The sequence below is a fragment of the Scyliorhinus canicula genome, chromosome 12 (assembly GCF_902713615.1).
Source record: "Scyliorhinus canicula chromosome 12, sScyCan1.1, whole genome shotgun sequence".
Taxonomy (NCBI): Eukaryota; Metazoa; Chordata; class Chondrichthyes; order Carcharhiniformes; family Scyliorhinidae; genus Scyliorhinus; species Scyliorhinus canicula.
In genome coordinates this window covers 28,006,952-28,583,667 of record NC_052157.1, presented here as the reverse complement: position 1 = coordinate 28,583,667, position 576,716 = coordinate 28,006,952, and the positions used below count along the sequence as shown (strand labels likewise).

General features: G+C 45.7%; 7 protein-coding genes across 17 annotated transcripts in view; 3 read left to right on the top strand and 4 right to left on the bottom strand.

Moving 5' to 3' along the window:
* The window catches only part of sltm (SAFB-like, transcription modulator), a 69,451-nt gene extending 8,184 nt beyond the window's left edge, over positions 1-61,267 (bottom strand). Inside the window, exons 1-20 of one of the 3 annotated variants that reach the window (XM_038813232.1) lie at positions 61,063-61,267; positions 60,043-60,124; positions 54,078-54,142; positions 44,749-44,982; positions 36,771-36,830; positions 34,381-34,417; positions 32,517-32,988; positions 31,808-31,854; positions 31,070-31,200; positions 30,816-30,965; positions 27,301-27,416; positions 20,500-20,684; positions 20,203-20,297; positions 18,649-18,803; positions 7,134-7,314; positions 5,825-5,949; positions 3,609-3,749; positions 2,779-3,162; positions 1,992-2,130; positions 1,443-1,606 (exon numbers count right to left, since the gene is read on the bottom strand). In XM_038813232.1, the coding sequence (XP_038669160.1) occupies positions 1,443-1,606; positions 1,992-2,130; positions 2,779-3,162; positions 3,609-3,749; positions 5,825-5,949; positions 7,134-7,314; positions 18,649-18,803; positions 20,203-20,297; positions 20,500-20,684; positions 27,301-27,416; positions 30,816-30,965; positions 31,070-31,200; positions 31,808-31,854; positions 32,517-32,988; positions 34,381-34,417; positions 36,771-36,830; positions 44,749-44,982; positions 54,078-54,142; positions 60,043-60,124; positions 61,063-61,197 (3,098 nt within the window). In that variant the 5' untranslated portion in view covers positions 61,198-61,267. The remainder of the gene's footprint in view (positions 1-1,442; positions 1,607-1,991; positions 2,131-2,778; positions 3,163-3,608; positions 3,750-5,824; positions 5,950-7,133; positions 7,315-18,648; positions 18,804-20,202; positions 20,298-20,499; positions 20,685-27,300; positions 27,417-30,815; positions 30,966-31,069; positions 31,201-31,807; positions 31,855-32,516; positions 32,989-34,380; positions 34,418-36,770; positions 36,831-44,748; positions 44,983-54,077; positions 54,143-60,042; positions 60,125-61,062) is intronic. The other 2 variants (XM_038813233.1, XM_038813234.1) reach the window with 2 other exon arrangements.
* A 2,054-nt stretch (positions 61,268-63,321) lies between these two features.
* Positions 63,322-225,461, top strand: rnf111 (ring finger protein 111). Its single transcript, XM_038813235.1, is given in 27 exon segments — positions 63,322-63,588; positions 107,484-108,388; positions 148,410-148,501; positions 148,503-148,537; positions 172,337-172,500; positions 183,816-183,860; positions 183,863-183,985; positions 188,139-188,234; positions 188,237-188,448; positions 192,230-192,341; positions 192,344-192,403; positions 192,406-192,474; positions 198,668-198,682; positions 198,685-198,735; positions 198,738-198,806; positions 198,809-198,840; positions 198,843-198,878; positions 198,881-198,962; positions 198,965-198,989; positions 201,794-201,919; positions 202,628-202,643; positions 202,645-202,680; positions 202,682-202,762; positions 223,208-223,300; positions 223,424-223,519; positions 223,695-223,816; positions 224,292-225,461. Coding segments are annotated over 26 exon segments (2,832 nt in total). The 5' UTR covers positions 63,322-63,588; positions 107,484-107,562; the 3' UTR covers positions 224,410-225,461.
* A 15,112-nt stretch (positions 225,462-240,573) lies between these two features.
* LOC119974894 (general transcription factor II-I repeat domain-containing protein 2A-like) lies at positions 240,574-242,424 on the bottom strand. The gene is given in 3 exon segments (XM_038814228.1): positions 240,574-240,653; positions 240,656-240,938; positions 240,940-242,424. Coding segments are annotated over 3 exon segments (1,788 nt in total). The 5' UTR covers positions 242,365-242,424.
* Positions 242,425-247,016: 4,592 nt separating this feature from the next.
* LOC119975216 (G2/mitotic-specific cyclin-B2-like) lies at positions 247,017-253,653 on the top strand. Of its 2 annotated transcripts, none has more exons than XM_038814838.1 (9): positions 247,017-247,644; positions 249,294-249,410; positions 249,486-249,725; positions 249,812-250,000; positions 250,995-251,153; positions 252,127-252,360; positions 252,492-252,632; positions 252,989-253,099; positions 253,183-253,653. In XM_038814838.1, the coding sequence occupies exons 1-9, from the start codon at positions 247,621-247,623 to the stop codon at positions 253,282-253,284; spliced, it is 1,317 nt and encodes a 438-aa protein (XP_038670766.1). In that variant the 5' UTR covers positions 247,017-247,620; the 3' UTR covers positions 253,285-253,653. The 2 variants fall into 2 exon arrangements, with proteins under 2 accessions (XP_038670766.1, XP_038670767.1); XM_038814839.1 differs by having other exon boundaries at positions 247,019-247,644; positions 249,489-249,725.
* Positions 253,654-260,264: 6,611 nt separating this feature from the next.
* Positions 260,265-442,762, bottom strand: myo1ea (myosin IEa). Of its 2 annotated transcripts, XM_038814836.1 has the most exons (29): positions 442,470-442,762; positions 391,997-392,140; positions 379,803-379,892; positions 377,198-377,292; positions 372,948-373,035; positions 370,567-370,656; positions 355,374-355,505; positions 353,338-353,472; positions 352,026-352,158; positions 340,917-341,113; positions 337,624-337,704; positions 337,123-337,209; positions 334,255-334,341; positions 330,035-330,202; positions 322,784-322,869; positions 322,594-322,675; positions 320,668-320,774; positions 315,850-315,948; positions 302,554-302,698; positions 291,508-291,622; positions 287,795-287,964; positions 285,960-286,105; positions 285,369-285,515; positions 278,663-278,820; positions 273,622-273,717; positions 269,735-269,942; positions 267,780-267,815; positions 264,345-264,514; positions 260,265-261,290 (listed from the first exon to the last, which is right to left on the bottom strand). In XM_038814836.1, exons 1-29 carry the CDS (start codon positions 442,470-442,472, stop codon positions 261,214-261,216), a joined length of 3,372 nt encoding a protein of 1,123 aa, XP_038670764.1. In that variant the 5' UTR covers positions 442,473-442,762; the 3' UTR covers positions 260,265-261,213. The 2 variants fall into 2 exon arrangements, with proteins under 2 accessions (XP_038670764.1, XP_038670765.1); XM_038814837.1 differs by lacking the exon at positions 267,780-267,815.
* Positions 442,763-446,974: 4,212 nt separating this feature from the next.
* Positions 446,975-498,738, top strand: LOC119975262 (protein FAM81A-like). Of its 6 annotated transcripts, none has more exons than XM_038814960.1 (8): positions 446,975-447,099; positions 464,475-464,698; positions 480,083-480,201; positions 485,067-485,196; positions 490,826-490,932; positions 492,074-492,209; positions 496,976-497,171; positions 498,350-498,738. In XM_038814960.1, exons 2-8 carry the CDS (start codon positions 464,546-464,548, stop codon positions 498,487-498,489), a joined length of 981 nt encoding a protein of 326 aa, XP_038670888.1. In that variant the 5' UTR covers positions 446,975-447,099; positions 464,475-464,545; the 3' UTR covers positions 498,490-498,738. The 6 variants fall into 6 exon arrangements, with proteins under 6 accessions (XP_038670888.1, XP_038670886.1, XP_038670885.1 ...); XM_038814958.1 differs by having other exon boundaries at positions 446,975-447,140; positions 464,501-464,698; XM_038814957.1 differs by having other exon boundaries at positions 446,975-447,140; positions 464,498-464,698.
* Positions 498,739-508,309: 9,571 nt separating this feature from the next.
* The window catches only part of cep152 (centrosomal protein 152), a 110,328-nt gene continuing 41,921 nt past the window's right edge, over positions 508,310-576,716 (bottom strand). For both annotated transcript variants that reach the window (XM_038813447.1, XM_038813448.1), the window contains 19 exons: positions 576,479-576,626; positions 576,041-576,132; positions 574,564-574,727; positions 567,505-567,712; positions 566,253-566,381; positions 566,010-566,140; positions 563,963-564,091; positions 561,992-562,127; positions 559,390-559,581; positions 556,139-556,426; positions 551,111-551,242; positions 539,858-540,496; positions 533,698-533,878; positions 526,878-527,057; positions 521,437-521,536; positions 520,000-520,103; positions 514,271-514,427; positions 511,105-511,211; positions 508,310-509,774 (listed from right to left, as the gene is read on the bottom strand). In XM_038813447.1, coding sequence (XP_038669375.1) covers positions 508,585-509,774; positions 511,105-511,211; positions 514,271-514,427; positions 520,000-520,103; positions 521,437-521,536; positions 526,878-527,057; positions 533,698-533,878; positions 539,858-540,496; positions 551,111-551,242; positions 556,139-556,426; positions 559,390-559,581; positions 561,992-562,127; positions 563,963-564,091; positions 566,010-566,140; positions 566,253-566,381; positions 567,505-567,712; positions 574,564-574,727; positions 576,041-576,132; positions 576,479-576,626 — 4,407 coding nt within the window. In that variant the 3' untranslated portion in view covers positions 508,310-508,584. The remainder of the gene's footprint in view (positions 509,775-511,104; positions 511,212-514,270; positions 514,428-519,999; positions 520,104-521,436; positions 521,537-526,877; positions 527,058-533,697; positions 533,879-539,857; positions 540,497-551,110; positions 551,243-556,138; positions 556,427-559,389; positions 559,582-561,991; positions 562,128-563,962; positions 564,092-566,009; positions 566,141-566,252; positions 566,382-567,504; positions 567,713-574,563; positions 574,728-576,040; positions 576,133-576,478; positions 576,627-576,716) is intronic.

Below are 576,716 nucleotides of genomic sequence, written 5' to 3'. Positions count from 1 at the left end.
TGCAAATCAAACCCCTGAATCAACTAAGTTTGATGTCAATCATGCTGCTGTATGGGGACTCCAGAGTACATATACACTATTGTCTATTCTACCCGTCAACTTCATATTTATCACATTGGACCTTCTATGCCCTACGTCCCAGACTGATTGCCAGATCATTTTCTACAATGCTCAAGACGATTTATAGCACATATTAACTAATGAAAGTGGAGATCTCATATGGAAAGAAACATAAATTGGATGATTTAAGTGTATATTGCTACTAGATGAAAGACACCATCATGGTTAGTGATCTTCCTCCAATCTATACAATTTTTTTTGGTCATTAAGGGGGAAATTTAGCACGGCCAATCCACCTAACCTGCACATCTTTGGACTGTGGGAGCTTGGACTGGGGCACCCGGAGGAAACCCACGCAGATACGGGGAGAAAGTGCAAACTCCACACGGTTACCCAAAGCCAGAATTGAACCAGAGTCCCTGCTGTTGTGAGGCAGCAGTGCTAACCACTATGCCAGCATGCCACCCCCATCTATACAAATTCAACAGGAGTTTTACATGCAAGTAAATTAAAATTCCAAACAAGAAATATACTGGCATAAAATGAGAGTCTACAGGATCATCACAACCATCAAAATTTGATGGAGGAAAAAAAGGGAGAATAAGAGGTCCAGTGTAACAGCCATTGCTCACCCCTCTCGAGATATATTGCATTAAGCATCAGGTAACGCTCATTGGCTACCGAATGTGATCAAACTTGGAACAATAATTTCAGTACCATCCAAAAGAACGCAATTTAGGAGTTAGCCGATGTAAGTTTTTAAAGACAGCCTAGGTACCAGCACAAATATTTATATGACAAACAGAAAACATGGAAAATAGGAGCAGCAGTAAGCCATTTGGCCATTCGTGCCTGCCCCACCATTCAGCATGACCATTGGCGGATCCTTCATCTCAATATCATACTCTCGCGCTATCTCCACACCCCTTGACACCTTCAGTTTAGAAACTATAAAAATGGAAGCACTCAATACACATCTTGGTTGTGAGTTGAGAATGGTTTTAATGCATTGTAAAGTTCTCTCTTTTACAGGAAAAAGAAGTTTGAAGTAATTTTGCCAATATAGATACATCAATATCCCTTTAACATTTGACTATACGATTAAGCAACTATTTTGATGGATTTCTATTCCTTGATGTTTTATTTATATTCTGTGAGAACAAACCTTTTACTGTAAATGACTCAATAGGCATCAACAAGCTACCCATCAAAAAAAAAAGCTAGAAGCAACTAATACACTTAATTCAACTAGGTTTTCAGAAAGAGAGTGAGCCTGTTTTATATAAAACCAGTCAAAAATGTAATAACAGACAGAAAGAATTTACAATACATGTTTTAAGATACAGGCAATGAAAACAGCTAACAGAATGCAACTTCAGTACCTGGATAGAGGAATCATGCCAGGACCACGGCTGTCAGTCATTCGCCTCATGTCTTGATAGGCACTGCCTTGAGAACCGGGTCCAGCATGCCAACTATTCCGTGGTCCTCCTGATTCACGACCATGACGTTCCACCACCACGTGCCTATCATGGTAATGAGATGGCTGGGAAAAGAGATTGCTGAAAGTGAATATGAGCACAATCATAGCACTTCCATCTTAAAATTTATGACAACATTATACTACATCCCTAAATCAAACCTTTAAAAAGTATCTACTTGTGGAAACGCAACTAATTTGATTCCCCCGCCCAAAAGAAAATATACATTTCAGTAAATACAATAAAATATGTTTTATTAGCTATCTCCCAAGTCGGCCTGTATCTGGTAACATTTAGATGTGTCACATCAGATACATAAAATGCATGTCACCCAAGGTTTAAGGGAAATTAAGTGTGATTCGTTCAAAAACGACTAAAATCCCTAAACAGAACAAAGCTGCTAGCACTGGCTATCTAATAAGTCTAATTAATTGCCCATCTCTTCTGTACCTGAGTATTACCGCCTCTGTCTGCTATTGCAGGTCTTCCTCCATCTCGGCTATTATATCCAGCCATACTGCTTGGTGGCCCACTTCGCAGATTCTGTCCCGATCTCTCTGGGCGGATACGGTCTCTCTCCCTCGAATTCCTAAAGTGTCAAAATTTAATTTAATTACCAGTTAAATTAGTGGCTTTCACAGCAACACATCAAAAGTAATAAATCAGTTTCAAAAGGCCATCTCTTTGTCTTTTACTGTTAAATATATCCCATTAATTAGCTTCAAAGATCAAAACTAGCTCACAGCTAAGCAATAAAAAGTTCCAATAAATTGTAATCCAACCACCTAGTTTACACTAGCATGTGACAAGGTTCAAATTTGTAAATCGATCATTTTGAGGGGTTCTTCCAAGTAACGATGCTTCTCCGACTCAAGAATGCTGTACTTTGTAGTATTAACTCAATTGTTTTTTTAAAAAGCAATCCAAATGCATTTCCCAAGAACAGCAGATTTATAGTTTCAGAATTTGCTGCCATTTCTTGGTTTCGCTTACTTGAAATGATGTTGACGTCAACTAAATATTAATTGTCCCAGTAAAAGTGATGATTCAAAGGTTAAAATTAACCCCTCCCCTCCCAGAAATACCACAAAGCCACTAGAAGTCATCTTAAAAACAGGGACAATATACCCACACGGCCGACATTATACAGCTGTACACAATGTTACATGCAAGTGAAATGAGACATCACTTTTGAGTTTCAGAAACTCTCCAAGTGATAGAACAAACTCAATGTTACCTCAAATCATGTTTAGTGGAGCCCATGCCACCACTAGGCTTCCAATCATCTGGTCTAGAAGAGTTATGACTTGGCCGACTGTGATGGACTGCATGGTCATCCATTCTACTTCTGTCAGGAAAGTTTCGCGATGGGGATATCTTTTGTAGATGTTCATGCCCCCTGCTACCAGCTGAGCGATCCCGAATTGTTACAGTTCGCCGGTCCCCTCTTTCCCTAATTTCTCTCCGTTCATTACTTGCATTAAGTTCGCTTCTTTGTTGGGAAGTTGGTCTTCTGGAATCACCATATTGTTTTGGATATCGGTTATACCCAGTGTCCTCTCTGCGACTACCAGAACGATTCTTTTTCCCATCTCCTTGATGGTTGTAACGATCCCCTCGTCTGTAAATTTTGGGAATAACATGTATTAACCAACCTTATTTCAGCAACACTTTTGATCTTGGCTTAAAATCCTACATAGCATGTCAGGGGCTTAATGAACTATTATTCCAAACAGATGGGTTGATTTTCTCTCAAAGCCCTGTCCTGTCCAGTCCTACAAGGGTGCACATTCACTTCCAGCGAGAGATCAGGAGCATCCCATCCAAACAGCAGTCATAACTCCATATTTAGTGCTCTGGTGCAATGTATGCCAGCACAATGCTTTAGGCAGCATTTTCAAAAGATGCAATTTTTATCTTTCGCATCCTATGGCCCTCTTCAATCTTGATAATTACCAATTCCTTCCTTCCAGCTCCAGCAGTTCTGCTCAACATCATCGTGCAGTCTAAAAATACATCAGGTCTCACTAGAAGTGGTCAAAATGCAGATACAAATGCAGCACTCACCTATCAAATGACGATGGTACCCTGTGGTCAAAGTCATTGTAACGGTTTGGTTCTTGACGACTATAATCAGAACCATGACTGAAACGGGCGTCACTGTCCATGGCCCTCCTTTTGTGTTCACTCCAATAGGGCTCATCGCGCCTAGATATTACAACATTTACAGATTTTAATCACCGTCAGCATATTTTAGTTTTGAAACAGTTCAAAAATTTTAACTCAAGAAATTAATCGAAAAATTATCACAACAGCCACATTTCAGGTTAAGAAAAACTTGCTTTTCATGGCTGGGTAATTTAAAATAATCTCTTTACTTCACAAAAACAAAAAATAATAGACAATCTCAGCAGGTACGACAGCATCTGTGGAGAGTGAAGGGAGCCAAAGTTTCAAGTCTGGGTGATTCTTTGTTAAAGATGGAGCCAACAGGGAATAGAGTTAGATTTTCTGCAGTAATTTGCTTCTGTCTTCAAGTTTTACTTCACCTTTGCCGAAAAAAGTTTGAAGCAATATGGGCGCGATTCTCCGCAAATGCGGCAAGTCGTAAAGGCTGCCGTGAAACTGGCCGTGTTTCACGGCAGCCTCCGCGCCCCCTCCCGGGACCCGATTCTCCCGCCCGGGCGGGGCTAGCAGCGCGGCCCCGTGAAGCACGTCATCGCGGCCTTAGCGACCGTCGCTAAGCCCGCGCGCCAAGCGTCACGGCGGCTGACGCGCACGATGACGTCACCCGCGCATATGCATCAAACCCGCGCATGCGTGGGCCGCCATACCCCTCAGCCGCCCCACGGACTGATCCTGCGGGGCGGCGGCGGAACAAATAGTGCGTGGGTATCGGACCCGCTTCCCGCGATCGGTGCCCACCGATCGCGGGCCCGTGCCAATCGGTGGCATGGTTGTCCGGGACGGCACTTTGCGGCCGTTTTCACGAACGATGAGAGCAGGTGTGTTTGCATTCGTGAAAACGGCCGTAAAGGCCTGGGAACTCGGCCCATCGGCCAGGGGAGATTCGCTGTTCACCGTAAAAAACGGCGAGCAGCGATTCATGTCGTGGGGCGGCCGTGGTGGTGGTGGGGGGGAAATAGCGGGAGGTCGGGAAAAATGTTGGGAAGGCCCTCCCGCTGTTTTCCGACCCGTCGTGGGCAGCGGAGAATCTCGCCCTATATTCCTACTTTTTTTGGCACCTTTAAACATGATAAAACATTGCTTCACAAAAAGCGGAAGCAACGGGGAAAACAAGAAAATCTGCATTTACAAGAACGGAGCAGCGTGGGTAAAAGGAAGTTGCATAGCTAAAGCAGAGAAATGTTTTGAAGAGATTTGTAGATTATGACAACATTTTCTGGCAACAGAGAAAGGAAGTAGGCAACTCAGCCCTTCAAGCCGGTGCCGCCATTCAATCAGATCATGGCTGATCTCTTGCTGCTCTCAAATCTACCTACCCACCTGTTACCATATTCCTTTAACCCATTGATTAAAATCTGAAATATATCTATCTCTTTCTTGAAAACATTTAATGACTCAGATTCCACCGCGCTATGGGGCAGCGAGTCCCCCAAATTCACCTCCTCATCTCAGTTTTAAATCACCAACTCTTAACCTACATCTTGTGGGGAGGAAGGGTAAGTGGCAAGAAGGTAGTGGAGTTACAGAGGATGAAGGTGATGGTAAGCAGATGAAAGAAGATAGGATGTGGATAGGATGTGGGTAGAAAAGTTCGAGATACATTGGACTGCGTTTACACATTTAGAAAACTGCGGTTAATTTGGTAAACATCCATTTGGCAAAGGAAGAAGCTGGAACCAGTCTGTCTTCAACACTGGTTTGTTCACAAAACCCAGAATCGCCCAAATACTGACTACTTTGCCCTTGCACATAGTTTCCTCCACCATTGGTGGAAACTTGTTCTCATCTGTGCCCTAATCTCTCCTCAGTTAGTACCAGATGCTCTTAATCACAGCCAGAGCATGCACTCAATTATCACCACATCTGTAACATTAACACCATTTCCACTGATGGTTCAGATCACTTGGACGAAGTTATAAACCACAATCAGCAATTCTGCGCTTCATTCATACAGTGAAAGCTGCAGAGGGCAGGGACATCAGATCAGTGAGGTCAGATTAATTAATGCCTTTGTTGCGAATACAATGATTCTGTGTATTAAATCAAACAATTTTACTACAGATTATCTAGTCATAAACAGCAATTAACAAACATACCGGTTATCTACATCATGTGGACGTTTTAAAGAATTTCTTCTTTCTTGTTCATAGCGGAGCTGTTCTTGCTGCCGACGAAGCTCTTCACGCTCACGGGCAATGCGCTCTATTTCTTTACGCCGTTCCTGAAGCATTGAATTGGTACAAGTGTGAATTTTTTCTTCTTCTGAGCAATGACTCTTGTTTTGACAGTACACCTCCCTCCTCCAGCCTTAAACCCACTGATATGCTGTGTATTAGTAAAACTGCTGAACTCATTGTTCAACCCGCCCAGGAGGTTGTAAAGTGCTTAAATAAAGAGGAAGTGTAATTCCATGAGTTCATAATAGTATAGAAGCAAAGGGGTCAGAGAATTAGACTGAAATTCTCTGCCCCACTCACACCTTTGTCTGTATTTGCTCCTTCCTTCCATTTTATCCCAAACCGTCACTTGTTTCTCAATCCTTCCACCCACACCCTACTTATCCAACCTAACTGTAGACTCAACTCATCTATCAGTTTAGCTACGTCAAATTTTTGAATATCAGTTTCATTGCACCCAATAGTGCCCTTTTGAAATTGACCCAAAGTCAACAGACAACCAATCTTGCAATATTTAATCTTGCAAATTGAGACACCAAATTAGATCCAACCACAAAATCTTAATTTGCAAATATCCCCATTAGGAACTCGGGCTTAATATCACAACAAAAGATGGCACCTTTAACAGAGCATTAACTGTTGCAGCCAGTATTGAATCTGCACTTAGGATAAGACCTTCTACCCCCCAGTGAATATATAAAGAAAGAAAGTTTGTAGACAAGTTACATTTATTAAGGCTGGTCTATTATATCGGAGATCGGCTTGTTCTGCCAGAATGAGATATGCGGGTCAGCATCTAAAAAGTGTCCTATTTTAGCTTCTCATAATTGGGTCAAGATAGCAACTGAAAGGAAAAGCAGCACTAAAGATTATCCAACTCCATAAATGCAGTTTGTAGTGAGGAATGCAGAAACTGCAACAGATTGCTTAATGGAAGTGTACAAAGCTGAGGATGGAGAAGCAATGGTAGAAAACGTCATGTTTCTCCTGTCAGCTTCTCATTGGATGAAGAATAAATACAATTGACCAAGGGAAAATCTATACCACAATGTTTGATCAACATCGCTTGGCATCCTATTCAGTTGCATCTCACAGCCAGGCGGACTTGTTTTGACAAAAACACTTCTTGGCTTGGCTCGTGGTTAGGAAGAAAGGCAAAACATGAAATACAAACAGTAAAGAATCAAACATCCTGAAATGTGAATCTGCATCAAAAAGCTTAAAGAACCTGTTCTATACGGATGCGTTCCCGTTCTAATCGTTCCCGTTCCATTCTCTCTCTCTCAAGTTTTTGTTTTTCAATCTCCAACCGTTCTCTCTCCCGTTGTAAGCGATCACGTTCTTCACGTTCACGCATCATGCGAATGCGCTCCCGCTCACGACGCTGCCTTTCAGCTATTTCACGTCGCCTGTTTAAGAAAAAATATATGTTTGCAAAATGCAAAGTTCATACACCTAGTACAGCTAAGTCAAGTGGAAAGTTCCTGATATGTGCATGGTGTACAAAGTAATAGACTATAATTGTCGCGAAACCTGGCAATTGCTGGAGTAATGCGCTGTCAATAAAGAATTTAAAATCTTAGTTTTGAATTCTGTACTACAAAAGATAGCCTGGTATCATGAGAAAATTACAGTGCAATAACTCGGCAAGAATAGGAAGAAATTGCAAAGAAACTAATGTGGCTATCTCTCAAATTCAAATCCAACCAAAATTAGGAGATAGAATGTGCCCTTCCGTTAGCCACTAATACTAGAGACTGAGATTTGAATTTGTATAGCACCTTTATTAGCCAATTAAGTCTCTTTTGATGTACAGCTACTGTTGTAATGTAGAATACACACCAACTGATTTGTGCATAGCAAGGTTCCACAAACAGCACTGTGATAACTAGAGATGTTTTATTTAAAACGCGAGGTTTGCGAGGGAATAAAATATTTGCTAGAATTCCCGTTCTTCAAAATAGTTTCATGGGATCTTTTATTTCCACTCGGGAAGGCAGACGAGTCGGGTTTAACACCCAAGATGGAGCAGCACACCCTCAATATGGAACTAGAATTTCTTATCCGTTTATGGGAAGGAAAAGACGGTGAGGTAGCTCTGTAAAAAAGAGAGGAAATAAGTACAGTTCTGAGGGATGATCTAGGCTGAGAGGATGTGGAGTCAATTTGGGTGGACGTGACAAAAAGCAAAAGGAGGAAAGAGTGTGGTAGAGACATTGTTTTGGTCCCCGAAAAATAGCCATACTAAGGAAAGTATAAATCATGAAATAACAAATGTGAAAAGAGCACTGCATTAATTATGGGCATTGTTAATTTTCATATAGATTGTGCTACAATTGGAAATGGCAGCCATAAGACACAGGAGCAGAATTAGACCACTCGGCCAATCCAGTCTGCTCCGCCATTCAATCATGGCTGATATTTTTCTCATCCCCATTCTCCTGCCTTCTCCCCATAACCCCTGGTTAATCAAGAACGTATCTATCTCTGTCTTAAAGACCCTCAGTGATTTGGCCTCAACAGCCTTCTGCGGCAAAGAGTTCCACAGATTTGGATCGCTCCTTAGTCTGAGATGGTGTCCTCTGGTTCTAGTTTTTCTTACAAGTGGAAACATCCTCTCCACATCCACTCTATCCAGGCCTCGCAGTATCCTGCAAGTTTCAATTAGATCCCCCACCCCCCTTCATCCTTCTCAACTCCAACGAGTACAGACCCAGAGTCCTCAACTGTTTCTCATATGACAAGCTGCTCAATCCAGGGATCATTCTTGTGAACCTCCTCTGAACCCTTTCCAAGGCCAACACATCCTTCCTCAGATACGGGGCCCAAAACTGCTCACAATACTCCAAATGGGGTCTGACCAGAGCCTTATACAGCCTCAGATTTACATCCCTGGTCTTGTACTCCAGCTCTCTTGACATGAATGCTTACATTGCATTTGCTTTCTTAACTGCCGACTGAACCTGCACGTTAGGGGCAGCACTGTAGCATGGTGGTTAGCATAAATGCTTCACAGCTCCAGGGTCCCAGGTTCGGTTCCCGGCTGGGTCACTGTGTGTGGAGTCTGCACATCCTCCCCGTGTGTGCGTGGGTTTCCTCCGGGTGCTCCGGTTTCCTCCCACAGTCCAAAGATGTGCGGGTTAGGTGGATTGGCCATGCTAAATTGCCCGTAGTGTACTAAAAGTAAGGTTAAAGGGGGGTTGTTGGGTTACGGGTATAGGGTGGATACGTGGGTTTGAGTAGGGTGATCATTGCTCGGCACAACATCGAGGGCCGAAGGGCCTGTTCTGTGCTGTACTGTTCTATGTTAACCTCAAGAGAATCATGAACAAGGACCTTCAAGTCCCTTTGTGCTTCTGATTTCCTAAGCATTTCACCGTTTAGAAAATAGTCTTTGCCTAAATTCCTCCTTCCAAAGCCTCACACTTTTCCACATTGTATTTCATTTGCCACTTCACTGCCCACTCTCCTAGCCTGTCCAAAGCCTTCTGCAGCCCCCTTGCTTCCTCAATGCTACATACAGATCTCTGTATCAAGAGATACCAAGACAATGAAGAGTGCATTTGGGATGTTTTGTTTTTTTGCAATATGTTGTGGAGCCAACTAGGGGTCAGGCTATCTTGGATCTGCAATGAGGGAAGGGTGGCACGATGGCGCAGTGGTTAACACTGCTGCCTTAAAGCGCTTTGGACCTGGGTTCGATACCGACCCCTGGTCACTGTCCATGTAGAATTTGCACATTCTCCATGTTACCCCCACAACCCAAAGATGTGCAGGGTAGGCGGATTGGCCACACTAAGTTGTCCCTTAATTGGAAAAAAAAAGAATTGGGTACTGTAATTTTTTTTTTGTTAAATGTGCAATGAAGTAGGTTTAATAGGTGACCTCAAGGTTCAGGATCCCCTAGGTCAGGGTTTTTCAACTGTGTGTCGCGGGCTGGTGTCAGGAGGGTCACGGGGTGATAAGTCACGGCCTCCAGAATCACGGAGTAACACCCAACGGCCGCGACCTGCTTTTAAATAGAACAATGCAGTCTTCCAGCCAGAAGCGGTGGCAGTGAATAGGTCACGCATCCGGAACAAACACGGGCGTCAGTGCTTTTTACATGAAATCACAAGAGGAGAAATTTCTTCATTTTCTAGCTGGCAACAGGACTATGAAGAACTGAAGATGGATAGCTTTAAACAAAGAAAAAACTGAAATCAGGAACAAAGCAGTGTAAAGATGATTTCTTGAGGTTTGGCCAAAGCAAATCAGGATGAGAGTGTTATATGGCAGGAAGGTAATAATAATAACTGTCACAATTAGGCTTACATTAACAATGCAATTAAGTTACTGTGAAAATCCCCTAGTCGCCACATTTCGGCACCTGTTCGGGTACACGGAGGGAGAATTCAGAATGTCCAAATTACGCAACAGCACATCTTTCGGGACTTGTGGGAGGAAACTGGAGCATCTGGAGGAAACCCGTGCACACACAGGGAGAACGTGCAGTCTCCGCACAGACAGTGACCCAAGCCGGAATCGAACCTGGGACCCTGGCGCTGTGAAGCCACATTGCTATCCACTTGTGGTACCGTGCTGCCCCAAACAACCAAAAGATGTGCAGGGTAGGTAGATTGGCCATGCTAAATTGCCCCTTAATTGGAAAAAAATGAATTGGACACTCTAAATTAAAAAAAAATAGAAATGTAACACAATGACAAAGCAATGAGATCATGAGGACCAAGCAGGCTCATTAAAGGCAAGCAACATGCGAGATGGCGACGGTCGGCCAGTTGGTAATAGTAGGTCCTGGGAGAAAAAAAGTTTGAAAAATACTGCCCTGGGTAGTAGTGATCACAGTATGACAGAACATAGCATTCAATTTGACTGTGAGAAAACGGGACTGAAACATCGGTGTTAAAGAAGGGGAATTACAAAGGTATAAGGATGGAATTGGTCAAAGTGGACTGGTCATATAGATTAGTACGCAACAATAGATGAGTGGTGACAGACATTTAGGGAGACAATTCATCACTCAGCAAAAATCCCAATTTGTAGAAAAAACTCTTAAGAGGTGGATAACCAAGGAAGTTAAGGAGCGTATTAAGCTGAAATTGCAAAGATAGAAGGTGGCAACAGTTAATATGAGGCCCGAAGAGTGGGATAGATTCACCGTGGCGTGGCACGGTGGCAAGCAATGCTGCCTCACAGAGCCAGGGACCAGAGTTTGATTCTGACCTTGGGTTACTGTGTGGAGTTCGCACATTCTTCCCATATCTGCACGAGTTTTCTCCGGGTGCTCCGGTTTCTGGCATGGATGGAGGATTAACTAACTCACAGGAAGCAGTGAGCAACAATCAAGGGGTCTTTCTCAGGTTGAATGACAGTAACCAGGGGAGTACCACAGGGATCAGTGCTGGGACTGCAGCTGTCCACAATATACATGAATGATTTGGAGGAAAGAACAGAATGTATCGTGGCCAAATTTGGGAAGAATACCTAAGTAGGAGGGAAGGCAAGTTGTGATGACAGGTTAAGTGATCGCAGAAAATTGGCAAATGAAATTCAATGTGGGATTGTTCATTTTGGAAGAAAAGAATGAGAAGGCGGATTATTATTTAAATGGAGAGAGACTGCAGAAAGCTGTAACACAAAAGGGACTTGGGGATCCTTGTTCATGAAACCAGAAAACTAACATACAGGTGCAGAAGGTGATCGTGAAGGCAAATGGAATGCTTTTATTTCAAGGGGGCTGGAGGATAAAAGTAAAGAGGTGTTCCTGCAACTGTACAAGGTACTGGTGAAGCCACATTTAGAATACAGCGTACAGTTTTGTCCCCTTATTTAAGGAAAAATATATCATTGGAGGCAGTAAAGAGGTGTATCAGGATAATCCCGGTATGGAGACTGCCACATGAGCAAAGACTGAACAGGTTGAGTTTGTACTCCTTGTGAATTCAGAAGTTTGAGAGGTGGTATGATTGAAACATTTAAGATTCGTAGGGGGTTAAACAGGATAAACGTTGGGAGGATGTTTCCACTCATAGAACATTACAGCGCAGTACAGGCCCTTCGGCCCACGATGTTGCGCCGTCCTGTGAAACCCCTCTAAAGTCCCTCTACACTATTCCCTTATCGTCCATATGCCTATCCAATGACCATTTGAATGCGTTTAGTGTTGGAGAGTCCACTACTGTTGCAGGCAGGGCATTCCACGCTCTTATTACTCTCTGAGTAAAGAACCTACCTCTGACATCGGTCCTATATCTATCTCCCCTCAATTTAAAGCTATGTCCCCTCGTGCTGGACATCACCATCCGAGGAAAAAGGCTCTCACTGTCCACCCTATCTAATCCTCTGATCATCTTGTATGCCTCAATTAAGTCACCTCTTAACCTTCTTCTCTCTAACGAAAACAGCCTCAAGTCCTTCAGCCTTTCCTCATATGATCTTCCCTCCATACCAGGCAACATTCTTGTAAATCTCCTTTGTACCCTTTCCAATGCTTCCACATCCTTCCTATAATGTGGCGACCAGAACTGCACACAATACTCCAAATGCGGCCGCACCAGAGTTTTGTACAACTGCAACATGACCTCATGACTCCGAAACTCAATTCCTCTACCAATAAAAGCTAACACACCGTACGCCTTCTTAACAACCCTCTCAACCTGGGTGGCAACTTTCAGGGATCTATGGACATGGACAACCGAGATCTCTCTGCTCGTCCACACTACCAAGAATGTTCCCATTAGCCCAGTACTCTGCCTTTCTGTTATTCCTTACAAAATGAATCACCTCACACTTTTCTGCATTAAACTCCATTTGCCACCTGTCAGCCCAGCTCTGCAGCTTATCTATGTCCCTCTGTAACTTGTAACATCCTTCTGCACTGTCCACAACTCCACCGACTTTAGTGTCATCTGCAAATTTACTCACCCATCCTTCTACGCCCTCCTCCAGGTCATTTATAAAAATGACAAACAGCAACGGCCCCAAAACAGATCCTTGTGGCACACCACTAGTAACTGGACACCAGTCAGAGCATTTCCCATCAACCACCACTCTTTGTCTTCTATCAGCGAGCCAATTTCTGATCCAAACTGCTAAATCACCCTGAATCCCATGCCTCTGTATTTTCTGCAATAGCCTACCGTGGGGAACCTTATCAAACGCTTTACTGAAATCCATATACACCACATCAACCCTCATCCACCTGTTTGGTCACCTTCTCGAAGAACTCAATGAGGTTTGTGAGGCACGACCTACCCTTCACAAAACCATGTTGACTATCTCTAATCAAATTATTCCTTTGCAGATGATTATACATCCTATCTCTTATAAACCTTTCCAAGACTTTTCCCACAACAGAAGTAAGGCTCACTGGCCTATAGTTACCGGGGTTATCTCTACTCCCCATCTTGTACAAGGGGACAGCATTTGCTATCCTCCAGTCCTCTGGCACTATTCCTATAGACAAAGATGACTTAAAAGATCAAAGCCAAAGGCTCAGCAATCTCCTCCCTAGCTTCCCAGAGAATCCTAGGATAAATCCCATCCGGCCCAGGGGACTTATCGATTTTCACACTTTCCAGAATCGCTAACACCTCCTCCTTATGAACCTCAAGCCCTTCTAGTCTGGGACAGCAGAGGGCCAGAGGGCATTGTCACAGAATAAGGGGGTGCTCATTTAAGACAGATTTGAGGAAAAATTACTCTCTCAAAGAGTGGAGAATCTGTGGAATTCTTTACCCCAGAAAGCTGCGGAGACAGAATCCTTGAATAATTTTCAACGCCGAGATCAATAGGTTTCGAATCAGATGGGGAATTAAAGGTGAGGGATAGAAGGCAGGAAAGTGGAGTTACTGAGTGTTAGATAAGCCATGATCTTATTAAATGGTGGAGCAGGCTCGAAGAGCTAAATGACCTACACCTGTTCCCATTTCTTATGGTCTTTTGGAACTCAAGCACAGTGGTTGGCACTGCTGCCTCACAACGCCAGGGTCCTGGTTTGATTCTGACCATGGGTGAAGGTCTGTGTGGAGTTCTCCTTGTCTGTGTGGGTTTCCTCCGGGTGTTCCAGTTTCCTTCCAGTCCAAAGAGGTGCAGGTTAGATGGATTGGCCATGCTAAATTGCCCCCTGGTGTTAATGGTCAGGTGGGGTTACAAGTATAGGATGTGGGCGTGTGCCTGTGTGGGCACGCTTTGAGGGCCACGCAGACTCCATGGGCTGAATGGCCTCCTTCTGCACTGTACATGAGCAATTTATGATTCTATGAATGGCCAAAGACGAAATGGTCTTAAAATTTGTGTCACGGGTTCACTTAATTATGATGTCGTGAATGCAAATGCTAATCGGCCACTTCAAATGTGTGGAATTATTAGACTCCCAAGTGCGTAAAAACATTTGTTTTCCCTTTGCTCACCTTCTTTTATCATCATGACCAATGCATTTATATATCAGTGGTCTCAGAATTTCAGTGTTTAAATGCAATTAGTACATTTATTACAGGATGAAGTACAGGGCTAAATCGCTGGCTTTTAAAGCAGACCAAGGCAGGCCAGCAGCACGGTTCAGTTCCTGTACCAGCCTCCCCGAACAGGCGCCGGAATGTGGCGACTAGGGGCTTTTCACAGTAACTTCATTTGAAGTCTACTTGTGACAATAAGCGATTTTCATTTCATTTCATTAACATCAGAACATAACCCATTTCAATCGATGTATCTTGTGCATGAATGGTGATTTTTAAAAATAAAATTGAGTGTACCCAATTCTTTTCTTCAATTAAGAGGTAATTTAGCATGGCCAATTCACCCAGCCTGCACATCTTTGGGTTGTGGGGGTCAGACCCACACAAACATAGGGAGAATGTGCAAACTCCACATGGGCAGTGACCAGGAGCCAGGTCAAACCCGAGTCCTCGGTGCTGTGAGGCAGTGGTGCTAACCACTGCACCACCGTGCTGCCTTGTGAATAATGATTAATGGAGCTGAAACTTCAATCTTCATAATTAAAGAAATATGTGCTGTGGGTTTTCCAAGGGCCCTTCCTGTTAATTCCCTTATTTCCCATTATCATTTTTGATCCTCGGTAATTTAATGAACATATACCTTTAAGTCGAGGAAGTGAGAAAATTAAAAGTGGCACAACAGTACACTGCGCATTGGAGATTTGAACAGGAGACCTCAGGCTTTTTGGCACCCGAGAGAGATCAAAGGGATTTGGTTTGATTGGTTGGCTGGTGGCGACAGGCGGTGATTGGGTCCGACCTGAGTGGGATGGTTTTCAGAAAACACAGGGAGTGAGGGTCGGATCCTGGATGCTCAGTGAAACAGCGAGGGGGTCTGTCAGTCTCTCTCTTTCTCCATAAATGCAGCCTACTGCTGATTTCTGAACCTGCAGAGATGTGAAAACCATTAGACTGAAAGCCAAAAAACCTCGAACTGAAAGCCTGGACTGAAGAAAGGTGTACTGGAAAACAACCATCCGAAGCAAAGACTACTATTCTTTTACTTCCATCATTATTTTTACACCCTTGTTTTGCCCTGTGTTCGCCTGCCTGTCTTATGTGTGTACCCACGTTATATACAGAGGATGGGGTGAGTTTAAAGAGAGGGGTTAGGAATTAGATCATAGTTAACCAGTTGTATTCGCTGCCTATTTAATATTAGTTATAGTTATTAATAAAAATTGTTTACAGTTACAAATCTGGTGACTGTAGTTATTTTCTCAGGATTAATTGTTCATTTCAATTGTGTTGCAACTCTGGGTCAAGCAGAGCTGGAATGGACCACGCACTAGCGTAGGGGGTCATAAGTGTGTTTAACCTGATTTTCTATATATACTTGGGAGTAACTGGACATCAGCTAAAATGGCCACTAACAATGGGGACATTTTTGGATCTTACTTCCCAATTGTGTCCACTGAGTAAACACCCGGCTACGACCTAACACACGAAAACCGTTTCGCTTTGTAGCTCAGCTTAAGGCAGATGAATATACTCCAGTCCCAAAAGTAGCTGTTGTCAATTGCAAGCTTAAATGAGGTTTCACATCAACTGCATTATAAACATGTCACTTTCCACATGTACACGGACAACACAGCTCTCCATTACTATCATCTCCCTCAACTCCTTCTTGGTCTTAAACTTGCAATACTTGATGTACAGAAATTTCCTCTAATTAAATATTAGGATGAGAAGAGCCACTGCCTTTGATCCCTCTTATTCCTTAACCACCAATTTCATTTTTCTCAAGGGGCAGAACCAGACTGTTTGGACCCCAGCATGAACCTCAAACCGTTTATCTGCGACATTACTAACATCGCCCATCTCTACCCCACCGTAGCTCATTGGCTGCTGAAACATAATGTGACGGTTCATTCTAGATTAGACTATTCAATTGCACTCCTGACTAGCATCCCACAGTCTATCCCCTGTTTACTTGAACACATGCAAAATTCTGCTGCCCGTATCCTTAATTACACCAGGTCCTCTTCGTCTATCACCCCCGTGTTCGCTGATCGACCGTTCTTGATTAAACAATGTCTCTACTTCAAGATTCTCAAATCCCTCTATAATCTCAACTCTCTCTATTATTTCTACAAGCTCCTGTAATTCCAGCCTCTTGAGCAAAATTACAAATTGATTGCTCGGTTTCTTCTGTCCATGCAATTGTTGATGCTAATTGTCAATGATGCAGTCAAGTTTAACCTTCTTTTCTGGTCAATAAAGCTTAAGCAGCTTGAGAGAAGAGACATAGTAGTGCACAAGTATAGGAGAGGCCTACTACTTGGTGTTTTAGAACCAGGAAAAAAAGATTGGCACGCACAAGTACAACAAAACTAAGCTACATCCCTAAACTCTCACATACTGGTCTGAAACAGAGGCCAATGATGCATAAGTCTGAAAGGGTACTTACGCCAGTTGTTGCCATCAGGGAGGCAGGAATTATTGGGGACAGAGAAATTAGTTTGCTCAGGGCAGGCCTGACCTGGAAGTTGAGGGTGGATAATATTAAAACTGGACACTTCACCATTCAAGCTTGGTTATGCTTAAGCCCAGCTTGCATGATAGAATTTGATAGAGTCCATAGGTTAAATCTCAGAGTCTCTAACTGCAGAATTTGCTCAGAGAAATGCTGGGCCACTGAAATTTCAATTTAAGCCATGCCTTGAAGATTTTTGAATCATCGTTTTAATCCTCTCTGAAATGTACAGGCTTTAGAAGGGGATGTATATTCCAAATAATTTACTGAAGACACTCAAATCAATAAAAGCAGTTTTATGGTGTAATTGATAAAGCTATAACTTTAAAATATTTGTATGTGTTGATTTTAAAGCAGATGCCATCAGCAGAGGGAAAGTGGAAATAAAAGCTGCACAGTTCTACCTAGAAACTGCGTTCTCTGGAAGTCGACAGCAGCTGCTCTATTTCCTCCCAGTTACCTGCCGTATTCAGGGATGTCTTGGCCACAAAGTTCAAATTTCGGCAAAAGCTGAAATTTCTCCTCCCTGAATGTAAGCGCCACTGGCTAGGCCAGCATTTATTGCCACCCTGAGTTGCCCTGGACAAGGTGATGGGTGAGCCATCCTCCTCTCAAACCACTGTAGTTCATATGGTGTATGTATAATCACAGTGCTTTTAGGGAAGGAGTTTCAGGACATCAACCTAGCAACAATGAAGGAATAGCCAGGCTGGTGCATGACTTGTGACTATCACCCATGTCCTACTTTTGTATCGAGGTTGTGGGTTTGGAGTCAGGGGTCAGTTAGCCGGATGGCTGGTTCATGTTGCGGAGCAACGCCACATTCTGGATTCAATTGCTGTACCGGCTGAGGTTATTCATGAAGGCCCTGCCTTCTCAGCCGTGCCCCTAACCCGAGGGCTGGGGACCCTCAGGTTAAATCACCATCAGCCAGTTCTCAAAGGAGGAGGTCAGCATATGGTCCTCAGAGATTGTGGCGGCATTTATATTTGTTGGTTTGGAAGGTACTGCCAAAGGAATTGTAGCAAATTACTGCAGTGATTCTTGCCACTGTGCGGCAGTGGTGGAGGAAGTTCATCTTGAGGGTAGTAGCTGGGTTCCAAGCAAGCAGGTTGCTTTGACCTGGATGAGAGGGTTTTTGGTGCTGCATTCAACCTGTCAAGTAGTGTATTCCATCACACTCTTGATTTGTATCTTGTATTTGGAAGACAGACTTTGGATAAAATGTCAGCCTAGATTTAGTCCTCAAGTCTCCAGAGGGGTCTCGAGTGCTCAACCGTATAATTTAGTGTACTAAAGGGGCAGCAGGGTAGCATGGTGGTTAGCATAAATGCTTCACAGCTCCAGGGTCCCAGGTTCGATTCCCAGCTGGGTCACTGTCTGTGTGGAGTCTGCACGTCCTCCCCGTGTGCGTGGGTTTCCTCCGGGTGCTCCGGTTTCCTCCCACAGTCCAAAGATGTGCGGGTTAGGTGGATTGGCCATGCTAAATTGCCCGTAGTGTCCTAATAAAAGTAAGGTTAAGGGGGAGGTTGTTGGGTTACGGGTATAGGGTGGATACGTGGGTTTGAGTAGGGTGATCATGGCTCGGCACAACATTGAGGGCCGAAGGGCCTGTTCTGTGCTGTACTGTTCTATGTTCTATGTACCACTGAATCATGTTCAACCATATTGAGATTGCTCAATTCATCTCAAACAGTCTAAAGCGGTGTGAATTCATAGCATTAACAAAGATATTTAATCTTCCCTTTCATGAGTTGGAAAGTCCCACTTACCTTCTTAATTCTATTGCACGTCGTATACGTTCCAATCTGATTAAGCGCTCGCGAATCTTTTGTTGTTTTATTTTTTCAAATGGTAGAATATCCTTTCTGTCCCTGGAGTTTGGTTTAGATGGAATATGTTTCTCTTTGCTTCTTGAACTAGATGCCTATAAGTATTGAAGGAAATAAAATATAAAACGTCACAGCTTCAAATATTTTGCCACATTTTTCTTCATATTACCTTCCATTCCCATGATAGCAAGTCAATGTAGGTATGTTCTCCATTTTGCTGATGCAGCTCTTTTGGCAGCATATCCCAGCAAAACAAGAAGATACCTCACTTACTGAAGCATCTGACAGCTTCGTCAATTAAAAAAAAACAGCCAAGGTTAGGATTCTACTTTCTTGAGCATACTGCAGATTTAAAATGCTGCATGACCCAGTTGCTCCAAATAGCTTTTAAGAACAGCCTTGAAAAATCGCATCTTGACATTTGTACAGAAAATTCAGAAAAACCTTTCCAGGCTAACCATGCAAAGCTGAATGTTTGAAAAGCCGAAACCCATGTGTATTAAGAGCTAATGGAGTAACATCTGGTTAAGTTTTCCCCAGGTCTGTGGTTAGGAGTGCAGGACACTTAAACTGTTGTCAATGCCAATGTCAACCTGATAGGATGATGAGCAGGTTACTCCCTCCCCAGTTAACTTTCCATTTAACTTTTCCATTCTTCTCGATAGCAAGATGATTTGGAATTAAACATGTCACAAATTACAAGCTTGCAGCTAGCCCACAATGCTAGCCTATCTTGATCAAATTTAAGTAAAAGGCTACAATAGCTGGAAAGAAATTCCTAAATTCATTTAGGACCACAGACAAAAAATATACCCAGATCAATACCTAGAGAGATACAGGACCTCAATCTGATTACTCTACTTCATTCCAGGACCTCAATCTAATTACTCTACTTCATCAGATACGATTTTTGAAATTGTAAAATGCCCAATATTAACACCACAATATTAAAAGTCTCACTCTACCACACCTTCCTAGTTTCAGCATTTTCATGGTTAATTTTCCAACAGCATTAACATATCCCTTAGATGTATTCACTATATATTTTTTGCATTCATCTGGAATTGAGTATTACTTTAAATTTAGAATTCAAATGATGTGCTGGCGTCTTATCACTATGCGTTTAAATGAGACAGTTTGATCACATCTGTATTAGAAAATAGAGAAATGGAAGAAAAAGGGTACATTGATGGATAAATCCCTCAACTGTACATTGGTGGTTAGCACTGCTGCCTCATAGCGACGAGGTCCCAGGTTCGATCCTGGCCCTGGGTCACTGTCTGTGTGGGGTTTGCACATTCTCCCAGTGTCTGCGTGGGTCTCACCCCCACAACCCAAAGATGTGCAGGCTAGGTGGATTGGCCCTTCATTTGAAAACTGATTGGATACTCTAAATTTAAAAAAAAAAAACAAAAAACTGTACATCGTGTACAAGGAATAAAACAAAGATGATCAGCATTTTACACCTATAATCCTTTTTCTGTAGATATTCACCTGCTCACTCTTGCCTTTCTTTGCAGTTTTCACACTAACAACAGGTTCACCTTTGGTCTTGTCAATAACCACCATTCGATGAGGACTCTTCACACCTACAAAATCAAATAATTCATAGAATTCAATTATGAATTATTACCCAATTATGTTCCCAAAATTAACCCCTTTTTGAAATTCATTGCAACTTAATGGTTGCATAGGAACTTGTGTACAACTTGGTTTGCACTAAGAATTAAAACCGTCATCTCAAAATACACTTTTTAAAATACATCTTATATCACAAATAAAAATAAATACCCCTTCGCCTCTTTTCATCCACTTTTTTGGAATGGTCGTGACTACTCCTCGTTGCACTCTCTCTCTCATCCTTTCTATTATCTGATTTCTTTGAGGAACTTGACCCATCCTTGCTTTCTTTTCTCTCTCCAGATTTTTCATTTTTTTCTGTTTTCTTTTCTTCTCTTTTAGAAGAAACGTGTGTCCTGATGAAAGAATTTTAAGACCTAACATTAATGGACCCGTTTATAAACTACAGAACTTACTAAAATAATGCAGAAGTATTATCGATAACAATTATGCAGTGGAGTTCCCATGGCACTCTTTAATGACGAGTTAAAGTTACTCTAAAAAATTGAGATAAATGTGGTGAAACAATTAACTAAAGGTTTTGATTGGTTTGTACACACAAAAATTTCAAAATAGTGTTTCTCGTAGTCAGTCGATTAACTTTTTAAAAGATGGCAAAGGAGCTCAGGAACACTATGGCAGGGTAGGGAAGGCACAAAGCAACAATTGCTCCACAGAACCACATAGATGATTTGGAGTTGGGGACCAAGGGCAATGTGTCCAAGTTTGCAGATGACACTAAGATGAGTGGTAATGCGAAAAGTGCAGAGGATACTGGAAGTCTGCAGAGGGATTTGGATAGGTTAAGTGAATGGGCTAGGGTCTGGCAGACGGAATACAATGTTGACAAATGTGAGGTTATCCATTTTGGTAGGAATAACAGCAAACGGGATTATTATTTAAACGATAAAATATTAAAGCATGCCGCTGTGCAGAGACCTGGGTGTGCTAGTGCATGAGTCACAGAAAGTTGGTTTACAGGTGCAACAGGTGATTAAGGCAAATGGAATTTTGTCCTTCATTGCTAGAGGCATGGAGTTTAAGACTAGAGAGGTTATGCTGCAATTGTATAAGGTGTTAGTGAGGCCATACCTGGAGCATTGTCTTCAGTTTTGGTCTCCTTACTTGAGAAAGGACGTACTGGCACTGGAGGGTGTGCAGAGGAGATTCACGAGGTTAATCCCAGAGCTGAAGGGGTTGGATTACGAGGAGAGGTTGAGTAGACTGGACTGTACTCGTTGGAATTTAGAAGGATGAGGGGGGATTTTATCGAAACATTTAAAATTATGAAGGGAATAGATATGATAGATGCGGGCAGTTTGTTTCCACTGGCGGGTGAAAGCAGAACTAGGGGGCATAGCCTCAAAATAAGGGGAAGTAGATTTAGGACCGAGTTTAGGAGGAACTTCTTCACTCAAAGGGTTGTGAATCTATGGAATTCCTTGCCAAGTGAAGCAGTTGAGGCTCCTTCATTAAATGTTTTTAAGCTAATGATAGATAGTTTTTTGAAGAAGAAAGGGATTAAGGGCAAGTGATGGTGTTCGGGCCGGAAAGTGGAGCTGAGTCCACAAAAGATGAGCCATGATCTCATTGAATGGCGGAGCAGGCTCAAGGGGCCAGATGGCCTACTCCTGCTCCTAGTTCTTATGTTGAATGGCCAGATCGTTGACATAAAATTTATTCAAATAGCAATTTATGTTGATAAATGTTGACTTCAAATTGTGACCACAATTCTAACAGCAGGCATTGTGATTTGTGAAATGGAAGCACGTGAGATTTGCACAATTTATTTTTAATCATGTGAAAACTTGGTCAATATAATAATAATTTTTTTAAAAAAGTATTTTTATTCAGCAAATTTTGACAATTTTACAATACAAAACCCCGCTACCCCCACCCCCTCAGCAGTCAACAGTAACCAACTCCCAAAAGTGCATGATGAACAAACCCCAACAATTGTCGAACCCCTCAGCGCAAAAGTCACCGTCTCCAGAGTCAAAACCTCCAGCAGGTCCCCCCACCATGCTGAGGCACAGAGTGGAGAAGCTGACTTCCACCCAACAAAACCCGTCTGTGAGCAATCAGCAAAACATTGGCTAAAACATCGGTCCCCGCACCCACCTGCAACTCCGGCGGGCCTGATACCTCAAACATGGCTTCCAGGGGACTGGGCTCCATATTCACATACAAGACGCCCGAGATTGCACTGAACACCGCCCTTCAAAACTTTTCCAGCTTCGGACATGACCAAAACATGTGAACGTAGTTCGCAGGGCCCCTCCCAAATAGCTCACAGACATCCTCCACTCCTTCGAACAGCTTACTCATCCATTGTAAGTTGTGCCCTGTACACTACCGTAAGTGTATCAGCCCCAACTTTGCGCATGAAGTTGAGGCATTCACCCTCCGCAGCACCTCACACCATAATCCCTCTTCCATGCCGACCTCAACTCTTCCTCCCACTTCGCCATAACCCCTCCATAGACATCCCACCATCTTCCAGAATCCTCCCCTAAATCGCTGGGACAACCTCCCCCCCCATTTTCTTTCCATCTGCAAAACCTTGCATCCATGCTCCCCAGCTCGAACTCCTGATCCGTCCTGATCCCCCCCCCCCCCCCCCCCCCCCCCACTTGGACCCCAGCCTAAAATGCTGTCTAAACTACCTCCAAATCTTCAAAGTGGCCACCACCACTGGACTCACCGTATACTTTCCTGGGGCCACCGGGAGCGGCGCCATTGCCAGCAAATCCGACCTGCCTCCATCTTCACCCACAGAGCCCCCCCATTCCCTGCTCCAGCCCCACACCTTCTCTGTATTTGTCACCCAATAAAATACAACAAATTTGGAAGGCCTACCCGCCCCCCCTCTCTGAAAAGACTTGGCAAAAAGACCTTGAAACAAAAACAAGAATCGCGGGAAAACATTCATTTTAACCGCATGCAATGAGAGGGAGCTTGTCCCACATCAGCAAATCCGCCTTCACGCTCCCCACCAAACTAGTGAAATTAAGCTTCTGCAGCTTTGCCCAATCCCAGGCCACCTGCAGCCTCAAATACTTAAAATGAGACGCTGCCAGCCAAAATGACAGCCCCCGCCAGGAAGACCGCAAAATACTGACTCGTCCCAAAATTCAGTTTGTACCCTGAAAACAGACGGAATCTCTGGAGCAAAACTAATGCTCCCCATAGTAATGCTCGGCTCTGAAATATGCAGATCATCTGCATATAGGGACACCCGATGTTCCACCCCCCCGGCCCAAATGATCCCCTTCCACAAACCCAGGCTTCTCAGCGCAATGGCCAAGGGCTCCACAGCCAAAGCAACTCGTACTTTGTTGCAATACAAAATACTCCAAATTCATACTGTTTGTATGCGCGTTCGCTTGCCATCGGCTCCTTATATAGGAGCACCCACGCCACAAACTTCAGTTCAATCCCAAATTTCTCTCATACCATCATCAAATAACTCCACTCCACCTGATCAAACACCTTCTCCACATCCAAAGCCACCACCACGTCTGTCTCCCTTCCCTCTACCGGAGAAAGCACCGCATTGAACAAAGTCCTCACATTCAAGAACAATCATCTTCCCTTTACGAACCTGTCTGGTCCTCCCCGATCACCTTTGGGAGACACCGGTACAAACCTAATGCCAACACTTTGTCAGTATCTTGGCATCTACATTCAGCAGAGATATGGGTCTATACGGCCCCCACTCCACCTGATCCTGGTCCCCTTTTAACAATAGCGAGATGGAAGCCTGCCCCATGTTTGCCACAAGACAACTCTACCCATCGCATCCTCAAACATTCCTACCATCAATGGTGCCAACTGGTCCTCAAATTCTTTTCAATAAAATTCAACCGGAAATCAATCGGGCCCTGTTGGCTTCCCTGCTTGCATCCTCCCAATCGCCACCTTCACCTCCTGCTCTCCCACTGGCTCCTCCAACCCTGCCGTCTCCCAATCTCCGACACTCCAGCCCACCTAAAAACTCCCTCATCTCCCACTCCGCCTCTGGTGGCTCAGACTTATACAGGTCCATATAAATTTCCTCAAACACCTCATTAATCTGATCTGGAGCCACCAACAACTTCCCTGCCTTGTCCCGCACCCAAACAATCTCCCTTAACATGGCCTCCCTCCGAAGCTGATCGGCCAACATATGTCCTGCCTTCTTCCCATACTCGGATAGTTCCCCTCGCCCTTTTTAACTGACGCACAGCTTTTCCTGCGGACAATAGATTGAACCTCACCTGCAACTCCTTCCTCCGTGCCAGGAGACCCGAGTCCGGGTCTCTTGTGTACCTCCCAAATACCTTCTCAGTCATTGGGGTTCCTCCCTCTCCACCTTAGCCTTAAAAAATAGATCACCTCCCCTCTCACCAGCGCCTTCAGAGCCTCCCAGACCACCGACTGCAAAACCTCCCACGTGTAATTACACCCCACATACTCCTCAATCACCTTCCCAATCTGGTTGCAGAAGCTCCAGTCCACTAATAACCCCACATCCTTTCTGTGCCTCGGACTCTGGGTTGCCCCTTTCTCCAAAACCACATTCGTCCTATGCGGAGCGTGATCTGAAATCACAATTACCGAGTACTCTAACCTCTTAACTCCAGCCGACCGTGCCTTTCCCACCACAATCCTTGAATACACCTTGTGCACTGGGATGCAAAAACCCTCCATCCGTCCATTCCTCCCATCTCTCTCATGAACCCAGCTAACAGCTTCGTCCATCGTCTCTCTGCCCCCCGCCGACTGGATCAATGAGTGCAGCTGGGGCCTATCCACCTTCAGTTCCAACACTACGATCCAGTATTCCCCCCCCCCCACCATCAGCTCATGGGTATCCAAATCTGGGATGGCCCCAGCGGCATCTTCACAAATCCCATATCCTCTTAGTTGGGGCCATATATGCTCACCAGCGCCACTAACCTCCTGCCCAACACACACTTCAGTACCATATACCTACCCCCTGAATCAGCCATCACCGTCTCCATCTGAAACCTCACTCTCTTGCCCACCAATATCGCTCTCCGCCCCCCCCCCACCCGCAAAACCACTGAGCCCTACTATCAAAGCCCGAATGAAACACCTGACTCACCAAAACCTTCCTGAGCCTCACCCCCCAATGGATCTCCTGGAGCATCACATCAGCCGTCAAACTCTTCTAAGTGTGTGGAAACTCTTGATCTCTTCACCGGCGCCCCAAACCTCATGTTGCACATCACTATTCTGAGTGGGGGTATCTCAGCACCCCCCCCTCCCCTCCCCCCATCTGCACCCGGATCCCTGCCCCTCTGCCTGGCCCACCCCATCCTTTTGTTATTATCGAACCGCTCCCCTCCACCCTTCCAGAATCCCTCCATCCACTTACTCTTGAAAACACCTCTCCCAGTATCAATCCCCTCCCCTCATCCCCCCGGGTCCATCGAAACCCGTTCGACCAGACTCCAATGACCGTGGCCTCTCCCCCGCCACACTCCCATTCACTGGCCAATCTTCACTTGCTAGTGCGGTGACCCCTGCCAAAGGCTCCCATGCAACTTCTTCTCAGTAACCTGGCCCCACATTCTCCAACAACCCCCCACCTCTCTCCTTGACCTGTTCTCCAGGTCCTCCACCTTAGCTCCGAGCACTTCATTGGCCTATGCCACCCTGCGCAGCTCCTCACCCATAGGGGTGAACTGGTGGCTGTGCTGTGACAGTGCCTCCTCCATCCCCTTCAACGTCTCTCCTTGCTCCCACACCTCGAACGACGTCTTCATCGTTACCACCTTTATCGAGGCAATCGCCTCCTCCACCACTCTTGCATCACAGCCAATATCTCCCTCTGCAGCACCTCCATAAGCTTGGAGAACAGTCTCTCGAACTCCCCTCACATAACCTCGATCAGTTTCCACTGTGAGGGGAGCAGGCCACCCAGCGACCCAGCCCCCGCCAACTGACCCAACTCACTTGATGGCAGACTTCGCCTATCCTTCTTTCCAGTGCTCTTTCTTTTGGGTCTTTGACAACTTTCCACACCAACTCACTCACAAACTACCCCAGAAACTTCCCACACCAACTCACTCACAAACTACCCCAGAAACTTCCCACACCAACTCACTCACAAACTACTCCAGAAACCTGGCATAAAAGTCCAAAAACCAGACACTTTAGCAGGAGCCACCTCATTGCGACCTCCACCTACATGTCACCACCGGACATCCGGTCAATGTAATTCGAAACAAACTCTTAAATTGTTGCGAGCTATTGGTTAGCTGATTCCAATACCTCATCATCTCCACAGAACAACAAAGCTACCCGAGTGCCTTTGAGTAGATAGGACAAGTGGTGAAGACAGATTCAATTGAGTAAGGGAATTGAATTATCTGAAAGAGAAGATTTTTGGGGCTACGAGAAAAAAAGGAGGGGTGGTAGGACCAGATGAGTTGTCCTTGCAAAGAGCAGGCAGCAACACTGTGGTCCAAATTCTAAGCTACCTGCAATCCACTAAATAAAAGAAACTAGCTTCACAATTCATAGCAAGACAGGAGACAAAACTATGCAACCATTTTTATTTGAACAAGACTAAATTTTAAAAGCAATCAAATTGTATTAATTATTAATGTTTATCTGCATACTATTTGAAAGTTTAGGCTATTGTTGGGCAATTAAGTATCAAGCTAACTGATCTCAGATGGCACATCAATAGTCATAGATTTGGCCTCAGGACCATTGTGAAGGAGGTGGAAAAGCAGTCTGGAAAACTGTTCCTAACTGCCGACTATCAACTTCTACTGAAGTGCCCACGTTTGGGCAAGATCAGGCTCGACTTTGATGCCCCAATCCTGGTGTCACACACTGTTCTGACTCTCATGGAAGGTATCAGTACCTCCGAAGTGAAGATTCAACATCTTCAACAGTGGACATGGAAGATAAATATTTGGAATTGGAAAGCAGAAAAAACTGGGGTATACTTACTTGCTAGTTGTTTTTCCACTTGTGGAATTCTTCTTATCACTGCTACTTCTGCTTGAACTAGTTTTCCCACTTCCATCTTTTGTGCTGGACTCTTTTTTAAAAGGATCATTTTTAACCTAAACAGACAAGTTAGAATTTTAAAAAGACAAAAAAAAAATTCAGGAGCAAATGGGCAGATCGATGGTGCCCATTTTAGAATTCATACCCTAATCCTCAGATTTGATGTTAACATTCTCAGAAAACAAACTCATTTTGGATTAGCACGCCAGATTATTACAGTAACTTCATTGCAGTATTAATGTAAGCCTACTTGTGACACTGATAAAGATTATTCTCATTTTGAGCATCAACATGCCTGAAATTAATAAACATTCAATACATTAGAAAAATATTGTGCCTGCATGCATTTCCTACAATTATCTTCAGTATAAATTCTTACCACCACATTTATAATGGAAATCGGTCATGTAATTTTGTAATGGTGCTTGCAAGTACATTGACCCCAAAGTTGAGTCAGTGCACGATCACCATCCCTGCGGAGGATATAATGACTGCAAGACAAGTTTACATGGGCAGTTTCCATTCTAAAATGAAAATATAAATACAAGGCTCAAATGTGTTACTTCAAGTGAATTCTGAATTTCCTGTGCCACTTCCCAGCCTCTAACCATTTCACCAGAAAACTGCATCTGGTCCTGACTGGAGATTGAACTGGGTTATGTAGTATTACAAAACCCGTGGTATATTAGAATCAAGGAAAGTATGTTTAAAGTACATTTCATCTGTGTAGCATTTTAATCCTTCATATTTTATCTCAGATTAATACAAAGAAATGCCTGTACTTTGGTTAAGAACATGGCACAGTGATAATTTAATGTGTAGAACAAGCAATGCTCAATAATTTTCAGCATATTTGCTGAAATTAATGAGTGACTCATTTTCTTGAAATGGTTTCATAATTAAAACAGGAGGTTCAAAAACAGTTAATTTTTTAAATCACCATCAGATTCCATCACAAGCAGATTTCAGCACTGTATTCAACTGAGTCAGAAAAGACAAAAGGGAACAGCACTGACTGTTCATATTGCCGTTTCCCAGACACATGTAATTTTTAAAAAAATCTTCCAATTAAGGGGCAATTTAACATGGTCAATCCATCTACCCTGCACATCTTTGGGCTGTGGGGGCTGAGGCCCACGCAGACACGGGGAGAATGTGCAAAGTCCACATGGACAGTGACCACCGGGCTGGGATCGAACCGGGGTTCTTGGTGCCATGAGGCAGTTTTGCTAACCACTGCACCGTCCCGCAACCAATTCTCCTTGATACTTTCTCCTCTCCCCCAAAACTCACGATGCATTCACATTATTTAATGCAAAACATTTTTACAGCATTACATTCAAGAATTAATATTGGGAAAGGTATATCTTTGTTCCTTGCACCCAAATAGGACCACAACCATTAAAGAATTGGTGCATCTGGATTTCGTTTTTGCTGAGACCACACTTCTGAAGGGTACAAGCTCGAGTAGACAATTCATTTTCTTAACCTGAACCTTGTTCAAGTAAACCTTGAATATGGGCACCAGCAAATCATTCCATTTGGGTTGCATCACAGATGCACGTGATTCAGTCTTCACCACACATTCATTCATGTGCATACTCTAGATCAGTTGATGTGTCTCAGGAGACCAAGGCCAGTTTAGAGTGATGCTTTCATTGTCACAAAATAAAGTTCACTACCAGTAAGGACAGAACCTGAAAACGTCCTGATTTTTACAGCTCAGTATGGCACCAAAACTGAGCACTGAAGGTTATCAACAATACTGTATTGCGCATTTAATTCAGAATAGCTTATTATTTAACATTGTGAATCTTAACAGGAAAAGAAAAAGCAGAGGTAGACAAATCTATTTTTAATAAACTGAATATGAACACCGTTGAACTGTCAGAAGCACATTTAGAACATTCTAGTAGTTCTGTGAATCTAATGGATATTTTAAAAATCCAGACAATTGTCTGCAAGTGTATAGATTAATGAATACGACCTTAAGTTATACCACAAATGGAACTATGATTAATGTATCCTTGCAAAAACAGAATATTGGTGTTTCTTTATATATATTTTAAAACAGCTGATCCTGTCATACATTTATGCAGTTTCAAGGCTTAAAAAAATTAAAAGACACCCTAAAAGATTCTAACCAAATTGTATCAGACTGTTTATAATTGGTTAAAATATACTTCTATATTGACTAAACAAATATCAATTTCCTATTTATTACATCCCAGACCAGATCCCAACAGTGGCTAGGATATGGGACCAAAACCCCAATATTTCAGTTTATTTTAAGATTGTGCAGAAAGAATGATTCACTTTAGGTGTGATTGCGTGAAAAAAATAGGGCTTTGGTATTTCTAAAACAAAACTTTATCAATGCAATATTAATCTTTTAACTTCACACCCGAAGAGAATAGCTTAAATTTTCCCTTAATACGGTACAATTTCCCATTAAAAAACAAGGAAACCTACAGCTCTTAATTTGTCTTAAAATTAGCAGGGCGTAGAGTAATATTGCTTTATAAAATAAATTTGGCTCCGGTTGAAATCCCTTCAAACTATCTTCAAACAGCTGCTTGAACAAGGTTGTTTCAGCCTCTTCCTCGTCTTCGGACAAGACTGCTCTGCTTTAAAATATTACTTTTTAAAAATACTATCCCACCTGGAAAGAATTGTGGACTTAAGAGTCAGGCAGGTCAGAACTCAGCTCCTCCCCCTCTCAAAGCTTTGCCAAACTCACTGCTTCTCGGAGCTCCACCCAGCAATGACCTCATCTCCCCAAGCTCTCCCTCTAGAGGCTGCAAAAGCACATTAACTCCCCAGGAACCCCCCAGTCAATCCAATTTCTTCTGGTCAATTTCACCTGCTATGTACTAGAAGCAAAACAAAATCCTTTTTAAAAACATTACCATTGCAGGTAAACACATCTCGGAGGCGGTTTAACTCTTAACTTTTCCCAACATTTAGAAGCCAATATTCCCCAAATCCTCCATTTGTCTTACAACATTCAATAGCTTTTATTTGATTTACTACGAAGCCCAACTGAAATGTTCATCTTGTCCATCCTCAGTTTGGATATTTATTATACTAATGCTCCCTGATATTGCCAGCCTTTTTGTTCAGTCCTTTTTACAAGGATTTTCTCCCGAGTTCATTCTACTACCCATCAATTCAAATATTTGCAATTAAACCAAACGTTACCAAATATTTATTGCGCTTTTTGCAGTAACAACACTAGAATGGAGTGTGTAACGATTAGGAAGGCAATCGGCTTGATAGTTTGGAGACTTCTGGTCTCTACTGATTTTCACTAGTCATTTTTGTTTTAGCTCAAGTCTGTCAATTTCAAAGCTTATTGGTACTTTACTTAAGAAATCTTTATTCTGCTTTTAAAAATGTGTCATCATCATCTGCACATTTAAATCATTGGCAACATGAACATCAAGAATAGTTACCTTTTCAACAGAAATCTGTTGGCCATGTAGCTCAGTGCGATGAAGGTGGGAAATGCATCGAGACATTTCTGAACTTGAAGACATGGTCACGAATCCATAACAACGGGCACCAGGACTGCGTGCATTGGTTACTACTTTTGCACTGAGAACCTAAGACAAATGCAATTTACAACACGAGTCTTCCTTAATATACTTACAAACATTCTTAATGTTGAATAATTCACAATTCATAGAAAAACAGAAAAAATACACACCTTGCCATATTTACTGAACAGGTTCTTCAGATCAGCTGCTTTGGTATTCGAAGACAAGCCACTAATCCACAGGTTCTTGGTAGAACTGCTAGTGCCGCCACTGCTACTCCCAATGCTGCTATTACCACCCCCTATGATACGGATGAAAAATAAAAGAACTCCCATCAATTATTTTACTAAATTATTTGAATATATTCAGAGTGACAATCTCACAATCTATGTATGAAACCTATGAACTGTAGTTCATCTTCAACCATCATCCCTGTGCTCGATGATCTACATTGGCTACCAATCCATCAATGCTTCAATTTTTAAATTCCCACATTGTTTTCAAATCCCTCCAGTCCCTCACTTCCTCTCATCTCTGTAACCTTCTGCAGCCCTACAAGATCTGATTACATCTCTGGTTCTGGTCTCTTGAGTACAGTCTCTCAAAGTACTGATTTTCTTTGCTTTACCATTGGGCTACTTTGCCTTCAGATGCTGAGGCCCTAACTCTGGAAATTCCGCCCTGATCTTTTTTGAATTACTTTCCAATTTTTGGTTACCTATCCTAATATTTCTCTGGCTGTGTCAAATTGTGTCTCGAGAAGCTTGCCACATGAAATTATTAATGTTAAAGGTGCCGTATAAATGCAAGTTGTAACAAGGTTTTAAAATAACTTCCAACATTCAAAGCAAACAGTCAAATTACATGTACGACATGTTCTGATGGGTGACAAGCTAATCTGGTCTTACCTCTTTCGTCTTTAGTAGAGCTTTTATCTTTCGAATCCTTACTCGAACTATGAACACAAAACAATGTTAGAAAAAAAGCAAACACGAAGAAAGGTACGGTTGATTTGTCAAAGTACCATTGGACATAATTCTAAACACAAAACAATGCAAGTTCCCCATATACCACCAAAACGGAAAGATAACATAGCTAAATTTAAAAATTATAGCTGATTTCGGGCCACAAAAGGTACCAAAGCCAACATGCCTTACGCTGGAATAGAACATTTCCAAAATCGACTCTTGCATTGACTTTCCAAGGTTGAATAAAGATCTGGATTTGTGCCAATTCTACTCAAGTGAGCAAATATTCTCCAGTAATCAGGAGTGGTTGCTTTGATTCCATACATGAGAATTCTCCTTATTTGACTGTGAATTTTTCACACAGGTGTGTTGATCGTTCAGAATCAATCCAACACATGGTTTAAAAAAAAATCTTGTCAATATCCAAGAAAAATTAGCTAATATAAAAAAGCGAATAACTGTGAGCAGAGGGGAAAAAATTACCAAAAATGCAAGCTAACTCAGTCTTGCGTATTTAAAAAAAAAAAAGATGTTAAGTCTCTTAAAAAGGATGGTAACATAATCGGAGACCAAAAAGTGGATGAACCATGTTTACCCACAAATGAAGACCAATCTTATTGTTGGTATTCAGAATCATAAATTGACAAACCTCTTTGCTTGATTGGATGCCCCAGAAGATGAGGGGCCTTTCTTTGAAGCATCCTTCTCTTTATCTCCAGCTTCAGCCTTTCTGGACCCTTCTCTGGTTTCCTTCTTTGCTGACTCTGCTTTTGTCCCCTCCTCTTTTCTTCCTTCCTTATGGTTTTTCTCTTTCTTTCCCTCATTTTTGACTTCTCCCTTCATATCCTCCTGGGACTTGGACTCCTTTTCACCTTTGGTCTTATTCTCACCGTCTGGAATTTTCAAGGTTTTACCTGTTTCCAAGAGATCATCCCCATCGAAGTCCAATGTGATGGCATCTTCTGCTTGGATTGTGACTGAAATATTATCGTCATCCACTTCCTTCAAAGATGCACTGGGTTCAGTTTCATCTTGAACCGTTTGTTCAGCTTCAGCAAGGCCTTGCTCTGAAGGTAGAGATTTAGACACTTCACGAGAATCGTCATCTATATCATCTACATCTGAGGGATTTAACAGGAATAAACATGGCAAAATACAGGTTTAAATGTCAAAACTTTTACCTAGAAGGCGACCTTATCATTGATATTAAAATAAATACAATTTACCTACATTAAGAAGGTTAGAAATCTACAAGGTGCATGTGAATCTGAATTCCTCAGTGACAAAGTTATATGCAATACCTTTAACACAAAGTCTTCTGTGGAAATACAATTATCCTTAGAAGGTGGTATTCTTTGGTGCATGAATTCCAATTGCAGTCTCTACATAATGGGCTGTTTTCATTCGCATTCATCGCTTCAACAAAGTTCAACTGTCCACCAAGGTCCTCTGATTTCAGCATCTCAAATTTGTGGCAAAATCCATCTGATGAAATGGTCCATGCAAGCCATTTTCTCCACTGTATTCATCCATATTGTAAAAAGCATTAACCATCTTCAAAATAACCACACTCCATACCACATCGCAGAATGCATTCATCCATCTTCTTGTCACATATTGTGGAGAATAGGTACCAAACTGCTCAGGATGAAAGTCTTCGGCAAAAATCAACATCCGTTTTCATGTATTGTCCAAGTCACAGAGTGTGATGGTCTTCAACAGTATATTTTTCGCCGCAAAGTTATATCTACATTGTGTTGAGTCCTCCAAAGTTCCAAAACAAAGCAGAACAATGTTCGTAGGTTTTGTCTCCATTTATGTTCATTGTACCAGTTGTGTTTATTATAAAAATCTCTATCCTTCACAGATTCTAACATGCCAGTTCTAGCAGTGCAAATGAAAGAAATGCATATCACAATCAGTAGAAAGAACCATGTAACTTTGCATGTGTGAAATCAGATCAGGATTTAAGAATTAGACGGTAAATTTGATAAAAGTAAAACTCATGTTCTCAAAAAAAAAATGTTCCAGTAGCAACCAAAAAAATTACGCAAAATAATCCAATGTTCTCCAATTTGTCCTAGGGAGTTCCATTTATTTGACATTGTATTATAAATCACAATGAAGGGAGAATGTATGGACTTTTACTTCAATATGGAAAAATCAATCATGTTTAGGACATAAAATGAGGCAGATATAAATAAGAGGATTTGTAACTTAGTGGAAAGATTATGAACACTCAGTTTGTGTTGTGCATATTCATAAATGCACTATAGTAACTGGCAAGTCTACTCATTGCACCTTTTGACAAGTCACAATTGGAATTTTTAAATATCTCTAGTGCATAAACTTTCTCGAAAAGTCTTTAGTTCCATTTTAAGTTACATCTAGTGCCTTGTAATGGCTTTCCAACCTTCATCTGTTTCTAGTAAAATCAAAATATAGTGCAGATTATAAAAGTAAACTGAAGGGAAGATACAAACTTTGCAATGGCTGTGGCAACCTTTACATACCTTTTTCATTCTCATCATCTTCTGCTTCTTGTAATATCTGTTTAAGACATTTTGAAAAAAATGCAACTCTTGAATTGAATAATTTTTAACACTTAAAGACAAATACAAACAGTCAAGACGAACCCCACTTTAAGTGCTCCAATATACTGAATAAATGTTGGATTGGATTTCAAACAAAATACAATTTGGAACTTGGAATTAAGCCCTTCTGATTCTAACAGCAGTAAATCTGGATGCTTAACAAAGTAGAAGAGAAAATTGGTAAATGTAATACAAATCTGGAGCTTCAAAATTAAAATTAAATCTGACAGAGTAGATCCAGAATGCAGCAACTGGTTTGTAAACAAACAGGCCACAGCTAAATTACAGTTCTAAAACCTTACTGAACAACTCAGAAATAAAATAAAGCTGGAAATGAGATTGTTAAAGAGGGCAAAATAGGTCAGATTTGTTAGTGGAGCTTTTGAACCACTAAATCCAGAGTCAAGAATCAAAGGCACCATGTAATTAATACCTTGCCACATAGTTCAATTAGAAGATCCAATGCTTAAAATATGGATCCATTAATATAGACCCTGAATGTCCCAGATATTGACATCCAGTTTGTGTTGAGTCAGCTAAACCCTTACTAGAGCAACAGGGTTCTGAGGATGTGGGGCGGGGGAAGGAAAAACACATTGTTGATTATGTTAAAATTAATCAAGCAATAGACATTCCATGCCCATACAAGTACATCCCGAGAATGAACACTGCTAATCAGGGCAGAGATACTAGCCCGCCAATTAAGAAAATACTTCTGTATGACCAATAATTTAGGAGGTTTATTGCCATGCAAGAAACTATATCTCTATTGCAGGGTTTTAAAACTGTCTTGACTGTTGAAGTTTACCTCGTTTTTCAATATAAATGATACCATCATCCAAAATGACTAAAAATAATTTAATACATTTCTATGAATATTTCAAAACTAAATGAACTTGTTGTAGCAATACTATTTTTTAAACCAACAAATATTACATTAAAGCACACATGCAACATTCAGGTCTAAAAAACTTAACAAGTGTCCACTGCAGACCTGAAATTCCAGAACAAAACTGCAAAACAATGTCAAAACCCAAACACAAAATCCTTTTAAATGCCAGGCTGATTAAAAGCTCATGTTTTCTGTTGTATATTTAAATTGGGGAATGTCAAATTATCTGTGCAATTACATTATTAGAAATATTTTTTTAAAATATTCATGATTAACTATAAGCCCCTCTTCTGTGATTTTAAAGAGACTATTCAATCGACAAGAATATGTATGAAGTTAGCTGATCTCCACAGGGAAATAAAAGTGAAAGGATCTGCCACGGTTCCGATTCTTGATCACCATCCAATGAACTTTTGTGGGAGACTGCTCGGGCAGAATCTACATGTAGAACGTTGTTCAACCCATAGTAAATCGTCAAACCCTAAATCCCATCTGTCATCACACTTGCTTATTACCAAACTCTGGCTGTATCTCACTATCGCTAAAACCGCTATCCACTCTTTTGTACTCTGAGCAACCTGATTGTCCTGCTGAGCTCAATCCAAATGTAAAACAACCACATCCTGTCCTGCATAAGTAATGTTTTTATCTCTTCAGGCTCTGAACACACTGGATTGAAACCATGAGTAATTGCTTCCAAATGTTTCTTTTTATTCATTCATGGAATGTCAATTCCCAATAGCCCTTCAACTGAGTGGCTTGCTCACATGTAGGCCAGACCAGTTAAGGATGGCAGATTTCCTTCCCTAAAGGGCACGAGTGAACCAAATGGCATTCAACGTTTTCATGATCATCATTAGACTTGCAATTCCAGATTTGTATGAAATTTAAATTTCATTATCTTCCATGATCAGATTTGAGCCTGGGTCCCCTGGGTCTCTGCATTGCCCAGTGACAATAACACTATGTCACCATCTCCCATCTCAACCCGTTATCCGTAAGACCATAAGATATAGGAGCAGAATTAGGCCATTCAGCCCATCAAGTCTGCTCCACCATCAATCATGGGTATGTTCCTCATCCCCATTCTCCTGTCTTCACCAATAACCCCTGACCCTCTTATTACTCAAGAACCTATCTCTGTCCTAAAGACGCTCAAGTGATTTGGCCTCCACTTTTGCCCTACTTCTGTAATGCTTAGTTGCAAGCCCCAACCCACACCATCCAGTTTTCTGCCATTGGCAAGCTACACATGTCCCTTGCCTACCTTCAGTAGTTGAACCCTTTTGGGCGAGATATAAAAGAGTGATTAATACCCAGGAATTGTGCTCCCAATAAGAAGTCAATGCTGTCAGGAATAAGAAAGGAGAAAATTGGTGAAATGGAAATAAAATCCGAAGCTAATAGAAGCATTTACCTCTTCGGGCAAAAGGACATCGACTTCTTCAAGAACTAGCTCTTCATTTTCTTCATCGGCCTGAATAAATGTGAACAACAATTCAAACCATGTTCAATCTGCTTGATGCATTAGATTTTCAAATTATGGCAAGATGTGTTCAAATCTTCAAACCAATTGCAGTCCACTCATACAACCTTAGCAGCAGCGGGCACCCATTATTTGAATAACAGTATGATACTAGAGGTTAAAGCAATCTCCATTTGGAATTCTCTGCCTGAAAACAGGTCCTTTGCGATTATTTGCCAAAGCAGTTAAAAAATCGTAGCTATTTGCCTTAAGTGAAGGGTGAGGAGGCAGGCCCCGAGTCCACCTCAATATGGCCCATTTAAACCATAACTCTTAAGGAGAACATTCTAAAAACCCTCCCCAAGTTACTTCATATTGTGACGATGCCGGCGTTGGATTGGGGTGAGCACAGTAAGAAGTCTTACAACACCAGGTTAAAGTCCAACAGGTTTGTTTCGAATCACTAGCTTTCGGAGCACTGCTCCTTCCTGGGGTGAATGAAGAGGCGAGTTCCAGAAACACACACACACATATATATATATAGACAAATTCAAAAATGCAATACGATACTTTGAATGAGAGTCTTTGCAGGTAATTAAGTCTACAGGTCCAGACGGAGCAACTGGAGAGAGGGGTAATCACAGGTTAAAGAGGTGTGAATTGTCTCCGTTGTTGTTGGGAAGTAGCTTGAATCTCAAAATGTCCCTTTTGATTTCCCAAAATGGGCAGCATTACAATAGAAATAATTTTAGTTAACTCTTGATGCAGAAACTGAAGAGGTTATGAAATCCACCTAGTCAGAGGGTGTGCATATTATTGCCATATTTAAAAATTCTACCACTGTTCAAAATTAATACTGCATAGCTGATATCTGACAAGTCCAAAAGGTAACATGCAACAGTGGTCTTTTAATATATTTATGTGCATTTATTGTGCAATGTCTGATGAAACGGAGTTCCTTGAACATGTACTGCCATTTTGTTAAATCATGGCTAACCTGTACTAGTTACCAATTATCTGTCTTCAGTAACCCTAATTTTTTTCACCTAACAAAAATTCAGTGATCTTTGTCTAATACATTCCAATTAACCCAGAAACTTGTATTTTAGGGAAGAGAATTCCCGATTCCTACTACCAGAGTGCTTCAGGATTTCCCCTATTAAATAAAAACTGATTTTCCTTACCCTGGATTCCCAAGTTGAAAAAGCTTCACTAACTATTCTATTAAATCCCTTTGGAATTCCAAACATCTTGATTAGATGCCCCATAATCCTCTATTGTCAAGGAAATACAAACTAAATTTTTACGAGTCTTCATAATTTAACCATTTAAGCCTTTGTATGTATAACTCCAGTGAATCTGCATTTTATCACCTATATTTTATCCTCTATACCACCATGATCACTTGTGTCCTGATATTCACTCTGAATTGCATCTATATCAGATTCCATCAGTTATAAAAGAGATTTAATTTTGGTTCTCCATATCATGCAAAATTTTAAGTTGACCGATCCGGAATTCTGGACAATGTTACAGCTTTTTGAGGGGCAGCACTTGGGATGGGGTCTGAACAAGGTTCTGTACAACTGAGCCATCACTTCTATTCCTCCACCTTTTGAGAAAAAGAACCATCCATGAGATTACTTTTCATTCCTGTGCACTAATCTCTGTACATGGACATCTAAATCCCTTTGCTTTGTCACAGCTACTGGTTTCTCACCATTCAGAAAATATTCCAACAATTAAACGCGAAGCAGACTTCACTTAGTCTGTTTATGTATGTTTGTAACTTCCTGCCACATAATTTAGTATACAGTAGTCCCCCTTTATAACGCGGGTGTTGGGGTCCAAGACCCCAACCCGCGTTGTATCCGAGCCGCGGATATCCATGATGGGGGTTTTAAATTTATTTAAAAATCTATGCTAGCGCTTCCCATTGTGAATCTACGGGGGGGGCGGGGGGAGAGGTCAGACCCCCGTAGACTCACAATGGGAAGCGCTAGCATAGATTTTTAAATAAATTTAAAACCCCCATCGTGGATCCAATTAAAATTTCAGCGGCCGGCTCACTTTGATCCGGAGAAGGAAGCTGCTCTGACTGAAATCAGCCGGCCGCTGAAATTGACACTGCCCGCTGCTCTCTCCCTCCAATCCAACTTTTAAGTTTTAATGTTTCTGATTGGAGGGAGAGAGCAGCCGGCAGTGTCAATTTCTTTTTTTTCGCCTCCGGCTCGCCCCCTCTCCCCCCACATCCTCCAACTAGACCCCTCTCCCCCAACACCCTCCGACTCGCCCCCTCTCCCCCCACACCCTCCGGCTCGCCCCCTCTCCCACCCCAACACCCTCCGGCTCGCCCCCTCTCCCCCCACACCCTCCGGTTCACCCCCTCTCCCCCCACATCCTCCAACTAGACCCCTCTCCCCCCCACACCCTCCGGTTCGCCCCCTCTACCACCCCAACACCCTCCGGCTCGCCCCCTCTCCCCCCACACCCTCCGGTTCGCCCCCTCTCCCCCCACATCCACCAACTAGACCCCTCTCCCCCCCACCCCCTCCGGCTCGCCCCCTCTCCCCCAACACCCCCTGGGCTCTGTCTCCTCCTCTCCCCCAACACCCACTGGGCTCTGTCTCCTCCTCTCCCCTCCCCCCCCCCACCCCACCCACCTCACACCCTCCGGTTCGCCCCCTCTCCCCCCACATTCTCCAACTAGCCCCCCCTCCCCCCACACCCTCCTGCTCGCCCCCTTTCCCCCCCCCCCCACACCCTCCGGCTCGCCCCCTCTCCCCCACACCCTCCTGCTCTCCCCCTCTCCCCCACACCCTCCTGCTCTCCCCCACCGCGTCCAGCTCGCCCCCTCCCCCCCCACACCCTCCGGCTCGCCCCCTCCCCACACCCTCCGGCTCGCCCCCTCCGGCTCGCCCGCGCCCCCCCTCTCCTCCCCCGTCCCCCAGCACCCGCAGGGCCCTCCTCTGTCCCCCAGCACCCGCAGGGCCCTCCTCTCTCCCCCAACACCCGCAGGGCCCTCCTCTCTCCCCCAACACCCGCAGGGCCCTCCTCTCTCCCCCAACACCCGCAGGGGGCTCTCCCCCAACACCCGCAGGGGGCTCTCCCCCAACACCCGCAGGGGGCTCTCCCCCAACACCCGCAGGGGGCTCTCCCCCCCCGCCCCCCTCCCCTCCCCCCCACACCCGCCCCCCCTCCTCTCCCCCCCCACACCCGCCCCCCCTCTTCTCCCCCCCACACCCCGCCCCCCTCTTCTCCCCCCCCACACCCGCCCCCCCTCCTCTCCCCCCCACACCCGCCCCCCCTCCTCTCCCCCCCAACACCCGCCCCCCCTCTTCTCCCCCCAACACCCGCCCCCCCTCTTCTCCCCCCCCAACACCCGCCCCCCCCCTCTTCTCCCCCCCCAACACCCGCCCCCCCTCTTCTCCCCCCCCAACACCCGCCCCCCTCCTCTCCCCCCCCAACACCCGCCCCCCCTCTTCTCCCCCCCAACACCCGCCCCCCTCTTCTCCCCCCCCAACACCCCCCCCCCTCTTCTCCACCCCAACATCCGCCCCCCCTCTTCTCCACCCCAACACCCGCCCCCCCTCTTCTCCCCCCCAACACCCGCCCCCCCTCTTCTCCCCCCCCCAACACCCGCCCCCCCTCTTCTCCCCCCCCCAACACCCGCCCCCCTCTTCTCCCCCCCCCAACATCCCGCCCCCCCTCTTCTCCCCCCCCAACATCCGCCCCCCCTCTTCTCCCCCCCCAACATCCGCCCCCCCTCTTCTCCACCCCAACACCCGCCCCCCCTCTTCTCCCCCCCCAACACCCGCCCCCCTCTTCTCCCCCCCAACACCCGCCCCCCCTCTTCTCCACCCCAACACCCGCCCCCCCTCTTCTCCCCCCCCAACACCCGCCCCCCTCTTCTCCCCCCAACACCCGCCCCCCCTCTTCTCCCCCCCACCACCCGCCCCCCCTCTTCTCCCCCCCAACATCCGCCCCCCCTCTTCTCCACCCCAACACCCGCCCCCCCTCTTCTCCCCCCCCAACACCCGCCCCCCCTCTTCTCCCCCCAACACCCGCCCCCCCTCTTCTCCCCCCCAACACCCGCCCCCCCTCTTCTCCCCCCCAACACCCGCCCCCCCTCTTCTCCCCCCCCAACACCCGCCCCCCCTCTTCTCCCCCCCCCAACACCCGCCCCCCCTCTTCTCCCCCCCCCAACACCCGCCCCCCCTCTTCTCCTCCCCCAACACCCGCCCCCCCTCTTCTCCTCCCCCAACCCCCGCCCCCCCCCTTCCCCCCCCCCAACACCCGCCCCCCCTCTTCTCCCCCCCCCAACACCCGCCCCCCCCTCTTCTCCCCCCCCCCAACACCCGCCCCCCCTCTTCTCCCCCCCCCAACACCCGCCCCCCCTCTTCTCCCCCCCCAACACCCGCCCCCCCTCTTCTCCTCCCCCCCCAACACCCGCCCCCCCTCTTCTCCCCCCCCAACACCCGCCCCTCCTCCCCCCCAACACCCGCCCCCTCCCTCCTCCCCCCCAACACCCCGCCCCCCCTCTTCTCCCCCCCAACACCCGCCCCCCCTCTTCTCCCCCCCAACACCCGCCCCCCCTCTCTCCCCCCAACACCCGCCCCCCCTCTTCTCCCCCCCCCAACACCCGCCCCCCCTCTTCTCCCCCCCCAACATCCGCCCCCCCTCTTCTCCCCCCCAACATCCGCCCCCCTCTTCTCCACCCCAACACCCGCCCCCCCTCTTCTCCCCCCCCCAACACCCGCCCCCCCTCTTCTCCCCCCCAACACCCCCCCCCCTCTTCTCCCCCCCCAACACCCGCCCCCCCCTCTTCTCCCCCCCCAACACCCGCCCCCCCCTCTTCTCCCCCCCCAACACCCGCCCCCCCTCTTCTCCCCCCCCAACACCCGCCCCCCCTCCCAACACCCGCCCCCCCTCTTCTCCCCCCCCAACACCCGCCCCCCCTCTTCTCCCCCCCCCAACACCCGCCCCCCCTCTTCTCCCCCCCCAACACCCGCCCCCCCTCTTCTCCCCCCCCCAACACCCGCCCCCCCTCTTCTCCCCCCCAACACCCGCCCCCCCTCTTCTCCCCCCCCAACACCCGCCCCCCCTCTTCTCCCCCCCCAACACCCGCCCCCCCTCTTCTCCCCCCCCAACACCCGCCCCCCCTCTTCTCCCCCCCCAACACCCGCCCCCCCTCTTCTCCCCCCCCAACACCCGCCCCCCCTCTTCTCCCCCCCAACACCCGCCCCCCTCTTCTCCCCCCCAACACTCGCCCCCCCTCTTCTCCCCCCCAACACCCGCCCCCCCTCTTCTCCCCCCCCAACACCCGCCCCCTCTTCTCCCCCCCAACACTCGCCCCCCCTCTTCTCCCCCCCAACACTCGCCCCCCCCTCTTCTCCCCCCCCAACACCCGCCCCCCCTCTTCTCCCCCCCCAACACCCGCCCCCCCTCTTCTCCCCCCCCACTTCTCCCCCCCAACACCCGACCCCCCTCTTCTCTCCCCCCAACACCCCGCCCCCCCTTTTCTCCCCCCACACCCGCCCCCCCTCTTCTCCCCCCAACACCCCCCCCCCTCTTCTCCCCCCCCCAACACCCGCCCCCCCCTCTTCTCCCCCCCCCAACACCCGCCCCCCCTCTTCCCCCCCCCAACACCCGCCCCCCCCTCTTCTCCCCCCCCCAACACCCGCCCCCCTCTTCTCCCCCCCCCAACACCCGCCCCCCCTCTTCTCCCCCCCCCAACACCCGCCCCCCCTCTTCTCCCCCCCCAACACCCGCCCCCCCTCTTCTCCCCCCCCAACACCCGCCCCCCCTCTTCTCCCCCCCCCAACACCCGCCCCCCTCTTCTCCCCCCCCAACACCCGCCCCCCCTCTTCTCCCCCCCCCAACACCCCGCCCCCCCCTCTTCTCCCCCCCAACACCCGCCCCCCTCCTCTCCCCCCCAACACCCGCCCCCCCTCTTCTCCCCCCCCTCTTCTCCCCCCCCTCTTCTCCCCCCCCAACAACCCCCCCCCCTCTTCTCCCCCCCCAACACCCCCCCCCTCTTCTCTCCCCCCTCTTCTCCCCCCCAACAACCCGCCCCCCCTCTTCTCTCCCCCCCCCCTTCTCCCCCCCAACACCCCCCCCCCTCTCCCCCCCCCCCAACACCCGCCCCCCTCTTCTCCCCCCCCAACACCCGCCCCCCCTCTTCTCCCCCCCCAACACCCGCCCCCCTCTTCTCTCCCCCCCCAACACCCGCCCCCCTCTTCTCCCCCCCCAACACCCGCCCCCCTCTTCTCCCCCCCACTTCTCCCCCCAACACCCGACCCCCCTCTTCTCTCCCCCCAACACCCGCCCCCCCTCTTCTCCCCCCCAACACCCCGCCCCCCCTCTTCTCCCCCCCCCAACACCCGCCCCCCCTCTTCTCCCCCCCCCAACACCCGCCCCCCCTCTTCTCCCCCAACACCCGCCCCCCCCTCTTCTCCCCCCCAACACCCGCCCCCCTCTTCTCCCCCCCCAACACCCGCCCCCCTCTTCTCCCCCCCCAACACCCGCCCCCCTCTTCTCCCCCCCCCAACACCCGCCCCCCCTCTTCTTCCCCCCCCCCCCCCAACACCCGCCCCCCCCCCTCTTCTCCCTCCCCCCCAACACCCGCCCCCCCTCGGCAGTGTCAATTTCAGCGGCCGGCTCACTTTGATCCGGAGAGGGAAGCTGCTCTCACTGAAATAATCAGCTGGCTGCTGAAATTGACACTGCCGGCTGCTCTCTCCCTCCAATCAGAAACATTAATACTTAAAAGTTGGATTGGAGGGAGAGAGCAGCGGGCAGTGTCAATTTCAGCGGCCGGCTGATTTCAGTGAGAGCAGCTTCCTTCTCCGGATCAAAGTGAGTCGGCCGCTGAAATTGACACAACTGACAGTTGGGGTCCATAATCCCCCCCGCGGTATATCGCGAACCGCGGTATTGCGGAGCGCGGTATAACGGGGGACTACTGTACCTCCTAATTTAGTATAATCTCAATAATAATTACATTCCTAATTCAGTTTTTTAAAATTTATTTTAATTTGACTAGGCCAAAATTTATTGCCCATCTCAAAATGTCCTCAGCAAGTCCCTTCATCCAGGGATGAAGGAATGACAATATATTTCCACGCCAGGATGGCCTGCGGCTTGTAGAGGAACTGGAGGGAACGGTGTTAGCTCGAGTTTGCTGTTCTCGCTTTTCTAGACTGAGTTGCTGCAGTGCATCGCTGAGAAATTGCTAAAGTTTCTATTTATTATTAGTCTTTTGCAACCATGTGCTCTCGGCTCTCGCCTAGTCCATACTCAAGATTTAATTCTGTCCCTCAAATTAATTTGAAGCTTCAAGTGAAGTCAGAGAGGTATTCAGCTGACATCATTTCCAAGCTGTCAGCAACCACCTGCACTGCCAAATGGGGTACAATCACAAACCATTCCATATACTTGTAATTCTAGTGACATGAGGCTGGAGGTTATTCAAAAATAAAATAATCAATTATTTGTTATGGCAGTCACTTAAGGTATTAACTTGCATCATGTATCCGGGCTTCTTTACTCTAATCTAATTACAATATATCCATGGATCAGACACAGTCCAAATTTAACAAAAACATTAACATTTCCAGACAGCCCAGTTTATCAAAGACCCAATGAAATAGAATGATATTTCAAATTTGGAATGAGATAAAGGAACACTTTGCATTTTCAATGTTGTGAGAAAGAAACCCATTCATTCACATGCATTTACCTGAACATGAAGAATGATTTTAGCGATTAGTATATACTCATGGGAGGTCCAAGACACAAACTAATCCTACAACATATGGCTAGACGTTTCACAATATTATAGCAAAAATCCAGATCTATTCAAAAATTGTTGCATGATAACCAATTCTGAAATACTTCTGGTTATTTTCCAAATTAGTTAGTTATGTACCTGGTCTTCTGGCTCCCCGTCATCCAGAGTTTTAGCATCAGGCTCATCTGCACTTGCAGGCAACTCTGCGCTGACTGAATCATTATTTTTATCCATTTCTGCAGGCAACTCTCCACTGACTGAATCATCATTTTTATCCATTTCCTCAGTTTCGCTGATTTTTTGTTCCTCTATACCATCTTGATCACTTGTGTCCTGAGAATCACTCTGGATTGCATCTATATCAGCTTCCATCTGTTATAAAAGAGATGGAAAATGAAAAATGAAAATCGCTTATTGTCACAAGTAGGCTTCAAATGAAGTTACTGTGAAAAGCCCCTAGTCGCCACATTCCGGCGCCTGTTTGGGGAGGCTGGTATGGGAATTGAAAAGTGCTGCTTGCCTGCCTTGGTCTGCTTTCAAAGCCAGCGATTTAGCCCTGTGCTGAATACTTCTCAATATCATACAAAATTTTAAGTTGCCCGATCCGGAAAACTGGACAATAAATAAATAGCTGTGGGAGAAAAGAGCATTTTGAAATGTGAATGCGAAGGAGGATCATAGAATCCCTACAGTTTAGGAGGCCCTCAGAAAGAGCACCATACCTCAGCCAAATTCCCCACCGTACCCCTGTAACCCCACCCCGGGGCAATTTAGGATAGCCAATACACCTAACCTGCACATCTTTGGACTGTGGGAGGAAACTCCCACAGATACAGGAAGAATGTGCAAATTCCACACAGTCACCGGAGGTTGGAATCAAACCCGGGTCTCTGGCACTGAGAGGCAGCATTGCTAACCACTGTGCCACCGTGCTGTCGAGGATGGCACAGAAAAGATCAGTGTAGCAGTAGATTTCCTGGTAGGAGCAGGTGCAGTATGAATACTTGGTTCAAAATGAGCACATAACACACAAAAATCTTTCACATGCCTGCAGAGCTTCAGTCTCTCGTTTTTAATAGGACCCTCAAGCCCACTCTGCCATTCAATGAGATCATGACAGATTCACCTGACAAAAATCCACTGATCTCCACCTTGAGAACTCCATGTGCCCGAACATTCACAGCTTTTGTGTGTGTGTTGAACCGAAGTCCCTGGCAATGTGAAGCAACAGTGCTAACCACTGTCCTAATGTGTCGCCCTTTCATTATGATCATGGCGGATCATCCAATCAATAGTCTGTTTCCGCATATCCACAAATCCTTTGATCACTTTAGCCCCCAAAGCTACATCTAACTCCTTCTTGAAAATATATTGTTTTGGCCTCAACTCTTTTCTGTGGTAGAGGTGTCCACAGGCTTGCCACCACCCATCCCAGGAATCAGTCTGGTAAACCTTTGCTGCACTCCCTCCATAGCAAGAACATATTTCTTCAGATAAGGAGACCAAAACTGCAAAATCTAATCCAGGTATGGTCTCACCAAGGCAGTGTATAAGTGCAGAAAGATAACCCTGCTCATGTACTCGAATCATCTCGCTATGAAGGCCAAAGTATAATTTGCCTCCTTTACCGCCTGCTGCACATGCATGCTTACTTTAAGTAACTAGTGTACAAAGACACTCAAGATCTCATTTCACATTCCCCTCTCTCAATCGATAGCAATTCAGGTAAAAATTGGCCGTGCTGTTTTTGCTATCAAAGTGGATAATCTCACACTAGCCCAATCCCAAACGCTTTAATTTTGCACACTAATCTCTTTTGTGAAACTTTGTTGAAAGCCTTCTGCAAGTCCAAATAAACCACAGCCACTGGCTTCCCCCTCGTCAATTCTACTAATTACTAATTACATCCTCGAAGAATTCCAGTAATTTGTCAAGCATGATTTCCCTTTCGTAAATGTCACATTTGTCCACATTACACTGCACCTGCAATGCACTTGCCCACTCACTCAAACTTGTCCAAATCACACTGCAGCATCTCTAAATCGTCCTTGCAGCTCACCCTCCCACCAGCTTTGTGTCATCTGCAAATATAGAGATATTACATTTAGATCCCTTTTCTAAATCATTAATATATATATTGTGAATATCTGGGGTCCCAGCACCGATCCCTGTGGTGTCCCACTAGTCACTGTCATCCATTTGTAAAAACACCCATTAATTCATACTCTTTGTTTCCTGTCTGCTGACCAGTTTTCTATCCATCTCAATACACTAGGCCTTACCCACGCGCTTTAATTTTTACACACTAATCTCTTACGTGGAACTTTGTTGAAAGCCTTCTGCAAGTCCAAATAAACCACATCCACTGGCTTCTCCCTCGTCAATTCTTCTAGTTACATCCTCGAAGAATTCCAGTAGATTTGTCAAGCATGATTTCCCTTTCGTAAATTCATGCTGACTGTTTTCCAAGTGCTCTGCTAGTAAATCTCTTATAATGTACTCTAAAATTTGCCCCATTACTGATGTCAGGCTGTCTAGTCCAAAATTCCCCTTCTCTCTACCTCCCGTTTGAAGTAGTGGGGTTAAAATAACTAACCATCAATCTGTACAATCTTTTCCATATTCTATAGAATCTTGGGAGGGCCAGTAATGCATCCAGTATTTCTCGGGCCACTTCAAGTACTCTGTATATAGATTATCAGGCCTGTGGTTTTATCAGCCTTCAATTCCATCAAAGTCCCCAACACCATTTCCCAGATTTCTTTCAGTCCTCCCCTCTCACTAAACGGTGTTCCCTGACATTTCTGGTATGTTACTTAAGTCCTGCTTTGTGAAGACAGAATTAAAATATGTACTTAGTTGATCAGCCTTCCCCATTATAAATCACCCAGTTTCTGACTGTAAGGGACCTATATTTGTCTTCAACAATCTTCTTCTCTTCACATACCTATAGAAATTTGTAGTTTTTATGTATCCCACAAGCTTACTCTCTTACTCTACATTCCCGTTCACAATCAATCCCCTGGTCCTCTTTTGCCGAATTCTAAACTGCTCCCAATCCTCAAGCCAATTTGTATGCCTCTTCCTAGGATCTAACCCTCTCTCTAATTTCCCTTGTAGGCCATGGTTTGGTCACCTTTCCAGTTTTACTTTTGCAACAGGCAGCAACGAACAATTACTGCAGTTCATGCACGTGCTCTTTGAATGTTTGCATATCCACGATTATCCCGTTTAGTAACTTTTCCCAATCCACCCTAGCCAACTTGAGCCTCATACCATTGTAGTTTCCTGTATTAAGATTCAAGATCATAGTCTCACCATCAACTACGTCGCCAATTATTCCTTTCTCATTACACAACACACTCTACATGGTTCCTCCACGTATTGTTCCAGAAAACTATCCAAAATAAATTCCAGGAATTCCTCCTCTTACGGTATCGGTACCAATTTGATTTGCCCAATCTATATGCAGAATAAAGTCACCCATAATTATCGATATTCCTTTAATGCATGCGTCTCTAATTTCGTTAATGCCTTTCCCAACATCGCCACTGCAGTCTGACTGTCTATATAACCCCCACTAACTTTTATTGCCCGTTGGTGTTTCTCAGCTCTATCCGTAGATTCCTCATGGAAGCTAATATCTTTCCTCCCAATTGATACAATTTCCTCTTTAACCAGCAATGCAACTTCACCGCCTTTTCTTTTTTGTCTTGCCTTCCTTTTAAAAAATGTTTTCCAATTAAGGGAAATTTAGCTTGGCCAACCCACCTATCCTGTATTTCCTTGAGTTGTGGCGAGTGAGAACCATGCAGACACGGGGAGATTGTGCAAACTCCACAAAGACAGTGACCCGGGGCTGGGATTGAACCTGGATCCTCGATGCCAGGAGACAGCAGTGCTAAGCACTGCGCCACTCTGCCGCCCGTCTTGCCTTCCTAAATACTGAACACCCCCAGATGTTCAGTTCCCACCCCTGGTCACCTGCAGCCATGCTCCATAATCCCAACCATATCAGACCGTTTTACATCTATTTGCGTGATCAATGCATCCACTTAATTGTACAGCTCTGCGCATTAAGGCACAAAGCTTTAAGGCTTTTCTTTTTAACATTACTTGCTCCGTTCCGAGTATTTTTTCACTGTGGTACTGTTTGATTCTGGATCTTGATTGCTCTGCTTATCACTTTTGTTTTATTCGTTCCTCCTTCTCTTTGACTCCTGTATAGGTACCCACCCCACTGCCATTTTAGATCAAAGCCTCCCCAACCACCCTCGCAAATATTCCCCCGAGGACATCAGTCCTGATTCTGCCCAGGCGCAACCCTCCCAGTTTGTACTGGTCCCACCTCGCCCAGAACCGGTCCCAATGTCCCAGGAATCTGAAAACTCTCCACATCGCACCAAGTCTTTAGACACGCACTCATCCGATATATCCTATTATTTCTACTCTAACTAGCACATGGCACTGGTAGCAATCCTGAAATCACAACCTTTGAGGCCCTACTTCCTATCTCACTATATTCTGCTTTTGGAACCTCACCCCTTTTTTTTTTTACCCATGTTGTGTACGACTACTGGCTGCTCACACTCCCCCTTCAGAATGTCCTGTAGCAGTTCTTTGAGACATCCTTCACCCTCGCACTTGGGAGACAACATACCATCTTGGAGTCTTGCTTGCAGTCACAGAAACACCTATCTATTCTCCTTGCAATGGAGTCCCTTGTAATTATTGCATTCCCACACTTTTTATTCCTGCCCTGGGCAGCAGAGCCAACCGTGGTGCAATGAATTTGGCAGGTGCGGCTTTCCCTGCAAGGCGATTCCCCTCAACAGTATCCAAAGCTGATCAACTAAATACCGTTTTTTCAGGGGAATAGTAACAGGAGGTTCCTGCATAGTCCATTTGCTCTACCTGGCGGTCACCCATTCCCTTCCTGCCAGAGGACTCTTTAGCCTGCAGTGTGATCATCTTTCTATCTGTTCTATCCATGATCCTTGCCACCTCACAGATGCTCCACTGGGCCCCAAGCCGCCACTCCAGCTCTGAACCCCGGCTTTTAGGAGCTGCAGCTAGAGACACTTCCTGCGCACATGCTGGCCCCAGGTACTGGAAATGTTCCCATCTTCCCACATAGAGCAGGAAGAGCACTCCATGGCTTTGAGCTCACCTGCCATGACATGCCCCTTTAAATTAAATATTTTGGAACATACTCAATACCAAATAATATTAATTACTCTAGGGCCATTCTTCCCAGCTCCTCGTTGTTACAGAATAAAGATAGCCCGTTTTAATCGATGAACCACAAAATAAGGCCTTAAAAACTATAAGCAATAATAGTAAATACTTACTTGACTGCTCTCACAGTACTCAAAGGATCACCAAGTGTCGCCTCATTCCCAAACTCCCTCAATCACAAACTACAACTTAAGTACTCCACTGCAGCCCAAAGCAACAATGCAGTACAGACCAAGTCAGCACTTTAAGTTGGCCTGCTTTTATTATTCTCTGAAAACCTGTTTAAGCCAGTATCTAATTAAATTGTTTTAGCTGCAAGCAGAGCCCGTATAAACTCGGTTTTAAAATTGGCCTTAAACTTGCCTTCTTTCAACCGAAAGAGAAACGTTTAGTTAATTACCAAATTAAGGAGAGTTCAGATAGAAATGAACCCTTAAATTTCCTCAGTCACCAAACTTTAATTTAAGCACTCTACTGCAGCTCAAAGCAACACTCCAGCGCAGACCATGAGCAAATTTCCAATCTAACAATACAATTCCCACATCGAGCGTTTAGAAAGATTGCTCAACTTTTTTTAAGCAACACAGAAAGTCCAATTTCAACTCACAGCCAACAAGTGTTTGACCATTTAAAATCATAACTTTAGAAAGTAATTGAATATTTTAAAATGGTTCTGAAACTATTAAATGTTGGTGCCCTTATCAAAATATATTAGATTTTGGCAAGACTTGGATGGGGAGAGGTTGTTTCCCCTGGTTGAAGAGTATAGATCTAGGAGGCAAATATTAGATCGAGGAGGAATTCCTGCACTCAGAAGATTGTGCACCATTGGAATTTTCTAGCCGAGGGATGTGGATGCTCAATTATTATTATTCCAAAAGATTCAAAATGAATTAAGGAATTGGGGGTTGGACAGGAAAGTGAAGCTGTTGTCAGATCAAAGATCAGCCATGATTTTGCAGAATGGTGGAATTAGGCTCAAGGGGCTGCAAGGCCTCCTCCTGCTCCTATTTCTAATATAATCTTAAGTCTGCTTGCAACATGATAATGTTAAAGTCAGCCATAATTATTAAATGGAAATAAATACAAGATGATGGGTAGGGAAGGAGGAGCCGGGGATAATAAAAACAAGATTTAATAAAGTGATTAATTTGACTTTTATTAACTTATGGATAACTGACTTTCTCTTCAACTCCAAAATCCGTTTCTACTCCGAATGTCTCTGCGGTTGCGATCAATAAGCATTTTCTTTCTCACTGCCTCCACAAATTACTCAAGATCTATTATTTATAATATTATTTAATCACAGTCTGGGCATTGCATACAAGAACATCATTTATTGCCCAGCCCTAATTTGTGAGCAGTCGTCTTGAATAGAACTGACTGGCTCAATGGACCATTTCAGAGTGCAGTGTCAACCACATGGCTGTGGGTCTTGAGTCACACAGGCCAAAGTGGGTAAGGACAGCAGATTTCCTTCCCCAAATGACATTAGTGAATCAGATGACTTTTTTCCTAACAATCTGATTGTTTCAGAAACAACATTTTTATTTCTGATTTATTTAAATTAAATTCCCTAGCTGCCATGGAGGGTTTGAAGTCGTGCTTCAGGATCATTAGTCCAGACCTCTAGATCACTAATAATGTTACAGCTAGTAACATAATGGCTATGCTACTGTACCATGTGCTAGCTGGAGCTCAGAAATGTTTCTAAGAGTCCGTTGAAATACAGTCAATTCTAGGTTTGAATTTACAACTATCTGTCTTCACCACACTTAAGTCATCCCACCAATCACCATGCCTATCTCACAATTTGAGTGCAAAGTGAAAAAAAAAGAAAACATTTAATGTTCTGGGCTTTTTTAATAAGATGGCCTGAAAATGTATAAGTAAGTTCGAAGTAGGTTTCAATCTGCAACCTGGTCACCAAAAATCAATTAAACTTGTCACGAATTAGCAATTATTTGTGAATTTTAAGACATAGTTCCATCTGAAATGCACAATTAATATATTGCGTATGGTAGGGCATAAAGATCCTGGCTACAAAATATAATCGATATTGGAGATTTGCCTTTATTTGAATAAAAACTGCAGTACGCCCGATGAACGATAGGGTAAAGGTAAATATATCGGCCTGTAACTTCCTGGCTCCCCAGCCTCAGTTTTGGTGCGCGGGGGGGGGGGGGTTACCGGAAACATGCTCTGGGGAATCCCTGTCTCAATTTACGCAGCAATTGGCCAGAAGGGCTAACTTCCCCTGGATAATTGCGCTGAGAGCCATACGGCAAAGCAATTTAAATTACTAACTTTGTATGGTGTTGCCAGTGTTGTGATAAGTTACTCAGAAATAATTTTTAGATATAAAAGCACTTCTAATATCAACATAACTCTTATAAAACCCAGACTGACCCCACGAGACTTCCTGACACCTGGTAACCCCGGTGTTCCTTCCCACTCCCACAGCACCAACCCCCATCTCCCCAAACTTGGCTTTGATATTTCTCCACGGCCAGTTATTTTCAATGGACCGTTAAACTCACCTGAAGAGCGCATCCTCCTTCGCTCCATTTCTTTTGAACGCCGATGTTGGAGCTGGGGACCCACTGCACTGCCCGAATCTGACCCGGTCTTAGTCAGCCCGGTTGGGTGAGACAGGCACTTAAGTATTTCAGCTTAGGTAAGCGGGTATGGGATGGCAATTTGATGGTGACTGCCACTCTAAGGAAGCTACGGCCCATAGTACAAAGCTGGACAAGTCTGTGGTGAGCCGGTTGCCGCCAGAAAGACCGGGTAATTGTTGAGTGGGAACATTCAATTCATGGCCTAGGAAAGGGATGTTAAGAATCTGCCAGGGTTTCCAAATCTGCTTTTCCAGAACTCTTACAGGAAGCAGAATTTGTTTCAGTGTAACGCCCTTCATGGCAAAATAAGTTAGTGTGTGGGGGCTACAGGATCCTAGGCTTTATAAATAAGGGAGGGATAAAAAAAAGCATGGCAGTAATAGTAAAAACTTTCACAAAACATGGTTTGGAAGGCTCAGTTTGAATAATGTGTCCAATTCTGCACACCACACTTTAGGACGATATCAGGCGCTTGGAGAAGATGTATTTGTTCTTTCATGTGATGTGGGCATCACTGGAAAATCCAGCATTTGTTGACCATTCCTAAATACCTGTTGCTTACTAGACCATTTCAGTGGACGGTTAAGAGTCAACCACAATGCTGTGGTTCTGGAGTAACATATGGGTCAGAACAAGTAAGGAAGACAGATTTTATCTAAAATTATATCAGTGAACCAGGTGGCCTTTTCTACAACAATTGAAAGATAAGAGTCGAGCCTCTTATTTTCAATTGAATTTAAATTCCACCATTGGACTGGGTCTCTGGATTTTTAGTCCAGTGACATTACTACTACACCACCATCTTCCCCGTTTACTAGATTTATTAGAATGGTACAAGGAACTTTGGTTAAGTGGAGAAATTGGGATTCTTTTGTCACACAGTAGAAAGAGGATTTAACAAAGGTGTTCAATATTACAAAAGGGTTTCAAAAATAGTTAGTTACTGGCAGGTGAGCTGATAACTAGAGAACACAGAATTTAAAATATCTGAAGCAAAGATCAGAGGGTGGATAAGGAGAATTATTTTTGTAGCAAGTTATGACAATCTGGAATGCACTGTCTGAAAATAGCAGAAGCAGAGTCAATAGTTACTTTCAAAAAGGATATGTAATTGAAAAGGAAAACAATTAAAAGGCAATGTGGAAAACAAGAGTGGGACTAACTGGTTACTTCTTGCCAAGAGATGACACAGGTATGCACAAGCTGAATGTTTCTAAGAAAAATGGCTACTTGTGGATACATATTGGAAGACTTGTTACGTCTATGGAGCCGTAGTTTAATTAGACAATGCCTTCAGAATGAGCGAGGAGGAAAAGGGAGAAATCTGAATTTTAAAAGAATCAGTGCACAAATGTTTCCTTTGAGATCCTCTGTGCAATATTTTGGCGAAAGTATTTCAAACTCAAGTGATACTTTGTGTGGAATAAATTTACATACATTTGGATCCTTCATTACAAATTCAGTAGGCCTTACATTTCACGTCATCTTGAAATATGGCATTGGGAAATATCTTAATTAAAGCAGGTTTAACTGGGCACCCGAAAGCCTAATATTTATTATTTTTCATTCAGCTGTTCATCACATAAATGCACAAAATTTTGTATTTACCTTGCCATTACCATCCTCTTCTGTGCTGACATCACCACCAGCGTCATCAGTATCCTGCCTTTTTCCTTAAAATAAAACAATAGTTTATCCCATGCACTGAGCTGCACAGATCACCGCACTTCCCTAGAGTAATCGCTTAGTAAAAAGATCTAATGGTTTGTGGAATGGTACCAAAGCACCACAGAAAAAAATTACTTCAGCTTTTTTTTCAAAGCCAGGAATGGAAGAAAACAAAACTTAGCAAAAAAAAAACACAACCTATTCTGGAGTATCACAAGATCAATGAGTTAGGAATTTCACATACTGCCAGCTTTTGATCCTATCACCTAATATCTCCTTATGTGGCTCGGTGTTTTCAAATGCTCCTTTGAACTGTCTTGGGACATTTCAATATGTAAAATATACTTCATAAACACAAGTTGTTGCAAGGCAGAGCTGATATTTTGTATACTTAGATTCTTTCCCCTAAAAATAGGGGAAAAACACTATTCGTCAGTCTCACTTCTGGTAATTAAATATCGTAGTGAAGGAACAAAGTTATTTGAAGCAATTGGTCTAGCGAGTAGTATTTAGAAAATCTGTCACGTTAACAGAAAACCAGTTGAAAAGTGGCAAACAAATTCTGATTGTATAAGAGCTATACTGTGAGACATTTTGTTAGTGCTCACGGATAAGGAGAAAACAAATAAGAGAACACAATACTGGAAAGAGAGTTCATCCAAGAAGAATCTGTCACTTTCTGTAATTGAGGAGAAAACATATCCATCAATTTCACTGAGCACAACCAATTAAGAATTATTCATGAAGGCCTGCCTTCTCAATCTTTCCCCTCGTCCAAGGTGCGGTGATCCTCGGGTTAAGCCACCACCAGTCAGTTCTCCCCCTCAAAAGGGGAAAGCAGCCTCTGGTCATCTGGGACTATGGCGACTTTACTGTACCTATTAATTTAATCTACGCAGTAATGTTTGATTACATGTTTCTTCACTACTCCAGCTGGTCGCAGCCTCTAACAGGAAAGAATTTTGACCCTTTAAACGATGACAGCAGCATTTTCGTGCGGAGATGAAAATAGAACAGAACATTTGCAGCTTTTCAATTTACAGTTTTAAGTGTTGGCAACACAATTATTGCCCATCCCTAAATGTCCTGGAGGAGGTGATGTCGTGGCACATTCTTGAACTGCTGCAGTGGATGTGGGCATCGCTGGCTGTGCCAGTATATATTGCCCATCCCTAGTTTACCTTGCACAGGTGGAGATGCTTTCTTGAACAGCTGCAGTCCCCGAAGTGTAGATATAGCCACGGTGCAGTTAGGGAGGAAGTTTCAGGATTTTGACCCAGTAAGTGAAGGAACAACCACATATTTCAAAGTCGGATAGCGAGTGACTTAGTGGTGTTTCCAGGTATTTGCTGCCCACGTCCTTCTAGATTGTAGCGGCTGCGAATTTGGAAGCCGCTGCCTAAGAAGTCTTGATGAGTTCCTATAGTGAATCTTGTAAATGGTACACTGCTGCCACTGTTTTGTCAGTGGTGGAGGAATTGAATGTTCGTGGAAGAAGTATCAATCAAACAGGCTGCTAATTCTTGCAGAGTGTTGAGTTACTTCAGTGTTATTGGAGCTGCACTCATCCAGGAAAGGGGAGAGTATTCCATCACACTTCTGACTTGTGCCTTGTAGATGGTGGACAGGCTTTGGGGAATCAGGCGAGTTACCACACAATTCATAGTTTTTGGCCAGCTCTTGTAGTCACAGTATTTATATATCCAGTCCAGTTCAGTTTCTGGTCAATGGTAACCCCCAATATGGTGATAATGGGGGATTCAGCGATGGTAATGCCAATGAAAGTCATGGGGCGATGGTTAGATTCTCTCTTCTTGGAGATACATAGAACATACAGTGCAGAAGGAGGCCATTTGGCCCATCGAGTCTGCACCAACCCACTTAAGCCCTCACTTCCACCCTATCCCCGTAACCCAATAACCCCTCCTAACCTTTTTGGTCACTAAGGGCAATTTAGCATGGCCAATCCACCTAACCTGCACGTCTTTGGAATGTGGGAGGAAACTGGAGCACCCGGAGGAAACCCACGCGGACACGGGGAGAATGTGCAGACTCCTAACAGACACTGACCCAGCGGGGAATCATACCTGGGACCCTGGCGCTGTGAAGCCACACTGCTATCCACTTGTGCTATCGTGCTGCCCTAATGCCTGATGGTCATTACCTGGCACTTGTGAGACTTTAACATTACTTTACATTTGTCAGCCCAAGCCTGGATATTGTCTAGGTATTGCTGCATTTGGGCATTGATTGCTTCAGTATGTGGCAAGTTGTGAATGGTGCAGGTACACCCATAGTGTTGATCAGGAGGGAGCTCCAGGATTTTGATCCAGTGACAATGAAAGAATGGCGATATAGTTCCAAGCCATGGTGCTGTGAAACTTAAGAGGACAACTTGCAGTTTGTGGTGTTCCCATGTGTCTTTGTCCTTCTAGGTGGGTGTGGAAGGTGTTTTTGAAAGAGGCTTGGCGAGTTGTTGCAATTAAGATAGCACTGTGCTAATGGAGGTAGGCATGAATATTTAAGGCAATGGATCAATACCAACCAAGCACTGTTTTTCCCTGTTCAGTCTTCCCGTACCAGCCTCCCCGGACAGGCACCGGAATGTGGCGACTAGGGGCTTTTCACAGTAACTTCATTGAAGCCTACTCGTGACAATAAGCGATTTTCATTTCATTTCATTTCCTGACCGTTGTCAGAGTTGCACTCATCCAGGCAAGTGGAGAGTATTCCGCCACACTCCATACTTGTGCCTTGTAAATGGTGGGCAAGCTTTGGGGAGTCAGGAGATCAGTTACTCAGTGCTGAGATCCCAACCGCTGATCTACTCGTGGCCACAGCATTTACATGGAATGCCCAATTCCGTTTCCAGTCAATAGTAACCCGAGATGTGAATGGTGGGGCTTCACCACTGGTATTGTTGTAGCACTTCATAGGGAGATGGCTAGATTCTCTCTTGTTGGAGATGGCCATTGCTTGACACTTGTGTGGCATGAATATTACAAGCCACTCATCAGCCCAATCTCCAGAGTTGTCAGGTCTTGCTGTATATGAGCATGGACTGCTTCAGTATCTGAGGAGTCGTGAGTGGTACCGAACACTGTGCTACCAACAAAGATCCCTACCGCTGGAAGGTCATTGATGAAACACCTGAAGATGACCACACCGTAAGACACTGTCCAAGCAACTCCTCTTGTAAGATCTTGAAGCAAAGATGAATGACCTATGTAAACCAAAAACATCTTCCTTGCTGTAAAGTACGTCTCCAGCCAATGCAGATTATCCCCAATTCTCACTAACTTCAGTTTTGCTGGGCTCTCGAATACCATACTCCGTCAAATGCTGCTTTGATGTCAAGGGCAGTCACACTGACCTCACCACCAGAATTCAGCTTTGTGTCCAGGTTTGGACCAAGACTAATGTGGTCAAGAGTGGAATACCCCAGGCAGAACCCAACTGAGCAATGGTGAGTATGTTATTGCTGTGCATGTGCTGCTTCGCCAGCCCTGTGAATGATATCTTCCACTTCTTTGTTGATGATTTATAGTGAGTTGATGGGGTAGTAATTGGCAGGATTGGATTGGTCATACTTTTTGTGAACATGACATACCTGAGGATTTATCCATTGTTGGGTAGGTGCCCGGTTTGTAGCTGTACTGGAACAGCTTGGATAGTGACTTGGTTGGTTCAGGAGCAGGAGTGCTACATACCCAAACCATAAAAAGGAAACCTTATAATGCAGCTACATTTTAGTGCAACATCTTTGTTCATCGCCGAGAGTAATTGAATGAGCGGCAGCCAGAGGCATGCTCTATTTCCCCTGAGCTCATGCTGCCCCATGCTCCTGTAGTGCTTTCTCCATGCTCTTCCAATGCTGCTGCCAATGGGAGACTCTGCAGTGAGAAGTAAATATACCCATCTCACCGACATCTGTAAGTAAATACCCGTTTCTTTAAAAGCATTATATTAAAACACTTTATAAACAGCACATTCATATCATGCATAATATACAGATTATAATTTAGAGCGAAATAGTCCTTAATTTGAAACATTTCAACTGGAGTTTGACAGTTACTGTGCTACATTGACCACAAATCAATGATTCCTGTACTAAATCTAACAAATATGTATTGGAATTGAATATTAATTTGAATACAATCCCAGTGGAAAACTGTTTATATTTGTTCATTATCTAAACTTTTCATTCCCTCAATCATTCTCTGGCTCCTCTGTTCTGCATTATTGCCTGCAAACAATTTTTTTAAAGGTTACTACAGTCAAACTGACAAAAGAATATAGAAATTAACCTGAAGTTATTCTTCTGAAAATGTTCTATTTTACTGCAATCAGTAAATACCCTTTAACCAAAACATCCAGTTGAAGTTCTAACCATCCAGTAATGAGTGGCGGTTGACAACAAATGAAACGAGACAGCTCCATCAACATGCCTATTTTCAGTAATGGGGGAGTCCAACAATACAATCATCTTCAGCCAGCAGCACTGAGTAGATGGCCCTTCTCTGCCTCAGAGAATACTGATACATCCCAGCCTACAGATGTCACAGATAGCAGCTTTCAGCCAATGCAATTAATTCCCCATAATATCAGAAAACTGGACACAGCAAAGTTGGCAGGTATCAACAACATCCCAACTATAGTAAAGCTAAACTAGTACAGCACTGGTATCCAACATAGGAAATTCATTAATAGTACATTAAAAGGACAAATTGGGTATCATCTGACTGGTCGATCATCATTCAATCATTCTAGAAGTGATGGATGACATCACTAACAGTATTAAAGCAGCACTTGATCATCAATAACCTCCTCACTGATGATCAGTTTGCCAACAAACCCGGGTTCTAGATCTCAATTTAGACTTGGTCCCAACATGGGACACAAAAGCTGAATTCCAGGGGTGAGCCAAGAGTGACAATCCTTGCAAAATGTTAAAACGTCACATGCCCAGGATGGTAGTGAGTGAGAACAAGCCGGTCTGTCAGTGCAAGAGCCCAGAGACTGGAGTGAGCCAGACACATACTGACCCTACTTCTCCTACTCCCTCCCCAAAAACCTATCCACACAGCAGACTGGTAGAAAGGAAAAGCCCAGGCTGATAGGCAACCTGCTTCTGACCACTTTTGTATGGATTCCATCAAGGCCAGCTTGGAGTGTGCCACCAGAGACAAATGCAAGGTCAAGTGTTGGTTAAATCTTCTGTCTCAGTCCCCACCCCTTCCTTGATGACTAGGACTTGGGGTCTGTTGTCTCCAACTGCTTCTTACACAGGAAAACAAAAATTATTTGATTGGTTAGCTCTGCTCTTGGCACTTTAAAAAGTTTTATTTATTATATCGATCTTGTTAAAAATTCATGTTTAATGTTGTGTCAAACCTCATCTTCACGGAATATCATCAACCCCTTGAGTGAATAAAAAATTGGAATGTGCCCCCTCATGTGAAACAGTCAGATAACCATGTTGAAACATAAGATTCTGAGGGGGCTTGACAGAGTAATGTCAAAAGAACATTTCCCTTTGTGGAGGAATCTAAACTTATGAGATGAAATATCATGCAGGAATGGGTGCAGTTGCCACTCAAGAAGCTCAACGCCATCCAAGACAAAGTAGTCCACTTCACAGACATCTTATCCGCAAGCCGAAATATCCACCCCAACTCACCAAAGGCTTCTTCAGCAGCACTTATGCAATTCTACAACTACTGTACTACCACCTAGCACACGGCCAATCATTATATGGGAATGAACGGCACCACCTCAAAAGATCTCTACATTTCATCATACCTCCAAGAACAACATTTTTGCTAAGAAAATACAAAAAGATGTTAAAAAAAAACTGAATCCTTCCTGTGCAAAATTCTACAGCGAAAGTTAGTAAATGGACTACCTTTGCTTTTAGGTGTTTTCTTTGAAACACTATCGGAAACGAGCTGCACGTTATCAGGATCACCTCCCTCCTCTTCTATTACCTGTTTTGATAAAGTAATGTTTGCAAGTTTTTCTTTGAAGCTTCTTTATCAGCAATTCTTAATGGAAAACATAAAATTATGAATTATACTGAGAAAATTGACAAGAGTTCTATATTTCTGAAGGCATTGTAAAAGTTGTTATGCCAATTAAATGCAGCTTTCAAGCAACAGCGATTAATTTGAAAGACAAACATTTATGTGCAACCCTGTAATTTATCTAAACTAAGTTTGTACTTGGTGAAACTACTACTAGCTGGAATTATGTACACTAATCCAGCGACTAACCCACTGAAAATGGATTTGGACATGAATGGCATTCAGCTTTAGTCATCCGACAATTACATGTACCCCAACAATTGGATCAATGAAGCCAAATACTGGTTAATAGCCAAAGAAATGTATTTGTTGGCTCTATGTCCTAACAAAAATTATGAAAATGTTTTCATTTTAAAAGTGTTATTCATCCGATCACGCCAATGAGAAAATGGGCAGTTTTTGATCGTTAAAGCATAAGTTTTTATTAAAAAAGGAAAGCTTTAACCGATCAATTGAAAGGCGTCAGCCAACCGTCCATTGAAGAAATCGGGGGAATCTTTTCCCATATACAACAGCACTAAAAACAAATATTCTTCATGAATCCAACGGCATTTGATATTTATTTTTACAGATGACCGCGGCGGAAAATCTTGCGCATCGTCTGTCAATGCGAATCACCCGACACGGAACAGACCTCAAACGTTTTTAACCGTTATGACAGAATTTAAGTCGCTGAGATTTGTTTGTGAAACATTAAACATATTTAGAGAAGCAGCAGCGGCGGCCATTAAGATGCGTGCGTATGGGGGGTGAATAGGTTTCATCCGAGGCCTAAAGGTATCGGCGGTAAACCGCGGCGGCGCCGACACTCTCTACTCCGTGACTTTAACGGCTTCTCACACCTGCTTCAACCTTGCGATCAGGACAGTTTTAACGCCACTGATGTCCAGATTCCGCCGCTTGAGTTCGGATTTGAGATCGACGACACGCAGGTCTGTGATGCGCCGGGCCTCGGTGGGGCTGGGAACGGCAGCCATTTTAGGCGTCTTCACCAAGCGAGCTGGAGCTCGAGCGTTCAGACTCCGCCCCCCCAGGTCCCATTCCCGCCCCGCGGCTCCGCCTCCGTGACGGACCCGGATGGACATGCTCCGCCTCCCTGACGGACCCGGATGGGCATGCTCCGCTCCTCTCAGCCACTCCCCGCGGGACCCGGATGTCCACACCCCGCCATTAGCAAGAGCCCGGATGCGAGTCGTTGCCGTTGGCGGCGCGGTTGTGTTTACGGCGGGAACGGTGTCTGTAGCCCGGGGAAACAAGCGGGAGCGCGGATAGCGTTAAACACCAGTGCAAAAGCCCTCTCCGTGAGGGCTTCTTAATTTACACACGGTGCCAAAGCTGCCGTGATTTAAACCCATGGCCCAATTCTAAATATACTGAAGAATTGCGATGGCGCCTATTTCGTCGCGTTGTTCCCTACTTTGACGAAGGTCAACGATCTGAAATGTCCCGAACTAGGGGGATTAAAAAAATATTTAGCGGTATAACCCCATTTCAATTGCCGAATCACAGCGTCTTGTCGGTTGGACCAAAACATTGAAACGACAACCGTTCTTTCACGGAATATTTAGTGCGGAGGAAAACCATTCGGCCCATCAAATAAGTAATGGCTCACAAAGCATGCTACCTCGTCCCACACCTTGTGCCGCAACCTTGCACGTTCTCTTCAAATACCAATGGCCTTTTGGGTACCTCGACGAAACCTGCCTCCACCACCCCCAGGAAGTTTGTTGTAGACTCCAATTATCCTTGGGGTGAAAAGTTTTCCTTCCATCACTTTTAATCCTTTTGCCAATTGCCCTCTATGATTCTTGATGCACTCTTGGGTGGGAACAATTTCTCACTACTTACCCTGTCCATACCCCTCACGATATTGAATGCTCTCAGCCTTCTTTTCTCCAGGGAAACCCGTCCCAACCTCTTCAATCTATCCTCACAGCTACAGTTGATTATGCCTGGAATCATTCTTGCAAATCTGTGCTCTCCAATGCCTTCACATCTTTAAGTGTGGTGCCCAGAATTGGATGCAGTAGTCCACGAAACCTAATTGTACAAGTTCAACATGACCTTACTCTTGTACTCAATGTCCCTATTAATAAAGCCTGAGTTACCATACACATTATTAATTGCTCTCCCAACACACCCTGTCAGCTTGTGTAACATAAAGAATCTCAGAATTTACAGTGCAGAAGGTGGTTATTCACCCCATCAATTGCACTGACTGTTTAGCACAGGGCTAAATCGCTGGCTTTGAAAGCAGGCCAGCAGCACGGTTCAATTCCCGTAACAGGCGCCGGAATGTGGCAACTAGGGGCTTTTCACAGTAGCTTCATTTGAAGCCTACTCATGACAATAAGCGATTTTCATTTCAAGAGCACTCTACCCAAGCCCACCTCCACCCTATCCCTGTAACCCCACCAAACCTTTTGGACACAGGGCAATTAACCATGGCCAATCACCTAACCTACACATCTTTGGACTGTGGGAGGAAACCCACTAGGCACAGGGAGATGTGCAGACTCTGCACAGACAGTGATCCCAGGAATCGACCCTGGAGCTATGAAGCAACTGTGCTAACCACTATGCTACCGTGCTGCCCTGAGGTCACTCGGTTCCTGATCCCTTAAAAGAGCTTCTCTGTATTTTGCACTGCCCCTCCATAATCTTGCTGTCAAAATTAAGCAACGTATATCTGACCAAATATCGGCTCTGTCCTGTTTGTCTCAATGTTTAAATTGAGTGCGTTAAAAATGTATGCGAAATCACTGTGGGTTATTTTTAACCATGTGAAGAGGCGCTATGCGGAAACAGGTTGTTGTTACATGAATGCTGGCGAGATCGCGCAACCGCCATAATTTCCCGGTCTAAAAGCGGTTTTGTGGAAACAAAAGTCACCGGCGGCGATAAGTGAGAGACGCCAAAAAGGTAGGCACGGTTCTTCCGTTTAACCCACAGAGGCAGAGATAGAGGAATATCGGTCGGGAGGTGCAGCGTGGTCAGCATTCGGAAGGGCGAACAAAGCCGGCGTCGTAAAAGGCTAAGCGCCGCAAAGCGGATTGCAGGCGGGGTGTCGTGAGGAGTTTTCTCCTCCCGGAAAGCGGGAGCCGGCCTGCGTCGTAAGGAGGAGGTGCGCCGGAAAGCAGGTGCGGGGCTGTGTCGCAAAAGCGGAGCTGCCCCGTCCGATGCATTGAGCAACCCCGGGGCTCGAGCAGCGAAGCTTCGTCGTTGAAAGGAGAGAAGGAAGAGGGAGGGGGTGGCGTGTGTAAACAGGAGGCTCTTTATAAAAACAAAATCTCTCAGAAGAAATGCCCGAATAAGGCCTAGTGGGAAATAATGCGCGGCGGCCGGCACCTTACACTGAAGAAGCTTCGGTAAGCTCTCGAGGCTCTTCGCCGTCTTTTTTCTTTGGGGGGAGGGGGGGGAATGGAAGGAGAGGGTGGGGGACAATTTTAATCTTGTTTAACATAAACCCCCCCCCCCCCTTCCCAGCCGGTTAAAAGAAAAAGTGATTATAAAGTCCCGGCCTGGTCAGCGTATTTCGAGCTGCTGACGTTTATATACCCCCCCCCCCCCCCCCCACACACACACAACTCCCCCGCACAATTCACTCCATAGAGGGGAGGGAGGCAGAAGTTTGAATCCCCACTGCAATCTTTTGATCTCGCCACTCTCTTTTCTTGCAGTTTTTATTTTTAAATCATTGCATACGGGTTTCGATATCAAAGAGGGTGGTTGCCAGGGAGAGATTGGAGGATTCTCAGCGACAATTGAATCGCCTGTGTTGATTGATTTGAGGACTCTGCAGTGGACTTTCTCGAGGAGCAGAGAATGGGGGGTCGAAGGGGTGGATCCTTTCTGCCTGTCCGCCTGCCCCCCTTTTTCCCCCTATGTTTTTACAATTTCAGCATTCAGCCTCACAGTCAGGTTGTGTCGCCTGGGAGAATGGAGGATAGATACCCAGTTTAGGTTTGGTGCTGCAGCAGATTATTCCACCTCCTGGAGCATGCTTCAAAATGGTCTTTCTTGTCAAGGCTTGGAATTCAACATTTTCTTATTCTCTTCCACGTGATTTATATTGCTTGGCCCATTTCCATCAGGCAATTTGTACTTCGAAATAGTAGTGTCACTTGCATGCACATTTTTAAATATATGATTCGAAAATGAAGTTTTGGGGATCTAGACCTAAAGTTGAGTCTAAAAGAAACTGTAAAATAATGGACTTGCAACACCCAGTTAAAATTCTTGATGGTGTAATGGGGTTAATGTTTACAAGTTTAATTTGTAACAGCCAATAATTGTGACGAAAGCTAGATGTGCGCACTTTGAATTTTAAGATGGAAAATTAAATATCTCTAACTCATGTATAATTGGCAATCACTTTATGCTCGCATGTGATAATTCTGTATTTGAAACGCACATTTCTTATGCACATTATCTCTTAACATCACTTCTGAAGCTGTCAGTTATGCTGGGATGCCACCTCGTGAGCCCTGCACCCAACTCGTCATTATTCATATATGAAACTGGGACAGTGGCTGTCAGCTGAGAAGTCCGCCATTTAGGGGCGAGGGAAGGTGATCGCAGTCCAAGGCGATTCATGAACTGCTTCAATGTTCAACTACTGTAAGCATCCTTTCTAGCAGGGTATAGTGGCTGATTTAATAAAAGCTGGTTTAACTCCAAGCTGGCACTTTCCTTGCCTGTGTGGCTTATACCACCATGTGGTACACTTATCTGTTGCCTTCAGGTAAACAATCTGTTTTAAGGATTGCTGTACACACACATGCAGTTTTGTCTTTCATTCAAGCAAATATTTACTTTATGAAGTAGGATTGCTTCTGATGTGCATGTAATTGCAGTGTGTTTTTTTTTAAATAGGCAAATCAAGATCCCATTTTTGTTTCTTGTTTTAAAAATTCCATCTTTCATGATTGTTTTAACATCAACTTGCATTTAGATGGTGCTTGAATGTTCACAAAGTCCCAAAGCGCTTTATGAAGGTGTAACAAAATAAAACTTTTGTGTAGTAGACAAGTTCCGGTATGAATCTGTGCTTGGAATTTTTCCTATAATTTGCCCTTTTGTGAAATCCCTAAACAAGAACAAGAAATGGTAGGATTTTTTTTACTTGCCATCAGCATAGAGAAAAATTGGACTCCGCATTTAAGTTTAGATTTTTCATTAGAGCTGCATTTGAACTGAATTCAAAGTTTTGGGAGAGGTCGATCTTGCTGACAGACATGCTGTGTTTGCAGCAATTTCAACTTTCATTTGCTTTGCAGTATTTTTTAACATCTGTTAATCAAATTGTTCCTAAAAATAAGACTTCAGCTTCGTCTTGTCAATACTATCCCACTAAATTAGTTTGACTCAAATTAACCAATCTCTGTCTTAACACTCAGTGAAAGAGGATTTGTGGTGAAAATGAGGTATATGAGGAAAAAGGAATGGGAGGATGTGCAAATAGGGTTAAATAAATTGGGTGAGAGTAGGCTGTTGTGGACTATAAACACCCATAAGAACTAGTTGGGCTGAATGACCTGTTTCTGTACTGTAAATTATCTGCAATTAATAGGATTTTTCTTTTGTATGACTGGCTTGATCATGGATTCTGGTTGTGGTAGGCCCATTGCTGGCTCGTCAGACCCAATTGGTTGAAAACAACAGTTGGAGCTAGTTCTCCATTTTCACACTTGATTATTTGCATACATGTGAATGTGTTTTTGTTAAGACCATTACATATGAGGGATCCTGAATGTGTGCCTAATGATGCAGTTAAAAATTGGTCCCCAAAGCATGGGGAGGAGTGAGCAAACGCAGCAGCCACTGTCAGACTGCTGGTATCAGTTCTCCATTAGTGCAAGAGCATCTAACCTTTATCTGATAGCATTTTATTACAGGTTTGAATAACCAATTATTCTGTCTGAAGAGAGATTGAATGATCAACTTTGGTAAATTAATGTTTGTGTCAGAACAGTGACCAAAATAGTGCAGACACTGAAATAGTGTTTTGCTGCCACAGGACTGGTAGGATTTTCTCGCAAATGTTAGTGCAGTTGGCAACCATCAAGCCTAAAAGTCACACTTTACATGCTCATTGCCATACATATTAAAGGTGATGGCTCTGCAAGATATTGCTTACAGTATGGAACTGGTCTGTGCATGTTTATGCTCTGCTTCTTGCCTCCCCTCAGTTGATGGATAAGGAAACACTGAGGCAAAGAAGAGAGCCTCCTTTTAATGGTACGCAATGTTATGGGGAAAAAAACTATGCAAATTTATCAAATTAATATTTGTGAAATCCACCATGTCCTTTTGGCTTGTGCAGTGCCGACTTGAATGTGGAAGGTCTTGAGCATATCCTGCTTTGAAATTTTAAAAGGCAAATTTTGCTTTTCTGACCTTGATGCAGACTGTTCTGATGGCCATGAGTTACTTTGTTCATTTCGCATTGGAAGTCAGAGTACCATAACAATGTATAATAAAGTAAAATACTGCGGATGCTGGAAATCTGAAATACAAACGGGAAAACTCAGGCCTGGCAGGATCTGTGGCGAGAACCAAAGTTAATGTTTTGAGTCCATAAGACTCTTCTGAGCTAAAGAGAGGGAGAAATGTGATGGAAGAGGAGGAGAAATTTTGAGCATTTATTTTTTCCATAACTTTGTGATGAACTCTTTATTTGGTGAGGAAAGGGCATCATATAGAAATTTGTAATTGTGCTCCAAGTAGTAATGTGATTAGTGTAAATGTTGCAGAGCATGCATCTTCAGAAATGGCACTCGTTAAGGAAAAGTTGTGAAACAATGTAAATCTTCTGCTTGTACAAGAATATTTGTGTAATTTTCAAGTTTAAAAGCAAAATAGTTGAATAGATGGAAACAATTATTGGCAAGAAATCCTGTACTTAACAACAGTACTTTCTGTTTTGGGGGTGGAGGGTGTGGAGCACAAGGGAGAAAGAACATGTAATCTGACAAAGGCACAATATAGATCTTAATTTTGAGTACGTTTTGATGATGATTACAGATTCTATATGTTTTGTTTTTCAGTTATTTAATTTAGAAATTTCTGAGAATTTCTACATAATGATTGTTAGTTAACTTCCTCATTAGTCAGTCCTCCGTTGTAGTTTGCTCTTGGCTTTGCTCTAATGATTCATCGATCATGTGATGAAAAGCATTTCTTCCAAGTCACATCCTGCCAAAATAATTCTACCCCATCTCATTGCAGCCAAAAAAGAGACTTTGGCTGTGATATCCTGGCTACCCCATTGTACGTAGCAACTACTTGCAATTCACCAGTACCGTAGAAAAAGTGCATTGCAGAAAAAAGGTATCCTTTTAAATAAAATTTTCAAGATCATAAATATTTATGAACTTTTCCCCGATCACATCAGCATGCAGTCTGGCAAGTCTCTCTTTCTCTCTCTCTTTTCTCTTCTCTTCTCTTCTCTTCTCTCCTCTCTCTCTCGCTCTCTCTCTCTCTCTCTCTCTCTCTCTCTCTCTCTCCTCCCCCCCCCCCCCAATACCTCAAAAGCCCAGCTGAGTGGATACTCTGAGTCAAACAAAGGCACTGCAGTGTCCATACCATACATCTCTGCTTCCATGTTGAATGTCAAATGTCATTTGTACCATGAGACTTTGCTTGATCCATTTTCATTCTTCCATATAAGGTGGTCTACTCCCATTCTCATTCTTTCACTCTTGACCTCCTGTTGAATCTCTTAGTTTCAGCTGTTAGGGGCAGCACGGTGGCACAGTGGTTAGCATTGCTGCCTACGGCGCTGAGGACCTGGGTTCGAATCCCGGCCCTGGGTCACTGTCTGTGTGGAGTTTGCACATTCTTCCCGTGCCTGCGTGGGTTTCACCCGCACAACCCAAAGTTTTTTTTTATAAATTTAGAATACCCAATTCATTTTTCCAATTAAGGGGCAATTTAGTGAGGCCAATCCACCTACTCTGCACATCTTTGGGTTGTGGGGGCGATACCCACACAGATACGGGGAGAATGTGCAAACTCCACACAGACAGTGACCCAGAGCCGGGATTCGAACCTGGGACCTCGGCGCCGTGAGGCAACAGGGCTAACCCACTGCGCCACCGTGCTGCCCTTGCACAACCCAAAGATGTGCAGATTAGGTGGATTGGTCACGCTAAAATTGCCCCTTAATTGGAAAAAAATAATTGGGTACTCTAAATTTTTAAAAAAGTTTCAGCTGTTAACGGCCAAGTACATAATGGTCTATACGCTACAATGGTAAATGTAATTTTGAGTAAACAGATCGATTTTAAAGCACTGTGTAAAACAAAAATAAGCTTCAGACTTGGTGCCAAATATTAGACTAGCGGACACCACCATATAGGTAGCACAATTTGTCAGCTCGAAGTGCTGAGTGGATGATCCACCTTTGGTCTCCTCTGAAGGTCCTCAGCATCACAGATACCAGTCTTCAGCTAATTTATTTACTCCACGTGATATCAAGAAACAGCTGAAGGCACTGAATACTGCAACGGCTATGGCTCTGACAATATTCTGGCAGTAGTACTGAATTGTGCTCCAGGACTTGCTGCTGAATCGCCCACTCACCATTGGGGGAGGGGACCAGAAACTAGACTAACCATATAAATGCTGTGGCTACAAGAACTGGTTAGAGGCTGGGAATCCCACCGCAAGTAACTCACCTCATGACTCCCAAAGCCTGTTCACCACCTGCAATGAACAAGTCAGGAATGTAATGGAATACTGTCCACTAGCCTGGATGAATGCAACTCCAACAACACTCTAGGCTCACTGCCATCTAGGACAAAGCAGTCAGCTTGATTGGCACCCCTTCCACCAACATACACCCCCTCCACCACTGACGCACAGTGGGAGCAGTGTGTACTATCAACGATAAGAAGTCTTAGAAGACCAGGTTAAAGTCCAACCGGTTTGTTTCGAATCACTAGCTTTTGGAGCACTGCTTCAAAAGCTAGTGATTCAAAACAAACCTGTTGGACTTTAAACTGGAGTTGTAAAACTTCTTGCTGTGCTCACCCCAGTCCAACGACGGCATCTCCACATCATACTATCAACAAGATACACTTCAGGAACTCAACACAGCTCCTTAGACAGCACCTTCCAAACCAACCACAGCTACAATCTAGAAGGATAAAGGCAACTGATATACATTGGAACACCATCACCTGGAAGTTCCACTCCAAGCCACTCGCTATCCTAACTTGCAAATATATTGCTGCTCCTTCATTATTATGGATAAAATTCTGGAACTCACTCCCCAACAGCACATAGACTGCAGCATTTCAAGAAGGCAGCTCATGACCACCTTCTCAAGTTGCAATGGGCAATAGATGCTGGCCAAGCCAGCAATGCCCACATCCCATGAATGAATTTTTAAAAAGTCAACATTCTTGCCCACATGCAGCACCATAAGAAATCAGTCTTGTTAAAATATGTTGCATTACTTCCTTTCTTTTTGGTCAGAATGTTAACCTTGCAACCTGTCAGACATCTGTTTGTTTTTAATTCTTTCATGGGAAGTGAGCATTGCTGGCAAGGTCAACATTTGGTGCTGTACCTAATTGCCCTTGTAAAGATGGTGGTGAGTCACCTTCTTGAGCTGCTGCAGCCCATCTGGTACAGTTACACACACACATGCACTGCTGTTAGGAAGGGAGTGTGGTTGTGCAGCATGGTTCAATGATTCATGGTTCATTTGTTGTCAATCCCAACAGCAAATTCCAGTGAAACTTATTGCTTGAGCCCCATGTTCAGAAACCATTCATACACAGGCCATTTCTTCCAAATGAATCATGGGATTGATTAGGCAGTTGTTAACGCACTGATATGATTGCAGGGCCAAAAAAAACAGGTCTTCCCTTGTAACCAGATCAAATTATGACAGCTGTACTGATTATCTTTTTCTGTATTATAATAGGCGGTCTTGCGGTGTAGTGGTGGCATTCCTAACTCTGGGCCAGAAGCTCAAGGTTTAAGTTTCAGGCCAGGACTTGTTGGAAGGAGCATTCATGACATGGTTCAACGGGCTGATCAGCTCTGGAATCCTTCCATCACCTCTCCACTATTCCCCAAGGGGAAAGAAATGTGTGAAGATATGCTTAAGTGTAGTGATATGTCAGGGTGGCATGGTGGCACAGTTGTTAGTACTGCTGCCTTGTGGCGCCGAGGACCCGCATTCGATCCTGGCCCCGGGTCGCTATCCGGGTGGAGTTTGCACATTCTCCCGTATCTGTGTAGATATCACCCCCACACCCAAAGATGTGCAGGGTAGGTGAATTGGCCATGCTAAATTGCCCCTTAATTGGGGAAAAGAATAATTGGGTATTCTAAATTTTTTTTTTGTAGTGATATGTCACGGGTAGCTGAACTGTGGCATGCAGCTGTTTGACTCGAGTGCGGCTTATTCCTTGTGCTGTGAAACCTGTTAAATTGCGCATTGTGGGATGGTAAACAACCAAGTGTAACCTCGGCCCCACCAGTTTCACCAAGGGAGAGAACTGGAGAGCAGGTAGCAGTCCGATGGAGGCAGGTGGATTGTTAAGATCAACGATTTGTTCCAGCGCTGCTGCTTGATTTCTTAGTTTCCTGCCAGTCTTGTGTAGGGCTGCATGACCCTCAGCGCCATTTTCTTAGGCTCCCTACCACAGCCTCTCACTGCTGACTCTCCAACTTGCAGTCTCTAGAAAGTGGGGAAACAGTTTAGTACAGAAATTTGTTTCTCAGTAGATGGTTACAGCCTTTTAAGTAAAATCAATTTTTGTTTAACATATTATTTACTGATTCTCCACATTGGAAGAGCAACGCTGCTGAAGTCAGTTAAGCAACGAGTACGTGGTAGCTCTGATTTGTGTCAGTGAAGCAGGTTTGTTTTTGCCTTGACCGTGGGCAGCACAGTAGCACAGTGGTAGTACCATTGCTTCACAGCTCCAGGGTCCCAGGTTCGATTCCCGGCTTGGGTCACTGCCTGTGTGGAGTCTGCACGTTCTCCCTGTGTCTGCGTGGGTTTCCTCCGGGTGTTCTGGTTTCCTCCCAGAAGTCCCGAGAAGACGTGCTGATAGGTCATTTGGACATTCTGAATTCTTCCTCTGTGCACCCGAACAGGTGCCGGAATGTGGCGACTAGGGGCTTTTCACAGTAACTTCATTGCAGTTTTAATGTAAGCCTACTTGTGACAATAAGGATTACGTTACTTTACAATCAGAACTGTTTGTGGAGGAAGCCCGGAAGAAAAGAGAGGTTGGTACTGAAGGGTTCCTCAGAAGAGTGCAATAGTAATAAAAATGTGTCTGTAAAGGTTGTTTGAATCTTGCAGCTCTCGAATATCTGAAGGTTATCAACTGCTGCTCTGGGATTCAGATGGTTTTGTCACCCCTGTATTATGTGCTTGAAAATTTTGATATTCTCCCTTTTTTAATTCTTGTGCAGTGGCTGAGGCATGAAGAGTGTAGAGAATGAGCATTTAATAATAGTTAGCGTTTGTAAAGTTTTCAAGCTTGATCATAATGGGAGAAGTATTGAGAAGGGACATACAGAAATTTAAAAGGTGTATGATTATCAGTGCAAATCATCTTCTGATTATGGAAATTGACATGAACGAGAATTATCTTGCACTAACATTGCACGGTTTCATGTTGCCATCAGTAGACTTGGTATCCCTATATGTGGTTAACTATAAATAACTGTTATATGGCTATTCTACTGTCATATACACAAGCTATATTACAAGATCAATTTGAAACTTTTTTCTGTTCTGCAATAGTTTCTCAAGCAGGAAGGTGAAGTGCCAGCATTCATGTCACTATATGGGTAAAGTAAGCCAAAAATGTCTGAAAGGTAATACTTTTATTCTAAACTCGGATAAAGTTCTGAAAACGTAATGCAATCATTTAAGATTCATAACCCCAAAGCCTGTTGACCAGCATTGTCCAAATAAAATACACAGGCTTTGTGTAGCCCCTGAGCCTGAACAATCCAACTCAAGTGCAGACAGTAGAGTATCCATTTGAGCTCCTATTTCTGCTGGCTTATCGTATTACAATTTTCATTGGGTTCCACATGCTGGGTAAATTCTAAAATTCTAACTTGGCAAATAGACCTGAGAACAATTTAACAGTATATAGAGATTATTTGAGCATTGATTTCACCAAGCTCCGTGATGTGCTCTAATTGGCTGGAAACGCAACAGGCCTGGACATACCTATGTTAAAATACACTAATGTCGCAGCATTACACAGTCAGCTAACCATTAATAACTATGTAAAAAGCAAAGACTAAGTTCTGCTATAGCACAGAAGCTGTTCTGTCTCAAACTGTTAATGAATCTGTACACACTTTATACCAAAGTCAACTGAATGTTAATGCTGAACTGCACAAAGTGCAACTGCATTCAAAGTAATACAATCTGAATTTAATAGTATAATATGCATGTTACAGACAGCGAATTGTAACCCTCTACCTTCAACTTTAAACATGCAAGTAAAACACTTTTCTTGCCCACAAGTGTGGGTGGTTCAGCTGTCACTGCACTCTGAAAAGGAAGTTCCAGACTACTTCAGGGAGATGATTCATTGCTGAGCTTAAATACTTCAGAGCATAAGGCCAGGTTTGGTTAGCACTGCTGCCTCACGGCGCATAGGACCCATGTTCGATTCCGTCCCCAGGTCACTGTCCGCATGGAGTTTGCACATTCTCCTTGTGTCTGCTTGGGTCTCACCCCCCACAATGCAAAGATGTGCAGGGCAGATGTATTGGCCATGCTAAATTGCCCCTTATTTGGAAAAAGTAAATAAAAATAATGGCCAGCTCGTCTAGGACCTTAACATTGCACCAAAATTTGAGGGCACTATTCTACCACGAGACAGGATATAAAATAATATATGCGATCATTCTGTATGTGTGTCTGTCTCTCCTTTCTTCTGTGTGCCTCAGTAATGTAGTATTCTAAACCTTCTTTCCTTTTGCAGTTTTCCAGCTACAAATACACTATTCCAAATTTTCTTGCATTAGTTCCCAGCACCCCAAAACAATGGAGCTCTTTGCCTCACTTGGTTTAATTTTTTATTAAGAATCTGCAGGCATTTGTAATGCAAAATGATCGAAAGCCATAAAATAGATTACTTATAAGCTTATCTATGAATAGATAACATAGTTCAGAGCAAAGTACTTTAGAACTAAATGAGCTCGTATTGTGGTTGTGCACACTTTTAATAGTTATGTTCTGATGCAAGTTCAGTGCAGTTGAATCTTTACAATAATCCCACGGTAGAAAACCAAATTAAATTAACAAGATATGAAACTTTAATGCTGCACCTCATCTGCACACTGCATTATGACTATTTAGTTTTTAAAAGTGCTGAAAGTAGAGATACGGCAGCATCTGTGGGGAGAAAAACAAATTATGTTTTGGGTCTATGACATATACGCAACATCTGTGTTTCTTTCCACAAATGTCCCCATACCTGCTTTTATTTCAGATTTCCAGCATCTGCAATATCTTGCATTTGTGTGACTATTTAGTTGTTGACACTTCATAATGGACCAAACCTTGTTGTTTTTCATGGGCATGCAAGTTTGAAAAAGTTGTCTGCATTACTGATACTTTGACTTGCGTAATTTGTTTTGCCAATCCTGTCATATGGCTCGCTCTGCCTTTTTTTCCAATTAAGGAACAATTTAGCGTGACCGATCAACTACCTTGCACTTCTTTGGGTTGTGGGGATGAGACACACGCAGACGTGGGGAGAATGTGCAAACTTCACATGGACAGTGACCCTGGGCCGGGATCGAACCCGGGTCCTCGCCACCTTGAGGCAGTCTCGCCACCTTGAGGCAGCTGGTGCTAACCATTGCACCACCGTGCCACCTTCTGACCTAAATCTATTTTGTAAATGAAAAGAACAAGTCTGATTGAAGATGACACTGAACATTCAACCACTTTGTCTATCAGTCTTTATAGATAAGAGCCAGCATGTATTGAGTAATGTTAACCTACCTTTTATTAATCAGGTGTCGTCCATATCTTTTCAATAGACTAATTGCATCCATTTAGAGATGTTTTTCTTTGTAAATTAGAAATACAGGAAAAAAAACATGTAATCTCGGGTCATGTTTCTCACATCCAGCCCATTCTTTATTCTTTTCTCTCATTCTTGAACTTAGCCTACAAGTTCCCCTTTTTTCTGTTGATAACGAGAGAATACGCAATCCTGGGTAGTTATTCTGTACATGTTTATTTTTTACATTCAGACTATCTTGATGCCTCTTGGCTAGATAATTTAAAATTGTTTTGAAATTTGAGGTGGTAAATTGAACTTTAAAATGTTTTTTATTAGGCATTGTTTCATTGTCGTGTCCTTTTTAGGAGAGGGCATGTTCAAAATAACCCTTTGATCTGAACCTAATCGGGGGAAAGACGATTTAAATTCTTACACATAGGGTGTATGTGAAGAGTTTCATATTGATTTGAAAGTAATACCGAAGTCAGATACAGTCTAAATATATTGAAGCACTGATCTTTCAAACCTTTTACGCGTCTTCTGCTTTGAATCTTAGCGTAGGCAAAGCTGTGTTGGACTTCTTGGATACTTCATGGGACAATTACAATTCTTTTTTTTTATATTTCAAAACAATGGATGCTCTTGCTCGGAAGTAGAAGCCTGCGCTTGCCTCTGTGCACAGAGCTCTCATGGAAGACAGTGAGTCATAGGCTACTTCACAACTCAAGCTTAGTGGCCTGTCTCCTAGTGTGTTTATAACCACAGCCTGCATTTGGAAATTCAAATTAACAGCAGTAAATGAGGTGGCATAGAGACATGTTTTTCGTGAGAAGAAACCAAGAATTGAACTAGATTTTATGAATTGATAAAATGTGAAGTAATTATTACAACATAAATGTACTGATTCTATATGTTCATGTGATAAGGCACTTCTTAGGATACCCCATAGAAAGTTATTGAATATGATTTTTCCACAAGAGAGAAAGATTACTATAGTCCTGAAAAATAAAGCTCCTTCCTTATAAAATGACTGCCATGTTCATGGGCTTATTTATTCTGTTTCATGTAAATTTTGTTCATCTGATTGTGAAATAGCATCCAAGAACATTTCTTTACATTCAAATAGGTGGTGGGTGACATCAGGTCATTAAAAAAAGGAGCATTAATACCTTTCAGAATTTCAGTGGTGATGGGGTTGGGTCATGAGCAGATGGATGCACACACTGGCTAGGGTGTGGAATCTGAAGATTAACTCTTTCTTTTAAAATAAATTTAGAGTACCCAATTCTTTTTTTCCAAGTAAGAGGCAGTTTAGCGTGGCCAATTGACCTACTCTGCACATTTTTTTTGGGTATGGGATGAGACCCACCAGACGGTGACTCTGGGCTGGGATCAAACCTGGGTCCTCGGTGCCGTGAGGCAGCAGTGCTAACCACTGCACCACTGTGCTGCCCCTGATCTGAATATAAATTCTGAGTGAAATAGAACACAGCAATTGTACACCATTGAACTCAACATGAATAAACTATCAAGCAGAGAGATGGAACTTGGGACATCGGGGTAATTATTTTGGCAGGAACCAAACAGAATGTCTTTATTCTTGCTCATGTTGAATTGAAGGAAGCAACTGCTGCTGTTGACTAAGCATTGAGAAAATAGTGGTGGTCGAGTGTGGCAGAGAGGCAGAATTCGATGATGTTGCAATGCATGCAGTGGCTGAGCACCTACCTGTGAATGATGTCACGAAATGATGTAGCATGTGGATGAGAAAAATGATGGGTCAAGGATGGAACTTTGTTTTTTCTTCCCTCATTACTAAACAATTACAGGACGTGTAATTGTTGTGTTGGGACAACATCCCCCTCCATGACATATCATCACTGAATCCACAGCCTGCGGACCAGAAACTGAACTGGACCTGGGGGTTACAATTGAACTGGACCAGTCATATAAATACCGTGGCTACAGGGGCAGGTCAGAGGCGGGGAATTCTGTGGCGAGTAACTCGCCACCTGACTCCCTAAAGCTTGTCCACCATCTACAAGACACAATTCAGGAGTGTGATGGAATATTTTCCACTTAACCTGGTTGAGTGCAGCTCCAACAGCATTCAAAGCTTGATGTTATCCGGTTAAAGCATCCCATCTACCACCTTTAAATATTCACTGCACCACTGATATGCATTGGCAGCAGTGGGGGGGCAGTGCCTTAGTGGTATTGTCGCTGGACTAATAATCTGGAGACCCAAAGTCAGGCTAGGGGACCCGGGTTCAAATCCCACCGTGACAGATGGTGAAATTGGCATTCAATTTTTTAAAAAAATCTGACATTAAAAGTCTAATAATGACCGTGAAGCCATTGTCGTGAAAAAAACATCTAGTTCTTTAGGAAAGGAAATCTGTCATCCTGGTCTGGCCTACATGTGACTCCAGGCCCATAGCAATGTGGTTGACCCGTAAATATCCTTCGGGATGGACAATAAATGTTGGCCCAGCCAGCAGCGCTCGCATCTCATGAGTGAATTAAAAATGTATACCATCTACAAGGTGCATTTCAGCGACTCGTCAAGCCTCCTTTTGACAGCGCCTTCCAAACCCATAACCTCTTCTCACCTAGAAGGAGAAGGGCAGCAGATGCCCGATAACACCACCATCTGCAAGTTTCCTTCAAGCCACATACCATCCTGAATTGGAACAATATTGTCATTCCTTCAGTATGGTTGCATCAAAACCCTGGAACTCCTTAACAGCACTGCAGATGTACCTGAACCACGCAGACTAAAGTAGTTCAAGAATGTGGCTCGCCGTCACCTTCTCAAGTCAAGTTTGGAATGAACAGCAAACACTGGCCGTACCGGCGACACACTCATCCTATTAAACCTTTTAAAAACATGGGCTTGGTGACATATAAAATGTTGCATTGCAATCAATACTGAAAGATATTGCTACATCAGTGGAATCAAGTCTGATGTTGTCGGGTACTTTGGTCTCATAGCACATTAGGTTCTGGTCAAGGAATGAGGGAAACAATCAATCCCTGAGCATGGTACAGAGAAGCATTACGATGCTGATCTCAAGTGTCAGAGTCGGAGGCAATTAGAAATAACTTTAAAAAAATTTAGAGTGCCCAATTAATTTTTTCCAGTTGAGGAGCAATTAACATGGCCAATCCACCTACCCTGCACATTTGGGTTGTGACAGACACCGAGAGAATGTGCATACTCCACACGGACAGTAACCCGGGGCCAGGATCGAACCCGGGTCCTCAGCGCCATGAGACAGAAATAATAATCATAGCCAGCCTTGAAAGGAGTGGCACATTGTGGAGGTTTCGGCAGTAGCGAGTAGAATAGAAAAGCTTAATCTTCTGCACTGTTCCAAATTTAAACCGCAAATGCCACACAAAGGGACATTGATATAAGCTACATTGATATGTTGATATAAAGGGAAGTTTAAGAACTAATATTAGGGAGCATTTCATATGTGGAGTGGTTAATATCTGGAATTGGATTTGGCAATGGTAGTGCAGGCAGAAAGAAGGGCTATATGCCTGTCCTGCACATAACTTGATAAATGACAGTTGTTTAGATTTGAATTACACAACTTGACTCCATCCATAAGCTATCTGATTGGAGACTGAAGTGACTAGTATTTGAGTCATTTTTGAGTATATTAAGCCAAGCTGCATCACAGATTCTGAATGCAGCAGGTATTTAATTTCATAATTAAATTTATGGTTATCATGCTAAAACTAGGTGAAATGTTGTACTTTGACAACAAGATCCTCTACTCTAACTGTGGTAGCATTCAAACGTCTGACATGGATCCTGCGACAAATATTAATATGTTGATGTGTAAAGTCGTTGTCCTGAATATAAGTTAAGACCATGAAAGGCAAACAGTGTTATCATAACAGTAAATACATTTTTTAAGATACTGCAACAAAGTAATATGCCAGTATGTCAATAATTGCATAATCAGAAGATGACTACAAATAATGTAGTCTGGAATCTAAATGAAAATGAAAATAGCTTATTGTCACAAGTAGGCTTCAAATGAAGTTACTGTGAAAAGCCCCTAGTCGCCTTTCGGTCACCTTTTCGGGGAGGCTGGTACGGCAATTGAACCGTGACTGCTGGCCTGCCTTGGTCTTCTTTAAAAGCCAGCGATTTATCCCAGTGTGCTAAACCCCCAATGGCAGATGTTGTATGATTTTGGGAATCCTCTGAAGTTATTTTTTGGACCCTGTTTGAAAATCCATGCTTCGTACATTGTGTTTCATCTAACCTGAGGCCAGTTCCACTGCATCAGTAGAAGATTTTTTACTTTCCTATTTAAACATGGTTGACCCCTCAGAGTGAGATTTCCTTTATGCTAAATTTGTAAATTTGTTTTGTACAGTCAGACTTGTATGCAGGCAAATTAAATTCATATAGGACCTTTGCAGACAGGAATTTGCATTCCCGTAGTCTTTTCTGGATTTAAACAGAATTCAATTTTTAAACTATGTTTTATTGACTGGTCTAAGACCCTATACTTGAACAGCAAAAAAGTACTGAGAAATTGAAAGAACAGGAGGATTTGCAAATGTAGGAAAGGGTAAAATTAACGATTGTTGTCACTGATACAGTTTGCAACTGTACAGTTGAATGTTGTTTCCTTTTCTACCTTTCCAGAGCTGTAATTTTTGTGGTTTAAATATAGCTAGCTGTTAAAAATGAATTATGTGGGGCAGCATGGTGGTGTAGTGGTTAGAGTCATGGAAGTTTACAGCATGAAAACAGGCCCTTCGGCCCAACTTGTCCATGCCGCAGTTTATCTAGCCCCACTACTCCGCAGGCTGCACCATTAGTGTAAATGTTTAACTCACTCACCACAATGGCCAATTATTTATCTTCATAATGTAGCACCGCTGCCTCATAGCGCTGAGTACCCAGGTTCGATCCCAGCCCCAGGTCACTGTCAAGCCGGAGTTTTCACATTCTCCCCATGTATGCGTCGGTCTCACCCCCACAACCCAAAAAGATGTGCAGGATAGGTGGATTGGCCACGCTAAATTGCTCCTTAATTGGAAACAAAAAGATTGGGTACACTAAACAAAAATAAATTTCTTTTAAATGAACTGCAGCAAATTATTTTTGTAAGTGCATATTTTCATCTAACAATTTTGTAGTACACAAAGAGTAAAGATCTTGGCTATGTAGAACATTGAGCTGCTGAGAGGTAGCGAGTTTAGGTATATGCAGGTGCGGGACTTCGCACAAAGGGAGTGGCAGACATTCTCCCAGCAAACTGAGTATATGTTATTGGAGCAACTACTCTGGTGACTTGGGGGAGGGCAGGATTGGGGACATATATAGCTGAGACCATATAAGGCACAGATGTTGAGGATAAAGCGTACATGGGAGGAGGAGTTGGGGAGAGAGATAGGATGGGGATTCTGGAATGAGGCGATGCGACGAGTGAACTCAAACCTTTTGTGCGAGGAAGAGCTTAATTCAGTTCAAGATGGTGCACGGTGCACAGACTTGGGCAAGGATGAGTGGGTTCTTCAAGGGGGTGACAGATGGGTGCGAGAAGTGTGGGTGGGGGTCGGCTCATGCTCACATGTTCTGGGGCTGAGATAAGCTTGGCAGCTTTTGGGAAGTGGTGTTCGGGACATTATCCAGGATAGTGGGGGCACATCCAAAGATGTGCAGGTTAGGTGGATTGGCTCTGCTAAATTGCCCTTAATGTTCAAAAATAGTTAGGTGGGATTACGGGGATAGGGTGGAGGTGTGGGGATAGAGTTTAGGTAGGGTGCTCTTTCCAAGGGCCGGTGCAGACTCGATGGGACGAATAGCCTCCTTCGACACTGTAAATTCTATGCAATCTATGAGGTCAGGTCGGAGCATATGGTGACAATCTTTGGGGTTTCGGAGGAGCCAGGGCTGCTGGAGGGGAAGGGGGGGGGGGGGGGGGGGGGGGGCGATGTTTTTTTGAATTGCTGGTCTGTAAAGCTGCCGGGGTGGCGGCCTGGCTGGGGACTTGCACAGCTTTCTCTGGTTGGGGAAGATTAAGTTCGAGTTGATAGGGTCAGAAGCGGGTTTTTGAGATGTGGTGGAGGCCATTCATGACCTTATTTGAGGAGTTGTTCATCGTGATGGGAGGATTTAAAAACTACAAACTGTTGACTATGTCTTGATGGACTGTGTATTCTGATGATGTTGGATGTTGTGTATGTTTGGGAGGGAAAAAATTATCTTTATTAAAAAAAAATAATAAATAACTTTCTGCATCCCAGGTCACTGTCCATGTGGAGTTTGCACATTCTCTCGTATATGCGTGGACCTCACCCCCACAGCCCAAGGATGTGCAGTGTAGGTGGATTGGCCACACTAAATTGCCCCTTAATTGGAAAAAGAGAATTGGGCACTCTAAATTTTCTTAAAGAAGTTTCTACATCCTCAGTGTCTCAAATAACTTTACAATCAATGCATAGCATTAAAGGGCAGTCACTATAGTTTGCAGACAAAACCCATTTGTCCATAGCAAGGTTCCACAAATAGCAATGGGGCAAATTACCAGTTTTGGTGGTGCTGATAAAGGGAATTACTGTTAGCCAGGATACTGGAAAACCTCCCAGTCTGTTTTTTTTTGGATACAGATATTAGATCATTTTTACATAACACACCTCCAAAAGACAGAAAACTAATGTTGATTTTGCGTCTCAGCAGAAAGATGGTGCCTTCATCAGTGGCGTTTGTTCAAGACCTGGAATTAAAACTTTCTGACTCTGGGGAAAAATACTGCAGCACGTCTGAATCTGTGGACTGCTTTGCAATCCTGGACAACTATATCTGTGGCAACTGTTGCAGCTTGATCAACTTTGGCTCGGCGTTGCTGTGTTGGATTAGAGTTACCGACATTATAGAGAATACGGGAAGGGGAGAGTTAGCTGGGCATTTTGTTCCAGGAGGCAACACACCCTTGGGACTCGGTCACATTCTCCTTGTCCTGACCACTGACCAAGTTCTAGCAGGTATGGGAATCCAGCAGGTAGTTTTGACCATGAAGTGCTTGCTACCTGCGTGGATCAGGAAAAGGACTATAGAGTATATCAGCAAACTGATCATGATGGAGGATGCCATTCAAGCCAGGAAAGCAAAAAGGAAATTGGTAGTGTTGGGGGATTTTATAACCAGGGGGATAAACACTGTCCTCTGTAGGATTCAGTTGTCATGGTTAACATAAAAAGCAACAACATAAGGAAAACTGGGGATGACATTTGCTGAGAGACTTTGAAGTGTTTAAGATCCAAATTGAAAGGCAGAACATCAAAGATTATCATTTCTGGATTGTTAGCTGAACCACATGCCAACTGGCCTAGGCTCAAGCAATCTGGAGAATTAAATGCATGGCTCAGGGATTGGTGTGGGAAGAAGGGGTTTTGATTCATGGGGTGTTGACACCACTAGCTAGGAGCAAGAGAGCTGTTCTTTTGGGAACGGGTTTTGCTTAAACAGGGCTGGGATCAGTGTCCTGACAAATCCTATAACTTGGGCTGTACAACACTGCAAGCACAAAGGGGCTACCAATGAAGAAGCAGCATGTCTCACAAACCTAGCCAATGAAAACACTCGTGTTGTCAAAATTATTTCAACAGCCATCTTATCGAAGGCCAGGGAATGGATGGAAAAATTTAATTTGAAATAAAGCAAAAAAATGAAACTAGTTTATTCCCTATGTTATGCTTTGTTCAGTTTCATTTTAGCACATCTTTTACTCCAGAGACTTGTTCTTCTGCAAGAATTTTGTTCCAGAGGTTTTTATTTCATAATGTGTTCAAGTTAACTTTGGCAATTTGTGTCTTGATGTTGGGCCTGATCATCCATTTATAGATACAGCAGTCCCTACAGATATGATTGGACCCAGTTTTGGTGAGACATGTTATTTCTATTTAAAAACTAGTTTGAAAGGCAGCACGGTAACATTGTGGTTAGCACTGATGCCTCACAGCACTGAGGATCCGGGTTTGATCACTGTCTGTGTGGAGTTTGCACATTCTCCCCGTGTGTGAGTGGGTCGCACCCCCACAACCCAAAGATGTGCTGGTTAGATCGATTGGCCATGCTAAATTGCCCCTTAATTGGAAAAAAATAATTGGCTACTTTAAATTAAAAAATGTTTTTTTTTTAAACTAAAAACTAGTTTAAAATGGTGCCCAGTCAAACTTACAACTGCAAACCCGTGACCTCTACCAACTAGAAGGATAAGGGAAGTAGATGCACGGGAACACCTGCAAGTTTCCCTACAAGCCACACTTCATTCCGATTTGGGAATATATCGAAGTTCCTAAACTGTCGCTGGGTCAAAATCCTGGATGGAACTCCCGAAGAGCACTGGATATACCCACACGCATGGGCAGTAGTGGTTCAGGAAGGCAGCTCACCATCCCCTCCTTGAGGGGAATTCAAGATGGGCAATAAATGCTGCCTAACCAGCAATATGCACCACGCACCTAACCCCATGAAATAATATTAAAAAACCTGAAATTTTATCTTGGATTTTTGTGGTGATTTTCCTGGGAGAGTGGAAGTCACTGTTTTCTTTTATCAGAAGACACGTGTTTACCAACAGAAATAAGTTATTTTTTCACTACTGTTTTTGGCCGTTTGTGGTTTAATTGGGGCGTGATCATGTTTGGCTTCTGATCCTGCTGCCATCTTGCGTGTGCAGTTAAGGCACAGCTTCAGTGCAGTATTTTTTCAACTTGATAAATTTTGGCAATTTTATCAATTTCTTTTGTGTTAATTCCTTGTTTTAATTTCTTGGGTTGATGACTCCTCCAGTGCACAGTCTTTATTGTCTGACCCTTGTGCATTAATAAAAAAGAAGAAATTAACTTTCACATTTTACGTCCTCAGGATGTTCAAGTGCGTGAACTGTATAAATTATTTAATGTAGTTATGTCAGCACGCAAGAAATTTTCTCAGCTCCAAAATTCATGAACTTCATATGGTCTCAACATTGTCCTGCTGTGTTTCACACAAAGTACCCTCCAATAAGATATGGATTTAAAAGTTTTAAAATTGGCTGCTGGTAACTTTGTGCTGGCACATTAGTTCTTTAATGATGAGTGATTTGTATGTTACCATATTTACTTTTCAGCCTTTTTCCCTATGCTAACCCTCTGTTCCTGATGCAGCAACTCGCGCAATTTTAGTTCTACCATCCTATTGGCCTTTGACATGAGTTGTTCAAGTGGTGATTTTTCTTTTCCCTTGTGAACCTGAACAGTATTTCAGAGTTGCCTTGTCAAAGTTAAGAACATAAGAAGCAGGAAAGCAATTGCCCCTCATCTCTGTTTGAAATGACCCCCGTTGTTCTGGACTCTAGAGCCACAGAAAACAACTTCTCAGCATGTACCTTGTGAAGACCCCATTGAATTTTGTATGACTTATTAAGATCGCCTTCGAAACTCTCAGGAATCCATCTAGTGAGTCTTCTCATCACTGCCTCAAAATCAAGTATCTGTATATAATGAGATATGAACTGTACGTTCGCCTGCAAAACTTCCGTATTCTTGTACTCCAGCTCCCTTGCAATAAAGGCAAACATGTCATTTGCCTTTCTTCTCAACAATCCAATTCATTCGACGCACTTGTCCAGCAAGAGTCGCTGAATAAATGTCAAGAGCGGGATCTTCGATACATTTTCTTCTGTCCTTTCCCAATATAGAGGTCCTTAGACAAATTCAATGCCCATAGCACAAGCAATGTGCTATGGGTACAGAAGATCTTTTTAGAGTCCCTACAGTGTAAACGGAAGCCATTTGGCCCATTGAGTCTATGGGTACTCTGCCCAGCCCATTCCCTCACCCTATCACTGCAACCCCACCAAACCTGCACATCTTTGGGCACTAAGGGGAAATTCAGCATGGCCAGTCCACCTAAACCTCCATATCTTTTGGGCAGTGGGAGAAAACCCAAGCACCCGGAGGCAACCCATACAGACACTGGGAGAACCTGCAAACCCCACACAGGCTGGAACTGAACCTGGGTCCCTGGTGCTGTGAGGCAGCAGTGCTAACCAACAGCCATTAAAATGGTAAAATCTTTATGAAATGTTAATTTTTTTTTCTATAAGGACCTCACTGATTTAATCTCAATTTCCTCCCCTCATTCCATGAATCTGATCATTCTCCTTTTTTTGTATAAATGAATAGCCAATTATTGTTTTCCAATTAAGGGGCAATTTAGCGTGGCCAATCCATCTCCCCTGCACATCTTTGGGTTGTGGGGGTGAGACCCCATGCAGACATGGGGGGAATGTGCAAACTCCACAAGGACATTGAACCGGGGCTGGAATCGAATCTGGGTCCTCAGCGCTGTGATGCAGCAGTGCTAACCACTGCCCCACCGTGTCACCCATGTTGTCAAATTATACAATAATTTATATGACACAAGTTACAAAAATTCAAAGAACAAATAACAAGTGTCCCAAAATTATGCAGGGAAGTCATTTGTAGCGACAGTGCACTGAAAATAACATTTGAGTGCATTGTTTCTCCAAACAACGTTTCCACGTAATTTTGATACATTTATTGTTAGTTCTTTAAATATAGCATTTTATGTTTTAGGTGGTTCAAAATGTCTATTGGATGCTGGAGGTTAAAATACTCCACCTTTCTGTCAGAAAACAGGGTGTATATCTTTGCCATAAGTAATAAGTATACTTGCAAGAATATTGTAGAAGAAAGTTTAGCATTTCTCAACTCTTAGGGTTATGACTCATTGCGAGTTCATAGATAATCATAGAATTTACAGTGCAGAAGGAGGCCATTCAGCCCATCAGGTCTGCACCGGCCCTTGGAAAGAGCTCCCACTTAAGCCCACTCCTCCACCCTACCCGCGTAACCCCACCTAACGTTTTTTGGACACCAAGGACAATTTATCATGGCCAATTCACCTAACCTGCACATCTTTGGACTGTGGGAGGAAACCGGAGGAAACCCACGCAAACACGTGAAGAACGTGCAGAGTCCGCACAGACAGTGACCCAAGCCGGGAATCGAACCTGGAGCTGTGAAGCAACACTGCTAACCATTGTGCTACCGTGCCTTTCCGTGTTATAACAGTAGTATTAAACAGCTGCCTGGTGGATTGGTCAGTGTGGTGTGCACATTATTCCTCTTTCCCACTCGATGACCTGGCACAGCTGACAGGTGTCAGTGCAATGCTACCTTTTGGAGAAGTACAAGGGGCCATTGGTTGTCCTGTATGCAAACTGAAGCTCGCCCCAGATATAAATCATTTTGTTTGTATTATGTGGATAACGTAAGCCCTTGGAACATCAGTGTGGCAACACTTTGTGTTGTAAGTGGCAACTTTTTTGTCCCCTCAATCTCCTAATTTCATCCAGCTCCAGCATATCCACTCTGCCAGTCTTACGGGCCATCAGGGTTTGCACTGCTCCATCATTTGTCTGCAAACTTGCATCTCGACAGTTGGTTGCTTTTCAGCGTTCCAGCTTTTGGACTCTTTCCACATTTTTGACGACCTAGAATTGATCTTAATTACCTGACCTTCTGTTGCTGTTGGTAAATTTACTGTTTGTCCTGCAGCCATCATTTGTGCCTTTTGCATAGTAGATAGTTGATCCCTGCAAGTTGATTCAATTCTGTTGGCAAATGTATTGTATTGGAATTATTTGATTGAATTCCAAAGAAAATGCTTACACACTCCCTTCGCACTCCTCCCTCACCATTTGTGACGTTTGACCGTTAGGCAACTGAGGAGCTCTGCTGGTGTTTTATCATCCCAACTAGTTTATTTTTGAAAGTGGGTGTGCTTGTGCCTGGTTGTTTGCTTAAATTAGTGGTTCACTTTTATAACTTCAAAGTGCACACTTTTTTGAGGTAATTCACCATATTTGAGCAATGACTCTTATTGTACAATAGAACAGCTTTATATTAAGTGGATTTATGCTACCTGCTTTAAAAACAGATCAGCCGGTGGTCCCGATTTCTGATTGCTACTGTGTGACTGCTGGGTAGTCAAGATAGAGTCAGGTTCAGTACGATGTGTTTTTATAACTTACTGCAAAGTGTGTTCACTTCCTGTCCATTGGTCTTATTTTCTATTGTCAGTGTTTACCGTTATAAACTGCAGTCCAAGTTTCCCATTCACTTTTACAATGTCAAGTGTCCCGGTGTGGTTGTGGGCTTTGGTAAATTCTCTCTCCCAACTTGATCATTTTGTCTAAGTGCACATGTGCCAAGTGAGCACCGCGGTGTATGACATTACGTTGATGGATTTCGTAGTCTGGCACAGAGGAATTCTCAAAGTGAAATGGAATTGTCCAGATTGATAGGAGCCGTTGGTTTAAATTTAACATTCTGCCATTCCTTTTAGGGTTTTTCGAGGATTAATCCATGGAAATTCCAGTATCCTTCCTCCGCGTTAAATAATTTTACCGAAACTGAATGTTTTTAATGATGTGGTATTCTGATTTGGCATTAGGAATGACAGTGAGAGCGCTAAAGGCCATACTAAGAGGGGAAATCATTGCCTTCAAAGCGCAAAGAGATAGGGAGGAAAGGGTGGCTAGGCAGAAGCTGGTCAACTCCATGCTGGAGGTAGACCGTAAATACTTCGAGGCCCCGACCGTAGAGCTCCTGGCGGAGAGGAAAGAACTACAAAGGAACTTTGACCTGCTCTCCACCAGGAAAGCAGTGCACCAACTCCGCCAGGCGCGCGGGACCCTGTACGAACACGGAGGCAAAGCCAGCTGAGAAAGCAGGGAGCCACCAGAGAAATTGCGCAAGTCAGGGGTACCGGAGGCATGTTGGAAACAGAACCAGAGAGGATCAACAAAACCTTCAAGGCCTTCTACCAAGAGCTGTACCCCTCAGAGCCCCCAAAGGGGAAGGCTGGGATGAACCGGTTCCTTGATGGACTGGACATACCAGTCGTGGGAGAGGGCAGAAAACGGGACCTGGAAGCACCACCAGCACTGGGAGAGGTCATGGACAGCATTAGCTCCATGCAGACGGGGAAGGCGCCGGGACCGGATGGATTCCCAGCGGACGTCTGCAAACAATTCGCGACAGCGCTGGCCCCGCACCTGCGGGAGATGTTCACAGACTCGCTAGCTAGGGGCACACTGCCACCCACGTTAGCACAGGCCTCAATCTCGCTGATACCTAAGAAAGACAAAGACCCAACGGAATGTGGGTCATACAGACCCATCTCACTGCTGAACGCAGACGCCAAAATACCGGCCAAAATCCTAGCCAAAAGGCTAGAAGACTGTGTACCCGAGGTGGTCACAGAGGACCAGACGGGCTTCGTCAAAGGTAGACAGCTTACCTCGAACATCAGGCGCCTGCTGAACGTGATAATGACCCCCTCCGGGGAGAGAACACGAGGTGATCGTCTCCCTGGACGCAGAAAAGGTCTTCGACAGAGTAGAATGGAAATACCTCATAAAGGTACTGGAGCGGTTTGGGCTTGGAACAGGGTTCACCTCTTGGGTCAAGCTCCTATACAACGCTCCCATGGCGAGCGTACGGACCAACAATACCAACTCCCAATACTTCCAGCTCCACAGGGGCACCAGACAAGGATGCCCACTGTCCCCACTGCTGTTCGCACTAGCAATCGAACCGCTAGCAATCGCGCTCAGGGCAGCATAAAATTGGAGGGGGATCCGAAGGGGAGGCAGAGAGCACAGAGTCTCACTGTATGCAGATGACCTGCTCCTCTACATCTCGGACCCACAGAGCAGCATGGACGGAATCATCGCGCTCCTGAAAGAGTTTGGAGCCTTCTCGGCTACAAACTCAACATGAGCAAAAGTGAGATCTTCCCAGTACACCCGCAAGGGGGGGGGGGGGCAGCACTAAAGGGGCTGCCGTTCAAACAAGCCCGACACAAATTCCGCTTCCTGGGGATCCAAATAGCCCATGACTGGAAAGGGATCCACAAATGGAACCTCACCAATCTGCGGAGGAAGTAAAAAAAGGACCTGCAAAGATGGAACAAACTCCCATTCTCCCTCGCGGGAGAGTCCAGACGATCAAAATGAACGTACTGCCCAGGTTCCTCTTCCTGTTTAGATCCATTCCGATCTACATCCCCAAGGCCTTTCTCAAAGCGCTAGACAAACTAATCATGGCATTCGTATGGGGGGTAAAAATGCTAGGATCCCAAAGAAGGTTCTACAAAAAACAAAATCCAGGGGGGGGCTAGCCCTCCCAAACCTACAATTCTACCACTGGGCGGCAACAGCCGAGCGAGTAAGGGGATGGATCCAGGAGCCAGAGGCTGAGTGGGTGTGCGCGGAGGAGGCCTCCTGCGTGGGGACCTCCCTCCGGGGCCCTCGCCACGGCAGCACTCCCATCCCCACCCAAAAAACACTCCACCAACCCAGTGGTGACAGCCACCCTCCAATCCTGGAACCAACTGCAGCAGCAATTTGGCTTGACCAAAATGTCGGACAAGGCTCCCATCTGCAACAACCATAGGTTCACACCAGCACTGACTGATGCCACCTTCAAAAGGTGGAGGCAGGATGGAGGGACACTGACAGTCAGGGACCTATACACGGACGGCAGGATCGCAACACTGGACAAACTGACAAATTTCGGCTAGCCAGGGGGAACGAGCTACGGTACCTGCAGCTCAAAAACTTCTTACGAAAGGAGACAAGGACGTACCCACAACCGCCACGACAGACACTACTGGACGACCTACTGGACGCAAGTGTCCTAGATAAAGGGAACTGTAGCGACATGTATGACCGACTGGTAGAAAGGGCTGACACCGTACTGGACGCAACAAGAAAGAAATGGGGGAGGACCTGGGGATTGAGATAGGGTGGGGACTCTGGAGCGAGGCACTGCATAGGGTCAACTCCACCGCCACGTGCGCAATGCTCAGCCTGACGCAACTAAAAGTGGTGCATAGAGCCCTCTTAACAAGAACCCGTATGAGTAGGTTCTTCCCGGAGGTGGAGGACAGATGTGAACGGTGCCAAAGAGGCCCGGCCAACCATGCCCACATGTTCTGGTCTTGCCCCAGACTTGTGGAGCACTGGACAGCCTTCTTCGAGGCTATGTCCAAAGTGGTGGGGGTGAGGGTGGAGCCATGCCCAATAGTGGCGGTCTTCGGGGTTTCAGACCAGCCAGATCTATTCCTGGGAAGGAGGATGGACGTCCTTGCCTTTGCCTCCCTGATCGCCCGCCGTAGAATCCTGTTTGGCTGGCGGTCAGCAGCACCACCCAGAGCTGCAGACTGGCTGTCCGACCTCTCGGAATCTCTCCAAATGGAGAAAATCAAATTCGCCATCCGAGGGTCGGACGACGGCTTCCACAGAACGTGGGAGCCATTCATGCAACTGTTCCGGGACCTGTTTGTGGCCAACAAGAGGAAGAATAGCCGGGTGGCCAAGAATCAGGGGAAAATGGTCGGGAGTCGGGAGAAGATAGCCGGGGCATGGAGGGGAGAGATGGGGGGGGGGACGGCTAAACCTGAGGAGCGAGTGGTGAACCACAGGGGGGGGGGGGGGGGGAGAAGACAGCTAAACCTGGGGAGAGGGAGGCGAACCGTTGGGGGGGGGGGGGGGGGCAGGGAAGCGGGGGCCGGGAAGCGGGAGCCAGAGGGAGGACACGGGATGCCAAAACGTGCATGACATCTCCAGGAGCGGGGAACGAGGAAACTGGAGATGGAGGACGGGAGGAGCGACAGAAGCGGGGGCGAGCGTGGGACGGCAGCGAGACTCGTCCGGGAAGGGCGGGCGACAGCAACACACAGCACAGCCAAATATCGCACATTGTGATTTTCTCCCCGGCACCCAAAGGTGTGCTTGGCCCCCCAGTCCCCGCCCCCCCGCAGGCAGTCGCCTACTTCTGTGGGGTGGGTAATTTTGCCAGATGTGCAGAGATGCCGCTGTCGAGCTGGTGCACAATACCCCACCAGTTATTCCATTGCATATGTTATTGTATTTTGTTTTATGTTGGGATGTGCCCTTCTCCTCTAAATGTGTGTATATATATATATGTGTTTCTTATTCTGTGTACATAACGGTAATTATACCGTGCTCAAAAAAAACCCCATAAAAACATTTATTAAAAAAAAGGAATGACAGTGAGGCTATTGACACTTGTCATTATTGTGGAGTAAATCGGAAAGCAACCTCCAGTGCCCATGGGTCCCATTTAAATGGGAAAGTGAGGAAGTTGCTTGATTTTCCCCTGCTCCTCCAGTTTTACTAGAACTGGTAATTCGCTGAGAGGCTTAGCATTCAGAAGCATAAAGGGTACAGATTTACAGCACTTAAGTACTTAACATAAAATGTTGGGCATGATGGGCTGAATGGCATCTGTGTTATATCATTCTATGATGCCATGTGTAAGTGATTTTCTTTTGGAGCGTGCGTCTTAACTACCCAGAACTAACCTCTCTGTTACTGAACATTAATCTGTAGAAGTGTGGAGTCCCATCCTCCAGATGTTACTTATTGTTGGGGGTATTAAAATGAAAATAATTATCTTTTTTCTGTCTCGTTTTCTCTCACTTAATCACATCTTTCCCTCTCTTTATTTCTGTTCTGGATTATGATTTTTACATTGAATTAACTGATCTAAGAACTCCTCATTTAGATTCTGCATTACTCTTGAGAATTTTTCAACTTGACTTGCTGCTTGCCCTGTTCACATGGGGCCCCAGATCCTCTGCAGAGGACGCAACACCAAAAGAGCTTTCCAATGACCGTTAATCGTCACTCAGTCCACTACACCTGCTGCTGCCCACGGACATTTCATGAATGGCGAGCATTTATTTTTTTTTGCCGCTGACTCTAAATTTCAGACCGATACAATTAAACATTTTGCAAAAAGGATTTTAAAAATGAAGTTGCAAGTTACAAGGCTTTTATCCAGTATACACGTGTATCACATGCTTAACAATTGCAGAAAAGAATGGGCAACATTTATTTAAAATATGCTACCTTGGCCTACTATTGAAACACTTGCTTAAGGTTGTGGGATCAGATCCCACTCAAGATTTTATGTGCACTTAGTCTATGCTGACATGTCAGTGCAGTTCTGAAGGAGTGCTGCATTAAGCAGGTGCTGCCTTTCAGCTGACAGATGAAACTCAAGGCAGGGAAGCTCTAGCAATGTCCTGCATCCCTTCCATAAAAAGGATCAGGTAGTTATTTAACACTTCTGCTGTTTGTAAGATCTTGATTTGCAACAATGGCTGCTTTTCAAAATAAGACCATGTGCATGAAGTACTTGGGACATCCTGAGACCATACAATTTGCAGCTTCTTTCAAATGTCACTTCTGATGATTCTAAGTTTACATTTAAACTTGGATTGTAGCAATTGTATTTTTATGCAGTTTGATTGATTGTGTCTTCGATTATGTTGTTTCCAGGCAGGCTGTGGGCAAAGCATTGCATCTACTGTTCTACAAACCTGATTGCCTCCATGGCAAACTCAATAGAACTGCAGTGCTTATTCTATTGGGGTTCTTAACAAATTGTAATAGTTTATCTAATTTAACAAAAGTCACTGCATTTACAGTTTCGAGAAAGTGCACCTTCAGAAAGCTGTGCCTTTTTAAAATTGTTTTGTTTTGTGTAAGCCTTAATGAACTTGCAACTCCAGGGTCCACAGGTATAAAATGCTATTTTTTTTTAATCTTTAGAATTAAAGAATGCAAGAATTAGATTTATAAACTTGGGGCATGCCAAAAGGCCTTCATAAATAATTCATTGGCTGGAAGTATAGTCACTGCTGTAATGTAGGTAATCCAGCAACCAATTTATGCACAGCAAGCTCCCACAAATACAAAGTGACAATTACCGGGTCATCTATCTTCATGTAGTTGATTGAAAGATAAGTAATATTAGCCAGGGAGCATGGTCCTTGTATTCAAAATTTTGCACGTCCACATGAGAGAGGCCAGATCGAAGAAGTTCTAATAAATGAATGTGAGGTTGCTGAACAGAGTCTAACTACCTTGCTGCTTTTTTATATAACCTTTTACCCACAGAAAAATAATTTAGGCGTGGTGTGGAAGCTGCAGGGTTCAGAAGAGTATGATCTTTCTTCAGGTTTCTTTGCATACACTTGATCCAGATGGTGGGAATCTGTTTACAGATGAGCTGGAGTGAGTGTTGTGATTCCGAAGCCCCAATGTGCTCGTTGTTGTCCTTGCATGTTGCTGAGCAAATGAAACCAGGGGTTGAGAATGAAAGGAATTCACAGCTGCAATCTGGCCTGCCCTGCCTGCATTTAAAAACTGCAGCTCTTCCAAGGTAGCAGGAATATTATTTTTCTTGAACTCAAAATTTGTTTTTATCAAATAAGTCAAAAGCAACCTTCAAATTAATCTAGGATCGTCAGTTGAGTTAAACTCACAAAAAATCATGGTGCCATTTCAGTGTAGTGTACAGATGAAGGAATCCACAGCAGTTTTGTTTGGGTAGTTGCCCTGGACAAGAATCCTGTTCTTTCTGCAGCAACAAGTTCAAAAGCAAATTGCATCTGACAGGATGCCTTGCATTCCATTGAATGCTCCCTTCCCATTTATTGTGCTCTAGTTTTTCATTTATCTTTCTTTCTTGGTTCATTACAATTACTGTTAGACGTGATGATTGTTTTGATACTCCTATCATTAATACAGTGCTACTTCATTTCGATTTTAACTTGCTGCTATAGTATAACTTGCTTCATCTTCCACTACTATACAACGGAGTTCAAATCCATTACACAACTGGGTGACCCTTGTGAATGGGTGCAATCTGCAAGGTTTTTTTTTTGGAAAAAATATAGATATACATTTATGGGATGTGAGCATCCCTCGCAAGGACAGTATTTATTTCCCATTCCCAATTGCCCTTGATAAGATGCTGGTGAACATGTTCCAGTTGGCCATGGAAAGAAGGGACTTACAAAAGATTCCAATTATAGTAATTTACACCAAATCTGATTATTCCACAACTGAAGAAATTGATCTTTACCAACTGATGATGCCACGGAAGGTTAAAACCATGGTTTAAGGTTGTTGGATCTGTCACTGGCTGTATTTGAAGCTGCTTCTTCCCGCCTGTCATCTGTTGATAAAGCCCAAACTCCTTAGGAAACAATGTCTGGAGCAGGGCGTTCAATGGGTTGACCACCATTTTATACAGTGTTAAACATGATGTGAAAAGCTGAGTCATATGGGGGAGCAATGCTATGTCCAGAGTGTCTTATTGTGCATCTTGGGTTTTACCGACTATATTGCTGATCAAGTTGTTTGCTATGTTGTGTACCCAATGACCAGTCGTCAGTCCATGAAGTGCCTTGCACTTAATTTTAGAACCGTGCACCTTAGTGACAGCAAGTCTCCCAAGCCTTGGTAATAAATGAAAAAGTAACCTATTGCACAAACCATTCTCTCAACCATCTAGTTGAACTTCTTTCCATAAGTGTATGTTAACAATTTATAACCAGAGGCAGGATTTTTCTGATGGCCGGATTCTCCACCGTCAATTGGGCAGACGTGCTGCCTCTGAGAACTGGCAGCCAATATGATTGGCTGGCAGCTCTAGTTCCAGCAGCAACAGTGGTTAGGACTGGAGCTTCAAGAAATTCCCAGAATCCTGGACCAGTTGTGCAGGGTGGGCAACTGAGTTGTGGGGGAGGGGTTGATGAAAAGGTCCACGGGTTTGAAGAGCGGATGGAGCATGTGAAGGGTGTGAACCTTAGTAGTGGGTAGAGCCGATGTGGAAAGGAATTGTGCTGCCTCATCTATTCCCAGCTCTTGCCGCAAAGCGGTTGTGGGGGTCCAAAGGGAGGGGGACGTGATTTCTGCCAGCATTGGCAATGCAGTAAGCAATGTAAATACAGCTACACCATTATTTCAGCTCTGTTACAAACTGCATGTGATGTGTTACACCACATTTTGTAACACTGTAAGCGTATTTTGTCCTGTGGGAGTTTGACATGCGTTAAAGAATAGAGCAAGGATGCTGAGACGAGCTTTGTGTGCCACTTTCAAACGCCACTTCATGTCAAAATTTAAAAGCATTGGACAAAAAAGACAGTTTGGGATATAAACCATTTCCCCCTCACATTACATAATTAACTTTCTTCCTTAGGCCCCTCCTGTCCCCTCCTCCAAATTAAAGGAAAAATATTATCTACTTCATCTTGCACCGTTTATCATTATTTTTGGAGGGTAGCCTTTCTTGGGCTGGTATTGTGTACTGTCCAGTATATTTGATCATCCATCTTATCCTCAAGATTACAAGATAAATGAAGGAAGCTATTTGACCTTCCATAGTTACCTATACAAAAAGATTTCATTGTCTCTGGTACCCCCTTCCGGATCCCTGTGCCAACCAGTTCACTGGAGACAAATGTTCAACTTTTTGTTTCTGACCTATGTATTTGATCCCGCCTCGGGTGACTGTGTAATTTACACTTTCTCCCTGTGTTTACGTGGATTTCCTCCAGGTGCTCCGGCTTCCTCCCACAGTCCAAAGTTGTGAAGGTTAATTGTCTATTAGTGTCCCAAAGGTTAAGTGGGGGTATGGGGCTGGGTGGGGACTTGGGCGTAAGTAGGATGCTCTTTCCAAGGGCTGGTGCAGACTCGATGGGTTAAATGGCGGCCGCCTGTACTGTAGGGATTGCTATTATTGATGAACAAAGGAGTCAGAGGTTATTGGGTGTGTGGGAGAATGTGGATTGCAGGCCACAATCAGATCAGCCATGATTTACGTGCTTGGAACAGGCTCAAGGAGTCCAATGGCCTACCCCTCCTGATTTGTATATATGTTTACCTATAACTAGTACAAATATTCTTCCATACGTTTTACTGTTCAAGTCCTTGTAAATTTAAAGGAAAGAAAATACCTTTTTAGCAGTTGGGGATGATTCCTCCTCTGAGGCATCCATGTTCTGGAGAAGGAGTAAGAGACATTTGTCGCTGATCCTTGTGAGCAACAAAATGAGGTGGCAGGTTCCGAATCTTTCACTGCACAAATTGCAGATTCTACTAAACCTGCTGTAGTTTAGGAGGATGGATGGGGAGTGGGAACGGTGGGTGTGAACTTGTCTGTTTTTAGTTGATGCTGGGCTAGCTGAGTGCTTCCATCAGCTTCTTTGATTTTTATTTTCCTGCACCATCTCCCAATGTTTTTGTGCTTCTATCCCTTGCCTTTCACCACCTTGCTTAACTATTTTCAAGTCCTCTTTCTTTCATGCCTTTTCCCTAGCTCTCAGTTTGAAATACTATGTATCATTCACCTTTTTCAGGAGAACAGGTTCACTGGCTATTCAGTTAATTTAGCTTCTCTGGGAATCACGAACCAGAATGCTTGACTTCTACCTCTTTGCACTCTTTCCAAACCCCCATTCCCAAATTGTTTTCATTAGTCCTATTACAAACGTGACTTATTTTCCACTTCAGACAAATGAACACACCAAAAGTATTAACCAGTTTTCTTTTTTCAGAAGGTGATGGATCAATTGTTTACTTGTACTGTATTTCTGTTCTTACTACTACTACTACACTAGTTTAAATTGTCTCTTGCAATATAAAATCTCCATCAGTTTTGTAGAAGATGGCTGTTGCAAGATCAAGCTCCACTCTGCTGATTTCCCAATTTCAGCTGCAAAAGGCCATGAGCTAATAGGCATCTATCTCCCCGAAACCTCAGCTGTATAATTTAGCTCCACATACCCCTGAATGGTGGCCCTTACCCGATCACACACCACCTCATCTTCTAGCAACCCCACATCTAATCTCCACTGTGGGTGCGCCCCACTCCGGCCCTGGTCCACTTGCAAGTCCACCCAAGGCGACGCATGGTCGGAAACCACAATTGCCGAGTACTCCTCGAAGGCCAGGCAGACCTCAAGATCTTCTCCTTATCCAGGAACCTATGTAATCTCACCACTATTGGTCTTGGCAGCTTCCTCACCAGCATCCTGTGTGCCTCCAACCTCGAGGCCGGTCAAAGGCCCCCTCGCCCATCAACCTCTCCAGCATTTTGGTCCATGCTTCCCCTCCCTCATTCCCACAACTCTTAAATTTGACTTTCAGGTGCAGATTCGGACCATCGAGTCTGCACAGCCCTTGGAAAGAGCATCCCATTTAAGCCCGTACTTCCAGCCTATTCCAGTGACCCCCACCTAACCTTTTTGGACAAGGGCAATTTATCGTGGCCAATCCACCTAACCTACACATCTTTAGACTGTGGGAGGAAACCGGAACACCCGGAGGAAACCCACGCAGACACAGGGAGAACATGCAGACTCTGCACAGTCAGTGACTCAAGCCGGGAATTGAACCTGGGACATGAGTTGTGCAGCAACTGTGCTACCTTTCTGGATCGCCTGTCTCTGGGCCTCCAACCTGCGTTCGACACGGTCGGTCCCCACTCTCAGTGGGTATACCACCTTCGCCAGAGCCTCCCTCCCGTGACTGAACTTTTTGTTCAGAAAGTCAGCCAGCTGCTTTGTCAACCATTGGGCTGGTAGGGCAGACCCCTGCTCTCCGCCATCTTTCGCTGTGTTGCACAAAGAGTTTTTTGCTCTTGAAATTCCTTTCTCCTAAACCAACTTCTGGTCCACAAATCCATTCACTGGCAGAATAAAGTCTTCCTCCACACTCCTCCGCCCTTTTCCTTCAAAACATCTGCCTGGCAACCAGGGAAAAGGACCGAAAATTCCGCCTCGAGCGGGAGCTGCCAAATGTGCGCCCACACGCTCCTTGGCCACCACCCGAAGCCCATCTAAATCCAGTTTCAAGCCTGTATTAATGGTGTTACAATGGCTGATTGTGAGCTGGAAGTATCACACTGCTGGAGATACGCTTAGTTGAGATTTATATTTACGGGAAGTGCCCTAAGTTTACCTGCTACAAGGGTGCAGAAATAATTTGTTTCTGGCAGTCTGAATTTCTCAGCAGGCAAACCAGATTTCCTTTTTGTGTGCATATATTTAGATATTAGTGGTTGGATTTAGCAAGGATTGTGGAACACTGGGATCATATCCAAGACAATGCAGTCCCAAGTCTGCCTCCTGTATTTTATTTTAATAATCTATCAATGAATACAGTTTGTCTGTAAACTTAACTAACCCTTTAACGCATATAACAATAAAATACTAAAAGTATAATTGAGCTTTCATGGTAACATTTCTTAATTTTAGGTTTCTGTCATCTTTTTGATATCCAGCAGCAGTATTATTTTGGGAATATACAGTCGATCCATTAGCATTTCAAAGGGGAAAGGTAATTAACATTTTAAATGTCGATCCTTGGTCAAGGGCTGATTCCCTCCTTGTTCCCATATTTTATTTTACGTTTGCTACGAGTGACAGGAAAAATAGTTTTGTTTCCACTTTCTGAAATTGAGAATAAGATTTAAATCTTTACACATCTTGCATTATCTATCCGTTTCCCATATGTAAAGTTGTGTGGCTCCTATCCATACATTTTGAGGAGTTCTTCATTCCAAGTAATATTTTTGCCATCAAAGGCAGAAATTCCACAATACCTACATTGGCAGTGAAGTCCATGTCATAATATCCACTCATATGTCATGAGATGCAGACAGGCAGTGATTGACACACAGGATAACAAATGAACACACACGACACAGAACAACCAATCACCAGACAGGACACCACCACTATGAAGCCCACAGGGCATTAAGGCTCTCCCTCTCTCACAGGACACAGCCAGGGAGATAGTCACAGTGCACAGGCCAATGAACATCCTCACCATGTGATAGAGAGCTAGTCTGGTCAAGCCAGTAGGAGGTTATCAGTTAGGCTAATAGAGTGTCAACCCACAGCAGATTATGTACAGCAATCAACAGGTTCACTAAAACAGTGTTGGACCATCTCCTGTGTCGGAAGCCTGTTTCTCGTTTTACTGCATCCAGTTGCAGTCGATGTTGGACCAACACAGATAACACATCAGTCCACATCCCACGAAATAATTTTTAAAAGCCTAAAAAGCAATGGCGATTTGAGTTTTACAGCAATCTGGCAGCTTCATGGTCACCTATTGGTGCCAGTTTTGTTTTAAAACTGGGAATCTCAAACTGCCATGGTGAGATTTAAATTTGCATTCCCTGGATTTGTTGTCCAGTAACATCAGCTAGTACCAGCATATCCTGAGAAGAAGCAATTTGAAATTGCAGTGGAACTTGTTATTAAAGGTCACTATGCAAATTAATCTATGGGGTAGTAGAAACAGCCCTTTCTTCCTGCTTCAACTCTCGAGTTTGTACAAGTGGAATATGCATACACTCTAATGATGAAACGCCCATTGAAAAGTTGGGCTGTCGTCAGCAAAAAGAAGCATACATTAGTCACCAAGGTAAAAACCTGAAAAAGTTTAATATTTGGCACGAGTCAAGCATGTATAAGATGTGCTGGCACGTATTCATGACATCAGATTTGTTACTTCGTATTTTGTTAGGTTCCCAATCTTGCTTTTTTATAACCACTGAAGGAAAGTCTGAGTGAAGATCATAAACATGTATATTAGTAGACAAAACTGCAGTGGAAGCTCTTCCGAGTTCAGTTAAGATTGTTTGGAGGGGCAGCAGGGTAGCATGGTGGTTAGCATAAATGCTTCACAGCTCCAGGGTCCCAGGTTCGATTCCCGGCTGGGTCACTGTCTGTGTGGAGTCTGCACGTCCTCCCCCTGTGTGCGTGGGTTTCCTCCGGGTGCTCCGGTTTCCTCCCACAGTCCAAAGATGTGCGGGTTAGGTGGATTGGCCATGCTAAATTGCCCGTAGTGTCCTAATAAAAGTAAGGTTAAGGGGGGGGGGGTTGTTGGGTTACGGGTATAGGGTGGGTACGTGGGTTTGGGTAGGGTGATCATGGCTCGGCACAACATTGAGGGCCGAAGGGCCTGTTCTGTGCTGTACTGTTCTATGTTCTATGTTTGTGATTATTTGCAGCACAAGGGCTGGTTTAGCTCATAGGGCTAATCGCTGGCTTTTAAAGCAGGCCAGCAGCACGGTTCGATTCTCAAACCAGCTTCCCCGGAATGTGGCAACTAGGGGCCGGAATGTGGCAACTAGGGGCTTTTCACAGTAACTTCATTGAAGCCTACTCGTGACAATAAGCGATTTTCATTTTCACATTTAATTTTATTCATTTAAATGCAATCAGCTGATTATTTTTCTGTGGAAGTTGGTTCTTTGTGGTCAACATTGACTTAAATCTTAGGCATGAACTGCTGAAAATTTGTGTTTGGACTGTAGAAGAACAATTTGGTGGTAAGCTTCTGGCTTTGACAACAGATCTTTTGGCAATAAAGCTAGGTCTTCCTTACCACCACCCTCCTGTTTCAAACCAGATCTATCCATTTCCTGAACTTGCCCATAATAATGATCAGAGAATGCTGTCTCCACCAAACATTGACATTACTTTTGTCAGTAACCTATGGAACATTTGAACAAGTTTGCATAGTACTTGGGACAGCACGGTGGCACAGTGGTTAGCACTGCTGCCTCACAGTGCCAAGGACCTGAGTTCGATCCCGTCTGGAGTTTGCACATTCTCTCCCTGTGTCTGTGTGCGTTCACAACCCAAAGATGTGCAGGATAGGTGGATTGGGCACGCTAAATTGCCCCTTCTTTGAAAAAATGAATTGTGTACTTTAAATTTAAAAACCAAATGCTTGCACAGTATTGTAATGGTTAAAAAGGCATGAGATAGACAAATCCACAGATTGGTTTAATTTTATAATTTTCAATTTTGCTAATTTCTCAGCTCAATGTAATGCTGGGTGCAAGCATTCAGCGGTACAATTGGAGTAAAATTTTCAAACTTGGATTATGTGTGCTAGAGACCTTTATCAATTAGTTAAATTTAGGATGAAGGACTGGTAATAGGGGCTCAAGAATGACATGAATATATGTAACAACTTTGCAACTGCAGGATGTCCAAAAAAACTTTGAAGTTAATTAAATGTATTTAATGGAATGTGGCAAATGTGTCAGATAATCTTATGCAGCAAGGTTCCACAATCGGTCCTGCAATAAAGCTAGATGTATGTTTTAGCGATGTGGGATAAATATTGAACATAACTGACGAAATAGGAGCATAAGTTGACCATTTGGCCCATGGAGCTTGCTCCACCATTCAACAAAGTCATGCCTTATCTACTTCGGCTCCACGTCATTGCATCATAAAATGGCTACAGCACAAAAGGAAGTTATTTGGCCATCATGACCATTCTCTCTCAAGAGCGACTCCACTAGTCCCATTTATGTGCTTGCTAACTGCCCATTCTCTGCAGCCCTGTGAATTTTTTCTCTCCAATTTCTTTTGAAAGTTATGATTTAAATCTGCTGTCACTACACTTTCGTACAGTGCATTACTTTGACTACATTTAAAATATATATATATTTTTCCTGATGTCATTCACTTTAAATTGGTGTCTTTAACCCTCTGCCAATGGGAACAGTTTCTCTTTGTCTACTCTGGTCAGGCGCTTCATGATTTTGAGCACCTCTAAACCCTCACCCTTGGAACCATTCTTGTCAATCTTTGCACGTTTTCCAGTGCCTTCACAAGTGTGGTTTACAGAATTGGACATGAGACTTCAGTTGAGGCTGAACAGCTGTTTTTATAAAGGATCACTATAACCGCCTAGCTTTTGTACACCATGTCTCTATTTATAAAGCCCAGGATCCCACATAACCTTATTTACCACTCTTCCCAACTGTCCTGGGATCTTCAATGAGGACATAACTCGTAGAATAGATGGTGAAGGGATGTGATGTATTTAGTTTTTCAGAAAGCTTTTGATAAAGTCCTGCATAACAGGGTTGTGCGTAAAATTGAAGCATGTGGGATTGGGGTGATATATTGGCATAGATTGAAAATTGATCATCAGATAGGAAATAGAGTCTGAATAAATGGATCATTTTAGAAGTGGCAGGCCATGGCCAACTATTCGCAAGGTACATCAATGATTTGGATGAGAGAATCAAAAGCAATGTTCCAAGTTTTCTGATGACTTAAAACTTGGTGGGAATGTGAGTGGTGAGGAGAATGTAAAGAACCTTCAAGGTGATTTAGATGAATGAGTGGACAAATACATGGCAGATGCTGTATATCATGGGTAAATGTTAAGTAATACATTTTGGACAAAGAAACAGTATTGTTTAAAATAGTGATAGATTGGGAAATGTTGATGTACAAAGGGACCTGGGCGCCCTAGTATGCCAGTCACTGAAAGCAAGCATGCGGGTACAGCAAGCAGTTAGGAAGGCAAATGGTATGTTGGCCTTCATTGCAAGAGGACTTTAGTATATAGCAACAGGAGTAGGCCATTCAGCCCCTATCCCACCTTTAATGAGATTGTGGCTGATTTGTGGCCTAACTCCATATCCCTGCCTTTGGCCCATATTAGAACAGCACAGAACAGGCCCTTCGGCCCTCGATGTTGTGCCGAGCAATGATCACCCTACTCAAACCCACGTGTCCACCCTATACCCGTAACCTAACAACACCCCCCCCCCCAGCCTTACTTTTTTAAGGACACTACGGGCAATTTAGCATGGCCAATCCACCTAACCCGCACATCTTTGGACTGTGGGAGGAAACCGGAGCACCCGGAAGAAACCCACGCACACACGGGGAGGACGTGCAGACTCCGCACAGACAGTGACCCAGCCGGGAACCGAACCTGGGAGCCTGGAACTGTGAAGCATTTATGCTAACCACCATGCTACCGTGCTGCCCTAATATTCCTTGATATCTTGTCAGAAATCTATCTCAGACTTAAAATTAACAATTGTTCTAGCTTCAACTGCTATTTATGGGTGACAGTTCCAAGCCTCTACCACCCTTTGTGTGTAGAAGTGCTTCCAAACTGAACGGTTTAGCCCTAATTTTAGAACATGTCCCCTAGTTTTAGAATCGCCTCCAAACCGTGCAATAGTTTATCTTTATCTACCCTGTCTTTCCCTGTTAAAAGCTTAAATGCTGCACTCAGATCACCTCTTAATCGTCTAAATTTCACCGAAAAGCGGCCTAATTTAGACAATAAGACCATAAGACATAGGAACAGAATTAGGCCATTCAGCCCATCAGGTCTGCTCTGGCATTCAATCATGGCTGATATGTTTCTCATCCCCACTCTCCTGCCTTCTCCCCATAACCCCTGATCCCCGAATTAATCAATAACCTATCTATCTCTGCCTTACAGACACTCAGTGAATTGGCCTCCACAGCCTTCTGCGGCAAAGAGTTCCACAGATTCACCACCCTCTGGCTGAAAAAAAATCCTCCTCATCTCTGTTTTAAAGGATCGTCCCTTTAGTCTGAGATGGTGTCCTCTGGTTCTAGTTTTTCCTACAAGTGGAAACATCCTCTCCACGTCCACTCTATCCAGGCGTCGCAGTATCCTGTATGTTTCAATTAGATCCCCCACCCCCCTTCATCCTTCTCAACTCCAACGAGTACAGACCCAGAGTCCTCAACCATTCCTCATATGACAAGCTCTTCATTCCAGGGATCATTCTTGTGAACCTCCTCTGGACTCTTTCCAAGGCCAGCACATCCATCCTTAGATACAGGGCCCAAAACTGCTCACAATGCTCCAATTTGTGTAAACGTTCCTCATAACAACCCCTGTAGTCCAGGTATCATTTTAGTAAACCTACGTTGCACTCCCTCCAAGGCCAAAATATCCTACCTGTGGTGTGGTGTCCAAGAACTGCTAACAGTACTCAAGTGGGGTCTACCCAGGCTTTGTGACTCAAAGCAAGGATGTCTTACTGCAGCTGTACAGGGCCTTGGTGAGACCGCCTCTGGAGTATTGTGTGCAGTTTTAGTCTCGTTATCAAAGAAATTATATACTTGCTATAGAGGGAGTGCAGCAAAAGTTCGCCATACCGATTCCTGGGATAGCAGGATTGTTTTACGAGGAGAGATTGGGTTGACTGGGCCTGTATTTACTGTAATTCAGAAGAATGAAAGGGGATCTAAAGCGTATGAAATTCTGGCAGGACTGGACAGACTGGATGCAGTTATGTTGTTTCCTCTGGCTGGGGGTGTCTCAAACAAGGGGTCACAGTCTAAGGATACAGAGGAGGCCATTTAGTACTGAGACGAGAAATTTCTTCACTCGGGCGGGTGGTGAACCTGTCATTCTCTGCCACAGAAGGCTGTGGGGCCTGGTCACTGAATATATTTATAAGGAAATAGACTTCTAGATACCAAGGTGTCAAGGGTTATGGGGAGAGAGCGGGAGTACAATGTTGAGATAGAGGATCAACCGTGATCATATTGAATGGCAGAGCCGGCTCGAATGGCACACTCCTATTTTCTATGTTTCAATGATTTGTGCAAATTTACTCCCCTCGGTCTCTCTGCTCCTGCCCCTTTAAAAAAATAAAAATATTGTGCCTCCTCATTTCTCTTACCAAAAATGTCTCATTTCACACTTCTCTGCATTAAGTTCTATGTGCTGCATAGAACCATAACACAGTGGAGCTATAAGTAGGCCATTCGAAACAAAAACAACAACTTGTACTTGTACAGTGCCTGTGACATAATTAAATGAATGAATGGATTTCATGGAGGTATTTCAAAATACAACGCGACACCGGGCCATGCCAGATATTGGAGCGGGTGGCCAAAAGCTTGGTCAGAAAACATTGTCTTGAAGAGGGAAGGGAAGTAGAAAGGAGGGGAGATTTCTGACTGAATGACAATGTTTTGGGGGCTTGGCAGTGACAGGCATGTTCATCAAAAGTGGAGCAATTGAAAATGTGGACATTCAAGAGGCCAGAATTAAATGAGTTGGGGGTATCTTGCTGGAACTGGAGAATATTATAGAGATAGGAAGGGGCTAGGCCAGGTCATGGAAGATTTGAAAGCCAGACTGAGAATTTTAAAATTGAAGCGTTATTTAACTAGATGTCTGTGTTGGTCAGTGAAAATAGGGGTGATGACTGAACGATATCTGGGACATGGATCGCAAAATTTTGGATGACCTCCAGTTTATGGAGGGTAAAATGTCAGAGAGTGGCCAGGAGAGCATTGGGTGTGGTCAAATTTTGTGTTAGCAAAGGCGTGCGTAAGAGATGCAGCAGCAAACGAGCTGAAGCGGTGGTGGAGTTTGACAAAGTTACTAAGCCGGAAAGTGGTGGCATGATTTGTTGAATGTTTGTCTCTGGGCCAAATATATCGCCACGATTGCTAACCGTTTGGACCAACCTCAGACAGTTGTCACGGAGAGGGATGGAATTAATGTCAAGGGAGTGAAGTTTGTGGTGGGGCCTGAAGATAATAGCTTCGGTTTTCCCAATAATTGGAGCAAATTTCTGTTTGTCCAGTTAGATAAAGTGTTTTTTAAAATAAATTTAAAATATCCAATTATTTTCATCCCATTAAGGGGCAATTTAGTGTGGCCAGTCCACCTGCCCTGCACATCTTTGGGTTGTGGGGTGAAACCCATGCAGACAAGGGGAGAATGTGCAAACTCCACACAGACATCGAACCTGGGTCCTCCGTGCCGTAGGCAGCAGTGCTAAAAACTGCCCCACCATGCCGGCCACAGTTTGGTGAAATTGAAGGTGTTGAGCGAGATGTTGAAGCAGAGCTGAGTGATGTCATTATGTTGAAAGCAATGTTGTGTTTTCAGATGGGGGATGAGGAATAGGGTATAGTCGCTTTGACTCGTAATCCAGAGACCCGGGGTAAATGCTCTGGGACCTGGCTTCTAATCGCACCATAGCAGGTGGTAAAATGTAAACTCCATAAAACATTGTTGATTGTCGTAAAAACCCATCTGGTTCACAACTGGTCTGGCCTACATGCAACCCCAGACCTACAGCAGTGGTTCACTCTTGCCTTCCCTCTGAAATGGCCTAGCACGCCTCTCAGTTGTACTCCACCACTACAAAGGACGCAAAAAGAGATGAAACCAGACAGACCACCTGGCATCGGAAACTACAACAGCAAGCCAACCCCTGTCGTCTGGTGGCTTATGCCAAAATTGGAACAGCTGTCTCGCAGACAATTAAGCAACAGCCTGGCAGCTGTTCAGGGCGGCAGCCCCCCCCCCAACCAACCAAGCCGCTACCCCTGGTGGCGATGGTACTGCCACTCCAGCAAAATTCACCGTCGTGCAATCAAAGAGGCAAAGACATTGACCTTCCCCCTCTCCATGAGTGGCCACACTAAATTGCCCCTCAATTATGAAAAATGAATTGGTTACTCCAATAAAAAAAAATTAAAAACATTTTTAAAAAAAATGCAACAGCCTGACAGTCACGCTTTCATACCTTATTGACAATATCCCACCATTCCTTGTAATTTCCTATCTGGCAGGACAGATACAGCAAAGGTGGCAGCACAGTGGTATACAGTCGGGTGGGAGTTGCCCTGGGAGTCCTGAAAATCAACTCTGGACCCCATGAAGCCTCATGGCACAAAGTGAAACATGGGCAAGGAACCCTCCTGCTGAGTCCTGCGTACCGTTCCCCCCCTCAGCTGATGAATTGGTACTCCATGTTGAACACCACTTGGAGGAAGCACTGAGACTGGCATGGGTGCAGAATGTACTCTGGGTAGGGGACTTCAATGTCCATCACCAAGAGTGGTTCGGTAGTACCATCACAGACCCAGCTGGCTAGGTCCTAAAGAACATAGCTGCTAGACTGGATTGGGTTGCATTTGATTATTGTCACGTGTACCGAGGTACATAACCGATCATTAAGTTCATGAAAATAAAATAAAAAGAAAATACATAATAGGGCAACACAAGGTACACAATGTAAATACATAGACACCAGCATCGGGTGAAGCGGACAGGGGTGTAGTGTTAATGAGATCAGTCCATAAGAGGGTTGCCTAGGAGTCTGGTAACAGTGGGGAAGAAGTTGTTTTTGAGTCTATTCAAGCGTGTTCTCAGACTTTTGTTCTCGGACTTTTGTATCTCCTGCCCGATGGAAGAAGTTGGGAGAGTGAGTAAGCCGGGTGGGAGGGGTCTTTGATTATGCTGCCCGCTTTCTCCAGGCAGTGGGATAAATGGAAGGGGATGGGCAATATATTTGATTTGATTTATTGTCACATGTACCAAAATACAGTGAAAATTATTTTTCTGCGGCCAAGGGAATATACACAGTGCGTACATAGTAGACAAAAAAAAGAATAATCGACATTGACAAATGGTACATTGACAAAGTGATTGGTTACAGTACTGAACATTATTAGTAATTATATGAAGTGGAAAAGAGTTTTAGTAAGTCAGAATGGTGATAAGAGATAAAAGAAAAGGGTCTGGGTGAGAGAGCTCGCAGAGAGTCGCCATGCTCTGGCACCATCTTGGAAACTGTCCTGGTCTCGTCAGTGGCATGCCCATCCTGTAAATGAATTTTTAAAAATGATGTTGCCAAGGAACAACATAGAGTTCATGTAGGAAGGTTTCATGAATAGATGCTTCAAGGACACCTGTGTTAACTGCATGGGAATGGGAAGAAATATCAATGACGGTGATTCTCTGGCTGCCATCAGTTAGTCCAAAATGAAACCAAAGAGTCTCATCCAACTGGACACGGGGTGTGCAGAAGCTTTGGAGGAGGGTGATAGGATCAAATGCAAAGACTGAGAGTGAGTTTGTTTCCATCAATCATTTTGGGGCTCATTTGTGAGTTTGAAAGCCCCATTGGTACTCTGGTGGGGCGGAAACCTGAATAGAACGATTTGAGTTCTGCGAAAGATGGGCACAAATCTGGGGGCCAATAATGTTAAAGAGCTTTTTACAGGAGAGGGAGGGATGGAGGGGGTCACGGGTTGGTTCTTTTTGAGGGGAGGAGTAATGATGGCATATTTGAGGAAGGGACAGAACTTGAGACGGCTGAGTCATTAACAATGTCAGATAAAGGGCAGCAGGGTGGCGCAGTGGGTTAGCCCTGCTGCCTCACGGTGCTGAGGTCCCAGGTTCGATCCCGGCTCTGGTTCACTGTCCGTGTGGAGTTTGCACATTCTCCCCGTGTCTGCGTGGGTTTCGCCCCCACAACCCAAAGATGTGCAGGGTAGGTCAATTGGCCACATTAAATTGCCCCTTAATTGGAGAAAATGAATTGGGTATTCTAAATTTTTTTTTTTTAAAACACTGTCAGATAATATACTCAGATCAGGCATGTATATGGCATTATATATAGTAGAATATTTATTTATAAGACCGTGACTAACTTTTTTTCTTCTTCCTGTATTTTTTTAGAGCTTAGTGCAAGTTAAAGTTCACCCAGTCCCTTAAAGGACATCTGGATGTAATTCTAAACTAGACATTCAACCTGGATATGAAGACTGAGATAACACCTGATGCACCCAAAAGACAGGAAAGTTCAAAGGGGGCATTGATGAACCCTGAGCCAATCCTGGCAACAAAAAGTTTTAGTACGGACGTTGAAATGATTGCAAGTAAGGTTGGGAATGACTACTCGCATATTTGTAATTCTGGAAAACGGATAAAGGACATTAATAGAAACCGACTAGAACAGGAGAAAATGATTGTTGTCAGAAAAAAGCGGAAGAGCCAGCAGGCTGGTCCCTCAGAAACTCAGAACACTGATTTTAAAGATCGCCAGGGTAATGTTGGTCTGAGGCCTCGTGTGCAGCCGCAAGACCATGCAGATGACTCTTCTTTTAGTGACTGCATTTCATCTCCTTCTTCGAGTCTACACTTTGGTGACTCTGACACGGTGACTTCAGAAGATGAGGAGGCGATTCCAGAAAGACATTCCCAGGCAGTATTGAGTAGCACAAGTAGAGCAGTTCATGCAAAAATGCACAAGTGGCCTCGGTCTGAGCAGGAATCTATATCAGGGATCTTAATCAAGCGACCTTGTCTCCCGAACAGCAGTCTACGAAGGCCTCAACAAAGAAAAAAATTTACAAGACCCAATCCTTCTCAACGGACTCAAAAGCAGAAGGAACGGATTTTATTGCAGAGGAAGAAAAGGGAAGTGATTGCTCGCAGGAAGTATGCCTTGCTGCAAAGTTCTAGCAGTTCAGGCGACAATGACCTTAGTAGTGAATCCTCCTCCAGCTCTTCAACTGAAGAAGAAGAGGATTTGTATGTGTCGAGGAATGAAAGCCACCAAAATAGTACAACAGTTGCCTCAGGTAAAACTTTTTCTCTTGAAGATTATTTTCCTTGAAGTTAAAGAATAATGGCCAGGAGCTTGCACGCTATGTAGAAACTGAAAAAGAGCTTAATATATTAAAGAATTGTGAACTGCCTTTTCCTTACTGTAAAACCATATGTTCTTCTATAACGGAGGTTAAGGTATCCTAAAATTATGATTAATGAAGAGGTTAAAACTAGGCAGGCTGTGATGTCACTCGTGGGAGGGGCTGGGTCTGTTTTAGTTTTTTTCACCCGAGCCCTGTGTCTGCTGTTTTTAGTTTGATTTTAGAGTTCTGCTCTGGATTCTGAGGAAAGGTGAGTTTCTCAGACTGATTTCTGGAAGCTTCTCTCCCAAGAACTTTGTGCATAAATCTGTACGCCATTGTGTGTTAACTGTATTAATAAATAGCATTTGACCTGTGTGCGGATTTTGGTTAATTGAAATTTCAGAAGTAGGAGGAAAAGTAAGCTCGAAGATCTTTTTGGAAGAACTGTCGAACCGTTAATTGAAAAGCTGTTTTTTTCCCCTTGGATGCTAATGGGTTAAACATCCATGCTAATACAGTTTGTTTAATATAGATGTCAGTGGAACCACTCCTGGAGCAAAGTATCCATTCCTGACCCAGTTTACCAAATTGAAAAGTTGTTGGGGTCTCGTCCAGTTTCCTAATATAAATTGGGGTCTGGTGGGGGCCTGTAAAAACCTGCTTTCATTTATTTCAAAGGTATCCATCTTTTGTTTGTTTTAGATTTTCCTAAAAACTGATGCTTATACACTCCCAAATCTTTTCACTGTTTCAACACTCTGATAGCACAACACCAATACTATATTGGCTATCTTGATTGGAATTGTGTGAATTAAATTAGAACATTCTGGGCCTGATCTGCTGGTGCATTTTTAAATATTCCTTCATGGGATGTGGGCATCGCAGGCATGGCTGACATTTATTCCCCATTACTGCTCACGATAAGCTTTTGACCTCATATTCTTAACATCAAGAAAAATGCGTATTTCTGCCTCCGTAATGCTGCCCAATTTCACATCTATCTCAGCTGATGTGCTAAAACCCTTATTTGTGCCTTTTGTTACCTCTAGACTTAACTATTCCAATGCAGTCCTAGCTGTTCTCCCACATTCTACCCTCCATAGAAAACTCTGCTGTCCATGCTTTAACTTGCACCAAATTGTCCCCGTGCTTGCTGATTTGCCTTGGTTTAGGTCAAGCAACATTTTGATTTTAAAAAATTGACACCCTTCTTATCAAATCCCTCCATCCCCTTGCCCAATCCTATCTCTTATCCTCTGTAACCTCACATCCCTGCAAGTTACCTGCTGTCCTCTAATACGGACCTTTTGACCATCCCAAATCGCTCCACCACTGTGCTTTAAGTTGCAGAGGCTCTGGAATTCCCTCCTTACACCTCTCTACTGTTGCTCCCTCCTTTAAGTCATTCCTTAAAATGTACCACTGTGACCAAGCTTTTGGTCATCTATCTATCTCACTAAGTGGCTTGGTGTCATATTCTATTTTATAATGCACCTGTGAAGCACCTTGGGATGTTTTATTCATTAAAGGTGCTATATAAATAGAAGTCGTTAATTCTAAGTTGCCCTTGAGACAGTTGTGATGAGCTGCCTTCTTCTGAAACAGTGTGGTGAAAGTACTCTTGGGGCAGGAGTTCTTGGTTTTTGACCCAGTGAGAATGAAGTCACAGTGATCTATTTCCCAGTTAGGATGGCTTGTGACATGGAGCAACTTGTTGTACTTTCATTTGACTGCAATTCACTTTCTTCTCGGTGGTAAATGGACATGGAAGGTACTATCCAAAGAAGAATTTGCACAAGAGTGCTAACATTGTTGTGAATTATTGTTGCTAAAGTTTAAATCCAGTCATTGATCCTGATCTGGTTCTGAAGCAGGATGACAAAATTCTACCATTATTGCGTAACTTCTGCCTCCAGGTTCTGCCTCAGGGTTCAAGTCTCCAGGTTTAAAAGTACTTCATTGTCTGCAATCCGATTTAGATAGTATAGTGAAAGACCCAATGACCAGTTGCATGAGTAGATGAGAATGCTGAAGGTGCATGAATAACATGTCATAGTCTGCAAATCTGGTAGGTTTAATCTCCTCGTGAGGAGTAGGGTCATGGTGTGGACAACAATCACCCCCACACCCCTTTTGTACATGGAATTCCATAGGAAGAACTACCATAAAGATAACCAGTTTTGTGTAATAGCAGGAAAGCATAATGTTTTCAGCAAAGCATGAATTGGATATTTGAAATTTGTGCATAACCATATGTGTATACATTGATATAGTCCCCCGTTATAACGCGGGTATTGGGGTCCAAGACAGCCACCCGCGTTGTATCCGAGCCGCGGATATCCACGATGCCGATAATAGGTGAACGAGAGGAAACATTGCTGACTGTGTAAGAATGGAAGGGCGTTTTAAATAAAAAAACATCAAAGTTCTTTAAAGTTTTAAATTTATTAAAAAATACCACTCAAAAAAATATACAATAAAACATAAAGTAGCACTTACAAGCAGATTTTTAAAAATCAAATAAATGACATGAAAAAGTCTGAGAGTTTCTTCTGGCACATACCCTTCCTCATCTTGATTTGTGCTTGTCTCTGGAGGTTCTTCAGGTGTAGTATGTATACGGGGTCGAAGTCCTGTTGCTCTGTGTATTCTATGAGCCACTTCAGGTTGGTGATGGCATCGAGTGGCTCTTTGCTGCAACTGTGGGCTGGGGTTCTTCTTCTGCCTCCTCTTGGATGACCTGGTCGATGATCTCCTCCTCTGTAAATGTTTCTGTGGGTGTCATGTTGTCCTCTGCGGCTGACCACCTGTTCACCCAATCCCGGAGTGTTAGGTTCTCAGCCAGGTCCTCTAGCCTCTCCTCAGCTGCCCTGGTCTCTGCTTCAGTAAAGCCTAGGAAGTCCTCTTCTTCTGGGTCGTGTTGTGGGAGTGCTGCTCCTAGGGCCTTCTTCCAGCAGTTGGCGATGGTCTTCTCTGTCACAGCTCCCCAGGCCTTCCCTGCCAGATAACAGGCATCCTTGATGGTGATGGCTTTCAGGTATCTGGGACAGTGAGAGGAGAGTCTATCATTTCCAGGATCAGTTCTTTTTTGTACACAGACTTGAAGGTCTGAATGATGCCAGCATTACATGGCTGGATCTTGCTGGTGGTGTTCTTTGGGAGATAGAGCACTTGGATCTGCCCATCCTTGGTCTTGAGAACATCTCCCTGAGGTGGGCTGAGCAGTTGTCCAGTAGGAGTGTGACCTTCTGCGGTAAGTTGCGGACACTAAGGTGGTCCCTGACACTGGGTACAAAGTGCTTGAAGAACCACTCCTCAAATAGGGTAGCTGTCATCCAGGCTTTGCCAGAGTTTTGGTACGTGATGGGTAGATTCTCCATGTTGATGTGGTGAAAGCATCTAGGAGACTTGAATTTGCCCACAATCAATGGCTTCAGCTTGTGTGTTCCTGTGGCATTGCTGGCAAACAGGATGGTGAGCCTGTTCTTGGCTTGCTTGGACCCCAGAGTCTTGTGGGCATCATCCTTGACAGCTAGGGTCTTGTCAGGCAGCATCTTCCAGTAGAGCCCTGACTCATCTGCATTGTAGAGTTGCTCTGGGGTCAGCTCCTCTTGCACCATGTAGTCCTTGAGGATGTCCGGAAAGGCTTCTGCTGCTGCTGAGGTCGGCGGATCTCTGTTCACCACTGATGGTAACTGCACCTATCCCATGTCTTTTCTGGAACCGATGAAGCCAACCCTTGCTGGCTACGAAACTGGTGTCCTCTGGGTGGAGCTGCTGATGGAACTTCTCAGCCTGAGTCCTGATTATAGGTCCAGATAGGGGGTGCCACCAGACTGTTCCTGGGCAAACCAGGCGAACACAGCCTTCTCCAAGTTAATGTCACTAGCGGTCCTTGCCTTTTTCCTGGCAAACCCTTCACTCTCAGAGACTGTCTCAACATAAATTCTCAAACTGTCCTCATCTTTCTCCCACCCACGGAGGGTTGACTCCGGTACACCAGTCTCTCTGGATAATTTTGCCTTTATTTCGCCGTTTCGAATACGGTCTATCAATGTATCTTTTCCTTTACTGTGTAAGACTTGCGCTTCGGCATTTGGTTTTTAGACGCTTTCATTTAAAATGAACGGGATACTGTACTGGAAAAGGTCTCCCTTTTAAATGGTTGGGGATAGAAAACTGTTACTTTAATCACCAATCATCGCGGCTATTTAGCGCGCCTAAACGGGCTAATCATCGCGGCTGATTGGCACTCGAATGAATGAAAAAAGTTCACCGGCTTAAAAAGGTGTTGTTTCAAAAAGAGTAAAAAAAAGTTGGGGTCCATAGGCACCCCCGCCGTATATCGCGAACCGCGGTATTGCGGGGCGCGGTATAACGGGGACTACTGTAGTAACCATGAAAATAGTGATGTGCATTTGCAAATGCTTCAATGGGCATTCCAACAAGGGGGCAAACTATTTCAAATAGATTGTACAGTTAGCCATGAATGAGAGTTTAGGCAGGATGACTGCAAAAGATGGATTTTAAAAGCTAGATGCAGAGAGAAATGGGAAGATTCAGAACGTCTACCTGCCAAAATGGGTAAAGGCTGTACCACCAGCAGTGAGGAAATAGAAGCAGGATATGGAAAAGGATATAGGAGGCAACATAAAGAGTTTGAAATGAATGAAAATCGCTTATTGTCACGAGTAGGCTTCAATGAAGTTACTGTGAAAAGCCCCTAGTCGCCACATTCCGCCGCCTGTCCGGGGAGGCTGGTACAGGAATCGAACCGTGCTGCTGGCCTGCTTGGTCTGCTTTAAAAGCCTCACGGTAGCATGGTGGTTAGCATCAATGCTTCACAGCTCCAGGGTCCCAGGTTCGATTCCCGGCTGGGTCACTGTCTGTGTGGAGTCTGCACGTCCTCCCCGTGTGTGCGTGGGTTTCCTCGGGTGCTCCGGTTTCCTCCCACAGTCCAAAGATTTGCGGGTTAGGTGGATTGGCCATGCTAAATTGCCCGTAGTGTAAGGTTAATGGGGGGATTGTTGGGATACGGGTTACGTGGGTTTAAGTAGGGTGATCATTGCTCGGCACAACATCGAGGGCCGAAGGCCTGTTCTGTGCTGTACTGTTCTATGTTCTATGATTTAGCCCAGTGTGCTAAACCAGCCCCTGCAGGAATATCTTTGGGGAAGGCCACAGAATGATTTGAGTTTTGAGTTTCTATTAATAAATTTAGTGTACCCAATTAATTTTTTTTCCAATTAAGGGGCAATATAGCATGTTCAATCCAGCTACCTTGCACATCTTTGGTTGCGGGGGCAAAACTCATGCAAATACGGGGAGAATGTGCAAACTCCACACGGACAGTGACCCAGAATCGGGATTGAACCTGGGACCTCGGGCGTGAGTCAGCAATGCTAACCACTGCGCAACCGTGCTGCCCTGAGAATTGAGATTTTAAATTAAATGGTTTGCAGGACATAGTGGACCACACAGGGAGTTTGACAAAGTGGCATACGTGGAACAGATACCACATGTTGGAATTTACACAGTGTTTTGATGGGAGTCCAGCTCGGAAAAAACAGAAAAATCGATCCAGAAGTGCCAAAGCATGAATGAAGTTTGAGCCAGCAAGAAGCTGAGGTGGTTGCGAAGGCTGGTATTGTCATGGGAATAAGCAGTCTTGGTAATGGAAAAACATGTCACTCAGCAAGTGTCTTTCAGGTGGTACTGTGCAAAATCTGTTTTGTTGCATGGTATCATACAAATTCAGTTGCTGTTCACCAAGTAGCAGTTCCCTGTTTTTATGATGTTAATAATAGTATCTTAGTTTTGGAGAATGTTCAGAACTACAGGAATAAGGGAACAATATGACAACAAGATTATGTGCATGTGTCAAGAACATTGATAAAATATTTCATATCCATAATGTGATTAATTCTAATACCCACCATAATTGTAATGCCTCTAGTGGTGTCACTTTAATATATACATATAGATAGCAGAAGCCCAGTAAAGTTATTGCACAATAAAAACCAAAATCCAATAAAATGCCCAGGGCTTGAATGTGTTGACAGCTTTCAGATCTTGACCAGAATCCACAATATTCAAGTTTTCTCCCTGTGGCAGAATTTGTGTATTATGCCTCTCCTACAATGATGCCTTCACTTCTATGCACCTCTCTTTAGCCATCTCTAAACAGTGTGACCTGAGCTGTAAACTACTTTGTTGCTTACTGTCAGTACTACTTATTTTTAAAAATCTACAACTACAGGCTAGGATATAGTCATGGAGGGTCAGTATATAAAACTGATTTGTTTCTCCTCCTTTCCAATGTTTTCCCCTTACGTTTTCCACTTCCGGGACATACCGGTTCTCTGGTGCCTGACCCATACTTCTGTGCGTATCACATCACAGCTAAACATCTTGTCCTTGTCGAATATTAATGTGCACTTTTCCACCATGGGCCAATGCATAATGATGGCTGGCAGACCATCGTAGAATTGTTTTCCTTTTTCCTAAGCCCAGGGTCACTGCACCAGTTGTACTGTGTTGAGGGTGTAATATTGGCTAACTGAGCCTAGCTCAGGTATCAGACTTGAGGCCCCTCTGATCTATTTCTCAATACCATTCCAAGCAGTGCAGTTAATAGTTGAGCTATCATTTTTTTTTTTTAAATTTAGAGTACCCAATTATTTTTTCCAATTAAGGGGCAATTTAGCATGGCCAATTCACTAACCTGCACATCTTTGGGTTGTGGGGGCGAAACCCACGCAGACAACAGGGAGAATGTGCAAACTCCACACGGACAGTGACCCAGGCCGGGATTCGAACCCGGGTCCTCAGCGCTGTAGGCAGCAATGCTAACCACTGTGCCACCGTGCTGCCCAATAGTTGAGCTATCATGACACATGTTGATCTCTTTAGGTTCCATAATAATTGGTTTAAAAACATGTTTCCATTCTCAGTGTAAGATAATAGATCTATGACTGCTTTGCTACTAAGTTCAAATATTTTTGTAATTATTCATGGATGGAAAAGTAGAACTTAAGCACGAATAAAACTCCTCATTTCACTGGCGAAGTAGTTTGCTGGTGTATTTAAAGTTAATAACCCTATCGATAAAGTGGTCCATAATTTTACAGAAATATCTTTGCACCCCTCATTCTGATAGTTCAACAATTTTTTGAATGATTTTGCCATCAATAACAAATATCTTTGTAGGACGGCTCCCAAGTTTAGTATTAACCAACTACTTACTTTGTTAATGGCACTAAAATAATATAAAACAGGAGCATAATCAGACAGAATTTGGCGTCAAGCCATGTAACCAAAAGCTTTGTCAAAGATGGAGGCCTTTAAGCAGCATATCAAAAGGAGGATAAAGAGGCAGAGAGGTTTAGGGAAGGCATTTTAGGGCTTTGGATAGTTGAGGGTGCATGGCCAGCAGTAGTGGGGTTAAAAAAAGTATGAATGCCCAAGAGGCCACAATTAGACAAATGCAGAGTTTCTTGGAGGATTGTAGGACTGTAGGAAGTGGAGAGATAGAAAAAAGGTGAGGCAGAATTAAAACTTATAAATTGAAGTGACAGTGGCGGTGTGGATTTTTAAAATCCTTTCATGGGATGTGGGCATCGCTGGCAAAGCCAACATTTGTTGCACATTCCTAATTGCCTTGGAATGGCTAGGCCATTTCAGAGAGCATTTGGGAGCAATGACATTGCTGTGGGTCTGGAGTCGTATGTAGGCCAGACCAGGTAAGATGGCAGATTTCCTTCCTAAAGGACATTAGCAAACCAGATGGTTTTTACAACAATGGACGATAGTTCATGGTCCAATACTGAGTCTAACTTTAAATTCCAGATTTTATGAATTGAATTTAAATTCCACCAGCTGCCATGGTTGGGTCTGAACCCAGAGCAGTAACATAGACCTCCAGATTACGGTTGTAATGGTGGACAATTGATTTTGAGACTCTAGGGAAGTATACGAGTGTGTTGCCCAGGGACTATTATTCAGACCACTGATCTTATGGACAAAGGTTTGTGACCTGGGCATCCAGAGCAGAATTTCAAAGTCCATGCATGACACAAAACTTGGAAATGCAAGTAAACAACGCAAATGATGTAACAGAATAAAGGAGGATGCAGACTGGTGAAATGGGTAGCATATGCAGATGAAATTTAAGGCCCATGTGTCAAATTATACGTTTTGACAGGAAGGGTGAGGAATTGGCATAAGCTCAATGGGACAGTTTTTAAAAGGGGTTTAGGAACAGACACCTGGAATGTAAGCACATACATCTTTGAAGGTGGCAGGGCAAGTTGAGGTTGTTCAAAAAGCCTGTTCTAGGCATTATTAATAGAAGCATAGAGTACAACTTTACAAAACACTGGTTCAGTCCTCAACTGGATAATTATGATCAATTCTGGACACAACATTTTAAAAAGGGTGTCAAGACTTTGGAGGGTGCAGAAGAGATTTACAGGTTCTAGGGATGAGGGATTCCAGTATGTGGAGAGACTGGAGAAAGCTTGGCTATTGTCCTGAAAACACAGCAGGTTAAGAAGAGATTTGAGAGTGGTGCTCAAATCTGGAACGGTTTCCAGTGGCAGAAAGGTTGGTAACCAGAGGGTTTTTTTAAAATATAAGTATGGATTACCCAATTATTTTTTTCCCAATTAGAGGCAATGTAGCATGGCCAATTCACCTACACTGCACATCTTTGGGTTGTGGGGCTGAGACCCATGTAGACACGGGGAGAATGTGCAAACTCCACACACTGACCCGGAGCCGGGATCGAACCCGGGTCCTTGGTGCCAGAAGGCAGTGGTAACCGGAGTTTGTCACTCTAAAGCCTTTGACAAAAGAAGCAGAAAAACACAGCGAGCATTTTTTCATCTGGAATTCACTATCCAAAAGATAGGAGGGCTGAAGCAGATTCAGTAGTAACTTTCAATGGACGATTGGGTAAATACTTGAGGGGTAAAAATGTAAAGCTATGTGGAAGGAACAGGGGAGTGCCACCAATTGAATAACTATTAAAGTACCAGCATTAAAATGGAACTCACTGCAAATGCCTGTAAATGTAGTCTATAATATGGCATGACCAAGGAAGAATATAATCAAACTCAGTAAAAATTTAATCTCCAAGACTGATCAATAATCAATAAAACACTTGTGATGTCTGTATTAATAAAAAGGAAGTATTGTGATTAGGTAGTTAGTGGGTAAGTATATCACTGGTATGGTACTAAATTATAGAAATTAGGACAGTCCATGTTCAATCCTGGACCATTTTGAGTTGGGTAATCTGGAGGTAGGAAGAAAATAATCACTGGATGTCTGCTCCTAATGTGAAAGTCAAGTGGCTTGATCAAGCTCACCTTTGATGCGCAGTGTTGATCAAATAGCCATATTCTCTTGGTGTCTGTGCGCGCTTGAAAAAGTGGACAACGGGGGAGATGCCAGAAGGCTTTTGGTTACTCTGGATTTATTCCCTAACAAATCAACACTTTTGGGTGGATGGGAGTGCAACAAAGGATATAACTTTAAAAAAAAATTTTTTATTTTTTTTAAGAGTATCCAATTATTTTATTTTCCAATTAAGGGGCAATTTAGCATGGTCAATCCACCTAACCTGCACATCTTTGGGTTGTAGGGGAGAATGTGCAAACTCCACATGGACAGTGACCCAGGGACGGGATTTGAACCCGGGTCCTCAGCGCTGCCGTCCCAGTGCTAACCACTGTGCCACATGCTGCCCCCAAAGAATATAATTTCATAAGTCACTTAATTTGTAGCATGAAACCTGTCCATTTGTCAATTTGAACAGTTTCTTTGGCTAATTATTTAACTGCAATGTCAGTTGCACCACCCAAAGCTGCAGACTGGCTGTCTGAATTCGACTAACTGGACAAAATAAAATTCACCATCCATGGGTCGGAAGAGGCTTCCCCAAGACATGGAAACCATTTGCCAGCTTGTTCCAAGACCTGTTCGTAGCCAGAACCAATAGAGTGAGGGGGAGGCACAGGCGAGCCGGAAAACTCAAAGGAAACGGTGAGGGGGGGGTTCCCAAAAAGCCCGGGGGGGGGGGGGGGTGCGGGGGGGGGGAGACAAGGAAATAGTCATGAGGTTTCCTGGTTTGAATATGTATTTTTATCTTTGTTTTCTGTTTTGTGTGTCTCTGCTCGCCTCTCCGAGGGAGCTCTGTAATTATACATATGAACATTATACTGTTCGATTTTTGCTGGGCTATGTACCATAACATGAAATTCAATAAAAACACTTTTTTTAAATGATGCTGTCAGTTGCATATAAAATAGTGCTTTTTGCACAGGAGGATATTCATAGAAAGCAGTTGAAATTATTTAGCAGCTTTTTAAAAATACAACTCTGCATTTGATAATTTTATGTACCTGACTGCTAAACCCCTGGTCCAATCATAATTGATGCTTTTTTTTTAAACTTGAAAAAAACACAACTTGGGCGATAATATATATTTTTCAAGAATATTGCAGCAATGGCTGTGTCTTTTTTGCATTGTGTCATATTCTTAAAGCTAATTGTCAGTGGTGAATAATTAGGTATAAATGACCGTTTCATGATGGTTTATAAACACTAACTCCACTAATAGATCTGTGATCATTTTAGCATAAATTAATGGGTTAGTCAGCCCTGCAGCGGGTTCATCTACATTCATTTTTACATTTAGGTGTGCAGAATTGGTTTCAGATATTAATGTTCAATAGGTTCCAAAGAATTGATTCCTACCTAACCAGTTAGCCCACTGTTGAAAATTGTTGTAGTGTGATGTCATGAAAGATCCTTTTCTGGATAGGCAAGTCTAATTCGTAATGTTTTCCTTTAGTTCTCGAGATGTTTTGAACATTCAGATGACTAAATTTTGTTAATTTGAAGAAATTCCATTCCTCTGTTTTACCATTTTCTTTTCATACAAGGAATAGAATGTGACTAAAATTATGCTCCTGAAATTTAATTGTTGCACCAGATACAAATGACTACTGTACTGTAATGAACCCTTTGCCCTTAACATTTCTAAGTGAAACTTTTATTTTCTGTAGTTTTTCCCATCAAAGATTCCAGTATCAAGTTCGGTTTTTGTAATGCCTACAGAATGAAATCTTGTCAGTTCCTTCTATCATCTACAAGACTTATCAAAAGATTTCTGTCTTTGGGTATTTTTTCAGGGTTTTTTTTTTAAAGTTTAGTTTGTGTCAAAAGCCAAAGGCCATATAATAATTCAAGTGCAAATTACAGAGGACCAGCAATTTCTACACATGCTGCAGCTGTTACAAGCTTTAATGAAAATTCTCTTAATGCTTCTGAATCTGTTGTCGCTCTGGTCTGTTCACATTTTAACAGATGGGTTATGTGACTCATTACTGATAAAATGGGTGCCATACCGGCTATGCGAATAACAGCTGGGGAGCCTTGTAGAATTACTGGCTAGCACATAATGTTTCATAGGTGTTGGCAGTTGACAAAGCTGATAATTTGGGTTAAACAACAAAAAAATATTAAACTAATTGTTTAATCTACATTAAGTTGATGGCCCACTAATAATAAATGTAACAAAAACACTTGAATCATTTTCCTTGAGGAAATAATAACTTTTTTGTCTGTCAGACATGTCTTGTTCTCCCCCAATTTCCCAAGCTATTAGTTCAGCTATTTAAAGCTGGTTGAGCTGTAGGGTAAAATTAATTTTGCAAATCGCTCTTGGATCTTCCTTGACTTTACTCCATCACCTCTCATCTCTGCAATCCTTGTCGCTTCTTCACGTCGGGTTCCAAAGCGCAACATTTGGTGCTTGGACAAAGAAAACAGTTGAGTCCGAGTCCAGACCTTTGTTTGGAGAAGTGATTGAGTGGTGAGAGGAAGCCAAAACTGGCAGATGGAGTTTAATATGGGGAAGTGCGAGGTCATCCACTTTGGACCTAACCAGAGTATTTTCTAAATGGCTAGAAGCTAAGACCAATGGAGGAGCTGAGAGTTTTAGCAGTCCGTGTACAAAAATCATTAAAAATAAGTAAAAGACGAGTACAAAAAAAATGAAAACAGCTAATGAAGAATTGGCCTTTCCCTTAAAGGGATGAGAATACAAGTTGCATTGCAATTGTATAGGCCTAGGCAGTTTAGTTCAAGGGTCATGTAGGAACATATTTCACATAAAGGGTACTGGAATCCTGGAGCTCTTCCTACGTGATGGTTCTGTTATGGATTTTTAAATAAAATAAATTTTGGAGGATCATGCTGTTATGCTACAGATTCTGAGATGTAAATGGCAGAGATGTATGAACTAAAGATAGCTGTATTTCATTGTAATTGTCATGTTATAATCAACAAAATACTACATTTGATATCCTAATCTGATTTTGATTTTCCCACTAAAATGTTGCTCAGCTTAGCTGGTAAATTATTTCCAAACAGAAATTTTTTTTTTTTATAAATTTAGAGTACCCAATTATTTTTTCCAATTAAGGGGCAATTTAGAGTGGCCAATCTACCTATCCTGCACATCGTTTGGGTGTGGGGGCTAAACCCACGCAGACACGGGGAGAATGTGCAAACTCCACACGGACAGTGACCCAGGGCCGGGATTCGAACCAGGTCCTAAGCGCCGTAGGCAGCAATGCTGACCACTCTGCCACCGTGCTGCCCTATTTCCAAACAGAAATATTGTAAATGTGCCCAATCATAACAATGGAACATTTGATATGCTGCTCAGCCCAGCCTACAAACTTGAGAGACAGGTTACCAATATGTCTTCTCTGGTTAGAGAGACTATCCCACTTTGCTACCTCATCCCACAACCAGTGTGTGGAATTGCAGCATTGGTCATTTTAAAACAAAACTGCTGTTGTCCGCCATTCTTTGTCCATTTCTATTCCCCAGAAGCTTGAGACAAAAAGCCACTCGGCATGGAACTACAGGCCTCTCCCTTCAGCCACCGTGCCAGTCCTCATCTCGCTTCTTCCTGTTGAATCACATTTTTTCCATTTTGCTTTGGGACACAGAACTGTTCTAACTGGCAACACATTTGAAAATTAATTCCTAATTTTTTTGAAGCTCATGGTTTCTTTGGCATGTGCATTGTCCACCACTTCTGCTGTTAGTGCCTTATGTACTTCGTTGATTAATGTGAACCTTGCATTGTGTTTCCTTCATAACTAAGAAATATTTGTTCATAATCAATTAATTTTGAGACTTGCAGCTATTTCCCTTATTTTATGAACTCTTTCTAATCTGTCTGTACGTCCAGTGGAGTATAGAGCTCCGGATTATGCCGGTCCTTACATACTGTCCATCTCAAATCCCTCAGATACTTCGGATTTCTGTGACCTCAGCGATTTGTGATGTACAGTTTAGTTCAATTAATGTCCCAAGAGGACAGATGGAGACATATTATTTGAGCTAAATTGTACATCACAAATTACTGAGGTCAATAGAAATCCCAAATGCTGATGTTTAAACATAGAACATACTGTGCAGAAGGAGGCCATTCGGCCCATCGAGTCTGCACCGACCCACTTAAGCCCTAATTCCACCCTATCCCCATAACCCAATAACCCCTCCTTGGACACTAAAGGCAATTTATCATGGCCAATCCACCTAATCTACATGTCTTTGGACTGCAGGAGGAAACCGGAGCACCAGGAGGCAACCCACCACTGACACGGGGAACGGGGAGAATAGTGGATAAATGTGCCGTCTAATGATAATTAATAATCTTTATTGTCACAAGTAGGCTTACATTAACACTGCAATGAAGTACTGTGAAAGCCCCTAGTCGCCATATTCAGGCGTCTTCGAGTACAGAGGGAGAATTCAGAATTCAAATTACCTAACAGCATGTCTTTTGGAACTTGTGGGAGGAAACCGGAGGAAACCCACGCTGACACGGGAGAATGTGCAGACTCCGCACAGACAGTGACCCAAGCTGGGAATCAACCGGGACCTGGAGCTGTGAAGCACAGTGCCACCCACTGTGCTACCGTGCCGCCACGATTGGTACTCGGCCATTATAGATCAGAATATCCAATGCTAGATCGGTGTTCAGCTAGTTGATCCTGTTGGGGGTTGTGCAGTTAATCTTGGTGTGTGGGAGGGATGCCAGAAAGAAGAGTCACTTGTAATTACTCTCCAATAACCACTGCTTGGATGTATATGGTTAGATGTGAAAATATACTTCATCTTTGCTGTCATGTTACGACCTCCATGGTCAAAAACCTGGGAGACATAATTTTTTGGGCTAGCACACCAACAATAACCACTTGGGCGAGAAATGGAAGCCTGAATCTGTACTCCAAAAGAGTCATAAGGAAATTCAGAGAGGGCATTCATTTCACTAAAATATTTTTGCTGTTGTAGCTTGTTAAATAACCTGCAACTAAACTGCTTGTAGTCTCCATAATTATACTAGCAAAAATGCCCCTTTTTACACGCTCTGATTTTGACCATTGCTTGGCCTCTTTCTTCCTCAAATCCGCTACTTCCTCCCACCCCATCCCTTCAGCTGCTCTGATTTATTAAAGCTGTGATTGCTTCCTCAGCAATACCTATCTGTATTTATTCATGGTCATTTTAAACATCTTGTTATTTTCCATAAAGATTTCATCAAATTTGTTTTAGTGCATTGCTATTTTCAGTGTTCCAATTTGGTCCTCTTCACATGTTTTACCTCAGTAAGAGGGCACCATTCTCTTTGCTAGCTTATGAGCCGGATACAATACATTGTAGCAAAATTGCAGCATCTAAAGATACAGTTGAGTTGGCTGAGTATTGACAGATTTACCAGGCAATTTTATTGGTGTCTGTTGAATCTACCTCGCTCAGTATTAGCACCAGAATTATTTATAGTTCCAGCTTCTAAGTTCTCAAGAGATGGGTACGGTGAAGGCTCTGCCATCTGTCAAATGCTGTCCTTTTGTTTCCGAAGGGCGGAAAACACAAGTGTCAGCAGCAACAAACCAGTGATTCCACGACTTGTGTCGATTTGGATTACAGGTGCTGTTTTCTCGTTCTGCACAATGGATTAGATGCACACACTTGCAGGACGCTAACGTATTTGAGAGCCTCATGGCATATAAATAAATTAGTGCTGTAACTAAATATTCCCAAAAGCATTGTTTTCTAGTTTTATTGTATCTATAATTTACTTGCAATGTTGAACTGTTCTCAGTTGCATAATTAACCTGAATTCCCCCATTTGTTTTTCCTTTCATGTATCTGATACCGTGAGATTCTTCTTTTGGCTGTTGGTATATTGTGCATGAGGCCTTTCATGACCAACTTGTAACTGACTATCGTCAGTCTTGAGTCATTTTAAAATGCACCACAAATATGAACTTTTCTGACATAACTTATATCCTTTCGAAATTGAGCCTTCATAGACATTAGCTGAGCGGCAATCTTCTACAACATGAAATTGGATATAGAAGAAATAGGAGCAGGTGTAGGCCATTCAACCAACATTGATAGCTATTCTGTTCAAGGAGATCATGGCTGGGTCTTGATGAGAGAACCTTCATTAATCAGTCCTGTCTTATTGCCACAATACCAGGTCCTAAAAATACCCTGTTCCCTGGTTTGTTCCAGAATAAACTGTTCTGAGAAACTGTCTGATACAGCTTAGCCTCCAGGCTACCGTTACAACTTGATTCGTCCAATATATATGAAGATTAAAATCTTCCATGTTGGGCAGTTGCAGTGGTAGCACTGCTGCCTAACGGTGCCAAGGACCCAGGTTCGATCCTGGCCCCGGGTCACACTCTGTGTGGAGTTTGCACATTCTCCCCGTGTCTGCGTGGGTCTCACACCCCCTCAACCTAAGATGTGGCAGGGTAGGTGGCTAAATTGACCCTAATTTTTTTCTTTTTAAATCTACCATGTTTAGAGGCAATACTCTTCCTACAGGCCCCCATTATCACTTGATTTATGCTCTGTCCCACAGAGTGTAACTACTGATGTGCACTCCCACTAGTGACTTCTTCCCTTTGTTATTTCTTTTCTCCAACCAAACTGATTCTACATTTTGAATCCTCTGAACCATGATCATTTCTCACTGCTGTAGTGATCTCATTTTTAAAAAAATATTATATTAGGGTATTTGTAATTTTATAATAATAATAACGCAACATAAACATGGTACATTAACCATTTCCACCCCATCACAATCTTCACACACTCCAAACATAAAACAACAGTCTCTCTCTCTCTTTCTTCCCCCCCCCCCCCCCCCCCCCCCCCCCCCCCCCCCACCTCTCTTGGAATTCTGCTTCTGCTGACATTTTAATTTTCCCGAGAAAGTCGACGAGCGGTTGCCATCTCCAGGTGAGCCCTAACATTGACCCTCTTAAGGCGAACTTTATTTTCTTGAGTAGTGATCTCATTCTTGATCAACAGAGCTACCCCTTACTTGTCCTTTCCCCCTCTCCTTCTGAAAGTCAAATACCCTTGAATATGCAAGTCCCAGCTATGATCACTTTGCAACCATGTCCCTGTAATGGCGAACATATCATACTCATTTATTTCTATTTGTGCCATCAAGTCATTGATCTGGTTACAAATACTGCGTGCAACCCCTCCCCCACTCCTCAAAGTTCCGCTCTAGCTCGGAGAAAATGTCCTTAACCCTGGCTCTGGGCACTTGTGCTTTTGTGTCTGTTCCGTTACACTGCATTTGTTTCTGCGTATCCCACTTGAAGGTCCCCTGCGCCATGGTTACTTTGTTCATATTTCCTGCAGCCCCTGCTTTCACACACACAATCTACAAGAACCTTCAACCTTTTCGTGACAATGCAAGGGTTGAGGCTCCTCCTTTACTACCTTCTGGATCCCCATATCTTCCCCTCTTACAGTCACAGCATCCTGACCACAACCCCAATCTGAAGTACCTTGGCTAAGGAATGTGACTGGCTCCTGGAACAAGATGTCCATGTAACTCAACTCCTTCTCTTCGACCACCCCTCTTTGTAAAAAGCCAGGACAACTATATCTCCCTTACTGTCTGGTATCACATATTTAAGCACTCTGACTTGAGCTTACCACCGTTGTGCAACCTGCTTTGTGCGTGTGCTAAAGCTCCCAGCTAAGATTCCAGTTCATAAGATATAGGAGCAGAATTAGGTCCATTGGGACTGCTCCCAATTGGGGTCTGCTCCCTCCATTCTATCATGGCTTTTATGTTCCTCATCTGCTACCTACAATGCTACAGACCAAGAGCTGGATTGCAAAACCAGCCAGAGCGTCTCCTCCCTAGAACACAAAACCTAGGATCGGGAAGTAGGCAATTTACCCTCTCGACGCCTAATGCCCTCAATGGCTGATCCCATCCTGGCCTAAACTCCACCGTCCAGCCCATTTGCCATAACCCTTCAACCCATTACCAATTTAAAAATCTGTTGAACCTCCTCAATTTACTCACTGTCCCTGCATCTACTGCACTCTGGGGTTGCGAATTTCACAGATTCGCAACACTTTGGGAGAAAGTAGTTTCTCCTCAAATCTGTTTTAAATTTGCTACCAGTTATTCTAAGATATTAATTTTAAATCTTTATTGTCACAAGTAGGCTTACATTAACAGTACAATGAAGTTACTGTGAAAAGCCACTATTCGCCACTTCCGGTGCCTGTTCGGGTACACAAAGGGAGGATTTAGGAATGTCCATGTTACCTAACAGCACTGTCTTTCGGGACTTGTGGGAGGAAACCAGTGCACCCGGCGGAATCCCACGCAGACACAGGGAGAATTTGCAGACTCTGCACAGACAGTGACCCAAACCGGAAACGGACCTGGGACCTTGGCGCTGTGAACCAACAATGCTAACCACGTTGCTGCCCACTATGACCTCTCATTTTAGAATGCCCCACAAGAGAAGCATCAGCTCTACCTCTACTTTATCCATACCTTTTCGCAACCTTCTATACTTCACCAGTTCTAACAGCCCTGCGAGTTCCTCAGTTGAGGCAGAGATCGTGTTTATTATTAATATTACAATCCCAGTCCAGACTCCGCCAGTGGCTAGGATGTTGGACCAAAACCCCAATATTATGTTTTAATATTGTGTAACTGAGGAAAAGATACCTCACACCCCAGGAGTGATTTCACGCAAAATAGGGATATGGTGTATTGAAACAAATTTATTACTAACAGCATGCAAGAAAATAGCTAACAGTTACCCCTTAAACAAAGCAAATCAATACAGCAACACAATAGCCCTTAACTGCTATTTTATTTCCACTCCACTCAAACAACAAAACCACCTCCAATCCCAATCCACTTTTAAATACAGTTAGCAGTCAGGAACACTTTCTGTCGAGAGATGTCTTTGAGGCTGTCTGAAAAGATAGGCCTGATCCCTGTCACAAAAATGCAAGATCTCCAGCTATATTCTTCAGAAACCTCTCTACTTGCTTTCCAACTACAAACAAAAACGAACCTCAACACCTTACTGCCATTAACGGCATCACCTTGTTCAACTGAACACCATGTCTCTAATTAACAACACCTAGGGGAACCCTTTCAATATAAACACAATTCCATTAACCCCAACTTTTACAGTGCTTTGATTGCACCTCTTGGCTCCCAGAAATCTGAGCTATCTTGCAAAACCAGGATTTTAAAAACACCCCATACCCAGGCTTTTACCCCTTTACTGGACCAAATACATATAATGCAAAGTATCTGAAAATCCTACATTCATCACACTGACTAAATTGACCTTAAATGGGTGTGAAACAAAACACCTTCTCTACAGATGACATATTGAACAATCCAGTGCATTACGAAAAGTCTGGAAACGCCTCGCAGTTGATCAAAAAAAAAAAGAGTTAGGGGTGAAACTGAATTCATCTGACAGAACTGAAGATGAAGCATTTTTCAGTAAGCAATTTGAAATGTTGCTTCTCATGGAAAATTGGCAAAAGTAAGTATATATGTCAGCACAAGTCTTTCATTGTTCCTTGTGCTTTGCAGAAAGACGCCTAAACTGCTAACACAACAAATGTGTGTATTTAATGTTTATAATTACTGTGAAGCACAGGCTGTTGTTTGAGGGTCGTCAAATAGATAAAAGTGGTTTGAATGATACTAACTATAGATGCAAAAGCAAATGGCACCTCGCGTTGATGACTTCTGTAAATATACATCTGGTTTTAGGAATTTTAGGCAATTGAAACCCACATAATCATTGGCTATTCGGGTGATCACCCACCATTGTAAGAGACCACCGTGTACACGGGAAGAGCTGAAAGAGGGGATAATCAATTGCCATATTCCATTTGCATCTGCTTCAGAGAACATTTGATTAATTGATTTTCTGATCTGAAGCAAGCAGCTTCCTTTGTGCAATATGTCCTGATGGGATTACAGAATGTTCTTGTGGCAAACCATCAGTTCACAATCAAGATATTAGCATGTCCAGAATACTTTGTCCCATTTTAACGAGGTGTTATGGTGGTAAATTATACATCTGGTCTTCAAGCTGTCATTTCCACTTGTAACAAAAAAATTAAACTTTTTTTGGACTGTGGTTTGATTCTCTATTTAAAGCTTAAGTGGAAAACAAGAAAACATCATGGACAAACATTCCATCAACTGCCTTGGATTTTTCACCATTTTTATTAAAAGATTTTTAATGTCTGACGTATTTCCTACCAGTTCAAAAAAACCTGAAACTGAGATGATTAGTCACATAAGAGCTTAGGAGTAGGAGCATGAGTAGATCACTCAGCCCCTCGAATTTTCTCCACCATTCAATAAGATCATGGCTAATCTGATTAATAACCCTGATAGCCTTTCAGCCTCTTGTTTATCACAAATCTATCTACCTCTGTCTTAAAAATATTAATGACACTACTTCCACTGTCCTCTGAGGAAGGGAGCTCCAACGACTAACTACCCTCAGAAAATATTTTTCTCTCTCAAATGGATGACCCCTTATTTTTAAATGGTGATCCTAGTTCTAGATTCTCCCACAAGAGGAAAGATCCTGAAGGTTTCAAAACATTGCTTCTGAATCGTTAAAACTTTTCAACACCGTACGAAAGTGGGTACAAACCTGGTCTGTCCAACCTTTCCTCAAGACAAACCCCATAACTATTTTTGAACAGGCAACAAAACACAATGATAGAATACAAACTCAAAATCCGCAGATACGCTCAAGTCCCTGCATGGTTCAAGTAAATGCAGAATATCAATGAACAACAACTTGCATTTCTATAGCACTTTTAACATAGTAAAACGTCCCAGGATGCTTTCACGGGAGTGTGATCAGACAAAGTTCGACACTTAAGCTGCAAAAACGGTATTAGGATGGTGGTTAAAAAGATAGGTTTTAAGGAGGATCTTAAAGGTGGAATTCCTATAAAAGGCCGATTGTTGATCGCTTCTCGGCCTTTTGGCTTTTGGCTAAGATGAGCGCGAGGTCAGGTGCAATGACTGGATCTGGTACCAGCCTCCCCGGACAGGCGCCGGAATGTGGCAACTCGGGGCTTTTCACAGTAACTTCATTGAAGCCTACTCGTGACAATAAGCGATTTTCATTTCATTTCATGTCTCTCTTGTGGGGACCATGAATGGATTCAAATTGAATTGTGATATGCATAAATGATCTGGAGGAAGATATAGGTGGTCTGATAGCAAGTTTGCAGATGACACTAAGATTGGTGGAGTAGCAGATAGTGAAGGGGACTGTCAGATAATACTGCAGATATAGATAGATTGGAGAGTTGGGCGGAGAACTGGCAGATGGGTTCAATCCGGACAAATGCATTTTGGAAGATCCAATTCAGAGTGAACTATATGGTAAATGAAAAGGCCCTGGGGAAAATTTATATACCGAGAGATCTGGGTGTTCAGGTCTATTTTCCCTGAAGGTGGCTGCGCAGGTCGATAAGAGTGGTCAGAAGGTATGGCATGCTTTCCTTCATCGGAAGGGGTATGAGTAGAAGAGTTGGCAGGTCATGTTGCAGTTGTATAAGACTTTGGTTCGCCCACATTTTGAATACGGCATACAGTTCTGGTCTCCACATTACCAAAAGGATGTGGATGCTTTGGAGAAGGTACAGCAAGGTTCACCAGGATGTTGCCTGGTATGGAGGGCGCTAGCTATGAAGAGAGGTTGAGTAGATCAGGATTATTTTCATTAGAAAGACGGAGGTTAAGGGAGGACCTCATTGAGGTCTACAAAATCATGAGTGGTAGCAAAAAGCTTTTTCCCAGAGTGGGGGATTCAATTACTAGGGGTCACGAGTTCAAGGTGAGAGGGAAAAAGTTTAAGGGAGATATGCATGGAAAGTTCTTTACACAGAGGGCGGTGGGTGCCTGAAACGCTTGCCGGGGGAGGTGGTAGAAGCGGGCACGATAGCGTCATTTAAGATATCTAGACAGATACATGAATGGGCAGGGAGCAGAGGATACAGATCCTTAGAAAATGGTGACAGTTTTAGATAGTCTGGATCGCCGCAGGCTTGGAGGGCCTGTTCCTGTGCTGTAATTTATCATCTTGTTTTTTGGAGCAGGCAAGGAGCTGGATTAGGGATTTGTCCCTGTCCACACTCAGCTCTGGCTTTATAACTCAGATAAAGGAATAATATTGGGATGGGCTGGTTTAGCTCAGTGGGCTAGACAGCTGGTTTGTGATGCAGGACAAGGCCAGCAGCGCGGGTTCAATTCCCGTACCAGCTGAGAATTCTGAATTCTCCCTCTGTACCCGAACAGGCGCCGGAATATGGCGACTGGGGGCTTTTCACAGTAACTTCATTGCAGTGTTAATGTGAGCCTACTTGTGACAATAAAGATTTTTTTTTTTATGTGTTCTTATCAGTAAAAAAAAAGACAGATTGTTGGGCTGCTTATGGTGCAAATGCGGCATTGAACCTGTTGATACTAAACACATCCAAATTTGTACCGTCTGTTTCAAATACGGGATCTTTCGTTTCAACTGAGCCTCATTCCGCATTCTACCTTTGGCTTTCTCTTCGCAGTTTGAATTTTGGAAAGGTGCAAATTTGAGTCCAGCATATCTTGAGGAATAGATAGATGTTTCTGTTTCTTGGAAATTTGGAATCCATGTGTCGTGAGAACTATTGCTTAAAAATCAAACTAATGTGACACTATTTAACTGAATTGTTGATACTAATACGGAACAGTTTTGTTGCCTATTCAAAAATAGTTTAATCAAAACATGTATTACGATACCAGACCAGACCCCAACTGTGGCTAGGATACTGGACAGAAACCCTAATATTTTATTTTTAATTTTGTGAGGCTGTGAGGAAAGGATATCTCGCTCCAGGAGTGATTTCACCGAAAATAGGGATATGGTAGATTAAAACGAACGTTATTACCATCGCATAAGAAAATAGCTTACAGTTCCCCATTAGACAATACTAATCAATGCAGTGGCAGAGTAACGCTTAACTGGTATCTTTATTCCCACTCAAACAAAAATATATTTCTGCTTTAAATCCACTGTTAGCACTGCGAAATACCTTCTGTACAGAGATGTCTTCTGAGACTGTTTAAAAGAAAATACATGAATCCTGTCAAAACCATGCAGAAAATCTGGCTGTATGTTTTCAGAAGATGCTTCTCAGCTTGTTTCAGCCTCCCTTCTAATCAGACTATTCTGAACTGCTTGGAAATAAACTGCTAAGTTGTCTATAGATGTATCTTTAACTGAACTGCAATGAGAGCAAAATGCTTCACACCTTCTTCTGAAACTCAATTGAATTATTTTCTCTAAAATGCCTAACACCGTAGCTCCATCCAGTAATTACAATATTTTACCAATCTGAAATCTAATTAACTCCACATGGAACCCCCCCCCCCCTTCATCCAAACAAAACTGCATTAGCCCAAGCTTTTTACAGTGCCTTAATTGCACCCCAAGCTTCCAAAATGTTTCAAACCAGGATTCATTAAAAACACTACTGCAGCACTAATAGACACTTTAATCCAGGCTTTTAACCGTTACTGCACCATGTACCTATAATATAATATCTGAAATTCCTACATTCAACGCGCATGCTTCAGTTCATTTGTCCTTCAATAGGAATTTCTAAACTTAAAAATAGCTCATTTTCTTTGATTGACAGTATCTTGGAGAGTTGGTATATTTCTGGTATAACATTATTTCAATTGCCGCCCAGTGATCTGAGCCTGTTTGCCGAATCTATCTTTCAAACTTTAGTCTTTTGTCAATCGAGATGGTAGTCAACGGTTCTGCAAAATTGTTGAGTCTTTATGATTGTCGCTCATGCAGAGGTCGTTTGAATAAGATTGCCTCCCAAAAAAATGTTTGTAATTGTATTTAAGACCTAGGCGACCAAAATGGGGTTAATGATATTAGCATTGTGACATGTGTGGCTTTGTGTGTTCAATGATTACTAGCATTTGTTTGTGGCAGCAAAATATTTGCCAAGCATTTCTCATGGTGTGACCCTTGTATTAAAGTAAGATTTCCATATTGGAGTAAAATGCGGGAGCGCAACTACAAGGATTCTGTAAATTTGAAACGACAAGATGTAGTTTGGTGAAATGAAATGATATTACATGTGCTGAATTCACTCAGCCTTGCTTGGAAAAACTTGAGCAAATAATATTCTTCTGTTATTGATTGGTCGATCAAAATCTATCCCTTCGGACAGTGAAGTATTCTGCTGAAAACCTTTCTGAAAATAGCTCAAACATGATGTACTAACCACCAATGAAGTATCCATAATGGGGATCAAATAATAAAGACCCAACTTTCCATTTATTGTTTTGACCTTCAGCATTAGTACGACATTTTTTCACTGTCCTGAGCCTTCAACCCATCATTTTCAACAAGGACAGAGTCCAGTTAATATAATGTTGGAAAAGATTCCCTATCATACCAGCTAGTATTATTTTGCTGCTGCCTGTTCATGCAGTGCTGATTATGGGAAATTAATCATCAACTCTCGAGACTTACTTGCAAGTGTTTTGCAGAGATATTTTTGTACCAATTTCTTCAAAGCTGTGTAAACTTGGGGCGTTAGCATAATCCAAAGACAGTGTGAGTAACAAATCCAAGACAAGAAAAATGGTTGAACTTGTTTTCAATCACTTAATTGTAACATTTGTAATACATATCCTTTTGGAGTGAAATGGATGTTATTCCAAAATATTTCTGCCCAGCCTAGAGAGACAACGTCTGCATTAACTCATTTTAACAGTAAAGCAGTAATCACCTGGATATGTTGTGGAATACAGGAAGTAGAATCCTGGAATATAGTGAGTCTATTGTTAACTGTTTAAATTTGACACCAAAAACGAATGATTTTATTGAATAACTTTCTATTTTACTGAAATGTAATGTAGCAACTAGATATATCAAAGCTAAGGGAAGAACATTACCCAGCCATTTATGGTACAGTTCACTGTACAGCAACTGTATTTACAGGAATTGTTTAACGCACCTTGCATGACAGCCGAACATCTGAAATTGAATATCCCTTTTTTCCTACTTTAGTGGAGCGTTATTTGGTCTGAGACAACCATTGGTTGCATATTATACACTTTACTTAATTCAAATCCAAAAGGATAATAACTGGAAATATGAAATGAAATAAAATGCTGGAAATAATCAGGTCTGTTGGTATTTTTTTTTAAAAAAAAAATTTTTTTGAGAGTACCCAGTTATTTTTTTCCACATGAAACGGCATTTTAGCATGGCCAATCCACCTAACCTGCGCATCTTTGGGTTGAGGGGTGAAACCCACGCAGACACGGGGAATACATGCAAACTCCAAATACAGTGAGTGACCCAGGGCTGGAATCAAACCCTGGTCCTCAACGCCATAGGCAGCAGTGCTAACCATTGCGCCACCCTGCGTCCCCATTGTCTGTTGGTATTTGTGGGGAGAGAAACATTGTTTTTTTTAATATAAGTTTAGAGTACCCAATCACATTATCCAATTAAGGGGCAATTTAGCGTGGCCAATCCACCAAACATGCACATCCTTGGGTTGTGGGGTGAAATCCAGGCACACAACCCAAACACGGGAAGAATGTGCAAACTCCACACGGACAGTGACCCGAATTGGGATCGAACCTGGGACCCTCGGCGCCGTGAGGCTATAGGGCTAACCATGCTGCACCCAAGAAATATTGTTAACCTTGTATGTCAATGGCCTTTTGTCAGGATATTATTTACTATTTAAGATTTACTGTTAATTCAAAGTTGCTGAATTCAAATTATCTAAACAGGCATTTCAGACACCGTTCTTTTCTTCCTATGCCAATGACCTGATGCAAATTATTGGATTTTTCTTTTATGGAAAACAATTGCAAATTGTCAGTAGACTAAAAACAGATGCTGAATTATGCCATTATGTTAGAGTAACCGATTGGCATATATACAGTTGCATCGTTGTGTATAGTAAATAATTTTCAGTATTTAAAAACATTACATGGAGACACATCAAAAATGTGCTAGCTGTTCACTGTATTTTGTAACAATCTATTGTCAGCACCATCTTCATTTAAAGGATTTTCTCCGTGGCACAGCTTCAGCAATTGTAATTTCTATGCAGCAATCCTTCTATTTTGCCCCAATATTCTTCACATTCGGATAAATTGCTTTTTAAGAAAAAGATACATTGTTGAAGCTTTAGTTAACTGGTGCATTTTCCATGGCAACTCCTCGACCAATCAGAGCCCATTTGCCTAGGAATCATCTCTAATTGTTGTACATTTCTCATTTGGTATTCTTGCAAATTGTGCTGATTCAATTGTGTTGATGAGAGCAAGACCAAAAACTTTGACAGCATGCCGTGCATCACTCCAGTTCCATATTATCAAGCTATTCTTCGGCTGAATGTTGTTCATATATTTGCATTCTTGGCCATTTTGGATCTCTTGTCTCTCTCTCTCTCTCTCTCTCTCTCCTCTCTCTCCTCTCTCTCTCTCTCTCTCTCTCCCTCCCCCCCCCCCCCCCCCCCCCCCCCCCCCAAAGGGATGAGCAGTGAATTCTGGCCGAGTCAATGATACCCAGAGGTTTTTCAAAAATGTAAAGGTAACCGAGGGCTGGGGATAAGCACAATTTGATTTGGACAAAATTTATAAAAAAGGAAAGATGGAGACATACTTACAACTCATTGCTTCAATCTGCACTATCCTATCTTATTGTGCCTAATTTTTGTTGTTTATTTTCACCAAGTCTGCATTAGCATTTTCCTTTTTTTTTTAAATTGAAAGTACCCAATTAATTTTTTCCAATTAAGGGGCAATTTAGCGTGGCCAATCCACCTACCCTGCACAAAGGGTTGTGGGGCGAAACCCATGCAACACGGAGAATGTGCAAACTCCACACGGACGATGACCCAGAGCCGGGACCGAACCTAGGACCTCGGCGCCGTGAGGCCGCAGTGCTAACCCCACTGCGCCACCACTGCTGCCCCCCAGTATTGGCAGTTTCCATAAAATATTCTTGCAGGCAAGACAGAGCTTGGGGTCATAATATAGGTTATGAACCTAATAGGGCATTCAGGGAGTGGTTAGAATGTGCAACCTTGCTACCACAGGGAGTAGTTGAGGTGACTTGCATATGTACATGTAAGGAGGCAACTTATTGAACACATGAGGGTAAAGAAATGTGATGTTTTAATGGACTGAGATGGAAAGGGGTGGGAGAGGGCTCTGTTGAAGTGTAAATATTGGCATTGGCCTTTGAGCCTGTTTCTGTGCTGCCAGTACCTTTGAACATGCAGGACTGTGAACTTACAGCGAATTCAGAGTTAAATCTTTGCTTTGTAAGATGACGAAACGGTTTAAATTGCAATTCTGTTGGAAAAACTGCTTTGTTGGTTATAAGCTTGCATTAAACTGATGTTACAGTTCTCCTTGAGGCCTGCCCACAGCATCTACAGCCAGCGAATCCTCACTTGCAGATGTGATATTCACTGGCAAATTAAAAATATTTTGTACATGTATTGTAGTGTGTGCATATAACAATTCCTCCTATTCCGATCACACTGAATGGCACTTATTGATCAACTCTGTTACTCTAAAATGGAGGGGGGCTTTTTGTTAGAAATCTTCATATGCGTTTACAAGTAATGTTTCATAGGTTCTTTTTCATATAAATTTAAAGTGCCCAATTCTTTATTTTCCAATTACCGGCAATTTAGCATGTCCACGTCCACCTACCCTGCACATAGTTTGAGTTGTGGGGTGAGACCCATGTGGACACGGGAAATGTGCAACACCATGCGGCAGTGGACCGGGATTGAACCCAGATCCTCGGCACTGTAAAGCAGCAGTGCAAGCCACTACGCCGCCATGCACTCCAGGTTCATGGCTTGTTCAATCATGATGGCCAAAAAAGTGGACTTCTGGTTGCCTGATGTTGGGGACAAAACGTGGCTTTTATCCTGATGATCTTTTTTACAAGTTTTTAATGCAAACAGTATATTGTTATTTGCCGTTGCAAAAATTAGTTTAAACACTCGAGGAACAGGTTTTTTTTGAATATGCCCAAGAATTGAAATCATACAGGCCAGAAAATATTAAATGATAAAGATATCCCTGCCAAGACGGTTACAGCTGAGCTGATGGCTGGTTCCCCTACACTTCTAAAAACTGAAACTGAGTAAATTTCTGGTCACTAAGCTCGATAAATCGAAGTTTGGCTCTGGAGCTGAAAAGTTAATTGGAAGAATTGCTGGGTCCCATTTGGTCCTCCCTTGACACCATACATTTAGCTGTTGACTCTCGCGCGTTTTGAGTTCAGATGACCCTTTGTCAACAGCTTTGACAAAAGGTCATCTGGACTCGGACCACAGCGACAGGATCAGTACACTGGAGTCCACGCTGACTGCGGGATTAAAGAGAGAGTGTCATTGCGGGGTAAAGTCTATGACTTTGGAAAAGTGGACAAGACGACAAATCTACACACTGTTGGAATACCAAAAGGCCGCGACCCAAAGCAGTTTGTCGGAACTATTCAAAAAGGTGGTGGGTGAAGATGAAGTGGAACAAGACTGAATCCACCGCACCTTTCGGCTGAAACGTCAGCCTGATGACCCCCGAGCCATTGTCGTCTATTTCCGTTGCCACAAAGAAAAGGAGTTTGTTTTCCAATGGGCAAAGGAGCACCATGAAGTTACTTACCAGGGGCACTCAATTAGGATCTACTGAAACATGATGCAGACCTGGCAAGGAGGGTGTGCAGCATTCAATGACATCAAGTCCATGGGTCCACACTGTACAAGAAAGAAATTAGCTTTGGTCTGATTCACCCTGCCTCGTCTCTACATCATATTTCGGAGAAGATCAGTTCTTTGCACCAGACAAGGTAGACTCTTTCTTTCAGTGGCGCATATTTAATTCTTGATGGGCCCACTAAATTTGTGATTTTGTTTTTGGGTATCACGGGTTTGAATACTTGTATCGGCCATTTAATATGCTCAAAATTAAAGGCATGTTCGACTGTTTGTTTACTCTCGAGTTCTTGCTACATGGTTAGAGCAAGCAACTTTCCAATGGCATATATAATGCAACTCATACATCAGGGGTATGCCTCATTAACAAGGTTGGTTAGTTAACAGATGTCATAAGACTGAATGCTCGTCTTGTTTATAATGGCGAGCTTAGGATTTGATTCATTGTTTCATTTAATTAAAGGTTTATTATCACGTTTGTTTTTTGTTCTAGTGGTTTGAGTGTGTGATGATTGCTCTGAGGGTGGGCTGGGAGGGATTTCCTGCATCGACAGTAATCAAAGACCTTTTTTAATTTGGCCATTTTCATTATGTAATGGATCCTCTTGGCTTTGCTTTCTTTTCCATTCAATTTACTGACCCTTTCGTACATATGATGAGCTCAGGCGGCCAGGGTGAGTCACATAGAATGCTATGGTGTTGAGTGGCCCAGTAAAATGTTCCAAAGTGCTTTCACATCTCAAGAGCCTTAACACTGGTTTTAACATTTCTTCAAGGAATACAACTTTGTGTTAAAGATCGGACCCAGATTACGTACGACATGAGCTGGCCTGGTGTTTCACTCCAGCTTTAACAACAGAGCTAGTGGAATGGCAATTTTGAATAACACAAGAATATAGTTCTCCAGAACGACGCCATTACCTAAATGTAACACATACCCTGGAGGATGTTATACAATTGTTAGTGGCACACATTTTCAAACCTCTGTAGCTTTAGTCTGTGCCCTGAACTGGGACAATACCAAATTTATCATATCGCTTTGATCTTTCCTTCCTAATCTCAGTACCATTTTATTTAGGAGAGGATCTAAACTGTGTTACAGATCCAAAGCTGGATTGCCCAAGTCTAAAGACTTTCAGCCTTTATGACTTAAATAGGTTGTGTGGCCCCATGGCATTTTGTGCACAGGGGACTGTCCCTACTTATCTCACATCCACCACGTTTACTGAAGTATCAACTATTTTTGTCAGCACTGCTGCCTCAGCGCAGAGCACCCGAGTTCAATCCAGGTCCCGGGTCACTGTCCTTGTGGAGTTTGCACATTCTTCCCATGTCTGCGTGGGTTACCCCCACCCCACACACACACACAACCCAAAAGATGTGCAGGGCAGATGGATCAGTCAGGTTAAATTGGCCCTTCATTGGAAAAAGAATTGGGGTTTAAGAAAAAATCTGATTGCACCACCCCAGTGTTGTGGAGACACTCGGCGTTTCTCCCAGAAAACATAATTTCTCAAAATGCATTATTACCTTTTAAAATTATTTTCCAATTAAGGGGCAATTTAGTGTGGCCAGTCCACCTACCCTGCACATCTTTGGGTTGTGGGGATGAGATCCACAGAGACACTGGGAGAATGTGCAAACTCCACATGGCCAGTGACCCAGGGTGGGGATTGAACCCGAGTCCTGAGCGCCGTGAGGCAGCGGTGCATCCACTATGCCGCCCTGCATGTATTACCAAACCAATAAAATTGAGACAAGAATTGGTGGATTCAATTTTAGAAATAGACCGCCAATATTCCACCAACCCCCTCTTTGAGTTATATGCAGACAGACAAAAGAGCCAGACTCAATTTGACTTGCATTCCACCATTAAAGCTGTGCACATGTTACAACATTAAAAGGGGACTTTTTAATGACTATGGGGACAAAGCTGGCTACCCACTAACCCACCAGCTCGGGTGCCTGCCTGCTTCTCGTTTATCGCCCAGATCTATGACGATTCCCATAATCTTGCCACTGATTATCTTGCACTTGCTTCCTTTTATTGTAACCTCTCTAATTCAGATAGCATGGCAATGGCTGACTTCCTAAATCATTTGGATATGGACAAGAGCAGAGAATTAGATGACCCTTTGCGCCTGGATGAGATAACAAACTGAGTTAAGTTGATGCAAAGTGGCGAGGCCCCAGGCCCTGACGGCTTCCCTATTGACTTTTATACAAGGTTCTCCACTCAACTTGTGCCTTTATTGCTAGATATGTTTAACAACTCTCTCATGGTTCTCTGCCCGCTACATTGACTCAAGCTTCCATTTTTCCTGTACTGAAAAAAGACAGGGACCCCTGAAGAATGTGCTTGCATCGGTCTGTCCCTCGTAAATGCAGATGTGAAGCTGTTGGCTAAGATGCTGGCTTACCGCTTGGAGCCATGTCTTCCTGATCTACCAAGATGGCTTTGTAAAGGGACGCCAATTATCCTCAAATGCGCGTCACTTTCTTGACATTACCGTTTCCGCAACTGCCTCAACTGTCCCTAAAGTTGCTGTGTCTCTGGATGTGGAGAAGGCTTTTGACCAGATGGAGTGGGGTTATCTGTTTGTAAATTTGGGTTTGGTCCAAAATTTACTTCATGGATTCGCCGCCTTTATACCTCCCCCACCGCAAGTGTGCACACTAACCCTCTATACTCTGAGTGCTTCTCCTTATCCTGGGGAACTGTCAAGGGTGTCCTCTATCCCCAGTGCTCTTTACTGTGGTGATAGAACTCATCAATAGCTTTAAAGTGTCCACACTACTAAAGGGGATCCTTTCAGCTGGTGTGGAGCATAGTGTCCCCTTATATGCTGATGACCACATTATATATCACTAACCCTGTTTCCTGTGTTGATGGCATAATGATATTTTCAGCGCCTTGGCTGTTCTCTGGGTATTAAGTGACGACCAACTAAAATGAGTATTTCCAATTAACTCTATTGCCAAACAAATCCTCCCAAGAAGAAGGCAATGCCTGGATGGGAGGGGTTTCTGATAATGCTGTCTGCCTTCCTGAGGCAGCGGGAGGTGTATACAGAATCAATGTGAGGGTGGCAAGCTTGTGTGATGCGTTGGGCTGAGTTCACCACACTCTGCAGTTTCTTGCAATCTTGGACCGAGCAGTTGCCATACCAAGCTGTGATGCAGCCGGGTAGGATGCTCTCTATCGCGCATCTGTAGAAGTTTGTGAGAGTTGATGGAGACATGACAAATTTCTTTAGTTTCTGTAGGAAGTAGAGACGTTGTTGGGCTTTCTTGACTGTTGCATCAACGTGAGTGGACCAGGACAGTCTGTTGGTGATGGTGACCCCCAGGAACTTAAAGCTATTGACCATCCCCTCTTCGGAGCCATTGATGCAGATGGGAGTGTGTGTCGCGCTACGTTTCCTAAAGTCGATGATCAGTTCCTTGGTCTTTCTGACGTTTAGAGAGAGGTTGTTTTCAGTACACCATGCAACCAAGTAATTTATATGATCTCCCAAGTGATCTCCCTCGTGTAGTCTGAAAAGAATTAGGTACTCTAATTTTTTTTGATAATACATCTACAAGATGCACTGCTGCTCACCAAGGCTCCTTAGGCAGCACCTTCCAAACCCATGACCACTACCATCTAGAAGGTCAAGGGCAGCACCACCACCTATACTTTCCCCTCCCAACCGCACACCATTCTGACTTGAAATATATCGCTGCTCCTTCACTGTCATTGGGTCAAAAATCTAGAACTCCTTCCCTAACAATACTTGAGTGAACCAACACCACATGAACTGCAGCTCACTACCACCTTCTCGGGGGCAAATAGGGATGGGCAACGAATGCTGACCGAGCTAGCGAAACCCACATCCCGTAAAAATAAATCTTTAAAAGAGCGATACTTCAGAAGGAGATTGGTTGGTGGACTAGCTCTTCTGAGCACAGTGGTTAGCACTGTTGCTTCACAACATCTGGAACCTGGATTCAATTCTCGGTTTGGGTCACTGTCTGTGCGGAGTCTGCATGTTCTCCCTGTGTCTGCGTGGGTTTCCTCTGGGTGCTCCGGTTACCTCCCTCAAGTCCTGAAAGACATGCTTGTTAGGTGAATTGGACATACTGAATTCTCCCTCCATGTACCTGAACAGGCGCCGTAATGAGGCAACTAGCGAATTTTCACAGTAACCTCATTGCATTGTTAATGTAGGCTTTCTTGTGACACTAATAAAGATTATTATAATTGTAATCTACTGCACTATTATTGGGCGGCCAAAAGATTTTAACATGTCATGATCCAAGTTTAAATTGGTGTCTTATGGAAGCACGTTCCTGCTGCTCATCTTCTCTTCTTGCCTTAATTTGTGCCCCGCTGCCCTTTTCCCCTGTCAAACTCCATTGTGATTTCTACTTTAAAAATATGTAAACAATATTGCTGGCATTTTAAATTTTCCACTCCTTTGCTATTGGGTCTTTTTTGTAATACAGTAACGCTTATTTTTGCCCTCCATGCTTGACTTAGCATTTGACTTGGGGAGGAAGAAGGAACTTGAACATTTTACTGACCAGTTTGTGGATGAGACTCTGCCAGCTTCAGCAAGCTTGCAGCTAAATTTAATTTACCCGATTCTAGTGTTTACCACTGTTTACCACTATTTTCATGTCGATATTTTGTTCACTTGACCCATCCTTTTCTCAACTACCTCCAAGTACATTGTTGGAAGAGATTTTATCATTGCCATAAACCTGAAGTGGTTCTATTTCTTTTTTTTAAATGTTTTTATTCTCCATTTTCTCATTTTCCTCCAAAATTCACACCCCACCCCCAAAGAATAAACGGTAACAAATACAAAGTCAACCCCTTAACAGTAACAACGATCCCATCCTCCCACCACCCCAAACAACAGCCCACCTGTCAATATGCATCCAATAAAACAAACCCTCCCACGGTGGAAACAAAAAAACAAAGAGAAAAAGAGAAAGGAGTCCGGGACCGCCCACGGTCACCATGGAGTCCACCCCCCCCCCCCCCCCCCGGTTTAAACCGGCCAGCGCGGAGGCCCCCGCCCGCGTCCCTTTCCCCCTTGCCTGGCCCTAGGAAAACCCAGAAATCCCCTTTTAGCGCACACCCACATATCCACCTACACCCCAAAGAGCCCTCACTTCTAGTGCAAGTCCCATCATTTCCCTTGTCCAAATATATACAACATTTGCTCCTTTAGCCCATACACCCGCACGCAGTGAAACAAAAAAGAAGAGACAAAAAAGAAGAAAATACAGTCATGAGGTTACATCGGCACATGGCCATATCTCAATTTCTCAGTTCTGCCACAGTCCTTCTGCCTTCGCAAACTCCTCCGCTGCTTCCGCCGTTCCAAAATAAAAGTCCTGAGCTTATAAGTCACCCTCAGCTTCGCTGGATATACAATGCCGCAGTGCACCTTGCTGATGTACAGTGCCCTCTTCACCCGGTTGAAAGCAGCCCGCCTCCTCGCCAGCTCCACCGTAAAGTCCTGGTATACATCTATACCAGCTCCAGCCCACTGCACCACCCGCTTTCTGCTGGCCCAGCACAGGACCTTCTACTTCACACAGTACCTACGGAAGCACAAAGTCACTACTCTTGGCGGCTCACCCGCCTTTGGTGCAAGGCCTCCCCGACGATGAGCCCGATCCAGTTCATATTGGGAGGGATCCTCCCCGGCCCCAATAATTTGCCAGCATAGCGGCAAAATACTCCGTTGGCCTCGGCCCTTCAACTCCTTCGGGCAGCCCCACAATCCTCAAATTCTGTCGCCTGAACCTGTTTTCCAGGTCTTCCAATTTTCCCCGCAGATCCTTGTTCACCTCCATCACCTTCTGCATCTCCTTCCCCATCGAGGTAAGTTGATCACCGTGCTGCGCCACCGTCTCCTCCACTACCTTCAGCGCCTCCCGTTGCGCCCGCACCTCCGCCACTGCACTCGCCACCGCCGTCGTCACCGGGGAAATCACCTCCTCCACCAGCACATTCAAAACCTCCCTCATCTCCTTCCTCATCGCCTCCAGGTGTTTTGTAAACTGCCTTTCGAATTCTGCAGCCATTACCGTAGTTATTTCTTCGGCCTTCAGCAATGCAGCCGCCCCTGGTGCTCCAGCTTCTTTTTTCCCTGGTGACCCCGTGGTGACCTCTCCACTCCCCGACGGGCCCTCAGCTGTTCTTTTAACGGCTGTTTTCTTATTGACCCTTGACATCATCTTCTGCCTCCTCTGCGCCTTCTCGTGCCTTTGACGCCTCCATGGACCTTGGGACCGGGCTTAAAGCCCCGAAAATGCCGTTCCCGATCTGGAGCCTCCGTTGCGCGGCCGCCTCCCGCCCGCCATCACCGGAAGTCGAAGTGGTTCTATTTCAAGTTTATACAATCTCTTGATATCCTCTGGAACCTTCCCTCTCCATAAGGTAAGAAATGATTAGGAAGCGGAGCTTGGGCTCGACCTTGCGGACGACTGGTGGAGGAGACCATTTTTAGGGTCAAACCCCACATTCTCCTGTTTGACGTTCTTCACAGAATTCACTTGATCAAGGCCAGAGTTGTTAAGTTTTTTCTTCAGCATGAGCAACAAATGCGACAGGTGCTCACTCACCCCTGAAGAACATATCCACATAGCACCATAGAATCCCTACAAGTGCTGAAGGAGGCCGCCATTCAGCCCATCGAGTCTGCACCAACCCTCCGAAAGAGCACCCCACTTTGGACACTAAGGGGCAATTTAGCATGGCTAATCCACCCAACCTGCACATCTTTGGACTTTTGGTAGAAACCGGAGCACCCGGAGGAAACCCACGCAGACACGGGGAGAACGTGCAAACTCCACTCCAGATCACACCAGGCCAGAATTGAACCCTGATCCCTGGTGCGATGAGACAGCAATGCTTGCCATTGTGCCGCCATGTCCTAGTCGTGCCCGAAGCTGGCTGGTTTTTGGTCATCCTTCTTTGATTCTCTTTCCAAAGTTCTGGATATTGACCTACAGCTTGCGTTTGATAGCCGTATTTGGAGTCTCACTGAGATTGAGGCAAGCATCATTGCATTTGTCTCATTAATAGCCTGCAGGCAGATTTTATTAACTTGGGAAATCCCCCAAGCCACCCAATGCTTCATCCTGGTTGGAAGCCTTAATGTCTTTTCTATATTTGGAGAAGATTAGGAATGTTATTAGAGGATCCACAGAAATGTTTTTGTGATGGCAACCATTTGTTTCTTTAAAGAGTAATTACTGTCTGCTGTTAATTTTACTGTTTTTCTGTATAGTTTTTGTTTGTCTGTTTATAGTGGTAGGAGTTGCATTATGGTACTGTATTACACTTTGTTCACCTGCACCTTTCCTCTTTTGGAAATCAATAAAAAGAATTTACAGCAAAAATAAGAGCCACAAGTAATCACTGAAGTACATTTTTCCCATTGAATAAAATTGAATGCTAACTTAAAAAAAAGAGGCACAGTATGAAGAAAGGCTGACTTTAGCCCACAGGAGTTTCATCAGCATATGCAATTCATATTCTATGCAATCTGTTATGATGAATATTGATATGATAGCATTTTAGAATTTGCATTGAATTAAAATGTAGGATTCAGGATTTCCAATTCTGATTTAGTACCACTGATCTCCATTTTGTAAGGTAGGACTGATGCAAAAACCTGGACTGTCAGCAATGGACACATGGTCCAGAGGATATCAGAGATTGTACAAACTTGGAGTCCATCTCCTGGAGTAGGACCCGCTATTATCAGTGTCTGATAAAGTTTCACATTGAGGTTGATCTGCAGAAACATACAGCAGTCCCGTCCCAATTTATGCCAACAGTTGAGTTTCTTCCAGCTTCAAGCCAGTTTTTCTTACATCTCCGATAAACGACTTGAACATAGAACATACAGTGCAGAAGGAGGCCATTCGGGCCCATCGAGTCTGCACCGACCACTTAAGCCCTCACTTCCACCCTATCCCTGTAACCCAATAACCCCTCCTTACCTTTTTGGTCACTAAGGGCAATTTATCATGGCCAATCCACCTAACCTGCACATCTTTGGACTGTGGAGGAAACCGGAGCACCGGAGGAACCCACGCACACACTGGGAGAACGTGCAAACTCCGCAAGACAGTGACCCAGCGGAGAATTGAACCGGGGACCCTGGTGTTGTGAGGCTACAGTGCTATCCACTTGTGCTAACGTGCTGCCTGTGAGTTCAACAAAAATATTTTAATTGATGTTTGTTGATTTTATTCTGTGAGTGGCATGGTCTTCTGATCGACTCGCAAACCATTCATTCAATTAGTCTCCTCTAAACTGCTAACTGTATTGGCATTGTGAATCAACTCATTAATTATTTTGACGTTATTTCAGATGTTTGTGAGGATAATTTCTGGCTCCAGTGAAGGTTTTGGAGAAGATTTGGTAGTCTGATCCCTGTGATTTGGAATTCACATCAGTAACTCTTGTCATTGATTTATGGTATGTTGCACTGGCGATGATTATTTTTTCCTATAATTGGACAGACACCCTTGGTTTTAGTTTAGTCCCAGCACTCAGCCAGGCTGATGTTCAGCCCAATACAGAGGGAGTGCTGCACTGTCTCGGGTGCTGACTTTTTGTGTCTGTTCAAATGAATATAAAACATCCCATAGATTATTCGGGCAAGAGGGTTCTCTATATCCTTGCCAATGTTATCCCACAACCAACCGATTCAAATCTGACAACTTGGAGATATCTGACAACCTGTCTGCTGGCAGGTTTATGTGATCTTGCTGTGCTCGAACTGGCTGCCACATTTGCCTATGTTGCACTCTACTTAAGTACTTTAAGTGGCTGTGGTTCTGGAACATATTTAGGATGTAACAGGCACTGTGTGAATGTAGTTTTGTTGTTTCAAACAAATTGCCAGGTTTGAAGTGAAAATCAAACATCCAAGTCAAAATCAGTGTATTTCCATATTGTATAAACTTGATGCCAGAAAATGTCGTTCATTTTCAGCACCGTGAAGAAAGTTGGAAATATCGATGAAAATGGGATGGGTAAGGGTGGCACAGTGGTTAGCATTGCAGTCTCATGGCGCAGAGATTCCAGGTTCGATCTCGGCTCTGGTCACTATCCAATTGGAGTTTGCACATTCTCCCCGTGTTTGCGTGGGTTTCACCCCCCCACAACCCAAGATGTGCAGAGTGGGTGGATTGGCCACGCTAAATTGCCCCTTAATTGGAACAAATGAATTGGGTACTCTACATTTATTTTAAAATGGGATGGGTTTAACTTGCCTAATCTGTGTTCTCGCTTGAAATTCAGTTTGAGAAGTAATTCTGAAATTGCTGGCTTCTAAAACACAGTAAGGTTTAGCTGATATGACTAATCATTGAATAACTGGGTCACGGCTCTACTGGTGATCTTGAGGAGGACAAAACGATAACCAGCAGTTTCTGAGGAGAATTAAAGTGATAATGCGATGTAATCGGCACATTTGCTTATGTTGTTTTGGGATCTCCATTCAATGCAGCTGTACAGAACATTGATTTTAGCCATAGACTGATTGTATTTAAGCCTCTTCTGGAAGCTTTGAACACAGCTGATTATTTTCTTCCTTGATAACACAAAATGAGAGCGGGTACAAAGAGAACAGCTGATATAATTTTAATTGTTGGTCATTTTTTATTTAGGATTGTTTGATCCTGGCCCGGGTCACTGTCTGTGTGGAGTTTGCACATTCCCCCTCTGTCTGTGTGGGTCTCACCCCACAACCCAAAAGATGTGCAGGATAGGTGAATGGCCACGGTAAATTGCCCCTTAATTGGAAAAAAGAATTGGGTACTCTAAATTTATAGTTGCATTTCCATTTAAATCATTTCTAATTATTTGACCATTTTGAATACTGCAGCGATGTCTCTTCAGCCATTTAATACAATGTAATGGCAGAATTTTCCCCTCTTTCAAAGCTCTTTCCATAGCTCAGTTCATAAATGAGCATGTATAACTATATCATACAGACCAGAAGGTCTCATGTTGAAATTCAGCTTTCAATCTGTATCAAGTCAATATATCTCAGCCATGTTTCGAAATAACTTGCAGCCCCCCAGGAAAAAGTGTGTGCATATTTTGTAATTTACATTTAGGCGAGAACAAAATGAGAGAACAGAAGTGCCAGAAATTTGGAAGATTAATGTAGCTGTCTGTTTGCACTGGTAATACTCCTGTGAATTGGTTTTATTTTTATTCAATTTTAGGATGTGTTGCAGGCAAGGCCAGAATTATTTCCTTTCTCCTTGTTGCATTGACAAGGTGGTGGTGAGCTGCCTTAAACCACTGCTGACCTTGGGCGTCAGTTGCTCCCTTCGTATTGTTCAACCTTTTTGATTGAACTGCGTAGTTTAACTTAACTTAACTTAACTTGAACTTAACTTAAGAGGGAGCTCCGATCCAACCATGTTGAAGTCACACAAACGATATTGGGCGAGGGCGGGAGATCCCTTCCCTAAAAGAAGATTAATAAACACTTGGGTTTTTACAACATTTGTCATTTTTAGAGTTTTACTTTCAAGTTCTCAAACTGTCTTTGTGGTGTTTGAACGCTCCTTGTTTTAATTGTAGTTGACCAAAGATTCGATTTAATTCATATTACGTCTCGCATTGTGGGGAAAGGGGAATCGAAGACAGAAACATATTGCAGGGTGAGGCATCAAATTAGGTTCACATAATTTTGTCAGCAGTATCTGCCCCTATTTGTTCTTTGCTCTGTAAACAATGTATATTTTTTATAAACTCAAAACTCACTCAGATAATTGAGTTGTAGCAAGTTTTTGAGGGGGGGGGAGTAAATGCAATAAATTGAGTACACGTAACTATTATTGGCACTTGATTATTGCACCTTATCCTTTGGACAGTACCCATGTTCCCATACTTGTAAACAAAAACGCAAGTAGAATTTCTTTTGAAGTGGCTTCAGTAATGGGTGTATTGTGAATTTTGCTGTTGTGACAGTGAGAAATGGAGAGAAAAAACTATAAATATCCTAACCAAACGTTGTTGAAACCAATGTCTGCAACTTAAATAGCAACAAATAAATGTTGAAAGCCACAGTTAGCTATAGTTTTGTCTCCTTGTACTAGCACCTACCTGTGGCATGGGTAGAGTATTGCCATTGGCATGATGTTGAATATGGTGGAAATATACACCAGGCCCATCAGCATTTGGAAAAGGGATAGCCTATTAACGTTTTGAGTTGTGATTCTTGAAATGTTAACCTATCTTTTTGAGGTGAACCAGGTATTCCAGAATTGACTGTTTATTTCAGTCTTCCAGAAATTTAGTTTTCTAATCTGAGTTGCCCTTGTTCCAAATTCATTTTAAAGCAGCAATGACGTTGAATACCTTTGGATCGACATCAGACCCTGCATTTTGAGTTTCTACTGGGTTTGTTTCATAAATGCAGTCAGAACAGTAAACTTGTCTTTATGTTGCAGAAGCTCAGTTTCATAAATCAATGAAGATTTGGATTTTATTCAAGAAAATGTTACAATGGGTGGAAAATGCATGCACTTGAAGATTTTGTGATTGATGACGTATATGAGATTAGCACAGCAAATTTGAATGTTATTAACTATATAATAACCACATACCTCCTGCAGTATTCTTATCTCTGATACGCTTGTGTATGTAGGTCACAATGGGTGTAACTGAAAAACTGAAACTTATTTGCTATACTTGTTAGTTCTTTGCTAATTTTAAATTTTGTGCTGTTTCCAGGAAATATTGATGAGGATGTTGTGGTGATTGAGGCCACCTCAGCTCCCCAGGTTACTGCCAATGAAGAAATCAATGTTACCTCAACGGACAGTGGAAGTGGAGATTGTTACTGTTGGGGACAATTGCAGGTGAGAACTTCAATGTCATCAAATTTGTTGCAGATGAAAACTCACTGACATTTTGAGTGTTGATTTGCAAAACTTTTTCTAAGGATTATTGCCAGATCGAGAAATCCGGACCCTGGAAGTGTAGAAGGTTTTGGGTTAGGCGGGCAGCATGGTCGGTGCAGGGTTGGAGGGCAGAAGGGCATGTCCCTGTGCTGTACTGTTCTTTGTTCTTTGTATTGCTACAAGGACCTTATCCATGAGCAAACTGTTCTGTAGGAATCCTTTAAATAAAGGTGAATATGACCAGGTGCAATGCTTTGACAGTAGTGATATATATGGGTGAAATGTTTCCTAAGATTTCAATTACAGGAAGTGACAACTTTCATGCATTAATAATTTTATTTTCTGTCTAATTGAAATTATCCTGGAAAAGGTAAAGTTACACGTTCTTTATTTTTTTTTTAAATAAACAATTTTATTGAGGTATTTTTTGGCTTTGTAAACAGTTACAAACATCAACAGAAAGAAAGCAAAAAGGCAAAAATGTGCAAACATCCATGTACTTTCAATACTTCAATCGTAACATACTGCACAAGCCCGCTCCTCTCCCACCGGTACTACCGGCCATTTCTTCCCTCCTACTCTACTCTACTTCCCCCCCCCCCCCCCCCCCCCCCCCCCCTTGCTGACGCTCACTCTCCCGCAAAGAAGTCGATAAATGGTTGCCACCTCAGGGCGAACCCCAGTACAGATCCCCTCAAGGCGAACTTAATTTTTCCATACCCAGGAAACTCGACATGTCCGCAAGCCGCAACTCAGTCTTCGGGGGCTTTGAGTCCCTCCACGCCAATAGTATTCGTCCGCCGGGCTATCAGGGAAGCAAAGGCCAAAACATCGGCCTCTTTCTCCCCCCTGGACTCCAGGGTCCTCCGAAACCCCCACAAATTGCCACCCCTGGACCCATCGCCACTCTTGTTTTTAGCACCCGGGACATGATCACCGCAAATCCCTCCCCAGTACCCCTCAGCTTAGGGCATGCCCAAAACATGTGAACGTGGTTCGCTGGTCCTCCCGCGCACCTAGCGCATTTTGTCCTCTACCCCAAAGAATTTGCTCATCCGAGCCACTGTCATGTGGGCGCGGTGAACGACCTTAAATTGAATCAGCCCGAGCCTAGCACATGTCGCGGTCGAATTTACCCTACTCAGGGCCTCTGCCCACAGCCCGTCCTCCATTTCCCTGCCTAGCTCCTACTCCCATTTAAGTTTCAGTTCCTCTGTCTGGGACCCTTCCTCCCTCATGAGCACCTTATAAATACCCGAGACTCTGCCCTCACCTTCTTCCCCCCTAGAGACTATTCTGTCTAGGATCCCCATTGGCGGGAGGCGTGGGAAAGATGGGACCTGTCTACGAACAAAGTCCCGCAACTGTAGGTACATAAAATCATTTCCCCTTACCAACCCAAATTTCTCCTCCAAGCTCCTCAAACTCGCAAAGCTCCCTTCCAGGAACATATCGCCCACCCTTCCCACCCCCGCCCGCCGCCATACTCGGAACCCCCCATCCATACTGCCGGGGCAAACCATTGGTTGTCGCAGATTGGCGCCCAGACAGACGCCCCCATCTCCCCTACATGCCTCCTCCACTGGCCCCATATCCGCAGGGTCGCCACCACTACCGGGCTGGTGGTGTGTACTTGGCCAGCGGTAGAGGAGCCGTGACCAGGGCTGCCAAACTGGAGCCCCTGCACAAAGCCGCCTCCGCCTGCTCCCAAATAGACCCCGTACCCACCATCCACTTCCTTATCATAGCAATGTTGGACGCTCAGTAATAATTAATCAGACTCGGCAAAGCCAGCCCTCCCTCGCTGCGGTTCCTCTCCAACATCGCCTTCTTCACCCGCGGGGATTTTCCCGCCCAGACAAAGCTCATGATCATCCTGTTAACTCTTTTGAAGAAGGACTGTGGGATAAAGTCGGGAGGCACTGAAAAATAAACAGAAATCTAGGGAGGATTGTCACCTTTACAGTCTGCACCCTCCCTGCCAGCGACAGCGGGAGTGCATCCCATCTCCGAAACTCTCCCTTCATTTGCTCCATCACCCTGGCCAAATTTAACTTCTGCAGCCTGCCCCAGTCTCGTGCCGCCTGGATTCCCAAATACAGGAAATTTTCCTCAACCAGCCTAAACGGTAGTCCTCTCAATCTGTTCTCCTGGCCCCTTGCCTGTACCACAAACATTTCACTCTTGGCCATATTTAATTTGTATCCTGAGAACTGGCCGAACCTCCACAGCATTCCCAGTATACTTCCCAACACGTTCTTTATTATGGTATTTTTACATCAATTCCCAAATAATTTCTGAAGAAAAATAACATCAGCCAGTTTTGTGGCAAAAGAAGTGAAAGTAATAAATGATGCATTGTTATTTGAAAGGCAGAACTCCCCTACCTGTAGTTACCATTGAGCAGGTTTGCAATTTCTTTGTCACTTAGCTTCATAACTTTAGTCCAGAAGAATAGAAAATCTGGATTACTGTGATACCCAAATGGTATTTACCACATTGGGACAATCTTTCACATGACTGTTCCTTTTTGAAACATTAAAGTATGTGCTGGTATTTAAGGTGTCAGCCTCATCTCTGTGGTGGCACCATTTGCCTTTGAGTGAGAATGATGTGGATCAAGCCCACATTCTTGCTGACGCTTTAGTACAGTGCTGAGCGAGAGCTCCAGAAATGCATTTGCTGCCTTTCAAATTACGCGTTTAATCTGAAGCCTCATTAACTTCTCGGGTGGATATGGGAAAATTACAATTTTTTTTTAAAAACAAGGGACATAGGGAATGCGGGGAGCCTTTTTAGTAAACAGTTGAAAAGTTTATCAGCTTGGGTGATGGAGCAGGAAACCTTAATAGGTTTTGAAGAAGGAGCTAGACAAGATCCTGTCAATAGGATATGGGTTTATTAGATCATCAATAGAATAGAGTTGATAGGTCAACGAGATGAACTGAAGCGCTTCTGTCTGAAACTGTTAACAATGTTTCTCATCTGAGGTGGTATACAGAGCACACCTCACGAGGGCGAGGATGAGCCGATTCTTTGGAGGAGTAGAAGATGTGTGTGAGCGTTGCGGGGGGGGTGGCGCGAATCACGTTCATATGTTTTGGTCCTGTCCAAAGCTAGAGGAGTACTGGAAAGAGGTTTTTAGGGTAATTTCCAGGGTGGTGCCCGTGAAACTGGACCCGGGCCCCCGGGTGGCCATATTCGGGGTGTCGGATCAGCCAGGGTTGGAAACGGGTGCGGAGGCAGATATCGTAGCCTTCGCCTTGTTGATCGCCCGAAGGTGGATCCTGCTGGATGGAGGGCAGCCTCTCCACCCTGTGCCCTGGCGTGGTGGGGGGACCTGTTGGAATACTGACCCTTGAGAAGGTTAAGTTTGGGACTTCCGGTTTGCTGCTATGCGGAGCTAAGGCTGCACGTTCGGCAGCTCCGCTAGAAAACAAACTTTGTGGCTCTTTTCAGGGCCCCCACGGAGCTTTTTTCGATGATTCCCGACGTGGGAAGGGTCTGCAGTAAATCCCCAGGGTTTCTATGGTCCGGACCAGGAGTGGGGTGAGCAGAAAAGCGGTGGCAGCGCCCCTGGAAAAGCGGGGAAGGGAAACAAAATGGCGGCCAGCGAGCCCTCGAGGAGTGGAGACAGTGGGCGCAGGACAGCAGGCGACTCTTCTGCGCTGCTTCAAGGAGCTTAAGGTGGAGCTGCTGGACTCGCTGAAGGCTACCACAGAGAGTGATGGAGACTCAGACAGCCCAGGGGGCCGCAATCCGGGAGCTGCAGCAGCAGGCCTCCGAAAGGGAGGATGAGGCCCGCGGCGTCGCGGGGAAGGGGAGATGCACAAGGCGCTCCATAAAGTGGCAGGAGCGGTTTGAGGAGCTGGACAACCGGTCGAGGCGGAAGAATTTACGGATCCTGGGCCTCACGGAGGGGTCGGACCTGGCGGCCTATGTGGTCGTTTTGCTGAACCCGTTGATGGGAGCTGGGTCCTTCCAGGGGGCCCACAGAATACTGGCTAGGAGGCCCAAGCCGAATGAGCCGCCGCGGGCGGTGTTGGTGTGGTTCCACCGGTTCGTTGACCGGGAGTGCGTGCTCCGGTGGGCCAAGAGGGAGTGGAGCACCAAGTGGGACAACACGGAGGTGCGGATCTTCCAGGACTGGAGTGCGGAGGTGGCTAAGCGGAGGGCCGGGTTCAACCGGACGAAGGCGGTGCTCCACAGACGGAGTGTGAAGTTTGGCATGTTGCAGCCGGCGCGTCTGTGGGTCACCTACAAGGACCGTCACCATTATTTTGAGTCCCCAGAGGAGGCGTGGGCCTTTGTTCAGGCCGAGAAACTGGACTCAAACTGAGGGTCAGGGATGGGGGTTTTGTATGAAAATGTAACTGTGTTTAATTTTTTCACTGGAGGGGGGGGGTTCTCTGTTTAATGCAGGATGTGTGTTGGCTTTAGGGTGGGTGGGGTGATGTCTTTGTCTTTTTGTATGGGTCTGCTGGACGGGTTCGGGCAGGGATGTAAACTGGGAGTGCGGGGAGCTGGTGGTGGGGACTGGCAATGGGAGTTGCCCTAGAGGAGGTGGGATTGGGCAGGGCGAAAGCGCGGGCTTTTCTCTGGTTTCCCGCGCTGCGGGATGATGGGGTCGGGGCTGAGAAGCGCGGGCCTTTGCTGGTTGTTATTTTTCCGCGCTGGGGGGGAGTAGTCCCATGTGGGATGGGGTCGGAGGTGTGGCGGGAGTCGCCGGGGTCAGCAGAAGTTAGCTGGCTCACGTGAGTGCTGCGGGGGGGACGGGCGCGTCTAGAAGGGGTCCTAGCCCGGGGGGAGGGGGGGGGCTGAAGGCAGATGTGGCCATGCTCCAAGAGACGCACCTGAAGGTGGCGGACCAGGTTCGACTGAGGAAGGGGTGGGTGGGCCAAGTATTTCATTCAGGGCTGGATGAGAAGAATCGGGGGTTGGCGATCCTGGTGGGGAAGAAGGTGTCGTTTGAGGCGTTAAATGTGGTGGCTGACAGTGCCGGGAGGTATATAAGACCATAAGACCATAAGACATAGGAGTGGAAGTAAGGCCATTCGGCCCATCGAGTCCACTCCGCCATTCAATCATGGCTGATGGGCATTTCAACTCCACCTCCCAGCATTCTCCCCATAGCCCTTAATTCCTCGCGACATCAAGAATTTATCTATCTCTGCCTTGAAGCCATTTAGCGTCCCGGCCTCCACTGCACTCTGCGGCAATGAATTCCACAGGCCCACCACTCTCTGGCTGAAGAAATGTCTCCGCATTTCTGTTTTGAATTTACCCCCTCTAATTCTAAGGCTGTGCCCACGGGTCCTCGACTCCTCGCCTAACGGAAACAGTTTCTTTGCGTCCATCCTTTCTAAGCCATAATGATGGTATATGATGGTGAGTGGTAAGCTGCAGGGGGAGCGGGTGGTGTTGGTGAATGTTTACGCCCCAAACTGGGACGATGCGGGGTTTATGCGGCGCATGTTGGGTCGCATTCCGGACCTGGAGGTGGGGGGCCTGATCATGGGGGTGGTCTTCAACACGGTGCTGGATCCCCCATTGGATCGATCCAGGTCCCGGACGGGTAGGAGGCCGGAGGCGGCTAAGGTGTTGAGGGGATTTATGGATCAGATGGGAGGGGTGGATCCCTGGAGGTTTGCGAGGCCAAGGGCCAGAGAGTACTCGTTTTTCTCCCACGTGCACAAGGCCTATTCTAGGATTGATTCTTTTTGTCCTGAACAGGGGGCTGGTTTCGAGGGTGGAGGATGTTGAATACTCTGCCGTTGCCATTTCGGATCATGCTCCACACTGGGTGGACCTCGGGCTGGGGGAGGAGTTGGACCAGCGTCCGCTCTGGCGCTTGGAGGTGGGGCTGCTGGCAGACGAGGAGGTGGCCGGGACGATTCGGGGGTGTATCAAGAGGTACCTTGAGGCCAACGATAACGGGGAAGTCCGAGTGGGGACGGTCTAGGAGGCATTGAAGGCGGTGATTAGAGGGGAGTTGATTTCCATCTGAACCCATAGGGAGAGGGGGGAGCAGAGGGAGAGGGAGAGATTGGCAGGGGAGATGGTGAGGGTGGATAGGAGATATGCGGAGGCTCCGGAGGAGGGATTGCTGGGGGAGCAGCGTAGCCTTCAGGCCAGGTTCAATCTACTGACCACCAGAAAGGCGGAAGCTCAGTGGAGGAAAGCACAGGGGGCGGTGTATGAATATGGGGAGAAGGCGAGCAGGATGCTGGCACACCAGCTCCGAAAGCGAGACGCGGCCAGGGAGATTGGGGGAGTGAAGGATAGAGTTGGGAAGGTGGTGCGGAGGGGGGTAGACGTTAATGGGGTCTTTAGGGACTTTTATGGGGAACTGTACCGGTCTGGACCCCCGGTGGAGTGGGGGGGAATGGGGTGTTTTTTGGACAAGCTGCGATTTCCGACAGTGGAGGAGGGACTGGGGGCGCCGGTTGAGCTGGAGGAGCTGGTTAAAGGGATAGGGAGCATGCAGTCGGGGAAGGCGCCGGGACCGGATGGGTTTCCGGCCAAATTTTATAAAATGTATGCGGACCTGTTGGGCCCCCTGTTGGTTCGGACCTTTAACGAGGCAAGGAAGGGGGGCTTTGCCCCCAACTATGTCACGGGCGCTGATTTCCTTGATCCTTAAGCGGGGCAAGGACCCTCTGCAGTGTGGGTCATATAGGCCGATCTCGCTGCTAAATGTAGACGCCAAGCTGCTGGCAAAGATCTTAGCCACAAGAATAGAGGATTGTGTGCCGGGGGTCATTCACGAGGACCAGACGGAGTTTGTGAAGGGAAGGCAGTTGAATACCAACATACGAAGGCTCCTCAATGTCATTATGATGCCGGCTGTGGAAGGGAGTGCGGAGATAGTGGTGGCATTAGATGCGGAGAAGGCCTTTGATAGGCTTGAGTGGGGTATCTGTGGGAGGTGTTGGAAAGGTTTGGCTTTGGGGGAGGGGTTTTGTCCGTTGGGTGGAGGTGCTTTATGAGGCCCCAATGCGAGTGTAGCCATGAATAGGAGGAGGTCGGAGTACTTTCGGCTGTACCGGGGACGAGACAGGGGTGTCCCCCTGTCCCCCCTTGCTCTTTGCGTTGGCAATTGGAGCCCCTTTGCCATGGCGTTGAAGGAGTCAGGGAATTGGAGGGGCCTGGTGCGGGTGGGGAGGAGCATCGAGTGTCGCTTATGCGGACGACCTGTTGCTGTATGGGCGGACCCGGTGGGGGGGGATGCCGGAGGTGATGAGGATTCTCAGCGAATTTGGGGCTTCTCCTGAGTATAAGCTCAACCTGAGCAAGAGCGAGTTGTTCGTGGTGCACCGAGGGATCATGAGGAGGGGATTGGTAGGCTCACACTGAAGCAGGCAGGGAGGAGCTTCAGGTACCTAGGATCCAGGTGGCTGGGATCTGGGGGGCCCTGCACAAGCTCAACCTCACAAGGTTGGTGGAGCAAATGGAGGAGGAGTTCAAAAGGTGGGATTGTTACCGCTGTCACTGGCGGGTAGGGTGCAGTCCGTCAAGCTGACGTGCTCCCGAGGTTTTTGTTCCGGTTCCAGTGCCTTCCGAGAAGGTTAGTTTGAACTGAGGGAAGCTTGGAGGTGGTTCTACAAGTCATGGGCATTATTAATTATTCACTTTCAAGAACTGGATACATCGAACATTAGTTGTGGGGGGGGGGGGTGGTGGGGGGGGGGGGGGGGAGGGGGGGGGGGTGAAGGGGAGCTGTGTATAGTCAGGATGACTATGGGTAATCCCTGATTCCTTTTTGTCATTTGTTTATGTAAACATGCGGACTGATGTTTGGTGGTTGGTTGGAGAATGGGCCCGTTATGTATTGTCATGGGGATTGACATATCTGTTGCTGATTATTGTTTATTGTTGTGGGTGTAAATTCGGGAGAAAATGTGAAAAAGGAGGAGAATAAAAATGTTTTTTAAAAAAAAACAATGTTACTCATCTTAATCTGTTCTTTGGCATCCAACAAAATTTGTTGGCATGATTAAATTGATGCACGACAATGTCACCAGCAAGCACTAGGAACTTCGAAAGAACATTTCGCAAAGAGTTAGCATCTTTTCATTAAGGGTTTAGTTTGGGCTTAATTAACAGATCCTTTTTTGTCTTTTTGTGAGAATCTCCCAGCTTTAAGAAAACCCCATCTTGGCAGTGTATTTGTCAGAAAACGATGGCAGGCAAGCCCCTAAATCATCTTGACCATGCAATTTGGTTATTCCACTGTGGCAAGAATGGATTATTTTTCACCATTAATATGTAATTTTGATTTTCTGTTGCATATTTTTTACAGTTTTAAAACTTAATCTGTCGATTTTGGGTATGAACTGATGTGGATTCACCACATCTACAGTGTCATGCAATTGCAGCCCAGGAAAGGGCCTGAAAGCCGGGAGGAAAAAAGATGGGCAGGAATTCAATTCCATTTCTTCTATCACAGTTTAATTGAAACAGTTTTCTTCTGCGAAAATGTACAGCATTTGTTTGGGCAGGTACATTGTGGGTGGCTGTGGCTGGTTGGCGACTGTAATGCTGGTGGATGGAAGTGAGTGAGTGAGCACCTTGACTTTGACTGGACATGAACACACTGAACCTTCTCATCTGGTCATTTTTAGTAATTACTCTTGAACTTATAAAATTAATGCTATGACATTGATTTACATGCACTCAGCAATTTTTATTTTCTTAATTCCTCAACTTGTTTGAAATTCAAGTTTATTGTCCTCCCAAACGTTATCTTTCCAAAATGTTCACTGGCCCCTTCAGTGAGGAAAAAAATGTAACAGTGGCCCTCCGAGCGAACAGGTATTTTAAGGTATAACTGAAGGGAAGTGATAATGGGAGCAGCTAAAATTATGAACTAAAGGTGTCAGACCAGCAGATTACCACAAAAATGTGGATTGGCTGAAGCATGTTTCTATTTCTTGCCTCATTCATAGTTTGGCCCAAGTACCAGTAAATATGCTTTATGATGACAACTTGGTTACAAAGAAAATGAAACTGCTTTTGATTTGCCAGCAGAGACAAAATCTCTGACCCGCATGTTACGCGGGCAGTGCAGACTGATGTTTGCCTTTCTTTAGTTAAATGTAGACATCAAGACACTATAAAAAGTAAAGTTGGGATCGCAGGGAGAGTACGGAGGCCTAATTTAAAATCAGCACCAGACCTAGTGATGAGCTCAAGTCTTGGACTGGGCCTTGAACCCCAATCTTTTGCTTCACAGAGTGCTATCATTGAGCTAAGCTGATATTAAAGGTTTCAAATCAAGATGGAGGGCTGCTTGATGTCATATATGAATAGTTGGTGCAGTAAATTGTCAGAAAGATAAATGTTTAAATCTTTTGCTGTATGAGAGAAAGAATGATATTTCATGATGTATGAATCGAAAATGATTAATTTTATTAGCTCGCCCTCATTTTCCCTGCACTCCTTTTTATCCCTTCCCATCCTCTGTTCATGCTCCCTTGTTTTCATTTCTCCCAAGTCATTTTCCTCCTTTCACTTTTCTTTCTTGCTGCTGAAAAAGAATGAACGGAGACTTATTCTTCACCGTGCTATAGTCTTTGACAGCTTTAACAGGCATGATTGAAGCTAATCAGTGTAAAGCATGGATGTACCAACACATCCGAGGTGCAAGATTATGATTTCCCCAAGGGAAAGCTGATAGGTCTGTAAATGGGGCCGGAAATTTACCATAAGGAGCCGTTAACCTCTGGGCAACAAAACTACAGCAACACATAAGATTGACATTTTTGAACAATATTTATTTTTTTAATTACCTCAACTTTTAAAAGTTTTGGCAAGTGGGGAAAAAATTGTTGCTTTGTCAAATTTATTTGGCTTAATGCTGCAAACAGAGTCACTGAGCGCTCACACCATTGTAGTTTTGTAAAGGCTGAGTTCTACACATGCATAATCAAACACAAACAGAACATTACTTGTTTCCTACAGCTTATGCAGATTTTAATGATTGCTGCAGCTTATGCAGATTTTAATGATGCAAAGAATTGATGAGGTAAGCAGCTGTTTTCATTCATCAGAAATATGAATGACGGTAGCAGGCAGCTCAAGTTTGTTTTCAAATTGGAACGGTTTGCATTTTTTGGCAGAGCTTCACAGCAGCTGCTTTTCCGTGCAGTTAAAGCTCCTTGTTCCTCTAGGTGGTTTCAATAACACTGTGATAATGTACATTTGCTCTTTTTTTTTGTGTGTTGCACTTTTGCTTTGGGTTTGTGCCCAATAGGGCACACGATTAAAAGTACAAGCCTTGTCTAAGAGTGGCACAACTTAAATAATGCAAATAATAGAACTGTTGGAGCATCTGAGTTTGCGAGGCCAACAAACACACACACTTTCAAAATACAGTCGGTGGCAGCTGGCTCCAGCACAAGTGCACTGATTTCAATCCGTTGACCTGTTTTTAGGCCGTATCCCTGATCTGGTTAGTTCCATCTTCCAGTTGTATTTGAAATATTATTTCCTTCAGATTGCTGTTTTGGAAATGGCTGAGAGCTTGATAAATGTCTTGTACGGTTTAAAGCATGAGGTGGAGGTCTGAGCAGGCCAGGCGAGCAGAAGTATCAAAGGACTAAAGAATCAAACTCATCAGATTATATGAAAATGTGAGCTAAGACTTCAGAATGTTAGCTAATTTACGAAACCTGATCTTTAATCTAAAATTAACTTAGTAGGTAGGTCTACCACAGTTGTAGGTGTTTCCTCTGATAATTACATTTAAATATATGCAGACAGTGGGAATTAACAGCGATTCACACGAATCCCTATAACTAGTTGCAGACTCAAAACTCTGGTTGTTGGGTGAGGAGATGTGTGCTTGTAATGTACAACTCTACATAAATACTTGGATGTAAAGTATGCCTCCAGTTCTATCTTTCATCAACTGGCTTTCGAGAACATAATATTATGTAATCTGCAGGTTTGAATACCTTCAAATTCAGCTCAACATAGTACAGAAAGGTGCACTTTGATTTGATCAGTCAGCAAAAAACTAAACTACAATTCCATGATTTTCTGGGCGCGATTCTCCAGCCTCGTTGCGCTCTCGGGAGTAGAGGGAGAGGCCAAAAACTGCACCGGCCCGCTCCCATCAGCGAAATGGGGATCTTGGTGTAGTGTGGTGAGTAACCAATTATTACCACTTAAACCCCATTTCCAGACAGTCAACAAGAGCGATGCCATATCCAATGACCTCCCCAGCAAGTGTTCACGCTGGCGCCGATCAGTACTCCTTTTGAAAAACGTGAACCTGGCGAATGGACTTCTGTGATGGGCCGAGGAGATGAGTAGCCGTCTTTGCTCGCAGGCAAAGAGCCCAGGGGTGCTGGGATTGCCACCCCTGTGTTCGGCGAGGGGTGGGGTCTCTCCACTCATTAAGTGGACCAATGAACTTTTATTGTTTCACCGGGAAGCTTGTGGCAATTCCCGCTCGCTACTACACTTAGAAAGTTTTCGGGAGAATTGCGCCCTGTGTTATTTCCTTTCCTTGGTAACACATTTATTAAGTCAGTACAAACAAACTGAAGGCTTGAAGAATTTTACATAATGACAAACTAATGTACTCCATGAACATTAGTACATCTATGATTTCTATTGGTTACGAATTGTTGAGTAACCGTTACATTTTATATCCTTGCTGCAGTGAAGTACTGAGAAAGTGCATCCTTGTACATTTGAAACTTCTCCGAAAAATGATTTTTCCTATTTCTATACAACTTTCAGAAGTTTCCTGTAGCATTAATTCAGTTGCACTTTAAAGCCACAATGGGCTGGATTTTGCCCGCGTCCGGACCCCAAAGTTGGGACCAAAATGGGGTCCCGTGCTCTCGCTTGCTGGTAGCAATACCAGCGTTGCAATTTATCAGGCAGTGGCATCTGATGGATAGAGGGCGATATCTCGATGCTGCCAGCCCAATCAGAGGGCCTGAAGCTGAGGAAATCGCACTGGGTTGCTGGGAATTGTCTGAGACAGGTCTGGTACCTCAACAGGGAGGTAACCTTGAAGGAGTAAATTTTGATTAATAATACAGAGCAATTTGGGGGGTGGGGGTGCTTTCCTACCGGGAAGATATTTACAGGCCTGAAAAATCACCCTTGTTAGGCCTTTGGGTATGGAATTGGCTGCCTCCTTCAGTGGATTAGGCAGCTAGCATCCTGGCCTGCCCTTGGGAAACTTCTTCCACCAGAAGGAATGCATCAGGAATCCTTGCCAATGTGACCCCATCCACCCCCATCCTGCTTTCACCCCTATCTCCAGGGGCTGGAAAAATTCTGCTCATATTTTTGTGCACAATATCAAATTAAATTGTTATAATTTTGCACTTTAAGATATTGGAAAGCAATGTTCTCGTGCTAACATAAAATGTGCTTGGCCCTTTCTTAAGTCAACCTGAAACCATTCAACATTGAGGAATTTGTTCCTAAATTAAATCAAATTTAGATTCACTTGCCTTCACCTCTGCATTGCAAGAAATAATTACGACCTAAACAAGTTTGATTCCTAGCCTATTGTGCTATTCGACGATCTCAGTCAGTGCAACAGCTTGGGCACCATTCTTGGCCACTGCATCATCTGGGCTAGGAAAGGGCAACAGGAACCACCCTTAAAAAAAAAACTTGGATGTGCAAATATATGATGAGACCAGGAGAGACTTGGCTATGTTGTGCTCCAGAGTTGAATGTCTTCACTGCGCCTGAAGGTGCACAGGCGGTAGGACTAGTTAAACAACTGTAGAGACCTGCTGGTGCAGGAAACGGTCCTCCAACACCAATCAAGACCTTCAGGGGATTATGCGAGAAAATCATCATGAAGGCCAAATAGGAATCTTTTGTATTGAAAACAAGATTTGTGATGCAGTCCAAATCTTAATGCATTAAGAGCAGAAGATGAAAGGTTAAAATTGTCAGTTTACAGTCTCTGCAAATTAATAAGGAATGTTGCAATTAAAATATTTAAAGCTTTGGATCTGATTAATTCAATTAACCCTGGGCTTTATTGCAATTTGAACATTTTTAATTTGGTCTATTAATGTGAAAGAAATCATAAAAATTTGCAGCACAGGAGGAAGCCATTCATGACGAGGAAGCATCCAGTTTAATCCCACTTTAGAGGCTCTTGGTATGCAGCCATATATATTGCAGTACTTTGAATACATAGCCAAGTACTTTTTGAATGTGTGCAGTTTCTGCCTCTACCACCGTTAGAGGCAGCAAGTTCCAGACCCCCACCACCCTTTTGAGTGAATAAACTCCCCTACCTCCTCCCTTTTATCGTAAGTCTATGCCTCCTAATAATGGACCCCACATGCAAGGGGAGAGCTTTCTTCATTATTCCATCTAGACCCATCATAATTTTATACATTTCAGTTGGGTCTCTTCTGTTTCAGAAAATAACAAATTTCTCAGGGCAACATGCTCATAAATTTCCTCTTCCCTGTCTAGTGCAATCACATCTTCCCTGTAGTGCAGAGACCAGAACCTTTTTTCTTTGATGGGATGTGGGGGTTGCTAAGACCGGCATTTGTTGCCCACTCCTAATTGCCCTTGAACTGAGTGTTTACTAGGCCATATCAGAGGGCAGTTAAGAGTCAACCACATTGCTGTAGGTCTGGATTCACATTGGATTGGATTTGTTTTATTGCCAAGTGTACCGAGGTACAGTGGAAAGTATTTTCACATGTCAGCCAGACCAGGTAAGGATGGCAGATTTCGTTCTATAAAGAACATTTGTGAGCCAAACGGGTTTTTAATGACCATCGATGATTGTTCCATGCTCACCATTGCTGAGACTAGTTTCCAATTCCAGCTATTTATTTATTGAATCCAAATTCCGCCAGTGGGATTTTGACCCATGTAGCCAGAGCATTAGACTGGGTCTCTGGATAACTAGTTCTGTGTCATTAGCACTGCACCAGCATCTCCCCTGAGCTGTGTGCAGTAACCAGTGACCTAACCAGTGATTTATGCAGCTCCAGCCTAACTTCCCCCACTTGTTTCTTCCATTCCTTGGCTAACAAAGACAAGAATCCTGTATGCTTTGACTGCGTTATCCACTGTATCAGCAACCTTCAGGGATCTGTGGACATAAGACATGCACTGCAAAGTCATCAGTTCCTTTATACTTCTCAGTACCCTGCCATTTGGTTTAGAACAGTGGGCTAAACAGCTGGCTTGTAATGCAGAACAAGGCCAGATGCGTGGGTTCAATTCCCGTACTGGCCTCCCTGAACAGGTGCCGGAAAGTGGAGACTCGGGGCTTTTCACAGTAACTTCATTAAAGCCTACTTGTGACACTAAGCAATTATTATTATTTATTGCATAGTTCCTTGCTGTGTTAGCCTTCTAGAAATGAATTAGTTCACACTTCTCCAGATAGAAGGCCATTCCTCATTTTTCCACCCACCTGACTAATTCATTGATTTCTCTCTGCAGTCTGCAACTTCTGTGTTGTCAACTACATGGTCAATTTTGTCTTAAAATCGAAGTGCTAGAAAATTCAGCGGCTCATGCAACATCTGTGGTGAGAGAAACATTTAACATTTCAAGTCCAATCTGCCTCTTCTTCAGAACTTGTCATTGATGTACTAGAAAAAGCTACGAGGGGTGCATGAGTAGGACTAGAACATGAATGACCCATGTACCCCATAGTAAAGACAGGCGTAACTCGGGCCCTTGTGGGTTCCCTTGCCCCATCTTTTATTGGAGGACGTGAGATCATGGAGAAATTATAAAATGAGAGAATACGTTCAGCCAAGAGGCGGAGGAGGATGGCAATGGATGGGCACTCTTTGGGCATCCTCTGTTCAAGGAAGAACCAGAGGGCCCTCAGACCAATTTTTCGTATTGTCTACAAACTTGTTACATCACACCCCCTACATTTCGTGACCAAGTTTTGATATATACCACAAAGCATGATACCTAACACTGAGCCCTGTGGAATTCCACTGGAAACAGCCTTCCAATCTTGAAAAAGACATTTAGCCCTTTGCTGAGTTGATTTTGGACCCAACTTGCTTCTTTGACTTGGATCCCATGGGCTTTTACTTTTGTGATCAGTCTGCCATGCGAGACCTTATCCAAAGCTTTGCTAAAATCATCAAATGCACTACCCTCAATCCTCTCCTTTACCACCTCAAACAAAATTCAGTCTTGTTCGTCAGATCCCATCCACCCCCATCCTATACTACATTTGAAGTATAGGTCACCCTCTGTGATGGTCAAGAAAACACATTTTATATGTGATCATTCGGTGAAGAAGTGGAAGAAAGGCTAAATACGTTTTCAGTGCAGTGAGCATATATTTCCGGATGCATGACTTGGTTGCAGAAGATTAGCCCTTGTTTAGAGAGTACAGTATGTGCTTGTGAAAGTGGAGAAAGTTGGCTGTTGAATCGTAAAATGTTACAGCGCAGGAACAAGTTATGTGGCCCATTGTGCTTCTACCGACTATCGGAATGAGTTGCGCATTTAGTCCCTTTCCCCAAACCTTTTTGATTTTATTCTTTATTTGTCCACTTTCATTTTAAAATCTGCTATGGATTCCGCTTTCATTTCTGCTGCAACATTCCCTGTACCTCGAACTCTATGCGTAATTTTCCCTTCATTAGTGAGAATAACTTAAATAGCTAACCAGAGGGCATAAATTTAACTGAGTGGAAAAAGATTCCAATAATGCAAGTCAGGTTGAACTTTTTGTTTTTAGCGTATCTGTTAGTTCTCTTGAGGTTCTTTGTTCTAATTAAAAGTGTCCTTAGTTTCTCTGGTGTCTCCTCATAATTCAGGTCTCTCATCTTTGTCTTTATGAATCTTATATAAGGCAGGTAATGATAGCCATAGGCTAATGAGTGGATGAATCCCAAAGTAAGGGTTTAAACCCCTTTAAGGGCATTCCTTAATGGCAATTGTACTGGGAATAGGCGCAAGTCGAGTGGGAAGACTTTCTCCCCTGAATGGGGAATGGGGAGGGTCAAGAAGAGGCTGGAAATTGAAGAGCTGAAAAATGTATTCAGCTGTGCTGCCTTCTGCCATGTACATTAGGAGGAATATGGATTGTTTGAGGAATGCTAACCAGGAAACGTGCATGAAGCTCTGAGATAGTTGGACCTTGTAACTATGTCCGGCCTATATATAACACACACAACTTGAGTTTTAACTTTTAGTGGAAGAAACCATCAGCAGTTGCTTGTGAATTTATAAGTGCACTTTTCCAGATTATAAATTATTTAAAGTATAGCTGAGATCAGGTGCACTGTACTGAGAAGTACACTGTACATTCTAAATTTGGTTATGAAAATTTTAGACATTGAAGATAGCTAAATTTGAATGGTATTGCATTTTTAATTAAAGAAAATTTGTAAGAAAAGTTGAGTATTGCTGAACTTTGGAGTTTCTTGGGACTTGGAAGTGTAATATGAGTTCACGTTTAGGTGGCACAAAGGTATGTGGAACAATGATTTCTCAATCCGATTTTATGTTTTCATGGTGGATATATGGCTTCTGTCTTCCATGAATAATATTACAAATGAGCATCCATGCTCTCCTCTAGACAACCTCCTAAATGTGAATAAACAGCTTAAAATTGAAACGCAACAATTGTCCAATGGTTGTCGCAACCAACAGCAATAGCAATGTACAATGGTCAGGCATCTAAATATTGTGGTCTCCCTGCCCTATCCTCACCGCTGCAGGAAGTGCATGACCTAAGGCTGCTTGGAGTCCATAATCATTAAATTAGTGCTCTTTTTTTTTTTGGAAGTGCAAATTTTGTTTCCGGAATAAAACAGATTTGGGTTGCACCTTTCGTTGATCTTCATCTGTATCCGCAACAAATAGTGTATATGTTTAATGTGAAGTTTGTGCCTGTTTTGCTGGGTGGTTTAGAGAGACTAATGAAACTAAGTGTCAACTCTATAAAGAGCTGTTATCAGATCTATTTGTGTTCAGTTTTGACATAGCTGTGCTGGAATATATTTGGGGTTCAAATGTGCTGATTTTACTTAATTTGGACTCGGTGGTTACGATTCTGGCACCCAAGTTGCAGTGGTTATCTTGTGTTGAAGTACCATTCCAGGGCGTCAGAACATCACTTGGACTGACATTGTAACACAATACCAAGATACTGTTGCATTGTCAGAGGTGTTATTCTTTTGATGCAATGTGCAGAGTCTCATCTGTCTGTTTTGATAATTAGAACATAGAAACAGGAGTAGGCCATTAGCCCCAGAGGTTTGTTGTACATTACAGCTGATTAGGGCAGCACGGTGGCGCAGTGGTTACACTGCTGTCTCACGGCGACAAGGACCGGTGTTCAATCCTGGCCGAGGGTCACTCTCCGTGTGGATTTTGCACATTCTCCTCGTCTCTGCGTGGGTCTCACCTCCACAATCCAAAAAGATGGGACGGGTGGGTGAATTGGCCATGCTAAATTGCCCCCTAATGGGGGGGGGGGGGAATTGGATGCACTAAATTTAATTTTAAAAAAAAGATTAAGGCTGATCTGCGTCTTGACTTCATTAATCTTCCATGCCCCACAAGATCCTTACTCATTGATCTTTGAATATAAAATTTCAATTGAAACAACCTTCACAGCTTTAAAGGAATTAATTCCAGATGTTCATTACCCCTTGTAATGATATGTAATTAGGTACGCCAGTGAAGGGTTAATTATTACATCTCCGTGTAATACAAACACGCGAGGGCACCACCAGTTCCTCAGGGAATCCTGGGCAGTTAGTAAGAGTTAGCAAAGGAGAAGTATTGATCACGCATGAGGAGTAGTTTAGATTAGAGAGAGTGTTGACACGAGGCCATCATTAGTTAATACTAGATTATAGATTAATGTTTAACAGATTCAACCATATTTTATTAATAGTTATAGCTCAGTAGTGTGTGTGAACTTCATTCAATTATTCGTTATTCAATGAATTAGTTTTGCTTCAATCTAAAGATTGGTGGTTTCTTTATCATCAACTCATCAGACCATTCGGGATCACAAGGCAAAGAATGATAACATATTACCGGAAAGTGTAATATAACAACCCTCGTATGGGGGGATAAGTCCTTATTGATTTCAGTCCTAAATAACTTTGATCTAATTTTAAGATTGTACCGCCTTGTTCTAGATTTCCAAACCATAAGAAATAGTTTCTCCGTATATACCCTATCAAAATCCAATATCATATGCTCGAGTGGAACTGGGGGGGAAGGGGGGCTTGCACTGCCGAATTTAAGCAACTATTATTGGGCGGCTAACATAGCCATGATATGGAGGGGGTGGTGGGGGAGGGGGGGTTGACTTGGGAGCGGGTGGAGGCAGCCTCATGTAGGGGCACCAGTCTGGGGGCGTTGGTGACGGCGCCTCTGTCGTTCCCGCCAGCGCGCTTCTCCACCAGTCCTGTAGTTGTGGCAGCCCTTCGGATCTGGGGACAGTGGAGGAGGCACGTGGGAGCAACGGGAGCATTGGTCTGGTCCCTGATATGTGACAACTATCGGTTTGCTCCGGGGAGGTTGGACAGGGGGTTTCGGGTATGGCGGAGGACGGGGATTGAGCGGATGGGAGACTTGTTCTTGGAAGGGAGCTTCCCTGGCTTGAGGGCACTGGAGGCCAAGTTTGGGTTGACGAGGGGGAATGAATTCCGGTATTTTCAGCTGCGTGACTTTTTGCGCAGGCAGATGCCATCTTTTCCACTCTTGCCACTAAGGGGGATCCAAGACAGCATAGTGTCTAGAGGATGGGTGGGGGAGGGAAGTGTCTCGGATATTTACAGGGAGCTCATGGGGGCGGAGGAGACGCAGACCGAGGAGCTGAGGCATAAATGGGAGGAGGAATTGGGAGGGGAGATTGGGGAAGGCCTGTGGGCGGACAGCTGAGCAGGGTTAATGTGACTGCAACATGTGCCAGGCTCCGCCTGATTCAGTTTAAGGTCGTCCACCGGGCCCACTTGGCAGTGTCCCGGATGAGCAGTTTCTTCGGCGTAGAGGACAGGTATGTAAAGTGTCTGAGAGGACCGGCAGACCATGTCCACATGTTTTGGGCATGTCTGAAACTAGGAGATACTGGCAGGGGTTTGAGGACGTCATGTCTAGAGTATTGAACATAAGTGTGGCAATGGGGAAGTGAGGCCCCGGAAGTCCAGGGAGAGAAAGAGGCCCACGTTTTGATCTTTGCTTCCCTGGTAGCCTGGAGACAGATACTTCTAGCTTGGAAGGAGTCAAAGCCCCCGAAGTCGGAAGCCTGGCTGTCAGACATGGCGAGTTTCCTGGGCTTGGAAAAAAATCAAGTTCGCCATGAGAGTGTCGTTGTTAGGGTTCGCCCAGAGGTGGCAACCATTCACTGACTTCTTTGCGGATAATTAATCGTCAGCCGGGGGGGGGGGGGGGCAATTGTACTATGTACTTTGTTTATTGTACAGTCCTTTTGTTTCCTCGTTCTGTAATTCTACTGGTTACAATGCCAAAAAATACCTCATTAAAATTGTTTATCAAAAGAAAAATCCAATGTCATTTTAATCTTGATTAAATCACCCCTGATCCCAGGAAAATCCACGTCACGTTTATGAAGACCGATCATAATTTAATCCTCTGCCATGAAATGATTGTTGAATCTGCGCTTGCCCTGCTATGGCCATACATCTTTCCTGTGATTCAATACCCAAAATTGAACATAGTCCACTAAATGGCAGTTTATTTATTCTTTCCGGGCTTGTGGACATCCCTGGCAAGATCAGCATTTGTTGCCCATCCTTGATTGTCTTTGAAGTGAGCGGCTTGTCAGGATATTTCAGAGAAAAGTCAAGTCAGCCACACTGCTGAGAGTCTGGAGTCGCATGTTGGCCATGTAATAATAATCTTTATTGTCACAAGTAGGCTTACATTAACACTGCAATGAAGCTACTGTTAAAATCCCCTAGTCACAACATTCCGGCGCCTGTTCGGGTACACAGAGGGAAAATCAGAATGTCTTTCGGGACTTGTGGGAGGAAACCGGAGAACCCGGAGGCAACCCACGCAGACACAGGGAGAACGTGCAGACTCCACACAGATAGTAGCCCAAGCAGGGAATCGAACCTGGGACCCTGGAGCTGTGAAGCAACAGTGCTACCCACTGTGCTTCCGTGCTGCCCATGGCCTCACAGAGCTGGTTACTTCCCCAAAGGATTGTAGAATCCCTACAAAATCATGGAATCCCTATAGTGAAGAAGAAGGCCATTTGGCCCAACAAGTGTGCACCGACCCTTGGAAAGAGCACTCTACCTCGTCCCAATCCCCCACCCTATCCCTATAACCCAACCTAACCTTTTTGATGCTAAGGGGCAATTTATCAAAGCCAATTCACTTAACCGGCACACTTTTGGACTGTGGGAGGAAACCGGAGCCTCCAGAGGATTCTGACACGGGGAGAATGTGTAAACTCCGCACAGTCGCCCAAGACGAATTGAACCCCTGCCTCTGTGAGTCAGGAGTGCTAACCACTGTTCCACCGTGCTGGATATTGGTGAACTAGGTAGGTTTTTAATGACTATCAATAGATGCGAACCCATGTCACCAGCGCATTAGCCTGGGCCTCTGGAGTACTAGTTCAGTCTTGTTATCGTTATGTCACTGTCGCTTCTCAAAATCTGATCTAAGGTTTTGCATTGCTGAGCGTGGCTTCCTTGCTTTTGGGCTAAAACTCCCTCGAGATAAAGATCAACATTCCATTAGCCTTTACAATTACTTTTTGTATTGTGCTGACCATTAGGACATCTAATCCCACTGCCCCTCCATAGCTTCTAATTTCTTGCAATTAAGTAATATTCACATTTTTAATTTCTCCTTTTCTGATCCGCAGCACATAGTATGATGCTTTCCCACATTAAACTCCATCAGCCATAGTTCTTCTTCACCACCCCAACTCTTGTACACAAAGATAGATTTTGAAGATGGCGAAAGAAAAGACAAGGGTTTATGAAGGACTTTGAGATCAATAACTAATGCTACGAATAAGGCAAAGGGAGGAATTGCCTAAAAGGCTGGATGCTGTCAGTAATATCATGCCCAAGAGATTAACGGCTGTCAAATGTTGCAGAGATATGGTTTAAGTCTGGTCAATGAGGAATTTGAAGGCGGGGGGGGATTTATTTTTAAATTTAGAGTACCCAATTTTTTTTCCAATTAAGGGGCACTTTACCGTGACCAATCCCCTAATCTGCACATCTTTGGGTTGTGGGGGTGAAACCCGGGGAGATTTTAAATTAATATATTAAAGCACTATAAGCCAATGGAGATGATGGACAAGCAATATGTGATGTGGGCTGTTACGAATTAAACCAGTTGGATTATATTGAGATCAGGGGAGACATTAGAGAAACATGGTATGGAATGTGATAATGGGTCCAATGGATTTGGTGATTAAACGATGAAAAGGGCCGGGACAGGCAATGAATGTTCTCCCAGATATTTTTCTGTTATGCAAACCAATTATTGCTGGTCTCCTAGCCAGTACTTGTACCAAATTGATGTGTCATTGAAACAGACATTTCTGGGTGTTTCCAGACCCTGACGTCCTTGTTGAAATTTGAGTTTTTTTCTTCAAACCCTCCTCAGTGTCGTGCAGCAGCAGTGCTAACCACTGCACCACCGTGCCGCCCGACAAATTTGTTTTTTGATGAGGATTGAGACCCACTTGCTTTTGCCCAAGGTTATCATGGTTCCCGAATGATTCATTCATTGGACCTTGGTAGCTAGTAGTTTCACAGGACTTCTCAAAGGAATCTGATGTTTCCACAAATTTCCAAACTTTAATTTTGCATAGGACAAATTTCTGCAATGAAGGCTTTAGAAACAATGCAGAAAATGTCTCCATTGCTTTGTAAATTAATGCTTTCGAGCTTGATGCTTGATCCTGATTCAATAGTTCAGGATTAGGCTCTTGCAGGGACATCCGTGTTCAAATATAGGAAAATACCTCTGGAAAAAATTGGCATGCTCACTTTCTACCGCTTACCGTGCACAGTTTGTATGACCTGAGACCTGATGTGTACTTGTGGAACACCTTTGATGACCACTGTGGAGGGGCTTACAGATATACCTGCCTTTCCTTGCCAGCTGTGGAACTTATTGTGGTAGCCATCCTTGCAAGGAAAAAGGGAGAAATTATTTTTTAAAATTGGCAATGACCATGAGAATTTTTGTCGTTATGCTGATTGTTCCCTTCAAAAAAAATATTGGTAGTTTGAGATTATGACACTATGAACAAGAACCTAGAATTTACTTTGCAGACCCATTGATCTGTCACCAGTCACATCTTCCTTTGCCTGCTGTCATACAATTAGAAATCCATAGGACTGATGCATTAATGTAGAAAACTGTTTGGCGAGAATGAGATTATTTTTTGAAATAATTTGGATCCTTAAATAGAAAATATCCTATTGTGTAATTTTACTTGGAAGTAAAACTAAACTCTTGTGAAAATAGTTAACTCTTGTCACCCTGTTGTGAGGATTGAGCCTATTATGGGACTGGATTCAATCTCATTTGCACTCAGTCCTGGCATAAACTAGTTCATGGGCTAAATCTTGAGGAAGTTTTGATGCATTCATAAGGTATTTGAATCCAAGAGAAATTAAAAATAATGTTCAAAACTTGTTATTAATTTTGAGACTATCAAAACTCGTTTGACGCAAGGTTAGTTCTTATAATTATAGTAATAGATTTCCAACTTCCAAATCCTGTACCGATGCCACATTAATTGCAGGATGCTGGATTATTTTTCCAGAAATTGGCATGTTTTTGGGGTATCTTTGAGAGGATGTAATGGTGATTTGCAAGTTGTGGGGATGACAAAACCAAAGTCATTATTTGGGTTAGAATTTGGTGATTCAAAAATCAATAACATCTATGTGCCTATTATTCTTTTGATAGAGCATTCTTTCATAATCACTTTTACACTACCCCCATCAAGTTGTAACAACGCCATTCTTTTGCTTTTTTGAAATGTTTCCAATTAAAGGGCAATTTAGCGTGGCTGATCCAGCTTTGGGTTGTGGGGGTGAGATCCAGGCAGACTCTTGGAGAAGGTGGAAACTCCACACACACAGTGACCCGGCGCCAGGATTAAACCCGGGTCCTCGGCACCGTGAGGCACTGTGCCGCCGTGTGCAGTGAGGCACCACAGTGCCGCCCTACCATTCTTTTCCTAATTAAACAATGACACTGTACTATCTGGAGCTATTTCTAAAACCATCTACCATTATTTGCTAAATATGTTTTTTTTCATTATTCGTTCATGACATTTGTTGCCCATCCTGAGGGCATTTAAGAGTCAACCACATTACTGTGGGTCTACAGTCGCACCTAGGCCAGACCAGGTAAGGATGGCAGATTTCCTTACCTCACGGACATTAGTGAACCAGATGGGCTTTTACGACAATGGTTTCATGAGTCCCCATGAGTCTTCCAAATTTTTAAATTGAATTCCAATTTCTCCATCTGCCATGGTGAGATTGGAACCCAGGTCCCAGAGCATTACCCTGGATTATTAGACCAGTGACAATACCACTGCCGCCCCATGCTAAGAGATAAGATCTTTTTTTAAAACACCAGTTATAGAAAATGTTAACTTTCTTGATAATAGAAGCCATTTATTTCCTCAATAGGTTGAAATTCACAGTTCTTAATTACTGAGCTCAGGTTTCCTATTCAGAAACCAGTGTCAATTGTGTTAACGTTACTCAACTGATTTGTTTCCAGGTCTTACACCACACTTCTCGGCCACTCAAGGGTACACTGGGGCCAAAGCGCTAGCTCACAGAACAGACCTCAGGAACAGCGGAGCCGGAACAGAATATCTACAGTTATCCAGCCGTTGAGACAAAGCACAGCAGAGGTGGTAGACCTTACTGTGGATGAAGATGGTAAGTGCGTTTTGTTTCTTGAGCTTATTGGGAACTCCTTTTGCAATTGATTGGAAGCTTGGATAGTAGACCTTTTTAAATATACAGCATACATGGTCCCATTGTGACTATGTGAACCATGGACTTCTAATTTTTTTTAATAGATTTAGAGTACCCAATTTTTTTTTTCCAATTAAGGAGGAATTTAGCGTGGCCAATCCACCTACCCTGCACATCTTTGGGTTGTGGGAGCAAAACCCACGCAATCATGGAGAGAATGTGCAAACTCCACACGGACTGGACCCAGAGCCGGGACCAAACCTGGGACCTCGGCGCCGTGAGGCAGCAATGCTAACCACAGCACCACCGTGCTGCCCTGACGTATTAATTGTTTTAGTGAATTGCGGTAGAATTTTCCTTTCTCTGATCACATTTTGCTCCATGTCATTGCCTGGAATTCAGCACTTGAATTTCAGTATACAAGCTACATTATTGGCTTTCACTTGCTAAACCAGGATTGATGGTGTTTGGAAAAAGTAATGGTAGTTTCCTGACTTGCCGGTAGATACTGTGAAATGATCTCTCCAAGTCTGTGCTGCTGATTACCATCATGATGAAATTTGGACTATATTGATGTATAAGTTGACTCCTAAACCACTTATTGCCAAATCAGTGCTCTATGCTACTTCGATCAGCTGCAGTAGCTAACGTGGAGGCCATCACCCTGAAATAGAATTCAGCTTTTCTTCGCAGAAACTGGGATAACGTGCAGACTCCTCACAGGCTGGGTCACTGTCTGTGTGGAGTCTGCACGTTCTCCCCGTGTCTGCGTGGGTTTCCTCCGGGTGCTCCGGTTTCCTCCGATAGTCCAAAGACATGCAGGTTACGTGTATTGGCCATGCTAAATTGCCCTTGGTGTCCAAAAAGGTTAGATGGGGTTATTGGGTTAAGGGGATAGGGTAGATGGAGGGAGCGTCGGTATGGACCCCGATATGTAACAACCACAGGTTTGTCCTGGATGGATGGTAGGTTCCAGAGCTGGCAGAGGGCAGGCATCAGAAGGATGGGAGATCTGTTCATAGACGGAAGCTTTCCCAGTTTGAAGGCGGTAGAGGACAAATTTAATCTGCCGCCAGGAAACGCCTTTAAATATCTGCAAGTACGAGCCTGCCTGAAAAAACAGGTAGTGGCCTTTCCGACGCTGCCGCCACTGAGGATACAGGACAGGGTGGTCTCTGGCACCTGGGTGGGAGAGGGGAAGGTGTCGGATATCTACCAGGAACCACAGGAGGCGGAAGAAACCCCGGTGGAGGAGCTCAAGGGCAAGTGGGAGGAGGAGCTAGGTGAGGAGTTGGAAGCGGGTCTGTGGGCAGAGTTCCTGGGCAGGGTTCATTCCTCCTCATCATGTGCCACACTCGGTCTAATTCAATTTAAGGTGGTCCACCGGGCACACATGACGGCAGCGACAATGAGCAAGTTTTTTGGGGTGGAAGACAGTTGTATAAGGTGCAAGGGCAGCCCTGCAAACCATGTCCACATGTTTTGGGCATGTCCGGAGCTTAGAGTGTTCTGGCAAGGGTTCGCGAGGGCAAAGTCCAAGGTGCTCAAACACGCGGGTGGATCTGAGTCCAGAGATAGCGATCTTTGGAGTGTCAGGCGACCCAAGAGTTCAGGGGGCGAAAGAGGCCGACATCTTGGCCTTTGCCTCCCTAGTAGCTCGGAGACGGATTTATTATTGTGGAGGGACTCAAAGCCCCCCCCCCCCGAGTGTAGAGACTTGGGTTAACGACATGGCTGGGTTTCTCAGCCTCGAGAAAATAAAGTTTGCCTTAAGAGGGTCTACGCTCGGGTTCTCTCGGAGGTGGCAGCTGTTCGTCGACTTTCTCGGGGAAAACTAAAATATCAGCAGCAGCAGCAATCCGTGGGATGGGGGCTGGGGTAATGTCTATTTAATTGTTACTGTATGTTCTCTTTTTGCACTATGTTAATGTTCACTGTAGTTTGTTTTGTTATTATTGTTACTACTGTTTTATTATGAAAAATTCTGCAAAACCTTAATAAAAATACTTTTTTTTAAAAAGGGGGATAGGGTGGAAGTGAGGGCTTAAGTGGGTCGGTGCAGACTCGATGGGCTGAATGGCCTCCTTCTGCTGTATGTTCTGTGTTCTATTAGGCAATATTCTTATATTGTGCATTGCATGACAAATACATGAGTAATAAATTGTGTCAGCTTGGCCGAGTTGATGGCGACCTTTTCTTTAAATCAAGAATCATGGATTCCAACCTTGTGCCAGAATTTGAGCGCACAACCTGGATGATGCTCCAGTGCATTACATAGAAAGTGTTGCATGTCTGGGGGTGCTGTCTTTCCGGTGAGATGTTGAACCCAAGCCCTATCTTCCTGCTCCGTTCTAGTATTTGAAGTGTTCTTCCTGGGTATTGGCTAACGTTTCTCTCAATCAGCGTCACAGAAAAGTAAACCAATCAAATTTCCTTTTCATGCACAAATTGGCTGCCATGTCTACTACATAATGTAACAACACTTCAAAACTTAATTCATTGTGTGATGCACCAGTTTATTTTGGAAATGTATACATTGCAGCTTTCATTTTAAAAGTGAACAAATGCCAAAGATAATTGATTTACTCAATGGGGTAGCACTCGGTATTGAAATTGGTAGTTTTTTTTCTGTCAGCCAAGAGGCAAGCCTCTATCCTTAACTCTCTGAGAAATTATGAACTGTCCTTCAGATTTCCACAGAAATGATAAATATTTTTGCTTGCGAATATTCTTTTATATATTAACTACTTAGTAATCAATTGTTATTAGCTGATTCAATTAATGACATGAGAATCATTTATTCCTTCATGGAGACAGATATAGCATTAATCACTAACATCAAGAAAGTGAGGGCGGGGACCCAATGAGGTGACCACTGCAGGCAAAAATTACTCAAAAATGAAATGGATTCCCTGCATCCATAATCATTTTTTTTAAAGGAATTTTTCTTAAGTAGTGGAGCACAACTTCTGAGGATTATTTGCAATCCTACTTTCGCAGTTGTACTGTTTTTATTTGCATTTTATGCACTTATTTTTAATTTTTAAAATAAATTAATTACCCAATTAATGTTTTCCAATTAAGGGGCAATTTAGCATGGCCAATCCACCTACCGGGCTGTGGGGGCAAAACGCACGGGGAGAATGTGCAAACTCCACACGGACAGTGACACGGAACCGGGATCAAACCTGGGACCTTGGTGCCGTGAGAAAGCAGTGCTAACAACTGCACCACCGTGCTGCCCATTTTATCCATTTATTACCATGAATATGTGCCAAAATGAACTAGATTGCAAACCCAGCTTGTTGTCTTTGCAACTAGTTAGCTTGTTTTCTTTTATCCTTTCTGCAAACAGGACAGTCTGTGGTAGATTTTCAGGAGACAAATTAAAATGAAATTGTTAAAAGTTACAACTGAAAAGAAGCGTGTGGACAATGTGTTTTCGGTTATGTAAAAAAACTCCTGATTTAAAAAGGATTTTGCTTTATTCAAATTAGTTTGAATATTGCTGAAAAAAAGCGAGTTTCTGTCAAAACGTGTCTTACGCTCATTAGGACCGAATTACAAGAGTACCAAATCTCAAAGGGAAATGCAATTTACGCCACCTCAGAAGAGGGTGCTGATTAGTTGGCAAGTGGACTCTGATTGGTAGAGGCATTACCATGGGGCATTCCGCCGGAACCTTTTTTTAGTTTTAAAAAAAATATAAATTTAGATTATCCAATTATTTTTTAGGGGCAATTTAGTGTGGCCAATCCACCTACTCTGCACATTTTTGGGTTGTGGGGGCGAAACCCACGCAGACACTGGGAGAATGTGCAAACTCCACACGGACAGTGACCCAGAGCCGGGATCAAACCTGGGACCTCAGCGGCGTGAGGCAGCTGTGCTAACCACTAGGCCACCGTGCTGCCCTGCCGCAGGAAACAGTTAACTGCAAAGCTTTTGTTTAACTTCAAACCAAACACGTTTATTCGAATTGTAATTGCCATGAGGAATGAAATAGGGAATGGCTGCCCCCCCCCACCCCTCCCCTTTGCCCCGAGCACATAGTTTTTCTGTCTACAAAGGACAGGGCCCTGTGCGTGAATATATGCAGCTTTTAGCACGCGTGTGTATGTGTGTCCAAGGTGGAGCCAGCAAGCTATTAAAATCTCTGTTCACACCTGTGCAAAGGGCTGGCAAATTTCAGCCTGACCGATGATCTTAAATTGGTTTTTAATGTAATTCTTTGCACATTAAGGATTGTTTAGTGAATCCTGTCCAATCACGGAATCACATCTCATGTTGAACACTATGTCCTGAGTTTTGCAGCAACAGCTGGTGGAGTACGGTCAGTACTTTGCCTGTTGCAAACAGCCAAAGGGATGTGCTGTTTGATACGATCCATCTGTCATTGGGACATGCAGCCTACATATCTGGCATCACACTGGCACTGAAATCAAATTATCTTGCTAAATTTGTTATTTTGTACAGAATACTAAATCCAAACGAGCTTTCTGATGCAATGCAAGGATTTTGAAAGTTCTGGCCTGCATTTTCACATTTTCCTGTTGTGAAATACAATTTCAGAGAACTGGGGTTGTTGTTCTTCGCCACCAGCCTATCTGCCCATCATAAATTGAACTGAATTTGTGCAATATCACTTTTTTTTTTTTAAATTAGTTTTCTGTATTAGGAATATGACAACAGGGAATGGAGAATTATTTTATTATATGAGCCTTGTGTCCTCACTGCAGTTAGTGAGAACCCTTCAGGCCCAACGCTGTAAGAGACACAAACATTAAACCAATTGTTTAAAATTGCTCATTTCTACCAACATAATAGCAGGTTGGAGCCTCTTGTTTTGGTGTTTTGTGCCTGTCTTGAGCGTTAACTTGAGATAAAGTCAACACTTAACCGGGTTTTAATTGACAAACACGGAGGCAATTCGGCACCTGGCGTGTGAAATAATTATAGTCTCATTCATGATTTTACAAGAATTTTTTTTTTTTGGGTTTTTTTATAAATTTAGAGTACCCAATTATTTTTTCCAATTAAGGGGCAATTTAGTATGGCCAATCCACCTAACCTGCACATCTTTTGGGTTGTGGGGGCGAAACCCACGCAGACACGGGGAGAATGTGCAAACTCCTCACGGACAGTGACCCAGAGCCGGGATCCGAACCCGGGTCCTCAGTGCCGTAGGCAGCAATGCTAACCACTGTGCCACCGTGCTGCCCTATGATTTTACAAGAATTGATATACAAAACCAATTCCTGTCTTGAAGTTTCAGCAAACTTTATTGATTTTTTTCCCCCCTTCATGCAATGTGCTAAAACCAAAAGGAGCTAAGGAAAAAGTAGCATGATGTTGGATTGGGATAATTTTTGAGCATTCTGGTTTTCACTGACCTTGAGGATGGATGTTCTCTCAGACTCTTTTGTTCTTTCATATTGGGCAGCTATTTTTCTGACTCACTACTTTAACCACTTTAACTCTGCTAAACTCACTCCCATTTTCTCAAAATACACATTTGAGAATATCACCTTGTTGTAAAATGGAAGGTGGTTTACCCAAACTAATCTTGATCAGTTTGCATTAAACCTTTTCAACTCGGGCACATTAGACGGTGAGATAGACAAGAGGACAAGAGTCCAGTGAAGGCCCAACACAATTTTATTGAACACTTTACCAAGGGAAAACAATATTTATCAGACTCGACTATCGTACTTTAATTAAACTCTATCAATGTCTTCACAGGTCTTCAGTGAAATCTTAATCTCTAAGTGCAGTCTCAAATCTACCCTAGCTACCTACTTCTGACACACATTTCCAAGGATTCGTTGCATCCTATCAACAATTCCCTCTCATTGTATTTGAACTGTTTGTCTGAAAAGACTGGTAATACCCGTTCAATAAGACGAGGATAGGCTGATATTCGATCTTTTGGGTTGGCTGATATTTCAGGATCTGCAGTCGTCAATTTGGGCGTCACCTTTCGATTCTGGCTGGTTCTGGTCTTTGGGTCGTCTCACTGGGGTGGTCGTCTGGGTCGGGTCATTTTGATAACGCTTGCCACGAAGTACAAGAAGCTGCGCTGCTCAGCTGCCAGTCAAAGGTGCTCTTTGGAGACGCTGTTAAAGGTGCAAAAGCAGAGAGCGATGGGGCTTCAGGTTGCCTCTTTTACCCCCTCCTTTTCGAAGATTCTGTGGCTTGTGTCTAATATTAGCACCAGGTGGGGGCGGGATGATCCATTGAGGTGACGGCCTTCCATATTAGGAGGTCACAGAACATGGCTTTGAACCTTCAACAGTCAAGTGCTGTCCTAGTCATGCTATTGCCTCTGGCCTATTACTGTCCTCGTCATGCTATTGCCTCTGGCCTATTACTGAGCTGAGTGCCACCACCAAGAGCATAAGCTCTGAAGCGCAAATGTAATTTCAGAACTACTGAATTTACATTAAAGGTCTGTTTAGTTTTTTGGAGTGGTTTCCAAAATCACCAGTACAAAATCTTCTCTGAAAGATTCCTGCAAAGAGTCCACATGCTTCCAGTTTGATGATCATAGTTAAAACAAGGTCATATTTCTACTTACCATTTAAATTTTGACAAGTCATTGCAACTTGTGGATCTAAACATTTATGTTGAATAACCGATCATGTTGCTTTTTGTTTTGCTTGCTCTTTTGATATTGCTTATTTGAGCTTGACATCAGTGATAGTGAAATTGTTGGAAAAAATTCTCAGAGATGGGATCCATGCACGTTTGGAAGTGAATGGTCTTATTAGCGACAGACAGCATGGTTTTGTACGAGGGAGATGTGTGGGGCAAGTTTTTTACACAGAAGGTGGTGGTGGCCTGGAATGCACTGTCAAGTGAGGTGGTTGAGGCAGATATATTAGTGACCTTTAAGACTTATCTGGATAGACACCTGAACGGACGGGGTACAGAAGGGTAATGGCATTTGGTCTAGATAGGACACGTGATCGGCGCAGGCTTGGAGGGCTGAAGGGCCTGTTCCTGTGCTATATTCTTTGAGGGACAGATTTGGAGATCTACATAGGGCTACTCTGTCTTTTAAAAAGACATTCATGGGATGTGGGTGTCGTTGGCTGGTCTAACATTTATTGCCCATTCCTAATTGCCCGTCAACTGAGTGGCTTGCTCAACTATTTCAGAGGGTATTTAAGAGTCAACCACATTGCTGTGGATCTGGAGTCACAAATAAGCCAGATCAAGTCAGCAGGGCAGAACTTAGTCCCTAAAAGACATTAATGAACAAGGTGGGCTCATTTTTTTGTGGTCATTATTCGACTTTTAATTCCACTTTCTAATTTTTTTTCCAAACAAGGGGAAATTTAGTGTGGCCAATCCACCAGCCCTGCACATCTTTAGGTTGGGGGCGAGACCCAAGCAGACACTGGGAGAATGTGCAAACTCTACACGGGCAGTGACCTGGGGCTTGGACCGAACCGGGGTCCTCAGTGCAGTGATGCAGCAGTGCTAACCACTGCGATGCCAAGCTGCCCAATGCCAGATTTTGGTATTGCCATATTCAAATTTCACATTGTGGGATTGGAACACAGATCCCCAGAGCATTGCCCTGGCTCTCTGGATTTACTAGTCCGGTGACAATACCACTACGTCACTGCTTCCCTCACTAGAATTATCTGCGAAGCTCTGCTGTAGGAAAAATGTTTGGTACTTTGCCATGGCACCAAAGTTGAGATCTGGAACCTTGGCATGAATCCAGACACAAATCAGCCACTTTGTGCCTTCCCAAATAACTGCCATTTGCACTGTACACTAGAATCCATATAAATTAGTAAGACTGAACAGCATCAACCTTTTCATACAGGCAGCTTACACTTTTAAAAAAAAAGACACATTGCCAATTTCTATATTTTAATTATTTCTTTTAACTGTCTTTTTAAATTATTTCCGCTGTGAATAGAATTGTTCATTTAAATTGGGGGGCAAACTAGCATCATTAGCTAGGTAGCATTGTGGATAGCACAATTGCTTCACAGCTCCAGGGTCCCAGGTTCGATTCCGGCTTGGGTCACTGTCTGTGCGGAGTCTGCGCATCCTCCCCGTGTGTGCGTGGGTCTCCTCCGGGTGCTCCGGTTTCCTCCCACAGTCCAAAGATGTGCAGGTTAGGTGGATTGGCCATGCTAAATTGCCCTTAGTGTCCAAAATTGCCCTTAGTGTTGGGTGGGGTTCCTAGGTTATGGGGATAGGGTGGTGGTGTTGACCGTGGGTAGGGTGCTCTTTCCAAGAGCCGGTGCAGACTCGATGGGCCGAATGGCCTCCTTCTGCACTGTAAATTCTATGAATTATGTGACATGACTGAAAAGAAAGCTTCAGTTTCTCCCAAGAAAGCTTACAATCTTAGTATTTCTCCATAGTAATGTATTTGCCTGCAAGACAAGAGATTAAATCTAATTTACTCTTGTACCCCTTCTGACAGCTGGCATAAATGGCAAGGGCAGCATGGTGGCACAATGGTTAACACTGCTGCCTCATGCCGCCGAGGTCCTGAATTCCTGCGCACCAGATGACTGGGCAGGAATTGGGAAGTGAGAAAATTGAGAGCAATGTGATGATTCCTTTCTAAATTTGTAAACATATCCTCCAACATAATCTCAACGTGTAGACCCTTTTGTACCAAAGTAGCCCGCTGCACTGCTGCTGCCTCACAACAGTAAATAGACCTTGGTGGAAACAGAGCAAGCTGTCATTTCAACAGACGTGGAATGAGGCAGATCCAGCTAGACGAGAACTAAATCAAAGGGTTATGTTGTGTCTTGTCCTTTCTTCGTTTTCTGATCAAAACTATGTATTTTAAATGTTTTGCCTGATCTGCAGTAGCCAATGAAATTAGCATAAATGCACAAAAAGCTGCCAAGTTTCTTGATATGAAATTTTAAAAATCAAAAGCTATTAAAAATCAGAAATGTTGCAAGTGAAAACTACCTTGGGCTGGACTGATCAGAAGTTGTCAAATGAGGTGTTGATTAAGTTAACTGTATTTTCTTTCAGAACTGGCATACAAGATCAAAAAAACATTTTTAGTTCCAATATCCTAACAGCATAAGGCACATGTGTTACAGGGCAGAAATAGCAAGTGGTTGAAATGGTATCAAACTGAGAGAACCAAGGTCAAATCAGTTTATCAGTGTCAGCTTGACTCTGCAATGTGTTTATGTCTTGGGAAACATTCCAGCATGTGTCCTTTACAGGGCGTAGGTGTAGAATAACATCTTGGCTTTTCTAATTTTGATGTTCCTATTTCTTTTCATATGACTAATTGTGATGTTCTGTAAGTGCAGTATGTGATGAAGCTTGAATTGAATAATAGGGCAATTAGGGATGGGCAACACATGCTGTCTTGTCAACAATACTCGCATCCCATGAAAGAATCTAAAAATGATTCTGATACTGGCAGCACTGGTTCTATATGTATCTTGGTCTAATAAGCTTTGAATAATTATTCAAAGATGTAATTGCGATGAGACGTTTCGATCTTCCAAGCCATTGAGGTTCAAGGTAAAAGCCCAGATTTTGCAGTAGGAATGACAGCAAAATTATCAATCTTCACTGTAATTATTCCTCTGAAACTGACAGCAACCTCTGGAGTCTGCACATGCACTGACAATCGCAGCATTCCAGAAGTTTCTGTGCATGTTTACTTCTCCATAAGTGTACACAGTTGAAGTTCCCACAGACAGCAATCACCATGCAGGTGAGAAATTTATCTTTTATGTTGTAATATCACAATTGCAGGTCCCAAACTACAGCTTGTTAGGCTGTTGAAACCCCAGTTACATTGCATTAAGTCATAACTACAAATGAACAACTCCTCTGGCTCTAAAGGGCTAATTTAATTTTTGGCTAATATAAATCTTTTTCGGTTATACTAAAATCCTGTTTTTTAAATATAAAAAAATGTAAAGTTTCTTTAATCTTTTTAATGTGTATGTCCCAATCTTTTAAAAATATTTTTATTTCTCCTTTTTCACATTTTCTCCCAAATTTACACCCAACAATAAAAAATAATCAGTAACAAATGTAATGTCAATCCCCATATCAATAACAACGACCACATCCTCCCACCAAACCCCAGACATTGGCCGCATGTTAACATAAACAAATGACAAAAAGGAATCACCATAGTCACCATTAACATACAGTCCTCCTGCCCCCAGCCCCCAACACCCTAATGTTGATGTGATCCAATTCTCGAAAGTGCATAATGAATAACGCCCATGAATTGTAGAACCCATCCATCCTTTCCCTCGTTTAAATTTGACCTTTTCAAGCGTTAAGAATTCCAGCAGGTCCCCCCCCCCCGCCACGTAAGGCACAGCGTGGAGAGGTTGATCTCCACCCTAACAGGATCCGCCTTTGGGCGAAGGCTACAACATCTGCCTCCGTGCCCGTTTCCAACCCCGCTGGTCCGACCCCCGCATATGGCCTCCCAAGGGCCCGGGTCCAGTTTCACGTGCACCACTTTAGAGATTACCCTAAACACCTCCTTTCAGTAATCTCCAGCTTTGGACAGGACCAAAACATATGAACGTGGTTTGTGGGGGCCCACCCGCAACGTTCACACACATCTTCTACCCCCTCAAAGAGCCAGCTCATCCTCACTGTATGTCCCAATCTTATTTTGCGGTCTGTGAAGTGAAGAAAAATTGGTGCATTTTATGTCCTGATTTGCTATTTGTGAGAATTCTTCAGTGTGATGGGCTGTCTACCCTGCTTTATTCCATCAATTTTACTGGAAACCTAAATAGCCCATTAACGTGGCCCAAGATTGACATTAATGTTGGGTACGGTGAAATCCATGCTGCAAAGATTGTTGGATCCTTATGGACAGCTTCCTGAGGGCAGAGATGCATGTTGCCGTTTTGGCCTATATTTTGCAGTCAACCACGGTGTGTCCTCTCCATCGTTACTTATAGGTAACTGAAATGCACTGCACATATTCTCCCTGTGTCTGTATGGGTCTCACCCCAAAACCCTAAAAGATGTGCAGGGTAGATGAATTGGCCAGGCTAAATTGCCCCTTAATTGGGGGGCGGGGAATAATTGGGTACTCTAAATTTATTTATTTTTAATTGAAGTGTACTGCTGCCACAAGGTGCTGGTTTTGGAAAACAGTTGCTAACACCAAAGTTTAATTATCTATTAAGACTGGAATTTTCCCACTTCCTCCCTTTACCTCCATTTTTAAAATGCAAGAACCTGTGAAAGGATTTTATTTTAATCTGTTTGTGCTTTTGTCACAGAACCCACAGTGGTGCCAACTACTTCGGCTGCTAGATCGCAACCAGTCATGTACCTACCTCAGGCCAGATCTTAAGTACGACTCCAGGTCCTTCTACCACCCAGCCTGCCTCTGTCACAGAGTCATCAGGAGTTCCAACAACCATTGGTACAGCAGGCCCACCAATAGTGGGTATGTACATCATTTGACTTCAAATAACACAAACTTGTAAAATTGCATATTCCAAGATGGGCGTCAGTCACATTTTGTTACCCAAGGCTATCTTATCATGCAAATCCCCCTCAGACTTAACTTGCAGTGTTTTTCTGATCTCTTTATTTGGAAAGCCTGTTTAATGGGGGTTTCTGGGCAACAAAAAAATTCTTTACAGGCCCATGTCAATGATGGATGCATTGTTAGCACATCATCTCTGAGTAAGAAAGTTGTGTGTTCAGATCAACCCAAAGGCTTAAGCACAAAAGTCTCAGCTGACACTCCAGGCAGGTATGAGGGGAGTGCTGCAATGTTAGAGGTCGTCATCTGTGCTCTTGGGTGAAAGCAAAAGATCTCATGGCCCTATTTCAGAGAAGAACGGGATTATTCCTCGAGTCCTGGCCAATATTACTCTTTCAATCAATATCATCAAAACAAATGATTTGGCCATTATCACATTGCTGTCTATGGCCGCAAATTGAGCCAAGTGTTCCCTATGTGACTTTTTTTTTTAAAACTTGGCTGTAAGGTGCTTAGAGACATCCTGAAGTTGTGAAGGGCACTATGTACGTGCAAGTATTTCTTGTAGCCAGGATTCTTTGCTTGTAGGATGGATAGGGAGTTGTTCTCTGAATAGCTTAGTTTTTTTCTGTGTACCCCTCCCTAATGACCCAAATAAAATACAAGTGGAGAAAGATTCATTCAGGAGAATGTGAATATTGAAAAGAGGTCAGTGGAATCACCTCTGAAATGAAATAAGTGGAGCTTATAATGCCAGGCTAGAGATTTGAAGCTTCAGGTTTATCTTAAATTGAGGTATTCCCCGAATATCATAACCCACCAATTTCCCCCAAGAGGGTTGGAGATTGTCAGCATTTAACTTGTGGATGCAGTCTTGAATTTGGTGTGGCTAATTGTTCAGTACCTTGAATAAAGGCATAAGTCTCAACCTCTCTCAAAATTCCTAGATACCAGTGAAATAGCACTTGTATCAGGCATTCAGTTATCAAGATATATCAGGGATTATTTGTTGAAATTAGCAAACTGTCAAAAATATAACTGGATGGGCGACATGATGGCGCAGTGGTTAGCACTGCTGCCTCATGGCGTCAATGACCCGGGTTCGATCTCTGTCCGGGTCACTGTCCATGTGGAGTTTGCGCATTCTCCCCATGTCTGTGTGGGTCTCACCCCCACAACCCAAAGATGTGCTGGGTAGGTGGATTGGCCACGCTATTGCATTAAATTAAAAAAATAAAATGGAAAAAATGAAAATAGTGCCTTTAATTTAAAAAATGTAACTGGAGAGAAATGAAAACATTCACAAGAGGCCATTGAAGATTCTTTTCTTGCGACAGAGAAGAGGGATATTCGCTTTGCTTCTGGCATGGGAATGCTGACATTGAGTCTCAAAAAGAGGAAGGTTTTCTTTCCCGTTGAATGGTGACCTTCATTTGAACACGGAAATTCACCCTGAACATGACTAATTATTGAGACAATTAAGCAAGTCCAAAATGATATGCGTTCAATGTGAGACCCACAAAATGTTGTCACGGGTTTGTATGCACCAGGCTTCCCTGCCTTTGGAAATGTTATATTATGGTGATGCAGAAACTCTGCGTCTTGCTCTGATTTTAGACTATATCTGCCATCCAAAATGTAGCTTATTGTTGTCTAGTTTTGTTTGCCAATATCTCTGTCTCTACTTTTGGCAACAAAGTAGACAGCACTCTAATCAAGTTGAAATAGAACACCTAGGCCTTTGGCCCAGAAAAAGTATGGCCTTTCAAGATTCAAATCCTCAGACCCTGTCTGTTATTCTGATCATAGTAATATTCAAAACCCTTCAAATGATCTTTCAATCGCTGCATTTAATTTTTTTCTTACTAACCACAAGGCAATTTATTGCAAAACCACCTTCCAACCCTGCACAAGCCCCGCCCGCCAACATCAACCATCAATTTAGTCACCTCCAAAGGTCATCATAGTCATAGCATATTACAGTCTGCACTGGCTTTGGAAAGAGCACCCTACTTAAGCCCACGCCCCCACCCTATCCCTGTAATCCCACCTAACCATTTTGGACACTAAGGGCAATTTATCATGACAAATCCACCTAACCTGCACATCTTTGGACTGTGGGAGGAAACCGGAGCACCCGGAGGAAACATAAGAACATAAGAATTAGGAGCAGGAGTAGGTCATCTGGCCTCTCGAGCTGCTCCGCCATTCAGTGAGATCATGGCTGATCTTTTGTGGACTTGACTCCACTTTCCGGCCTGAACACCATAACCCTTAATTCTTCAAAAACTATCTATCTTTATCTTAAAACCATGCAGACACAGAGAGAATGTTCGGACTCCGCACCGGCAATGACCCAGGCCGGAAATCAAACCTGGGACCCTGGAGCTGTGAAGCAATTGTGCTAACCACTGTGCTACAGTGCTGCTCTGTTATGGAATCGCTTGTTACATTCTGTAGGCAGGGAATTTTGTGCAGATGCTCGAATAAGAGAAGAGATATGTTTTAATAGTATGGTTGCTGTAATTAATACAGAGGAATAACTCACACTGGATCTTTTATATAAAATATTCAAGGGTGTTAAGGGACCGGCATGGTAGCATGTGACTGTTGCTTCACAGTGCCAGGGTCCCAGGTTCGATTCCCGGCTTGGATCACTGTCTGAGGAGTCTGCACTTTCTCCCCGTGTCTGTGTGGGTTTCCTCCAGGTGCTCTGGGCACCTGGAGTGCTGTTAGGTCAAGGTGTGCTATTAGGTCATTTGGGTATTCTCCCTCTATACCCGAACAGGCGCCGGAGTGTGGCGACTAGGGGCTTTTCACAGTAACTTCATTGAAGCCTACTCGTGACAATAAGCTATTATTATTATTATTATTATTAAAAGCCTACTTGTCACAATAAAGATTACTTTTTTTTAAATGAAGAAGAAATGAGAAATGGTGAACGGCTGAAGAGGTCGAGTTTGAAGAAGCATTTGAAGATGGTCAGAGATTTGGGAAGAATGATAGTGCTGTGAATAAGTGGTTAAAGTTGCTGTTTGTGGTACAATGGAAAGAGGAGTGTATACAGGAGGCAAGAATATGTTAACTGGAAAATATTGATTGAGAATGGGCTCCATCCATGGAGGTGATGGGGTCTGATGATGGACTGAAGTGTAGATCATTTGTGATGTGGAGACAAGTGCATATCAATGAAACAGTTTTTCATAGTCTGCAGCTAGTGGTGAAATTGAAAATAGTTCACTTTGAAGTCTGCCTGACATTGGTGGTGGGGCATTATACTTCTGTAGTGCTATACCATAGAAGGTTAACTTAATTTCGTTCCTTCAACCATACAGCCAGGTAAATCTGTTTTTTCTAATATGGAACGTTTAGATATTGGTAGACAAACCTTAGACACGCCCTGTTTTCACCTGGGTTAACACAGTGTTGGATATGAAAATGAAAATCACTTATTGTCACAAGTAGGCTTCAATGAAGTTACTGTGAAAAGCCCCTAGTCGCCACATTCCGGCGCCTGCCCGGGGAGGTTGGTACGGGAATCGAACGGTGCTGCTGGTCTGCTTGAAAAGCCAGCGATTTAGCCCAGTGAGCTATATTATCCAATTCAGACAGACTAATGAAACCTCCAGGTTTCTTTAACCACAGTGGCTTAATCTAAAGTACCTAATTTTCTTGCTTTAAAAGCCCCCAGCTTGAAGCAACCAAATGTAGAAATACTGGAGTACAATGTAATTAGAAATGACAAATTTTAAAAGTTATATGTAATGACACTTTTACCATTAATTGACCATTTTTAACATATTCTTCTCCATTAATGGAATGCTGAGATGGTGTCATTTAATGTAAATTATGTAGCAGCCTAATGGCCAACATTTCATGAGCCTCACAAGCTGCTGCCGAATTAACCAGATTTTCTCCCGTTTTAACAGTGCTGCTTTTTGGCCTCCAGGCATAATGTGATTCAGCGACAGTAGTAAAAGTAAATAATGGAAGATGATACAAAACTGAGATGGGTCTCCGTTTGAGCCCTGTTGTGAGAACTCCTGTTGTAATGGAAAAGGGCAGAAATTTCCCAGACAAAGTTTTTAATCTTTGTTACTTTCCCTCTAAGATGATGCTCGGAGAATTGGATCAAGTGCCGTGCCTGAAGCTGGCCCTGGGGCAATGCCAAGGCTCCCATCCTGCTGCCCTCAGCATTCACCATGTGGGGATCTTTACAAGGCCACAACTCATTAGGACATCCTCATCCAAGCTGCCTCCAGCAACATAACCACCAGTTTCCGCATCACCCTGGTGCCCACTCTTCAGTGCCACCGTCAATGCCTTTGTTTCCTGAATCCAACTGTCCTTTGGAGCGACCTGCTGTAGTGCCAGCACCTTGTGGAGCTAATGGAAATGCAGGTGGCCAGTATCATGATCAGGTTTGTATTCCTCTATCGCTTAAAAATAAAATGAGAACAGGAAAGAGTAGTGAGCATTTGAGCTCTCTAAAGGGTTAGGAACATTATTACTGCTATAATTATTATTATTATAACTGTTCTGACAAAGAGCCAAAAGGACTCAAACCGTTAACTCTGCTTTCCCTTCAATACTGTTGTGCCAGACCTGTTGAATTTTCCCAGCATCCTCTGTTCTTGATTCAGTTTTTTCTTAGAGGAAAGACTCTAGAATGTTTGATTTAAAAATACAGCATTAAGATGGCTAATATCTAAATGAGCTTTGATTTAAACTGTGGAGCAACTTAGTTCTTTGCAAATAAAATTTTAACCAAACATTCTCTAAATTTAGCCTATTTTAAGTTATTTATTGCTTCCTTATGTAGTTACTCAACAAATTAATTGTGTTGAGCAATACACTTTAAAAAAATTATTTATTAGGTTTTTCCATTTTAACGAAACAACAAAACCACAGGAACCAAGGAAAATAAGCACTCAACAAATATGAATGCAGAGGGGAACAGAAGGGCAGCAGTACAACTGGGTCAATACAGTCATTAAACATGATACCTCTAAAAGCCCCACCAGAGAAGTAAAGGGAAGCTGGATAAAGCATGTAAACATGGTAAAATGGTGCACACCTTCCCACACGGCGAATTGCTCACAATTACCACGATAGTTCAGGATAAATTTTTCGTGCCATGTTCGGCCATGCTCAAATATACAGCTCCCTCAGCTCCAACAACGCCAGAGGCACCAGTGACACAATCACCTCCTTCTCCCGGATACCCGATAAATCTGTTCCCCTGGAGGATCCAATCACAGATTCAACCGACCCACGGGGGGGGGGGAATTCTCAACACCCAGTTCTAAAAGGGTGTTACAAATATACTATACAACACATTACCCCAGTCTCGGGTCCAGTACAGAACCAACATAATTCCATACAGTTATAAGGAGAGGACCGGCAGCACGGTGGCGCAGTGGGTTAGCCCTGCTGCCTCACGGCGCAGAGGTCCCAGGTTCGATCCCAGCTCTGGGTCATGTCCGTGTGGAGTTTGCACATCTCCCCGTGTTTGTGTGGGTTTCGCCCCCACAACCCAAAAGATGTGCAGGCTAGGTGTATTGGCCACGCTAAATTGCCCCTTAATTGGAAAAAATTAATTGGGTACACTAAAAAAAAATTTTTAATAATAATAAATAAATAAAATAAGGAGAGGACCAGCTTCTATACATTTGGATTATGATCAGTGTCGAATCTACCAGGAGTGGATCAAGGTATAACAAAGGATTAGGACCCAACCGTGGGTCTATATTCACCCAGTGTGCACTCACGTTCATTGATGAGAAAGAGAAGAAACTGTCCAATCAAATAAGAAAGCCCCCCAACCACGAGGGGGCAACAGGATATCAACTAAAGTACAAAACTCTGCTCAACCCAAGGACCCTGTGCACAGAGGAGTCTTCACAGGATGTCTCTACAAGTATCTTTGCAAAGGCATATCCCAAGCTCATGGGGCAACGGGGTACAAGCCAGAGCATCAGACCTGGCCTAGCCTGGCACCGCTAGGACCTCCAGCACACCCCGTAGCCCAGGTGATCCTGCACCTCCTTAACCTCCCCAGACAGTGCACCTCCCCATTGCTACTAAAAAGGAAAGATTTTGGCAGCCCCAACGTGGGAGACGTCATCATCAAAGAGAAGAAGAATCGTCAGGCCACCCAATAATTAAGTGTTCTGGGAGGGGTGGTGGCAACTCCCTCCTCCCGATACAATCGGAGAGCTTCCAGTGGACCACCAAACCAAACCAGGATTTATAACAGCACACTGGTCACTTAGGGAAAAAAAAAAACCCTTAAGTCCAAAGATGACTGTAGAATTTCTTATTTTCTAATATGAGTTGAAGTCTGGTGGTAGTTTAGATTGAGTTATTGCAAAACGTAGTTAGTACACATTCAGATTTTTAAAAAACAGAAGGAACACAGAATCAGAAAAAATCACAGACGCACTCAAGGTCAAGTGCTCTTAAACATGCACATTTTTGGTAACACTCCCCCCTTTGTTCCCCATTGGCATGGTAATCCTGAGTTGTGACTCCTGATTTGCGTGCAATCTCTGTATTTTATACCAGGCATTTATACTTTACTGGCGGCCGCGCTTACATTATTACATCGTCACATTTGTGGCTGTGCTTTAAAAGTCACTCTGAAGATTCAATATTTCCCACACTGACCCAGGAATCGTTGAGGATTAACCGAATTCACCTCTACGTTCCCTGCCACTCATTACCTAAAAAGACAGAAGGAACCAAGAAGAAATCCACTATTTGAGAAGCAAAGGCTTAGTATATGGTTTTGCAATTTAAATTTCAATAGGTTGACTGATCCAATACATTTCTAACAGCTGCACACAGCAAATGTGAATGAACTTTACAATATAACCCATCAGACAAAAGAAAAGTCTAATGGGAGGTTTTTCAGTGGAAATTTTCCTAGAATTTCTTACAATTTACAGTGCAGAAGAAGGCCATTCGGCCCGAGTCTGCACCGGCCCTTGGAAAGAGCACCCTACCTAAGCCCACCTCCACCCTATCCCGTAACCCCTCCCAATCTTTTTTTTGGACACAAAGGTGAATTTCGCACGGCCAATCCACCTAACCTGCACATCTTTGGACATATGGAGGAAACCGGAGCACCCGGAGGAAACCCACGCAGACAGGGGAAGAAGTGCAGACTCTGCTCAGACAGTGACCCAAGCCGGGAATTGAACCTAGGACCCTGGAGCTGTGAAGCAACTGTGCTAACCACTGTGCTACCATGTGCCCGCCGCCCCCCCACCCGGTCCCGTCCCCCCCCCCCGTCCCCCACACACACACAACCGTGTTCCCACACAATCTCTAATAAGTGCAGCAAAGGCTAACGTTGGTTGGAAGAATAAAAAACATTTAAAATGTGACTTGGAGACATGTGGCAAAGCTCAGGTCATTAACACAAAAGAAAATAGAGTGGAGTAGAGAAAATGTACAGGGGAAGCAAAAGGAATTTTAAAGATTGAGGTGATATAAAGATAAATTGGTGGGTAGCGAAAAAAACTAACAAGGAAATTTCCAGATCCAAGTCAGTAAGTAATCGAAAAAAGGCTGGGACCATCAGAGACAAAAATTAAACAAGTAATACTGAATTAGTTGGTGATGACCAATCTATTTGGGAATGGTAGCAGCTCAGCTTTAACAAACATAATATGGAAGAAAATGAATACTCAGCCTAATGTGGGTTGATTAAGGATAACCATCCTGGACTTGCAGAAAGATAAGTTGTGTTTGACAAATTTTAAATGCATTTGAGAGAAAAAGTAAATAAAAGTTGACATTGTATTCTGCAATAGTGATTATTCAGCAGCTAAAAGCATTCGGCTATGTCTTTTCGCTTGCTTTTGAAAAGTATGAATTTAGTTTGCTGTACAGTTTATGCTCATATTTACACAGTGCTTTGTCTTTTGTGCAATTGGAATACTTAATGCACGTGCAAGTAGCTTTCACAAATCCAAGATTGTTTGAATTTTAATTGACTGTTAACCTCTTTTATTTTCACTTTGAATTTGGAAAGCGGGGCATAATCATTTTCGCTACCTCAAATCATACTCGATAGAAATTCTAAATCATGAATGATTGAAAGTGAATATGAATAACCAATGAAATTATGTTCTATAATTTGATGCACCTGCAAAGATCTGCATATTAATTTTGTTAACCTTTTGTTTTGAACAGACGCTGCCTGTTGATTTAAGCAGTGGCGGTGTCCGAAGCCATGGAGGTGGGAGTTTCCATGGTACTTCTGCATTTGATCCCTGCTGTCCTGGATCTTCCTCGCGTGCTGCAGTCATGGAGCTCAAGCTACTGCTGGTACAAGCCAACCGGTAGCTGTCGAGGGATATAGTTCTGGATGGTAGGACAGGCGCAAGGTCAACCACAGCCTCCACTGGCTTCCTGCCGACATTATATGCACCCTACCTGTAAGCCTTAGTTTTCAGATACCATCTTGCAGTTTGTGATAATAGCCGCCACTTTTAAGTTGCCTCCTGGCATTTCCACCTAATGTTCGGTCAAAACAGGGCAGCCGGTGGCCTAGTGATTAGCACAACTGCCTACGGCGCTGAGGACCTGGGTTCGAATCCCGGCCCTGGTCACTGTCTGTGAGAGTTTGCACATTCTCCCCGTGTCTGCGTGGGTTTCACCCCCACAACCCAAAAATGTGCAGAGTAGGTGGATTGGCCACACTAAATTGCCCCTTAATTGGAAAAATAATTGGGTAATCTAAATTTATAAAAAAAATGTTCGGTCAAATAAAATGATAACTTTCCACATTTTTGGATAATGGTTTAAATGTGAATACTTTTATCTTTCCTGAAGCTGATGTGTCGAATGTTTAAGATATTTTTTTAAATTTAATTTAGAGTGCCCAATTCTTTTTATCCAATTAAGGGGCAATTTAGGGTGGCCCATCCACCGACCCTGCACATCTTTGGATTGTAGGGTAAGACCTACGCAAAGATATGGAGAATGTGCAAACTCCACACGGACAGTGGGCCGGGATCGAACCCGGATCCTCGGCGCCGTGAGGAAACAGTGCTAACCACTGCGTTACCGTGCCGCCCTCGGAATGTTTTGGATATTTTTAAACACAGTATTTACATTTGGTTAAATACCCCCTATTATTGATTTTTTTCCCCCGTCTCAGCAACTTGTTACACAGTGAGTTAAGTTGTGCTGTGAAGGAAAATAAGATGCAACGTTAATCTGCCTCTCAATTTCATACTTCTTAGCAGTTGCTTTGCACGACACCCAAAATGGAAACTATTCTCCAGTTTTTAATTGAATTCCTATGTTTAAAGTGTCTGCATTACAAAGTCTGATAAAGGCATTGTAAATACCTGCAGTTGTTCAATAAATTCCAATCATGTAGTGTTATGGGCCAGGGTATCATGGAGTTCACCTGACCCACAACTTTTAATAGATTGTGGTGTGGGGAGCACACAGCCTACTCTACAGGCGTGGTACAGCAGAAATTGAACAGTTTTTTAAAGCAAAACAATGTTTATTCTATGAACTAAAGTTAACCTTTTTAAAACATAGTGAACACCTTAGCAACCATCGATTCAAATACAATCCCCAAAGAATACAACACTAAGTAATCCTTGATAACTTCCCAAACGGTATTATTGAGCTGCCAACGCAGCGATGGTGCGTAAGGGTAATGGACGGGGAGGGGGCAGCATGGAAGAGATGGAGATGGCATCCTGTGTGGGCATGAGCCTGGAAGCGCTGGTAACGGCGCCGCTGCCGTTCCCTCCAACGAGGTATACCACGAGTCCGGTGGTAGCAGCTACCCTCAAGATTTGGGGGCAATGGAGGTGGCACAGGGGGGAGGTGGGGGCCTCGATACGGGGGAACCACCAGTTTGTTCCTGAGTTGGCACAGGGCAGCTGTCAGGAGGCTGGGGGACCTGTTCATAGACGGGAAGTTTGCGAGCCTGGATGAGCTGGAGGGGAAGTTTGGGCTCCCCCTGGGGAACACCTTTAGGTACATGCAAGTAAGGGCGTTTGTCAAGCGGCAGGTGGCGTGGTTCCCTCTGCTGACGCCGCGTGGGGTTCAGGACGGGATGCTCTCGAGGGTATGGGTTTGGGAGGGGAGGATCTCGGAAGTGTACTAGGTGATGCAGGAGGTAGACGAGGCCTCGGTGGAGGAGCTGAAAGATAAATGGGAGGAGGAGCTGGGTGAGGAAATTGAGGAGGGGACGTGGGCGGATACCCTAGAAAGGGTGAACTCCTCCTCTTCGTGTGCGAGGCTTAGCCTCATACAGTTTAAGGTGCTGCATAGGGCTCATATGACCGGGACAAGGATGAGCCGGTTTTTTGGGACCACGGACAGGTGTATTGGGTGCTCAGGGAGCCCAGCAAACCATGTCCACATGTTATGGGCATGCCCAGCGCTGGGGGAATTTTGGAAGGGTGTAGCAAGGACGGTATCGAGGGTGGTAGGATCCAGGGTCAATCCAGGCTGGGGACACGCAATATTTGGGGTTGCAGTGGAGCCGGGAGGTGCAGGAGGCGAAAGAGGCCGGTGTTCTGGCCTTTGCGTCCCTAGTAGCCCGGCGGAGGATTCTTCTTCAGTGGAAGGATGCGGGGCCCCCAAGCGTGGAGGCCTGCGTCAGCTATATGGCGGGGTTTATTAAATTGGAGAGGGTGAACTTTGCCCTAAGGGGGTCAGTGCAGGGGTTTTTCAGGAGATGGCAACCATTCCTAGATCTCCTGGCAGAACGGTAAAGACAAAAGGTCAGCAGCAGCAGCAACCTGGGGGCGGGGGAGGGTGTCGTCTCTTGGTTTTTGTTTTGGGTTGAATATCTGTTTTTTGCGACGGACGTTAATTTATTGTTTCTGTTTTGTATTTACGGGGGGGGGGGCGGGTTCTGTTCTTTTTGTTCTTAGAATTTTCTGTTATTGTTTTCTTTTTAGTGAAAATGTGAAAATTTGAATAGAAACACCTTTCAACAGAAGCACATTCACGACTGAAAACATTTATAATTCTGAATTCACCAAATGATCAAGAGATAGTCTTTTCATGGCAGAGAGAACAACAGTACACCTGCTTTGTCTGGCTTCAGCTCCAACACCGAAAACGAAACCAAAAAAACACAGACACACCCAAGCTTTTCTCAAAGTGAAACTATAAAGCAGAGCCAGAGCTCTGCTCCACCCACACTCTGACATCACTGCAGTAACATGAGCATTCAAACATTTCTTAACGTTACTCTCACTACAGATACTTATATTCGCACCGATTTATGAACACCCATTTCTTAAAGATATTCTCACATGACAATAGCGCGTCCATCGCCTTTTAGATTTAAAAAAAATATTGCCTTAATCAAAATTATTTGAGTGGATACTTGTCACTACCGTAACCTGCCTTACAAGAACTAAGTGTTAAAGCGGGACATGTATTTTGGTCTGAAAGTTCAGATCCTTCATTATAAATTCCCACTTAGCCGAAGAGCTACAAGGGCAATGCTTCATGAAGGTGCAATCGCAATGCTCCATGCCAGTCACAAAGATTTTGTTTTCAAAAATCATGAATTGAAAAGATCCATGATTGACATACTGTGATGCTTTCTTTACTCCTGGGATGACGATCATTAATATAGCTCTCTTGTAATTTCTAAAAGCGGTTATTTTTAAAAATTCCAATTGAGGAGCAATTTAGAATGGCCAATCCACCTAACCTGCATATATTTTGGGTTGTGGGGTGAGACTCAGAGACGGGGAGAATGTGCAAACGCCACATGGAGGGTGACTCGGGGCCAGGATCGAACCCGGGTCCTTGGCACATGAGGCAACAGTGCTAACCAGTGTGCCGCCATGCCGCCCTCTCTTGTAATTTATGATGAAGATGACAATGGGCTACGGTGTGATGTCCTGGGTGTAAGCAGCCAGATGTTAATCACTGTCCGGTTTTAGCTAGGTTTACATGTTTTAAGTCTTGAACATAGACAAGAAAATTATCAACACCAATGTAGCTATATGTAAACTTCAGCCACAGTGGACAGAAAATTATTGGGAAATTTTACTTTTTAATCAAAAATTGTCCACAAGTGCCCAAAATAGAAACAATCTGAAACCGTGTTGATTTTACTCCCACGTTGGGTAGCACAAATAGCAACGTTATTTAACAATGTGTCGTGGCAAAGGGGTTTTGTTCACAATATCCAAAGTGCAGAGCTCCCAATCTTTGCTGTACTGTTGTGGAGGAAAAGTGCTCTTCTTTACCAAACGAGAGAACAGCACACAATAAAGCTATTCTGCAGGCATCAAGTGATACTCTTGAGAGGCAGCAAACGTGAAGAACCAAGGCTTCATAAGGAAAATGTGAACAAAATCATAAATGCCTTTTTATCCCATCCCAACCTTCATTTTCTGGTTATATTGCCACAAAGGAAATTTCTGATTTTTCCTCAAATTCAGCATCGAGATGATAAATGTCTAAATTTGCTGCGATTCCTAAATTTGTTGGTACAGATACTTTATAAGTCAGCTGAATGGATTTTTCTGTTGAACTTCAATCAATTTTAAGCTACTTGAATCTGAATAATCGTTTAGCTTAGTCTGGTGTTCAGGGAATAAACTAGTTTGAGAGGCAGACCCCAAGGCCTTCTGTTTACTCTGCCATTGCTTCAGATCTTTTCAATGACCGTGGCTTCTTAGGAAATGGTGATTGTGAACAACATGATGGTTAATCTGGTTACAGACCTATTGTGGTTCTTTGCTTTAGTTGTCTTTTAAGAGTTGCACTTGATGTTGCCAAGATTTTACAAATCCTTTGCTAAATAGCCTTTTTTTTTGAGTATTTTCTTTACTTGCAAGGGGAAGCACTTTTTTCTGCTTAGAATCTCTCCACTGTGCTATTGCAAAGATGAGGCATTCTGCGCCTAATCAAAATCTCTTTGCCACGAGGCAGTGTCAAATGATGTTACTATTATTAGTGCTATAATAGATGAGTAAAATCTTTTTAGATTGTTTCTATTGATGATAAAGGTCCTAGTTGCTATGTTTGAACATGGAACTTTTAGTTTAATGAGCTATGTGGAGCTCTCATCTTGCACAATTTGCAGATTAATTAAAGCTTAATAATGAAGTTGCTGATTTCAGTAAGATCTGTGGGGACTACAATTAGCTTTACTGTCACTGCAGTTTCTGCTTTTAACTCCTGCGTAGTGATCTAGAACGTTTGCGCATGCATATGGAGCTCTGGTTAAGTGATGAATTGACTTAGACATTGGACTTACACCTCTGAGACTTGGATTGAACTCCAGCTAGAAGAAATCGCATACCAAATATCTTTAGGCAACCTCATTCAAGTATTTAGTGGACATGAACCTAGATGACAACATCATCCTTTGTGTAACATTAATTACCAGTCTTTCTCACAGGACCATTCTGTGACTTCTAGGAAATAGAGACATTAGGCGGTAGCACAGTGGTTAACACTGTCGCTTCACAGTGTCTGGGTTCCAGGTTCGATTCCCGCTTGGGTCACTGTCTGTGTGGAGTCTGCATGTTCTCCGCATGTCTGCGGGGTTTCCTCCGGGTGCTCCGATTTCCCCTCTCAAGTCCTGAAAGATGTGAATTGGACATTCTGAATTCTCCCTCCGTGTACCCGAACAGGCACCAAAGTGTGGCGACTAGGGGATTTTCACAATAACTTCATTGCAGTGTTAATGCAAGTCTACTTGTGACAGTAATAAAGATTGTCATTGTGGTGCATTACGTGGTGCCCTACTGTGTTGAGTAGTGGGAGTTTTATTCCCCCTCTGGGCCATACAGGACTTGGGGCAAAATTTTCTCTGACATTGGCAAAGCCCAATGGCAGGACGGGAAAAGCAGTGTTGAGATCACTGACAGCAATGGCGGCTTTTTACGCCACATAGTGCAGGATGTGGTGCAAAAAAAAGAAGGCAGGCAGGGAGTCCATAATATCTCACTGGCAGGCGGCTTCTGATTCGCTAGCCTCGCCATCACCTCAGCACTTCGATGATCCAGGCCCTCCCTCGCACCCCTGAGCACATAGCCAAATGGCAAGTGCTACGCACTGCTCGCAATGTACAAGCCTTCTGAGACCAGTTGTGCATTGCGCTGTTCTGATATGACACCACCATGGACGCAGTTCTTTGATGTGGGGGCATGATTCCGGGGATGAACCCGCTAATAATTCTCAAATGTATTAAAATTTGCTTTCCACCATCCTGGTCTTCGTGTTAGAAACTGGCATTGGTCTAAAATAGGAAGAGTTGCATTCACCAGCGTGACATCCTCCTCTGACGAGCAAAAACAGACGGTGTAAATCTGATTCGCTATGATGCCATTCCATGGTTGAATAGTTTGCAAACACTAATTCTGAGGCTAATACATGATAATAGCCAAATGAATTGTAAGATGCCAGAGAATTGCCAAGCATCCGTGGAACAAACTTCTTTAAGAGGAGGGACAATGAGCAAAAAGTGATCAAATAGTTTTTTACATTTAGTTTGCACACATTAGGAATAATTTCCATTTCCCTGTGAAATTTTGACACTCCACAATTTTCAAAGAAATCTATTTCAGGTTTGCTGCTAATTCTGATTTTATGTCTGTTTCTATTTTTGTTTCCTTCTAGATGCGCCATTGCCACGACCATGCACCATCAGGCTACCACATGCCCGCATGCACATGGAAATCCTCCCCCTCCCCACAACCGCCTCCGCAGCCAGAATATGCTATTCCCCATCCAGTGCACCCTTTCCACCCACCGATTCCCCTCATCCTTCAACTCACACTGTACCACCAGCACTCCACCCCCTCCGCATCATCTTCCTGCAACAGCAGCACACCGATGCCTCACCACATCCCTGCTCCCCCACCTTCCTCTCAGAGACTGCATCACCACGAAATGCTTCAGAGAATGGAGGCACAGCGAGAAGAATGATGCAACACCCAACGTAAGCCAGCTGTTCATCATGGCTCTGCTGTGGTATCAAACCTTTTTGTATATTGGATGGTTGTGTTAGGTACAGGGATTTATAAATTCCCATATCTTACTTGGAAAATTAAAAGTTAGATCTTGGGTTTCATAGATTGGCCTTTTTATTTTTTTATTTTTTAAGTAATGTTTATTAAGTTTTACAAAATATAAACATAACATATTAACAGAACAACTACGGTAAAAACCCAAGAACAACACCCACCCAACTGCAAACAAAGAAAAACAAAAAAAAAAAAAAAAACCCCCAAACAACAAAAGGGAAAGAGATAACACCTGCCACATCCCACAAACCCATGTACACAGTTCTGCCTCCCACCGAACCAAACCCCCCCTCCCCCCCCCGGTTGCCGCTGCGCCGGCCTATTCCTACCGTTTCCGCCAGGAAGTCCAGGGAAGGCGCCACCGCCTAAGAACCCTGTACTGATCCCCTCAGGGCAAATTTTACCTTCTCCATTAAAGAACCCGCCATATCATTGATCCAGGCCTCCAGCTTGGGGGCCTCGCATCCTTCCATGGAGCAAGTCCTCCGCTGGGCTACTAGGACGCAAAGGCCAGAACACCGGCCTCTTTCGCCTCCTGCACTCCCGGCTCCACTGCAACCCCAAAAATTGCGAGTCCCCAACCTGGCTTGACCCTGGATCACCCACCCTCGACACCGTCCTGCTACCCCTTCCAAAACTCCCCCAGCGCTGGGCACGCCCAAAACATATGGGCGTGGTTCGCTGGGCTCCCAAGCACCTAGCACACCTGTCTTCGCCCCCTAAAAACCTACTCATCCTCGTCCAGTCATGTGGGCCCTATGCAGCACCTTGAACTGTATGAGGCTAAGCCTCGCACAGGAAGAGGAGGAATTCACTCTCCAGGGCATCCGCCCACGTCCCTCCTCATCTCCTCACCCAGCTCCTTTCCCATTTCCCCTTCAGTTCCCACCGAGGCTCGTCTACCTCCTGCATTACCCGGTATGTGTCCGAAATCCTTCAACCCACCTGATTGCCTTTTTATAATCCAAAAATCTATGCTGTCGATGTTGGCCACCTGCATGGTCTCCTGGTTTGTGTTTCCAATGTTTTTGTGTGTCCCTTTGTTCTTCACAGTTCACACCATGTGTTACTTTGAGACCACTAATTCTAAACATAGATACTGACAGCAGGTATGAAGAAATGGACATTTTCTATCATACCCCTGAAGAGCCTGTGTTTAAATATCCTACAGGAGATTCCCCCCCCCCCCCCCCCCCCCCCCCCCCCCCCCCCCCCCCCCCCCCCCCCAATTAAAATTCTAAACATCAAATTTTGAAACGTTCCAGATGAGATGTTAGTATGATGTTTTATGTCCTTCATTGCTGCCAATATTCACTGGACATTAGGATTTATCTGCAGACAGTATGAGTAAAGTAATGCAGAATATCATGCAGAGCAATTTAGATGACTACAAAAGTCACTTACAGTGATGGAAGGAAAATCATTGAAGACCTTGAACAGTGGTAGATTTCAGCATATTCTCTCAGGCGCCAGCGTGTAATTCTGTGAGGCTGACTGCACCATGTGCTGCTGTGAGCATCTGACTCCCCGCCATTTCCTGGCCTCCCCCATCTCCGTGACAAGCTTGAAGCATGGCCAACAGTACCCAGGAAGTCTGCTAAAATTGTCAATTAGCCTGCTCATAGAAAATTCACCAGGCTCGGTGTTGACTGTATTATGGGCAAATGAAAAAAGCCACTCCCACCAAACCTATGCTGGTGAGGATAAGGGAGAGGAGTTTACCACAGGCTTCCGAACTCTGTGATCAGGACCAAAATGGGGTGACCGGCTCAGCAATCCAAATGCTTGCCATCCAAATAAAGGTGGTGGACAGGCTCCAATATTGTTGGCCCAGTCACTAGAGAGGTGGGCACTGTTGAGCTAGACTGGAATTCGAGAGGGTACCTCAAATGGAGACCTCCTCTGAGAGATGAGGTTTTATAAATTTAAATAAGAGGGGCCAAGCAGACGGGCCACTCCAGGCGACCCATTGGGCCGTGGAACCTTGTGCTATGTGAAGCTGGCATCTGGCGGGGTGGGAGCCGCTCTGCTGCTGGCCAAAAAATCAACCTCGATAATGCCCATAATATCAGCCCCAGTGGTGGGACTTTTCATGGTTCTTCCTTCACCAGCACACCATCCCAGGACCAGGGAAAATATCCTACCCTAATCTCAGCAATAGTGTTTTGGTATCCAGCTTAAGACCTGACAAGTGATTATTCTATTGACATTTAAAATCACAGGTAAAATTTCCAGAGACATCAAATATAATCTTATTTTAACATGGGTAGAAACTGGTTAGTTTAATAAGATGCATTAAAAAGCTTTTACGTTAATTAAGCATTCCATGCTTATACTTTTTCTTTACAAAATGGCTGGAATCTTAAATGCACAGCATAAATGTATGACAGAAACTCCCTCTCCTGTTGCGATTGAATGCAAGACTGAAGTTCTCTTTGATTTTAAGCCCCTGACCCCAATGCTGCAAACAAAGAACATGCAATTTTGAACCAGCATGATTGTGTGTTGGCAAAAGCATTAAATTTGCCATGATGTTGATTTTGATTAATAACCTAAATAATTATGTAGCCTGTTTAATCCAGCAGCTGTGTGACACAGTCCTAATTTTGAAGTTTATAGCCGCTTCATTTTCTGGCATTGTTGAAGAAATGTATAATTAGCATTATCACTGCATACTTTTGATGCATTAACTGTTGTGTTGTATTCTTTTCCAGTCGAGCACATGGATGCGACCACCACCACATCCACATCGTATGCATCCAAACTATGGCCACGGACATCATATTCATGTTCCTCAAACAATGTCATCACATCCTCGACAACCACCCGGAGAGGCCCAAGCCTGGTCAGTAGTGAGCTTCCTGTTTAATATGTGCCTGTAACCATTCTGTGCTCTAGTTTCTAAGCAGCCATGCGGGTAGCAGAGCCTAATATTAGATTTCTATGGAAAGGTGTGGTTTAGGTTTGTTTTTAACTTGGAGGAACATCTTCTCAGTGGTGCTCGTAATCTTTGAGTGGGGTTAGACATTGTTAAATAATGTGATTGAATTCACTGAACATCTTCTGCATAGCTGCAGAAAGGGATGTTTATCGGGGTTTTCAAATGCCAACAGCCCTTTTGTGTAATGTCAACCTTTTCCCACTTGTTATAAATATCTCCTCTATTGGTTGTGGCATCTGATGCACAGCAACATTGTAAACCCTTTAAATTTTATTGTCCAGCAAAATTAATTTTGGACTTTAATGAATGTGAAATATTTAATGGTCAAAGCAATGTTATAAATTACTTATTGTACACTTTAAACAGAAATAATTTGTTCTGCATGTCATTTTGATTTATTAGCCTTGTACAAGGCTATATATTGTGGAGTTTGCACAAAAATTGGACTAGTGATCCTGGACAGGTGATTTTACTCTTTGTATAGGTTTTTTTCTGTTATAAATTGCTTTTTCAAAATAATATGTAACACTTTGTAGCTATGAATAATGAACTATAGTAGTATAGCTTTAATACTGTTGAGTAAAAAATTAAAACCTTCTTTAACTATTGCAGGGATCTGGGTATTGACTCCAGGGGTGACTACAGCACCGTTTCCACCAAGTCACCCTTCCCCCTCACTTGGCTCATTACCACCCACCCCCACCGCCCCGACTTCACCATTTCCCAATTGGAGCATTACCGTTTATGGTGAGCAAAACAATAGATTATATTTCGCAATTAATTTGCAAAACTTTGATCAGGGTCATGTTTATGACAATTGCCTTTTTCAAATGGTCACTCCTTCAACACAGGGATATGGTAGGCCTAGTCTCTAATGTCTCTAGACTAGCTTGTGTACATATTTTATGTATGTAGGTTGCTTTGTAAATTATTTTATAAATGCTGTTGTCGAAAATGGACAGGCTTGTGTTATGGTGTCCTTGCTATGATTACTCGCCTCTTTTTAATTTAAGAAGGGGATTGGGGGGAGGTGGATGCAAGTATTGTGCACTACTGCTTTCAATACAGGCCTCTGTGCTGAAAAGCAGCTGCTAAAAGCATATTAGTAGACAACAGTCAAATTAAAGCTGTACTAGCTTTGAAAGAATAGTAAACTCCAGGGTGCTTTCAATTGAAAATTTTCCTCCATTTGTGCCAAGATGTTTTGAAGAATTAACCTATCTTCGATATATCCGGAAAAATTGGACTTCCGGTGTGAGTGACCGGACACAGGGACAGCTCCTGCTTGAGGCCATAGAGCTCTTTTTTACCTGAAATTGGTGCAACTTCGACAGAATTGATGTAGTTGATGGTCGGAGGGTTAGTCGTTATCTCCCCACTCCCGGGAGTTGTATGTCCGCTGGTTACCAAAGGTGAAAGACTTGGCCAAAGAGTTGGAAGGGACATGTGGCACAGCAGGCTGTGGAAGGATGGCTGAGGAGGAGGAAGGCTTATGCAATTCAGAAAGCCCAAATGGAACAGTTGATAGCCTTCATCAAGGAAGAGTTCCATCAGCAGAGAAAGGAAATGCAGGAGATCTCTCCAAGGCCATCGAAGGGGTGTGGCATACCTGAAGGGCTCGATGGGAGGGTGGAGAGATGTTTGGAGGCCCTGGGGTCTCAATCGAGAAATTGAGAAGGTGATGTCGGATTACCCAGCGATCGAGTGGGGTTATGGATGTGGCAGGCAGGGCTCTTTGGGAGACCTTTGCAAGATGTTGAGAGTAAAGGTGGAGAATCAGGAAAACCATTCGAGAAGGCAAAATCTGCAGATAGTGGCCTGTCTGAAGGAGTAGAAGGTTGGGGGGCTAGAAGGTACGTTCAAGGATGGTGGTGGAGGGGGGGTGGGCTGGAGATAAGACTCCTGCAAGTGGGACAGAGTTGTACAGGTCTCTTGAGGCAGAATCCTAGAGCAGGGGAGCCGCACGAGCAAAAACGTGATCGTGAGTCCTCCATAGTGGAGAACGAGAAGATTTTGCAATGGGCCAGGAAGAAGCGCAAACTGAATGGGAGGGGAACAAAGGTCCCAAATATATCAGAGCTTTGGAGCCGAGCTGATGAAACGGTGTGCAGGGTTCAACAAAGCCAAGGCAGTGTCTATATTGACGGCAAGATCAGGTTTGGGGTACTCTACCCCGGCGAAACTATGGATGACTATGAAGGCCGGGAATACTATTTTGAGACCCCAGAAACGGCCGATCACTTCATCAAGGAGCATACCCTGGGGAGAACTGCATTTGAACAATTCTGGGAGACTGAGGTGCTGGCACTTTTGAAATAATTGGGGAATACGGGTAGAGTGTGGGTAGGGAGTAGGAGGGTTTCTTTTTCCTCTGATATGGAGGAGGTTTTCTCTGGTGTTTGTATTTACTGTTAGGTTGAAAAGTGTAGCGGAGTGAAAAGTTTATACCTCCTGCTACCTGGGGCTGTTTTTATTTTCCTGATTGTTTGCTCTTGGGGAAGGTGACCTGTGATTCAAGATGGTGAGTCTTTGCTTGGGTGGGAGAAGCATGGAGCTGCCTTCACTGAGCAGAGGTTGCGGGGGGGGGGGCGTCAGTGGAGAGGTCTTTGGGCAGAGACTGCCACGCTAGCAAGTAATACTGGTGAATGGAAGTGAGATGGGGAAGAAGGCCAAGAGGTGGCCATAGGTTGGGGGGGGGGGGGAATAGGGAGGGCGACGCGACAAGGCGAGGTGGGAGAAGAAACATGGTCAGGGGTGGAGAAGGGGGCCATCTTGATTGACCAGGTACAGGTTGAAATGAACGGAGCTGGAGCTAAAAGGGGAGAATGACGGATGGTAGAGGTGAATGGAGGCGTCTGCCTCGGGTAAGGCTGATAACATGGAATAAGCAAGAGCTGAATGGGCCGGTTAAAAGATCTTGGGTTTTTGCGCACCTTGAGAGCGGAGGTGCTCTTTCCCACTCGGGGTTTGATTCAAAGTCGCGGGGAGTGGCAATTTTGAAGAGTACGAAAACGGGGTTTGTTAGCACGAAGGAAGTGAGGGACCCAGGTTGGAGATATGTGATCGTGAGTGGGGTATTAGAATGGACACCGGTGTTGTGAATGTGTATGCACCGAATTGGGATGATGTAGGTTTTGACGGGGTTTCTGGCAGCAATCCCAGACATGGCCACACACTAGTTGATTATGGGATGAGATTTAACTGTGTCCTAGAGCCAAGGATGGATAGGGCGAGCCCCATGTCAGTGGGTAGAATGGCAAAGGAACTTGGTAGGTTTATGGAAAAGATGGGTATGGTGGATCTGTGGCACTTCAAAAACTCAGGGAAAGGGAGTATTCCTTTTCTTGCATGTTTGCAGGGTGTATTCCAGAATCAACTTCTTGTGATGAGCGGGAGATTTTGGTTTGTGTGCAGGGGCAGAATTACATGGGGATAGTAATCTCAGACCATGCGCCCCAATTGATTGGAGATTCGGCTTAGATCGGGACGGGAGCAGAGGCTCTGTTCAGGGTTGTTGGCAGATAGAGGGTTTGTGACAAAGTGCGAGCTGTGATTAAAGATTATCTAGAATTGAACCAAAACGGGGAGGTGTCGGCTGCCACCTTTTTGGGAAGCACTAAAAGCAGTGGTGTGAGCAGTGCGGTATCTCGTTAAAGGCACATGTGGATAGGGAAAGGAGGGAGGAACATGAACAGCTCATGAACAAGACAGTGGAGGTAGATCGGGAGTACTCGAGGATGCTCACCACGGAGGGAATGGCGAGGAAAGAAAAACATTACAGGGGCAATTTGATAGGCTGACAACGGAGGATGCGGTTGGACAGCTGCGTAGGGCAAGATGGGTGCAGTACGAATACTTGGAGAAGGCGAGTCAAATGCTAGCGCACCAGCTACGGAGGCAGGTTGCGTCCAGGGAAATATTGAAGATACAGACTGGGGCAGGGGAATGTGGTGTCAGGGCCGGGGAAGATAAACGAGGCATTTCAGGATTGTTATGAGGAGCTGTACAGGGCGAACCCAGAGAGTGAAGAGGGGGACATGGGACAGTTCTTAGATCAACTGGAGTTTCCACTGCTGGAGGAAGAGAAGAGGCTGGACTCTGGAGGAGCCCCAGGACCTGAAGGAGGTGTTGGAAAGCATAAGGGATATGAAGTCGGGGAAAGTCCAGGGTCTGATGGCTAACCGGAGTTCGCAACAGATCTGGTGCTGGATCTCTTGCGGGAGGGGGGTTAATGAGGCGCTGGAGAGGGGGGGCGTTGGAGAAGTGGGGGTGGGGGGGTGTTTTAATGAGGCGTTGGAGAAGGGGGGTGGGGTGTGTTTAATAAGGCGTTGGGGAAGGGGAGCAGGGGGTTGTTTAATGAGGTGTTGGAGAATGGGTAGCTGCCAAAAAGAATGGTGCAGGCAACAATTGCGTTAATACCAAAAAAGGGGAAGGACCCTTGAATGTGGGTCATATAGGCCCATATCGCTGTTAAATGTGAGGTTGTCCATTTTGGTAGGAATAACAACAACGGGATTATTATTTAAACAATAAATATTAAAGCATGCTGCTGTGCAGAGAGACCTGGGTGTGCTAGTGCACGAGTCACAGAAAGTTGGTTTACAGGTGCAACAGGTGATTAAGAAGGCAAATGGCATTTTGTCCTTCATTGCTAGAGGGATGGAGTTTAAGACTAGGAGGTTATGTTGCAATTGTATAAGGTGTTAGTGCGGCCACACCTGGAGTATTGTGTTCAGTTTTGGTCTCCTTACTTGAGAAAGGACGTACTGGCGCTGGAGGGTGTGCAGAGGGATTCACTAGGTTAATCCCAGAGCTGAAGGGTTGGAATTATGAGGAGAGGTGAGTAGACTGGGGCTGTACTCGTTGGAATTTAGAAGGATGAGGGGGGATCTTATAGAAACATTTAAATTATGAAGGGAATAGATAGGATAGATGCGGGCAGGTTGTTTCCACTGCCGGGTGAAAGCAGAACTAGGGGGACATAGCCTCAAAATAAGGGGAAGTAGATTTAGGACTGAGTTTAGGAGGAACTTCTTCACCCAAAGGGTTGTGAATCTATGGAATTCCTTGCCCAGTGAAGCAGTTGAGGCTCCTTCATTAAATGTTTTTAAGGTAAAGATAGATAGTTTTTTGAAGAATAAAGGGATTAAGGGTTATGGTGTTCGGGCCGGAAAATGGAGCTGAGTCCACAAAAGATCAGCCATGATCTCATTGAATGGCGGGGCAGGCTCGAGGGGCCAGATGGTCTACTCCTGCTCCTAGTCCTTATGTTCTTGTGTAAATACAGATGTGAAAGTGCTGGCTAAATTAGTGGTGGGAAGGATGGAAGGTTTTGTCCCAGGGTGTTTGTGGAGGCTTCGTAAAGGGCAGGCTGCTCTCTAGAAATATAAGGAGTCTGTTAAATTATGAGCCCGTCGGGAGCCCAGGTACCGGTTGTAGTGGTGTACATGGACGCGGAGAAGGCCTTTGACCGGGTGGAGTGGCGGTACCTGTTGGAGATACTGGGAAGGTTTGGGCCGAAGTTTGTTGCATGAGTGTGCCTATTATATGTGGCACCGAGAGAGTGTGTGGACAAATAACATGGGTTCGCGAACTTCGGATTACACAGGAGAACAACTCGGGTGCATGCTGTCACCGCTGCTGTTTGTGCTGGCTATAAAGCCTCTGGTAATGGCTCTTAGGGGACGAAGGGGCCCGCCCCGCACGGACAGAGAAGCTGCCCGCTCCGCCGCTGCCATGTTCTCGCTGCTGCGGATATCGTGCCGGACGGCGACGCACTGGGCGCTGGGCTCGGCCCCAGGCCGTTTGTGTGTGAGGAGCGTCGGGAGGAGAAGGCTCAGACGGCGGGGGCCGGGGAGCCGGGCGGTGCCACGCACCGGCGGCTGGAGGGCCTGGTGAGAAGGACAGGTGGTGGTTTTCACCAAGGGCAACCCGCCCAGACCATGTGTGGATCTCACAAACACGGGGTGCAGACACCTGAGGATGCACGAGGTGAACAACTACCGAGCCTATAATGTACTGGAGGACCAGGAGATCCGGCAAGGGATTAAAAACGATTCCAACTGGCTGACGATCCCTCAGATCTACTTGAGGGGAATTTGTGGGTGGATGCGACATTCTACTACAGATGCATCAGAACGGGGACCTTGTCGAGGAGCAGAAGAAACTTGGCATCCGCCTCAGCACTCTTAGTTCCGGAGAAAGAGGACAAAAACTGGAATAATGAGCCCCCAGAATCAAATGGACCCCTGTCCTGACTGGCATCTTGTGTGGATGGTATTGCTGGCTTTATATTAAGTATTACTGTGTCATTAGGGATCTTGGCAAAGGGAAAATGGATTAGCAGCTCAATTGTGTGGCTGGTGTTAATACACTAATGATACCGGCTCCTTCAGCTTGTTGGACACGACAGTCCTAGCCCTCATGGACAAAATAAATGGTGAAGCAGGTTAACACAGCAGATGTTACAACAGTGATTTTCAATGCCTTGGGTTTTGAATGAATGAATAAAATAATTGTGATTTTTCTTTTTTTTTTAAAAGAATGAGGGGACGAAGGGAGCATCGGGTGCTGTATGTTTTGGACCCGCTGGAGAGCATGGGGAGGATCATGGGCCTGTTGGGGAGGATCATGGGCCAGTTGGGGAGGTTTGGGGAGTTCTTGGGGTATAGGTTGAATGTAGGGAAAAACAAAGAGTTCCTGGTGAATGAGTTGGGTCGGCGAGCCAATTTACAGTGGATGCCATTTAAGGTATTTTCTTTGTTCTTTGTGGCCAGAGACATAGGTTCAGGTACCTAGGGACTCAGGTAACGAGGGAATGGCCGATGCTTCACAAATGGAGTTTTACAAAGCTGGTGGAAGAGGCTAGAGAGGATCGCAAGAGGTGGGACATGCTGCAATTGACTTTGGCGGGGAGGGTCCAAGTGACAATATTTGGGGTTTCGGAGAAGCCGGAGCTGATGGAGGGGAGGAAGGTCGATGTTGTGGCCTTTGCCTCTGATTGCCCGGCGATGCATTTTATTCGAGTGGCGGTCAGCAACACCACCGGAGGTAACGGCCTGGCTTGGTGACCTATGTGACTTTCTTCGGCTGGAAAAAGATCAAATAAGAGTTATGGGGCTCAGCGGAGGGTTTCGAGGCAAAGTGGGGGGATGTTTGTGACCGTGTCACGTGGGGGGAGGGTGAAAAGGGGGGAATTGTATAGTTGTTTGTTGGTAAGCTTGTTTCCCAAATTGTTGTTGTGTTGTAACTTTTTATATTAGTTCGGAATAAAATACATTTAAGAAACAAAAATCAGGAAAAATCATCCATACGACGGAGTATTTCCTTCTGCATATAAAGCCTTCAATTCCAGTTTCTGCTTTCCTTAGAATTGCTCCAATCAGTTAGCTGGTAACAGGTGCTTGGACGTGCCAATTGAGCGCTTCCAGGTTGATCTGGATTCCCAAATGAATTAACAATTTTTAAATTGCTGCAAGACATAATTCTGCTGCTACCTCCACCCTGATTGACAAGTCCGTGGAGTAATTTTGCTTTCCTTATTGGCATCAAAATTACAACAAATTGCATTTGCTTTTTTATTTGTTCACTTATGGGATGTGGGCATTGCTGGCTAGGCCAGCATTTATTGCCCATCCCTAGTTGCCCTCAATGCAGTGGTGAGCTGTCTTTTGAACCGCTGCAATCCCGGAATTGTAGGTACACCCACAGTGCTGTTAGGGAAGGGGGTTCCAAAATTCTGACCCAGCTACACTGAAGAAATGGAAATTACGTTTGCAAGTCATAATGGTGAGTGATCTGGAGGGTCATGGGTTTGGAAGGAACTGTCTGAGGAGCCTTGGTGAGTTCCTGCAGTGCATCTTGTAAATGGAATACGTTGAAGCCGCTGTTCGTCAGAGGTAGAGGGAGTGAATGTTTGTGTAAGAGGTGTCAATCAAATGGGTTTGCTTTGTCCTGAATGGTGTGAGCTTATTGAGTGTTGTTGGAGCTGCACTTATCGAGGCAAATGGAGAGTATTCTATCACGCTCCTGACTTGTGCCTTGTAGGTGGGCGGATTATGGGGAGTCAGGAGCCACAGGAATCCTAGCCTCTGACCTGCTCCTGTAGCCACCATATTTATAGAGCTAGTCCAGTTTAGTTTCTGGTCAATGAAAACCCTCAAGATGTTGGTAGTGCGGGATTCAGTGATGGTAATTCCATTGAATGTCAAGAGGTGATGTTTGGATTCTCCCTTGTTGGAGATGGTCATTGCCTGGCAACTCTGTGGCGTGAATGTTATTTGTCACTTGCTGGATTGGATTGGATTTGTTTATTGTCACGTGTACCGAGGTACAGTGAAAAGTATTTTCCTGCAAGCAGCTCAACAGATCATTCAGTACATGGGAAGAAAAGGGAATTAAACAAAATTCAAGAAAATACATAATAGGGCAACACAAGATATACAATGTAACTACATAAGCATTGGCATTGGATGAAGCATACAGGGTTAGTGTTAATGAGGTCAGTCCATAAGAGGGTCATTTAGGAGTCTGGTGACAGTGGGGAAGAAAGCTGTTTTTGAGTCTGTTTGTGCCTGTTCTCAGACTTCTGTATCTCCTGCCCGATGGAAGAAGTTGGAAAAGTGAGTAAGCCGGGTGGGAGGGATCCTTGATTGATGCTGCCCGCTTTCCCCGGCAGCGGGAGGTGTAGATGGAGTCCATGGATGGGAGGCTGGTTTGTGTGATGGACTGGGCGGTATTCACGACTCTTCTGAAGTTCCTTGCGGTCCTGGGCCGAGCAGTTGCCATACCAGGGTGTGATGCAGCCCGATAGGATGCTTTCTATAGTGCATCTGTAAAAGTGGGTAAGGGTTAATGTGGCATGCGAATTTCCTTAGTTTCCTGAGGAAGTACAGGCGCTGTTGTGCTTTCTTGGTGATAAGCGTCGATGTGAGTGGACCAGGACAGATTTTTGGTGATGTGTATCCCTAGGAATTTGAAACTGCTAACCATCTCCACCTCGGCCCGTTGATGCTGACAGGGGTGTGTACAGTACTTTGCTTCCTGAAGTCGATGACCAGCTCTTAGTTTTGCTGGCATTGAGGGAGAGATTGTTGTCGTTAAACCACTCCACTCGGTTCTCTATCTCCCTGCTGTATTCTGACTCGTCATTATTCGAGATCGGCCCACTATGGTCGTATCATCAGCAAACTTGTAGATGGAGTTGGAACCAAGTTTTGCCACGCAGTCATGTGTGTACAGGGAGCAGAGTAGGGGGCTAAGTACGCAGCCTTGCGGGGCACTGGTATTGAGGACTATTGTGGAGGAGGTGTTGGTGTTCATTCTTACTGATTGTGGTCTGTTGGTCAGAAAATCAAGGATCCAGTTGCAGAGTGGAGAGCCAAGTCCTAGGTTTTGGAGCTTTGATATGAGCTTGGCTGGGATTATGGTGTTGAAGGCAGAGTCAATAGAAGTCAATAAATAGGAGTCTGATGTAGCAATCCTTGTTTTCGAGAAGGTCTAGGGATGAGTGTAGGGCCAGGGATATGGCGTCTGATGTGGACCGGTTGCGACGGTATGCAAATTGAAGTGGGTCAAGGCGTTCCGGGAGTATGGAGGTGATGCGCTTCATGATCAGCCTCTCGAAGCACTTCATTACAACTGATGTCAGGGCCACCGGGCGGTAGTCATTGAGGCACGTTGCCTGGTTCTTTGTCAGCTCAAGTCTGGATATTGTCCAGGTTTTGCTGCATTTGGACATTGACTGCTTCAGTATCTAAACAGTCATGAATGATGCTGAACGTTGTACAGTCATCAGCAAGCATCCCACTTCTGACCTAATGGTGGAAGGATGGCCACTGATGAAGTAGCTGAAGGCAGTTACGCCACGGGCATTAGCCTGAGGAACTCCTGCTGTAATGTCCTTGAACTGAGATGATTGATCTCCAACCACAACTATCTTCCTTGTGTCAGGGTTTTGACTTCAAGCAGCGGACAGTTTTCCCTGATTCCCATTGACTCCAGTTTTTGCTAGGGTTCTTTGGTGCAATACTCGGTCAAATGCTGCCTAGATTCATTTTTTAAATTTAGAGTACCCAATTGTTTTTTTCCAATTAAGGGGCAATTTAGCATGGTCAATCCACCTACATGGCACATCTTTTGGGTTGTGGGGGCGAAATCCACACAAGTACGGGGAGAATGTGCAAACTCCACACGGACAGTGACCCAGAGCCGGGATCGAACCTGGGACCTCGGCCGTGAGGCAGCAATGCTAACCACTGTGCCACCATGCTGCCCTAATGCTGCCTTGATGTCAAGGGCAGTCACTCTCACCTCACCTCTGGCATTCAGTTGTTTTGTCCCTGTTTGAACCAAGGTTGTGATGAGGTCAGGAGCCGAGCGACTCTAGCAGAAGCCAAACTGAGTGTCAGTGACAAGGTTATGGCTAAACAAGTGCATCTTTTTTTAAATTTAGAGTACCCAATTCATTTTTTCTAATTAAGGGGCAATTTGGCGTGGCACAATCCACCTAGCCTGCGTATCTTTGGGTTGTGGGGGCGAAACCCACGCAAACACGGGGAGAACGTGCAAACTCCACACGGACAGTGACCCAAAGCCAGGATCGAATCTGGGACCTCGGCGCCGTGAGGCTGCAGGGCTAACCCACTGCGCCACCGTGCTGCCCCTAAACAAGTGCCTCTTGATGGTGCTGTTGATGATCCATGATCGAAAATATACTTGTGGGGCTGTAATTGGCCGAATGGGGCAGTAGTTAGCTGGGTTGGATTTGTCCTGTTTCTTGTGTACAGGGACATACCTGGGCAATTTTCCACATTGCCGGGTAGATCCAGTATTATAGCTGCACTGGAACAGCTTGTCTAGGGTACAGTATGTTCTGGAGCACACACATTCAGTATTATTGCCGGAATATTGTCAGGGACCATAACATTTGCAGGTATTAATGCTGTCAACTGTTTCCTGATATCACATGGAGTGAATCGAATTGGTGACAGACTAACATCTGTGAATTTGGGATCTCCAGAGGAGGCAGATGAGGATCATCCACGTGACACTTCTGGCTAAGAATTGTTGCAAAGTTTTAACCTTATCTTTTACACAAATGAGCCAGGCTGTTCTATCATTGAGGATGGGGATATTTGTGGAACTGCTGACTCCACTGAGTTTAATTGTCCAACACTGGCAGGACTGCGGAGCTTGGATCTGATCTGTTGGTTGTGGAACTGTTTAGCACTATTACTTGCTGTTTGCCATACAAGTAATCCTGTGTTGTGGCTTCACCAGGTTGACACCTTGCTTTTAGGTAAGCCCGCTGTTGCTCCTGGCATGCTCTTCTGTGCACTTCATTGAACATGGTTGCTCCCCCTGGTTGGTAGTAATGGTAGACTGAGAGCTTGTCGGACCATGAGGTTGAACATTGTGGTTGAGTACAATTCTACTCTACTGCTGCTGGTGGCCCACAGCATCTCGTGGATGCCCACTCTTGAGTTGCTAGATCTGTTCGAAGTCTATACCATTTAGCACAGTGGTAGTGGCACACAAGATTATGGAGGATTTCTTCAATGTGAAGAAGTGGCTTTGTCTCCATAAGCGCTGTGAGGTGATCACTCATACCGATACTGTCATGGACAGATGCAGCTACAACAGGCAGGTTGCCGAGGATGAGGTCAAGTATGTTTTTTTTCCCTTTTTTTTGTTCACACGATCTGCCGCAGACCCAATCTAGCAGCTTTAGGACCCGGCAAGCTTGGTCTGTGATGGCACTATCAAGCCACTCACTAGTCGCTGACTGTGCGGAGTCTGCACATTCTCCCCGTGTCTGCGTGGGTTTCCTCCGGGTGCTCCGGTTTCCTCCCACAAGTCTTGAAAGACATGCTGTTAGGTAATTGGACATTCTGAATTCTCCCTCCGTGTACCCGAACAGGCGCCGGAGTGTGGTGACTAGGGGACGCAGACCGAGGAGCTGAGGCGTAAGTGGGAGGAGAAGCTGAGAGGTGAGATAGAGGATGATTTATGGGCAGATGCGTTGAGTAGAGTCAACGCATCTGCAACATGTGCCAGGCTCAGCCTGATGCAATTTAAGGTTGTGCACCGGGCTCACATGACAGTGACCCGGATGAGCAGATTCTTTGGGGTGGAAGACAGGTGCACAAAATGTGCGGGAAGACCAGCGAACTATGTCCACATGTTGTCCAAAGCTTCAGGGATTTTAGCAGGGGTTTGCAGACGTCATGTCCAAGGTTTTAAAAACAAGGGTGGCGCGGGGTCCAGAGGGGGTGATTTTCGGGGCATCGGAAGATCCGGAAATCCAGGAGGAGAAAGGGGCAGATGTTTTGGTCTTTGCTTCCCTTGTATCCCGGAGACGGATACTATTGGCATGGAGGGACCCAAAGCCTCCAAAGTTGGAGACCTGGCTATCGCACATGGCTAGCTTTCTGTATGGAGAAAATGAAGTTCGCCTTGAGAGGTTCACTTAGGTTTCACCCGGAGGTGGCAACTGTTCGTCGACTTCCTTGCGGAAAATTAATCGTCAGCGGGCGGCGGGGGTTTGGGGGGGGGGGGGGGGGGGGGGGGGGGGTAGTCGGAGGTCAATAAGGGTGGGACCTGTACGAAAGGTAAACGGTTTTTGCACTATGTTTATGGTTTCATGTATCTTGTCTATTTTGTTGTTGTTTCTTTACCAAAGATACCTCAATAAAATGTTTATTAAAAAAAAATGATAGATTTTCAAATCCCCTCTCATCAGACTTTCAATTCTATTCCAGATTTTTACTGAATTTTGAACTTGAATTTTGAACCTTGGTCCCCAGAGCATTATCCTGAATCACTAGTTCAGCAGCATTACTGCACCAACGCCTCCACAATGCCTTTAATGGAGTAAAATATCTCCAGGGTCTTCACAGGGATGTTAGGAAATGAACATTTTATGCCCACCCACATAGTGATATTAGGACAGCCAGTTGCAGGATTCAAAGAAGGAAGGACAGCAGATGTGTTTAGAGAAAGAATTCCAAAGCCTGGAACAATGGAAGTTGGTGATGCACAAGAGGTCAGAATTGGGGGCGCACAGAGATCATCAGGAGTTGTTAAGAAGATTCTTGAGGCCAGAAAGGGCAAAGTCTTGTGGTGGGATTTGAACACTAAGATCCTTTTAAATTCGAAGCATTGTTGAAAACAAGGGGTGATGTGGATCAGTAGTGACAGGGGAACAGAACATTGTGAGAGTTCCGATACGGACAGCAGAGTTAGAACATAGAACATACAGTGTAGAAGGAGGCCATTCAGCCTATCGAGTCTGCACCGACCCACTTAAGCCCTCACTTCCACCCTATCCCAATAACCCCATCCAATCTTTTTGGTCACTAAGGGTAATTTATCATAGCCAATCCACCTAACCTGCACGTCTTTGGACTGTGAAAGGAAACCGGAGCACCCGGAGGAAACCCACACAGCCACGGGGAGAATGCGCAGACTCCGCACAGACAGTGACCCAGCGGGGAATCGAACCTGGGACCCTGGCGCTGTGAAGCCACAGTGCTATCCACTTGTGCTACCGTAGATGAACTAAAGTTTGTAGGCAGTGGAATGTGGCAAGCCAGCCAAGCGAGATCTGGAATACTTGTCTTGAGTTAACGGTTGCGTGCATGAGGTTTCAATAGCTGATGGGCTGAAGCAGGGGAGGAGGCGGGCGATGTGACTGAGGGACAAATGAACATTCTTGATGATGGAGAAGACATGAGGTTTGCACACTCAGCTCGGGTCCCACGATGTTGGGGTTGCAAATAAACTAGTTCAGCTTCAACAGTGGCAGGGGAGGACGAATAAACAAATCCAAGTTGCAAAGTGATGAGCTGCTGTCAAATGCATCAGCTTAAAATTCTAATTGAACATCTCATTTCTAGACACACAGTTCAGCTTGAAATGCACGTAAAGTCCAGAACTAAATTTCAATCTCCATACTTGAATTGGTTACTGGGAACTATTTTTGCAGATATTTCAATGACAGTTGTAGGAAGTAAAAGATTATAATTGTTGACTGGGTGTTAATGCCGGCAGAAACCTTGAATAAGTGGCACCTTCTAGCTTTTCTCCTTGGGTGCTGTTTACCACCCAAAATGGAAACGTTCAAAATTATTCGAAAATTCTTTTACGGCTGGTAAAACCTTGTTAATCTTTCAAAAATAGAAGCTTGTGAAATTTCAGATGACTAAATTGGAATTAGTTCAACCACAGAGCTGAAGTTAATTCAAAATAAAAGAAGCTGAACTCTTTGGGATTTAATTGTTCAAAGAAGGCCAGAATTAAGGAAAAGTTAATATAATTTTCAACGGTAACTACAGAAGTAGATAATGCACACAATTTTCAAAAGTTTAAGTGCAGTTTAATCTTTTGTTTCTGATTTTAAACTCAAGGTTGATTACGTATATAGTTTTAGAATGAAAGTATTGGTAACCTATTACTATCTAAATCAGACATTTGATATCTGGCCAGATCAGTGAAATGAGGCTTGTAGCTACGAGGCTTATAGTTAGTTTCTGCTTCATTTCCTATGGTTTCTATTCCCCATAGCTGGATTAACATCTTGGCCATTACTTGGCTAATTAAGTGAATTAAGCTGCTTGGGAGCTACAAAATGAATATTATTGCAGGCGAAATAATGCTGGAAACACACATCAGGTCAGTCAGCTACTGTGGGGAGAACAAATAAGTTATTGTTGTAGATGGGAACCCTTCTGTTGTTTAAGGAAGTTCCAAGTGATTCAGTATATTTTTAATCTTGTTCCACGCTCCACTTTAAATTTTCGTTCGGCGGGGTCAATATTGGAAAGTTATTAATGCAGCCGTTCAATTCTATTAATCGGTATACATCATAGAATTGGCAAGACAAAAATTGCTCTTGAACTGCTTACATTTTCCATAGCAGTGTTCACGTTTGAAAATGTCTTAGGCCCTTAACGGTGAGAAGGAAAATGAGGCAGGAGAAATTTGCAGGCAGGACTGAGGAAGGTTAGCAAATTTTCTTTGGAGCCTTTTGAAAGAAATGGGAGGTGGATTAGGAAGGGCGTTTTCGAAGCATGGGCATATTACAAATTGCCACAGCTGCTAGAGTGGAAGGAATGGAGCCCAACCAGTAAGGCAGATTCTGAGAAACAGAAGATGCAGGACGGAGGAAAAAAGTAAAAGGCTTGAAAATGAAACCACTGACCTTGATATTAGTGTGGTAGAGGACCGGGAGTTTTGGAACTTGACAGAAACAGATGGGATTGCCCTTGAGGAGATGGTGGCACAGCCGCATTGTCACTGGACTAGTAATCCAGAGACCCAGAGTAATGCTCTGGGGTTCCAGGTTCAAATCCCAATGGTGAAATTTGAATTCAATAAAAATTTTGGATTAAAAGTCTAATGATAGCCATGAAACCATTATCAATTGTTACAAAAACCCATCTGGTTCACTAATGTCCTTTCGGGAAGGAAATCTGCCATCCTTACCTGGTCTGGCCTACATGTGTCTCCAGACCCACAGCAATGTGGTTGACTCTTAACTTGCCCCTCAAGGGCAGTTCGAGATGGGCAATAAATGCTGGCACAGCCTGCGACACCCACATCCCATGAACAATTTTTTTTAAAAAAGTCTCAATAGATATTAGCCCATGAAAAAGTTGAGGTACGCTAATAATGCGCTCTGTTGATTAACCTATTAAAGTTTCCCATAGTCAGTTTGTGAATCCAGTTTTTTTTAAAGCTTATGTGAGATGTTATAAACAGACTCACAGGAAAAGACCCTCTGGTCTATCCAGCCTGTCCCACGCTCTCCACCCCATCCCAAAATCATTTGACCTCCTGAGAGAGGCAAAGGGAAAGATGAAACCCAATCCAGTTTGGTGGAAATATCTGTCAAATCCTATTTCCAACCACCACCTTCTAAGGCAATCAAAGCTAATCCAGGAAAACATTCTGGCCCTGATAATTCTGTGCAGTGTATACCTTTTGTACAAAGTGATTTTCAGTGATTGGACATGACAAACAAGCACCTGGTCTCAAACCCAACCCAACAGCTGCCTGTTTGAAAGGGTGGTCCACCCATAACAGGTTCAGGACCGGCCACTGTCCCTGCTTGGCCAAGCTCAACAGATGGGGCACTAGTGTCAGCCCATTGTGTGCCTTTGGGAGAGAGCAGACTATGCACCACATCATAGGAGACTGTCCAACCCACCGATTGAGTGGAGGCCTATCCACACTCGACACAGCAGGACTGGGAGAAACTACTTGGAATAGAGTCTTTTGCATTTGCTAAGTAAATACAATTTCCACCCCAGCTAGAAACATCTAATTCCAGATGTTCACTGTTTTTGAAGAACCACCTACTGCCAACTAAGTATCAATTATCTTCTTCATGTTAGTAGATCACCTATAGAGCCTAATCTTTCTGAAGTGTAAAGTCCCACTTCTTATGGCCTGCCTTCATAGCTAAGATGCTTTCAACTGGAAATTGGTCTAGTGACCATCTTGCACCCTTCTCTAAGCCTCTGAATCATCCACAAAACTGGACACATTCTACATCGTGAATAAAAACAGTTCAGAGTAATGGTCCTAATGACCAATGTCTGTAGAATGCCAGTAATGGGCATTCTCTGAACGTATTCAAATGAATCTGTAACTACTTCTTCCTAGAGTCCTCTGGCAATTCTCAATCAGTTCAATATATCACTGTTCTTATCGCTTCTCGGCCTTTTGGCTATGATCAAGCCCAAGATAAGGTGCAATGCCTTTTCTTGTCAGCTGGGATCTTCTATGTCTGTCTTGTGGAGACCATAAATTGGGTTCAATTTGAATTAGTTTTTGGAGCAAGCAATGAGATGGATTAAAGGAAGCCTTGTGTTGAGAATCTTTTCATTCCCGGCAATGTGGAAAATTGCCCATGTGTCCTGTACACAAGAAACAAGACAAATCCAACCCAGCCAATTACCACCCTATCAGTTTAATGTCCCATCATCAGCAAAGTGATGGAAGGAGTCATCAACAGTGCTATGAAGCAGCACTTACTCAGCAATAACCTCCTCACGGACACTCAGTTTGGGTTCTGCCAGAGTCATCTCATTCAGCCTTGGTTCAGACATGATCAAAAGAGCTGAATGTCAGAGATGAGGTGAGAATGAGTGCTGTTGACATCAAGATATCAAGGCAGCATTTGACTGAGTATGGCATCAAGGAGCCCCAGCAAAACTGGAGTTAACGGAGAAAACTCTCCGCTGGTTGGAGTCATACCTGGCACGGTTGTGGTGCTTGAAGCTCCAGGATATCACTGCAGGGGTTCCTCAAGGTAGTGTCCTGGGGCAGCACGGTGGCGCAGTGATTAGCACTGCTGCCTCACGGCACCGAGGTCACTGTCCGTGTGGAGTTTGCACATTCTCCCCATGTTTGCGTGGGTTTCGCCCCACAACTCAAAAGGTGTGCAGGGTAGGTGAATTGACCACACTAAATTGTCCCTTAAATGGCAACATTGAATTGGGTACTCTAAATTTATTTTAAAAGCTGTTTGTGGTATACCCGGGGGACCAGGATGGGGGGGATTGGGAGGCTCCCACTGAAAAGGGCGGAGAGGAGCTTCAGGTACTTGGGGGTTCAGGTGGCCAGGAGCTGGGGGGCCTTGCATAAGCTAAACCTCACAAGGCTGGTGGAGCAAATGGAGGAGTTTAAGAGGTGGGACATGCTGCCGATGTCTTTGGCGGGTAGGGTGCAGTCAGTCAAGATGACGGTGCTCCCGAGGTTTCTGTTCCTGTTCCAGTGCCTCCCCATCCTTATCCCGAAGGCCTTTTTCAGGCGGGTTAACAGGAGCATTGCGGGGTTTGTGTGGGCACACGGGACTCCAAGGGTGAGATGGGTGTTCTTGGAGCGGGGTAGGGATGGGGGGGGGGGGGGGGGTTGCCGTTGCCCAACCTCTGTGGGTATTATTGGGCTGCCAACGCAGCGATGGTGCGCAAGTGGGTAATGGACAGGGAGGGGGCAGCATGGAAGAGGATGGAGATGGCATCCTGTGTGGGCACGAGCCTGGAAGCGATGGCAACGGCGCCGCTGCCGCTCCCTCCGACGAGGTATACCACGAGCCCGGTGGTGGCAGCTACCCTCAAGATTTGGGGGCAATGGGGGCGGCACAGGGGGGAGGTGGGGGCCTCGATGGGGTCCCCGATACGGGGGAACCACCGGTTTGTTCCGGGGAGAATTGATGGCGGGTTCCTGAGTTGGCACAGGGCAGGCGTCAGGAGGCTGGGGGACCTGTTCATAGACAGGAAGTTTGCGAGCCTGGGTGAGCTGGAGGAGAAGTTTGGGCTTCCCCCGGGGATCACCTTTAGGTACATGCAAGTAAGGGCGTTTGTCAGGCGGCAGATGGCAGGGTTCCCTCTGCTGCCGCCGCGTGGGGTTCAGGACATGGTGCTCTTGGGGGTATGGGTTGGAGAGGGGAGCATCTCGGAAGTGTACCAGGTGATGCAGCAGGTAGACGAGGCCTCGGTGGAGGAGCTGAAAGATAAATGGAAGGAGGAGCTGGGTGAGGAGATTGAAAATAAAATGAAAATCGCTTATTGTCACGAGTAGGCTTCAATGAAGTTACTGTGAAAAGCCCCTAGTCGCCACATTCCGGCGCCTGTCCGGGGAGGCTGATACGGGAATCGAACCGTGCTGCTGGCCTGCTTGGTCTGCTTTAAAAGCCAGTGATTTAGCCCAGTGAGCTGAGATGGGGATGTGGGCGGATGCCCTAGAAAGGGTGAACTCCTCTTCTTGTCCGAGGCTTAGCCTCATACAGTTTAAGGTACTGCATAGGGCTCATATGACCGGGACAAGGATGAGCCGGTTTTTTGGGACCGAGGACAGGTATGTTAGGTGCTCAGGGAGCCCAGCAAACCATGTCCACATGTTCTGGGCATGCCCAGCGCTGGGAGAATTTTGGAAGGGTGTAGCAAGGACGGTATTGAGGGTGGTAGGATCCAGGGTCAATCCAGGCTGGGGACTCGCAACATTTGGGGTTGCAGTGGAGCCAGGAGTGCAGGAGGCGAAAGAGGCCGGCATTCTGGCCTTTGCGTCCCTAGTAGCCTGGCGGAGGATTCTTCTTCAGTGGAAGGATGCGAGGCTCCCAAGCGTGGAGGCCTGGGTCAACGATATGGCGGGGTTTATTAAATTGGAGAGGGTGAAATTTTCCCTAAGGGGGTCAGTGCATGGGGTTTTTCAGGAGATGGCAACCATTCCTAGATCTCCTGGCAGAACGGTAAAAACAAAAGGTCAGCAGCAGCAGCAACCCGGGGGGGAGGGGGGTTGTCTGTTTATTTTTGTTTTGGGTTGAATATCTGTTTTTGCCAACGACGGGCGTTAATTTATTGTTTCTCTTTTGTATATGGGGGGGGGGGTTCTGTTCTTTATGTTCTTAGAATTTTCTGTTATTGTTTTCTTTTTTGTGAAAATGTGAAAATTTGAATTAAAATTATTTTTTTTTAAATCAATTTATTTTATAAAAAAAAGAAGAAATGTCTTAGGCCCAACCACCTTCAGCTGCTTCATCAAGATCATAAGGGCAGAAGGTTGGATATTTGCAAATGACTGCACAATGTTCAACACCATTCGCAACTCCTCAGATAATGATGCAGTCCATGTCCAAATGCAGGAAAACATGGACAATATCCATGCTTGGGCTGGCAAGTTACATTCGCACCACACAAGTGCCAGGCGATGACCATCTCCTGTAAGAGAAGATCTAATCATTGCCCCTTGACATTCAGTGGCATGACCATCACTGAATCCCCCACAATCAACATCTCGGGGTTATCATTGATCAGAAACTGAGCTGGACGAACCACATTAATACTGTGGCAACCAGGGAAGGTCAAAGGCTAGGAATCCTATGGCGAGTAACTCCCCTCCTGGACACACACACACACACACACGCCCAAGCCTGTCCACCATCTACAAGGCACGTAGGAGTGTAATGGAGTACTCTCCACTTGCTTGGATGAGTGCACCTCCAACAACACTGAATAAGTTCGACACCATCCAGGAAAAAGCAGCCCACTTGATTGCTCCTCCTATAAATATTCAAACCTAGGGCAGTGGGTTAGCCCTGTTGCCTCACGGCGCCGAGGTCCCAGGTTCGATCCCGGTTCTGGGTCACTGTCGGTGTGGAGTTTGCACATTCTCCCTGTGTTTGCATGGGTTTCGCCCCCACAACCCAAAGATGTGCAGGGTAGGTGAATTGAACATGCTAAATTGCCCCTTAATTGGAAAAAATGAATTGAGTACTCTAAATTTATATTAAAGAAAAAGAAATATTCAAACCTTCCACCACTGAACAGTGGGAGCCGTGTGTACCATCTACAAGATGCAATGCAGTAACGCGCCACGGTTTCTTAGGCAGCACCTTCCAAACCCACGACCGCTACCGTCTAGGAGGACAAGAGTAACAGATACCTGGGAACACCACCACCTGGAGGTTCCCTTCCAAGTTACTCACCACCCTGTCCTGGAAATATATCGCTGTTCCCATCCTGGAACTCTCTCCCTAACAGCACTGTGGGTGTACCTACACCTCAAGGACTGCAGCGGTTCTAGAAGGCAACTCATCACCACCTTCTCGAAAGCAACTAGAGATGGGCTCTAAATGCTGGCTTAACCAGCGGCTCCCACATCCCGTAAATTAATAAATTTTAAAAGTCTTTTGGAAGTCTGGCTAATTCATCTCATCCACCATCTTGGTGACTTCACAAAATGCAATCAACTTTGTTGGGCGTTACCTCTTATTTTTGTAACCATATTGTGTGCCCCTTTCTATCTCAGTCATCATATATTGTATCGCTAACTATTCCCTCGAGCATCTTTCTATTACTGATGTCAAACCAATGTGCATGAGTTGAGAGAAATTAAAGATACTCGCTGCATGGCTCCCAATTATTGGCCAGAACTACAAATCTATTTTATGCATACACACACATGTGTACATACTATGTAGGAATTCCATTTAAAATGTTGGCATGGACAATTTTAATGCAAAATGTTGACATAAAGACAGGAGGTTAGACAAGAATTGCATGCATACGCAATGTTTAATAATCTATCAATAGAAGGACAGTATATATAAAGACTTGACCTTGGGAGTTTCAAGACTATTCTAATATATTTTAACTCGGTTGCCAAAATTATTTTTTCCTTGCATAGGCTGTACCACCAGACATGGCAGGCTACCCTCACATCCGCTACATTTCTTCAAGGCTGGAAGGAAGGTTTCCAGGACTCCGGGCCACCTATGAGGTTGGTATTAACAGGATCAGGAAATGTAACAGTTTTAGATTAAAGTGGGGATAAATCTTGTTGAGGAATATGAGTATATACAAATCAAAACGTGTATGCTAAGTTATTCTTCCTCATTCACAGGATTTGCTGCATTTAGAAGAACGACTGGGCAATGTTAATCGAGGTGCCTCACAGGGTACAATTGAGAGATGCACATACCCACACAAATATAAAAAGGTACAGCCACTTCCTTATTTTTGATTTGTTATAGAAACAATTAAACTTTTAAACTGTTCTAACATCTTACAAATTACTTTTTAATGTTCACAAATTTGTTAAAATGATTACTGCAAATGCTTTCTGTGATCTCTCTGGTTGAACCACCTGACAAACTTGAATTTGTGGTAACAAGGTGATAACTGACTTACAGAGAAAACTGCAGTACAAACAGGAAGATGATGATGGAATTGAGGATGACACTGAGGAAAAATGTACCATCTGTCTATCTATTTTAGAAGAAGGAGAAGATGTGAGGTAAGACGGTTTCGTAGATAAATATTCAGTTAATTCAGATAAACACATACCAACATTCCAAGTCTGGAAGATTTTGTCGTTTATTCCTTTTAAAGAAAGGATTCAATCTCAAAAAAATCTTAATTCACTGTCAAACAAACATTGATGCAAAAGGCAGGAGATTGGCGAGTTGCCTTTCTAGTTAATAAACTGTAAATTGGATCGTGTGTAGTACTCCACCTCTCTGTCAATAAACACATTCTTCCATATGTCTCTGATCTTGTAATGAATTAGATTTTGAACTGTGACATTTTTTAAAATCTGGAATTGTTAAGTACCCGATAAACTAGTTTGCAGTATCAATTAACCCGTAATACCAATAAATATTTTTAAAACGTAAAGGTAATACTAATGTTGAGACCCCCTTTTGGGCAAAATGTGTATATATCGAAGTAAAACTAATAAAATGTCTTTTTTTTTCCTTCTATTCATACAGGCGCCTTCCCTGCATGCATCTCTTCCATCAAGTGTGTGTGGACCAGTGGCTGACTACCAACAAGAAATGCCCCATATGCAGAGTGGACATTGAGGCTCAGCTGTCTGCAGATAGTTGACATCTTATTCAGTAACTCTCCTCTGTACTGCAGTCAACCAAAGATGGCATGAATAACCTGCGCAGATTCAAAAGCATTGAACCTAGAGTGCGGCTACGCCACATAGTACAATTTATGCTAGGCCTACAATGATATTTCAGTATAGAGTTTAAATTTTAATGTATTTATGAAGCTTTTTATGTGGCTTTTTGTTTTTCCAAGTCATTTTATTTTGCATGGTTCCTTGGATTGCATTTCTTTGCACATAACGGGCTTTATGTCCTCAGACTTGCAGGCAAGATTAGCTGCTCTAGATAGAAACAAAGTCATTTTCATGATGCCTTGCTTTACTGGAATAGAATATGTCATCAGTCACTAACCCTGGACTTTAATTTAAACATTTATAATAGATTGTGTATATAGATTGTGATCTGTTCATTAAGGAGGAATATCAAGACATTCCGTGATTAGGAAAACAGCTGCTGTATTGTAGAAATTAATTATCAGACAGCAAACAACCAATCAATGGGATCCTGTCCCAACCAATTGCCATTACAAGAAGTATATATCCAACCATATAAACTGTTTAGGTTTTTAATAAAATAAAAAATCCATTTTTGGCACAGTGGTAGATGTAATTTTTAAGAATGTCAATATTCAACAAGACTAATGGGTTCACAAATGTTTATTTCATGGTTTTCTTCACTTTTTTTGTTTTTGGTTTAATTTTGGTTTCCCCTATTCTTTATGATTTTAGCTGTTTGGCCGCCATTAAACAGCTCTAACACTAATGTTATTGAAATTAGCTGTATTGCGTATACTTGCACATCTGATGATTGGTAATGGTGAGCTAGTCAGATTGTAGAACAAGGTTCTGTATGAAGTCATCAATAAGCACGTCTAGGTAATGTATTTGAAGGCAGATTGCAGAATGATGGCTGTTAAAGATTCAGGTGAAGTGTTGGAATGCAGTACCAATGGCAGGTATCCATGCATTCACAGATTTGTAAAGGTCCCTGGATGAATTTTTCAGGGGGTCTTAGTTTTAAAGTTAATAAAGATAGTTAACTCCATGTTGGCTGTCTGTTTTGTCATTTCTATTCAATGTTTTTCTGCTTGCATCAAAAAATTCACAGGTTATGTTAAATATTCCTACCGTGGATGGTTGTTTCTGATTACATCCCGTTCTATTTTTCATAAATTACGTGTGGCAAAGAGAGGAAATTGATGCTGTGGATTTATTTTTATGTAGTAACAAAGTGATCTGTAAATATTAAAAACCCGCTCAAAGTGGGCAGCACAGTGGCGCAGTGGTTAGCACTTCTTCCTCATGATGCCGAGGACCCGGGTTCGACCCAGCTCCAGGTGGATGTCCGTGTGGAGTTTGCACGTTCTCCCTGTGTCTGCATGGGCTTCACCCCCACAACCCAAAAAGATGTGTAGGGTAGGTGAATTGGCCACACTAAATTGCCTTTGGGGTGAAAAAAGTATTGGGTACTTTAAATTTATAGAAAAAAAAACTGCTCAATGCTGGGCATTTGTCATGTGATCAATCTGTCATTTTAAAACACCAAATGCTGGGTAAAGAGAACCCGTGTGGCAGGGTTTAGCCATAAAGCCTGTGGGCATTTAAATTATGGCACTTGGATATTTCAGTGCAAAGGTCTAATGTGAAATTCTTTTGTACACCATTTTAAGAAACTTGTTCAGTTATTTAAAATAATCAACAGCTCTGTTAAGGTTATGGGCGATAGGATTTCGTCATGATGGCTTATTAAGCATTTATATTTCCACAAAGTAATTTCACAGCCATAATAACGTAATTAATGTTACAGCTAATAAAGACCAAAATACATAAAATGCCTTGAAATGAATCAGCACACAAGCATGCAAAATCTCTCTTGCTGAGATTTATTTATTGATACTGAAAATTAAACTAGTCAGCAGAATGCCAAGGTGTCAATTTAACCCACCCTAGATGCTGTTTATACTGGAGTTTTATGACGTGCAGTTGGCAAACAGTTTTGTGGGTGCCTTCAATGGTGCTAACCAGCTTTCTGCCAGGAGGCATGATTATGCCATGTTCGACCAGTGTTCCTTTAGTTTCTTGCTGCAGGATGCTTGTTTGCGATGACATTCAATTGTCCGATTCTGACTGGGATCGTTCAGTTGAAGGCTCTATGTTCTTACAGTTGACCAAAGAGATTATTGTTTTGAATGAAGTTAAAAGGAACATTTACCTGCATGTGTGGCTATCAAAGGGCTGGAATTTAGTAACACTCCTTCAGCGGTACATATTTCAGCTCTACGGGTCTTTTTCTTTAAATTTAGAGTACCCAATTATATTTTTTCCAATTAAGGGGCAATTTAGCGTGGCCAGTCTACCTAACCTGCACATCTTTGGGTTGTGGGGAGACATGAGGAGAATGTGCAAATTCCACAGACAGTGACCCAGGACCGGGATTCATACCCGGGTCCTCAGCACTGCAGTCCCAGTGCTAACCATTGCGCCACACGCTGGCCTAGCTCTACAGGATGACTTGGATGACATGCTGAAGATCTCAAACCTTTCAATAATTGCACTTAATTCCAAACGTCTCCAATTAAACATAATCCAATGTTTGATGATGTGATCATGATGCCTTGTGAATTTTTTGTTTAAACTGTACTTGTAGCTGCACCATTATAAGAGGTAAAGAAAGGACCTTTATAAAGCTTCCTCAAGAAGCATACTATTATACTCTGCCTTATAAAGTAGAACAGAGATTTCCCGATCCCCTAAGCGAAATGTAGAAGGAAACATTTTGGAGGGAGTAGAAATTTGTGATTGGTGTGTTGTTTTGTTTTTCAACTGTTCCCCATCACTCTTCCTACATTGGTAACGCAAAACCATCACGTGTAACAGGAAGTCAAGCAGACCAAAAGGTTCCAGAGTATTTTTTTTTATTTCTGGAAATATTCAGCAGGTCTGGCATGAGGGAGAAACAAAGTTAACACTTCAGATCGATGAACTTTCATAAGAACAGCCTTTGAAGTGGGTTAGCCCTGCAGCCTCACGGCGCCAATCGATCCCAGCTCTGGGTCACTGTCCGTGTGGAGTTTGCACATTCTCCCTGTGTTTGCGTGGGTTTCGCCCCCACAACCCAAAGATGTGCAGGCTAGGTGGATTGGCCACACTAAATTGTCCCTTAATTGGAAAAAATGAATTGGGTACTCTAAATTTATATTTTAAAAAAAGGACAGCCTTTGATTATGAAATGGGAGAAAATTATCAAGTACTTTGACTTTTAGTTGATCCAGGGGCCTTTTCTGGAAAGTGCACATGTGGATAATATGTGAGGAGCGGATTGAGCTCGGTTATGATTCTCCCCATGGTGAAATAGTACACTTACAATCACAGTTTTGTATCTCGTTTCCATGTGCAGGCAGGAGGATGCCCGATGTCAGTCAACCCATTTCCAGCAAGGAGGAGAGAAAGTTGAGGGGTCAAAAAAAATTTGTCTCCACTATGCAATAAAGCTCTGTATGCTTTGTCTTTTTTTTGTCACAAATAAAACCTGACTGCTAGATGATTACTAAAATTAGCATCCCCATGAAGATGTGTGGTAAACAGAAATGAAATGAAAATTAAAACATTTTGCTGATTATTGAACTACACATGACAAAAGTAGGAGGAGGCTTGAGTGGAGCATACATAGCAGCATGGACTAGTTGGGCTGTTTCTGTGCCATATATCATAGAATCCCTGCAGTGCAGGAGGAGGCCATTCGGCCCATCGAGTCTGCACCGACCCTCAAAGAGCACTCCACCCTATTCCTGTAACCCCACCTGAACCCTGGACACGAAGCGGCAATTTCGTATGACCAAGCCACTTAACCACTCTGGAAAGAAACCGGAGCACCCGGAAGAAATCCACGCAGACACTAGTGAAAGTGCCAACTCCACACAGTCGGGGCAGCACGGTAGCGCAGAGGTTAGCATTGCTGCCTCGCGGCACCGAGATCCCAGGTTCGATCCCGGCCCTGAGTCACTGTCCGTGTGGAGTTTGCACATTCTCCCCGTGTTTTTTGCGTGGGTTTCACCCCCACAACCCAAAGATGTGCAGTGTAAGTGGATTGGCCACGATAAATTCTCCCTTAATTATAAAAAAATGAATTGTGTACTATAAAAAATGTTTTTAAAAGAAAAAAACTACACCCAGTCACCCAAGGCCGGAATTGAACCAGAGTCCCTGCCGCTGTGAGGCAGCAGTGCTAACCACTGTGCCACCGTGCTGCTTCTGTTATCCTTTGTGAAGCTACTGTTTTCTGATTGTCATTTAATCTCATTGTTTATTTTCTCTCTAAACCTCAAACGTGAAAGACATACATTGTAACCAGAATAATGTTGGCTTCGCTGTTCAAACACAGAAGTTGCAGCAGATACATGTGACAAGCCCCACAGCTTTTTTTTCCTGTAACATGTCTTGTATTAGAGCATAGCTTTGATAATCTATACTCTGGATTATTGACTATTTGATTATGTATACCTTTTTGATACAGATGTAGTTGTTACCCATTTAGAAGTACTCAGTTTTGTGAACTAAAATATTGCCAAATTCACATCTAGCAAGTCTGGTAAAAGCAGGGAAAATCCCAAGATATTCTACATCAGTGGGATAACTTTGGTGGTGGTTGTTGGGGGCGGGGGGGGAGATCTGGGTGGAGCCAGAGGACATTGGTAAAGTGTGAATATTTCACATCTGCCTTCACCCAAGAGAATGAGGAAGCAGATATGGAATTCTGTGAGAGACTCTGGGGTTTCTGAGCAAGTTGTCATAGGGAGGGGCAAGGTATTGGAGGTGTTGGCAGGCTTAAAAGTGGAGGAATATCCATGTCTGGATGAATTGTGTCCCAGGTTGCTGTGGGATGCGAGCGAGTAGATTGCAGGGACCCTGATCCAAATTTTTAATTCTCCTCTGGCCACGGGAGAGGTGCCAGAGTACTGGAGAACTGTGAATGTGGTCCCACTATTTAAGAAAGGCTGTAGGGAGAAGCCAGGGAACTACAAACCAGTGAGTCACATCATTGGTGGGAAAACTAATTTTTTTTTAATGTTTTTTATTGGGTATTTACCATTATGTACACAGGATAAGAGACATACATATATATATATATATATATATATACACATATATAGAAGAGAAGGGCACACCCAAACATACCAAATAAAAGAAAATAGTAAATAATTTTTAAAAATACAATAAAAAATAAAATAGAATAACTGGTAGGGTATTGTGCACCAGCTCAACAGCAGCAACTCTGTACACCTGGCAAAATTATTTACAACACAAGTCGGCGACTGTTGGTGGGGGGGTGGAGACTGGGGAGGTAAATATACATTTGGGTGCCGGAGAAACAATTACAGTGGGCAATACTCGAATGTTGGTGTTATCGCTTGCTTCTGGACGGACCTCGCTGCCGTCTCGCACTCACCTCCACTTCTGCCGTTCCTCCTGTCTTTCGTCGTTATTCTCCTCGTTCCCTGCTCCATGCCAGATGCCATGTTCGTTATTGTATCCCGTGCCGTCCTTCCGGCTCTCATTTCCCTGCCTCCCCCCACCTTCCTTGTTCTCCTCTCTTGTCCCCTCCCCCCACCCCCTCCTGTGATTTGCCTTTCCTGTTAGGTTTAGCTGTTTCCCCCCCCCCCCCCCCCCCCCCCTCCCCTTCCCGATCTATCTCTCCCTCTCATGCTTTGGCGACTGTCCCCTGATTCTTGGCTACCTGGGTATTCTTCCGCTTGTTCGTTGGCCACAAACGGGTCCCGGAACAATTGCGCGAATGGCTCCCACGTTCTGAGGAAGCTGTCGTCTGACCCTCGGATGGTGAATTTGATTTTCTCCATTTGGAGAGATTCCGAGAGGTCGGACAGCCAGTCTGTAGCTTTGAGTGGTGCTGCTGACCATCAGCCGAACAGGATTCTATGGCGGACAATCAGGGAGGCAAAGGCAAGGGCATCCGCCCTCCTCCCCAGGAATAGATCTGGCTGGTCTGAAACCCTGAAGACCGCCACTTTCAGGCATGGCTCCACCCTCACCCCCACCACTTTGGACATTGCCTCGAAGAAGGCCATCCAGTACCCTGTAATTCTGGAGCAAGACCAGAACATGTGGGCGTGGTTGGCCAGGCCTTCTTGGCACCGTTCAAATCTATCCTCCACGTCCGGGAAGAACCTACTCATACGGGTTCTTGTCAAGTGGGCTCTATGTATCACTTTTAGCTGTGTCAGGCTGAGCCTTGTGGAGGTGGTTTGACCCAGTGCAGTGCTTCGCTCCAGAGTCCCCACCCTATCTCAATCCCCAGGTCATCCTCCCATTTCTTTCTTGTTATGTCCAGTACGGTGTCGGCCCTTTCTATCAGTCGGTCATACATGTCACTACAGTTTCCTTTATCTAGTATGGTGGGAAAACTAATTTGAGAGAACACTGAAGGAGAGAATCTATCTCCACTTGGGGAGGCAAGTTTTGATCAGAGGGAGGTCATATGATTGAATTATTTGAGCACGTGGGTAAGTGTGCAGATGAGGATAGAACAAAGCATTTGACAAGGTCCCACATGGGAGACTTCTAAAGAATGCAAATGCACATGGGATGCAGGAGAATTTGATAAGGTTGATTAAAAGCTGGCTGAATTGTAGGAAACAAAAGGTGATGGCATACGACTGCTTTAGTAACAGGAAGCCAGTGTCCAGTGGCGTACCACAGGGATTTGTGCTGGGTCCCCTGTTATTAGTCATTTATATAAATGACTTAGATGACTATGTGGGGGGTAGGATCAGTAAGTTTTCAGATAAGACAAAGATAAGCCGGGTGGTTAACAGTGAGGCTGAGAGTCTTGCGTTACAGGAAGATATAGACGGGATGGTTAAATGGGCAGAAAGTTGGCAGATGGAATTTAATCCTGAAAAGTGAGGTGTTACACTTTGGAAGGAACAATTTGACAAGAAAATATTCAATGAATTACACCATACTGGGAGTCCTGAGGAACAACGAGACCTTGGCGTGTTGGTAAATAGATCTTTTATTTTATAAATTTAGAGGACCCAATTTTTTTTTTCCAAATAGGGAACAATTTAGTGTGGCCAACCCACCTACCCTGCACATCTTTGGGTTGCGGGGATGAAATGCACGCAGACACTGGGAGAATGTGCAAACTCCACATGGACAGTGACCCAGGGACTGGATTCGAACCCGGGTCCTCAGCGCTGTAGGCAGCGGTGCTAACCACTGCGCCGCATGCCACCCTCTATTCCCCTTAGTTGAAGGTCAGTTACAAGGGGACACAAGTTCAAGGTGAGGGACGGGAAGTTCAGCGGGAATTTGAGGAGAAACGTTTTTACCCAGAGAATGGTGATGGTCTGGAACGCACTGCTGGGAGGGTGGTAGAGGCGGGTTTGCTCGCATTCTTTTAAAAAGGAACCCTGGATGAGCACTTGGCACATCTTAACATTCAAGGTTATGGGCCAAGTGCTGGCAAATGGGATTAGGATTGGCAGATCAGGTGCCCATCATGCGGCGGTGCAGACTCGAAGGGCCTTTTCTGCACTGTATTTTTCTGTGATGAGCTTTATTTTAATTGTTAGGATGGACCAACTGTGGGCAGCAGGGTGGCGCAGTGGTTAGCACTGCTGTCTCACAGCACCGAGGTCCCAGGTTCAATCCCGGCTCTGGATCACTGTTTGTGTCGAGTTTGCACGTTCTCCCCGTGTTTGCGTGGGTTTCGCCCCCACAACCCAAAGATGTGCAGCGTAGGTGGATTGACCACATTAAATTGCCCCTTAATTGAAAAAAAAGAATTGGATACTCTCAGATAAAAAAAGGATGGACCATCTATAATCCGTTTTATTTTATACTTCTTCAAAAGGTATCTAATCTCAACTAACAAGAAAGCCAAAGGTTACCAGGATAGGGAATGTGGATTTGAGGCCATGATATTATTGAATGGTGGAGCAGGAACCTCATGCCTATGTTTGAAATACAACCATGACATGTTCTGGGTGCACAAGAAAAAAATATATACTTTGGAGGGGGAGAAATATTTCCATATTGGCGTCGCTGTTATACCACTAGCAGTTTTCACTGATTTATGTTTTGCTATATTTTTATACAATCGGGGTCTATCAAGTTAAACACTTCAGCCAAAATTAAGTGACGACCTAACCAGATCTCTACACAAAGTACAAACTTAAAAACCAGTGCCTGGTAGGGTATGCCGGTAGCAGTTGGAAATGCTCCAGCGCTACTTTAACCAGTTCAAAGTATCGGTCTGCACAATTGGGATTCCTATAAATTTGCAGTTGCCAACCAATACCTAACTTTAATAAAAAAGCACAAAATACTGTGGAAGCTGGAACTCTGAAATAACAGGAAATGTTGGTTAAACTCAGCAGGTCTGGCAGCACGTTTGGAGAAAGAAGCAGAGTTGGCAGTTAGAGTCTATAAGGTTCAGAGCCGTCACCTTCAATACCTGACTACTTTGCTGAGCGGTTCTTGGAGTGAATATGCTCTAATGAGTATTTATTGAATTTTTCTAATGTTGGTTACAAAGTTCTCCAGCCATGCACATCATACACTCTCATGACCTAAAAATTTGAACTGTCTACACGGCCAGAAATGCAATATTGCAACTCTTGGCTCTGTAGTGAATAAAATATGTCTTGAACTTTGCTCAATTAAATTATTGTTGCAGAAGTATTGGTTACTGTGATCTTTTCTAATTTAATGAATGGTAAAAGTTAGAAGGACTTCTGTCAAACGGATTAAGAACATTTGTTTATAAGCTGTTACAATATCAATCTGTATGTTGTTGATTTTAATATTACAGTATTTGGAAGCATATTAGGTAGATTGGATTAATAGTAAGCCAATACACTCCTTTCACCATTGGGGATCTGGGTTTAAATCCAATTCTGCCATGTAAAATAAAGTAAGAAGTCTGACAACACCAGGTTAAAGTCCAACAGGTTTGTTTCAAATCACTAGCTTGCGGAGCGCAGCTCCTTCCTCGGGTGAATCATCTGAGGAAGGAGCAGTGCTCCAAAAGCTAGTGGTTTGAAACAAACCTGTTGGACTTTAACCTGGTGTTGTAAGACATCTTACTGTGCTCACTCCAGTCCAACGTCGGCATCTCCACATCATGTAGAATAAAAGCTTATCTCTTCTGGCTGTAATGGTTTTATACAAAATTAGTGTCAGCCCAGATCTCCAACATAGCACTAAATGAACAGTCTCATCCAGGACGATGGTCATTATTGGCACCCCGGCTCAATAGCAGCCGGAAGACCATGTACTCCAGCATTTGAGCATGTAACTGAGGCTGGCGATGAAGGTGTGCTGCACTATCCGATGTCCTGAAATGGAGGTCCCCCTCTGCCTTCTCAAGTGGATATCAGAAAAATCTTATTGTACAAATCGGAGCAGCAAGTGAGTCCTCCAGGTACCTGGACAGTACAAAAGTTATGTAACTAGATATGAAATCTATTGGGGTGACTTGAAAGGGATCATCCAAATGAAATTCCTATGTTACAGCAGTGCTTATACTTCAACCTTAGTGTAGCACGATAGCGCAGTGGGTTAGCACTGCAGCCTCAAGGCGCCGAGATCCCAGGTTCGATCCCAGCTCTGGGTCACTGTCTGTGTGGAGTTTGCACATTCTCCCCGTGTTTGCATGGGTTTCGCCCCCACAACCCAAAAATGTGCAAGCTGGTGGATTGGCCACGCTAAATTGCCCCTTAATTGGAAAAAATGAATGGGTTACTCTAAAAAAAAATGTTTTAATAGTACAACCTTGGCTGTAAGGTACACTGATGTTGTGACAGGCCCTACGTTGAGCAGCACGGTAGCATAGTGGTTAGCACAGTTGCTTCACAGCTCCAGGGTCCCAGGTTCCATTCCCGGCTGGGTCACTGTGCGGAGTCTGCACGTTCTCCCCGTGTCTGCGTGTGTTTCCTCCGGGTGTTCCAGTTTCCTCCCACAGTCCAAAAATGTGTGGGTTAGGTGGAGTGGCCATGCTAAATTGCCCTTTGTGTCCAAAAAGGTTAAGTGGGGGTTACAGGGATAGGGTAGATACATGGGCTTCAGTAGGGTGCTCTTTGTAAGGGCCAGTGCAGACTTGATGGGCTGAATGGCCTCCTTCACTGTAGATTCTATGTAAATTTTATTTATTTGCCCAGTATTGACATTTATTTTCAAACAGCAACTACTAGTAATTTCATTCGGTGAGCACAGATTGATGCTTTGATTTAATGGTTTTGAGTGAATCGCCACAACATAAACATCAACTTACCATATTGAACAATGAATCAACCAGTTGGAGATTCACAGCTTCAACAGCTGGTACCATTTCTTTGCAACCTCTAACCACTGAACCTGGATATAAAGGCATATTTCCATATTGGGCCCCAAGGTAGTATCACCCAAATTCTGGGTTTCCATCCATTTAAGCTATAAAACGGCATCCACCTTTAGCATGTAGAGGATTTTCTGTCAATTTTGTTGTGGACACCCAGCTTCAAACAGGCTTCATCTATTTAATCCAGGTGCCTATATTTGAAGCTTTGGGCAAGATGTGTCTATGCAAAGCTGATAGTGATAGGTCAATCAAAATAGGGTGATAAACATTTTTCTTACCAAATATTGCAAATATATCAATGCAAAACTACACCAAATGAAAGGCTGCTCTAAAAGCAAAGTGCTGCAGATGCTGGAAATCTGGGGGGAAAAGGACAATGTTGGAAATGCTGCATCTGTCAGGCAGCATCTGTGGTGAGAAACAGTTAATGTTTTAGGTCAATTACGTTTCATCAGAACAAATAATAAAGCTCTAAGTTCTCACTTTGAGATATTTTTTCATTTAATTCTTGGCATGTGAGCATCACTTAACAAGGCCAGTACATGTTGCCCATTCCTAATTGTCACTGAAAAGATGGTAATGAGCTGCCTTCTTGACCCACTGCAGTCCATCTGGTGTTGTTTACACCCATTGTTCCTGATCCAGCCACAGTGAGGGAACGGCGAGATGGTTTGAAGTCAGGATGTTTGGATGGGAATTTGCTGTGTTTCCCTGCATCTGTAGCACTTATCCTTCCAAGTGGGAGATATTACAGGTTTATAAGGTGCTTTTGACGGAAGCTTAGTGAGTCAGTAAATCTTTTTGTATGGTACACACTGCTGCCATTGTGCAGTAGTGGTGGATGTGGTCCAAGTCAAGCGGCAGCTTTGTCTTGTATCGTGTCAAGCTTCTTGAGTGATGTTGGAGCTGCACTCATCCAGGCAGTGGAGAGTATTCCATCACACTCCTGACTTTTACCTTGTAGATGATGGACAGGCTTTGGGGAGTCAGGAAGTGAGTTACTCACTGCAGAATTTCTAACCTCTGACCTGATCTTGTAGCCACAGTATTCATATGGTTGGTCTCGCCTAACGTCTGGTCAATTGTAACCCCAGAATGTTGATAGTGGAGATTTAGTAATGGTAATGTCATTGGGGATGGTTAGGTTCTCTTGTTTGAGGTGGTCATTGCCTGGCACGTAAGTGGCAGATATCACACCAGACATCAATCTGAGTCTGAATGTTGTCCAGGTGTTTCTGCACGTGGGTACAGACTGCTTCAGCATCTGAGGTGGTGTGCATGGTACAGAATATTGTGCAATCATCAATGGACATCCCAATTGTGTGAGGTGATGCAGGAATGAAACAGCTGCCGTTGCCTGGGACACTACCATGAGGAGCTCCTACATCCTGGGGCTCAGATGATTAACCTCCAACTAACTTCCTTTGTGCTAGGTACAAATCCATTCAGTGGAAGGTTTTCCTCAGATGCCCATTGATTTTGCTAAGGATTCCTGAGGTGAAGGGGAGCCACTCTCACCTCACTCCCCAAGCTCAACTCATTTATCGATGTTAGGCCAAGACGGTAATGAGGTCAGGGGTCAAATGACCGAGGCAAAACCCAAAAGCAGCACCAGTGCTGCTTGGTAGCACGGTCAATGACACCTTCCTTCACTTGTCGTGGCAATTGGCCAGGTTGGTCATTTGCCCTGCTATTTGTGGATGCAACCGTCAGCGTTGTCAGTACGTATTGTAATTAACTTGGGGAGGACTAGTTCTGGAGCACACGCCTACCAGCATATTGTCAGGGCTACATCTTGATTTCACTTGGGAGTGAATCGAATTGGCTGAAGACCCCTCAGGAAGATGGATCATCCACGAGGCCCCTCTGGCTTGGTTTCCAACACATGATAGCAGCTTATTAAAGGCTGTACCTTTGGAGAAAATAATTACTTCACAGGTTCAATTACTTCAGCCTTGATTTTTTTAAAAATGCAAACACTGCGATTAGTACACTGAAGAAATCGAAGTGGCATAAATCATTTACTTTTTTCAAAAAAGCGAACTAATTCTGTGGAATCTCTGAAAAAGATGAACTGATCAACAAAAATCTGATTCTGCATTTTTAATTTTCCAGACACACTTAATCACAAACTCTAAACAAGAGTCTTGTGCATTGTTCTGTCCTTGGGATCGTTCACTGATAATGAGCTCTTGCTGCATTGTTTATTTTCCAAATATGGTCATGCTGCAACTTCAGTCTACCAGCTGTTCTAAACAGACCATGTGCTGCAGAGAATCAGCATGAAAGAACTGTTACCATGACAACGCCATGGGACACCAATCAACCGACTGGCTATAACCCATTTTGCAATCAACAGAAACAGCCCGTCTGTAGGAGTTAAAGGCAACATCCTGCCCTCCTTTAATATTATTTTTGTGATTCAGCTCCTGGGGATGTTTCACTAGGTCAAAGGTGCAAATGCCATGATGAGAAGAAGCACAACCCTTGGCTGATTTTTCTCCCTCGTCCTGGAGTACCGGATTGTACAATGTTTGCATGCTTCCCAGACTGAAGTGAGCTTAGTAAAGCCGGGTAGATCCCTCTTGGTGTATCCAACTCACCGGCTCAGACAGCTGATCCAGTTCAGGAGTCTCTGTGAAGGCTCATACAAAAAAACACAAACGTACTGGACAGCAATCTTCATTTGAAATAATTCTATCAGCTCATTTCATGAAACACCTTGGTGTTATTTTCACAATCTCTGGCTTTATTTCGCTCCATCGTCCGAGGAGGAAACTAACCCATCCAACATGTCAACAACAGGGTTGATCTCTGTGTCACAATATTGTAATCTGAATTCTAACCCACGCTCGCGTTGAGGACAGAATCACTGCGGTTATCGTAATATGTTGCATGATTAACTCAAACACAATCACGAGCCCTTACTCTTCCACTCCATCTGCTGTCTGACTAATTTTGCCTTCATGTTTGCTGCGAAACAGCCAATATAAATGTGGTGGCACTGTTAAAGCGCCATGTAGATTATTCAGAAATGACCTCCAGCATGGTAGCATAGTGGTTAGCGCAATTGCTTCACAGCTCCAGGGTACCAGGTTAGATTCCCGGCTTGGGTCACTGTCTGTGCGGAGTCTGCACGTTGTCCCCATGTGTGTGTGGGTTTTCTCCGGATGCTCCAGTTTCCTCCCACAGTCCAAAGATGTGCAGGTTAGGTGGATTGGCCATGCTAAATTGCCCTCAGTGTCCAAAATTGTCCTTAGTGTTGGGTGGGGTCACTGGGTTATGGGGATAGGGTGGAGGTATGGGCTTGGGTAGGGTGCTCTTTCAAAGAGCCGGTGCAGACTCGATGGGCCGAATGGCCTCCTTTTGCACTGTAAATTCTATGAAAATCTCCAGCGGCAGCATTCTGCCTAGAGCCAACAGACGCAAAGTTCCAGTGTGTGTGTGTGTTCCAAAGCAGCTATGTTGGTTGGCTGCTCATTCGTTAACAGACTGGCAAAGTGATATTGTACTCTGTAACCTGCATATTCTCCGTCACACCCTGAAATAGAGGGTTGTGACTTTTAAAACTATGCGTGTACAAGTGTGAACATGCACATTAAAACATCTGGAAATATCCAGCAGGTCAGAGAGTATTTATGGAGAGAGATCACTTACAGTGAAGAAGGAGGCCATTCGGCCCATTGAGTCTGCACCAACCCTCCGAAAGAGCGCCCGACACAGGCCCACTCCCCCCACCCTATCCCCATAACCACAACTAACCTGCAATATAGCATGACCAATCCACCTAACTCACACTTTTGTGGGGCATCACTGGGCCATATGAATGAGAGATGGAGAAACTGGAGAATGGAAGTGAGTCTGTACAGGAAGTGTAGACAAGTTTGACATTTTTTTTTAGAAATTTAGAGTACCCAATTTATTTTTCCAATTAAGGGGCAATTTAGCGTGGTCAATCCACCTACCTTACACATCTTTGGGTTGTGGGGGCACAACCCATGCAGACTCAAGGAGAATGTGCAAAAGCCAAAGGAGATGTTATTCAATGTGAGAACAGGCTTAAACAGCTGGAGGAGGATGGTGGTGGGATGGAGATTGTTTGGGTCTTCACTCAGGGAAGAAGTGGAGAACCCTCAGTCCGGCCCAATGGAGATGGTGGTGTAGAGAATATTACGTGCCTCTGCCTCAACCTCAAAGGTATTCAATGCTTCCAATACTCTTGGGAAAAGCAAATTCCTTGGACTCATGCCCTCTTAGAGAAATTAACATTCTCCTCATCCCTGTCTGAAGTGGGTGAAACCTTGGGTTGGATTTTCAATCCCCCCCTCCCACAAAGATGGATCGCCATTGGCTGATGGCGGGAACTTCTAGTCCTGACGATGTTGGTGTCTTTTTCCATGACAAGATCACCCCTCAATCTTCTAAACTCCAATGAAGTAAGAAGGGAAGGAGGCAGAAGACGGGAAATTATAGGCCAGTTAGCCTGACTTCAGTCATTGGTAAGATTTTAGAGTCCGTTATTAAAGATGAGATCACGGAGTACTTGGAAGTGCATGGTAAAATAGAATTGAGTCAGCACGGCTTTGTCAAAGGGAGGTCATGTCTGACAAATCTGTTAGAGTTCTTTGAGGAGGTAACAAGGAGAACCAGTCAACATGATTTTTTTTTTTATATAATAAATTTAGAGTGCCCAATTTGTTTTTTCCAATTAAGGGGCAATTTAGCGTGGCCAATCCACCTATCCTGCACATCTTTGGGTTGTGGGGATGAAACCCATGCAAACACGGGGAGAATGTGCAAACTCCACACGGACAGTGACCCAGGGCCGGGATTCGAACCCGGGTACTCAGCGCCGTAGGCAGCAATGCTAACCACTGTGCCACCGTGCTGCCCCCAGTCAACGTAATTGATTTAGATTTCCAGAAGGCCTTTGACAAGGAGATTGGTAAAGAAGTTAAGAGTCCATGGTGTTATGGGTAAGATCTTGGCATGGATAGAGAATTGGCTGACTGGCAGAAGGCAGAGAGTGGGGATAAAGGGGTCTTTCTCAGGATGGCAGCCGGTGACTAGTGGTGTGCCTCAGGGGTCTGTGCTGGGACCCCAATGTTTCACAATATACATTAATGATCTGGAAGAACGAACTCAAGGCACTGTTGCTAAGTTTGCAGATGATACAAAAATCTGTAGAGGGACAGGTAGTATTGAGGAAGCAAGTGGGCTGTAGAAGGATTTGGACAGGCTAGGAAAGTGGCAATGAAGTGGCAAATGAAATACAATGTGGAAAAGTGTGAGGTTATGCATTTTGGAAGGAGGAATTTAGGCAAAGACTATTTTCTAAATGGGAAATGCTTAGGAAATCAGAAGCACAAAGGGACTTGGGAGTCCTTGTTCATGATTCTCTTAAGGTTAACGTGCAGGTTCAGTCGGCAGTTAGGAAGGCAAATGCAATGTTAGCATTCATGTCAAGAATACAAGACCAGGGATGTACTGCGGAGGCTGTATAAGGCTCTGATCATTTGGAGCAGGGGTGTCAAACTCAAATACACCGTGGGCCAAAATTAAAAAATCGGGACAAGTCGAGGGCCGGACTGGTTCAATGTTTTTTTGCAAAACTTATTGAAATGAACTTATTGAACCTGGAACTAATAAAGCTTAGGTTATTGCCTATAAAAACAACATTAAATATTAAATAAATAAAAAATTAGTTGCATTTATTTCTTATTGCTTTATCTGGAGCTTTTCCAGAGTAATTTCTAATGAAAACATTTTTCCACAGGCCAACACTTTGTGATTCACACTAGTCTAAGCCAGATACTTGACATCTCATCTCGGATGCAAGTTCATCAATGTTTGGAGTCAGGCTCTGAGCTGAGGAAGGTGTTCATCAGAAAGACGACTCCTGTGTGATGTTTTGTTTATCTTCATCAAAGAGAACAGTTGTTCACACAGGTATGTGCTGCCAAACATAGAGAGCATTTGAGCAGCTTGGTTACGCAGCTGAGGCATTGTGCTGGGGATGAAACGTAGAAACTGTGCAGCACCCACCGAGTCATACTTTGCCTTGAGTGTGTCACTACATTGGAGTTCAATCAGCTCCATTTGTATATTGGTTGGTACGCTTTCCACGTCAGCTGCAAATGGATTACTGAGCAGTTCAAACCTGATTTTTTTGGGCTTCAAAGTCGGCAAATTGTCGTGTGAAGTCGGCACCAAGTATGCTAAGTTTTTCAGCAAACTGTGCACATGGGAACACCCTAGTAGAGACCTGCTCTTTCATAATTTGGCAGCACGGAAAATGGCTCAAGTTTTCTTGCTGCATCTGCGTCTCCCACAGGCGCAGCTTAGTTTTAAAAGCCCTCACTGCAGCGTACATGTCTGTGATCACATGGCCCCGCCCCTGAAGCTGTAGGTTGAGCGCGTTGAGATGGCTCGTGATGTCACACAGAAACGCCACTTCACAAAGCAACTTTTTATCCCAGAGCTCTGTTGTGTCTTTCCCTTTGCTTTCCATGAACTGACAGATCTCCTCACGCAACTCGAAACATCTTTTCAGCACTTTTCCTTGACTTAGCCATCGCACCTCTGTGTGATAAGGCAAATCATTATATTCTGAACCTAACTCCTCCAGAAACGACTTGAACTCGCGGTGATTTAAACCGTTGGCTCTTATGAAGTTAACTGCTCGTGTTATGATGCTCATTATATGTTCCATTTTCAAGGCTTTGCCACACAACGATTCTTGGTGTATGATGCAGTGATAAGCTGTCAGCTCACCTGTGCCGTTTTCCTCCCGCATCTTCTCCCGGATTCTGCCCACCAATCCACTCTTTTGACCGCACATCGCGGGCGCTCCATCTGTCGTCAGTCCCACAAGTTTATTCCAAGGCAGCCTCATTATATTTACACATCTGGATACCTCTTCAAAGAGATCTTTTCCAGTAGTTGTGCCATGCATTGATCTTAATCCCAAAAGTTCCTCTGTTACACACAGACTTGAGTCCACTCCACGGATGAAAATTGACAATTGGGCAGTATCAGAAGTGTCCTTGCTCTCATCCACAGCAAGGGAATATGCAATGAAATCACTTCCCTTTCCCACCAACTGTTGTTGTAGATTGGTGGCAAGCTCACGTACACGGTCGGCAACGGTGTTTCTGCTCAGGCTCACATTTGGAAAGGCTTGCCTTTTATCTGGACACACGACGTCGCAAACTTTAATCATGCAGTTTTTAACAAATTCTCCCTCGGTAAAGGGCCAAGCTGATTTAGCGATCTCTGCTGCCACAATAAAACTAGCCTTTACAGCAGCCTCACTTTGTGATTTGGCCTTTATGACCATAGCCTGCTGTGACGCCAAACTTCTTTTCAACTCTTCTACCTTCTGGAGCTTCTGTTTCTTGTCCAGATGCTTGTACTTGACGTGGTGTTTCGTTTCATAGTGTCGTCGTACGTTATATTCTTTGATTACAGCCACACCGTCTCCGCACACAAGACAAACAGGTTTGCCCTTTATATCCACGAACATATACTCTGCCTCCCATCTGCCTTGAAAACCCCTGTTTTCTAAGTCCACCTTTCGTTTAGCCATTTTTGGGGTGAGGACTAGCTAAAAGTTGACCACAGATGACTAGCGCTAAAAGGATGCTGATGAGAGAGTGGGGCAAGCGCAAGCAACGCACTGGCAATGTATTGTGGGATTTGTAGTATTAGTGGTGGGGCAATATACCGGCGGACCAGCTCTAATAGAAAAAAAATTTATTCATTAATGATATTCAGGAAATAAACCAGGAAACCGAATAAACACTGAAAACCCTGAAAACCTGATACCTGAATAAACTCGGCATCAGCCATATCATACGCCATAGGCGCTTCAATTGCTGGGGCTAGCTTTAATAGTAATTAGATATTATCTCGCGGGCCAAAGATAATTCCACCGTGGGCAGGATTTGGCCCGCGGGCCTTGAGTTTGACATATATGATTTGGAGTATTGTGAGCAGTTTTGGGCCTCGTATGTAAGGAAGGATGTATTGGCCTTGGAAAGAGTCCAGAGGAGGTTCACAAGAATAATCCCTGGAATGAAGAGCTTGTCATATGAGGAATGGTTGAGAACTCTGGGGCTGTACTTGTTGGAGTTTAGAAGGATGAGGGGGGATCTTATTGAAACTTACAGGATACTGCGACGCCTGGATAGAGTGGACGTGGAGAGGATGCTTCTACTTGTAGGAAAAACTAGAACCAGAGGACACCATCTCAGACTAATGGGGCGATCGTTAAAAAGAGATGAGGAGGAATTTCTTCAGCCAGAGGGTCGTGAATCTGTGGAACTCTTTGCCGCTGAAGACTGGAGGCCAAATCACTGAGTGTCTTTGAGACAGAGATAGATAGGTTTTTGATCAATAAAGGGATCAGGGGTTATGGGGAGAAGGCAGGAGAATGGGGATGAGAAACATATCAGCCATGATTGAATGGTGGAGCAGACTTGATGGGCTGAGTGGCCTTATTCAGCTCCTATGTCTTATGGGTAAAAGAAAAAGGAGGCATTTGTCAGGGCTAGAAGGCTGGGAACAGACAAAGCCTGTGTGGAATATAAGGAAAGTAGGAAGGTTCTTAAGCAAGGAGTCAGGAGGGCTAAAAGGGGTCACAAAAATTCATTGTCAAATAGGATTAAGGAAAATCCCAAGGCTTTTGACACGTACATAAAAAGCAAGAGGGAAAGGATTGGCCCACTGAAGGACAGGGGAGGGAATCTATGTGTGGAGCCAGAGGAAATGTGTGAGGTACTAAATGAATACTTTGCATCAGTATTCACCAAAGAGAAGGAATTGGTGGATGTTGAGTCTGGAGAAGGGTGTGTAGATAGCCTGGGTCACATTGAGATCGAAAAAGATGAGGGGCGCGATTCTCCACACCCCACGCTGGGGGGGGGGGGAGAATCGCGGGAGGGCAGGGTGAATCATGCCACGCCGCCCTGGCACCCCCCGCGATTCTCCACCCCCCCCAAATGGCGTGTCGCGTTTTGCGACAGGCCGCTCGGAGAATCGAAACTCTCCGTTTCTCACGGCGACCGGCGATTCTCCGGCCCGAATGGGCCAAGCCAACCTGCGCATGCACGGCAGACGTCACTTCGGCGGCACGCGGCCACGTCATTCCCGGTGCGCCGCTTTGACGCAAGCGTCGAGGCCCGGCGCGCGGAATTCACGCGCCGCTGCTCCTAGCCCCCTGGGGGGGGGGGGGGGGAGAATAGGGGGCGAGGAGCGGCCTCCGACGCCGGAGTGAAACACTCCGGGTTTCACTCCGGCGTCGGCTGTTTGTCTCCCGATGGGAGAATTCCGCCCAAGGTGTTGGCCGTCTTGAAAAATATTATGGTGGATAAGTCCCCAGGGCCTGATCTAGCCCAGAATACTGAAGGAGGCAAGAGAGGAAATTGCTGAGGCCTTGACAGAAATCTTTAGATCCTCACTGTCTTCAAGTGATGTCCCGGAGGACTGGAGAATAGCCAATGTTGTTCCTTTGTTGAAGAAGGGTAGCAAGGATAATCCAGGGAACTACAGGCCAGTGAGCCCTTACGTCAATGGTAGGGAAATTACTGGAGAGAATTCTTCGAGACAGGATCTACGACCATTTGGAAGCAAATGGACGTATTAGCGAGAGGCAGCACAGTTTTGTGAAGGGGAGGTCATGTCTCACTAACATGATAGAGTTTTTCGAGGAGGTCACAAAGATTATTGATGCAGGTAGGGCAGTGGATGTTGTCTATATGGACTTCAGTAAGGCCTTTGACAAGGTCCCTTATGGCAGACTGGTACAAAAGGTGAAGTCACATGGGATCAGAGGTGAGCTGGCAAGATGGATACAGAACTGGCTAGGTCATAGAAGGCAGAGAGTAGCAATGGAAGGGTGTTATTCTGATTGGAGGGCTGTGACTAGTGTTGTTCCGCAGGGATCAGTGCTGGGACCTTTGCTGTTCATAGTATATATAAATGATTTAGAGGAAAATGTAACTGGTCTGATTAGTAAATTTGCGGGCGACACAAAGGTTGGTGGAATTGCGGATAGCGATGAGGACTGTCATAGGATATAGCAGGATTTAGATCATTTGGAGACTTGGGCGGCGAGATGGCAGATGGAGTTTAATCCGGACAAATGTGAGGTAATGCATTTTGGAAGGTCTAATGCAGGTAGGGAATATACAGTGAGTGGTAGAACCCGCAAGAGTATTGACAGTCAGAGAGATCTAGGTGTACAGGTCCACAGGTCACTGAAAGGGGCAACACAAGTGGAGGAGGTGGAGACTCTTTCCCAGGGTAGAGGGGTCAATTACTGGGGGGCATAGGTTTAAGGTGCGAGGAGCAAGGTTTAGAGGAGATGTACGAGGCAAGTTTTTTTACACAGAGGGTAGTGGGTGCCTGGAACTCGCTGCCGGAGGAGACGGTCGAAGCAGTGGTCGAAATGTTGATAGTGACGTTTAAGGGGTACCTTGATAAATACATGAATAGGATGGGAATAATGGGATACAGACCCTGGAAGTGTAGAAGATTTTAGTTTAGACGGGCAGAATGGCCAGCGCAGGCTTGGAGGGCCAAAGGGCCTGTTCCTGTGCTGTACTTTTCTTTGTTCTTTGTTATAGTCTTATGATGGATACAGGCCCAGCCTCTCCAACTTTACTGAGAAGATGACCCCACTCCCCCCAGGGTGGAGTCTCAGTGAGTTGTTGAGAGGGAGAATGTGTCAGTCAAAGAGGGGCTGGGCCACGGGACTCGTGTGTTCAAGTAGCCCACAGGGGCTGCGAGAGGCTGGGATGGGGTTTCGGTGATTCCGGGAGGCTGGGATGGGGTTTTGGTGACTCCGGGAGACTGAGATGGGTTTCAATGATTCCGGGAGGCTGGGATGGAGGTTTGGTGACTCCGGGAGGCTGGGATAGGGTTTTGGTGACTCCGGGAGGCTGGGATGGGGGTTTTGGTGATTCCCGAGGCTGGGATGGGGTTTCGGTAACTCTGGGAGGCTGGGATGGGGTTTCGGTGACTCCGGGAGGCTGGGATGGGGTTTTGGTGATTCCCGAGGCTGGGATGGGATTTTGGTGACTCCGGGAGGCTGGGATGGGGTTTCGGTGACTCCGGGAGGCTGGGATGGGGTTTTGGTGATTCCCGAGGCTGGGATGGGGTTTCGGTGACTCCGGGAGGCTGGGATGGGGCTTTGGTGATTCCCGAGGCTGTGATGGGGTCTTGGTGACTCCGGGAGGCTGGGATGGGGGGGGGGGGGGGTCTTGGTGACTCCGGGAGGCTGGGACGGGGTGTTGGTGACTCTGGGAGGCTGGGATGGGGGGGGGGGGGGGGGGGGGTTGGTGATTCTGGGAGGCTGGGACGGGGTTTTGGTGACTCTGGGAGGCTGGGATGGGGGGGGGGGGGGGGGGGGGTTGGCGACTCCAGGAGGCTGGGATGGGGTTTTGGTGACTCTGGGAGGCTGGGATGGGGGGGGGGGGGTTGGTGACTCTGGGAGGCTGGGATGGGGTCTTGGGGACTCTGGGAGGCTGGGATGGGGTTTCGGTGACTCTGGGAGGCTGGGATGGGGGGGGGTGGTTTGGTGACTCTGGGAGGCTGGGATGGGGTTTCGGTGACTCTGGGAGGCTGGGATGGGGGGGGCGGTTGGTGATTCTGGGAGGCTGGGATGGGGTTTTGGTGACTCTGGGAGGCTGGGATGGGGTTTTGGTGACTCTGGGAGGCTGGGATGGGGTTTTGGTGACTCTGGGAGGCTGGGATGGGGGGGGGATTGGTGACTCTGGGAGGCTGGGATGGGGTTTTGGTGACTCTGGGAGGCTGGGATGGGGTTTTGGTGACTCTGGGAGGCTGGGATGGGGTTTTGGTGACTCTGGGAGGCTGTGATGGGGTCTTGGTGACTCTGGGAGGCTGTGATGGGGTCTTGGTGACTCTGGGAGGCTGGGATGGGGTCTTGGTGACTCTGGGACGCTGTGATCCGGTGAGATGGTGGAAATATTTTTTTTCATTTTTTAAAGGGTTCTGATTCCGAATGAGGCGTCGCCCTGGAAACGCATTCCAGAGCGGGCCACTGGCCAATGGGGAGAGCGCATGTCTCCGGGCTCCGGCCAATGAGAGGGTGGGAAGGAGCATTTGAAAGATTCGCGGAAGCAGCAGATCCTCAGAGCGAAAGAGACACAGACAGACCGCGGGACCCAGACCCAGCTCCGGCACACAGGGCCAGCAGCAGAGCCTCAGAGCGAAAGAGACACAGACAGACCGCGGGACCCAGGACCGAGCACCCAGACCCAGCTCCGGGACACAGGGCCGAGACGCAGCTCCAGCTCCGGGACACAGGGCCGAGACCCAGCTCCAGCTCCGGGACACAGGGCCAGCAGCAGAGCCTCAGAGCGAAAGAGACACAGACAGACCGCGGGATTGAGCACCGGGACACAGAACCGAGCACCGGGAGCCAGCTCCAGGACACAGGACCGAGCACCGGGAGCCAGCTCCAGGACACAGGACCGAGCACCGGGAGCCAGCTCCAGGACACAGGACCGAGCACCGGGAGCCAGCTCCAGGACACCGGACCGAGCACCGGGAGCCAGCTCCAGGACACAGGACCGAGCACCGGGAGCCAGCTCCAGGACACAGGACCGAGCACCGGGAGCCAGCTCCAGGACACAGGACCAGTAACAGAGCCTCAGAGAGACGGACAGACCGCGGGACTTCCACCGGGGGACCACCTCCAGGACCTGCTAGAAGAGCCTCGGAAAGAAAGACGGAAAGAGACCCATCGCGGGACCAGCAGCTCCGGGACCCCCTCCTACAGTTTGCCAGCCAGCCTGAGCCAAGTGACTGATCCCCCACCATGGCTCTCAGCCGCCGCAATGTTGTAAGTTTCAATCTGTTCAGTTTCATTGGGGGAGGGGATGAAATCGACACATGGTCCCAGCTGTTAATGATGAATATCTTTCTCTACCCCCCCCCCCCCCCCCCCCCACATTTGTAGTGGGGAATATTGCAACATCTATGTCTGGCGCTCTTGTTGAATATTGTAAATTAAATCCTCTGCTGGACTTTAGGACACCCTTTCCCCCATCTGGTTGTTACAAAGTCAGAGTTCCATCGCTCCCAACTCCTTGTATTTCAATCGAATCGAACAATCCCTAAAATGCAGGAGGAGGCCATTCGGCCCGTCGGGTCTGCACCGACCCTCCATCCCCAAAACTCCACCTAATCTTTGGACACTGCACTTGACCAATCCACTTAACTTCCGCATGCAATTTAGCATAGCCAATCCACTTAACCTGCACATCTTTTGGGTAGAGGAAACTGGAGCACAACCTATGCAGACACGGGGAGAATGAGTCTCCAGACAGTCACCCCAAGGCCAGAATTGCATCTGGGTCCCTGGTGCTGTGAAGCAGCAGTCACTGTTCAAGTGTGGGCTGCATGCTGTCCCAATTTCCTGGCAATTGTTCTGGCCAAGTCTTGTTCAGTCAGTGTGGTTTGATCATGTTTGGTGTTGTCCCCCTTTTAAATGCTGGAATCTACTGAATTGGAACATCTGGCACAGACCAGTTGGGCTGAATGGCCTGTTTGTTCTATACTTTCTATCTTGTGAATTTTCTCTGGTGTTGTCGGAAAGTGTCAGTGTTTCAGATGGTGAAACCAGTATGGATGCTGAACTAAAGGCCATTGATCGCCATTGTTGTGAGGCAGTAGTGCTAACCACCATGCTACCCCTGGTTTGCTGCCTTGTCTTTTCAACTTGCTCCATTTCCCTCTGCATCTATCGTTAGGGGAGAGAGATACTCCCTTCCTTCTGTTTCCTTCCTTTCTGCTCCTCCTCTTCGCCCCGCCGAAAAAACTCCACTCTCAACAGCCTACCCTTTAACTCTCCTCCTGCCTCCCCCATATCACCCGACAGCGATCGGTCAGCTCAACCACTCATCTTTGATTTCCTTGTCCTCGGCAGGATTTCTACCTGTTCCCAATCCTAGTCCATCTTCACTTTCTCTCAAAACCTGATGATTTCAGACTGGAATTTATCTGGTTGCGCCACAGTAAATGTTCCTGGGGTTGCACACGAGTACCGAAGCCTCCTGCCACTCAATGGTCATGAGGAGAGGAAATACCACCTCTTGCTACCAAATAGCTGTAGGAAACTACATGGTGTCCTGCCCTTGCCTAATTGCCCCTTAACATTCATCTGTCCTTGGAGCCCTAGCTGTTTTGAATTCTCCCAATTGGATTTCTGCCCAAATTGGGCTTAATAACTTAATGACCGTGCCCCCCCCTGTACAGTTGCCCTTTCTTGGTTCCACCTATAACCCAAGTGGTCTGAAGAAGCAGAGTGGGACGAGGGTAAAGTGCAGTGGAGGCAGATGTGGGGGAGGAGGGAGGGATGTGGCCACAAGTGTGGCATGGTCCTTGGCCAATTCCTCTATTTGGAAGAATTAGTATCCTTAAGTTGGGAATCCATATCATCTGTACTAACTTTTACCTGTTTGTAAAGCAGCATATACTTTATCTTGTTAGGCTCTTCGAAATGTAGAAAATATGGAAGCGCTCAAGCCCTCGACCAAAGCGACTGCAGTCACCAGGAGGCCTGCTTTAGGAGACTTGGCCAATCGAGTGATGACTCGAGCAGAACAGGTAATGACCTTTCAATTGAATATCTTATTGACTAAGTTATCCTAAAAGGCAATTAACAGGTTTCTATTGTCCCAGCAGAAAAAACAAATGGCGAATATAGTAGCGAAGCCAGTGGCATCGAAGCCAGTGGCAGCCAAACCAGTGGTATCTAAGCCAGTGGCAGGCAGACCAAAAGGACAGGTTTTACCGCAACAAGTCACCAAACCAATGGCTCACGGGTTGAGGCCGGCAGCTCGAGAGGTGAAGCCAGTGGCTCATGGGATTAAGCGAGCAGTTCCTGAGACGAAGCCAGTAATTCAGCAGCCCATCCCACAGGTATGCATTACAAATGCAGTATTTTTTTTTTTGTTTTAAGGAGAAAACAAACATTTTTCATTGCCCTGCTTTTATTTCCTTAAAAGGCCCCCCTCTCTCCAACACCCATGGATGTCTCCATGACCGAGGATGTCTCTATGAAAGAGGAAGATTTGTGTTCTGCTTTTTCTGGAGCCTTGCTGGAGGTGGAAGACCTTGATGTTCAGGATGCTGGCAACCCTCAGATGTGTAGTCAGTATATAAAAGATATCTACAAATATTTGCGGCAACTGGAGGTGAGTAGACTGATCAGGCTTGTAGTAGCTCAAGCCTTTGTGTTGCTGAATGATCCCTTGCTGTTTTCCTGAACTTAATGTTCCTGACTAATAAACATATCTTTATAAAGTCATCCTAGATTTGGGGTTTTTTAAATTGTGCTTGCTGTTAGTTTGACCTGAAACTTGAGAAATGCCATTCCTCTGGTTTCTGATTGTAGCTGTGAACTAGTTTTAGATTTAAACATGCACTGAATCATTTTGGTCACTGCCCAGACAGCCATTTAAACTCTGACGCCATTAGAAAGGTTGGATTGAAGTAATTCATTCAGCAGAATAAAATTGAACACATTCATGGAACATTGAGTTCCATGGAACATTGAAGTTTGTGTATGTTCCCTCAATTTAAAATAAATAAATACATTTAGATTACCCATATTTTTTTTTCCCATTAAGAGACAATTTTTTATGTGGCTAATCCAACAACCCTGCACATCTTTGGGTTGTGGGGGTGAAACCCACGCTGACACAGGGAGAATGTGCAAACTTCACACACGGTGGGCCGGGATCGAACCCAGGTCCTCAGTGCTGTTGGAGCAATGCTAACCACTGTGCTGCCCACATGACCTCATTTTCAACACTTAAAAGTGCTATTTTTCTTCTTCTGGTTCCCTTTTATAGGGCGGGGTAATGGTTTCACTTATTGCATGATTCTAAATTTAAAAAAAAAAAATATACCCAGTTAATTTTTTTTCCTACTAAGGGGCAATTTAGCATGTCCAATCCAGCTACCCTGCACAACTTTGGGTTGTGGGAGTGAAACCCACGCAACACTAAATGTTCAAACTCCACACGGAAAGTGACTCAGAGCCGGGATCGAACCTGGGATCTCGGTGCTGTGATGCAGCAATGCTAACCACTGCGCTGCCCTGCGTGATTCTAAATCTAACTGAAGTTTGCTATTTCAAATACTTGAAACCAGATGTGATGTTTGACCATTTTATTCCTCACCCAGATGGAGCAAGCTATCAGGCCTCATTACCTTGAAGGGCAAGAAATAAATGAACGCATGCGTGCAATCCTAGTTGACTGGCTAATTCAAGTTCATTCAAAATTTTGCCTGCTGCAAGAAACTCTCTACATGACCGTGGCTGTAATGGATCGTTTTTTACAAGTGAGTGTCTTTGGGATCTGTAACTAAACTGCGTTTGGAAATATGAAGTGCCCATAGTTCTGCAAGAGAGTTATAAATTAAGTAGCCAATTAATTATTTGTTGTTCCAATTAAGGGGCAATTGTGCGTGGCCAATCCACCTACCCTGTGCATCTCTTGGGTTATGGGACTGAGACCCACAATGTGCAAACTCCACACGGACAGTGGTCTGGGGCCAAGATCGAACCTGTAACTACCATGCCACACCCAGTGAGGCTTTTGTAATGGGACGTTCACTCCATTTTAATTAAAAGCACAATGTAATTTTTAAAAACCTCAACTCAAAGTGTCCGAGTTATTTTACAGTTTTGAGACTAGGTTAAAATGATACCAGTTTGATTAGCTGAGGAAGTGGGGCCCAAGGCTTATCACCTATCCAGGCATGTTGCCTTTGTGTGCTCTTCAGTGTGTACATCTAGCCTCTCTAGAATGGATTTGTGCCTTAACTGTGGTGGCAAGTCGAGATTGAATGTATAATCCTCACTAGGGCATTAGTAAAACTCCTGGATTGGGGAATTAATGCCTTGATTCATTTGGGGGGGTGGCACAAGTCAGCATGGTTTAGCACAGAGCTAAATCACTGGCTTTGAAAGCCGACCAAGGTAGGCCAGCAGCACGGTTCAATTCCTGTACCAGCCTCTCTGAACAGGCACTGGAATGTGGCAACTAGGAGCATTTCATGTAACTTCATTTGAAACCTACTTGTAACCATAAGTGATTTTTTTTCATTTCCTTTCCTCTTCTTCCCTTCTCGCATTGCTGAAAGGAATTCTGGTTGGACCAACTGGCAGCAATTGCTGTTTGTCATAGAATTAAAAATCCCATGGTAGAGGAATCCGTCACATCTGAATAAATCACGCACAATTTTAATTCTCAGCTGCTCTTCTCTAAGACTGTGTAGACTTGTCATTGATGGGAATAAATTCTAATTTCAGAAGCAGCCAGTTTCTCGCAAGAAGCTCCAGTTAGTTGCTGTGACGGCCATGCTGCTTGCTTCCAAGTATGAGGAAATGTATCCACCTGCTATCGGAGACTTCGTTTACATCACTGACAACGCCTACACCAAGAGCCAGATCCGGCAAATGGAAATACTTATTCTTAAAGAACTTGACTTTAAATTGGGCCGCCCCCTTCCACTGCACTTCCTCAGACGCGCTTCAAAGACAGATGTAAGTATGGAATCTGAGATCGGTAAAATACGTTCACTTGTAAGACCATTTGTGGCAATTGGGAGCTTTCCAGGGTCTGTAACTTTGTTTGTTTGATCAGACATGAAATGAGTACACTTTAACCTTAACAGGTGGATGCTGAGGAATATACTCTTGCCAAATATCTAATGGAACTGACGGTTATAGACTACAGCATGGTGCACATCCATCCGTCTGAAATTGCAGCAGCTGCACTTTGCCTATCTTTCAAAGTCTTGGGCCAAAGTACATGGGTAAGTTTCAAACTTGGTTTAATGAAGTCCTGACCTCATTTGCAAGATATACTTGCAAACTGTGTAGAGTTGAACTAAACGTAGCAAAAGTAACTTTCCCACATGTACTGCAAGATATTGGTGGCATTTGAACTCTAGATTAAACCAGTGAGAGAATGGAAGTGTGGTTTCCTTTTTTAATTTTATTATTGTGTCCTTAAGCCGTACAAATGTCTTGATCTATGTTTCCTGGAGTTGCTTAAATGGCTTGATTAGTATCTCTAGCACGGTATTGTAATTGGGAAGGGAAAATTAATGTTTCTTGATTCATCATTCTATATTGACATGAAAATCGTGCCCCCGTTTGTGTCTTTTAGACAGCAGTTCAGCAATACTATACTGGCTACACGGAGGAAGCCTTGCATTTGACTATGCAACACATGGCAAAGAATGTAGTGAAGATGAATGGCGGCCTCACAAAGCACATTGTAAGTAATCGCCCTGTTTTTTTTTGTCCTGAAAATATCTTGTTGCATCAGTTTAATGGCTTTTTCTTTCTTTATTTCTTTAGGCCGTAAGGAACAAATATGCAAGTTCTAAACTACTGAAAATTAGCACCATCCCTCAACTGAAGTCGGCACTTGTCCAAGAACTGGCCTCTTCCTTACTGTAACTGCCCAGAGTAACGGACATTGTTTTGCACTTTTTTGCGGATTTTTAAAGAGAAAATTGCTGCTATTAACCGGTCCAGCCTTTGGAAAGTTGTGATGGGTGCGTCCCATGTTCAAAACCTCTTGTTGAACTGTCCCAGTGTTTTGTTTAAACTGAGTCACCTACTCAGTCTTCAACTGCAGTTCCAGTAATTCTCCCCTTGGAAAGACTATAGTCCAGGCTGGTCATGTCTGAAGTTGAACCAAGGGCTTGGGCACTGTGTAGCGAGCAGACCAATCGGGTGCTCAATCTTGTTTTTACATGTAAATTTTAAAGTTTTTTTTCTGTCTGATGTACAATTTGCAATGCGAACTAAAATTTCTTAAATTTACCATTCCCTGATCCTACTCCTTGTGGGAGTGACTTTGTGAAGACTGCTTTGCTCCAAGTTGTTAAATGGGAAAAATTCCACTTTGCTTTTTTCCCCCTAGAATATTTTGTTCCTTTTTTTTTTTTTTCTTCTTTACCCACCCCAGCAGCAAACATTGTTTGACTGACCCTGAGGTTTAGACTTTGTCAAGATCTACCTTATTTTATTTCACTTGAGGCTGTTGGTTGTCAAGGTCTATCTTATTTTACTTCATTTAAGGCTGTTAGTTGAGGCATCAAGTGACTGTGGGGCCCATAGGTTGCAGGGTTTAATCGGCCAAGGCTCCTACAAAGTCTGAGGGCTCACTTAAAACATGCAAGGCAAGTACAGTACTCTCCCTCTTTTGTGCCAGAAATATCCTTGTGATCAGAAATGTAGGAAAGATGAATTTCTTTAAGTGGTGCAACAATGACCCAAGGCATGAAAGATTTCTCTTGATTTCATATCAACTCAAGCAGAATTAATCTGGCATTGGCATTATGCATAGCTTGAGTCCCTTCCAAAGATTACGGTGTACCGTTTCATGTTCTGGAGTGGCTTGAGGAGAGATTTAGCAGCGGGGGACGAGGGACAAAGCTCTAGTACAATGCAGTCAAACCCAACCAGAATGGTCTGTATACAAGTCTCAAATATAACTGACTGAATTGCAAAAGTCTGTATTTATGAATCTCTCCTTGCTGTAGCTAAATATAATGAGCCTCAGCCAAGTTTTATATTTTTTTAAAGAAACCTATTAACTAATTTCACATGTTTCTCTAATACTAGGACTACCCTGGCAATCCTTGCTTAGTATTTTTTAAGTACAGTAAGAAGTCTTACAACACCAGGTTAAAGTCCAACAGGTTTGTTTCAAACACGAGCTTTCGGAGCACGGCTCCTTCTTCAGGTGAAGGAGCCGTGCTCCGAAAGCTCGTGTTTGAAACAAACCTGTTGGACTTTAACCTGGTGTTGTAAGACTTCTTACTGTGCTCACCCCAGTCCAACGCCGGCATCTCCACATCAGTATTTTTTAAGACTCTCCTTGATTCTAAAAGTTGGTCATGCTCAAACTTTACATGTGGTCCTGCTGGATATGATTTTAAACTGATTGAGGACTTTGCATTGTAATGAAGCAGTTGCCATTAATGCACAGGGCAGTCCCAAAAATGTTCCCACGGTAATTTCAATCCATCTCCTTACAACCTTGAAGTGTAAATAAAATAATTTACAAATATGTGGTAACTGTTGGTATTCATTTGAAAGTGTGAAAGTCAAAAGAATAGCAGTCGGATACAGAATTTGTAAGGTTATTCGGTAAGTATGTACTGTTATAACCATAACTTGAACAAGATGCAGTAAAGGATCCCAGTAAAGAACCAATGCTTTCAATACCAGTGCAGTAAGAAAGTGGTTAGGGTTGAAAACTTAACAATGCAAAATGAAACATTAAAAAAAGCCATTCTGCCCTTTGAGCCGACTTTGCTATTCATCAGCACAGGGCTAAATATCTGCCTTTTTTAAAGCGCGCCGGCCTCGCGCTTCAGTTCCCGCGCCGGCCTCGCGCTTCAGTTCCCGCGCCGGCCTCGCGCTTCAGTTCCCGCGCCGGCCTCGCGCTTCAGTTCCCGCGCCGGCCTCGCGCTTCAGTTCCCGCGCCGGCCTCGCGCTTCAGTTCCCCGCCCTCCCCAAACAGGTGCCGAAATGTGGCGACCAGGGGCTTTTCACAGTAACTTCATTTGAAGCCTACTTGTAACACTAAGCGGATTTTTTTTTTTTCCCCCCATTTCATTTCGTGCTTTCCCCACCCCAGATCCCCTTAAATGTTTTGGCTTCCGCTACTTTCTGCGGTAGCGTTTTTTCTTTCTACAGGCTGACCACCCTCAAGAAATGTCGTCTCATTTTTCTTACCCCACCACCCAATCATGATCATACTGCATTTATCCTGTCTAGTCCTGTTAGAATTTTGCAGGTATGAGACTCCCTCCATTTTTAACTCTAGCAAATGCAGTCCTAACTGACTCTCCTCCTATGTCAATCCTGCCATCCCAGGAATCAGTCTGGTAAATCCTCACTGCACTCCCTCTAGCAAGAATCTCCTTCCTCTAATCAGGAGAACAAACAGCACACAATATTCCAGCTGTAGCCATATTAAGGGCCCTGTATTTTCTCTGCTCTAGTATTCTAATGCTCTCTCTATGAAGGCCAACATATGCAGCTTGCCCTCCCACCCAGCTTTGTGCAAATTTGGAGATGGTACTTTTTGTTCCCTCATCTAAATCATGAATGTGCAGTGTGAATAGCTAGGGTCCCAACATTGATCCCTGCGGCACCCCACTAGTCACTGCGCAGAGAATGTCTTAAGTCCAAATAAATCACATCTACTGGCTCCCCTTCATCAACTCTTTACATCCTTGGAATGTAAGGTATATTTCTGCAGCTGCTTCTAGCTCTGACTAAGGAGGGCGATGGGGGTGGCGGTTTAGATAACATTTATGTTAGCAACAGTACTGTGAGTGGGCAGCTATGTAACCCGCCCAAGGCCATTGCGCGCGGAACAACCTTTATCAGTGTGTGTAACTTGAGGCTCGGCAGAATGCGCCTTCTCCAGCCATAACTCAGATGGCTGTACGTGTTACAATCCTAGAGTAAAAAACTATTTGATTGAAGCCTTACTGTGTCGACTCACTCATTGAACTGAGATTTAGCCTAACAGGAAGAATTCCAGTAGATTTGTCAAACATAATTTCCCTTTCATTAGTCAGTGCTGACTCGGTCCGATCCTGCCTCTGAGTCTGCTGCTATAAAAATAGTATTATCCCCACTGTCGGGCTTTATTGGTTTTAAACTCCTGCTTTTTTTTTTCTCTACCCCTCATTTTAAATAGTGGGGTTACATTAGCTACCCTCCAACCTGTAGGAACTGTTCCAGAGTCTACAGAATTGAGATTACCACCAATGCATCTGCTATTTCTAAAGCCACTTAAGTACTCTGGGATGTAGATTTGGGTCCTGGGGAGTTGTAGGCCTTCAATCCCATCACTTTCCCCATACTATTCCTATGCTAATACTGATTTATTTCAGTCCCCCCCCCCCCTCTCTCTCGAAAGCATACTTTTGACTGCAGCATGGTGGTTAGCACTGCTGCATCTCAGTGCCAGGGAGCTGGGTTCACTTCTGGCCTTGGGTGACTGGGGAGTGGGCCTGCAGGTTGGTGCAGACTTGATGGTCCAGTTGGCCTCCTGCACTGCTCTACGTTTCTGGTATGATACTGTATTGTGTCCTTATGAAGGCAGAACCAAGTATGTATTTAGTTGCTCAGTCATTTCTTTAGTCCCCATAAATTCTCCTGTTTCTGACTGTCTTCTTCCATCTTTTTCTTCCTTCTCCCATGTATCTATAAACTTTTATACTCGCTCATTCCCAGCCAGTGCTCATACTTCCCTTCCCCTTTGGAATTGCTCCCAATTCTCGAGTCTGTTGCTTTTTTTTTTTTGGCCAGTTTGTATGCTGCTTCCTTGGGTCTAATACTAATTGAACTGAGCTGCTAGATATTCTGATACTTCCCTGAATAACTCGCACATCCCTGAATAACTCTCTCATCCCTGAATAACTCACACATTACTACTAAAATATGGACTGCTGCAGATGTGATTCCTGTCCTAGAGCAGCCAGTTGATGTTATAGAAGCTGGTTTATGTGCCAGGCTCAATTCTCAATGCCAACTATGGGTAGCAGAAGATTGGAAACCAGCTAAGGTGGTGCTTTTCTGAAAAGGAGCAATTTAGATGAGCTAGATTCAAATGGAATTTATTTTCACAAATAATATTGAGGGCTACCTCCCATCAGGAGGCAGTGGTGTTGAGACCCAGGATAAATGCAAAATGTCCTTTTTTTTAGGAAAGGAAATGTGCCAATCCTTACCTGGTCTGGCCTCCACGTGACTCCAGACCCACAAATGTGGCTGACTCCTAAAATTGCCACGGCCAATTAGGGATGGCCTTTTCTGCTATGCCCACATCCCAAGAATGAGGAGGGGAGGGGGGGAACCCACTGAAGATTCAACACCCTCCACTTCAATATCTTGAGGAATGTGTTTCAGTAAGCATAGAAATAATTAAAATCAAAGTGTGGGGTATTGGGGATAACTACTGGAAATCAAGAAGTGGTTGAAGGTTGGGAAGTGAGTGACTTGCAGAGTGCTGAAACAGTGCCTGTTTTCTAATTTGCTTAACCTGGATTGAGAAGCTCAATGCAGTGATCTCTGGCAGCTTTTGTGTGTGTGTGGGGGGGGGGCTGTGGCATTACATCATTTCGCTGCGCGTTTACCTCCAATCTAGCGAATTTAGTCTTTCGTATGTTTATAGAGTGTCTCTGACCTACCTGGCTTTAGACTGGAGCAGACACGTGGCAGTCCTAACCTGTACCCTTTCGATAGCGAGACCCTCGAGTCTCTCAAAGTTGCTAGGAGGATAGTTGAAACGGAATGACTTTGTTTCATCTGTATTTTGCGGAAGTTTCCACCTCCTATGGCCAGACCTCATTCATCTCCTTTAGGGCACTTGCCCCAACTACAAAACATTACCATTCCTCCACAAAGACAAAGTGCCTATGTGGGAAAGCTACGTAGTTGTGCAGAGTTACAGTTTCAAGCAACAAAAACAGTTACGTGTGAACACAAATGAGGCATCACTGCGACCTCTCATTATTTAATCAGCAACTTCAGTATAATCTTCAAAAATTACCAATTATTTAATTATGAATTTACCACTAATTTGACAAACCCTTTAATAGCGTGCATCGGGAGCTTTGTATATTCCAGAATTGTCCATTCTGATGTTTTTTTTTTAGTAAGAGTGCCAAATTAATTTTTTCTAATTAAGGGGCAATTTAGCATGGCCAATCCACCTAATCTTTTGGGTTGTGAGGGCAAAACCCACACACGCTGGGAGAATGTGCAGACTCCACATGGACAGTGACCCAGAGCTGGGATCAAACCTGGGACCTTGGCGCTGTGAGGCAGCAGTGCTAACCACTGTGCCACCATGCTGCCCTCAATTCTGATGTTTTGTTGTTGATTCATTGATTTAAAAATTCCAAGTTTTTGTTTCTTTTTGCCTTAAACCACTGAATTAATTACTTCAGTTTTGGGCTAGTAGACCTTTGCTGACATGTTTCAAGACCCTCTATCTTAAATTGTAAAAATAACTTTCCGATCCTTTGCTAGCCATCGCCTTGCTCAATATACCTGTTCACTTGCTTAGAGAAACGAGTGTCGAGCCACAACACTGGTCTTGACAGGCTTAAAATCAACATTTCTAATTGACATTTTGTCAGTTTGAAATCCTTAATTTTGCATTACGGATGCAATTTCATGCAGACTTACATACTACAGAATCAATTTCAGGGAATGGTAGATGGATTCTACTTCTGGATCCTTGAGCAGCGCTGATTGATTTCTAACTGCTCCCATCGCAGGCAGTGCTTTCACCTGGTTAAGCTGTGGAATCCTGTCCTGAAAACACTCCTGAAGTAAGTCCCTCTGATCAAGCTTTTGACCAAAGGTGTGCAGGTTAGGAGGGGTTACAGGGATGGGGTGGAGGTGTGGATCTAGGTAGGGTGCTCTTTAAGAGGGTTGGTGCAGACTCAATGGGCCAAATGGCCACCTTCTGCAGTGTAGGAATTCTCTATCTGCCCAACTCTGTTGGGTGGCTCAGGCAAACTTTGCTAATAATGCTCCATTAAAGTACCATCGGACATTAAAAAAGGTGCTTTATGAATATAAAAATTGTGCAGTGACAGTGGAATAATGTCTGCACTGGGTTGTTAGCACTGCTCTCTCACCACCAGAGACCCGGGTTCAATTCCCCCCCGGGTGACTGTTTGGAGTTTGCACTTTCTCCCCGTGTCTGAGTGGATTTTCACTCCATTTGATTTTCTCCTCCTTCATGGGCAGGGTAAATTCATCTGCCCAAAATTAGTCTTTCACTCATTCTTTCTCATTTGCATATTCAAACCATTCGGAAAATAGGTGAAGTGATCTGTTTAAGTCATAACATGTTTCACATTCTCCCCGTGTCTGCATGGGTCTCACCCCCACAACCCAAAGATGTGCAGCGCAGGTGGATTGGCCACACTAAATTGCCCTTAATTGGGGGGGGGGGGGAGAGAATTGGGCACTTTAAATGTATTTTAAAAAAGATATCATGTTTGAGCAACTCTTTATGGGTGGCATGGTAACACAGTGGTTAGCAGTGTTGCTTCATAGCTGCAGGTCCCAGGTTCGATTCCCGCCTTGGGTCATTGTCTGGGCGGAGTCTGCACGTTCTCCCTGTGTCTGTGTGGGGTTCCTCCGAGTGCTCTGGTTTCCTCCCACTGTCCAAAGATGTGCAGGTTAGGTGGATGGGCCATGCAAAATTGCCCTTAGTGTCCAAAAATAAAGGTTAGGTGGGGTTACTGGGATAGTGGAGGCGTGGGCTAAGTAGGGTGCTCTTTCCAAGGCCGGTGCAGACTCGATGGGCCAAATGGCCTCCTTCTGCACTGTAAATTCTATGATCTATGATTATAATTTGATGAAAAATTAAACACACTTGTTCCAGATACAGTATATTGAATGTATTTATTCTGTCAATCCAAGAATCCTAATACACTTTAAAGTTTTGCCCATATATAAATTTATAAAATTTACCACGTTGGCCAAATGCAGGTGTAAGTTAATTGACAATGCTTCTACATTCTAGTTGAATAATCGAAAACTTGCAGCGTGACTGTGGTAGAGTACATCAATATACAGTTGTTAGACATTACTTTGCAGGATTATTCAGAGTTTCATAATGTACAGTAAAAGAAAAGACCAGAACACTTTCTCTTATTACCTCAACTTTACATCAGATACAGCACTTCTATGGACCAGCCACATTTATGCATTTAATTAAAAGGCACTTTTAAAATGCGAATGTTACATTTATACAGTACTGAGAACAGTGCTTTCTCCTTTGAACCTTCACACTGCTCACCGATAAGGTCTACAATACCCCACCTGGTGATTGGTAGAAAGTTCGATAGTTTAAATTATCTTTTTTTTAAAAAAACAGAACACTCCATTTTCTTTGGGGTGTCACGTGCATCAAATGAGTGACTCAGCAGCAAAGTTCAGTGTTTTTCCCAATTTGGATGCACTTCAAAAGGGAAGTTTCACCTTTCATCACTATTATTCCTGAAGAAAGAGCAGATCACTAAGAAATAATATATAAAAGTCTACTAAGCATTAATTGACAAAAGGCACTTCAAGCAAGAATAATTAAACCCATATGCAGGTATTGTATGGTCCAAGTTAAATGCAACATTCTCGCTGAACTAGCAGTTATACATGTTTTATTTAGAAGGAGATAAATACAATAAATTACAGTTCCTTCAGAACTAGCACAGCTGTTGTGTAGCTCCAAACTACATATCTTTTGTGGAATTATACATTTGCAAACATGCCTTTCAGTCTTCAAAGTATCACAGGTACTTCAATTCGTTTGACCAGATCTTCGTAGGAGCGAGTTTATATTTTGGCAACATAGTTGTTGGGGAACAATCCTTGCTTGCCTCGCAGTCGACCCGTCCACCAGCCTGAGGGATCTGCAGCAAGAAAGAGGGAATTTAGACGAAGCATCGGGAATTTTGATGCAGCCTTCCCCGGTCGATTGACATCCTAATTAAAAGTTGCAAACATTAATTATATTAAAATATATGCAATCAATGAAAATGTTGCCTAGAAAAGGTGTGATTGTGTATATTAGAGAAACTCAGTGACTCGGGGGGAGACTCGCCTGGCCCCAATGTGGAATAACTCATGAATCTTTGTATAATGCATGAGGTTGTATCGCAATTTAGTGCCAAACACCTATCTACTTCTAAATTGGAGATCTTGAATAAAGCCAAGCTCTTTGAAGCAGACGCTCTCTCTCTGTGCCAACATTGCATCCGGCAAGACAGATTATTGCCAGGAGCAGCTGATTGAAATAAAGCAAAGATCTGAATGTCTAGCTTTTTCCGCAATGTTCTGTAGCACTTCAAAATCACCAAATTTCCGTTGCAGTCAATTTTGTGGAAAACTGTAGCAGCCAATTTATGCGAATCAAGTTCTCATAAGCAGCGGCAAGTTGAATAATCAGGTTACCCTGTTCTTGAGTTTGTAACTGAGGGATAAGTGTTGGCCTGGTCGCTGAAGGCGCTGACTGCTCTGCTGTGAAAAGTGCCAATGGCGGACAAAGCGCTGGCAAGATTGGTGAGAGTGAGAGAAGACGCGATGCTTCAAAAAAGGAATGAGTGGTTGAAGTTGAGCCTGGAATTTAAAAGCCTGAAGGGGGTGGGAATAAAGTTTTGACGTTTGCCAAAATAACAAACAGGAGTAGCAGACGGTGTGGGAAGCCCTCATCTCGACACCGTTGAGGGTGAAGAGAGTAGAAAGAACAGGTTGGGCGGTGCATCTGGAGCTTGGGGGAGAACAGGAAAGGAAGATTCAAAGCAGCAATGGTCTTGGCAGTCATTGAAAAGCTGAGACACACAAAAATGCTTGCGATGAGAAAGGTGACACGGAAAATCATTATCACCTAACAGTGCTTGTGTCTACATGCCAAACGAGGTGGAAATTGTGCAGTGCTTGTAGTAGTTCCATGTAAGCCACTGCAGCACTTGTTTGCGTATCATTACACCAATGTTATTAAAAATTAACACCAATCTTAATCGCATTGCAGCACCTATGACATCAAACCACAGTTTGAAGCTGATTCCTCTCGGATCTAGATAATGGCAGCTTTGCAGAGGCCTGGGTTTTGCAGTTGGTGCCGAAGATGTGATGCTTGCCTGACAGCTGCCCATACTGTTTTTCTGGGGTCTAGAGTTCTGCTCCTCTCTAATCTGGTGTCAGTTTCATAGATCATAGAATTTACAATGCAGAAGGAGGCCATTCGGCCCATCGAGTCTGCACCGGCTCTTGGAAAGAGCACCCTACCCAAGGTCAACGCCTCCACCCTATCCCCATAACCCAGTAATCCCACCCAACACTAAGGGCAATTTTGGACACAAAGGGCAATTTATCATGGCCGATCCACCTAACCCGCACATCTTTGGACTGTGGGAGGAAACCGGAGCACCTGGAGGAAATCCACGCACACACGGGGAGGATGTGCAGACTCCGCACAGACAGTGACCCAAGCCGGAATCGAACCTGGGACCTTGGAGCAGTGAAGCCATTGTGCTATCCACAATGCTACCGTGCTGCCCCGCAGGGGCACAGTTCAGGGGAACTGTGAGCCGGGCCAAGAAACAGAAAGCTTCTTCGAACTTCTTAAAAAATCTTGAGCACTGATTTTCGTTTGCAGGAACGAAACGCTACATTTGGGCAGCCCGGTAGCACAGTGGTTAGCACAGTTGCTTCATAGCTCCAGGGTCCCAGGTTCGATTCCCGGCTTGAGTCACTGTCTGTGCGGAGTCTGCACATCCTCCCCGTGTGTGCGTGGGTTTGCTCCGGGTACTCCGGTTTCCTCCCACAGTCCAAACATGGATTGACTAAGCTAAATTGTCCCTAGTGTCTGAAAAAGGTGCGATGAGGTTGCGGGGATGGGATGGAGGTGTGGGCCTGACCAGTTGCAATGCTCTGCTGTCACACTGCCAGCCTCCGCGAATTACCCACCCTGCGCCGGCGGCACTACGCAAATCCATGATTTGTACGTAATTACATCTGATTAATGGTTTGGAATCCTGCTTCATGCCTCCCCCCCCCCCTCGTATGCACTGACCCCAATAGTGGGAAATCCACTGGGTGGGCTTTGGTGCAAGTTTGCGCAAGCGTGGCCCTGATGCGGTGGGTGGTCCTCGAGGTGGATCAATGCATAACTGAGGTGCCCCCCAGAGTCCATCAGAACTCCCCCCCCCCCCACAATGCAAATTCGCCACCCCCCAGCTGATAAGTGGGGAATGCTCACCCCACCTCCCCGCAACATGGACACAGGAGTGTGACACCCCCCACTGAGCTCACCACCCCCCACCCCCACAATCTGAAACCCTCATTGGAGACCCCTCCATCAGTCACCCCTGCCTGAAAGCTGGAGAGTGAAAAGTCACTGCATTTTCACTTACCCTTACCTACATGTGCACATCAGAAAAAAGTGCGTAAAGCAGCAGCTGCGACATGTGTCGGAGGCCTCCTTCAAAGCCAAGTCTACTTCAAAGGGCTTCAAATCCCCTGACAGCCTTTGAAATCCAAATCGTCCATTTAATTTCACACAGCGATACACTGCATTTGCCAGTGATTGACAGTTTTATTGCTCCAGAGACAGGTGCTTGGTGGATTCTTTATATTTCCGTTCACGCTTGAATGCATCTCAAGTACCTTGCTTTGATGTTAACTGAAATGTTTATAAACTCTCTTGCTTTGATTGACAGCTGCTGACCACATCAAAAGGAGCTAAGAACGGAGAATCCTGGCCACATTCCTTTCAATGCCCCAACATTTTTTTAAATTGCAACATCTGGCCTAACATGTCTTGAGTAGGGAACTTCAATGTAAATAAAACAAGCCACTTAACTGGCGTAAGATTGTGGGATTTAAATTTTGCAGTTACATTTAATTCTATGGAACATGCAAAGAGAAACAGAGCATTAATTGTATTTTTAAAAAACACTATTTACCTTCCTTAACTATTTCTATGACATCATCAGCATTAAAGCTAAGTTCATCTGTGTCCTGAGCATCATATGCGTACAGAGCTTTGCACTGTGGCACCTGAGGCTTGGGCTTGGGTTGTGGTTTAGGACGTCCTCCTGCAGGGGTTGGGCGACTCGCCGTATGTCTGTGTGCACTGAAGGAAGAGAGAGAATTACTGAAACATGCTGGTCGAGACATCGAACCTCCACGGTAAACATTTCCCAAGATTTCAACCACTTTGAACAGAAGGAATATTAGTAGGGAATCACCTCTGAAAGCCAAAGACGCTCATATCCTCTTGACTGATCTTGACCCCATCATCTCTCTACAGCCTGAATCCCTTCTCCAGAAACGTGCAAAGAGATTGTTTATACTCTTCGGGTGGGATTTTCTGCCTCTTCCCGCTGGCAGAATCTTCCAGTCCAGCCCAGGGTGGCCGCCCCTGCGGCGGGTTCCCCGGTGGCAAGATGGGCACGCCGTGCAAGACGGCATAGACATCGGTGGGACCAAAATAATCCAGCGGTGGCCGATGGTGCGCTACCTCTGGAACTGGAAAACAGGCCTGGGGGAGGGGGGGGGGGGTGTGTGTGTGTGGGTGGAGGGGGGTGTGCCGCCTTCAATTCAAGCCCTTTCTTCACAAAGTGCTCTTCAAGTCTAATACACCTATGGAACCCTTCACTGTGATTTGTTTGGATCGGTCTTGCTTAATCCCGTTCATTTTTTCCAATTAAGGGGCAATTTTTAGCATGGCCAATCCACCTATCCTGCACATCTTTGGGTTGTGGGGGTGAGACTCACGCAAACACGGGGAGAATGTGCAAACTCCGGGATCGAACCCGGGTCCACGGCGCCATTAGGCAGCAGTGCTAACTACTGAGCCACCGTGCTGCCCTGTTGATCCCCTTCATGATCTTGAAAGTTAGCCGAGTAACAAAGCGAATGAAGAAACGGTGGGTGTGATTCAGCGGACGGTGCTTTTGGGCATGTTTGGCAGGCTGTTTCTCGGCGGCTGCTTCTCGGCGGCTGCAATGCCGAGGATCACCCCGCCATTCTCCCCGCCGAAGCCACACTTAGGCAGCTGTCCTGTGATGGCGAGCTGATCCCGGCAGCAGGACTGGCCCCTCGCAGATCAGGGCCCCATTTTGGAAGGCTGCTCTGATCTCTGGAACTCCCCTTTCCGCCGCCTCCCCCCCAGGTGTTGCAGGTTCCCACCCCTACATTCCCCCAAGCTTTTGTGGGGCCCTCAAACTCCCCCCCCCCCCCCATTCTTATGGGAAAGGCCTCCCACTGTAGGCCTGACCCCAGCAGTGCCAACTTGGCACCTGGGCACTGCCAGCCAGAGACCCTGGCAATGCCGCCAGGGCAGTGCCTCGACACCCGGTGGTCTTTAATGTCCTGCGAGACCCCCCCACCCCTCCCCAAGGTGCCATCACACCTGGTCCACATTTGTGGAAACTAATGCTAAACGGTGCCCTAGCGAGATCTCGCAGTGTGGCCGTTGACCAGACGCTGGGTATTTTAATGAGCCTAATGGCTCATTTAATAATAATAATAATAATCACTTAATATGCAGATCTGGACCTCGGCGGGCGGAGTGAGTCGCAATTAGCCCAGTGCGGAGCTCTAATGGGGCTCTGTCGCGATTCACCCGTTGTGCCCGGATCCTCGCTGGGCGGAACGCGATCTCTGAATCGCGCCCAATGGATCTATCGACTATTTGGCCCAGATCTTTCCTGCAAATTGCTATCAGCTTCTGTAGTTTAGTTAATCTACACATTTTCAGCCACCTACACACATACTCCTGACTTGGCTCAAGTTCCCTTAACTGACATGATCAGACAACGGCAGAGCAACTTCTTAATGGGACAAAATTCTTTCAGGTGATAGCAGTTCCCTCCCTCCAATAATCCAGAAGAAATATTGACTGGAGCTCTCTGGCCTTTGGGAGTCTCTGTTCCCGTCGGCAGTGCACCCCCCCCCCCCCCCCCCCCCCCCCCGGGTTCCAGGTTGCGTGGGGTGGCTACAATGGGAAATCCCATTGACAGGCGGTGGGAGTATGGCATTCCGCTGCCAGCAAATGGCTCACCGCCGAGGAAGTTCGCGGCTGGGGAACGGGAAAACCCAGCCCATTCGCTCTCCCTACCCACAATCTCCCAAGTGCCAGGGAAGCGCGCACGTGAATACAGCTTTCATACAATCATAGAGCACAGATCTCAAACTTGCACATCATAATTGCCAAAGAGCCATTCAATTAGACCCAATCTCCTTTCATGTCCCTGCAATTAATTTCCTTTTCCCATAGATATCCAATTCTCCCTTGAAAGTAACACTTGAATCTCCTTCCACCCTTCTCTCAGGCACTGCATTCCTGATCATAACAACCAGATGCTATGTCTTTGTTTTGGTTGCCTTAAATCTGTCACCGGTTATCAACTCTCAAAATGAAATGAAGTGAAAATCGCTTCTTGTCACAAGTAGGCTTCAAAAATGAAGTTCCTTGAAAAGCCCCTAGTCACCACATTCCGGCGCCTGTTCGGGGAGGCTGGTACGGGAAATGAACCGTGCTGCTGGCCTGCCCTGGTCTGCTTTAAAAGCCAGCTATTTAGCCCAGTGTGGTAAACCAGCCCCTCTGGACAACAGTCATTTTCTCTCCCTCTACTTTGTCAAAGGTAGCATGATAGCGCAGTGGCTAGCACAGTTACTTCACAGCGCCAGGATCCCAGGTTCGATTCCCCGCTGGGTCACTGTGCGGAGTCTGCACGTTCTCCCCGTGTGTGTGTGTGGGTTTCCTCCGGGTGCTCCAGTTTCCTCCCACAAGTCCCGAAAGATATGCTTTGTTATGTGAATTGGACATTCTGAATTCTTCCTCGGTGTGTCCGAACAGGCGCCGGAATGTGGCGATTTTCACTTCATTGCAGTGTTAATGTAAGGTTTAAGACTTGATTTCAGTTTCGGCTTTTTGATTCGGAAATATTCTGGGCTGGTGCTTTGCAGACTGATGTATAAACATTGGAAGCATCTAGCCTGTACCTTTAGAATATTTAACATTTTATGTTTTTTTTTAAAAAAGGACTTTGCAATCACAATATCGAACGGGAAACGGGTGCAGTACAATTTAACTGTCAGATCTGTGAACCAGCTCAATCTATCGACGCAGAGGCTTCATAAAGTGATGATATTGATGGTGATTGTTTTCAATGAAGTCTCATTAGTAGCAAAAAATGTTCTCCCACCACCACAGCCATGATTGACAATGAGGTTAAAATAGGTGCCTATAATCACAATTAGTACTAAAACTAGCGATAAGCCATCAAACCTACTCCATGCTTCTAAGGGCTAATTTGAAATAAACCAGTTGTACTAAATGCAGCAACAACAGCATCGGAAACCACCACCCAACAGCATAATTCTTGACTCACTTTCCTCCATTTGGTCGTGTCATTCCAGAACGTTTGCTATAAAAAGGAAGAGATTTTAACAATAATTTACATGCACCTGCTATAAACAATACTGTTGCAAATGCTGTGACAACTGATTAAGAGCCGCTGATAGTAACCGAGGGAAGGTTAGGACACAGATATAAAAATCAGTGCGAGGGGAAAGAAAGGTTGTGGAATGGAAACATCACACTGATTCTTGTCATTAAGCCTATGTTGAAGAAATGCTGACTCCAGCTTCTTCACTTATTGGATGGCTGCTCAATAGAATAATGAAAGTTCGTGGAATCCCTACATTGCAGAAGGGGGCCATTTAGCCCATTCAGTCTGCATCGACCCTCTGAAAGAACACCCTTTTGGACACGAAGGGGCAATTTTAGCATGCCCAATCCACCTGACCTGCACATCTTTGGACTGTGGGAGGAAACTGGAGCACCTCCGGAGTAAACCCACGCAGACACGGGGAGAAGGTGCAGTCTCCGCACAGACAGTGACCCAAGGCTGGAATTGAATCCAGGTCTCTGGCATTGTGAGGCAGCAGTGCTAACCACTCTGCCGCCTATGAATTCTAGAAGGTTAGGACAACAAATTAGGTGAGGCAAAGTTTCATTTTTGTTAAAGAAACGCGCGTTACAGTTACCGGGTGAGTTCATTTAAAGCAGAATGGTTCCTACAATATGAACGCCTGGAGTTTACTCCCACTCCCTTTCAGCTTCTCAAACTCCTCTGCCTACTGCTGCAGCTTCATGACTGGCCAGCAGAGGGCACACCTTTTCCACTGTGTGTCCAGCACACTGAGCTCCTCTGAAACGTGTTACCCTCCCAAAGCTAAACATACAGAGATGTTTCACACCCAGTGGACGCAAACGGTTCCCTGCGCCACAAAACTTAACAGTTTGATTGCTGTTCCACTGCCAAAACTTATTTGTAAATTCCAATTGTTGTCTTCAGATCCCCAGTCTGTAGTAATGTAGCTGTGGTGCTATCTGTAAAATTATGTTTAAGAGTCCACAGAATAGGGATGGTAAAAGTAAATTAGCCTCAATTTCCACTCCTGATACCCATTCTTGTGACCTTTGCTGGAATGTACGTGTGTGGGTGTTGAGTGAGGTCAGAAGTACGGTAGCACAAGTGGTTAGCACTGTGGCTTCACAGGGTCCCAGGTTCGATTCCCTGCTGGGACACTGTGCGGAGTCTGCACGTTCTCCCAGTGCCTGCGTGGGTTTCCTCCCACGGTCCAAAGACGTGCAGGTTAGGTGGACTGGTCATGATAAATTTCCCTGAGTGACCAAAAAGGTTAGGAGGGGTTGGGTTACGGGGATAGGGTGGACGTGAGGGCTTAAGTGGGTCGGTGCAGACTCAACAGGCTGAATGGCCTCCTTCTGCACTGTATGTTCTATGTCTATGTCCTAAACTAATACAAGTAGGCCTGGTGGCTTCCAGGGAGAAACAGCTTATTGATGTTTGGGTGATTACTTTTACAAGAGAGGTTTAGGATGTGTGCGTTTAGGATCTCTACTCTTCAATACTTTTTTAAATGAAAAAAACAAACCAAATACCATTTCATACTTCCATGTTGAACAGGATCTCAACTCCCGTGTGCCCAAGTGAAACAATCTGTACCTCAGGGTAGAGATTTCCAGGTAAGGTACACCTCAGTGTACAGGACAAGTTCATTAATATACTTCTCCTGGCTAATGGCGCCATTAGCAAACTCAGCCACAGTACTTAGATTATCCCTCAAAGATGAGGACAGTTCTGGCATCCAGAAATCGCAAAGCATTTGGAGACCTCAAAGTCTTTTCTCGTAGTAGAATTCCCGACACACATCCAAGGATTGGAGTTGCGATTCCTCAATCAGAGGCCACTGACTGCCCTGAGAGATACAACAACACAATAGAGGCCCAAAGCAGCCAGAATCCCGGAGCTCCTCTTACCCTGCAGCACCCTGCTCGGGCACTTTCAAGAAATCCAGGTTATGTTGAATGCGGGCGTGCTTGTCTTTGAAGTTGGAGCCTGGCCTTGGCAGTGACGGGCGATCTGTCATGGTGCCCTGGTAGGGTATTCTCTGATTGGACCGAGAGTTTAAAGGTGGCCATTGAGACGTGTTATGGAGACCCTTTATGACTCCGTTCTGGTGGGAACCTTTGAACATTAAATCAAGAGAAGGATCCATTTTAGTTATTCGAAGGAAAAAATTATTTGTACTGTATTGACTGTAAATAGTACAGTATAGGACCATACAGACATCGACATAGAATTCACAGTACAGAATAGTATATAAAATAATATTGACTGTAGATAACATAGAACATAACAGCGCAGTACAGGTCCTTCGGCCCTCGATGTTGCGCCGACCTGTGAAACCCCTCTAAAGCCCATCTACACTATTCCCTTATCGTCCATATGCCTATCCAATGACCATTTGAATGCGTTTAGTGTTGGCGAGTCCACTACTGTTGCAGGCAGGGCATTGCACGCCCCTTACTACTCTCTGAGTAAAGAACCTACCTCTGACATCTGTCCTATATCTATCTCCCCTCAATTTAAAGCCATGTCCCCTCGTGCTAGACATCACCATCCGAGGAAAAAGGCTCTCACTGTCCACCCCATCTAATCCTCTGATCATCTTGTATGCCTCAATTAAGTCACCTCTTAACCTTCTTCTCTCTAACGAAAACAGCCTCAAGTCCCTCAGCCTTTCCTCATACGATCTTCCCTCCACACCAGGCAACATCCTGGTAAATCTCCTCTGAAACCTTTCCAATGCTTCCACATCCTTCCTATAATGCGGCGACCAGAACTGCACGCAATACTCCAAATGCGGCCGCACCAGGGTTATGTACAACTGCAACATGACCTCATGGCTCCGAAACTCAATTCCTCTACCAATAAAAGCTAACACACCGTACATCTTAACATTATATAGTATAGAACCATATATAGAATAGTATTGACTGTTCAGGGAGGCTGGTACGGGAATTGAACCGTGCTCCTGGCCTGCCTTGATCTGCTTTAAAAGCCAGCTCTTTATCCCTGTGCTAAACCAGCCCAAGAATAGTATTGACCATATAGTATAGGACCATATAGTAATGACAAACATTCCAAGAACCACGAGAATTACGTTGGCCATATAATAATCAATTCACTTTGGGATATGGGCAACGCTGGCACTGACCATCCCTAATTGCCCTTGAACTGAGTGGCTGGCTAGGCCATTGCAGAGGGGCTGTTTAGAGTTAATCACATTGCTGTGGGTCTGGAGTCACATGTAGACCAGACTACCTAAGGGCGGCAGATTTCCTGCCCTAAAGGGCATTAGTGAGGCAGGTGGGTGATGCACGATCAATTGCACAAAGACGAGAGTTGAATACAACTGAGGCTTTATTACACTAAGATGTAGCTGGCGAAATGGGTGCTGTACGGGGAGCACACATGTTTATACTCCGCCTACTGGGCGGAGCCAGCAGGCAGGGACTACCACCGTACCTGTAGTACAGGGCCTTACCATAGGGCTGGATTCTTCCGCCCCGCCCTGCCTGCCACAGGGGCGAGAAGCCGACAATTGAAAAATCTGTTGACCTGGGGCAGGATTCCCAGGATGCTCGACCGGAGAATCTCGCCCATATATACCCTAATATATACAGCAGTGGTTTCTACCACAATGGGTTTTTACAACAATTGATGATAGTTGTCATGGTCACCATCACTGAGACTAGATTTATATTCCAGATTTATTAATTGAACTTAAATTCCCCCAGCTGCAGTTTGGGATTTGAACCCATTAACCTGGGTCTCTGGGTTACAGGTGAGATATTACCACCATACCACCGTTCTCCTTATTGTCCATATGGTAATTCATTACTCACCTGTTAAAAATTACATATAAATGAATGGCAACAATAAAATAAATAAAATGACTCTACCACAGAGATGTAACTTTAATTAAAATGTGTATTAAAAATGATTCCAAAGCATCAAGATAAGTGGTCAGTGAATCCCATCCTGAGGGCATATCCCTCAAGATCTGCTGGTCAAGTACCCTTCCTTCCTGGTTCAACCATCCCTGGTAAGCAGTCTGTTTTCCGAAGACAGCAATACCAGGCGAGACATGCAAAACGTATAGAAAAGTTTCATGATTGTAGGAGCTACTCGAAAGGATTTTAATTTTCCAAAATAGTGCAATTGGATATGGGCCTTGGCCTCTGTATCTGTCCATTGCTCCCTCCAATTCGACTTATTATCCTTTTCGGCACTATCAAATATTGGAAGAACGGCTTCACCTACTTTGTGTGTTAAGTTTAGAAACATAGGGCTGGATTCTTCCGCCCGCCCGCCACAAGACGGCAGGGGCGAGAAGCCGATAATTGAAAAATCCATTGACCTGGGGCGGGATTCCCAGGATGCTGGGTAGATGCGACCGGAGAATCCCGCCCATAGAGTTATACAGCGCAGAAAGAGGCACTTCAGCCCATCGTGTCTGCACCAGCTATTTAGCACCTATCTATTCTAATCCCATTTTCCAGCACTTGATCCGTAACCTTGTATACAATAGTGTTTAAGTGCTCATCCAAATTCTTCTTAAATCTTGCGACAGTTCCCGCCTCCACCACTCTTTCAGGCATTCCCAGCTCTAGTTTGAAGTGAGTGGAGTTGTCAACATTTCCTTAGTCTGTGCCATTTTTGCTAAGTATTGGATTCTCCTCTGTGGGCAGCATGTTCACCTGTTGTGTGGAAACCTCGAGTTTAAAAAAAAAGTTGTACTAGACGTTTAATAATTGTAATCCAAACACGCCGTGATTAATTCATATAAAAGTAACCCCAGTTTATAAATCGCCTGGAACTTATTTGACATTTCACCTCCCCAGACTAACCGTTCCCATTTTTCTGCTGAAGGCATTAAATCATGAACATTTCCTTTTAAAAAATAAATTTAGAGTACCCAATTCCTTGTTTCCAATTAAGGAGCAATATAGCATGGCCAATCCATCTACCCTGCACATCTTTGGGCTGTGGGGGGAGACCCACACAGACACGGGGAGAATGTGAAAACTCCACACGGACAGTGACCCGGGGCCGGGATCAAACCCGGGTCCTTGGCACCGTGAGGCAGCAGTGCTAACCACTGCGCCACCGTGCCGCCCTTTTTAATGAACATTTCCGTGGGCCTCCAATTCCCTTTGCCTATGCAGCCTAGGCAATAAATCTCGCCAGGCTATTGACCAACGACCAGGCCCAGTCCTGCTCTTGTGAACAACTGTTGACTGGCTAACGACCAGGTCAGGCAGAGTTCAGTCTTTGTATTAGCCCATTGGTAGGAACTGGCCCTCTTTGGGTTGCCAGATCGAGTATGGTGTATCCCTGGAGGTTCCATCACATGGTCTCCTGCCACCAATCACCCCAACCCCCATTGGGTGTCCATTGTTGGGTGTCTTGACACATCAATCCTCACCCGGATGTGCCTTCTTACGTCAATGGTTCGACAAATTTGCCAAACCCCAATTGGGTCAGTCTTGATTCGGTCAGGCAGATTTCTTTCCTCCTCACCCCCAATTTAAAAAAAAAAATACTTCTAGATTTTACCCCAGGATTTCTCCTGACACTGTCCTGGAGATTGACCTTCAATTTCTGGAAACTCAGGTCAATCCTGGAGGCTGAAAACTATCTATCTTTATCTTAAAAACATTTAATTAAGGAGCCTCAACTGCTTCCTTTGCCTGTCTCCTCAATCTGAGGGCCAGATGTGAGAATTGTAATCTTAAAGCAAATTTTAATAGTAATTAATTAGTGTTTATTAATAAACCCTAAACCCCAAGTGATTTACCTGCTGGAGGAGGGGGAGCAGCTCGCGTTGGGAATGCTGCAGTTTGCGGCCTAGTGGTTTGTTGTCTCATTTGTGTCAAGTCCCTCTTTGTGGGCCCTAGAATAAAAAAGGTACTAAATTATAGACATTCATGAAACAAATATTCATCAGATACATAAGAACGTAAGAACTAGGAGCAGGAGTAGGCCATCTGGCCCCTTGAGCCTGCTCCGCCATTCAATGAGATCATGGCTGATCTTTTTTGGACTCAGCTCCACTTTCTGGCCCGAACACCATAACCCTTTATCCCTTTATTCTTCAAAAACTATCTATCTTTATCTTAAACATTTAATTAAGGAGCCTCAACTTCTTCACTGGGCAAGGAATTACATAGATTCACAACCCTTTGGGTGAAGAAGTTCCTCCTAAACTCAGTCCTAAATCTACTTCCCCTTATTTTGAGGCTATGCCCCCTAGTTCTGCTTTCACCCGGCAGTGGAAACAACCTGCCCGCATCTATCCTATCTATTCCCTTCATAATTTTATATGTTTCTATAAGATTCCCCCTCATCCTTCTAAATTCCAACGAGTACAGTCCCAGTCTACTCAACCCCTCCTTGTAATCCAACCCCTTCAGATCTGGGATTAACCTAGTGAATCTCCTCTGCACACCCTCCAGCGCCAGTACGTCCTTTCTCAGGTAAGGAGACCAAAATTTCTTATCATATTTATGTGTGGTCAACATTTGGACAAAAGAGTCCGAATGAAGATTCATCAGCAGGCCACAAATGTAGACTTAAATGCTTCTTAGAAACAGGGCGGGACTGCAACTATTTTCATTGCATGTATATTTAGTAGAAAATGTATAATCACACACAATATTAAAATGAGCAACCCAAACCCTCCAAGAATGTGACTGGTAGGTGTTCAATCCAGCGTTGCCAGGCCTCACAACTGATACTTGGCCTGTACATAGTTAGCTGAGAACTACTTGCGCGCGCACACAAGTCATACACACACCCCGTGTCTCACACACACCCATGTCACACACACACACACCCCGTGTCTCACACACACCCCCCATGTCATACACACACACCCCGTGTCTCACACACACCCCACATGTCATATACTCACACCCAGTGTCAGACACACACCCCCAATGTCACACACATCCCATGTCACACATACACATACACCCCGTGACACACACACCCCATGTCACACACACACACACCATGACACACACAAATACCTTGGGTCACACACACATACACCCTGTGACACACACACACACACAGTGTCACACCACACACACAAACCGTGTCACACACACCATGTCACACACACACACACCGTGTTACACACACATACACAAACACCATGACATACATTCACGTGCAGTCACACACACGTGATCTCACACAAATGACCACGCATGTGTGGGATCACATGCACACATGCGATCATACATATAACAGTGTTTCACACATACACAAATGACAGTGTGACACACACATGACAGTGTCACTGAAAGGATCCATTCTGATTATTCCCTTATTTCTCCTTTCTTTATTTTTGCTGTTATAATTTTGACGCATGAATACTTAAAAATTTTTTTTTAGAGTACCCAATTAACTTTTTCCAATTAAGGGGCAATTTAGCGTGGCCAATCCACCTAGCCTGCACATCTTTGGGTTGTGGGGGCGAAACCCACGCAAACACGGGGAGAATGTGCAAACTCCACACGGACAGTGACCCAGAGCGGGGATCGAACCTGGGACCTCAGCGCCGTGAGGCAGCAGGGCTAACCCACTGCGCCACTGTGCTGCCCGACCCATGAATACTTAATGAACATATATCTTTACATGAGACGAATTAAATAAGTTGCAACATAGTATATGGTGCTTTAAGCTTTGGGTAGCAAGACCCAGACTTTCGGCACCAGAGAGATGGGGTGGGACTTGGTCTGATTGATTTGCTGGTGATAAATAAATTGGCAAAAAGACTGTATTCTGCCTGGTAACAGGTGGCGATTGTGTTCAAAGACTTTTATCCCTTTCATTATTATTTTTACACTCTTCTTCTCCCCTCTGTGTTTGTCTTGTGTGTGTGTGTGCATGTATGTGTGTGTCTGTGTGTGTGTGTGTATATAGAAGGTGGGGCGAGTTAATGTGGGGATTGGGAAGTAGATAAGAGTTAACCAGTTGCATTTGCTACATATTTCATAATAATTCTTGTTATAAATAAAAAGTAATTGTGCGGGATTCTCTGATCTCCAGCACCGAAATCACATTCGGCGATCGGCCCGAGAATCCCCGTTTGCGGCGCAATCAGGGGCGGCACCGTTTTTGTGATGCTCCGCCCCCTCTTTGAGTACGCCGCACGCCATTGGGACGGCCTCAGGATGTCACCTAAGGCCCTCCTCTGATGCTCCGCCCCCAATGGGCCAAGTTTCTGACGACGCGGAACACTTATGCTATTGTTTTTCATGGACCACGTGTGGCGGCTGTGGACAATGCCCAGCTGTTTGTGGGGGGGGGGGGGGGGGGGGGCTTCGGCGAGGGTTGGGGAGGATCGTTGGGGGTTAGTCCATGGGTGGCGAGGGGGGTTGCTGGGGGTCATTATTTGGCAGGCTAGGTCCGCGTGCAGCCGCCGCTGCCGTGGGCATGCGCGGCCATGGCCCCGGCCATTCTCCAGCCATTTTTGGCATGGGAGCCGGGAGCTTTACCCAGCACGGCTGCAAGCCCCTCCTGGAATCGATGCAGCTGTTGTGCCCCTTTTTCCTGGCGTAAAACCCCACTGCTCCCACGCTGGCATCAGCACTTGGTCTGGAAAAGGAGAATCCAGCCCATTCTGTTTAAATTTACAAACCTGGTAACTGTACTTATTGGGCAGCCAAGGGCCAAAGGCTTCAAATATTTTTCCAAGAATTATTGGTTAATTCCAGTGTGTTCCAACTCCGGGTCAAATGGGGCTGGAATTGAACCTGCACTTGCCCAGGGTTCCGTAACAGTCACACTCATACACACACGTACACAAATGAGTTTCACACCACACACATGACACTGTCTGTCACACACAAATGACTGTCACACATACACACAACACTGTCTGTCACACACAAATGACTGTCACACATACACACACACAACACTGTGTCACACACAAATAAGTGTCACATACACACACACGACACTGTCTGTCACACACAAATGACACTGCCACACACAAATGACAGTGTCACACACACACGACACTGTCTGTCACAAATGACAGTGTCACATACACACACACGACACTGTCTGACACACACAAATGACAGTGTCAGTCACACACACACAATCTATTTTAGCATCTTTGCTGGCAGAACCTATTATTTAAACGTAACTCGAACATTGAGCAAGTTCTTTACATTAATTCGATATTATTTGCAGTTACATATACAGAACAGTGACATTGTTTCATGCATCATACAATTCTTTGCCTGGTCTGATAAACAAAGAGGAATCAATCCCCTGAGCGCAGCTGCTAATATTTAGAACATAGAACAGTACAGCACAGAACAGGCCCTTCATATTCTTTACTCCATTGAACTGATTCAGAATGGCAAAATACTCTCAGCTGTGGAGGCTGAGTACCATCACTTAGTCAACTTAGATGATTTGAGGAAAAACAATAATTCATCAAAACGTCAGCACAGGGACACCGTCTCAGGATTAGGGTTCGACCATTTTGGACTGAGATGCGGAGAAATTACTTCTCTCAAAGGACTGTGAATCGTTCGAATTCCCTACCCCCAAAGGGTTGTGGATTGGATATAGTTACGGCTGAGACAGACAGATGTGCGGTCTCTCAGGGAATGTAGGGACATGGGGAGCCGGGTTGAAGCCCAAGTTCAGCCATGAAGGTTCTGCATGGGGGAGCAGGCTGGATGGGCTGAATGGCCTCCTTCCGTTCCTATGTCTTTTATTCTCAGGCTGCGTCCCCGACCCATTCACTCAGACAGTCAGACGGAGCAAATTCACCACAAACCAGAGATTAAAATGAAGGGATCTGTCCTGTGACGCAAACTAACAATGGCAAAGGGGGATAAAATGATAAATTCTTTACATTGTTCCTGGGATTACCTCACAATGTGAAGATTCATGGAGAATGGCAACTGGGACTTTTTTTTAATAAATTTAGATTACCCAAAAATTTTTTCCAATTAAGGGACAATTTAGCGTGGCCAATCCACCTACTCTGCACATTTTTGGGTTGTGGGGGTGAAACCCACGCAGACACGGAGAGAACGTGCAAACTCCACACGGACAGTGACCCAGAGCCGGGATCGAACCTGGGACCTCAGCGCCGTGAGGCGGTTGTGCTAACCACTAGGCCACCGTGCTGCCCGCAATTGGGACTTTGACGAAAACTAGATATCAGCACTTTGTGCGTAAAGTTCTTGGGCGGCAGCATTTACCAACAGCAGGAATCACAGAATTGTTAGGGCACGGAAGGAGGCCATTGTGTGCGCATCAGTACTCATGGATGGAGCGACTGGGGGGTACTGGGAGGGATATGGGGAGGTCATGTCCCGGGTGCTGAAAACAAGGGTGGTGATGAGTCCAAGGGTGGCAATTTATGGGGTTTCGGAGGACCCGGGAGTCCAGGGGGAGAAAGACGCGGCAAATACTGCTGGCATGGAGGGACTCAAAGCCCCCCAAGACCGAGCTATGGCTTTCGGACATGTCACGTTTTCTGGGTATGGAAAAAATTAAGTTCGCCTTGAGGGGATCTTTGCAGGAGAGTGAACGTCAGCAGGGATGGGGGGGGGAGGAAAAGAGATTAGAGTAGAGTAGGAGGGATAAATAGGCAGGTAGTGTCTATGGGAGAGGAGCGGATTTGAGCATTATGGTTTGACTGAAGTATTGATTTTCCTTTGATGTTTGCATATTTCTGTTGTCTGTAACTGTTTACAATGCCAAAAAATACCTCAATAAAATTGTTTATTAAAAAAAAATGAATGGAGTGACTGGGTGCTCACCCAGAGCGTAAATATAGGGAATGTGTCACTTACGTGAGTTCTTTGGTAACCCGGGGCCAATGCTGACCTGCAAGGTTTTGCTGCTGGGCCTGAGCAGGGCAATCGGCCCAGTGCCTTGGATGAACTGTACTTGTCGAGAGCCCCCAGCATTCCAAGGACCCCAGTTATCCTTCCTTACTTTCATTTCGAGCCTGAGTAACAGGAGGAAACAAATGTTAAACGACAAGAACATGCCTGCATTTATGTAGCAGCTGCCATGGCTTCGGGATATCCCCAAGGTGCTTTACAGCCGATTATATACTTTCTGGAGTGCGGTCGCTGATGTACGGTTGCAATCGGTTTCCACGCAGAAAGCTCCCACGGGCAGCGATAGAAATAATCAGATCAACTGGTTTTACACTCTGACAGAGCGTAATGAACTCCAATTGGCTTTATTGGTTGGCCAATTGGAGTATGAGCTCCCTCAATGATAGCTCATTGAGGGGGCCCATATAATCACCTGTGTAGGCTTTGTGAGCCAGTCTTAAGTTGACTGGACTGCTAGCAGCACTGTCTGTAGCTGCTCCTGTAATATCATTATTGTAAATAAATATTGGTGCGGTGACGGAACTCCTGCCTCCCGTGGATTACTACAGTGGCGACGAGGTAAACTAAGAATTTTGTGGAGACCAGCTGCCGCACTCAGAGGGTAAGCCGTGCCATTTTAAAAATGCCGTTTTTTGGAAGGTTAGAGGCATTCGATCCGGCTATTGAGGACTGGTCCCAGTATGTGGAGAGAATGTGTTACTTCTTCGGGCAAATGATATACTGATGGAGGAAAGGAGATGGCTTATCCTGCTGTCGGCGTGCGGACCCTCCGCTTTCGCCATTATACGTAGTCTGACTTATCCCGATGCACCGGACACGAAAACTTTCCAAGAAGTAACGGAATTGGTGAAAGAGCACTACGACCCAAAACCACCCCTCATTTTGCGTAGGTACAGATTCTACACAGCGAAGCGGGAAGACAGGGAGTCAGTCACAAATTTCTTGACCCGCCTGAGAAGGCTGGCTGTTTGATTACAGGATGACACCGCATTCCACAACGGGCATACCGCCAGCTGAACTCTTAATGGGAAGGCGGCTGCGAACAAGGCTGAGTCTCCTTTTCCCAAATTTAATAGGAAAGTGGAGAAACAACAGGAGGCCCAACGCAGGGTGCATGATAATAGTCGGCAGCAGGGACATTTCCAGGTGGGGGCACCGGTTTGGGTCAAGAATTATGGGAATGGACCAACGTGGGTCAAAGGCACAGTAGAGTCCCAAACAGGGCCCATATCCTATGAGGTTTCAATAGGAGGTAAGGTGCTGAAGAAACACCGAGACCAAATAAGGGCAGCGGAACCACACCTGGAGGCAGGCAAAGCAGGACTGTCTCAAGCTGGGATAGCCCAGACGGAAAGGATACCCACACCCCAGCCCCGAGCAATTTCTCCAGACCCCGTCATCCAGTCGTCAGAGTCGGAGATGGAGATGTTCGACGAGGCCGCCGCGACACCTCTCCCCAAGGAGGAGGAAGAACAACTTCCAAGGAGGTCGTCAAGGAAAAGACGGGCACCTATAAGGTACACCCCGCCCACTTCGGAGAACGACCCGGCGGACGACACAGAGGTGACAGACCCAGACATGAGGAGCAGGAAGAAGCTCAGAGGAATGCCAGCTGGCAGGAATTCCTCGGACCTTGGGGGGGGAGGGGTGTAATGAACTCCAATTGGCTTTATTGGTTGGCCAATTGGAGTATGAGCTCCCTCAATGATAGCTCATTGAGGGGGCCCATATAAGCACCTGTGTAGGCTTTGTGAGCCAGTCTTAAGTTGACTGGACAGCTAGCAGCACTGTTTGTAGCTGCTCCTGTAATATCGTTATTGTAAATAAATATTGGTGTGGTGACGGAACTCCTGCCTCCCGTGGATTACTACACCGAGAGATAACATCCTGGCAAAGGTAACCTTATGAATAGTTAGGATTTGGATTGCAGTGTTTGATGGTGAGATGGGTAACGGTCAACAGGAGCTTGCGAAAAAGGAATTGGACAATTACTTGAAGTGTAATTTAAAGAACAAAGAACAGTGCAGCACAGGAACAGGCCCTTCGGCCCTCCACGCCTGGAGTAGAGTAGGGGGGGTGGAGTAATCTTATAGAGCTGGTGAAATGATGGGTAAAATGGCAGCTTCCTGTGCTGCAGAAGCGGACAGCACATTACAACAATTGGGAGATTTCATTTTTTTGAAGAACGTCAGAAAACAGAAAATGGAGTGAACCACATGAGCAAACGGAGGGGTATCTGTTTAGGGGTAGATGGACAGTCCCAAGATCCACTGATTCTTCAGTCATTCAGGTGGCTCAGTGGTTAGCATTGTTTTTTTATAATTTAAATTTAGAGTACCCAATTCATTTTTTCCAATTAAGGCAATCTATCATGGCCAATCCACCTAGCCTTCATAGCTTGTGGGGGAGAAACCCACACAAGCACGGGGAGAATGTGCAAACTCCACACGGACAGTGACCTGTGGCTGGGGTCGAACCTAGGACCTCGGCGCCGTGAAGCAACAGGGCTATCCCACTGCGCCACCATGCCGCTCAGTGGTTTAGCCCTGCTGCCTCACGGTACCGAGGATCCAGGTTCGATCCCGGCCCCGGGTCACTGACCATGAGTTTGCACATTTCCCCCGTGTCTGCGTGATTTTCACTCCCACAACCCAAAGATGTGCAGGCTAGACGGATTGCCTACGCTAAATTGCTCCTTAATTGGAAAAAAATGAATTGGATGCTCTAAATTTTTTTTTTTATAAAGACATTGAGGAAGTGGACATTGTCCCAGCTGGCCAGGAAACCAGGGGGCATTCCTCTGCTCTTTTATGCCCATCTGTGAGGGCAGATGGCCTCTCAGTTTTTTGTTTCCTCCAAGGAAGGCACCTCTGACACTGCAGGACTCTCTGAGCACTGCACCTGAGTGCTAGCCTGGATTCTGTGCTCACGTAACTGGAGTGGGGCTAGAACTCACAAATCTTTGGCTCAGTAGGGGGAGTGGTACAAAGACTCACACTCTGAACAATGAAATGGAAAAATGCTCAAACAAACCAGACTTCCAGAACAAAGCAATTTTTTTGCCGCACGCTGGACTGTTGTATAATCCAGTGCGAGTGAGTGTGAGAGAGGATAAGTGTGTTTGTGAGAGAGGGATGAGTGTGAGAGAGGGGAAATGAGTGTGTGTGAGAGGGACGAGTGTGTGAGGGAGGGATGAGTGTGAGAGAGGGGAGTGAGTGTGTGTGAGAGGGAGATGAGTGTGTGAGGGAGGGATGAGTGTGAGGGAGGGGAATGAGTGTGTGAGAGAGGGATGAATGTGTGAGAGAGGGATGAGTGTGTGAGAGAGAGGGAGATGAGTGTGTGAGGGAGGGATGAGTGTGTGAGAGAGAGGGGAAATGAGTGTGTGTGTGAGAGAAGGATGAATGTGTGAGGGAGGGGAATGAGTGTGTGTGAGGGAGGGATGAGTGTGAGAAAGGGGAGTGAGTGTGTGTGAGAGGGACGAGTGTGTGAGGGAGGGATGAGTGTGTGAGAGAGGGGAACGAGTGTGTGTGAGAGAGGGGAAATGAGTGTGTGTGTGAGAGAAGGATGAATGTGTGAGGGAGGGGAAATGAGTGTGTGTGAGAGAAGGATGAATGTGTGAGGGAGGGATGCGTGTGTGTGAGAGAGGGACGAGTGTGTGAGGGAGGGATGCGTGTGTGAGAGAGGGGGATGAGTGTGTGTGAGAGAGGGATGAGTGTGTGTGAGAGAGGGAGATGAGTGTGTGTGTGAGAGGGATGAGTGTGTGAGGGAGGGATGAGTATGTGAGAGGGAGGGATGAGTGTGTGTGAGAGAGGGATGAGTGTGTGTGAGAGAGGGAAATGAGTGTGTGTGAGAGGGATGAGTGTGTGGGGGAGAGAGGGATGAGCGTGTGTGAGAGAGGGGGATGAGCGTGTGTGAGAGAGGGATGAGTGCGTGAGGGAGGGATGAGTGTGTGAGAGAGAGGGATGAGTGTGTGAGAGAGAGACTTGAGTGTGTGTGAGAGGGATGAGTGTGTAAGAGAGAGGGATGAACGTGTGGGGGAAGAGAGGGATGAGTGTGAGAGAGAGAGAGGGATGAGTGTGTGAGAGAGAGGGGAATGAGTGTGTGAGAGAGAGAGGGATGAGCGTGTGTGAGAGAGGGATGAGTGTGTGTGAGGGAGGGATGAGTATGTGTGAGAGAGAGGGATGAGTGTGTGTGAGAGAGAGGAGGGTGAGTGGGTGAGAGAGAGGGGAATGAGTGTGTGAGAGAGAGAGGGATGAGCGTGTGTGAGAGAGGGATGAGTGTGTGTGAGGGAGGGATGAGTATGTGTGAGAGAGAGGGATGAGTGTGTGTGAGAGAGAGACTTGAGTGTGTGAGAGAGAGACTTGAGTGTGTGTGAGAGGGATGAGTGTGTAAGAGAGAGGGATGAACGTGTGGGGGAGAGAGGGATGAGTGTGTGAGAGAGAGGGATGAGTGTGTGAGAGAGAGGGATGAGTGTGTGAGAGGGATGAGTGTGTGGGAGGGATGAGTGTGTAAGAGAGAGGGATGAGTATGTGAGAGAGAGGGATGAGTATGTGAGAGAGGGATGAGTGTGTGAGAGGGATGAGTGTGTGAGAGGGATGAGTGTGTGAGAGAGAGGGAGATGAGTATGTGAGAGAGAGGGATGAGTGTGTGAGAGAGAGGGATGAGTGTGTGAGAGGGATGAGTGTGGGAGAGGGATGAGTGTGTGAGAGAGAGGGAGATGAGTATGTGAGAGAGAGGGATGAGTGTGTGTGTGAGAGGGATGAGTGTGTGAGAGGGATGAGTGTGTGAGAGGGATGAGTGTGTGAGAGGGATGAGTGTGTGAGAGAGAGGGATGAGTGTGTGAGAGAGAGGGATGAGTGTGTGAGAGGGATGAGTGTGGGAGAGGGATGAGTGTGTGAGAGAGAGGGAGATGAGTATGTGAGAGAGAGGGATGAGTGTGTGTGTGAGAGGGATGAGTGTGTGAGAGGGATGAGTGTGTGAGAGGGATGAGTGTGTGAGAGGGATGAGTGTGTGAGAGAGAGGGATGAGTGTGTGAGAGAGCGGGATGAGTGTGTGAGAGAGCGGGATGAGTGTGTGAGAGAGCGGGATGAGTATGTGAGAGAGAGGGATGAGTATGTGAGAGAGGGATGAGTGTGTGAGAGGGATGAGTGTGAGAGGGATGAGTGTGTGAGAGAGAGGGTAATGAGTATGTGAGAGAGAGGGATGAGTGTGAGAGAGAGGGATGAGTGTGTGAGAGGGATGAGTGTGTGAGAGAGAGGGATGTGTGTGAGAGAGAGAGGGATGAGTGTGTGAGAGGGATGAGTGTGTGAGAGGGATGAGTGTGTGAGAGGGATGAGTGTGTGAGAGAGAGGGAGATGAGTGTGTGAGAGGGATGAGTGTGTGAGAGGGATGAGTGTGTGAGAGGGATGAGTGTGTGAGAGGGATGAGTGTGTGAGAGAGAGGGAGATGAGTGTGTGAGAGGGATGAGTGTGTGAGAGGGATGAGTGTGTGAGAGGGATGAGTGTGTGAGAGAGAGGGATGAGTGTGTGAGAGGGATGAGTGTGTGAGAGGGATGAGTGTGTGAGAGGGATGAGTGTGTGAGAGGGATGGGTGTGTGTGAGAGAGGGAGATGAGTATGTGAGAGAGAGGGATGAGTGTGTGAGAGGGATGAGTGTGTGAGAGAGAGGGAGATGAGTATGTGAGAGAGAGGGATGAGTGTGTGAGAGAGGGATGAGTGTGTGTGAGAGAGGAATGAGTGTGCATAAGTGGGGGATGAAGTGTATGAGAGGGATAAATGTGTGTGAGAGAGGGATGAGTGTGTGAGGGATGTGTGTGTGTCTATGCGTTTGTGTTTGTGTGTGTGTCTATGTGTGTGTGTGTGTCTATGTGTATGTCTATGTGTGTGCCTGTGTGTGTCTATATGTGTGTTTCTGTGTGTGTGTCTATGCATCTGTGTGCGTGCCTATGTGTGTGTGTGTCTGTCTGTGTCAGTGTATGTGTTTGTGTGTGTCTGTCGGTGTGTGTGTCAGTGTGTGTGTAGGTCTATGTATGTGATGTGTGTGTGCGTGCGTCTATGTGTGTGTGGTGCGTGTTGTTTGTGTGGTGTTTGTTGTTTTTGTGGTGTGTGTGTGGTGTGTGTAATGTGTGTGTGTCTGTGTGGTGTGTGTGTGATGTCTGTGGCGTGTGTGTGTCTGTGTGTGGTGTGTCAATGTGTGTGTGTCTGTGTGTGTGTCTATGTGTGTGTGTGTCTATGTGTGTGTGTGTCTATGTGTGTGTGTGTGCTAAGTGTGTGTTTATATGTATGTGTGTCTATGCGTCTGTGTGTGTGTCTGTGTGCGTGTATGTGTGCGCCTATGTGTGTGTCTGTCTGTCTGTGTCTGTGTGTCCATCGGTGTGTGTGTGTGTCAGTGTGTGGTCTATGTGTGTGTGGGTCTGTGTGTGCCTGTGTGTGTCTACATGTGTGTTTCTACGTGTGTGTCTATGTGTGTGGTGTGTGTGTATGCGTGAGTCTATGTGTGTGTCTATGTGTGTGTCTGTGTGTGTGTGTATGATGTGTGTGTCTATGTGTGTGGCTGTGCGTGTGTGTCTATGTGTGTGTGTGCGTCTATGTGTGTGTGTGTGTATGATGTGTGTGGGTCTATGTGTGTGTGTGATGTGTGTTTGTGGTACTCACGTATTACTGAACCGCAGAGGTAGCTTCCTTTTCATTCTCTCTTCATAACGCTTCGATAAAAGGCTGATGAATTCAGTTTTAAAGACAGACTCCAGCAGACTGTCGTACTCCTGCTCATGTAGGATGAAGAAATCATCTTGCAGTGTGCTGCATAATGAAAATAAGTTGGACTGTTATTATCACAATGAAATACCTGACAGTCAATATGACCAGCTCAATCCCATTTCCAATAGCATTAATTGAAGGCAAAAAAAGTTGTCAATGAGCAGAAGCAGTCTCCTTCGAATAGTGGCATGGAACCCAAACAGGTTGACCGGTTTCCTCCCTCATCTCCTACTCAATAGAAGCACCTCCAACAATGCAGCACTCACCTTAGAGTCACAGTGGAGGGTATGAATACACAACCTTCAACCAACGGAGCTAAGCCTCAACCACAGAATGTAACACAAGTCTTATGTCTGTGATGCTAATCTGTACTGGCAAGGGTCAATGTAAGACTGTCAGGCAACACATTGTGAAAGTTAGTGCATACACAGCAGTGAACTCTGAGAGACAGTGGTTTCTGCTGCTTTCTCAATGGCCAGAGTTTACCTCAGTGAAATGGTTAGAATCCGCTCCAGCTCAATCTTTCTCTTCAGTACTTCTTTCACCTGTCCTTTCATAGGACCATCCTTTACTTTTTCACGTCCAATGAGGTACACAAACTTCGGGGTGAGCACGAGGTCCCGCTTCGCGTTCTGAAAATAGAACACACCAATAGTAGAATATGTAATGGGGAAACTAGATAAATGGAATACAATATTACTGCGGCAATTGTCCCCCTAAGAGCAATCTTACTGGGTAAGGGTCGCATAGTCTGAACAACCAATCAAGACCTAGAGCGGGAATCTCTCCGCGGGAGGAGTTTTCCCAGAATGGTGGAGTATACTGTGGACTAGCTGGAAGCTTCAGCTGGTGAAGCAAGCAGCCTTGTAAATAAAGTTCTTTTGTTAAACTCAAGAAGCCTCCAGGAGGACATCATCAAGCTGATGTAACGTAACTCCCACCTACCCCCTGTTCTCACTTATTCATGTTTCACTTTTATTCATCTTAAAAATAAAAGATATCCTGGACTCGTAGAGTAAGTGCCATTTAATGGCAGAGACGTGGTAGCACAGGTCTCCAACACTTTTTCTCTGCTTTGTACTTGGGGATGAGCAGCCACCGGGGGGCGATCAGGAGGGAGACCCCGTCTGATTTCCTCCCCTTTCCCAATAAAGTTGTTGAGGCCATTCTCATGGGCCAATCCCAACTGGTATCAGCAAATACAGCAGATAATGAGGATAAACTCCGGCTAGATCACTGGGAATCTTAATTCTTTCTTCATAAATCTTTCAGGGTTTATTTTGCAATGTTCATGCAGCGCAAAACTGTTAAAGGTCAGTATACCGGATTATTGAGTGACTATAATTGATAAAGTGGCAGTCCACAAATTGGGTATTTTAAAAAAACCTGGGAGGACCAGTTCTTCTGATGGATGACAGATTATTTCCAATAACCCATGATGATCGCTGGTTCAATGCCCAGTCTGTGCCACAATTGGCCTCAGCAAACCTGGCTTACCAAGGGAATGTTAACCAGGCTTTGTGCCCCCCATCAACACCCAGTGACCCTCTGTTCGAAGTGCACTCATGGTCAGCAGGCAGAGATGGGATTTAAGTTGAACTCTGGTGCCCATTTGGGAGGAACAGCCTAATGACACCCACCTTTTACAGCTGACATGTGAATAATACCCACTTGGGCAAGGTGCCAGTGATGCCTGGTGCCTGTGGAATTGTAGGGAAGCAAAAAATCATTGGAGGAGAGGAGAGGGGGAGATAAAAACAGGAAGCATGCAATGATAAATTCAATGTTAAACCACCCGCGTCCATTCTCTGGAGTTTTCAGTTACCAGCAACATTTAATAAATTTGATTTGCTTCTGGTGATAAAACACTTCAGACGTCACTGCAGCTCCCCTCCATCCCTCTGGTTCTCACACTTCAATACAGTGCTGCAGCTGTAGGACCTCGATATACTGCAGTGTCCGGACTGGGCAGCAGGGGGTGCTCTAGCAAAGGCTCCGGCATTGGCACTGCTCCTATGAGAGGAGCAGACCGTAGCCTGTCTTTGTGGTGATGGTGAGGTATTAATAGAACAGCATTTCTACCTGTTGATTCTTATTCATGAGCAATCTACTGAATGCGTCCATTCTAAATATTAGAGGCAAACTCGATGATTCAGCATAATGAAGACCAACTGTGGTGGGAAATTAGAAATTGGTGGATAATGATGAGTCATGGCATGCTGGTAAAGGGCCAACTTACAATTCATGAGTCAGCTTATCAATCGACTGATAATTTGATAAACAAATATAGGCTGGGTGGAGCTAGTTAAAATCAGACGTACCTTAAACCTCCGATCGTATTTAGTGACAGTATCTGCAAATTCAACCTTCTCTCTTTTCCCAATGAACTGCCGGATCTCAGGTCGATCTTCCATCCCAATGTAATCACCGACAAAGTTCCTGTTGATGCTGTTTCTCCGCCTCTCCTTTTTATTGAGCAGCAGATCGGATGCTGGGCAGAAAATGGTCCCGCTTAAAACCTCAGATTAATCCTTCGGAAACCTACTAATGATTCTTTAAAAAAAACTCTTTTTGGTTCTCCAGATTAATGGAACGTGGCTAACTTCACTTTGAAGTGAAGCAGCTTCACTTTGAGGCCTGTTTTATGGACCAAGATTTTTCGCCCCACCACAATGTCGGTTGTCCAAACAGCCCATCGTCAACCAAGGCTATTCAGAGGCAGGAATTGTGCCTCTCCTGGACTAGATCAGATACCCGATTATGTTTTGAAAAGGGGTGGGGGATTTATTTTATGGCATCTGCTTCGTCTGCTCTTTACTTGTTGTCTGGAAGATGCAGAAACATCTTAAAGAATGGAAAACTGCTCTTGTTGTACCTATTTTTTTTAAAAGGGAGAAGAAAGGACTCTCAGGATTATCGACCGGTCAGTGTGACTTGGGGGGGGGGGGGGGGGGGGGGGGGGGGGGGGGGGGGGGGGGGGGGGGGGGGGGGGGGGGGGGGGGGGGGGGGGGGGGGGGGGAGGAGAACAACCAGTTTGGCTTCATCCCTGGGGTTCTCAGTTTTTAACAATAAATTTAGAGTACCCATATTTTTTTTTTTCTCCAATTAAGAGGCAATTTAGTATGGCCAATCCACCTAACCTGCACATCTTTGGCTTGTGGGGGCGAAACCCACCCAGACATGGGGAGAATGAGCAAACTCCACACGGACAGTGACCCAGGGCTGGGATTCAAACCCAGGTCCTCAGTGCCGCAGTCTCAGTGCTAACCCACTGCGCCACCCCGTGTCCTTCCAGTTCCCTGAATTGTTAGAAGATGTGAGTGCTGGAGTTAGCAGAGGCCAATGGTGTGATGTCATTTACTTGGATTGTTCAAAAGCCTTTAATTCACTGCCACATCTGTGGTTATTGTTGTCAGCATTGGGGATTAATGGCAAACTCTACCACTGGATAAAATCACTTTAGTTGGGCCATGTGCAAGTGGCCACAGTTAATGGGCAATTATCAAATCCAAAACACTGAGGCCCCTCGAGGAAGTGGTCACGGGCCCCTTTTATTTGTGGCTTATATTAATGACATTGATGGCCAGATTCAGATTAGCACAGTTTTGAAATATGTGGATGACTTTAACATTTATTTGGAAGTTAAGAAAAATAACCCAAAGCCCTCGAATGCACTTCTCCAGAGTCAACTCTCCACTCTGGTGCAGTGGCCCAAGGAGTGGTAACGCACCTTTAATGCGGCAAAGTGTTCAGTTTTCCATTTTAGCCACAATAATCATTATTTTCAAGTTAAAGAGCAGTTTAGCGTTGCCAATCCACCTAACCTGCACATCTTTGGGTTGTGGGGGGTGACACCCATGCAAACACGGGGAGAATGTGCAAACTCCACATGGACAGTGACCCGGGGCTAGGATCAAACCGACGCCGTGAGGCAGCAGTGCTAACCATTGCGCCACCGTGCTGCCCCTGCCCACAATTATCCTAATTAACAGTATCACATCGATGGCCAGCCTTCAGCACATTCAACCATTGAAAAGGATTTGGGCGTGAGTGTTTTACAAGTAATTTGAAGTTAACGAATCGTGTGGCTCAGGCTGCGCAGCGGGCAGCAAATGTTTTACGAGTGCTGAATGCATCCTTTTTAAGTCAGGATGTTAAGTGTTTATCTTAAACTCTATAAGCAGCTGGTACGTCCACATCTGGAGCATGTTTCCACAGTTTGGAATCCACACTTTAGCGAGATATACACCTTATAGAGAGATTGCTGACAGGAAAATGGAAGATATGTGGGAAATACCTTAGGAGGAGCTTAAAGAATTCTTGGATTCTAATCGTTAGAGAAGATTGATTTTTGATTTGGTTGAAGTTTATAAATTGATACATGGCCTTACTACTTCTAACCTGAAAACTTCTTTTCCTCGCAATTACGATACTTTGCGTGGTCATCCAACTAAACCGTCTTGATATTTGTAACATAAATTTGCCACATAGAATTGTTGATACTTGGAACGCTTTGCCTGGTTTTGTTGTGAATGCTGAAAATATATTGGATGGGATTCTCCGGCCTCCCAGCCGCGTGTCTTTCGGCAACGCGGCTTTCGCTGGCGGTGGGATTCTCTGCTCCCGTCATTATGAATGAGAATTCACATTGAAACCACCCTATGCTGCCGGGAAATCCGCGGGAAGGGGGTGCACTGTCAGCGGGAATAGGGAATTCCACCTGTGTGAACAGGCAGACAATAACGATCAGTGACATTTAGAAGGTTTGTTGGAAACAATAATGTGATTTGGTGAGTGGAACTTGGTGCACATTCGGCATTGGAGAACGGGAGGCTGTGACGGGAATACGACAGCTGATGATGGAAGGATGGTGGGGGTGGTGGGGGGGTTGGCCCCTACGGGCGAGGGACACTGCATGAGTGGTATGGGGGTGGCACAGGAAGAAACATTGAGATGAAGATGATGGAAATGAGATGGATATGGCAAGAGGACTTCAAGAAGTGCGGGTGCGATTCATTTACATGTGCTCTGTCCACCATATGTCCATGGCTCATTATCTGCTTTCTCCTGAGCCATTTCCATAACGTTTGCTTCCCCCAGTGAGGCTTTGCCATTGCCTTCCACTCTCAGAGGGCCAGGGCAAGGAGGCAGGTCCCAAGTCTCCCTCAGCTAGAACAGGAATCAAACCCATGCTGTTGGTGTTAATTCTTAACCTAACGCAGCAGCCATCGAAGCAGCTGAGCGAACTGGGGCCACTGTCGCAATTAAGATACTCATTTCATTACCGATGTTTTGCGTATCTATTGTTCATCTAAGATCAACATGAATGACTTTAGTGGGGAATTCAGGAGAAGCATTTAAATTCTGAAAGTGGACAGAATGGTGGACGCAGTATCACAAGGAGTTGAGATGATCAGGCGTTCAAAACATTTCTACCCCTCTTCCATCGTGTTTGGGTGGAAAGGGCTGAAGCAGAAGAGGTAACAGAAAGCGGCATTGTGCTTCGAGAACAATCCCAGGGGACAATACTTCAAGCAACAGTTGTAGCGGTTGGACCTGGTGACTGAGTGAAGAATGGTGAATGTGAAAGTTAATGTGAAAGTTGGTGAACCAGTTCTGCTCCCAGAATAAGGAGGGACGAAAGTTGACTCAGAAGAGTCAACTTTAAGAAACTGGCCATTCCGTGAAGCGCCTGTCTCTTTGTTTCAGCCTGGAAATACCATTTTGTGAGCAATAAATTCATTGTTAAACCCCCCCCAAAAAAGCACAGGGGAGAAAAAAAAGAATGATATGTTGATGGGGTTAGGTGAGGGGGGTGCGGAGGCTCGTGTGGAACATGGGCCTGAGACACAGACTGGTGGGGGTGACGGTACTGTTAATTTTGTGTAATAATGTGTAGCACAGCAGGAACTGGAACCTGGCAGCTATTCAGCTCCGATACGGTTCAGCTGCTCGCTTCAGAAACCACCAAGTTATTAGGGCGACTATTGAGTAACCAAGACTGCCCGAGAGAGACAGGAGCAAGATTCTCTACCTTCCTCTCTCATTTTGACATATTTCTTCCTCGCAGCATATTTCCTCCATGCCTTCTGAATCGCTCGAGCGTATCCATCGTATTTTCTTTCCCTCATCTCCTCGAGCAGAAATAGCTGTGTCGGGGGAGGTGAGGGGGGGGGAGAGAAAAAATAGTTGAAAGCTTTCATCAATCTGCTCAAACTTAATTTTTCACATCATCCATTAAAGGACTTGCAACAAGTGAGACTGTGATAAAAATATCAGAGGGGTTAAAGAGAAAACAGACTATGCTGATGATTGGAGGAGATGGTGCATCACACCCAACGCCTTCTCTCCAGCACCTTCTCAGCTGGCCCTGCTGGCAACCGTGACTCACAGGCTTATGGCAGCACAGAAGGAGGCCGTTCGGCCCATCGTGTCTGTACCAGCTCTCTGAATGAGCATTTCGCCCATAGCCATTCCCCTGCCTTCTCCAAGAGGCAGATTGTTTCTTTTCAAAGGATCATCTAATTCCCTCTTGAATGCCTCAAGTGAACCTGCCTCTGCCACACTCCAAGGCAGTGCATTCCAGATCCTAACCACTCACTCTGTGGAAAAGGGTTCCTTCTCGTATTGTTTTTAATTCTTTTATCAATTACCTTAACTCTGCCCTCTGGTTCTTGGTCCTTCCACCAATGGGAACCGTTTCTCCCTATTTGCCCTATCCAGCCCCTCCTGAATTTGAACACATCTAACAAATCTCCGCCCAAACATCCTATGTACAAGGAAAAGAGTCCCGAGATTGGAGGTCCGATGGTACTGAGGCGAGGACACTCTGGTAGTACACCTCCTGACATACTAATGCTTGAAGCATTTACAAGGTGTTCTCATGGTAACGTTTGGCAGGGGGTGTCCACAACAGGAAATCATGCAATGTGGAAACACAACAGATTCCTTGCTGGATGCCTGGAGGTAAAAGGGATTGGCATAATGATATGTAAATCTGTCCATTGGTATTATTGATGAAATAGTCTGATTTCATCAAGAAAGCAGCCATTAAGTACGTGCTCATCCTGATTCAGATATTTAAAAATATTTCTTCCAATGGGAAGGTGGCAAGAGTACAGGGGTCAAAATATATTTTCTCTCCCCTCACCCCGCCTCCACCGGCTGAGATTTTCTCGAGAGATTTGTTTTATTTCATAAAATTTACAGTGCAGAAGGAGGCCATTCGGCCCATCGAGTCTGCACCGGCTCTTGGAAAGAGCACCCTACCCAAGGTCAACACCTCCACCCTATCCCATAACCCAGTAACCCCACCCAACACCAAGGGCAATTTTGGTAATTAAGGGCAATTTATCATGGCCAATCCACCTAACCTGCACATCTTTGGACTGTGGGAGGAAACCGGAGCACCTGGAGGAAACCTACGCACACAAGGGGAGGATGTGCAGACTCCGCACAGACAGTGACCCAAGCCGGAATCGAACCTGGGACCCTGGAGCTGTGAAGCAATTGTGCTATCCACAATGCTACCGTGCTGCCCTTGAAGAGGGGCTTGTTCCTTGTTTTCAGGGACTCCTTTTTCTTTCTCACTAACTGACGATTGGTCGGCTGGTGGCCAATAAATTAGCTAAAAGGCCGTACTCTGCCCGGCAACAGGTGGTGATTAGATCCTATCCCGAGGGGATACTTCTCAGAGAACTCAGGGAGCGTTTCAGGGATTCTGTGAGTCCGAGACACACACAGACATTAACTTCTCTATTTTCATCGATTCACACAGGGTGTCGTAACAGAAGTGTATTGGGCTCAGTAACACACTGGGCAGGGCTTTAACCCACAAGAGCTATTGGAGGAGTGGGTGCTGCCTCACAAACCGGAAGCTCAGATCAACAGAAATGAAGAATGCTCTGATTTTCTCTTTGAAACACATAGAGGTATTGAAAGTTTCATGCAAGACATCCATTTCATAAAATAAAAAACAACATGAGAGAGGGGGTTGAGAGTTGACAAAGTGCATCTCAGTAATGGATGACGCCTCAGGAAAACCATTTGACAGCAGTTACTCCAGACAGTTTTGGTCCATTGCCCAGGCAGATTTAGCCACAAAGTTTGCCTTGAGTTTTCAGTGCTGATGCATGCTGGCATTTCTCAATATTCTGTCATTTCCTACATGAACTTGCAACCAGTTTTATTTGTTGTTTCAAAGAGACTAAACATCCTGTCTGATTTTTAGCACTCCCTTGGGAAAAAGAAATCACAAAACGTCCGCTGTGACGAATTAGTGAATTAAATGTTTATCATTGAGACTATTGTCAATAAAGTCATTATTCTTTTTTTTTTAAAATTCCCATTAAGGGGCAATTTAGCGTGGCCAAACCACCTACCCTGCACATCTTTGGGTTGTGGGGGTGAGACCCACGCAGACATGGGGAGAATGTGCAAACTCCACACGGACGGGCAGCACGGTGGCCTAGTGGTTAGCACAGCTGCCTCACGGCGCTGAGGTCCCGGGTTCGATCCCGGCTCTGGGTCACTGTCCGTGTGGAGTTTGCACATTCTCCCCGTGTCTGCGTGGGTTTCACCCCCACAACCCAAAAAAATGTGCAGAGTAGGTGGATTGGCCACACTAAATTGCCCCTTAATTGGAAAAAAATAATTGGGTAATCTAAAATTTAAAAAAAAACTCCACACGGACAAAAGCTTCATTATTTTGGGAGCAGAGAACAGCAGCTTGGCAGTTGACAAGTCCTGAGTAATATTAGATCAAGAGTAAGTTTTTCTTCCAGATGGGCGGGTCTTTTTCTACCCGGACATCACCAAAATAAAACCTATGAAAAATGAAAATGAAAATCGCTTTATTGTCACGAGTAGGCTTCGATGAAGTTACTGTGAAAAGCCCCTAGTCGCCACATTCCGGCGCCTGTCCGGGGAGGCTGGTACGGGAATCGAACCGTGCTGCTGGCCTGCTTGGTCTGCTTTCAAAGCCAGCGATTTAGCCCAGTGAGCTAAACCAGCCCCTATTGGCAACTGCATGAAGAAAAATCTCAATGGGTGAAAGCCATTCCCGCTGACCCACTGCAGCGGGGTATTTGGCAGAGGAGGGTGCAAACAATAGGAAAACCCATTGACAGCTGCAGAACCGGAGGATCCCAACAATGGCCAATGCTGAGCTGCCTCCGCCATTGCCGACACACTGCAGGGCGTGTGGAAAATCCCGCCCAATAGACTGGATTCAATGGACTTAGTGTCGGGATGAGGCGGTTAGATCCTGCGAAATTGGCAACGCTCAAAATGTCTTGCGAGATTTGACATAATCTCATGAAACATTGCAATCTGGATCCCGCCCAGCGAGATTTAAATGAGCCATTAGGCGCATTTAAATATGCGTTCGCCGGATTCTCCCCGTATCTGGGATTCACCGGCTGTGCCTGGGAGACTTTGCAATGGCACCGTGTAGCATTGGTCCACAGAAACGTGGTCCAGGCGTAACACCACCTGGGAGGGTCCCCCAGGCCACTGGAGACCCCCAGGTGGTCGTGCATTGGGAAGGGTGGCACCTTCTCCTGCTGTCAGCGAGGCAACTTGGTACTACCAGCATGGCGCATTTACACTGCTAGGCTGGCTGGGGAACTGCCAAGGTTCCAGACTAGCAGTGCCAAGATGTCTGGGTGCCAGGTTGCCTGTACCATCGATCAGGCCCAGACGTGCCTTGCCCATAAGAGGTGGGGTGAGGGGTGGAGCACAAGGACCCTGGAAGAGGTAGGTTGGGTGAAGTGGGGCAGCCCCGCGGAGGATTCGCTGAAAGGGTGACGAAAGATTGGGACTGTCTTTGAAAATGGCGCCTGGGATCCACGAATAGTCTCCCGGCGCTGGCGAGCTGAGCTCACTAGTGTAGGAAATGACTCATGTGTGGCCTCGATAGGGAGTTCCTCGCCGAGGCAACAAAAATGGCAACGTGCCATCGAACAGCGCAGCACCGAGAAAAATCCCACTAACCACGTCCGAAACCGGAACATAAATTTTTGGGTTGTATCCTGCCCAATATTTCTAAACCAATACTTCACAAATTGCTAACTATCTCTGGTGGAATGCATAACTTGTATTTACCATAAATAAAATGCATGTACCTAAAGAAACACAATTAAAATAGACATAATTGAATTATCACTTCTTTGACTAGAAATGTACATAGACTACATAGTACACACAGTGCAGAAGGAGGCCATTCGGCCCATCGAGTCTGCACCAACCCACTTAAGCCCTCACTTCCACCCTATCCCTGTAACCCAATAACCCCTCCAAACCTTTTTGGACACTAAGGGCAATTTTGGCACAGCCAATCCACCTACCCTGCACGTCTTTGGACTGTGGGAGGAATCCGGAGCACCCGGAGGAAACCCCACGCGCACACAGGGAGAACATGCAGACTCCACAGAGACAGTGACCCAGCGGGGAATTGAACCTGGGACCCTGGCGCTGTGAAGCCACAGTGCTATCCACTTGAGGTACCGGGCTGCCCACGGTATCTTTCACGGTATAATTTTATCAGTAAATCATCTTTAAAATAACTTGAACTTAAGATGCATAAAATTAGGACCCCCACCCCCCCGTCACCTCCTTTCGAAAAAGCCCCTGAAATTTACTGGTCATTGGCCGGCCATCTCCAGATTAAGGACCCGGGGGTTGAAATCCCCCTTCCCGAGAGGTTTCTGCTGTGTGCAGCGCTACTGGGAGATTAGTGGCACCAGCTGGTATTGCACCAAGGAGAAGCCAAGGATCACCGAGGGCGAGGAGGCCACAGGTGAGTGAGAGCTGGAAGGGATCGTGGGAGGCGGGGGAGGGGTTGTTCATCACCAAGGGCAGAGTGTGCTGGCTCACAGCGAGCACCCCTTTCCGATGCTGAAACCCTCGATTAGGCACTGAGTGCCTTTGAACGAAGAACCCCTTGGGAGCCTGCAACCATAAACCATAAGACATAGGAGCAGAATTAGGACACTTGGCCAATTGAGTCTGCTCCGCCATTCAATCATGGCTGATATTTTTCTCATCCCCATAACCCCTGATCCTCTTATTAATCAAAAACCTATCTATCTCTGCCTTACACTCAGTGAATTGGCCTCCACCGCCTTCTGCGGCAAAGAGTTCCACAGATTCACCACCCTCTGGCTGAAAAGAAATCCTCCTCATCTCTGTTTTAAAGGATCGTCCCTTTAATCTGAGATGGTGTCCTCTGATTCTAGTTTTTCCTACAAGTGGAAACATCCTCTCCACGTCCACTCTATCCAGGCCTCGCAGTATCTTGTACGTTTCAATATGATCCCCTCTCATCCTTCTAAACTCCAACGAGTACAGACCCAGAGTCCTCAAACGTTCCTCATATGACAAGTTCTTCATTCCAGGGATCATTCTTGTGAACTTCCTCTGGACCCCCTCTCAGGCTAGCACATCCTTCCTTAGATATAGGGCCCAAAACTGCTCACAATACTCCAAAATGAAGTCTGACCAGAGCCTTATACAGCCTCAGAAGTACATCCCTGGTATTGTATTCTGGCCCTCTCGACATGAATGCTAACATTGCATTTGCCTTCTTAACTGCCAACTGAACCTTCACATTAACCTTAAGGGAATCGTGAACAAGGACTCCCAAGTCCCTTTGTGCTTCTGCTTTCCGAAGCATTTCCACATTTGGTAAATAGTCTATTCCTAGATTCCTCCTTCCAAAGGGCATAACCTCACACTTTTCCACATTGTATTTCATTTGCCACTTCATTGCCCACTCTCCTCGCTTGTCCAAGTCCTTCTACAGCCCCCTTGCTTCCTCAATACTACCTGTCCTTCTACAGATCTTTGTATCATCTGCAAACTTATGAACAATGCTTTCAGTTCCTTCTTCCAGATCATTAATGTATATTGTGAAAAGTTGTGGTCCCAGCACAGACCCCTGAGGCACACCACTAGTCACCGGCTGCCATCCTGAAAAAGACACCTTTATCCCCACTCTCTGCCTTCTGCCAGTCAGCCAATCCTCTATCCATGCCAGGATCTTACCCTGAACACCATGAGCTCTTAACTTACTTCACAGTCTCCTTGTCACATTGTCAAAGGCCTTCTGGAAATCTAAATAAATCACGTCCACTGATTCTCCTTTGTCTAAGTTGCTTGTTACCTCCTCAAAGAACTCTAACAAATTTGTCAGGCATAACCTCCCTTTGACAAAGCCGTGCTGGCTCAGTCCTATTTTACCATGCACTTCCAAGTGCTTCACAATCTCATCTTTAATAACAGACTCTAAAATCTTGCCAATGACCGAAGTCAGGCTAATTGGCCTATAATTTCCCATCTTCTTCCTCCCTCCCTTCTAAAACAGTGGTGTTACATTAGCTACGTTCCAGTCCTCTGGGACCATTCCTGCCTCCAGTGATTCCTGAAAGATCATTACTAATGCCTCCACAATTCCCTCAGCTATCTCTTTTTGGACCCTGGGGTGTAGTCCATCCGGTCCAGGTGACTTATCCATCTTCAGACCTTCCAGTTTCCCCAGAACCTTCTCCTTAGTAATGGTCACTGCACTCACCTCTGCCCTCTGGTTCTCCTGGAGCTCTGGCATCCCACTGGTGTCTTCCACCGTGAATACTGATCCAAAGTAACTATTCAGTTCGTCTGTCATTTGTTTGTTTCCTATTATTACTTCTCCAGCCACATTTTCTAGAGGTCCAAAGTCTATTTTTGCCAGCCCCTACAGAGTTTGCTTCTCGAGTTTCCTGCTTTCAGATTGCCTTGCTCACTGCTGATTCAATACCGGTGCCACTGCATTGAGACCCTTAAGTGCATTAATTGCCAACTTAGGTCCCTCAATTGGCTGTCCACGAGACTTCTGGCCTCGGATCTAAATGGGGCAGAGGCGTAAAGGGGGTGAGGCCCCACTCTACATCATCTTGCCTGGTTAAATGGCTCCCACCTCGAAACTCGTGTCACAAGAGATAAAAGCATTATCTATTTTAAAAAATAAATTTAGAGTATTCAATTCTTTTTTTCCCAATGAATGGGCAATTTAGCGTGGCCAATCAACTTACCCGGCACATCTTTGGGTCGTGGGGGTGCTAACCATTGCGCCACCCTGCTGCCCCCTTGGCATTATCTCTAGCCATGGTGCAGCTATGCTACTCGAACGTGTTTACTTAAAGCACAATGGTGCATTTTGTTAAAATGGTAACTTGTCCAACAGCAAAACGTAGCCCTTTATCTTCACAATGAAAAAAAACAGAGTTCTTCCTGAGCAAGAATTAGTTTATTTTTTGGCTTTGCTCCTGTTAATGAGACGCAACTGGAAAAGGTTGGGAACTGCAAATAAGATGTTGAAGGATCACACGGGGCCCGAGTCATGGCTTGCTGAGCACTGTTCTAATAGAAATATGGGCCGGGATTCTCCCCTACCCGGCGGGGCGGGGGGTCCCGGCGTGTTGGTGGTGTGAACCACTCGGGCTGTCCCAAAGGTGCGGTCGTCTCCGCACCTTTAGGGGCCAAGCCCTCACATTGAGGGGCTAGGTCCGCGCCGGAGTGGTTCCCACTCCGCCGGCTGGCATGAACTGGCTTTGGTGCCACGCCAGCCGGCGCCGAAAGGACTTCGCCGGCCGGCGCAAGTGCCGGAGGGTCAGCGGCTGCTGACGTCATACCGGCGCATGCGCAGGGGAGGGTGGTCTCTTCCGCCTCTGCCATGGTGAAGACCATGGCGAAGGCGGAAGAAAAAGAGTGCCCCCACGGCACAGGCCCGCCCGCCAATTGATGGGCCTCGATCGCGAGCCAGGCCACCGTGGGGGCACCCCCCCCGGGGTTAGATCGCCCCGCGGCCCCCCCCAAGGACCCCGGTGCCTGCCCGCGCCGCCAATCCTACTGGTCAGGTTGGTGTTTTAATCCACGCAGGCAGGAGAGGCCTGTCAGCAGCGGGACTTCGGCCCATCGCGGGCCGGAGAATTGCCACGGGGGGGGGGGGGGGGGGGCCCGCCGACTGGCGCGGCATGATTCCGCCCCTGCCGAATCTCGGGGGGGGGGCGTAGAATTCAGGACACAGCGGGGGTGGGATTGATGCCGGCCCCGGGCGATTCTCTGACCCGGCGGGGGGGGGTCATACCGGCGGTCATACCCCCCTCCCACGCTTGGTGTTTCTTGGCGATGCGCCGGTCACCAGCGGCAAGATTCTATCATCCCGCCGCTTGTCAATGGGATTTCCCTTCGTAACCACCCCACTCCGCCAGGAAACCCGTGGGCAGAGGTGCGGTGTCAGCTGGAAGGTGAATGGTAATGGACGGAGAATTCCGGCCACTGTCTTTCACACCGCAGCAATGTGGATACCAACAATGGTTTGCAAAGCGGGTCAAGGGTCAAATCGATTTTACTTGCAGACCCAAAGGTTGAACTGCCGGCAGCAGGTGGTTTGGGATCTGAACCGTAGACCCTAATGTGAAACCAGCCCTCGGCCCGAACAGGTTCCAAAGGGTCAAGTTAAATTCAATCACTTAATGCTGGGCGTGTCCATTTTTAATCCCCCCAACAATAATGTTTTGTGTGTGTGTCTGCGATCATGCCCACCACTACATCAACCCTACTGACATTTAAAATAAGTGTGGACGACCTCCAAATCTGAAGTAAACTTTGGATGAATTCACTCTCTCAGAGTGTGAATGGGTTAGCACACTGGGCTAAATCGCTGGCTTTGAAAGCAGACCAAGGCAGGCCAGCAGCACGGTTCAATTCCCGTACCAGCCTTCCTGAACAGGTGCCGGGGTGTGGCGACTAGGGGCTTTTCACAGTAACTTCAGTGAAGCCTACTTACATAGAATTTACAGTGCAGAAGGAGGCCATTCGGCCCATCGAGTCTGCACCAGCTCCTGGAAAGAGCACCCTACCCAAGGTTAACACCTCCACCCTATCCCCATAACCCAGTAACCCCATCCAACACTAAGGGAAATTTTGGACACTAAGGGCAATGTATCGTGGCCAATCCACCTAACCTGCACATCTTTGGACTGTGGGAGGAAACAGACTCCGCACAGACAGTGACCCAAGCCGGAATCGAACCTGGGACCCTGGAGCTGTGAAGCGATTGTGCTTTCCACAATGCTACCGTGCTGTCCCACTTGTGACAATAAGTGATTTTCATTTCATTCATTGGGTCATTGACATCTGGCTGACAATGGAATCAGTGCTGATGCTGCTGAGGCCAGGAGACTGGAAGGAGGAGGGAAATATATTTTACCTGGCATACGATGGGGCCAAATTAAATAAATGCAGGAATGGAGAGATATTCTGAAGCAATTCAGAATGTGTTTTTTTAACATTCGCACATAGTCAGTGTAGTCATGAGCCTGCTGGCGAGTAAGTGACTCAGTTCAAGATGCAACCTTTCAAATTGAGAACGCTGAATGTTTGGAATGGAGGATCACTCACACCACAAGAATAGTTCCTGACGCACTCTCTTTTTCTGGATCCTGTGAGGGCGCGATACCGGCGAGATCAGCCGTACATCCCGGGGGAGTTACAGGAACTTGGCAGCAGCAATCTGATGTTACTGCCCCTCGGCAAGTTCGACAATCCTTGGCTTGGAGTCTGCAGCCAAGAACAACTTCCTTCCAAACTCAAATTGCAGTTGCAGAGCTTCAGTCCGCCCACCTCAGTTACGCTGGTGGGTGGGAGGGGGGACAGACGGACGGCAAAGTTCACCCACATTCCAGACAAAGTTGGTCACCATCAGTGTAGAGTCTTCTCTATACTGAGCAGACAGAGTGGTATGTGTGAAGAACCTTGTGCCAGGTTGGCATTGCTCTTTCAGAGTACTTCGCACAATATTCCATTCTCATTCCACAACAATTTATTCCCGTTAAAAGGATAAACAAATAGAAATTAAGAAAAGAATCGTCCAATTTACGGGGTAGCACACGGGAGGAACAAGGCAAGCCCAGTGAAAGAACAATACCACAGGCCCGAAGGCGGGGGGGAGGGTATAATTTAAGGAACACCACACTTCTTTGTTTGGTGCAGGGGAAAAAACAATTTGAGAGGTTTATTCACTTGCAACCAAACCACAATCATAACATGGGTGGAGCTGCTCTTTCAAAACAAGTCCTTCTGCAAAGGAACCGAGGGAGGAGCCGAGGGCGGGATTAGGCTGTGGTGTTGGGCGTCCCGTCTGCCGGCTGGAGAGGTGGCGAGAGGCCTCTTCTCAGGAAGGCCCACCGAGGGCAGCATGGTGGCGCAGTGGTTAGCATTGCTGCCTCACGGCGCCGAGGTCCCAGGTTCGATCCCGGCTCTGGGCCATTGTCCGTGTGGAGTTTGAACATTCTCCCCGTGTTTGCGTGGGTTTCGCCCCCCCAACAAACCCAAAGATGTGCAGGGTAGGTGGATTGGACACACTAAACTGCCCCTTAATTGGAAAAAAATAATTGAGTACATTAAATTTATATATAAAAAAAACAGTGGGCCTTCCTCTGGGATCAAGACCCCGGGGGCAGAGGTTCCGATTCTTGTGCTCAGCAGCATCACTAAGGGGGTAGTGGTTGCTGCCGGGAGGACACTGCCCCTCGCTCCAGGATCACTGAGGACTCAGGCTGCAGGTAAGTAATGTTAGGGAGGGGTTTTCAAAGGGGGGAGGGAATAGAGCTGAAAGGGGGGGGGGGGGGGGGGTCAGAGGGATCGAAAGCAAGGGCAGAGGTTTCTCTCAGAGGCTGCCCCATCTTTCGATGAGGTGCCGATTGAGTTATCCCCCCCCAACCAAAGGTGCACAAACGACCCCCGCAGGCTCACACACGCCACATGGTGACAAACCCGCCTGCAGCTGGGTTACTCCCAGTAGCAGCAGGATGAGGCCCTTAAGTGGTTATTAATTGGCCACTTAAAGGCCTCAATTGACCATGGACCTTCCCGTTTAGAACTTAATTCAGGTGAGGGCAGGAAGGCGGTATGAGGTATGCTACAAATCTGCCAAAACAAATGCCCTTCCCAGCTCCAAGCTCGCTACCAGAGAGAGCAGAAGATCCCGCCCCAGATCACGGACCAGGGATAGTAGATAAAGTACAAAGAGTTCACGTACAGATTCCGGGGCTTTGATGAAGACTTTGGTTTTCCCCAGCTGGTGCTGATCCTGGTCCATGTTGACTGCTTTGAGGAGATGGATAACTCCCTGCTTCACATCTCCTCTCCATGAAGGCCACGTCTCTTTAGTCAGAATAGCATACCTGCAATGAGAAAGGTGATGTCGTGGCAAAGAAGTTCCACAGAGAATGGCACGAATTTGAAAACAGAAAACAAAAGAGTCGGCTTTATACCATTTCCAATTTTAGTTTCATTTTGCTCAGCCCTGGAACTAAACAATTTGTGTTCAAGATAAAATAAATAGCAACGGATGTTATAAACCATGTCCCAATCAATGATGTGGAGATGCCGCCGGCGTTGGACTGGGGTGAGCACAGTAAGAAGTCTGACAACACCAGATTAAAGTCCAACAGGTTTGTTTCAAACACTAGCTTTCGGAGCACTGCTCCTTCCTCAGTTTGAAAATTCAGCAGACTATAAAAGGTTTCTTGCTTGGTAAACATTGGAAATGTTTATTAGTAAAAATACGCCATTAATCCCAGTGGAACAGCTAAATGTAAACAGCAAATAGTCCATTAACCCCCGGGGCCAATCTCAGGCCCACACACATGGCATCACCAACAATAACTTTAGATGGCCAATTTTCACTGTGCTTTTCAAATCATTCATTGCTCATTTTAGGACCCAATAACTATGCTCTAAATTATACGACAGCTGATTTTGTGCAGTTTAAAAAAACTCATGCAAGGGCTGAGCCAAGGAATACCTTGCTTTAATAATATCTCAGTTACAGATTACAGTCAATATTCCAAATGAGAAATAGTCTGACTTCTCACACTGACCTCTGTTCACACAGCTCCACAAACAAATTTACTACCCTTCCCTTCCTCTCTTCGTTCTCGCAAACCAATGTCTCGTTGTCCTACATTCCTCCTTAGTTAGAGAGGGTTTCTTCTCCCTCCCTGTAACCTTTCCTGGCCATCCCTGGGTCCTCTTCATTTCCTCCTACCATACCAGAAAATGATGTATCCCACACGTTCTCCTCAAACCCAAGTTTGGTTCCTCTCCATGCCTCGATCTTACACCAAGAAGTGGCTTTCCCTCACCTGAAACTCAACACTACATACATCACTCTGATGGCCTTTCACAATGTAACTGGCTAGATCTTGCTCCATGATCATCTGGTATCCATGTACAAAGCTATTATCATTTTGGCCAAGTACCATATTGCTGAGAGGTCGTTTCCCCTCGTGGGTGAGTCGAGGACGACAGGGCATAATCTCAGAGTAAAGGGTTGCCCATTAATGACAGCTTTATGACAGGCGGAATTTCTTCTCCCAGAGGGTAATGAATCTGTGGAATTCTTTACCGCAGGGGGCAGCAGAGTCTGGATCATTAACTATGTTCAAGGCTGAGACCGACAGATTTTTAATCCAGCAGGGAATTGAGAGGGCAGCACGGTGGCGCAGTGGCTAGCTCTGCTGCCTCATGGCACCGAGGTCCCAGGTTCGATCCCGGCTCTGGGTCACTGTCCGTGTGGAGTTTGCACAGTCTCTCCGTGTCTGCGTGGGTTTCGCTCCCACAACCCAAAGATGTGCAGGGTAGGTGAATTGGCCACGCTAAATTGCCCCTTAATTGTAAAAAATGAATTTGGTACCCTAAATGATTTAAAAAAAGGGAGTCGAGGGTTACAGGGATACATTAGCATAGTTGTTAGCACTGTTGCTTCACAGCTCCAGGGTCCTGGGTTCGATTCCCACTTGGGTCACTGTCTGTGCGCAGTCTGTAAGTAGGGGTTGTTGGGTTACGGGTATAGGGTGGATGCGTGGGTTTGAGTAGGGTGATCATTGCTCGGCACAACATCGAGGGCCGAAGGGCCTGTTCTGTGCTGTACTGTTCTATGTTCCACTGTTTCTAAAAAAATGTTAGGATCTATCAAGCAAGGTTTCAGTCTGGGATCTGACTTGTCCAGTATTAACATCAGCGAGGATTGAATCGCAAGTTAAACCTCAGTCAAAGTAAACTTGCCAACCAATCAACACCCTTTTCTCCTTTATTAAAAATTATTGTGATCCTTTGAAATTTGGCATTCTTGCATTTGTCGTGATGAGTGCAAGATGAAAAGCTTCAACAATATGTTTCTCTTTTCAGCAATAGTCCAGTTTTGAACTGCCAAGTGACTTTTACGCTAAACCTTTATAAAAAAACACTGGTCAGGCCTTGCAGTGTGTTCAATTCTGGATCCTGTACTTTAGGAAGAATGTTAGGACCTTGGGAAGAGAGTGAATAAGAGATGTACTATAACGGTACCAGGGATGAGGAATGAGAGTCACATGGAAACCAGAGAAGCTGGGGTTGTTCTACTTTGAGCACCGAGGTTTAAGGGAGAATTTGCCTGAGTTCAAAATGTTTTTTGCAGAGTAAAATAAGGAACAATTGTTTCTAGTGGCAGAAAGGTCAGTAACCCAAGGGCACATACTTACAATGAGGAAGCATTTTGTTTTCAAAAACACAACAAAATGTTGTGATTTGGAATGCACTGCATCAAAGGGTGCTGGAAGCAAATTCTTTTTCCCCCCCCCCCTTTTTTAACATTTAGACTATCCAATTATTTTTTTTTCCAATTAAGGGGCAATTTAGCGTGGCCAATCCACCTACCCTGCACATCTTTGGGTTATGGGGGCCGAACCAACGCAAACACGGGGAGAATGTGCAAACTCCACACGGATAATGACCCAGAGCCAGGATCGAACCTGAGACCTTGGCGCCGTGAGGCAGCAGTGCTAAGCACTGTGCCACCATGCTGCTGTCTGGAAGCAAACTCAATGGTAACATTCAAGAAAGAATTCAATAAATACTTGAAGGAGGAAAAAAAATATCAGGGCTATCAGGAAAGAGTAGGGGAATGCGATAAATTGGAGTGCTCTGCCGAAAGGCTAGCACAGACACAACGGGCAGAATGGACGCCCTGTGTGCTGTATCAGTCTTAGGTTTTACTGTTGCAATTCATCCAGCAAAGAAAAGAAGTGCAACCCATAGATAGTGGGCTGGATTCGGCGATCCCTGATGCCGAAATCGTGTTCGGTGAGGGGCCGGAGAATCCCCGATGGCGTCCAAATCAGGGGCGGCGCCGCTGTCACGTGCCGTATTCATGGCTTCAGGCCATTGGCTGAGGCCTGCCCTGCGATGCTCTGTCCCCGACCGGCCGAGTTCCCGACGGTATGGGACACGTGTGGCCTCACCCGTCGTGAACTCAGGCCAGCGCCGCCACAGTCGGGAGGAGGGCCAATCCGCGGGCAGAGGGGGCGCGAGTAGCCGAAGGGGGGGAGTATTTTTGTGGTCCGGGTCTGCGGGCTGCGACCGCCATGAAGCACGGCGTGGTCGCTGCAGGCCGCTGCCGTGCACATGCGCAGCCACGGACCCGGCAATGCTCCCGGCCGTAACGGCAGCTAGAGCTGGGATTTTTATGCTGCCTCCCTGCTAGCCCTCCCCGGAGCAGGGAATCGGTGATCGTTTTGCTCCAGTTTTCCTCGCATAAAACACCATCGCCTTCACGCCGGCGTGGGGACTTAGTCTCCCAAATGGAAAAACCAGCCCAGTTAATCTCAAAAACTGAAGTAAACAAAAAATGTCAACTAAATAGTTATTTTTTTTTTTTTATAAATTTAGATTACCCAATTATTTTTTTCCAATTAAGGGGCAATTTAGCGTGGCCAATCCACCTACTCTGCACATTTTTGGGTTGTGGGGGCGAAACCCACGCAGACACGGGGAGAATGTGCAAACTCCACACGGACAGTGACCCAGAGCCGGGATCGAACCTGGGACCTCAGCGCCGTGAGGCAACTAAATAGTTATTCATTGAGAGGCTGTGAGACAGGCCGCATGATGGCAAAGTGGTTAGCACTGCTGCCTCACAGGGCCACAGACCCGGGTTCAATTCCGGCCTCGGATCACTATCTGTGTGGAGTTTGCATGTTCTCCCCCTGGCTGCGTGGGTTTTCTCCGGGTCCGGATTCCTTCCACAGTCCAAAGATGTGCGGGTTAGGTGGTTTGGCCATGATAAAATTGCCCCTTAGTGTCCAGGCATGTGCAGGTTAGGTTACGGGGATAGGGCAGGGTGGATGTGGATAGAGGCTCATTTGACAGTGCAGTGTCAGTGCAGACTCGATGGGCCAATTTGCCTCTTTCTACACTGTACAGACTCAATGGAGATAAAATCAAAGCATTCCATTCATAATGTGGTTTGGCTGATTTACTCGGAACTGTTATGCTCGATTTGGTAGTAATAATCATTTGTACTCTATATTTTGTATCTGTTGCGGATTCAAGCTCTTTCACACAATTCTCCAGTTCAACAAGATTTTGAAATTTGCATCTTTTTGTTTCCTGCCCCTCCAGAATTCATGAACACATTGGTTCTATTTATGGTGTGCCAGCCAAATGCAAAGCACAGAATCATGTTACACCCCTTCACCCAATTTACACATTACAAAACTCAAGTCAAAGATTCAGCTGGCTAAATACTAACAGATCAACTGTACACAGGCCACAGATTCGACAGGTCAAAACAGTGACGGGCAACCCAGGCTGGTGAGTGGGCCGCATGAGTGGCCCTCCTTCATCTCAGTGGGCCGCATGATTGAAATCGGGCTTGTTGACTAACCGTGACCCCTATGAATAAGATTACAGACACGTCAAATATTTCACAATGAGTTACAGAAAATGTTTAATGATTCATATATTAATGGAACTAGCAAACGGTAAAAAACAAAGGAACTATTTACACTTTGGATGCATGGAGAGAACACGGCTCTCACAGTCAGTGCTGTGTGGAATCAGCTCGCATCCCATTTCACTGCCCTTGATTTAGGTGTGAATCGCTTCAGTTATATCGGGAAGAGAAAAAAAACCACGCAGATAGAAATCAGCAGAATGTGGCAGCGGTCACCAAAATACCCCACGGGCTGCATTCAGACCCCAGGTGGGCCACATGTGGCCTCCGGTTGTCCATCAATGGGTTAAAGCAACTAATCAAATTTATGTGGAGAAAAAAAAGATGCTCAAAAATAGTGATTGAGACTCAATCTAATTGAGAACAAAGCGATCAGAATTTACCATATATAAGTATCACCACCAGTTCAAACAGTTTCTTAAGTTCAGAGTATTCTTAGAATTTAATGAAGAACGAAGCCAATCTCTTCAACAACACCAGCCATTCATTAATAGAAAGACTCAGTCATAGTGAATGGCAACGTTCTTCACTTGAAAATGACTTATTGTCACAAGTAGGCTTCAAATGAAGTTACTGTGAAAAGCCCCTAGTTGCCACATTCCAGGCGCCTGTTCAGGGAGGCTGGTACGGGAATTGAACCGTATTGCGGGCCTGCCTTGGTCTGCTTTCAAAGCCAGCTCTTTCGCCCTGTGCTAAACCAGACCCGTGCTAAACTTGCCCTTCGATAGCAGAGTGCTATTTTGAACTATAACACAAGAAATACAAGGAATTCATTCCTGTGGAACTCTTCGGAAACCAGCAAGAACTAAAAGAACAAAGAGTTTTTTCTTGACTTAATTAAAAAAGGAAAACGGCCACATTTTAAAAATACTACGAACAACAACACATTAAAGTAACAAATTATAGCTTCAGTTTAGCCAACAGCCGTTTTTAACAAGCAGCCAGAACAATGTCAAAAATGTTACTGTGAAATTACGCAATGAGGAAATTAACAGCAGCCCCTACACTGGATTAATGGCCAGGACCAATTTACAGACATCGTTTCATGATCCCCCTTGGAGGTCACGGGGTGTGCACCATCCGATTCCCTGTGACTTCCTGGGAATACGAACTTCCCCGGAAAACTGGGCAGGGCTTCCCCCTTAACATGGGGAGCCTCTCAGTATATAAACCCCTGACTGCAGGTCGAGGAAGGAGGACCTTCGGGGAGTGGACAGATTGCTGCACTGTGAATCAACCGTGTTCTGTTTGCGTTCAACTGTGCGTTCCCGTGTGGATACTCCATCGGTTTCTATACTGGCGACAAGGATCGAATTTGAACCCACGCGTGCTGTTATGGGCCAGGGTTTAGACAACCCCAAAGTGTATCATGGAGTTCACCTGACCCACAACTTTTAATAGATTGTGGTATGGGGGAGCACACGGCCCACTGTACAGGTGTGGTACAGCAGAAATGGAAAAGTATTTTTTAAAGCAAAACAATGTTTATTCTATGAACTCAAGTTAAACTTTTTAAAACATACAGTGAACATCTTAGCACCCATTAATTCAAATACAGCCCCCAAAGACTACAACACTAAGTAATCCTTTAAGCTGTCCTTTTAACATCCATAAGACTTAAAAAATAACTTTTAACAGGAGCACATCAGGTTAAAGTCACTACTGAGAGCAGTTGTTAGTTTTAAATCACCAAAGGATCGATTTACAGTTTTTAGATTGCAGAGAGAGAGACTAATACCCCCTCTGGCTGTGACTGCAGCTATCCAGCTCTGAAATCGAAACTAAAACACACCCTGCAGCAAACAGCCTAAAACGAAAGTAAAAAAACTGACAAGATAGCCCAGCTCCACCCACTCTCTGACATCACTGCAGTAATAAACACCCATTTCTTAAAGGTACTCTCACTACAGATATTTATATACAGACCCATTTATAAACACCCATTTCTTAAAGGTACTCTCACATGACAGTGCACAGCACAGGGGTCAGCCCAAAGACCTAAAGGCTTATACCTCAAAGATTCTGGAGATTGGTGTTGAGGATGGCATCATCCTGTGGGGGACTCGAGTGGTCATTGCAGAGCGCAGCGGCGCATCCATTTTGCAAGACCTCCACTATGGGCACCCAGGGGTTTCCAAGATGAAGATGCTGGCACGCAGCTATGTCTGGTGGCCCAGAATTGCACTGGCTGAACTACTCATGGGCCAACTGGACATGTTTGAGTCTGATCATCCCAGATATCAGGGAGAAGGTCCGCCGTGGTCAAGACCGATCCGAATTGGACAAGTACAGGTGCACAGTGCTGCGCCGTTTCTTGTCAGGGACGCCATTTATCTCCGCAAATGTGGCTATGGCACCACGTGGATTCCGGGCATGGTACTACGCCAGATGGGACCTGTATCCTATTCCATGTGGGCACAGGGCAGAGAGGTGGATGGCCACATCAACCACATCCGTTGGCACATCCAGGAACTTCCAGAGCCTAACCCAAACAACCCCAGTCTCACTCATTTACAGCAACCTCCTATGTACAGGAGGCCGGGATGCCTGATGCTGGTTTTCCAGATTCCGATGCCGATTCCGAAATGAAAGTTCAGCTACAAGTGAACGTTGACAAGCTGCTGTCCGCGCCCACGCCGGCCACACCAGTCCTGCCCAGATTCTCTGCGCAGAAACGCCGGTCCCCAGTGCGATACACACACCCCCGCACCTGCTGTGCTGACACCTGAACATTGTCCTCGAGCTAAACGGATCGAGGATCCCTCGCTACACCCGATGGACGTGGATATGTCTCCGTACTTGGGGGGTGGAGTTGGTTATGACCCCCTCGGAGGCCACGGGGTGTGCACCATCTGGTCCCCTGGGAATACGAACTTCACCGGTAAACAGGGCGGGGCTTCCCCCTTAACAAGGGGAGCCTCTCGCTATATTTTTACAATAAATTTAGGGAGTACCCAATTCTTTTTTTCCAATTTAGCGTGGCCAATCCATCTACACTGCACATCTTTGAGTTGTGGGGGTGAGATCCATACAGACACGGGGAGAATGTGCAAACTCTACATGAACAGTGACCCGGGGCAAGGATCCAACACAGGTCCTCAGAGCAGTGAGGCAGCAGTGCTAACCACTGCACACTGTGTCGCCCTAGCCTCTCGGTATATAAACCCCTCTTGACTGCAGGTCGGGGCAGGATGCCATTCGGGGAAAGATTGCTGTATTATAAATAAACCAGTCTCTTTTTGCATCTAACTGTGCGTTCCTGTGTGGTCACTCCGTCAGATCTACACATTGACTCAATTAGTCCTGAGAAATACAATGCCTAATATTTATGCTGAACACATTTTCACGATTAATCCAAATCACAAGAACAAATGAACTTAATTGCCTTTGAAGATGATTAAACAGTCACCTTTCTGAACCTATTCGGCTTAATAAGGTTGATGATTTTGATTTACACTAAACACGAGAACATAAATTTCACAATACTGGGTATTTGCATTATGTTATTATTTTCCTTGTTTTTTTTTTAACAAACAACTTTTAATGAGGTATTTTTGGCATAACAAACAACCTGGACTCATTTCCACCCTTGTCTTCAATACCCTGGACATGTCATCCGCAAACCCCTGCCAATATCCCCTACGTTTTGGGCATGCCCAGAACATGTGGACATGGTTCGCTGGTCCACCCGCAGATCTGACACACTTGCCTTTCACCCCCAAAAAATCTACTCATCCGGGTCGCTGTCATGTGTGCCCAGTGCACCACCTTAAACTGGATCAAGCTGAGCCTTGCGTATGTAGCGGTCGCATTGGCCCTGCTCAGCGCCTCCGCCCATAGGCCGTCCTCCATCTCACCCCCCAGTTCCTCCTCCCACATACGCTTCAGCTCCTCCGTATGCGTCTCCTCCGTCCCCATTCATTCTTTGTAGATGTCCGAGCCGCTCCCCTCCCCCACCCATCCCCTGGACACTACCCTATCTTGAATCCCTCTTCGTGGCAGGAGTGGGAAGGATGATACCTGCCTGCACAGAAAGTCCCGCACCTGTAGATATCTGAAATCATTCCCTGCTGTCAGCCCGAACCTCTCCTCCAGCGCCCTTAAGCTAGGAAAGCTCCCTTCCAGAAACAGGTCCCCCATCTTCTCAATCCCCGCCCTTTGCCATACCCGAAATCCCCCATCTAAGCTCCCTGGAGTGAACCGATGATTGTTACAGATATTATTTTCCTTGTTATGTACATTGTTGATTTTGTTGCTGTTGCGATGCCAAAGAAATACCTCAATAAAATGTTTATTAAAAACAAAAATTTCACAATACTGGGTTTCTCTCGGGGACAGGCAGTCACGTCCACCAAAATTATATCTGTGGGAGTGAACTCTGGTGTTTAGTATCCAAAGTTTGGCAGAGTACTGCGTCATTATCCTAAATGCACTGCAGGAACTTACCAAGGTTCCTTAGACAAAACATTCCAAACCCAGGACCGCCACCATCTAGAAGGCCAAGGGGAAGCAGATACCCGGGAACACCACCATCTGGAAGTTCCCCCTCTAAACCACTCACCATCCTGACTTGGAAACATCTGGTCGCTGCTTCACTGTCGCCGCGGTCACCACCACCTTCTCAAGGGTAATTAAGGATGGGCAATGAATGCTGGCCTCGCCAGAGAAGGCCACATTCCATGAATGAATTAAAATATATTAGTAACGCTGCATTATAAAGCCATGGCTATTTTAAAACCTGAGTGCCTTGGAGGAAAAGGGGACCCTGAGAAAGGGTTCCAAGCAGTATTCACTGGAGATTTTAATGTGCAAAATTCAAATCTCCACATTGCAATGTTATTTCCCCCCAGAGTTGAGCCAATAGCAAAGCACCTTATCTACCATTAGCTCCTATCAGTCAACCGCCAGCACGCAATCATTTTGATTTGATTGAATTCAAGGCAATTCACTAGTAGTAGCAGAGACATGGGGCACTTACCTCATTAATCTCCTGTGAATACTGCTTGGAACCCTTTCTTGGCGTCCCCTTCCCAGAGCAAGACAATCAGGGCCCGATTTTAACTCACTCCAAACCCATTCATCGACACAGGGTTAAAGTTGGGCCTTCACTTACTTTAAAAAAAAATGAATTTAGAGTACCCAATTCTTTTTTTGTTCCAATTAAGAGGCAATTTAATGTGGCCAATCCACCTACCCTGCACATCTTTTTGGGTTGTGGGGGTGAGACCCACGCAGACACAGGGAGAAATGTGCAAACTCCACACGGAATGTGACCCGGGGCCGGGATCAAACTCTGATTGAAGTCCTCAACGCCATGAGGCAGCAGTGCTAACCACTGCACCACCATGCCGCCACCTGACTTACTTTTTAAAACAAAGTTTATTCAAAGCAAAATGACCCAAATTTGGATTTCCTGGAGAAAGTCACTGATAAATGAACCGATGGAACGGAGAATCGGGCAACGGGGCAAAACCGGGGTCAGAGTCTGAATGCCATGTTCTGACCCCTTGCTGGCGATGTGAACAAGTTCCATGTGTTAATTATGTTTAATCTTATTCATGGGGTCATGGTTCATCAACAAGCCTAATTTCAATCTTGCGACCCACTGTGTTGAAGGAGGGCAATTTACTAGCCAGCAGGAGCATGGAAATAAATGCAAATCGGACATAATGGAGGAGGGGTTTCCTTTAGGCAGGGGGTGCCTGGAGGACCCCTATAAGGGGTCTCTCTGGGGGGGGTCCCTTTCTCTTACAGGGGTCCCTGGGGGTGGATGGGTCGGGTCACCCCGTACTTGGGGATAGAGGGCACCCAGGCAATCCAAATGCGGGGGCTGCTGTGTGTGGGGGCGGCAGATGGGTCACCCCCATAACCCAAAAGATGTGCAGGGTAGGTGGATTGGCCACGCTAAATTACCCCTTAATTAGAAAAAAATGAATTGGGTACTCTAATTTCATTTTTTTTTAAAGTAAGTGAAGGCCCGACCGTAACCCTGCGTCGGTGAATGGGTTTGGAGTGAGTTAAAATTGGATCCTGATTGTCTTGCTCTGCAAACAGTGCGGTAATTGCCCCATGTCTCTGCTCTGCTACCGACCCATGCCAGCCGACCTTCGCAATCCACGGCGGCCAAGCTTCGCAGTCCACGCCGGCCAACCTTCGCAATCCACGCTGGCCGACCTTCGTGACCCACGCCGGCAAACCTTCGCAATCCACGCCGACCGACCTTTGTGACCCACGCCGGCCGACCTTCGTGACCCACGCCGGCCGACCTTCGTGACCCACGCCGGCAAACCTTCGCAATCCACGCCGGCCGACGTTCGCAATCCACGCTGGCCGACCTTCGTGACCCACGCCGGCAAACCTTCGCAATCCACGCCGGCCGACCTTCGTGACCCACGCCGGCCGACCTTCGCAATCCACGCCGGCCGACCTTCGCAATCCATGCCGGCCGACCTCCGTGACCCACACCGGCCAACCATCGCAATCCACGCCGGCCAACCTTCGCAATCCACGCTGGCCGACCTTCGTGACCCACGCCGGCAAACCTTCGCAATCCATGCCGGCCGACGTTCACAATCCACGCTGGCCGACCTTCGTGACCCACGCCGGCAAACCTTCGCAATCCACGCCGGCCGACCTTCGTGACCCACGCCGGCCGACCTTCGCAATCCACCCCGGCCGACCTTCGCAATCCATGCCGGCCGACCTCCGTGACCCACACCGGCCAACCATCGCAATCCACGCCGGCCAACCTTCGCAATCCACGCTGGCCGACCTTCGTGACCCACGCCGGCAAACCTTCGCAATCCACGCCGACCGACCTTTGTGACCCACGCCGGCCGACCTTCATGACCCACGCCGGCAAACCTTCGCAATCCATGCCGGCCGACCATCGCAATCCACGCCGGCCAACCTTCGCAATCCACGCCGGCCGACCTTCATGACCCACGCCGGCAAACCTTCGCAATCCACGCCGGCCGACCTTCGTAATCCACGCCGGCAAACCTTCGCAATCCACGCAGGCCGACCTTCGCAATCCACGCCGGCCGACGTTCGCAATCCACGCTGGCCGACCTTCGTGACCCACGCCGGCCGACCTTCATGACCCACGCCGGCCAACCTTCGCAATCCACGCTGGCCGACCTTCGCAATCCACGCCGGCCAACCTTCGCAATCCACGCTGGCCGACCTTCGTGACCCACGCCGGCAAACCTTCGCAATCCACGCCGACCGACCTTTGTGACCCACGCCGGCCGACCTTCGTGACCCACGCCGGCCGACCTTCGTGACCCACGCCGGCAAACCTTCGCAATCCACACCGGCCGACGTTCGCAATCCACGCTGGCCGACCTTCGTGACCCACGCCGGCAAACCTTCGCAATCCACGCCGGCCGACCTTCGCAATCCACGCCGGCCGACCTTCGCGACCCACGCCGGCCGACCTTCGCGACCCACGCCGGCCGACATTCGCGACCCACGCCGGCCGACCTTTGCGACCCACCATTTTCTCTTACCTTGTTTGTTGCTGACAAAAATGGAGGAAATGGTTTTGGGTCCCTTTGACCCCAATGGTCCCTTTGGACCTCCGAACTTGTAAAAAAAGGCTGCGACCGTATAAAACAAAATGCAGCCGCACTGCGCATGTGTGCCCGATGATCGGGTATGCATCCGCAGTGCGGCTGGATTTTTTTTACAAGTTCATGGCCATTTTGAAGGCCGCTCGCAGCCGGCATTGTTAAAAGCCGGCTGCTGTGGCTGATTTGCGCGATCGGGTGCGCTGTGGCAGACGGCTCCGCGACTCTCCCGACACCCACCTGTGACTCACCCGCGGGTCGCGCCCCCCGAGTTTGACAATGCCTGCCTTAGACTCTTCTTTAGAATCTAAGGACTCGAAATGTTACGTCTGGTGTCTCTCCCACGGATGCTTGCAGACCTGCTATGTTTTTCTGTGCATTCACCAGCAAAAAGATAGCCTGGTAATTTTATTTATTGGAGCAAACTCCTGTCCATGGGCTTGGGTTTGCAAAGTTAACAGAGACAAGTATATCAGCCTTCCTTTACACAGTGGGCATGATTGCAGAGGACGAAACAGTTCTTTGAATGTTCTCCTGGTCAATGTTCCTTCCTCAAACAATCCCCCCAAATAACCCTAGCAAAGGTAGATTATCTGACCACCCACTCATTTGCTATTTTGGACCTGGCTATGTGCCACATCTGCCACTATAACGGCAGTGGCTGCCATTCCACTGGGTTTAAAGCATTCTGGGACATCCCGAGGAAATCAAGTTCCTTTCTTTATCACCACTGGACACCACACATATGTGACTACCAGGCAAGGACAGAATTAGGCGTCCCTGAAATGTTTGTCTGTAGTGCGTTTACCGTTTCAACTCACAAGTGAAGGGTGACCATTTGAGGGAGGTATTGCAAAGTGACCAACCCTTACAGAACCATTCCCCGCCAAGAGTTAGTGTTTTGTAGAGAAAAGAGAGACGATTTTCTAAATCACTGCCAGCAGGCAGCGAACGGCAAGAAATGTTTGACTCCCTCAGTAAGTCTCACCTTTGTAAGAATTTCTTAAAAACTCGTCTGTAAGCGTAGCCTGCTCGTCGAACTCGAATGTTTTCCTTTAAACCCAGATATTCCACTTGATGCTTCACTCTAAAAAGAAAATGACAAACATTAACTGTATGACAGAAAGATTATTTTCTATTTTTATTTTGGTATATACAGAAAATGTTGGAATGAAATAGTTTACTGCTTATTTTTCAATGTCCTATTTTTATGGTTATATATCAAAGTTTATTACTCTCCTGAAACATTCCAGGCTATGAAACTGCGCCATTGGACACCAATTGGTGTCGCCTTGATTCCATGGTAGCCATCTTGGTTCTGAGTCAGAGGTTTGTGGGTTCAAACCCTTATGGACTGCATGGTAGCACAGTGGTTAGCACTGCCGTCTCACAGCGCCCGGGACCCAAGTTCCATTCTGGCCTCGGGACACTCTGTGCAGAGTCTGCACGTTCTCCCCGCGTGTTTCATCCGGGTGATCCGGTTTCCTCCCACAGGCCAAAGATGTGCAGGTTAGGTGGGTTGGCTATGCTAAATTGCCCCTTAGCGTCCAAAGATGTCTAGGTTAGGTGAGGCTACTGGGATAGGGCGTGGAAGTGCACCTGGTTAGAGTGCTCGTTCAGAGAGGCGGTGCAGACCCGATGGGCCGAATGGCCTCTTTCTGCACTGTAGGAAATCTATGAAATACTCCAGTGAACTGAGCACACAATCTGACGGAGGCTTTCTACCTTTGGAGGTGCTAGTCTTTCAGACACAATATATTTTTTTCAAATTTTAGGGTGTCCAATTCATTTTTTCCAATTAAGGAGCAATTTAGCGTGGCCAATCCACCTAGCTTGCACACTTTTGGGTTGTGGGGGCGAAACCCACGCAAACACAGGGAGAATGTGCAAACTCCACACTGACAGTGACCCAGAGCCAGGATCGAACCTGGGACCTTAGCGCCGTGAGGCTGCAGTGCCAACCCACTGCGCCATCGTGCTGCCCTCAGGCATGATATTAACCTAGGTTCTGTCTGCCCATTAGGTGGACCAAATAAATCAAACAGTGGTATTTGAAGAATAGTAGAGGTGTGCTGAACAATAGTTATCCTTCAACCGCAGTCTAATTGTCTATCTCTGCTTTTTGTGGGAAACCTGCTACTTCAAAACTGGCTGCTACATTGACATTGCAATAGTGACCAAGCTTTAAAAGTATTTAATTGTACGTCTGGCACTTTGGGATTCCCTGATGATGTGACTGGTGCTATATTAATACAAGCTCTTCCGTTGCATATGAATGCATCAAGTTTATCTGAAATTGTTCTCTCGATCATTACAGAGGCCGTGCTAACCTGTTCACAAAAACGGGCTGAAAGTAACAGAGGGAGAAAAGTCGAACACACCAAATGTTTTGCCACAGCCTCATTTTAAGACATAAATGATTACAATAGGGCAGCACAGTGGCGCAGTGGGTTAGCCCTGCAGTCTCACGGCGCCGAGGCTCTGGGTCACTGTCCGTGTGGAGTTTGCATATTCTCCCTGTGTTTGCGTGGGTTTCACCCCCACAACCCAAAGGATGTGCAGGGTAGGTGAATTGAACTCTCGAAATTGCCCCTTAATTGGAAAAAATTAATTGGGTACTCTAAATTTGTTTTTTTTTAATGATTACAATAGATTCAAAGGCTGGCAATGGACTTTGCTCTGCATCATTGTTGCCTCATTTCTGATGACAATTACAATGCATTTGAGGGGCAGCACGGTGGCGCAGTGATTAGCACTGCTGCCTCACGGCGTCGAGGACCCAGGTTCCATCCCGGCCCCGGGTCACAGTCCGTGTGGAGTTTGCACATTCTCCCCGTGTTTGCGTGGGTTTCGCCCCCACAACCCAAAGATGTGCAGGGTAGGTGGATTGGGCTCACTAACCTGCCCCTTAATTAGAAAAAAGAATTGGCTACTCTAAATTTTTTTTAAAAATTCATTTGAATGTATTAAAGGAGCCAATCTACCTATACAACATATGAAGGAATAAATTGTAATAGTATTTTTTTTACAATTACCTCCCTTTTAAACAATGCCTTCTGTGACTGGGACATTAGTGGGTCAGGTCCACCTCAGGTCCGCCCTCTGCCTTGTCGGGGGCTGGTTTAGCACAGGGCTAAATCGCTGACTTTTAAAGCAGACCAAGGCAGGCCAGCAGGACAGTTCAATTCCCGTACCAGCCTCTCCAAACAGTTGCCGGAATTGGTGACTAGGGGCTTTTCACAGTAACTTCCTTTGAAGCCCACTTGTGACAATAAGTGATTTTCATTTCACTTTATCGTTTTCTTCTGTGTTGCTGCAGATCTCCTTGGTTACATGATCAACCTGCACATATCCACGGTTAATAGTGGCCAGGCCACAATTGGAGTACGGTGTGCAGTTTGGTCTCCTTAACTAAGGAAGGACGTCGTTGCCCCAGCGGGAATGCAACAAAGGTTCACTAGACTGGTTCCTGGGTTGAGGGGTTTGAATTATGAGGAGAGACTGAGCCGACTTTGATATACCCTAGCATTCTGAAGAATGAGAGGTCATCTAATCAGAACGTGTAAAAATTCTTCAGGAACCTGATAAGGTGGGTGCTGAGGCAATGTTTCGCCCATGCTGAGGAATCGAGAACCTGGGATCACAGAATCAGAATGAGGGCTTGGCCATTTTAGGGCTGAGATCAGCAGAAATCTTTGAAACTCTCTACACCAGGGGTCTGTGGATCTTCACTCTTTGAGTATATTAAAGACAAAGGTTGATGGCTTTTTCAGCTTGAGGGAAATTAAGATATGGGGTGATGGGGAAATGCGGGAATTGAGATAAATTAGCCATGATCTTGTTGAAAGGTAGAGCAGGCTCGAAGGTCCAAATGGCCTCCTCCAGCTCCAGATGCTCTGACAGATCAGTCTCAACCCGGTACTGGAATCCAGAGTACTGAGGTTGGTTGTGTTATGTTACTTGCAATTACTGAAGGCAGGTCTTACAGACAAGCCTATGTTTTCTTTTAAGGCTCTAACTTGACTGAGCAGTCCTACTCACAAATGCTTTGGGAATCATACCCCCGCAACATTAGAGCAGCATCTATGGCTGACAGTGGAAATTTCTTGCATCTTTGCTGAGTCACAGCTGCCACTCATGTTGACTGAAAGCAGCAATATTTGTACCACCAACAATCAACATGCCAGGGAGACATCAAGCCCGACGTTCCCACAGAGCCGTGTAGGTTCTCAGTTGCACAGCTGGCCAGTGGCTGCTGCACAGCCCTTGTTCTGCGATAAATGCCACGTGCACAGGGCAATCAGAATGGCAAGAACATTTCTCAGGCTGGGGAAAATAAAATTAGCCATCCGTGGGCCGGAAGAAGGCTTCCACAGGAAGTCGTTCACCTGCTTGTTTCCAGACCTGTTCGCAGCCAGCAACCAGTAGTCTAAGCAGGGGAGGGAGGTGCGGGGGGGAGTCACGGGTGAGCCACGGGGCAGAGAGGAGAAGGAAAGGGGGGAGGGGCGAAGACACGCAAAAAGCACACGAGGGACAAGTAGGAGGGACAAGGCCGCAGGGGACTGGGCCAAGGGTGGCACGGTAGCACAGTGGTTGGCACTGTTGCTTCACAGCGCCAGGGTCCCAGGTTTGATCCCCGGCTTGGGTCTGCACATTCTCTCCACGTCTGCGTGGGTTTCCTCCGGGTGCTCCAGTTTCCTCCCACAAGTCCCAAAAGACGTGCTTGTTAGGTGAATTGGACATTCTGAATTCTCCCTCAGTGTACCCGAACAGGCGCCGGAGTGTGGTGACTAGGGGCTTAGGGGCTTTTAACAGTAACTTAATTGCAGTGTTAATGTAAGCATGTCCGTGACACTAATAAAGATTATTAAAGTTAATGCCCACACCAAACTGTAAATAGATGCTTGTAAATAGGTGTTTTGTTCACACTGGGAAATGTAAAATATGTATGTCGACTAAAGGGGTTTCACGGCCACAGCTGAAGTGAAGAGACTTGCTTGTGAATATATGTGTTGGTTTTTTGGCCCGGTTTTGTAATTTGTAATTTATATATTGTTGGATATAAAATGGCAGAAACTGGCAGCAGAGAACTGCTACATTTTATAGGGTGTATTGCTCAGGTTCAATCTGAGCTCAAGCTTGTTGATCTCCGCCAATGGCTATAGGCTTGTTACAACTGATCTGAAGTTGGGAAATGTAGCACTCAGCCAGGCTTTCTGCTCCTGACGGTTATCCAATGACTGGTGCTGGAACCTGGGTGACTGTCGGTGTCAGACCAGGGATCAGGATACGCTGGGAAGAAATCTGTTGGCGCTGGAATGGGAGGCAGCAGCTATGCACTCCGACGAGGACGTGGAGAGGATGTTTCCACTTGTAGGAAAAACTAGAACCAGCGGACACCATCTCAGACCAAAGGGACGATCCTTTAAAACAGAGATGAGGAGGAATCTCTTCAGCCAGAGGGTGGTGAATCTGTGGAACTCTTTATCGCAGAAGGCTGTGGAGGCCTTTAAGACAGAGATATATAGGTTTTTGATCAATAAGGGGATTAGAGGGGTTATGGGGAGAAGGGAGGAGAAGGGGGATGAGAAAATATCAGCCATGATTGAATGGTGGAGCAGACCCGATGGGCCAAGTGGCCTAATTCTGCTCCTATATCTTATGTTCTTATGGACCCCGGCACAGTTTAGAATCTTGAGATGTCCATAGAAGCAGGAGGGATAAAAAGTATATCGAAGGGGGTACTGATTTGGAGACACATGCAATGGCCTGGTCAGCCACCTAACCTCCATGTAGACAATGTTACCTGCTCTCCTCCCAGTCCCTGGGCTTCTTGGTTTCATTAGGTTTGATACAGCGGATGTAGTGTGGCGTACACTTCATCAGGGTGCCCACAAGGTCATTGGCCTGTTTCTGAAAAAGGCAAAATATAACAAATGATCAGGAAATGCTACAACTGTTCAGCGATGTGGCCAACATTTCAAAGAAGTCTATCATGGTGTCTGTGAGGTATGAGTCCGTGCTACAGATCGTGAACACCACCATACGGGAAGGGTACTGGCCAATGCAGTGAAACATACCCAGTGATTTATCTATTAGCATAATATATGCAGCTGAGGCAGGCTAATCGCACATCAGATATCACACTTTAAATAGTCGGAGGTGCATAAGAAATGAAGCTCATCTCTTTCCTGTCAAATTCCTGACTTCTGCCCAAGTCAAGAGTCAAGGGTTTACCCGTCAATCTCTCGAAACAATTCATTCCAATAATCCCCTGAATTGAACATAACTTTATTGCCTGAACATTGACCTTGAGGAGAGGCATACCTGCTCTCCCTCTGAGCAAGCAAACACTGGTAACTACCTGCCTGTCTGCCCATGAGGAGTGCCACATCTGTTACGTGGAGAAACTGACCATTGGTGCATTCCCTTGCGGTGTACGAATAGGACAATTCGCACACGTTTGGCCAGCAGCCAACTATTGTGAAAAATATTAATGAGATTAATGAGATGACTCTATATAGCTGAGATACAGCTCAGTACAGGATACTACCAGGACTTGAGAGTCTGAGTTATAAGGAGAGGCTGGATAGACTGGGACTTTTTTTCCCTGGAACGTAGGAGGCTTAGGGGTGAACTTATAGAGGTCTATACAATAATGAGGAGCATAGATAAGGTAGATAGTCGACATATTTTCCCAAAGGTAGAGGAGCCTAGAACTAGAGGGCATAGGTTTAAGGTGAGAGATACAAAAGAGACCAGAGGAGACAATTCTTCACACAGAGGGTGGTGAGCATCTAGAACGGGCTGCCAGAGGCAGTGGTAGAGGCGGGTACAATTTTGTCCTTTAAAAGGCAGTTATACAGTTACATGGGCAGGGTGGGTATAGAGGGATATGGGCCAAATGCGGGCAAACTTAGTGATAGAAACTGGGCGGCATGGACAAGCTGGGCCGAAGGGCCTGTCTCCATGTTGTAAACATCTGTGACTGTATGATCCTATTCCCTCGCTTTTTCAGCAAAGTAATATAACCTTTAGTAGATTAGGGCTTTCCCAGCTTCCATCGAGCAAGTAATGGACCCTACTAAAATAGAACTATTCTAGTTTTTTTCCCCTCCCTGGAGGAACAGCCTTGCCTCCACTTGCCAATGCTAACAATGATACAATTGAACTACAAGGTATCTTTTACATTCTTTCTTAGGATGTGGGACATTGCTGGCGAGGACATCCCTAATTGCCCTTGAATCGCGTAGCTTGCGAGGTCATTTCCAGGACAGTTAAAAGTCACCCACATTGCTGTGGTCTGGATTCGTATGTAGGCCAGACCAGCTGAGGGCAACAGGTTTCCTTCCCCGAAGGACATGAGTGAACCAGATGGTTTTTGTTTACAACAATCCGATATTCAATGATTATTATTAACGAGGATTGTATTTATCCTAGGCTTTATTACCTGAATTAAACATTTCCCCAGCTGCCGTAATGGGATTTGAGTGAATGGGCGGGGATCTTCGGTACTGGCATAGGTGGGCATCGTTACGGGTGGGGATGGGCAAACTTGGCGTCATTTCCAGAGCATTAGTCTGGGCGTTTGGGTACTAGATCAGGAACATGACCACTTTGCGACCATCCATCATAATGTCCCATTGCTCTGTGGTGCATGTGTTACTAAAGCTAGACAATGGTTGACATCCTCAAAGAAAGGTTAGTGAGGAACGCTGGTGACTGTCAGTACCTTTATTTTGCTGCCTGCAGTTGTAGGCCGCCCTTTCTTTTCGGTGTGTAGACTTTCAGGGAAAAGGGTGCGAATGAAGGGGCTGTGAAGCAGCAACAAATACAATTAAACATGCAAGCAAAGGCAATGCTTCACACAATCAGCTCCAAACAATCCATGCACTCTTACACATAGCTTCTCTTTCACTTACAGTTCACTGCTCTGCATGAGTTCGATCAGATCCGTGAAGAGGACATCTCGATTCCGCTCGCAGAATCCCTCCACGTTATAGGAAACCTGGACACCAAAGAAAATTTGAAAGGTTTGAACCCTTGTTTTTTCAGCCCTGGGATCTTGCAACCACATTTTTTTTTTAAGGTTCTCAGTTGATGGTTATCATTTTGGCCCTCAGCGACATCACCTGAAAAAACCGCAGCAGCTTCTATACGTACACTGATGTTTCCCTTACCGCCATCTCTCTCTTAATCCATCTACTGTCTCTGAAATGTCTAGACTGCTGTTCTGACATCTAGTGATGAACGAGCATTAAACTAAACTTTTGGAAGATCACAGGCATTGTACTCAGTCTCTGCTACTCTCAGTTTCCTAACCACTGACTCCATCCCTCTCCCTGGACACGAGTTGAAGCTGAAGCAAACTGTTCACAGCCTTGGTGTCGTATCTGACCACGTGTTGAGCTCCTGGTCACATATACCCACAATTACCAAGCTCACCTCCATAACACTGCCCAACGTTTCCCTGCTTCATCATACCTGCTGCTAACACCTCATCTATGACTTTGGTGTTCTGGACTTGACTATTCCAACGACCTCGGAGACTGACCTCTGATCCTCCACCCTCCTTAAATTATGGATCATCCAAAATGTTGCTGCCTGCATCTTAACTCGCACCCAGTCCCATTCACCTTTCTTGCCTGTGCTCACTGGCCAACACTGGCTCCCAGTTAAGCAACACCTAGATTTAAAAATTCTCATCCTTGTTTTCAAATCACTCCAAGGCCTCTTTCCTCCCTACCACCTTCCACCTCACAACCCCCCCGAGATATGTACGCTCCTCTAACTCTGACCTCCTACGGGAAGGGGGTGGCACAGTGGTATTGTCACTGGACTAGTAATCCAGAGACCGAGGGCAAGATCTGGGGATCCGGGTTCAAACCCCACCATAGTAGATGGTGAAATTTGAATTCAATGCAAATTAAAAGTCTAATGATGTCCATGAAATCATTGTTGTAAAAACCCTGGTGTGGCCTACATGTGACTCCAGATCCACAGCAGTGTGGTTGATGCTCAAAAATGAAATGGAGGGCAGTTAGGGATGGGCAAGAATTGCTGGCCCAGCCAGTGACGCCCACACCTCATAAACAAATAAAGCAAAAACCCAGTTTGAAGTGTTTCAGCATTGGTGGATGTGTCTTTAACAGTGTGAGCCCCAAGCTCTGAAATTCCTTCCCTAAATCCCTCACTCTTACCTTACAAAGGTCTTTAAAAACCTCTCTCTTTGGCCAAGCTTTTGGTTATCTGCTCTAATATTTCCATGGGTCAATTTCTTTTTTTGACAATGCAACTATGAGGCACCTCAGGATGTTTTACTATGTTGTATATAAAGATGCAACATAAATGCAAGTTGTGGATAACAGACAAACACGTACTGACCCGTGTATATAGTACCATTGAGCCTGACATTGTTTTATTCTAGAGGGAGGGTCTGAATTTTGAAATCTATAGAATCCTTCCAGTACCTGTATAATAGCAAATCACTTTACGTTTCCAATATCTGCATAGAATTGCAATGCATTAAACCACATCCCTCTCACTCTTACTCAATTCAATTCCAATGTGTTCAATCCCTCTTATTCTGCAATTACATTTTGTCAAATCACTTTTTGTACTCCCCCAGGTCTAGGATTACTGAGCTGGATGTACAGGACACGTTTGGGTATGCAACATTTTATGTGGGTCCGGGTAATTCAAGCGGCAATTGCCATCTAATTTCTAATTTGAAAGAGGGAGTTTCAAATTTTCAACGTTACAAAAAGTTGCAACACTTCAAAAATACTTCATTGGCTGTAGAGCATTTTGAGCCATTCTGTGATCATAAAAAGCAATTGTAGATCTTTCTTTACTCTTTGTAATATCACCTTGCACTGTAGGCAGATGCACCCTAATCAGATGGTGCAAGTGCGTCACAGGGGCAGAGGGGGGCTCCACTTACATCTTGAATCAATAATCCAAACCATGCATCACATATTGGCCCTTCAATCATGCCTGCAGCATTAGCCTGTGCAGGCGTTAAATATCAGAATACCACTGATGGTCAGATGGAGAAAGGAAGATTGAAAGGATAAATCAAGATGCTACCAAATTGGGGTGGAGGTCCTGGTTTAATTCTATACACAGTGAAGGTGTTTGCCTATCTGAAAAGTACTGGCAGTCGCTATCCCTCGCTTCGGGAGTGGCGTTTGTTCAAGGCCGTAAGTTTCTGCCATGATTTTTCACGTGACTGAATAGGCCATTCTCGACCAATAGGTCTTCGGGCACATGGGACAGGACGTCCAATGGGGTAGCGGGATCTGGAATGCAGGATTTCCTTATCTTTCCCTCTGTGCCGGCACTCTGATCATTAAAACATTGAGACTAAAAGCGTGATGCGGCTTATTCGACACGTTGTGGCCATCTTGCACAATCGGTAGCAGGTTCCTCCCAGTCATCAATGTCTTCGCTGTCGAGGGTGTCTTTGAAGTGATTCCTTTGTCCTCACTGGAACGTTGGCCATTTGAGCATTGAGAAAACAGGAGATGGTAACGAGGGAGATGCTTTTCAGCCATCTAGACACTGTCCAGTCCATCAAGGTTGACCTTGAAACCGTCTCTGCCATTGGGCTGCACACTGTACACTCAACGGCCCAGCTATAGCTGCAGAGCATTTCCTGTTTTTGATTAGAGGGGAGCTGCTGACTAACTGAGAAATGAGACTGGCTGCTTCTAGTCCTCATGATCCAAGCGGAAAATTTCTTCACAAACAAAGCTAGATGGTTATCAGGAGCGGGCTGCATTAATAAGCAGCTTCCATGCACAATGGGTCTGGAATTCCCCCACTCAAGGCATCTGTAGTTCTTCAACATTTTAAAAACTTTCCTGGTAAATATTGGTCGCAATTTCTACAGCCAAAAACCTCATTCGTCAGTGACTCGACTGGGTATGACAGCAATCGCTTACTGTATGAGAGGCTAAAATAAAGTATTTGAGTGGTTAGCACAGTTGTTTCACAGCTCCAGGGTCCCAGGTTTGATTCCCGGCTTGGGTCACTGTCTGTGCGGTGTCTGCACATTCTCCCCGTGTGTGCATGGGTTTCCTCCGGGTGCTCCGGTTTCCTCCCGCAAGTCCTGAAAGACGTGCTGTTAGGTAATTTGGACATTCTGAATTCTCCCTCTGTGTACCTGAACAGGCGCTGGAATGTGGCGGCTAGGAGATTTTCACAGTAACTTCATTGCAGTGTTAATGTGAGCCTACATGTGACAATAAAGACAGGGCCGGCTCAAGGCACCGGCAACTCGGGCAGTCGCCCGGGGCGCCATGTGCTAGGGGGCGCCAGAGACTCGGGTCCCGCGCATGCGCAGTTGGGCCGGTGCCAACCAGCGCATGCGCAGTGGCCGCCCTCCCCCAGGGCGGCCCCGCCCCCCCGCTCGGTCCGCCCCCGCCCCCCCGCTCAGTCCGCCCCCGCTCCCCCTCTCGGTCCGCCCCCGCCCCCCCCGTTCGGTCCGCCCCCGCCCCCCCCCGCTCGGTCCGCCCCCGCCCCGCCCTCGGGTCCGCCCCCCCCAGCCCCCCCTTCGGGTCCGCCCCCCCCCGGCCCCGCCCCCCCTCCTCGGCCCCCCCCCCCCCCGGCCCCCCCCCCCCCCCCCCCCCCACCCCCCAAGGGCGCCGAAGTTCAGCTTGCCCGGGGCGCCAGCAACCCTAGGGCCGGCGCTGAATAAAGATTATTATTGGGGCGGCATGGGGTGAAGTGGTTAGCACTGGGACTACGGCGCTGAGGACCCGGGTTCGAATCCCGGCCCTGGGTCACTGTCCATGTGGAGTTTGCGCATTCTCCCCATGTCTGCGTGGGTTTCACCCCCACAACCCAAAGATGTGCAGGATAGGTGGATTGACTGCGTTAAATTGCCCCCTAATTGGAAAAAATAATTGGGTACTCTAAATTTTTTTTTTTAAAAACCTTCTATTGCCGGTCAGGATGCTCACATGGCGGCTGCGGACTCAGTCTGCGGTCGCCCTGATCGGGGTCGGGCGGATCGGAGACCGGGGTGGGGGGCTTATAGGCGGCCGGGGATTTAATGTGCGGGGGTTGAGGCTTGGGCGCGCGGCCAATCTCTACGATACGAGTCCACCATGGAGCACGGCACGGCCGCTGGAGGCCGACGCCTTCCGCATGCGCGGCTTCCGACCCGGAAGTACAAAAGCTGCGAGATACACTCTGGGTCCCAGTTTGCCCCCTGCAGGGCAGGAATTTCAGGAGTAAAACTCCACCGTTTTTTCACCGGCGTGGGGACATAGTCTCAATAATGGAGAATCCAGCCTGATATGTTCATGATCCGTGAATCTGCTGTCGCCTGTAAAGATTTCCTTACACATCTTAATGCGCTCCACCCCAGGCTCAAATTCACTTTTGAGATATGTGATGACCAGGTGAGAACGTGTGGATGGACTCCCTTCTACTCAACCTCCTTGCTTGGTCACAACAGAGGTTTAAGTTTCTTTTTCACGAGGATACGCCTTTTCCGCATACAAATGTATTTAACTATTCGAACTATGAATATTAAGGACGGCATGGGGCGCAGTGGTTAGCACTGGAACTATAGCACTGAGGACTCGGGTTCGATCCCGGCCCCGGGTCACTGTCTGTGTGGAGTTTGCACATTCTCCCTGTGGCTGCGTGGGTTTCACCCCCACAACCCAAAGATGTGCGGGTTAGGGGATTGGCCACACTAAATTGGCCCTTAATTGGAAAAATAATAATTGGGTACTCTAAATTTATATTTTAAAAACTGTGAATAATGAGCCAGTCAAACTAGCGCTTCTTGAGTCGAAGAAAGAGCCAATTTACCACTAAACCCAAGAAGAACAATAAAAATGTGACGTCAAGCATTTCTCATGCAATCAGTCAAGCCCACACACACACACATGTGCGCTTGCACACACGCACACACACATGCACAAGCCATGGATACAGTCAGGAGTAAAAGGTGTTGCAATTATTATGGGTTCGCTGGCAGATTTCTAGTAAAGTGGGCTTCCAAACTGGGTAATATATTTGTTCTAAGAGAGAGAGAAAGAGACAGAGAGCCCAGCTTTCAGCTTGTTTCGTCTGCTGAAAATTTTCTTGTAATTTCAGCTGCCTGGCCTGGGAATATTGCTGCCATTACATATTTCCAAAGGGACTTTGGGAGGACCTGTCTTTGGTAGACATTGGTTCAATATCCAGTACTTTGAATTGTTTTCATTGTGTCTCCCTTCGAGTTTCAATGGGTCTCTGAATTATAGGAGATGCCTCTCTCTTCACACTCCCAAGAATCATTTTTTGTTTTTCACCTTCACCTTGGAAGGTGGCCTTGTATTTTTAAGTAGTTTGTTCGGTTTCATTGCAGAATTTCCCATCAGCTGGGAGTTGAAAATCCTATTTTGAAATAGAGAAGGGCATAGACAGATGGGACAATCCCTTTCCTCAACGTTAAGATTGGCTGTACTCCTGGAGACACATGACCCTCGTCCCAATTCCTGTCCCCACACTCCTGTCATTAATCCATCCTCCAGGAGAGCTGTCTTACCATGGCCAGTTAGAAAGGGAACAGACTCTTCATCACCAGATTAGATTCTGCCTTCTTTTCCCCCGTCTCAATTTGATGGCCCTGTGATTTTGCCTTTTGTAACGCTCTCTGCTGTGTCCTGGAACTGATCTTCAATCCCTGGAGACTCCAGGACAAATGTGGAGAGTTGGCAACTCTACTCAAAGTGCTAGTTGAGAAATCTGCGAATGGTTTCTCTGCATTTATCTACCTTAAGCCTTCCTTCACTGCTCAATATATACGTTGGGATTCATATGACTCCATGCAATATAAGATTTGCCTGATCACCAATCTTGTAAATAGCACTCTAGCCATTTGCTCACCTTGCAAGCCCGATACCGAAATAAAGTACATCAAAATCACCCTGCTCGTGGACAGTGGCTATCCTGATCATGTTGTTGACCACTGTGTATTGTGCAAACGTGTCAAAGGCTGCCACGTTCGGACTTAAAATGTACCCAGTCTACCTCAAATTACCCTGGAAAGACAGAATACCTTTAACAATTTGAACAAACTGTTTCATGTTGTTACTGTGTGGTGACGGCACAAGTGGTATTTTCCATGAGTAGGATGCAGCCCGTAGCCTGCCGACCACATGATTAAGCAATATCATGTATAAATTTCAGTGTCCGTGTGATGCTACGTGCGTAGACCAACATACTGGCTGATCGAACCAAACAGCATGTTCCTCCAGCTGTTGTAATAAACAGAGTACAGACCGTGCTCAACCAGCCCACACTTGTAAAATCCAAAACAAGATTAGATGTGATTACACGATTGGCAGCACTTGCTGAACAGTCCTGAGTGTGCTAGCTGCACTAAGAACAAATTTAAGATAATCAGTCGAGCTTGTAATGTGGCTTGTTTGTGTTTGCTAAAAGGAATATGCATTTGTACTTGTTCTCTGCAAAGAAAAGGAAAATGTTCAATCCTTGCACCTTTTTGAATTACCCAGATGCATTGGGAGCCTACAGCCCCCCCCCCCCCCCGCCCTTGCTTTCGTCACAGCAACGCCTCAGCCAATCAAAGTCGACATGCCAGCCTATCAGCATCCCTCTTCTCCTTTGGTATATGTTTATATGCTTCTTTGAAATTTGTTATTCTTGCATTTGTCCAGATGAGTACTAGATGAAAAACTTTGGCAACATGTCTCCCTTTCTAGCAAGATTAAGTAAATGGTATCTTTCATTCATCTGCACACATGGCGGAGCCACACATGCAGCTACAGGCTGGAATTTTCTTTAAGAAATATGGGTGTCTGGAACTTACTTATAAAATGTCAATTCTTTGTATATCTAACTTTTTCATTGATAGGTCTGCTCACCTTTAGAAGATACCAATTTGGGGAAAGAGAGAGAAAACACTTGCCCATAGGGGCTTATGCATTGCACATAAATGTACCAAGGATGGGAGTACATTTGTAAACCTGTATAATATCCCTCATGGACTTTAGAGCAGTGTTTGGACCGTCTGAATCTAGGTTTAATTGGAAAGAGATCTCATTTGGGATTAAGTGAGATGTCCTCCTGGTTTGAAAACCCAAACTTGACGTCAGCTACTTTGTGCTTAGTCCCAACTTTTCTCTATTGCGATCATGTTTAATTACCTTGCCAGCATAGTGATGAATGATGAAACCCTGGTTCCAGCTGTTGAAATGCTCGTGGGTTCCAATTTGCATCTGCAGTTTCTGCAGCAATGTCTGGTCTGCTCCTTCCCCCGTCGCATGCATAGTTGCACAAACATCATCCAAAATACTTAAAATGCCAGGTGGATTCTGTGAATAAATGCATACTATTACAGATCATAGGCTATACATAACAAAACAATGATACCGCATTACTTGTCAAAATGGCACATATTGGACGCTATCTGTAGATCATGAAATGAAATGAAAATCGCTTATTGTCACAAGTAGGCTTGAATGAAGTTACTGTGAAAAGCCCCTAGTTGTCACATTCCGGCACCTGTTCGGGGAGGCTGGTAGAGGAATTGAACCTGCACTGCTAGCCTTGGTCGGCTTTAGCCCACTGTGCTATGGTGATGCAGTATTGTTTTGGGGGGGCAGGAAAACCATCAATCCATCAGTTTCGAAATGTTATTCCCAGCAGAAATGCATCTAGTCCTTTTCAAAACCTGCCACTGTATTCTTATGAACGTGTTTCACAATTATATCCCCTTTTACTTTCAAAAACGGAGCCTAAATTAATTTTTGCTTGGTATTAAATTTTAAACTATACCCTCTCATCTTTGAACCACGTATCCAACAAAAGGGTTTTTTTTTTAAATTTAGATTACCCAATTATTTTTTTCTATTAAGGGGCAATTTAGCGTGGCCAATCCACCTACTCTGCACATTTTTGGGTTGTGGGGGCGAAACCCACGCAGACACGGGGAGAATGTGCAAACTCCACACGGACAGTGACCCAGAGCCGGGATCAAACCTGGTACCTCAGCGCCGTGAGACGGTTGTGCTAACCACTAGGCCACCGTGCTGCCCTACAAAAGGGTTTTCTTAGGCCTCTCCAAATGTCTGAGTGCTGGCTCTCTCTACTCAGTCCTTGCCCTTCCGTATGGTCACTTATGCCATCCCTCATCAAGATCCCAATCACTTTGCCCACCGCAAGTGAGGTAAAGCACAGGCCTGTAATTTGAAGACTCAACCTGTTCCTCTCCTTCTGGTTTAGCTCAGTGGGCTGGACAGCTGGTTTGTGATGCATAACAAGGCCAGACGTGGGTTCAATTCCTGAACCAGCTGAGAATTCTGAATTCCCCCTCTGTGTACCTGAGCAGGTGCTGGAATGTGGTGACTAGGGGCTTTTCACAGTAACTTCATTGCAGTGTTCATGTAAGCCGACTTGTGACAATAAAGATTATTTATTTAAAGATGATTGAAATGTTTGCCTTTCTGGGATGTTATTTGATTCCAGTGAGCTTTGAGAAAAGTATGGAGAAGGAATTTGTGAACTTCTTCAGGGTAACTCCACTGATGGATCCGTTGGCATTAATTTACCCAGCCTCCTTTCTACCACGATTTCCCTTCCCAGACAGCTTCAGCAGTCTTTACCTCTTTCAACTCTGGAGTTGCTCCTTCTCCATGGGCAAGAAGAACCACAAGGTTAAAGTTTTGTTATTCTGCCTGTTCCTTATTCACACATACCACCTCCCTATTGCTACAGGTAAATACACCCATGCCCCTCAGTATCCATCGCCATCTTCTGACAAACAACGTTTTATTAGCATTTATATTTTTCACCTTATTCTTCTTATCTGCTCTTCTTTCCATCTCATTCCAGCTTTGCAAAGTTAATTTGATTTTTTTCTGGTTTTCCTTATTTGATCCCTTCACTCATTTGGCCTTCAAGCAAAGATTCTTGACGGAGTTCAGTAAACCATTCTTTTGTGTATACAGAGCCCAGTCCACGTCAGGATGATTAAAATTCCCTGTTACAACTGAGGCTGCAATACTATTGTTCAAGCTCCCATTTCAGTAATCCAACTCTGGCACAATGTGATAACCTTTTAACAGCTTCCTACCATTAACTCTATCATTTTTCTATCTTTCAGATCCACCCAAATGGGCTTTGTGCCAATTTCTGCTTCCTTCCTCTCAGCGATACACTGTGTCACCCCCTTGCCTCATGTACACAGAGCCTATTTATCATCACTTCTAACTCATTTTTTTTTGTTATGCGCTCCGATGAGTCATAGAATCATAGACAGTGTAGAAGGAAGCCATTCCCCCTTCCTAAAAATTGGCCCACGTGGTTATCCTTCTTCCAGTTCAGGTAGCATCCTCAATTATTGGAAGGTTGCCAAACCACAGCTTGACCTATGGTTGTACTACTGGGCAAGCCAAGGAAGCAAATCCAAAGTCTACCTTGTCAGAAGCGGGGATTGAACACCATACTGTTGGTGAACCACCCGCGGATGCTCTAAGCCAACTGAGCTAACTGCCCCCACTCTCCATGGTTACCCGAGCTTTCAAAAAAATGAAATCAGCAATAGGGTTATTAATAGATGTATTAAAAAGGCAGGCAATGACAACAGACAACAATGTCTACATCATTGATGATCATCTTCATGGAAGAATGTGACCATATTAAGAAAGTTTGAAGAGGGGCAGCACGGTGGCCTAGTGGTTAGCACAACCGCCTCACGGCGCTGAGGTCCCAGGTTCGATCCCGGCTCTGGGTCACTGTCCGTGTGAAGTTTGCACATTCTCCCCGTGTCTGCGTGGGTTTCGCCCCCACAACCCAAAAAAAAAATGTGCAGAGTAGGTGGATTGGCCACGCTAAATTGCCCCTTAATTGGAAAAAATAATTGGGTAATCTAAATTTAAAAAAAAAATAAAAGAAAGTTTGAAGATATTAAAAGCAAATAATCAACGATCATTTTGTATTGATTGGCTCGTCAACATTTCAGCCCATGGTTAGTATTAATTGGAAAGAACACGTATGAAATACACCTGCAGTTATTTTTTTTAGCTTTCTTTATAAATTTAGAGCATCCAATTATTTGTTTTCCAATTAAGGGGCAGTTTAGTGTGGCCAATCCACCTAACCTGCACATCTTTGGGTTGTGGGGGTGAGACCCATGCAGACATGGGGAGAATGTGCAAACTCCACACGGACAGTGACCCAGGGCCGGTATTGAACCTCGGCGCCGTGAGGCAGCAGTGCTAACCACTGCACCACCATGCTGCCCTAAACATCCGAAAGATGGGAGATGAAATAATTAATCGTTGCTTAGAAAATAAAATTATATATGCTATAAATTCACATATTTCTAATATTCCAGTGCTTATCTGCCTGTATTACATATATCCCTACACATTTTCAATGCTTTTATATTGCTTATGATTCTTCTATCATATTTTTGAAAGATTTATTTTGTACCACCAAAAAAAACTCAGTTGAGGGAGGCAGTGACAAAGTGGTACTGTCACTGGACTAGTGACCCGAGACCCAGGGCAATGCCCTGGGGACTCGCGTTCGAATCCCGCCAGGGCAGATGGTAGAGTTTGAATTCTAGTTTTAATAATATCTGTTGATTGTTGTAAAAACCCATCTGAATCATTAATGCCCTTCAGGGAAGGAAATCTGCCATCCTTACCCGTTCTGGCCTATATGTGACTCCAGATCCATAGCAATGTGGTTGACTCTTAAGTGCCCTCTTAGTTCAAGGGTGATTAGGGATGGGCAATAAATGCTGGCCCAGCCAGCGACGCCCACATCCCATGGAATAATTTTAAAAATGTGGTCACCTATTGCGACGTTCTTCCTCGGTTACAATTAGATGGTTACCACTGATTAATGGTAAATTTGTTTTCCAGTCACACATTTTCTATGGACCAACCACAGCACTCAAAACTAAAAAAAAACAGCAGTTACCACAGCGCGGGTGCATAATTACCAGGGTCAAATAAACAACCAGTAGCCAATAACAATCGGAAAGTTTACATGATCAGAAATGACCACGTGATTTATCATTATAAAATAGATTAAAGAGACTTGGGGAGGATTAAGGGAAAGAAATGATGGTTGGTATGAAGCGTGACCGACCCCACATAACATGGGGAAAGTTGAAAGGGAAAGAAAGGAGGATTAAATAACTTTTCTTAAATTTTGAAACCTTACAGAGGAGTAACCGTGCCCTTATGGGTAACCGTTTGAGAAATATCAACAATTAATTGAAGGAAAAAGTTAGAGTTATTTTTATAAGCGACACTATGGTCTTTGCTGTTAAGCAATGAAGGATTAAAGAGGATACAGTTTCATTATGTGAACATCACTCTAAATATATATAAGAATCAGTTCTGATACTTACAAGTTTGTTCTCAATGAGATCACACACTACTTTATTGTTGAAATAGTCGATTACAGTCCATTTAATTCCCTCTTGCACATATTCTTCCTAAGGAGATGAAAATTACACAATAACAGATGAACTATTTCAGACAGAAAAGATATTAGTTGCAGTACAGCTGAAATAAAGGACACTAAATAGCAACAGTACTCACTAAAACACTTGGCCAATATTGTAGGACTGCAACACCCAAACAGTGTTCAGTCTCAAGGATATATTTGCAAATGTTTTGCTCCTCAAGGTGAAGACTTCTAGTGCTGAGTATAATAAAAGCAAAGCTGCTTCTTGTATCAAACAGGCAACATTTCTGCATTATATCTTCATATGTGATTTTTTATATAATATTCCAAATTTAAAATGGGCTTTCGTGGCTTATATCTTTAAGAAAAGTATTCTGACTAATTGACTTATTCCCAGAAGTGTCTGGAGAATACTGACAGTTTGTATTCAAGTCTTTTGTCCAATGCCTTTGTCTGTACAGCATTCAGAAGTTGATTGAGTCAGAGGATTACTTGCCATTTTCGGGTGTGATTTAACAGAAAGGTTTCTGGGGGTGCGATTTAACCAAATGGGAATTATGTCCCATAGCGGGAGCATTTAGCATTTCCCTGCATTCACAGTGCCAAGGAACCCCCGCTATCTAACACATGGGTTAGATACAGGGCCTCAGGAGGGACTGCACCCCAGAGGCCCCACTCTGCCCTGTTTTCTGCACCAATTTTAAATGCCGTCCCGATTTCCCGAGCTCCCGACGCGACCTCCGAACCCCCCCGCCTAAGTACCAATGCACCATAAAGGGGACCACATGCCAGCCTAGCAGTGCCAAGGTGCCCAAATGCCGGGGGAGAGCCAGGGTGCCACGTTGCCCTGTCAATGACCACCTAGGGTCCTCCAATGGCCTGGGAGACTCCCCAGGTTCCCTTCCGTCTAACTGGCACCCAGCTGGGGTCTCTCTGAGGAGGCCGATGGATGCCAGAAGCCGGTTAGATCTGGCATTAGCACCATTAAACGTAAACCCACTTAGCCATGTGGGACTGGGTCCTGCCCATTCATTAGAAACAGACAGAACTCTGCATAACCTTGTCATTCTGTAGTTACTTAAATGAAGAAACTAGTCCCTATCTTAGTTGCAAATTTATGATAACAGAGTGGCTATGTTTCCTGAAAACGAACAAGTTAAGGTGTGATCCAATTGGAAGTGTTTATATTGAATACTAGTTACAGAGTTTTATAAAACTTGCCGCAGTTTGCTTTAAAGACAGCATGAATGTTGAATTGCTAAAAGTTTTAAAGAGTGCTTTTCAGGTCTGTAACCCAAAACCTTCAAGTTGCATTATAAACTCCAAAACTGGGGTGGCATGGTGGCGCAGTGGTTAGCACTACTGCCTCATGGCACCAAGGATCCGGGTTCGATCCTGGCCCCGGGCCACTGTCTGTGTGGAGTTTGCACATTCTCCACGTGTTTGCGTGGGTTTCACCCCCACAACAGAAGATGCGCAGCGTGGGTGGGTTGGCCGCACTAAATTGCCCCTTAATTGGAAAAAAAGAATTGGATACTCTCAATTTATTAATTTTTTTAATTAGTCACGCTAAATTTAAAATATACTGAGAGACTCCCCTTTTAAAAAAAATTTAGAGTACCCAATTCATTTTTTCCAATTAAGGGGCAATTTAGCGTGGCCAATCCCCCTACTCTGCACATCTTTGGGTTGTGGGGGCGAAACCCACGCAGACCGGGGAGAATGTGCAAACTGCACACGGACAGTGATCCAGAGCCGGGATCGAACCTGGGACCTCAGCGCTGTGAGACTGCAGTGCGAACCACTGCACCACCGTGCTGCCTCGAGGCTCCTCTTGTTAAGGGGAGTACCCAATTCTTTTTTTCCAATTAAGGAGCAATTTAGCATGGCCAATCCACCTACCCTGCACATCTTTTTGGGTTGTGGAGGTGAGACCCATGCAGACCAATAAACTTAAATAAATTGCTTAATTTTACTATTAAAAGAATATTGGACATTGTGTGAACATATTAGGCATTTGTCTGTCGGTATTCCAATAGTTGTTTCCAGTCTACATATTTTGTTATAAAATCAAAATCCCAGAAATCTGAATAAAAAACAGAAAATGCTGGCTGCACCTGTTCTCCTGCTCAAGGTCCATCCAATATGAAACTGGAGTGTGTGTGTGTGCGTGTGCGCGTGCGTGTGTGTGTGTGTGCATGTGTGTGTGTATTGAGGGAAATTCATGCTTGTATAGAAAAAGGACGAGAATGAGATTGAAATAGGGAAGGGAAGTAAATTGAAACAGATGGAGAAAAATCTAGATTTTCTTTAAAGTTGCACATAACTAATAAACGCACATTTAAAGGTTCCTGATTTGTGGAAGGTAAGTATTGGGCATAAAGTAGTTAAGTGTTGTAATGTAATCTGCTTGTTCAAGTGATCTTTATAAATAGAGCAACCCTGAGTCTCTGAGTTTCCGATATCAATCACACTTCAACTGTACTCCCAAACAAAACAAAAGTATATTTCAATGGCAGAACCCTTACATGAAATAGGATCACACATTAAATAATGGGGATGTGGAAACAGAAGTGGGAGCCTATATCTTGAGCCTGTGTCATGTCATTCGAGGGATTATCTCCCCAGTTAGCACCTTCATTATGAAGATGCAAATGCCTTGGGTACATTTCCGGTGCTTTCCAAAGGGCATGAATAAATTATATGGAAACGCAGCTTGACGTTGTAATGAATTCATTTAAAGAAAATGAGCCACCTAAGTGAATGGGCGACTTAAACGCAATAAATAAATTAGATCGGTTGGCCATACCTGCTCAGCTTTCAGAGTGAGCTCAATAAATATCTGCTGGAGTTTCTCGTTCACAAAGTTGATGCAAAATTGTTCAAAGCCGTTTTTCTGCAAATACACGAGAAAACATCTTAAAAATGGAGACAATGGCTTTACACTAGAGCTTTAGTAAGGACTAGAAATTGGTAGTAGTTATTTATCGGTTGTTTTAGCGGAGTCATTAACCCATTTAAACTAGTTAAAAGGGAGCTAAAGGGATATCATGCAAATCATTAAATGTTCATCGACTAATATCATTAATAGTTTCCTAAGAGGGAACGCCAACATTTACTGACATTCACAGCCACTAGCTGGATACAAGTACTTTACTGAAAATATCTGGCATTAAAGTGTATAGAGACATTCCAAGAAGAATTAAAAGTCATTTGGGGTGATTTCATTTGATTTTGAAATTAACATGACCAGAAATCTGAAAATTAAACAGCACTGAAGCAACTCGAAGCCAGTAAAATAAAGACATACTTGGAAAATCTCAAAGCCATAGATGTCTAGAACGCCAATGTTGTATTCCTCGTGATCTTTCTCCATGGCCTTGTTAATGGACTGGAAAAAATGCAAAATCACTGTGACTACACATGTTGTGGGATAATAGTTTGGAGCTGAAATGTAGCCATACAGTTTAGTTGAAATTTCTCTGCCTGGTATTAATAAAAATATCATCTTCAATAACATAGCATAAAATTTGAACGTCACCCAATTCAATTTCAACACTTTTATACATCTTAATAAAAACTAGGCACCATTTAAAATGTTAACAAATGACTAACATCCTTTAGCAATTCTCTGTTGATTTAAATGCTCTTGTTTGAAATGGCCGATGTTGATGCCACCCTAATGGAATCTTGTTGGGACGGGTTCCTGAACCCACAGTGAGAACAATCAGCAGAGTCATTAATATATGAAATCCGTATAGATACGGAATGTTAATAACCAATTGGGACAAATAATTTGGCTTCCCTTCTGCACCCATCCCATATCGTGTCTCCTTGGTGCGGTACACTTCCAGAGGTTCATGAAGCCTCAAACCCATTCCCTCCTTTTCATCTGTGAAGCTCAGTCTATGGAGAGGGCATAAGTAGGCTATTGAACGGCAAGGGGTATCACAACCAATTGCAATCTTGTCCTCTCCTGAAATTCGAGAAACGGCACTTTGTGGGAGTTGGGGGAGATGGTTGGTGTGGAGGGGGGAAGGAGGGGGAGTGGAGGGGGGGAGGAGGAGGGGGAGTGGAGAGGGGGGAGGAAGAGGGGGAATGGGGGGGGGGGGGGGGGAGGAGGAGGGCATTGGGCAGCAGCCAAGAGACAGCTCACTGATTAATTATTTGTTTTTCCCACTCTAGGTGAGAATGCTACATTCCCACTCTCAACCCAATGGAAATCAGCTATCTCACAAACAAATCTGAAACTATTAAATTGCATGACTCGCTTGGCAGGGCATTTACCTGCAGAACCATTATTGCCTTTTAAAAACTGGTATGGATGGGTAGAGACACCAGTGGATTAAATCAAAGTGACCTAAATACTGGAGACAAGAATAACCCCCTCAGAAAATTCTCCATCTTTATTTGACTCCTTCGCTGTGCACAATTTTCACATAGTCACAAGAGGGATTTGAAATGAAATAAAGGCTGTATTTGTTGCCAATGCCGTGCATGTTCAGTGCTAGTGTTTTACCCCATTATGTCACTATGGGCAACAGAGTAGGCAGCGGCCAGGAGTAAAGATGGCGCCACTCAAATCATCACTACTGTGTTGTAGACAGTGCCCTTTAATTTCTAATTGAGGCATGTTGGAGAGAGTGCCCGTCACTCACAGAGAGGGAGTGGGTTTTCCGGGTCAGTGTCCCAGTCGGAGTCGGCTTTGGGCAGCGAGCTTGGTCCAAGTGGGAGTCGGGCAAGGAACTTACAGAGGAGGGGGATGGGGAGAGGAGGGGGATGGGGAGAGGAGGGGATGGAGAATGGAGGGGGATGGGGAGGGGAGGGGGTGAGGAGAGGAGGGGGATGGAGAATGGTGGGGGATGGGGAGGGGAGGGGGTGGGGAGAGGCGGGGGATGGAGAATGGAGGGGGATGGAGAGAGGAGGGGGATGGGGAGGGGAGGGGGTGGGGAGAGGAGGGGGATGGAGAATGGAGGGGGATGGGGAGAGGAGCGGGATGGGGAGAGGAGGGGGATGGGGTGAGGAGGGGGATGGAGAATGGAGGGGGATGGGGAGCGGAGGGGATGGGGAGAGGAGGGGGATGGGGAGAGGAGGGGGATGGAGAATGGAGGGGGATGGGGAGGGGAGGGGTGGGGAGAGGAGGGGGATGGGGACTGGTGGGGGATGGGGAGAGGAGGCGGATGGGGAGAGGAGGGGGATGGAGAATGGAGGGGATGGGGAGAGGAGGGGATGGGGAGAGGAGGGGGATGGACAGAGAACAAAGAACAATACAGCACAGGATCAGGCCCTTCGGCCGTCCAAGCCTGTGCCAGTCATGATACCACCTGTTGCCAAAACTCTCAATACTTCCTAGTGCCCTATCCTTCTATACCCTATCCATTTATTTGTCGAGATGCCTTTTGAACACCGTTATTGCATCTGCTTCCACAACCTTCCAGGCATTCACCACCCTCCGTATAAAAAAACCTGCTTCGCTGGGCGGCACAGTGGCGCAGTGGTTAGCACTGCTGCCACACGGGGCTGAGGACCAGGTTCAGGCCCGGTCCTGGGTCACTGTCTATGTGGAGTTTGCACATTCTCCCCGTGTCTGCATGGGTTTCGCCTCCACAACCCAAAGATGTGCAGGGTAGGTGGATTGGCCACGCTAAATTGCCTCTTAATTGGAAAAAAATAATTGGGTACTCTAAATTTAAAAAAAAAACCTGCTTCGCATATCTCCTCTAAACTTTGACCCACGGACCTTAAACCTATGCCCCCTGGTGACTGACCCTTCCACCCTGGGAAAGAGTGCCTGCCCATCCACTCTATCCATGCCCCTCATTATCTTGTAGATCTCGATCAGGTCGCCCCTCAACCTCCGTCTTTCTAATGAAAACAGTCCAGGTCTATTCAGCCTCTCCACATAGCTAACACCCTCCAGACCAGACACCATCCTGGTAATCATTCCTGTAACTGCTCCAGGCAAGCCCTAACATATTAGATTCAAACTCAAATACAAAACCTTTAATTTTCAGAAACCTGACTGCTCATTGCATTCTATCTTCTGCTTCTAATGAGTGTTTTTTCAAACGCTGTGTCAACGAGGTGCTTGGCACACGAGAAACTTTAATGAAGGGAGTATTGTTCTTGTCACAGTGCTGTCAAACAAGGTTACTTCTGTGACAGCAACAACAGAGAAAACATGGTGAAAAAAATCTGTAATTACGGAGGGGGGGGGGGGAATAAAATGCAAAAGAATGCGGTGCTGTTAAAAAAAAATCTTCAATTAGTCTGTGGGATTCAACTAAAGGGGATGGACGGTCCTGGGGTGTCCTCTTTGTTCAAAGCACTTTCTCGGGTGTGTGCATGGAATAAATGCACTCACAAATGCATTTGTAGCCCATACAGAGAAAACGTACGATCATGTTTACTGCTCAGTGTTGACCCAGCATTTCAAGCACCCTATTTACTGATTTGACTGTCAAGGATGTTTCATAGCAGCTTCATTGGCCCACCATGGAAGCCGTGTAGAACCGTGCCAACATACTAACTCTTTAAAATATTAAACAGGATGATCTAATTTTACGATCATTAGAAGCCACATCAATGCCCCGCTGTACTTACATCTACCAAATAGTCAAAGATGCGCGAGTGAAGAGCCTTGGAAAGTGCGTCCCTCGTGTAACAAGACTGCTCCACGTTTAACGTCACGTTAATGCTCTCAGACCTTCCTCCCCATTTGCTGTCCATTTTCCGGCTGGTCAACTTTTCCTTCAATCGCTCTTGATCGATACCAAGTAGGAAAGCTGGGAATGCCAGGACTGTGGGGCAAATGCCTTCGAGTTATTTATTTGTTCAATTGAGAAGTTTTGCTCGCCCGATACATATGGCAGTCTTGACTCTCTTGAAAACTCAAGTCTTAAAGAGCGGATGCACTAAAATTCAGCTTTGACGAAACATGCAAAAATCTATTTTATCAATTGATGCAGAATTGTTACATTGGTTTATTCAGAGACCTTATGGAGAATGCTGGAGGGCTGGCAACTTGCTTTGCATAGAAATATTTCACTCTGGCTTGATTTACAATGGTACAATTTAGTTTTCCTAAGAAACACTAGACTAAAGGTAAGATAAATAAAGGCCCTAAATGATGCTGACATACGAGTATATAAATGCTCAACGCGCTTACTTGAAAACACCCTGCACCATTTTGATGGAGCTGTTAGCTTGTTTGAAATGTGTATATGAACAAAGGAATTGGGAACAGAAGAAAGCAATTCAGCCCTTCGAGCCTGCTCCGCCATTCAATCAGATCATGGCTGATCTCTACCTCCCCACCAGTTCCCCATTATCCCTTTAACCCGTTTTTTAAAAAAAATCAGAAATACATCTATCTACCTCTTGAAACCATTTAACGATTCGGACTCCACCGCAATGAGGCCCACAAATTCACCACCCTTTGCAATAAGTAGTGCCTCCTCATCTCAGTTTTAAATCTACCACTTCTCAACCGATATCGGTGACCTCTTGTTCTCGATTGCCCCACAAGGGGTAACATTTGGTCGACGTTTAGCTTATTAATCCCTTTTAGTATTTTATACACCTCAATCAGATCCCCTCTCATCTAAACTCCAGTGAGTATAAGCCAAAACTGTTTAGAACATAGAACATAGAACACTACAGCGCAGTACGGGCCCTTCGGCCCTCGATGTTGCGCCGACCTGTGAAACCATCTGAAGCCTATCTGACCTACACTATTCCATTTTCATCCATATGTCTATCCAGTGACCACTTAAATGCCCTTAAAGTTTGCGAGTCTACTACTGTTGCAGGCAGGGCGTTCCACACCCCTACTACTCTCTGAGTAAAGAAACTGCCTCTGATATCTGTCCTATATCTATCACCCCTCAATTTAAAGCTATGTCAGGGCAGCACGGTGGCACAGTGGGTTAGCCCTGCTGCCTCACGGCGCCGAGGTCCCAGGTTCGATCCCGGCTCTGGGTCACTGTTCGTGTGGAGTTTGCACATTCTCCCCGTGTTTGCGTGGGTTTCGCCCCCACAACCCAAAGATGTGCAGGATAGGTGGATTGAACACAATAAATTGCCCCTTAATTGGAAAAAAAATTAATTGGATACACTAAATTAAAAAAAAAAAAAATTTAAAGCTATGTCCCCTCGTGTTGGTCATCACCATCCGAGGAAAAAAGACTCTCACTGTCCACCCTATCTAACCCTCTGACTATCTTATATGTCTCTATTAAGTCACCTCTCAGCCTTCTCCTCTCTAACAAAAACAACCTCAATTCCCTGAGCCTTTCCTCCTAAGACCTTCCCTCCATACCAGGCAACATCCTAGTAAATCTCCTCTGAACCCTTTCCAAAGCTTCCACATCCTTCCTATAATGTGGTGACCAGAACTGCACGCAGTACTCCAGGTGCGGCCGCTCCAGAGTTATGTACAGCTGCAGCATGACCTTGTGGTTCCGAAACTCAATCTGCTTATAAAGGCTAGCACACCATATGCCTTCTTAACAGCCCTATTAACCTGGGTGGCAACTTTCAGGGATTTATGTACCTGGATGCCGAGATCTCTCTGTTCATCTACACTACCAAGAATCTTGCCATTAGCCCAGTACTCTGCATTCCTGTTACTCCTTCCAAAGTGAACCACCTCACACTTTTCCGCTTTAAACTCCATCTGCCACCTCTCAGCCCAGCTCTGTAGCTTATCTATGTCCCTCTGTATCCTATAACATCCTTCAGCACTATCCACAACTCCACCGACCTTCGTGTCATCTGCAAATTTACTAACCCATCCTTCTACACCCTCTTCCAGGTCATTTATAAAAATGACAAACAGCAGTGGCCCCAAAACAGATCCTTGCGGTACACCACTAGTAACTGAACTCCAGGATGAACATTTGCCATCAACCACCACCCTCTGTCTTCTTTCATCTAGCCAATTACTGATCCAAACCGCTAAATCACCTTCAATTCCATACTTCCTTATTTTCTGCAATAGCCTACCGTGGGGAACCTTATCAAACGCCTTACTGAAATCCATATACACCACATCAACAGCTTTACCCTGATCCACCTGTTTGGTCACCTTCTCAAAAAACTCAATAAGGTTTGTGAGGCATGACCTACCCTTCACAAAACCGTGTTGACTATCGCTAATCAACTTGTTCTTTTCAAGATGATTATAAACCCTATCTCTTATAACCTTTTCCAACATTTTACCCACAACCGAAGTAAGGCTCACAGGTCTATAATTACCAGGGTTGTCTCTACTCCCCATCTTGAACAAGGGGACAACATTTGCTATCCTCCAGTCTTCCGGCACTATTCCTGTCAACAAAGACGACATAAAGATCAAGGACAAAGGCTCTGCAATCTCCTCCCTGGCTTCCCAGAGAATCCTAGGATAAATCCCATCTGGCCCAGGGGACTTATCTATTTCAACATTTTCCAAAATTGCTAACACCTCCTCCTTTTGAACCTCAATTCCATCTAGCCTGGTCGACTGAACCTGAGTGTTCTCCTCGACAACATTGTCTTTCTCCAGTGTAAACACTGACGAAAAATATCCATTTAACGCTTCCCCTATCTCCTCTGATTCCACACACAACTTTCCACTGCTATCCTTGATTGGCCCTAATCTTACTCGAGTCATTCTTTTGTTCCTGATATACCTATAGAAAGCCTTAGGGTTTTCCTTGATCCTATCTGCCAACGACTTTTCGTGTCCTCTCCTCGCTCTTCTTAACTCTCCCTTTAGGTCCTTCCTGGCTAACTTGTAACTCTCAAGTGCCCTAACTGAGCCTTCATGTCTCATCCTAACATAAGCCTTCTTCTTCCTCTTGACAAGTGCTTCAACTTCCTTAGTAAACCACGGTTCCCTTGCTCGACAACTTCCTCCCTGCCTCTCTCCTTAGATAATCTCCTGGGATAATCTCTCCTTATCCCAGGAATCAATCTGGTGAACCTCCTCTGAACAGCCTCCAATTCCACCACATCCTTCCTCAAATAAGGAAACCGAAACCGGACACAATACTCCAGATGTGATCTCACCAATACTCAATACAATGCAACAACACTTCTCTACTTTTATACTCCAGCCCTTTTGCAATAAACACTATTTACCTTTCTTATTTGGTGTCTGCATACAGATATTCTGCGATTCATGAACAAAGACACCCAGATCTCTCTGCCCAGGCGCATTTTGTATCTGCTTTCCATTTGGATAACAATTTGCCTGGCTATTTTTTTGGCCAAGATGGGTAACTTCACATTATCCACATTAAACTCCATCTGCCAAATTTTGGCCCAATCTCCTAGCCTATTTATATCCATCTGTGGCAGCAGGGTGGCGCAGTGGGTTAGCCCTGCTGCCTCACAGCGCCGAGGTCCCAGGTTCGATCCCGGCTCTGGGTCACTGTCCGTGTGGAGTTTGCACATTCTCCCCGTGTTTGCTCGGGTTTCGCCCCCACAACCCAAAGATATGCAGGGTGGGTGGATTGGCAACGCTAAATTGGAAAAAAAATTATACCATCTGCATCTCCTCTTCACTGCCTGCTTTCCCACCTATTTTAGTATCATCCGTAAATTTTGCTATATACACTGTCCCTGCTTGCAGATCATTTATATAGATTGTTCCCAGTTGCGGTCTGAGGACTGAACCATGTGGCACCCCGCTAGTTACTATGTTAACGTATAAAAAAGCAACTCAAGCAGTTCAATGTTAACATTCTTCAGAGTAATTTTGCAGGCCAAATGGTAAGTTCAGGTCAACTGGGGACCTTTCCGAAAAATATATTCAAATTATTTGTTCTTTTAAATTGCAGACAGTAGTATTATCGACATCTCTGAGCTTCATAGAATCTATACAGCACAAAAGGAGGCCATTCAGTCCATTGATCCTGTCCTGGCTCTCTGAAAGAGCTACTGAATTAGTGCTGCCATACCCGCTCTTTCCCCATAGCCCTGCACATTCTCCTTCCCTTTTTTTAATAAATATTTTTATTCTCCTCCTTTTTCACATTTTCTCCCAAATTTACACACACAATAAACAATAAGCAGTGACGAATATAATGTCAATCCCCATATGAACAACAACAATCCCATCCTCCCACCAACCCCCAAACATTAGCCCGCATGTTAACATAAACAAATAACAAAAAGGAATCAGGAATCACCCATAGTCACCATTAACACATACAGTCACCCCCCCCCCCCCCCCCCCCCCCCCCCCCCCCCCCCCCAACCCTTCCGAGGGCCCGGGTCCAGTTTCATGTGCACCACTTTAGAAATTACCCTAAAAACCTCCTTCCAGTAATCCTCCAGCTTTGGACAGGACCAAAACATATGAATGTGATTCACGCCCCCCCCCCCCCACCTTCAGCTGTATCAACCCCAACCCCGCACTCGAGGTGGAAGCGTTCATTCTCCAGAGCACCTTCCACCAGAACCCCTCCTCCATACCCTCTCCCAATTCTTCCTCCCAATTTGCCTTGATCCCTTCTAGCAGTGCCTTCTCCTCTTCCAAATAGCCCTGTAAACCACCGACACTACCCCCTTCTCCAGTCCCCCTGTCGTCAGCACCTCCTCCAGCAATGTGGAGGCCGGCTCCACCGGGAAGCTCTGTATCTCCTTCCTGGCAAAATCACGAAACTGCATGTATCTAAACATTATTCTCCTTCTCAATTGTATATTCAATTCCTTTTTGAAAGTTACTATTGAATTTGCTTCCTCCACCATTTCAGGCAGTGAATTCCCGATCATTGTAACTCACTGCGCTACAAATTTCTTCTCATGTCGGCTAGCTCTTTTTGCCAATTATCTTAAATCCCTGTCCTCTAGTTACCGATCATCTTGCCAAGGGAAACAGTTTCTCCTTATTGACTATGAAAGCCCTTCATAGTTCTATCCATCTGTATTAAATTTCCCCCAACCTTCTCTGGTCTGAGGAGAACAATCCCCGCTTTATCAGTCTCTCCATCAGAGTCCATCATCTCTGGCACCATTCCAGTAAATCTCCTCCGCACGCGCTCCGGGGCCTTGACATCTGTCCTACAGTGCGGTGTACGGGATTGGGCAAAATAATCCAGCTGGGACCCCACCAGTGACTTATAAAGGATATTAATGAAGAAAGACCAAAAGAATGCGACATTAAATTTGAGAAAATAGCTCCGCGCTTAGTCCGGAGCACTTATGCAATGTTCTGTGTGGAAGTTCGCACCTGATCTGACTGAGCCCAAAGAAACTTGGTACGGCTGCGGTAGAGATGGTGCACTGGGCCTTAGTGCCCCGTTGCTCTGGACTGATCTAGCCAATGGTTCCTGTGTAGACACAGTTATACATGGGCATTGGGTGAGGCTTATATTTACTAGATAGGCTGACATTTGAAGAATGCAGCTTGGGTGTGGTACTAGCAGGGACTACTGGTGCCTCCGTGAGCCCATGCCACCCAGCCAAACAAGCAGGTGGTTGGAGGAAATCATATCCTCCCTTACACAAAAGCTCAACAATCACAAACCCACCAGCCTCGTCCTATAGTTCTGAGTATTTATTGTTATTTGGCAATCCCGAGGTACTTGAATTCTGGCAATTCTTGCCCACAAGGATCAGCACGACAATCCCAATCTTTCAAAGTTTCCGGCTTTCAGACACAGATGAACCTAATTAGAGAGGAGTGATTAGAATTCACAGACTGCTGGGGCTCCATACTCACAGCTCTGGACCTCACCACTTTCACTTTTAATGTGACAACTCACATGTTGCTCGTTAAACGAATTATAGTTCAATGTGAATTTGGATTGAAGCCATTTAAGAATTAAATGCAGTCGTATTAGATTGAAAATACGATGTGCCGGGAGATTTGAAATGGTGTGCAGTTCCACGGACAGTAATAGAAAGAACTTGCATTTATATAGTGCCTTTCAGGGGCGGCACGGTGGTGCAGTGGTTAGCACTGCTGCCTCACGGCCCCGTGTCACTGTCCGGTGGGGTTTGCACATTCTCCTGGTGTATGTGTGGGCCTCACCCCCACAATGCAAAGATGTGCTGGGTAGGTGGATTGGCCACGCTAAATTGCTCCTTAATTGGAAAAAAAGAATTGGGTGCACTAACTTTAAAAAAAATATAGTGCCTTTCATGCATGACTCCAGCTGATTCCGAACTGTTTTGAAGCCGATAAAGCGTCTTTGAACTATAGCCACTGCTGAAATGTAGGAAAGATACCAGTACAAAGCAAGATCCCATAAACAACCATCTGATCATGACTAGACAATCTGTCTTAGTGATGATGGGTGAATGATAAATATTGACCAGAAAACAGGCCAATTCCCTGGTGCTGTCCTCTACTACATTGGGTGTACGAGCTTCTCTGGCGAGGGACTTGAACCTTCCAGCACGGAGGACATTGAATGCTACCACTGACACGCACAGCTGACTCGCAAATGCACTACAAAAATGCACGGGTGACGACATTGATGCTCAGCACAACGGGAGTCAATTGGGCAGCACGGTAGCACAAGTGGATAGCACTGTGGCTTCACAGCGCCAGGGTCCCAGGTTCAATTCCCAACTGGGTCACTGTCTGTGCGAAGTCTGCACGTTCTCCCCGTATCTGCGTGGGTTTCCTCCGGGTGCTCCGGTTTCCTCCCACAGCCCAAAGGCGTGCAGGGTAGTTGGACTGGCCATGATAAATTGCCCTTAGTGACCAAAAAGGTGAGGAGGGGTTATTGGGTTACGGGGATAGGGTGGAAGTGAGGGCTTTAGGGGTCGGTGCAGACTCGATGGGCCGAATGGCCTCCTTCTGCACTGTATGTTCTATATAATCACCACCTGATCGGATTGCTTGCCTGTTGTAGGACTGATTTTATTGTCACCCTTTTAAAAACAATGGGATGTATCCTGGGTTAACAATCAGATCTACCTCAGTGCCCACTTGGTGGGAGGCAGATTGGTGCTTCTGTTGTGTCACATCATGTGTGCCCAATGGTGGCCATGCCATCACGAAAGGTGGATAATGGTTTCTTCCCGACAGTGAGGAGAACTTCCCCTCCAGCGACACGTAAAGAAACGCAAGAGTCAGTGAGGAATTGAATTGATTAGGCCGAGGTCATGTTTGTCTTCTCGAAAGGGGGACCTCTGGGAAGCTTTAAGAAAGCAAGCATTCCATTGGGACTTGCTCACACTCGTGGCACTATAGCTCTGAGCCAATGGATTGAAAAGAGACTGATGTAAACTGTAATCTAGAGGGACACAACCCCTGAGGAGATCATGGGGCATTCTAGTCCCCACTGCCCAGACTGAAAGGTCAGTTATCAGTCCTTCCACCCAAAAAACTAGCTGCCCCGCAGCCATTTTACGCTGGGAGCAGCATTATTTGTTTCAGGTCGAGATCTCTGCCCTATCCTGGGGAGGAACCCCCGCCTTACGGAGCTACCAGCAAGCATTCCCTAACTATAGCGGGTGGTTCTATAGTCCTAGCAGCACCAGGTTCAAGCAGAAGCCACAGCTGGGATTACAGGCAGCTCTCCAAAGAAGAAGAGGCTGCCAGGTCAGTCTAAGGTATTGTGGGCCTGGTTGTCAGACCCCAGCGAGGGCGGAGGGGGTGAGGGGCCGGGGTTGAAACACTGGGAAATGAATTAAAGTAGGGTCATATTGCCTCTAATAGGCAGGGGGACTACAACCCCCCACCCCTAAAAAGGAGGTTCCCTCCTCATCTTTGCCGACCGCAGCCCATGTGGTGTTAGCTGCAGGCTACTCACTTGGCCTCAACCTCCCCCATCATGGGTAAAATAACAGCGGTGGAATGAGGTCCTTGAGTGACCATTATTGACCATATAAAGGCCTCATTCGGTCCAAGGGTGGGTGGGTTGCCTGACGTCTTGCCCGTTGGCATAAAATAGGAGACAAGTCGGGGTGCGCAGGAAGGTGGTGGGAAGACCATGCACTGTATTTTACAAGCCCCCTCCCACCTTCAAATACACCGGTAAGGGGGGGTGGGGGCATCCAGCCCCATATCCTTCTCGCATCCTTGGACAGCATTGCCTACTTTAATCCTCCTAAAATTAACAATTACAGATCAATCAGAGGCATCGCTTTTTTGGGAATCTGTCAGGAGCTCTGGGAATTCACGCCACTGGGAATTCAAATACAAATCTTTCCTAAATGGTGACTATTGGTCACAGACCGGTCAGAGGACGTTGCAGTCAACTGAAGGAGGTCTGTTTTAAATTAACGTGAAGTTGTTGGGTTTTGGCAGCTGTGGCAGTGCAGATGTTTCAGAACAGGATGCAGGCAGGCGCTAAAATCCCAGGGTGAAAAGCAACTCTGTAATTAGGGAATGCTGCAAAATGACCCAGAAGGGAACAGAATACGGCTTTGCGGAGAAAGAAGAGAAAACTGCGCACGAGAGAAAGAACAGGAAATCAAACACTTCCTGAGGAGAGAAAGAATGTTCAGTGCAGAAATCTGACAGTAGCCATCTGAACTCGTGTTTATTGGTTCAAGGGCTGTATTTATTTTTAGTACAGTACAGTGCAGTAAATCGAAGGGTGGAATGAAAGGCCAGCCTCTCCACATCTTCAAAGGAGACTCCAGTTTAATTCGATACGTTGGGGCAAATTTTTACCGTGGACAGTAATCGAGAGGCGTCGATCACCTAACGTAGAACCCACCTGATTATCGTTCTATCGGGAGGACATTTTAACTCGCTGTTTGAACAATGGATACTAAACTTCAGCAGGGAGAATAGTTTCAAATCGTTGCCTGCAAGGAGTACCGAAAACATTCAGGAATAGAAAAGGCCAACTTAATCCCACCACCTGCGCCTTCTTTGATTGCGAAATTAATCGCTGATGTACAATTGAAGCCACAATCCTGTCTCTCCCTCCACTGGATCGATCATGACATTGTGCGAGTGTAAAATGGGTGATAGTGAATCAGTAGCCGTTTAATCTCTCCTGGTTGTAGTGATATGCATTAGCAAGTGTATGCGTAAATATGTACAGCCTCCGACCAGTAGGTGTCAGGCAAGTAGTAGCTCGTGACACTGCAGCCTGGGGGGAGACTTGAGGAGAAACCATCGCGGTCAGTCGGGTTTGTATTAATTCCAGTTTGATAGCATTAGTTTCCTACCCACGGTTTTTTTATACTATAATAAAATTAACTAGTCTTGAACTAGATGTTCTTTAGTACGCCGACTCAGTAATTGTCTCTGTCCCAGAACATAACACTGGCGGGGATGAAAATGGAAATGAAAGATGTAAAGCAGGCAGCTGATTCGCACTCCCCCATTTACACCATCACGCAAAATCACCCTCAATATTATGCACGTACATAAAAATAAGATTGCGGCGTTGCCAGGGTGTGGGGCCAAAGCCCCACTGAGCCGTGTGTCACGGGCGAGGGAGGTGAATTCCAGAATCTAAATAGCACAACCACGGAGAATCAGAATGAACACTGCACGAGAATTATGTATGATTGTTTCCAGGAATGCGGATGCAATGTGGTTAAATCTCAACGTCACTGGCAATTTTGTTAACCAGAGAACTTACAGCACAGAAGTGGGCTCTTTGGCCCAAGCTGTCCCATGTTGGTAGTTATTGCCCCGCACAATCACATGTACCCAGGCTGTACCATGGCGGAGTTTCCCTTCCCGTCATCCGAGGATTTGGAGGAGAACACTTTGCCAGCAAATTGGCTCGTTGGGAGATTTCCACTCCTTTGCTTGGGAGGAAGTCCCAGCTCAGACGGCTGCAGTTTTCTAATCCCAGAAGCACCAGACGTTGGGACTGCAGAGACAGGCAGGGACCAGGCCTTCTTGGGGGTGGTGGTATCCGATGTTGATGGAGACCAAACCCTATTGAGCACAGTCATATTTCGAGCTTCCTCCTGACCTATTCCCGACAACATAGATACTGAGGCTGGGAGGGGAACGGCCCTTAATTTGTCATTAATTGGCCACTTAAAGGGCCTCAGCTAGAGCAAGGGCAGGCAGGGCAACCTAGGCCTGGCCTGTCCCACTGTAAAATTATGGAGAGGTCGGGCTGGGAGAAAGTCTGCCTCGTTTCCTTGAATAACCTGCCAAAATTATTGTTATATGTCATCATGGTTTCTGGTTCAATTGCTAACTCGATAAGATATCTCTCAAAACCCATATAGAAAACTTTCCCCTCCTCTGCTCTCAATAGATGCCCCTTATTCCTGAATCACTCAGTCACTGGTAACAGTCTGCGCTATCCACCTGGACCCATCCATTCTTGACCCACTTCAAATTAATTCCGTTGTCCAATATCCTTAGAATCTGAGAGACCAGTGTCAACAATAACAATTTCAATCATTTTTATTACATCTACTATCAGAATATTACAAGGAGCTCCCATCTTCCACAAGACTGTTCATGGCTGTTGGAGACCCATTGGTATTTCCATTTTGAACAATCTTAAGAAGTTAGTATCAACTGCATGGGATCTAGCAAGTTGTTGCAGCATTCGATCTTTTCCCGATTTATCCCTAGTTCTTGTTTGTAAACAGGGACATCCTTTACCTTCACAGGCCAGTTACCCCATATAAATTTGTAGAAAACTTGGGCAATTTGTTATTTTAATGGAACACTTCCTAAAGGATGGAACCCAAAACTCCACATGCTCCCCCAGAGGTCTTGTACAAATTTAACATTACATCTCGGACTCTGGTACGATTCAGAAACAAAGTACTTACATTCTTCACTTTCTACAGCAGCATAGTTGCCAACCTCTTTAAAACTGAGGTTCCCCATGTGAAGCACGCCAGCCACAATCTGTAGAACCATAGCCTGCTCATCAGCAAAGATCCCAATCACATTCATAGCGTGCTGCAAGCAAATAATCATTTAAAATCATGTAACATTAATATGTACAAAACAGATAGATTGGCTCCTTATGTAGCCGGTGAAGCTGACAAAGTGAGTGATGTGGACAATCTTTGGGCTCACTGCTGGGTTACAATTTATGGTCTGTTAAGTATTTTCAGGAAAGCCCATGAGTGATGAGTGAAACCCCAAAGATGTGCAGATTAGGTGGATTGGCCATGCTAAATTGCCCCTTAGTGTCCAGGGGTGTGTGGGTTAGGTGGACTGGCCACACTAAATTGCCCTTTGTGTTAGGGGTGTGTGGGTTAGTTGGTTGGCCACGCTAAGTTGCCCCTTATTGTATCCAGGGATGTGTAGGTTAGGTTAAGGGGTTATTGGGATAGGATAGGGAAGTGGGTTTGGTGGAGTGCGCTTTCAGAGGGTTGGTGCAGACTCGATGGGGCGAATGGCCTCCTTCTGCACTGTAGGGATTCTATGAGTGAAGAACTCTATTAATTCCTTTCAGAAAGTGACCGAAGAGTATAAACATCTCAGGAACTTGTGGAAGAATCAAAAGGGTCAACCGTTGGTTTTGTGAAGCCTGGAAAGACATCACAGGCTTTGTTTGATTGACACTTCAAATAAAAATAAAACGGAAGACGGCTTTGCAAATAATGGGGGCCATATTATATAGAATCAACTCTGATGGAACCTGACAAACACAAGTCGGCAGGGCACGGTCCACACCATGTGGTTCATTTACCCATAAAACAAATGGACAACACAGATCATAGAATCCTGACAGTGCAGAAGGAGGCCATTCGGCCCATTGAGTCTGCACTGACCCTCTGAAAGAGCGCTCTATATAAGGTCAGGCCCCACCCTATTCCTGTAACCCCACCTAACTTTATGAACACTAAGGGGCAATGTAGTATGGCCAAAACACCTAACCTGCACATCTTTGGACTGTGGGAGGAAACCGGAGCACCCGGAGGAAATTCACACAGACACGGGGGAACGTACAAAGTGCGGAGGCACAGACAGTGACCCAAGACCGCAAGTGAGCCCAGGTCCCTGGCGCTGTGAGCAGCAGTGCTAACCACTATACCACCGTGCCGCCCTTACCAGATCTAACCAGTGGGATGCTTTTAAGTCAATACAAAATGAGATGGCTGGTTAAGTGAAGTCAAAATAAAACCTCACCAAAGTTTCTTGAAAATCCTTCCGGTCATTAATGTCATCCACTTTGTAGGAACCGGATTGATTGAGGTAAAAATAATAGTCCAGGTTGGTGATACCCAGGTTGGATTTTTGGTCTGTGGACGCACCTTCAATAACCTGGAAGAGAGACAGAAACCAGGCCAATGGAGCTGAATGGGTCTATTTTTAGTCAACCCCAGTTACATAATTACGTGATTAGGCCGCAATTGGAATACTATCCCTCATGTATAAATGAATATGAACATTAAAATAGGTGCAGGAGTATGGGCCCTCAAGCGTGCTCCGCCACTCTGTGATCATTGCTGATATTCGACCTCAACTCCACTTACCCGCTCACTCCCCATTCTACTGATTCCCTGAAAGATCAAAAATCTGTCTATCTTAACCTTAAATATACTCAACAATGGAACATCTAAAACCCTCTGGGGTAGAGAACTCCAAAGATTCAGAACCCTTTGCGTGAAGAAATTACTCCTCATCTCAGTCCCTTTTGATGGGCCCGTTATCCTGAGCTTGCGAATCCCGTCTTCCAGATTCCTCAAACAGGAGCAACCCAGCCAGGCTTTTACTTTCAATATTGAGATAAACTCTCACGCTTCTGAACTGCAGAGAATGCAAGCCCAAGTTACTCAGCCTCTCATCATAAGAGAACCCTCTCATCCCAGGGAACAATCTAGTGAACTTTCGCTGTGTAGCCTCCAATGCAAGTATATCCTTCCTTGAATATGGAGAGCAAAACTGCACAGTGCTCCAGGTGAAGCCTCACAATTGCAGTAAGAATTCCTCATTCTTGTACTCCAATGCCCTTGCAATAAGGGCCAGCGTGTCATTTGCATGGCTAACTGCTTTCTGCACTTATATCAACATTTAGAAGTTTCACACCTTTTAAAAATATTCTGCTTTTCTGTTCTTACTCCTCCTCCAGCCACCATTCCCTAAAGGGGGCGTTGGCGATGCCTTTGTCAGTCTAGAATCTATCTACCTCTGCCGTACAAATATTCATTGACCCTGCCTCCACCGCCTTCTGGGGAAGAGAGAGCTCCAAAGATTTGCGACTCGCTGGGAAAAACATTCTCCCCCACCTCCGTGTTAAATGGGAGACTCCCCCTATTTTCAAACCGTGTTTTTAGTTCTCCTCTCTCCCACAACGGGAAACATTGGCCGGGATTCTCCAATCCGAGTTCACCCTCGCTGCGGCTGCCAGCGGGAACGGAGAACCTGGCGCTATGCTAAAACTCCATTCACTGCAGCGGGACCGGAGAATCCCGTCGGAGCGAACGGACGGAAAACTCCGGCCATTATTTCAGCATTCGCCCTGTCAAGTCCACGCAGGATCTTGGCAAAGTGCTGCGGTGGTGTGCCGTTGCCTTCTACAGTTTGGCTGACCAGGAAATTCTCCTGCTCTTACCGCCTGGCATCAGGCGGTATTGGAAACGTTCACGTGCTGTCACTCAACCGGTTTGGCCATCAAATCGCCCAAGTCCAGCGTTTTGGGCCCCGGAAGTAGAGAACACTACCCACTGCATCACAAGATCCCCTTCTAATTTTACTACAAAAGTGAATAACCTCACAATTCCTCACGTTATACTCCATCTGAGGAACACCCAGCCTTTCCAGAATGCAGCAATAGTACAGAATTAGCAACTAAAGTAGGTCAAGTGTATATATATATATATTTGTTTAATGTGTAAACTCATTTGTATGATATCCTTTACCTATGAGTGAGTTTGAAACACATCATTCACTAGTTCTGGCTTTTAAAAAAAATGCAATGTCACTAAGCACCCTTAAACATAGCTTGAGAGTGGAGGTCAGCTGGATACTTGGGCTTTCCACCATCAGCACTTCAGGAGAGGTCAGCTCCTTTCTCCCCAGAGATCACCCACAATTTCAGTCAAATGCTCTCGTTCTCAAGTGAACAAAGGCTTTGCTACTAAGCTGGTAACCTGGGAAAGTGAACAAAGGCTTTGCTACTAAGCTGGTAACCTGGGAAAGTGAACAAAGGCGTTGCTACTAACCTGGTAAAAAATGTGGAAGCTTCGCTCTCCAGGATTCCGTGCTACAACCCGGGATTTTTCCAGTAGGAAGTTGGAGATTTTTCCGCCATCTGGTTCCCCACCTGGGCTAAACTGGATTTCAAAGTATTTCCCCTGCACAGATCAGTCATATTTTTAATAAGAGAGAAAACCACAGGCATTGGACAGACAGCAGGCATGAACCACACAGTGAAGAATTTAATTAATGCACCAGAGCTGTGGAACTCCATGCAGCGATTTTATATCACTACATGGTTACACTGTTGTGTTTTACCATCAATCACCACAGATATTTTTAACCTTTTATGGGGCACTCATAATTTAGAAAGTCAAAGTTAAATAGCTCACTTCAAGTTGCCTCCTTAGCTGTAGGGTCTGGAATAATGTGTAAGTCTGAGGAGGGAGCAAATAAATGTACTTCACCAAACTCAATCAGCAGCAATTTTCCTGGATTGCCTCCCAACGTGTCATTTTAAAAATTAGTGTTTATACTGGAACTAAAATTGGATCTGGAATTTAAATGAGTAGTTTACACTGCAGTCACATGTTTCAGCATTACAACAGGTTAACCATTTACACAGGAACAGGAAGGAGTTACAGACAGAGAAACATATAAAACAGGAGGAGGCCATTTGGCCCTTCGAGCCTGCCCCTCCATTCATTATGGGCATGGTTGATCTTCCAACTCAATAACCTAATCCCGCTTTCTCCCCATATCCTTTGATCCTTTTTGCTTCAAGTGCTACATCTAACTGCTTCTTGAAAACCTACAGGGCGCAATCCAATAGCTACGCTACGCCCGAAAAGCAGCTTATCGCAGTGGAGCATGGCTGATAAAAGCCAGGAGATCCCACTCCCAGGATCTACTCGGCTCGCAATGCCTCGCGGGATCCACGGCGATCTAGCGAGATGTAGCGATGTAAATCCTGCCCATTATGGGCAGGATAACCTTTTTGCAAATCTGCATATTAGAGAAACAGCTAGTCTCCCGTGGTGCCTGATGCTTTGGGATTCATCCCGTTAGCCTTGGAGACCTCGGACGAGCACTATTCAGCACTAGTCCGCACAAACGGGGACCAGACGGAATGGCACTTGTGAGGATCTCCCAAGGGATCAGTGGTCTCCAGCTGCATGTCCTTTGGGCAGGGTGGTACTCTGGCTCTGCCAGCCTGGCACTATGGCAGTGCTACCTAGTTCCCCGCTAAGGTCCCTTATTCAATGCGAGTCATGTTATAAAGTCATATGTTTCTTAGCACTGCGAGCTCCGGGAAACACTGGGCGCGATTCTCCGCTCCCATGCCGGGTGGGAGAATCGCGGGAGGTCTGCTCCCGCACCTCCCACGATTCTCCCACCCCCCCCACCCCCAAATGGCGTGTCGCGTTTTGCGACAGGCCTCTCGGAGAATCGCGACCCGCCGTGCGATTCTCCGACCCCGATGGGCCGAGCGACCTGCCGTTCGCGACCGTTTCACGACGGCGGCAACCACACCTGGTCGCTGTCGTCGTGAAAACGCCGTGAGATGCCCGTTTGGGGCTTGTAGGGGGCCTGGTGGGGACTGAGCACCACGACTGTGCTCGGGAGGAGACAGGCCCGCGATCGGTGCCCACCAATCGTCGGGCCGGCGTCTCAACGGGACGCACTATTTCCCCTCCGCCGCCCCGCAAGATCAAGTCGCCACGTCTGAGGGGTGGCTGAGGGGAAGGCGGCAACCGCCCATGCCCAGGTTGGCGCCGTCCAACCCGCGCATGTGCGGCTGACGTCATTAGGCGCGTCAGCCGCCTCATTTTCGGCACGCCAGGCCTTGACGCCAGTGTCAAGGCCCTGCGGCCGAGTTTCCCGGCACGGCCCTCCTATCCCCCCGGGGAGGGGAGAATTGGGGGCCGGGAGAGGTTCACAACGGCGTCGGGCCTCTGGGAGAATTTCGCCCACTTTGTTCCCATTTACTTGACTCAAACCCACAATGTTTTAGCCTCAACTACTTTCTGTGGTAGTGAATTCCACAGACCGACCACACTCTGGGTGAAGAAATTTCTCCTCCCCTCTGTCCTAAATGGTCTATCCCATATCCTCAGACCCTGGTTCTGGACAACCCCACAATCGGGAACATCCTTCCGACATCCACCCTGTCTAGTCCTGTTAGAATTTAGAGTTCAGGGGTGATATAGATTTATTGGCTAAATTCCCCCCTCAGGCAATCGCATGGAAATCTCACTTTGGGAAATCCCAGCTCGCAGTTCCTGCTTTTTTTCAATCTATTAATTTGAAAATATGGAAAATCAAGGTGTGCAGGTCAGTGATTCCTTCCCTGGGGCTCCCTTCGAGCGTTGCTTCCTGCTGAGAGATCCTGATAGAGCAATCTGCCCGATTGTGGGATTAGTCCTTTAATTTACCGTCAAGGCTGCAAAACCAGCCATCTTCCTGGAACGTTTAATTTTCTAAAGGTTTTAGGTAACACCCAGCAACAGTGAAAAGCACGAACATTGCAGCATTAAAGTTACTCCAATGAGCTGTTGTGCTAACTCTATAAAACTAGAATAGTTTTTAAATCTTTATTTTCATTAAAATGTGAACCTATCTGCCTGACCTCTCAGGTCTTTTCTGCATATTCACAGAATCACAGAATTGGTACGGTGCACGAGACCACCCGGCCCATCGCTTCGGTACCGGCTCTCCAAATGAGCATCATTTTTTGTTACATATATTTTACTACAAACATGTATCAAAACAGGCTACAGCAAATAAACACCCCGGGAAACATACTTCCCAACAATCAACTATCCAGTCTGTCCAGATTTGTCTCCTTTTTCACCCCACCCCCCCAGCCCCCTGTGACGAAAAGCTCCTCAAACACGGTCACAAACATCCCCCACCTTTCCTCAACCCCCCCCCCACCGCAGAGCCCCTTAACTCATACTTTATCTTCTCTAACCGCAGGAAGTCGTACAGGTCACCCAACCATGCTGCTACCCCCGGTAACGATGCCAATCGCCACTCCAGCAAAATTTGCCGCCGTGCAATCAGAGAGGCAAAAGCCATGACATCGGCCTTCCTCCTCTCCATGAGCTCCGGCTTCTCGGAAACCCCAAATATCGGCACCTAAGGGTCCACCTCCTCTTCCACTATCCGGGCTAAGACCGCGAACACTCCCGCCCGGAATCTTCCCAATTTTTTTGCAACCCCAAAAATATGTGTGTGATTTGCTGGCCCACGCCCACACCTCTCACAATCGTCTGCTAACCACCCCCCCCCCCCCCCCCCCCCCCAAACAAACATAATGACTTAGTGCCATTCCCTTGCCTTTTACCTCTGAGCATTGTTTCTACAGTATTCAGGTAATCCCCATGAATGCCTCGATTGAACCTGCCTCCACCAGACTTCCAGGCAGCTCTTTCCAGACCCCAACCACTCACTGTGTGAAAACCATTATTTTGTTCTTACGTCACACTTGCTTCTTCTGCAAAATCACTTCTTTCAAATTAATTTTCTGATTGATTTTAATCTTTTTAAATTTCAGTTTCAATTTTCGTTTTTCATATGCTTGCCAGCCCCCACACCCCCAGAAGCTTTTTAACAATTTGCTTCCTATGTTTATTCCCCCTTTTGGCATTGCAATGTTTGGGGGTGGAAGCAACTCTGCGAAAAGCCAACGGGTGGATTTTTAGTCAGTAAAATTCCAGAATATTAGATTGATTTGGTTATGCCACAAGTAAAAGTCGAAGTCAATCTCAACTATTTCAAATCAGGGAAGTGGGTCGCACTAACACATTTTGTCTGGATTAGGGCTAAAGCACATATATATTTTGGAAAATAAATTTAGGATACCCACTTCTTTTTTTCCAATTAAGGGGCCATAGTGTGTCCAATCCACCTACCCTGAACATCTTTGGGTTGTGGGGGTGAGACCCACAAAGACACGGGGAGAATGTGCAAACTCCACATGGACAGTGACCGGGGCTGGGATCGAACCCGGGTCCTCGGTGCCGTGGGGCATCACTGCTAACCACTGCGCCGCCCGTCCTTTCCACTTTTTGATATTCTAGTTAAAGTTACAATTTTCACCGATCCCCGGCAGACCTTGGCACAAGATGTAGCTCCATGGAAAAGATGTCTATGGAATTCTGAGGGTGTGTAGTTGGTAAGGAACCAGCAGTTACCCCAAGGAGCATGTGTATTTCTGCAAATACAACCATTCACAGGGAGTTGACAGACAGGCTTGTCTGTTGAATCCATTCATGGGCTGCTTCAAAGCTGTCACTTTGCACTAGCTTCAACAACTTATTGCTTCCTGCTATAAATGACAGTTTGTGAATAAATCTGTTTAACACCTGGTCTGCTCGGGAAGTGTCTCCTGTGACGGATATTAATTGGCTTCTGAAGTGGTCTGCTTAAGTGTTGGAAATCTGAAGTGTATTCCAGAGACAAAGGGGTTGATTTTTCCTGCAAGGCGGGAATGTGGCGAAGCGTGTCTCATGATCATTTGGCATGGGGAGTAGGGAGGCTTGGCCAATTTTAACAACCAGGCCCGATTATGATGTCACTTCCCAGCTTTCTCATCAAACGAGGCTGCCTCGCCGTGAGAGTTGTGCGCCTTGGAGGCTGCCTCCAAGGAATGACAGCTCCTGGCACGCGGTGATTGGTACGGAGGGCTCTGGTACAGGAACGCTTCTGTTAGGCTGAGGGAAACTGGGGCACGGCCCATGGCTTCCTTGTGGGGCACCAGTTACGACTGCCCTGCTCAAGGATCAGGGTCTGAATCAGGTCCCACTGAAATAATTGAAATCTGACCTGTACAAAAGGGGGACTGGCTGCCCTGCGAGTCATATTTGAGGTTGGCCAACCAGAAGCAGAAAAAGGGAGTGAGCAGGCCCTCACTCCATTTACGTTCCCAGTTAAAATTCTCCCTCCTCCGTTAACCAAGGAACGCCACCCCGGATTACAGGGCTATGCAAAAAAGTTTAGCTGGGCTAAAAAGCTGGCTGCTGTGTTGGACAAGAAGAAAAATACCTGGAAAAGTCTTTTCCTTCTACATTTGGAATGTCAATCTGCAGCAGATTTTGTACCTTTTTTAATTTTACCAATGCTTTCCTTTCCTTCCTGACAATTTGCCCCCAGGCTGCAAATAAAAAGTTTCCCCTCAGCCACATTTGATATGATTCCACCTTTTCCAGGATCACCTCGTGGCCAAGGAGAAGTCCTGGATTGAGATTGGTCTACTCAGTTCCTGTCACCCAGCTCCCAGTAAAAACAGGTGTAGTATGTAGAAGCATACTAAACCCTCTCAGCAGAGAAAAGATGATTAAGGGGAGGCAAGTTGCTTATGTTTAGGACTGTGAAAAGGTGGTTGAGGTAAGCAGATCATTTATTTGGGACAGTGATCACAGGCACCGACAGCCTAACTCACTTGAGCTAGATTAGAGGTGAGGACATTTTTACTTGTTGTTTGGGCGTTGGATCAGATGTGAAACAGATTGCCAGAGACATTGAAAAGTTGATTTAGCTGTTAGCTTTAGAAAGGGCCACCGCTTCTCGGCCTTTTGGCTAAGGTCAAGTGTCAGATCAAGCCCAAGATGAGGTGCAATGCCTTTTCTTACCAGCCTGGATCGTGTATGTCTCTCTTGTGGAGACCATGAATTGGCTTCAATTTGAATTAGTTTTTGGAGCAAGCACTGAGATGGGTTAACCGTTTGCCCTGCCCACTCTGCGCGTTGGCTTGGTAACTTTAAGGATTTAATTTTTTTAAATGTTAAAGCTTTAAAAAGGGCCAATTTCAAGAAAAGTCAGAGATGTACGGTGCTAGTAATAGATTCCGATATGGATTGAACTCATAAAGATCTCAGTGATGGGGAGGAGAGAGTTTGTGATATGGTCATCAAGAATAAAGAATGGGCTTGATGGTCCAGTTCATCCCACCAACTCTTCTGTTTGGACTCAAACTATCGTCTAGAAGGAAGTCACATCATTTATTGTCCCATCAGGATCGGCCCAGACTATCAACATATCTCCTCTAACATCTGCACTAATGCAGAGTTGAACTTGGCTGCTAGGGAAAGTGCAAAAGTATTCATCCCTTCCATCATCTAGAGAAACACCTGTCATCCACTTGCCATAGCCTCTTCTCACACCTGACACATCGAGATCGTAAATATAGGGTGCGATTCTCCCAAAAAATGATGTAAGGGCAGAATCCAATGGCCAAGCTGCGCCGGACAAACAGCTCACTGCAGCGCAGCGTTGCCGTTGAAAGTCGGGAGACGCCACTCCAGAGATCTACCCGGTTTGCACCGCCTCGCGAGGTTCAACACAGTCACACGAGACGTTGCGATGTTAATCCGACCCACAATTTTGGCAAATCTGTATATTAGAGCGAGACAGTAAGCTTCACTTTAATGTGCAGATTCCCGAGATATCTGAGGCTTTGGGATTCAACCACTTTGCCTCAGGGACCTAGGACGAGCGCCATTTGGTACTGGTCATCACAAATGGGGACCAGATGGAACGGCACTGGTGGGGGTCTCCCAGGGGATTGAAGGCCCCCAGCTGCATGCCTTTTGGGGCTATGTGCGGCCGTGGAATCACTTTCCCCATTCAGGTCGCATTGAATAGCCATGTGGCTAAATACTCTCGCTCGGGGACTTTATATTACATGACTGTGATAAAAGGGGCTAGGGGCTTTTCACAGTAACTTCATTGAAACCGGCTTGTGACAATAAGTGATTATTATTATTAAAGCAAGGACGACATCCTCAGGAACGTTTTGATAACTCAGAGTTCAAAACGGCTCAATTTGGTGGAATCAAGTAAAATAAATCCGATAAAAATAAAAGTATGAATTGCAAAAGATGCTTTATTGCAGCCAATACTTTTGCCAGCAGAATTAACTTTTACCTTTATCCTTTCTATAGAGAACCTATGGAGTTCCTTCTTGTTACCGTACCTTCTCGTTTAATTTCAGTGGTTAGCACTGTAGCTTCACAGCGCCAGGGTCCCAGGTTCCATTCCCGGCTTGGGTCACTGTCTGTGCGGAGTCTGCACGTTCTCCCTGTGTCTGCCTGGGTTTCCTCCGGGCGCTCCGGTTTCCTCCCACAAGTCCCGAAAGATGTGCTGTTAGGTCATTTGGATATTCTGAATTCTCCCTCAGTGTACCTGAACAGGCGGCGGAGTGGCGACTAGGGGCTTTTCACAGTAACTTCATTGCAGTTTTAGTGTAAGACTACTTGTGACACTAATAAAGATTATTACTATTATTATTATCAGCTGGCTACTTTTCTGTTTCATTTTGCTAGCTCTCTGATTATTCGCACAAATTCGCTGACCTTTTAAAAATTTTTTAGTGTACCCAATTATTTATTTTTTTCCAATTAAGGGGCAATTTAGTGTGGCCAATCCACCTAACCTGCACATCTTTTGGGTTGCGGGGGTGAAACCCACGCAGACACGGGGAGAACGTGCAAACTCTACACGGACAGTGACCCAGGGCCGGGATTCGAACCTGGGTCCTCAGCGCCGTAGTCCCAGTGCTATCCACTGCGTCACCATGCTGCCCTCTCGCTGACCTTTTTAACCAGACTTGCTACTCCTTTTAAAGGCGTTTTATTCCTCTTTTTTCACTCCTCTTCCTTTCTTGTATATTTGGCTGCTGCACTTCATGCTTCCAATAATTGAAGGCTTAGCACCATGCAATAAATTATAAAATTCCTAGCAGGGGAATCATCAGCAGTCTCCCACATGCCGAAACCTACCATTTCTCACTCTCTAACCTCAGTTTCTGATCTTTGGAAAGTTGGGTAAGGTTCCCATTGCTGCCTGCCAACCAGCCAGGCCTGCCATTTCCCAATTCCGTGTGTAGGTGGTGGAGTTACACAAGATGTGCTCTGCACATGCTCAATCTTTCACTGCAAGAATGCAGAGAGCAACAGAATGCACAGAGAAACCCTCACTTGCATTTATTTCCTTCTTTGAAATATACTGCAGCTTCTGTAGTTCCCGTATCCACTGCATAACAAACACTTTTATTCCCCCGCAATATCGGAGGGCCAGCTGAAACCAGCATGCTAAAAAAAGAACACGCGGGTTGTCACATGGAGGCCATTTAATGCGAGAGGCCCTGTGGTCCACCGCACCTTCTCCTTTAATTCCTGGCACAGCCTCTCACCCTTGTGGTTGAGACACAATTGCTAAGCCTGCAGATTTCATTGTGCTTGCCTGTCCTGTTTCCTTTGCGTAATTGTTCTCAACGATGTGGGCGACACAGGTGAGGGAATGTCAATAACCCCTGTCACCCGAGGGTACTGAAGGGTCAACCACAAAGCGTGGCACCGCAGTCTCGTTACACGTTCTGGGATGTTAATCCAGCTTCGCAACCACCTCGGTGAGTTGTGAAACCTGGATTCGATCAGCCCGGCCGTTTGTGGGGCCGGGTAGCACAAAAGCGGTAATGATGCTGCCGATTTCTTGTGAAAACTCAACGGGTTCCCTCGTATTCTTCGAGGAGGCCCCAAACACCCTGACCTCAGACTGCCCTTCGCGGAAGTCAGCGCGTGATGAAAAGAAAGAGAATGATGTCATAGTTGGCTCTTTCTTTCAAAAGCCCAGTGAGAGCCACTTCTGGAAAAGAATGCAACTGAGGATGTTCCTGATGCGACCATCCATTCGCACGAGACGGTTAGTAGAAGTGAACAGTGGTTTTAATCAGCTAGATCTGTGCCTGCCTGCGACTGCTCTGTACTGAGTGCCGCCTACAGGCTGCAGATCTATATACCTCCCCCGAGGGGGCGGAGCCATAGGCGGAGCCCACAGGGGCATCAACATAATAGAGTACAATACAGTGGTGAATTGCAGTAGCAATACGTTCACCACAGTTCCGAAACCAAAAAAAAATTATACTGTCGCGCCAGAAAAGGAGTGAGGATTCAAGAGGTGATGTTGAAAGAGGCAATTTTATTTGTTCCCTCAACAACCAAATAATAAGAGAGAAAAAAACTTGCGTGTACTGGGAGGGAGTGTTAGTCTCAATTCCTCCGGTTACCTCATATTAAGTGGATATTAAGTGGTCTGCTGTGCAGACATGAAAGGTCCCAGGTTCAACTTCTGATCTGCGCTCTTTGTCAATATTCGCCAATGCAACAGTTGAGGTGGCTTCATACGTACACCTGGGCTGGGGAAGAGAAGGGGGCGGCAGGGAGGGGTTACCAAGCACAATCCAGGTGACTGTCCCCACATGTTTGCATCATCTGCCCCCACCTATAAGCCTTCAGCACGGGAGGGGAGAATATATATATTTTTTAAAAGTCTCCCAGCCATAAAAAGATCTGCTCAGGTGACAGTGTTTGGCTAACAGCTGTGTGGCCTTTCATCTAAGTTAAGGCTCAGCATTAACGTTGGACCTCGGTAATTATTTGGTACTGAAATACAAACAAAGCTAAGGACACCTCCTGATGGTTGGAAAAGTATTATTTCCACTTTGCTTTACCTACATCAAGGTTGCTTTGCTTTACATTGTTCACGTGTGGATATTGGAGCGGGAGGGGGAGGATCCAGTTGTTGTGGTCCACGTTGGGACTAACAACATAGGTAAAGCTAGGGTGGAGGACCTGTTCGGGGACTATCAAGTACTAGGAAGAAAATTGAAATACAGGTCCTCAAGGGTCATAATCTCCGGATTACTGCCCGAGCCACGTGCCAATTGGCATAGGGACAAGAAAATTAGGGAAGTAAACACGTGGCTAAGGGATTGGTGTGGGAAAGAGGGATTCCACTTCATGGGACATTGGCATCAGTTTTGGAACAGGGGGGATCTGTACCGTTGGGACGGTCTCCACCTGAACCGATCTGGAACCAGTGTTCTAGCAAAGAGGATAAATAGGGTGGTCAGTAGGACTTTAAGCTTCTGAGTTGGGGGGAAGGGAAAGTGAAAGCGACAGGGAGCATGGAGTTAAATGGCAAGATACGCAGGAGGATAACATGTAGGCAGGTGGATTTAAGCTTGATGCAGACTAGGAATTCAACAAAAAGGAAGGATAACTTTGGACATCTTAGGACTTCCAATATCTGTAATGATAAGAAAGTTAGCATTAAGGTACTTTACCTGAATGCTCGTAGCATTTGTAACAAAGTAGATGAACTAATGGCACAGATCATCGTGAATGATTATGATGTGGTAGGCATCACAGAGACATGGCTGCAGGGGGTTCAGGACTGGCAGTTAAACATCCAAGGATATACAACCTATCGAAAAGACAGGGAGGTGGGCCGAGGGGGTGGGGTTGCCTTGTTAGTTAAGAACAAAATTAAATCTATGGCACTAAACGACATAGGGTCGGATGATGTGGAGTCTGTGTGGGTAGAATTGAGGAACCACAAAGGCAAAAAAACCATAATGGGAGTTATGTACAGACCTCCTAACAGTGGTCAGGACCAAGGGCGCAACATGTACCGGGAAATAGAAAAGGCATGTCAGAAAGGCAAGGTCACGGTGATCATGGGGGACTTCAATATGCAGGTGGATTGGGTAAATAACGTAGCCAGTGGATCCAAAGAAAAGGAATTCATGGAATGCTTACAAGATGCCTTTTTGGAACAGCTTGTCATGGAGCCCACAATGGAGCAGGCTATTCTGGACCTAGTGCTATGTAATGAACCAGACTTTATAAAAGATCTTAAAGTAAGGGAACACTTAGGAAGCAGCGATCATAATATGGTTGAGTTCAGTCTGCAGTTTGAAAGAGAGAAGGCAAAATCGGATGTAATGGTGTTACAGTTAAATAAAGGTAATTACGAGGGCATGAGAGAGGAACTGGCGAAAATCGACTGGAAGCAGACCCTAGTGGGGAAGACAGCAGAGCAAAAATGGCAAGAGTTTGTATGCATAATTGAGGACACTGTACAGAGGTTCATCCCCAAGAAAAGAAAGATTATCCGGGGAGGGATTAGACAGCCATGGCTGACAAAGGAGGTCAGGAAATGTATCAAAGAAAAAGAGAGATCCTATAAAGTGGCCAAAAGCACTGGGAAATCAGAAGATTGGGAAGGCTACAAAAACAAACAGAGGTTAACAAAGAGACAAATAAGGAAGGAGAGGATCAAATATGAAGGCAGGCTAGCCAGTAATATAAGAAATGATAGTAAAAGTTTCTTTCAATACATAAGAAACAAACGACAGGCCAAAGTAGACATTGGGCCAATTCAAACTGATTCCGGAAGGCTAGTGATGGGAGACGAGGAAATGGCTGGAGAACTTAATAAGTACTTTGCGTCTGTCTTCACAGTGGAAGACATGAGTAATATCCCAAAAATTATAGAGGGTCAGGGGGCTGAGTTGAGTATGGTTGCCATTACAAAAGAGATGGTGCTAAAAAACCTAAAAGGTCTTAAAATTGACAAATCTCCTGGCTACACCCTAGAGTTCTGAGGGAGGTGGCTGAAGAAATAGTGGAAGCGTTGGTTGAGATCTTTCAAAAATCACTGGAGTCAGGGAACGTCCCGGACGATTGGAAGATCGCTGTTGTAACCCCCTTGTTCAAGAAAGGATCAAGACAAAAGATGGAAAATGATAGGCCAATTAGCCTAACCTCGGTTGTTGGTAAAATTCTAGAATCGATCGTTAAGGATGAGATTTCTAAATTCTTGGAAGAGCAGGGTCGGATTAGAACAAGTCAACATGGATTTAGTAAGGGGAGGTCGTGCCTGACGAACCTGTTAAAATTCTTTGAGGAGGTGACAAGTAGGTTAGACCAGGGAAACCCAGTGGATGTGGTCTATCTGGATTTCCAAAAGGCCTTTGATAAGGTGCCACACAGGAGGCTGCTGAGTAAGGTGAGGGCCCATGGTGTTCGAGGTGAGCTACTGGCATGGGTTGAGGATTGGCTGTCTGACAGAAGGCAGAGAGTTGGGATAAAAGGTTCTTTTTCGGAATGGCAGCCGGTGACCAGCGGTGTCCCACAGGGTTCAGTGTTGGGGCTGCAGCTGTTCACCATATATATTAATGATCTGGATGAAGGGACTGGGGGCATACTAGCGAAGTTTGCCGATGATACGAAGTTAGGTGGTCAGGCAGGTAGTGCTGAGGAAGTGGGGAGGCTGCAGAAGGATCTAGACAGTTTGGGAGAGTGGTGCAGGAAATGGCTGATGCAATTCAACGTGAGAAAATGTGAGGTCTTGCACTTTGGAAAAAAGAATCCAAGCATAGACTACTTTCTAAACGGTGAGAAAATTCATAATGCCAAAGTACAAAGGGATCTGGGAGTGCTAGTCGAGGATTCCCTAAAGGTAAACATGCAGGTTGAATCTGTGATTAAGAAAGCGAATGCAATGTTGTCATTTATCTCAAGAGGGTTGGAATATAAAAGCAGCGATGTGCTACTGAGCCTTTATAAGGCTCTGGTTAGGCCCCATTTGGAGTACTGTGTCCAGTTTTGGGCCCCACATCTCAGGAAGGACATACTGGCACTGGAGTGTCCAGCGGAGATTCACACGGATGATCCCTGGAATGGCGGGTCTAACATATGATGAACGGCTGAGGATCCTGGGATTGTATTCATTGGAGTTTAGAAGGTTAAGGGGAGATCTAATAGAAACTTACAAGATAATACATGGCTTAGAAAGGGTGGATGCAAAGAAACTGTTTCCGTTAGGCGAGGAGACGAGGACCCGTGGGCACAGCCTTAGAATTAGAGGGGGTAAATTCAGAACAGAAATGCGGAGACATTTCTTCAGCCAGAGTGTGGTGGGCCTGTGGAATTCATTGCCGCGGAGTGCAGTGGAGGCCGGGACGCTAAATGGCTTCAAGGCAGAGATAGATAAATTCTTGATGTCGCGAGGAATTAAGGGCTACGGGGAGAATGCTGGTAGGTGGAGTTGAAATGCCCATCAGCCATGATTGAATGGCGGAGTGGACTCGATGGGCCGAATGGCCTTACTTCCACTCCTATGTCTTATGGTCTTATGGTCTTAATCCCCTAAATACAATGGCAAAATCTGCAAAAAACTTTGGGGGCCGATCTTCCCAAAAGGGAACAGAGTCCCCGAGCGATCACGTTTAGCTGCGTGTCTCCCAGCACTCGTAGTGCCGAGAAACACGTGGCTATTCAAGCGACCCGCTTTGAATAAGGGGCCTATACAGGGAATGCGCGGCCAAGGCTGGTCATAGCCCAGTGTTTTACAATGGGGAGCTCTGCTCACCGAAAGTCACCACTCTAGTGAGATTTTGTGATGCCATTTTTAAATGGTATTCCGATCTCCGAGGCCCACAACAAAAATCCCCAACCTCCCCCCCCCCCAGCCCAAATGCAACATAGGAGGGTCCCCCGGCACCCCCATTCCCGCACCTCCGAACACCCACACCAGGCAACCCCTTGCATGCACGTAGAAAATGCCACCATGGCACCCTGGCAGTGCACATGCCAGCTGGCAGTGTCCTGGGCACCTTGGCATTGCTGGGCTGGCACCCAGGTGGCACTGCCAGGGCACCACTCTGTCCAAAAGGCATGCAGCTGGGGACCTCCAATCCTCTTGGAAACTCCCCACGAATCCCGTTCCATCTGGTCTCCATTTGTGGGGACCAGTACCAAAGGCGCTTGCCCGAAGTCCCGAGGCAAAGGGATTGAATCCCAAAGACTCAGGTACCTCGGCAATCTGCAGAATAAACTGAGGCTTACTGCCTCTCTCTAATATGCAGATTTGCCAAAAACTGATCCAGCCCATTGTGGGCAGGGTTCCCCTTGCAATGTCTCGCGAGATTTCGTTGAGTCCCGTGAAGCATTGCGAGCCGGGTAGATCCTGGGAGCGGGTAGATCCTGGCTGCGCTGGAAAAGCAGCTCGCGTGGCCGGAATACCACGCCATTTATAAATTATGCAAGCAAATACAAACATAACTGGAACCGGTAACGATTCAAAGCTAGTGGTTAAAACTCGGTGTTGTAAGACTTCTTACTGTGTCCAGCTTTTATTGGCTGGTATATAAATGTTTCATCAAAGCCTCGTTCATTTTAGATCATCGAATTAGTTTGCGTTATCCTCAATGAGCAGAGACAGAACTATTTGCGCGAGACAATCAAAACATGGACAATGCTGGCTTTTCTATTCAGGGGAAAATACAGGAATCTTGTGACGAATTAATTTTTTTAAATCTTCCTGTCCCACCAAAAGTGACCCCCCTCGTGACGGATCCCTGGCGAACCATGCAAAACACCGCAGATATCAGCAGGGCTGGGAGACCCAGTCGGTAGCCAATAGTGAGCCGTCAGCAGAAAACATACTTCGCAATTGGCGGGGGTGCAAAAATCCTAATCTAGGGTTTTGGAAAATGTATTTTGTGAGCGAAATTTTGATCATTAATGTAATTATACAACACTAACAACCATTTCTACCCTTATTTATTTCCTGGAAGCATGATCAAATACATCTTAGAATAAAAATATAACTGGCCATTGATAAAAGGTCACTCGGTTAGGCTGCTGGTCATAGGGTAAAGGTCACTTGGTTAGGCTGCTGGTCATAGGGCAAAGGTCACTCGGTTAGGCTGCTGGTCATAGGTAATGGTCACTTGGGTGAGGCTGCTGGTCATAGGGTAAAGGTCACTCGGTTAGGCTGCTGGTTATAGGGTAAAGGTCACTTGGTTAGGCTGCTGGTCATAGGGCAAAGGTCACTCAGTCAGGCTGCTGGTCATAGGGCAAAGGTCACTCGGTTAGGCTGCTGGTCATAGGGCAAAGGTCACTCGGTCAGGCTGCTGGTCATAGGGCAAAGGTTACTCGGTTAGGCTGCTGGTCATAGGGCAAAGGCCACTCGGTCAGGGTGCTGGTCATAGGGCAAAGGTCACTCGGTTAGGCTGCTGGTCATAGGGCAAAGGCCACTCGGTTAGGCTGCTGGTTATAGGGTAACGGTCACTTGTTAGGCTACTGGTCATAGGGTAAAGGTCACAGAGTCAAGCAGCAATGCAATGATATACACTGAAAGCTGTTTTGGCCAAGAATTCACAGTGAGTAATGTTCGAAGATGAAGTATAACAAGAACCATGCTTACTTGCTGCAAACTACAAAGGAAATTTAGCATCGGAGGGAAAAACATCAAACCAAAAATAACTATCAAACATTACTCAAGATGAAGACTTTCCGTAAGTGTTCCCCAGCCAAACCCACAGGATATTAACAGTCAAAACAGGACACAGCTTCGAGAACTCACAAATCTGCTGGAGTTGTTGTTTCTCACTGTCTTAGCATTCCCGAATGCTTCGAGGAGTGGATTTGATTGAAGAATGATGTCTTTTATATGCTGCAAGAAAGAAAAAGGAATAATAAATTACTGCGCTATATGTATTAATTTGAAGGTCTGCTGCATTGGTCGATAACAAAACATTTCTCTCAACCGACATTAAAATCCTGTTTGAAGATTGTCCTTCTAACCTTGAAATAAGTTTTACCTTGACCATCCTTATAATACCATAGGAGGTGAAGGAGCTACACCACTGGGCCATGAGCGGCCGAGTAGTCTTATTCCTGAGTACTCAAGAACTCTTGTACTTGAACATTTTGGAATCATTGATTGTTGCATTGATATTTCTCAATGTCCTTGATGGATTCAAACACCACAAACCTAATAACTTACCATTATCTGATATCCCACCAAAACTATGGGCGGAATTCTCCCAATTTAGAACATAGAACATAGAACAGTACAGCACAGAACAGGCCCTTCAGCCCTCAATGTTGTGCCGAGCCATGATCACCCTACTCAAACCCACGTATCCACCCTATACCCGTAACCCGTAACCCATAACCCATCAACCTCCCCCTTAACCTTACTTTTATTAGGACACTACGAGCAATTTAGCATGGCCAATCCACCTAACCCGCACATCTTTGGACTGTGGAAACCGGAGCACCCGGAGGAAACCCACGCACACAGGGGGAGGACGTGCAGACTCCACACAGACAGTGACCCAGCCGGGAATCGAACCTGGGACCCTGGAGCTGTGAAGCATTTATGCTAACCACCATGCTACCCTGCTGCCCCAATTTGAGATTAAGGACGTGACCTACCAGCCTGTAGATACCGGGAGAGGCCTTTTCCGGGATCTACCCAACTCGCCACACCGTGCGAGATCTAATAGAATCTCCCAGGGGATAGGGGGGAATTCTCCCAGGAGATAGGAGGTCTGTGTGGTTGGTCTCTGGGTGGTTGGTCTCTTGGTGGCACCCTGGCACTGCTGGTGCCACATGAGCACCTTGGCACTGGCACCCTGACAGTGCCACCTGGGTGCCAGCCTGACATTGCCAACATGCCCAGGTGACACTGCCAGGGTGGCATTGTGCCAATGCCAGAGATTGTGGGTGCCCTGCCCGTGTGAGGTGGGATGTGGGGAGCTTCCCCCAAGGACCCCCTGATAGGTGAGTTGGGGCTTTGGGTGGGTCCAGGGGTCATGTCAGGGGGATTGTGAGATTGGGACGCCATGTCAAAATGGTATCTTGATCTCCTCCTGCACTGGGGAGTTCTGGCAAGAGGAGCTCCTCAGTGCCGGAAGCGTGACAAAGTGCCGCTTCAGCACGGCATTCCCAGCTGAGGCCCTAGATTGCAACAAAATCCCGTTAGATAGCATGGTCTTTCTGGCCGCTGTGAGTGTCGAGAAACACCTGGCTAAATGCGCTCAACACGAGACTCTGTTGCAATTTGGTTAGATCGCACCCTGGGTCACGTGGCGGGCAGGAATGTCGAGTGTTTCCTGCTGTGGTGGTTGGCAGGAAAACACACCAAATCTTCTCGCCCAGACCTCATTAATTGTGCACCCAGGTGTTTTGCGCTGTATTCGGTAGCGGGAATGGCACATCATTGTGTCTGTGCGCCATACTGAAAAGGCCCTCCCACTATATGCTCCCACTGTGCCCATCATCGAACCCCCCCAGCGGGGGCTTGGGAGAATCCTGCCCCACATTGACGGGGCAGGAGGACATCAACATAAACCAGATCAATTTTTGGGTGCATTAGAACCACAGCAAATTTGCATACTGGGCAAATTTGTGTGTTCTACACCCGCACCAAACATCACCGACCCACCATTGAAGCAGGCGGACCACCTGAAAATGGAGATGGATTCTGAGTCTGGACGATGGGCCCCGCTCAGCACACCTGATCTGGAAGCTGCACCTGCAGATGCGCTCCTGACCCACAGAATTGCAGACGGCCTCCATCCTGGACGCAGCCCCAGGCATTGTTCAGACGAGTTCCGGCATCTGCACGCTACGTTATTCCCGACGCGCCTCACGCCTCCCTGATTTCCCGCCGGCGTCACAGAGAATCGGTGGGGGCGGTGGGAACCAATTTCTGGCCCTCCTGCTATATTCTCCCACCGTGCTCACCAGCGGACCTGCCGCTTGGGGTCTTGGGAGAATTCTGCCCTAAGATGTTGGGGTCAGAGGAAATCAGCATAAACCAGGTTAATTTGGGGGGTGCCAGCCAACAACAGCATATTCGCATATTAGGCAAACTTGTATGTTCTACACCTGCTCCAAACATTAAAAGAAAAACTGATAATGTAGATTATGATCTAAAATGGTGCAACTTTTTACCTGTACTTTGGGCCCACCACCGGAGACTCTGGAAATGTAACCCATGATATATTTTGCAGCCACCGTCTTTCCAGCCCCACTTTCACCGCTGGAAGAGGAAAAAAAGGAGAAAACGTCAATCTTTGCACTTATACACTGCCCATTGTAACGTGGCCTGCGTTGGGCAACAGGCTCCATCATTGTTTCTGCAATAAAACGTGATCGTTGATTATGCTTGACCACACTATCATGAAGCAAGGTGGAGATAGTGCAAGCAGGCTCCAAAGAGAAAATAAATTATGGAATTTGTGTGCCATCTGAAACAGCATCAAAAGGAAATAGATGCAAAATCTCGCGGAAGCTGTTCATTCACTTTGAAGGTGAGGTCAAATGGTCGTTGATAGCTCACTCTACAGTAAGCCTGCCAGCCAAATCATTAGGTGGCATTAATATGGGAAATCCCATTGCCAACGGCGGGACTGGTTGATCCCGCTGGCACGCCACCTCCCCTGCCGAACAACACACGGTAAATCCCAACCCGTGTATGCCAAAACAATTGAGGATATACTTTTAAAAAATAATTTCCTGTATGTTGACATGATAAAGACCTATATCAGTCCAAGTTCTTTGCTTCTCAGTTGCTAAACTTGACAAACAGCAGAGCCGTGATTAGATGCTTTCTATTCCCATTATGGGCTAGTTTGGAAGTTGTATGTTTTGCACAGACAATTCAGGGTGTGATGGGTTTCAAAATGCTGGTGTGATTTCTTTGCAATTTTGTACTTGAAGTTTCTCATAAAAATAAAACTTTCCCCCTGTAAACTGCTCCAGACTCATGCCTCATAAGAGTTCCTGAATGAGATGATTGAACGCCACTAAACACATCCTGAACTTCAGAACATGGCTTCCTGTCAATACACTCAAAAGGCATTCCAAGCGCAGCAATCAGAACTCTGACAAATGTCTTCCATTTGATCCAGTCTGTTACGGCACCTACATGAATAGAAATATGATCACAGCCTCTATAGCAGTGATGGACAACCCAGGCTTGTGAGTGGCCTCATGGGTGGCCTCCTTCATCTCAGTGGGCCGCAAGATCGAAATCAAGCCTGTTCACTAACCATGACCCCATGAATAAGATTGAATACATTTAATACACGCTGAATATTTAATAACGAGTTGTGGAAAATGCTTAATCATTTATATATTAACAGAACTACCAATGTAAAATGGTAAAAACAAAATAAATGTTTAGACTTTGGACACGGAGGGAGTGCACGACTCTCACAGTAAATGCTGTGAGCAATCAGCAAGCACCTCACTTCACTTGCTGTTTGCTTTACCTATGTGTCACTTCAGTCATCCTGGTAGGAAAAAAACTACGCAGACGGAAATCAGCGGATTGTGGCAACACTGCGCGTGGGCAACGGTCAACAAAGTATCTCGTGGGCCGCAATCAGAACGCAGATAGGCCGCATATAGCCCCCGGGTCGCAGCTTTCCCACCACTGGTCTATGGCATCTGCAGAACGAAGTCAGAAGGTCTATGTAAGATGGTTAGTAAACTTGCTGGCTTTGGAGTAGAACAAGCAGGGCTTTAGAAAGCGGAAAAACCTGCGTGACAGATAATCAATGAATTTAAGCTTCATGAATTTAAACTTCAAACCAAACAAAGGACAGACGGGTAGGGGCGATGAGCGCAAATGGAAAGTATGGAATGCTATTACCATGAAGGTTGGAAGGAAGAATTAGGCTGAAAATAGTGGGGCGGCATGGTAGCGCAGTTATTAGCACTGCTGTCTCACGGCCCCGTGGATCCGGGATCAATCTCGGCCCTTGTTCGTGTGGAATTTGCACATTCTCCCGTGTCTGCAATCCAAAAATGTGCAGGGTTGGTGGATTGGCCACACTAAATTGTCCCTTAATTGGAAAAAAAAATAATTGGGTGTTCTAAATTTATAAAGAGGACAAAAAACTATACCAATATGATATCCAATAGACTGTCACTTGTGCAAATCAATTGCCTTTTTTTATGCCTTCCTAAATTGATGGGTGTTTACATTGCTGTCGATAAACCAGCTTCTCTTCCTAGCCCTCAGGCTAGGTGACACTGTAAATGGTTCCCTCTCATCTGCTTCTGTCTTCCCTCCCTTTCTAATATCCCCTTTTCTGCTTTGGAACCCATTATTGCCTGAGCAAGCATCTCTGAAGTGCCTCGGGACATGTTTCTATGTTGAAAGAACCATATAATTGCTTCAACACGAAAGCACAATACTGCGGAGGCTGGAAATCGGAAATAAGGATAGAAAATGCTGTAATACACAGCTTGTCAGGCAGTTTCTGTGGAGAGGGAAAGAGTTAACAGGCTGGGTTATCGAAGGACCATGAGGCTGAACCTCGCCGTGGTTGGGCTTGGAAAATTGTGGTCCCAGAAGCCACCTCGGGAACTCGATGACTCCAGGACAACTTTGAATTTTTAAAAGGGCGGCTGGGAGTGAGGGAATAGGAAATGCAGTCACTGCTGATCAAAGCCCCCTTGATCTCGTTAAGAAGGTTGCTGAGGGGCCTGTCCACTCGGCACTGTAATTTTCAATGTTTTATCAGCTGAGCCCATGGTGCAAGAAAGTTTTGTTGGAGTTGATGATTGTTCAAAAGTGTGGGGCTAACTATCGTCAGCACAAGCGCAGTTCCTAATCTTGTCCACCAAGGCTGTTTTCCACCCTCCTCGACCTCCTCGTCTTCTGATGAACTGCCTCGAATCGCAAGGCAGCAACAGCCCCCAACATGGCTGCTGCCTGCCTTTGCCGAGGGTACCAGGCAGGCAGCTCATTTCTTCCCGGAGTTGCTCAGTGCCATTAATCAGGCACCGAGCCGGTCTCCTGCCCAATTAAAAATTGCACTGGTGAAGCGGCGTGCCTCGGGCTTGACGCTGGGACCAGAATTCATCTGGGTGTCGTGCTCCGAAACTCTCTTTGACAATCCAGTCCAGAATTTCAGGTCAACGATCTTTCAATCGGATAATTGCGCGTTACTGTTTGTTGAAGAAAGAAGCTGATGTGATGCCGTTAAACGTCAAAAGCATTGAATCAATACTAATGCGACCTTTCATTTTACAGAAGTACGAAAGAGAAGGAAAAAGATCTGATTTGCAAAAGGATTAAACCAAAAAATTAGCTCAGATTTACCACCCGCACATCATTAATGAACAGTTCTTCAGTCATTGTTCCTCACACAACTTCCCATCCATTTTTATTCAACAGTGTGGAATTTCACAGGTTTTTTGGTTACATTCTTGTTGTCTGGCATACTTCCAAGAGAACGCAGAAAACAGATACGCAGCACCAAAACTGATTATATACGGACATGCAAGAAAGTTCGTGTGTGCGTATTTAAGAAAAAGTCCCACTGGGGACATGTTAGAAATGTCGGTGGCTCCAATTTCAAGTAACCTTACAACTGGCTGAGCTTCCCTGGGACCTCAGAACAAGGCACGCATTGTCAATGTAGTTAATACGCACACAATTCCTCCGGTGTCACACAGTGCCACTCTGCACAGCTGGATGGGATCCAGCGCGAGCACGTCTCTCATTCCGGGTGATTAACATTTTGTAAAACAGGGACAGAAACGCTTGCCTTGTCCGCCACAGGCTGAATCCTGCAGCGTCGTGAGAATATGGGTGCAGGCAAGCTGGGGCTGCCGTGTTACCACTGTGACAAAGGAGCCAGATGCAAACACAGGCAGACACAGATCTGCAGAACAACACCGGTGCAAAAGCAACTTGATGCGACCAGGCTGAAGAGATGGGAGAGGTGGTCCGCAATGCAAACTATTGAACTTGCCAGGGTACCACAGCAATTAATGCTTTGAATAATTAATCAAAGTCCATAAAACAGGGAACACAAAAGGTCTGAAATAGCTCTCTTGCATTAAGGATGATAACAAAGTAATCAGAAAGGCACTAAGGTGCAAGCATTGTACATTACTATTGATTTCCTACATAATGCAAAGGCGGCAAACTCATCCTCAGCTTACCAAATACAGCAATTATATCACTGCAATAAAGCTAACTGTGAGGAAATCAAGCTCTGCTACAGCTGCTAAGTGCTGGGTTACGGCAATAACAATGAGTCATTTACAGAGAAAGGCCACAGAAAAGCTTTAAAGATCTCCTGTGTGACATGGTCAGTCGGAAACCTAAATAAAAGAGGAAATGGGATTAATTTCCCCCATTCTAATTATTCGGCTTCAATAAAATACACAAGTTTCATTACCTGATGATGACACATTGATTTTCCCCTTCAATAATCATGTTCCGATACATGTTATCTGCCAGAGCATAGATGTGAGGTGGATTTTCATAGGGGGCCTGGATTATGGAGAAATGGGTAATGTTAGCGGCCAAATGGAAATAACTGAGTCACAAATCCAAATAATAAACTATCCCCATGACAACAGATGACCAACAAATGAATCTGGAGAGAGTGGGTTAAATACCAGGAGTTGTAGGAAATTCAGGAACAATAGAATTTAATGGCATGGCAACTCCCATCCCGCTGCTGGGTGAATGCCATTGACGGCAAATTGGGGCCCTTAATTCGGCATTAATTACCCATTTAAGGAGCTCCATTAGCATTCAGGGTGGAGGGTAAGTCAATCTCTGCTTTATAACATAGAATCATAGAATTTACAGTGCAAAAGGAAGCCATTCGGCCCGTCAAGTCTGCACCGGCCCTTGGAAAAAGCACGTTACTTAAGCCCGCAATTCTACCTTATCTTCGTAACCCCACCTAACCTTTATGGACACTAAGGGCACTTCACCTAATCTGCACGTCTTTGGACTGTGTGAGGAAACCGGAGCACCCGGAGGAAACCCACGTGGACATGGGGAGAATGTGCAGACTCCGCACAGACAGTCACCAAAGCCCGGGAATCGAACTGGGACCTGGGAGCTGTGAAGCAACAGTGCTAACCACTGTGCTACCATGCCGCCCATAACCATAACATTTTACTGTCACAGCCTTTAGTTGTGATTTTCAATTCCTGTAAAGATCAAAAAAAAGGGAAATCTTACACAGGGATACTTTGTACAAGTCTGTTAAACATTGACATGTTAATATCCCAGTGCTATTCAAGAGTTCAATGTCCAATTTTTTGTCTGCCTCGGAAACAAGCATCAGATTTGTTCTGCCACAAATATACTCGAACACAACACTCCACTTCTGTAGTGTCACAAAAAACATGTTGAAATGCAGTTGTATTTTGATACAGCACAGAATGAGGCCATTTGGGCCATCATTCATGTGCCAACCCTTTGAAAGGGTGTCCAATTCATCGCACCCCTGCTCTTTCCCCACCTCCCTGTAGGATTTTCCTTTTTGTGTTTACCTCGAGATGTTTCTTTTCATTGCGTCAAGCTCATTCCAACATGCATTGCAGGCTGGTGAGCAATATTTTGGGTGAAACTAAATTTATCCCCCTCCTAGACAGTATTTGAACTGTTTTTGAAATTAATTCTACTATTTTCTCACCTTATTTATTTATTTTTTTAAATTTAGAGTACCCAATTTTTATTCCAATTTAGGGGCAATTTTCATAGAATTTACAGTGCAGAAGGAGACCATTCGGCCCATCGAGTCTGCACCGGCTCTTGGAAAGAGCACCCTACCCAAGGTCAACACCGCCACCCTATCCCCATAACCCAGTAACCCCACCCAACACTAAGGGCAATTTTTGGACACTAAGGGCAATTTATCATGGCCAATCCACCTAACCTGCACATCTTTGGACTGTGGGAGGAAACCGGAGTACCCGGAGGAAACCCTCGCACACACGGGGAGGATGTGCAGACTCCGCACAGACAGTGACCCAAGCCGGAATCGAACCTGGGACCCTGGAGCTGTGAAGCAATTGTGCTATCCACAATGCTACCATGCTGCTTGGCCAATTTAGCTTGGCCAATTCACCTAACCTGCACATCTTTGGGTTGTGGGGGCGAAACCCACGCAGACACAGGGGGAATGTGCAAACTTCACACGGACAGTGACCCGGGGCCGGGATCGAACCCAGGTCCTCAACGCCGTGAGCCGTGCCGCCCCTCTTTCAACCTTGAGATGGAATAATGCTTTAATTACTGTTGACAGCCCTCTCGCTCAAATGACTCTTAATCATGTGTGAGGCAAATGAAATGAAATGAAATGAAAATCACTTATTGTCATGAGTAGGCTTCAATGAAGTTACTGTGAAAAGCCCCTAGTCACCACATTCCGGCGCCTGTTCGGGGAGGCTGGTACGGGAATTGAACCATGCTGCTGGCCTGCTTTAAAAGCCAGCGATTCAGCCCAGTGTGCTAAACCAGCCCCATGTAACCATACAACCACGTGGGGCATATGCTTGGGTGGACGATTTCCATTATTTATTAACATAACCGTGTATGAAGTACAGGGAAGAACCTTCACAATGAAAAGCAGAAATCCTAATCTCGAACAAAAGTTCGGCACAACATCGTGGGCCAAAGGGCCTGTTCTGTGTTGTATTTTTCTATGTTTTCTATCTCCTCAGCACATGTCGACATGCATCCATTTTGACAAATCATCGGAGAGTGCTCAGGAGCCGAAGCTGGGACTGAATCCCCCCCCCCCCCCCCCCCCCCCCCGCCCCCCTCCATTCTTCCTCCTCCCTCGGGAGAACTGCAGTCAATTGTGATGCATTTTGGAGAAGCACTGATCCCGGGATTCTGTTAGCCAGTGTGTGGTCACGACCACAGCAGGTGGCACATCTATCAACTGAGCAGCTGGGTGAGATCTGCCTTTGTTATTGTAAACCTCCCCCCCACCCCCCACAAAATCGCAATGTTTTCCCCACGTTAATTATACTCACTGCTCCTTGATACATTTCGATCTCCTTTTCTCCAAAGTATGGCATTTGTTTGAATGGGTTCACAGAGATAAGCACAGGCCCGATATATGTCTGCACAGTCCAGGTTAAGGTTCCGAACAAGACATTAAGATCACGATGGAATTAGTGGCGCGGGGTAAACAAAAATTATTTTTCAAGACTCGCAATGCGAAGCAACCCCTTGGAAAAAAACCTGAAGTTTACAACAGGTGGCTGAGTTCAACACTTTCTACTGAGGGGATGAAACGACCATTTGTACATTTAGGGTGCTGAATTTGACAAGGGCAGTAAATCTGCTGGGTCATTTTGTGCTTTTCCCTGGTCTGAATGCCAAATACTGATCCAATTCCTCTCCGAAGGATTTACATCACGCTCCATTATATGACGTGTCCCCACATTCACTGTGGGCTGTGGTTGTTGATACACTGAGACTCTGAAGGATCTGAAGGATGAAGTGGAGGGGGTGGGGTGCAGATGGACGAGGAGGACAATATTTGCATTACAGAGAGGACGTTTCAACAGAGTAACGTTCCAAACTAAAGTTCACCTTGTCCCTTAAAGTATTTTCTTCCCTTCGATGAAGGCAGACTCTGGTTATTTTTTTTATAGAAACAGAAAGTGCGGCAGAAACCCAGCAGATCTGGCAGTATCTGTAAGGAGAGAGTTAATGTTTCGAGTCAAATATAACTGTTCTTCAAAACTGTTATTTTGTATACCGGTTAAGTGTGACGGCAAGGTAGCACAGTGGTTAGCACTGCTGCCTCACAGCACCATGGACCAGGGTTCAATTCCAACCTTGGGTGACTGTGTGGAGTCTGCACATTCTCCCCGTGTGTGCGTGGGTTTCCTCTGGGTGCTCCAGTTTCCTCCCACACTCCAAGGATGTGCAGGTTGGGTGGATTAGACATGATAAATTGCCCCTGAGGGCTCAATTCAACTAAATGGGAACAAAGTCCCGTAGCGATTGGGTTTAGCTGCGTGTTTCCCGGCGCCCGCAGTACTGAGAAACACATGGTTATACAACTTGTACCATAAAGGGCCTCAGCGAGGAATGCTCGGCCGAGGCTGCATATTGTTTTGTATACTGGGGGGCTCTGAGGCCCCCAAAGTGACCCCCCTCCCAGCCCGAATGCACTATGGGAGGGTCCCCGCCGCCCCTCTCCCTGCACCTCTCTCCCAACACCTACGCAGGGCAATCCCAGCCCGATTGCACACGTGCAAAAAAAGACAGCTTGGCAGCGCCCATGCCAGTGCCACCCGGGCACCTTGGCAGTGCCAGGTTGGCACCCAGGTGGCACTGTCAGCATGCCCAGGCGGTACCAGCAGTGCCAGGGTACCACTTCCCAAAGGGCATGCAGCTGGGGGCCTCCGATCCCCACTCGGAGACCAGACGGAACGGCATGTGTGGGAATACTGTTCCGTCTGGGGACCAGTGACATTCACACGAGGTCTCCGAGACGAAGGGGATGAATACCAAAGCCTCAGATACCTCGGGAATCTGCACATTAGGGGCTGGTTTAGCTCACTGAGCTAAATCGCTGGCTTTTAAAGCAGACCAAGCAGGCCAGCAGCACGGTTCGATTCCCGTACCAGCCTCCCCGGACAGGCGCCGCAATGTGGCGACTAGGGGCTTTTCACAGTAACTTCATTGAAGGCTACTCGTGACAATAAGCGATTTTCATTTTCATTAAACTGAGGCTAGCCGTCTCGCTCTAATATGCAGATTTGTCAAAAAGTGATCGTGCCCACAATGGGCGGAATTTACATCGTAACCTCTTGCGAGATCACGTTGGATCTCACAAGACCGCGCTGGATCTCGTGAGGCGTTGCGAGCCGGGTAGATCCTGGGAGTGGGGTCTCCCATCTTTTATTGGCCATGACGTGCCGTGGTGAGCTGCTTTTCAGGCGCACCTTGGCTGTTGGATCTCGTCCTCCGGGTCCAAAGTTGTGCAATTAGGTAGGGTTTACGGGATAGGATGAGGGAGTGGGCCTCGGTCAAGTGCTCTTTCAGAGGGTCGGTGGAAACCCAATGGGCCGAATGGCCACTTCTGCACTGCAGGGGTTCTAATGTATGGCTCTCTGGAGGTTATTTGACAACAGTTCAATATGAAGTAGGTGTGTGTGGCTGAATTTTAAGGCCCTGTCACGGAGAGGGGGTGGACCTGGGAAACGTGGCGACCATTGAAACGTCCACTGACTTCAGCGGGAGACTCCAGCGGTACTAGATTCCACCTGTTGGCAATAGATGATAGGCAAGGAGCTGTAGCAGTCTACTGATCGCCCAGCTCCACCGATCAAACAACAATAATGTTAAAAAATAGTCACAGAGAGTCACAACCATCGCCATCACATTGCCTTACACCTGTCGATTTAGAACACTTTCCGAATATTAACAATCAAACTCAATCTACAGTATGTACACAAGAAAGCATGTGAGGAAAGAATTAATGACTGCAACCTAATTTTAGGTTTCTCATAAACTATTTATATTCAGAATGTTATCTGAATACCAGCCGAACTCTATTCAATGAGAACGGTAACATTTCCTCCAGGCATAAAAATAAAAGCTTTAACTGAAACGGATCAGTATCTTTGTCTATAACCCACAATGGGTATTAACAATGAATTTCCAAAGAGCTGCCATCTCTTCGAGAGTTTACAACACAGAAAGAAGCCACTCAGCCCAATGATCCGATGTTGATATTTCTCCTCCGCACTAATCATGTTCAAATATCCCGATTTCCGTATCCCTTCAACTCCTTTTCCTTCATTTACCTCTCCAATCTAACCATTAATGTTAGCATTAATGAGGGGTCCCTTGTTCAAAGGCACAGAGCCTGGTCAAGGGACACCGCATCAGGAATGGGGGAGGGGGGGGGGCAGAGAGAGCCACCACCCCTGTCCATGCTGTTGATCCCCGCCCACCTCTCAAACCCCACCCTTGGGGCAGCAGGGTAGCATGGTGGTTAGCATAAATGCTTCACAGCTCCAGGGTCCCAGGTTCAATTCCCGGCTGGGTCACTGTCTGTGTGGAGTCTGCACGTCCTCCCCCTGTGTGCGTGGGTTTCCTCCGGGTGCTCCGGTTTCCTCCCACAGTCCAAAGATGTGCGGGTTAGGTGGATTGGCCATGCTAAATTGCCCGTAGTGTCCTAATAAAAAGTAAGGTTAAGGGGGGGGTTGTTGGGTTACGGGTATAGGGTGGATACGTGGGTTTGAGTAGGGTGATCATGGCTCGGCACAACATTGAGGGCCGAAGGGCCTGTTCTGTGCTGTACTGTTCTATGTTCTATGTTCTGTGAAAAATGAAATGAAATGAAAATCGCTTATTGTCACGAGTAGGCTTCAATGAAGTTACTGTGAAAAGCCCCTAGTCACCACATTCCGGCCGCCTGTCGGGGGAGGCTAGTACGGGAATCGAACCATGCGACTGGCCTGCTTGGTCTGCTTTAAAAGCCAGCAATTTAGCCGAGTGAGCTAAACCAGCCCCTCTGATCTTTGGCTGGCCCAAACAGCCCGTGTTATCCTTTTCCCACCATTGCAGGAACTTACAGAGGCTCCTTAGGCAGCAAATTCTAAACCCACGACCACTACCATCTAGAAGGACAAGTGCAGAAGATATATGGGAAAACTTGGAAGTTCTCCCTCCAAGCCACTCAGCATCCTGACTTGGAAATATATCGTTGTTCCTTCACTGTCACTGGGTCAAAATCCTGAAGCTCCCTTCCTAACAGAAGTGGGTGAACAATACCACATGGACTGCAGTGGTTCAAGAATGTGGTTCATGGGCAGCACGGTGGTGCAGTGGTCAGCACTACTGTCTCGCAGTGTCGATATCCAAGGTTCGATCCTGGCTCTGGGTCACTGTCCGTGTGGAGTTTGCACATTCTCCCCGTTTGCTTGGGTTTCACCCCCACAACCCAAAGATGTGCAGAATAGGTGGATTGGCCAGGATAAATTGTCACTTAATTGGAAAAAATGAATTGGGGACTCTAAATATTTTTTTTAAAAAGAAAGTTGTTCACCACCACCTCCTCAAGGACAATTAAGGATGGACAATCTATACGGATCTTGCCAGCAACGCCCACATCACATAAATAAATTGGTTGTTGCCAATTGGCGAGTTGAACTTCTGCCCCTGGGGTCCTGGGGAAGGCTCTATGCTGCCTCGCTAAGTGTCCAATGGCACTTAATTCAGGAAGGCCTTCCCGTTGAAAGGCAACACTTGATTCTTGTCGCCTGCACGAAATTCCATCCACAATTTCAGTGCCATTTCCAAAAGATGCTTCAAAGTCATCACCAATTTACCAAGTCCCTAAAGAAAAGAGAGTTAGGGCAAAAAAAACATCACGGTGATATTAAAAAGCATATTCAGTAAGAAGTACTTGTTTCTAAACGAGTGAACGAATAATGTTCGAGACGTATTCCATTCCAATGTAACCAATCTGCCTGCCAGAAACGCTACCTCTGAAATTACAACATTGCAATTCAGAAGAAACAGCCTTTTTTCCCTTTTAAAAATAGTCTCAAAACCTGTCTGCAGAATAATTCAGTACAAATTGCTTTCATGCTTTTTTCTCGGAGTCCAATGTCTATGTAAATAATGATAGTCTTGTTCTCTGACCCTATATGAGAGAATCACACTAGTACGGGGCGTTTGCGTTGGTGGTTTGTCGGTACAATTCTGGCCTGACACTAGTACGGGGCACCCCAGTTACATTTTAATCCAGGAGGAGACCGGGAACATCAGGTTCCTGTTGTGGATTTCTGCTTTTGGAATGATTCACGAGTGTTAGTCTGCAATGTTATGGGGCTATCACCAACCTGCACACACGCCCTGCAACCTCGCCTGGGTAAAACGACTATTGCTGATTTCCTTTCCATCACGTTCTCCAGACAAAAATCAAACTTTTTTTTTGTTCAACTTAAACTACCCAATTCATTATATTTCCCCCAATTAAGGGGCCTGTCTACCTACCCTGCGCATCTTCTGGGGTCGTGGGGGTGAGACCCACGCAGACACGGGGAGAATGAGCAAACGGCACATAGACAGTGACCCAGAGCCAGGATCGAACCCGGGTCCTCGGCGCCGTGAGGCAGCAGTGCTAACCACTGCACCACCGTGCCGTCCCTGATGATAAACAAACTTGCATTCATGACCTTTTTTCCGAAAATTTAGAGTACCCAATTATTTTTTTCTAATTAGGAAGCAGTTTAGCATGGCCAATTCCCCTAACCTGCACATCTTTTGGGTTGTGGGGGTGAAACTTACACAGACATGGGGAGAATGTGCAAACTCCACACGGACAGTGACCCAAGGCCGGGATTCAAACCCGAGTCCTCAGCGCCGCAGTCCCCAGTGCTAACCACTGCGCCACATGCCACCCTAAAAGGGAGGCCTTGCCTTCATAAAGCGCCGTTTGCCACTTCAGGGCACCTCGGAGCTGGACAGCTGAAAGGAGTGCTTTCTGAGGTGTAGTCAACGTTGCATTGTGTGAAACGCCGCCCAGGTTTTGCACAGCCCAAAGCAATGGGATAGTGACCAGATAATCAGTTAGTAATCCAGAAACCCAGGGCCAGATCTGGGGACCTGGGTTTGAATCCCACCATGGCTGATGGTGAAATTTGAATTCAATAAAAACCTGGAATTAAAAGTCGAAATGATGACCATTCTTTTTTCTTTTCTCCTATTTTTCTCTCCCTTTTTATAAATTTAGAGGACCCAATTCATTTTTTCCAATTAAGGGGAAATTTAGTGTGGCCTACCTTGCCCATCTTTGGGTTGTCGGGGCGAAACCCACGCTAACACAGGGAGAATGTGCAAACTCCACACGGACAGTGACCCAGAGCTGGTATTGAACCTGCGACCTTGACGCCGTGAGGCAGCAGGGCTAACCCACTGCGTCACCGCGCTGCCTAATGGTGACCGTCGTTGATTGTCGTAAAAACCCTTCTGGTTCAGCAGTGTCTCTTGACGGAAATCTGTCACACTCTTAAATGCTGGCCCGATGAATGGCACCCACATCCCATTAATTAATTTTAGAAAAGCTAACGGGGTTATACGGTGTTGATCCCTTGCCATCCTGTACTGGACACCAGGGACAATGTACCGGGGTGACCCTGTTTGGTTCACTGGGAGAGAGTTGTGGGTGTCTAAAGCTACACCTATACAATATGGTAGAATGGACACCAATTTGTCCCAGCAAAATAAAATGGTCTAAAAATAATTATGGGAATCACTTGTATGCCTTGGTGTGTGAGTGCACTGCAGATGGGTATGAAGGTCCAAAGATGTTCCCAGATTTAATCCCCGTTCATCATGGGTTGGGCGTGACTTCCTGGATGAGGGATTTTGGGGGTTGGGCCGGGGGGGGGGGGGGGAGAAAGAGCGGAGAGCGGAGATCCTGGCTCCTGCTCACTATCTAAAGTTTGCAAGATTAGACATTGGGGAAGAAAAGACTCTGCACTCAGAAGCGAGGACCGCCATGGGTGAATAGTCTGGCATGGCTCACTGACTGGACTCATGAAAGAAATGCTGCTGCCTCCTGTGAAGTTGTATCCAGAAAGACGCGCATTTATACAGCACAACTGTCTGAACGCACATTTATACAGCACAACTGTCTCAACGCACTTTACAGCCAATGAAGTACTTTTGAAGGGTAGTCACTATCACAATGTAGGAAACACAGCAGCCAATTTGTACACAGAAAACTCTGACAAACAGTAATAATGACAATTTGTTGTGATCTTGACTGAGGAGGAACGTAGATCTTTACAGGGAGGAACCCCCCCCCCCCCCCATCCCACGATTTTCTTCAAAATGGCGCCATGAGATCTTTTACATCCACCCAAACAAAAGACGTAGCCTCAATGTGACATTTGACCCGGAAGTCAGCACTGCCCCGTTGCCGCATTGGAGTGTCAGCCTCACTTTGCCAGCTCACGTCCCAGATTGGGGCCTGAACCCAGAATCGTGTGACCCAGAGGCGAGACTGCTGACCCTACCATCCAACTGGGCAGCACCTTCAGCAAAGGGGCAGAGGGGGCGAACACACGCATTAATGCCAGAACATCTTCCAAAGAACAGGAAGTGATGTGACGCCAAAAACGAAGTCATGTGACAGGGGTCAATGAAATTCACGGAATGTTTACCTCAAATGTGTTTAGATACAAACAGTAAAGATCACGCCAGGGTTCTTTCGGAAGTGACTGTGTTTGGCTTGTGCAATGAAACCTCAGACAGCCCACAAACAATGTTCACTTTCAATGGTCCCAATGCTGTAATCCCTGGCAGCAGAACGCAGCCTGGCAACATCATTTCACGTGTCCCTGCCTTTATTCTCACAGACTGCCAGCCTATTCAATCTGCGAGTCTTTGAAAGCTTACACAAAATAAATAAGCTGATCAAATACGAGCCAGTATGAGGTTATTTAGCACACACAGGGAATAAACCTGCTTTAATTTAACTCAGCAAAATGGGGGTCACTTCTTAAATCGCTGGGTCGTAGGAAAGGATTAAAATCTTTCAGCTAATCTGGACACGTCTTAAATGTTGCTGAATGGAAGCATTTGAAGTTTCACAAGAAGCAAATTGTTTTCAAATCGCCATCTCCCACATGTTTGAATGGTCCTGTGTCTTTCACAGGCAGCACACTCTCCCCTTTAATGATCATCACAACATTTTAAAAATATATAAATTTAGAGTATCCACTTCATTTTCTCCAATTAAGAGGCAATTTGGCACGGTCAATCCACCTAGCCTACTCATCTTTTGGGTTGGGGGCGAAACGCAAGCAAACACAGGGAGAATGTGCAAATTCCACACAGACAGTGACCCAGAGCCGGGATTGAACCTGGGACCAGAGCCGGGATTGAACCTAGTGCCTAACTACTTGCGCCACCGTGCTGCCCCTGACCATCAGAACATTTGACTGAAAGAAGAACTGCTGTGTCAGCCAGTGAACTAACCACCTAAATACCTCGAACTTACATAAGTACTGCTGAAAACGATAAAGAGTAAAAATATAGAGGCAGAAAGTCAGGACGTAATTTAATTTCCTCCTGGCGCCCAATTAGGTGACTCGATACACCTTGCGAGATTTAACGGAACCTCACGAGGCATCACGATCTGGGCAAGATCAAGATATACAGATTAAAATATGTGTTCGCCCTGTATTCTCCTGGGGCCCGGGAACTAACGGCCTCACCTGGGCGACCTGCCATGGCACACAAACATGGACCAGGGATAAAGGCACTTGGGGGGGGGGGGGTCTCCCAGGCTATTGGAGACCCCTGGGCAGTCAGGTTCTAGGCTGGATGGTAGCCTTGCACTCCTGCTGATACCTGAACATCTTGCCTGCGCCAGGGACCGGGCCTGGGTGTGCCTTGCCCTTAAGAGGTGTGGTGAGGGGGGGGGGCTCAAGGAGCTGAAAAGATAGGTTGTGTGGACTGGAGGAGGGGGGAGTTCCGGAGGCTTCGGAAGGTCCGGGCGGTATTTAAAAATGGCGAGGTATTGAAGTATTGAAGTGAGGTACAACTTTCCTGGTCTGTGTGCCAACTAAAGTTCGGGGCGGGCTTTAAAAAAGGCGCCCCGATCCACGAGTACTTTTTCTGCACTGGCGAGCTGAGCTCATGAGTGCAGGGAATGATTGTAAGTGCGGTCTTGGTGGGGCGTTCCTCACCGAGGCCAAATAACCAGCAAAGTGCCATTAAATAGCAATGCCTTCCCTGGTGCTGCAAGTGGTGAGAAACAGCCCTCTAAACGCATCCAAAATGGGACTCTGTTTCTGTCCCGTCAAATCACGCCCAGAATTTAGTTGGCGCACAGACTAGGAAAGTTGTGCCTTGCTCCATTACTTCAATACCTCACACCCCAACCCTAGTCAATGGCCAATCCTTGGCCTACTCCTTTGAACTCGGGCAGATGTTGCCTGTGTTGATATTACCATGTGTGTCATTTTTTTTGAATTAGTGTTAAAAGCATAAAATGATAGCAAAACGAAAAGCGCCCTCTAAGTGTCTCACATTGATGTCCCTCTCCCCCCTTCCCACACGCTGTCAAGCTATCAATATAAATTTGCGTGCACCTCTGTGCATTGCACACATCTTCCTGCAGCCACTGTGAGAAGGCAATTCCCCCAGGAAGTGTGAAAACTGCAGGGTCAACAGACCCAAGTGTGTACTCCTCCGATGACCTCCGAGCAACTAGTTCAGGAGGGCAATCATTAGAGGCTTGGGGTAGATTAACAGGCCGCACTTTTAAACCAGTGATTGGGGGGCAGCACGGTGGCCTAGTGGTTAGCACAACCGCCTCACGGCGCTGAGGTCCCAGGTTCGATCCCGGCTCTGGGTCACTGTCCGTGTGGAGTTTGCACATTCTCCCCGTGTCTGCGTGGGTTTCGCCCCCACAACCCAAAAATGTGCAGAGTAGGTGGATTGGCCACGCTAAATTGCCCCTTAATTGGAAAAACTAATTGGGTAATCTAAATTTAAAAAAAAAAAAAAAAAACCAGTGATTGGTATGTGGTGTGGAGAATAAAAATGAAGGCAGAAAAACAAGTTCAAAATGGCACCACTGTTCATAGAAAACACCATCATCATCCCATATTTACAAATATAAGGCTTTCACCTTTTGCATGCTTAGGGCGTTCCAAAGCGCTTTAGATCCAATTAAGTGTGATGTCAAGTTAATTCCAGTTACAGCAAGAAAACATGGGTGGGGCGGGATTCTCCGCCGACGGGATTTTCCATTGCGCCGGCAGCACACCCACGCCCGCGGGATTCCTGGCAGCGTTGGGTGGCCGCAATGGGAAATCCCATTGGCTGGTGTTGGGAACAGAGAATCCCGCTCCGACGAGGGCGCGATGCCGAGGAACACGGGGCTGGCAGACCGGAGAATCCTGCCCGAGATCTTTTGAGAGTCAGTTGGATATCATGATGAGGGGAAAGTTGGAATACTGAATTGATGAACTGACCCAAGTGTGTACGCCTCCGATGACCTCCCTGTTGATTAGGAACTGAATGTTCAACAGTTAACGATGGAGTGCAGAATGAAGAGCTATACTGATCATACTTTTCCCCCTCTTCGGAATTTTCTTTCCCTGCCTTCTCCTGTCTGTATTTCCGCAGTGTTCCCCAGAACACTGAGCACCTTCTGGTATCTCATGCAATTGTGTTCAGTCTTGACAGTGACGGTGACCAAACTATTTGCCCAGAAAGGGCATCATAGCCAGGTTTGATCCTCCCTCCTTCGGACCGGTTTCTGGATAGTCGGAAGTGGCACGCTGGCACAGTGGTTAGCACTGCTGCATCACAGCGCCAGGGACCCGGGTTCGATGCCAGCCTCGGGCGACTGTTTGTGTTGGGTCTGTACGTTCTCCCCGTGTCTGTGTGGGTTTCCTCCGGGTGCTCCGGTTTCGTTCCACAGTCCAAAAATGTGCAGGTTAGATGGTTGGGCCATATCTTTTTATTAAAACATGCTATATTGTGTCCAAAAGGTTCAGTGGGGTTTTGGAGATAGGGCAGGGTGTGGGCCTAGGTAGGGTGCTCTTTCAGAGGGTCAGTGCAGACTCAATGGGCTGAATGGTCTTTCCGCACTGTAGGGGATTCTATGCTTCTATGAAGGAGTAGGGAATCCTGGTAGATAATCTCCTAATCCAGTGGATTTGAAGCTGTACCGCAGCTGAGAAAATATAGCTCAGTATAAAATAAAGATTGGAATTGTTCTGCAGAATGCAGCTACTCGCTGGCTAACCTTGCAGATTAACAAAAGCTGCAGTCAGCAGCTGGCCACATGAGCCAGATAATCGCAGCTTTCTCCCCATTACAATACGTAAATTGGAAATCATTTCCTTTCATCAGGATTGGAGCTGCGTTAAAGTGAATGGGGGAGGAGAAGAAAAGAGCAACAAACGTCGAATTGGTTCTCCGAGGAGACACCTGGACCTATTTTTCGAATGTTGGTTTGAATGAATCAAATAAAGACAGCGCTTTGTTTTTCAAAAATGCATTAATTACGTGAGCTGGTCAACAGAAAAAACAGCCTAATTAGTCAACAGAGGTGCTTTGAAAATTGTGTTCTCGTTAAGGCTTTTGCTGGATGCCTGAGTGCCAGTTTATTGTGATGTAAACGCCAGCCATAGGCAAGCAATCACATCAAGGACATCCTGTGAACTGCAAGCAGCAACCCGCTCCCATTCCGCATCAAAAGCTTTACTCTTGGGGGGAGGAAAACATTTGGTCTAGGCACAGATATAAGGGCAAATATTTATGCAATAGCTGGAATCTCAGGTCATGCGAGTATCATTTTAAACAGAACAGTTTTTTTTCTTCGTTGCCAAGGAAAATGAATCTTCTCCCTTGATTTGAAGGCCAGTCAAAAACAGGAAGGGAGTGAGTGCTGCATGATCAGTGCTAACGCAAGGCTTGACTGACGATGGGCAGCAATGGCTCTTCGGAGATGCCGAGAGTTATTTATAATTGATTATAGAACAGCCGTTCCCAACCTTTTCCTTTATGCGGCCCATAGATCGTCAACAAAAGCTTTTGTGGACCACAACGTGCGCAGGCCATTTTAAACATTATTTTTGACAGAACCTACGGCTGGTGGGGGTCAAATTTATATTTGAATGGGTATTAAAAATGCAGCTACTTAAAAAAAAAAAATTTAGAGCACCCAATTCATTTGTTCCAATTAAGGGGCAATTTAGTGTGGCCAATCCACCTACCCTGCACATCTTTGGGTTGTGGGGACGAAACCGATGCAAACACGAGGAGAATGTGCAAACACCACACAGACAGTGACCCGATGCCGGGATTCGAACACGGGTCCTCAGTACCGTAGGAAGCAGTGCTAACCACTGAGCAACCGTGCTGCCCTCAAATGCAGCTATTTCTAATAGGTTATGATGCACACTCACAGATACATTGCGGATTATGTTACACAAGGATATTTGTGAAGCAAATGACATTGCGAATAATAATGTAACATCGATTATGATACATACAGAATTGCATTAACCCTCCACTCCCCATGGACCACCTGCAGTTCTTTCTCATGGACCACAGGTTGGGAACCACTAGAAAGCTCGAAGTGGCAAGTGATGGAGGCGTCCCAAACCTGTTTGTCTTCTTACGCTCGTTCTCTGCCTGGATTTTACGCCAGGCTTGGAAAGGATACAAAAATATAGTCATCCATGTATCGCTTCTTCAGGTTGTCGACAATGCCATCTTCTGTGATCTTCGTGAGGAGCACCATGTCGTCCACTCCACTCTGTTTGACATTGTGGCTCTGCCAGTGATACCTGTAGTGCCCTTTACTCCCCTGGGGAAAAGAAAGAGAAGGATGAGAGGACACTCACGAACCAGGTTAACATTCCTTCCCTCAACTCATTTGTTTTTGACAAGTGTAACCATTGCCGTTGGAACTGAGAGGAGGTGGCAAAGTGTAGCATAGCAGTATTATTGTCACTGGACTGGTAATCCAGGGTAATGCACTGGGGTCATGGGTTCAAATCGCACCGCGGCCAATGGTGAAATTTGAATTTAATAAAAAATCTGGAACTCAAAGTCTAATGAAACCGTTGTTGATGGTCATAAAAGCGAACCCATCTGGTTCACCAATGCCCTTTGCGAGGGCAGCACGGGCGGCACAGTGGTTAGCACTGCTGCCTCACGGCACCAAGGTCACAGGTTCGATCCCGGCTCTGGGTCACTGTCCGTGTGGAGTTTGCACACTCTCCCCCCCGTTTGCGTGGCTTTCGCCCCCACAACCCAAAAGATGTGCAGGGTAGGTGGATTGGCCACGCTAAATTGCTCCTTATTTGGAAAAAATGAATTGGGTACTCTAAATTTATAAAAATAAAATGAACAAAATAAACCTGTGCGGAAGGAAATCTGCCGCTTTTACCTGGTCTGGCCTACATGCGACTCCAGACCGACAACAATATGGCTGATTCTTAAAATAGCTTAATGAGCCATTCAGTTCAAGAGTAATTAGGGATGGGCAATAAATGCTGGCCCCACATTTCTTTTTATAGAACTGGAAAGGTTTGATTCGATAAGAAGACTAGAATATTCAGGAAGGAGAAGCAATAATTTAACTCTTTATCTCTTCCGTCCAGTACATAGTCTCCACTTGTAAAACCTCATTTTCGTTTTATAAATTTAGAGTACCCAATTAATGTTTTCCCAATTAAGGGGCAATTTAGCCGGACAAGCCACCTACCCTGCATATCTTTGGGTTGTGGGGGCGAAACCGACGCAAACACGGGGAGAATGCACAAACTTCACATGGACAGTGACCCAGAGCCGGGATGGAACCTGGGATTTCAGCACCGTGAGGCAGCAATGCTAACCACTGCGCCACCACGCTGCCCGTAAAACCTCATTTTGATCACCAGAAAAGTTTTTGTTGCTACTCCCTCTCTAGCAAATTATTCTGAACATTTATCACTGAGGAAATACAATCCTCCCTAATATCCATTTTAAAACTTTTTCTCACCAGTTTAAGTATATGTCTTCATGTCCTACGTGGGTGGCATGGCGTCACAGTGGTTAGCACTGCTGCCTCACAGCGCCAAGAATCTGGGTTCAATTCTGGCCTTGTGTGAGTTTGCACTTATTCCCTGTGTCTGCGTGGGGTTTCCTCCGGGTGCTCCGGTTTCCTCCCACAGTCCAAAGATGTGCAGGTTGGGTGGATTGGCCATGCTAAATTGCCCCTTAGTGTCCAAAAGCTGAGGTGGGGTTACAACGATAGGGTGGGGGAGTGGGCCGAGGTAGGGTGCTCTTTCAGAGTGTCGGTGCAGACTCAATGGGCCGAATGGCCTTCTGCACTGAAGGGATTCTAAGTTACTGATTTCAGTTCGAAGTAGCATTCTTATGAATGATACTTATAAACTCTTTAGACGTAACAATGTATTTGTATGATAATTAACACATTCTTCATAAACTGTAAATACTTCAGTGAAAAATGTTCATGTGAGTGTCAAATGCCCTCAACTATCTGGAGTTACTCTGGAATTACAACTAAGTGGCTGATAGATGCCACTGTTCCACATTCAGACACAATAGACAGAATCTAATCTAGGTAACCGGCTGGGGGAGGGGGTTTTGCCTCTCAGTTCGAGAACCTTCGAGAGCACAATATCATTTCTTTTTAAAAATAAATTTAGAGTACCCAATTCATTTTTTCCAATTAAGGGGCAATTTAGCATGGCCAATCCACCTACCCTACACATCTTTGGGTTGTGGGGGTGAGACCCACGCAAACACGGGGAGAATGTACAAACTCTACACGGACAGTGACCCAGAGCCGGGATCGAACCGGGTCCTCAGTGCCGTGAGGCAGCAGTGCTAACCCACTGCGCCACTGTTCTGCCCAATATCATCTCTTTGCGCACTGAGCGCTTTTGAACAAGGCACCCCCAGCCCGCAGGCATCCTGCAAGCAACCCCAACAGAGGTTTGCATTTTAGGCTTCTCTTGTGGCACGTTCCTGTGGGAAGGCCATCCGTGAGCCTTCCTACCCCAGATTAAATGGGACAGAGACAGTAAGGTGGCAGGGTCTGCATGCATCACTCTCCTGCCTGACTAAATTACCCCTTCAAACAAAATTGGGTACTAGGTGCAGGCATACACACATCAGCTTTGAAAACTCACTGCCACTTTGAAGTTAGGAACAGGCTCATCAGCTACAATAACATGGAGAGTTTAGACTCTGAACAAAGAGCTATTCGGGCATAAATACTTTTTTTGCTGGCTTATGTTAGAACAATAGAAAGTGGAGAGATAATGCTGTAACTTGTCTCATTTAGAATCCTGATAGCAAAAGGAGAAGAACTTCCATCTATCAGATCGGAATGAATACACTGTTGGATAAGTACGACCTTCAGCACTCTTTGGGGTACTGCCATGGAACATAAGGTCAACCTCATTTCAAATCATATACTGTATATTTCAGCAGTAATCATCCTGGCCGGCACTATGGCACAGTGGTTAACACTGCTGCCTCACGGCACTGAGGACCCGGGTTCCATCCCGGCCCCGGGTCACTGTCCGTGTGGAGTTCGCACATTCTCCCCGTGTCTGCGTGGGTCTTAACCCCCACAGCCCCAAAGAAAGGTGTAGGGTCGGTGAATTGGCCATGCTAATTGGGAAGAAAAGAATTGGATCCTCTTTTTAAAAAGGGTTCGGAATCATCCTTAGTATTAAAATACACCCAATGGCTCTGAAGTATCAGCTTGTAGATGGACCTCAAAAGGCTGGGGATTGATCCCTGCTCTGTGCCACTTTAAGCCAACTCAGCTGATGTGCTGGTGGGGTGTAGCCCCGCATATAGTCATGGCTTCTGTGACGGTGACCTTTGTTGCATTTGGAAAGGATAGAATATATCATCTGAGTTTGACACTGAAGTGAGAGGGTTTGCCTTTTGTTTATGTCTTATTATAAAGACCCAGACTAGTTCCCAAATGTCTTAAGCTTTTAATACATTCATATACAGAGATAGTCACTGTGCAATTGTTCTGAATGGCTGAACTATCAAAAGGCTGCTTCATCTTTCAAAAGCTAGTCAGATGGTTAAAACAGATGTTGGAGCTTCCTGCCAATGACCAGTAACCAATCAGTTCCTTACATTTTGCCTTAATTCTGATTCCTGAGTGATAGTCCTCATGGAATCTCACAGCACAGACAGAGGCCTTTCAGGCCTTCCTGTTGGTGTTGGCTCTTTGAAATGAACCAAAGAATTTTGCTAAGGACTAAAGTTCTGTAGCCAGAAACTGGGATTAAACGCAGAAGGTCTTCTTCTGGCTCAGTTCAGCTGGTTCCAAGACATGTACAGGTTTCACCAAGGCATGGTTCAGCAATCCGACGGTGTGTGCATGTTACATGACTGCACCACAGAAGATCCTGAGTTATTTTGGCACAAGAAAAATATTTTTAATACTGAGATGAGATTTTTAAAGCAAGATCATTTGTTTTACATTTGCACTGCTGCCTCACTTCTCTAGGGTTTAGGTTCAATTCCGGCATCGGGTGGCTGGCTGTGTAGAGTTTGCACTTTCTCTCCGTGTCTGCGTGGGTTTCCTCCGGGTGCTCTGGTTTCCTCCCACTTTCCAAAGATGTGCAGGTTAGATGGATTGGCCATGCTAAATTGCCCCTTAGTGTCCAAACGGTTAGGTGGTGTTACTGGGTTACGGGGATAGGGTGGAGGCATGGGCTTGGGTAGTGTGCTCTTTCCAAGGACCGGTGAAGACTCGATGGGCCGAATGGCCTCCTTCTGCACTATAAATTCTATAATATGATCTATAATATGACTTTACTTTTTGATATTTGGCATGCAGAAAATGGTCTGTTAGGATAGCATTTTCCACTTGTTTGGAGAGATTTCACGCAGGAGTTGAGTCGCCATATTATAATAATAATAGTAATAATCTTTATTATTGTCACAAGTAGGCTTACATTAATGCTGCAATGAAGTTACTGTGAGAAGTACCTAGTCGCCACATTCCAGCGGCTGTTCGGGTACACAGCGGGAGAATCAGAATGTCCAATTCACCCAACAAACACGTCTTTCGGGACTCGTGGGAGGAAACGGGAGCACCTGGGGGAAACCCACGCAGACACGGGGAGAACGTGCAGACTCCGCATAGACAGTGACCCAAGCCGGGAATCGAACCTGTTGATCTGGGGACGATGTTAGCCCAGATACTCCAAGCAGAAGGTCCGGCATTGGTTCAAAGACTTGCCTATGGACGCAGACCTTTGCACTTATTCCAGGTAACAAGGTAACAAGTATTGGAAGAAGCCCAAACTATAACAGGGATCAACATTAAAAAAAACCTTCACCATGCACACCCAATGGCTCTGAAGTATCAGCTTGTAGATAGACCTCAAAAGGTTGGGGATTGATCCCTGCTCTGTGCCACTTTAAGCCAAATCAGCTGGTGTGCTGGTGGGGTGTAGCCCCGTATATCCACATATCCACTCCAGACTTTTGTTGCCAACTTTGTGGAAACGTACAAATCATTTTTAAATGTAAGATATGGCTCATACAACGAATCAGTCACCTTGTGTTTGGCCAAGAACATATTAAAAGTTCAGATCGTGAAAGCAGCTGATACAGTTAAGAAGCGGAGTCAAAATATCATAAACGAGGAAGCACGGTGGCGCAGTGGGTTAGCACTGTGGCCTCATGGCGCCGAGGTCCCAGGTTCGATCCCGGCTCTGGGTCACTGTCCGTGTGGAGTTTGCACATTCTCCCCGTGTTTGCGTGGGTTTCGCCCCCACAACCCAATAAAATGTGCAAGCTAGATGGATTGGCCACACTAAATTGCCCCTTAATTGGAAAAAATGAATTGGGTAGTCTAAAATTTAAAATAATATATCATTAATGTGTTCACTGTATTCAAAATTATCTATCTGTACATTTTCTCACAGACAATTTGAAAGGTAGAAAATGTAATGCTAGCAATCATTAGAAATCTAGCTGTGGATGAAGAGCAAATCTGGCCTCAAATGTTTTCACTCAAAAACATATGACGCACTAAAGATCATCTCCACTGAAATACTGAGGCATGGGTCCCTTGCTGCGATACACATTGTGTTATGGAAAGATAATGAATTACACAATGAATACAAGGAATGGGCTACCTTTGCTATCAGTGTCCCATTTGGAACCGTACCAGGTTATCGCTGAAATATTTTAAGTGCTGCTCCATTAGTGCAAGAGGGAAGGAACTTAAATAGGAAATTGGGAGAGCAAAATGGGGACACGAATCGGTCCTGGCAGGTAAAATAAAGGAAAATCCTAAGTTGTTTTACAAGTACATTAAGGATAAAAGGATAACTCGGGAAAGAGCAGGGCCCATTGAGGACCATGGTGGTAATGTTTGTGTGGAGCCGGGGGTGGGCAAAGGAAGGGTTCAAAATGAATATGGTGCGTTGTTGTTCACTTCTGAGAGGGACAGTGTGGGTAAAGAAATCAGGGAGAAGGATTGTGATAAAATTAAGAAATTAACATAGACAGAGATGAGGGGCGAAATTCTCTGACCCCCCGCAGGGTCGGAAAATCGCCCGGGACCGGCAGAAATCCCGCCCCCGCCGTGGCCGTAATTCTCCGCCACCCGGGAATTGGTGGGGGCGGGAATCGCGCTGCTCCGATCGGCGTGCCCCCCGCGGCGATTCTCCGGCCCGCGATGGGCCGAAGTTCCGCCGCTGAGAGGCCAATCCCGCCGCCGTGGTTTCAACCACCTCTGGTGGCGGCAGGATCGGCGGCGCGAGCGGGCCGCCGGGGTCCGGGGCGATCGGACCCCGGGGGGTGCCCCCACGGTGGCCAGGCCCGCGTTTGGGGCCCACCAATCGGCGGAGCGGGCCAGTGCTGTGGGGGCACTCTTTTTCTTCCGCCGCCGCCACGGCCTCCACCATAGCAGAGGCGGAAGAGAACCCCCCTTTCGTGCATGTGCCGGTGGTGACGTCAGCGGCAGCTGACGCACCGGCGCGGCGCATGCGCGAACCGGCGAAGGCCTTTTGACCACCCCGGCGCCGGGCGTCAAAGGCCGTTGGTGCTGGTTTTGGCGCAAGTTGGCGTGGCGCCAACTACTCCGGTGCGGGCCTAGCCCACAAAGGTTCGGAGAATTCCACACCTTTGGGGAGGTCCAACGCCGGAGTGGTTGCCGCTACTCTACTACGCCGGGAGCCCCCCGCCCCGCCGGGTAGGGGAGAATCCCGGCCGAGGTTCTGAGTGGTCCGGCAGGCTTAAAAGTGGACAAATATCCAGGGCCAGATGAAATGTATCCCAGGCTGTTGAGTGAGGCAAGGGAGGAAATAGCAGGGGTGCTGGCAATAATTTTCAACTCCTCTCAGGCCACAGGAGAACTGTTGGAGGGCTAGAGGATAGCCAATGTGGGACCATTATTCAAGGAGGGAGATAGGAGGGTGGCATGTGGCGCAGCGGATAGCACTGGGACGGCAGCGCTGAGGAGCCGGGTTAAAATCTCTGGGTCACTGTCCATGAGGAGTTTACACATTCTCTTCATGTCTGCGTGGGTTTCACCCCCACAACCGGAAGATGTGTAGGTTAGGTGGATTGGCCACACTAAATTGCCCTTTAATTGGGTACTCTAAATTTATTTTTAAAAAAGAAGGGAGGAAGGGATAAACCAGGAAACTACAGACCAGTCAGACTAACCTTTGGTGGGGAAACTATTGGAAGCAATGTGAGAGACAGAATCAATCTGCATTTGCAGAGGCAGGGATTATTCAAGAACAGTCAACATGGTTTGGTTAAGGCGGGGAAATGGAGGATGGGCTGTGGGCAGAGGCCCTGAGTAGGGTAAATTCGACCGCGACATGTGCTAGGCTCGGGCTGACTCAATTTAAGGTCGTTCACCGGGCCCATATGACGGTGGCTCGGATGAGCAAATTCTTTGGGATAGAGGACAAATGCGCTAGGTGCGCGGGAGGACCAGCGAACCACGTTCACATGTTTTGGGCATGCCCTAAGCTGAGGGGGTACTGGGAGGGATTTGCGGGGATCATGTCCCGGGTGCTAAAAACAAGGGTGGTGATGAGTCCAGGGGTGGCAATTTTTGGGGTTTCGGAAGACCCGGGAGTTCAGGGGGAGAAAGAGGTCGATGTTTTGGCCTTTGCTTCCCTGATAGCTCGGCGACGAATACTATTGGCGTGGAGGGACTCAAAGCCCCTGAAGACTGAGTTGTGGCTTGCGGACATGTCGAGTTTCTTGGGTATGGAAAAAATTAAGTTCGCCTTGAGGGGATCTGTACTGGGGTTCGCCCGGAGGTGGCAACCATTTATTGACTCCTTTGCGGGAGAGTGAGCATCAGCAAGGGGGGAAAATATGGCGGGTAGTACCGGTGAGAGAGGAGCGGGCTTGTGCAGTAAGTTACGATTGAAGTATTGAAAGTACATGGATGTTTGCACATTTTTGCCTTTTTTGCTTTCTTTCTGTTGATGTCTGTAACTGTTTACAAAGCCAAAAACTACCTCAATAAAATTGTTTATTTAAAAAAAACACAAGGTTTTGTTAAGGTGGAGAGGTCTCACTAAGGTCTCACTAATTTGATCGAACTTTTCTAAAGGTGTGTAGATGAGGGAGATGCATTTGGCGTAGTCTACGTGGACTTCAGCAAGGCTTTTGATAAGGTTCCAAATGGGAGACTGATAGCGAAGGTAAGATCCCATGGGATCCAGGGAAATTTGGCAAATTGGATCCAGTGACAGGAAGCAGAGGGTGATGGTCGAGGGGTGTTTTTCTGACTGGAAGCCTGTGTCCAGTGGGATCCTGCTGGGTTTAGTGTTCGTAGCCTTCCTATTTGTGACTTATATAAATGATTTAGACTTGAACATAGGAGGGTTGACCGGGAAGTTCACAGATGAAACAGAAGTTGGTGTGTTGGTAAACAGTGAGGAGGACAGACTTAGATTACAGGAGGCTGTAGACAGGGTGGTTAGATGGGCTGATCAGTGGCAAATGGAATTATAGATCATAGAATTTACAGTGCAGAAGGAGGCCATTTGGCCCATCGAGTCTGCACCGGCTCCTGGAAAGAGCACCCTACCCAAGGTTAACACCTCCACCCTATCCCCATAACCCAGTAACCCCACCCAACACTAAGGGCAATTTTTGGACACTAAGGGCAATTTATCATGGCCAATCCACCTAACCTGCACATCTTTGGACTGTGGGAGGAAACTGGAGCACCCGGAGGAAACCCACGCACACACGGGGAGGATGTGCAGACTCCGCACAGACAGTGACCCAAGCCGGAATCGAACCTGGGACCCTGGAGATGTTAAGCGATTGTGCTATCCACAATGCTACCGTTAGAATTAAATCTGGACGAGTGAGAGGTGATGAACTTGGGCAGGACACACAAGGCAAGGGAATACATGATAAACGACAGGACCCTGGGGAATCATTGAGGATCAGAGTTCATGTACACCGGCCCCTTAAGGTAGCAGAGCAGGTGGATGAAGTGGTATATTTGCCTTTATTAGCCGAGGCATAGAATTTAAGAGCAGAGAGGTTAAACTCGAACTGTACAAAGCGTTGATTCGGCCACAGCTAAGAGTATTGTGTGCAGTTCTGGAATCTATTTCGAAGGGATGTGATAGCACTGGGAAGGGTGCAAGGAGATTTACCAGGATGTTTTCTGGGCTGGAGAGTTTTAGTTATGAAGAGAGATTGTATAGACTAGGATTGTTTTCCTTGGAGCAGATGAGATTGAAGGCGGAACATGATTGAGATGTATAAAACTATGAGGGGCATAAAGAGAGTAGACAGGAAGAAACTTTTCCCCTTGGTGGAGAGATCGATGACCAGGGGACATAGATTTAAGGTAAGGGGCAGGAAGGAGGTTCAGAGGGGGTGTGAGGACAAACGTTTTCACCCAGAGGGTGGTGAGAGTTTGGAACTCACTGCCTGAAAGGGTGGTGGAGGCAGAGACCCTCATTACATTTAAGAAATATTTAGATGTGCCTTTGCGATACCAAGGCATACAAGACTAAGTGCTGTAAAATGGGATTAGAACAGTTAGGTGATTGTTTTTGACTGGCGTAGATGCAATGGGTGGAAGGGCTTTTTCTATGCTGTAGATCTCTGTGATTCTATGACTCATTACAAACCCCAAGAAATGATATTGTGACATTGGCCCTTAAGTTCTCAAAATAAATTCAGAGTACCCAATTCTTTTTTTTTTCATAATTAAGGGGCAATTTAGCATGGCAAATCCACCTATCCTGCACGTCTTTGTGTTGTGGGAGGTGAGACCCACGCAGACACAGGGGGAATGTGCAAACTCCACACGGACAGTGACCCGGGGCCGGGATCGAACCCGGGTCCTCGGCATCATGAGGCAGCAGTGCTAACCACCGCACCACTGTGCCGCCCCTTTGGTGCTTAATTTTGATTCAACATTCTTTGTCTTTTATTGAAGGGAGGTTTTAATCCAACTAAAATAAAATAAAATCAGCAAAATATAGGTAATTGCATTAACATGTTTTTATGTTCACAATTATAAACAATGGGTGGTATTTTATGTTCTGTCCCGTGGGAAGTATTTAAACAGAGAAGATGGTGGCTGGTGGGGTCTTTGCCACTTTCCTGTCTTCATTCCAGCTTAATAAGGCCATGGTGGGAGGTCCAAGGGAGTCCTTCCTGTCCTGTCATCAATTGAGGCCCTTAAGTAGGCAAGTAATGCCCAAATAAAAACCTCTTCCTTTCACCGCCAGTATTAACACCCATCAGCATGCGGAGAGCATGATGTGCAAACATGTGCTTGTTATCTCCCTCCCTCGTTCAAAGACACTCGATGCCCAGTCGAGGCACCCAGCATGGGGAAGGTGGATCCAGCTCAGAGATCTTCCGCCCCTTGCTGCTGACCTCCTACACCACCCTCCCCCATGACACCCACCCCTGAAAACCTCGTCACCTACTGCTGGACTGGGTCACTCCATAATCCTGGGCTTCTGGTGGGAGTCATTCCCACAGCAGCCCACCACCTCTCCGGTGGCGCTGCTAAGCAAAAGGTACTGCTGACCTCCGATTGGCCAGCAGCTCTCGGCAGGCAGGACCTCCCGCACCCAGGGTCCTGATCCAGTGGAAGGTCTGCCGGTGACCTCTCATCTGCCTGATTGGCACACTACACCTGCGGGACTAGCTGAAGGAGGCAGCATGGTTTTGTCTCGCTGGCTCTCCAGCTGGTAGCCAAGAGCCCCGTCCTTCAATAAATTCCTTCCAGTAATTTCCGATCTTTCGATCCTTCTGGGAATATTAGCAGCCAAAAAGATTGCCTATTTTACATATGCATATTTCTTAATACCTAAGGGACAATGTGGCATTCAATGCAAAAATCACATTAAATGCTCATGTGAATAAAACTAGATGGAAAACATATTCTTGTAATATTCTTATGCCTATTCTCATTCTTCATGGCCTAGTTCCTCCCTACCTCTGCACTCTTCTAATTCCAGCCTCTTGCACATCCCTGGGCCAGGATTCTCCGACTCCACCACCATGCATCTCCACCATCGGATGCGGGCAGCCATTTAAATTGCCGTTTACTTTGGCGGGACCATAATATCCCATCGGGCAGGAGGTTCCATAAATTCCTGGCCTTGATTTTAATCTCCCTACCATTGCTGGTGGTGGTGCCTTTGGCAGCCAAGGCCCCAAGCTCTAGAATTCCGTTGCTACGACTCTCGCCTCTCTTTATTAAAAACAACCTCTGACCATCTGCCACTGTGAAGCACAATGGGATGTGTAACTACACTATAGGGGTGGTATGAATGCAAATTTTTGCTGTTTGGCCAACCATTATCGTGGGGTGGAAGCCCAAATAGAATATGACTCCTCGAAGGGCAGTTGTCAGCCTTGGTTGACAAGCTCGCTTGCCTTGGAGTCAGAAGGTTGTGGGATTAAGCCCCGCTGCAGAGACTTGGGAGTAAAATCCAATTTGACATTCCAGTGCAGTAGTGAGGGAATGCTGTACTGCCAGAGGTGCTAACGTTGGATGAGACACTAAACCTACCTGCCCTCTCAGGTGGACGCCAAGAGATGCCATGGTACGATTTTGAAGTATAACAGGGATGTTCTCTTGGAGCCCTGGAAAATATTTACCCCTCAACCAACATCACTAAGACAGATGATCATATGACTGTTTGCTGGGAACAAATTGGCTGCCTCATTTCCTACGTTACAACAGTGACTACATGTTATTGGCTGTAAAGTACGTTGGGACTTACCAAAGTCATTACAGGCAGAATATAAATTTTGTTCTTTCCCCAAAATTAGCAAAACTAGCAAAGGAATCACCTGCAGGTTCCTAATACAAACATACAAAATAGAAGGAAAAGTTGGCCATTTGGCCCCTCGAGCCTGCTCTGCCATTCAATTAGATCATAGCTGATTTGGATGTGTTGAGCTCCACATTCCCATCTACCCCCGATAGCCTTTGATCCCCTTGCCTAACATGAATCTACCTACCTCCGCCTTAAAAATATTCAGTGACTCCGTTTCCACCGCCTTCTGAGGGAGAGAGTGGCCCAAATTGGCACATCCCTCTGAGGGAAAGAATTCTCCTCCTCTCTGTCCCAGAAGGGCGACCCCTAATTTTTCTCTATACAATTTTTAATCTTGAAATATTTGTCCACTGATTAGTTCAGAGGAATCCACTATAGCCGTTATCTTTTGTAGTCATTTTCTATGAAATTGCACAGACTCACTCAATGAGGGGGCGGCGCGGTGGCGTAGCGGTTAGCACTGCTGCCTCACTGCACCAGGGATCCAGGTTCATTTCCGGCCTTGAGTGACTGTGGAGTTTGCACGTTCTCATGTGTGTTTGGGTTTCCTCCGGGTGCTCCGGTTTCCTCCAACAGTCCAAAGATGCGCAGGTTAGGTGGGGTTACATGGATAGGGTAGGGGAGTGGCCCTAGGTAGTGTGCTCTTTCAGAGGGGCGATGGAGACTCGATGGGCTGAATGGCCTCCTTCTGCGCTGTAGGAGTTCTATGGTTCTATGAGATTTCCCTTCCTCCCCAGATCAACATTCCTTACTCTGCTGCCTGCTCGGTCTAGATTGCTCTGAAGGATGGGACAGAGATCCTTCTCATCCATCTATTCAAATATAGTCCGAAACTCATGGATGGGACAATGGATTTGCCTACACAGCAGTAATCACTACATGTTGACAATAACTCAATGTGTAAAAGCACTTTGAGATGTTTCATCCTAAAGAAGATGCTGTATGAATGCAAGTATTATACTTTAGATATACCCACTCCATGGAACTACTGTAATGGCGAGGAGGATAGAAGCTGGTGTCAGTGCCTGGATTCCCCACATTGTACTCTTGCCGGCTCAACAAGTGTAGGAAATCATGCCATCCGATGGCACACCATCAAAGTTCTGTATTTTGCCAGCTTAACTAAGTGAGCAGCAGTAGGAGACCAGAAACTTCACAAGTCTTTCAAGGATGACGGAACCTGGCTTCTCTTCCACGGGCAACAGACCATCATCACCAGGAGCTGCAACACTCTTGTGCAAACGGCTCACAAGGAGAACAGCCAAGGCCTTCAGGAAAAAACCCTTGTCCAAAATAAGTGACCCACCAACCATAAGGTGAGTGGTTTTATTCTTATGAATTTCTTACAGAGAAGTGCAAAGTTTGATGATAATTACATACAGTGATAGTTAATCAGGGTCACCAACAACACAATACAAAACTCCACATCAGCATGGCCACAGTATTGAATCAAAATCTCCCTTACTTTGCAAAATATCACATTCAGCTGGCTGACAACTGCTATTTTCTGGGACCCCCTTTTTCCCCCCAATCCTTAAGTTTGCAAGAAATTTCCATCCCACAACTTTAGATTCCCCAGCCAGTCAGCTGCTTTTGAAAATTCCTTTCCCATATAAGGAGAACAGAGAACCAATGCCGTGGCAAAGGAAATAGTCATGTTTTTGATTTAATCACAGAGCTTGCATTTTCTCATTTCACCAGAGCAAAAGGAGGTCTGTTTGGGCACAGCATTTCCTCCGTCAAGTACTGTGAAAACTCCCAGCAGATTCTAAGTGACACTCCTCCGAAAATGCAGTCTCTTTAAACCGCTGACCTTCCCCCCCTTAATAAATTAGCAGAGGACGGCGGTTGCTAACTCCCTAGAATAAAACTTAATTAAAATCAGGCACTTCAGTTCAAACACATGGGGCTCACAGTTTTGTCCTTCACATGTCTCTCCTAAAAACTTAATTTATTAAACCTCACCATCCGGTTGGGAGACAAAAACCAAAGGCATTGATCCCTGTGGGGAGGGAAATTTTCACATCGGGGAGAGATAAAGGAATAAATAAGTATTCAACGTATCAGGGCTCTGATTTCTTGATGGGATGTCTAGCGATTGCACACAGGTTGAATTATAGTATGTAGTCACCAATCTCATCACCACCTCACCCTCCCCCCCATCACCCTGCCTCCCACCCCTCCTCCCGCCTTTGACAACTATTAAAATAAATGAAAAAGCCTCTTGTGATGGTTCAGACTGCAGCAGATGTTGAGCTTGATGCAGCAAAAGGCAGCAGTTGTAATGTGGGAGTTTCCTGAATAGGAGGAGAACCTTAAAATAAAAGCCCACCAGTAACATTGAAAAAGAAAACAGTCCTTTCAATTAAAAGCTCCATCCTGAAGAATAGTCCAGTTATTAATGTCCGCCTTCTTGTTCCAGTGCCAAAGCTGGTTTCTAATGAGGCATAAATCCAAGGTTCCCATTTGGGCCCGAAGGGGTGGGCGGAGGGGGTTCCTCCAAATTACAAAATCCCACCATTGTGAAGAGCGAACTGACTCTTCGTGGTTCCCTGGCCAAGGCCGAGCGCTTACCTCTTAACCAACGGCACTGCAATCAGATTTTCTGGTCATTTACCTCATTGCTGCTCACGGGACATAGTAATGTGCAAATTGACTGATATGTTTCGCTACATTGCTGACGGTACTTCTAAAGTACTTCACTGGTTGTAAATCACATTGGAACATTCCGAGATCACACCAGCGCTGTATACATGCAAGTTCCATCCTTTTGGATGGCAAGGTGCTCTTACTCAAAGCGATGAAGGCGATTTTGCAACCACGTTTTCCACGAGCGGAAACAGCGGCGCAGGTGCAAAGTCTCGCGAGAGTCAGGAAATTAGATTCTCGCCGGCGAGATCTCCTCTCCCTATCCCCCCCCCCCCCCCCCCCCTCGCTGGTGAGGTAGCGAGGATCCGGCCCTCATTTAAACACATTTTAATGATTTGACATGTCACTAAAGGGCCGACACATCACATGACCCCCTCCTCACTGAATAAATCAAACTCGCCAACGTGTTGACAACAGCTTTGTGAAGATGGGAAACAGTCAAGGGGATCCGGCTTAGGGCGCCACGGTCGCTATCGCCCCCGAGGGAAAGGGGCATCCCCGGTACAGGGTGGCACTGGGGTGTGGGAGGAAGGAGAGAGATAGAGAGAGATAGAGAGAGAGAGATAGTGGGAGATAGAGAGAGAGAGATAGAGAGAGCACCAAGGCCATTGAAAATGGGGGAGGGGGGAGAATTGGCAGTGATGGGGGGGGGCTGCAGTGACACTGCCACGCTAGGTGTGGCGGGTGGGGGCGGGGGGAGTGGTTGCAGTTAAGGGCCCTTATATGTGTGTGTGTGTGGGGGGGGGGGAGGGGCAGTCCATTTGTAGTGGTTGGGAGGAAACCCCTGAAACTTTGTGTGGGGGGGGGGGGGGGGGGGGAAGAGATAGGTGAGTGGGTGGGGGAATTTCACCTCGGTTCTGATCGGGGCATCCTTTAAAGATTGTGCCCCGATCTCTGTGGAGGCGGCCTGGCCGCCACCCCCTCCCCAAGACTGACGCCATTAAACACCCCCCCCCCCCCCCCTGAAATTTGTTTCTGTCAAAGTGGCTCAAAATGTAGTCTGACAACTCAGCAGTGAATCTGGAGAGATACGTGGGGTTTTCAGTCAGAGCCTGACACGCTGACAAATTCATCAAACTCACAGATGATAGGGGGGGGGGGTGGGAGAAATCAGATGGGGGAGTAACATCTGGCCTGTCCTGTGCGCGGCTCCAGGGCTCATCAGCCGCGAGTTTGATTGTCACCCACGCACTCTCCAGCTGAAGCATTCAGATGAGGCGCGTGATGTAAAATATCCCTGAGGATTTGTTCAAAAACACTCCTAAAGACTAAAGGGAGATGGAGGGAAACAGGAGCTACCTGTAGAGTTATATAATTAGGATACCAGGTCAGAGGTTATTGATAATAATAATAATAATCTTTATTGTCACAAGTAGGATTACATCATGTCCAATGTTAGAACAGAGCAATGAGCACTGAGACAAGTGGAAATCATTGGGACTATGTACAGAAAGAACGCAACTGGAAAAACAATAAACAGTAGCATCAAAGAATAAAGGGAAGGATGGGGGAGGAGATGATTGAAAGGGCAGGAGTATTGCTCACTGGAGAATCTTTGATGCTGGGTCACTCAATCAGGCACCCGGCAATGCCAACTTAAGCGCCTCCTTTGGCGGCAGGGCAGATGGCCATCCATTAGCTTTCCTGCCCCTGACTTAACCGGGGCCTCCGCCCAGACACTCCCATCAGATTTAAATGCCCTCACTCACCTCAGGGGAGGGCATTCAATTCTGTCTAACTTGTTTGCTCCGATAATCTGGGGGTGCTTAATGGAAAAACCGTGCAACCATCCCAATACAACCAAACTAATAAGCAAAAGAATGGTAAATGGAGGAAAAGAGTGAAATGTGCATCTCTGAGGCCAGCTAAAGTTAGAGCATAATTCGATCATCTGCACCGCAAGATTCAGTCACTAATAAAAAAAATGATTTTAAAACTTGAAGTGAAAGTGGAAATTTGGATTAGCCCCAGTACTTTGGCACTGCTACTGAATACAGCGGGTGTCCGACAAGCAACTGTGCTAAAAATCTGAAAATCAACAGAAAAGATAACATTACAAAAGGGCGGTGAACTATTAATGCGATTAGGAAAGGGTGTGTGCGTGAGTCCAGCTGAGGAATTCAATGAGAAAACTGCTGTCATTTGCTTTGCTTTTGGTGCATGATGTGTTCATTGGACTGGAATAGAAGGTGATCAAATTAAAAGATTCACACGTAAATTCTCACCCTCCCCGCTGGAAATCCATGTGTTCCAACTTGAGCAGAAGGGATGGGTCAGCAGACAAAAATTTAAAAATATATATATTTGGAATACCCAACTATTATTTTTCCAATTAAGGGTCAATTTAGCCCGGCCAATGCACCTACCCCGCACATCTTTGGGTTGTGGGGGGTGACACCCACGCAGGCACGGGGAGAATGTGCAAACTCCACACGGACAGTGACCCGGGATTCGAACCCGAGTCCTCAGCGCCGCAGTCCCAGTGCTAATCACTGTGCCACCGTACTGCCCACTCAGCAGACAAGAATGGTGCAAGAACATGGTTCGTCTACAATGCAGGAATGCAAACACAGAACTAAGAGAGCACAAAGCACTGGAACTCAATTAATTTCCATCAAAACCGTGTTGAATTCGGAAGACTTGTGTAGTAGCTTGGCACACAGGATATTGGAATTTAAGGTCGCAGGGTTTCAATTACAATTGTTCATTGAGTTTATTGAGGTAACTGATGTCAGGCACGGCAATTTTAAAAAATCTTTCAGGGGATGTGGGCATTACCGACAAGGTCAGTGTTTGTTTCCCATTCCTAACTTCTCTAGAGTAGAAAGTGCTGAGTCACCTTCGTGAACCAGTGCAACCTATCTGGCCTTCTTTAGCAGTTTGGCACAACTGATTGGCTTGCTAGGCCATTTGAGATCACATGGAGTTCAGACCAGGTGAAGATGACATATTTGCTCCCCTGAAGGACATTTGTCAACCAGATAGGTTTTTATGGCAATTATGGTCACCGTTATTAATAGTAACGTTCAATTCCAGATTTATTAATTGGATTTAAATTCCATGGTGGGGATTTTAATTCCATGTCCCCAGTGCATTAGCATGGACCTCTGGATTACTAGTCCAGTGACATTATCGCTATGTCAACAGTTTAAAGGCGTCACAACCAGTACCGATGTCCTGGGTTCTTTATTGGAGTTCTTTGAAGAAGTAACCGGTGATAAAGGGGAACTGGTGGATGTGCAGTACTTAGATTTTCAGAATACATTTGGTAAAGTCGTTCATCAAAGGCTATTGTGGAAAATAAAAGCTCATGGTGTAGGTGGTAACATATTGGCATGGATAGAAGATTGGGTAGCTAACAGGAAACAGAGTTGGCATAAATGGGTCATTTTCTGTTTGGTAGGATGTGACGAGTGGTGTGCCACAGGGATCAGTGCTGGGGCCTCAATACTTTACAATTTAGATAAAAGATTTGGATGAAGGGAGCGATGGTATGGTTGCTAAATATGCTAAAGGCACAAAGATATGTGGGAAAGTAAGTTGTGAAGAGGACAGAAGCAAGCTACATAAGGATACAGAGAGGTTAAGTGAATGGGAAAAGATCTGGCAAATGGAGTATAATGTGGGCAAATGTGAGGTTGTCCATTTTGGCAAGATGAATTAAAAAAAGCACATAATCTATTATTTTTAATAAATTTAGAGTACCCAATTACTTTTTTCCAAATGAGGGGCAATTTAGCGTGGCCAATCCACCTAACCTGCACATCTTTTTGGGTTGTGGGGGGTGAGCCGCACTCAGACACGGGGAGAATGTGCAAACTCCACATGGACTGTGACCCGGGACCGGGATCGAACCAGGGTCCTCGGCGCCGTCAGGCAGCAGTGCTAACCCACTGCGCCACCATGCTGACCGATAGATTCTTGATAAACAAGGGGATGAATGGTTTCCGGGGTATGTGAAGGCAGGAATGTGAAATTAAAGTATAAATTAGATCAGCCATGATCTTATTGAATGGCAGAGCAGGATCGATGAGCCAGGTGGCCTACACCTGCTCCTCATGTTCTACTATTGATCATTATCCAGCGACCCCTGGAGGAGATATATGTGTTGGAGGGGCCTAGGGTATTGGTTTAGGCTCCACCGTGATGCTCTCAATTAGAATAATAGAATTTACAGTGCAGAAAGAGGCCGTTTGGCCCATCAAGTCTGCACCAGACCTTGTAAAGAGCACCCTACTGAAGCCCACACCTCCACCCTATCCATGTAACCCAGTAACCCCATCTAACCTTTTCTGGACACCAAGAGCAATTTATAATGGCCAATCCACCTAACCTGTACATCTTTGGACTGTGGGAGGAAACCGGAGCACCTGGAGGAAACCCACGCACACACGGGGAGAACGTGCAGACTCCGCACAAACAGTGACCCAGCCGGGAATCGAACTTGGGACCCTGGAGAAGTGAAGCAACAGTGCTAACCACTGTGCTACCATGCCGCCCTTCAAAAGTGAAGCGCAGTCGTGTGTTTTCTTTCGCAACAGCCTTTGTTCAGATGTTAGAATGCAGCATCTCAGAAGAAACTGCAGTTTTGCACAACTCCGCCACAACAGTAAACTGCCCTCTCAGACAAAGTGTTCTCAAGAAGGACGTGTAGATAAAATTCTATTAACTCAGCAATAATGTAAAGCAATGGAAATAAAGTGTGTGCTCATTGCCAAGTGCCAGTGTTAACGAGAGATGCTTCGCACACATACATTGTTAGTTTGGCTGATAACTTCCAGAAATATTACTGATCAATTCAGCCAATTAAAAACCATAACTGTTTGTATCAGAACACGAGTGATAATCAGACAGCTTGGAGTGTATCTGTACACACTGTAACAAAGTGGAGAGATATCAGTTCTCCTTTTACAGAGTTCTCCATGACAGCTGTGCTGCAGTGACAGATTCTTGTGCTTTCCCATAAATTTGTTCATCATCAAATCCCAAACCCCCCCCCCACCCCCGTCCTTTGGTGGTGCCTCAATTGATGGTGGGAATGAAGCAAGTCACTGTCGCTTTGCCACAAGAAGCAGACAGCTAGACAGTAACAGAAACAGGAGAACTTCCAACCCTCATTGTAAAGACCATCAAGCATTTCTCATTCAATCGCAATGATTGGAATTGTGCCCTTACTCATTGCTCATGAAGGAAACTGCAGCCGGTGCAGTCACAAGGCTCACTGCCAAGCTTGTTCTGCTTCCCAAAACAAAAACTTGCTGAATTTTACAGACCTCGCAAAGCAAAATTTGAATGGAGGGAAGGGGGGGGGGGGGGGGGGGGGATGGGGGAAAGGGGCAGTCAATGCTGGGCAACCAGGTTAGACCAGCTCCAGCGAAGTGTCCCAGAAGCAGGGGGGAAGGAGGGGGAGGCAGCTGATTTGCACACTTAAAGGCCCAATTTGGGGCCCTCTTCCGGTGCCTTTGACAGCTTGTTAAACCAGGTCAACACCACTGAGTGAGGAAGCTGCCAGCTAAATGGAGATGGTCTCCCAGCAGCAGCTTGGGAAGGGAATCTTTATGGAGCAAGGTGGGAAGGAAGGCGGTCACCCACTGCGGGCTCAATGACTTCCCCTTAGGGGGCTCCTCCTCCAGCGCTGGGCCAGGTGATTATTTGAAAGATTTTGTCTGTTGTTCATTCCCAGGCGTTCTGCTGCGCCTCAGCAGCGACCCCCGTTCCTCATGATGCTGCCATCCTGTTGATGGACCAAGTCAGCCATTTCATTGGTTACTGCTGGACAAAGGTGGCCCCGCGCTAATGCCTGTCCTGGTCGGTTTGGCCCTTGTATGTCCCTTTTGTCGGGACAAAAACACCAGCACTTCTGCTGTCTCTGTAAAATTTCGGCCACTGACTTCACAATCTTCAACAATCACCAGAGAGTAAGGAAGAAATGTGCTTAACCAGTGCCACCAAAAGGCTCATTACCTCCTATATTCAGAGTCACCTTGGCTCTGTGGTAGCAGTCGCTTCAGACTCTGAGGTTTGTGGTGATCTTTGCAGTAAGTGAGGAGTGCTGCATTGTCAGAGGTGACGAGGTGATGCCCTGTGGATTCTCGCCGTTTCTAACGGTTGAGCGGAGATTCTCCGACCGGGATGGGCCGAGCGGCCTGCCTTATCCAACCTTTCACGCCGGCGCCAACCACACCTGGTCACTGCCGGTGTGAACAGCGCGTGTGTAGGGGCCTGTGGGTGGGGGGGGGGGGGGAGGAAGGATCGAGCACCAGGGGCGTGCTCAGGGGGGTTTGGCCTGCGATCGGTGCCCACCAATTGTCGGGCCGGCGTCTCTGAAAGACGCACTCTTTTCCTTCCGCCGCCCCGCAAGATCACTCCTCCATGTCTTGCGGGGCTGTGGAGGGGAGGACGGCAACCGCGCATGCGCGGGTTGGCGCCAGTCAACCTGCGCATACGCGGGTGACATCATTTAAGCACCGCCGGCCGCGTCATTTACGCGGCACCGCTTTGACGCAGCACCAAGGCACGGCGCGCGTAATTGACGCGGCACCACTCCTAGCCCCCTGGGGGTGGGAGAATAGGGGGCGAGGAGCGGCCTCCGACGCCGGAGTGAAACAGTCCGGTTTTCACTCTGGCGTCGGCACTTTGTCTGCCTTTGGGAGAATTGGCCCCCTCTGCCTGTTTGGGTGGTCCCAAAAATATTCTGTGACATTTATTCAAAGAAAAAGACGGATCTCCCGATGCGGGCGCGACATCCCGCGACCCTTGGGACTTTCTGAGGATGCGAAGTTGCTTTGTAAAAATGTAAAATTAAGAAACAAACATTGTTTGAAAACTTCAGGCAATCATCAATAACTCACCGAGGGGGCAGCACGGTGGCACAGTGGTTAGCATTGCTGCCTACGGCGCTGAGGACCCGGGTTTGAATCCCGGCTCTGGATCACTGTCTGTGTGGAGTTTGCACATTCTCCCCGTGGCTGCGTGGGTTTCACCCCCACAACCCAAAAGATGTGCAGGTTAGATGGATTGGCCATGCTAAATTGCCCGTTAATTGGAAAAAATAAATTTTTTTAAAAAAGCTTTGATTTTAAATAAATAAATAAATAACTCACCGAGCACTAATAAAAATCAATCTCCTGATGATGGCACATCATTTTTGCGCACCATATTTAAATGGAAAGTCTAATCAGAGTGCGGCATTTAAAAACAGAGCATGAGCTCTATTAAAGAGATTAAGAAGCATAATTCTTCCGGTCTGATTTGGATTAATGAATAGGTTTGGCACAAAAAAACATCCAGGAAAGAGGTTTCCGCTCCTGGTCAGGACTGGCACTAGAAGCTAATCACTGGGCTCTGGTAAAGGCAACATGGGCCGCGATTTAGTGGTAGGTCTAGCCGCGGGCGCAAATCTCCACAAAATGGTCACTAAATATCGCGAGAGGCCAAAAACAGGATTTGCGCCAGTGAGAATCCTGAGTGCGATCTTCCTTGCCTCCCACCGATGATGCGATCTGGTTCACGCCCATGAAGGGCGCACACCTGATTTGCATAGATTCTAAAAAATGTAACTAAAATAAGTGGGATTAACCCCACTACTTCCGCCCTCACCGTAAATTCCAGCCCACCTCGTTTGAGGTCATGCCAGTGTGAATCATTACTGGTGCAGGGTAGCTCTTGGGTGATGCATGACTTGGCCACAGTGCCAAGGGCGGACCCACTGGGAGTCCCATTTGAAGGGGAGGAGGGGTGTTCCCCTTATGTGTTGGGCGGTGGGGGCCACAGTGGAGAGCGGGTTGGGACAGAGCCAGCAAAGTGGGGTGTGGGGTGCCGCCAGTGAAGAGGGGTTGTGATGGGAGGGGGATACCCTGATGCCTGTGAGTAGGGAGGAGGGGGCTGCCCCATTGCCAGTGGAGGGGGGGGGGGGGGGGGGGGGGGAGAGAGAGAGCCTTTCATTTAACTTTGTGAAGGGGTGTTATTTGATTTCAGAATCTCGGCTTTGCCGACACGTTTAGGCCCTGCCGCCCCAGCTGGCTGTAATTCTCGCCAGCACGCTGACATTTCACAGAGTGCTGTTAAATCAGGTGTGAATAGGTGTCCATGAAGCCAACGAGTTTCACACACCTTTACTCCTGACACAATAATGTGCAAATTAGGGAAAATTGCTCCCAGCACATCTGTCTCCTGAAGTAAGGTAGCAGGGTAGCATGGTGGTTAGCATAAATGCTTCACAGCTCCAGGGTCCCAGGTTCGATTCCCGGCTGGGTCACTGTCTGTGTGGAGTCTGCACGTCCTCCCCCTGTGTGTGTGGGTTTCCTCCGGGTGCTCCAGTTTCCTCCCACAGTCCAAAGATGTGCGGGTTAGGTGGATTGGCCATGCTAAATTGCCCGTAGTGTCCTAATAAAAGTAAGGTTAAGGGGGGGGTTGTTGGGTTACGGGTATAGGGTGGATACGTGGGTTTGAGTAGGGTGATCATGGCTCGGCACAACATTGAGGGCCGAAGGGCCTGTTCTGTGCTGTACTGTTCTATGTTCTATGTTCTAATGGGTGGACAAAGTCCCCTGGCGAGCACGTTTAGCTGCGAGCACGACTCGCTTTGAATAATGAGCCTGAACGGGGAACCCGTGGCCGGGTTTGCATACAGCCCCAGTTTGTACAGTGGGGAGCTCCGGCGTGCGGAGCTCCCCATTGTAGCGACTCCCTATTGTAGCGAGAGATCTGGACGCCATTTTTAAATGGCATTTCAATCTCTGAGGCCCCCAAAACAATCCCCAGCTACCCCCCCCCCCCAGCCCAAATGCAATATGGGAGAGTTCCCAGCCCCTCCCAACACCCAAGCCAGGCAACCCTGGCCCGATCACACAGGCGCAAAAAACCCAACGTGGCACCTTAGCAGTGCCAACCTGGCACTGCCCATGACAGCTGGCAGTGCCATCTGCCCATGACAGCTGGCACCAACATTGCCAGGGCACAGCCCTGCCCAAAGGGAATGCAGCTGAGAACCTGCGATCCCCTTGGAGTTCCCCACGAGTGCCGTTCCATCTGGTCCCCGTTTGTGGAGACCAGTGTTGAACGGCACTTTCCCGAGGTCTCCGAGGCTAAGGGAATGAATGCCAAAGCCTCAGGTACCTCGGGAATCTGCACATTACAGTGAGGCTTACTGCCTCGCTCTAATATGCAGATTTGCCAAAACTGGGCAGGATTTACCTCGCAAAGCCTTGTGGGATCGGATTGAATTCTGCGAGGTGTGGCGAGTCGCGTAGATCCCGGGATGCGGGGTCCCCCAGCATTCAACGGCCACGCTGCGCAGCGGAGAGCTGCTTTTCTGGCGCAGCGTTACTGTAGGATCGCACCTATTATGAGACTACCAGAGCCAACCCTGAAGAACATATGCCAGATTTGACAAAATCCTTTTGCCTACATCGCCATAAATGCATCAGATATTGACCAGGGCAACAACTCCGACCTTTTGCTGGATGGAAGGTCCATTCCACAGCAGATGCACTGGTATCCACAGTAGTGTATCAAAATTGGCCACTTGCCTGAAGGACCAGACAGTTGCTGTCATCTGCGTTTCGACCAGAGTCAGCAGCTTCCAGACAGTTCCGGGGAAAATAAGGGAAGATTGATCTCTGAAATGTTGCTCACACAGAAAAAAACATACCCACTTTTGAAATCCGGTCAACAGTTGAAAAAGCTAATGTGCAGCAGTTGGGTGTCAACCCAACTCCACCCAGGCATTTACTGAAAATTAATTGCCAACATCATCTCCTATTTTAAGCTCAACAACGACACTGTACAAAGTGGCATTTTGCTCATTCAGAGGGTGCATTGACACCACTGAATCTTCTACAGCCTACAGACATGAGCACTGCACAGTCCTGAGACAGTATTGCTGGGAAACCAAATCCATCAAAAACACGACCACTCACACAGCAAACATTCCCAGCATCAGGCTTCGTGGGACGTACATATGTGTTAAGCACAAACTTGTTTTCGTTCACACATACTGGAATATAAAGCTAAAGCTGTGTTAAGGAAAGGAGAAAGAGCTTGTGTTGTTTTTTTTAAATGCTTTTTATACCCACAGGATGTCATCACACACTTTAAAGTGTAGTCGAAGTGTAGTCATAATTGAAAGCGCGGCAGCCAATTTTCATAACGCAAGTCCTAACGAAAAGCAATCTGATAACAATCAGATCTGTTTAATGAAGTTGATCAAAGAAAAGTACTGGTCAGGTCATTGGGGAGCACTCCCTTGCTCTTCTTCAAACAATGCAGTCATCTGAAAGTGCAGCACTTCCTCAGAACTGCATGGAATGTCATCTGGCATTATCCCCGGAGTGGGGCTTGAACCGTTTGACTCTGGAGACACTACCAGCTGAGCCATAATCGACACAATGTCCTTTAACATTCATACTTTAGGAAAATTCTCACCGCAGGCAAAACCTGGCAGACTACAACCAGCACCAACTTGTGTTTGCTGCACAGGAGTTGGTGACTCTTCCCATAGAACTAAAGGCGAAAGTAGAAGTTTAATTCTCCTCTCTTTATTTCCCCAAGAGGACGTGGACCCGCTTGAGGAGCTTGCAGACCCAAGGCAGATAAGATTTAATGCAAATACCTGCGAGGTGATACATTTGAGTAGGAGAGGTAATGTAAAGGCGATGTTCTGGGGGGGAGCAAGAATGGATAGATCTTGGGTTGCATGTGCACAAATTGTTGAAGGTGGCAGGGCAAGGTGACAAAGGGGTTACAAAAGCATACAGAGGGTGGCATGGTGGCGCAGTGCTGCTGCCTCAAGGCGCCAAGGTCCCAGGTTCGATCCTGGCCCCGGGTCACTGTCTGTGTGGAGTTTGCACATTCTCCCCGTGTCTGCATGTGTTTCGCCCCCACAACCCAAAGATATGCAAGGTAGGTGAACGCTAAATTGCCCCTTAATTGAAATTTAAAAAAAAATACCTTCCTCTTTGGCCAAGCATTTGGGCATCTTCCCTGATATCTCTATATGTGCCCTGCTGGCAAATTATGTCTGATAACAGGCCTGTGAAGCACCTTAGGACACTTTACTGCATTAAACGGCCCTCTATAAATACACATCGCTGAAGGAGATCATGAGGTTTTGTGGAGCAGTGGGTAAAGCTTCTACCTCTGATTCGATACTCCAGGTTTGAGCCCCACCCCAGCACTTAATGTCGAAAGGAGGTGCGGCCAAACAGGTTGAGTATCGACCTGCAGACCCTTCCGTCACAAGCCAATGGCAGGCTGTAAGATCAGGAGAGATTCCAGGTTAGGTGAAAAGAAAGCTGGAGCCTCGATAATCGCTGTCTATAGCTCCAGCCTCCATGGGGAAGTGCATGTTTGCACAGCAACCTGGACTCTGAGTGATTTGTAACATACCACCACCAAAAGCTCATAACTCAGGCTTTTTCGTTCCATTACATCAGTAGCATATTTTTCTATATATATCCTCGGTGATGTGTGAGGAACGGAAGAGCAAAACTGTCTTGTGGCTGGAAAAGGGGGCAAGATCACATGACAGGAACAGTCGAGTAATAGTATTCTGTCACAAGGACATAGATATAAGCATAAGAGATGGCTGGAGTTGGACTTAGAGGCCAGTCCCCTGGGGGCCACATTTGGGGTGCTGGACGTGCCGGAGTTACAGACGGGAACGGGAAAGATGTTTTAGCCTTCGCCTCATTGATCGCTCTCAGACGGGTCCTATTGGGGTGCAGGTCAGCTTCTCCACCCTGTGCCTTGGTGTAGCTGGGATATCTAATGGAATTCTTGTATTTGGAGAAGGTGAAATTTGCTCTGACGGGGGGGCGAGTGAGGGGTTCTACAAGAGATGGGTTTGTTTGTATTGCATGTTGGGGAGCTGGCTTCCGCCAACTGCTAGGGGGGGGGGAAACGAAGGGGGGGAAATGGGTGGGGGGGGGGGGGATGCGGGGATGGCTGGTGTTTTGGTATATCTTGGGTTCGTTTTACTTTTGCAAATGTTATGCTTGTTACATGTTTAATTGTTAATGTGTTAAAATTCAAATAAAAATATATATTTTTAAAACAGAGATGGCTGGAGTGTGCTATAAGACAGTAAGGGCTTGGGAGGATGTAACAAGGATTTACTTGGTCATTCGGTTCCCACAAAGGTAATGCCAGCTTCAACTGAGCCATGTTTAGAAATTTCTAATAAACCGGCTCTGGATGTTTCAAGGTTTACGGTAGCAGGGGTGAAACAATTAGAGAAATGGAGTCTGAGGCAGAGATTAGATGCTTTATTTTATTTTGTTTATGGGATGTGAGCATCACTGGCTGGGCCAGCATTTGTTGCCCATCCCTAACTGCCCGTCATTTTGGGAGTCAACCACACTACTGTGGATCTGGAGTCAGTTGTAGGCCAGATCAGGTAAGGACGGCAGATTTCCTTCCCTAAAGGACATTAGTGAACCAGGTGGGTTTTCATGACAATCGGCAATGGCTTCATAGTCATCATCAGACATTTAATTCCACATTTGTATTGAATTCAAATCTGCCGTGGTGGGAATCGAACCCGAGTCCCCGGGCAATAGCCTGGGTCTCTGGATTAGTAGTCCAGTGACAGTACCATTGTGTCACCGCCACTTCCTTTTGCGCAACATTATCCCAAATCATACATTCCATAAAAAATATGCAAGAATATTTTTTCTCCTCCCTTGCACAGGCTATGGATGTTGTACTAATTAAGCTAGAAAACACCGTAGCTCGGCTAAGAGACACGACACCGAGGGAAACAAAGCAGAAACCTCAATTGTCGAAAATGTTTCCTGACAGGAAAAACATTACACATAACAGCCGCCAACAACCAGAACAAATTAATCTGATCCACATGGTCATGCTTGTGAATGAATGAAGTTTAAAAGAAAATCAATAACAACTTTGATCACTATTTCCCATTGCTCCAGGATAGATTTTTCATGATGAGTTTATCATTCAGGTGACTGCATCCCAGTCCAACAACTGTGTAACACAAATCCTGTGCTATCTCTTTTGTTACGCCAGCATTTTCCAGTGAAATCTAACATTTAAATGTAAATATGTTTCAAAAGCATAGTAAGAAGTCTTACAACACCAGGTTAAAGTCCAACAGGTTTGTTTCAAACACGAGCTTTCGGAGCACTGCTCCTTGCTCAGGTGAGGAAGGAGCCGCGCTCCGAAAGCTCGTGTTTGAAACAAACCTGTTGGACTTTAACATGGTATAAGACTTCTTACTCACCCCAGTCCAATGCCGGCATCTCCACATCATTTCAAAAGCATGTAATGGGTCCATGTTACATATAGAATAAATGGTCAGCGTGCAAGACTCTCATAGGTCAGTCATCCTTCAAACTACTAGGATGAGGACACTTGATACTGATTTACTGGAAAATAAAGGCCGGGATTGTCTGAGCCCTTGCCGGCTTGGAGAATCGGCGTTGATGGCGAGACTGCCCGTGACGCCGGTCCGACGCCGGGACGCGATTCTCCGCGACTGGAGGATCGCCGCACGCGCGATTGACGCGGCCCTGGTCGGAAGCCGTTGAAAGAGGCCCCTGCGGCAATTCTCCGCGGTCGACTGGCCGAGTGCCCGCCGGCGTGGTTCCCATGTGGTTCCACCCGGCGGGAGCTCGGACCTGCGGATGCAGTGGCCGTCCTGGTGTGGGGGGGGGGGGGGGGGGTATCAGACTCCAAGGGGGGCCTCCACGATGGCCAGGCCCGCAATCGGGGGGCCCACCTTCTTCCGCACAGGCCCGCTGTGTGGCTCTGCCATGTTGCGCGGTGCTGGCTCGCATGCGGCCGCAGCTGGAGCAGCGCTGAGCACTCCAGCTTCGTGCTGGCCCCCTGAGGGCAACAGAATCGCTGGGCCAAGAGGCCCATTGATGCCAGCGTAAAACACTCCAGTGTTTACGCCAGCGTCAGCACTAAGCCGCATTTTCTTTTTTTTTTTTTTCTTTTTTTTTAAATTTAGATTACCCAATTATTTTTTCTATTAAGGGGCAATTTTAGCGTGGCCAATCCACCTACTCTGCACATTTTTGGGTTGTGGGGGCGAAACCCACGCAGACACGGGAAGAATGTGCAAACTCCACACGGACAGTGACCCAGACCCGGGATCGAACCTGGGACCTCAGCGCCGTGAGGCGGTTGTGCTAACCACTAGGCCACCGTGCTGCCGCTAAGCCGCATTTTCAGGGAATCCCGGCCAAACACTTTGATTTTTTGTTTCCAGATCGATTTCCAAACTTCCTGAGTTTCACTTCTGCCTCATCTCCCCTTTACCATTTACCAATTCTTTCATCACAGCTGACACAGGAACAACTTAGATTTACAAACCTACTGGAAAATGTTACAAAAATGTGTAATTTTCTGAGACAGAAGGCAAAATCATTCACTAAACAAAGTGCATGGTGTCATACTCTTGAGAGGCAGTTAGTGAAGTAAGCAAACCCTGACTTTACTTGCAATAGTTTTATACACAGAGAGAAACATTACAGGTATATAATCTCCTGACTCCACTCTCCTCCTGTGTTAAGTGTTTCTTTATACCCTTTTGAGTACCACATTACTGAGGTCGACATTTCCCAATCTCTCACCAGTTAAAAAATGCTCAGCCTTTCTCTTTTTCCCTGCCAAAATGGACAACTTCACACGCATTACATTTTATCTGCCGTGTTCTTGCCCACCGACCTACCCTGTCCAAACCCCTTGAAGACTCCTTGCATCCGCCTCATAATTTACATTCCCACATAATTTGAAACTTTGACCTTTGGTCCGCCCATTCAAATATTTTGTATGTTGTGGACATTTATGGGCCCAGGATTGGCCCCACTAGTAACAGCCTGCTATTCTGAGAATGACTTGTTTATTTCTACTCTGGTTTCTACCTGTTAACCTATTTGCAATGCACAGCAGCCTATGACCCCCCAATACCATGTCATCTAATTTTGTTTACTATCAAAATGTACTTAAAGGGGAAGTATTTCTTTATATGTACTCAAGTTACCATTCAGTCAATACTTGCCACATATATGTACTGAACCTCAATCGATACGATTAACACATGACAGTCTTCTGGTGTGTTCAAAATAACAATTGGGATTAACGGCCACGATTTAATGGCCTCATCGCGTCTGACATGGTGGTGACAAGGTTGTTGAATCTCACGTGATTCGCGACGCTCAAAACGCCTTGCGAGATCCAGATGTACATATTTAAATCAGCCACTAGGCTCACTTAAATATGTCTGCGCCGTATTCTCCTGGGGCTCAGGAACTAACCGCCTCACCTGGCCGACCTCGCCATGGCATCGTTTAGCACTGGCCCACACAAACGTGACCCAGGCGTAACGGTACCCCCGGGTGGTTGGGGTCTGGGCAGAGTGGTACCCTGCTCCTCTTGCTGGCACCTGGTATCTTGGCACTGCCAGGATGGCACCTTGGTGCTGCCACATGGCCACCCTTGCCATACTATCCTGACAGTGCCCCAACCAATCTGGAAGTGCCAGGTGGTCCATGCCAGGGATCGGACCTGGGGGATGCATTGACCATGAAAGGTCGGTGATGGGGGGGAGCTCAAAGGCCCTATAAGAGGTTGGTTGGGTCCAGTGGGGGAGGGTGGGGTGGAGGCCATGGTGGGGGAGCAAAGGGGGTTCATAAGATCGGGGAGGCATTTCAAAATAGCATCCCAATCTGTGAGTAATCTTCCTGCACAGGCGAGCTGAGCTTGTCAGTGCAGGAAATTATTGTAAGTGAGGTTTTCCTTGATGAAACCAAAGACATGGGAGAGGGCCCAGATGGTTGGCAGGGTGCCAGACATTGCTTGACTGACAGTTCTGACTCTCTATTCTGTCAATTGCACAATGTTTATTTATATAAGATAGAAGTTTCAAGTGCTTGCGGTTTCTGCTATGGATTCTTGAAGGGGCCTGGATGATTACCACTTTTGGTGGCCTGTAGGGAACAAGCTTTTTTTTAAAGAAAGAGGAAAGTTATGAACAAATTATTGTTTTTCTTAAAAATGTAAACACATTCTATTGTCATTATAGGGTTGATTGGTTCTTTCCAGAGAACGTGATTGGTGAATGGACAAATCTTGTCATGGGTGTATAAAAGGCCTCAAGGACGGTGGGCGGAGGGGCATGGCTGGGCATGGAGGGTGGGTGGAGGGGCATGGCTGGGCATGGAGGGGATGAAATTCCCATGGGCAGTGGGGTAGAGGGGCATTGGTTGGCATGCGGGGTGTGGGTAAGTCCTTTTTAACTAACCATTCTAGTCTATGGTTCGTGACACTTGAGGTGCCGAAAACCACAAGTCCACAAAAGCTGGCCCCAACACTATAATGGGCAGAATTCTGCGGCCCTGTCGCCGCATAACATTTAGTGAGCCATTCAAAAGTCCATTGACTTGGGTAGAACCGGAATATCTCGCCAGCAGGAGGGGCTGTAATATTCTGCCCTATGGAAACTGCAGAGGACTAGGACCTGCCCCTTCTCACTGTGGAGCTCTCCAAGACTGGAGTACAATCCGCAACCTTTGACCCATGAAAATCGGAAACCCTGGGAATGGGCTCAGGAATCGGGACCCGTCCGTCATTTTCACACCTCCATGGTGTCCCCCCCGACTCCCTAAAAATCCAACCCACCATTTTTGATTTTATCCCAGAGACAGCTCCGTGCAGGGGTTTGCTGATGGTGACTTCGGAAGAGATTTCAAATATTGCACCTTCTGCATTTTTGATCCTTGAAAGTTCTAACTGGCATGCGCAATTAGATTCACTGATTCACTAACGCTGGCCAAGCCAGTGACACCCACCACCCATGAAAGAATTAAAAAAGACAGAAAGCTATTTTTGGAGTTATAAGTTCTCTTCATACCGTAGAAGTACAAAGTTTCAGTGCATTGCTGGAAATAACTCAGGTTTCAACCTAATTCCAGAGGTTTAACCTGAATTTACTTTGTTGAAGTTGAAGAACAGCCATGATGTCATTCAATGGTGCTGCAGACTTGAAGGGCTGAATGGCCTACTTCTGTATCCTGTTCACAAACATACAAATTAGGAGAAAGAGGAGGCCACTTGGCCCCTCAAGCCTGCTGCGTATGGCTGATCAGATTATAACCCCAACCTCACTTTCCTCCCTACCCTCTATAACCTTTCATCAAATGGGCTGCACGGTGCAACAGTGGTTAGCACTGCCCCGGCACAGCTCCAGGGTCCCGGCTTCAATTTCAACCTCGGGTGACTATGTGGAGTTTACACATTCTCTCTATGTCTGCGTGGGTTCCCTTCAGGTGCTCCAATTCCTCCCACAGTCCAGGTTAGGTGGATTGGTCTTGCTAAATTGCCACCAAGTGTGCAAAGGTTAGTTGGGGTTACAGGGATAGGGTGGGGATTGGGTCTGTGTAGGGTGGTCTTTCGAATTGTTGGTGCAGTCCCGGTGGGTCGCATGACCTTCTTCTGCACTGTAGGGACTCTATCTCTGCCTTAAAAACATTCAAAGCTCATGTTTCAAATGTCTTTTGAGGAAGGGGGTTCCAGAGACTCACGAGCCTCAAGAGGAAAGGTTTCCCCCCATCTGGGTCATAAATGAGCGACCCCTCATTTTTAAACAGTAACCCCTAGTTCTAGATTCGCTTGACAAGAGGAAACGTCCTCTCTACATCCACGCTGTAAATACCCCACGGGGTCTTAAAGGTTTTCGATCAAGTCACCTTTTACTGTTCTAAACTCTAGTGGTTACAAACCTAACCTGTCCAACCTTTCCTCATAATACAACCTGCCCATTCCTGGTATTATGCTGGTGAACCTTCTCTGAACTGATTCCAATGCATCTTCCCGTAAATAAGGAGAGCAATACTGTACACAATACTCCAGATGTGGTCTCACCAATGTCCTGTACCATTGAAGCATAACCTCCCTACTGCTATAATCTCTATGTTGCAGGTGTCAGCCCTGACTCAGGTGGTAGCACCTCTCTCTCTCTCTCTCTCTCTCTCTCTCCCCCCCCACAAAAGACAAGGCTGATATTCCTGTGCACTACTGAGTGAGTGCTGAACTGCCAGAGGCGCTGTCTTCCAGGTGGAACGTTAAAACCGAGGCCCTTTCTTCCTTCTCAGGTGGACATGACAGTGTTTCGAAGAAGAGTGTGGCAGTTATCACTAATGGTCTGGCAAATATTTATCCCTTAAGAAACATCACAAAGTCAAATTATTTGGTCGTTATTGCACTGCTGTCTGTGGGAGGGTGCTGTGCAAAGATTGGCAGCTATAATTTCCTATTCATAACAGTGACTGCATTTCAAAAGCAATTGCTTGGCTGTAAAGTGCTTTGTGGCATTCGATGATCGTGAAATCCACCACATTAATGTAAGTTATTTTCTATTCATCCATGGAAAAAGTATAATGCCTTCTTTTCCTAATGCTCCCCTTTCCGTTCCTGAAGGTGCAGACTCATACTGAGGTAGTTTCATTGCTGTTCCCAGTGAATCAGCAACCTCCAAGTAACTTGTTTTGATAAATTTAGACAGTTAGTGTTGGAGACGGTTGTGGAGCGGGGGAAGGAACGGGGCAATCGGGAAGCACCAGGATTACTCCCAGACCTTTTCCCACCACATTCCCACAAACCCGTATGCTTTGAAGCAGAATTAGACCCAACAATATTTACAAAATAAGACCCTGAAGACATCTGAGCAGAAGTAGGCCACTCGGCCCATCGAGTCTGCTCCTCCAGTCAATGAGATCGTGACTGATCTGATAATCCTCAACTCCACTTCCCCGCCTGATCCCCACAACCCTTGATTCCCTTACCGATTAAAAATCTGTCCATCTCAGCTTTGAACATATGTAATAACCCAGCCTCTGCAGCCCTCTGGTAAAGAATGCCACAGATTCCCTTCTCTGCGAGAGAAGAAGTTCCTCCTCAATTCTGTCTTAAATCTTCCCCTGTGCTCCATAAAATGTGAAGCAAAAAGTACAGAGAGCAGGGATTTGGAGCAGAGTTAATAGAGATGAGAAAAAGTACAGTAGTCAAAGCAGAAGGAGGGGAAACGAAAAGCATTAAAACTGAAAGGTGATGAATGTTCCTGAGGCATATTGGGTAAGTTGGGCACAGTAAATAGAGGGGCCTAAAAGGGGGGCAAAACTGGTCTTTGCGGCTTGCGGGTGAGGGGTCCTCTGCACCCCAGCCTCCTCCAGTTATTGCATCCAGGTGATTCAACACCCTCAGGCACAGACAGACACGGGAAAATGTTCCTTAGCGATTTTTAAAGAATTTGCGCTTTTCAGAACGAACGGGCTCTCTTTATTTTTGCGGTGGCCTGTGCAAGATTTATTGCGTTTCTTAAACATGTATTTTCAAGCTGCCTTGTGAATAAACGGTCACACGTGGTGTTCGATGTACCTAACTGTTGGAAATAAGCGATTCAATTCTCGCATCTTAGACAAAACATTGTGGTTCTTTGCCTTTTGAACTTCCCTGCTCACTGATACAAATTAACAAGTGCTTCCTTGTAAGGTTTTGAGCCGCATGTGTACAGCCACAAGAGTGCTTGCAATGCAGGACATCCAGTCCAGTAATGAAAGACAGACTTGTTTCACCTCACATGGGTATGACTAGCCCCTCAGTGCACTTTTTCACTTAAAGCAACCTAACCTGTTCCTTATTTGGTTAGTTACTACAGTCCACTGCTCCATGCAGGAAGCCGAAATTCATGCTGTTTTAAACACTCAGAACCACACTCTGGTCCCAAGGAGAGAGAAAAATCAGTTATGGAGTTCAGGTACAAATTTCTTCATCACTTTCTTAACTCTTACCCTGCTGCACGTGGATTTCAACTGCATGTTCAAATAATCTAGAGGTGCAAACTGCTACATCTGGCAAAAACATGTTGAATTGGATTTCATCTTTTTCTCTGCAAGGCAACTTTGTCTTTTCAAGTTTATCACAGCTGTTCTTGTTCGGTTTCTGAAGTCAAAACCCCTTACTGTCAGCAAGGAAGAAAGGCACTGTGCAGGAAAAGGTTGTATTTCAAAATAGATTTGTTCACTTTTTTAAAAAAAAATACTTTTACTAGATGTTTCAATTTTCTTTTGCATACTTTACAGTAAATTGGGACATTTTCTAATGTTGCAGCATAGGTTTTGTTTTAGCAATGCTTTACATAACTCCATATTTAATCAACATTGATAGTACGTCTAAGTTTTTCTCAGCAAAGTCTTGGGTTCAACAGACCTCTGTATATTTCCATATTATGGGCAGCACGGTGCCACATTGGTTCTATGATTCTAATCTTTTTTTAAATAAATTTAGATTACCCAATTATTTTTTCCAATTAAGGGACAATTTAGCGTGGCCAATCCACCTACTCTGCACATTTTTGGGTTGTGGGGGCGAAACCCACGCAGACACGGGGAGAATGTGCAAACTCCACACGCACAGTGACCCAGAGCCGGGATCGAACCTGGGACCTCAGTGTCTTGAGGCGGTTGTGCTAACCACTAGGCCACCGTGCTGCCTTATGATTCTAATCTTGCACATTTCCTATCATAGAATCCCTACAGTGCAGAAGGAGGCCATTTGGCCCATCAAGTCTGCACTGATCCCCCTGAAAGAGCAGCCTATCTAGGTCCCCTCCCCTGCCCTATCCCCATAACCCCACCCAGCTTTTGAATACGAAGGGACAATTTAGCATGGCCAATCCACCTAACCTGCACATCTTTGAACTGTGGGAGGAAACCAGAGCACCCGGAGGAAACTCACACACACGCAGGGAGAACGTGCCAACTCCATACAGACAGTGACCCATGGCCAGAATTGACCGCAGATCCCTGCCGCTGTGAGGCAGCAGTGCTAACCACTGTGCCCCTCCCCCTCCCCTGTAAATAGAGAGACGAATAATATACTTGAATTGTATACCTGAACATTATTATACCTGAATTGAGAACATTATACCTCTTCAGGAAGTGCTATTTAACTGCAGCCTAAACCAAAGGCTTTAGTTGACCTTCGAAACCACAAGCTATCTGCCCTGCTGCATTCTGCGGTTATAATACCCGCTGCATAAAACAGAAGGCTCTTTTGAAATTCCACCCAGCAGCATCTCACTCTTTCTAATGGCAAAGAGAGTCATCATCCATCACTGTTCCTTGGTGCACCTGCACAGCAGGTACTGCTTCCTGCTCACAATGATACAGAGTTCGAAGGCTTGAGTCATGCTGCTACCTTCAAATTGCTCTCTAATTAAAGAAATGAAGCTCCATGCCGGGGTTTTTTACATACAGTGCTCCGCTTGCTTGTGGACGCATATACGCACAAAGAACTCATCAATGTCGAAACGCTCGATACAATGATTGCAGGAGCTCTATGCTAAAATGAAGAAGTTTAAAAAGTCCCCAATGAATCAATTGGATTTATTTTTAAAGTTGATATGCACCAGTTATGATTTATTCCGCGGCCCCATTGGTGGATCAGCTGCTCGCAATGGTCATAATGTATTGTGGAATTGTTCAGTGACCTCACTCTGTAATTACACTATGTCTTTTTTTTAAACAAATGACATAAATATTTAATAAGATTCCCAAAGTAAATGGCCCGAGGGTTATGAACATGGTTTTAAAACACTGGGTCAGTGCCAACTAAAGGAAAAGAAACTCACAGTCAGGTTAAAGTATTGTGCTGTCTCAAAGAATGAAAAAGAGAAGGCTCATATCACTCCTTACATATGGGCAGTTTCTGTAATGATCAAGTGGGTAAAGATATCGCCTAGCGCGGCATTAAATAGAAGGGGTCATGTTCAATTCCTATTCTGTGTTGAGTGTAACCAGGTATAGCAATTGTCACCAGTTCCATCAGCTTCGGTACTGAATAATAAACTAAATAAGCCTACCCTTGGTCGCTATCCAGTGACCATCTGTAAAGCGTTAAGAGTGTTAAATCTACTATGTTTGCTCTTCAACTTGGAACAATATGCAGTCAGACCCAAATGCAGCATTAATAACCACTTAGAAGTGGATTTATGAAGAATACACCACTGTAAGCAATGTAGACATGCCAGAACTGCCACAGTGTTGGATGAAGGATAAAGTGCAGCAGTTTCCTCAGGATTGCTGATAATGTAGTTTACCCCAAATTCCTCCCACAAGTAAAAAAAACAAAGGCCAAAATGACAGCATTTCCCAGAGTCAGTTACTCATGTTCAATTTCTAGTTACTCATTCTGCTCAGTCACCAACATCCAGTACTCAATGATTTCATCTGTTTCATTAAAATAATAAGACAACTGAAGCAAAACAAAATGCTTAGGTCTGACTGAGTTTGCAAATGAAAGCAGTCAGAAGCAATTTACACTATTTTCTGTTAACGATGTGACAAGTGGCAATTTATGAATTCTCTGCTTTCTGGAAAGCTTTACAGTTATTGATTATTTCCCCAAATCCGTTTTTTAGGTTCACCAAATTTCTCCCTTCCTTTCTTCCCTGAAGGTATTGATTCCTTGCAAGGATGTGTAATCCATGATTATCATCAGCCTTCTTGTATTTTGTTCAAGGTTTTGTCATGGGTATAAGCAGCCTATTTGACCATGGCAGGGTGGGTGTTAGATGGCACAGTGAAGAGAAGACACAGTCATATACAATCTTGTCTTCACTCAATACCTACATTTTGATAGTAGGGAGGGTCACGCTCCTCGAGGGATAGTGAACACTGGCTGAATTTTTCATCAACATTTTGTCAAATTCCATCACACATATTCCCGTTGTGGTTGAGATAATCAAACTCAACACTGACAGAGAATAGAACCAGGGACCTCTGTCATCTGTATGTCTTCAATCAGATGAAGTATTGGGAAGAATTTAATGTTTGTGATGGGGATCTCGCCCGTTGGCTGGAGAAGAAGCTGTAGTCCCATGTTGCCTCTTTGGTGAATGCCCACCAGTTAAGTGACTAGCGTCAGACTTTCCCCGGATTGAAGACCCTGGGGCGGAAACTGTTCCGAGGGAAAATCCACCTCTTGCGAACTACTGACCAATCAGGGGATAGCAGCTCCCCACTGCTGTAAACACCGTTGGTAATGCACCCACCAGGGGCCTGGGATCAACGGGGGAAGCTGGGAAAAAGATGAACGAGGGTGGGATGAGGTCAATGGTGGATGGGGGGGAGGGGCGGAATGGAGAGGTTGGGGATAAGGGCAGAGGACTGGCTTCCAGTGGGCTCCCCATACCCAATATTGGGTCCCTCGTTCAGGCACTGACACCCTCTAAAAGAGAGCCGCAACTCCCCCTTGCTGGAAACATGCTAACAAACATGGCAGGGGTTGCTTTCTGGCCTCTCCACACGGCAGCTCCTGCCCACTGCTGGGATGTGGTCCTTAAATGGGCAGTAACTGCCCACTTAAGGGCCTCAATTAGCGTCCTGGCTGAAAGGCCATCCAGGAGCCTTCCCGTCCTGGACATACTCAGGTGGCAGTGAAGCTCCCATCACACACTCTCCCGTCCAACTAAATGACACCTCCTCACCTGCAAACTCACTGCCAGAGGTTGTTTGGGGGGGGGGGGGGGGGGGGGGAATAAAATTCCATCCATTAACTCTGCATATCTGAAGTATAAAGATCTCAAAGTGGAGCAGACGAGTTTTCCCAGTGAACCCGGCCAACATTTATCCTTCACACACCATCAAGATTGGAAATCCATGGACTGGATTTTTATCTCATTACTATTTGCTGGACCTTGCTTTATTCAAGTCGGCATTTGGCAAGACTGCAGTAATGTAAATGTAAATGTAATTAATTGGTTGTGAAGCAACTGGGGGTGTCATGTTGTGGGAGGTTTCTTGCTTTCATGGAAAATTAGCAGAGAAGAAATGAGGGAAGAATTTGCATTTGCATACAGACTGTTTATTTCAGCATGCAGACAGGGCCTGAAGGACCCTCCATGCTGCACTGAAATGTCAACATCTCTTATCCAGTACGTCTCCACCTTCTTTCACATTTCTTCCATCAATCTCAGCTTTCTATTTATAGAGTCTTTTCCTCAAAGTTCTAGACATGTAAATGCCAACAATTCTCTCCAGGATGGTCTGTCCCACATTTTGACCGTTGATTGTAGTATTTTCTGCAGTCACCATAAATCCATTTATTTTATTTTGGCTATAATCTCTGTAAAGCACAGTTGCTAAATCAAGTAGATAATGGCCACAAACAGACATTTCAATTATGATTTATAGGGAATCGCTAATCATTGGAGCCCAAACAGCAATTTTATTCGTCTCCCACCCACCCCTAAAAAGTACAGACTGTGCAGCACGGTAAGGATTAAGCACAGACATAAATGAGCCCTTTGCAATACGCCATGGAATTCATTAAAGCTTGTAAGTCTCAAAAGTAATGATTAAAATCTAATTTCATGCTACTGAAGTGTAGAAAAATCCAACCCTGTACTCTCACCTCAGGGACCTTGGTTTAAGTACAGACCATAAGATAGGATAAGAACATTGTCGGCTGCTGTCGAGAAGGGTTTCATGTCGCCACTGCCCAAGATCGTACGGAAATGGCCATTTAATTAACAGTCAGAAAAGGAACTTGCATTAATACGGCACCATTCACTATCTTCCTAAAGTGCTTTACTGTCAATTTAAATGCTTCTGAAAGTGCAGTCAGTGTTGTGATGTGAAAAATGCAACATCCAATTTATGCACAGCAATGAAATGATAAAAAGATCATTTATTTTAGTGTTGTTGATGGAAGGGAAAATAAATAGTCCCTTCAGTTGACTTGAACATACAACCTTCTGGCTCAAGAAGCGCTATTGGTACCATTGAGCCACGGCACACATCTATAAATGATGCTTGGTGTGCGCAATAAAAATCTGTCATGCTGAGGATGTAAAACACCCTCGTTGCTTTGCATCCGACACATGTTGTATATGAAAACATCTGGGGCTGGATTCTCCGTTTTGGACACTAAGTCCCCACGCAGTCGTGAAAACTGTGATCTTTTACGTCAGGAAAAGTGGCGTCAAAAAGCCACCGAATCCCCATTTTGCTGGGGGTTAGCAGTCAGCTGTCGTGGAACACGCAGCTCTAGCTGCCAATACGGCCCACAGCACTTCCGGGTCAGAGGCCGCGCATGCACACGGCGGCAGCCTGCAGCGGCAGCACCGTGCTCCAAGGCGGACTCAGCCACGGACCTGGACCACAAAGCAGTGCCCCGCATCGGTCGCTCGAGCTCCCCCGACTGCCCGCCCACATTGCCCCCAGCCCAGAATGAAGCCCCCCACTGCCTGCCAATCGGCCCTCCCCCCGACTGTGGCGGCTCTGGGCTGAGTCCACAGCCGCCTCGCGAGGTTCCTGTACGGTTGGGACCACGGTAGGGGCGGAGCATCGCGGGGCGGGCATCAGGCAATGGCCTGAGGCAGTGGATACTTGGCGCGGCTTACGGAGGTGGAGAATTTTAAAACCGCCGCTGTCCCCAATTTCGGCGGTTAAATGGATTCTCCGCCCCATCGTCGAACGCGATTTCGGCATCGGGGCGCGGAGAATCCAGCCCCTGATACTCACCCCAAAGTAGAGCCATCATTCCACTCCCCAAAACCGACATGCTAAGATCAAAAGTTTTCTTTAACAAATTTATTGCATCAAATGCACCCAGAATCTGATTAGATTTATTTCCAATCACTGGGACCGTGCTGTGAGCATTTTGATAATGACCAGGTAACCTGCTTTAGTGATACAAGTTAAACGTAAAACTTTGGCCAAGACATCAGTCGCCACTGTTCTTCACAAAGTGCCAGTGGATCCTTTACTTCAATCTGCGAGTGCGGCTGGAGGCCTTGCTTTAAAGCCTCATCCAGAAGATGGCAACTCCAAGGCGGCACGGTGGGGCAGTGATTAGCACTGCTGCCTCACGGCCCCGGGTCACTGCCCGTGTGGAGTTTGCACATTCTCCCTGTGGCTGCGTGGGTCTCACCTCCACAACCCAAAGGTGTGCAGGGTAGGTGGATTGGCCACGCTAAATTGCCCCTTAATTGGAAAAAAAAAAGAATTGGGTACTCTAAATTTATTTTTTAAAAACATGGCAACTCTGATAGTGGAGCACTTCCTCAGTATTGGAGTGTCAGCCTAGATTTGGCACTGAAGGTCTGGGGTGGGATGTGAAAGCTCCACCTGCTGACTCAGGGGCATGAGTGCTACCCACTAAAACCAAGGTTGGCATGACCACCAGACACGATTCCAGATTCTGAACAGGAATAATAACATGCTTCAGTCACGCATGAACACAAGAGCAGTCTCCCTTCATACGTTACCCCATTAATTACCTATGACACTCAAAATAGGACCAAGTGAGGAGCAGGCTACAGGCGCAGTGCAATGTAATTATCAACTTTTGTTATGGACATGCTGTTAACTTTGCAAGGTTGAAGCCCAGTTAGTTGAAATTCTTCCCTCTACATCTCTGCAGACATATTTGCTTGGGCAGCAGTGCAGTAATTATACTAAACGTGCCTCTAGTCCTGCATTGTGTAAATACAGCTTGAAGCTGGTTGTACAGCAAGTGAGAACACACGAGGGAGCTGCTGACACAGTGGTGATGTCACTGGACTAGTAATCCAGAGGTCCAGACTAACGCACTGGGTTCAAAATGGTGGAATTTTAATTAAATTAATCAATCTGGAATTGAAAGCTAGTCTTAGTAACGGTGAACATAGAAACTACCATCGATTGTTGGGGGAAACCTATCTAGTTCCCCTAATGCCTTTTAGGGAAGGAAAATATCACACCCTGACCTGGTCTAGCCTACATGTGACACAGGATTTCCAGCCCTCTAACGGGTGAAGAAGGATTGAAGGGGTTAGGTTTGTATCCAATAGAGTTTAGAAGAGTAAAAGTGACTTGAGGGATTTTGACAGGGTGGATGTGGAGAGGATGTTTCCTCTTGTCAAGGAAACCTAGAACTAGGGGTCACACTGAAAATCAGGGATCGTTCATTTAAAACAGAGATGAGGAGAAATTGTTTCTCTTGAGGGTTATGAGTCTCTGGAACTCTCTTCCTCAAAAGGTAGTGGAAGCAGAACCTTTGAATGTTTTTAAGGTAGAGCTAGAAAGAGTCTTGATGAACAAGGGGCCGAAGGCTTATCGGGGACCGGCAGGAAGGTGGGGTTAAGGTTACAACCAGATCAGCCATGATCTTATTGATGGCAGAGGAAGCTCGAGGGGCCGAGTGGCCTACTCCTGCTCCTAAATCGTAGGTTTGTGTACTCTAAAATGGCCAGAGAGCCACTCAGTTCAAGGGGATGGGCAACAGACACTGGCCTTGCTAACGATGCCCACACCCCGTGAAAGAACAAATCGTTTAAAAATCTGGAGAGGGGCACAGCACGCGGCGCAGTGGTTAGCACTAGGACTACGGCACTGAAGACCTAGGTTCGAATCCTGGCCCTGGCTCGCTGTCCGTGTGGAATTTGCATATTCTCCCCGTGTCTGCGTGAGTTTCACCCTCACAACCCAAAGATGTGCAGGTTAGGTGGATTGGCCATGCTTAATTGCCCCTTAATTGGAAAAAAAAATTGGGTACTCTAAATTTATAAAAGAAAATCTGGAGAGGGATTTTGTCCTTTCTTGCTTCAAAGTCAGTTCAGAACTTGACATCTAATTCACACTTCACAAGTACAGTATTGGTGAGATGCTAAACTTTAGAATTTAGAATTTAGAACAGTACAGCACAGAACAGGCCCTTCGGCCCTCAATGTTGTGCCGAGCAATGATCACCCTACTCAAGCCCACGTATCCACCCTATACCCGTAACCCAACAACCCCCATTAACATTATTTTTTAGGACACTAAGGGCAATTTAGCCTGGCCAATCCACCTAACCCGCACATCTTTGGACTGTGGGAGGAAACCGGAGCACCCGGAGGAAACCCACGCACACACGGGGAGGACGTGCAGACTCCGCACAGACAGTGACCCAGCCGGGAATCGAACCTGGGACCCTGGAGCTGTGAAGCATTGATGCTAACCACCATGCTACCATGCTGCCCATGGTGATGCAACTTGTGATGCAAATGCACCACAGCATACCTTGTTCCTTAAACTCAATACTCAGGTGCTGCCTGTGGAGAAGTGGGCACATTTTGGCTTCCAATTATAGCTTAATTGTGGATGGTACCTTCTGTAAGATTAACTCACATCTTGCCTGGTTTCTGTTTTGGGGAGAAATAAGGATAGAAATACCAATGGGGAAATGACTGCTTGGTTTAAAACTTTATCTTTAACATTTAAGAGCATGTACCTGAACACTGATGAACATGCACAGGTGCAAGACTTCAATAGGTAGATATTTTATTAGCACACAAACTGCTAACCACCTTAGGCTGGCAAAGCTGTATGCATCCAGGTGTTTTAGCTGTATGCATCCAGGTGTTTTAGCTGTATGCATCCAGGTGTTTTAGCTGTATGCATCCAGCTGTTTTAGCTGTATGCATCCAGGTGTTTTGCTGTATGCATCCAGGTGTTTTAGCTGTATGCATCCAGCTGTTTTAGCTGTATGTATCCAGGTGTTTTAGCTGTATGCATCCAGCTGTTTTAGCTGTATGCATCCAGGTGTTACTGGTGGGTTTTCTGTAAAAGCTTCAACACTTTCTTTCAGTTAAAATTGACATATTAATGATGCCCTGCATTATTATCTTCAGAATAAGATCGGGACACCAGCTCGCTGCCCTCTTATTCAGTTAAAGCTGTTTGCAATAAAACACAACCCAATAGTTTGGAGAGGTTGATAGAAAAACCTGTTCAAAATAAAAGCCGTGGTGAACTTATTGCCTTTGCTAAGCATGTTATTATTCTTACAACAAAATACACACGGCTATTATTTGTCACCCAGCTTTCTTTCCACCTGTCCAAAAATGATTCAGTACTATGCACAATATTATAGGTGTCAGCATCACTGGGTAGAAAATAGTGATCTGCCTGAACAATGAGCCCAACCAACTCTTCACTCAACATCCATATGGTTATGCGTTCTGGTAATTGTTCAACTAATTTCCTTAGCATCTCCCACCCAACGCCACCATCCCATACCGCCCCCCACCCCCACCCTGCCACCCCCCACCTCTGACTTGTGAGGGATACTTGACGTACTCCACTGTCACCTTATGATCAGCACAATCAAGCAATCAAAGCTGGGAACAGCCTGAATGCCAGGAAGTGCTTGCAGGGGCCGGTTTAGCTCACTGGGATAAATCGCTGGCTTTTAAAGCAGACCAAGCAGGCCAGCAGCACGGTTCGATTCCCGTACCAGCCTCCCCAGACAGGCGCCGGAATGTGGCGACTAGGGGCTTTTCACAGTAACTTCATTGAAGCCTACTCGTGACAATAAGCGATTTTCATTTCATTTCATTTCATTTACCAAACCTGCTGCAGCCATTTGTAATTCTGCAGTCAAAATAAAAGACAGGAAACTAAGAGATAGATGGGATTGGACCATACAGGATTTATGACTGCACTCATTACATCTCGAAAAGAGATCTCGCAGTTAATGATGCGGGGTGAATTCAGTAAGTTCCACGAGTGATCAATATTTGGTCCCTAGATTTATTTACCTTTGTTCTTTCATAGGCTGTGAGCGTCACTGGCAAGGCAACAGTTGTTGTCCATCACTAATGGCCCTTGAAAATATGACGGTGGACGGCATTCCTGAACCGCTACCGTTCATCAGGTGCAATACACCCACAGTGCTGTTGTGGAAGTTTTTGACCCAGCGACAATGAAAGAACAGTGATACAGTTCCAAGTCAAGGTGATGTGTGGCTTGGAGGGGAACCATGTATTTGCTGCCCTTGTCCTTCCAGGTGGTATAGGTTACTGTTTGGGAAAGTGCACTCAAGGGAGGCTTGGCGAGCTGCTGCAGTGCATCTTTCACATTGCTGCCACTCTGCACCAATCGAGAAGGGAGCGAACATTGAACGTGGTGAATGGAGTGCTGATCAAGACGGTTGCTTTGTCCTAGATAACAAGCTTGAAACGAAAAACGCAAGGCAGGCTTTCACACCAAAAATCTCTATATAAGATGTATAATTTATAAAAAAGCTCAAATAAAGCACAATATTTTCTTGTAATGTTCCACCACTTTCAATTCATGGAAGTATTTCCATCACTCTAAAATTACAAAACTATTTTCAGCACTTATCTCAAAACAATTTAGTTTATTTCAGAAGCATTTGGTGACTTTTTAAAATAAATTTAGAGTGCCAATTATTATTTTTTCCAATTAAGGGGCAATTTAGCATGGCCAATTCACCTAACCTGCACATCATAGATATCATAGATATCATAGAATTTGCAGTGCAGAAGGAGGCCATTCGGCCCATCGAGTCTGCACCGGCTCTTGGAAAGAGCACCCTATCCAAGGTCAACACCTCCACCTTATCCCCATAACCCAGTAACCCCACCCAACACTAAGGGCAATTTTGGACACTAAGGGCAATTTATCATGGCCAATCCACCTAACCTGCACATCTTTGGACTGTGGGGGAAACCGGAGCACCTGCAGGAAACCCACGCACACACGGGGACGATGTGCAGACTCCACACAGACAGTGACCCAAGCTGGAATTGAACCTGGGACCCTGGAGCTGTGAAACAATTGTGCTATCCACAAGGCTACCGTGCTGCACATCTTTGGGTTGTGGGCGTGAAACCCACGCAGATATGGGGAGAATGTGGAAACTCCACACGGACAGTGACCCAGGGCCAGGATTCGAACCCGGATCATCAGCGCCGTAGTCCCAGTGCTAACCACGGCGCCACATGCCGCCTGGCATTTAGCGAATTTTAATAGTTGTGCTGGTGAAGGATGTTCAGGCTATTGAAAGGCATACTTTCAAATTTAGTGTAAAGTATTAGTACCATGAACTTCCAATTCAGTAATATCTTATCCACCCTGATTAGCTATGACTTGTTCAAAATTTCTCTCCCCAGTCAGCCACCTTTGCTGACCTTCAATGACTTCCCAACACGAACCTACCGAACAATTATTTTCAAATCTACCCACGGCATTGTTCCACTTAACCCCCAGCCTCGTATCCCAGCCCATTTCCTCCTATCTTCCAGCGTTGGCCATTAATAAAGCCTTCTCTCTGCTCTACCACCAATGGTGGCACCTTCAGCAATCTGAACCCTCGTCTAAAACTCTTTCCCTTACTCACTGCTTTACGACTTCTAATTCTACCTTCAGAAGCCTATTAAGCAACTCTCATTTATGATGCCTTTTGCCACCTCTCCAAATTCTGTTTCTGTTGCTTCATATCTTCTTTAACTATGTGAAGCACACTGGGGGCATTCACTGCGTGAAAAGTGCCTGTAAATAAGTGGCTGGTGTACGATAAAGGTTAACTTTATACGTAGAATTAATCCACAGTGTTTGTCCTGGTAATTCTGTGCTAACAACTGTGCCTGTCAAACTATTTTATTAATGTAACGTGGAGGTAACAGTAAAAGCGCAATGGACAGTCAATCATTCAGTAAAATATTGAAGACTCATATCTAACATTTAGTTAACAGTATTATCCTCAAAAATAGCATACACAATAAGTACAACCTGTTCAATCATTGCCATTGCTGCTATTTCTTTTATTCTTAGTGCTGATCAGGTTTTACAGCCTGCTACTTCAACTGCTACTTCCTCATCAAGCCCAGTCTACGTCACTGACTGGAAATGAGGAGCAGACTCCTCCACTGTGAGACTGCACAGGTACCTTGGAAAGGACTGGTCCTAATGTGAAACAGATGCGTTTATATTGACCTACTACTTTGCATCTGGTGAATGGGGCCTATGACTGATGCCATTGTCTGTTTTAACCAGACAGTAGAAATGGGCAACAATTTAGTTACATTTTCAATGTTGGTGCGTGATATGGGGAGTGTGGGGGGTGGGGGAACAGATTTTAGTTTAATTTGAAGCCAATTCGTGTCACTTTAGCCCAGCTGGTAGCTCAGTTCCCTCTGGGTCAGAAGATTTATGTTCAACATCAGAGCTTGAGCTAATAACCTAGTCTGACATTCCTATACAGTACTGAGGCAGTGCTACGCTGTCGAAGGTTCGGCTGTCTGACATTCCTATACAGTACTGAGGCAGTGCTACGCTGTCGAAGGTTCGGCTGTCTGACACTCCTGTACAGTACTGAGGCAGTGCTACGCTGTCGAAGGTTCGGCTGTCTGACACTTCTGTACAGTACTGAGGCAGTGCTACGCTGTCGAAGGTTCGGCTGTCTGACACTTCTGTACAGTACTGAGGCAGTGCTACGCTGTCGAAGGTTCGGCTGTCTGACATTCCTGTACAGTACTGAGGCAGTGCTACACTGTCGAAGGTTCGGCTGTTTGACACTCCTGTACAGTACTGAGGCAGTGCTACACTGTCGAAGGTTCGGCTGTTTGACACTCCTGTACAGTACTGAGGCAGTGCTACGCTGTCGAAGGTTCGGCTGTCTGACACTTCTGTACAGTACTGAGGCAGTGCTACGCTGTCGAAGGTTCGGCTGTCTGACACTCCTGTACAGTACTGAGGCAGTGCTACGCTGTCGAAGGTTCGGCTGTCTGACACTCCTGTACAGTACTGAGGCAGTGCTACGCTGTCGAAGGTTCGGCTGTCTGACACTCCTGTACAGTACTGAGGCAGTGCTACGCTGTCGAAGGTTCGGCTGTCTGACACTCCTGTACAGTACTGAGGCAGTGCTACGCTGTCGAAGGTTCGGCTGTCTGACACTCCTGTACAGTACTGAGGCAGTGCTACGCTGTCGAAGGTTCGGCTGTCTGACACTCCTGTACAGTACTGAGGCAGTGCTACGCTGTCGAAGGTTCGGCTGTCTGACACTCCTGTACAGTACTGAGGCAGTGCTACGCTGTCGAAGGTTCGGCTGTCTGACACTTCTGTACAGTACTGAGGCAGTGCTACGCTGTCGAAGGTTCGGCTGTCTGACATTCCTGTACAGTACTGAGGCAGTGCTACACTGTCGAAGGTTCGGCTGTTTGACACTCCTGTACAGTACTGAGGCAGTGCTACGCTGTCGAAGGTTCGGCTGTCTGACACTTCTGTACAGTACTGAGGCAGTGCTACGCTGTCGAAGGTTCGGCTGTTTGACACTCCTGTACAGTACTGAGGCAGTGCTACACTGTCGAAGGTTCGGCTGTCTGACACTCCTGTACAGTACTGAGGCAGTGCTACGCTGTCGAAGGTTCGGCTGTCTGACACTAAGTCCTGTACAGTACTGAGGCAGTGCTACGCTGTCGAAGGTTCGGCTGTCTGACATTCCTGTACAGTACTGAGGCAGTGCTACGCTGTCGAAGGTTCGGCTGTCTGACACTTCTGTACAGTACTGAGGCAGTGCTACACTGTCGAAGGTTCGGCTGTTTGACACTCCTGTACAGTACTGAGGCAGTGCTACGCTGTCGAAGGTTCGGCTGTCTGACACTCCTGTACAGTACTGAGGCAGTGCTACGCTGTCGAAGGTTCGGCTGTTTGACACTTCTGTACAGTACTGAGGCAGTGCTACGCTGTCGAAGGTTCGGCTGTCTGACACTCCTGTACAGTACTGAGGCAGTGCTACGCTGTCGAAGGTTCGGCTGTTTGACACTTCTGTACAGTACTGAGGCAGTGCTACGCTGTCGAAGGTTCGGTTCTCCAGAGGAGCTGTTAAACCTTTAAACTGCTGAACAGTGAGTGTTGATTAAAAACCCTGCACATATTTTGAAGAATGACTCGTGTTTTTGCTGATTTTGCCACTTCACACAAAACTGTAGACTGCTCGTTCATTTCGGGGATACACAACAGTGAACTTGAAAAGTACATCATGTGCTTTGAGAAATGTTGACATGAAAGGCGATATATAAATGCAAATGTTACTTTTCCTTTCTGTGCAGCTGATGAGAAAGTAAGCAAAAGAGGGCAAAAAAGAGTGCGCTTCCATTTGTATAGTTTCTTTTATGTCACGGAATTGTCCCAATGTGGTTCACATAGAACTTATTTTGAAGGACAGTCATCACTGTTAACAACTCGGTTTTAATGCCTCCATTACAGCGACTACACTTTAAAAGTACTTCACTGGCTGTAAAATACCCTGGGATGTCCTGTATTACAGCCCAATATAAACACAGGATCTTTCTTTATGTAGGTGAAAACAGCAGCCTTTTCTGAGCAGAGCAACATTGAGAGTGATGAATGACTACTGAAGCTTCCTTTGGAACTAAAGAAATTCCACACAAGACTTGCATAGAATTTACAGCAGATAGACAGGTCATTTGGCTCAATCAATCTGGAACCATACTGGTGTTTATCTTCCACACCAGTAATGCCCCACCTTTCATCTTGTATTTCTTTCTCCCTGTCTAGCCTCCCCTTGGATGCATCTAAGAGACACAAGCATTGCCCTAACACACTGATAGAAAGGGAGCATTGCAGGCCACATAAGAGCCAATTCCTATTTAAATTGTTGCAACATTGAAGCGGAGAAACGTAAAGGGTGCTGGATGGAGACACAACAAATAAATAATGCTGTTGAAAATAAAAATACTGTCTTTGAAAAATGCAATGCCATTATATTAAATCAAACTATGCACCATTTTAACTAGAATATTACTTCTCAACGGCTTGCTCACATATACCACAGTATCCATACAGTACAGAAGGAAGCCATACGGCCCACAAAGTCTGCACCGACCCTCCGAAAGAGCACCATACCTAGGCCCACTCCCCTACCATGTAACCCCACCTAATCTGCACATCATTGTGACACTAATGGGCATTTTTTTAGCGTGGCCAATCCACCTAACCTGCAAATCTTTGGACACTAAGGGGCAATTTTTTAGCATGGCCAATCCACCACACATCTTTGGACTGTGGGAGGAAACCGGAGCACCCGGAGGAAACCCGCACAGAGAAGGGGAGAACGTGCAGACTCCACACAGTCACCCAAGGCCAGAATTGAACCCGGGTCCCTGGCGCTCTGAGGCAGCAGTGATAACCACTGCGCCACCATATATTGCTTCATATTAAAATGGGACAAAACCAATGAACGGTTCTCCCCATTACACTCTTAATAAATCTACAGGCTTCTGTCAGAAGCGGTAACACTGAATAGAAGGAAGTTTCTGTTTCCACACGGAATGATGGTTAGTTAGTGCTGATCAGAAATAGTGAGCAGTGGGGCCCGGGTTCGCTGCCTCTGTCTGACACACTTTCCAGATGAGCGCGCACAGTGGTAGAAATTCCAGGGGAAATCATATCTGCAAACCCAGGGTTTTGTTCAATTTCGGTATTGACTTGGACGAGGATGCCCCCACATTGCTGTATTTCCTCTCCCGCTGACAGCTTAGGTCGGGACTTTCAAACGAAAGACATCCCTCTCGGAAAATGCACTGGACAGTTTCTGTCACCGAGGTTTAGACTGTGAGTTTCACCTCCTTTGGATTTTTAATGACATTCGATCTTGCACAATCCACCCAACGTGTTGCAAATTGAAACTCTATTGCCCTTGTTAATTTCAATTTGGGGAAAATGCAGAGATTGTTTCTGCAAATAAATCCTGCACCCCCCCCCCCCCTTTGGATAGTTTGACTCTTCACTACAATGGGATTGATAACTATAATTAATAGTTTACTAAGTGGAACCGAATCGATACTGCAAGGACTGGAGACAACATTAGAATTTTACCTCGGTTATGCAACTTTCAAAATTAGGTTCACTTTTGTTAAGATTAAATTGTACTTGGGTGGTGGCACTGTCTCCTTCATGTTCCAATTAAATAATTGTAAAAACAACACACACACCCTGACCAACTTGGGTGCTTATTGCAGACCGGTTGTATTGGTTCAACTTTTGGAGCGGCTCCCTGGACCGGACCATTCCCAACCTGTGGATTGTTCAGTATGTTTGGTTGGGACACTTGCAATCGAATTCGTGTGGAGGGAGCGCTGGGCTCGATCCTTCGGGGAAGCTGTGGACACAACCGTTCTTGTTCTGATCTAAGGGTGACAGAGCCGGCGATTGGAAGTGGACTCGGTGCCTATCCACCCAGGGGCTTTGGGTCTGGGAGCGAGTGTTCTAACCCGGGCGAAACATCCTTAAACAATTCCCAGTAGATCTGTTATCGAGTGTTAATTGTCCTTTTTAAACCCCCCCACCCACATCACACTAAAAAACTTACCATTTTGTTTTCTTCGATTCACGCCGTCTGCCAGGGTCGGGGCTGCCTCCTGCAAGCGGTGCCAGCCACTGGGTTCTCTTTACTGGCCTCTGAGGTCCATCTACAGTCGGCGCTGGCATCAACAGGCTGGGGGTCGATCCATGGTTCAGACAAGGGAGGAAGATGTGGAGGGAGGGGGGAGAGTGAGATAGCAAAATCTCTATAAATCCTTGCTTCCCAAAGTCAAGTTCCCCCTGTACTTGCAGCTCCTGCGGGCTGCCTCGCAGTCAGAGACAGAGAGGAGGGGAGGGGAGGGGGGTATAGAATGGTTGCCTAGTTTTAATGCGCCAATCAGTCCATACATGGAGAAATGGAGGTCGGCGCCGCAGCCAATCGGGCTGTGAGTGCGCCTCGTCACACCATTGGGAATGCAGAGAGGGACAGGGAACGAGGAGGAGCCCAGGGTTCAGCCAGGCACACACACACACACAGCAATCTGCTCAGTCAGCCCTGCCTCTGACACCGTCCATTCACCCCCCCCCCCCCCCCCTCCCCAGCTAAACATCAAACTAACACCACTGCAACTTGCATTGTACCCCCCCTCCCCCCTTACTGCCAGCTACTTACTGGAAAGGTGCAGAGTGACTTATCCGTGCTCAGTTTAAAAATAAAAGATGTGTTATTATTATAAGGCATCTTCAGTCTGCGGATTCTGGATCGACTCAGCACCATCCCTCCCATTTACACAACAGCTAATTGCCCCGGATTAAAAATGAATACATTCTGTAAGTGACTGTTATATGCACGCGGAATGGAGCACGGCTGTGCCTTTCAGGAAATTAAAAAACGGGTGGGATCAGAACTTGATTCCCTCCCCCAGCCCCTAAAGGAAAATACATGTAACCCCCACCCCTTGCTAGAGAGTCCTGAGGTCTCAGGGAATACATGAGAGCTGGTATCGCCGAGTCACGGTGGGCACAGTGGCTTTAATTATAAGTAAACAAAATTGAGGAATGCAATCTCTGTTGTAATAAATCAGGGAGTTCATCCCATGTCAACTCTCTGGGGTTAATTGTTTGCACCTCATCTTTCGATTAGGCATGTTACAGCGTTCTGGACTTAACACTGAGTTCAACAACTTCCCACTGTGAACTCTCTCCTCCACCTTCACCCCATTTCCATTTCTATCAATTCATGTTCATTTATTCCATCCATCTGTTTTGCCCTCACCATTGCTGCCCCCCTCCCCCCACCCCACTAGGGCCATCTGTTCCCTGTTCCAGGTTGTCCTTTGACACACTGGGCGGGTTTCCCCGTCCTGGAAATCTGGTGCAGCACGCCGTCGTGATTCTCCACTTTGCCAGTTGGTCAATGGGGTTTCCCATTGTGGGGCGGCCCCACACCGTCAGGAAACCCCCGGGCTACCGGCAAAATGGAGAATCCCGACGGTGGAGAATTCAGCCCACGGTATAAGTGTGAGGTTATCCATTTTGGCTGAAAAAATGGAAAGACAAATCATTAACTAAATGGAATGCAGATTCAAGATGCACCTGGGCAGATGGATCTGGGAGTCTTTGTTCATGAATCGCTGAAAGTTGGTCCGCAGGTACAGAATGTAATAAAAAAGGCAAATGGAATGTTAGCGTTTATTGCAAAAGAACTGGAGTATAAAAGTAGAGAAGTGTTCTTGCAATTGTATAAGGTGTTAGTGAGACCACATCTGGAGTATTGTGTCCAGTTTTGGTCTCCTTATTTGAGGAAGGACGTGGTGGTATTGGAGGCAGTTCACCAGGTGATTCCGGGGATGAAAGGATTGACATATGAGGAGATTGAACAGGTATACTCGCTGGAGTTTATTTATTTAAAATTTAGAGGGCCCAATTATTTTGTTCCAATTAAGGCACAATTTAGTGTGACCAATCCACCTAGCCTGCACATCTTTGGGTTGTGGGGGTGAGATCCACACAAACACGGGGAGAATGTGCAAACTCCACATGTACAGCTTTCAGGTGCCAGGATCGTACCCTGGTCCTCAGCACTGTGAGACAGCAGTGCGAACCACTGTGCCACCATGCCGCTCTCACTTGCTGGAGTTTAGAAGAATGAAAGGGGATCTGATTGGAATATATAAAATACTAAGAGGGATTGATAAAGTAAACATAGACCAATGTTCCAATGTTCCCCCTTGTGGGGCAATCTAGAACGAGAAGTCACAGATATAGGTTGAGAGACGGTAAATTTAAAACTGAGATAAGGAAGAACTACTCGTAGAGGGTGGTAAATGTGTGGTACACGCTGCCCCATAGTGGGGAGGAGTCTGAACCATTAAATAGTTTCAAGTAGGAAACAGATTGATGGGGCTCTTATTTTACCTTCCAATAAGAAGTCTTTATTGTTATTTACTCACTAGTATTCACTTGAACAGGAATCGAATAAAACTTAGAAATGAAATATCAACAATACATAAAAAAGTCAAGCACATGGCAAAAAGCACAGTAAGAAGTCTTACAACACCAGGTTAAAGTCCAACACGTTTGTTTCAAACACTAGCTTTCGGAGCACTGCTCCTTCCTCAGGTGATAGCAGTGCTCTGAAAGCTAGTGTTTGAAACAAACCAGTTGGACTTTAACCTGGTGCTGTAAGACTTCTTACTGTGCTCACCCCAGTCCAACGCCAGCATCTCCACATCATGGCAAAAAGCATAAGCACAAAAGAAACCACTTTAAACACAAACAGATAGATGATTCAAAAATTCAGGAACAAAGAACATCGACCATGAGATCCTATCTTTAAGGAAATTCTTATCTCTGGTTTAACTCCTCATTCACATTTACTGGCTTCTAATTCTCCGCTGAGACCTCCTGGTTTGTTCAAATTAATGTCTGTTACTTAGAGGATAACTTGTTAATCAAACATTGGACATTACTTAAGATTGACTTGTGCCTATCAAAACTAGCTTAGCGGGTGGCATAGTGGCGCAGTGGTTAGCACTGTTGTCTCATGGCGCTGAGGACCCGGGATCGAATCCATGCCCTGGGTCACTGTCCGCGTGGAGTTTGCACATTCTCCCCGTGTCTGCGTGGGTCTCAACCCCACAACCCAAAGATGTGCAGGTCAGGTGGATTGGCCATGCTAAATTTTTTTTTTTTAAATTTAGAATATCCAATTCATTTTTTCCAATTAAGGGGCAATTTAACGTGGTCAATCCACCTAACCTGCACATCTTTGGGTTGTGGGGGTGAAACCCACGCAAACACAGGGAGAATGTGCAAACTCCTCACAGACAGTGACCCAGGGCCGGGATTCGAACCCGGGTCCTCAGCGCCGTAGGCAGCGATGCTAATCACTGTGCCGCCGTGCCGCCCTGGCCATGCTAAATTGCCTCTTAATTGGAAAAAAATAATTGGGTACTCTAAATTTATTTTTTTTAAACTAGCTTAGCTTCTGCGTGCGCTGTCTGAGAAAAATTATTGGAAATGTTTTCTCACACCTGCCATGTTTCATAGCTTTGCAGAGACCTAGCTAAAATTGATTGTTGATTACATGGAGAACAATCCATTCTCAGTATTGAATACGATGGATAATTCATTATATGAGAAAGTATCTGGGTTCTCACAGTCAAGACACTTTTAATATTTTGCTTCTTAGTTATATGCATTCATCTAGCCCCTATATGAATAAAACTATGAATGAAACTAGACTCTACCACAGGTATATTTCAGATGGGTTATAGGCATATGGGAAATAGGCAGGGTGGTGGACTTGAGACCAGGAAGAGATCAGACATGATCTGATTGAAGGGCTGAATTGCTTACTTCTACTCCTAATACCACTGTACCCATGTACACTGCTCAACTTTTTTCTGCCATTAACCCACTCTGAACTCTTAGTGGTAGCACAGAGGTTAGCACTGTCGTTTAACAGCACCAGGGTCCCAGGTTCGATTCCCGGCTTGGGTCCCTGTCTGCGGAGTCTGCACCGTTTTCCCTGTGTCTGCGTGGGTTTCCTCCGGGTGCTGCGGTTTCCTCCCACAAGATGTGCTTATTAGGTGATTTGGGCATTCTGAATTCTCCCTCCGTGTACCCAAACATGCGGCAGAATGTGGCGACTAGGGGCTTTTCACAGCAACTTCATTGTAGTGTTAATGTAATCCTACTTGTGACAATAAAGATAATTATTATAATGTGTCCCTATCAGCACCCGTCTTAGTTATTATCACCATCATTGAAATTCCCTTTGTCTTTCTGTCCATGACATCTGGCTGGCCCTCTATCCAGCTCCACTGTTCCAGGCTCCCCCCACCCCCACCATCCCACAAGGAGATGGGCAGACAGAATGAATCTTTTAAAAAACGAATATTCCCGCCTCATGGGCATCCCATTGCCAGGGTGAGCCACACATGTTAGGAGGAGGCTGGGTTACAATGTTGAAGTTGACCCACTTCTCGCCCGGGCCGCTGAAAAACGCCACAATTCCCTGGTTGCTGTGGCAACTGCGTCGGCGCAAAGACAGATAGGGAACCGGCGGAGGCCCCACGGAGGGCGGATACCGTCCAGTCGGTCCAAGGGCGGAAGCAAAACCGAAGGAGGTGACCGAAGACGTGGGTTCAGCGGCACAGCGATCATGTGAAGACCAATATCAGGCGCTACAGGTAGAAGGGCTCCTCGTGTCAATGTTTACCTCAGTTTCATGGTGAGGACTGGCTGGGTCAACATTTTTTTAAAAACCATCACTTCTGGAGCTGGTAATCTGGGTACTGTATCCTCAATGCCACGACAGTCCATCCCATTCACCCCATCATACATCCTCATACATCCTGCTGAAATGATCACTACAATATTTGAATGCAGCTCAGACTGGCTTTTTAGAGCTTTTGCCTTGGAATGAGGTTACCCAAGCGATCTAGCGAAATGGGGAGGTGATGGTGATGTTACTGGACTGGTAATCCTGACGCCCAGCGACCCGGCAGATGGTGAAATTTGAATTGAATTTTTTAAAAGCTGGAATTAAGTCATGGAATAGAATCCCTACAAGTGCAGAAGCAGGCTATTTGGCCCATCAAGTCTGCACTAAACCTCCAAAAGAGCACCCTACCTAGGGCCAATCCCCCACACTATTCTAACCCCAACCAACCTTTGGACACTAAGGGCAATTTAGCATGGCCAATCGACCTCACTTGCGCACCTTTGGACAGTGGAAGGAAACTGGGAAAACCCGGAGGAAACCCACACAGACATGGGGAGGTACAGGCAGTAGGAAGTCTTACAACATCAGGTTAAAGTCCAACAGGTTTGTTTCAAACACCAGCTTTCGGAACACTGCTCCTTCCTCAGGTGAATGAAGAGGTATGTTCCAGAAACATATATATAGACAGATTCAAAGATGCCAGACAATGCTTAGAATGCGAGCATTTGCAGGTAATCAAGTCTTTACAGATCCAGAGATAGGGGTAACCCCAGGTTAAAGTGGTGTGAATTGTCTCAAGCCAGGACAGTTGGCAGGATTTCGCAAGCCCAGGCCAGATGTTGGGGGATGAATGCAATGGGACATGAATCCCAGGCACCTCAACCGGGGAGGACATCTTCCGTCCTCATCTGGCCTGGCCAACATGTGACTCCTGATCCACTCTCAAATGCCCTCATGAAATGGCCTAGCTCAGTTCAAGCAACACCCATGTCCCTTTTTCTGAAATAAAAAAGTAGCTTGAGTTAAATCTTCCATGTTTTTAATGCTGAATAGGTGTTTGAAGGAAAATTGCTTACCGGGGAGGAAATGCCACTGAAATGATGGGCATGGAGGTCCCTAAAAGACAGATAGTTAAACCCATTGAAAGCACATGGAACTGCTTAATTTTCAGCATCAGAATAAATTAGGTTGACTGCAAATATGCTTTTGAAATGAAATGAATTGAAAATCGCTTATTGTCACAAGTAGGCTTCAAATGAAGTTACTGCTCCTTCCTCAGGTGAATGAAGAGGTATCCCCCACATTCTGCCGCATGTTTGGGGAGGCTGGTATGGGAATTGAACCGTGCTGCTGGCCTGCCTTAGTCTGTTTTCAAAGCCAGCAATTTAGCCCTGTGCTAAACCAGCCCCGATATAATTTTTACATTTTTTAAATATAAATTTAGAGTACCCAGTTCATTTTTTTCCAATTATGGGGCAATTTAGTGTGGCCAATCCACCTACACTGCACATCTTTGGGTTGCAGGGGCAAAACTCCCGCAAACACGGGGAGAATGTGCAAACTCCATACGGACAGTGACCCAGAGCCGGGATCGAACTTGGAACCTCACCGCCGTGAGGCAGCAGTGCTACTCACTGCGCCACTGTGCTGCCCCAGGTGATTGCCAATATGAAATGAAATGAAAAAATGAAAATCGCTTATTGTCACGAATAGGCTTCAATGAAGTTACTGTGAAAAGCCCCAGTCGCCACATTCCGGCGCCTGTACGGGGAGGCTGGTACGGGAATCGAACCATGCTGCTGGCCTGCTTGGTCTGCTTTGAAGCCAGTGATTTAGCTCAGTGAGCTAAACCAGCCACTAGTGTCAAAGATTGACACTCACTAATGGATAAAACTTAATAAAATGGGCAGCACAAGTTGACTAAATCTGCAATAAGAGGGTTTGAAGTTGTACTGTGAGGTAACATTCTGTGCTTGAATTAAATTCCTCTCAGCTGAATGTTGGAAAATGTTGAAACCATCTCAAAATCATGTCTTAGAAAAGGGTTGACACAATTAAAAAGTCCCTTGCTGCCCAGTTAAGTTTCTTTCTGAGGCAGGGTGGCACAGTGGTGCAGTGATGAGCGCTGCCGCCTCACGGTGCTGAAGACCCCGGTTTGATCCTGGCCCAGGGTCACTGTACGTGTGGCGTTTGCACATTCTCCTCGTATTTGTGTGGGTTTCACCCCTGATGCACAATCAATGGACATGAAACGTAGGTGAAGTCCGAAACGTAAGGTTTTAATCAGCAAGAAATGAGCCCGGCAGCAGACGTACAGAAATGGCCTGGCTGCTGGGGCACACGGGTTCTTATACCCCGCCTTGTATACTCTTAGCCAATAGGAATACGGAGAACACGATACCTGGGTCAATGAGCAGCGAGCCCTCTGCACCAATGGCAGCTCACACTCCCAGGTACCGTAATACCCCTAGTCATACTACCACAACCCCACAACTCAAAAGATGTGCAGGCTGGATGGATTGGCCATGCTAAATTGCCCTTAATTGTGTACAAAAAGAATTGTGTGCTCTAATTTTTTTAAAGTTTCTTTCTTAGTGGTTATATTTCCACAAATTTGCTTACATAAAATCCTGATAGTGCAGAAGAAGGCCATTCGGCCCATCAATACTGCACTGACCCATTGAAATAGCAGCCTAACCTTTTGGATACTAAGGGGCAATTTACCAGGGGCAATCAACCCGCACATCTTTAGACTGTGGGAGGAAAATGGAGCACACCCGCACAGAGGATGTACAGTCACATAGACAGTCACTCAAGGCCAGAATTGAACCCGGGTGCCTGGCACTGAGAGGCAGCAGTGCTAACCACTGTGCCACCGTGCTGCCCTTGCCATCATTCTCACAAGTACACCAGTTGACCCAACTAGTCCTTGCTGAAGTTGAATCCCTCCTCCATCATCTGTCCTCAATGTATATATTTTTCTCTCCCTCGCACCTATGCTGTGGGCCGCAGCTTATACCTTGTGGTAACAAGTTGTACATTCCAATGATCTCCTTTATATATAATCTGAAACATCCCGCTGGCAATTGGATCTCAGCAGTAAGGACTGGTGAACCCCACACTGTGCATTCACACCACTCTGAAAATGATGGTATGAAAACAAATTCTTGTCAATATAATTACTATAAAAGAACCCTAGTTTGACAGCGAGGGACCGGACGGTCATTTTCTGAAGGGCTTATTGATGGTGTGTGTAACTTGAAACTTTAGATAATTCTTTTCAGACATTGCAAAATTATAAACCAAATGTGAACATGATATTGGCGCAGTACAACCGTGCGCAGTTATGGATGTTACATAGTGCCTAAAGATTTCCAGACCCGTTGGAAGCAATTACATGCCCAGCCAACTGTCATTTGCCTTCGTTAATTCTTTGCAATAGAAAAATATGCTTTGAGTATTTTGTGGCTGGAATAGGATACACTTAAAAATATAAGACAAAAGCAAAATACCGTGGATGCTGGAAATCTGAAACAAACACATGAATGCTGGAAAAGCTCAGCAGTTCAGGCAGCATCTGTGGAGAACGAAACAGTGAACATTTTGGATCAAGATGACCTTTCATCAAAGCTATGGTATAAAAATGTTACACTGAAAAAGAGCTGCTTTCCGTTTCAGGTTGCCTGTTTTCAACCTTGCTTAAGCTTCCATTAACTAACCCCTTTGAGTAACTGCATTAGTCTGAACAGTTAGCAGCCTGCCAGAAACAAACATTTTCAAGGAAGATTGAACATAACAGTATAATCATTAATTAACTGCAGAGGCACTTATTGTAATTGACTGTTAACTTGGAGACGGGGGAGGAGCAGGACGGTGGTGCAGTGGGTTAGCTCTGCTGCCTCATGGCGTCGAGTTCCCAGGCTCGATCTCGGCTCTGGGTCACTGTCCGTGTGGAGTTTGCACGTTCTCCCTGTGTCTCCGTGAGTCTCACACCCACAACCCAAAAAGATGTGTATGGTAGAACAATTGGCCAAGTTAAATTGCCCCTTAATTGGAAAAAAAAAGAATTGGGTACACTTAAATTTGTTGAAAAAAACTTGGAGACGTGGAATGTGCACAGTGTCACAGTGGTTCACACTGCTGCCTCACAGCGCCAGGGACCTGGATTCAATACTGGCCTCGGACGACTTTGTGCGTGAAGTTTGCATGCTCTCCCAATGTCTGCACTGGTTTCCTCTGGGTGCACCGGTTTCCTCCCACAGTCCAAAGGTGTGCAGGTTAGGTGGATTGACATGCTAAATTGTCCCTTAGTGTCCGAAAGGTTAGGTGGGTTTAAATAAAAACTTGGCATTGCAGATAAGCAGTAGAAGCTGGTAGGTTGAAGGGAAAAAAATATATAATTATTGCAACAAAAAGGGGCAGTGTGGTGGTATGATTAGCATAGCTGCCTGCCATTGGTGCAGAACACCGGCTTACCATTGGCCCTGGTCGGTCATGTGCCTCTCGACCGGTTGGTTGAGACCAGTCATGTGACGGCTCCCCGATTGGTCGAGAGGCTGAGTTAACCCCACCTCCAGGGCGGGGTATAAATACTCAGTACGCCCGGCGGTCGTCCTTCTACTGTAATCGACCGCAGGGCTAACATCTAGTAGATTGAAGCCATACTTTTGTTCAGCAACTCGTCTCGCGTTCAATTGATGGTACATCAATTTAATCTACAGCACAGTGGGGCAGTCATTAGCGCTGCAGCCACATGGCGCCGAGGTCCCAGGTTCAATCCCGGCCCTGGGTCACTGTCTGTGTGGAGTTTGCACATTCTCCCCGTGTTTGCATGGGTTTCACCCCCACAACCCAAAGATGTACAGGGTAGGTGGATTGGCCACGCTAAATTGCACCTTAATTGGAAAATAATAATTGGGTACTCTAAATTTCTAAAATAAAATGCTTTTCATATTAATAAACAATCCACAGAAACACAAGAATGCAAATATTGCTAAAAAAAAAAATACCTAACATTAAACAATATACTGAACAATTTTAATTGGAATTGGTTGGATAGGATCCAAAAATATGCAAGTCACTCATTGAAAAATGAAAATCGCTTATTGTCATGAGTAGGCTTCAATGAAGTTACTGTGAAAAGCCCCTAGTCGCCACATTCCGGCGCCTGTCCGGGGAGGCTGTTACGGGATTATGTAGTTTTCTATCAAGAGGTGAGTACTGATTGGTTGTGCAAATATAGAAATGAGGCTTTAAAAAATGAGAACATTATTTATTTAAACATAACAAAATGAAGGAAGGAATCAATGAAGAATGCTAAATGTTCTACTATAGATGTGTATATTATATGTGTAATATAAATTGCTCAGCATTGAAAAATATTAATCTTAATTCCCAAATGTAGTTACACACACATTCAGTATTTCTTTCTTGGGTAACATAAGATTAAGTCTTTGGAAGGAACAAAGAGTGCATTTATCCCTCAGTGCCGATGATCCCAATGTATAATTCTGTAGTGATTTACTATGATTTGGTTAAAATGAGGTAATTTCTGTAAATTATCTACAGAACTTTAAACAGCAAAATGAAGAGGAGGCAAAGTTAAGATGAGGTGGATGATTGTATTAGTTTAGTTCAGCTGGCTAGACAGTTGGTTTGTGATGCGGAGCAAGGCCAGAAGCGTGGGTTCAATCCCTGTACTGGCTAAGGTCATTCACGGAGGCCCCACCTTCTCAACTTTCCCCCTCGCCTGAAGTGTGGTGATCCTCACGTTAGGTCAGCACCAGTCAGCTCTCCACCCCTCAAAGGGGAAAGCAGCTATGGTCATCTGGGACTATGGCAACTTTACTTTATTGCATTAGTGTAAGCTAGCCTTATTTGTGTTGTCCTTTGCATGTTAACTTTTATTTATGGGCAGCACAGTGGCACAATGGCTAGCATTGCGACTTACAGCGCTGAGGACCCAGGTTTGAATCCTGGCCCTGGGTCACTGTCCATGTGGCGTTTGCATGTTCTCCCTGTGCCTGCGTGGGTTTCACCCCCACAACTCAAAGATGTGCAGGATAGGTGGATTGGTCACGCTAAAGTGCCCCTTAATTGGAAAAAATAATTGGGTTGTCTAAATTTTTTAAAAAAACTTTTATTTAGCTGCTTTTGTCTGTGGTGGCGGCTGCCCCTTGATTCGAGGATGAGGTTGACCCAGGGTCGCGAGTTTCGTGTGACTGAACAGGCCAATTCTCGACCCACAGGGCAGCACGGTGGCGCAGTGGTTTGCATTGCTGCCTCACGGCGCCGAGGTCCCAGGTTCGATCCCGGCTCTGGGTCACTGCCTGTGTGAAGCTTGCACATTCTCTCCGTGTTTGCGTGGGTTTCGCCCCCATAATCAAAAGATGTGCAGGCAGGTGAATTGGCCATTCTAAATTGCTCCTTAATTGGAAAAAAATGAATTGGGTACTCTAAATTTAAAAAAAAAATTCTCAACCCACGAATCTTTTGGGATACGCGGCAGGAGGTCCCATGAGGCTGTGCGATCTGGATTGTGAGGTTTGCCTCCTTTCATTTCCTTCTCTGCCGCTGCTCTGCTTCATCATTAAGACCCTGTGACTCAAAGCGCGATGCAGTTAGGTGGATGAGCCATTCTGAACGATTGGTAACAAGCTCCACGCAGTCAGTAATATTAACGGAGCTGTGCTCCAAGTGGAGCTTCAGGGCATCTTTGAAGCATTTTCTTTGCCCTCCCTTGGAATGTTGGCCATATAGAAGTTGAGAAAATTGGCGGGGAAGACAGTTTTTACCCATCTGGACACAGCATCCAATCCATCGACGTTGACCTTTCAGGTATTTTACCTGAATGCTTGTGGAGCTGTCTTCAAGAAGGACAATAGCGTTTGTTCGCCAGTCTTCCCATTGAATCCTGAGGATGCGGCGGAGGCATTACTGATATAATTCTCTAATGCTGCCACGTGTCACTAGTAGACAATCCAGGTCTTACAGCCGTACAGGAGTGAGGACAAATGGTCTGTACATTAGGACTTTTGTTGACTTGTGGAGATCTTTATTGTCAAGCACTCGCTGCCGTAGTTTGTAGTGGGCGGTATAGTAGCACAGTAGGTAGCAATGCTGCTTCACAGCTGCAGGATCCCATGTTCAATTATTGGCTTGAGTCACTGTCTGCGTGGAGTCTGCACATTTTCCCTATGCCTGCATGGGTTTCCTCCAGGTGCTCCAGTTTCCTCCCACAAGTCCCAAAAGATGTGCTTATTAGGTGAATTGGGCATTCTGAATTCTCCCTCTGTGTACTTGAACAGGCGCTGGAATATGGCAACTAGGGGCTTTTCACAGTAACCTCATTGCAATGTTAATGTAAGCCTACTTGTGACAATAAAGATAATTATTATTAGAAGGCTGTGCTGGCACAGCTGACCCAGTGTTAAATATTCCTTGTCAATGATGGCCTTTTCAGAGAGGTGGCTGCCAAGGTGTGGGAAATGCTCAGAGAATATGGGGGGGGGGAGGGATATTTGGCTGACCAAGTGTGGGTTGATATGAGTTTTGTTTTGACAACATTCAAAGACAGGCCAAGCTTCTTGAATGCAGAATTGAAGAGATTGAGTGTGGCTTGCAAATCTGGTGCGGAGTGGGCAATAACATTGCAGTCATCCGTATTCTGTAGATCACGCATACTTTTGGTGGTCAGTTTAATTTTGGCAAGGGGGGTAACTGAGGTTAAAGCGTTTTTCACCTAGATGGCATTTAGTGCTAAACACCAGAGAGCAGTTAATCTGGTGAGTTGAATGGCCACGATGGGGTATTATTGCAAATTAAATCTATATCTACCATTGTTGATTTAAGCTATAACTTATTGATATAAAAGTCCAAAAGCAACATACTCTATGTCAGTGAGAAGACATGACTACACTGTCAAAGGACACATTGGTACAATTGAATAATGTACCATAGATGTCAGTAAATAAGTCAATTCTGAAGCCTTGAAAAATCTTTCCAAAAACAACAGTTGGCTTATACACTATAAAAGTGAGCCGTGTGTGGGTGGTCACCATATTTGTCATTCGCCATGGGGGCAGCTGCTGTATGGTCGTAAATTCCCACACATCTTTACAACATAGTCCATTTTGTCTGCTTGATTCCTTGTACCCAGTTATAAGGTTGTTGTTGTGGGGCAGACTTTCATCTTTTTCCATAGCTAGATTTTCCTGGAACAGGTCGTTTAATAGCTTGAGGGGCACCACTCTACATCAAACATGAGTCTCTCCTGCCCTTACTCCCTGCCATTGGCATATTGGAAGGAGTTTGCAGGTTGACACACTCAACCTGTTTGACTGTGATGTGGAGATGCCAGTGTAGCCACCTGGGGTGGCCACGTCCCGATTACAAAATAGACACTTTGCAAAGAATGCAGGAAAATGGACAAGGCTGAGAAAGCACGCAGGTGCAAGGTTTGTCTGTTGATTGGAGCTGTAACTCCCAGACAAGACCGATACTGCAAAGCCATTACCATACTAATGAGCCATCTCCGGGGACAAAAGAGAAACATTTAGGTAAACGATACTAAAGCAGACACCCGGCGCCAGAGGAGACTAGAACAAAGTAGGTCAATGGCCACCTAGGACACGCCCAGCAATCAGGGCAACCACCCCTTTATTGGAGGAAATCGATACCAATGATCAGGATATGGTCCAATTAATTGGGACCAAGTTCAAGGCCCACCCAAAAGCGCGCGAAGCCCCCTTTGGGTATAAGAAGAAGCCCCAAAGAGAGAATCGCTCTCTTGGCCTTGGCTCTCAGCAGTGAGAGACCTACCTAGCAGCTGCACCAGAACAAGTAAGTCCAAAGTCAACGCACGCTACGAGACAGACGCTCCTAGCTACTATTCCGTACCAGCTCGACCCCAGCAGCCTCAGAACCGGACTGAATGGGCGCCCGAAGCTAAGTATAAGCTTTAGTAGTAGTGATAGTTTAGTTGGTAGAGTTTTGTACATGAGTATAATTGACTGTGTGTGTAAATAAATGAGCATTGATTTCAAACTTACTAACTGGTGTATCGAGTCTTTGATCAGTATTCGGTTTTGAACCTTGTGGCGGTATCAAAAGATACCTGGCGACTCTTGAGCAAACGTGATTAGAATTAAGGAGGGTGACCATATTAACCGCCATAAACAGAGAACACAACGAGCAACACCGGCGTTGGACTGGGGTGAGCACAGTATGAAGTCTTACAAGACTTCTTATTGTTTGACTGTGTTATGAACGCACCTTCCTTGGCCATTATGTCCCGGGGTGGGACTTGAACCTGGAGCCTCTGGCTCTGAGGCTAGGATGCTGCCAATTGTGCCACAAGACCGTTCCAATTATAAGGTACCAATAAATGTAGCATCCATTTGTGGGGTGGAAAATTGAGGCCGACTACCAATGCAAGTATAGCGTATCATGGCTGATAAGATGGGGGTCAACTTATACGCCGACTATATGCAAAAGAGTTTTTGAGGCCAGAAAATGGGGTTGTCTTATACGCCGAGTTGACTTATACATTGTGATCTACGGTACTTCAGACTTCTGGTGAAATTTGTATCTATTTCAGCAAACCAACAAGCAGATGTTGGATTGAAGGAGCACACTGAGAAATACGCATTTTTACTAAAAGGTACCAATTAGGTACAGTGAAAAAGTTAATTCTGAATAACAAGCCATAATCATATCTAATCTAACTAAACGACCAGAGAAAGTTACAAATGGACTGTGTTCAATTATTTTAGGTTACATATTAATTTTCCATCTTTTTGAGTTGGCCAGCGGGAGAACTGAATGGCTAAAGGCTGGTACAACTGCTCTTTCCCTGGTTGGGAATAAATCCGCATCGCACCTCCAAATTCATGTAAAGATAAAACAAACATAGGCCAGGGAGAATTATGAGAGGATTTAACCAAAGATTCAAAGACTAAAAACTTCATCACCCTGGGCTACTATCTCATTTAACAACCACTTTAGGAAGGGGCGATTTCCTGCCTCGGGCCTCTTCCCTGCGAGGTCATCCTGAACCCCACTCTGCAATGTAACCAAGAGCTGGGGACCATATTTTGGTCCAGCTCACAGTCTCTTGCTTCCCAATGCTGTGTTTCAACCTGCCTGTTGATTACATGGAATTTACAGCATAGAAACAGACCATTGAACCCAGCTGGTTCAGGCAAGTGTTTCTGCCCACACATTCACCGCTCTCCATCAAACCCTAGCATAGGGACTGGGCCAAATGCGGGCAATTGGGACTAGCTTAATGGTCAAAACTGGGCGGCATGGACAAGTTGGGCCGAAGGGCCTGTTCCCATGCTGTAAACCTCCATGACTCTCCTTTTTAAAAATAAATTTAGCGTACCCAATTATTTTTTTTCCAATTAGGGGGCAATTTAATGTGGCCAATCCGCTTAACCTGCACATTTTTGGGTTGTGGGGGTGAAACCCACGCAGACATGGGGAGAATGTGCAAACTCCACACGGCTAGGATTCAAACCCATGTCCTCAGCACCGTAGTTGCAGTGCTAACTACTGCACCACATGCTCCCTTTCCATGACTCTCCTGTGTTTATCTAGCTTCTCCTTAAATGTTTCTACGCTATTTGCCTCAATTACTCCTTGTGGTGGCAAGTTCCACACTCTAACCCAAAATCCTGGGCACAAACAATCTTATTTTGTCAAGGACAGTTGCTTCAAGTGCAGAAGCCACAGCAATAATTGACAAGAAGCTCTCCAGCTTGGTAACCTCAATCAAGGATTGATTGCAGGAGGCTCTGTTTTGGAGCCACAAATGGGAAATATATGGCAAACCCAGGACTACCGACACACACAAACTTCCTGAGCTGTCTAATCCTTTGCCAGGACCATAAAGGCGTGGAGTATAATAGCCGAGCTCCAGAACATGTGGCTGGGTGGATATTTGAGATCCATATTCTGAAGTACGCGAGAGCAATAACATCTGACACATTATATAGAACATACAGTGCAGAAGGAGGTCATTTGGCCCATCTGCACTGACCCACTTAAGCCCTCACTTCCACCCTATACCCCTAACCAAATAACCCCTCCTAACCTTTTTGGGCACTAAGGGCAATTTATCATGGCCAATCCACCTAACCTGCACGTCTTTGGATTGTGGGGGAGGAAACCGGAGCACCCGGAGGAAACCCACGCAGACATGGGGAGAACCTGCAGACTCCGCACAGACAGTGACCAAGCAGGGAATTGAACCTGGGACCCTGACGCTGTGAAGCCACAGTGCCAACCACTATGCTACCATGCTGCCCACATTAAAATACAATGGGTTTCAATTTGGACCTCTTTCCGCTAACCTTACAGAGACTCTGGACAGTCTTTTTCCTGTGTCTTTATGGATTGAGAAATTACTTTGAGAAATTAATTGTATTTTTTTTAATGTGACTGGACTCAAAAATATTGTATCGGATCTATTTTCTATATCTTTGGTTTGGTCAGGTGATTCTGTTGAGCTATTTCCTTTGCTGCTCTCCTGAAAGAGCTGACTCTTGCTTGGTGTTCTCCCATGTGTGCTTAACAGTCCTCCAGTATCTCACTCAATCTTTGTGTGTGATATTGGACAATGAGCATGACTATAATATCCGCCATACAGCATTGCACCGGAGTCTGATTCCATGATTATCTGATGCCATCATATTTGCCTCCTCCGGCTGCTATCACTGGGTTGTGATGGAGTGTTGTAACCTTACGGAATACTTTTTTTTAAACCTGGTTTGGAAACAATGGGATGAATTGTGGATCTCAACTCCCCTGGCTGGAATCAGCTAAATGACTACAAACCAGCGATCAAATGTGCAAATCTTGTGGTCTGCATGGTTTTCATGTCAGAATGCATTGTGGCTATTCAGTCATGGGTGGATCAATGCAGGCAGCATGTTGGCATAGTGGTTAGCACTGTTGCCTCACGGCGCTGAGGATCCGGGTTCGATCCCGGCCCCGGGTCACTGTCCGTGTGGAGTTTGCACATTCTCCCCGTGTCTGCGTGGATCTCACCCCCACAACCCAAAGATGTGCAGGGTAGGTGGATTGACCATGCTAAATTGCCCCTTAATTGGAAAAAAAATTAATTGGGTATTCTATTAAAGCAAATGGGTGGATCATTGCACAGTTAATGCACATTCGTATCTAGATTAGGTTCCTGCACGAACAAGACTGAAAATGAGGCCTGCAACCTCCGTGTTCAACTTCCTCCTGTTTGCCTCATTAAACACTGTCGTTCCAAATCAAGGCCCATCGAGTCATGTATTTTGGCTTGAATTCGTGCTTTGCTCAGGCTTAATTCTCACAGCAGCTCACCCAGGAATTATCCTTCTGTCTGGTCCTGCTTGTAGCTCCCCATACCGTGAGATCTGCTGTCGGGCTATGTCACTCTCGCCAGTCTTACACCATCCTCGCGCATCCACTGTTGCTCATCTGCAACCACTCTGTGTGGTGCTCAGGAATAGGAGCCTTAAACGTACCAGCTGAGAAAAAAATGGGTGTGCACTCATATGGCGTGCATTATTTACATTACAGTTTACATCTTACCAAGGAAGAGAAAAACAAAACTACATTCACAGGTATTTGAGGGAGTCATTGCACCTAAACATATATTTTTGAGGCCAGAGTACAATACGGAATTTGGAAAATTTCCAGTGCTATTCAAAGCGAAACAATGCAACAAACTTTGTATTACTTGCCTGAGGTGTTCAAAACAAATGTCAGAGGATGATTTTATAAATTAGGTTGGTGAAATCATTTTCATTCAGTTAAATAGAAACAATGAGCTTTTGCACTCGGTACTGTTGCTTTGACAGGTATTTTTAGTTGACATTTAATTCATGTTGCTTTTTACACCTGTGCTGCTGGCTGTCCTTCCAGTTTGTCTTTTGCATATTGTTTCCATGGCTACTATCATCTGTGGCTTTCCCACAATTGTTGTGTAAACATACAGAGAAAAACATGGACATTAATTTAAACCAAAATTAGAATTACATTATATTTACCATAAATGAATACAATATAGTCGGTAGGTTGCAAATTTCCATTTTGGAGCACTGTAGCTTGGTTGGACACAGGTTCGATTTGCTCACCCCACTGAGTTTCTGAACTGTCCTGTGCTGGGGGGGGGGGGGGGGGGGGGGGGCGGAGACAGTCGCTAAAGGAAATGCAAGGGGAAGGTCAGGTTTTTTTAACTTTCAGGTGGAAAGGGAACCACATCGTGAGTCTTATCTACTCTGGAGCGCTCTTGCACTTCCTTCCACTTCCCATTGCAGAAAGGCTATCAACAAGGTCCACAAGGATGTTCCTAGGGGATGAGGGTAATCGTCCTGAAGAATGGTGAGGGAAGTTAATGCACTTTTTCCCTGCAGCTAACGGATGACTCAATTCAAGGTTAATATGGAATAATAAAACTGTTACCACTTGTCAATGGTGATGAGGAGAGCACAATTTGAAGCGCACCACAAAAAGAGAGGAGGTTGGAACAAATTCTTAGAATTTGGAATAATCATAGCATTGCTGCCTACGGTGCTGAGGACCTCAGTTCAAATCCTGGCTCTGGGTCACTGTCTGTGTGGAGTTTGCACATTCGCCCCGTGTCTGCGTGGGTTTCACTCCCACAACCCAAAGATGTGCAGGTTAGGTGGATTGGCCACACTAAATTGCCCCTTAATAGGAAAAAAAAATAATTGGGTAATCTAAATTTATTTTTAAAAAGAATTTGGAATAAGCTGCCATAAACCATCGACAAAGCAGAGCCCATAAATTCTTCTAAAAGGGAATTAAAAGGTTCCAGAGAAGTAATTTTAGAGGGTAATCAGGTGAAGTTAAAACACCTAAATATTGTGCTGAGACTGGGAGATGATTGAGACTGGGACGTGAATGTGAGAGCAGTGGGCAGCACAGTGGTGCAAGTGGTTAGCACGGTTACCTCACGGCACCGAGGTACCAGGTTCGATCCCGGCTCTGGGTCACGGTCCGTGTGGAGTTTGCACATTCTCCCCGTGTTTGCGTGGGTTTCGCCCCCACAACCCAAAAGATGTACAGGTTAGGTGGATTGGCCATGCTAAATTGCCCCTTGGAAAAAAGGTATTGAATACTCTAAATTTATAAAAAAAACAAAGTGAATGCGAGAGCAGAGCAGGGGCTTAGAACTGGAACAATGACCTGGGAGTGGAGGAGTGATAGGACTTCCAAACCTAACTCCTTCTGCAGTTGAACTGGGAAAGAAAACTTTCCCAATTCCTATCTACTTACCCATCTTCTCTTTCAATGCTTTGCCCCGACAAAAAGGAACTATCCTTGCCCTAATCTTCCTCAACCACATACTACCCTGTGGAGCTATCATTCTAAAACTTGGGATCAAGTTCCTTTTTTATGCTGATGATACTCAGCTCTCTACCGCTCCTCCCACTGCCTCTACACTGTCTGATTGCTTGTCCGACATCTAGGGTTTGCAAAGTCACAATTTCAGTGGACATTCAGAAGACCAAAGCAATTGTCTTCAGCCCTTGTTACAAATTGGCACAGATTCTTCCAAGGTGGTGCATGTGAAGCTGGACCCAGGTCCCCGGGAGGCCATATTTGGGGTGTCGGATCAGCCAGGGTTGGAAACGGGTCGGAGCCAGATATCATAGCCTTCACCTCGTTGATCGCTGGGATGGAGAGCGGCCTCTCCACCCTGGCCCTGGCGTGGCGAGGGGACCTGTTGGAATACTTGACCATTGAGAAGGTTAAGTTTGAACTGAGGGGAAGGACGGAGGGGTTCTACAAGTCATGGGCACTATTTATTATGCACTTTCAAGAACTGGATAACATCGAACATTAGTTTGGGGGGGGGGGGCGAAGGGTGGGTGGGGTGCGGGGGGAGGGGGGCTGTGTATGTTGAAGATGGCTATGGGTAATCCCTGATTCCTTTTTTTTCCTTTGTCATTTGTTTATGTTAACATGTGGGCTGATGTCTGGGCATGGTGGGAGGATGGGATCGTTGTTACTGTTATGGGGTTTGAGATATTTGTTGTTGGTTATTGATTGTTGTTGGGTGTAAATTCGGGAGAAAAATTGTGAAAAAGGAGGAGAATAAAAATATTTTTAATAAAAATAATTGGCACAGATTCCATACTCTTCTCCAGCTACTTCCTCTGGCTGAAACAAACTATTCACAACCTTTGCATCTCATTCAACCCTAACCTGAGCTTCCCATTCCAAATGGGCTTCCCACTCCTAAAGAGCAGCCACCTTTACCCATTGCTGCCCTTCCCTCAGTTTGCCTTCTCCTGAGACTCGTATTCGTGCCTTTGTCACTTCCGGATTTGACTATTCCAATGAATGAATGCTCTCCCAATTTTCCACACCCTGTAAACCTCAACTCACCCAAACTAGCGCTATCCATGTCTATCCCCTATCAATAACCCACTCATTCCTGTTTACGCTGACTCTCAGTGGCTGCCAGCTCCCAATGCTTCTACTGTGCTTATTTTTCAAAAACTCCCTTCATGGCCATTCTCCTCCCCATCTCTAAGTTCCATTAGGCTTACACCCTCCAAGGGCAGCATGGTGGCACTCAGTGGTTAGCACTGCTGCCTTTCAGCGCTGACGACCCAGGTTCGACCACAGCCCCGGGTCACTGTCCGTGTGGAGTTTGCACATACTCCCCGTGTCTGCGTGGGTTTCGCCCCCACAACCCAAAAAGATGTGCACGTTAGGTGGACAGGCCACGCTAAATTGCCCCTTCATTGGGAAAAACAAAATTGGGTACTCTAAAGCTAAAAAAAAGGGCTTATACTCCCCTTCCAGAACACTCCATTCCTCCAAGGTAACTCTTGTGATTCTTGGGTCTTGGGATGTTTATTTACTTCAAAGGCTTTATATAGCGTAACCTGTTCTTGCCAGCTGAAAATCCTCACCCTTGGGAATTTATGCAGTTGGCCGGTCTTGTTGAAATCCGTGTGCTTAAATAGCTTTTGTTTTAGGGCAGCACGGTGGCACCGTGGGTTAGCCCTGCTGCCTCACGGCGCCGAGGTCCCAGGTTCGATCCCGGCCCTGGGTCACTGTCTGTGTGGAGTTTGCACATTCTCTCCGTGTTTGTGTGGGTTTCGCTCCCACAACCTAAAAATGTGCACACGAGGTGGATTGGCCACGTTGAATTGCCCCTTTATTGGAAAAAATGAATTGGGTACTTTAAATTTTTTTTTAAATATAGTTTTTGATTATTAAATTTTTGACAGGTGGTTCAATCTACCTTTCTTGGATTGCAAAAATCAGTGTGAGACTACACACAGAAATCTAATACTAGACAGGAGGAGCTCAGATACTGGAAAATTATTATTAGATGGACTGTCAGCATCTCCGTTTCCTTTGCTTGTTGGTTCTTCTGAGTTAAATGTGGATGTGTGCAGCACATGTGTGTAATGTCATATCTTGCAACTTTGATTGCCGTACTCCTTTGTCTCATTCTCAGACTTGCCTCCGGCTGAGAAGCACATTCACAGATTTTTGACAGAATGGATTCATTTGCTCGTTCCTTGGATCTGCTTTTTGTGCTTTTATAAATTGATTTTAACGTTTTCCCAAGAAAAGTTCTTCCTATGGAAAAAAAACAATAATGGTCAAACATGCTCCACATGATACTGCTTCTTTTATCCTTCCCTCTTTCTCATCTATTCCTGTATTTTTCTCACCCTTCTTGCATCTGCCTCCATCAAATCGAATTCCTTATCAAACATGACAAGCCAGCAAGGTATTGACAGGGATTTATAAGTTAAGCTCATTATAATGCGAAAGAAGAAAAATATTGGTTGAGCCATTATTTCATTGATAATTTTTCTGAAGTTCATTCAGCCACATAGCTCACTGCTCAGAATAATATCAGCTATTTCCAAACACTGATTGCATATAAACATAGTTTGTTACCACGTTAGCCATGCTTATTCAAATTTTTTTTGTTGCTAATAATAATGGGCGGCACGGTAGCACAGTGCTTAGCACTGTTGCTTCACAGCGCCAGGGTCCCAGGTTCGATTCCCGGCTTGGGTCACTCTGTGTGGAGTCTGCACGTTCTCCCCGTGTCTGCGTGGGTTTCCTCCGGGTGCTCCGGTTTCTTCCCACAAGTCCCGAAAGACGGGTTGTTAGGTGAATTGGACATTCTGAATTCTTCCTCTGTGTACCTGAACAGGCGCCGGAATGTGGCGACTAGGGGCTTTTCACAGTAACTTGATTGCAGTGTTAATGTAAGCCTACTTGTCACAATAAAGATTATTATTATTATTTTCTTATTCCTGTTCATGGTGGATTCATTAGATCTTCCCAATACACCTACCAAGCAGGTGGACCAATGCGAAGGTCACATCATCCATCCTGGCAAAACCATCATGGAACTGTGCTGGAATACCAATGATATAATTGATTCAAAATCACAGCCTCTGCAAAGTAAAGTTGAAGGAGAGATTTATGCTCGGCAACTCTTGGAGGAACATATAAAATACATCACAGTCGTTGTGAAGCAATTAAACAAAGATATAGAGGTAAGACTTAACCCAGGTTTACAACAGGTTAATGTATAAACTGTTTCACATGTTAGCAGCCTGTGATACCCTGAGTGCTCACTTAGTAAAAACATTGCCCCGTGTGGTACTGGGCCCTACCCATCAGGAAAGCCACAGGTTTTGTCCTCTGTTTGCATTGGGTTTCAGTACTTGTTATTTGCATTACTTTCCAGTCGTGTACTAGGGCACTCTTAATGTTGTCGGCAAACCAGTCAAATGAGCAGGATCTCTGTCTTTTGTGTAAACAATGGATATGTGTAGCTGTGTGAGGAAGCAATGAACAATGAAAAAGCTTCCCCACTTTAGTAGGGAATGAGGTGGCTCATTGATTCGTCTGCAAATTAAATTAGATAGTATTTGCATTTGAACTTTTGTATTACTTAATTAATTCTCAGTCCAAATTTAACATCTCGTTCTTAGCTTTAGTATGGTGCTCAGTAATTAATTGACTCAGAAAGAATGATAGATTGGGGGCAGCATGGTGGCGCAGTGGTTAGCACTGCCACCTCATGGCGCTGAGGACCCGGGTTTGATCCCAGCCCCGGGTCACTATCCATGTGGAGTTTGCACATTCTCCCCGTGTCTGCATGGGTCTCACCCCGACAACCCAAAAAAATGTGCACACTAAATGAATTGGCCATGCCCCTTAATTGGGGATAAAAAAAGAATTGGGTACTCTAAATTTATTTTTTAAAAGATAGAATGATCGATTGACTGATGCCAGATGTTAGAAGCAGAGAAATAATTTAATGTAAACTGTAGTTAGTTTATAGACATTGCAGTTTGATATTCTTTAAATAGCAGGGGACCACAAACCAGCTTGGATCCCTATATTAGATTCTAGACTCATATAATAACATGATTCAGTTAAAAAGCAATTCGGCTAGCTAGAGCATACGCAGCCTAGTGAAAATAGCCCCTCAAGTAATCTCAGAAAAGTATCTAAAATAGTGGTGAAACTGGAGTTCAATCCTTTTTAATCTGTGCTATAGTATTTTAGAGTTCTTTATTTGTCACTTCCTTTCTTCCAGTTTAGATTTCCTTGTTTCTTCTTCAGTTTATTTTGGGTTCTGTTTTTCTCCCCTACATGTCACCATAGCAGACTCCTGCAATGAAAGGTCCCCATTATGTTGCCAATAAAACATTTTTTAACCATTTATCAGTAAAAATGCTATCCTGCTATCCAGTTAAACTACCTCCTCAGGTAAGAAATGTAGTAATGATATTGAAAATAAATTTATTCAGGAAAAAACACCTTCAGTCTTTTAAATTAACATACTCAGGGCAAATTATGTGTATAAATTATATGTTTATTAAATTAAATAGCATATTATGTTTATTAAAAATTTGTTTTCTAAAAGATGTTGAGCCTTCCCCTTGAACCACTACACCGCTCTTCTCTTTGTTCATTCATGGGAAGTGGACGTCGCCGGCAGGGTCATCATTAATATCCCATCCATAATTGCTCTTGAAAAGGTAGTGGTGATCAGCCTTCACAAACTGCTTCAGTAAGTGTGGTAAAGGTGCTCCCACAGAACTGTTAGGGAGAGAGGATCCAATATTTTGACCCAGCGACAATGATAGAATGACAAAATATTTCCAGGAAGATATGTGACCTGGAAGGGAGCTTGGAAATGGTGGTGTGTCCTGATGTGCTGGCCTTGCCCTTCTTGGTGGTAGGGGTTGCAGGTCTGGAAGGTGCTGTCGAAGAAGCATAGGTGAGTTGCGCTAGTGGATCTACAGATGGTAGGCACACACAGCTGCCACAGTGTCGCAGTGGTGAAGGGAGTGAATGTTTAAGGTGGCGGATGAGGTAATGATCTGTGGGCAGTTTGGTCCTGGAAGGTGTTGAGCTTCTTGAATGTTGTTGGGGCCACACTCATCTGGGCAAGTGGAGAGTATTCCATCACACTCCTGAACTTAGTAAAGTAGGACAAAGGAACAGGAATAGGCTATTCGGTCTGTTGAGCCGGCTCCGACATTCAGTTAGATCATGGTCGATCATCTATCTCAATGCCTCTTTCCCACACTGTCTCCATAACCCTTGCTATTAGTCTGCAGAAATATAGCGATTTCTGTTTTGAACATGCTCAATGATTGAGCGGCAATAGCCTCTAGAGTACAGAATTCCAAAGATTCACCACCTTCTGAATGAACAAATTCCTCCTCACCTCACTCGTAAATGGCCTAACCCTTATTCTGAGATTGTGTCTCCTGGTTCTGTCCTCACCTGGCAGGGGAAACATTTTGTATCCATCCACCCTGTCACACCGAGAAGAATTTTGTAAGTTTCAATGAGGTCATCCCTCATTCTTCGAAACTCTAGGCAATAAAATCATCATAGAATCCCGACAGTGCAGAAGGAGGCCATTCGGCCCATCGAGTCCGCACGGACCCCTTGAACGAGCTACCCATTTACACTCCCCCTTCCACCCTACCCTATCCCCGGTAACTCCACAACCTAACCTGCACATCCCTGGACACTAAGGAGCAATTTAACATGGCCAATCCACCTAACGTGTACATCTTTGGACTGTGGGAGGAAACCGAAGCACCCGGAGGAAACCCACGCAGACGCGGGGAGAACGTGTAAACTCGACACAGATAGTGACCCAAAACCGGAATTGAACCCGGGTATCTGACGCTGTGAGGCAGCAGTGCTAACCATTGTGCCACCATGCCACCCCACAGACCTAGTCTCCTCATGTTCCTCATAAAACAATCCTGCCATCTAAGGGATTAATCTGGTGAACCTCCTTTGCACTCCCTCCATGACGAGTATATCATTCCTTAGAAAAGGGACCAAAACTCTGTGCTAAACTCCAAGTGAGGGCTCACCAACATGCTATGTAATTGCAACAAGATATCTTGACTTGTGTATTATAATCCTCTCGTGATCAAGATCAACATACCATTTGCCTTCCTAATTTTTTTGCCAAAGTGAATATCTTCACGCTTACTCACATGTTCCATCTGCCATGTTCTAGCCCATTCACACAGCCTGTCCAAGCCCTCTTGAAGCCTCCTTGCATCCTCCTCACAACTTGGGTGGGCTCAAAGTTTCTCCGTTATGAAGTCTCCTCTCCCCACCTGTATTGGTCCAACATTTGTCCAAGCTAATCTTTCCCTTTTCACATACCTAAAGATGCTTTTAGAATCAGCGTCTATGTTCCTCGCTGTTTTGCATTCATATTCTATTTTTCCTTCTCAATCAGTTTCTTGCTCCTTCTTTGCTGGTTATAAATTTCTCCCAGTCCTCAGACTTATGACTTTTCTGGCATTCTTATAAACCACTTCCTTTGATTTAATGCACTTTTTTCTTTAACCATGGTTACTTGACCTTACCCTTTGGGAGTTTGGGAGTTTCAGGAATGTATACCTGTTGCAGACTGTGTGGTATTTCTTTAAATGCTAGTCATTGCCTGTCTACTGCCAAATATTTTTGTGTATTTTCCCAATCCACCATAGTCAACTTGCCCCTCATACCTTCATAGTTTTCTTTGTTCAGATTTAAAACCCTAGTTTCAGAATGAACCATCTCGTATTCAAACAATGCAAAATTCTATCGTATTATGGTCACTATTGCCCAAAGGCTTCTTTACAACAAGGTTGTTATTTAACTCATTTCAAAGTGGCTCGATCCCTAATTGTTTCCTCAACATGCCTTGTGCCTTGACTTGTGCCTTGTTGATACTGGAAAGGGGTTAGGTAGTCAGGAGGTGAGTTACTCACTACAGCTCACCCAGGCTTTGATTTGCTCTTGCAGCCACAGTATTTATGTGACTGGCCCAATTAAATTTGTAGTCCTTGTGATGGTGTTGTTGGGTAGTGAATTCCAAAATATTTCTCAATGGTAATAAAGAAACAGCAATATAGGTCCAAGCCCCCCCTCCGAATCCTGATCACTAGTTTGGAGGTGTGGGGGGGGGGGGTTGTTTAATGAGGCAGGATGGTGTCGGGTGGGAACCCTCTTTCAAGGCACCCAATGCCTGATTGAGAGACTTGGCATTGCAAAGGGGGTGGTCCATTGAAAGCCACCCACCTGCCCTTGCCTCCAACCCTCTTCTGTCACAACTCCGGCCTCACCACCCTCATCCTGCCCTCACTTGCCTTTGACCTTGGGTCCTCTGTTGAACCTGTGCCTTGGAGGGTGCATTGCCAGCAATTGCCACTAACTCCAATGGAGAGCTACTCTGATTGGTTGTCAGATCCTGGGGAGGAGCTTGTGGTTCCTATACTGAGGTCTTCAATCCCAGGGAAGGCCCGACAACGGGCACTTTAATTCAGTGGGCCTTTCTGAATGAAGACAACACAGGGCTCAGGCTCTCCAGCCAGTGGGTTAGACACTGTTACCTTGATTAAATTCCACCCTCTGTACAGCCTGGAATGGAGCTTGGCAGGGATGCTGTTCCTTCCATGTTGATAGAAATCCAGAGAGGATAAATAATCTTGGCAAGGTGCTTTGGTACATCGTGTGGATTATACATACTGCAATTCACAATGCACCAGTAGTGAAGAGAGTGGATTCTGACCCCAGTGACCGGAGCACTGATTAACTAAACTGCTCTATCTTGGCTGATGTCAAGCTTCGTAAGCATTGTTGGTACTGAACCCATCCAAATGAGTGGTGAAGATTCCATAATACTCCTGATTTTGGCCATGCAGATAGCGTAGAGAAAAGGTTTCAGGAGCTGAGCTACTTTCTGCAGAGTTCAGCATCTAATAACTTCACAGGAAATACGTCCAGCTCTCTGATGTATGTAGATATCCAGCATTAGAGGGCAGCACAGTGGTGCAGTGGGTTAGCCCTGCGGCCTCACAGCGCTGAGGTCCCAGGTTCGATCCCGGCTATGAGTCACTGTCCGTGTGGAGTTTGCACATTCTCCCCGGGTCTGCGTGGGTTTCGCCCCCACAATCCAAAGATGTGCGGGGTAGGTGGATTGGCCACGCTAAATTACCCCTTAATTGGAAAAGATGAATTGGGTACTCTAAATTTAAAAAAAGATATCCAGCATTAATCGCAAGTTGAATGGAACATAACTGTTTCCAGCCATCGACTGGTGCAAAGTTCAAAAATGAGCAGCTATGACAAAGTAGTTGTTCTGTCCAGCCACTTGGACTGATTCCATTCAAAGTCCACTGTTTAAGAATTCAAATTCCGTTTTTAAACGTTTATGTATTTTTTAAAAACGTTAAAGTGATTATGAAACCTTTGGATTGTCAACAAAACCCATCTGGTTCATGAATGTCCTTTGGCCTTTATGTGACTCACCAACATGGTAGACCCTTTTTAACCCCTCTTTTGGGGAGGTGTGGCCAGGGCCACCCAGTTAACTATAACAAATCCCACGAAAGATAAAAGGCCCAGGGCAACTAGAGATGAGCAATGCCTTACCAGTAATACCTACATCCCAAGAACGAATAATAAATTGCGAGCAAGATTATACAAATTTGAAGCAAATATGGATTAATTAAGCTCCTAATTTATCGCTTCAAGTTTATAATTTTGTTATGTTTTTCCTCTCTTTGCCTGCCTAGTTTAATGTGTCACACAATATTATGACAGAGGCAAGACCTCCAGGCATGGTAACCTCTTCCTATTGACAGGGAGATATGCAAGAGCGACCCTGGATAATTTCATTTTAGATTTTGCTTGTCTCCTTGTTCAGAAGCACCTGGCCTTTTATGCTATGCCTTTACACACCTGCACAGCTCCAATCAAGAAACAATGTGGACGCACTTAGGTGTCGGAATCTGTGGGCTTATAATAGACGTTGATTTGACAGCATATCCCCAGAAATGGAGAGAGCGATGTCAAGGAAGGGATGGGAAGAGTTGGAGACGGACTATATGATGACGAGGGAGGCGTGAAAATTGCAAACAAAGATTCTGCTCACTGTTGTCAGAGATTGCCTCAGCTGTATCCTTAGAAGATGTTCTGGTGTGACACATCACTTGGCTTACATTGCCTGTACACATGGTTTTTCAGATCTAGCCTGGCAGATTGATGTCATATGTTGATGCAAGTTTAAGCAGTGGATTTACAGAACTGTAACACTGTTCCCACTCAATGCACCTGTCACTACAACACAAGAGAGAATTCTGACTTTGTTCTCCGCTTATGAACAGGATCGGAGCCAAGGGCTCACAACATGCTTATTGTACGAAAACGCAGTGTTACAGTCTTTTCCTGTCAGCTAATACATAGCCTATTATTCAACACTAAAATAGTACATGTATCTATAATTCTCAAAAGGAGGTGAATTTTTCAAGTTAAACCTATGATTCATAATGTTTTCTCCTTTTTTGAAACATTTAAAAAATAAATTTAGAGTACCCAATTATTTTTTTCACAATTAAGGGGAAATTTAGCGTGGCCAGTCCACCTACCCTGCACATCTTTGGGTTGTGGGGGTGCGACCCATGCAAACACGGGGAGAATGTGCAAACTCCACACGGATGGGGCAGCACGGTGACACAGTGGGTAGCACTGCTGCCTCACAGCACTGAGGCCACAGGTTCGATCCCGGCTCTGGGTCACTGTCCGTGTGGAGTTTGCACGTTCTCCCCGTGTTTGCGTGGGTTTCGCCCCCACAATCCAAAGATGTGCAGGGTAGGCGGACTGGCCACGCTAAATTGCCCCTTAGTTGGAAAAAAAGTGGGTACTCTAAATTTATGAAAAAAAACCCACACAGACAGTGACCCGGGGCCGGGTCAAACCCAGTTCCTCAGCGTCGTACGGCAATGATTTCTCCTTTTAAATATTTTTGAAGAATGAGATTAGTCTTGGCAAACTTTAGTTTTAACTCACCCCCTCTTGTTAGTGTAATTAATTTTTGTGATCCGAATAGATGCCATTATTTGACTATCTAATCATGGACAGCAGTGGTTCGAGAAGGTGCCTCACCACCAGCTATTCATAGGCAATTCGGGTCAGGCCATGAACGCTGGCCTAGCTTGTGAGACACGAGCACATCTCATGAAGAAATCTTCTAAAACGCTAAAGAGGTAAATGGTAGCATAGAACATAGAACAGTACAGCACAGAACAGGCCCTTCGGCCCTCGATGTTGTGCCGAGCAATGATCACCCTACTCAAACCCACGTAACCCGTATACCCGTAACCCAACAATCCCCCCCATTAACCTTACACTACGGGCAATTTAGCATGGCCAATCCACCTAACCCGCACATCTTTGGACTGTGGGAGGAAACAGGAGCACCCGGAGGAAACCCACGCACACACGGGGAGGACGTGCAGACTCCACACAGACAGTGACCCAGCTGGGAATCGAACCTGGGACCCTGGAGCTGTGAAGCATTGATGCTAACCACCATGCTACCGTGAGGCCCCTCAGAGGACACATGGAAAAACTATTTTTCGGCTTTTAAAAAGGCTGTAAATATTCAAAGCGGCCCTTTCTAAAAGCAGGAAGAAAGGCAATATGCATCAGCTGGCACAATCAGCGCGGAGGCAAGAAACGACTTGCGGACGAGCCATTCAGCAGCAGAACATTTGTCACCCTGCTTGATGGTGAAGTGGAGGGTGCTGCTGCTTGAGATGGTTGAAAGGATGATTGGCCTGCTCGAGACCACTGTCGGATCTGCCGTGATCTTATTGAATAGCGGGGCAGCCTCGAGGGGCTGAATGGTCTATTATTGCTCCTAATTTGTTGATATGTTGGCCAGTGCAACCTCCTGTCCCAGAAGTGTGAAGCACAGCATGCCAGATGGTGGCGGAGGGGTCTGTTGGCCACGGGTGCCACCTGCAGTGCTCAGCCACTGGTGTAGATGGGCCGCAGATACCACACCTTTGCCAATGGCTGCCTGTTGACCTGAAGCCTATGCAACTGGTTTCTCATGTTCATCGGCAGGCAGAAGTGACAGAGCTTTAGACATGGTGGGTGACACCACACTTTGTGCACAACGTTTCAGTGATTTCTTCAGCAGCAATAAACAATGTTTGTTCTCGCTCATCCTGCTGCTGCAGCTTCTTATGGTTCTCCAGATGATCCATGGTTGTGCCCCATCGGATGGTGACGTTGTGGAGAATGCAGCAGTTTATGATGATCATGGACACTTTGACCAGGCTGTATTGTAAGATGCCCCACGGTCTGTCCAGGCAACTGAAATGTTGTTATAAACATGCATTAGTTTATAATGCATGTTTATAATGACCTGACTAGGCTGCCTGACCAGCTTGTACTTGTGCTCCGCAGCAGTAGGCGATAGTCATAGGGTGAAACATAGGGCCCCTTTTATTTGGTGTTGAATGGAGGGGAGGCAGGAGGTGAGAAGGATGATAAGGTGTGAGGATACCATTATCTTTGATAGTTTCGTGGGAGGCACGGTGGAGCAGTTGTTAGCACTGCTGCCTCATGCCGCCGAGGGCCCGGGTTCATTCCTGGCCCCGGGTCACTGTCCGTGTGGAGTTTGCACATTCTCCCCGTGTCTGCGTGGGTCTCACCCCCGCAACCCAAAGATGTGCAGGGTAGTTGGATTAGTCACACTAAATTGCCCCTTAATTGGACAAAAAAAAAGAATGGGGCACTTTTTTAAAAAAGGAAAAAAATCCGTTGATAGTTTCAGCCCCAGCACTGGCTACGGCCTCAGCAATGGCCAGTCCAATAATGGTCAGCACTGTCTCCACCATTGGGATTAGACATGCAGTCACACCTCTCCCCCTCCTTGCACTGCAAGACAGGGAAGGGAGTGTGCCAGTGAGTGTCGGGCAATCTGTTTGCGTGGTCAGGCCGTTAAGATTAAATAGCTGGCTTTGCGTGCGAGTTGTGAACTGTGGGCGTAAAGTTTGCAACAGTGCTAAGTGTTTGCGGATGTGATGGAACCCTCGGGTACAAGTTCTGATTGATCGATTGTTTCTAAGTGAGTGGTAGGAGTGGGGTGAATTGATCACTAATTGAATGAGAGGGTGTTTGAAGATAACCTTGGCTGCTCGTGTGAGATTGTTGAACTTCTTGTGGCACTGCGTCCAGATCCTCGAGGCTGGGCTCCTGACATCGACCTTTATGGCTATCTGCTCCCACTGTCCCACTGTCTTCTGAGCATGTATCTGGTGGACCTCCTGTGGATGCCGGACCTCTCTCCTCCTTTCCACCTGCTCCACCAGTGCAGCATCCACTTCATCAGATTGTGCTGTTTTTCAATATTTCCAAAGTCGGGTTAATTTCTTGCAGGGCTGCCAGCACCTGTGCCAACCACAATGCACTACCCCTTTCATAATATTGACCCTATGCTGATGTGTCCAGCCAACCAACAGCACAGTTAGCTGCAGGAATCATTGAAATGAGCAGCTAGCACAAATGAGGCCTGCTGTCTGCATTGCAATGAAAGAGTGCTGGTTAATCGCGTATTTCAATCCTCGCTTGGGTGACCGTATCTCTGGTTTTGTATCCAATAATCAAGTTTTTAGCTGGTTTGGCCACTGTCTGTTACCAGACGGTTTCATAGAATTTCATAGAATTTGCAGTGCAGAAGGAGGCCATTCGGCCCATTGAGTCTGCACCGGCTCTTGGAAAGAGCGCCCTACCCAAGGTCAACACCTCCACCTTATCCCCATAACCCAGTAACCCCACCCAACACTAAGGGTTTAATGTCCTGTATTTTGTGCCTCAGTACCTTTACCTTAGCGAGCAACGGCAACACCCTGTTCTCATTCTTTTCTTCATCTGCAACAGCCTCAAAATGACCGGGACATAGAAAATGGCTTATTTTTAAACCCCCCCCCCCCCGCGCACCATTTGCTCTTGAATCGCAATTTATCTCCTTACAAGATTGCATCATCCCCGTGTGTCGCAGCAGTGTCAGATGTTCGTGGCTTGGGGTGGTGGCCGCCCGACACAATCCCAAAATCCATTTTCAGAGGCGACTGAAGTTATCGCCTATGGAGCTTTTGATAGTCAGGACAGAAAACGGTCATTTGCTTTTACAACAAAAGTATCATGGCAGCTGCTTGGGAAGAAAGCAAATACCTGCACAATCTGTGCTGTTGGTCACAGATGAACATTGATAGCACTCGCACTTAATGAAAGTACAGCTTGGAATGAGCCTGAGGCAGAAAGGGTTGAAGCAGAAGTGACTTTGAAAGGCACCGTCAGTGCTGTGCATTGTGGTGTTTGGCTCGTGGTCAGATTCCAGCATGTGACACAGTTATCACTGTCTCCCTCCTGAATCTTAAACTTGAGTTTCTTTCAAACAAAGTTCATTTACTGATGTGGGAATTAGAGGGTAATGTTTTTGCAACATTCTCATCTAGTAAAACCACCAGTTCTTCTTCCCCTCAAAAACAAATTGACTATTATTTCAGGAGATGTTGGGCACTGCTGGCTTGGCCAACATTTGTTGCCCATCCTTTTTTTTTATAAATTTAGATTACCCAATTATTTTTTCTATTAAGGGGCAATTTAGCGTGGCCAATCCACCTACTCTGCACATTTTTTTTGGGTTGTGGGGGCGAAACCCACACAGACACGGGGAGAATGTGAAAACTCCACACGGACAGTGACCCAGAGCCGGGATCGAACCTGGGACCTCAGCGCCGTGAGGCGGTTGTGCTAACCATTAGGCTACCGTGCTGCCCTTTTGTTGCCCATCCTTAATTGGCCTTGAGTAGGTGGTGATTCACCACCACCTTGAACCGCTGCAAGTCCACGTGTTGTAGGAACACTCACACTGCTGTTAAGGAGGGAGTTCCAGGATTTTGACCCAGCGACAGTGAAGGAACGGTGATATATTTCCAAGTCAGGGTGGTGAGTGACTTGGAGGGTAACTAGCAGGTGGTGGTGTTCCTATGTATTTGTTGTCTTTGACCTTCTAGGTCATAGAGGTGGATTTGGAAGGTGCCGTTGAAGGTGCATCTTTTAGATGGTACACACTGATGCCACTGTGCGTCAGTGGTGGAAGGAGTGTTGAATGTGGTGGATGGGGTGCCAATCACATGGGCTGCTTTGTCCTGGATGATGTCAAGTTTCTTAATTATTGTTGGAGCTGCACTCATCCAGGCAAGTGGAGAGTATTCCATCACATGCCTGACTTGTGCCTTGTAGATGGTGACAGGCTTTGGGGAGTCAGGGGTTGAGTTACTCACGATGGAACTCCCAGCCTCTGACCTGCTCTTGTAGCCACAGTATTTATATGGCAGTTAAATTTCTTTTCAATGGTAAGCCCCAGGATATGGGCCAGGATTCTCCCCTACCCGGCGGTGCAGGGGGTCCCAGCGTGTTGGAGTGGTGCGGAACCTTTAGGGGCCAAGCCCTCACATTGAGGGGCTAGGCCCGCGCCGGAATGGTTCCCGCTCCGCCAGCTGGTGTGAACGGCCTTTGGCGCCACGCCAGCCGGGGCTGAAAGGACTTTGTCGGCCGGCGTAAGTCCGCGCATGCGCCAGAGCTTCAGCGGCTGCTGACGTCATCCCGGCGCATGCGCAGGGGAGGGGTCTCTTCTGCCTCCGCCATGGTGAAGACCATGGTGAAGGCGGAAGAAAAAGAGTACCCCCCACGGCACAGGCCCGCCCGCCAATCGGTGGGCCCCAATCGCAGGCCAGGCCACCGTGGGGGCACCCCCGGGGGTCAGATAACCCCGCGCCCCCCCCCTCTCCCCCCAGGACCCCGGCTTCCGCCCGCTTCCGCCGGTAAGGTAGGTGGTTTAATCCACGCCGGTGGGAGAGGCTTGTCAGCGGCGGGACTTCCGCCCCCGCCGAATCTCGGGTGGCGGAGAATTCGGGACACGGCGGGGGCAGGATTGACTTCGGCCCCGGGCGATTCTCCGACCCGACCGGGGGGGTCGGAGAATCCCGACCCTGGTACTGAGAATCCCGGATTCAGCGATGGTGATGACATTGAATGTCAAGGGGAGATGATTAGATTATCTCTTGTTGTAGATGGTCATTGTCTGGCACTTGTGTGGTGTGAACGTAATTTGCCACTTGTCAGCCCAGTGCAAACAATAAAAAACTGCACTACCAAAAAAAAACTACTTGGTGCGGAATATTTCCAAGTTACTAGGAAGCCGAATCAACAGTCGTTAAAAAAACCTCCAGATTCACTTGAAATACCGGCTTTTAAAAAATTAAAACATCTTGAAATGTTTTCAACACATAAACCAGTAATACTGGTTTTCTGAAGTCCAATCTGGGAAATGATTTAGCCTGCCACTGGATGTTCTTCATCAGTCCATTGTCATATTACAATAAAGCTAGTTCCTGTTACAGTGAGAGTCGTTGTCTGCACCAGGTTCTGCATCAACCAGCAAAGTGCACGATGTGTATTTTATTTTATTTTATTTTTTTAATTTAGTGTACTCAATTCATTTTTTCTAACTAAGGGGCAATTTAGAGTGGCCAATTCACCTACATCTTTGGGTTATGGGGGCGAAACCTACGCTAACACGGGGAGAATGTGCAAACTCCACACGGACAGTGACCCAGAGCCAGGATCGAACCTGGGACCTTAGCGCCGTGAGGCTGCTGGGCTAACCCACTGAGCCACCCTGCTGCCTTACCATGTGCATTTTAGCCCGAGATCGGTGTATGCAATTTCTCTCCCATTGCTTCTCATCATCTGGAGTACCTCAAAAGTGGGGAAAAAAGAACCACTGATGGAAATAAAATACTTTGATTTTTATCGGCCCTTTCGTGACCACTCAACATGATGCAATGTTTCACACCAGCAAATTCCTTATGATCAAGATTTGGGGCAGCAGGGTAGCATGGTGGTTAGCATAAATGCTTCACAGCTCCAGAGTCCCAGGTTCGATTCCCGCCTGGGTCACTGTCTGTGTGGAGTCTGCACGTCCTCCCCCTGTGTGCGTGGGTTTCCTCCGGGTGCTCCGGTTTCCTACCACAGTCCAAAAGATGTGCGGGTTAGGTGGATTGGCCATGCTAAATTGCCCGTAGTGTCCTAATAAAAGTAAGGTTAAGGGGGGCTTGTTGGGTTACGGGTATAGGGTGGATATGTAGGTTTGAGTAGGGTGATCATGGCTCGGCACAACATTGAGGGCCGAAGGGCCTGTTCTGTGCTGTACTGTTCTATGTTCTAAGTCACTGTTCTATAGGCAGACCTGACATGCAAATAGCATAAGGTGGGATTTCATCAATATACAATAAGGTGCAGTTAGTCTGCTTCTCTGTAATGTTGGTGAAAGGGTGAATGTTGCTCACGCTGCCAGGAGAACTCTATCCTATTCATCAAAAGTTGGAGGTGAAACTATTTCTGGTGTCCAGTGTGAAATGGGCGACAGCAAAATCAGAATCCTGTTTTTAAAATAAATTTAGAATACCCAATTCATTTTTCCCAATTAAGGGACAATTTACTGTGGCCAATCCACCTACCCTGTACATAAGAACATAAGAACTAGGATCAGGAGTAGGCCATCTGGCCCCTCGAGCCTGCTCCGCCATTCAATGAGATCATGGCTGATCTTTTATGGACTCAGCTCCACTTTCCGGCCCGAACACCATAACCCTTAATCCCTTTATTCTTCAAAAAACTATCTATCTTTACCTTAAAAACATGTACTGAAGGAGCCTCAACTGCTTCACTGGGCAAGGAATTCCATAGATTCACAACCCTTTAGGTGAAGAAGTTCCTCCTAAACTCAGTCCTAAATCTACTTCCCCTTATTTTGAGGCAATGTCCCCTAGTTCTGCTTTCACCCGCCAGTGGAAACAACCTGCCCGCATCTATCCTATCTATTCCCTTCATCATTTTAAATGTTTCTATAAGATCCCCCCCTCATCCTTCTAAATTCCAACGAGTACAGTCCCAGTCTACTCAACCTCTCCTCGTAATCCAACCCCTTCAGCTCTGGGATTAACCTTGTGAATCTCCTCTGCACACCCTCCAGTGCCAGTACGTCCTTTCTCAGGGAAGGAGACCAAAACTGAACACAATACTCCAGTTGTGGCCTCACTAACACCTTATACAATTGCAACATAACCCCTTTATAACCCCAACATAACATCTTTGGGTTGTGGGGGTGAAACTCACGCGGACACAGGGAGAATGTCCAAACTCCACACAGACAGTGACCCAGGGCGGGGATTCGAACCCAGATCTTCAGCGCTGTAGTCCCAGTGCTATCCACTACGCCACCACGCTGCCCTCAGAATCCTGTTTTGCGTCATGCAAGAATGACTTGTCCATGGAGCATTGGGGGGGGGGGGGGGGGGGGGGGGGGGGGGGGGGGGGGGGTGGTGGTAGGGGTGTAAAACAACGTAATGGTTTTGCTTCTCCTGTTTCTTGTGAGCAGTTTTGGGCCCCGTATCAATGGAAGGATGTGCTGCCTTGGAAAGGGACCAGAGGAGTTTCACAAGAACGATCCCTGGAATGAAGAGCTTGTCATATGAGGAGTGGTTGAGGACTCTGGGTCTGTCCTCGTTGGAGTTTAGAAGGATGAGGGGGGATCTTATTGATACTTACAGGATACTGAGATATAGTGGGCATGGAGAAGATGTTTCCACGATTTGGAAAAACTATAACCCGAGGCCACAGCTGAGATAAGGAAGAATTTCATCTGCCAGAGGGTGGTGAATCTGTGGAACTCTTTGCCACAGAAGACTGTGGAGGCCAAATCACTGAGTGTCTTTAAGACAGAGATAGATAAGTTCCTGATTAATTAGGGGATCAGGGGTTATGGGGAGAAGGCAGGATAATGGGCATGAGAAAAATATCAGCCATGATTGAATGGCAGAGTAGACTCGATGGGCTGAATGGCCGAATTCTGCTCCTCTGTCTTTATGGTCTAAGCTAGCAGATGAGGCAATTTCCTTTGACATCTTAATTATAACCTGCCCCGATTCTATTCCTTGGAGAATATGAGCTCCCGCAATGAGCGGGAGGGGGTGGGTGGGGGGGGGGGGGGGGGGGGGTGGGGGAGGCAATCGTTAGTAGTGCTGTTGTATAAATAGAGCTGGCCAGTGTGGTACCGGAGAGAGAGAGAGAGAGAGAACGAAAGAACAAACTGCTGGTGCTGTGTACAATTTGTTGTAAATAAAGGCACTTTCTGTTTGATTCTACAAAAACCCGTGCTGGATTCTTCAAGGCCTCACAAAACCTCCAACAATGTAGCAATCCTGCAATATGGTACATGAAATTCGTCAAACAATTAGCCAATGATGCCCTTAAATACTGGAGAGAGATTTGAACATACATGGTTGTGACTCAGAGGTGAAAGTGCAACCCACGGTGTCAAACTGACATTGGGATCTGGACAAGTATTAATTTCAAAAACCACAAAGCATAAATGTTTACGGGAGCGATGCTCAGGATATCCCCGCGTGCAAATTAGTTTGTATTCTCTTGTCTTTCTTCGTCATAACCAGACCAAAAATAATTACCTTGACCTATAATAGGTGCTGCAGGAAGAAATTCGGAGACGCGATAATGTAAGCCATGGAACCAATGCTGTGCTGAAAAGCCTTGAACTCCGTCATGTGAATGGCATTGGGGAGCTTCGGGGCAGGGTGGCCAGGTAAGAGTAGAGAAACAGGTTCCTTCGCTTGCCGCGTCTGACTGCTTTCAGCAAACTATGCACCGATGTATTGTGTAATGAATCAGCAAGTGCCACTGTCTTTTGTGAAGAGAAATCTGCCGGGTGTGTCTGTGTCATTGTTTTACATTCCTCACAATTATCACCAACTATTCATAACTCAGGCCCAGAACGTTGGTCATTTCGAAACGATTTTTACTTTACAAATCTTCACTTGCTATTGATCAAAACGTTCAAGGCAAATAATTAAGAAATTTGCAGAGCAACAGGTTAATTTCGAGCACTTTTGTCTCTCATTCTGGTTTCCCGCCCCCCCACCCACCCCCAGCTGTGGTGAACCCATTCCTGGAGTCTACACTGAGCTGAGTCAGTGTCACTGACTGATCCAACTGTCTGTGGTGGGCAGGTGATTACTCGCTCCTAACCCGATGACCCTGACTCAACATGGGGGTGAGGGTTTAAGCAGGTAACCACTCTCTGGCTTTCGACACATACCGCTGAAGCTTGAGGCTGATATGTGGAGGACTGATATTGTGGGCAGCACGGTAGCATGGTGGTTAGCATAAATGCTTCACAGCTCCAGGGTCCCAGGTTCGATTCCCGGCTGGGTCACTGTCTGTGCGGAGTCTGCACGTCCTCCCCGTGTCTACGTGGGTTTCCTCCGGGTGCTCCGGTTTCCTCCCACAGTCCAAAGATGTGCGGGTTAGGTGGATTGGCCATGCTAAATTGCCCGTAGTGTCTTAAGGTTGGGGGGGGGGGGGGTTGTTGGGTTACTGGTATAGGGTATACTGGATATGTTTGCTTGAGTAGGGTGATCATTGCTCGGCACAACATCGAGGGCCGAAGGGCCTGTTCTGTGCTGTACTGTTCTATGTCTATGACTGTGTGGCTTCTTGGGCCTCAAGCCTTCCCTCAAACAAAAATGTCTGACTTCAGCTTAGAGATTCCATTCCTGGGACAGCTGAGAACTCGCAATATAAGAAACTAGTCATAAACACACTATGGTATGCTATTATTTTAACAATATATTGACCGGGACTCTCCGGTGCCCGACGGCAGCAGTGAGTTTTGCGATCGGGCGGAGAATGTTGTGTTGGGCAAAAAAGCGGGATTGATTCCCGGCGGCGATCCTGTTGTGATGCTCTGGTCCCCCACTGGCGGCAACATCAAGGTTCGCGCCCTGTGCCTGCGGCCCCATCCAAATCCACAATTTGCATCGATTTGACTACGATTAGTGGACTGAACACCGGAAGCTCCACCCCTGTGTAAAGCTCCACCCCTTTCAGGTGGGAGTCACGCGGGTGTGAATTGGTGCGTGTATTTATGAGCGGGACGGGCGGTATGGTGGTGCGGTGGTTAGCACTGCTACCTCACGGCGCATGCACCCGGGTTCGATACCAGCCCCGGGTCTGCCCGGGTGGAGTTTGCACATTCTCCCCGTGTCTGCGTGGGTCTCACCCCCTCAACCCAAAGATAAGGGGGGAGAAGATGAAGTATGAGTGCAAGCTAGCTAGTAATATAAAGGAAGATAGGAAGAGATTTTTTTCAATATATAAAAGGTAAGAGAGAGGCAATAATAGACACCAGTGGGATGCCAGAGCTCCAGGAGAACCAGGGGGCAGAGGTGAGTGCAGTGACCATTACTAAGGAGAAGGTTCTGGGGAAACTGAAAGGTCTGAAGGTGGATAAATCACCTGGACCGGATGGACTACACCCCAGGGTTCTAAAAGAGATAGCTCAGGAGATTGTGGAGGCATTGGTGATGATCTTTCGGGAATCACTGGAGGCAGGAAGGGTCCCAGAGGATTGGAAAATGGCTAATGTAACACCCCTATTTAAGAAGGGAGGGAGGCAGAAGATGGGAAATTATAGGCCGGTTGGCCTGACTTTGGTCATTGGTAAGGTTTTAGAGTCCATTATTTTTTTTTTAAATTTAGATTACCCAATTATTTTTTCCAATTAAGGGGCAATTTAGCGTGGCCAATCCACCTACTCTGCACATTTTTGGGTTGTGGGGGCGAAACCCACGCAGACACGGGGAGAATGTGCAAACTCCACACGGACAGTGACCCAGAGCCGGGATCGAACCTGGGACCTCAGCGCCGTGAGGCGGTTGTGCTAACCACTAGGCCACCGTGCTGCCCTTAGAGTCCATTATTAAAGATGAGATGGCAGAGTACTTGGAAGTGCATGATAAAATAGGACTGAGTCAACATGGCTTCGTCAAAGGGAGGTCATGTCTGACAAATCTGTTAGAATTCTTTGAGGAAGTAACAAGGAAGTTAGACAAAGGAGAACAAGTGGACGTGATTTATTTGGATTTCCAGAAGGCCTTTGATAAGGTGCCACATAGGAGACTGTTAAATAAGTTAAGAGGCCATGGTGGGTTAAGGATAAGATCCTGGCATGGATAGAGGATTGGCTGACTGGCAGAAGGCAGAGAGTGGGGATAAAGGGATATTTTTCAGGATGGCAGCCCGTGACTAGTGGTGTCCCTCAGGGGTCTGTGCTGGGACCCCAATGTTTCACAATATACATTAATGATCTGGAGGGAGGAACTCAAGACACTGTTGCTATGTTTGCAGATGATACAAAGATCTGTAGAGGGACAGATAGTATTGAGGAAGCAGGCAGGCTGCAGAAGGACTTGGACAGGCTCGGAGAATGGGCAAAGAAGTGGCACATGGAATACAATGCGGAAAAGTGTGAGGTTATGCACTTTGGAAGGAGAAATGGAGGCATAGACTATTTTCTAAATGGGAAGATGCTTAGGAAATCAGAAGCACAAAGGGACTTGGGAGTCCTTGTTCGTGATTCTCTTTAGGTTAACGTGCAGTTTGGCCTGGGTGACCGGCATTGTCAGCACCATCTCCTGTGCCTGAAGGTGGTTGGACTCCTTCAGCTGTACTTGTAGACACGGGAAAGTTGCTGACACCTCCTCTTGTAAGTTTTGGCTCTGCGTCTGCATCTGCACCTGTGATGGGATCATATTTGTCAGAAGCGTGACATGTGTCTGGACGACATCTTTCCCCTGGAATCATGCAGCCCTCCAAGTGGCCGCTGCCTTGGAGTCCCTGCCACCACCTGATGTGCTGCAGCATGTGTGTGGTGCTCATCAAAGGGCAATTCAGGAGTCCGATCGTTAACATTACCCACTGAGGTGATGGTCTCTACAATGGTGGATGGTGCAGGTGAAAGCGGTGGCAAGACAGCAGTGTCTTCCTCAGAGTGGTGCTCCGGGGTGTTCTGAGGGTCTGGATGAGGCGCAACGATCGCGGACAGCCCTGCTTTGTGATCCTGCAAGACAAAAAACTGGAGTGAGATGTTGGGAAGGACTGGTCTCTGGGAGAGGGGTGTTGCATTGGACTCTTACCTGTTTGCCCCATGCCGACTGTTGTGTTATGCTGCTTTGGATAACATAGGCTGCTACTTGATGCAGTCTTAACTAAATGATATTCCAGACTCTGGAATGAACGTGTTTATTGAACTATTAACACAGTTCGACTGTCTGCTAATCTAACTGTAGTAACTCAGTCTAACTGAACCAGCTTGCTCTAAGCCACGTGCTGGGGTGTGATGCTGCTGATCAACCCTGTCTAACTCTCTAGATGTCTGTCTGTGGAAAGAGGCCGGGTGTGAGTGCCTCATCCCTTTTATAGTGTTTATGTCATGCCCCCTTGTGGTGATGCCACCTCTGTCCTATTCTGAGTGTTCATTGGTTGCATGGTTGCATATCATGACTCCGACCTCTATCACAGCCTCTCCTAGACATCGCCCGCAAGTTACAGGGTCCTCTTCTCAGAGGGGGTGTAGGACCAAATGTCTGGGATTCCCCTCCCATCTTTGGCGCTCATGCCAATTATGGGCCACCTTATCCTTGCCGACACAATGATAACTCGGAAGCTTCATGTGTGGCGCTTATGGCAGAAGCTGCCTCTCAATGATTGGCCTCTTCAGCCATTAGGTGAGCCACATGAAGACACCTCATTTGAAATGGATTGTTTGCTGCATTTCCATCATGCTCCATAGATGGAAGAATTCCGGTGACATTTCCAATTACTGCCTTAATGTTTAGTTCTTGGAAAAAATTAACAACTAAAGAGTTGGGTTTATTATTTCACTGTTGTATTAGAATTAAATTATTGTTGTGACAGTAATGATGAGAGACATATTTATGCTGTGGTTCTTTTGTTGACGAGGAACTGTATTGAACTGGTCCAAATCTGTTCTACTTACTTTGAGCCCTGTTCATTATCAGAGGGTGGAAACATTCATCCTGGCCAGATCGCCAAGGTTAAAGGGGCAGCACAGTAGCACAGTGGTTAGCACTGTTGCTTCACAGCACCAGGGTCCCAGGTTCGATTCCCGGTTTGGGTCACTGTCTGTGCAGAGTCTGCACGTTCTTCCCGTGTCTGCGTGGGTTTCCTCCGGGTTCTCCGGTTTCCTCCCACAAGTCCCCAAAGACGTGCTATTAGGTGAATTGGACATTCTGAATTCTCCCTCTGTGTACCCAAACAGGCGCCGGAATGTGGGGACAAGGGGATTTTCACAGTAACTTAATTGCAGTGTTAATGTGAGCCTACTTGTGACAATAAAGATTATTCTTAAAGCAGAACAAGCTGACGCATATCTAAATTTCCTGTGTGTAAGCTCTGGAAGAAATGTGCCATAATGTTGTGGAAAATCACAGGAGACGCCGGAGACGGGTGAGGCTCTGTGCAGACATCATCCCAAACATGGAAAATGATCCTGACAGTACATTAGCCATTTCCCTCCAGATACCCGTCTCAAATGTCTAACAGTCGATGAGGGCTGTCTTGTGACTTTATCCCTGCTTACTCCCACAGGTGTGATGCAAGCATTGCCAAACTATCAGCTGACCTGATGTCAATATACGAAGGAATCCAGAACCTCAGCAAAGAACAACAAAAAGCAAAACTGACCTTGGAAGCAAAAATAAAGGATGTTGAAGGGCAGGTTAAACAAAATATGATCCTTTACTTTTAATGTGCAACGTACGCCAAATAAAGTAGCACCATTATAGGTCCTTCGTAATGGTGACCACGATTGTTGTAAAAACCCACCTGGTTCATTAATACCCTTTAGGGAAGGAAATCTGCTGTCCATGCCAGGTCTGACCTACATGTGACTCCAGACCCACAGCAAAGTGGGTGCCTCTTCACTACCCTTTGAAATGGTGTGGCAAGCCACTCAATTCAAGGGCAATTAGGAATGGGCAAAAATGTTGGCTTTGCCAGCGATGCTCATATTGCATGAAAGAATATGTTTTGAAAAATATTATCATATTTTCTTAAATGTGCAAAATAATAGAAGGCAGGACCCTATTTGGAAAAGCAGTTGAAAATGGACAGCTTCTAGATTTAATCATCCAAATGGTTTCTATTATTATTATTAACCATTCATTTAGTTTTGTCTAAAAAAAGTATACAGATGGTAAAAGATACTGTGGATCTTTCAATGAGTTGTACAAGCACACTGTGGGTCGGCGAATCTTACCATATTCCAAATGTCAGGCTCTGGCTGAAAACCGGTGTGTGGCCCTCCAGCTGCACTGACCAGATTTCCCTCCAGGTCTTGAGCCTCTCTGAGAAACAAAACCTGAGCGGATGGTCAGCCTGGAGGGACGGGACCTGACCGGGTCAGCAAGGCCGGCTCCACAGAGACAGGGCACCTTCTTTAAAGGGTGCCCCAATCAGCACAGAAACTGGACACAGAAACCTAAAACTGGCAGACAGTTTTTAAAAGCAGACCAAGCAGGCCAGCAGCACGGTTTGATTCCCCGAACAGGTGCCGGAATGTGGCGACTAGGGGCTTTTCACAGTAACTTCATTTGAAGCCTACTCGTGACAATAAGCCATTTTCATTTCAATTCATTTTCATTTTTAGCACAGGACTAACCAGTTCTTTGTCTTTTACTAATCCTCATGTCTTATTTATTAATCGTCAGAATTCAGATTTATTTCATCTTTAAAAATTGCAATTAATACCCTATTATTAGGGATGAAGATCTCTGGGGAGAATTTCCACATACTGGTGGTAATTTTAACTTTGGGTGACACCATATCAGGTGTCCACTAGACAGCTCACCAGATTCAATACTGTCCACTTCATTAGTGTGAAGTGTTCAAAGTCAAAATTAGCCTCATTGTGAGTAAAGGATTCCTCCGGGTGGAACGCAAAAAAAAAGTCACCATTCAGGTTCCACTTGGGTGTTGTACACGTAGCCTGTTACTTCCCTGCAGTACTGCGGGAGCTGGAGTTGGAATCGTTTGGATCAGACATTAAACAGAGGCTCCATCTGCCTTTCTTTGGTGGAAATATTAAGATCCTTTGGCAATCTGTGAAGCAGATGAGGGGAGTGCTCCTCCCTGCCTGGTCAACAGTTAGATCTCACCCATCACCACCTGGCCATTTACCTCATTGTTGCTTGTCACACTTTGCTGCACCCAGATTGGTTGACTGCCCACATTACGACAGTGACTGCAATTCAAAATAATTCACCCATAGTGAAGTGCTTCTGAGGATGAGAGGTGTACTATGTAAATGCAAGCTCTATCTTTCCAACCAGACCTTCCTGGATGAATTGTACACAGATGGGGCCTTGCCCTAAGTCCAATGAGAGAGAACTATGTCCCATTTATGTTTTAAGCAAATGGCTTCAAAAACTGTATCTGAATTATACATTTGATTAGTTCTTCAGCATAGATGTAAACATGTCGGGATTGAGGGTGGAGGGGGATTGCTGGCAAAGGCAGCTGTGTGGTTGTGATGCAACCCCAAAAGAATTACATTTAATTCATTCCAATGTTTTAATCCCCGCCTCTCCGAAAGGAAACAATTTTGACCTTTCCGGCCATTAATAAAAACCTACAATAATTATTTTGGAAATGTACTATGAGGCACGAGGTCATGGTTGACAAAATGTTTAAACAGGGCCAAAATATCGTCACCATGTAAATTTTTCTCCTATCGAGAACTGTACTTTGTGTCTTAAATGTCTCTTTAAAAATTAATCATTTCTAAAATTGTGCTGAAACTGTTCCCAGTTGAACTCAACAGCTCCACCTGAAACTGACTTTCTGTTTCACTTTGAAGTGCGGAAGTCTCCTTTAGCTCAGTTGCATTGGGTTGCAGTATTGTTCACTAACCCTTTTGAGAATTTTAGCACCATTTAACCATGTACAGAGTACAGTTTTGAATACATTCATATAGATTTGCAATTTCTGTGAATGGTGCATTGTTCAACCGCTCTGTGTAAATATTTAACACAAGGAAATGATTACATTTCTGTTGGGGAAAGTTTCTAATATTGGGGCATAAATTATCATTACTGTTTATTTAACGAGCAGAAAGGAAGTCTTCAGATTGGGTCCTTATTCCGAAACGTAAGTCTGTGCAAACTGCAGAGATCTTTGTGGTGCTGCAAAGGAAAACACAGCTTTAATCACAGGCTGTGGAGAGGTATAAGTATCAGGATCTGACAGCATTACCAGTGATTCCCACAGGGGCTCCCTCGATCTTCCACTCGAAATGCAGCAGGAGAAAGCATGAAAAACGTGCATTTGTATAGCGCTGTTCACAACCTCAAGACAGCCATTAAATACTTTTAGAGTAAAGGTAAAGTAAAGGGAGGCACAGTAGCAGGGAGGCACGATAGCACAGTGGTTAGCACTGTTGCTTCACAGCGCCAGGGTCCCAGGTTTGATTCCCGGCTTGGGTCACTGTCTGTGAGGAGTCTGCACATTCTTCCCGTGTCTGCGTGGGTTTCCTCCAGATGCTCCGGTTTCCTCCCACAAGTCCCGAAAGATGGGCTTGTTAGGTAATTTGGACATTCTGAATTCTCCCTCTGTGTACCCGAACAGGTGCCGGAATGTGGCGACTAGGGGCTTTTCACAGTAACTTCATTGCAGCGTTAATGTAATCCTACTTGTGACAATAAAGATTATTATTAATAAAGTTGCCATAGTCCCAGATGACCATCGGCCGCCTTCCCCTTTGAGGGGGAGAGCTGATTGGTGGTGGTTTAACCTGAGGGTCACCACACCTCAGGCGAGGGGCAAGGTTGAGAAGGCGGGCCTTCATGAATAACATCAATCGGTACGGTTTTTAGAGTACAATAACATCGGAATGTAGGAAACACAGTAAGGCCCGGCAAACATCAATGTGATAATGACCAGGTCATCTGGTTTGTCCTGATCTTGGCTGAAGGACACTGGGGTGAACTCCTTTTAAATAGTGCTATCAGGTCTTTCCACCTCAGTTTGATGCCTCGGTTGAAGGACGGCACCGCTGACGGTGCGGCATTCCCTCAGTACTGCACTGGAGTGTCAGCCTTGATTATGTGTTCGATCCTCTGGAGTGGGTCCTGAACCCACAACCTTCGCCAGAAGGGGCAAGAGTGTTAGCAAATGACCCACTGTTGATCCCTGTGGCATCGACAGAAATTCCAGCGGAGCCGCAGAATTTCCTGTGGAATCCCTGTCTCAATTACGTGGGTTTGAGTAGGGTGATCATGGCTCGGCACAGCATTGAGGGCCGAAGGGCCTGTTCTGTGCTGTACTGTTCTATTCTCTATGTAATTATCCACACTGTGTCAAGTCAGTGTTATGTAATAATAATCAGGAAATAGGACGGCACGTGGCACAGTGGTTACCACTGCTGCTCACGAGGCTGCGGACCCGTGTTCAAATCCCGGCCTTGGGTCAATGTCCGTGTGGAGTTTGCACATTCTCCCCGTGTCTGCGTGGGTTTCACCCCCACAACCCAAAGATGTGCAGGTTAGGTGGATTGGCCACGCTAAATTGCCCCTTAATTGGAACAAAAAATTGGTACTCTAAATTTTAAAAAATAGTAACCAAGAAAAGGAAATAATTTGGATTAATTTATTCTAATCATGACAACTGCTCAAAACATTTGCGTAAGAAATTACGTTTATTGAATTACCCTGAAATCAATCAACATTTGGAAGAGAAATTAGCTCAGTTGTGATTTATATTTCTGCGCCAATTTCCTCCCCGTCTTGATTACTCTGATTGCTGAGGTATTGTCCCACAGGTTGTTCTCTGGTATTTTGCTGAAAGGGCTATAATGTATGTGTGAGGTACACTCAGTAGCTATTCAGCCTCAAATTTCATCATGACCAAACTCAGAATTGCTGGACACTCAGAAGCAGACACCATGGTTGACTTTCCCCTCCTGATTCCGTGACATGTCGCCATCATTCTTCTGTGGCCTGGGCTGTTGGAGGACTCCAGTGGGCCTTTGTTACCAGTGCTTCTTTGGGGAGGCTGCTTGTTGCATCCTTTCTGTCCCTGGGTTCATGACTGTCCGGTGTGTCTCTGCGCAGTGGCCCTGAGCCCTGCCCGGTGAACCAGACAAAGGTGCACTTGTGTCTGTGCTGGTATCTGCAAGGGCAAGGCCAAACGATGCCTCTTTCATGATGCCTCCCTCCTCCTCTACTTGCCGGGGTCCCTGCATGAATGTGAAGGAGCAGGGGCGGTGATTGTTGAGGGTACGCAGGAAAAGAGAGAGAGAGATGAAAGCAGCTGCCAGAGGTTGTGCAAACTGCAGATACTGGAGTGGGAAGGAAATAAAAAGGAGGATACAAGAGCGAAGTACCTGTGGGACCCATCCTCCAATCTCGCCAGTGCCCAGAAGTCTGAACCACTGCCCATAATGTCCAGGACTCCCTCATCGAAGAAATGGATGTAGGCTGACCCTGCCCATGTGCACATCTGCTTCCTCATGTTCTACATAATTTGCCGCAGAGGATGGAAGTGGGGGGGGGGGGGGGGGGGGGGGGGGGTTGCTGGCAGGAGCCATTATGTTTTCGCAGTGCCATGTCATGGAAGAATAGTGAGAGTGGTGGTAGAAATGTGGGGTGGGGGATGCAGTAGAGCAGAAGAGGCAGAGTGTCTACATAGCATCAGAGGGAGGTGTAGGGTGCTGGTTGACAAACAGAGAGGGCAGGTCTCCGAGCTGTGGGGCTACAGGCGGTGCAGAGGGGAAGATAAGGACAGTGCATGCTTTGATTTACAAGCCCTACCCACAGCAACCTTCTGTGCCCATTGATCCCCTTGTCGTGCCTGCTGTGCTCTGTCATTGGCCTCCTCTGCCAGCTCTTGCCACTTACCTGGATCCTCTTCAATATCTGCTGTGGGAGCAGCAACTCCGTCTTCCACCAGATAAGACCCCTGACCACCAAAACTGCAGCATCTGAGCACTCGAAGTGATGGGGTGGGCTGTGAAACCTCCTTAACATCTGTTTCAGGCATATCTGCAGCACCTATGGCAGGTTCCAGAATGCTGCCATCAAACTATACATTCCCATGAAGAGGTTGCCCTAAATAACGTCATGGTCACACTATTCCCAGGGTCTTGACCAGGGGACATGCCAGTGAACAACTGGAGAAGTAAAGCTATAACCTCACTTATTCAATGTTAACGAGACTGGGGACAATTTTCTCTAATTAATGGCACCTGTATATTAAGGCTGTTGGTGGTGTCATATTCAGCACCCTTAAATGAGCGTGGTGCAAATCCCACCCCCTTATGTTTATTTTGCATTATATCGATCTTTCAACAGATTTCAGAACTTTTAAAGAGAGTTGAGGAATATATTCGAGAGCAACAAATAAAGATCGGGTTTACTGGGGAACAAAACAGAGAACAGCCCCACCTGCTGGATATTAGGTGAGTGCCTGTCCTCCTGCTCCATCGCTATGTGACTCGGTAAATCTCAGGGGTGATTTACAAGCACTTGGCCATAGGGCGATGCCCCAAGTGCCCACCCAACAGCGTCTCCTCCCCAACCCCCCCCCTTTTTTTTGGTGACAGTCGCCAAGAATCCTGCACCTTCTCATCCTCCCCTGTGCTCAGAGCTCTGCAATGGTGGATCTGGCTGTACAGCCCCCAGGCCCTGCTTGTGTGAGGTTAGGAGAGATTTCACAATGAAATTGTGTGAAACTGGTGTGTCTTTACAGCAATCCAGCACCTTTGTGGTCGCTTTTCCTTTTTTAAAATAAATTTAGAATACCAAATTAATTTTTTCCAATTAAGGGGCAATTTAACGTGGCCAATCCACCTACCCTGCACATCTTTCGGTTGTGGGGGCGAAACCCACGCAAAGACGGGGAGACTGTGCAAACTCCACACGGACAGTGACCCAGAGTCAGGATTGAACCTGGGACCTCAGCGCCATGAGGCAGCAGGGCTAACCCACTGCGCCACCGTGCTGCCCTGTGGTCACTTTACCCAGCTTTTTATTTCAACGTTTGATGAACATGAATTCAAATTCCAAAACTTCCATGACGGGATTTGAACTCGCGTTAGCATAAATGCTTCACAGCTCCAGGGTCCCAGGTTCGATTCCCGGCTGGGTCACTGTCTGTGTGGAGTCTGCACGTCCTCCCCGTGTGTGCGTGGGTTTCCTCCGGGTGCTCCGGTTTCCTCCCACAGTCCAATGATGTGCGGGTTAGGTGGATTGGCCATGCTAAATTGCCCGTAGTGTCCTAATAGTAAGGTTAAGGGGGGGAGTTGTTGGGTTACGGGTATAGGGTGGATACATGGGTTTGAGTAGGGTGATCATTGCTCGGCACAACATCGAGGGCCGAAGGGCCTGTTCTGTGCTGTACTGTTCTATGTTCTATGTTCTATGTTCTCTGAATTATTAGTCCAGGGACAGAACCGTCACACTGTCCAATCAATATGTCCCTACTTAGTAGATTTGTGAGAATGGCAATGGGTAAGATGCAACCCATGGCGATGCGTGATTCTTCTTTGTTTCCTCTTTTGTCCTACATGGCCAGAAAATGTCACAAATTATCTTTCAAAGGATGAAGAGCATAACTGAAGACATCAAGGATCAGGTTTTATCCAGTTGCTCCCGTTTGGAACAGAAACTAGCTAGAAAGGAGCAGGAATTGATGCATCAAATAGAACTGATCTCATTAACTGTGAAAGATAAAACTGTAAGTATTTTATTAAAGAGCAGAAAAATGAAATTTGTAGGGTGTTGGGTGCCATTCGGGAGGCCTTAGTGAAGTCTTCATAATCTTAAGTAGGATAACTGGTTAGCACTGCTACCTCACAGCGCCAGGGACCTAGGCTCGATTCCGGCCTCGGGTGATTGTGTGGAGTTTGCACATTCTCTCCCCTATCTGCGTGGGTTTATCCGAGTGCTCCGGTTTCCTCCCATAGTCCAAAGGCGTGCAGGTTAGGTGGATTGTCCATGCTAAATTGCCCCTTAGTGTCCAAGGGTTAGGTAGGGTTACAGGGATAGGGTGGGGGAATGGGCAGAGGTAGGATGCTCTTTCAGAGGGTCGTGCAGATTCATTGGGCTGAAAGACCTCCTCTGAACTATAGGGATTCTATGGATTCTGTGAACAGCATGGATTTATTAACTATACCACCTATGTACATTTATATATATATATATTAAAACCTTCTAGCTAGGACCTATCTTCATGCTTTCTTGTGCACATGGCTCTGTCCAAACACTAGTCTGACCTCTTGGTGCGGGTCATGTGTTTGCTTACATCACTGTGGGTGGTACTATTCTCACTCCCACATTAACCCTGTATGTGCCAACCCTGTATACAATAGGGCAGGCATTGTCAAACGCGGGGGCGCAGACTGCAGGTGGGTCGTGGGTGGGTGTCGGGAGGGCCGCGGAGCCGTCCGTTACGGCGCTCCTGATCCCGCAAATCCACGCGCAACAGCCACAGCAGCCGGCTTTTAATAATGCCGGCTGCAAGCGGCCTTCAAAATGGCCAGGAACAGATAACAAAAAAATTCGGCCGCACTGCGCATGCATGCCCAATCATCGGTGCGCATGCACAGTGCGGCTGCATATTTTTTTATATGGTCGCAGCCTTTTTTTTCAAGTTCGGGGGGGCCAAAGGGACCATTGGGGCCAAAGGGGCCCAAAACCATTTCCTCCATTTTTGCCAGCAACAAACAAGGTAAGAGAAAATGGTGGGTCGCGCAGGTCGGCCGGCGTGGGTCGCGCAGGTCAGCCGGCGTGGGTCGTGAAGGTCAGCCGGCATGAGTCGCGAAGGTCGTCCAGCGTGAGTCGCGAAGGTCGGCCAGCGTGGGTCACGAAGGTGGCCTGTTTGTAAAAATGGGTCCCTGGAAAAAAGTTTGATAAACACTGCAATAGGTAGTCAGCTTCTAGATGTTTCAAAGATGGGAGCTGTATAACGTTACAATGCAAAGTTGTCACAGTTTCTTGTGTCATATTCTATATTTTCTGTTTGCTGGTGACAATGTGTTGTTGGGAGGAGTAGTGGAGAAAGTTTGGAGGAAGTTGGAAAGAAACTGACAAGGTGAGAAAATGGGAAGTACTGGGGGTTAGGGGATGGGAGAAATAAACAGGTTAGCAAGCTAGCTAGCGTGCGCCACCTTTCAACTGGAGCGCGTGTCTGTGAGTGATCCCTCGGGTTTAATGAAAGATGTAACACATAATCAGCATCACCAGCAGTATGTCCAGTTTGTGGCTAGTCCATTATGAAGGATAAGCAGCAGTAGTTTTCTCGTACATTCAGTAAGCAATGACAATGTTACAGTGAATAATTAACGCGTTTGTGAACAATTTAAGAAAATTATTTTGAAGCAGCCCGGATATGATACTTTTGATAATGATGAGGGCGGCTGGCACACCAACTGCGAAACAGGGAGGCGGCCAGGGAAACCGGGGAGTAAAGAATAAGGAGGGTAACACGGTCTTGGATCCAAGGGGGGTGAACAAAATCTTTAAGGAATTCTATAGTAAACTATACATGTCGGAGCCCTATACGTGGATGATTTGCTCCTGTACATTTTGGACCCTGTGGAGGGGATGGGGGAGTTCTGCGGATCCTGAGGGATTTTGGTAGTTTTTCAGGGTACAAACTGAACATGGGAAAGAGCGAGTCGTTTGAGATCCAGGCCAAGGGGCAGGAGGAGAGACTGAAAGAGCTGCCGCTCAGGATGGTAGAGAAATGTTTTCGTTACCTGGGTATACAGGTGGCCAGGAAATGGGATGCCCTGCACAGGCTCAACCTGACCCGGTTGGTGGAGCAAATGGAAGGGGACTTTAAAATGTGGGACATGCTCCCGCTGTCACTGGCAGGGAGGGTGCAGACCGTGAAAATGACTGTCCTCCCCAGGTTTTTGTTTGTCTTTCAGTGCCTCCCCATCTTCACCCCAAGGCCTTTTTAAGCGGGTGAGTAGGATAATTACGGGCTTTGTGTGGGTGAATAAGGCCCCGCGAGTAAGGAGATCGTTGTTGGAGCGCAGTCGGTGGGGGTGAGTTGCCGCTGCCGAACTTTCGCAACTACTACTGGGCGGCCAATATAGCTATGATTAGGAAGTGGGTGGTGGGTGTTTTGGGGGGGGGGGGGGGGGGGGGGTCGGTGTAGGAGCAGCTGGAGGTGGCATCATGTAAAGGTACTAGTCTGGGAGCTTTGATAACGGTTCCTTTGCCGTTCTCGCCGTCCCATTACTCCACTAGTCCGGTGGTGGTGGCGACACTGCGGATCTGGGGACAGTGGAGGAGGTATAAGAAGGTGGGGGGAGCGTCGGTTTGGACCCCGATATGCAACAATCACAGGTTTGTCCCGTGTAGGATGGATGGTGGGTTCCAGAGCTGGCAGTGGGCAGGCATCAGAAGGATGGGAGATCTGTTCATAGACGGAAGCTTTCCCAGTTTGAAGTCGCTAGAGGACAAATTTAATCTGCCGCCAGGAAACGGGAGGGGAGGGTGTCGGATATCTACCAGGAACTACAGGAGGCGGAGGAAACCCCCGGTGGAGGAACTCAAAGGCAAGTTGGAGGAGGAGCTAGGTGAGGAGATGGAAGAGGGTCTGTGGGCAGAGTTCCTGGGCAGGGTTAATTCCTCCTCATCATGTGCCAGACTCAGTCTAATTCAATTTAAGTTGGTCCATCGGGCACACATGACGGCAGCGAGAATGAGCAAGTTTTTTGGGGTGGAAGACAGTTGTGTGAGGTGCAAGGGCAGCCCTGCAAACCATGTCCACATGTTTTGGGCGTGCCCGGAGCTTAGAGTGTTCGCGAGGGAATGTCCCAAGGTGCTTAACACACGGGAGGTGCCGAGTCCAGAGATAGCGATCTTTGGAGTGTCAGAAGATCCAGAGTTCAGGGGGTGAAAGAGGCCGACGTCTTGGCCTTTGCCTCCCTAGTAGCCCGGAGACAGATTTTATTAATGTGGAGGGACTCAAAGCCCCCCACGTGTAGAGACTTGGGTTAACGACATGGCTGGGTTTCTCAGCCACGAGAAAATAAAGTTTGCCTTAAGAGGGTCTACGCTAGGGTTCTCTCGGAGGTGGCTGCCGGGGGCCCTGGAAAGGGAGCACACAGTGTCCACCAGCAAAACCAAGGCCTTCCGTACCCAGTGGTCACCACAGGGACTGGGGTATTTTATTGACCCCTTCAATCACATCCAGCACTACTTTCTCGGGGAAAATTAAAATGTCAGCAGCAGCAGCAATCCGTGGGGGGAGGAGGGCTTCATTGGGATGGTGTGGGAAGACTGGGTCACGTGGGGTAATGTCTATTTAATTGTTATTGTATATTCTCTATTTGCACTATGTTCTTGTTCACTCTAGTTTGTTTTGTTATTATGGTTACTACTGTTTTATTATGAAAAATTCTGCAAAACCTTAATAAAAATACTTTAAAAAATACGATAATGATGCGGGCGGCACGGTGGCACAGTGGTTAGCACTGCTGCTTCACAGCGTCGAGGACCCGGGTTCAATCCTGGCCCTGGGTCACTGTCCATGTGGAGTTTGCACATTCTCCCCGTGTCTGCGTGGGTCTCATCCCCACAACCCAAAGATGTGCAGAGTAGGTGGATTGGCCATGCTAAATTACCCCTTAATTGGGGAAAAAAAAGAATTGGGTACTCTAAATTTATTATTAGAATTGGATTCAGGCAGCAGGCGGTCGAGGGGGTCCTCCTTCCTGACTGCCTGCCTCTCGATGTGACTCAGTTCGCTGCTGGGTGTCCCTGGAAAGGGAGCACACAGTATCCACCAGCAAAACCAAGGCCTTCCGGTACGGAAGTGGTCACCACAGGGACTGGGGTATTTTATTGACCCCTTCAATCACATCCAGCAGAGGTGACAGAAGAGGATTCTGGGAATCCCCCCCCACCCCCCCCCCCCCCCCCCCACCACCACCAGACAATTTTCTGCCTCTATCAGCAACCAATTTTGTACCCCCCCCCCAATTCTCTCACCCCCTCCTGAGCCAGTTCCTTCCTCAATCAGCAACCAGCCTCTTCTCCCAGAGTAGCCGCCAGACACTCTTCCCCTTCTCCCACCCACCCCCCTGCCAGACACCCTTTCCCCTCTTCCCCCCCCCACTCCCCGCCAGACACCCCTCCCACTCCCCCCCCACCAGACATCCTTCCCCCTCTCCGCAACCCCTCCCAGCTCAGCAGTCACTCAGAGATCCTACTGGATCTGTTAAGTGATTGTTTAATATTTGTGATGCACAGCTTTGTATCCCCTCCCCAATCAATTAGGATTAGTAAGTGATTAATAAAGAACATGCCTACCATTTTACCTTACCCTAGTGCACTGGGGAAATCCTACAGGTTAAATGTGTGTAGACCAGTGCTGCAGGTTGCTACCATTTTACAATGTTCATCCCTTCAAACAGTGGGAGTGTTCTCTGGGCTGGCTGTCAGTTCGTTTGCTGTAATGGAGATGTGACTTTCTGTTTGTGTTAGGAAAGCAGTGAGAAATCAATGGAAGACAGGATTAACCAGCTGTCCGTGAAACTTGACAAAATAGAAGCGATACAGAAAACTTACTCAGAGCTTCACGACATAAAGCAGGTGGAGGACAAGCTGAATCTGGTCATCGCTAGCATAGAAATGAAAATATGGAAAGAAATAGAGGACATCGAAGCTGAAACTAATGTTGGTGAGATAAAATCAGTGTTTGTACGACTTCATGATTCATGGGGCGGCCCGGTGGTGCAGTGGTTAGCACTGCTGCCTCATGGCGCCGAGGGCCCAGGTCAAATTCCGGCCCCTTAATTGGAAAAAAAGAATTGGGTGCTCTAAATTTTTTTTAAAAGTTGGATCATGTGCACATTTAAAAAAAAATTTAAAGTACCCAATTCCTTTTTTTTCCCAATTCAGGGGCAATCTAGCACGGCCAAACCATCTTTGGGTTGCGGGGGTAAAACCCACGCAGACACAGGGAGAATGTGCAAACTCCACATGGACAGTGACCCAGAGCCGGGATCGAACCTGGGACCTCAGCGCCGTGAGGCAGCAGGGCTAACCCACTGCGCCACCGTGCTGCCCTCGTATGATCCAACTTGATGTTAAGTATAAGGATTGGTTTCTAAATGGAACATTCCCGCACCCCTATGTTATTAAGCTGTCAGGTCATATTTGAGCAAGCACCATCTAGCTCTGTGCCCAAATTCCTCACTGTGTGAACCTGGACAAAAGGCTGTGGAGAAACTGCATCGCCACCGAGCCCAATCCTGCCCTCACCTGGTATTCCAGCAGGGACGCCCCTAAATAGCAGCGAGGAGTGAGAAACCTCCGTGATCTTCCCACTCCTTAGCCAAGAAGTGAAGATCATTTATTGTATGCCAGTTGCAATCCTGCTAAGATCACCAAACGCAGCTCAGACCTAGAGATTCCGAATCTGATCCCCAAGGTCTATGTGCCTCGATGGGATAATTGGCCAGAGTTGTTCAAATTGAAAACCTAGCTGCCTTGTATTTGTGAGAACACCTATTGCCACAATGGTCATCGAACCAGATTGCTGCTTATCTGGTTTATTAGAGTCCACTCTAGAAAATCTAATACAAAATCAAAAGAGAAAATGCTAGAAATACTCAGCAGGCCTGGCAGCACCTGGGGAGAGGGACACAATGTAAATACTTCATGCCAAGGGCCTTTCTCCTGAAACATCAGTTCTGTTTGCCTCTCCCCAGATACTGCCAGACCTGCCCAGTATTTCCAGCACCCACAGTATTTTGCTGCTATGTATCATTTTGAATTTTTTCTGATATTCTTTGCAGCCACAGCATTCGATGCCGTGCTTTACACACTTCTGATGATTTGTCTTTTGTTATCAAGGCTTTTCAGCTATTTATGATAGCATTGGATCCTTAAGACACATACTGGAAGCAAAAATGAAGCAGGATAAAGAGCAGTTGCAGAAACAGATTAGTCAGATGCAGCATACGATGGATTCCATTCCTCTGGAGCCGTTTTAAAATGGAGTCATTGTGCATGATCTACATCATTCATTTAGATGAATAGCCATAGTCTAAATCTACATTTGCCATTATATTGGTAGTTGCTTGAAGCTATTTCATACAGCTTATGTTTATCAAAAGGGGGCCTCAGTAAAACATTGATATCCTTATTTGTAAGTTAACCAAGTCAGCAAATTATACTGGTTTGAGCATTGTATACCAAACTCATTGTAAGCCTTTATCCCAATAAAGCAAGTTGTGTGTGTATTTTCTGTGCAGAAGTGGCTTTAAATGGACATATGACTGATTGATTGATTGTGTTTTTCAAATTAAATTGATGTGACAGGATCACATCATGAACAAGGGTCTTCACCTCTTCCTCACGTGTGCTCACAATAAGGATTAACAATCTTTATTACTGTGGTAGTATGACTAGGGGTATTACGGTACCTGGGAGTGTGAGCTGCCATTGGTGCAGAGGACTCGCTGTCCATTGGCCCAGGTATCGCGTGCCTCTTAGCCCGATTGGCTAAGAGGAAGGTAGCTCCGCCTACGAGGCGGGGTATAAGAACCCATGTCCCCCGGCAGCCAGCCATTCTCCTGTACGTCTGCTGCTGGGTTCACGTCTTGCTAATTAAAGCCTTTCGTTCGGACTTCATCTACGTTTCGTGTCCATTGATTGTGCATCAATTACATCCTTCCAGAACCAGTTTACTAGTTGTGAAAACTACATGGGTTCTGTGAAAATTGTACTTTAATTAGAAGTGTAATCACCGTTAACAACTTTTACCAACCCACGGGTCCGGAAATTCATCTGCCACATTTCGGCCTGGGAGCCATGATTCTCAAGCTGTCAATGCTAATTGAAGAGGAGTTGGACAACACAATATTTGTGTCCTCACTCATTTCCCTGTTAGCAGGGTGACAACTGGTGTCTCTGAGAGAAGCTGACCAATCAAATGTCCAACAGCTCTCTGGTCAACTGGGAGCATTGCTGAGGATTCAATGTTGGAGGAAACAGTAAGTGGAAGGGTGTAGCGGGCAGATATTGCTTGGGCCAGGTTGAACGGCATCAGCAAGGTGCGGCAAAGGGATTTGGAGGGGGGGGGGTTGCAGCGTGGACAGAGGTGGAGGGATGGGAATGGTGAGGGGAGAGAAGATCGTTAGGGGGACACCCCAATGGGCCCAGTGGTCTGTTAAGGGGGTAAATTTAGAGTACCCAATTTTTTCTTTCCAATTAAAGGGCAATTTAGTGTGACCAATTCACCTATTCTGCACACCTTTGGGTTGTGGGGGTGAAACCCATGCTGACACAAGGACAATGTGCAAACCCCACACGGACAGTGACCCAAAGCCGGGATTGAACCCAGGTCCTCGGTGCTGTGAGTCAGCAGTGCTAACCACTGTGCCGCCCCTGATGAATTTCATAACTGTATGGTTAAAATCGCCCCTGTAGATTCAGTAAGCGTATTACACATTCAAAAAAAATTAAATCAAAGCTGTTTTTTTGAATTTAGCATTTTGTTAAAAGTTTAATTTCAACATGCAACTTTTTTAGAAGCTTCTTAACCATTGCATTTGAAACATCTTTTCCACTCTTATAAAGTCACCGAGTCTGCACATTCTCCCCGTGTCTGCGTGGGTTTCACCCCCACAACCCAAAAAATGTGCAGGGTAGGTGGATTGGCCGCGCTAAATTGCCCCTTAATTGGAAAAAATAATTGGGTACTCTAAATTTTTTTTAAAAATTAAAAAAAATAAAGTCACCGAGTCATTTACAGCAAATGTGGTCCTTCAGCCCATCGAGTCCATACTGGCTCTCAGTGGAGTAATCCTGTCAGTCCCATTCTCCATGGCCCTGACAATGTATTTTCTTCAAGCATTCCCAATTTCATTTTGAAACCACTGATTATTTCCCTTTCCACCATCATCGTGGCTGTAAATTCCAGATCATTGCTACTTGCTGCGTAAAATAGACCCTCCTCACATTCCCCCTGCATCTTCTGCCCAAAATATCAAATCTACATCCCCCAGTCTTGGGAAGGGCTTTTCGTTGACTACCTTATCTAAGCCTGTCATATTCTTATACACCTCTATCAAATTTATCCTCAATCATCGTTGCTTCAAGAACAGCCCCTCCCTTTCTTTTTTTTTAAAGTTAAGAGTACCCAATTATTTTTTTCCAATTAAGGGGCAATTTAGCGTGGCCAGTCCACCTACCCTGCATATCTTTGGGTTGTAGGGGTGAAACTCACGCAGACACGGGGGAAAATGTGCAAACTCCACATGGACAGTGACCCAGGGCTGGGATTCAAACCTGGGTCCTCAGCGTCACAGTCCCAGTGCTAAGCACTGCGCCATGTGCCGACCTAGCCCCTGCCTTTCTAACGTAACCTTGTGATTTAACACTGATGGTTATGTTCTACACCAGTGTGGTGAATCACATTCCTCGTAATTCACACTGTTGTTATATGGTATGTGTTGTGTCTATGTAAGCTCGGTATACGAGCAGTTGCGCGGTTCTGCCCATAGGGGGCGATGAAGAGTTTGTACTGGGCTCCACCATTGGCTCTCCTCATGGTTCTGCCCATGGCTCCTCCCACTAACTGGAAGTATAAAGGTCTGCGGTTGTGAGCCTGCTGCCAGTTCATCTCGTCGCAGGCAGGCTCTGTTGCAAGACTATTAAAACTACTGTTCACTTCCAACCACGTGTCTTGTGAATTGATGGTCACATCAGTTTAATAGTCTTTGGAAACTAGAAGAAACCGACTATGGAATCAGCCCTCAAACCTGATTGACCAGAACTCGACCCGTAGGCTGCAGAGGCAAGAGAAATCTTTCAACACTGGGTTAGCCCTGCTGCCTCACGGCATCGAGGTCCCAGGTTCGATCCCGGCTCTGGGTGGAGTTTGCACATTTTCCCCGTGTTTGCGTGGGTTTCACCCTCATAACCCAAAGATGTGCAGGCTAGGTGGATTGGCCACGCTAAATTGCCCCTTAATTGGAAAAAAATGAATTGGGTACACTAAATTTATTTTACAAAAAATAAAAAATAAATCTTTCAACACTGGCTCCGATGTTTCAAGGCCTACCTGGCTGAATCAAGTACTCCAGAAACTACAGAGGAGCAGAAACACAGTCCACTGCACGCAAGGGTGAGCCACTGTATATCTACTCAACTCAGTAGTACCAACTCGTATATGGGGGCTCTAGCCATGCTAGATCGAATGTACATGAGGCCCATCAACGAGGTCTACGCGCGCCATATTTTTACGACCCGCCGCCAGCGCCCCGCGGAGTCGTTGGAAGAATTCTGCGGGAATTAAAGACTTTAGCTTGGGACTGTAATTACTAAGCTGTATCAGCCGAACAGCACATAGAGCTCGCCATCAGAGATGTGTATGTGGCAGGGCTCAGATCAAACTATGTGCGCCAACGGTTGCTCAAAAAAGGGGCCCAGAATTTAGAGGACATGGTAGAATTCGCTACCACCATGGAGGTCTCGTTCCGCAGCCTCACCTCGTTCCCCGCGGACCAAGCGACCCCATCCTGGGCCCCCGACCAGCGACTGCCCCAGGCCTGCGCCGCGCAGCCACCCAGCCATTACGCAGCTCCAGCGTGCCATTTTTGCAGACAGCCCCAGTACCCACGGCAGTACTGCCTGGACCGTAACGCGACCTGCAGCAGCTGCGGTCGCAAGGGACACTATGCCCGGGTCTGCCTGGCAAAGCAAGCCCCCTCTCCTAACTCTCCCACAGCCCAGAGCACTCGTTTTCAAAATCCACAGCCCCACAGGCCCCGAAATGCTGCGGCCTGTACTCCGACTCCGCCCCCAAACGACACGTGCAACTCATGGGGGCCGCCATCTTGGCAACCCCCCTCCACGCGGCCGGCCACGTGCGACTCGTGGGGGCCACCATCTTGGGCGCCATCTTCCTCGCCGCCCACCACGTGCGATCCACGGGAGCGGCCATCTTGGGATCCTTCCCCTTCCAACTCAGAAAATCGCCTTGAAGGCTACGAACTCAGAGGGCAGTCATCACGGGGCCACTCCAGCACAGCTGATCGAGCCGCCGACCACCCGCAACTCAGCGCGGTGACGTTGGACCAGTTGCGTCCAAAACATCTCTATGATGACCGTTCAAATCAACAGGTACAGGACACCGTGCCTCTTCGACTCCGGGAGCACCGAGAGCTTTGTACACCCAGATCTGGTAAGACGCTGTTGGCTCTCTATTTTCCCGGCACGGCAAACTATCTCCCTCGCTTCGGGCTCTCACTCTGTTCACCTCCAAGGGTGCAACGTCGCGACCCTAACAATCCAGGGCACTAGCTACTCGAACTTCCAGCTGTACGTGCTCCCTGAACACTGCGACCCACTCCTACTGGCCCTTGCCCCCGCTCACTATTTGCAGCCTCGCTACGCTAAAAATCGACCCCCCCTCCGCTTTTTGCCAATCTCACGTCGGACTGCAAACCCGCAGCCACTCGCAGCAGGCGATACAGCCTGCAGGACAGGGTGTTTATCAGAACCGAGGTCCATAGGCTTCTACGTGAGGGGATCATAGAGGCCAGTAATAGTCCCTGGAGAGCTCAGGTGGTGGTCGTCAAGACCCGGGAAAAATTCCGAATGGTAGTGGACTATAGCCAAACCATTAATCGGTTCACGCTCCTCGATGCGTACCCCCTCCCCAGGATGCAGACATGGTGAATCAGATCGCCCACTATCGCGTCTTCTCCACGGTGGATCTGAAGTCTGCATACCACCAGCTCCCAATCCGCCCGGACGACCGTCACTACACGGCGTTTGAGGCCGACGGCTGCCTCTTCCACTTCCTCTGGGTTCCCTTTGGCGTCACGAATGGGATCTCGGTGTTCCAACGAGCAATGGACCGAATGGTCAACCAGTACGGGCTGCGGGCCACGTTTCCGTACTTGGATAACGTCACCATCTGCGGCCATGATCAGCAGGACCACGACGCTAACCTCCAGCGATTTTTCCAAACTGCCCAGAAACTTAATCTTACTTATAACACGGAGAAATGCGTTTTCCGCACGACCAGGCTAGCCATCCTCGGCTATGTCGTGGAAAACGGAGTCCTGGGCCTCAAAAGGTGCCTGGGGTTTTTCTCATATTATGCCCAGTGGGTCCCTCACATTGCGGACAAAGCCCGCCCACTATTTAAGGCCACACTCTTCCCTCTATCAGATGAGGCTCATCAGGCCTTCACTCGTATCAAGGAGGACATCACCAAAGTGGCCATGCAGGCGGTGGATGAATCCGTCCCTTTCCAGGTTGGGAGCGATGCCTCAGAGGTAGCTCTCGCAGCCACACTAAATCAGGCAGGGAACCCAATCGCCTTTTTCTCCCGAACCCTCTCCGCTTCGGAACTTTGACACTCCTCGGTCGAAAAGGAAGCACAAGCCATTGTGGAGGCTATTCATCACTGGAGGCACTACCTCACAGGTAGGAGGTTCACCCTCATCACCGACCAAAGATCGGTTGCCTTTATGCTTGACAACTCACAAAGGGGCAAAATTAAAAACGATAAGATCCTACGGTGGAGGATCGAACTCTCCACCTACAAGTACGATATCATGTACCGACCGGGGAAGCTCAACAAGCCCCCAGATGCCCTGTCCCGCGGCACGTGCGCCAGCATGCAAGACGACTGCCTAAAGGCTATCCGCAATGACCTCTGCCACCCGGGGGTTACCCGGCTCGCCCACTACGTTAAAGCCCGAAATCTGCCTTTCTCCACCGAGGAGGTAAAAGCCGTCACCAGGGATTGCCCGATCTGTGCGGAGTGCAAACCGCACTTCTATAGACCAGACAGGGCCCACCTGGTCAAGGCCTCCCGGCCCTTTGAACGCCTAAGCATTGATTTCAAAGTGCCACTCACCTCGACCAATAGGAATGTGTACTTCCTGAACGTAACAGACGAGTTCTCTCGCTTCCCCTTTGCTATCCCGTGCCCCGATATGACCTCCCACACAGTCATTAGGGCCCTGCACAGCATCTTCACCCTGTTTGGTTTCCCTAGCTATGTACACAGCGACAGGGGTTCATCCTTTATGAGTGACGAGCTGCGTCAGTACCTGCTCGAAAAGGGCATCGCCTCGAGCAGGACTACCAGCTATAACCACAGGGGGAACGGGCAGGTGGAGAGGGAGAACGCGACGGTCTGGAAGACCGTCCTACTGACCCTCCGGTCCAGGAAGCTCCCGACCTCCCATTGGCAGGAGGTCCTCCCCGACGCGCTCCATGCTATTAGGCCCCTCCTATGTACGGCTACCAACCAGACCCCTCACGAGCGGCTATTTGTTTTTCCCAGGGGCACTACCATGGGGGTTTCGCTCCCAGCATGGTTGAACACACCGGGCCCGGTACCCCCATGCCTGCAGGTTTGCTGCCCGTGCTCCGCGCCCCCGCGCCTTTGGGTTTCCAGCGCTCCCCGTCACCAGTCGGATACGAAGCTCTGACCGAATCACCCCCGGTGTACGCCATGGTTCCCTCGCCGATCGCCACCACCCAGCCACCAGAAGAGGCTGCAACCCCAGTGCTTCGTCGATCTCAGAGGACGACTCGGCCGCCGGATCGATTCAATTTGTAATTTGTAAACACATCACCCCCGCTGGACTTGATTTTTTTTACAGGGGGTGAATGTGGTGAATCACATTCCTCGTAATTCACACTGTTGTTATATGGTATGTGTTGTGTCTATGTAAGCTCGGTATACGAGCAGTTGCGCGGTTCTGCCCATAGGGGGAGATGAGGAGATTGTACTGGGCTCCACCCTTGGCTCCGCCCATGGCTCCTCCCACTAACTGGAAGTATAAAGATCTGCGGTTGTGAGCCAGGTCGTCGCAGGTAAGCTTTGTTGTAAGACTATTAAAACCACTGTTCACTTCCAACCACGTGTCTTGTGAATTGATGGTCACATCAACCAGTCTCCTCCCACTCTAATTGAAGCTTCTCATCCTGTCCCGTATTCCTGTCTTCATCTGTACACCAAGCCTGCCTTTAAATGCATCAATGCTGTCTTGTTCATATCCATGTTTCCCCTTTCTTTAACACCGTGTGTGTGAATCGATTTGTCCTACTTTCTTTAATCTGTCAGTGGGTATTTTGTATTTATGCTCCCTTCTCCTGTCAAGGAGAAGTTTTGCCACATCCACCCTATCAAAGCACTTTGCAATTTTGGTATCCAAAATTTATTCTATCTTGATCGGTGCCCCCAGCCCCTCCTCCATCCTCGGAACCTCAACTGGTCCAGAAATTGCCTCATCCCGTCCACACCCGCCGGGGGCTCCGACTCATATAGATTGCTGTAGAATTCCTTGAAAACTTCATTCACCCCATCCGGGTCTGAGATCAAGTCACCCTCTTTATTCTTTACTCCCACAATCACCCTGGCCACCTGTCTTCCTAAGCTGGTGCGGCAGCATCCTGCTTGCCTTCTCCCCATATTCACACAGCGCACCCTTAGCCTTCCTCAACTGTTCTACCGCTTTCCCTGTGATTTATGTACATATATATATATATATACACACCTCTATGTGGAAGCTCTTTACAACCCAATGGTACAGTCACTATTGCAATGTAGCGAAGCATGGCAGCCAAATCACACACACAGCAAGGACGTACAAACAGCAGTGAATTGGCAACCAAACGATCTTTTCTGGTAAGGTTGGTCAAGGGTTGAATATTGACCAGGACACTGGGGAGAATTCTCCCGCTCTTCTTGAAATAGTATCATGGCCCTTTTACGCCCATCTGATGAGGACAGTCGGGACTTTGGTTTAGTACATCATCTGAAAGACAACATCTCTGACAGTGTAGTACTCCCTTAGTACTTCATTGAAGTGCCAATCTAGATTATGCACTCACACTTTCGGAATGGGTCTTGAACCCTAAACATTTTCACTCAGGCAATAGTGCTACCCTGAACCAGAATAGCACAAGAATGTTCCCTGTTCAATCAGTGATGCATAACTAACCTATCTATATGTTTATAAGTTCATAAGATATAGGAGCAAAATTAGGCCATTTGGCCCATCGGGTCTACTCCACCATTCGATCATGGCTGATCTCATCCTGGTCTTAACTCCACTGTCCTGCCAGTTCTCCACAACCCTTCAACCCATTACCAATTAAAATCTTGTCTAATTCCTCCTTAAATTTACTCACCGTCCCACTCTGGGGTAGCGGATTTCACAGGTTCATAATCCTTTGGGAGAAGTAGTTTCTCCTCAACTTTTAAATTTGCTACCTCCTATCCTAAGACTATGACCTCTCGTTCTAGAATGCCCCAACAAGAGGGCAGCACGGTGGCGCAGTGGTTAGCACTGCTGCCTCATGGTGCCAAGGTCTCAGGTTCGATCCCGGTTCTGGGTCACTGTCCGTGTCTAGTTTGCACATTCTCCCAGTGTTTGCGTAGGTCTCACCCCCACACTCCAAAGATGTGCAGGGTGGGTGGATTGTCCATGTTATATCGCCCCTTTTTTTGGGAAAAAATTAATCGGATGCTCTAAATTTATTTAAAAAACAAGAATGTCCCACAAGAGGAAGCATCTGCTCCACGTCTACTTTATCCATACCATTTATCATCTTGCATACCTCAATTTGATCTCCCTTCATTGCATGGTAGCACAGTGATTAGCACTGTTGCTTCACAGCACCTGGGTCCCAGGTTTGATTCCCGGCTTGGGTCACTGACTGTGTGGAGTTTGCACATTCTCCCCGTGTGTGCGTGGGTTTCCTCCGGGTACTCGGGTTTCCTCCCACAGTCCAAAGATGTGCAGGTTAGGTGGATTGGTCATGCTAAATTGCCCCTTAATTGGAAAAAATGAATTGGGTACTCTAAATTTATAAAATAAAAACATGGAGTTTAACAATTTCAGACCATGAACTTAGCGCTTGCATTTTGAATTTCTTTTCTCCTAGTGCCAGTCTGTATCTTGTTCTCAAGTTTTTGCTTTCAGACAGTACTATCCTTCATCCTGCTATTAACACCTACTCTGACCGAGCTTTCCGTCTTTATTATCATTATCACTCCCTTTGCCAGAGTTCCTTGGCATATGTAATGTTATCCGCCTGCTCTCCAACCTCTCCCTGACCATTTCATTCTGCACCCGTCCTGCCCCTACTCCATTTTTTCAACAGAACAAAACCAATCACATTCCTACCTCTACAGTTCCAAAGAAATGGCACATCGTTCCTGCACTTGGTATTTTTTAACTTTTCTTTAGTTGGATGAATTAGAATAAATTAACAGGCAACTATATTGATGTTAGTTTGTTTGTTGAACTAAATGTTTAAAATGGTGACAACTTGTAATTTAATGATTTGTCAGTCACTGGGAAATTAATCTCTCAAGTTAGTGGTCTCTACAGGCATTATAATAAATATAAAGCCACCATAAAGTTGCTAACCTAACTGTTATTAATTAGGGAAAGTAGCTAAAATTGGAGAATTAGTGACAAAATAAAATAAAGAAATGGGAATTGAGAATGAGACCAAAGGGTTTTTTAGGAAGGTAAAATAATCTTGCAGAGTGTCCAACAGTTCTTCACCTAAACAAATGAAGCATTTTTCAGTTACTTTTGATTTACATGAAGGGCTTATATGGTTGAATAGTCTGGCAAGAGTAACAGCCAAAAGGTTATGAAAACCCCCAGTTCAAATAGGTGCTGATTTCAAATTACATTACAGAATTTTAATACAGAGTAAATCGAGCTTTTTAAAAAGTTAATTAGCCACAACAAAAAACAGTTACGACTGAATTTGAGAAACATCAAATTACTGTTAGGCGTTTAAACTACTTTCAGACCAAGACTTATTAAAAAGAGCACTTTATTAGCATATCATCTTAAAATAAACATTTTGTTCCCCAAAACATCTGAACATAGAAACCAAACACGCAAAACAAATTGGTTTGTGGTACAAAAATAGATTTTAGAAACATATAAATATGTGCAAATATATTACATTATTTAGCAAAATCGTGAATCATTAAGAACAAGTTACTCTAAGAAACCTGTACAATTACTTCAGTGGCATAAAGGTGTCTTAAAGATTAACGGGTTTGTTTCCAAGATCATTTTCATTAGTCAAGAAGTGTGAACAAAAGGACTGTCAAATCCACTGTCCTGCTGAATAGTGTCTATATTGGAGATCATGCGTGATGGATACTTCTTACGGGAATATTCTTTCACATGGTATGACTTGGTCGTCTTTGCTATTTCATCATTGAGTGCCAGCTCAGGCTCAGTGTACTTAATACATATTTGAGGTTTTGACCTGGTCCTGCTAAACTGGTCCCGGTTAAAAGCAGAAAGGCTGCTTTCTGGAACTTCTTGTATTTGTTCTCTGTGTATGTTTGACACAACTGGGATCATTTTACTTTGAAAGCAAACATGCTCCTCTCCATCTGCAAGAGAGCTAATTTCAGAGGTTACAGAGGAATTGGAAGGTGACATGTGCACAGTACCATTTGTCATAGAAACAGTTTTATGTGGCAAGTTTGTAGATGATGACGGCTTAGAAATACTACTTGATCCTGTGCATATTATAGGAGTGCTACAATCATCTAGATGGCATGCTTTTCCTTCGGTCTGCCTAAAATTGTAAGTGCCCATTTTACAAGACCTAATAGCTTCAAAATTGGAAACGTAATCATCATCTCTTTCAGGGGTTTCTTGCACCTCATTTGATGCCCCAGTCATAGATTTGGCGCTGACACATTCTTCCGAATTATGTATAAAACATTGTGAAGGCGAGACACCATTCCAATTATGAGCCATATGCAAAGATGCTCTGTCAGTAAGACTATCAGTAGAGCTGAATGTATGTGCTTTGCTGAGGCACATTTGGGAAAGGTACTTGGCTGAATTCTGAAAATGTGCAATACTAGCGGCTTTGTGAAGCTTTGATTTTGACGCAGCACCATTTAGCTGTTGGCCTTCCTTCATCTCATGAAATAAGCAAGTCGTATCCTTTTGTAAAACGCCAGACTTTCCTTCAGTCTTATGAATGTCAACTTGTTTATGATTTGTAAACAATTCTTCATCTGGGATGTCATTCTTTGCAGTTGGACCATACAAAGTTTTGTTTAAACAGCGTGACACACACACTTTATGAATTTCATTGCCTGTTCTGTGTTTTCTGAATTTCTGGACCCGGTCTTCATGAGAAGATGGTTTCTCAACACGGTTTGCCTGCTCATGCATGGATCCAATGGCCTCTTGATTATTCTCAGAAACGACTGGTGATTGTTCTGAACTTTTCTGACTTGGAGGCGCTTTAGGTAGAAGAAAAGAAGGGATAAAATACTTGTATAGAAAAAGAAAAAGACATCCACGTGAAAACCTGATGCTGGGCATCAAGTACCAATGTTGGAACAGAATAAAAAGGGGAGTAATCTAATCAGACATTAGTGGAAGCCAGATGCAATACAAAAGTTAGCACAGAAAATTGTCTGCAAAGTGCCTGAACTGTAAACACCAAATTACAACTATTTTACAATAGTCCTTTTTCATCAGTATAGATCACCGCAATGATGAAAACTAGCCACAATTCAGATAAGAAAAACAACATGCAGTTACATACCACTTTTCACAACAGCAGTATGTCCCAAACTACTTTATAGCCATTACATTACTGTTGCAATTATGTCCTTTACGTCTGTTATGCTTCAGACGCATGAAAATTGTAAACTGTTCACTGCCATTCATAACTAGATGTGGCAGGGCTTAGACTTGTTGATTGTGGGATTGCTTAGCATGCTGCTTGGTATGCATACAGCCTTTATTATAGCTTCACAAGGTTGTCACCTCTGCTCCACCATGCCCTTCTCATTAAGCCAGGGTTGATGGTAGTGATATGGGAAAGGGGATCTTTTTGGGGGGGGGAGAGAGAAAAGAAAGAATGCGGGTCATGAGGTTACAGGTTGCGATTTTATACAATCCCACAGCTGCGGATGGCTCATGCCAGCTCCTAGGTGTTCAGTTGCACGGTGGTAGTGCCACACAACAGGATGGCCGGTTTCCTGAATGTGATGACAGGACTGTCTCTACAAGGGTTCATGAGAAAGCCTCATTTTACCAGCCTCAAAAACCATGTTTTTGCATACAAACAGGGTATAAGCCGATCCTTTTTTTCAGCCACAACATGCTCTCTCATTTATATCCTCAACGCTTTACCGTTCAAATGCATATTTTACTAACTGGTAGCTTATAACGAGGTGCAAGGATTAAGCAGTCCGCACAGGCTGTGCTGCGAAGATGCTTGGGTGTTTCAACACATGCCCATTCTTTGCATCAGATGCCGATGACACTTCAAAATGGTATCTACCCACACCAGCTGTTCACTTTTATACTTTGTGTTAAGTTAACCCCTGCTTTTGAGGGTTGTCAAGGCTTTAAAACTTGTATCTTGAAATTTACAATAGATATCTTATATTTCCTGGCATACAAGCACAGGACCAACATGCTATTTAACTGAAATTTAGCCAAATTATTTCTAACTCGATTGTATCATCGATTATATGCATAATCTATTTCAAAAAAATGTAAGCTAAAAATATAAAAACCAAAATTTGAAGATTCAATGTTACAAAATACCATACATACCAGCCAGGGTTTCAGCTTTTTCTCGCTTTCGATTTGGAAGAGGTGTTTCTAAAGCTTTGGCCATTGCAGCCAGCTTGCTAGCAGCATTCATGATCCTTTTTTCAGCACTATTGAACAATTACAAACATTTTACTATAAATCTATACTTCTGGTATAATGAACCTGGCTCTTGAGCTACGATTACAAAATTATCATAAACATCTGGTTCTGCATTTGGGAAGACAGTGGCGTAGTGGTATTGTCACTGGACCAGTAATCCAGAGACTCGGGATAATGCCCTGAGGACATGGATTTGAATCCCACCACGGCAGATGGTGGAATTTGAATTAAATTTTAAAAATCTGGAATTAAAAGTCTAATGACGACCATGAAACCACTGTCGATTTGTGTAATAACCCAGCTGGTTCAATAATGTCCTTTAGTGAAGGAAATCTGTCATCTTTACCCGGTCTGGCCTACATGTGACTCTAGACCCACAGCAATGTGGTTGACTCTTAAATGCCCTAAAGGATGGGCAACAAATGCTTGCCTGGCCAGCGACACACACATCCCGTGGCTGAATAAAGAAAACAAAAATTAGCTTTTCAGAAGTAGGTTATTGGTGAGGAGTGTAGGGATCAATAATAAAAATATTCTTAATATTAAAATCCCAAACTAGTAATTTAAGAAATGCTCCCATTCTTGTAACAATTATTCAATTTGCCGACGCATGACTGTATTCCAAAAATGGTTTGAGTGAATTTTGATTTAAAATATATCAAACTAAATTGAATCAAGTACACAATTGTTTTTTTTTTTTTAATTTAGAGTACCCAATTCATTTTTTTCCAATTAAGGGGCAATTTAGCGTGTTCAATCCACCTACCTTCGAGTACTTTAGATGGGTCCATTTTTGTCCAATGTGTGCAAGAGGGTTTCCTGATGCAGTATGTAGATAGGCCAACGAGAGGAGAGGCCGTATTGGATTTGGTACTGGGTAATGAACCGGGACAGGTGTCAAATTTGGAGGTAGGTGAGCACTTTGGTGATAGTGACCACAATTCGATTAAGTTTACTTTAGCGATGGAAAGGGATAGGTACAAACCGCAAGGCAAGAGTCATATCTGGGGAAAGGCAATAATGATGCGATGAGGCAAGACTTAGGATGCATCGGCTGGAGAGGAAAACTGCAGGGGATGGGCACAATGGAAATGTGGAGCATGTTCAAGGAACAGCTACTGCGTGTCCTTGATAAATATGTACCTGTTAGGCAGGGAGGAGGTGGTCGAGCGAGGGAACCATGGTTTACTAAAGCAGTTGAAACACCCGTCAAGAGGAAGAAGGAGGCTTATGTAAAGATGAGACGTGATGGTTCAGTTAGGGCGCTTGAGAGTTACAAGTTAGCTAGGAAAGCTCTAAAGAGAGAGCTAAGAAGAGCCAGGCGAGGACATGAAAAGTCTTTGGCAGGTAGGATCAAGGATAACCCTAAAGCTTTCTATAGATATGTCAGGAATAAAAGAATAACTAAGGTAAGAGTAGGGCCAGTCAAAGACAGTAGTGGGAAGTTGTGCGTGGAGTCCGAGGAGATAGGAGGGGTGCTAAATGAGTATTTTTCGTCTGTATTCACACAGGAAAAAGACAAAGTTGTCGAGGAGAATACTGAGATACAGGCTACTAGACTAGAAGGGCTTGAGATTCATAAGGAGGATGTGTTAGCAATTCTGGAAAGTGTGAAAATAGATAAGTCCCCTGGGCCAGATGGGATTTATCCTAGGATTCTCTGGGAAGCTAGGGAAGAGATTGCTGAGCCTTTGGCATTGATCTTTATGTTATCATTGTCTACAGGAATGGTGCCAGAAGACTGGAGTATAGCAAATGTTGTCCCCTTGTTCAAGAAGGGGAGTAGAGACAACGAAAGGGGCAGTCTTCGGGGTATCAGACCAGCCAGATCTATTCCTGGGGAGGAGGGTGGACATCTTGCCTTTGCCTCCCTGATCGCCCACCGTAGAATCCTGTTTGGCTGGCGGTCAACAGGACCACCCAAAGCTGCAGACTGGCTGTCCGACCTGTCAGAATCTCTGCAAATGGAGAAAATCAAATATGTATCCGAGGGTCAGACGATGGCTTCCACAGAACGTGGGAACCATTCATCCAATTGTTCCGGGACCGGTTTGTGGCCAACGAATAAGCAGAGGAATAGCCAGGTAGCCAAGAATCAGGGGAAAGTAGTAGAGGCGGGGGAGGGGGGTATAGACTGGGTGGAGGGGGAATAACGGATAAAAGCTAAACCTAAGAGAAAAGAAAGGTGAACCACAGGAGAAGGGGAGGTGGCGGGGGGGGAAAGAGAGGGAGGAGACAGGGAACAATAGAGGGGAACCAGAGAGGTGGTGGGGGGGAGGGGGGGTAGGAGAGGCAAGGGAATGACAGCTGGAAGGAGGGCACGGGAAACGATAACAAACTTGGTCTCCACAGGAGCAGAGAACAAGGAAAATACGGACAAAAGACGGGACGAACGGCTGAAGCGGAGGTGAACCCGAGTCGACAACGGCAGCGAAAACCGTCCGGGCGAAACATCAACACCAGATCCACTCGCGTATTGCCCTCTGTAATTGTTTCTCCCGCACCCAAATGTATATATCACCTCCCCACCCCCCACACACATACAAACAGATGCCTACTTATGTGTTAAAAATATTGCCAATTGTACAGAGTTGCTGTTATTGAGCTAGTGCATAATCCCCCACCAGTGATTTTATTTTAATTTTTTTCGTGTTCCATTCTCATATTATACACACAATTTTATTCTGTGTACATAACGCTAAATATACTTTGTTCAAAAACCCAATAAAAAACATTTATAAAAAACATATACTGTACTTGCAACCACAGTAAACAATGGTCTAATAGGGGCAGCACGGTGGCACAGTGGTTAGCATTGCTGCCTACGGCGCTGAGGACCCAGGTTCAAATCCCGGCCCTGGGTCACTGTCCGTGAGGAGTTTGCACATTCTCCCTGTGTCTGCGTGGGTTTCACCCCCACAATCCAAAGATGTGCAGGATAGGTGGATCGGCCACGCTAAATTGCCCCTTAATTGGAAAAAATAATTGGGTACTCTAAATTTATTTTTAAAAAAAACCAAAAAAAAAAAACCAATGGTCTAATAGAAACAACAACTAAGGTTTTTACCCGTCGTTTTTCCCACTGTCTGCTAGGAGTTGGTGGAGGCAGGTCAAGTAATATTTTCGCATTTTTCGTGCAGTTTGTTGACGTTCCCTCAATACCTCTGTACGAATCATTTCAGCTGCTCGCTCTTTACTCTCTTGAATATAACGCATCATGTCTCCTGCATAAATTAAGAAAAGTTCTCAGAACTAAATTATGTCAGTGCTTAAAATTGAAGCATTCAACTTTGTTGCTCTGATAGGAGGTAAAGACATCCAACTCACAGATAGAAATAATATGTATTTATAAAGTGCACTCCAAAAATACTTCATTGGATGTGAAGCACATTGGGATGTCTGGAGGTCATGAATGCCATGTTCTGCAAGGAAAATTGACAGCCAATTTGCACACTGCAAGGTTCACAGAAACAATGAGATTTGGTGCTTTTCTTTCAATATTGCCATGGAATCTTTTACACTACTCTGAGAAGGCACTCAAGGCCGAGGATTAACATCCCAATAAAAAGACAGCACCTCAGTGCACTGAAGTGTCAATCCAAATGTGCGCTTAAATCTATAGAGTGGGGTTTAAACCCACAATCCTCTGACTCACTATCACTTCAAAAATACTGGAACAGCAGTAAGCCAAGTCCATTGCTTATACTGCTTTCATACTTTCAGATATTTCAATGTAATAAATTATTTCAAAGACCCAACAACTGGGAGAGTGTGAAGAAAGCAGACCCGTGAGGGACACACCAGGGAGAAGATATAAATACAAAGCGAGACCTGGAGCTGCTGGAGTACCGGGATTGAAAAAAATCAAACGGTGGCACAGGAAAGCCACAAGTTAGTTGGCTGGTGAATAACTAATTTTGGGGAGCATGTGTAAATAGCTGAAAATCAAAACAGAAAAAAAATGTACATTAAATATCTCCAGTGGTAATGGTCTATTCTATTACTAAAATTTAAGTTAGTACACTAAGTGGTGGCAAGGAGAGCATTAATTATAAAAAAGGAAAATTAATTAAATCAAATAATTAGCTAACTAAAATACATTAAAGGATTTCAGCGCACATGATGCATATTGCCGAATGTGGGAGCTTCTGGAGGCCAGTGTGATTCAGGACGAACATGCCTGCAGTTGAGTGTCTATGGCTTGAGGAGCTTCAGCTCAGTCATGGAACTGGAGGGTGAGCTGCAGATACCGTGACATACCAGGGAGGGGAAAAGTTACCTGGATACTTTATTCCAGAAGACAATCACATCCCTTAGAATAGGGTCTTCTGATTTGGTCAGTGATCAGTAACAAATGAGGTGGGTATGGAGATCCGAAGGTAGTACTGCAGGAGCCTCAGTCCTTGCAATTGTCCAATTTGAGGTTCTTTCAGCTTGTTTGGATGAGAGCGAGAGCTGCAGGTTGAGATTAATACGAATGTAGTGGTAGTAAGGGGTAGTAGTCAGGGGAGAGACGGTTTTCTGCAGCCAACAGCGAGAGCCCAAATGGCTGTGTTGCTTTGCCCAGTGCCAGGGTTCAGGAAGAGGAAATTGCAGTGGGTGAGGATGGATCCGGTTATTGGGGTCTATACAGGTGCCAAAGACATAGGTAGAACTAGGAGAGAAATTCGACTGAATGGGTATGAGCAGCTGGGATTAAATTAAAGCAGAACCTAAAGGGTAATAATCTCCGGTTTATCTGAGACATGAGCAAATTGGCATTGGGTACACCCTTATAATTGTATGTTCTGTCCCTTTGGGTAAATAAAATTAGAGAACTGAATGTCTGAAGATTGGTGCAGGAGAAATCGGTTTTGATTCATGGGGCACTGGCACCAGTGCCAGGAAATTGGGACCTGTACCATTGGGATCGTCTGCACCCGAAATGTGGTGGGACCACTATTCTGGCAAATCGTATAACATGGGCAGCAGAGAAAGCTGTGAACTAAACAGTGAAAGGAAGGGATCGTTTGAGATAAAATACAGGTAAAGAAACAACAAAGTTAAACGGCAGGCGGTGAGCACCAGAGTATGACAGGAATGGACAGAACGTACAATTAAGAGTGTACCAACATAAGGCTGGAGATTGCAAACAAATGCCAGAGTTTAAGGCCCTGCATCCAAATGCACAGTGTTTGTACCAGTGCAGAAGGAGGCCATTCGGCCCATCAAGTCTCCACTTAAGCCTACACCCGTAACCCCACCTAACCTTTTTGGCCACTAAGGGCAATTTATCATGTCCAATCCACCTAACCTGCACGTCTTTGGACTGTGGGATGAAACCGAAGCACCCTGAGGAATCCCACGCAGACATGGGGAGAACATGCAGACATCCTCTCCAACTTGATGAACCCAGCCATGTCGTTGACCCAGGTCTCCGAACTCAGGGGCCGCGTATCCCTCCCCTGTAACAGAATCCTGCGCTGGGCTACTAGAGACGCAAGGGCCAGAATGCCGGCCTCTCTCGCCTCCTGCACTCCCGGCTCCGAAGCTACCCCACAGATCACGAGCCCCCAGCCCGGCCTGAAACCTAGACCCAACCACTTCCGACAAAATCCCCGCCACCCCCTTCCAAAACCCCTCCAGAGCCGGACATGCCCAAAACATATGGGTGTGGTTTGCCGGGCCACCCGAACACCTCCCACAACTGTCTTCCCCTCCGAAAAACCGGCTCATCCTTTCCCCGTCATGTGCGCCCTGTGCAGCACATTCAGCTGAATTAGGCTGTGCCGTGTGCAAGAGAAGGAAGAATTCACCCTCTCCAGGGCATCCGACCACGTCCCATCCTCAATCTCTTCCCCTAGCTCTTCCTCCCATTTCGCTTTGAGCTCATCTACTGAGGCCTCCTCCTCCTCCTGCATCAGTTGGTAAATAGCCAAGATCTTCCCTTCCCCGACCCACGACCCCGAAAGCACCCTGTCCTGCATCCCCCTTGGCGGCAACCGCGGAAACTCCTCCAACTGGCTCTTAACAAAGTCCCTGACCTGCATTTACCTAAAAGCGTTCCCGGGGGGAGGTTCCACTTCCCCACCAGCTCAGCCAGAGTTGCGAACTTCCCATCTACGAAGAGGTCCCCAAACTGTCTGATGCCTGCCCTGTGCCAACTCCCAAATCCCCCACCCGTTCTCCCTGGCGCAAAACGGTGATTGCTCCGTATCGGGGCCCAAACTGAGGCCTTCCCTTCCCCCCTATGCTGCCTCCACTGTCCCCAGATTTTGAGAGACGCAACCACCGGCGGACTCGTGGAGTACTTTGCCGGGGGGGAGTGGAAGTGGGGCCGTCACCAAGGCCTCCAGACTCGTACCCGCACAGGACGCCACCTCCAGTCTCATCCATGCGTCACCCTCCCCTTCCGTCACCCACTTGCGAATCATCGCCACGTTCGCCGCCCAATAATATCCCCACAGGTTGGGCAGCGCCAGGCCCCCTACCTCCCTTCTTCGCTCCAAAAATACCTTCCTTACTCTCGGGGCTTCCGCTGCAGCACTCAATGGGCGCCTTCCAGCTCCAGGGGACCACGAAACGACCCCGCACCCATCAGCGAGTTTAACATTAGGACCACATAGGCTGCCAAATCCGAACCTTCCAGCCCCTCCGAGAAGCCCAAAATCCGTAGATTCTTCCGGCGGGAGCGGTTCTCCATCTCCTCCATCCTCGCCTGCCATTTCTTGTGCAGTGCCTCGTGCGACTCCACTTTCACTGCCAGGCCCAACAGCTCATCCTCATTCTCCGAAGCCTTGTGCCGCAGCTCCCGAATCTCCCCGGCCTGAGCCACCTGAGTCGCCACCAGTTTGTCCAGCGAGGCCTTAAACGGCTCCAAACTCTCGGCTTTGAGCTCCTTAAAGGAGCGCTAAAGCAGCTCCTGCTGCTCCCGCGCCCACAGCTGCCACGCCGCTGCTGCTTCCCCGCCTGCCGCCATCTTGCTTTTTCTGCCTCTCGCCGTTCTCTGAGGTAAAACCGATTTTTGGACCGCTCCACTGAGAGTCCAGTCCATCCACCGGCTGCTGGGCACACTGGTTGTGTTTCCCCCCGGGGGAAAAGTTGAAACAGTGCCGTTGCAGGCTCTTAAAAGAGCCCAAAAGTCCAAAAAAAGCAGGAGCTGCCGAATGTGTGGCTTAGCTCCGCATTGCCGCCACCAGAAGTCCCTATGGTAGTAATTCTTGGCCTCCCCGAACATTATATCCAGGAAGAAATAAATGGGGGTCTGGATTCTCCGCCCCGCTGCGCCACATTTCTACCCAGTCCGGCGGGATTCTCCGTTACGCCGGCTAGTCAATGGGGTTTCCCATTGTGGGGCAGCCCCACGCCGTTGGGAAACCCCCGGGCGCTGGCAAAATGGAGAATCCCGCCGACGGAGAATGCAGCCCGGGATGTGCAAAAAAAAGGTACAGCAATAATAGTGGGTTACTTTAATTTGACATGTAGATTGGGTAAGTTAGCCTGGAAAATGATGTAGTGTTTTCAGAACAATTTTTTAGAGAAGCATGTTTTAGAGCCAACCAGGGAGGAGGCTATCCTGGACCTGGTAATATGCAATGAGTCAGGATTAATCAATAACTCATGGTAAAGGAGCTTCTAAGTGATAGCAATTGCAACATGGCAGAATTTCATGTTCAGTTGAAAGGGAGAACTATGGGTCTATAACGAAGGCTTTAAACCTAAATAAAGGTAACTATGATGGTTATGAAGCCAGAGCTGGTTAAGGTGAACTGTGAAAGTAGATTAAAAATTAGATTAAGGGGCAGCACGGTGGCCTAGTGGTTAGCACAACCGCCTCACGGCGCTGAGGTCCCAGGTTCGATCCCAGCTCTGGGTCACTGTCCGTGTGGAGTTTGCACGTTCTCCCCGTGTCTGCGTGGGTTTCGCCCCCACAACCCAAAAATGTGCATAGCAGGTGGATTGGCCACGCTAAATTGCCCCTTAATTGGACAAAATAATTGGCTAATCTAATTTAAAAAAAAAAAAAAAAAAATTAGATTAAGACAGTAAGGGCAGCACGGTGGTGCAGTGGTAGCACTGCAGTCTCACGGCGCCGAGGTCCCAGATTCGATCCAGGCTCTGGCCAACTGTCCGTGTGCAGTTTGCACATTCTCCCCGTGTTTGCGTGGGTTTCGCCTCCACAACCCAAAGATGAGCAGGCTAGGTGGATTGAACACGCTAAAATTGCCCCTTAATTGGAAAAAATGAATTGGGTACTCTAAATTTTAGGAAAAAAAAGTAGGGCAGTAGAGTTGCAATAATGGACTTTTAAGGAGCTATTTAAGAATTCTCCACAAAAATTCAGCCCGTGAGAAAAAAACAACTATGAGAAGCATGCATCACCTGTGGCTAAATAAAGAAGTTAAATATAGTATTAAATTGAAAGAAACTGTACGAATCTGCAACAATTTGTGGTAGGTCAGAGGATTGGATAGATTTGAAGGGTCAGCAAAGAATGATTAAAAGATAGTAAAGAGGCAGAAGGAAAAGTATGAGGAGACAGCTATCTAGTAATATAAAAAACAGGATAGCATGAGTTTCTACAAGTATTTAAATAGAAAAAAGCATCTAGTGCTTTTGGGCGTTGTTGACTTGAAAGTGTCTGGGGAATTGACAGGCGGGGTGGGGTGGGTTCAATGGAAAATCCCTTCGACAGCAGTTGGGCCAGAAGATCCTGCCGACGACCAATGGCGTGCCACTTGCAGGGAGGGCAGAGAATCTTGTCCCATGTCTATGTTTCACGCAGCACATGCAAACAATTAGATTAGCTGTAATTACCTTTAATTTTTCCCACTGCCCTCAAATACTGATGCCGAATTTCTTCTAATTCTTTTGTAGAGATCAATTTGCATGAATTCTCAGAGCTCCAATTTTTCTGTGAACTGAAAGAGGAAAAAATGGAAAAACTCTTGAGCACAATTGATTTACATAATAGCAAGTCCCCGAACAATAGATCATGTTTGGGAAGTTTTCGATAGGTGAAGATTGATTTTATTGGATTTGATCTCATCTACTATAAGTAAATAAGTTTGATACTCGAAAATTACTTGTCTAGAACTAGGCTACTGATGAAACATGAGATTTACATTTAATCCTCCTTTATATTGCGAGAAGTGACAAAATCTGTGACTTGGCCTGATGACTCATTGACATATATGGAGACTGCTCCTTGTGGCAGCCTCACAGGAACATTCTAGGCAGATACTTGAATGAGTTTTTTGTATTCCAAAATTTGCACATGATACCATCCATTGTACAATATTTATTGCAGCAGGATTGCCCAAACTTTAAAACCCAAAGAAACAAAAAACTAGTTAGAATAAAATTATATCAGGAGATTAATGTTCATAGACAAACTGAGGGGTTAACATTACTGCAATTTAGGGCGAGAGCAATCTTATCTCACCATCAACTTGAATATTCACAATTTGGGATTCTATGCATTACGTTAGGTGGTGTGAGGAGCGGCATGGTGGCGCAGTGGTTAGCACTGCTGTCTCAGTGCCGAGGACCCGGGTTTGATCCCGGTCCTGGTTCACTGTCTGTATGGAGTTTGCACATTCTCCCCGTGCCTGTGTGGATATCACCCACACAACCTCAAGATGTACAGGGTAGGTGGATTGGCTACGTAAATTGCCCCTTAATTGGGAAAAAAAAAATTGGGTACTCTTTAAAAAAAAAGCCTGAAAGATTTTGCTCTGGAACAAATCGGCATGATGCCACAGCAGTTAGCACTGCATGGAGTTTGCATATTCTCCCCATGTGTGCGTGGGATTTCTCTGGGTGCTCTGGTTCCCCCCACAGTCCTAAAATGTGCAGGTTAGGTTGATTGGTTATGCTAAATTTCCCCAGGTGAGGTTGTGGGGATAGGGCCGAGGTAGGGTGCTCTTGCAGAGGATCAGTGCAGACTCGATGGGCCAAAAAGCCCCCTTCTGCACTGTAGGGATTCTACAAAATTGGTCCTAAAATACAACAAAATATTAAGAACTGAACAGCAAAAATCCACAAAATTTAAGTTATTTGTTACTGAGATGAAAACAAAACAGCAAAGGTGGGATTTCATGTACCTTATGGCTCTTGTGATGGAAACCATTAAATGAACAGTCTCCTGGGAATTCACGGCAGGATCTCAAACTTATTATATGCGACCAGTTAAGTGAGATTTAAGGTCAAGAAAACAAATCTATGAAGTATTAAAACATAGTATGAACATACCAAGAATCTGTTTTACTGCTAGATGATTCACTTTCTTTCAGCCTTCTTACAAGGTCCTCCTTTTCATTTTGCATAATCATTATGGTTCTTTCATGTTCCTCTTGAAATATAGTAACGGAAGAATTTAAAAATTATTTTCCAATTATTACACAAGGTGGGAAGATCAATGGAATTCTTATTTTTGTGAACTGAAGGCCTCTCCAAATTAATCTAACCTCCAAACTAGAAAGTCCACCATTGCTTCATTTCTAAAGGGCATGAAAAATGTAGTGTACCTCAGAAAATCACATTACACAATCTCTTACATGCCAAAAGTTATGCATCAACAGATTTTCAGCTGAGTAGCATTTGGCTCAGAATTCATGTTTCAGACATTTTTGAATGCACAAGATGACTTGATTACCATTTTGATAATACAAGAGTGGAAAATTTATTAAAGTCAAAAAAAAACTCATGTGATAAATCAGTTGATCAACTTCCCAAAAGCTCAGCCCAGAGGTCATGAAAGTTATTTCCCATCATAGGTACAACATTCCTCATTCTGTGAATTTCTGCCCCGCCACATAATAACAATCTTTATTATTGCCACAAGTAGGCTTAACACTGCATTGAAGTTACTGTGAAAATCCTAGTCGCTACATTCTGGCGCCTGGTCTGGTAGACTGTGGGAGAATTTAGAATGTCCAAATTACCTAACAGCACATCTTTCGGAACTTGTGGGAGGAAACCGGAGCGCCCGGAGGAAACCCACAGAGACACGGGGAGAACATGCAGACTCTGCATCGACAGTGGCCCAAGCCGGAAATCGAATCTGGGACCCTGGTTATATATCAATACCTCCATCATTAGTATATGGCCATTTTAACCAGGTCTTCGCCACTTCATATTAAGGGCTTGATATCATGTACACCGAGGAGAGAGGCCTTGAATATTATAGATGCAACATGATACCTACAAACTAAAGATCACCCTAATTGATTAGGCACTGACAGCCTCAAGAGGTCGCAAAAGTTCAACAGTTTCATATCGCAACCCCTGCCCCCATTTCCTATTTATTATTTTTTTTTTTAAACACAGCTTTTGGTGATGATTAACTTTTCACATTTACACCTATCTTTAGTTTGTTTTCCATTTCCTTCTTTCGCCATGCACTACTATCCCTTGTCATCTGATCTATCCTTTTTTTAAAAAAATTTAGATTACCCAATTATTTTTTCAATTAAGGGGCAATTTAGCGTGGCCAATCCACCTACTCTGCACATCTTTGGGTTGTGGGGGCGAAACCCACGCAGACACGGGGAGAATGTGCAAACTCCACACGGACAGTGACCCAGAGCCGGGATCGAACCTGGGACCTCAGCGCCGTGAGGCAGTTGTGCTAACCACTAGGCCACCGTGCTGCCCATCTGATCTATCCTAACTTCCATCCCAAATCAGACTTTCCTTTATCTGCTTCCACCTCTGTACTTGCTTAAAACCTGCTACATCTCTAATCTTTACCAATCCTAAAGAAAGGTCATTAACCCAAAAATGTTGATTCTCTCCCCCCCCGCCTCAGAGATGGTAAGTACAGCTGCATACTTCCTGTATTTTGTTTTTATTAGTTTAAATAGGAGTTGTGTACGTTGACCATTGGGAAGCATTCACGACAATTCTGAAACTAATAACTGACATTGATTGACAGCTGAAAATATGTTAACAGAATCAGAGCCAAATAAAACAGATCTTTCCGCGTCAATAATCAGATACTGCAATAACACATGGGTTTAGGGAGATGACTAGCAGCAAAGAATGTCTTTCAGAGGGCAGCACAATGGCGCAGTGGGTTAGCCCTGCTGCCTCACGACGCCGAGGTCCCAGGTTCAATCCCAGCTCTGGGTCACTGTCCGTAGTGGAGTTTGCACATTCTCCCAGTGTTATGTGGGGTTTGCCCCCACAAACCAAAGGTGTGCAGGCTAGGTGAATTGGCCATGCTAAATTGCCCCTTAATTGGGAAAAAATTAATTGGGTACTCTAAATTTATTTTTAAAAATGAATGTCTTTCAAAAGCTTACTCAGTCTACCTCAAAATACAGGAAACATAGAATGCAGTTAAAAAGGCAATAAATTGTGAATGGTAGCTCCTAATGTACATAGCCAAGAAAAAAATAAGGATAATTCAAAATTATGCATGATGTGGAGATGCCGGCGTTGGACTGGGGTGAGCACAGTAAGAAGTCTTACAACACCAGGTTAAAGTCCAACAGGTTTGTTTCAAACACGAGCTTTCGGAGCACGGCTCCTTCTTCAGGTGAATGGAAAGGCTTGTTCCAGAAATGTTTATATAGACACAGTCAGAGATGCCCCGGAATGCGAGCACCTGCAGGCAATCAAATCATCAAAGATGCAGAGAGAGAGGTAACTCCAGGTTAAAGAGGTGTGAATTGTCCCAAGCCAGTTCAGTCGGTAGGCCTCTGCAAGTCCAGGCTTGTTGGTGGGGGCCGAATGTAATACGACATGAATCCCAGATCCCGGTTGAGTCCGCATTCATGCGTGCGGAACTTAGCTATAAGTTTTTGCTCAGCAATTTTGCGTTGTCGCGTTTCCTGAAGGCCTCCTTGTAGAATGCTGACCCGGAGATCAGAGGCTGAATGTCCTTGACTGCTGAAGTGTTCCCCAACTGGAAGGGAACAGTCCTGCCTGTTGATAGTCGCACGATGCCCGTTTATTCGTTGTCGCAGTGTCTGCATGGTCTCGCCAATGTACCACGCTTCGGGACATCCTTTCCTGCAGCGTATGAGGTAGACTACATTGGTCGAGTCGCACGAGTATGCGCCGCGTACCTGGTGGGTGGTGTTTCCACGTGTAATGGTGGTGTCCATGTCGATGATCTGGCATGTCTTGCAGAGATTACCCTGGCAGGGTTTTGTGGTGTTGTGGTTGCTGTTCTGAAGGCTGGGTAATTTGCTGCAAACAATGGTTTGTTTGAGGTTGCGCGGTTGTTTGAAGGCCAGTAGTGGGGGTGTGGGGATGACCTTGGCAAGATGTCCATCCTCGCTGATGATGTGTTGGAGGCTGCGAAGAAGATGTCGTAGTTTCTCCGCCCCAGGAAAGTACTGGACGACGAAGGGTACTCTGTCAGTGGTGTCCCGTGTTTGTCTTCTGAGGAGGTCGGTGCGGTTTTTTGCTGTGGCGCGGTGGAACTGTCGATCAATGAGTCGAGCGCCATATCCCGTTCGTACGAGGGCATCTTTCAGCATCTGTAGGTGTCTGTTGCGCTCCTCCTTGTCTGAGCAGATCCTGTGTATACGGAGGGCTTGTCCATAGGGGATGGCTTCTTTAATGTGTTTCGGGTGAAAGCTGGAGAAGTGGAGCATCGTGAGATTATCTGTGGGCTTGCGGTAAAGCGAGGTGCTGAGGTGACCGTCCTTGATGGAGACGAGTGTGTCCAAGAATGGAACTGAATTTGGAGAATAGTCCATGGTGAGTTTGATGGTGGGATGGAACTTATTGATGTCATCGTGTAGTCGTTTCAGTGATGTCTCGCCGTGGGTCCAAAGGAAAAAAATGTCATCGATGTATCTGGTGTATAGCATCGGTTGAAAGTCCTGTGTGGTGAGGAAGTCCTGTTCAAACTTGTGCATGAAGATGTTGGCATATTGAGGTGCAAATTTGGTCCCCATGGCTGTTCCGTGCGTCTGGATGAAGAATTTGTTGTCGAAGGTGAAGACGTTGTGGTCTAGAATGAAACGGATGAGTTGCAGAATTGCGTCTGGAGATTGGCAGTTGTCGGTGTTGAGGACTGAGGCTGTTGCAGCAATGCCGTCGTCATGGGGGATGCTGGTGTAGAGTGCCGAGACATCCATTGTGACGAGGAATGTTCCTGGTTCAACTGGTCCATGGGTGCTGAGTTTCTGTAGGAAGTCCGTCGTGTCGCGACAGAAGCTGGGTGTACCTTGTACGATGGGTTTCAAGATGCCTTCGATGTGGCCAGAGAGGTTCTCACACAGGGTCCCATTGCCTGAAACGATAGGACGGCCTGGTGTGTTGGCCTTGTGTATTTTCGGGAGGCAGTAGAGATCTCCAATGCGGGGATTACGTGGGATGAGAGCACGTAGGGTGTTCTGAAGGTCTGGATCTAAGGTCTTGATCAGTCTGCTGAGTTGGCGGATGTGTTCCTTGGTTGGATCTGCGGGTAACTGCCTGTAGTGTTCCTGGTTGTCGAGTTGTCGGTATACTTCTTTGCAGTAGTCTGTTCTGTTCAGTATGACGGTGGCCCCTCCTTTGTCTGCTGGTTTGATGACTATGTTGCGGTTGGTCTTGAGAGTGCGGATGGCGTTGCGTTGTGCTTGGGTGACGTTTGAGGCTGCCTTGTGATTGCGAGTGATGAATCTGGCATTGACACGACTTCTGACGGCTTGAGCATACATGTCGAGTCTAGGGCAGCGGCCTTCCGGAGGGGTCCAATTTGACTCTTTCAGGCCTTCAGGAGACGCGACAACGCAAAATTGCTGAGCAAAAACTTATAGCTAAGTTCCGCACGCATGAATGCGGACTCAACCGGGATCTGGGATTCATGTCGCATTACATTCGGCCCCCACCAACAAGCCTGGACTTGCAGAGGCCTACCGACTGAACTGGCTTGGGACAATTCACACCTCTTTAACCTGGAGTTACCTCTCTCTCTGCATCTTTGATGATTTGATTGCCTGCAGGTGCTCGCATTCCGGGGCATCTCTGACTGTGTCTATATAAACATTTCTGGAACAAGCCTTTCCATTCACCTGAAGAAGGAGCCGTGCTCCGAAAGCTCGTGTTTGAAACAAACCTGTTGGACTTTAACCTGGTGTTGTAAGACTTCTTAAAATTATGCAGGCTAGGTACGGTTAAGGGATTGCGGCGATAGGGCTGGGGAGGGAGTGGACCTAGGTAGGGTGCTCTTTCAGAGGGTTGGTGCAGACGTGATAGGCCGAATGGCATCCTTCTTCACTTTAGGGATGTTATGATCGTGAATAAGGGCAGGAGGAACATGGAGAAGGCTCAATGGTTTTACGTGTTTCTCCTAACGCACCCTCCGATAAGACATAGACATAGAATTTACAGTGCCGAAGGAGGCCATTCGGCCCATCGAGTCTGCACCGGCTCCTGGAAAGAGCACCCTACCCAAGGTCAACACCTCCACCCTATCCCCATAACCCAGTAACCCCACCCAACATTAAGGGAAATTTTGGACACTAAGGGCAATTTATCATGGCCAATCCACCTAACCTGCACATCTTTGGACTGTGGGAGGAAACCGGAGCACCCGGAGGAAACTCTCGCACACACTGGGAGAATGTGCAGACTCCGCACAGACAGTGACACAAACCGGGAATAAAACCTGGGACCCTGGCGCTGTGAAGCGATTGTGCTCTCCACAATGCTACCGTTAGTCTCAGTTGAATTACAGTCCTACCCCTGACCTTTAAGATGTTGTACTTCAGATTTGTGTTCATGAACAGTGTACTGAAGCTGCCTACACATTTTTTCCAGCTTTTTCTTGAGCTGCTGACTTTCCTGTTGAAATTTCTGTGCTTGCTGTCTGCATTCTTCTATATATGGTTGGTATTCAATACTTGGGTTTTCCTTCCCAGAAACTAGGTCTGCAAACACAGTTCAAAAAGATATATTAATGAGAGTTCTCAATATTATTATAACATTTTTACAGCAGTTTTCTACATTGGCTTTTCACGATTTCAGATCAGTTTCCAATGCAAGGACATCAAGTTGCACAAATGTATATTTGAGCCCAATCTGCTATTCAATAAGATCATGACAGATCTAATTATAACCTCAACCCCATTCCCACTTACCCCAGATAAATCTTCACCCTCTTATCAAGAATCTACCTACCTCTGCTGTAAACATATTCAAGGATCAGCTCAACTACCTTTTTAAAAAAAAAACAATTTTATTCTCCTCCTTTTTCACATTTTCTCCCAAATTTACACCCAAAAATAAATAACAATCAGTAACGAATGCAATGTCAATCCCCATATCAATAACACCAATCCCATCCTCTGATCAAACCCCCAAACATTAGCCCGCATGTTAACATAAACAAATGACAAAAAGGAATCAGGAATCACCCATAGTCACCGCCTCCCCTCCAACCCTCCCAGCCCTGACCCCGAATGTCCGATGTAATCCAGTTCTCGAGAGTGCATAATGAATAACGCCCATGAATTGTAGAAGCCCCCTATCCTTCTCCTCAGTCCAACCCCGGCTGGTCCGACACCCCGAATATGGCCTCACGAGGGCCCTGGTCCAGTTTCAGGTGCACCACTTTAGAGATTACCCTAAAAACCTCCTTCCAGTAATCCTCCAGCTTTGGACAGGACCATCAGCTTTGGACAGGACCGAAACATATGAATGTGGTTTGCGGGGGCCCCCCCCGCAACGTTTGCACACATCTTCTACCCCCTCAAAGAGCCGGCTCATCCTCGTCCTTGTAAAGTGTGCTCTATATACCACCTTCAGATGTATCAGCCCCAACCTCGCACACGAGGTGGAGGTGTTCACCCTCCGGAGCATCTCAACTACTGTTATGCGTCAGGGTTTAGAGAACCCCAAAGTGTATCATGGAGTTCACCTGACCCACAACTTTTAATAGATTGTGATATGGGGAGCACACAGTCCACTCTACAGGTGTGGTACAGCAGAAAATGGACAAGTAATCTTTGAAACAAAAGTGTTTATTCTATGAACTCAAGTTAACCTTTCTAAAACAGTGAACATCTTAGCAACCAGGAAATCAAATACACCCCCCAAACAATGCAACACTAAGTAACCTGCATGCTGTCGCTTTAACACCCAAAAGACTTAAACCTTTAAACATAAGCACATCAGAGTCTACAGTCACTGAAAACATTTATAATTCTTCTGAATTCACCAAATGATCAAGAGATAGTCCTGCATGGCAGAGATCAACAGTACAGCCCTTTGTTTTAACTCCAGGTGCAGCTCACTGAAAAACAGACACACCCAAGCTTTTTCTCAAACTGAAAATAAAAAGCAAAAGTAGAGCTCAGCTCCACCCACACTCTGACATCACTCCAGTAACATGAGCAGCTCCATTTCTTTTTTAAAAAATAATTTTTATTAAGATTTTCACAAAATATAAACAACAAAACAATATTAACAAAACAACCATGGTAAAAACCGAAGAACACCCACCCACCCAACTACAAAAGCAACTGCAAACAAAGAAAAAAAAAGCAAACAACAAAAGGGAAAGAGATAACACCCGCCACATCCCACAAACCCATGTACACAGTTCTCCCTCCCACCGAACCAAACCCCCCCCCCCCCCCCCCCCCCCCCGGGTTGCTGCTGCTGCCGGCCTATTTCCCTACCGTTCTGCCAGGAAGTCCAGGAAAGTCTGCCACCGCCTAAAGAACCCTTGTGCTGATCCCCTCAGGGCAAATTTCACCTCCTCCAATTTGATGAACCCCGCCATATCATTGATCCAGGCCTCCACGCTTGGGGGCCTCGCATCCTTCCACTGAAGAAGAATCCTCCGCCGGGCTACTAGGGACGCAAAGGCCAGGACACCGGCCTCTTTCGCCTCCTGCACTCCCGGCTCCACTGCAACCCCAAAAATTGCGAGTCCCCAGCCTGGCTTGACCCTGGATCCCACCACCCTGGACACCGTCCTTGCTGCCCCCTTCCCAAACTCCCCCAGCGCTAGGCATGCCCAAAACATATGGGCGTGGTTCGCTGGGCTCCCCGAGCACCTAGCACACCTGTCTTCTCCCCCGAAAACCTACTCATCCTCGTCCCAGTCATGTGGGCCCTATGCAGCACCTTGCAACTGTATGAGGCTAAGCTTCGCACAGGAAGAGGAGGAATTCACTCTCTCCAGGGCATCCGCCCACGTTCCCTCCTCAATCTCCTCACCCAGCTCCTCTTCCCATTTACCCTTCAGTTCCTCCACCGAGGCCTCGTCTACCTCCTGCATTACCCGGTATGTGTCCGAAATCCTCCCTCCTCCAACCCACACCCCCGAGAGCACCCTGTCCCGTACCCCACGTGGGGCAACAAGGGGAACCCCTCCACCTGCCGCCTGGCAAACGCCCTAACCTGCATGTATCGAAACATGTTCCCCGGGGGGAGCCCAAACTTCCCCTCTAACTCCCCCAAGCTCGCGAACTGCCCCTCCACAAACAGGTCCCTCAACCTCCTAACCCCTACCCTGTGCCAGCCCAGAAATCCGCCATCAATGCTCCCTGGAACAAACCGATGATTCCCCCGTATCGGGGCCTCCATCGCAGCAGCTTAATTTCTTAAAGGTACATTTCTTAAACACCCATTTCTTAAAGGTACTCTCACACGACACTACCTTTTGAAGAAAATTCCAAAGTCTTACAACACTCTGCGAGAAAACGTTTGTCCTAATTGCATGACCCCTTATTTTGAAACTGACCCGTAGATTTAGATTGACATCCTTTCAACATCCATCCTTTGAAGGCCCCTCAGGATTTCATATGTTCTCTTACTCTTTTATAATTCAGTGGATACAAGCCTAGCCTGTTGAGCCTTTCCTCATAGGACAACAAGGACAATCTAGGGCTCATACAATGAGGCAATCTGGGTATAGAACCGTGCTAAGGCCGCACTTGGAATATTGTGTATAATTCTGGTCGCCACACTACCAGAATGATGCGAGGTCTTTGGAGAGGGTGCAGAAGAGGTTTATCAGGATATTGCCTGGTCTGGAGGGTGTTAGCTATGCGGAGAGGCTGAATAGACTTGGACTATTTTTATTAGAATGGTGGAGGTTGAGGGGCGATCTGATAGAGATGTACAAGATTATGAGGGGCATGGATAGAGTGGATAGGTGAACACCCTTTCCCAAGGTGGAGGGACCAGTCACTTGGGGGCATAGGTTTAAGGTCCGCGGGGCAAAGTTTAGATGAGATGTACGAGGCAGGCATTTTTTAAAAAAAGAGGGTGGTGAGTGCCTGGAACACACTGCCAGGGGAGGTTGTGGAAGCAGAGGTGTTCAAAGACATCTGACAAATCCATGGATAGGATGAGTCTAGAGGGATACGACACTAGGAAGTGCTGAGGGTTTTGGCTAAGGGTGGTATCATGACCAGTACAGGCCTGGTTCCTGTGCTGTATTTGTTCTAAACGTCTTCTAATGCATTTATCTCTTTCCTTAAATAAGACCAATCCTGTATACAGTACTTCAGATGTGGTCTCACAAATGCCCTGAAGCATATCTTGTATTCAATTTTCCTGGCTGCAAATTATAACATTCTATTAAATTTTACTTGTTACTTGCTGCACCTGCATACTAATCTTTTGCAATTCATGCACTAGGACACCAAAATCCCTCTGCATCGCACAACTCTGCACGTTCACACCTTTTTTGTCCTGCCAAAATGGACAGCCCACATTATACTCCATTTGCCAGATCAGTGCCCATCCACCTAACCCATCGATATAATGTTAGCTGCATGTCCTTTTCACAACTTACTCTATCAATTTTTGTGTCATCAGCAAATTTAGCAACCAAACCATTGGTTAGCACTGTTGCCTACAGCACGGAGGACCTGGGTTCTTTGCTAATACTGTAGCTGACATTTTCCTTATGACAAATGTTAAGCTAACTGGCCAGTATTTTCCTGCTTTCGGTCTCCTTCCCTTTTGAATAAATGCATTACATTAGCTATTTTCCTATCTAATGGAACCATCACCTCCTTGTTAATCTTTTAGTCATTCTTTACTGATTTGTACATTCTTTCCAATCTCCTGAACTATCATCAAACTTTGCACAATTATATACTTCTTTTCGTTTGATACCATGTTTAACTTTTTAGGTAACAACAAATGGTGAAATTTTTCTTTCTTGTTGGAATGTATCTATTCTGTGTATTCTGAGACATCCCCTTAAATGTCTGTCACTACATCTTTATTCACCCATCTCTTAACCTAAATTACCAGTTCACTTTAGCTAGCTCTGCTTTCATGACCTCAGAATTGCCCTTACTTAAATTAAAAATACAAGTTTCATACCTACTCTGCTCCTTTCAAAAATTCCATCACATGTAGATCATTGTTGATACCTTGGCTGGGATCCCCTGTTCTGGAGTTATGTTCTCTCGCTAGCGGAGAACTGCTATTAATCCCTGCTGGCGAGAGGAGCAGAGCCAGTATGCGAGTCTACACCTTTACCATGCTAATTTATGCATGGAGGAAGAGCTCACCAGATTCTGTCGGAATCCTGGTATCAGGCCGCCATTTGAGTGGGCTGCCCGATACACAAGTCTGGCGGTGGGCTCTTCCTCCCCCATGCAAATCCTGCCCTCTTTCATCTCCCCCATACCCGAGGGTGACCCGAATCCGATCAAGGGTATTAAGACAGTAAATACTAATAGTATAACTTGCATACTAAATAAACAAGCAGCAGTCATCTTACAGATTGGTTCATTATGAAAGAGGCTCTCTACTCCCCTCATTTTCTTACACATTTTCTATTCATTTGGATGAAAAGATTTACATTTAACCTATTATAGTCAATAAGGTATGAATTCCTAATTTTTTTTTTTTTTTTTTTATAAATTTAGAGTATCCAATTCATTTTTTCCAATTAAGGGGCAATTTAGCGTGGCCAATCCACCTACCCTGCACATCTTTGGGTTGTGGGGGTGAAACCCACGCAAACACGGGGAGAATGTGCAAACTCCACACAGACAGTGACCCAGAGCCGGGATCGAACCTGGGACCTCGGCGCCGTGAGGCTGCAGGGCTAACCCACTGCGCCACCGTGCTGCCCTTGAATTCCTAATTTGTCTAGATTTTTAAAAATCTGGTAAAAATAGATTTAGGTGGGCAGCACGGTGGCACAGTGGTTAGCATTGCTGCCTACGGCGCTGAGGACCCGGGTTCGAATCCCGGCCCTGGGTCACTGTCCGCGAAGAGTTTGCACATTCTCCCTGTGTCTGCGTGGGTTTCACCCCCACAACCCAAAGATGTGTAGGAAAGGTGGATTGGCCACGCTAAATTGCCCCTTAATTGGAAAAAATAATTGGGTACTCTAAATTTATTTATTTTTTTAAAAATAGATTTAGGTTCTTATTAAAATAATAAAAGCTAATTATTCCTTTTACCTTGAGCTAATGCACTCTCGTGGTAGATTTAATGTAAGATAACTGGAAAAAGGAAAACTTATATCTATAGCTCCAACTTTTTAAAGTGCTCATTTAAGTAAATAATGGAAAACTTCAATAATGAGATGGCATGGTGGCAGTTTGCCTCGCAGCTCCAGGAACCCGGGTTCAACTCCAGCCTTGGGTGAGTGTGTGGTTTGCACTTTCTCCTTGTGTCTGCGAGGGTTTCCTCCGGGTGCTCCGGTTTCTTCCCACAGTCCTACGATGTGCAGCTTAGGTGGATTGCCCATGCTAAATTACCCCTTAGTATCAAAAAGGTTAGGTGGTTACTGGGTTATGGGGATAGGGTGGAGGCATGGACTAAAGTAGGGTGCACTGTCCAAGGGCCGTGCAGACTCAATGGAGCCGAGTGGCCTCCTTCTGCACTGTAGGGATTCTATGAGCAATTTCAATTGAAAAGTTTCAAATAAAATGCACTAAAGATGATTTTTTTGGTGGTTTGAAATGAGCATTTCAATAAGATTGGTGAACAATTACTGTTTTATAAAAACAGAAAAAAACTCAATTTCTACCTTTTTGCTTGTTATTCACCTATAATTAACAGTTGGAATGAACTGGATGCCAATTGATATTGAGCTAGGGGCGGCACGGTGGCACAGTGGTAAGCACTGCTGCCTCATGGTGCTGAAGACCTGGGTTCGATCCCGACCTGGGTCACTGTCCGTGTGGAGTTTGACATTCTCCCAGTGTTTCCGTGGGTTTCACCCCCACAACCCAAAGATGTGCAGGCTAGGTGGATTGGCCACGCTAAATTGCCCCTTAATTGGAACCAAAGAATAATTGGGTACTCTAAATTTATTTTTTTAAAATTGATATTGAGCCAAGAAAATTCACTGTCATGCATAATGTTCTCAAATGAAACTCAAGCAGAACGTTAAAACAAAGAAAATTGACAGACAAAAGTTTCATGAAAAGTTAACAACGTGAACTGACCGCAGCTGACAACATTTACATAGTCAGGATTATCTGGTGAAAAGTTTGAGACAGGTTCTACTTTGAAATTATGAACCGTTGCTTTGGAATAATAACTATTCTAATATTTATTTTACAAAGAAAACTAAAATACCGTATTTGGCTTCTCTTTGCTGTGCAAAACCGTTCAGCTTATGTTGCAAATGCTCCAGTTCTTGTTTAAGCTGAAGTTTAGACAATTCAAGTTTTCTAAGCTGGGCTTCCTTTTCAGTTTTGTATTTCTCATGTTGCTTTTCAGATTCTCTTAAAGCATTCTGCAGATCCAATTTGCCCTCCTGAAAGAAAAAAATGAAACTTAGCATCGAACATATAAAACAAGCCAGTCAAAATAATTCATCAAAATCTGATCAGAATGACGAACACGATTGAGAAATAAGAGTAGGCCGTTAAAGTAAAAGAGGCAGCCAAAATTCACTTTGCAAAAATGGAGACCAAATGTGACTCCAAACAAACATGACTAATTCCCCAAGCAAGGATGTGTTACATTACACCACACAGTTAGGTTGATATGGAGCTACCAGGCTTAAACTCATGCTACGCTATTGTGGGAGCATTAGGTTGATGAGCTGCTACTAGGTTACCTGAAGATTCTACATGAAGGTCTGTGATGAGTCCAAAACCAATGGCATGGCACCCATCCTCTCACCAGATGGTAATCAGCTCATAACAAATAGGCACAAAGTTCTCTTTTGTTGGGCAGTACACCTCCACAATCTTCTAAACTAACAATCCACAGAGTGCAATGATACCAGTGAGTGTCTTCCACAGCACCACACACTAAAAGAGCTTGCTCTTGATTCTTTTGAAGCGGAAGTAATTACATGCCATAAACCAGCTGTCTATAGGCAGGTTGCCGCGACATGATGGCATCCCACCTAAAGTATTCGAAGTATGGAGGGGCTTAGATTGTAAACTCACAAATCTCTTCTATCCAATCTGGAACCAGGGCATTGCACCCCAGACGACAAACGAAAAGGAAACAAGCCAACCTGTGACAATCATGGAATATCACTTTTTTCACAGCCACTGCGTTATGTTATTGGATGCCTTTCCGGTCACCAATGGTTACCAAACCAGGCTGTGTATTAGCTCCAGCTTTGCTTACGATATACTTCTCAGTCATGCTCCAGTGCATACTCAAAAATTTTAATAGGGGAGTATACATTTAATTCAGGACAGATGCCAACCTCTTCCAACTTGCAACAGCTCAAGGCTTGCACAAGGTTACTGAATAGCTACTGAGTGAATTCTTATTCGCGAACAACGCTCTTGTCGCACAGATCCTGGAGGACATTCAGCTGCTTGTTGATTGCTTGGCACAAACCCCAGAACACTTTGGGCTTACAATAAGTTTCAACAGAGATATTGTTCCCTGGCATTGTACTCCAAGGTCTCAGTCACCATCAACACCACAACTTGTTCAATACACAAGTTTTGCTAAACTGGAAACATTGTCTCCAATAATACTATGCTGAATGATGGAATCAACTATCGTCTTGCAAAAACAAGCTTGGCCCCTGGCAGGCTCACTCAGATTTTGGAAAAAGCATGGCGTTTGTGTCTCAGAAAGATCAAAATCTACTAGGTGGTCGCACTTCGGTGGTCGGTAAGTTAATGGAAAAGGTCCTGAAGGATAGGATTTATGATCATTTGGAAAGATGCAGCTTAATCCGGGATAGTCAACACGGATTCATGAAGGGTAAGTCTTGCCTCACAAATTTGATTGAATTCTTTGAGGAGATAACTAAGTGTGTAGATGAAGGTAGAGCAGTTGATGTCGTATACATGGATTTTAGTAAGGCCTTTGATAAGGTTCCCCATGGTCGGCTCATGAAGAAAGTAAGGTGTGGGATAGAGGGAAATTTGACCAACTGGATAAGTAACTGGCTATCAGAGAAGACAGAGGGTGGTGGTGGATGGAAAATGTTCAGACTGGAGACCAGTTACCAGCGGTGTACCATAGGGATCAGTGCTGGGTCCTCTGCTATTTGTGAGTTTTATCAATGACTTGGAGGAGGGGGCTGAAGGGTCAGTAAATTTGCTGATGACACCAAGATTGGTGGAGTAGTGGATGAGGTGGAGGCTGCATAGGCTGCAAAGAGACATTGATAGGATGCAGAGCTGGGCCGAAAAATGGTAGATGGAGTTTAACCCTGATAAGTGCGAGGTGATTCATTTTGGCAGAAAAAATGTGAATGCGGATTACAGGGTCAACGGCAGGGTTCTGAGGAATGCGGAAGAACAGAGAGATCTTGGGGTTCATGTCCACAGATCTCGGAAGGTTGCCACTCACACGGATAGAGCCGTGAAGAAGGCTTATAGTGTGTTAGTGTTTATTAACAGGGGGCTTGAGTTTAAGAGCCACAGGGTTATGCTGCAACTATATATGACCCTGGTGAGACCACATTTGGAGTATTGTGTGCAGTTCTGGTCACCTCATTATAGGAAGGATGTGGAAGCATTGGAAAGGGTGCAAAGGAGATTTACCAGGATGCTGCCTGGTTTGCAGGATAGGTCTTATGAGAAAAGGTTGAGGGAGCTCGGGCTTTTTTCTTTGGAGCGGAGGAGGATGAGAGGCGACTTAATAGAGGTTTATAGGGCAGCACGGTGGCCTAGTGGTTAGCACAACCGCCTCATGGCGCTGAGGTCCCAGGTTCGATCCTGGCTCTGGGTCACTATCTGTGTGGAGTTTGCACATTCTCCCCGTGTCTGCGTGGGTTTCGCCCCCACAACCCAAAAATGTGCAGAGTGGGTGGATTGGCCACACTAAATTGCCCCTTAATTGGAAAAAATAATTGGGTAATCTAAATTAAAAAAAAAAATAGAGGTTTAAAAGACGATGAGGGGGATAGATAGAGTGGACGTTCAGAGACTATTTCCTTGGTGGATGTAGCTGTTACAAGGGGGCATAACTATAAGGTTCAGGGTGGGAGATATAGGAGGGATATCCGAGGTAGGTTCTTTACTCAGAGAGTGGTTAGGGTGTGGAATGGACTGCCTGCTGTGATAGTGGAGTCGGACACTTTAGGAACTTTCAAGCAGTTATTCGATAGGCACATGGAGCACACCAGAATGACGGAGTGGGATAGCTTGATCTTGGTTTCCGACAATGCTCGGCACAACATCGAGGGCCGAAGGGTATGTTCTGTGCTATACTGTTCTATGTTCTATGCTGCTGGAGACCAATACCTCAGAGAAAGATGTTCTTTGGTCTGGCCAAATCTTATTGGTCTTCCAGTGCAGAGAGTTCTCCATGACCAGGTGCTGTGCCGGCACATTTCAAATTTATCCTTGGGCAAAGCTTTGACAAAGAGTCATCCAGACATGAAACATTAGCTCGGGCTTTTCTCTTTGGAGCGAAGGAGCATGAGAGGCGACTTAATAGAGGTGTATAAGATGATGAGGGGGGTAGATAGAGTGAACGTTCACAGATTATTTCCTCGGGTGGCTGTAGCTGTTCCAAGGGGGCATAACTATAAGATGCAGGGTGGGAGATGTAGGAGGGATGTCTGAGGTAGGTTCTTTACTCAGAGAGTGGTTAGAGTGTGGAATGGACTGCCTGCTGTGATAGTGGAGTCGGACACTTTAGGAACTTTCAAGCGGTTATTGGATAGGCACATGGAGCACTCCAGAATGACAGGGAGTGGGATAGCTTGATCTTGGTTTTGGACAATGCTCGGCACAACATCGAGGGCCGAAGGACCTGTTCTGTGCTGTACTGTTCTATGTTCTTGCATCACTTCTTTATAGACAAGAAACTTGGACAACAGTTTGACAGCACAAAGCAACTTGAAGCATTGCATCTTCAAAGTCTGAGATATATTTGCAACATCGGGTGGCAGGACAAAATCCCCAATAGAGGTTCTTGCAAAGTGCTGCAGACCTGGCATGGAGAGTATGATCAGAGCTCAGCTTTGCTGGGTCGTGCAGTTCGCATGGAAGATTCCCATATACCAACGGCCGTATTCTACAGCCAGCTGAGCACAGCAACCAGCACCACACTTACATATAAAGAGAATGTGAAAGCCAACCACAGAGGCTTGCAATGGCAAAGTCTCGGTCAACAAGGTTTTGCCATTTGGAGAAGAGTTAAGTCCCTTCAGAGCATGCAAATACAAAGCAAAGAGAATGCCTCTATCCATCCCTCCAACACTCATTCAGTATTTGCAATCAATTATGTAAATCAAAGGACTTGGTCCAATGTCACACATGAGCCGACATCAATCTAGGCTTAAACTGGTTTGCTGAACACTCATCCGTCGAATCGATGGGAGAATTCATTATGCCAAGAGACTACATGTCGATGAGATCTGAACAAGTCAACTTCATGAAGGCTACAACTGGATTATTTTTAAACATTTACTTTTGTTGCCAGGACAAATTCTCTGAGGCACAAATTCATGCTGGGTTAAACTTTCACAGTAGGCAGCACGGTGGTGCAGTGGTTGGCATTGCTGCCTCACGGTGCAGAGGTCCCAGGTTCGATCCCGGCTCTGCGTAACTGTCTGTGTGGAGTTTGCACATTCGCCCCGTGTTTGCGTGGGTTTCACCCCCACAACCCAAAAAGATGTGCAGGATAGATGGATTGGATACGTTAAATTGCCCTTAATTGGAAAAAATGAATTGGATAGTCTAAATTTATTTTTTAAAACTTTCAAAGTAGTTAAGTCTTCATCTGTGAACCTACAGAACTGTGTGCTAGCTATCACAATTTGGCCAATTCCATCTCCTGCTCATGCACATACAAGCCATTAGATTATCAAAATTGGAAATCTCTCATTTTATGTTTTATCTTCCTTCACCAGTCCCAGGGTAAGGTCAATAATAGTGCTCAAGACTTGGGTTGTATTCAATTAACGCTGGCATGACAAGATAATTGATAACTAATAGTTTCTGTACAATCAATCACTGCCTTTAAAATAAAGCCACTCTGAATTTCAAATGGTCATTCAGAATGGTAATCCATCGACAGAGTTCTAGTTTCCTCTGTTCAGATACCAGATCAGACCCCAATGTTTGCTGGGATACCGGACGAGAACTCTAAATAATTTTTTAATTTGTAAAACTAAGGAAAAGTCACCCAGGAGTGATGATTCTGACAAATAGGTATATTTTATTTAAACACAGAATTAACCACATTATCAAAGTAATAGCTTTACAATTATCAGTTAAACAGTTCTAAATAAAATTAAATCCTTTAACTGACTATCTACACCTGCCAAAAAATAGAATTAAGCATCCCAATTCAAGTTCAAATGCCACTTATAAATGTTAACAAAACAGGTTACTTGTCTCTATGCAGACCTTTGGAGAGAGATGCACTTGCAGGAACAACCTGAAAAGCCTTCTGTCTTGTCAGACTTTTCTGCTCAACCTAACAGCATTTGGCAAAACTGCAAACAACCAACAGACCTGGCTCCTCCCATTAATTACATAATCTGCATTCCACTAAAATGCCCCATCACCTGCTTAGCTAGGACTAAATACAATCCCTCAAATTACCTACCCTCGGGCAGCACGGTGGTGCACTGGGTTAGCCCTGCTGCCTCATGGCGCCGAGGTCCCAGGTTCGATCCCAGCTCTGGGTCACTGTCCGTGTGGAGTTTGCACATTCTCCCTGTGTTTGCGTGGGTTTCGTCCCCACAACCCAAAGATGTGCAGGATAGGTGGATTGACACGCTAAATTGCCCCATAATTGGAAAAAATGAATTGGGTACTCTATATTTATTTAAAAAAAATATCTACTCTCCAGGCAATAAAAATAATACCCCATTAGCCATCTAAGGGTACCAGGGGCTATGGGGAGAAGGCAGGAGAATAGGGATGAGCAAAATATCATCCATGATTGAATGGCGGAGCAGACTCGATGGGCCGAGTGGCCTAATTCTGCTCCCATGTCTTACAGTTTCATCTCTGTGAACAAGTAAACAGTTAAAATCAATCATTACCTCACCTTTCATGACCCCTTAATTACAGCTTTAGCAGACACGCTGCCTGTACGTTTTTTAAAACCAGGGTTTTTAAAAACATTACTTCCAAAAATAGGAAATAGAAAATATAATCATTTCCATATTCCACCTTCATCACACCAGTCAGAACATGAAGGAAAGCCCTCATTATAATCTAGCCCCTTAATTGTTTTACACATCTACTTAACTCAAAAGTATCATATCTTCTTAGTATCTTTGATAAGCAGAGATATCAAGTCTGTCAAATTTATGAATTGTCAGCACAAAGTTAATTGCCATTATTACCTCTTTCTGGATTGTCTCAAAGATCTCTTCAACCATTTGTACGCAAACCTTCTGGAGACGATCCTTCACTTTAACAACGTGCTCATGCATAGACTTGGCCGTATTAAAATATTTCTCTATTCTGAAAAATGCAGGTTTAGATTTTCCAAAGTGTTTTGAGATTTCACTCAGAAAATGTTCAATTTCAGCCACAAGCTCTTCGTACTGCTGTCTTTCACAATTAATTTGTTCTTCTTGATGAGTTGACCATTCTTTTTGCTTCGCTTGGAGACACAATTTTAATTCTACCTCCTTTTGTACAAGCAGTTCATTTTTCTGCCGAGTAAAATCCTCTTTAGCTTCTTTAATAACTTCACTGAGTTTATTTCGATGCTCAGTCAAGAATGCTTGATAATCCTTTTCATTTAGTTCATGAATTCTATTAATCTCTTCTTGTTTTGCTTTATTCCATTGAGCTCGAACTTTTGCCAATTCAGCTTTAGCAACTGCTACTGCCTCTTCTTTCTGAAGTTCTAATTTCCGTTCTAGAACATGTATGTTTTCCTGCAGCTCTGCCAATTTTACATTGGACTCTGCTTTTTCGATCCTTTTCAAAGGAAGTTTCCATTTTTCATCATTTGCTTTAATTACAGCTGCTATCTGTAAATAACAAGCAGTTACCAATTTAACAAATCCATTTAAGAAAAATAAATATTTTCTTGCACCAAATTGATCAGATTAAATTAAATAATACAGCAATGACATGGTTCAAAGCAAACTATTCTCACTCTCTCACCATCCTACCTTCCATTAAAAAAACAACCCCAAGACCAAGCAATCATTGTAAAATGCATTTTCTGATTGAAAAGTTCCAAGTCATAATTTCATAGACTCTACAATTAAGTACATTCAATTTTACTGATGTCATAAACACCAACAAGTTTGCTAAAAATTTTGCACATATTATTTGGACGACTGCATCATTTGAGGTTTGGCAGGTCTCTTCAAAGTGCTCTGGATTTGGGAAAATATTCAGACTTAAGGAATGGGACTTTGTCGTCTTTAAAACATTCATCAAATTGAAGTTGTCAGATATGTTTTTCAACAAGACCATTTCAAGTTGTTTATTAAAAAATGGATTTCCAATATTCCCCATTTTCTGCTCTCGAGTCTTCTTACCTTGGTAAGAATCTGCTTACCAAGTTACAGTAAAGAGGGCCATGCCAGAAATTCATAGTTTACATAACCGTTGCATTTATTTACCACCTCATCACACCGCAGTTCAAGAATAGTTGGCTAAACAATGAATTTGAATTAGCATTAGAAGTATGTATCCGTTAGAGATAATAAACAAGCACTGAATGCATGCCCTTACTGAACATAAAAAGACTACAGACCTAGCTGTTTTTGACCCATGGATAAACCACCATCTACAGTTCTGAATTTGACACACAGCTAAAACAGCCTTTCATCCAATTAGAATGGTGTGAACTTGCATCCTTAAAAGAACATGATTTAGGGCACCACGGTGGCGCAGTGAGTAGCACTGCTGCCTCACAGCGAGAGGCCCCAGGTTCGATCCCGCCTCTGGGTCACTGTTCATGTGGAGTTTGCACATTCTCCCCGTGTTTGCGTGGGTTTCGCCCCCACAACCCAAAGATGTGCAGGCTAAGTGGATTGACCACACTAAATTGGCCCTTAATTGGAAAAAATAAATTGGGTAATCTAAATTTATTTTTTAAAAAAGAACATGATTTAACATGTAAATAATGGTAAAATACTGCAGGTGCCGGTAATCGGAAATAAAAACAGAAAATGCAAGGGCGGCATTGTGGCGCAGTGCTTAGCATTGCTGCCTCATGGCGCCAAGGACCCGGGTTCGATCCCGGCCCCGGGTCACTGTCCGTGTGGAGTTTGCACATTCTCCCCATGCCTGCATGGGTCTCACCCCCATAACCCAAAGATGTGCAGCTTAGGTGGATTGGCCACGGTAAATTGCCCTTAATTGGAAAAAAAATAAATGAATTGGGTACTTTAAATTTAAAAAGAAAAAAAAAAAATCACAGAAAATGCTGGATAACCTCACCAGGCAGAACTAATAAAAAATTACAGCACAGGAGGCCATTTGGCCCATCTTATCCCTGCTAACCAGAGGACACCAGGTTCCCTTTCTAATCCCACCTGCCTGCAGTTTATAGCACTTAAGATGTAGATCCAGGTACTTTTTAAAAAAAGGTTTACGGTCTCTGCCACCACCGCCAACTCGTTCAGTGAATTCTAGCTCCCACTACCCTCTATATAAAAATGTTCTTCATGTTCTCTCTACGCCTCCTGCCACTCATCTTGAATCTATGTCCGCTGGTTCTAGAATTCTCCATTAAGGTAAACAATTTAATCCTGTGCACACTATCAATTCCTCTAATTTTGTACACCTGTTAAGCCACCCCCCTCAGCCTCCTTTCTTCCAAAGAAAATAACCCCAACCTAATCCAATCAGCTCTCCTCATAGCTACACTTTTCTCTTTCCAGAGCAAATATGTCCTTCTTGTAATGTGATGACGAAAACTGCACACAATACTCCTGATGTGGCCTCACTAGTGTTTTTTTTTCTTACAATTCCAACATTATATCCGTACTTTTATATTCTGTACCTCTGCCAGTGAATGCAAGTATTCATATGCTTTCTTTATGACCTTGTCCACCTGAACTGCTGCCTTTATGGACCTGTGTACTTGGACGCCAATATCTCTCACTTCATCTATCCTCTTGGTATATTCCCATTTACTGTATACTCCCTATGACTGCTTGACCTCCCTAAATGCACAATTTCACACTAGTGTTATATTCAATCTGCCACTTTGTCGTCCACCCCACCAACCCATCTATATCATTTTGGAGATTATACTTATCTACCACACTGTCCCCCACTCGGCCAATCTTCGTGTCATCTGCAAATTTCCCAATCTGCGCCCCCACGTTCACGTCCAAATCATTAATATATAACACAAACAGCAAGGGCCCCAACACCGTGGAACACCACTTGAAACAACTTTCCATTTGCAAGGGCAGCCATTGACCATTATTACCCTTTGGTTCCTGTTACTAAGCTAACTTTTCATTATCCAGTTTGCCACATTGCCCTGCATCGTATGGGCGTTTACTTTTCTGTGGGACCTTGTGAAACGCCTTGCTAAAATCCACGTACACAACATCCACTGCACTACCTGCATTAACCCTTCTTCTCACTTCCTCTAAGAATCCAATCAAATTGTGAGGCAAGACCTTCCTTTAACAAACCCATGCCGAATATCCCCGACTAGTCTATGCCTTTCTATGTGACAGTTAATCCTACCTCTCAGGCTTGATTCTATTAATTTGTCCATCACCGACGTAGGACTAACTGGCCTATATTTGTTTGGCATTTCCTTTGATCCCTTTTAAAATATGGAACATATTTGCATTTTTTTCAGTCCTCCGGTACGTCCCCTGTATTTAGTGAAGATTGGAAACTAATCTTCAAAGCATCTGCTATCTTGCCCTGACCTCCTTCAGTAGCCTCAGAAACAATTCCCCTTTCACTGGGACCTCATCAACTTTCAAAGATTCCAGCCCTTAGAGTACTTCCTCTCTATGATTATCCGATCCAATATCTCAGTGTTTCTTCCTGGACTACTTTATCTGCATCACCCATTTCCTTTGTAAACACAGACAAAATATCCTATTAAAACTCTGGCAGCTTTTGTGGAGAGAGACATAGAGTTGTTTTAAAAAAAATAGTGTACCCAATTCATTTTTTCCAATTAAAGGGCACTGTAGCATGGCCAACCCACCTAACCTGCACAACTTTGGGTGTGGGGGCGAAACCCACGCAAACATGGGGAGAATGTGCAAACTTCTCATGGACAGTGACCCAGATCTGGGAACGAACCTGGGACCTCGGCACAGTGAGGCAACAATGCTAACCACGGTGCTACCATGCTGCCTGAAAGAGAAACAGAGTTAATGTTCTGAATCCGTATGGCTCTTCTTCAGAGTTGAAAAGGGATAGGAATGTAATGGATTATAGTTGGAGAAAGGAGTGGAGAACGTGCAGCAGAATAGGCCAGGGATAGCTTGGAGGTAAGGAGAATGACAAAGATATCATGGACACAAAACAGAGGGAGTGTTAATAGTAGCATTAAGGGCTGAAGAAGATACTGACAGTGGCATAAAGGTTAATATAGCAGAATATGTTAATAGGAGAATGCAAAATGTGTTAATAGAACTGTGGTGAACGTATTGCTGCTGCAATTCACCACTGTATTGTACTGTACGTACTATGTTGATGCCCCGGTGGGCTCCTCCTGTGGCTCCGCCCCCTCGGGGGAGGTACATACACCCGCAGCCTGTAGGCAGCACTCAGTTCAGAGCAGTCGCAGGCAGGCACAGATCTAGCTTATTAAAACCACTGCTCACTTCTACTAGTCGTCTCGTGTGAATGGATGGTCGGATCAAGAACAAAAGTCAGTGCTTAGTGAAAACAAAACTAAAGAACAAGAGACAGATGCTCCTTTGGGGAGGGATTTGCATTGGGACAAACACAAAAAAGGGGAGGGTCAGGATGGAGGAGAAAGTACTATCAAAAGTACATAATCAGAACATGAGGAGCTGTTCTTGCAGTTTGTTCTGCTTCTCTCTTCATAAATGTTGCCAGATCTGCTGAGTTTTTCCAGCATTTTGTGTTATGATTTGACATGTGCTGGTATTATCGCAGATGATTGTCTTTACAGAATGTATACTAACAAGGTTAAGAAAAATCACTTATATTACTCAGAAGAAAATTAAGCACATAATAAATGCTCAAAAGATTTATACTGTATCTTAGTTTTATTAATGTTAGCACTTTAGGTGGCGTGGGCGAGCAAGGTGGACGCAGTAAGAAAAGCTCCCGCCGGTGGCCACGATTTGCTGCGTCTTCGGGGATTTCCCAGAGTAACCCTAACCCCCCCCCCGGACTATCATCAGCCTTTGGGGCCGTCACAGGCAACTAGCGGGGCCGGTTTAAAAACCGGCGAAGAACCCCACGCGGGTGTCAGGCGGCGGTCGCTGAGCCCAGCGCGGAGGGGAGGTCGGAGCAGCGGGGGCAGAGCTACAAGGAGGCCGAGGCGGCAGGCCCAAGGCCAGGGCACGATGTAGGTAGGGTGTCCCACATCAGACGGCTCCCACCGAGGATGAAGAAAGAAGGCTGAAGTCCTGTCCCAGGGGAGCTCTGGGGGAATGTAGAGGAGAGAAGGTTTAAAGAAGTTGGGTAAAAGTTTTTTTTTCTCCCCTCTTTTAAAAAAAAAAGGATAATTCAGATTGATGAAGGACAGGAGGGTGAAAGGGGAGAGAAGAGAAAAGAAAGAAAAAAAACAATAAGCTGCTAAAGGATGCGAAGTGCAGCATCGAAGAAAGGAGGAAACGCCGCTGAATGAGAGGACGAGCAAAAGTGCTGACAAAATGGCGGAAGCCGAACCGCAAGGCAGGGCCGTGCTACTTACGGTGGAGAAGATGACCGAGGTGATGGCGGTGGAGCTGGAAAAACAGTTTGCAAGGCATATGGAGGCTGAGGGAGGAGACGGCGATCGCATTGAAGTCATTGGTGGATGAGGCAATCGCCCCGGTGAGGGTGGTGGTGGCAAAGGCATCGGCCAAGGTGAGAGCCGGGCGAGAAGATGAAGGAAGTGGAGGAGGCCGTGTCACGGCACAGCGACCAGGTCACCTCGATGGGGGACGAGCTGCGGAGGGTGGTGGAGGTCAACAGAGGACTTCGAGCAATGCTCGAGGACTTGGAGAACCGCTCAAGGTTGCACAATTTGAGAATTGTGGGCTTGCCCGAAGGGACAGAGGGGCCAAGGCCAACACAATACTTCGCTAAGAAGTTGGCGGAGCTGATGGGGGAGGGTGTGAACCCCTCCCGGTATGAACTAGACCGAGCTTATCAGTCATTAAGGCCGAAGCCCAAAGTGAACGAGCCACCAAGAGCAGTAATTATATGCTTCCATAAGTTCTGCATGAAGGAGACGGTATTAAGCTGGGCGAAGCAGAAGCGCGAGGTGATGTGGGATGGTACTGCGGTTCGAATCTACCAGGACTTGACAGTGGAGTTGGCAAAAGACGAGCGGCGTTTGGGCGAGTGAAATGAAAATGAAAATCGCTTATTGTCACGAGTAGGCTTCAATTAAGCTACTGTGAAAAGCCCCTAGTCGCCACATTCCGGTGCCTGTTCGGGAAGGCTGGTACAGGAATTGAACCGTGCTGCCGGCCTGCCTTGGTCTGCTTTAAAAGCCAGCGATTTAGCCCAGTGTGTTAAACCAGCCCCTCAGGGCATTGTACAAGGAGGTGAGATTTGGTATGGTGTACCCGGCGAAGTTGAGGGTAACGTATAATGCCAAAGACTTTTATTTTGAGACAGCGGCTGAGGCGCTCGTGAGGGCAGGGGCTTGGGACAGAAGTGAGGAGTGGAACTGGAAGAGAGACTGTGGACTGTGTTTGAGGAGCTGGAAAATGTATAAATGCTACAACTTTCTTTTTACTGATGTGTATTGTAATTTACTTCTCTTTGCATTGTTACAGAGTTCAAGTTAATAGTGGGTTGATTGGTGTTCTGTGTTGCGACGGTTAAATGTTATGTTAGTGAATTGTATGGGTTGGATTGTTGTTTTTTTTTCTTTCTCTGGGACTGGGTGGAAGGGGACGATATATCTTGGAAGGGCAGACACCCGCGCTAGCTAACTAAAGTCAGCTAGTGAACTGAGGTGAGGTGAGAGGGCTGCGGACGTTGGAGCCCAGATAGCAGGCTTCAATGGGCCTACGAGGTGAGCGAGATTGGGGGGGGGGGGGGGGGGGGGGGGAAAGAAAAGGTGTTCGATGTTAACAATGGACAGGGGCGAGTCAGGCTTATGGGGCAGGGCCTGGTGTTATGATGATGGTGTATAAGAAAGGTTGGGGGGGCGGGGTGAGAGACCCCCCCAGTAAGGTTAGTCACGTGGAACGTGAGAGGGCTAGGATGTCCGGTCAAGAGGTCAAGGATGCTTGCACATCTTAAAAGTTTGAAAGCTGATGTGGCAAAGCTGCAGGAGACTCACTTGAGGGTAAAGGACCAGGTGAGACTTAAAAAGGGCTGGGTTAGTCAGGTGTTTCACTCTGGATTTGATGGAAGGGCTCGAGGGGTAGCGGTGTTGGTCAGCAAAAGGGTACGCTTCCAGATGGAGGTGGTGGTGGCAGATCAGGGGGGTAGATATGTGATTGTGACAGGGGTGCTAGAGGAGAGATTAGTAGCGCTGTTGTGTATACGGTCCCAATTGGGACGATGTGGGATTTGCGAAGAAGGTTATTGGGGCCATTCCTGACTTGGACACACATGAGCTGATTGGGGGGAGGGGGGGCTGGAACTTGGTGCAGGAGCCAAGGTTGGACATGTCACAGCCGCTCTCGTTGGTCCCATCAGGGGGGGACGAAGGTGTTGGCTGGGCTAATGGTGGAAATGGTAGGGAGGGACCCTTGGAGGTTCCTGCACCTAAGGGAATGGGAGTACTCGTTTTTCTCAGCAGCCCATAAGGTATACTCATGGATTGACTTTGTTGTGGTGGGAAAGGCTTTGCTGGCTGGAGTCAAGGGGTCGGAATACTCTGCAATTGCTGTGTCAGATCACGCTCCGCATTGGGTGGATATGGTACTGGAGAAGGGGGTGGCGCAGAGGCTGGGGTGGAAACTGGATGTGGGGCTTTTGGGGAACCAAGTGTTCTGTGAGAAAATTGAAAAGGTAATTAAGGAATATGTAGGTTTCAACTGTACAGGTGAGGTGTCGAAGGCAGTTGTCTGGGAGGCTCTAAAGGCGGTGGTGAGGGGTGAGGTAATTTTGTTTAAGGCCAGGGTGGACAAAGAGGAGAGGTTGGAGCGGCAGAGGGTAATAGATGAGATGTTGGAGGTAGATATGAGTTATGCAGAAGATGGGGAGCCAGCGAAGCTGGAAAAGAGGAAGGAACTACAGGCAAGCTTTGACCGACTGTCCACCAGGAAAGCGGTGCGTCAACTGAGATGAGCAAGGGATTCAGTTTATGAACATGGAGATAAGGCGGAGCGTATGTTAGCAGGTCAGCTCCGGAGGGAGGCAGCGGCAAGGGAAATTCTTCAGATGAGGGATAGGGCAGGGAAGTTGGTGGTGGCTCTGGAGCGGATTAACAAGGTTTTTGAGGAGTTTTATGAGAGGTCGTACAGATCAGAGCCACCCGGGGGACACCGTGAGATGCAGGAATTTCTAGATAGGTTGGAGTACCCGAGGTTAGGGGAGGGGGACAGGGCTACATTAGAAGGAGCAATGATTGAGCAGGAGATAAAGGATGCGATTGGGAGGATGCAGTTGGGGAAGGTGGCAGGGCCGGATGGGTTTCCGGTGGAATATTATAAAAAATTCAAGGATAAGTTGGCACCCCTGATGGTGGGGACATTTGAAGAGGCGATAGTGAAGGGGGTGCTGCCACAAATCTTGGGGGCAGGCATCGATTTCACTGTTGCAAAAAAAGAGATAAGGATCCGACGAAGTTTGGGTTGTATAGGCCCATATCACTTCTGAATGTGGACGCAAAAGTACTGGCAAAGGTTATGGCGGGTAGGCTGGAAGAGTGCCTCCCAAAGATGATAGGTGAGGATCAGATGGGGTTCGTGAAAGGGAGGCAGCTGTTTTCGAACATTAGGATGGTTTTGAACATCGTTATGGCACCGGAGGTGGTTGTGGCATTGGACGCCGAGAAGGCGTTTGACCGGGTAGAATGGGAGTACTTGATGGCAGTTCTGGAGCAGTTTGGGATTGGACCAAGATTTGTGAACTGGGTAAAGCTATTATTTAAGGAGCCGAAGGCAAGTGTCCGCACAAACAATATTAGCTCGTGATACTTTTCTCTCCACCGTGGGATGAGGCAGGGATGTCCTATGTCCCCCCTGCTGTTTGCACTTGCGATTGAGCCGTTGGCCATCGCACTAAGAGGTTCGGCAGCATGGAAAGGAATAGTGCGGAGGGGGGGTGGGGGGGAAAATAGAGCATAAGGTGTCCTCATATGCTGACAACTTGCTGCTGTATGTGTTGGAACCGAGTGCGTCGATAGGAGGAACATTGGAGCTACTGGGAGTATTTGGGTATTTCTCAGGGTACAAGCTGAACTCGGACAAGAGTGAGTATTTTGTGGTGTCTCGGCCGGGGGTGGGGGCCTGCCATTCCGTAGGGCAGGGACTCACTTTAGGTATCTGGGGGTGCAGGTGGCCTGGGAGTGGGGGAGGCTTCGCAGGTACAACATCACTAGTTTGGTGGGGAGAGTGAAAGCCGATCTGGCAAGGTGGGATGGTCTCCCTCTGTCACTGGCGAGTCGGGTACAGGCTGTTAAAATGAATATGTTGTCGCGATTTCTGTTTATTTTTCAATGCCTACCGATTTTCTTGCCAAAGGCTTTTTTCAGGGAAATTGAGGGACGGATTACGTCGTTCACATGGCGAGGGAAGGTGGCCAGAGTGACAAAGGTGCTGTTACAGAGGGGAAGGTAGGCTGATGTACTACTACTGGGCGGCGAATGTGGAGAAGGTGCGGTGCTGGGTCAGAGGGGTTGATTCCCAGTGGGTCAGAATGGAGGAGAGTTTGTGCAGGGGATCGGGACTGAAAGCACTAGCAACGGCGCCGCTCCCGATAGCTCCGGGGAAATACTCAAGGAGTCCGGTAATAGTAGCTTCATTGAAAATCTGGAGGCAGTTTCGCCAACACTTTGGGTTAGGAGTAGGGTCAAGGGATATGCCGATTCGGGAGAACCACAGATTTGAGCCAGGAAAGTGGGATGGAAGTTTTCGGAAATGGGAAGAGAAGGGGATTAAGACGCCAAAAGATTTGTTTCTTAGTGGCCGGTTTGCAGGATTGAGGGAGCTGGAAGCGAAGTATGGGCTGGAGCAGGGAGAAATGTTTAGATACATGCAGGTTCGGGATTTTGCCAGGAAGGAGATACCGAGCTTCCCGGAGGGACCAGCCTCCACATTGCTGGAGGAGGTGCTGACGACGAGGGGACTGGAGAAGGGGGTAGTGTCAGCAGTGTACGGAGCTATTTTGGAAGAGGATAAGGGATCAAAGCAAAGTGGGAGGAAGTGTTGGGAGAGGATATGGAGGAGCGGTTCTGGTGTGAGGTGCCCCGGAGAGTAAATGCCTCCACCTCATGTGCGAGGTTCGGGCTGATACAGCTGAAGGTGGTATATAGAGCACACCTCATGAGGGCGAGGATGAGACGATTCTTTGAAGTAGTCGAAGATGTGTGTGAGAGTTGCGGGGGGGCCTAATCACGTTCAGATGTTTTGGTCCTGTCCAAAGCTAGAGGAGTATTGGAAGGAGGTTTTTAGGGTAATTTCCAAGGTGATGCACGTGAAACTGGACCCGGGTCCCCAGGGAGGCCATATCGGGGTGTCGGACCAGCCAGGGTTGGAAACGGGTGCAGAGGCAGATATCGTAGCCATCGCCATGTTGATCGCCTGAAGGCAGATCCTGCTGGGATGGAGAGCAGCCTCTCCACCCTGTGTCCTGGCATGGCGGGGGGGACCTGTTGGAATATTTAACCCTTGAGAAGGTTAAGTTTGAACTGAGGGGAAGCTCGAAGGGGTTCTACAAATCATGGGCATTATTTATTATGCACTTTCAAGAACTGGATAACATCGAACAATAGTTTGGGGGGGGGGGGGTGGGCTGTGTATATTAAGGATGACAATGGGGGCAGCACGGTGGCCTAGTGGTTAGCACAACCGCCTCACGGCGCTGAGGTCCCAGGTTCGATCCCGGCTCTGGGTCACTGTCCGTGTGGAGTTTGCACATTCTCCCCGTGTCTGCGTGGGTTTCGCCCCCACAACCCAAAAATGTGCAGAGTAGGTGGATTGGCCACGCTAAATTGCCCCTTAATTGGAAAAAATAATTGGGTAATCTAAATTTATTTTAAAAAAAGGATGACAATGGGAATCCCTGATTCCTTTTTGTCATTTGTTTATGTAAACATGCGGGCTGATGTTTGGGGGTTGGTGGGAGGATGGGATCGTTGTTATTGTTATCGGGATTGACATATCTGTTGCTGATTATTGTTTATTGTTGGTGGGTGTAAATTCGGGAGAAAATGTGGAAAAGGAGAATAAAAATATTTATTAATTTTTTTTTTAGCACTTTAGAATTGAAAAGACGTATTTATAACCAGACATAGTTGAAAGTTTTATACAAAAATGACTACCTCTACAAAGTTTTACCTGCTTTTCCACATCTTCTTCATGCTTCCTCTCCCATTTATTCTCCTCAATTTGCAAATTTGCTCTGTATTCAGGCAGGCTAGTCAATTCTTCCAACCAACGACAACGTGCATTTGTTAATGTTGTTTCAACCTGAAAAATTAGGACATGTTACTTCACAACAGACTACTGTGAAAAGCAACTGACAACCAAACTGAAGTATCCATAAAGTAAAATGGTTGCATTTTCAAAATAAAACACAAGTCACTGCTTAGCAATTGAATCACTGTTCTTCATAACAAAACTGTGGCTCAACCTCTTTCAACCAATATTCTGATAATCAGTTGTTGAAACAACTTGTACTACCTGCAATTTAAAAAAAAAAGTATTTTTATTCAAGGCATTTTCAGTTTTATACAGGGGAAAAGAAGATACATCAAAAAACAGCCTTCACAAATCACACTCCAAACACCTCTGTTCCGGTCCCTGACGTTTTCCAACTATAATAACAAAAGAACATCCAATCAAAAAAAAACTCCCTCTACATCCCATCAATCCCCTGTTGACATTTCACCACTCATATAAAGAAGTCAATGAACAACCTCCATCTCAAGAAGAACCCCTTATCAGCACTTCGTTAGCAAATTATCTTTTCCACGTGCAGAAACTCTGCCAAGTCCTGCCACCCTAAGAGTCTGCCTCCGGGCAATCAGGGAGGCAAAGGCCAACACATCAGCCTCTCTCTCCACCTGCACTCCTGGTTCCTCAGAAGCTTTAATATTGCCGGCCACAGATTCAGAGCCACCTTCATACTCAGCATCTTCAACATAGCTCCCGCAAAGGTCACCCATAACTCCTCCAACTTCGGGCAAGCCCAAAACACGTCAACACGATTTGACGGTCCCCTTGCACACTGCCCACACCTAACCTCCACTGCTGGAACCAAATCAGCCTATACTCCGTCACGTGTGCCCGGTGCCCCACCTTGAACTGGATGAGACTCAGTCTCAGACGAGGACAGGTTTACCCTCCCCAGAGCCTCATTCCATAGAGCGGCCTCTACATTGCGCTCATCCTCCCCAAAGAACCCTCTATCCCTGCTCTAAATGAGGAATCTAGGCCTGCCGAAGCAAACTTGTGATTTCCAGATGCCCACATTGACATCCCCTCCATCTTAAAATGCTGCAGGCATTGATTCCATACCCTTAGTGCCGAATCCATCACTGGGCTGATGGAGAACCAGGCAGGTGAGAACAGAAGAAGTGCCAACGACAGCGCCCTTCAATTTGCTCCTCTGTACGAGGCTTCTTCCATGCCCTCCCACACCAACCTCTCCCCCACTGTGCACTTCCTGACTGTCTCAACATTTGCCACCCAATAATAATTCAACAGGTTTGGCAGCAACCATTCGCCACTTCGTCTGTCCTTCTCCAAAAACGCCCTCCTGATCCGGGGCAACTAACTCGCCCGTTTAAACTCAGAGATCATCCTATTGACCCTACTAAAGAAAGATTTGGGCAGAAAATCAGGAGATTTTGCAAGACAAACAGAAACTTCGGCAGCACCATCTTTTTTTTTTTTTAATTTAGAATTCATTTTGTTCCAATTAAAGGGCAATTCAGCATGATCAATCCACCTACCCAGCACATCTTTTGGGTTGTGGGGGCGAAACCCACGCAAACACGAGGAGAATGTGCAAACTCCACACGACAGTGACCCAGAGGTGGAACCTGGGACCCCCCGGGGGGTCGGAGAATCACCCGGGGTCGGCGTCAATCCCCCCTTCCCCCCCCCCCCCGCCGTGTCCCGAATTCTCCGCCCCCCGAGATTTGGCGGGCCCCCCGCGGCAAATCTCCGGCCCACGATGGGCCGAAGTCCTGCGGCTGACAGGCCTTTCCCGCTGGTGTAGCTTAAACCACCTCTCTTACTGGCGGGATTGGCGGCGCGGGCGGGCTCCGGGGTCCTGGGGGGGGGGTGGGGGGGCGGGGCGCGTGGGGCGATCTGACCCCGGGGGGTGCCCCCACGGTGGCCTGACCCGCGATCGGGCACCACCGATCGGTGGGCGGGCCTGTGCCGTGGGGGCACTCTATTTCTTCCGCCCCCGCCATGGCCTTCACCATGGCGGAGGCGGAAGAGACCCCCTCCCCTACACATGCACCGGTATGACGTCAGCAGCTGCTGACGCTCTGGCGCATGCGCGGACTTACGCTGGCCGGCAAGTCCTTTGGGCCCCGGCTGGCGTGGCGCCAAAGGACGTTCACGCCAGCCGGTGGAGTGGGAACCACTCCGGAGCGGGCCTAGCCCCTAAAGGTGCGGAGAATTCCGGAGTGGTATTGGAGGGAGATTTTTAAGGTCATCGCGGGGTACACGAGTTTTGAACCAGGTCCCTTAGAAGGCATTTTGGGCTGTCGGACCAGCCCAGGTTGCAGGCGGGTGCGGGGGCAAATATTTTAGCTTTCGCTTCGCTGATTGCCCAGAGGCGGGTCCTGCTGGGGTGGAGGTCAGCTTCTCTGCCCTGTGCCTCGGCTTAGCAGGGCGACCTGCTGGAATTTTTGACGCTTGAGAACGTGAAGTTTGAGCTGAGGTAAAGGATGGAAGGGTTCTAAAATTCATGGGCATTATCTTGCATTTTCAAGAATTGGATGCCATCGAACATGGGGTGGGGGGGGGGGGGGGGGGAGAGAAGAGGGCGGGGGGATGCTATTGGGGGTTTGATCATGTTGTTTATTGCGTATGGGATGACCGTTTATTCTCTTTTGGTCTTTTTTGTTTTGTTGAATTTGGAATGTAGGGAGGAGGTTTGTGTTTGTGTGTTGAAGGGGATGCTGGTTGGGGGAAGGATATTGTATTCATTATTGTTGGTTATCTTTTGTTGTGTATTTGATGAAAATGAGAAGAAAATAGAAGAAAAAAAGGGCTTGTCGCATATATGGGCAAGAATGTTGAAGTGGAGGGAAATGTTTAGGAAGCACAGGACAGCAATGAACTTAGAAGAGGGGAGCTGAGTTTGAGGTTGAAAATGTTGAGGCTGAGGGCTCACTCAGGGCCAGGTGGTGATGGGAGTTTAAAAAAAAAAAATCATTTTTACAGGATGTGAACTTCGCTAGCTAGGGTTGCTCATCCTTAATTTAAAAAAAATAAATTTAGAGTATTTTTTTCCCAATTAATGGTGAATTTAGCATGGCCAATCTTTTGAGTTGTGGGGCGGGGCCCACGCAGACACGAAGAGTGCAAATTGCACACAGACAGTGACCCGGGGCTGAATTGAATGAACCGGGATCCTCGCTAACCACTGCACCACCCTGTCCATGCCTATTTGCCTAGAGAAGGTGGTGGTGAGCTGCCTTCTTGAACTGCTGCAGTCCATGTGATGTGGACACTCCCTAACAGAGCCGTGGATGTAAATTCCACAATTTTGACCAGTGACAGTGAAGGAACGGCGATATATGTCCAGGTCAGGATGGTGAACTACTTGGAGGGGAACTCCCAGATGGTGGGTGTTCACAGGTACCTGCTCCACTTGCACTTCTAGATGGTAGTAGTGGTTGTGGGTTTGGAAGGTGAATTACAGTCTCTGCTTGGAAATGAAAATATCCAGGCCCTCAAAAAGCAATATACAATTGTTAATACAAAAACAGTCCCATGGTTATCAGGGAGCAATGAAGCATTGCGGTAAAGATTTAAACTGCCAAATCTGCACCTGCCTTTACTGTCAATGACCAAAGGTTTGCCAATTTGTAAATTGGAAGGGTGGCATGTGGCGCAGTGGTTAGCACTGGTTCTGCGGCACTGAGGACCCGGGTTCAAATCCCAGCCCTGGGTCACTATCCGCGTGGAGTTTGCACATTCTCCCCATGTGGGTTTCACCCCCACAATCCAAAGATGTGCAGATTAGGTGGATTGGCCACACTAAAATGCCCCTTAATGGAGAAGAAAAAAAAATAATTGACAACTCTAAATTTAAAAAAATAAATTTGTAAATTGGCCTTATATTCTCTGCCATTTAGAAGAATGAGAGGCCATCTCATTGAAACACACATGTATCTGAAGTGGTTTGACAGGGCAGATGCTGAGAGATCGTTTCTGCTGGTCTGGGAAACTAAAACATGGGACACAGTCTCAGGAAAAGGGGCCAAGCATTTAGGACTGAGATGAAGAAAGATCACCCTACTTAAAGATCTTTCAAATTCCCTACCTGAAGGTTATGGCTGAATACAGCAAAAGCTGGGATAGACAGATGTTTGGTCCATCCGGGAATCAGGGAGATGGGGAGCAGGTGGGAAAGTGTTGAAGGCCAAGATCCACTAGGTTTGCATTTAATGGCAGAGAAAGCTCAATGAACTCTATAGTCTATTCCTGCTCCTAGCCCTTGTCAAACATGGAATAATCAGCCAGACATTGAGATTATTAGTCTTGTAAACACTATGAAATTGCTATGAAAGCAATACATTTGCAACCATATGATGATTAGACTGGGGCTATAACTCAAAAGCAAGATTCATTAATATTCTATCAATTAAAGCATTGAAGACTGACACGTTTGGATAAGAAAGTAGTACCGTTCCCTTCAAGTCAAATATATCAGGCCGATGTTAAAGATCTTACGCCATTACTGCAAAAGGGACAGTGTTCTCAGCACTCATGGACCAAATTCATCCCTCAATCCAACACTACCAAAAACAAAATGAGTCACTCATCCAATCACCGTTTGCACTGCACAAAACTAGCTGCCACATTTGCTTTTAGAACATTTGGACAGTAATTAATTTGTGATACACTTTGTAATGTCTGAGATGGTGAGGTATTAAATGAAAACAAGTGTATCAAGAATTTCAATAACTGAAGTACTTTGAAAAGGTCAATATTTACATATTACTACGATGTGGAGATGCCGGCATGGACTGAGGTGAGCTCCGAGACTGTGCTTCGAAAGCTTGTGATTTGAAACAAACCTGTTGGACTTTAATCTGGTGTTGTAAGACTTCTTATTGTACATATTACCAGTCATTGCTTTTCACATTGTGTTGGAATGATTGTTTAATATCTTACCAATTTGGCAACATTTTCATGCTTTTTCTGCAGCTCTAGTTCAAGTTGTTTTGAGGCCTCTCCAACTGCCATTATTTTTTCCTCCTTCACTCGGTGCTCCAATGTCATTTTTAAACTGGAAATCTGAGCTTCTAATTCTTCATACGTATAAACTTCTGTACCAGAGAACTGCTCAGTTTGACAAATTTGGTTTATCTTCGATGAAGTATTTTGCTTGATTCCTTCTACAGTCTTATGGAGACGAAGTTGCCATTCTGTCTCAATTGCACATATTGCTTGGTCTTTAAGCTAACAAAGAAAAATTTAAACAAATAATGACAATGCTTGAAATTAAAATGTTATTTACGCAACATCGAGTTGATAGATATGTAAACAGTGTCCAACATTATACTTCAAAAGTAATCAATTCTGTGAACCACTGTTTTCCCTCTCTAGTGCATGTAAAAGATCCGATGATACAGAGTAGCAAGGTTCGTCCAGTGCCCTGACCAATATAGTTTTCCCAATCATCACAAAAAAAATGACTAGGTCATTATTACAATATTGCTTGTAGGAGCTGGCTGTCCATGAATTAGCTGCTACATGTCCCTACATGATGATGACAATACTCAATTGAACTACAAAGCTCTTTGGGCCAACCCTAAATCATGAATAGTGCTGTACAAACACAAGGGGCTGGATTCTCCGTTTGGGAGACTAAGGGCAGAATTCTCCGCAACGGCTGACGCCGTTGTGAAACCTGGAGTGTTTCACGACGATGTCGGAGGCCGCTCCTCGCCCCCTATCTCTCTCCCTGCCTCCCTGCCCCCCCCCCCCCCCCCCCCCCCCCCCCCGGGCTAGGAGCGGCGTTGTGGGGAACTCGGCCGCCGGGCCGAGAATGACGTTAGCCACGCATGCGCAGGTTGTCCGGCGCCAACCCGCGCATGTGTGGTTGCCGTCTTCCCCTCCACTGCCCCGCAAGACGTGACGGCTTGATCTTGCGGGGCGGCGGAGGGGAAAGAGTGCGTCCCTTGGAGACGCCGGGCCGACGATCGGTGGGCACCGACCGCGGGCCAGTCCCCTCCAGAGCACGGCCGTGGTGCTCAATCCCCTCTCCGCCCCCCCCACAAGCCCCAAATTCACTTTTGGCGCGCTGTTCACGCCGCCAGCGACCAGTTGTGGTTGCCGCCGGCGTGAACAGGTCGGGAATGGCAAGCCGCTCGGCCCATTTGGGCCGAAGAATCGCGGGTCGCCGTGAAAAACAGCGACCCGCGATTCTCCGAGCGGCGTGTCGCAAAACGTGACACGCCATTTGGGGGGGGGGGGGGTGGGAGAATCGCGGGGGGTGCCAGAGCGGCCCTCCCGCGATTCTCCCACCCGGCCTGGGGAGCAGAGAATCGCGCCCTAAGTGTTGGCGTCAGCGGAGTATGTGTGGACTTTCATGACCGAAAAACCCTCACCGACTCCGGTACCAGTGAGGGGCTAGCTCGGTGGCGAGTGAAACTTCTGCGGATCATGCCAAAAACGTCCGGAAAATGGCTGGGCCTTGGGCTGCAAATGTGCAGGTTGACGCCTTGCACCGGTCGTGCTGTAAAACATGGCGCCAGCCGTGCACGAACCCAACCCGCCAACAATGACCCCACAGCCCACACCCTGGCCACCCCCCACCAGTCCCAGCTCAAGTCCCTCTTCTCGGCCAGCGGCACTGATCCTGGCCGAGTGTGGTGGCAGTGAACACTGTCTGCAGCCGGCAGGACGGGTTCTTGCACGCCGGGCTCCTGCACGCTCGGGACCACACATGGCACATGCCGTCGGGAACTTGGCCCATTGGTGGCGGAGCAACGTGGGTGTGCCGGCCAATGATGTTGAAACTGTGCGCGGTGCAAGACGCCAGTTTGGAGTGGATGGAGCATGGCAGACCAGTGTCAAACCAGCCCTGGCCCCGATTCCGGCATCGGAATCCATTCTCCATCCGATCGCCGATCACATTTCGGCGTTGGGCTACGGGAATCCAGTCCAAGTTCTTTTTTTAAAAACCTTCAGGAACCCAGGCATCCTCAACTCACATTTAGTGGATTACTTACATAATTCCAGTGATTCAGAGGAAACACAAACACAAGGAAACACTCTAGATTGTATCGTTCGTAGCACCAACGTTTTTGTGGTTTAGTTAAGAATAAAATATATTGTATTTTGGATTAATTTTCTACAGTGATAGAACATATAGTGCAGAAGGAGGCCATTTGGCCCATCGAGTCTGCACCAACCCACTTAAGCCCTCACTTCCACCCTATCCGCATAACCCAATAACCCCTCCTACCCTTTTTTGGCCACGAAGGGTAATTTAGCATGGCCAATCCACCTAACCTGTACATCTTTGGACTGTGGGAAGAAACAGGAGCACTCGGAGGAAACCCACGCAGACATGGGGAGAATGTGCAGACTCCGCACAGACAGTGTCCCAGAGGGAATCGAACCTGGGACCCTGGCGCTGTGAAGCAACAGTGCTATCCACTTGTGCTACCATGCTGCCCACAGTGATAAAATAGAACAATTAGTTTAGATTAAACAAAATTGTTTTTAAAATAAATTTAGAGTACCCAGTTATTTTTTTTTTCAATTAAGGGGCAATTTAATGTGGCCAATCCACTGACCCTGGACATCTTTGGGTTGTGGGGGTGAGACACACGCAGTCACGGGGAGAATGTTCAAATTCTACACGGACAGTGACCTGGATCGGGATTGAACTAGGGTCCTCGGCGCAGTGAGGCAGCAGGGCTAACCACTGTGCCGCTATGCCGCCTCTAGATAAAACAAACACAAAGCAGCATACACATCTATCAGAATATAAATTGATGTAAAATGCAAAAAGCATTAAAAAAATCTTTGTAACCCTTTGCTTCACTAGTAAAATCTGAGCACACAGATTTTTTTTTATGAAGCTGAGAATAAATTTACAAGTTCTTTATTCCCAAGATGGTGGTGACAAAGTATCAACGGAGCACTACATTTTTTTTTTTTATAAATGAAGAATACCCAATTTTTTTTTTCCCCACTCAAGGGACAATTTAGCGTGGCCAATTAATCTACCCTGCACATCTTGGGATTGTGGGGGCGAGACCCACAGACATGGGGAGAATGTGCAAACTCCGTACGGACAGCGACGTTGTTCCGGGGTCGAACCCGAGTCATTGGCGCCGTGAGGCAGCAGTGGTAACCACTGCGCCACCGTGCTGCCCTAGAGCACTACATTTTGACCACATTTATGTTACCTTTTGCTGTTCTTCTTGCCACTGTGTTTTGGCCTGTACAACCCGCCTCTCAATTTGTAGCTCAATATCAGATTCATTTTCCATCATCCACTGGTCCTTTGCAGCTACCATTGCAGCTTTGTGTTTTTCTTCCAACTCAGCCTGCAGCTTCCTCAAACGCTCTTTCTTTTCTTCTGTAAATGCCCTTTTCATCTGAAAAAAAAAATCACAATTTACCTTCACAGTACTATACCCAGTGTGCAGTAATATTTATAATGAGGAGAAAATATTCATTTTTCTACAAACAGCAATATAATTGAAATTGGAAAAGGGCCTTACCAAAATGTCTAAAAGCTCATCAACTTTTTTTACGATTTGAATCTGGCCTTACCAGAGGACTGCCGTACCTCAAGAATTCTACATTTTTCTCTAGGTCCATTACTTCTGTTGAATACTAAAAATGTTTTAATGCAATGAGGGTGTGTTGGCTTTGAATTACTGACACTGCATGTTAGAGGACAAGATGGAGAGTAAGCCAACTTTTTTGTACAGGTACCCTGCATAATTAATTAAAAAGAAACACTGCCCTATTGCTCAAATGGGGCATTTATATTTCACACAGCAGACAATACTCACGTAAGTATTGACAATTGATGATGTAGTTAATAAACCAGGAGAAAGCAGTGATAAATGCTGCCAGATCTGTGGTGTATTTTCTGTGCTTATTTCAGAATTATATTATCCATAGTATTTTCTGGTACGTCCCCAAATTAGCTTCATTTGGGATTCAATATTTTTTTTTTTTTTAAATAAAAAGAGTACCCAATTAATTTTTTCCAATTGAGGGGCAATTTAATGTGGCCAATCCACCTACCCTGCACATCTTTGGGTTGTGGGTGTGAAACCCACGCAGACACGGGGAGAATGTGCAAACTCCACACGGGCAGTGACCCAGAGCTGGGAATGAACCTGGGACCTCGGCGCTGTGAGGCAGCAGTGCTAACCGCTGCACCAACCTGCTGTCCTAATTTAGGATCTTAACAAAGATTTTTAACCCATCAAACTGGGTTGAATTTGAACTCAGATTTTAAATGGTGAAAGGAGTGCATTGTAATGAACGACAATGAATATCTACTCTGGTAATTCTATTTAAACTATTGGATTTTCTTTGGTTTATGGTCTTTATTGGAACAACGGTTTGCGAGTTTGGGAGAGTTGGTGGAGACGTAAGAGCTCGCACAGTCAGAGGTGTTCAAGGACTTGCAAGCCCTGAATTTTGGGGGGGAAGCTTTATTCGAGTTTTTTGGTTGCAATGCCCATGTCGTTGGTGGAGAAGGTACTGTCGATGAGTTGGAGGATGGTAAAACTTCAAGCATCTATAAAAGAGGCTGATGGCAGAGGACTGGGCCTTGTAGGAGGGGATTAAGGAGAAATGGGAGGAGTAGCTAAGGGGTGAAATGGAGGAAGGGGTGCGGTGTGAGACCTTAAGGAGGGTGAACGCCAAGTCGTCGCGCGCTAGGCTCGGGCTCATACAATTGAAGATGGTGCTTTGTGCACACTTAATGAGGCAAGTATGAGTTGGACATTCTAGGGCAGGGGTGGGCAAACTTTTCCGTGCAAGAGCCACATTCAGAAATTCACAATTTTAAAGGGCCGCATAGTATAATAATTAATAGTCCCGGTTGTAACCAATTAGTGTGCGGCATATACCTCAGCGCTTCCCCCGGCGGCATCCTGCATTTAGCCCTCTTTTTCTCTACTTTTCAAAAATGGCGCTTCACCCGGTTATGATTCTGGGCGCCTCATATATAACATAGAACAGTACAGCACAGAACAGGCCCTTCGGCCCTCGATGTTGTGCCGAGCAATGATCACTCTACTCAAGTCAACGTATCCACCCTATACCAGTAACCCAACAGCCCCCCCCCCCCCCCACCATTAACCTTATATTAAAAAATTTTTTTTTTTTTTTAAATGACTTGATCTTGGTGGGCCGCATAAAGATATGCGGCCCGCGGGCCGTAGTTTGCCCACCCCTGTTCTAGGGTACAGAAGAGAAGTACGAGCAGCGTGGAGTGGCCCAGTGAATCATGTACACATGTTCTAGACATGCCCTAAGCTAGGAAAATTTTGGGGCGCTTTCTTCAGCGCCATGACGGAAATCTTAGGTAGGGAGCTGGAGCCAGATCTCCTTCAGGCCACATTTGGGTTGTCAGAGCTGCTGGAGGGAGCGGCGGCAGAAGTTTTAGCCTTCGCCTCGCAGGCCGGTCTGTTGGAGTGGAAGCCAGCTTCTCCACCCAGTGCCTTGGTGCGCCTTTTACAGAACTGTAAAAGTTCTGTGGCTCATTAGAATCATCAGCCAGAATACTTGACAAAATATCTCCTCCCTAAGCTGCTTTTCGCTAGTCTGGACAATTTTACATTCACCATTCAGGCAGTTGGACATGACCTGGAGTTAAGAACTAGTGGTACTAGTATGAGGCTTGTACAATGTAAAAGTAAGATGAGGAATATTACATAATACAAAATGAATAGGCAACTTGCGTTCTCCCACCCCAAATTATGACATCGAAAACATCCACTGAACACGAATGATAAACATTTTTTTATATTCAGTACTAACTTCCTGCTCAGCTGTTGATAACTTGAGAGATATTTCTTCTTTAAATTTGCTCTCCAAGGAGTCCTTTTCTTTACAAATGGTAATGTAGCACTCCTGCACTGCAGACATCTCTTGATTCAGTTGCTCCAAGTGATTACTAATGCAAGAAAAAAGGATTTAGGGGAAAATATTGGTCCAGAAAAATAATACTGAATTCCAAGAAGGTATGATGGAATTGTATCATTTCATTCGTCACCAAACTACCCACACCCAGTTCTAGGTGTATTATACAGAATTTCATAGAATTTACAGTGCAGAAGGAGGCCATTCAGCCCATTGAGTCTGCACTGGCTCTTGGAAAGAGCACCCTACCCAAGCCCACACCTCCACCCTATCCCCAGAACCCATTAATCCCACCCAACAATAAGGGCAATTTTGGACACCAAGGGCAATTTAGCATGGCGAATCCACGTAAACTGCACGGGTGGTATTCTCCACTCCCGATAAAAATCGGGATGGCTGTCGTGAAATTGGCCAAGGTTCACGACGGCCTCGGGGCCCGCTCCCCGCACCTAATTCACCCCCACCCGGGGGGGCTAGGAGCGGGCCTCCGTCTTTCCCGGCCGCGACCTTGTCGCGCCAGAAATGACGCTCAAAACGGCGCATTTGTGAGGTCATCCGCGCATGCGCGGGTTGCCGGTTCCAACCCGCGCATGCGCGGATGACTCCATCGCGCAGACGGCGCGAACCGCATATGCGCAGTGGCCGTCTTTCTCCTCACCTGCCCGACAAGACGTGGTGGCTTGATCTTGCCGGGCGGCGGAGGGGAAAGAGTACGTCCATTTTGGACGCTGGCCCGACGATCGGTGGGCACCAATCGTGGGCCTGTCCCCTCCCGAGCACAGTCGTGGTGCTCCCGTGCCAATCGGGCCCCATGATGCTCCAAACGGGCATCTGCCGCCCGTTTCACGAATGCAGCGACCAGGTGTGGTTGCTGCCGTGGTGAAACGGGGGGGGGGGGGGGGGGGGGGGAGAGAAAGAGGATAATCGCTGGGGCGCCAGGGGGGCGTACAAAATGTCGGGAGTCTCTCCCGCGATTCTCCCACGCCGCGTGGGGAGCGGAGAATTCCGCCCCACATCTTTGGACTGTGGGAGGAAACTGGAGCACCTGGAGGAAACCCACGCACGGGGAGACTCCGCACAGACAGTGACCCAAGCTGGGAATAGAACCTGGAACCCTGGAGCTGTGAAGCAATTGTGCTAACCACTGTGTGACAGTGTTGCCCAATTGTGCTAACCACTATGCTACCATGTGGCTCTGACACAAATCAGAATGAGCTAGTATGAATGTATGTTATTTGTTATTTGTCCACTTTTCTTATTTGTCTAGGAGTGATAGCAAATGAAAAATGCAATAACACCGTCGATCTCAATACTCCTATTTGGATGGTGTTTGTATGTGCATCTCAAACAGCGAGTTCCAAAATGGCATGATCGAGGCAGTGTGTGCATTTGTCTTTTGATCATTGAATGCTTGGTTACAAGACTTTCACCAGGATAAGCAAGAGGCCATTGCTGGTGCAGTACATTTACCTGTATTGTGTCAGAGTATGTAAAGCACTTTTCACTAAAATTAATGCAAGTGATTAAAATGTACTGCCATAGCCACACTTGTGATTAATTAACATATTCTATCGGATAACACTGGTCTTTTTATTTAAAGGGGCAATTTAGTGTGGCCAATCCACCTAACCTACATATCTTTAGGTTGTGGGGGTGAAACCTACACAGAGAAGGGCAGAATGTGCAAACTCCACACGGACAGTGACCCAGGGCCGGGATTCGAACCCGGGTCCTCAGCACCGCAGGCTACAGTGCTAGCCACTGAGCCATGTACCGCCCTGCGTTTGTAAAACTTAACAACATTTGACAAAGTCCTAATTTAGATATTTAGACAAAGACTTTACAGAGTCAATTCTATAACAAACTCACTTTACTTGTGTGATCTGTTGTTTATAAAACTCAGTCAGTTGAGCTTTCTCTAATTCGTGCTGCTCCTGCAGATCATGCTGAAGTCGACATTTGGAATCTTCATGATGTTGCTGGTGAATTCGCTCACATCTGCAGCGATGCATCACATAAAAGAAGCAAGCATAGAAGAACATGTTTTTTCTGTTACCACTCACATCAATGTAAAACTTTTAATGCATTAGACAGATGCACAAAGTCTCTCATCTACTTTTGTAATTGATCTACACTATTAACCTTTTTGAATTTTATTTCCCTCTTTATAAAATTTCTTTTAGAGTACCCAATTAATTTCTTCCAAATAAAGGACAATTTAGTGTGGCCAATCCACCTACCCTGCACATCTTTGGGTTGTGGGGGTGAAACCCATGCAAACACGTGGAGAATGTGCAAACTCCACACAGACAGGGACCCAGAGCCGGGATCGAACCTGGGACCTCATCACCGTGAGGCGGCAGTGTGAAGTAACTATTAAATGCTTTCATCTTGTAGGGGTGCCCGCTGTCACCGCTGCTGTTTGCGCTGGCCATTGAGCCACTGGCAATGGCTCATAGGGGTCGGCATAGTGCCAGGGGATAATATGGGGACATAGGGAGCATCGGGTGTCGCTCTATGCCGATGACCTCTTGCTGTATGTTGCGGATCTGTTGGAGAGTATGGGAAGGATTATGGGCCTGTAGGAGAGGTCTGGAGGGTTCTCGGGGTACAAGCTGAATATAGGGAAAAGCGAGGTATACCCGGTGAATGAGCTGGCACAGCGGGCTAATTTAAGGGGGGGGTGCCATTTACAGTAGCGAGGGACAGGATTAGGTATTTGGGGATTCACTCAGCGAGGAAATGGACAGGGATCCATAGGTGGAACTTAACCTGGTGGATGAGGCCAGGGAGGATCTTAGGAGGTGGGATACACTGCACTTAATGTTGGCAGGGAGGGTCCAAAAATGAAATTGAAACATTGAAAATGAATATTCTGCCGAGGTTCTTGTTTATCTTTCAGACTCTCCCGATCTTTATACCAAAGGCCTTTTTTCGGAAAGTGGATATGATCATCTTGGACTTCGTATGGGCGAGGACCCTGCTACAGAGGCATTGGCAGCGGGGGTGCCGAACTTGCTTCATTATTATTGGGCGGCGAATGTGGACAAGGTGCAGCGGTGGTGGGAAGCAGAAGGGGTAGAGTGGGTTAGGATGGAGGAGGAATCTTGTAAGGGATCTAGTTTGAAGGCTATGGTGACGGCAGCATTGCCAATTGCTCCAAGTAGGTATTCAGGGAGCCCAGTGGTGCAGTCCACAGTGAAGATATGGAATCAGCTGAGGAGGCATTTTAGGGTGGAAGGGATGTCGGTGCTAACGCTGCTGTGTCGTGGCCTTCACCGCTCTGATTCCACGGCGTCTAATTTTCCTGGCGTGGCGGTCAGCATCGCCACCGGGGGTAGCAGCATAGTTGGGTGACCTGCAAGACTTCCTGAAGATAAAGTATGAGTTAAGGGGCTCACCGGGGGAGTTTGAGAAAAGGTGGGGGATGTTTGCGACCGTGTTTGAGGAGCTATTTGTCGCGGGGTGGGGGTGATGATGGGGAGAGGGGGTGTGAAAATACAGAAAAATCTGTAGACTGTATAGTTGATTGTTGGGAATTATGTTTCCTGGAGTGTTTACTTGTTGTTACCAGCTTTGATACAAGTTAGTAATAAAAAAAGTTTTTTTTAAAAAAGCTTTCTTTTTTTTTCTTATAAATTTAATGTACCCAATTAATTTTTTTCCAATTAAAGGGCAATTTAGTGTGTTCAATCCACCTACCTTGCACATCTTTGGGTTGTGGGGGCGAAACCCACGCAAACATGGGGAGAATGTACAAACTCCACACGGACAGTGCCCCAGAGCCAGGATCGAACCTGGGACCTCGACACCATGAGGCAGCAGGGCTAACCCACTGCGCCACCGTGCTGCCCTAAAAAGCTTTCATTTTGTATGCCAATGTCCACTTCATTCAATTAATAGCTTTACATTGTACCTGTCAATGGCCTCTTGCTTATCCTGGTCAAAGTTTTGAATCATTTGACGCATTTCATTGTATAACTCCTGGTTTGCTTCTTTAAATTGTTTCTCGCTATCAGTTAGTTTTTCAATCTGCTGCTGTTTATCCTAAACAAGAAAGCAGAAACTTTACTTTTAAAGTACAGATTAAATCAAGAAATGCAATAATCTGGTTGTGTACCCATTGAAGTTACATTTTGAGCTAGAATTACATTTTCACCTCAATTTCTTTAATTAGAGCCTGCATCCTGCATTGGAGCTTCCCAACTTCTTCTCGGAGAACCTTTTCAGGGGTAGACGAGCAAGGTCCTACGACTTCCAGCTGCTTTTCTAATGTGTTGGCTCTCACCTGAATGCACAGAAATAAATTAAATTTTGTAGCTTGATTTGGAAAATAGAAAATTAAAAAGAACACACTTTGAATACATTAACATTTTACAATTAAGTTGTACATCCAATTGAAGTCACAGCAACGAAGGCCAGCTGATGGCACAGAAGCACGAGAATAGAGAGTTAGAGTGAGCTTCTCTAAAACTGACAAAAAAGATAAATAATTCAAGTAGTCACAAGAAATCAGCACATGCCAAGTATGTATAGACATCTGCCTCTTTTCAGATAGTCCCTTAGGTTTGACGATGACTTGCTTCCACTCTGGTTTAACAGGTTCAAAGATGACCAATAAGTGCAATGCGTGATCTGCAGACTCTGCCACATGTGGGGCAGGTTGTACTGAGGAGTTGGGTAGATGAGCTTTTTAAAAATAAATTTAGAGTACCCAACTAATTTGTTTCCAATTAAGGGGCAATTTAGCTTGGCCAATCCACCTACTCTGCACATCTTTGGATTGTGGGGGCAAAACCCACGCAGACAGGGGGAGAATGTGCAAACTCCACACAGACAGTGACCCAGAGCCGGGTTCGAACCTGGGACCTCGGCGTCGTGAGGCAGTAGAGCTAAACCCATTGCCCCACCTGGGTAGATGAGCTTTTGAAGAGGTATACACATTTGCTCCGATGCCTCGACTTCGCCCCTGCAAGTTTCCGATTAAATCTCTCAATGGTTTGATGCCTTCCCTAATGAACCGTCTCAATTTTGGTAGGTTACAAGCCAGAGGCTTCCGCGAGCCAGAGGGGACATTTGACCACTTGCGTTCAGGAATCTCAAATGTTTCCATTGTCCTCCAGGGAGTCTCCTGCCACAACTGAGCTCACAAAATATTCAGTACATTGGGGACATCTATCCCTTTTATGAACTAATGGCAAAACAATTTAAATGTTATTCAACGTTTACATTTAGTCACAAAAGTGTTAATGCACTTAGCTGATGGTCAGTGGATTGAAGCAATTACATTTTTCCCCATTGTGTTACATTTTCACTGTGTTACAAGTAGGTCAACTAAATTAAATGAAGGATTTATTTTCAATACTACTTTATAAAACATAACATTTAAAATAATTAACTGTATAGCTGACCTCATGACTTCTTGCCATTCTTTCAGTATTTTGTAACTGCTCCTTTAGCTCAGCTATTTGTTTTTGACATTCTTTAGTTTCATTTTGAAGTTGAGTCACTTGATGACGTTTTGTTCTGATGCTGCTTAGTGATCGTTCCAGCTCAGTCTTTAGTTCCATTATCATCTCATCCTTAGACAACTTATCTGAACCATCTTGCCGCATTGTGCTTCGAGAAGGGGTAGAAGCAGAGAAGATAGGTAAGTTTTAAAAAGAATCCCAGCCCTAGGTATCTTGAGAGGCTAGACCAAATCTCATAGCCAGAAGTTTCAAACCTAAGGACTTACATTCGGATTATCGACCTCAGCCTTCACTGAAATTAAATCTACCTCCACAATGGCTACTAGAACCCAAGGAGCCACTTCAAACAGGTCAATCTCTGCTTTTACTCCCCAACTTCCAGTCACTGAAGACAGAATAAAGAGCATAGGGGAGCATTATTTGACAGCTCCTGAAAACAGGAACAGGGATCGTGGCATGCAATGAACCCAGGCACGATGCTTCCAGTGCAAACAGCACTCCAAATTTCTCCTGTTTGGTAATACCCTGCCAGCACTAAATGTGCTGTTGAATGGCTGTGCATCTCAGCAGATGATCCATGTTACAAAGCCAACACCCCTTAAAACCAACCAGCACCTCTTAAAGGGGAGATGGGTTCTAATTGCAGTAGTTTCTGGAATTCTTCGTCAAAGAGAGCTCGAGTAGGAAGAGGAACAAATGGGAGAAAAAGGGGTTGAGAACATGCTCCATGTCTATCCGACACTAAATTGGGTCTCAGAAGATAATCTGGGGACCAGGACCCCAAGACACTATACTATGAAGGCAGTGAGACCAGGTAGCTATAGCAGCTGATGCTAGAGTCGAGATCCAAAAGATCTGGATGATATGCTACACAACATTTAAAGGCCCTCACACAAGTGGTCAGTGCTAGGAAATGTTTTTGCAAATGCCATATTCCACTCTCTGCACGACTAGCCTCAAACACTGCTCTGTGTCCATCATTCACCAATGAAGTCTCTAATAAGGGGCTGGTTTAGCTCACGCGGCTAAATCGCTGGCTTTTAAAGCAGGCTAGCAGCACGGTTCGATTCCCGTACCAGCCTCCCCGGACAGGCGCCGGAATGTGGCGACTAGGGGCTTTTCACAGTAACTTCATTGAAGCCTACTCGTGACAATAAGCGATTTTCATTTTCATTTCCATTTCATAACCAGGAATCATACCGTCCATTCATAGCTTCTTCTCACCCTCATACACTTAGTACTGCCACAAAGCTCATGTCCACAGCTCAGCTTTCATACACAATTATGAGGTATGGACAGGGTGGATAGCAACAAGCTTTTCCCAAGAGTGGGGGTGTCAGTTACAAGGGGTCACGATTTCAAGGTGAGGGGGGGAAAGTTTAAGGGAGATGTGCGTGGAAAGTTTTTTACGCAGAGGGTGGTGGGTGCCTGGAATGCTTTACCAGTGGAGGTGGTAGAGGCGGGCACGATAGCATCATTTAAGATGCATCTAGACAGGTATATGAATGGGCGGGAACAGAGGGAAGTAGACCTTGGAAAATAGGAGACAGGTTTAGATAAAGGATCTGGATCGGCGCAGGCTGGGAGGGCCGAAGGGCCTGTTCCTGTGCTGTAATTTTCTTTGTTCTTTGTTCTAATTCAACCATCCACCAGATGGCACAAACTCACTGACACACTACGCCATCTCCTCTCTTGTACAAGGCAAGGTGGCATATAACTGGAGACAGCAAAATCTCACCGACAGGGATGAAGCGTGGGCTGCATCAATAGAGGGTCTCTGCCCTCACTGGACTGGTCATTGTTGAGACAGTGGCAGAAAATGTTGGGGGGGGTGGGGGGAAATGGAGAGAGAAAAAGAACAGCAACCGCACTATGAAAATATCTCATTTGTTTATGGAATGCCGCCGTAACTGCCAAGTCATTCATGAGCCACCCTTAACTGTCCTTGAGAACGGGCAGCACGGTGGCGCAGTGGGTTAGCCCTGTTGCCTCAGGGCCCAGGTTCGATCCCGGCTCTGGGTCACTGTTTGTGTGGAGTTTGCACATTCTCCCCGTGTTTGTGTGGGTTACGCGCCCACAACTCAAAGATGTGCAAGGTAGGTGGATTGAACATGCTAAATTGCCCCTTAATTGGAAAAAAATTAATTGGGTACACTAAATTTAAAAAAAACTGCCCGTGAGAATTTGATAATGAGTCATCTTGGGTCCATTGCAGTCCATGTCATGTAAATTACAGTGCTGTTAGGTAGGGAATTACCAATTTTGATCAGCAGTGTGTTTCCAAATCAGAACATGCCTTAGAGAGCCAACCGTCAAAAGTGTGCCATTGGTGAAGGGAACGAACGTTTAAGGTGATGGACTGGGTCTCAATCAATTGGGCTGTTTTGTCTTGGATGCTGTAGAGTTGAGTGCAGCTGGAAATTTCATCCAGGCAAATGGAATATATTGCATCAGACCTGACCTGTGCTTTGTAGATGGTGAAAAGAATTTTAAAGTTCACTCACCACATATACCCAGTTTTTGGGCTGATCCTTTAGCCACAGCATCAATGTGGCAAGATATAAGCAAAATCCTGCAGATGCTGGAAATTGGAAATGAAAGCACAAAGGTTGTCAGGTCTGGCAGCATCTGTGGAGAGAGAAACCTAATCAATGTTTCAAATCCAACATGACTTTTTTTTGACTCAACTCCATCTTGGATTTGAAATGCTGGCTCGGGTTCTCTCTCCACAGCTGCTGCCTGGCCTTGGTTTTTTCAGCACTTTTGTTTTTATAGCCCTGAGGCCAGTCCAGTTAGGTTTCTGGTGGCCGGAATTTTTGGTGGCACAATGGAAGGGGAAGACGCACATGAGGTAACTCCCACTGGGGAACTGATCTTTTTTGCCCTTTTTCTTGGTGCCAGCGGTCGTTTATTCCTTGGAAACTTAGTTATCGGGGTAGAGTCTCTGCTGAGATGCCCAGAAAAAACAAAGCTAAAAAAATTCTGGGCAGATGGAGTCTGAAGCCTCTCTGGGCTCAATGGGAAGCAAGATGGCAGAGTCAGTTTCTTTCTCTCCGTCCACTCCACTAATGGCCGAGGCGCACTAGTATTTTGACGAAAGAGTTAGAGAAACATAGACAAATCGGAATTTCTTAAAAGATCAGAAAAAAGGCCTTGGCCCCCATTCGTGGTGTTCTGGAAAATAAGGCTGGTAAGGCTGTCAAACTAGTAAGGCTGTCAAAGTCTATGGAATTACGATTAAGAGCATGGAGGTCCCTTTATCGGACCGCAGTGATCGGATTGCCGCTCTGGAGTCTGATCAGACTTCAGTGGCTGAAATCAATAAGTCATTAAGAGCCAAGGTAAATGACGTGGAATACAGGTCTAGGAGGCAGAACATCCAGATTGTGGGGTTGCCGGAGTAGATAGAGGGCTATAACCCCACGGAATATTTCTCGGATCTGTTCCTCAAAATGGTGGGCGAGGGTGGATTCGCAACCCCGCCTGAATTAAACCAGGTCTACTGTTCACTTTAACTGAAGTCTAGTTCTGAAAATTCACCGCATGTCGTGATCATAAGATTCCACAGTTTAAAAAAAAAGAGGGTTCTGCAATTGGGCATGGGAACATCTCGATTGCAAGTGGGAAGGCCCATTAGGCTTTAACAGGACATGAGCGCAGAGTTAGCGAAGAAAAAAGGAGCTGCGTTTAATGGAGTGAAGTTTCCCCTGTACAAGAGTGGAGACAAATTTTTGTTAAAAGGCGCTAAGTAATTTGGTTCATGGCTCTGTCGACAGACATGTTGAATTGTTTGTATTTATTGTTGGGAGTGTGTCCTTATTGCCTTTGAGGTTCTCCACTGTGTGGGGTTTTGTTCTTTACATTAATATACGATTTCCTTTATTTTTTCAACGCTGTTGTTTGGCATGACATTTCATCGCTAGTGGAGTACGCAAGTTAAATGGAGTTTGGATATTTTAAAATTTTATTTATTATTCTCCAGTTAGAGTCTCCTGCTAACTGAAGAGTTAGTTAACAGGAGTAGTTGTGAGGGTTTGTTGCAGCACATTAGATTTTTCTTTCTTTGGTTTTGTTAAATGTAGGTTTTAGTTTTAGGACAAGTTTTTGCTTGCATTGCTTTTATTTGGTTTTGAGTGTGGTTACATTCAATGGTGATGGCTTTTTGGTAGGGGTGGGGGGTAGTCTGCAGTGTCTGTTGGTTTTCCTTTTCCAGTCTTCAGACTTGGCTTGGAGGCCATCTTTTTGCTTTATCCTTTCAGTGCCCGTTGGTTGATCGCTCTTGGTGGGAATGGCTGACTCCGGATTAAGGAGTGGTGGGAGACCTTCAATCTGCTTGGTCACTTGGAACGTTAGAGATCTGAATGGCCCAGTGGAAACGGCGAGGGCATTTACCCATCTCAAGAGCATAAACTCAGATGTTGTTTTCTTGTAGGAGATCCATTTACGTGTCAGGGATCAGACCAGGCTATGCAAAGGGTGGGTTGGGGAGGTTTTTCATTCTGTTTTCGATGACAAGGCCAGGGGTACGACAATTTTAATTAATAAAATAGTTAGTTTTTCTCCTCTCGGATTATAGCCGACCCCAGTGGCTGATATGGTTTGTTTGTGGCTGCCTGTTGAACACATCGTCAATTGTTAGAGGGTATAGATTAGTTTTAGTATTTAAGTTAATGATGTGTTGGTGTTTTTTAAAAAAAACTTTCATATATGCTTGTGATTTTTTTGATTCTTTTGTTCTGGTTTGTATTATGAAAACAGTCTAATAAACAAACTTAAAAAAGATTTCTGGTGGCCTCCTGGGTTCTGGGAATTCCGGTCTTGCAATGCAGTTGCATGTCAAGGGGAGTTGGTTAGGCTCTCTTGCTCAAGATGGTAATTACCTTGCATTGTGTAACATTAATTTTATTCGCCACTTATCAGTCCATGTCTTGCTGCATGCAGGCATAAGCTACTTTGGCATGAGAATTTCTAAATGGACTCGAACACTCTGCAATCATCGACCGGCATCGGGGCTGGCCAAAAGGCCTTCGCCGGTTGGCGTGAGTCGCACATGCGCCGGAGCGTCAGCGGCCACTGACGTCACCACCGCGCATGCGCGGTGGAGGGGGTCTCTTCCGCCTCTGCCATGGTGGAGGTCGTGGCGGCGGCGGAAGAAAAAGAGTGCCCCCACGGCACAGGCCCGTCCGCCGATTGCGGGCTCTGATCACGGGCCAAGCCACCGTGGGGGCACCCCCCAGGGTCTGATCGCCCCCCCCCCCCCCCCCCCCCCCCCCCCCCCCAGGACCCCGGGGCCCGCTCCCGCTGGCACCAGAGGTGGTTTAAACCACGTCGGCGGGAGAGGCCTGACAGCGGTGGGACTTCGGCCCCTCGCGGGCCAGAGAATCGCCGCGGGGGCCCGCCGACTGGCGGGGCGCGATTCCCACCCCCGCCGATTCCCGGGTGGCGGAGAATTCCGGCCACGGCGGGATTTACGAAGGCCCCGGGCAATTCCCCGACCCTGCAGGGGGGGGTCGGAGAATTCCGCCCTTTGTATCTTTTTCCTGATGGAAGAAGGTGGAAGAGAGTATGTCTGGGGTGCGTGGGGTCCTTAATTATGCTGGCTGTCTTTCAGAGGCAGTGGAACTGTGAACAGAATCAATGGATGGGAGGCTGGTTTGTGAGATGGATTGGGCAATCAAATCAATTTGATTGAACATGCTACTTCTTCTCTTATGATGGCGGCAAGGTCAATGCAACGCAGCTGAAGGCGAGAGGGGCTAGAGACTCCTGCTGAAGTTTTCATCTCCTACAACCATCTTTTCTTAGTGCTAGTTATGACTCTGGACATTGGAGCATTTCATCTCCTGGGGCCTCTACCCCACTAGTTCCATTGACTTCAATTTTACTCGGACTCCTTGATGCCACACATCAAATGCTTCCTTGATACAAAGGGCAGGGATGGTTTCCAAATTTGCTGATGACACAAAAATAGTCAGGAATATATGTTGTTAAGTGGACACATGGAGGCTACAAAACTACATATAAAGATTGAGTGAGTAGGCAAAGATCTAGCAAATGGAGTATATTGTGAGAAAATGTGAAATTTTCCATTTTGGCAGGAAGAATAAAAAAAGCATATTATCTAAATGGTGAAAGATTGTAGAGTTCATGAAATGCAGAGGGATCGAGGTATCCTGAATTGCAAAAAGTTAATATGCAGTTACAGCAAGTAATTGGGAAAACTAATAGAATGTTATCAGTTATTGCAAAGGGAATGGAGTACAAATATAGGGAGGTCATTCATCAGTTGTACAGGGCACTAGTGACACCACATTTGGACAACTGTGTACAGTATTGGTACAGCAAGGATATAAAGGCATTGAAGCAGTTCAAAGACTTACCAGACTAATACCTGAAATGGGAGGATTGATGAGGAAAGGTTGGACAGGTTAGGCTTATATTTACTGCAGGAACAGGCGGCTTGATTAGAACATAAGATCCCAAGAGAGCTTGACAGGATGGGTGTAGAGAGAATGTTTCCTGTTGTGAGAGAATCTAAACGAGGGGTCACTGTTTAAAAATAAGGGGTCGTCCATTTAAAATAAATGAGGCAAAATGGCAGAGCAAGTTTGAGGGACTGAATGGCCTACACCTGTCCCTTGTCCGTACGTTGAAATGCTATTACTGAGCTAAAAGGGCACCTATGGCACCAGAGATACAGGCTTTGAGGAACCAAATTTTACAGACTATTAGTTAGAAGCCTATGGCAACTTGTTGACTTCATAACACAAGTTAGGCTGTCAAACAGATGCACCATCACAAAAGGGGCAAATAACCACGTTCAACAAATATCATAGCTTTACATTGTCACACTCCATAACACAATTAATACTTCAGAGGAAAGAAAATAAGGATTTTGCAAGATACCATGGAGAAAGATTTTAAAAATGGATAACAAAGTACAGTGACTGCAATAAGCACTTCACAATTGCTATAAATAATGTTCATTGCAATTTGTACCTTTGGAAGCTGGGAATTTTCCTGTTCCCATTCTTGATACCAAGGTCCATGTAAGAATCTGATAATGGAAGTTCCAATTCTCCCTGCACATCTTTAGTAAAATGATTAATCTTAGCAGCAGATTCATAAAGAGTAATCTGTTCCTTCAAGTCAGCCAGCTCTTCCTAAAACAAAAAGATAACTAAGCTACGTTACTTCAATTTACAGAATATGGGGAGAGAAACTCCCACATTGCTTTGAAGGGGCTAATGTAGGCAAAGTGGAAGGATGTAGGTCCAAGGCAGAAGTAAAACAAATGGTTAATTAAAATTTGGTATATTTCACAAGAGCAAAAAACATTTTAGCTCAAATTGTATATCAGGAAGTTATGTTTCAAAGTTCCAGTTGTATAAAAAGTCCAGCGAACAAAAGTAATGTGTTCTTGCCAGGTTTTCAAGCCAAAGTAGAGCCCAGTGGGCTATTCAATTAAGTGCCCAAGTCAAAAAAAACAAGTACCATTGTCAGAAACAGATTTCCCCATGTTATTCATTTTGTTACATTTTTTCCCCCTAAATTTAGAGTACCCAATTTTATTTTTTCCAATTAAGGGGCAATTTAGCATGGCCAATCCATCTAACCTGCACATCTTTTGGGTTGTGGGGGTAAAACCCATTCAGATATGAGGAGAATGTGCAAACTCCACACGGCCAGTGACCCAGGGGCGGGATTCGAACCCGGGTCCTCACCGCCGCAGTCCCAGTGCTAACCACTGTGCCACATGCCGTCCTCCTTTCTTTATATTTTTACTTGTATCATCCTTTTTTCCATCAATTCCTTCAACCCTTCATTTCCTGAAATTTCATTTAATTTCATCAAACATAGAAAACCAAATTAATACTACTGTCATAAAAGCTTACACAGAGCGGTAATCAATAACATTAACCTTATTTGAGGAAAGATGTAGTGGCATTGGAGACAGTTCAGAGGAGGTTCACTAGGTTGATTCGAGAGATGAGGAGTTTGTTGTATGAAAATTGAGCAGTTTAGGCCTATACTCCAGAGTTTAGAAGAATGAGCGGTGGTAAAATTGAGGTATACAAGATGATAAAAAGGTATGGATAAAGTAGACGTGGAGTGGATGGTTCCTCTTGTCGGACATTCGAGAACAAGAGGATAAGAGGTAGCAAATTTAAAATAGAGTTGAGGAGAAACTACTTCTCCCAAAGGGTTGTGAATCTGTGGAATTCGCCACCCCCAGAGTGCAGTGGATGCTGGGACAGTGAGTAAATTGGAGGAGTTAGACAGATTTTTAAAATTGGTAATGGATTGAAGGGCAGCATGGTAGAGTTAAAGTCAGGATGAGATCAGCCATGATTGAATGGCAGAGCAGAAACAATGGGCCAAATAGCATATTTCTGCTCCTGTTTCTTATGAACTTATGAAATTATAAGTGATCTAGAAAGCATCACATCAATACTCATACTTATAAAGTAATAACCTGTAAAGCCTTGTTCATGCTGTCACTGATGATCTTGGCAGACTGAAGTTGCTGAAGTTGGATCCGAAGTTGTGTGATCTCCTGCATTGACCCTGAAAAACACACATTTTTTGGTGCTGGAATTTAACACTGAGCAATTATTTACTCTTATCATGAGCTTTGAGGTTGGGTTCGACAAGGTTATAGTGGCACCAAGTAAAAAAATGTCTGAGCTTTGAGGCTTAGCTATCCCGAACAAAGTCCATCCACTTCTGCATCAGGCATGGCAATACTTGTGATAATAAAGTAATTATATTTTTCCCTGTTGGACATGCTGACTGGGAAATGCGGCCTTGTTAGAAACAAATCATCAAAAGTTCCCGCTGTTAGAAAGGAAGATAAATGCCTTCATAAGAAAAAAATACAATGCAACTTTAATGATACATTTAGATTCCTAACCTGTTTGCAGTAAGTCTCTGCATTGCTGCTGACTTGCTTCTAAACTTTTCGTCAGCCCATTAATTATTTCTGCTTTCTCTAATTTGGTTTCTTCCTGTTGTCTTTGCAACTGTTTAACCTGTTCTTCAAATCGCTTAGAATTGTCTTTCTGACAGAAGAGGAAGGGGATGAGGAAAAAGAAAAAGGGGATTAAGAAACAAGCTTATTTGCCACTTTGCATTTTATCGGTGCAAGTGAC

Bases quoted from the DNA above. Each gene is read 5' to 3' on its own strand.
- myo1ea (XM_038814836.1), bottom strand. The intron at 373,036-377,197 runs GTAATGAAACTT...TTCCTCTTCCAG, and splicing joins AATCAATGTGTCATCATCAG to CGGTGAAAGTGGGGCTGGAA. The intron at 287,965-291,507 runs GTAGAGAATCTT...TTTTCTGCCCAG, and splicing joins TGTCAAAATGAGAGAGGAAG to CATCCGATCTGCTGCTCAAT.
- LOC119975262 (XM_038814955.1), top strand. From the start codon at position 459,670: ATGGGTGTGCACTCATATGGCGTGCATTATTTACATTACAGTTTACAT. The intron at 464,699-480,082 runs GTAAGACTTAAC...GACCTATAATAG, and splicing joins AATTAAACAAAGATATAGAG to GTGCTGCAGGAAGAAATTCG. The intron at 490,933-492,073 runs GTGAGTGCCTGT...TATCTTTCAAAG, and splicing joins CCCCACCTGCTGGATATTAG to GATGAAGAGCATAACTGAAG.
- LOC119975216 (XM_038814838.1), top strand. From the start codon at position 247,621: ATGGCTCTCAGCCGCCGCAATGTT. The intron at 249,411-249,485 runs GTAATGACCTTT...CTATTGTCCCAG, and splicing joins TGATGACTCGAGCAGAACAG to CAGAAAAAACAAATGGCGAA. The intron at 251,154-252,126 runs GTGAGTGTCTTT...TTCTAATTTCAG, and splicing joins TAATGGATCGTTTTTTACAA to AAGCAGCCAGTTTCTCGCAA.